Source organism: Bombus vancouverensis, chromosome 1 (assembly GCF_051014615.1).
Source record: "Bombus vancouverensis nearcticus chromosome 1, iyBomVanc1_principal, whole genome shotgun sequence".
Classification (NCBI taxonomy): Eukaryota; Metazoa; Arthropoda; class Insecta; order Hymenoptera; family Apidae; genus Bombus; species Bombus vancouverensis.
The window spans coordinates 21,891,422-22,468,137 of record NC_134911.1 but is presented as its reverse complement, the minus strand read 5'-3'; the positions used below and the strand labels follow the sequence as shown (position 1 = coordinate 22,468,137).

At 35.9% G+C, this 576,716-nt stretch overlaps 30 protein-coding genes and 6 long non-coding RNA genes across 87 annotated transcripts in view; 17 read left to right on the top strand and 19 right to left on the bottom strand.

Moving 5' to 3' along the window:
- Mical (Molecule interacting with CasL) overlaps positions 1-13,501 on the bottom strand; it is a 110,219-nt gene extending 96,718 nt beyond the window's left edge. Inside the window, exon 1 of the mRNA XM_033339367.2 lies at positions 13,142-13,501. The gene's annotated coding sequence lies outside the window, so the exon portion shown is untranslated. The remainder of the gene's footprint in view (positions 1-13,141) is intronic.
- Positions 13,502-13,611: 110 nt separating this feature from the next.
- Positions 13,612-15,259, top strand: LOC117159494 (STING ER exit protein). Its single transcript, XM_033339385.2, has 4 exons — positions 13,612-13,966; positions 14,062-14,218; positions 14,383-14,611; positions 14,936-15,259. The coding sequence occupies exons 1-4, from the start codon at positions 13,846-13,848 to the stop codon at positions 15,080-15,082; spliced, it is 654 nt and encodes a 217-aa protein (XP_033195276.1). The 5' UTR covers positions 13,612-13,845; the 3' UTR covers positions 15,083-15,259.
- Positions 13,973-26,087, bottom strand: LOC117159488 (uncharacterized). Of its 4 annotated transcripts, none has more exons than XM_033339369.2 (10): positions 25,877-26,087; positions 24,562-24,786; positions 23,895-24,092; positions 23,030-23,155; positions 19,094-22,836; positions 18,595-19,010; positions 18,326-18,517; positions 17,706-18,242; positions 17,364-17,627; positions 13,973-17,239 (listed from the first exon to the last, which is right to left on the bottom strand). In XM_033339369.2, the coding sequence occupies exons 2-10, from the start codon at positions 24,753-24,755 to the stop codon at positions 16,166-16,168; spliced, it is 6,744 nt and encodes a 2,247-aa protein (XP_033195260.2). In that variant the 5' UTR covers positions 24,756-24,786; positions 25,877-26,087; the 3' UTR covers positions 13,973-16,165. The 4 variants fall into 4 exon arrangements, with proteins under 4 accessions (XP_033195260.2, XP_033195263.2, XP_033195262.2 ...); XM_033339372.2 differs by having other exon boundaries at positions 18,595-19,007; XM_033339371.2 differs by lacking the exon at positions 25,877-26,087 and adding an exon at positions 25,625-25,854.
- A 31-nt stretch (positions 26,088-26,118) lies between these two features.
- On the top strand, positions 26,119-29,470 carry Cdk9 (Cyclin-dependent kinase 9). Of its 4 annotated transcripts, XR_004464589.2 has the most exons (9): positions 26,119-26,357; positions 26,455-26,539; positions 27,062-27,152; positions 27,225-27,391; positions 27,481-27,722; positions 27,799-27,946; positions 28,023-28,293; positions 28,396-28,499; positions 28,650-29,470. XR_004464589.2 is itself a non-coding variant. In XM_033339383.2 (8 exons), the coding sequence occupies exons 1-8, from the start codon at positions 26,251-26,253 to the stop codon at positions 28,401-28,403; spliced, it is 1,119 nt and encodes a 372-aa protein (XP_033195274.1). In that variant the 5' UTR covers positions 26,119-26,250; the 3' UTR covers positions 28,404-29,470. The 4 variants fall into 4 exon arrangements, 2 of the variants coding, with proteins under 2 accessions (XP_033195274.1, XP_033195273.1); XR_004464588.2 differs by having other exon boundaries at positions 28,023-28,499; XM_033339383.2 differs by having other exon boundaries at positions 28,396-29,470.
- On the bottom strand, positions 28,983-62,941 carry magu (SPARC related modular calcium binding-like protein magu). 2 transcript variants are annotated; one of them, XM_033339378.2, is made up of 10 exons: positions 62,349-62,941; positions 42,404-42,563; positions 39,697-40,071; positions 38,883-39,107; positions 33,239-33,319; positions 31,669-31,749; positions 30,315-30,548; positions 30,055-30,227; positions 29,778-29,943; positions 28,983-29,668 (listed from the first exon to the last, which is right to left on the bottom strand). In XM_033339378.2, the coding sequence occupies exons 1-10, from the start codon at positions 62,433-62,435 to the stop codon at positions 29,580-29,582; spliced, it is 1,671 nt and encodes a 556-aa protein (XP_033195269.1). In that variant the 5' UTR covers positions 62,436-62,941; the 3' UTR covers positions 28,983-29,579. The 2 variants fall into 2 exon arrangements, with proteins under 2 accessions (XP_033195269.1, XP_033195271.1); XM_033339380.2 differs by having other exon boundaries at positions 33,239-33,289; positions 62,349-62,938.
- Positions 62,942-68,248: 5,307 nt separating this feature from the next.
- LOC143303377 (uncharacterized) lies at positions 68,249-75,077 on the bottom strand. Of its 3 annotated transcripts, none has more exons than XM_076622876.1 (5): positions 74,886-75,077; positions 74,304-74,659; positions 72,859-72,989; positions 69,039-69,246; positions 68,249-68,625 (listed from the first exon to the last, which is right to left on the bottom strand). In XM_076622876.1, exons 2-5 carry the CDS (start codon positions 74,379-74,381, stop codon positions 68,392-68,394), a joined length of 651 nt encoding a protein of 216 aa, XP_076478991.1. In that variant the 5' UTR covers positions 74,382-74,659; positions 74,886-75,077; the 3' UTR covers positions 68,249-68,391. The 3 variants fall into 3 exon arrangements, with proteins under 3 accessions (XP_076478991.1, XP_076478987.1, XP_076478993.1); XM_076622872.1 differs by having other exon boundaries at positions 74,304-74,474; XM_076622878.1 differs by having other exon boundaries at positions 74,304-74,474; positions 74,984-75,077.
- On the top strand, positions 71,823-72,886 carry LOC143303386 (uncharacterized). The gene is made up of 3 exons (XR_013059593.1): positions 71,823-72,348; positions 72,442-72,679; positions 72,799-72,886. It is a non-coding gene; the product is annotated as an uncharacterized LOC143303386 (long non-coding RNA).
- A 72-nt stretch (positions 75,078-75,149) lies between the features above and the next one.
- On the top strand, positions 75,150-82,118 carry MED23 (mediator complex subunit 23). 2 transcript variants are annotated; one of them, XM_033339374.2, is made up of 12 exons: positions 75,150-75,488; positions 76,868-76,934; positions 77,276-77,520; positions 77,586-77,718; positions 77,790-77,972; positions 78,051-78,335; positions 78,411-80,553; positions 80,637-80,876; positions 80,961-81,120; positions 81,186-81,473; positions 81,547-81,753; positions 81,852-82,118. In XM_033339374.2, exons 2-12 carry the CDS (start codon positions 76,890-76,892, stop codon positions 81,988-81,990), a joined length of 4,068 nt encoding a protein of 1,355 aa, XP_033195265.1. In that variant the 5' UTR covers positions 75,150-75,488; positions 76,868-76,889; the 3' UTR covers positions 81,991-82,118. The 2 variants fall into 2 exon arrangements, with proteins under 2 accessions (XP_033195265.1, XP_076478971.1); XM_076622856.1 differs by having other exon boundaries at positions 75,150-75,567; positions 75,641-76,934.
- Positions 82,119-82,331: 213 nt separating this feature from the next.
- On the bottom strand, positions 82,332-84,578 carry LOC117159493 (pyrimidodiazepine synthase). 3 transcript variants are annotated; one of them, XM_076622869.1, is made up of 7 exons: positions 84,483-84,578; positions 84,212-84,403; positions 83,635-83,792; positions 83,382-83,546; positions 83,124-83,256; positions 82,933-83,048; positions 82,332-82,860 (listed from the first exon to the last, which is right to left on the bottom strand). In XM_076622869.1, exons 2-7 carry the CDS (start codon positions 84,234-84,236, stop codon positions 82,738-82,740), a joined length of 720 nt encoding a protein of 239 aa, XP_076478984.1. In that variant the 5' UTR covers positions 84,237-84,403; positions 84,483-84,578; the 3' UTR covers positions 82,332-82,737. The 3 variants fall into 3 exon arrangements, with proteins under 3 accessions (XP_076478984.1, XP_076478985.1, XP_033195275.1); XM_076622870.1 differs by having other exon boundaries at positions 84,212-84,400; positions 84,483-84,577; XM_033339384.2 differs by having other exon boundaries at positions 84,212-84,520.
- Positions 84,579-84,750: 172 nt separating this feature from the next.
- Positions 84,751-102,510, bottom strand: RhoGAP15B (RhoGAP_ARAP and RA_ARAPs domain-containing protein RhoGAP15B). 6 transcript variants are annotated; one of them, XM_076622741.1, is made up of 15 exons: positions 101,926-102,510; positions 99,557-99,975; positions 98,732-99,008; positions 96,657-97,440; positions 94,732-95,548; positions 92,520-93,006; positions 91,110-91,299; positions 90,477-90,609; positions 89,579-89,818; positions 88,937-89,149; positions 86,620-87,041; positions 85,985-86,224; positions 85,548-85,750; positions 85,423-85,464; positions 84,751-85,299 (listed from the first exon to the last, which is right to left on the bottom strand). In XM_076622741.1, exons 3-15 carry the CDS (start codon positions 98,821-98,823, stop codon positions 85,161-85,163), a joined length of 4,002 nt encoding a protein of 1,333 aa, XP_076478856.1. In that variant the 5' UTR covers positions 98,824-99,008; positions 99,557-99,975; positions 101,926-102,510; the 3' UTR covers positions 84,751-85,160. The 6 variants fall into 6 exon arrangements, with proteins under 6 accessions (XP_076478856.1, XP_033195266.2, XP_076478891.1 ...); XM_033339375.2 differs by having other exon boundaries at positions 99,776-99,975; XM_076622776.1 differs by lacking the exons at positions 98,732-99,008; positions 99,557-99,975 and adding an exon at positions 100,889-101,006.
- Positions 100,706-110,328, top strand: LOC143303373 (uncharacterized). Its single transcript, XR_013059579.1, has 4 exons — positions 100,706-101,168; positions 101,684-101,917; positions 102,752-103,135; positions 105,774-110,328. It is a non-coding gene; the product is annotated as an uncharacterized LOC143303373 (long non-coding RNA).
- LOC117159462 (uncharacterized) lies at positions 105,924-135,454 on the bottom strand. 2 transcript variants are annotated; one of them, XM_033339315.2, is made up of 7 exons: positions 135,306-135,454; positions 128,071-128,379; positions 122,098-122,241; positions 120,805-120,965; positions 119,467-119,754; positions 117,150-117,390; positions 105,924-116,002 (listed from the first exon to the last, which is right to left on the bottom strand). In XM_033339315.2, the coding sequence occupies exons 2-7, from the start codon at positions 128,377-128,379 to the stop codon at positions 115,757-115,759; spliced, it is 1,389 nt and encodes a 462-aa protein (XP_033195206.1). In that variant the 5' UTR covers positions 135,306-135,454; the 3' UTR covers positions 105,924-115,756. The 2 variants fall into 2 exon arrangements, with proteins under 2 accessions (XP_033195206.1, XP_076478929.1); XM_076622814.1 differs by having other exon boundaries at positions 119,473-119,754.
- On the top strand, positions 134,690-139,849 carry LOC117159465 (polyisoprenoid diphosphate/phosphate phosphohydrolase PLPP6). 2 transcript variants are annotated; one of them, XM_033339329.2, is made up of 4 exons: positions 134,690-134,817; positions 137,941-138,075; positions 138,185-138,284; positions 138,378-139,849. In XM_033339329.2, the coding sequence occupies exons 2-4, from the start codon at positions 137,965-137,967 to the stop codon at positions 138,770-138,772; spliced, it is 606 nt and encodes a 201-aa protein (XP_033195220.1). In that variant the 5' UTR covers positions 134,690-134,817; positions 137,941-137,964; the 3' UTR covers positions 138,773-139,849. The 2 variants fall into 2 exon arrangements, with proteins under 2 accessions (XP_033195220.1, XP_033195218.1); XM_033339327.2 differs by lacking the exon at positions 134,690-134,817 and adding an exon at positions 137,716-137,871.
- Positions 136,154-137,659, bottom strand: LOC117159464 (uncharacterized). Its single transcript, XM_033339326.2, has 5 exons — positions 137,434-137,659; positions 137,256-137,380; positions 136,841-137,179; positions 136,489-136,756; positions 136,154-136,408 (listed from the first exon to the last, which is right to left on the bottom strand). The coding sequence occupies exons 1-5, from the start codon at positions 137,478-137,480 to the stop codon at positions 136,342-136,344; spliced, it is 846 nt and encodes a 281-aa protein (XP_033195217.1). The 5' UTR covers positions 137,481-137,659; the 3' UTR covers positions 136,154-136,341.
- Positions 139,132-168,756, bottom strand: LOC117159463 (alpha-tubulin N-acetyltransferase). Of its 2 annotated transcripts, none has more exons than XM_033339324.2 (8): positions 167,790-168,756; positions 156,124-156,273; positions 152,562-152,733; positions 144,687-144,828; positions 142,719-142,824; positions 142,384-142,471; positions 141,958-142,004; positions 139,132-140,436 (listed from the first exon to the last, which is right to left on the bottom strand). In XM_033339324.2, the coding sequence occupies exons 1-8, from the start codon at positions 167,891-167,893 to the stop codon at positions 140,154-140,156; spliced, it is 1,092 nt and encodes a 363-aa protein (XP_033195215.1). In that variant the 5' UTR covers positions 167,894-168,756; the 3' UTR covers positions 139,132-140,153. The 2 variants fall into 2 exon arrangements, with proteins under 2 accessions (XP_033195215.1, XP_033195212.1); XM_033339321.2 differs by lacking the exon at positions 141,958-142,004 and adding an exon at positions 140,823-140,917.
- A 1,991-nt stretch (positions 168,757-170,747) lies between these two features.
- Positions 170,748-176,864, top strand: Cyp4aa1 (Probable cytochrome P450 4aa1). 3 transcript variants are annotated; one of them, XM_076622790.1, is made up of 8 exons: positions 170,748-170,985; positions 171,542-171,782; positions 172,944-173,112; positions 173,322-173,648; positions 174,756-174,813; positions 174,929-175,464; positions 176,294-176,473; positions 176,554-176,864. In XM_076622790.1, the coding sequence occupies exons 2-8, from the start codon at positions 171,759-171,761 to the stop codon at positions 176,736-176,738; spliced, it is 1,479 nt and encodes a 492-aa protein (XP_076478905.1). In that variant the 5' UTR covers positions 170,748-170,985; positions 171,542-171,758; the 3' UTR covers positions 176,739-176,864. The 3 variants fall into 3 exon arrangements, with proteins under 3 accessions (XP_076478905.1, XP_033195203.2, XP_076478901.1); XM_076622786.1 differs by having other exon boundaries at positions 170,755-170,985; positions 173,271-173,648; XM_033339312.2 differs by lacking the exon at positions 171,542-171,782 and having other exon boundaries at positions 170,749-170,985; positions 173,271-173,648.
- Positions 176,865-177,145: 281 nt separating this feature from the next.
- On the top strand, positions 177,146-178,124 carry LOC117159370 (selenoprotein K). The gene is made up of 4 exons (XM_033339136.2): positions 177,146-177,360; positions 177,478-177,559; positions 177,640-177,714; positions 177,796-178,124. Exons 1-4 carry the CDS (start codon positions 177,342-177,344, stop codon positions 177,887-177,889), a joined length of 270 nt encoding a protein of 89 aa, XP_033195027.1. The 5' UTR covers positions 177,146-177,341; the 3' UTR covers positions 177,890-178,124.
- HBS1 (translation elongation factor EF-1alpha (GTPase) HBS1) lies at positions 178,027-182,581 on the bottom strand. Of its 2 annotated transcripts, XM_033339131.2 has the most exons (10): positions 182,447-182,581; positions 182,277-182,342; positions 181,896-182,195; positions 181,781-181,822; positions 181,587-181,664; positions 179,728-180,280; positions 179,430-179,659; positions 179,165-179,360; positions 178,876-179,081; positions 178,027-178,801 (listed from the first exon to the last, which is right to left on the bottom strand). In XM_033339131.2, exons 1-10 carry the CDS (start codon positions 182,487-182,489, stop codon positions 178,347-178,349), a joined length of 2,169 nt encoding a protein of 722 aa, XP_033195022.1. In that variant the 5' UTR covers positions 182,490-182,581; the 3' UTR covers positions 178,027-178,346. The 2 variants fall into 2 exon arrangements, with proteins under 2 accessions (XP_033195022.1, XP_033195023.1); XM_033339132.2 differs by lacking the exon at positions 181,587-181,664.
- On the top strand, positions 182,503-185,448 carry Cndp2 (Cytosolic non-specific dipeptidase 2). Of its 2 annotated transcripts, none has more exons than XM_076622801.1 (6): positions 182,503-182,619; positions 183,345-183,469; positions 183,548-183,998; positions 184,139-184,564; positions 184,652-185,125; positions 185,205-185,448. In XM_076622801.1, exons 2-6 carry the CDS (start codon positions 183,429-183,431, stop codon positions 185,247-185,249), a joined length of 1,437 nt encoding a protein of 478 aa, XP_076478916.1. In that variant the 5' UTR covers positions 182,503-182,619; positions 183,345-183,428; the 3' UTR covers positions 185,250-185,448. The 2 variants fall into 2 exon arrangements, with proteins under 2 accessions (XP_076478916.1, XP_033195024.1); XM_033339133.2 differs by lacking the exon at positions 182,503-182,619 and adding an exon at positions 182,711-182,845.
- Fuca (alpha-L-fucosidase) lies at positions 185,280-187,776 on the bottom strand. The gene is made up of 7 exons (XM_033339134.2): positions 187,639-187,776; positions 187,063-187,363; positions 186,680-186,931; positions 186,253-186,615; positions 185,952-186,170; positions 185,650-185,873; positions 185,280-185,550 (listed from the first exon to the last, which is right to left on the bottom strand). Exons 2-7 carry the CDS (start codon positions 187,334-187,336, stop codon positions 185,458-185,460), a joined length of 1,425 nt encoding a protein of 474 aa, XP_033195025.1. The 5' UTR covers positions 187,337-187,363; positions 187,639-187,776; the 3' UTR covers positions 185,280-185,457.
- Positions 187,777-187,939: 163 nt separating this feature from the next.
- Positions 187,940-189,826, top strand: Uch (Ubiquitin carboxyl-terminal hydrolase). Of its 2 annotated transcripts, XM_033339135.2 has the most exons (8): positions 187,940-188,079; positions 188,175-188,227; positions 188,316-188,327; positions 188,527-188,655; positions 188,730-188,875; positions 188,958-189,099; positions 189,162-189,237; positions 189,349-189,826. In XM_033339135.2, the coding sequence occupies exons 2-8, from the start codon at positions 188,192-188,194 to the stop codon at positions 189,504-189,506; spliced, it is 699 nt and encodes a 232-aa protein (XP_033195026.1). In that variant the 5' UTR covers positions 187,940-188,079; positions 188,175-188,191; the 3' UTR covers positions 189,507-189,826. The 2 variants fall into 2 exon arrangements, with proteins under 2 accessions (XP_033195026.1, XP_076478951.1); XM_076622836.1 differs by lacking the exon at positions 188,316-188,327.
- Positions 189,827-194,014: 4,188 nt separating this feature from the next.
- Positions 194,015-246,641, top strand: LOC117159387 (proton-coupled amino acid transporter 2). 3 transcript variants are annotated; one of them, XM_033339162.2, is made up of 11 exons: positions 194,015-194,194; positions 224,394-224,470; positions 229,689-229,805; positions 236,298-236,448; positions 237,739-237,866; positions 238,151-238,235; positions 239,130-239,402; positions 240,509-240,687; positions 241,197-241,229; positions 241,530-241,702; positions 242,474-246,641. In XM_033339162.2, exons 2-11 carry the CDS (start codon positions 224,394-224,396, stop codon positions 242,713-242,715), a joined length of 1,458 nt encoding a protein of 485 aa, XP_033195053.1. In that variant the 5' UTR covers positions 194,015-194,194; the 3' UTR covers positions 242,716-246,641. The 3 variants fall into 3 exon arrangements, with proteins under 3 accessions (XP_033195053.1, XP_076478823.1, XP_033195054.1); XM_076622708.1 differs by lacking the exon at positions 241,197-241,229 and having other exon boundaries at positions 194,018-194,194; XM_033339163.2 differs by lacking the exons at positions 194,015-194,194; positions 224,394-224,470 and having other exon boundaries at positions 229,698-229,805; positions 236,330-236,448.
- Positions 203,689-204,769, bottom strand: LOC143303332 (uncharacterized). Its single transcript, XR_013059508.1, has 4 exons — positions 204,604-204,769; positions 204,297-204,471; positions 203,983-204,164; positions 203,689-203,850 (listed from the first exon to the last, which is right to left on the bottom strand). It is a non-coding gene; the product is annotated as an uncharacterized LOC143303332 (long non-coding RNA).
- On the bottom strand, positions 228,790-232,916 carry LOC143303346 (uncharacterized). 3 transcript variants are annotated; one of them, XR_013059534.1, is made up of 5 exons: positions 232,143-232,916; positions 230,184-232,069; positions 229,967-230,084; positions 229,183-229,888; positions 228,790-229,107 (listed from the first exon to the last, which is right to left on the bottom strand). It is a non-coding gene; the product is annotated as an uncharacterized LOC143303346 (long non-coding RNA). The 3 variants fall into 3 exon arrangements; XR_013059531.1 differs by having other exon boundaries at positions 229,183-229,388; positions 229,533-230,084; positions 232,143-232,915; XR_013059530.1 differs by having other exon boundaries at positions 229,183-230,084.
- On the bottom strand, positions 237,117-237,745 carry LOC143303350 (uncharacterized). The gene is made up of 2 exons (XR_013059540.1): positions 237,335-237,745; positions 237,117-237,208 (listed from the first exon to the last, which is right to left on the bottom strand). It is a non-coding gene; the product is annotated as an uncharacterized LOC143303350 (long non-coding RNA).
- A 771-nt stretch (positions 246,642-247,412) lies between the features above and the next one.
- On the top strand, positions 247,413-253,014 carry LOC117159386 (uncharacterized). Its single transcript, XM_076621822.1, has 11 exons — positions 247,413-247,433; positions 247,490-247,687; positions 247,760-247,901; positions 248,679-248,902; positions 248,993-249,124; positions 250,173-250,255; positions 250,509-250,713; positions 250,897-251,038; positions 251,213-251,409; positions 251,936-252,117; positions 252,667-253,014. The coding sequence occupies exons 1-11, from the start codon at positions 247,413-247,415 to the stop codon at positions 252,800-252,802; spliced, it is 1,662 nt and encodes a 553-aa protein (XP_076477937.1). The 3' UTR covers positions 252,803-253,014.
- Positions 253,015-254,127: 1,113 nt separating this feature from the next.
- LOC117159432 (uncharacterized) lies at positions 254,128-267,230 on the top strand. The gene is made up of 8 exons (XM_033339267.2): positions 254,128-255,148; positions 255,253-255,381; positions 260,149-260,356; positions 262,720-263,198; positions 265,485-265,662; positions 265,805-266,026; positions 266,227-266,456; positions 266,728-267,230. Exons 1-8 carry the CDS (start codon positions 255,116-255,118, stop codon positions 266,887-266,889), a joined length of 1,641 nt encoding a protein of 546 aa, XP_033195158.1. The 5' UTR covers positions 254,128-255,115; the 3' UTR covers positions 266,890-267,230.
- Positions 261,537-262,133, bottom strand: LOC143303351 (uncharacterized). The gene is made up of 2 exons (XR_013059543.1): positions 261,952-262,133; positions 261,537-261,841 (listed from the first exon to the last, which is right to left on the bottom strand). It is a non-coding gene; the product is annotated as an uncharacterized LOC143303351 (long non-coding RNA).
- Positions 267,231-267,984: 754 nt separating the features above from the next.
- Positions 267,985-277,860, bottom strand: LOC117159433 (uncharacterized). The gene is made up of 13 exons (XM_033339268.2): positions 277,002-277,860; positions 276,073-276,378; positions 275,153-275,240; positions 274,063-274,350; positions 273,595-273,805; positions 272,484-272,545; positions 272,255-272,318; positions 270,657-270,810; positions 269,781-270,299; positions 269,321-269,408; positions 269,000-269,202; positions 268,548-268,632; positions 267,985-268,302 (listed from the first exon to the last, which is right to left on the bottom strand). Exons 1-13 carry the CDS (start codon positions 277,434-277,436, stop codon positions 268,109-268,111), a joined length of 2,697 nt encoding a protein of 898 aa, XP_033195159.2. The 5' UTR covers positions 277,437-277,860; the 3' UTR covers positions 267,985-268,108.
- A 4,779-nt stretch (positions 277,861-282,639) lies between these two features.
- Positions 282,640-297,852, top strand: AcCoAS (acetyl coenzyme A synthase). The gene is made up of 12 exons (XM_076622693.1): positions 282,640-282,872; positions 282,956-283,156; positions 285,128-285,343; positions 289,367-289,562; positions 290,677-290,908; positions 291,097-291,268; positions 291,778-291,970; positions 292,059-292,214; positions 292,320-292,487; positions 292,564-292,753; positions 294,871-295,116; positions 295,195-297,852. The coding sequence occupies exons 2-12, from the start codon at positions 283,068-283,070 to the stop codon at positions 295,389-295,391; spliced, it is 2,055 nt and encodes a 684-aa protein (XP_076478808.1). The 5' UTR covers positions 282,640-282,872; positions 282,956-283,067; the 3' UTR covers positions 295,392-297,852.
- On the bottom strand, positions 292,290-294,525 carry LOC117159379 (enolase). 2 transcript variants are annotated; one of them, XM_033339152.2, is made up of 4 exons: positions 294,116-294,525; positions 293,789-293,913; positions 293,484-293,732; positions 292,290-293,357 (listed from the first exon to the last, which is right to left on the bottom strand). In XM_033339152.2, exons 1-4 carry the CDS (start codon positions 294,508-294,510, stop codon positions 292,813-292,815), a joined length of 1,314 nt encoding a protein of 437 aa, XP_033195043.1. In that variant the 5' UTR covers positions 294,511-294,525; the 3' UTR covers positions 292,290-292,812. The 2 variants fall into 2 exon arrangements, with proteins under 2 accessions (XP_033195043.1, XP_033195044.1); XM_033339153.2 differs by having other exon boundaries at positions 293,484-293,690.
- A 617-nt stretch (positions 297,853-298,469) lies between the features above and the next one.
- Positions 298,470-302,512, top strand: LOC117159380 (inositol monophosphatase 1). The gene is made up of 6 exons (XM_033339154.2): positions 298,470-298,648; positions 299,944-300,077; positions 301,096-301,355; positions 301,504-301,609; positions 301,669-301,820; positions 301,984-302,512. Exons 1-6 carry the CDS (start codon positions 298,589-298,591, stop codon positions 302,088-302,090), a joined length of 819 nt encoding a protein of 272 aa, XP_033195045.1. The 5' UTR covers positions 298,470-298,588; the 3' UTR covers positions 302,091-302,512.
- Prp4k (Pre-mRNA processing factor 4 kinase) lies at positions 302,310-310,201 on the bottom strand. Of its 8 annotated transcripts, none has more exons than XR_013059513.1 (16): positions 310,072-310,201; positions 309,322-309,492; positions 308,986-309,232; positions 308,436-308,917; positions 307,574-308,348; positions 307,147-307,494; positions 306,984-307,069; positions 306,775-306,921; positions 306,526-306,679; positions 306,199-306,451; positions 305,549-305,787; positions 305,226-305,426; positions 304,978-305,066; positions 304,506-304,899; positions 303,472-303,548; positions 302,310-303,001 (listed from the first exon to the last, which is right to left on the bottom strand). XR_013059513.1 is itself a non-coding variant. In XM_076622679.1 (13 exons), the coding sequence occupies exons 1-12, from the start codon at positions 310,074-310,076 to the stop codon at positions 305,226-305,228; spliced, it is 3,108 nt and encodes a 1,035-aa protein (XP_076478794.1). In that variant the 5' UTR covers positions 310,077-310,201; the 3' UTR covers positions 304,174-304,897. The 8 variants fall into 8 exon arrangements, 3 of the variants coding, with proteins under 3 accessions (XP_076478794.1, XP_076478796.1, XP_076478804.1); XR_013059512.1 differs by lacking the exon at positions 304,978-305,066 and having other exon boundaries at positions 304,506-304,664; positions 304,766-304,897; XR_013059509.1 differs by lacking the exon at positions 304,978-305,066 and having other exon boundaries at positions 304,506-304,897.
- Positions 310,202-311,413: 1,212 nt separating this feature from the next.
- Positions 311,414-557,966, bottom strand: sls (sallimus). Of its 12 annotated transcripts, XM_076619154.1 has the most exons (133): positions 557,780-557,966; positions 556,645-556,837; positions 554,868-554,981; positions 553,704-553,881; positions 552,121-552,221; positions 551,830-552,039; positions 551,370-551,555; positions 551,173-551,287; positions 550,453-550,694; positions 550,220-550,342; positions 549,171-549,371; positions 548,563-548,771; positions 543,410-544,025; positions 542,651-542,832; positions 542,344-542,542; positions 541,670-541,889; positions 540,845-541,089; positions 535,017-535,214; positions 511,896-512,018; positions 511,076-511,254; positions 510,410-510,657; positions 509,648-509,904; positions 508,741-508,932; positions 508,240-508,422; positions 506,521-507,129; positions 504,683-504,859; positions 504,417-504,600; positions 504,192-504,319; positions 503,376-503,825; positions 502,593-502,959; positions 501,707-502,152; positions 500,680-501,070; positions 499,976-500,278; positions 499,722-499,888; positions 498,591-498,875; positions 497,503-497,683; positions 496,828-497,042; positions 496,187-496,471; positions 493,301-493,475; positions 482,491-482,846; positions 481,655-481,883; positions 481,048-481,245; positions 480,290-480,493; positions 480,020-480,183; positions 476,610-479,627; positions 475,568-475,787; positions 471,965-472,741; positions 470,735-470,920; positions 468,763-469,278; positions 467,638-467,735; positions 467,362-467,542; positions 466,940-467,017; positions 458,672-458,867; positions 458,406-458,596; positions 426,250-426,292; positions 425,304-425,578; positions 424,557-424,771; positions 424,159-424,380; positions 423,223-423,560; positions 422,266-422,614; positions 421,683-421,921; positions 421,195-421,424; positions 420,845-420,988; positions 420,464-420,721; positions 420,103-420,246; positions 419,736-420,008; positions 418,548-419,093; positions 417,406-417,883; positions 416,059-416,639; positions 414,699-415,241; positions 413,579-413,833; positions 413,036-413,179; positions 411,553-411,954; positions 410,219-410,620; positions 409,406-409,625; positions 408,441-408,613; positions 407,584-407,723; positions 406,623-407,139; positions 406,092-406,235; positions 405,748-406,002; positions 402,668-405,369; positions 401,486-402,488; positions 400,519-400,917; positions 399,541-400,060; positions 399,087-399,258; positions 398,591-398,777; positions 396,144-396,483; positions 394,945-395,680; positions 394,181-394,519; positions 392,437-392,593; positions 392,177-392,343; positions 391,593-391,722; positions 370,586-378,181; positions 369,220-369,992; positions 368,140-368,599; positions 367,248-367,348; positions 367,066-367,163; positions 366,372-366,592; positions 365,578-365,652; positions 363,394-363,498; positions 362,733-362,921; positions 362,277-362,487; positions 362,120-362,189; positions 360,917-361,804; positions 360,456-360,519; positions 359,902-359,955; positions 347,577-356,504; positions 333,872-333,897; positions 327,199-333,562; positions 326,713-326,760; positions 326,308-326,421; positions 326,040-326,192; positions 325,370-325,733; positions 324,484-324,799; positions 323,715-324,003; positions 323,138-323,206; positions 322,897-323,029; positions 322,063-322,499; positions 321,370-321,639; positions 319,975-320,353; positions 319,609-319,763; positions 319,162-319,452; positions 318,902-319,043; positions 318,387-318,656; positions 317,631-318,076; positions 316,960-317,259; positions 316,448-316,602; positions 316,212-316,362; positions 315,750-315,827; positions 315,575-315,679; positions 314,410-314,607; positions 314,013-314,318; positions 311,414-313,124 (listed from the first exon to the last, which is right to left on the bottom strand). In XM_076619154.1, exons 1-133 carry the CDS (start codon positions 557,962-557,964, stop codon positions 312,922-312,924), a joined length of 61,851 nt encoding a protein of 20,616 aa, XP_076475269.1. In that variant the 5' UTR covers positions 557,965-557,966; the 3' UTR covers positions 311,414-312,921. The 12 variants fall into 12 exon arrangements, with proteins under 12 accessions (XP_076475269.1, XP_076475303.1, XP_076475001.1 ...); XM_076619188.1 differs by lacking the exons at positions 466,940-467,017; positions 467,362-467,542; positions 467,638-467,735; ... (47 more) ...; positions 556,645-556,837; positions 557,780-557,966 and adding an exon at positions 334,250-346,978 and having other exon boundaries at positions 458,672-458,836; XM_076618886.1 differs by lacking the exons at positions 315,750-315,827; positions 323,138-323,206; positions 466,940-467,017; ... (49 more) ...; positions 556,645-556,837; positions 557,780-557,966 and adding an exon at positions 334,250-346,978 and having other exon boundaries at positions 458,672-458,852.
- LOC117159383 (uncharacterized) lies at positions 357,732-388,455 on the top strand. Of its 4 annotated transcripts, XR_004464571.2 has the most exons (5): positions 357,732-358,226; positions 367,244-367,333; positions 378,226-378,320; positions 381,956-382,699; positions 383,095-383,796. XR_004464571.2 is itself a non-coding variant. In XM_033339157.2 (4 exons), exons 1-4 carry the CDS (start codon positions 367,316-367,318, stop codon positions 382,289-382,291), a joined length of 342 nt encoding a protein of 113 aa, XP_033195048.1. In that variant the 5' UTR covers positions 367,244-367,315; the 3' UTR covers positions 382,292-383,796. The 4 variants fall into 4 exon arrangements, 2 of the variants coding, with proteins under 2 accessions (XP_033195048.1, XP_076476134.1); XR_013058797.1 differs by lacking the exons at positions 381,956-382,699; positions 383,095-383,796 and adding an exon at positions 384,086-388,455 and having other exon boundaries at positions 357,762-358,226; XM_033339157.2 differs by lacking the exon at positions 357,732-358,226 and having other exon boundaries at positions 381,956-382,142; positions 382,250-383,796.
- Positions 557,967-564,918: 6,952 nt separating the features above from the next.
- Positions 564,919-575,398, top strand: LOC143302846 (uncharacterized). The gene is made up of 9 exons (XM_076619408.1): positions 564,919-565,361; positions 567,921-568,300; positions 569,059-569,281; positions 569,364-569,651; positions 569,869-569,996; positions 570,089-570,261; positions 570,560-570,932; positions 571,550-571,985; positions 572,413-575,398. The coding sequence occupies exons 1-9, from the start codon at positions 565,280-565,282 to the stop codon at positions 574,671-574,673; spliced, it is 4,344 nt and encodes a 1,447-aa protein (XP_076475523.1). The 5' UTR covers positions 564,919-565,279; the 3' UTR covers positions 574,674-575,398.
- Positions 575,399-576,716: the final 1,318 nt, after the last annotated feature.

The window sequence follows — 576,716 nt, the reverse complement described above, 5'->3', positions numbered from 1 at the left end:
TGAAATACAACCAAGTATAAAAATATAAGCATGCTTCACCGAAGTCGTCGTACTGGATTTTCTCGAAGACGAAGTTGTCGGCTTGAGTTTCGCCTTATTCGAGCAAACTTTCAGTCTAATTTAATGCTGTTGCATTTTATTGCAATAACGCGTGCATCGTTTCTTCCGGTAGCTTGGATTTCTATGTTGCTGTACTTAGATCCTTTTCTTTTTGCGGCAATTAAAATCGAAGACTTTCTATAGACCTTCGTAGAATCTTTGGGATCTGCGCGAGAAACTCCGAAATAGAAATTTTAGCTACAACTTTCTGCAAATCGAATTGCTTCTCAAATTTCTTGGAATCATATTCTACATAGAATTACCAAGTATAAAAATATAAGCATGTTTCGCCAAGGTCTTCATCAACTCGATTTTCTCGAAAACGAAGCTCACCACTTTGCTGTTCTTCAGTTTCGCCTTATTTTCTTTCTTTGTCTTACCTTTGCCGGCTATTTTCACGCATAGAATAGCATCTTGCTAATTATCCATTCATTGACTTAATTAAATTCGAAGGAAGTTAAGGAAATTCGCCATAGAATCTTTGACAAGCTTCCAAATTCTCGATTTTCTCGAAGACGGAGCTCTCCACTTTGCAATTCTTCAGTTTCGGCTTATTTCGGCCTATTTTCACGTATAGAATAGCATCTTGCTAATTATCCATTCATTGAATTAATTAAATTCGAAGGAAATTAAGGAAATTCGCTATAATATATTTGACAAGCTTCCAAATTCTCGATTTTCTCGAAGACGGAGCTCTCCACTTTGCAATTCTTCATTTTCGGCTTATTTCGGCCTATTTTCACGTATAGAATAGCATCTTGCTAATTATCCATTCATTGAATTAATTAAATTCGAAGGAAGTTAAGGAAATTCGCCATAGAATCTTTGACAAGCTTCCAAATTCTCGATTTTCTCGAAGACGGAGCTCTCCACTTTGCAATTCTTCATTTTCGGCTTATTTCGGCCTATTTTCACGTATAGAATAGCATCTTGCTAATTATCCATTCATTGAATTAATTAAATTCGAAGGAAATTAAGGAAATTCGCTATAATATATTTGACAAGCTTCCAAATTCTCGATTTTCTCGAAGACGGAGCTCTCCACTTTGCAATTCTTCAGTTTCGGCTTATTTCGGCCTATTTTCACACATAGAATAGCATCTTGCTAATTATCCATTCATTGAATTAATTATATTCGAAGGAAACTAAGGAAATTCGCCATAGAATCTTTGACAATTCTCTGATGCTGACTTTTTACTCTTCAGTTGCGTCTTATTTCAAGACGCAGAATCTCCTCGTTTATAACGCAATTTCCAAAACACGTTGTATACCGGTACACGCTATATAACAACGTAAATAAGCACGTATCCTTCGTCCTACATTGGACAATTTTTCCCTTTCGTCCTTGAAGCTTCACGAAATATCCCTCGCCTTTTTAAAGAACATCCAAGGCATTGATCGTTTTTCTACCTGCCGCGACATCTTTCAATCACATTTTTCCGAATAACAATACGCGATTTATCGTAGCACCGTTCGTTTCCTGTACCGGAACAGGAGTCGTGCAATGCTGCAGCCTCGAGCAGTCCATCGGTTTTACCATTTACCATTTGTCGTTTCGCTTTTGCCTCGTAAAAATTATGATTACTGTTGTATACGAAGCAAAAAACCTTGGAATCCCGCGGTGCTCGACACGTTGAGCAATTGGTCAACTTTTTTCCCAATCTCGTTATATACGGGGCGAATTTACGATCGAATATTCCGCGACTTGCATACATTGGAAAATTACGCGGGAAAAGATGCAAACTCCGTCTTATTTTTAACAGATATTTTCTGACATTTTCAACGTTTTCGAACGATTCGTTGAATCTGAAAGTATTCGCGTTCGAACATCTATCGTCCATCGAGTCTCTGTAAACTATTAAACCTCGACATTTTTAAATTGATACGTCTTTAGATTTTGATCGGTAAAAGATACTAAGAAATAACAATAAATCTCGAGTGACATAAATAAATAGAAAACGTTGTAACATGAGAAACCCGCAATTCGACGATTAACAACCTTTGTCGTAATAATTTCACTGAATAGCGTAAATCATAGACAAAACGTGTACATCTCGTGCGACGATCAACGCGTCGTTAGATCAAAAACTCTCTTTTTTTACCTTTCCCACGTTATTTCGTACACGCGGAATAATTTCGCTTCCGTTCATCGAGAAATAAAAGAACAAATTCACGCGTATTTGGTGAATCTTGAAAAACGCGACTTTCTCGAAAATGAAGTCTGCAACGCGGTTATCTCGGTTATTATTTTTTCCACTTCTCGTTTTTTCGTTTTCAGTCACAGCAACTTGCCCTAACGTTGCTTAGGTCAGGACTTTCCACAGGCGGGTTGCGTGTACACGTTTTCTCGCGTTTATTTTTCAAAATGGCATGGAAGAAGCGAATGGCGATGGCACAGCTGCGAGGCGAAGCATCGTAAATACGTTTCACGGTTTGTTCGACTTAATGCTCGATTCAGCTGTAATTGCGCCTACGATTGCTTCTAGTTCGATCGACGCTTTCTTCGTGTCAGAAATGGCAATTTGCCGCCGTTTACAACCAGGATATTTCATTTCCATACGACAAATAATCCTTTCAATTCACTCGCGCGACGACTCGTCTTTCTTTTTCCTACTTTTCCTCTGTCGTTTTCTTCGGGTTACGATCCAGTCGAAGCGACGCACCACGTACCATAGAATTTCTCATGGGACCAACACTTTACGTTTGTTAGATCTCCATCTACCTAAACTCTATATACCGCAATGAAATTCCTGTTATCTTGCAGTTAAACGAGTCGTCGATTAGATCCGACGTTCGACTCGATTGTTCGCCATACGTTCTTTTATTCGGTCGCCTGGAGAGTGTCTTTCTTTCGCAAACGCGTTGTTTGCGACAACGCACCTTCGTTCAAACGTGAAACCAAGTCTGTGAAACGTCGCGGTGTTCGTCTCGGCAGAAGAAAATGGATCGTACGTAATTCGACGAAATAATATAAAACGAAAAACCCTCGTGCGTCTGTTATTTTCTCGTGAAACGAAAGAAACTGCTCGGACGATCTAACGAACGTTTTAATAGGAAAGACTCGTCTTTGAAAGTTTCGCTGCGTCTCGTTGAGACTTTGAATGAAATTTTGGCGAACACAACGGCGTCTCTACGACGTCTATCAAAATTATACGATAGATCTGAGCAAACAAAGCGACAGAAATTTGCAGATACCTTTGTATTTCGATATACCTTACGAAAAACGTTGTACGTCTATTATTTCCTCGTAAAACTTTTCGGACAACCTAATATTATTATATCCTTCCTCGACGAATTATCGATCCTTAATTATTGCCAGGGGTGAAAATTTATCTCGTTGAAAGTGAAACAAATTCGAGACTACATCTCCAAGTTCAATTTTTCTCTCACATCCTTTCTTTCTATATCGTTTTGTTAATTAAATTCGATATAGGAACGAACAAGAGTTAGAAATATATCACGAGCCAAGTTCTTTTTCCGGGCCTTTGTCAATCCGGGAAATAAATAAGGTACAACGTTGGTTAAATTTTCCTGCAAAATCGATAAGAACGGAGTATTTCCAACGACTCGAAAATAATCTTCTGTCGATTAAATCCACTTCACGCTATCATGAATTTCCATCATTAAAGTGAGAGATCATAAGCGGGGAATAGAGGCAACAAACTAAGCTGAAATTATGCGAATTTCGGTTATTAAAATTTTTCAATTGTATTTTCTTCGTTACCTGTAATTTCTTATGGAAACGATTTTCTACGAAATCGATGCTTGGTCAATCAGCAGAATTTTAATTCTCTTTATAAAATTAGTTGCAATAAATGGAGTTCTATGGCGCACACAGAGTATACGAAATGAAAATAAACGCGAGAGAACTTAGTCGTTCTATTATTTTCTTCTCGAACACGCGCATCGTTCCCGGAGGAAAGCGCATTTTCGATTGAACAGGAGAATGAAATTTCTTCGATGTTCGTCAACGGTATTTTCAACGAGTCCAGTCGTCGCGAACGAATCACCGATAGAAAATGAACAATTCGATATTCAGATCGCGTCACCGATAGTTTAATGAAACTTTTCTACGTATCGTTTGCTGTTGAACTGTAGCGTCCAAGCACCGATACAACGAGTTGTCCTGCTGGCAAATAACCACTCGCGTTACGAGCATCGTCATAATAATTTATTACTCGCGTCATCGCAATTTCTTCCGAATTATTTCCGATTTCTTTCTGTCTGGGTTGGCAACTAAGTGACTGCGGATTTTGCCATTACCACCTAATGAAAAAGTTAAATTTAGAAAAAGAAATGTAATAAAGATAAATTTGCTGCCAGCAATAGCGTTTATACTAAATTTATAAATTAATTTGATTAATTGGTATTTATATCGATGTTTATGTTATAAATTCAATTAAATTTACGAACCTTAGGTGAAATTTCATTTAAAAATATATTAAATTTAATATTAATAAATTAGGATTAGATACCCTATTATAAAAAATTATCAAATTTAATTTATAAATAAATGCCGAATCGTTAAAATTAAATTATACGGCGGCTTTTCATTCTTATTAGAGAAATTTGTAATTTAATTCGATAGTCCATTACCACCTAATGACAAAATCCGCAATCGTTTATAGTTGCCAAGCCAGAAGAAAAATTGATCCACTGTGCAGGATGATTAGTCGTGTGAATAAATACTAGCGAAAAGAATATAACGAGTCTATTTTTGATTTTCTGATGTTCACTACTTGCTACTTGTTATCAACGAAGCGCGAACAATTTCTATTGTTATAGAATTTTTTAAAACCAAATAATTTTAGTACGATAATAAACGATCGTGTATTGCATTCTAGAATTATCTGTTGTGAAAAACCGAGAGACGTAACTCGTCTTTATCTCGTGTCGTTTTCCATATCCGTTTCCATGCGATCTATCATCTCAGTCAACATCATCTTTTATCGTGCGACAAACGTGTTCGAGATGGAAAAGGAAGATTGAAAAATGTAGAAAAAACGAAGGACAAAGAGAAAGAATCCAAAACGGCGAACAATAAAAGGAGGAAAACGTAAAGCAGAAGAGAAAAAAAATCATTGGGGAATTTTGTCATTGTCGCCTAATGACAAAATCTGCAATCAGTTGCCAATCCAATAGAAAACGAATTTGTAGATTTTGTCTTTCGCAACGTTGGCAAGATATTTATTTTCGAAAAGGACGACGAGATTTTCAGAATTTTCACAGACGAGTATCTATAACAATATCGTCAACGAGTCTTCTTAAAATTCCTAACTCCCCTAAATTGCAATGGAGATATGCACGTTAATTAATATAATTAATAATATAATTGCATAATATGATATAATTTGCCAAGGTTCTGAGATACTCTGCTGCAAAATTTTTCTCTGAATCTACGCGAGTTACAATTAGACGGCTGGATAATAAGTTAGAATCATAAGGCTAATTGAAAATCGGTGAAAATGAGACGCTTGTGTTATTCACCGACATATGTAAACTCAGAGGAAAATTGAGGAAAATGATATTTGTAATATCTGAGAGACACTTCGAGACTCTACAGTAATAATTAAGGGTTGAATGGAAACGTTAATTCGAATATTAGGAAGAAATATGTCAATTTCGTTGTACATCGAATTTTCTATCGTTATTTTACACCATTAGCTCGATATTGGAATTCCTTTATCGATATAGGTGTAAATTTAAACAATAACGAAAGGTTACAGCTATCTCTAAGATTTAATTAAAAGATAAGACTTGAGCAATCGAGTATTTTTTTTTTTTTTAAGTGAAACGTAACGCGAAGAATATTTATGTATTTTACTCGATCATTAAGATCAGAGTATATTAAGATACAAGATCAGAGCGAAATCATTACACGGTAAAAGTATGCGATCTTCGAGCGCGACCATTTAATCGGTAATTATTACTTTCACTTTTACTCGAATAAAACGATTCCATGTGTTCGAATCCGACATCAGAAAGCTCGGAAATTTCGTCGATTAATTCTCATTCCCATCTATCATCTTTCAAAAATGAAATTCGGACGAGAAATAAATCGTTTTCCCTTTGCTTGTTTCGTTCCGCAGGATGGCAAAGTTTCTAATTGCTTCGATAGAATCAAATTTCAGAAACTTGTGAAAGATTGCAAACGATAAATTTTCCACAAACTTCAACCTTTAACTTTGATGTTCCTCTCGACAGAACAGGTTTCTAAAAACGGAATTTTAATAAGCATCTTATAATCGATATTTACTTTTCCACAAATAAAAATCTCCAAAGTACCTACTATCGTATCGCGAAATTATCTGCCTTTTCTGTGATAATTTCGATAAGATTCGATCGATATAAATTCTCAAATTGTTCGAAATAATCGTATTAATAATGATTCTTAGAAATTGTATCGTCCGGTAAGATATTGTCTTACCGAACTAAACCGAACACGACGTAGTCCTACGTGCGATTAAAGTGTAACAGCATCGCTTCAAACATTTATGGCACTTGTGCTTTCCGAGGAAATGTCTTCCATTCGTGCAACTTTTATTCTACGCGATGGAACGTATAAAAGAAAGAAGAATTCGAGACAGATAAAATCCTTCGCTCGCTGAATTAATTATATCGACCTAGATAACTCCAACTACATAAAAGTTACGAGACACAGATGTAAATATAAAAATTGTATTTGTCGTGAATATTTAATAAAAACATAATGCATCGAGAACAACCGTCTTAACCGTTAAACAGCTGCTAACAAACGCTTATTTAACACGACGAATAATCGATTGTTTAAATACTCGTACGATCTTTACCAAATATACGCTAAATATCTTCTCTAAATTCTACGTACATTTTCTTTCATTCCATTCTACCGATACAGTCGCGTTAATCGTGTCTCGCTACGGTGTTAATGAAATTTACAAATGTAACGCACACAGAGTATCCGCGAAATGTACAAGCGATGTACCGATACCAAGTACGTGTTATCAGTATGAAACTTGACCTTTTGCACTGGGAATTTTATTTCAATTTCGTTACCGGCAAAGCTGCCAACGCTTTTAAGCGTTTCATTTGAAATTTACTTTAACCGAAAAATAGGGCAATTCAAATAAATAAAGAAAGAAACAAATTCACTTAACACTGGAACTACCATACCATTGAAATTGACTGGTTTTACAATTTTATCTTTAAATTCCTACTTCGTGTTATATTTTTTCCCCCAATGATGTAACGACTTTGGCAACGATAACTAAAAGAATAATATAACGAATTTTATTTTGTTTTCTATGTATTCAAACTGAAACTAATTTTGTATCGAGGCTACTTATACCAACACCAGTGAAAATGACCGGTACTTGTGAAAGCGTAAAAGGGTCCTGCAATCTGTTTATCGAACCCTAATTAACCAGTTTCCTCGTTTTCTACAACTTGCCACGCGTTTTTACAATTTTTACCGCGTGTCATTCGATACGATGATATCGATTATCAGGAAAATTCCGGATCGATCGCTGGATGCTAACGCTAGAAATACCACAGCAGTGAAAATGACTGGTTCTACAATTTTATATGTCGGATTAAGGTTGGAATTTTGGGCGTTCGATGAACCTTCGCTCGAATTTACAAGTACAAAGTACAAATGTGGGCACTACAAGAGGCTATAAGTAACAGCGGCGATCGGATGGTCGAGATGACAACGAATTCACGTTCGATAACGAATCCATGGTCCGTGGGATGACGAATGCGATGTGACACACGTATAACTCCACGTACAAGTAAAACTTATCTGCATGAACTCAAAAAAAAATCCAAGTGGAACTGCCCTTATACAGGGTGGTTGGTACAAGCGGAAAGGGGGTGATTCTACGCGAAAAAAGAAGTCGAAAATATAGAATAAACATTTTTCGTTCGAGGCTTTGTTTTCGAGAAAATCGACTTTGAATTTTCGCTCGGTACGCGTGCACTTTATCGCGTCTCGTTATAACGGATCTCACTGTAGTCGTTATTTCGATAGAAGAATTAAAAAAAAAAAATTTATTCTATATTTTCGACTTCTTTTTTCGCGTAGAATCACCCCCTTTCCGCTTGTACCATCAGTTACCAAACACCCTGCGTCATAAAATCGGATTGGAACATTAAAACTATTTCTTATTTTTATTACTTAAGTGTAGCTATAGTAAAGGTCTGGACTAGGGTATTGGGGTGTTTTCCAACATTCCAAAAGGGAAATCCCGATGTCCTTTCATCTCCGACATATAAATTTGTCGATCTTCGTTTAGGGATCATAGTCCCGAATGGATTAACAATACGCAAAAAAGTAAGCACAATATGTAAGAAAGTAATAAATCAATAAATATACAAATATTTTATTATTACGCATTTTTTGAAGACCAGTTATTTTCACTGGTTTTGGTAGAAACAGCTTCGTCTTAACTAAGTCTGGACTAGGATATTGGGGTTTTTTCCAACATTCCAAAAGGGAAATCCCGATGTCCTTTCATCTCCGACATACAAATTTTTCGATCTTCGTTTAAGGATCATAGTCCCGAATGGATTAACAATACGCAAAAAATTAAGTACAATTTGTAAGAAAGTAATAAATCGATAAATATACAAATATTTTATTATTACGCATTTTTTGAAGACCAGTTATTTTCCCTGGTTTTGGTAGAAACAGCTTCGTCTTAACTAAGTCTGGACTAGGATATTGGGGTTTTTCCCAACATTCCAAAAGGAAAATCCCGATGTCCTTTCATCTCCGACATATAAATTTGTCGATCTTCGTTTAGGGATCATAGTCCCGAATGGATTAACAATACGTAAAAAATTAAGTACAATTGTAAGAAAGTAATAAATCAATAAATATACAAATATTTTATTATTACGCATTTTTTGAAGACCAGTTATTTTCACTGGTTTTGGTAGAAACAGCTTCGTCTTAACTAAGTCTGGACTAGGGTATTGGGGTTTTTTCCAACATTCCAAAAGGAAAATCCCGATGTCCTTTCATCTCCGACATATAAATTTGTCGATCTTTGTTTAGAGATCATAGTCCCGAATGGATTAACAATACGTAAAAAATTAATTACAATTTGTAAGAAAGTAATAAATCAATAAATATACAAATATTCTATTATTTTTTGAAGACCAGTTATTTTCACTGGTTTTGGTAGAAACAGCTTCGTCTTAACTATCGGTGGTTCCAACGTTAAATACCAGCTCTATTCGCGCTATTGTTGTATTTTTAAGTGTATGATGTATCTGGAAACAATTTCCACGATGCAATCCTGGTTTTCTAGGACATCTATTGATTTGGGCACGAAAGAGTGCCGAGTGGAACCGATAAAACTGATGTCACGCTCGACATACAAGTGCAAAGGGTTGAAGGAATCGTAAAAACGCGTTAGAAAATTTCGCTATTTTTAACATGACGAAACGAAATCGCATGGATCGAGATAGAAGAGCAGACAGGAACGACGAACCTGCTGCTAATTCATTTCTACTATTCGCGTTATAGTACCACGCCAGAATAACTTATTTATAATTCTCGATGAGAATCGATCGTAAACTCCTTGCAAATAAAAAAAAAATTGATTTCTAAAAATTTCTAATCCGATAGGAACTGCAGGTTGCTCGCCTATTCCCTAAAGAGGAGCGAGTCCGAACGATATTTCCACGCGCGTGGACGACGAGGCTTGAATTTTGTCGACCACGCGAAAAAGGACAAAGAGAGAGAAAGAGAGAGGCTTTTTATCTGCGACAAAGCGGTACGCGCGACCCACACACGATACCGCTTAAGCTACCTACGTTACACAAATATAAAAATTGTTCGCACGAACGCGACAACCAGCGTATGCCAATTCATAGGCTGCGCACATGCTGGCTTATAAGGTCTGCTTTGATCCAGCACGTTCTTCCAATTTTGATATTTCAATCTTGTTTTCGTGTCTCGATAAACGAAAAGAACGGGAAGAATACCGAGAGACTGTATCCTTTTAATCTTTCGTTTCGAATAGCAAAACGAATTTTAGTGCTTCGAGACAATTTTCATGTGAAATAACGGGAGGACCAAAAGACATAGGAAAAACGCTAAACGAGACTGGAGAAGGTCTAGCAGAACTGAAAGCAACGATAGAGAAAAGAAGGGAAAACCACAACAAGCAGGCTAGAGACCAAAGTTGCAATAGTTTCTAGTCATTAGTTGATAATTTATAGTTGATAATGCTTAGTTTTCAGAGGTAGAATAAGCAAGGGAGTGCAATAGAATAGAGTGGAAAAGAGGGGAGGTAGACGTATAAGAAGAGATGTAAAACCGAAAGTTCGTCCAAAGCCGAAAGGCACGGACTAAACAATAATAAATAAATCGAATAAATAAAACAATTTTCGGTGTAAGGTTTTTAGCGTAACTAGATATCACGATTCTTCTTTCGTATTTTTCTCGAACTCGAGGAATTTTCTAGCGACAGAGAATACTGAAAATCCAAAAGGGTTAAGAATATCGAGAATATCCTATTTTAAGAGCATAGAGTCAGAATTGGAACGAGAAGTAAATAACAATGATTATTAATAACATTTGCTTCGTCTTGTTGCCAAACGTTTGAACAAGCTTGCGATATCTTTTTAACGTTAGAAAGATAAGCTTTTAATGTTCCATTGGATGGAAGACGACGAAAAGAATTCTTAGGTTTAGGAATTCTTGAAATAATTTGCTTGATTAAACATTAGAGACAACATTTTTGTGACTTTGCGTTGTATAAACCGTACGGATCGATGAACAAAATACGATTTCGTCTACGAATTTCCTTCCTTTTATTTTTATTGGTAAACGTAGCAAAAATTTGTAAGATTGTACAACGTAGCAGGGACATTCATAAGTATGATAAATATTTAGATTTGTTTTACGTCTACAACTGCAGGCTAGACTTAACAAATGTCTAAAATATTTTAAAATTTAAAGAGAATAGGCTTAAAACCGAAGTATCAAGCTTCTTGAAGAAATACGAGCAAAAATATATTTCTATTTACCTACTGAAGAATATGTGTTTGCCTATTGTACTCTAAAACTCATTGTAATATGGTCGACCAGCTAATCCTCTGCGCCCTTACAGTGAAACTATTTGAAATAAAAAAATGTTTGTTCGAAAAGAAGAAAGTTATGATTCATCGCTATACGATATATAATAAAAAATATAGAAAGAGTAACTGAAAATGTCAGCCACGACGAAAACGGAAAATTGCGTAATGCTACATGGAATTATTAGCAAACAATTGCAATTGTACAATTGCAGTTTTACAAGATACGGCAAACAGTACGCTGCTGTGGGATGAAAGATAAAACCGAGGTCTGTTCAGTTAGGCTAGTTTAGCTAAGCAGAAGTTCTTTCACTCTGGTCGCTGTCCTTCGAAGACAGTCAATACCGATAGATCGAGTGTCTTGATCATTGTGCGCAAGACGTGTGAATGCACTTTGTATTACATGCAAAAATAAATACAGCTTCGCTCTTAACTGTATTTTCATGAAAATCAAGCATATTTCATGCTGTTTATGTAAAGTCTCTAATATTGCACGAATTGAATTATTAGCTTGGAAATGAATTCATTATAAATTCTAAATGAATTCTGTGTTTCACACAGAAGCCATTTTTTCAGTTACGAATAAAGATCGTTACGTAAGATTGAATCGAATTTGACGATTATTTCTTTCCGTTAAACTATTACAAATCGGTAGAAATTATCTAATAAAAGCATTGTGTGTTATTACGTGCCCATATTTGAGGATAAATATATTTAATAATATACTACATGCATATAAGCACTATGATACATGTATAACTATATCTATAATAAAGTTATTGTAGAATAGAATATATGATTTTAAGTTGATATAACATAGTAACTATATATATATATATATAGTTAACATATACTAATTATAACTATATATAAATGTTCATATATAACTTGCGTCAACTATATAGCTATGTTACATTAACTCAAAACTATAGAAATGTGTTAACGTTATGTTAACACACTGTATAGTTATTGCTAAATAATTTTCTACGATCTATTCGTATAATTATATTTAACTTTACGTCACTTTAATTCGTATCGCTAATTGTAACTCGTATAACAATTACTATAAACAAAATTTTATTTCACATCTAACACGTAAAGTTATCATAGAGTATCATAAAAAATAATTAAATTGACATATCGAGATGGAACAAGCTCTACTCACGATTTCACTGCAAAACGCGAAATTCGTCCTCGCTGTCTGATATCCGATGTTGCGAGAAAATAACGAAGGAAAAGATTCAAAACTTCCATGACAGATACATACAGAAATGATTGCCAGTAACTACGACATGGCTGACTTGTCGTCAGCTGACAGATAAGCGATTACAAGATTTCCGACGCGATTCGATATTTGTCATAATCTAAGATATCTATCCTATCGTAGCTAATTTCATTCTACAGAGTCTCCTACGAGAATCTATTCTTATATCACAAAAAGATCTCAAATTGTATCATTGATAACGCATTACGTGTACTTTTAGGTTCTGCGTCGAGTGGCGTTACAAGGTAAACAAAGAAAGCGGCGTTCGATTCAGCGAAATTTACCACTCGTACCAATCGAATATTTCGCAAATCACGAAAGTCGATTCATAAAAATTCACTGGCTCGCAAAGCATTTACATATTAATACATAATACCGTGTGTATCGCGATATCCTCTCTTCTTTCTCTCTCGCTTACATTCTCTGCTACGAGTCAGTTTAATCTTCTCTCTGTAAATTCGATTGCGAGATACAAGAAAGAAATCGAAATCCACCAATGGGAGCCGGTGCGTATACAAAGCAGCTATCTATTTCTAACAAGTTGCGAAGGGGGCGCGGTCATAAATCTCATGTAAAATGAGGGGAAAAAAGTGCAAGTACGTGCAAGCTACTGCAGGAATGCAGAGAGAAAGAGAGAAAGAGGAGAGAGAGATGACGAGAAAGAGTTGTCGTATGAGGCTTTTGTGTATACGGGCGTGTGTATATACTTACATATGTATGTATACGAAGGGCCGCTCTCTGCGTGCACCGCCAATCAAATCTAGAGTCACTGCACTTTTTTCCTTCGTAGCCTTTTCTTTCTCCGCTCTTTGATCACATTACCGCGCGCGTACTGCTAATTGAAGATTTCGATTGCAGCTTGATCGTTCACCATATCACGCCGATTTCTCACTATATATTCACATTATACATACTCGTTTTACTTGACGAACGTCGCGCGATTCACTGTCTACATTGGCATCTTACGCTCGCTTTGACTGGCCTCCTTCGACTGCGCGTCGAACACCGTACTGCGATCGCGACCGAATACGGAGTGTGGAGTGAAATTCTCGATCACAGGAGTGGAGGCACTGGAAAATCCTCTTAGCTCATCCTGTGTGGTACACGATTTTCGCCGTCAGATGTCACTAGTCTCGCGCATAGCTAGCACCATCTTAAGATTTCGAATAAAATGAAATTATAGCGTTGTTTTGGTAACTTAACTGATCGTGTTACTTTTCGAGGTCGGTGTAAATAATAAATACATTGCCTGTTGCACTTAATTACCATTGAATGTAATTACGTTCTGCATACATATATTCTATCGATAATGTTGAATGTTTGAAAGTGATCCAAACATTAACAAGAGTTTAGATAGAAATTGTCAATATGAAATGCTGTTAACCTATAAGTCGAACATATAATTTCAAGTGAAAATGCCGAAAGTAGTTTCAAGAAGTATAATATGTTCCGATACAAAAGATCAAGAAGAATATAGCGAAGAGAAACCGTTACATATTTATTATTGCTTATGTGGACAGATGACATTGATTTTAGGTTACGTTCACTTTACTTATTAAATACATTATTCTTTATTTTGTTAAAAATCATAAGTAAAAGTACATAATAGATATTTGTACATATTTTTGCAGATTGTGCAATAGAAAAATTGCCTTTGAGGAAAAGAGATGGTGCACGAGTTATCGATGGAAGTAAACATGCTCACAAGATGACTTGCGAGCAAGATGAAATTGTATATTTAAAACGTTCTGAAGGGATTGAAAAACAATATCGACAAAAATGTAAAAAGTATGGCATAGTTCGTTTTACTTTCAAACATATTTTTCATTATCTCTTTTTATCAAAAACTTAGGAACAATTTTGAAAATTAAAGAGTTAAATCACTGATATTTACATTATGTTATTTTTATAAATTACGATGTTAATTTTAATATATGTATGTATCTTTACAGATGTGGTCTTTTTCTCTATTATAAACATGACCAAGCAACAAATGTTGTATTTATTGTAAAAGGTGCAGTAATCAAAAGTTCTGGTGAAGGTCCAATGACGGATATATATAATCAGGTAGCCATTGAAAAACCCAAGAAAATAATGGTAACAAAACACACAAAGAATATGGGAAAATTCAGTTCTGTTACCGTTTCTACAATTGACGAAGAAGAAGATGAAATTGAGGCAGTAAGTTACAGATTTTCTTATTATATATTTTTAGTCTTTACGTATAAATTGTTCTGCTAGAAAAAGACTATCGTTATTTGTAAAAAATTGCTATTTGGGTAAAAAAGTTTCTAAATTTTCACTAAATAAATTGGAAGAAATTATGAAATGCTATAAGGAATGATTATGTTAGATTCTAATATTGCGCAGAAGGAAAATACACAATGCTACGCTATAAATCTAATATTCAGAGATAAAAAATTTATTAAAAATTCTACATATAAATTTGTACTCTTCTTTCGTAAAAAGCAGTTTATAATCAAAACATATATTTTATATTTGCAGAGAGAAGTTGCTGATTCATATGCTAATAATGCACGAATAATAGAAAAACAATTAGAAAGGAAAGGAATGAATAAACGAAAAGCTATGCCACCCCCTGAAGCAGACCCAAAAAGAACGAGACCACGAGGAACATTGTTAGACGTGTAAAACCTATTTATATTATTGTCATGTATATTTAGAGTTAAATGTAAATGTGTATTTAAAAAGTCAGAGTATAGAATGTGGGAGAGATTGTATAAAAATTTTAATGTCTATTATTTTTACTATTATACCAAATTTTATAAGAAATAATGATTTAAAGAATTAAACGATTCTTTAACATTATATCGAGTTATTTATTAACATTACATAAAAGTAAATATTTAAAATATATAAATGACTAGATATAAATATTGCATAGAAATGTACATTGCAAAATAGAGATATAAATTTAATAAATAAATACAATAACTACATATAATTCATTAATAAGGATCGTTGGAGGGTAAACGGAGTTCTACTTACAATAAGAATTAGTTGGTACAATGGCAACATTAAATGGTAAGAAAGAATTACTTTACATATATACTGCAACTAGTCAAATTAGTAAATAATTCTACAAAACAATTTTGGATCATATGGCTCTTTAATGTGGAAGAAAGAAAGGTCTATCTAAATATATTGTATAACTGGCCATGATACATCTACATTCTATGAATATGCAGTGTGTAATACTATGACATATTAATGCGTACATTGGTTGAAAATCGGGTGGGACATTTAAGCTAGCTGCATTTATGATCGAAAGTGATATTGATTACCAATATTCTCTAGTTGCGTAATATTTTAATTGAATTTGAAAGACACTGAAAATTCTCTAAAACTCAAATTTCCACACTGTCAGAGATCAAGATAATTGAAAAAACAAAATATAATAATTTTTAACTTGCATATTCCTAGTGCCATATTTCATTTTACAGTTACCTTCAACATTACAACAAAATCATAGCACTTTTCTATATACCTAATAAATGCATTTTAAATATATTTCCTTTGATAATTAATGTCAACTGCAACTTGCTTTAAATTAAAATTATATATAACTCTATTTTTTTTTTTTTTTACACATAATACGATTTCGCGGTTGGAGTTATCACGTTTGCGATTAAAGACGATAGTTTTATATGTATAATCATTAAACTATGGGCGCTATGTACGTATAAAAACTTACATAGCAACCAATTCATAAATTTAAGTGTTAATTTGAGAAGATTTAATATCTGCCTTCTTAAGAATCGTGGGCTCATCTTTTAAAAACGTTCCCGATCTAGAACCTACGGTTGGTTGTTTTGGAACTTCCCCATTATGGCACTTATTTTTAACTTTCTCATCAGAAGAGGTCTTTGTAGTAGTTGTCCTTTTATTAGTGACCGTAGGCTTATTTATCTTACTAGTGCCACATGATTTAGGGGAAGATCTTTTGCTAGGGCTCTCGGAGCTTTGTTGAGTCGTCACTCCTTCCTTTTTCTCTCTCATTATATTAGGATGATTAACTGTCGATTGTGTAATCGATCGCATGGTTACCGTTTTACACGATACGTTATTTAATGACTTACTTGGAATATCTGGAGTTTTTGCAGCGTCTAGAAGATTTCTTCGCAAATGATAAGCACTAATAGCAGCTGCCCGGCTTCTACTAGCTGCGGTCGAACTCTCTAATGATCTTCGTGGTCTTCTTGTCGCTGTAAGCAGATTTTTTTGCTGCATCGGTGGTGAGCTCTTCTTCGCTGTTTTATCATAAGATTGTGCTTTATTTATTGTTTTCCCTAAAGTCGGTGAAAGTTTATTTGATGTGTTTGATTTGGGCGTTGTTGTTATTTCAGTCATAAGACTATCCGTGGACATCGAAGTGTCCATTTTAGTAGCCTTCTTCTTTACAACTGTTGGCTTGTTCTTCGATTCTGCTAAAGAATCTACAGATAAGCCTATCTCCGTATTTTTTTGTTTAAAAGACGGAGATTCTGGACGCGTAATACCGCAACTTTTACTGATCGAATCGTTTTTCGTATTAGTTCTGCTGGCATTCGACTCTGTTAAACTATCAGAAGAAAGTGCCTTTACATCTTTCTTTATAGGTAACTTTATCTTAGCTAATGGTTTTTTGTCGGTAGCCCGTTTCATTGCCGGACTAGATGTGCGAGATGAATCTGAAGATGAAATCATTATTTTTCGTCGTTGCTGTACCATGACCTTTTCTTGATGTACTGGTTGCGTAGTTTCTTTTGGGACTGATTTGTTCCGAGGTTCCAAATATCTCGATTTTACCTAAAAGTTAATGTATGAATGATTTCGAAAAACATGACATTTTTACAATTTTCTTAATCTGTTTATAAAATTATGTTTGAAATGAATTCTTTACCGTGGTAGTATTCAAGTGATAGAAAATTACCTCTAATTTGTTAGGCCATGATTTTGGCCTACTATTTGTTGTATCTGTAGTGGCTTGTTTATCATTTTGCATTTTACGTTCCAATGGATCGCTTTTTGGTTTATTAAAAACTTTCTTCGGCTGTTGTTGTTGTTGTTGCTGTTGTTGAGCTACTGCCATTTGTTTTAGAGTTTTATGATTATGTTCAGATATAGCCATCTTCACACGCTTCAAATCCAAGCTTCTGTTAGTAATAGTTGAGCGGCTCGATGCTGGCCTAGTTTCCTGTAAGAATAAATACATTAAAAAAAAGAAAACTATTTCAACAGTAAAAAGCGTTTAATTATAATTTGTATTATGTACTTTTATAAAGTTAGAGTGCCTTGACTGACGTTTTGATGTTTCGTGAGGTAAAATTACAAGACAAGCTAATTCTTGAATTCTGCGTCGAAGCTCCAAGTCCATCTTTAACCACGTAGTAGTTCTAGCGGCTCGCGCCGCATCTCTAACCAAGCATTTCTCTACTCGACTTTGAATTTTTTTCAAAAAATCAACAAACAAAGGTCCCCACTTAATTTTGTCTTGAACCTCATCTTGTTGTGCTGAAGTTAACATTTTATTCAATTTTGAATAACTTTTACATGCTTGTTCAGGAGGTAAACGTTCGGCAGCTGCTAAGAAATTATCCTCCAGTCGACTGATATTCCATGTTAACTCTCGACCAAGAGATTGGAAGTTTTCGTTGCCCAGAACTCCTGAGAAATTATCCGACAGAAACTTCACTGAAGTTTCCAGCAAGTTTGAAACCATTCTAAACACTGGTTCAGCCCAACGAACATTTGGCAAAGTTGCGAGTAGCTTATCACAATCCATCATAGTTTGAAGCACGTTATCCGTGGACTGTTATTTACAATAAATACAGAAAAGACAATTATTTAGATTTCAGGATAAATTACATGTCAAACAATTGATATAATACATACCATATGTACAATATGTTGATGATAACATTTTGCCATAAGTTCTTTCGGAAGCGTCGCAAATGCTTTACATGGCCATATTCGTACGAAATGTCTCGTAACCCAACGAAGAGATTTTCGATACACTTCGTCGAGGCCATAAGCTGCTGCCAGAGGCATACATTCCAATACACCAACAGCACATATTTGACAAGGCTGTAAATTAATATGAATGATCAACAAACAATTGCTAGTCGGGAATTTTGTTATGAAAGCAGACCTCATGAGCTTACCTTATGAAATAGATGGCAATATTTGACTTTAAGCGTATATCCAATAATTTCTTTAAGACCTTCCAAGCATAACATATCAGCTAACGTAGCTAATTCAACAATACTTATGGAATCTGGTATGTTGCTTTCTCCGCTGTATATGTGACACAATGCAAAATGTACCGCATCGTAAGAATATCCTTGCAGAGAAATAACATTTCCTGCATTTTCGATCCACCCACCACTAAGGATCGCCGCAAAATATTGACATCGGGAACTCAATATACATTTGTGAGCTCTTATACGACGTCCAGCTACGTCAATTGTAACATCTGGATTGATTTCTTCTAAGAACATTCTTAATAAATCTTCTCCCAATCTATTGTATGGTCTACTTCCTGCCAAACTAGATGTTTCAGTTTCTTCTGTACTTCCTTCTAAAAATGAAATAACAATTAATACTTTAACGGTTCGTAATCACTTTGATTGCACCTATGTTCTAATATAATAAATTACACACCAGCACCAGAACGACCCATGCTACTCTGCATGCTGCTCAGATCAGATTCTGATATAATTCCTTCTCCATCATACTCCCCTGTTAAGTCCTCAAGCGGAGATTTCTGTTTAGATGGAAGGGAAGTACTCATGATTGAAGTAAATTTTCTAGGAAGTGGTCTAACGGATCCGTTAGTTCTAGACATTACTAATTTACTTTCAATCCACGAAGTTTCTGGAATACTGTTGCACATACGATAGGTACTTTTATCTTCTTTTACAGTCAACATGTCCGTAGAATGAGAAACCACGGGTGTTTTATCCAAATCAGACAATCGAACGAAGTTGGAAGTTGTTGTTTTCGTACTGTGTGCTGTAGTCCTTTCATTTTTTTTTGATGTTATATTATGATTATCATATTCTGTCTCTGGCTTTACATAATCTGAATTTTTCAATTCGCTTTCAATCTTTTTGATAGTTTCATTTAAAGACTTATGCGTTTCTGATATTTTACTACCTACAGCAGGAACTACTTGTGGTCGATTTATGTTTGGCACTTCTCCGTTCAATAGTTCTGATAATTCATAGTCATGATTGTCACTATCAGGGGATGGACCACTACCGCTACTAATATCAAATGTTTCACTTTTGCGTGTTTGTCCCTCAGTACTCTCTGTACACGTTTTCTCCCACGCCGATGTTTCCGAATATTCATCCTCGTATGTCTTAGCATCGGTAGCATTAAGATTTTCCGTGACTCTTTCTGTTTTTAACTCCGTGTACTCATGTTCTTTCACACTGACACGAAGTTCTTCGTTGATCACTTCAACGTGAGAGTTCGGAGGTGTGTCTCTCACATCAAACTCAAAAACATCTTCTGAAGATGTGTCCATATTACTTGGACCGTTATTACCTTCTTGAAGAAGTTTAGAATTTTTCTGGGTAACAGATTCTTGTTTTGCTGTGTCACTTAAAGAGTGACTCGAAGAACTAGGCTTTGCTCGTAACTTCTTTAAGTCTCCCCGATCTACGGACAGACTGTGTGCGCGTTTGTGTTCTTTCCTAAACATTAATTCTTTCGCAACATGCCCATTGTTGTTAACGCCTTGCGTTTTATCAACATTCCAGGAATGTCGTTTAAACGCCGGCCGTGATGACGACAAAGTTCTCCTTCTTACCACCGGAGAATCAGATTCTATATACATGAAGACGCTCGGTTTCGCTTTTTCTCTGACACATTTCTGTTCACTCGATGATTGATCTTCTCTCGTCGTGATACTATTTTCGCTAGAATTAGTATCATCCAACTTTGTTTCTATCTGTTTGTCAGAGAATGCGGAAAAGCTTCTCCTATGTGAAGGTGGTACAATATTTTCTTTGTTCTTTGGTGGATCGCTTAAATCAATGAACATAGAAAAAATGTTTTTCTTGTCGCCGCTTTCATTAAACTTTTCAGGTTTGACAGTAGGTTCTTCTACTTCTATTTTCTTATTTTTTGGTGCATTACTTGTACCAGATATATCAACGTAAAATTCACAATAAGATTTACTACATCCATTCTGTTCTTTCTTATCTGTTGAATAACTTTGCTGCTGCAAAATAGGTTTGCGATCCATATCTTTCAAATTAACGAAAAATCCTAAGCTGCCATGCTTTTCATGACCGCTTGTCTTCCTTACCGGTTTCTTTATGCATTCTGAATTTGAAAAACTTTGAGACATTCCTGCATGAGAATTATTCGGTAGTTTGGATTCATTTTTGTTACAGTCACTCATATCAACCACCCATGCAGTCATAGACGAAGACATTCTCGTGGGTCTCATCTTCACCTCGGGTTCGTTCATAATAACAGAGCCACCAGAAACGATCGGTGTCGATTCTGTTTTTCGGCGCACAGTGGGGCTATCAGTAGGCTTAGAATAGTCCGAAGTGCTAACTCCACCGGAAATAATAGGCATAGTTTCGTCACACTTAGTCTTTTTTATCGTATCTGTTCTGCTATCTTTTTCTAGAATGCAACTTAATGTAACAGGTAAACTGCTACTACAATTGCTTGAATCATTATCCAGTTCTGCATGATAATCCATAACTACTTCATCACTAGCACTTTTGGTTACCGGATAAATTATGTTAGTTTTAGTTTGCAAAGAATTATTATTTTCTGATGGTGTCTGATTACTTTCATATTTTCCATTATCTCGTGGAAGATATGGTATTGTATGATACTGACTACTAGTTGGAATTTGAACATCAATTGGAAACTTATTTAATACGTTGCTTATCGGAATTGAAGGTTCGTCCGGTGGATTAAAACATGAATCGCCATCAACACGATGTCCTGAATATTGAGGAATAGCATTCTGGAATACGAGATTACCTTGTCGTCGTTCATATTCCTGCCGTAGCACTGAAAGCTTTTCGTCGTTCGAGTCCAGCTCAAACGTATTCCTCCTAATAAGCGAAGGTCGTCGTGTATCATCCGTTTTATTTGTCGTTTGCTTATCGTTCGTTTCTTCGATTGTTTCCTTTTTAGCCACTATTATCGCACTTGCGTTATCGTTATCGTTACTTATTCGTGTTACGACGTGTCGATCGTTATTTATATTTTTATTATTGTCAGGACAAGGAGAAGGATGCGCGCTTTCACCACTATCCGCCTCCTTAATTTCTACGGCTAAAGATTCTTTGTTTGTTTCAACGTTAATTTTGTCTTCTGACACAGAATCAGTTCTTCTTATTCTTCGCGTGTCCGTAAGTGGTTCCAGATATTCTGTAAGTTTCAACTCTTTTTCAAACTCTGCTATTCGTTCGTGTCCAGTTTGCAAATTAGTTGTCTTAAGAGGTGTGAACTTGTAATATTGCTCATCGGCGAGATCATTAGATGTACTTGCAATATATTTAGAAGAATAAGAAACATATGGATGTGATTTTTCATTGTATTTAGTTTTTACTACATTGGAAGTTGGAACTTCTATTTCATCATTGAGGGTTGATGCATCAATAAAGTAATAATTACTTGTATTACAGGAACTTTTTTGATTGCGTGTATCGTGTGATACTTCGTGATTTGCATTTTCTGATGGAACATTTTCAGCTTGTGAATAACTGGAATGACACATTTTCTCGTCTTCCGATTTTTCCGTAGGTTCTTCCTTCACGCAACTCTGTTCTACATTGGTATTTGGAGAAGACGCATTACCAACATTAATAAATTCAAACGATTCATTTTCATCACTTCCACAGTCTGACTCGTAAAATGGATCGCTAAGTACTTGGTTTTCATATTGAAAAATTTCATCTGTATTTGACTTCGCCTTTTGAGCGTTATCTGTAGATGAACTGGACGAATCTAATTGTGGTTGTTCTGCATCAAAAGAACAACTTGTTGCACTATTATCGTTTGAACCACATTCCATTAATCCTGATTCTACCAGATTTTTTATATGGCTGTTATAATTGTTAGTCAGATTATAGCGTTCATTTTTTGAAACTACTTTTTGATCTTTGTTGTGTACGCGTCTATTGGCGCGTATCTTATCCAAATCATCATTCCCAGAAGCATATTCTGTGACTTGTAGTTCCTCAAAATCAGTACTCGAATTTTCAGACGTAGTATTTTCGTGTGGACTTACAGAACCTGTTTCTAATCCAGAATCAGCCATATCGGATACAGTGGGACTTATATCCACAGTAGCATATTCTCTTACATTTCTTATACTTTCAATGCTTTTTGAATGACAGTCTGGTGTTGTGCAATCCACATATCTTTGACATAAAGATAAATATTTATAAATATAATTACATATATAATAAATAAATAAATATATATATATATGCTTTTATCATTATTCAAATATAATTATTAAAAATAGTAGCATCTATTTTATATTAAAGTGAAAAATACATATATATATATATAACATTAAAACTTTAAAATACTATAATTATAAATTGTAACCTTTTATTGATGTCTAAAACTTTATTATCAGACGGTGCATTCACAAGATCTGAGGTATAAGTACGCAAAATATGTTCTACCAATAATCGTTCTTCTTTCGAAAAGTTTGAATTGCTGTATAAAAGCCTGAAAATTTATAAAGCAGTATTAACAAATATACAATACACATGGAAAGAGAGAAAGACATATCTAATATACATTGTTCTATCGTGTGCATTCTATGACATTTATTTCGAAAGTGGGAAATTAAGTGTTACATGCTGGTTGTCATAACATATACCATTAAATAGTGTAATGTATATTTTATTGTACAGGTAGAGTAATATTTAAAGACACTAGATGTGTGTAGAAATAAAAACACAAGAAAATAAAGAGAATAACTTATTGTACAAATTTTATAGCATTATTAATAATGATTATTTATAACTTTTTAAATCATTGATTAAAGGGAACTGCTATTCAATTGCAATATTACGAGATTACATCTAGATAACAATATATATAAAACACAATTTCTTGATGGTTGAAACAATATATGATATTTTATTAAAGAAATATTTTTAATACATAATTTACACAAAATGCATGCAAATAAACATTTTGTAATTTATATAAAAGAATACATGGAACTTCGAAAATGTTAATTCAGGAAAACTTGCATTTTTTTTTGAGTGATATAAAAATAATATCTTAATTATTTCACATATTTAAAAATCTTAATGAATGTAATTTTTACAAATTTTTACAAATGTTCCTGAATTAAACAAGAGTCCATATTGTAGGTATAGCCTGCAATATGTAAATAATAAATATATAGTTCTCATAGATACTGCTTCTATATAAGTGATTAGAGATATGGCAGTACCTCACAAAGCCTTCTATATGATGAAAAATTTCCAGTTTATCAATGATGCAATCAATATGATTGTTAATGTATACAAAATAAGGCTTGAGAACCTTGTAAAAGTGTGGAGCTCTTGTTTTAACAATACATTGGTTTGTTCGTATTATATTATGTCCATGTATTATGTTAAGATCACAATACAAAGAGTCCGTAAATATGCTACAATAAAACACTCTATTCAGTTTATGTACTTATGAGCTTATATTTTGTACACATAAATTGCTTTATACAAATACATTCTCATTGGTTACAATTCAATAATAAATTATACAGACAATTTTTATACAAATGCAACAAATATGATATAATAAAATAAAGCTTGCTAAAAGTAATTTCTAAATTAGAATTTTCAAATGTTCCATAATTTTGTACAATTTACTAGTTGTTCCAATACTCGATATTATACATATCAATTACACAAATTAAAGTATATAGCACAAAGTAATTCACTGAAACTGCTCAATTATATCATGCAAGGGCTTTTATGAAGATATTTATATTTGTTATCTCATGTATTATACGAAAACATTAACAAATAATATTAGCATTATTTTAAGTTAATTATCCGTTAAATTATTTTTTGACTTAATTAATAATCTGTGAATTAGATAGGAAACTATTCATTTACCTCAAAATATTATCTTGCAGATCATTAAGACTTTTTGCAACAATTCGGCTCTTTTCTATACGTTGATGTTTTTTAAATGTTTCACTGGAAGGAGGTTCAGGCTTGACAGAAGCATAAAGTTGATGGCAACATAGCCATTGATGTATTCTGTCTAAATTTCCACTTTGACTGTTGTTGCCCCTGCCTCCAGCCATGGGACATGTTTAATCTTTCATACTTGTTCACCTTTAATCCATTAATGTTTAATGTAAAAAAGGTCAAACAAAGAGGCAAAGTAAATATAAACATTATTTGAAGTAGTAGTTATATGTAAGAAAAGAATATTACAATAATATATCATATTTAATATTTTTATAGATCATGTTTTCTGTGTACAAAAATTTATTGTTTCTGTGTAATTTTTATTATGATATTTGGTATTTTTTCAAGTAATAAAATTTAAAGTAAACAGGATAAAAGAAGTCTGCAAACAAAAAGGACATTAAATACTCTTCCCTTAATGTATGTATTGCTGACAAAGTACACAACAATTTCAAGGTCAATACAATGGATACTCCTTGCATAGCAATTACTAATCCTTTTACGGTATCTTCAATATTTAAATACTGGTTCTATCACGTTACATATGCTGTATATGATACTTTAAAATCTATTACGTATTCGATAATAAATTATTATATAATTTTCTGTCGGAAATATCTTTAAAACTGTGTGTATAACATTTAGTAAAACATGTATCTCATAGTTAATTCTGTTTAACCTTAAATTTAATATGTAATCGCATATGGATTGGTGAATGAAATGTTTCGCTAAACATTTGAAACGCGAATCTAGTACCTGAAATAAAATTAAAATGTGAAAGCCAAAAATAAACGTGTAATCCTAGTACAGTTCAAAAGTAGGAATCCAAACATTCAACTGAAAAAAATTACGTTAGGAGGTGGAATACCGCATAATCGATTGATTAATGAGAACACATATAACAATTGATAAGATACAATAGAAAACGAGTCATTGAGAAATGATATGTTTTAAATTTTTGTAAAACATTGATCGAACACACCTTGTTAACTGTCATTTAGCGCATCTTCGTATGTACCCTAAGCACGGCTTACTTTTAGATATTAAGAGTAAGATACACTTGGTTAGCAAGTACGTTCGTATGCAGCATATGTATTTAAAGAAAATTCGAAATATATGAAAATGTTTTAAATTAAGTGTCTTTTAAGCTTGAAGCATTATATCAAATATGTATTCTAGACAAGACTTTCTCAATAATTTATTGATCGTACTTCGTACATACATATGTACGTACCTCGCATTATTTCGGTTCTCGAACACCGGTCAGGATATATCATGATTACGCGATATTACGAGTCGTAATCTTCTCGCGCATTTTGTCCAACGCGTCCGCTGCGAAATTCGGCGGAGATCAACGATGCGATACTAACAAACGTTCGATTGTTTGTTGTTCAAAAGGCATAAATATGCGACGACCGTTCTTACTACGAAAGCGTGAGGCTATCTGCCGTCTAGTTCCGCCAGGTGGCGCGCGGATCGAGATTAATTTTTTTATTTTGATGTCAGATATACCAATATTCTGTCAAATATTTTGTGGTTAATCGCGTTCTTCGTTACGATGTTATTCTGTTGCCGAAGTTCTACATATTTACTACACGAATATCGAAGATGAACACGAAAGAAAAAGAGAAATACATCGAAGAATTTGATTTTCCCCATTGCGACGAATCCTCGAAATATGAAAAAGTTGCGAAAATTGGCCAAGGCACCTTCGGGTAAGATTGATAGAAAATTTTCACTCGCCTTTGGGTTATAATCGTATACGAGTGAAAAATTATTTTTCATGTTATTATTTTCATGACCGTTCTGTAGGGAGGTGTTCAAGGCTAGGGATAAGAATTGTAGTAAAAAATTCGTAGCTATGAAAAAGGTGTTGATGGACAATGAAAAGGAAGGGGTATGTATACATTCAAATATTTGATCGTTTAACGTATATTTCCATTTTCTTTTTCATTTCGTCTATTTACACAAGTATATTAAATATTATACAGAACAATGTTTTATTATTATAGTATAAAAACAATATTTTATTATAATTTTATTTCATTTTCTATAACTCATCATAATGTTATAAATACTTCAATTTCTGTAAATTTTATAATATTCTACAATCTACATGACAAAGAAGTAGAAGAAATAATGACAAAAAAGTATATTAAGTGAATCTTTGAAATTCCCTTTTATAGATACATTAAACACTAACGTTAAAAATTAATAGTAAAAATAGATTGAAAAAAGTTTCTAATGACACATTACATTATCCCAATATCGGTCCTTAATGGGTTAAATTAAAATATGTAGTATATACCTTATATGAAAATTAACGAAAGATGTGTAAATAAACAACCTAAGATGTCGTTTCAATCCTTTTCGCATAAGTACAATAACATAACATTAATCATTTTTTTTTTGTTTACAGTTCCCTATAACTGCTTTAAGAGAGATAAGGATATTGCAGTTATTGAAACATGAAAATGTAGTGAATTTAATAGAAATATGTAGGACAAGAGGTAGATATTTGATATTATTGTGTAATATAGATAATATATAACTAAATAACTCTGTGAAAATTTTTGTTTTAGCAACTCAATATAATCGTTATCGTTCTACGTTCTATCTTGTATTTGACTTTTGCGAACATGACTTAGCTGGATTATTGTCAAATGTAAATGTCAAATTTAGTTTAGGAGAAATTAAAAAAGTTATGCAACAGTTGTTAAATGGTCTTTATTATATTCATAGCAATAAGGTAAGCATATTTAAATTGTATAATTAATGAAAAAAAGATTCTATATTGTAAGTAACAACTATATATTAATTTTTACAACCTTTTAATAGATTTTACATAGAGATATGAAGGCTGCAAATGTTTTGATCACCAAAAATGGTATATTGAAATTAGCCGACTTTGGTTTAGCTCGTGCATTTAGTGCAAATAAAAATGGTCAGCCAAACCGTTATACAAACAGAGTTGTTACTCTTTGGTATAGACCACCTGAACTTTTGCTCGGTGATAGAAACTACGGACCCCCTGTAGACTTATGGGGTGCAGGATGCATTATGGCTGAAATGTGGACCAGGTTCGCATTTTTAAACGATACTTCTACTAATATTTATTACTCTGTTGGCATCCTTTTACGTTATTTAATTTCGTAGATCACCTATAATGCAGGGGAATACAGAGCAACAACAGCTCATATTAATTTCACAGTTGTGTGGTTCTATTACAACAGAAGTATGGCCTGGAGTAGAGAATTTAGAATTATTTAACAAAATGGACTTACCCAAAGGCCAAAAACGGAAGGTAATTACTACTTTCATTTTCAGTAAAATATGTAACATCTATAAACAATGTATTCAAAATGAACATTTCTGCACAGGTTAAGGACAGATTAAAACCATATTTAAAGGATCCTTATGCCTGTGACTTGTTAGATAGACTTTTAATTCTTGATCCGTCTAAAAGATTCGATTCCGATTCTGCGTTGAATCATGACTTTTTCTGGACCGATCCGATGCCTTGTGATCTCAGCAAAATGTTAGCGCAACATACGCAGAGCATGTTCGAGTACCTAGCCCCACCAAGACGTCCTGGTCACATACGTCATCCTCATCATCAAGTACCTGGAGGGCCAGCAAAACCTAGTTCTAGTATGGCTGATAGTGGTTACCAAGACCGTGTATTCTAGGATATATATTTTGTTTATATAAGCATAGACTGCTCTTTATCGTTCATATTTTCTCATCTTTCAGAATTTTGATAAACCACATGATATCTGACTTTGAACTTCATCGATAATTATAAGATTTTAAGTTAATATTGGGACTTTAATTTATGCAAACTATTGGGATAAGATGTAAGATTTTCTTATATTTATACACACACACATATATATGTATATGTATACTTATATATATATTTATATATACATATATACATATATATACATGTATATAAATTTTGTACAAATGGAAACAGTCTTCTGATTTAAGCCTTATATTTTCAGAACTGACAGCTTTCCTTCTGTTCAATTATTTATGTATTATATTTTAATCGATCCTTGATATTTATGAAGGAAAAGACGAAATTTTATATATATTCCTTATTTTAATTTTACAAACGAGGTCCATAATTGACAAGTGGAGTAAGACTTAATTCTTTTGACAACTAAGGAATTCAAATGTTATTATATATTGGAATCTTTTAATATACTTATTTAAATTTCACGTAAATACAATACGAAACAACACAAGGTAGTAATTACTGCCAGTAAATTATAGATTTACTAAAAGTATTTCTTGGACTAAAAATAACTATTAATTGATACTTTTGAAGTATATCTTGTTAAAACAAAATTTATTTCAGCAAACAATTTTTAACTTTACAATGATTTATGAATCGATAGTGTCATACAGTTCATAATTATGGTAGAAATCTTAAAAGATGTACGAATTAAATTTAATTAAACCTAAATTAAACAATTGTTTGTAGTACTCATGGAACAAAGAGCGAGACATTTAGCGAGTTTAATAACACATTCGGCAATTGTACATTCAATTTTACGTGTCTGCATCTATCTTTGTCATGAGAAAGCAGTACATAGCACTTAAACAAGAAAAAATTTTTTTAAATATGTACACGACTGTATGCCCGTAATACTTTGTTACTTTTTATTCTTACAGCTATATATATCATCATTATGCTAAACTACACTATCGAATTATCAATATCTGTGAGGTACAGAAATATGATCCATATTAAAAATAAAATGATATGAGTGATATTTATCACCGGATATAAAAATACAAATAAAATTTTTTTAACACAGTAATTGGCTTTCTTTTGAAAGTTCCGTCGTTGCGATCCACATGCTAGATGAATGATCACTACAACATATGGATGAAATGACGAACACACATTCATATCACATATACTTCTAATCATCGTCGTTTTTAAGAAATTGATCCAACGGATTTGGGCCCATTCTCTTGGGTTTACTCGTTGATGATTTTTCCGTACTTTCAGCTGAAATAATTTCATATTCACGAATTTAAGAGAAGAACAACTCTGATTGTTGCAAAATTATGCATTCCCAAGCGAATCAAATATACGTATTTGTAATGAAAATAATTACGTGTCGTAGGTCGTTGAGCATTTAGACAACTGAACCATTCTGTCATGCTGATTTTTCTATCGTTGTTGATATCACAGTATCTAGGAAGCCTTTTTCCGCATCTTTGAAGCTGCCTGTTATTCGCTACCATCGTGCGGAAACTTTTCCATTCTTTCCTCTCTAGAACCTAAGAGAAGAAATATGACAAATAGAGCACCTGGTTTTATCAAACTGACCAGTGTAAGTTAACATAAATATTTAAGAATTTCATTCATTCAAAAACATCTTCTGTCCTTACCTTATTTTTGTTTTTATCAAGCATGACAAAATGCCAAGTTGCTATTTGCTCCTCTTTCGAAGCTTGCCACTTAGCTGTCGTTTCATCCGAATCTGTACCGGAGGCCTTCATCTTTTTCTGCATTAAGTCCATTAAATCTCGCAGAAACAATTGTTTCTTTTGTTCAGGACAACCTAATGCCGAAATTAAAAATATTTGATCAGACGTATTTTTATGGGAATAAATAAGTAAAACAAGGCAGAATAACGTGATTCAGTTACCTTTCATAGGTCTGCTAGGAATAGGTACTGGATTACAATTTGGAGTACGGTCTTTGGAAGATGTCCCGGGTATCGGTTTGCCAGTATCCTGGTACACGCACCAACAATAACCAGAATAACACTGCACTCGATGATACCTTCCGTCAGGTGTACATTCAGGTACATAAAATTTCTCTTGAGAATGTTGCCTCTCGTCTTCTAATACGGATCGTCTGTCCGTTAAACAATCGTTTGCTGTAAATTACATATCGGTATTTTATCAATTTCGTAGTTCCTTCAAAATACATAGGTTTGTATTTGTAATAATTAAAAATAAAATAACGCAAGACAATGAAAATTTTACACTTAATAAGAGCTATATTAACTTATTATTAATGTTGCAGTATCGTGGACAAATGGCCTAAGAAATATCAGGTGAACCATAAACAATATTGCGAGAAAGCCTAAGGTATCGTTAGGCCAAAAGAGTCTGAAAACTTCAATGGGCCGAGCGGCCCATCAATGAGTCGTCGGTCCTTCAGTCGAATAGTTATGCGGAAAAGAGGTCTAGGTAATCATGACCGAAGACAATTGAGGAACATGTACGTGTTGTGGCTATGAGAAAGAACAAAGGGACTCCTAAGGGAGAAGGACGAATGAGTTGCCGAGTTGTTATGAGTTGTAAGCTACGTTCGGGATTTTGAATGGCCTTCCGTTTATGGCTCGGACAGCATCTCTCCATTCATTGGAAAACTCCGAATTATCTGTCCTCCCCGAGCTGTAAACCTGACGACTCAGAGATTAGGGAAAATCCCAGGGATAACCCCCGGTCGGGTTGACACGATGGACGGATAAGACTCAATGGCTGATAGGAAGTATCAACAAGATCTTACAACCGTCGTGTTCAGAACATCAAATTTTGCTTGTATACAACAAGTACAAACGAAGTGCCAAATTACACTAACATTCGATCTATTAAATCTGCTCCACTTTGAGCGTTAAATTCATTCAAGGTTCGCGGTATCGACCTGACCGGTCGCTCTTTAGTCGATAATTCGTAACAAGCTATGAGTTGTGAGTTGTGAATTACCCATTTAGTCGTCTTAGTTGTAGCACGTTACTGTATTTAGTTCCGCGTTAAACAACCATCGTTTCCTGTTTAATCCATTGCAAATCTATCTATCAATAAACTTGTTATATAGAAATCATTGGAAAGCCTAATTTCTAATATTTCTAAATAAATAGAAAATCCTATAATATGATTCTTAAAGTTGTAGAAACTATTATCAGTTATTTAAGATATAATTACGATTGTTTAAATCAAGAAATTGAAAAGATTAGATCAGAAAATTTAAAAATTGTACAAAGATCTCACCGTCGCTATCCTCTTTCGTATCGGTTGGATCATCTTTGAACGTTGGTCGAGAATGCGCCGGAGCAGGATTGCCTTTCAATACTGTGAAAAACGGAAAATATGTAGTATATATCCTCGTCGAATCTTTGTTCTTTCCACTGAATCAACAAAGTAATGGTAATAATCGGCCCATTCACCGAAATCGCGAGATTAATGTTAATTGTTATATACAAGGATAGCGTTTCTCTTTCTTTTCCTTTAACTATGACATGTTGTTTATTTCTATATCGTTGTACACTGAAAATTTTATATCTCTGTGTACAATCTGCGATCGTTTCGCAGGATTTGTTAATGCAGCGGATAATTTAGAAAAAGAGACTCGTATTTACATTCGTTGATTATCACGACGTAGCACGTTTGCTCTTTAGAATAATTTCGGAAAGACCGTCACCACCCAACAAACAATAAGATTCACACACAGACGCATACACGTTTTCCTTTTTCCATTCTCTTTTCTTTTATACAGCACATGCATGATATTAGAATAAATGCGAATTGTAAGTTCGGTATATGCTGGCTGCCTCTTTCCGTTCTCAAATCTTTACAAAAATTCTTTACAAGATCCTATCGATTTAGATGAACGAATGGGTGGTGACGCACGATTTTAAGAAAATAATTACAGAAAGATTATTTTTTTTTTTTTTTTTTTATTAATTAGATAGATTCGAACGTACTTATAGAATAGAATCGTTTTAAACGAGTTTATCGTTCCCTGAAACTGTATGAATAAATCGAAGTCGTTTGTCACGAAGGAAATCGATATTTTCTTCTGAAATATAAATATACATGTTTTTAGCTATATAGAGAATATGAGAAATGAAAAGAACAGTTTTTGGAGTAAGCCTGCTACGGGGATTCCTGCGGATTTTTCCACGTCTCCATATTAACAAAATGATACTTTGTAACAATATTTCTCGCTTTGTACATTTCTATTTATTAGAGAAAATATCGTCAGATAGGAATATCTTTGCGATTCGATGTTTTCCATTATCGCGTTCACAGTTTATAGAGCAATCGAGGTCTCTGAATAGACGGACGATTATTTGGCGATATCTCACGTTGCAAAGCGATCGTTGAAAAACTTATAAAAACAAATTAGGTTACGACGTTTTTCTCTCGTAAATCTCTTTCACTCCATGTATATCTTGGGCAACTTTCTCAAAGCAAAAACAACTTTTTAATCAAGTTAGCCAAGAACGTCTGTATCGTATATTCAAAATCAGGTGTTCGTTATTAATTAGTACGTTAAGAGAATGAAACATAGAGACAACGATAAAGAGAGAAAAGTAGAAAAAGTATCTCGAAACGAATGAAAGAAATACGTCAAATCGATGAGATGTTCGATGAGAAAATTTCCCAAGCTTTACACGCGTATGTTTCTAACGAGTACCGTGTTAACGTGGTAAAAGAATTCACAAGGATCCCCGTGACAAGCGAATGGATAATGACGATAAGCGATAGATTTGAGAGGAAGAAATAACGTAAAAATGACGTGACAGTGGTGTGTTTGATGTGCAGAACTAGGACTCACCTTGGTCCATGACCCGGGTCCTCTGGGCCTCAGGGACCTCGGGGCGCTCGTCTGCGGGGTTCAGCGACAAGAACAAACGTACTAAATGATAACAATGATGTCACTCAGCCGACCGGCCTTACCTATATGTACAATGTTTTTTTGTCATTCGCGCATCGCAGGTTTTGCTAGCAGAGCAGCGAGCGGTGGCGAACATCGAATAGTAGGGTTGGTCACTAAGAATTCTCAGGCAGGACTCCCTTCTTTCTCTCTTTCTCTCTCTCTCTCTTTCTCTCTCTCTCTCTCTCTCTCTCACTTTAGCACGTACCCCAAACAATTTCCAGCGTTCTTACGTGTAACAGAACTCTACATATACGAGTGTAATTTTGTTCTTTCTAAATGGTGGAAGATCCTGTTTAGTTTGTTCACCGGTAGGTAAGTTTGTCAGAAGGATTCGGATCAACTTCATGCGCTGACTTGGTCAGTGAAGACCATGCGATGTACACGTTAACCCTTAGAGTGCTATGGACGCATACATGCGTCTGGCGAAAGCTATCGGTGTGGACTAAGGACACACATATGCGTTTTCTGTAAGTGTCCGGCATGGACTAAGGACGCATATACGCGTATGCCAATTTTTCCCAACACCTACGCAGAAGTAATACTATTACGTTTGTGCGAGATAAATATAAATTCATTCCTTGTATATAATGCATATATTTTATATAAAAAATCTACCGCTTCGAGACAAAGATTTAGCGAATTTCATTTAGCGTCGATAAGAGACATTTTACGAAAATATTTCCAACGTAGAAGCATGGTAGGAGGAGGAGGAAAGAGAAAGTCCGAGGATTTACCATTTCGTTTAATCGATAGGCATTTTCCATCGAAATGCCCTAATCGTGCCGGCACCACACGATTGTCAAGAAGAAAATGTGTCGTTTGTGCGAAAAATAAGAGAAGTAGCGACACGCGATACGAACGCGGATAATTGTCGTCGAATGCAGATATCGATAATTGTTTTGAAATTTTTCACGCACAACCGAATTATTAACTCGTGTTATATTTGCTAAATTTAGTTTTCTAGTTTATCGTTTTCTAGTTTATTGCCCAAATTCTAGTTTACTGTAAATTTCAATGTTTATAACAAATAATTAATACTAAAAAAACAACGCTCTTGAATCGTTTAATCTCGTGTAAAAGAATTACTATAACATATTGCGATTTGCGCTTTGAATAGTCAATCGACAGAGTTCAGTCTAGCGAAAAAGTACTCCGTCCACAGCGATCGTCAGCGCTGGCCACGCGCCGTCCGTACGGACCGCATAGGTCGCGAGTATTCAGCACTCTAAGGGTTTAACCATAGGAATACGCATTCGGAGAAAATGGTTGAGACTGTTCGTTAGCGACAGAGGTATTTTTACACAGAATATCTTTCTACTAGAGATCTTTGGCATTTTAGAACTTGAAAATACGAGGATCTTGGAACTGCGGAAACACGAGAATTGCGGGACTCTGAGAGACGAAAGCGCGAGCCGTCTGGAATCGTCTGAAAATTTTCTCCGAACGCGGTTCTCAAGTTTCCGCTGTCTACGCGCTTCGATCGGAGATCTTAGCTCGGGGAATCGACAAAGTGCATGCTCGTCCGTGCATAAAGTGTTATTTCACAGTGTACTACGCAAGAGCTAGACACGATCGTTTTATCTTTACTCTACGTTCTCTACGAAGACATTGCGAGCAAAGTGAAGTGAATTCTACGAAGAATCGAGGCAAGTGGAAGAATCGCGGTTGCATAAAGTTGTCAATAGCCGATAACTGCAAGTTATTCCCGGGTCACACGAGTCGATACCAGAGAATCCTAGATCGAACGTGATTACTTAACATGCAATTGACTACGATACTACGTATCAGCCAATCTACGTGTTCTCCAATACTTTTATACCGATGCAAACTACCTGTTTGGAAGACAGAAAGAAGCACGGGGTTAAAGCAGCGTTCTACGATTGATCGATACACGACGGTATTCCTCAAACAACATCTACTCCTTTGTCCTCGAGATACATAAATTATCCTAACTTCTCGATATTACGGTAAATTTGAAAACGTACGTGACTTGCCTATTCAGTTAAAAGACAAATCTAACTCGCGAGATAAGTAAAAAGATACCAGAAAACAGCACCTATTGTCTGTCTCACCTTCGGTAAGAATTACGTGTGTCGTACAAGTGAAAAGGAAACATCGCGACTACGTATATACGAATCTTGTACTTGAACGACGTATAATGTCTACGACAGAAGAGAAAGGTTCTCGATCTGAAAGTTCAAAATAATCGATTAAAAATGGATTGTCTGGATGAAGCTATTATCTCACGACGTTGCTTATTGCTTCCTCTTTATCGTTCGCATTGTCTCGACAAGAATGTGGATAACGTTGAGGAAATAGCGGTCACAACTAGTTGGGAGTTCTCGGATCCGGCAATAAATAAAACCGTTGCAAAGCGTGTCAGTTATAGCGCGTCGTTGGAGGATAATACCGGAAGATCGTCGTCGCGGTCGTCGTCTCGGCGTCTAAATCGTGGTATAAATTACAAACGGTGGCCGGGACAGGATGTCGCGCACGCCAAGGGCCGTCTTCTATAGTCGACCCGCTTAACATTCGTGAATCCTGCCGGAAGTTTGCCCACACTGCGACCGGCTACCGTGGAATTGAAGCAATTGACCTCGTGTACATGCGGTACTCGCGGTTAGCCTACGAGAATGACCGCCCGCGCGACGCGTCGCTTCGTAAATCCGCGCCTACGCCAACCGCGATGATCGCTGTTTCAAACTATCTGCCGGGGTTATCGCGCGACTGCCCCCCAAAAAGAGGTTCCAACCGAACGTCATTGTTTGCTGGTTCACGGTGAAACGTCCAGCGTTCTATTATCCGGGTTCTCTTGCACAATAATTTAAGCCTTTTCATTAGCGAATCGACAAATTTACGTTCACGATTTTACGCCGAACAAGAGAATCGATCGATTTCTAAAATTTGCTCGTAAATGTTTCGAGTCTTCTAGGTCGAAGCCGTGTTCCAGAAGAATTGCTTCCTCGTGCGTTTTGCCAGCGTCGTAATTAACTTTGTCGAAGGTTTGTAAAGACGCGCAGTTGCTGGTACGTTGTGGCGAAATATCGGGAAGTAATTTCTCTAGTTAGGACATGACTTTAACCGGAAAGCCTCGGACAACGCTGACGAACCAGACTGTAAGAGCCTCGAGATCGTTTGCTTGCGAGTCTTTGCTCCGATTGCAAACTTGTTACAAGTAAATTTTCTTATACGAGAGAATCGAGTCTGGCAATTCCGGTTGCTTGTCATGTTTCGTTAGTACGTACACTACGACGTAATGGTAATTGGATCACGCAACAGGCTCTCCGATCAATTTGTCGTAGCATCGATTGTTCGAATACAAATTTTCTGGATCTACTTGACACGGTGAAATAAAGAGACAGGGTTCGATGAATCTAATACTAAAACTATACACCTAACGCTATGAGTACCTGTGTAGATGTACATACATACATAGATGATGAGAAATACAGTGGTATGATAACAATGAATGACTATATACATATGTACAGGCGCGCGATACAAATTTCCGAACTCGATTTTATGGGAAACGAAGCTTCAAACGTGTCATTAGAAGCGGACTTTCCTTGTCTTCTTTTTTTTTTTTTTTTTCTTCTTACTCCTCGTGTTTCCTTCTGTCAATGAATAATGGATGAATCGAAACGTGATTGAATTAGAAAGTTTGCACTAGTTTTGCCGATCAGACTTTAATCAATCGTGCTTTTCCGACTGAATTTTAATTTCGTAGGACATTAGACTTGTAGATTGCGCGAATTTTGCAGAAGGTACCATTTTACGATTACTTTAATTTTACGTATAATAGAAAGACAAAGAACGAACGAAACTTTAGAATATTTTGTTACCGCGACGTAGTTGACTTTGCTAATAACTTTTAGAAATATCAAAAAATTCATAGAACTGCGTGAAAATAATCGCGGAATGTTGAAACTAGGCGAACATAAGCAAACATTCTGAAAAACAGATAAATGTAATATTCGCGGTGTCGCAACAGAGTGCCTAAACGAAACGCTACACGTCGGTTAAAATTAATTCCATATACAATGAACATAAAAACACAACGAAGGATGCTATATTATTCAAACATTTGCGATCGTTGTATCGTCGCACGACGACGTTAAAATGCCATACTGATCGGCAAATGGAAAAAAGATAGAAAAAAAATGAATTTTCATTTCGAAAGGCGAACGTTTATACGTAGATGGAGATCGTTAAAACGTCGAACAAAACGATGGAACTATGCGAAGAATGTTGTGTCGCGTTACTTCGTCACGATCGAATAAATTACGCTTCTTTTGCAAGAGATATATCGCTTTGTCCGTTTGTTGGATAAATAATAAATTGTGCGCATTTCCTAGATGCTTGTAATTTAATCACCGACGATTACAGCTTCGACAAATTTGCATTTCATTGAAACTGCTTGAAACGTTCTTTTCTCTCTTCGTTCTTTTTTTAACCTGATGTTACTTTCGACGAAAGGGAAAGGCTTAGAATTTGATGGTGATTTGTGGGTTATAACAAAATACATGCATACGTTTAGAAGCGACCCAGCAAGGCAACCTGACCCAGGAAACGAGAAAAGAGGAGCATCATGCGCAGTAATCGCTCGATTGCAATGCCACGCGAGTAGATTAGCGCATGTTAGGCAGCGTTAAGTACAAATGGTGATGTTAATCCCGATTTACGATCGCCATAAAAGCTGTATCCACGAATTTATTCTGCCCGCGATATCAGTTTACTGTTTTACAATTGGCGAAGAATTTCTTTACTACGATAACTTTCGTTGTTCGTCGTGGATCACAGTGGCGTACGGTACGTTGGAATTAACATTATGGTGTTTTATTCTTGCACGAAAACGATCTTGGATCCCTTCTTACGTTCCTTCTCCGATTACATAAGAGACGCATCGGGATCTTGAATTTCATTAACGAAAGGAATTTTTATTCCATGTTCGATGGTATGCGAGATCTCGCAGGATGATTCAGAAAATCCGGATAATTCTCTCTGGAACCAACATGAGAGGAAAGAAACCCCTTTTTATATTTGTCTATAAAAAAGAGTTACGTGACTTGTGATAGTTCGTTTTTTGAATCAGCCTGTATATCGAAATGACGATCCTAGAGGAGACGATGTTTCGTGGCGCAAGAGCGTGGCGCCGCTTCGCAAATATCAACGTGTTCAAAACTGATTTATGCACTCAACAACCTCGGCTGTGACCTTGAGAACTCTCGCCTACCAGGAAAGCGGCGTTAGCAAGTGTTTGCAGCTCGAATTGATAATCCCGGGTTCAACAGTACCGTTCTCGATGAAAATCTCTTTGAAACGTAATAAAAGAAAGAAAATATATCGTATCGTATCGAATGCTCGAAATATATATCGTAACAAATATATCGAGATAGACAGGCTCGTTTAAGCAATCGTTCAAGTTGGAAGAAGGGAAGAAAAATCGTTGGTCCGTGCAAGCGTGGTCCAAGAGGCCGAAAAAAGGTCCTCGAGATTTTGCCTTTATGGTGTGAGATGCACGTGCACCACGTGTTAAACTTACGAGTGAAGTCGTTCGCAAGGCAGGCACCCCATTCTTGCCTAGAGAGTTTCAAATCCCGATTTAGGTCGCACGTGCGGGCGAACGTGCGAGCACATTTCTTCGGCCTTACCGCCTTCTTCGCAAGCCTCCTCAATTCCTTGTACTCCGCCCTATCCAGGTATCCATCCCCATTTTTGTCCAGTGTCACGAATTTCCACGACAATACTCTTTCTACATTTTTGTCGCCTGTTTAAAAAGAACAAATAAAAGTCAATAGCGAAAACATATAACGTCTCGTGTATTTCTTAGACATTTCTATTTCTATCACCCTGAACATTATCGAGGAGAGACACTGTTTTAAATTATATTTTTAAACTTGTCTATTTAATTCTAGAACAAGCAACCGCGAGAAATACGCAAATATTTCAAGATCAAGCATCCACTTATCCTCCTAATTTATACGATACATAATTCATTGGAGGAAAGAGAAGAGAAATAGATTTTACATATATTTTTCAGAATTTTACAAATCATAGGATCACTGTCCTAGTCATACGCTATATTTAACAATTATCGTGCGCTATGGCTTAGTGTTTTTTTTTTTTTTTTTCGATTGAGATAACAGTTAGACATTCAAGACGCCGAAGGAAGAAGATATAGACTCTACGTGTATATATTTTTAGGAATTCTGCAGCTTGCAATTTCATATTTCCTTTCGAATAAGACACCGATCAGAAACAAAACGAATCGCTAAGATATTTTCAAAAATCTTCCTAACGATCCTCTCGTCGATAAGCTTAAATACGCGTCACGATGTTTCTTCTTGAATCCTCACCATCGGCAGAGATGTTCGTCCGCCTGTACTCGATCTTGAAGTTTTCGATCAGGTTCCCGTTGAACTTGGACTTTTCCGCTCGATCACACGTATTCCTATGCTTACTGCTATACTGCCTTCGCTGCTTCCAGTTCGGCGAGCGCCTCCTTTGGCCGCTCCTGGTGGAAGCAGTAGATCTGGGACCAGGTTTTTTCACACATCTTGGTCTTTCGTTTCTTACCGAGGTGTCGGGCAGTGGTCTGCCCTGCGGCGTCACGCACCAACAGTACCCGGTTTCCTCGTGACATTGCACCGGTGCGTAAGTGCCATCCGAACGACAGACTGGTCGTGCACCCGGCCTGGCAGTCAGTCTTGCGGAGAAGCATGCTGGTGTCTCTAGATGAACAGGTTCCATCATATTGTTCTTTGTTAGATATCGTTATTTTCGTAAATGTACGCGTATCTTTCGGCATGCACGATTGTCATGCTAATTATATTTATCTTTCGGTACCTAGTCCTTGTATTTGCAAAAATTTGACGCGTAACGCGAAAGAGAATGATCGTTTGTATCGTATTTTAGATCTTATGCTATTTTACCATCGTTAGATTCAGTTAGGATCAAACATACGATAATCACTTATTATTCACGTTATAGTACCACGCCAGAATAATTTACTTATAATTCTCAATGAGAATTGGTTGTAAACTACTTGCGAATAAAAAGAAAAAAGATGTACCATCAGTCTGTCATATATTTTGTAATTCTAATATATTTATATACATACTACGTATTTAAAAAATGTATTGCTTTTATAGTTACAACGTTGATACATCGATTAATAAATCAATTCGAGCGTAACTATCGAAATAATAAATAAACAAATAATTTTGTTAAGTGACAAATCGATATAAATATATACGACGATATAAATAAGCTAATAGAAGTAATTGAAAGTGCAACGATATGTTTTTTTATCAGGTATAGCAAGTTATGGCACAGGAACGATAGATAGCTAGCTCCATTCTAGCGAAAGGATCGAGATAAGGATAAGAGAAGGAGTGAGCACTTGAAACGTTTTACGCGTAATTATGATTAAATTTAAGATCTAGCCATTAGGAAGAATTACGTTTCTTATGAATTATTTAAAGGCAAGCTTTTACGCTCGCGAAACAAGAAATTCGAAAGTCTAGTTATCTGATTATCCTTAGAATCTCTTCTAGCGAGTATAAGATTTCATTTGTTAAACTTTTTTTTCTTTTATTTATTTGGGAGAATTTTACAATCAATTCTCATTGAGAATTATAGGTAAATTATTCTGGCGTGGTACTATATCGTGTTTAATAAGTGTTTATCGTATGTTTGATTCTAGTTGAATCTAATGCTTAAGAAGGTGTCCTGAATTAGAATGTACTAAAACAGCGTCTTTTTGTGATTTTTTTTAGAAGGGAAAGAAAGAAATGAAGTTATCGAATTTTGAGGTATGGTTCTATACATATTTAACGAATAGAACAAAATTTTGTTTAAAGTAAAAAGAAAATTGTAACAGATTTCTAAGCCTATTTCATGGGCTGCAGTTTTCAATCGGTGGGAAAGATCCACCTCGTAATTCTTGACCGAAACAACAAACCAAAAAAGGATTAAATTATTATAAATTTTTCTTCTCGATGAACTAAAAAGAAAGGCAGAAAATGCTGTGAAATTAAAAATTTTGGCGGCTTTAAAGAAAATATGTGTTTTATAAAAAGAGAAAATAAACTTCAAGGTGCTACAACAATTATTTAAATCAACTTTTTTACAAACTTTTTTAGTTCATCGAGAAGAAAAATATATAATAATTTAATCCCTTTTTTGGTTTTTTGTTTCGGACAAGAATTACGCGGTGGATCTTTCCCGCCGATTGAAAACTGCAGCCCATGAAATAGGCTTAGAAATCTGTTACAATTTTCTTTTTACTTTAAACACAATTTGTTTGTATTCGTTAAATATACAGGGTGGTTGGTAACTGGTGGTACAAGCGGAAAGGGGGTGATTCTACGCGAAAAAAGAAGTCGAAAATATAGAATAAACATTTTTTTTTTAAATTTATTATAAATTTAAATTTATTTTAAATTAACCGAGACAACGATCTACAGTGAGATCCGTTATAACAAGACGCGATAAAGTGCGCGCGTGCCGAGCGAAAATTCAAAGTCAATTTTCTCGAAAACAAAGCCTCGAACGAAAAATGTTTATTCTATATTTTCGACTTCTTTTTTCGCGTAGAACCACCCCCTTTCCGCTTGTACCTCCAGTTACCAACCACCCTGTATATAAAACCATACCTCAAAATTCAATAACTTCGTTTCTTTCTTTCCCTTCTAAAAAAAAAAAAAATCACAAAAAGACGTTGTTTTAGAACATTCTAATTCAGGACACCCCCTTAAATCTAAAGGGTAATGTCCTTTTAGCCTGGGGATCTGATCCGTCGTGTCAAGTAATTGAGTAACTAGTGGGTTTTGGTGATTGTTAACTCTTATATTATATCTGTTACTGAATTTCGATATTTCTTCTTTAACTGTGGCTATCTTAAGGTCGCGATTTGTTAAAAGTTAACGATAAAAAGAAATCGGATGGAATTCTAGTTTCTGATAATAATTATTCCTTTGACGAAGTTATTCTAATGCGACTACATGGCGAAGGTACAGTAATAATCACTAACACTATTACGAGAAGAATGCATCACCCTACCTGGACAAGGGCCAGTGTGTTTGATAAGAATAGACATGCCTTGACACTGCTTCGAGATGACCCGACACTGACTCGAATACGTAACACCGTCGCTCCCACATACCGGTGTACTTGCACCGTCACTCATTGTACATTCGGCTATCCTTTTTCTGCACTCCTCCTAAAACACACGACCCACACATGATGCACAATTATGTATGTGAAACGTTCATGTTACCAGTACAATCGTATAAAACGTGTAACCAGCTTTTTCTCCATTTTTTATTAGGATATCGCTCAAAAATCATTTATTTCTCCAAATTAAATCAAACAAATCTAAAGAACAAAGTGCATATATATATATATTTCTTTTATTTTCAATAATATGTATATATTTTTGAATTTATAACTTAATAACGTGGAACAACAACAATAATCAGTTATTTGCTGTTAACTTTTCCTATACCGCATATCAAATATCTCTTGATGACTACTTTCATTAAAAATAGCAACGTGTAAAGTTAATTTAATTCTTCTATAATTATAATATGCTTTTTCTATATCTGTACAATTTGATAATGTCGTTAGAAAATGAAATACATTATTATCTGTAAATCTGCAAGTTCCTACCGTGAGTAATGTCACTCGACTATGATGATTAATCATTGTGAATCACTTTACAGAAGCACTTAAACGTAGTCAAGTGTTTGGCATTTTGACGACTTCCCTTTAAACGGACATGACAGAGGAAGGATGAAAATGAAAACTGATCGAGCATTTCGCCGGCTGACTAATTCTTTCGTGATTTTCCTTGAATCCACCAACATCGTTTGATGTTCCAGGAAGATCGCTGACGCGTATATGTTATCTTTCGTGACCTCTTACGCGTGACTGCGAATCGCATTTCTTACAACCATAACTGGCCACAGGGATCGTTTTCCTACCTTTCAGAGGAAAATCAAATTCACCGGAGAACTTTTATTTCGAGCTTCTGTAAGTGACGTTAAACCTCCGTAACTGTCTCTCGACCAGATACGTAGATACGTAACTTTCAAATTACGATAAAACTTTCAACAAACGTTCGTTCGAACGTAAGCATTCGTAATGTAATTCTTAATTCGTATCTTTACATATGTTCTGTAATTTCTAAAATATACGATGCGTTATCTTATCACTACAAAACTAGGAATACGAGTAGTAACGCTGTACGCTATCTCGTGCTAAGAACTATTTGTAAGAAGAACTAACACGTAAAAAGTATTTTATATCGATGAGAACTGTGATAAGTTTAAACGATTTACGATAAAAAAAGGGGGGAAAAATAAAATAGATATTTCCAACGATAATCGTATAAATGGGAATCGAAAGTAACAAATAAAATATTATAAAGCGTATGATGATAGTCGTTAAAGCCGAGAGAACAGTGGTAACAATAGGACGAAAAATTGCAATTAAAATACGCACATCGTTATTCGAACAGGCAACATGTTCAATGATCTACATGCAAAGATAGATGTTTAACATTTCTATAAATAAAATGTATATTTTACATCGATTCTACAGAGTACTAATGTAAGCATGTTTTCGATGAGTAGGCTGATCACTCGCCAACTGTCACACAGGCGACAGTGTAGACACGTACAGAACGTGCGATTTATTTTAATTAATTTTAAACGACACGACTCGATGCAAATATCTACACGAAAATTCCTGAATCGAAATCCTCTGTACTACAGGAATGATTCACTGGTAATAGCCTGGAACAGAGGCGTCTTTAACACGGAGGAGGCGCCTCTGTACAGTAAAGAAGGCGCCTCGAATCCATCAGAAGAGGCGCCTGGATCATTACGTCATGCATTTGCATTGCACGGAATGTAAAACCCGATTTACGATCTTGAACGTACGACCGTGTCAGTAATTACGCTCGTTGAAATGATTGAATGTATCGTCGAGAAATACGCTGCTAATTACCGTCGGTGAAATATCGTCGTCGTCGTCGTCGTCGTCGTTGCCTCGTCGTCATTTCCTACGTGCCTTTCCTGCATAACGCTTTTATTTGAATAAACGTAATCGTTCGATATGTGAAACGATGCGACTGCTGCAACGACACGGCCGTATAAATCATTCTGAGTACCTTTTAATTCAATTAACTTCGACAGTTTTACGATAGTAGATACACATTCTACGACGATCGACGTAGTAAGGAAGAGAGGAGAGAAGTTAGAGATAGGCTCGAAGGAGGAAAGTAATCGTTAGCGCGAGATCACTTTGCCTGGCGATTTTGCAAATTTGATATTTCCATCTTTTATTAGAAACTCCTGTCGAACAACGAAGAATCTTAAGCTTCGACGAGCACTTATATCTAATTGGATAGAAGAAAACTTTTGAAGGAGGAAACAATTAACACGAATAGGACGTCGTTTTCCAAACAGGGCTAGTTCGTACGTTAAAATCCTTTTAACGACAGGAAACGTCGTGCATTAGAACTTCTACTGTAGTTACCTAAGTCACTCAAGTTATAGATCCAATCGATAAATTCCCTTAGGACGTTCGTATAATCCAGTATCGTTTGTAGATTCCATCTTTTACATGAATATTATAAGAAGTACACTTATTACATTTTATGCTACGTACTCTAAAATATACACGAAGGATTTTCTATAAAATTTTGTCTGACGCCGTTTCGACTCCTAAGAGGGAAGCCAGGAAAGCAATTTTTATACAATTTTCAAGATAATTCTCTCTTAAAACCACGGACGTGTTAATTCTCCATCGGAGGTGTATATTTACGCGTGTACACGCTCCGAAAAAATACATTCGATTTAGCCTGCCTACGCTGTGACTTCTACGAACGACGACCAAGAAACCGAACTTCCCACAATCTTCGAGGAATATAATTCATCCTCGATACCACGAACGTATTAAACGTTATTACTTATCGACAGAGGTAGATATATGGTCCATTAAAAATACGTTTCCGACTGCCGTAAGAAGCTATAAAATCAAATTCGATGTTCACAAGTGGGCGGCGTGTTCGATAAGCAAATAAAAGGCGAACGATCGAGAAGCGAGATATAACGGTGTCAAAAGGAGCCCGATCGAGGGCCGCCGGTTTGTAATAACGGAATTCCCTCGAAACGAAGACTCTCGGACCGATCCATCCAGCGGATAATCGTAACCGGAGGTGGCGCCCGATTGGTAGCACGCACCCTCGTTCCTCGAGAATGCGTTACACCGCGTGCACGCAACGCGATGCAATATATGTACGCATAATAGGCAGAGTGCAACGCGGTGTAGCGTAGAATAATCGGGGTTACGCGTTGAATGCTAACACGAACGAGGAACGTGCGCTCGACGATTGCACGCTTGGCGCCACCGTGGACGCGATTCAAGAAAACGACGCACGCGACCGTCAAATTGTGCTGTAATCACATTCGATTGCATCCAATCGTATCTCTGCCGCTCTTTCCTTCTTCTTTCCTTTTCCTCCTTCTTTTTTCTCCCCTTCTTACGACGAGAGGAATTACTCGTGAGTTTTTCTTCGCTTCCAAATGACTCTATCCATTTTTTACGCGCGTTTCTTTCGCGCGTTTAATCGTAGGAATTAAAGTTACAAGAGTTAAAGCAAGTGGCTGCGACGAAGAAAAAAAGAAAGAAGTAAATTCTGGCCTCTTGAGAATTGTGTCGCGATGAAACTTAACGTTGAACGGTGATTAACGTGTTTGTCGTCGATTGAATTTTTATTTTCTCTGCCTCATGCCATCGTGTAGCGTGTATTATATATTAATTTAAAAAAAGAAAAAAGAAGTTTATTTATGAAATCGAACGTCTTTGTTATGGTACAAATAATAGACGTTGTAAGAAACGTCGAAACTTTTTCTTCAATTTTTTCAAATATTTGTCATTTACGAGAAATCACTGGTCTACGATACCGTGTACACCCAGTATGCTCTTTAAATCGATCGCTATAGAAGATTTCTTTCACAATTGGAATTTTTCCCTTGCGTCATCCGTATTTGTTTACTATATCGCAAAGTCAAGCGACCACGTGTACTCTTCCCTTCAATTTCTTCTCCGATCCGTTCCTCTTCAATCGAATTCCATTTCTCAAAGGATGGAGTAACTTTATTTAAATTTAATCAATTAATATTTCCTTCTATGTTTTAATATAGTTTTCGTATAACGTGTGTATAGATCGTTCGGACGAACTAATACATATGTATAACGGCGATGACATAACACGATTAGTAATTATCTACGCTAGTTAAGCGGCGCCGTAGTGACCTGTTGTCTCATGTACATGCGGTTCTCTTCCTTCTATATCGTCGAAACGTATATTATTGTGATATATGGTGCGATAAAGGAGAAAAATAATCCGAGACTTCAAAAACTTAGAATTCATATAAAAAAAAAATAAATAAATATTTAGTCGATATAGATTCCAAAATCAAAGGATTTTATTTATGGCGTACGATATAAATAAATTTTTTCACCACACGCTAAATGTATTCTAAATTTATTTTGAAGACACTGGTGTACTTCTTAATGAATTAATTATCGATTGAATTTCGTGTACGGATAGTACACGATAGATAGAGAAGGAAAGAACAGAAGGTAAATTTCTATTCTCCCTTTCTACGACCATAGAAATACTTCCATCTTCCTTGTAATATAGGAAAACGAGAATGATAAACGAATGGGACATTCTTTGAAGAAAAGAGGAAGGAACAGTTGGAAATATTGATGAATCTGCAATCGAAAATTTTCATAATACACCTGTCTCGTACTTTGAAATGGAAGTCAATCATCAAATATTCCTTGCAGACGTTAGAACAAACTTGTGCGTTCCCTGTAACTGGCATTGTATTTAATCTATATCGATTAAATAATCGTTCGCTTTTCCTCGTAAAATGCTAAAAATCTTTGAAATTTTGGATCGATCAAATTTTGTATCACTCTGTGTAATAGAAACGCGATGGTTTCTCAAGTGTGCTAACAGTAACAAACGCAAATGTTGGTTCGATAGGTTGCATAAGTCTTTATAAAAAGCGCATAACTTCTCCGAACAATTTTTCTGAATCGTACGCTCGCTTATGGCAAGGATAAAGACACGTTCCGAGGCACGCAAGTATTATAAGTACGTAAACCTAATGACGGGTTCTCGAAGAAGGTGCAGCTCTTTTTTTTCTGTAGAACAGACAACGAACGAAACACAATGATTTGTCAGTGCCTTTGATTATAAGGATCGCTGAGATAGTTGGCTGAAAATGGTGATTAAAAGAAGGAACGTTTACGCGTAGCCACCTTACACGTTGTATTTTACGCTTTGATCTAACATCAAAGTTGCTTTTGTTTATTGACGTGGTTCTATTTTATGTGGTGCATTTAGTTCAGGGCAAGCTGATTTATTTGAATATCATCTAGTTTTAGAATGTTACGTTTCCTTTTGATAGATATCGTGTTAATAGTATCTATTTGACAAGACGATAATGATTATTAGATTGTCAAATATTTTGGCAAATTTTGTATCGACGATACTTGGTCAAACGACGACAGTTATTATTAAATTGTTTCTTAATTTTGCATTTTAATATTTCCTAATTTCAGAACGTTACCTTGAGCTTTTGGCAAATATCGTATTAACGGTACTCGGTAAGATAATAATAATTACTCAATCATTAAATATTATAGTATTATGCTACAGGTATAACGAGTATCGCGCTAGTAATATTTATTGAGAAGTTAACGATATTCACGAATTTTCAGGAATGTCACTGTTAAATTCGATATTTAAGGGAAAGACAACGAGATAGGATATTCAGGTTTCTGGGTAAATGTTTCGAGTTTTAATGGAGTTTCGCGTTGTCAAAGAAGATGACAAATTTGAGGCAACGCGATAACCAAAGCATTACCATAAAGCGAAGATGTGCGAATCGTTGAAATCCTCGCGAAGGATACACGCCAGTAAATGATCCTTTAACATTCAGACGGTGTTCCTGGCCGACTGGAAGCGATAATCGACTTCGAATATTTAAGCAATCACGAGAACCTGGACTCCTGCGTTACGTCAAGAACGTGCGCAAGTATTCGGATAACTATATGCGTAAGTACTTGAATACGAATTGATAATCAACGCTATTATTGTTGTTAGAAGACGTTGATTTCCACTTTCTCCTTATCTATCGGTTGAGTAGAAAATAGCTGACAAGTTGCTTATAGAATCTTTAATAATGCGTTACTTTTCAATTCCAAAATTTTCTTTTCATCTCGATGAACCTTACACGTTATTTTCGATTGTCCAATTTGGATTTTGATAAGAATAGTAATCTTTTACCGATCATGGGAATCGTTACTTTGTTATTACGCTTGAGAAGATGCTTAGCTATTCTTAAAAAATAAACTTTTATAACGTGTTAAGTGTATTTCTATTAGCAACGATACAACTACGACACGCAGTATACAACGACAATAGATGATTTCGAGTGGATTTAACGAAATATAATCTTCGTAGAAGCAGCCCGTGGCAGGTAATGCAGGAAAAATGGATCAACATCCAAAATTCTGTCTTCTTTCACAGCTATTTATAAAGATATTACATTATCGTACTTATGTAAGTCGGTGTTTTGACGAAGGAAATGTCCTATTAGCAATTGTAATATATACACCGTTAAAATATTCAAAGTGCAAATGTTTTCAAGGAACGGGTTTCGTAAATTTCTCCCGTAATTATGCCAACTCGAGAAATAATAGCATCCACTTATAAAATTTATAAAACAATGAGATATATCGGTAGAGAGCCTTATCGTTATCTAACTTGTACAGAAACGAACGAGCCAGTAAAAGTCAACGTTTCAAGGAACGAACGTGGAGAATCCCAGTCACGGAATCCATTAGCAGGAAAATAATGTTAGAAACGGCGTTCGCTGTTGAAATTCTACCGGTAGCGATCTCGTGCAATTGCATTCTTACGTCTAATTTGTTTATCGATAAATTAACGAGCCATTATCCGTCGTAAAGTAGATTCGTCCACGATTTACGAGAAAATTAATTAGTCAGCTCGAGTTTAATTGTTGCCAACAGCACGATTTCGTCTCGTTGTCGAGCGCATTTCGAGCACGTAACGTTAAAAAGATCGAGAAGGCGGGAAGAAAAAGAAATGAGGAAAATCGATAGCATAATTTAGTGCGCGCGGACGAAACGGGTTTTTCTTCCAAAGCATTTCCTTTCCGGCAGAAAATGAATCTCAACGAGAACGCTTGGAAAATTCGTGCTCCGACGATCTCATCGACGTTCAACGAAAACGATGTTAAAACGATTCGCGACTTTACTTCGAATGATAACCGTCGAGTTGTTCGTTATTTATCAGCAGACGAGATTTTATAGCGGGGATGAAAGAGGGATAAAATAAAATAAATGTAGATGTAAATATACGAAGTTCCTACGAGAGTCGATTTTTCTTGATTTTCTGATTCTCACGTTACTTAGTGAAAGCAACGTTGCGAAAAGAAAGATTTTGATATGAAATGGTCGAGAAAAGGAAACGATAAATCCACGGTGTTTTATGAGAAACAAATAATATCTGTTTAGTTATTACGTTAGTTTAAATTCATGACTATTAATCTGTGTTTAACCAATGTCATTCGTATGTTTTCAATATTTCATCGGATGAAAAGAAGTTAATCTTTTAGACTCTAATCTAGTTTAGCATAGAAATTATTTTGTGCTATGTACTTAAATCGTCTTTGATGCGTTAAGACTACGACTAACGAAACGATCAAAATTTCTGCTATTAGATTTTTCATTAGACTTTTCATTAGATTCGCTTTCGTTTTATTTGTTTGCTAGAGACACGCGAGCCCTCTTGACGATATTGATATTTACTTCTACGTGTCGAGACACAAAACACGATTACGTATGAGTTTATTTACCAATCTACCGATCTATTTGTTACTGATTTATTTATTTCCATCGTATTGCTTCAATTCCTTTGAACTACGTAGAGTATATCTAGCTGCGTGTCAGGGATCGGAGGTTCCACTGTCAAAACGATAAACGAATTTTAAATTGATACGATCAATAAGCTTTGAACGTATCCAATGAGTTCATCAAACGAATTAGATATAACCAGTTTAAATTATTATGCACAAACGTACGCTCCATATGAGATACGAGGACTAACGCGTTAAGGGTTTCAACAATCAGTCGATTACTATAGATACAGGCCATAGTGACATCCCGTGGCTAATTAGAATTCGCGGAAAGAGAACAGGTCATGTGTATTCAGCGCTAGACGACACGCAAATGCAAATTTCTACAAACAAGAGTCGACCAGCGTGATTACTTGTTGCACCTGTCTGTCGCTGGTCGCCTACGTTCAAGTGTATGTAAAGTTCTATACGTTTCGTGCTTGATAGCGATCACGTGGACAGCGGTGTATCGAGCAAATTCAAATCGATCCTGTTCCAGAGTGGCCGGTTTATCAGCGAAAAGCGAAAAATTCCCGTAGAACATTCATCACGCTGTGTTTGACCATTTCTATTAATATCGAGCCGCCGTGGTAATATGTATCGAATTATGTGTAGGTTTATTAGGTCGTTGAGAAATTGGTCGCAGAGAAATTGTAGGAATTAGAGGCATGTTTTCATGGAATTAGTAGTTTATTACGCAATATATGCAACGTTTCTTTTGGTAGTCTATTTGGTAGTAATTCTTTGATCTTTTCGGACAAATAATTGACATTTTCAAACTCTTACGAATCTTCCAAGTCACGAAGCTTCCAGCTTCTGAACTTCCAAACTTTTACATCTTCGATGATTCAAATCGTCGAAAAATTTGTAGATTTCAAATTTCTCATTTTTCCAATTTTCAAACTTTCAAACTTCCGATCGTCCAAATTTCCTCATTGCACTGATAATCGCTCCGTTGCAAAGACATGATCTTCTTTTCAAACGAGGCAACGTGCTCGCGAGAAGTATGAAAATGAGAATAAATGAGGGGGAACGTAGAGGAATAATATTCGTAAAAAGAAATGGAATTTTTAAGTATCGTTCAGAACGACGTTAAAGATATTTATGACACGTATCTATATGGAAGTTGATTCGGAGAATAAATGCGCGGCTGAATTATTCCTCCTTGTTAGATGCCAAGATTTCAAGGTCACGTTCATTTCCTTTTTGATATAATCGTGAATTTTTATTGACCACGAACTGTGCATCCATAATTGGTATTTTCATCGAGATACTACATGATACATCGTACATTCGACATTTGCCCCATGTTCATCGAACAACAACAAATACTTTTCAACCATGAAAAAAGACAAGAAATGGCAAAAGATTGAAACGAGTGCTTTTATATCTTTGAAAGTTTCGCATCGTGGTTCGATGGAAAGAAAGCAATAAAATAAAAGCCAATGATATACTTACCAAAATAAACTGTACATTTAATTTATAAGAATTATCCAGAAACTGGTGATTAACTGTAGAAAATTAGTAAAACATATTCTCACTGAAAAGAGAAAAGGATTAAAAAATTGCCTGTAGGCTCGAATTTCTCCAAAGCTACGCGACTAAATCGTACGACTCGTATCTGCAGCTCTCTACGAACTCCGTATCGCAGCGTATAAGCGAAACATAGCACACGATCCGCTAAATCACCAGGCGATTCGGTCAAATTCGATAAACGTTCTCCTTAATTGCATCTAATCCAAAAAGCAGAGCGATCGTCGAAGGCAGAAAGACCGATAAAAATGAATAATGATTCGCGAACAAGAAGGAGGCACCGTTTCCATCTATCGAGCGTGGAAGGATGGTTATTAATTAGGCGAACGTGAGACTCTCTTTTTGAATTCTTAGCGGACAGGAACGAGTTGTGTTTAACGGGACGAGTGTTAATTAGTGACGAACGTCTCGACGACGAGGCGTCGTCGTCATTGACACGCGCGCCAATTATCGGACTACATTTTCCGCGGTAGTTACCATTAATTGTAGCTTCGTGAGCGAATGTCACGAACGATATAACGACTCGTCAAGAATGTGTCATCTTTCTTTTTGCCTCTTTAGCTCGGATAGGATTTGCTACCAATTTCGTCTGGAGAATTATTACAGGCGCCAAGGAAGTGTGTCAGAGAAAAAGGAGAAGTAGAAAAAGAAATAACAGGACCGACGATCTGCTGGAGTAGGAAGAAGAATATTCTCTGTCGCGAGAGAGGATAAAAATCGTACGAAGAAATTTATACCCGTAGAAACTCGTAAGCGTGTAGTAATATCGTGGTTCAAAAGTATGCGGATTTGCTTGTCTTTAACAGGATGTAATTTAATTACTAAATTACGGATGAAGAGATATGCAATGATTCATCTGGCACTTTGTGTTATATGTACGTATAATGGCTACAAAAAGTACTGACACGTACCCTCCTTTTCCAATGAAGCGTTTTTTTTTTCTATTAAATTACACGTTCTATTTTTATTGTATCGAATTTTTCCGGACGCGCGAAAGTGCTATTAAATGATACGAAATTTGGTATATTTATACAGGGTGGTTGGTAACTGGTGGTACAAGCGGAAAGGGGGTGATTCTACGCGTAAAAAGAAGTCGAAAATATAGAATACAAATTTTTCGTTCGAGGCTTTGTTTTCGAGAAAATCGACTTTGAATTTTCGCTCGGTACGCGTGCACTTTATCGCGTCTCGTTATAACGGATCTCACTGTAGTTCGTTGTCTGGATGGAAAAATTTAAAGAAGAAAAAAATAAAAAAATGTTTATTCTATATTTTCGACTTCTTTTTTCGCGTAGAATCACTCCCTTCCCGTTTGTACCGCCAGTTACCAACCACCCTGTATACTTCAAATATTTAAGATATTTATTAATTAATACGTGCGTCGACGCTTTTTGCGCCTCCTATGTATGTTTAATTTTCTAAATTCTGAATCAAAGAAAAAAGATCTTCTATGATCCGAAATCCATGAACAGAAAAATGATTAAATCATTTCAAGCAGTGACGCGTCTAATATCGGTACATTGCATCGATTTTTGTGCACTTACGGAAAGTTTAAAGGTGCGAAACGCACCGAGTGCACATAATACGCGAAGCTGTATAAAATATCCAAACTAAGATACGAAACATACGTCTGCTCAAGTTCTTCTTTTTTAATTCGGTTGCTGCGTATATAAAATTATGAATATGCATAGACACGCGCAAATTATCAATAACTTAAACGTATAGTTCGTCAACTCCAAAAATAGATAATAACTACTTCTACTCGTTAGTTTCGCACAAATTCATATAGCGTTACGACATAAATTCAGCAAAAGTGCTCGACCAGTTAGGACCGATAGTACGTGCGAATAAGCAGAAAGAGAAGAAAATGGAAGAGAAGAAAAAAGGAAGTGTTCCAGTAGATTGGCGCCATGCGGCACCGAATTGCCCCCGTAGTTGACACGACGAGAAAATTGATTATAGAGTAGCGACGGCGGCACGGCAGATCGATTTGAGTCACGATAAAACTCGATATTATAGCAACCGATCAACGATCAAGGTCCTGGGCCGGCACGCTTGGTACACCGATCGTAAAATTACTATGAGTTTAATTGCTTTTCGAATACCTCGTTACCGACTCGGTAATTGCTATTTAGATCGGGTGCGATTGGAATCCGCCGCGGAAAAGGTTAACCTTATTCGCGTTCTTGCAGGAAACTCGTTAAAAATCCCATTGGTAATGATACGATATGAATGTGGATCGAGAGGAGGCGAAAAACAGCCGAGTCAACGATGAAATATCGCTTTTGTGCAGTAGCGAAACAGCTGAGTAACGATCGTTGATAGAACTGCTGTGAACGTGGCTTAAAGCTTTGAGGACCGTATGCTCCGACGCAGCATATAGCCTGAATTCCCGCGTATTTTTGGAGCGATCGAAGAGATTCAAAGATTTGATGATTTTCTGTATATTTTGCTACATTTCGCTATAGTTCGGCTCGTCTATTGATATTTTACTCTTCTTCGATATACTTCGCTGTTCTGGCGAAGGAAGGAAAATTAGAAGGAAAATTTAACTTTCCAATTTCGACTAAAGTTTGTCTCGTCGATTATATTTACTCTTCGATGAACTTTATTTTACTATACTTTGAAATAAAATTCCAATAAAATTTCAAGCTTGAACTTAACGTCGGTATATCGTATCTGTATATGGAACACTGCTATAATGTATTTATATTATATCAAGCGATAAAATTTTGTTATCGATTTTATTAATTTTGGATGAAACACACGACCCAAACGACATACGTCTAAAGGATACAGTTGGCTCGAAAATAACCGAAAGAACGTTTTTATTACCGAATTATGTGCATTAATTATCTCCCTCTTTTCGTACCATTTTTAGAGTGCTCTTTCACAGACTATTTGTTATTTCTGCTTCTTTGATATAGCTTTTATCAGACACGTTCTTTGCTTATCACGATGCACTTTAACTTATCGAATCAATGGAATAAATCAGTGTGTGTCTCTTCGACGATTTTAATAAAGAATTAAATCGATCACAATATTAGATGGTCTCGAAGGTTTCTTCCGCTTTATCAATAAATAACAGATGCACGATATTTTGTGTTTTATATCGTGTTACCCAGTTAGTGCATAATAGATGCAATTTTTTCACAACTCGTGGGATTCGCTAGCAAAATATTTACTAATATAGCCAACATAAATATCACGTTCCACGTGCATTTTTGTGTCATTCGTTGAATTGAATCTTTTACCACGAAGAGAATTTTTCAACGAAAGGAACAAATAATAATCATAAATAATAATAAATAAAGGAGAGTATGGAGAACGCGGCAGAACATCACACGAAAACGCACCTAAGAACAATATTCGCCAGCAAAGCTCGAAAGTTTTGAAAACGTGGCATTACATCGTTCCTGAAGAGATGATAAGGAAGATAACAGACCAGAATCGATCGCACGTAATTCAATAAGACGTACTTCAATAAATAATAACAAATAACAGCAATATATTTTCTCTCCTAGATATTAAAGTTGTTTTCGATGCTCATAAATCGCGATAGTCAAGCTTCGACATTCCGCAGCTCTTCACCTACTTGTTCCATCGAAATTTCATTGGAACTTTGCAAAACTGAATTTTCTCGTATTACGAGAAGACCAACGTTAATCGGCTTGGATAATCGGTCAGACGAGGAACGTTCGAGAGAGGCTAATAGCCGAAACGACGAGGAGTTGGCCGGCTAACGATGCAGAAGGTGAAACGATGCACAAAAGGCAGAAAGGGGAATATCTGCCAACACCTGAGCATTCGGGGGAAGCTTTGCGTGTCGCAATGCACACGAGAAGGTGCACATGTGTGTTCCTGGTACGGCGAGAGGAGAGGAGAGAAAGAGGTAAAGAGGAGAGGACCTCGTAAGATATTGGCTCTCCCCAAACAGGTTTCTTAGACACATTCTTTCGCGGCTTGATGCTCGCCATTCGTGCAACCAGCTTCTTATTAATTATTGCTCGTCTTCGGATGGATTAAGACACGAAATTCAAGACGTCTTCTTCGTGGCGCTGAAAAAATCCTATTAAGTATTGTATTTCGAACAAGACGCGATTCATCAGCTGCTTATCGAAGACACACGTGTCCCGTCAATTTCTCTCTTTCTCGAAACGATACGCTTTCAGCTTTCGTTTCTGCTTACTCGGTGCACGAGTAACACGTGCAAAATACTTTCAGAAATTTTGTCTAATAGCGCACCTGTGTAATTATGCGATAAAAACGTTTATCCGCTCTACTGTTTTCTTCTGTTTGCCATACTGTTGTAGCTAATGTTAGTTAAAATTCTATAGAAAATATTACGTGCATATGGGTGTATTATATCTCGTAACTATAAAACCATACAAGAACTTTCGATCTTGAAATGTTAATGTTACAATGTTAATGTTAACTTGAAATCGAGTCATTTATTCTTTTCTATCCCCAGAAGGAACAAATTGTAATAATAACTTTTACAAGTTTAACTGCGATTTTATCCTGCTATATATCTTATCTCTTGCATCTCTAGCAATTCCAAGAATCGTCTTCTTTTATTTATCATTTGCCTTTGTAAACGATACCAATCGAAATCTTCTTAAATACTTTTTGAATACGCTTTTTAAATGCGAGAACAATTAATCGCAAAGCGAAAGATCTATTCGTTTAATGATTTTCGCATACTACTGTACCTCGACAAACCCTTTTGCACACGTACATATTACACGTGTCTATGTAACGGTTATTTGTAAAATGAACACGTCGATGGGAAACATGCAAATCGAAATATCGTCGTGGGATTCGTTGTGCAAAGATCAAACATCTTGAAACACTTGGCGCTGAAGAGCCATAATATTTGCAATAGTCTCATCTAAGGAAATAAAGGGTACGATTTTCGATGAAAATCGAACAAGACTGGATGAGATACGATCGCCATCTAATGCGTACTTGGAAGCAAGCTGTTTCTTTCTTCCAGGTACAAGCAGAGCTAAACGTTGCACGTGTGCACCTTTGGACGAGTTCGAGCCTGACCGTCTGGATCGGTTGGACGGTACGGATCGTTTTATCTCTTCTCGCCGGCTATGAGAAAGTTGAGATTACACGGAAATAAGGCTCGTGGTTGTCGCCTCACGGTGAGAAGAATTCGTCTCCAGCGATTTGCATACGTTCAATGTTAACGAACGAAATTCCTGACTAGGTACGAGCATGAGAAGAAAGAAACAACCGTGTGGAACGTGTTCAGTTCGTGTTATACTGACATCGTTTGTTCGCTACGTTATGGACGAAGGTACTCGAAGATGCTTATAGCTTTGAATCGTCAACTAGATTATTTTTTTTTTAAGTGAACCGCACGATCGCTCGAGAGTAGTTTGAGGAAACTCGATGTTGCTGCGTTGAGGCGATTAACGTCATACGGTGGTGGCGATGCTGTTGAAATTAATAATATTGGTAGCGTTATCGATGACGATATCGTCATATTTAATTCTAGAAAAATAATGCTTAGGATCAGTGGATATTGATACCTTGCGTTTTAAAATATTTTTGCGATTCTTCTGGTATGGTACTGTACCTTTGGTAAATAGGAGAAATGAAATCAAAATCAGACTCCTTCGACATTTTGTTAAGGACTCGCGTTACATCTTATCGAGCTGATAATAACTGAAATGATAAGTTGTATTCGCGTTTTATAAAACTGGCTCTAACTCTAGTGTTATGTGCCTTTTTACAAAAATATAAAGAACACTGTTGACCTTGTTAATAATTAATAAATTAATTAATTAATAATTCTTCTAGGTACTTTAAGTTTGAAATATTTGATACCCATAAAAGAACACATCGTCCTCTTGCTTTACCTATCGACCCATTCTCTGCTTTATAAGTGGGAAAAATTATGTCGCAGAGAAAATTCTCCCCTAATTACCAAAAGTATAATTTGTATTAATACTTCCCTTATATCGAGAATGTTCCTTTACTCTGAATATCGTTTCCTTCGTCTCTACTATGTTACATCGATTATTACGTTGATGCAACAATATCGACTCGTCATTTTCTATACCGAAAACTAATTTATATTGAAAGTACTCCTTTCTCTGAATATCGTTTTTCGGATCTATAATCGATACTACGCTATACACAAAAAGCTTGTACTAGAAAAAAGAGATTTTATGAGTGGGAAAAAGATGTGAGAAATTCCAGGGCCAACGAGACGCTAAAATTCGAAGCGTAAAAATTCGCGATCCCCGGCGAAAAGAATGCGAAGATCGGAAGGACGCGCGATCGAGAGATTAACGCGTGGAATTTCCGAATGAATGGCATTTTATTGCACGCGAGTGAAATTTGCGTGCCACAAATATTGCTGATCGATGATACGCGCAAGTACGTGTGTCCTTTTTTGCGAAGGTCGATCGGAAAGGCGAAATGCGCTCGAAAAAAGCAACACGGCCGATATGTGTTTGTCTGCGTGACGGGATCGTGTAAAATCGAAACTGAGAGAGGCGAGAAAAAAGCGAAAAAAAGAAATGTTGTTCGGATGCCAAGTGTGCCCACGTATGAATTCCTTTCGATGGCAAATCTCTGCCTACGTAAGTGGTCTCGACAGGGGGCATGAAAAGAAATTTAACAGATTCTTCGGATGCGCCTTTTTCGCCAGAGAGTCGATCCTGTTTTCGAGCTCGTTTCGCCTTTTCCATCCAACTTGCTTACAACAAGTTACAATCTCTTATCGATTTTCATTAGCTTCGTAGCAATTTCATATTTTTATGAACGCGACGATGAACTGGAAATAGAGAACGGTTTCGTTTATTAAATACTACAACGGCTATTCTACGTTGTGCTTTCAAATATCCCATAAATACAGAAACATTCGAGGTCTAATTATCGTTTTCCTTGATTTAAGGAAACAGATTACCTAATAGCTTTCGCTATTAAGTTGAAATTTAGATCGCATCGGAGATTAGAAAATCCATTAGTCGAACTAATTTGCTAACGACAGAGTTCTATCTTCGCTGACAAGAATTACTCTTCTCTTTACTTTCCTTTACTTTCTTCCTAATAATCGCCAAAACCGTTCGATGCTATATACTATACGCTACTCGAATAGTTCAAATTAGAACGTAATACCTAAACGTAATACCTGAATAGGTAAAAATTATCGTTAGAAATTTCTATCGGCCAAAGCTGGAAACGATTAAATTGCAAAATGCATTGCCACGCGAAAAGAGAATATAACGGATCAGCGAATGCGAGAATCGTTTCTCGCGAAGAGGATAAGCGTTTTCCCGATATATCGAGAGACCGGCGGCCGAGGAGCAGCCGAAGGAAAACAGAGCAACAGAATCATCAAGCATAAATCTACTATCCACCGACGTAATATTCGCGATTTATTAACATCGTTAATTCGCTATGCCAGCAAAGATTTTCGGGTCAGAAAATACGCGTGTAACGCTCTTAATTCTAGAACATGTTCCTGGAAGCTGTGCGTGATTTTATCGGCGTTGTCGCGAAGGAGCGTTATTTCGTCGCGTTTACGCGTTCCATTTAACCGTCCAGAGTATATAATTGAAAGCGAGTATCGTTATCCCGACGTGGAAATGAAAAATCGTGCTATCTGCAACGAAGCTTGTCCCTCGTAACCACTTCTTTACGATTTGTGCACGAGGAAAACGTGGCAGTTTACAAACAAACGGTAAAATACGAAGAAAGAGCAATGTTGTTAGACACACGCGGCTACTTTTATCGTAATTAATTCGATAAGGAGGAAACGAATGACCGCGACATAAATAAATGCAATTTTCTCTTTGGCGTCTGTCATCGTGGATCGGCCATGTGCCTCTATCGCGGAAATTGATTAGACGCCGTGGTTTCTATTCTGGGGGAATACTGGTGATATTCCGAGATATTTGGCATTGTATCAGGTCAGTTGAAACGTCTACACCTTTTCGATTGTACGTTCCGTTCGATCCTATACTATCTGAAACTTCGCTCGTGGATTTTTCATAAAACGCAGGTGGTTGAAATATATGTACATTTCAATTTGAAATTTAATTTACATTTCAATCTGAAATTCTATTTGCGTTTCAAGCCGTGTCTCTGGAATCTGATTCACGCTTCGAATCTGAAAATTTAATCTAGGAGAAAAGACGGCGAAGAAATCGATCGCTGATAACGATAATTGCATTCTTTACGAGGGTCGAATAAAACATCTCCTACGGGGACAATTTTCCACGGTTTCTGACATTTCATTTTAGATATTTCTAAAGCTGTTTGATACAAAGAACGTTGGATACTCGAAAACAGGTCGTAGTGACACGGGAATATTTAGATGAAACGTTCAGATAAAAGATGAAAAATTTAACAACGACGAAGCAAACGAATCGCCGAAAGGCGGCTATAAGCGACGATAAATATTACGTTGAAACTTAATTATAAGAAGAAAAACTTTCCGATGAACCTAGTTGTGACTCTCGTACAATGCCATAAATAGATTATAGGCGTTTATACGCTTAAAGCTGCAAAAATATACAGAATCAAGCATCTAGTATGCAGAAATATGTACATACAAAATATCCAGTGTGAAGTCTTCGTTATAATATCTAACGCTTGGAAGAAAATTTCTGTTTAACTTCCGACTACGCTTTAGTTGTACGCTCAAAAATGTGAATTTCAACGAACATTCACGGCATAGCCATAAGACCACCTACACGAATTTTTTTTTTAACCCCTTGTCTCGTAGTATCGAGACAGACTCATCAGACTGGTATGGATTATGGATCAAATAGAACGGAGTCAGACTTGTATCAAAGTTCAATTTTAACTCTGGCTTTACTTCCATATTATAAGACCGTAGATTACTGAATACAAATCGTGTATAATATTTCAACGTTTTGCCTCGGACATAGCGTCAAAGCAGTCGCTAGTTAACGCAGATGTATATAGTCGCGGAAAAGATGAGAAGGCGAGGGGTTAAGAAGAGACTCGCTTCTCACTATCGAATATTACAAAGTGTTGCAATAGCGTTGCCTTGTGCGATCGTGGGCGTAGATTAAATTAACGATGAATCATATTTTTATGAAATACGAAAATTTCACCATAACGCACGGCGATCGAACACGTCACGATGCGTTGATAAGAATCGCTACTATTTCACGGAAGAATCGTTCGTTTCGACATGTTTCTTGGAAGACCGAGAAAGAGGAAAAATGAGAAAGAGAACGAGTATAATGCAATAAAATTTCGTAACGAGAAATCAAAATTATCTTTCTACCCAGTGTAAAAGCAGTAAGTTATCGGGTGCTCCACATAATTAACTTAACAACGAGCATAGCGTTGAGTTTCTCGATTAATCATTAGCGCAAAGAGGGAGCGAAACAGGGACAGAGAAAGAGGCACGATATCTCGCGTATTTATAATTATATTGAGAAAAAAAGAAAGAAGAAAGAAAAGTTACGCTGTCGGATCTCTAATCGAGACTCAGATATTACCGCTATTTACCTTTCTTCTTTGCCTGGTGCAAACAAAAGACTATTTGTATCGTACGGCGGGATACTTAAAAGGCCGTGAAACGATTGTACAACGCGCACGCCAAGTGCTAATAATTTTTCTGTCGCGCAACTATTATGAAAAACGTTTCTTTCGTTAGTCGAAACAGTTCTCCTCGTCCGTGCTTATCGTACTGGCGAACCGTGTCTAATTAACCAACAACCAGCCATTGTCGCATGAATACCTTTTAACTACACGACGAACTACTAGCTATTTAACCGGCTAACGCTTCTAGTAGAGTATAGTTGCACCTGCACACTGCACAGTTCATGGTAGATATTACCTGCGATGATTACGAGATCACGTAAGTTGGATCGCAAAGAAACGTTTGACCCGGTTGTGCCTTCTGTAATCTCTTCTTTTTCTGATAATAGAAGTTACAGCTGACAAGTGACAAAAGAGTCTTGTTTCCTCCGAGTATGTCTCTATCGATTACAGCCGATCTTACAAGACAATAGATCAAGATAACGCTATTATTCGTGTATGTGAAATATACATATATCAACGACATTACTATTAATATCGATCAGATGTACGTTTATTAACGTACTGCTATTAATAAACGTTAAATATACAACATTGCTATCAGCGATATCTTACAAACCGTGTCATAAATCAAATCCTCTGACTTAAACGCTTCCCTAATTTCTTCAAACACTGTATACTAAAATGCATCAGCTCTGTCGAACATAAAATTCCACTGTATCGTACCATGAGACATACCTTTTTACCGTTGTTTCACAGAATCTTTGCCTTTCTCAACGAGAATTTCCAATTTTCAAGCATTTCACGCTATTCAGACCACCTTTGGCGAAACTCTAAAACTCTACCCTGTCAATCAATTTTCCATTTTCTAGGGAACATTCAAAACCTTCTCCAAATGAGACAACGTTCAATTACATACTCACCTTAGCCATAGTGATAGTGTTGGTGGCGGCATTGAGATGAACGAAGACGGACAGGAGGATGGCAGCTTGTATCATCGAGATCATCATCGTGTCCTCGGCTGGTGGTACGTCCTCGAGGGTCGAAGGACCGAAGCCACTGGGCCGACACGCACGTAACACGCACGCCACTCACACGCACTCACTGTTCCTAACACATGGCATCCTCCTTTTCATGATCCCTCTCTCTCTCTCTCTCTCCCCCTCTCTCTCTCTCTCTCTCTATCTCTCTATCTATCTATCTCCTTTTCCTCTCGTTTGCCGTTTATTTCTTCCTTCGAAATGCTTCCACGATTTCGGCTTCTCGTCACTTTCCTTCACGGTGATTACTTTCGACCCTCGAACTCCCTTTCAAAGAACCGCGACGGGGGTAAGTCGCATGTAAACGAAGACCTCGACGAAAGGAAGCAAATGTATGTCCAGCCGTGGCAACTGCCGCCGAGCAACTGGCACTTGCTCGCCTGCTGGAGCAGCCTGTCTCGGCCCGATGGCAGACTCCCCGTTGCAGTCCTGTGTGTTACGCTCCTCTTCGTCGCTATCGGAGAATTTCGATGGTTAAAAAAGTGACGAGGACTTCGTGCCCGAGCTTCGTTACTCGCTCGCTATTTCGAGGAATCGCAGGATCGCTTATATCCATCGTTATACGGTTTGCTTTAACCGATGATTATATCGTCTGAAATTGTACTCGTTTAAGTTTCGGAAAGATAAACTCCGTTAAAGAGACGTATTATTCGAAGGATTATTTCAGCGAGATTTACGAACAACAAACAAGTCTAATGCTTTTATAACGTATCGTTTACGATGTGTGGTAGAGCGGTGTCGCTTTGATCGTTCAACTGTGACTTTTCGATCGCTTTCGATGAAATAATATAATTATGTAGAAAGTTTCGATAATATATGTTGAAAATTATGCGAAAAATTTTTTTGATCGAAGGATATTTGCATACAAATTTTTATCTGCTGCTAAAATTTTTTTAACAAAAACTGATTGAACGAAACGATTAAATCTCCGATACCGCTTATTCGAAAAAATCATTTATGCAACATTTATTTTTATCTCGCTTCGTTATCGCGTCATAATCGCATCAGCAGCTTTTCATATCGGTACCTGATGTTCTTCTTGATGCTGTTGCTCCGTCTGATACAGATAACAGCAAAAATAAACTAATTTCATATGATATCTCGTTTACAATGTTACCAAAACACCCGATGTGCGCGTATAAGAGCGGCAAAAGTTGAAACTACCTATCTATCCATAGATTATCTGTTTAAAGAGAGTTTCGGTTCGCTTGGAAAAGCAATTTCCCCTGTCAGAGGAACGACCGTACCTTAACACGATACATCTGACCACGTTGTGCGTTTTCGTCGATACGAATGAAGCAAATTCGGCGTTCATTTCCCTTTCTTCGATACATACTTCCAGGCATACGTGTAGTTCCGTGCGATCGAAGATTCATGAGCCATCGAGAATTCGAAACCGATTCAGAACTGGTTGTTTGGCCGATGGAATGTAGCTTTTAACAGCGACCGACCAGTTGGTAAAGGGATGTGAAAGGGTGCAGGAGGATCGTACGTTTAGAAATGGACGCACACCTGTGGCCATCCAGATTCCTCGTTAAATTTCAATCGGAGACCTGATTTATTCTTTTCGTGTCCGTAGTTCGCGCTTTCATCACCCTCCAACCGATTGTCCTCTGCAGTTCCGCAAAGAACATCTGGAATTAGAAAACAATGTTGCCGTAACCTTTCGACAGAATAATAGAACGTATTGTTCTTCTGTCCTGTTTTTGTCATCGGTAAATCACTGCGAATGTTTATGCAATTTTACGTCTTTATCGACATAACTAAACATGTAAAACCTGAATAGAAATTTACTTGATCTTCTAAATGTTACAGGAAGTACCTTGACTCTCCTTTGCATATTTTTGCATTTTCGCATTCTCTACGCTTTTGCGTTTTTTTGAATTTTCCAAAAATGCACAAATATCCGCGCTATAGTTATCAGATCCCTGCTCGATGCAACTCGATACGTTCGAATTTTTCTTAACTGTGAGTACTTGGTATCGATTTCGATAAATTCTACAAATAGGAAAAAGATACCGATTAATTGTCAATTTAAGAGGAAATGCGATAGCGAATGAAGTATAAAATCGATAATTAGTTCTATTTGAAAATCCTAATTTCGAAATATCTATCGAAGAAGTTCTCCGATACAATTCGTTCGATAAATATTTAATGCCACGTACCCGATGACGATTCCGTTATGGAACCAACGAATACGTGGTTTATACAGTTATCATTTGTGATTTATAACGCAGAACGACGCGCAAATACCATATTTCACTTTACGCTCGTAGACACTACATAAAGTTAGATATAAGGTAGGTCGTGAGATTAAGCTCCAAGTCAGATTTAAACCTGGCCGTACGTTTGTACGCCGGTCGTTCTATCAATAATTCCTAACGTTGTCGCGTGCAAGCAATATCTATCTTCGAGACACCTGCTCGAGACAAGAAAACACAATGATGGTTAATCGGCCAGAACGATCGAACTCTTCGATCGAACTCGTTCCACTGGTAGGCGTAGCGAGCGAGATAATAACGCGCTATTGCTCGGCTACCTACGTATCCGTGGGTGTAATTCACTCGTAGGGTTGGCTATTAACCACCTTTAAACAACTTTACTAGCTGCCTCGTACTCGATTTGTCTTCCTCTTCTTGACGAATAACTGACAAGAAAAATAATCCTCGTCGTTTCGTTCTTTGTTCTTAATTCTTATTAGAATCTCCTTTTAACTTCTTTCTATCGATCGTACACTGACAATTTATCTACTATGACGGTTATAACGATGTAAATACTAATTTGAAATAGAAATGATTGGAATAAATTATGATAATGAAGTAGAGTTTGTTATTAGGAAAGATCATAAATATTCATAGACAGAAGCGAGTTTAGTTTGAGACATCGGCAGAAGAAAAAAAAAAAAGAGATGCAGTTAGTCACCGAGTCCGTGGATGCATTTAAAGTAGCTGTTGGTATTTGAATGCGCTCGGTCCAGCGGAGAAAGTGGCGAGGATCGTGAGTGCAATTATAGCGCCGTGTCTGAGGTAACCAGGGAGACAAAAGTCATTCTACATTTACAATCTGCTCTTCGGATATTGCTTGTCACTCGTAGTTCAAATAAATCACCCGGCATTTTTAGACACGACTGACTGTCAATTTCCAATATGAATAATCAAGGACAATAACTATAAATCTCTACGAGCCTCTCCGACTTAACTTTCTTTAACAAATGAAAACTTCTCGATAAGATCTGTGTACTCAGATTTAAAATATTCAGATTTCGATTAATATACAACGAATTCTTCTACGTGTAAATTTAACAACAATCCTAAAAATCTCAAAACTTAACATAATCCATATCGAAGAAAATGAAGAACGAGGCGTTCAACGAATGACGTTAATCTTGCACATTCGCGGGACTTTACGATCTCTGACGGGAGACGTTCGATTTAAAGCAATAGCCGGTTGTTAAAACAGTCCCAAGTGATTTCAGAGGCATTTTACTTTCCTCGGTGGAATTCCAATCGGTCGCGAATTCTAAAATCGGCGAAGTGATTGCGTCCCTGCTCTTCGTGCACGAAGGGACTTAACAGGCTGCTCGTTGGCCAAGCCGCCGTCGGCTGGACAGCAACTCACTCGTCGTCCACTCCGGCACACCTGTTCACTCAGGTATGCGATCTTCCCTCTCGCTTTTTCTCCCTCCCTTTTTCCCATCTTTCTTCCTCTCCCTCTTTCTTCTCGTTACTCGTCCCTTCTCCGCTGTCTCTTTTGTCTCTTTCTTGCTCCTCATCACGACAACAGACCAACGACGGTGGTTTACCGTTGTCTTGCTGATCCTGAACCCACCAAGAGCCGGTTCATTCGCGACGTGTAAACTTCTGCTAGTATAAGTCACCCTGCAATTTTCTGCTCCGTAATTATCCTCCTCTTCTTCTCCTTCGCTCTCTTTCCTTCTCTTTCTTTCTTTCCACGTACATGTGTATACGTCTTCGTGTCCGATCAATCCGTAATTGATTAGCCTTACCGGATTCTTTCGGTCACTTTCGACGAAATCGTATTTTTCTATCGTTAGAGAATTGAAGTGGCTGCTGTAGCAAGGAGGCAGCTCCATTTTCCAGTAATTCGAGTAAACCAACAGAAAATCCATTAAGATGCTGATCACTTTTGTCTCCTTATTGCTGCAAACCTTTTCTTAAATTTGATCTGAAAATCATGAAAGAATCATTACCAATATGTATCTCATCGAGGCATACAAAATTCCAAGACCGCACCAGGATTGTAGTTAATTATAGATATAGTTAGTTAGGATCTTAGTTACGATACATCGACTTCTATTCTATTCGATGATATTAGTGTATCTCCTTATCCGTGTATCGTCAGCTGGAAAAAATGCGTCTTTCTTGTGACATTTTCCCGTTCACGGTGACTTTACGGTACCTCCAAGTTTCCATTTGTTACCTCGCTGCGAGAAGTCCACGGCTGGTCCATAGTCCTGTCAGTTTCAGATTGTTTCGGACCGATCGGAACAAGTGGTCGGTTCAGTCTATATGGGGGCTCTTCCCGAGAAGGGCTCTCGACCTGGTCGAGCAGAAGAACCAGACAATAGGACGCCAACATCCAAAGCCCCCCTGCACTTGCCTTTTTCGCCGTGTTACCGTCGTTTGTTATAGCCTTTCTATGCCTTGAAGAATAACGACAATAAAAAAGTCGTTCGTCGGCTTATAATTAGACTCTGTTAATTCTCCTTTCGTTTTTACATTTTCTCGTATCCATGACAGTGTTGAGAAAATTATTACAGTGCACACTATCGCCAATAAGTGCTTCTACACGCTGCTACAATCCGAAGAAGTTGATATTTCTATTACATCTCCAAAATTACGATCGAAGAACGTGTTAATTCTATGTCATCAAATACTTTGGTAAATTTAAACTAATAAAGAAATTATCATATCAGCATCGCTGTGACTTCGCATCGATTTGTGTAATGGATAACTGACAGTGTATAAAACCTACATAAACTCTTAGAACGCGACTAGAAACATATTTCAATCGCTGTAACATCGCAACGTTGAACAGACGCATCTAAATCAGGTATTTCCACAGGATCGATTTTTATATGCTTTCAATTATTGCTCTTTTAATTATACTAATTAAATAGTAACTATAGATTACATCAATATCTACTAATTATATATATACGATTATATTTTATACATTTGCATGAATTCGAAAGTGTTCTAATATGTACTTATGGACGACAGTGTATCTATTATAACGTAAAAACGTGAATATGGAATGTAGTTTAATAGACAGGTTTTAAGGTGAAGCAGAGTGACGCTGGTTATAGCACTGTGCGTCTTCTATGCAAATGTAATTCTCCGTTGAACCTCTTCGAGTCTAATTTGCCGTAGGTATACAGAAATGAAACGAGCCGCTGCGCTGCCTGCAAGCGGTCTTGGAGCTTCAACGCATTTCAAGGACGGTGTTAGATTTTTAGAGTGTCGCGCGAACGGAGCTTGGTGCGTTAACTATCGACTTCATTGCCTTCTTGCAACATTTCGCTTGTAGAGAGTATCGCTGAATATTTGTGGAGTATCGCTTTACTGTTATAGCATATAATACTTTTTAAATTACAGTGAATGTATTTCATCAAATATACATGATTAGAAAAGTTGAAATTATGTTACGTTGAAATATCGACTGTTTGGCTAATAAATAAATTGTAAATCAACTGTTAATTATTTAAATACGATTTTTATATAAAAAGGAATGTAAGTAACATATCAAATGCGAAACAAAAATACGATCTATCGTTTCAATGTATTAGACCAATCAAAATCCTGCTATATTATCATATTACATAAAATACTCTTCTTAACTACGTATTCTACTGAGTATTCTTAACATCCTTAAAATTAATTAACGGTAATCCCAAAACGAATTTCTAAGATTCTTCCCTCGTAGCTTCGTACAGAACTTCTTTCAACACTCTCGTTCCATCATCGAGTTTACAGTATTTATAGGTCGGACACTGTTCAGTGGGAGTTTCCTGCATGTATTTTTGCAGCAATATTGTATTATTCTCCTTTTCGTCTGTTATACTCCAAATGTTGATGAAGTATATCGTGTACGGGTTAAAGTCTTGCATCGCGGAAGAGGACCAGGCGCACACATGTACCTGAAGCAAACACAGACAAATGTTTCTTTATTCTTTCTTAATAATTTCTTCTTGCCTTATCGGTATAGTTTGTTTCCCAAATATTCGTTTCATCGAGTTACACAGCCGGCCATAAGTATTAAATGCATCTCAGTGTTTCTAGCTCCCAGTTATTCTGCTACAAATCTGTCATCTCGCTCGCATCATATGCGTTCTATACCGCAATTTTTAACAGATGTAATTTTCAATAAAATTTACAAAAAACTCTAATTGGTGATAAAACGTTCGATAAATACAATTTACAAAAAAAGAAAAAAAAAGAAGGAAATTCCAACGAAGCTTCCAGCAAGCGTGATCCTCGGTAAAATTTCCATTAAATGTAATTAGTAGATGTCTTAATACTTCTAGCCAGCAAACCGTATATCGCTACTTACGTTGGTTTTCAGGATTTGCGCGCAAGAATTCATCGTGTCGAGAATCAAAGAACACGTTCTGGCAGTGTGTACATCTTGCAACACCTCACTTTCTTTATAGCCACCGGTATAGGCGTCGAAGTCGTCGATCAAGAGCACAGAAGGCAAAGTGGCGAAGGTGTGTAGCTGGACGAGCAGCTTTGCCAGAGCCTTATAGTCCTCCAAGTACCTAGGGTATTGATTTCTTCGTGATCGTTTTGCGTTCGATTTCATAATCGAAAGCGGATTCACTGTTGCACTACGCGCGCGTAATGCAACCTTATTACAGAATGATCGCAGTTCGTTCGAAGCAGATGTGATCCACTTGGATTTTCTTACATTATCTTACCAAATCGTATTTACCCTACCTTCTTAAGATACATCGTATCGTTATTGCGTTGTTGTGATAATAATTTATTATCGTGCTACTATATTTCATTATAATTACTATCAATTTAAGCAGCGAACATCTATCAGTAAGTTTTGCGCCTTGTTTTTAGTTAATCGCATGAATCCTACGATGTATTATATTACTGTTATACCGTTATAATAGTAATAAAATCATAGTATTACAATTATTATATTACGCTATCTTAATCAGAATACTATACATGTTATTTGTGACTATTGTCATCTTACATTACATATATGCGTATGTATATGTATAAGCCATATTTTCCTTACGCTATTGTATGTATTCTTTGAGTAGGAAATTATGTCTGGAGAATATTGTTTTAAAGCTTTTTTCTTGAAATTTAAGAGACAATAACGTGTCTCGTAACTTGTAACATAAATGATAGATATATATCTGGAAGGAAAATCAGAAACGTTTAACTGATTACCAAGACCACCTGAATATAATAATTTATTGAAAAAATTCGGCATCGAGAATGATTGGTAACTGCAAAATAAACAAACGGCGCAAGCATCCCGCGAGCAATATAGCTTAAGTAAATGGATGCCGTAATAAACGTAAAATAGCGTTTCGTTTATTGCCTTGGTGTAAACCTGTTTCAAAATCAATAAACTTCGTTTCCAAAAGTGAAAGCGTTATAGCATTTGTAAATCTAATATATAATCAGTCAGTTCTTTTAAATCCAACACAATGTCTAAATCCGCGCACTCCAACCAAGAGTAAATCAAAATTACGTAACGGTACTCGAATAGATCTATAGCGAATCATATCTCTGTCAAAATTTAAGTTTTCTTTATAATTAAATAAACGAATCTAAATATATATTACGTTATCAGTGATCCATAATTAATTGATACGAATTATTACACTGAAATATCGAATTTTTTGGACTCTAATGATTTTATTTTCTAGCATTCGCATAATTATGCATAATGGAATATTATAACGTCATTGGATCGACTTCTAAAAAGCCGTATGCAATAAGAAAACCGTTGTTTGCAACTCGACAAAGTATAGAATCTTGGAAATTTTTGTTTCCATTTAACAGATTCGTTAATTCGTTTAATTACAAGTTAGATCTAGCAGCTTCTTTTAAATTAGAAGATCGCTTTGCTTCTTTAAAATTATAGAATCTAAATTAACAGAAAGATTTCTGACTCTAACATCGACACAAATAGCGATATTTAAATAGTAAATGTATATGTATATTGAATAGATACTTAAATATGTAATTTCTTGATTCAATGAGAACGCAGTAAGCGTCGTTGCTTACTATTAATTTGATTAAATTGATTCTAAAATTTGAACGAAAGCCTGAACTAGATTAAAATTCGTACAGATATTGCCACCGCATTTCGATCGACGTTTCTGCATTTGTAGAAACTATACTATACATAGGTATGCATCTGGTGTATGCATACACGGTAGAACTAAGAAGCGAGATAATTAGAGAAATGAACTGGAACCTACATAAGTGAAAAAAGCAAAGTGAAGTGAAGAGGCGCAGTTAGAGAAGAGAATTTTCCTCTTTCGCCAGAAGGCACGGTTCGACGAATCCTCAAGCGTGGACAGATAAAATCTCAGCTTTGAAAAATAAACGGTAGAAGAAGGAAGCAGCTGATTTGCGACGACCCCGGTTCGACCGTTTATTTTACTCTTGCTTCTGGTGCCACGATGAATCGCGTATAAAAATTGCGGACTTCGTTGTTTATCTAACCGAAAGAACAAACGTTTCGAAACTGCCTCGTTTTATCCGCGAAGGATTAGCTTCGTAAGCGTTCGCATAGTTAAAATTGACTTGGAAAAAAATGAAAACGATATCGATCATTTTTCATGCGTTTCATCTCCATCTTGTTGTTGGTATTAATTCTCCGTGTGGATACGTATATACGATATGATTGACCGAGGTATAATTAAGAATTTTCTCTTGAATTTCTTATTTCTGAAGAAGCATCATTTTTTCAAGGAAAAATCGGCCAAGAATAGAGTTTTGAAACATAATTTTTTTACACAAATCTAATCTGCAGGCTGTTTCTGTAAAATCGTTTCAAGTATCATTCGTTAAATGACTAATAAAACGTTAAAATCAAAGATAATTTCGAACGATTAACGATAACGAAAGTATAAGTTTCATGCGTATATGTACGTACATACGTGAAAATAGTCCTTCTTTTTTCAATTCTTTATGAAGCGTTCGATTTATTTATTGTTACATTTATACCACGCTATATTTGCAAATTGTAACTCGGTTCAAGCAAATTTATTCAACGATGAATCAAAGTTCTTTGTGCGCTACTATACTGCGTATTTCATTGTAGTTCGCTACATAAAGCAGCTGAGAATGAGTAACCTCTCTGGCGTGATCTATGTGCAGTTAACGCAGCCTCTTCTGAAAATACGATCGCTTCTAAACAACGCATAAGTTTATGCACGTAGAATGTCAATACCTGTCGCGTGTGACGTGTAAAGTAACTAATGTTCCTTGATCTATCGCTTCCGGTACGTTGAACAAACTTCTCGAATTCGAAACCGTTCTACATATTATTATTCTATGGCGTAACGCTGCGATCCTTCACTATGATTCCATCGGTTATTAAACAGTAGCTCGCGAAAGCATTTGAATGCTTATAGAAATTTTGTATATTGTCTGTGTTATACGAAACATTTCGAGATTCCGTTAGCATTATCACGAGATACCAATTGTTATATTGATAAAGTTTGAAATAAATCTGAAAATATATATAGTAATTACAAAATATTTAATGCAAATATATATTTCACAGAGGTCGTAGAAGTATCAAGCAATTATTCGTTACATTCGCAAGTCTTAATATTCAGTGAGAAAATATCATCTTTAACATTTATTATATGCTTAAGGTGACTCTTCGTGCTGTATTCTAATTTTTTAGTAAATATATGTTTACAGCAAATGTCTTGTAACTTTTGTTTACATTCTCAGATTGATTTCAGATTTAACCAGTGTATTCAGGATAATTACGCCTCACTGCGATAAAAACGAAATGCAATTTCTAAATGTTTTATATAATACACGTAACATATATACGGAGGTTTTCTATGGTAAAAAAAAGTCTTATAGCTGCTATATGACTCAAAACGACCATGAACGAGTTTTGGAAACATGACACGATCTTCTTTCTTCTTAGAAGATCAAAAAGAACTAATAAATTCCTCCGCGTCTTAGAACGAAGTGAGTAAGTCCGCAATATATTAACCGACATTCGAGATTCAAAATTCAAGTGAAACAAACGATTTCAAAATAAGCGATTTAGTTTAGTTAAATGGATATAAATCTGGCGCTCTTTTTAGAAACGAATCCCGAAGGCCGATGCACGTGCAGAAGCGCCGCAAGAAAAGTGTTCCGCTTACATAAATCTCATCAGCTTGAAAGCCGCGGGTGCTGGATTACTTCTATCGTGACAGGCTGCCGGCAGTCTCTCCAAAGGAGTCGGTGTAATGTAAACGACGCGGCGTCCTTCTTCGGCCCAGTAAATTGCTACCTACGAAGGAAAACTCGATTCCGAAAATGTCCATACCATTTTTAACAAAGCAGTTCCATAACGAGCACCGACCGTGCAATAATGTTGACTTTTAATGCTAATATTTAGAATGCTTTTGAGATTTGGAAACAACGTATCAATCTTATCATGTTTCTGTATATTTTCATATGTTCTAGGCGCTATATATTGTATACAGCACTGCCTTGCTAACTGACGAAAACCCTGCATTGCTAACTGGCCATTAATATCCCCACCACTCCTTGTACGTCTTCGTGAGGCGGAGGAAACATTTCAAATATGCTTCGATACTTAGAAAGACTTATCTCATTACGGATCGACGTTTCACATTTGTCATTTTTAAAGTATGTTATCAAATTCTGTTTATTAACATTCGGGCTACGCAAGGGAATTCCAAGGAATCGTTTAATATTTTTTTCGTCACTATTTCTTCCATGTTGATTCTACGGTTCTATGAAATTTAAAGAAGTTGAAATATTTATAATATTATAAGAAATTATACATGTATGTTACTTTGTCCTCAATGCATTGAAACTCTTGATAGGTCTTGAGTTTTTAAAATTTTGATAAATTTTGAAATTACTGATATATTTTAGTTTTGAAACCTTGAAAGGTATTGAATATGTATGATATTAAATATAAATTGATAGATTTCTTTATTTTAAGATATGAAGGACAAAACAACATATCAGGAGAAAAAATAATTACTATTAAACTTTTAAGATTTTGAAATCTATCTAGATTTTTTAAAAATTCATGATTTATAGAAATTTTAAAAACTAAAAATCTGTGAAGGTTTAAAATTCAAGAATTATCAAGTCTTTCGAAAATTTCAGATATCGAGTCATATTCGATGTAATCCGAATTCTTTGCTACAGATAAATACGTATGTAATTTCACGCCAAAGAAAAATATCTGTTCTAAACCTTGCATTGCTAATTGGTCATATTTGATCCTTCCTCGTGGCCAGTAACAATGCACAACTGTACACCAATATCTTATCGACACGAATATTTGAAATAAATTTGAATAAATAAATAAATTTGAATAAAATAAATTTTTGCAATTGCATGTAAACGTTTAAACAATTTTTTAATAACCCATTAAGTATCTCTAATCTATTTAAATTTTGATCTTTTTGGAAAAAGAAATTAAAAAATCTTATTCTATATTGTATCCAGTTCGCGTAAATTTCTCTATCACTGTGTAATCCTAATTCCACTATTTATTTTAAGTTACTGAACTACGTTTGTATGTACAAAATATTATAATGTTTATATTTTTTGATTGATTTACCTCAAACATAAAAGATTGACTCAACTCTGCTGGTCCACAAAGCAACGTCGATTTCACATTAGACTTTACGGAGAACATACTTTGCTTCAATCTTCCAATCGTATATGTAGGTTATATAATTATCGCAATCGGAGATACGATTGATTTCTTTTTTTCCTTCAGTAATTAGATCTATCCCAAGTATAGAAAATATTTGTAACGAATCTTTCAACATAAAGTCTTATTAAAAAGTGTTTTTCAAACTGCGGTTTACATCTTTTAAGCAAGTTTGTCATAAACACTAACGACCAAAGATTTGAACGAAATGTTCGCCGCTGTGGCGGCACGCGACGGTAAGAACTCGCGTCATCTACAATCTACTTTATCGGTTTAGTATGAAGTGAAATATATTCATGGTTGCTCAATATTTTTATTTCTTTTTTCACAGATTCTTCCATAAAAATATAAAGATAATGTACGCGAGGCATATGTTACCGTGTATGCGATATAGGAATAGGAATAGAACGCTGCATAGAGGCGCTTTCTATCCTTATCTAATGAGGTATGTGTCTAACGCCGCTCGTTGATCGATGTTGTACTTACATATTTACTATACGAATATGTAGCGAATATGCACGAATAGTTCTTTATACAGCATTCTCTTCCTATTCCTATATCGCTTTTTCAGCTCGTTCACGCACTCTATTTTTATATCCCTGTGGATTTTTTTTACAACAACACGGTGAAAACCACAGAAGAAGGAGTCTCTTTCTTTTTATATGAAAGTTTGCTTTGATTTCGAGAAGAGGCGCTGAGATCGTACAATCACATCGCTCTTTCTCGATAGAACCGCATCTACGAAATGAACCTTTTTACTTCTGCTTTTACGAAAACGTGTATGCAAGTGTATATCTTGTGTGTAAATAGTTGTTTCTACCAGATTGTTCCCGATTCCCTGGCAAATTTTAGGCAAGGAATATTCAATTCCTACGGTAAATCGCGGACGCAGGATTACTATAGAATGAATACGCATAATCTACAGAAATGGAGGCGTAAGTCCTCTGCCATATTGGACAGATTTTCTAAATATCCAAGGCCGATACAATGAGACGATTCGCTTGTACCGTCGCAAACTTGTCAGGGACGTCAGGTTAAGTGAGCTGAAAACTGGAGAAACACAGCCCACATCACAACAGCGAAGTCAAAGTAAATCGTGAGAATTTCCGTGCTATAATTTGTCTAATGCACAGTCGTACATACAGGTGTAGGAACTTTCGTAGTGGGGGTAAGGCTCTTAATGTCGAGAGTTGTGCTTTACAAACCATGGCGCTACTATAGAGCCTCGATTTATTTGTTAGGATTTTGCATTTAGCGCCATCCTGCGGCAAAAACAATATCTGCGTACAATAAAGGTAAAGAATATAAGGTAACCTAAACTACATCTCGTCATTTTTCACAATTTATTTAAAATAAATACATGTACATTATTTCATCTGGTACAGAAAAAAGGTTGTTTAAACAGACACTCATTATGTGATTCATTAATAAATACTATTATTTCTAATGAAAAAGCATAATTTCAAAATCAAACGTATTTTTAATGCTTTTATAGTATGTACGTACATATATTAGACGCATCTATCGGAGGATCATAGCGGAAAATAAATTTGTTTTTAATTTTTTTTTTTTGATTCATTAAAAAATTTTATAACTAGATACTATACTATTTAATATTCTTCAAAATATTTTTCATATATTCCCTAACCCGATCCCTAACGCCCTATCTAATCAATGCTACCCATTTTCCACGAAGATTCTCGTTCTTCGCTATAAAAATAATTTTTTATAATACTAACTTTTATTTGGGCTACAGTTCGGCACAATACATGATCTTTGTATATTGAATTGAAGTACATTATTATCAAATAGATATGATTATAATAATATGTATTGTAACTATAAGTATAGTGTATTGTTGCAACACTTGCGTACTACATGATGTTTAAAGTAAAGCTTCTATTTAAAAAAAAGTATCGCTTCAAACCGACTTTTATTTTTGCGCGAGATTCTTTGCCAGGTAGCCGCAGCTACGCTGCAGCTCGTTTACCAACCGAGCGTATATGCATGGTTTACCGCCATAATACAGAAGTATTGCAGGTGCAGACACAAGATCGCGTTGTGCAACGAATCCTTGCAAATAGATCCAGTTACCTTGTTGCGGACAGATTGGCCAACATCGTCCGGTCATTAAGACTTATCCCTCCGTAGGAGTTTCCAGACCTGTGTACGACCGTACTGTATATTCCTAATCGCAGGCTCCTATATCTATACATACTATACACTTACTGTTAGTATAAGTTCTATGTGCGTGTGAGACAGTGCATACGACGAGTACACATTACCGATACCGATCATACTTTTTCATTCAAATGCAAATTTAGGTTATGCAAACGTAAACAGAATATGAATTGTGTTTACAAATCAATGTTATTGGACGTTGACTGTGAATATTGAAAAAAATAATGAAAGAACTAAATGAAACATAAATTATTATACGGTGATTTATAGATTTTATTCTATTGCAGCATAAAATTTTTTAACTAAAAGATGACGAGTGAAATTCAAATCACTACCATTGTTAATGATATTTTAGTAAGTATACATTATGTGTACATTAACTAATGCATTTATTTTATGCTGTTTATCTGTCTTATTATTTATTATTGTTGTTTTATAGTAACTTAAAAAAACAGATTAAGGTTAAGATTCAATTTTTTGCAGCTATATAATTACAATTATTTCAGACTAAATAAACATCTGTTTAATATAGATATTTACACACTTGTTTCTAAATAGTTTTTTATCGAAGATGGTATTAATGAAAATAATAGTCATATTATTTCTATATTCTTCCCTCTCAGTCTTGTTGCAATCTAAAATTATATTTTTATTTCAATAATAATTATCTTTATCACTTTGTAAATCTACTATAGAAAGTGGAAGCTATAGAAGAAGCTTTTAGTTGTGTTTTGGTGCATCACCCAAACAGTGAAAGCGAGAAAATAGCAACATGGCAAACAGAATTATCATCTGCTATGTCAAATTTATCCAAAGAACAGCAAGAGAATGCAGTAAGACAATTTTTATCTATGGCAGCAGCAATGACTAATCATAAGAGATTGCAATTATTATTGTCACTACTTGAAAACTTAGTTACATCTAATGTTTTGCCAGCAAGGTAGATCAATTTGAAAATAAGGTATCATTTATAAAATATTATGTGTAAAATATATATAATTTCAGACTTGTGTGTGAATGTATATTAAATTGTGATAAACTTCAATATCAGTTAGAAGATTTTTGGGTCGAATGTTTTGTTCTTATTCGGCACATTATTGGAGGAGTTGATTACAAGGGTGTCAGAGAAATAATGAAGGTAAGTGTCAGCAAAATTAATTTCAAAGTAATACAAATTTAAATTAATGAATGCTTATTATATGCTTATAGGGATGCAAAGAAAAAGCACAAACAATTCCATCGAGATTAGATGCTTCTATTCAGCCTCAATTGAAAGCTTTGGAAAATGTAATTGAATACATTTTTGATAGAAATGCTTGTTTGTTACCAGGATATTTTATTGTAACTGAAATTCAAAAGGCTTATCCTGATGGTAAAAACTGGCCACACTGGGTATGTTACTTCATTCAAAGATAAAACTTATCATACTTTGTTAAATTTAATAACATCTAATATAATTTGTTTTTTTAGAAATTAGCAAAATTGCTTTCAAACTTTGTTGAAAGTTTTCGTAATACTGCGCAAATGGTATCTATAGTTGGACATTCAAAGATGTTACCAGTTGTGGAACATACTGGATATGCTGATTTAATCAATCCTTGGGTACTTGATACCACAACATTAAAATTTTCATTAAAAGGAAATTTGCCTTATGATGAGGATTTACTCAAACCACAAACTGAATTACTGAGATATGTATTAGAACAACCTTATAGTAGGGATATGGTGTGTTCGATGCTTGGTTTACAAAAACAGGTATGCTTATAATAATAAGATAATAGTAATATGGTAATATAAGTATATAATAATTTTATGTTGCTTCTATTACAGCAAAAACAACGATGTATAGCTTTGGAAGAGCAATTGGTAGAACTTGTAATTCTTGCTATGGAACGTGCAGAAAATGAAACGTTACCGGCGGAAGGAACTGATGGAACTGTTGCAAATCATTATGTATGGTTACATCTCTCATCACAGCTTATATACTTTGTACTCTTTTCGTACGCTTGTTTCCCGAGTATCGTAATGGCAATACACGATAAATTAGCAGGAAGAGACTTAAGGAAAGGAAGAGATCACTTAATGTGGGTCTTGCTACAATTCATTTCTGGAAGTATTCAGAGAAACCCACTATCAAACTTTTTACCAGTATTAAAACTATACGACCTCCTATATCCAGAAAAGGAACCGTTACCGGTACCGGATTATACTCAAGCATTATGCACACATCAAATGGCTATTACGTGTATATGGATACATTTGCTAAAAAAAGCTCAGTCAGAACATTCCAATATTCACAGACCAATACCACACACTTTGAAACTTCATCATGAATTTTTACAACATTTAGTTATGCCTAACACTTCTCTTTGTATGGGATCTGATTACCGCATTGCTTTGCTATGTAATGCGTATTCTACAAATCAAGAGTATTTTGGTAGACCAATGGCAGCTTTAGTAGATACTATACTTGGTACTCAAAAAGGTCAGCAACAGCAGCCGATGCAGACGTTACAAAATAACGCAGCCCTCGCAAGTGGACCAACGACGCCATTATCGATGTCAATTTTGGATTCATTGACTGTTCACTCTAAAATGAGCCTAATACATAGCATCGTTACTCACGTTATCAAATCGGCACAATCCAAAAGCAATATGGCATTGGCACCAGCATTGGTTGAAACTTATAGTAGATTACTAGTATACACTGAGATTGAAAGTCTTGGCATCAAAGGTTTCATCAGCCAGTTGCTTCCAACAGTTTTCAAGTCTCATGCATGGGGAACATTATATACTCTTTTGGAAATGTTTAGTTATAGGATGCATCATATACAACCGCATTATAGAGTGCAACTTTTGTCTCATTTACATAGCCTTGCAGCTGTACCACAAACTAATCAAACACAACTTCATCTATGTGTGGAAAGCACCGCTCTTCGTTTAATTACTGGATTGGGATCAGCTGAAGTACAACCACAATTATCTCGATTTTTATCAGAACCTAAAACTCTTGTGTCAGCAGAATCTGAGGAGCTGAATAGAGCTTTAGTATTAACGCTGGCACGTTCTATGCACGTTACAGGAACTGGATCAGATAGTCACAGTGGAACATGGTGCAAGGAATTGTTGAACACAATTATGCAGAATACCCCACACTCGTGGGCTAATCACACTCTTCAATGTTTTCCTCCAGTGTTAAGTGAATTTTTTCAGCAAAATAGCGTACCAAAAGAAAACAAACAACAGATCAAGAAAGCGGTGGAAGAAGAATATCGAAATTGGGCTTCTATGAGTAATGAAAATGATATAATAGCACACTTTTCTGTACCTGGTACACCACCTCTATTTTTATGCCTTTTGTGGAAGATTATTTTCGAAACTGATCGAATTAGTCCGATCGCGTATAAAATCTTAGAAAGGATTGGAGCCCGAGCTTTGTCGGCGCATCTTCGAAAATTCTGTGATTATCTCGTATTTGAATTTGCTAATAGCGTGGGTGGACAACATGTAAATAAATGTGTAGATACAGTTAACGATATGATATGGAAATACAATATTGTAACTATTGATAGATTAATTCTTTGCCTGGTACTGAGGACTCACGAAGGCAGTGACGCGCAAGTATGCTTTTTTATAATTCAATTATTGTTATTAAAAGCTATTGAATTGAGAAACAGAACCCAAGAGTTTGTGAAAGAAAATTCTCCGGAGCATTGGAAACAATCGAACTGGCATGAAAAACATCTTGCGTTTCATAGAAAATTCCCAGAGAAATTTGCTCCAGAAGGTATTATGGAACAAACTAGCGGAGGACCTAGTCAATATCAAAGTTTGCCTGTTTATTTTGGGAATGTATGCTTACGATTTTTGCCTGTTTTCGATATCGTTGTACATAGGTATTTGGAAATACCAGCTGTGTCAAAAAGTTTAGAAACATTGCTAGAACATTTAGGATGTTTATATAAATTCCATGGTTCGTATACACTTCTCTATTAACGATAATAATACAATCCTTATATTTGAATTAATCTGATTCGTTTTGTTCCATTTTTTTAGATCGACCTGTTACGTACCTTTATAATACGTTACATTATTATGAACGTAAATTAAGAGACAGACCACCTCTGAAACGACGATTAGTGGCAGCTGTTTTAGGTTCCTTAAAAGAAATTAGGGCACCAGGATGGGCACTCTCAGAAGCTTATCAAATGTACATGACTCGATCTACTGATGATGTTGTCACATGGATGCCAGAATTAGATTACTATATCCGCTTAGTACGAAGAATTGTGGAAAGTAGGTGATTTTATTAAATAGTATTTTTTAAATAGTATTTTTTTTATTAAATAGTATTTTATAATCGCCTGTCGAAATTTTCAGCAATGTCAGGTACAGCTCATTTTCCTGCTACTGATTGGAGATTTAATGAATTTCCCAATCCTGCTGCACATGCATTGTATGTTACATGCGTTGAACTTATGGCTGTCCCTGTTGCTCCAAATATAGTTGCCAATTCATTATTAGATGTAGTTGCAAAAGGGTAAGATGCAATGAGATATTACTATATACTTAGGTTCTTCAACCTTTTAATTTCGAGTTTATTAGGTACACAGTGATACCGTCAGATGAAATTCATTTATGGATAAATTGTGTGGGTTTGCTATTGGCTGCTTTACCAGAGTGTTATTGGTCAGCCCTTCATGACCGATTAGTAGCAACTATTAGCAGCCCAGGTCTAGCTAATTGGAATTACAGTAATTTAACTCCATTTCAAATATTTAATTTTAATAGCACACATAATAGTTTATTAGAAAATAAATTCAGTTATATGCTGGCATTGGCACATTCTGTGTGGCATCATGCCGGTGTTGGACAAATAACTACTATGCCTCAGTAAGTTTAAATTTTGAATACTATATATTTTTAGTAATTATAATATAACGTGCTAAAATCCAATTTTATTTAGATTTATTAAAGAGAAACTTCAACCAGTTATAAATAGCGAAGAACAATTTATATATGCGTGTCATTTAATTGGACCTACTTTAGCAAGATTTAATGCTGAAAGGCCGAATTGTGTTGTAGAATTAACAGTTCGTCTATATGAAATGCTTGAACAAGTCGATCGAGTTCAAACTCATCTAAAATACATGGACCCAGTTTGTGATTTACTGTATCCTTTTTTATCAACTTATTTTGATATAATTATCTGGTAAAATATTTCTATTATTTTTATTCTAAATATATTAACCTTAATATTAACTACAATAGATATCATATAAAGTACATGTTCGTCGGGGATATGATGAAGAACGAAGTGGAATGTATTATACGAAGACTAAGACCTGCTTTACAAATGAGACTACGATTTATTGCTCACATAAATATAGACGAAATTCAGTCTTCCTGAGACGTCCCTAGTACTAGTAATGCAGAAGTGAATACATGATAACATTGAATATCTCAATATTGTACATATTGTCTTTATAATAATATATTTCTTGCATACACAGTGTATGAAGGATATACTGAAACCAATATTTGAATCTCAAAGTATTTCCATATTTTCTATATTTCATTTCTATATTTCTATATGGTATAAATATATGCAAAAGTGCATTTTTCACGTATAAAAACATATAAATATGTAAAATGTTGTATAAGGAACGACTTGATCTTCGTGTTATAAAGTGAAATAATACATATAAACATAAAATAGAAGTATTTCAGCAAAGTATTATAGACAACAAATTTAAGTTGCTTTGTCAAAACAGTGTATTTATGATGTTTATCACATGTTTTTCACAGCACATCTGACTAAGCAGTATTGATACTTTAAACAGGTTCATAAATGTATATTGTCGTAGTGGAAGGCATGAGTTACAACACTCAAAGTTCCATACTTATTTATGTAGTAATTGCTCCTATTTATAAACAAACACTACTCTATATATTTTGATATTAATCATGATAAATTTAATGAAATAACTACTATGATACCTTATGAACTTGAGTATAATTATTTCCAAAACCTAAATTATTACGTGTCAACATATACATACATGTGCATGTTATATATAAAAATTAAAATACTTATTATCGCATAATAATATCGCAAAAGTAATATAATTTCACGTTACCATAATAATTGAAGGATTTAAAGTTTATCGAAATCAACATTTCCAGTTTTCAAATCTTTGACTAACTGAGCAAATTTTTCATGTGAACATTCGTTTTCTTGTACAAATGGCTGTGCCTTCATCTGTTGCATCCATTTCATCTAAAATAAATTTAGAAAGTTAGTTTACATTTTAGAAAACATGATTATTCTTCCACGTATGTTTGAACTTACTAAATGAGAGAAATTTCCATCATTGAAATTTGTAGGTTCTCCATAAATGAGAGATAGAGATTTTCGTCGTTCAACCCATGGCCACATAAGTATATCTAACATACCAGGTTGTGCTCCTAATAAAATAACAAAAAATAGAATCAATATTTTTCCATTTTATACTATTTGTGATCTGAAATTAATTTATAAACCTCCAAAATACACAGTTCCACGAGTTTTAAGTTCCTCTTCAAACTCTACTAATAAAGATGAAAATTCAGCAACAATTTCTTTAAGCGGTCTGCTATCGTTATTATGAATGCAGTTTGAGAAAATACTAACAAGCTGAAAGGCAAATCATTGGTAAAGTAAATGACTATTTTTTTAAAATCATTTTATAAATTCTAAATAATTATTTGCTAAAGCATCATGCGTATAAGAGGAAAAATTTGTAAGGTGAACTTTCTTACCTTGGAATAGTGATCTAACAGTTCTAAGTCACGAGTTTTTGTTTTTTCATTATATAAGGAAGGCTCAGGATATTTTTCATCTAAATGATTTGCTATGACTAATGAATCAACGATTACTTTACCATCAGCATCAACAAGTGCAGGAACTTTACCCTCTGGATGAATCTAAAAATATTATTAAATATGATGGATATTAAACAAAGTTAATAATATGATTTTTACATAAGTAACAAATTATGAAAAATATACGTACTTCCAAGTACCATTTTGGTTTATTCCTGATATTGATATTAACAGTATCATGTGGAATGTTTTTATAAGAAAGTATTAATCGAATTCTGTGTGTAAAAGGACAAAATTTCATACCATACAAACGAACTTGTCCTTTCACTTCTGCTGGTTTCTGAGAATCTATAAGTTATATTCCATATAATTATGTACAAAATAAAATTAAATTATAATTTCAAACAATTAAAGCCACAAATGAGAATGTCTTAATTGTTTGTAACGATATAAAAATTGCATTTTATAAAATAATATAATAGAATGCAAATAATCACTGCCTTCAAGAAAGATTTTCAAAATATAATTACATAAATGTTTATAAGCACCTATTATATTTATTGATATTGAAAGTACTGTTTTATACTTTATTGATTTATAATTACTATAAAATATATATGCAATAAAACTTTTAATTGTGATATAAATTTATAAATTCAAAGGAGAAAAATATAATAATAACTATTGACAGTTTAATTCATGTTTTACTAAAGAAGACATACAAGTCTAAAAAATACACAGAATGTATAATGTAAGTATGTACTTACCAGCTCCAAGATGTAAACTGCTCATAATTGTTCGTATTTCGTTAGATTTGTATCTAACAATAAAATGTTTAATATACTTCGAAATGTTTGAAATGATTATCGCACTTAAATGTTCATGCGATGATTAATTTCAGTAGAAATTCCAGACACGTGGTTGTTTATTAAGACTTATGGCATACGTCAATTTTTCTGCTTGGAATGAATGATAGAAATATTTCGAAAAGTTAGTATGGAAAGTGATTCCGCAATTTTCACTTTTCTAAACAGTTACCTATGAGTTACCTATGACCTACGGCAATGTTACACACTCATTGTATATTTCTTTTTGAAAGAAAGTAGGTCAGATCTGCGCATGTCCAAAAGTCGATTGATCGAATCGAATGTTTGAATACTATTAACTACAATTATAACACAAACTATCTACAAATGATTATCTTTAACTTGGAGTTAAATTTTACTCAACAGGATTTTTAATTAAAAAAAATTTATTTTGCGGATGTCTAAATAATTTAGGTTATTGTAACACAATTCTGTATAAATGGAGATTCATTTTGCTTCTTTATTTAAAAATAAAAATGACAAAATTACATGTATAATCAATTTGTTATATTACATGATTGACAATATTTGCATAAAATACAATTACGTACAAAAGTGTTTTATAAAGTCCCGTGTAAATGTACAATATATTTTAAATTATTTTAATTTAATGAACACCGATCGGAATATTTATACCTTCGGAATGCTGTAACATATTTTTTCAGTACTATATTCATTTATTTATCACGATATAGATACGTAGATCATCATCTGAAAATATTGAAGATTGTCTTTTGCATTAAGGCAAGCACAGGCACTGAATTCATGACGAAAGAACTTATATATGATACAACAATAATTGCTTTTCGAAGGCACTAAGTAGCGTAGCTTAACAAAATAAGTTAATTGTTTACGGATCCATAAGATTGACTGAGGGAGGTCGAACATTTAGCTGATATTCTCCAAAGACCATAGCTGCTACCCATTTATGCTGTTCCTCTTTTAACGATCCTGCTAAAGTATTTCCAAAGTACGGAGTTTCTTTACACCTAAAATAAAATTTTTGAAAGCTGTCTATGATATTATATTCTCCACTATATGAAGGAAATTTCATGACTATATTTTTTTTTAATTTTTTGATTCATGGAAATGACTTTTAATTTAATCATTACCTTGTTGGCTTTTTATTCTTAGCTATGAATGTTATAGACCATCTGCAATAAGAAATATATACATACGTCTAATAATTCCGTAAAAAAGATGTTTGTTATGCATCGAAAAAGGGAAATGCATTTACCCCGTTTGTGGATTTCGCTTTGGCTCGTGACCTAAATACCAAATGATGTCTTCTACTTTCCACTCGTATAATACATTCGCGCATACTCTGTCTTTGTAACAATAAAGTTTCGCTTGACTAAATTCGAAGAGGTAGTTCTTAAAATTTTTCGATTTTGTGTCAGCAAATTTAAGTTCACCAGACGTTGTCATCGGTGGTTTCATCTAAAAATAAAAGATATTGTAAGATGAACGAATTAGTTTTTGCTATTGTTTTGAACATAACAAAAATATAATATATCCAAATAAATAAATTTGGCATAACAGCATAACAGTGAATTTAAGAAAGTTAAAATCCACGATATAATTAAAATGAATTGTCCAGTTCAAAGCAGTTTATTCTCGTGTAACTCTATAACCATTATGTGGTATTGTAACTACCTATAATATTATATTTACCAGTGGTGCTATATCCTTGTATAGCCGATCCTTCTTAAGTATGAGGACATTGTCCTTTCTGTCCTCGGGGTCCCAGTATCCCCACCTTGCCACTGCCTCGAGGACACGCTCTTTATGATGCAGTGGTCTTTCCAGTGCACCAGACAATGTATATTCCTCCAGACACAATTCATGAGCTGACAAGTTAGTCTTTTCCGCCAGTTCTTGACACACGTCGAACGCAGTCTTTTGTGGTCCAATCTATAGAAATAAAAATACGTTACGTTTTTTGAATAAACATTCAGAATAAATTAAATATGTGTACAAGTTCAGCTACTGTTGTATTTTTGTTATATGTCGGAATTGTTATATTAGAAAAATGGTATATTTAGTTCATTTTGAAGACGAAAACTATATTTCTCTTTTACATTTCACAAAAACAGGATATACTTCTCAAAAACAGAGTATAGAGATCACACAGGCTACTTCACAATCATAGCATATTTAAATCCTCTAAACAAAAAATATAATATTTCAAAATTCCTTTTTTATCATTAAATTGAACAGAAGAGAACCTAAAATCCGAACACCCATATTTGAAATATCCTGTATGAAACCACAAGGAAAAATTAGATATAAAAAAAAGAAATTCTCACGGTCACATTGATGCATTCCCCGTCCCTTGAGAAAATATATATCCAAATTTTCAGATCACCCGATGGTGCACCGCGTAAACCATTATTCGAACCGTGATGTTTCTCGAGAATTTCCAGAATTTTTGCCTCTTTCGCCATATCCGCAGCTGTTAACTGATATAACTTTGGATAGAGTTTGATCAGGTCACCGATCACCCTAGTCTCGGATCTGTTCCATTCTTCCGCGCTGCTTTCGTCAGCGTGCATTAACGTCGGTCCCCAGATTGCGGAAAGATTCTCGCCGGTCATCAGGTTCTTGGAACTCTGCTGACTCAAACAGTAAAGGTGAGCAAGAATTCTTCTGAGCGTCGCCGCCGGTACTGGAGTCAACGTGGACAATAATTTCCTATACGCTGAAACTTGTTCGTTATCGTTGACGGTCTCTGAAACAGTTTTTAAAATTACGTTTTTAAAATTGTATTTGTATATACAATTGTAACGATGGAGCATTACGATCTTTTAATTTCAGTCTTACTTTAACTAAGATTTAGTTATTGCTATAAAGTCCTACGAAACATTACAGTTGTGAATTGTAATGTATTTGAACATGGATAGGTTCCAACATAATTAAGCAATTGATTGCTGGCGACTTAATCAAAATGGACATATTTTGAAATAAATTCTTATCGATGATTATTATCCCAATCACATCGAACACAAGATACTATTTTAGTGCACGTTATCTTTAATAGTGACTAACAAAGATTGTACGCAATTTTTATCAGAGCAGCACATGTGTTTACTTTCACTAAGGAGCTTGAAGGCCCGTTATGAAAAGCCATGATTCATCGGCGACCTCCGCGCGATTCTCACGCGACGTTTCGCTGCGCACCAGACTAAAAACAAGTTGCAGACGCGTACAGAAATTTGTGTATTTGAGTTCAACGTTCGTTCCATCGCTCTATTAAAATACATAACTCCCCTTTCAACGCGTGACACATGGGAGACAAACAGGAACCGTCAATTATCGTTGCTATTAAAACTATTTCAAAGAGAACGTTGAACCAAAAAAAAAACGCAACAATGATAACTTTGTTTTATGTGACAAAGATTTTCTTAATAAACAATTAATTAACTATACTTCTTGCGCGTCTTCAAGTACGATTCTAATTTGCCATTCTTGAAACGTTCTAAAAATTTTAATAGATAAGAAGTAAATAATTATTGATCTACTCAAGATAAAAAGATACATTCCTTTTTTATTTTTTGTCATTAATAAAAATTCGTGAAGATACGTAGATATATTAAACGACACCACAGAGCGATTAAATCTGTGTATAATGGGACCGGAAATTCAATATTATGGCTCCTGTTAAAACCAGCTAACACGTGAGAAAGTACGCGTGGGTGCGAACACGAATCAACTTGACATTTTTCTTATAGTTAGATATATGCAAACGACTACAAGGGGCGATTTATCTACATGTTCTGTTTTACAAGATGTTTCGTTTCCCTTCTTATTTAAATAAACATGTTCTTTTAAATAAAAAATAACATATAGTTTTAAATATTCTTCGAATCTTTAATCGCAACAAAGAAATTTGTTTTGCGAAAGGCTCGGAATTCCGGGTCAGTGTAAGTTTCTGCTTACAGCGCAACGCGAGAAATGCACAGAAATTAGAACAGCCGTTACAAAATGTTATTTGCTTATTGTGAAACATTATCACTTGACGGTTAACTACGTATCATTTGTAACGGTCATCGCTTCGCTCGAAGACAGCTGTGACAACTGTTAACTGCATAGTGATATTCAAAACCGTACACGTTTGGAAATCGCTTGTCTGAGCTGTAAGAAGATGCTAGTTTCTTCTATCTTAGAACGATGTTATTACGTATGTCACGCACGTTTAACATACAAAAAGGGATCCTCCGACAATCGAGAAAGTCTGGCGTGCGAACTCTTAGTCAGCATATGTATCATTGTGCCGAATAAAATAGTTGTAGTTATAAAATAGCAAGTGTTCCCCGTTAGCGATCCCTGGCCACCTGATGTACATAATCCTTAGTTTATATATAAATACGTATCCGTATGATTCAATTTCTCTATCCATAATAATTTATTGCATTCATGCTGCAATTAGAAAAACAAAATTGATACTTTAAAGTATACATGATGAAATAACATTTTTTATTTATGTGTTATTAATTTTTTAATCTTTTATGTAATATAATTTCAACGTATTCAAGTTTCTCGATTTAATGCTGTTTCATTGTCAAAACGTCCGGTTAAGAGAGCGAGTTCGAACACAAAAAGTCAAGGACAATAAGTGGTTCTTACCTGCGGTAAGACAAAGTCGATCGTGAATGTTAGGTGGAAACAATGGATTCGGTAGATCACGGAGAAACCTTCTGAGAACTGTGGCGACATCGTGTTCTGTATACGCGCTCCTCGTAATTTGCGTCGCCCATGCGTCGCGACGAAAGGCTTTTAATAATTTGACCACTGCACTATTGGATCCGTTTTGTCGATAAATGCCCTTCGACATGATACCTTTAACATTATTCAATATTTTTCAGTTAATTTAACACTGCATCTATTATATATATATATATTATACATATGTATGAAACCTGGAAGATGAAAATAAATTAAGATAAATTCAGATTTTTTCCAAATTTCATATATATCATATAAAATAAAATTTATAATATAATGCTATACAAGATATATGTATATACTTATTCATATATACAGAGCTTGGAAGATATATGAATTTAACATATACTTTATCATTAGAATTATTTTACATGCATGAGCAATTGATACAAGTTATAAGTGATAATAATAATAACATTAATAAGTAATATACTAGTATATTACTTGGAGGCAATCACGAGCAAAGTTGAAATGCTATTAAAAACCGGAATGATAATCTTCTTTTACTTGTTGCATATGCTACTGCATTGCACATATGCTTACCATGAGCATAAATGAAATTAATGCATTTGTCGAGAATCACAGGCACGTTATCTTGCGTGAGTTGTTGCTGCTCTAAAGCGGGGCCACAGGTAGTGGCAGCTTGATAAAGTGCGTGTCTCCATGCGGATCCTTCGTGAGTTCCTGGTGTAGCCATATGTAGTGCGCCGCTACCACCTGCATCGACGACCACCACCGGAACTGATCCTGCACTTGCATTAGGTCCTTCCTGTTCCCGTAAAACTGTAACAGAGCGTGGAAATCATCTATACTACTTTTTTGACCGTGATTCATAAGTAAACAATTTAGCTTATCCCAAAATGTTCTGATAAGCACTTAGAAATGCGTGGCTGTACTCTGGCCATTACGAGACAAACATATAAAAATAGGCAGTAGAAAATTGTGTATGCATTCCAACAGATAAGGTTCGTTGTAATAGCTGTGTTTTTATAACTGTTTCATTGCATTACTGGGTCGTACATTTATTACGACGAGCTCCGTAGCAAATAAAAATTGTTTTCTCTCAGAGAATCGTATGGGCAAGTCGGTCATCGATAATTTCATTTATTATTCCTTTAAGATTTAATTCCAGAAATAACCGTGTAAATGTGAGGCAAATTGTAAAGCTAGCGTAGGACGAATTTCTAATTCTAGATTACGCTTTATTGTTTCCTTTTTTCTAGCTTGCAAGGTAAATCGATTCTTTTATTTGTCATGAAGTCATGGCGAGATGACTTGTCACTATATTAATACAGTAAATTGGAATTGTTGTTGATGAAGTATTTCTCAAAATTAGAACTTGATATTTTATTTAAAAATATATAAATGTCTGAAAGTGTTTAAATATATAAATTTGTATATATTAAATAATTAAATAATTTTGATAGAAAGAGAAACTTACCGATACATCGTGCCTTCCGAAGGTCGAGTTCTCCAAAAGTTATGGCCGTGGTAGGATCCAGAGATTTCGTGTAAATTAACGTTCGTTGATACAGGAGAACCCAAGCTGGAAACCACGTGCCTGTTACGCCTTCCTAGAATATATATCAACTAATGTTTTTTAATATGTAATTCACTTGATGATAACATAACAAAAGTAATATAAACATTTGATTCTAAAATAAAATTATTACAGTAATATTTATTATTACTGACTACGAGACAGTCATTATTATTTCACAAATGGATGTTCGATCATTAGAAATCGGTTTTCTCCAAAGACAATCATAATCAATGCAAGATGAACGAAAATACTTGTACAAATATATTACCTTCTCCGTATACATAAAAAAGAAAGATGAAATAAACTCTCTAAGATATCCGACATTAAATATCATGCTGCTCTTTTAACGTTTATTATAAATATTCGAGAATTATAAATTTAAAAAATGCATTAGAAATTAAGTCTTACAAATCTTCTTCAATCTCATCTACTAACTAAATCATCTTCATCTCTATGTACTAACAAGTTTATAAATTAAATAAAATCTCCTGAATTCAAAGTTGGTTGATCTACATTTTCCACTTTTTATACCTTCAAATAGGCCCATCCTACTCTCGTCAATTCAGCCGTGTACTTCGTGGGAAAAACCGTAGTAATAGCCTCTAGTATTCTTTGAGCCCAAATCCTTCGTTCCGTCGTACCCTTCGCGTAGAACACGTGAACGCTCGGTCTTCCCTCAACGCTAATTGCTATGCAATGTACAGTCTCTCCATCAACTATCCTGAACATTTTAAATTGCCTTTGTTATTCCTCGGTCGGTTCGCTGTTTAACCTTGCTATATGTAAATTTGTACTTCTTTCTCATATTTTCCTTTTTCGCTGAGACTTTCCTTCAACTTTTCCTCAAGTACAGATATTTTCATTACGTATTTTACTACGGGTTCTTATGCATTTATAGAAAATTTGAAAGTGCAAGATTCCACAGAGTACACATAATATGAAAAAACACATGAAATACGCAAAGTGTAGCATTTTCTATAATATATGATAGGCGAAACAATTTTCTACCGATGCTCTATCTTTTTAAATACATTTCCAGTAATACGAATTTGCATAAAAGTCCGCAGTTTAAATATTATGCATCATACAGATATAAGATCGCGATTGCAACTTCTACATAACAAATGGCCTGCGGATATTTCTGCGGATTCACGTTTCTGCTAACACAAATAAAGAAACGAAAAACATAAGCGGAGACCTCCTGAATATTATAACGAATAATTCTACTTTAGCATGAAATCTGTCCGGCGGGGTAGCCAGCTACGCTCGTTAAAGCCCAGAATTGAAGACGACGCGTCGCGAGTTCTTGAATCCTCGGCATAGAACTGGTATTATTTGCAAAAGGAAAATGCAAAATTTCTCTTAGAAGTGGTGATATACAACAGGCAAGCGGCCAGCCCCTCCCTTGCGTGTGTTGTGGGTGTACTTTCTGGGAGTGCTTGGTGTTAAGCACCCAGGAGCTCGACGATCACTCGCACTGGTCTACCGTCCCGTCCGTGGAGGTTTTAGCCGGTAAGAATCCGGCACTACCTTCTGCCGCCTCCACAGGGTGGGCAAGGTGTCTATGAAGATTTCCTCCACGTAAAAAAAAAAAAAAAGTATGAAATCTATCCAATACAAAAAGTTAGGGAGTAACTTACTTATCCCATTTCCTTATAAATATTATATCTTTCGTTAAAAAATTCATATACACGTATTCTTTAAACGAACAAATTTTCTGTATCTTGGAACTTCTCAGAAATGCATAAGAATCCGCAGTCTAATAATAAACATACTTAAATCAATCAAATTTTCTCATCAAATATACACACGTATTCGTATCTTTTTTCTTCAGAGTTTAATGACGCTACTTCATGTATCTTCGTCTGGCGAATTCTTCTCTTTCATAATGTGTTATTATTCGGAGAAGCATTCTTTTATGCAACGAAAAAGCGGACTCACTTAAAGTCCTGGAGAAGATGAATGCTGTACACTGTGTCGAGGTGAACGATCTCCTTCAGAGTAGACATGCCCTTATCTGTGTAGAAAGAGAGCTTCTGGTCGGCTAAGATCGCTGCCCTTTGCACCAGGTCCTTCGCTCTTTCTATTCCTACACCGGTCCTGTAAACGATTCCACGGTGCGTCGTCACATTTAGCAGATCGTTCACCCTTGGTCTCTCCAATTTCGTCGATTTCGTGCTTGGCACAACGCCACTGTGGTCACGACTTCTGGACAGCAATTTACTGCCGCTCTTCACGAAACTCATCACGTTCGGTCTGATCCCGTGCCCCGTGGACTCATGCCGCAATTTTTTCAATTTTTGGATCACGCCCACGCGTCTGTGCTCCTCCGTGGCCTTACCGCCCGAAGGACACGAAGATTCGTCAGCGGCCGTCGTCGTCGTCGTCGTCGTCGTCGTCGTTGTCGTGCTGCTCGTCGTACTCGTGACTGGTGCATGTAAAGTACGTATATAATTATTCTTCATTGAGATATATAAAATATATTTACTATAAAAGTGTTAATTTCCGAGTCACAGATTTAACGAATTGTTTCGTTATTTTCTAAATGGATATTAATACTAAATATTAATTAATACTAAATGGTAAATTTTACTTATGTATAATAAGTTATTGTGTTTCACGTATAATATAGACTACGTAGACTGTAGATGTTTATGCATTTATCGCATTTAAAGACATTTAAAACTACAAGTATTTACGCAATATACAAAATACGATATATTGATATACAAAAATGTATAAAATTTCGAAATATTCTTGAATAAGTGAAACAAATCTCTATTTAGCTTTTATTCCTTTAACTGTCGCCACAGAAGTATGAAATTGCATAAACGTTCGCAGTCTATTAATAAGATACGGTGTGTCACAGAAGTATTCATACTCGTAATTATTGAGTTCAAATGATATTCTCTAACGATATACAGATTGCAATGTTTAACGATAGGAATACGTAGTGTAATAATTAAATTCTTCATTGGTATGTCGTTTATTAAAAACTAATCGTCTATCATACTATAAATGGCAGTTTAAACAAATCATCAAATTCAATAATTGCGAGGATACGAATACTATTTTATATTATTATAAAAAGATAGTCAACAACTTGAGAAATTTTGGACAAGTATGAGCTTAAAGGTAAAACGTTTTCTTTACCATATGCTTCATACGAAATTAAACAAGCACTTGCCTACACCTTTTTTTAAACACTAGGAATAAAGACACGGAAGTGAACAAAATTAACGAGATGCTCATTACCATACAATTTTATCCTTCTGACCCGATATACTTATATATACTGTATATATCGGTGTATTTTACAATACCATAGAATAGCCATAGAATAGCTCATAGTCGAGTCATTAGTATTTCGTATTAAATATTAGAAATCAGATCTTAAAATTATGATTGCTTTTAAGGCGTAGGCTATTTATATAAAAAATTATCATAATTTTGAGTTTTACAGCGGTGTAGGACAAAATGCTTCGAGTGCCGTCGAGTTAGAAGGGTTAAACTGTTAACACTAATTTAAGTTATTCTCAATTGACGATATAGTCTTTCTGTACTTCTATACATCACTGGAAGCTCAATTGCAGTCTAAAAATAGGATGCACGAAGTTCTAGGCGGATAATTATTATAATAATCGATCAGCCAAGGCGTTAAAACGTAGCCGAGTAGTAGGATTATATAATTGTTTAAGCGTAATAAAGCATATTGGGATATTGCAATTTATCGCTATCTTGAAATTTAATACCACGCAGTACCCACATGCGAAACTGAGTTGAATCATCAGTTCTTCGTAGAAGAATTGACAAGTGTAAAATAGCAATTATACATTTTTAACGGTAATATACATTTACGCGTTTAACATTGACAGTTCTCTCCGCCTACGTATTTACTTTCTCTCATACACATGGAAAGTGAAAAGTCGTCTCAATTATTGTCATCATTACCAAACTGATTGAAATTACATTGTTCCTTTTTCTTCAATACCGGTGTAATCTTCTTCCTAAAATTTTCAAATTTACTCCCAATTCTTTAGATAAAATCCTACCTTTCCTGCCTTTTACCTACACCGCGTACATTCCTTTTACGATTTATAACAAATCTTAATTCAATGATCTACTTAAAGCTACGATATAACTAAGTAAGTACCTGAACTATCGCTAGTCGTAGCAGCCACGGATTTAGCTGTCACAGAATTAGGAGAGGATGCCTCGCTCGAGCGATTCTTCGCTGTCGATTTCCTAGGGGGAACAGCGGGTTGCTTCCGAGTCACTAGGTGCGCTAATTTCGGCAATAGAGCCGGATTTTTCCCCGTAGCGCTTTTATCCGGTTCTGGAAGGATCTCTGCGACCTCGTCGTACTCGTTTTTCGGCAAGGAGTCGAATCTTTTCGGTGGTTCTGGTGGCACTGACGAGATTTGCTCGGCATCCTCTTCTTCCACGTCATCTTGTTCCTCCTCGTTATCGACTGCTTCCTGAAAGTCCAGAATACTGCCAGAACTGCTCGGCGAATCGTTGGTGGCCAATAAAGTCTCCAGTAACATTAAATCGTTATTTTCAAAGTTGCTATACACGTTTTCATCGGAAGTTCTCGCGAACGGGTCAAACTCGAACAACAAAGATTTACTACTCTGTTGTCTATTTTCTGGACTGTTCGACGTTGTTTCTTTCTCTTCTTGTGCCTTTTGCGGCGACAGATTTTCATACAGAGAATTTTGAATGGATGCTTGGCTTCCATTCGACGCGTCGGACGTTCGATCGAGCAGAGGCACTTCTTTGTCCAGGATGTCCTCCTCTGCGCTGGATATCCTGTCCAGTTCGTCGAGCCCCTCGGATTTCCCAACTGGCGCGGTGTCGTAGAACGTCCAGGAATCGGATCTGGATAATCTCTTCGCGTTATCCGATTTGTCTAACGGTAGTGTCACGTTTACGTCGGAAAGGTTCAAGCTCTGATCGGAATCACTGGCCTGTTAATAAACCATGGGAAATTTTTAATTATATTTTTCTTTGCACCTTAACGTAATTGTTTCGGCGTTTTCTTAATTACATGCAAGATCCTGGACTTTTATGTAAATTTCCTATGAACGCATAAAAATCCGCAATCTGATCCTATGATATCGTTCTGTTGTCAGTCTTCTGTTGTCTTATTATTCTTATTCTTTGATAAGGACAATGGGATAAAGAGATAAAGTAATATTCAGATATTTGTATCGATATTTGACTGATTCAGTAAACTATAACATAGAAAATGCTACGACAAAAACAATAGATGGAAAGTTACATTTGCTTGATAGAAATCAAACGTTTGAATTAGCCGAAGTAATTTTAAATATTGAACGGGCGCTAACTAAGTGACAGACTGACGGCCACGCGCTAACAATTTTATTGATAGTGGAGGGAAGAAAGTTAACGACCTCGGATCAAAAGTGTTATTCCCTTCAGTAATGTGAGAAAAAACTTTTCGAATGTATCGCGACAACTCAGACTCGCTCTTTTATTTATAAAAAAAAAAAAATCGAGAAACAAAATCCACTTTTATCCTATGTCCCTCTTTCATTCGCTTGTTTGATCGTCTGTTCTTTTCGCGCGCATATTGCTCCGAAATCTTGTTACAACGCGAATATGTTCCCTCTAGGTGTTCACAATGTGCAGTAAGAGAAAAAAAGGAAACAAAGGAAGATTAGCAAAAGCATTATTCTTGGATGCAGTTATAAAAACAATACAAATCAAGCTTCTAACCCTTCAATTCCCGTAGCTGGGGCTATGACTCGATGCGAGAAATTTTCCTGAATTTTACTTCCAGCGACTGAACGATTTTTATTAGAAATAAAAAATGATAGATCATAAATGTTTCGATATTTAAATGCATAGTCGAAGACGATGGAATAGTAAACAGAATCATGGATCTAGCACACACTATTATGAATCAGCACTATCTGAAATAGATAACGTAGTCGTTAAAATGAATTAGAGCCCATAAATTATTAATTTGCTTATGTCGTAGAGCAAATAACAAGTTGTACGGAAATTAAAGGGTTAAAACAATTGAAATACGTTTTTAAACGGTACGTTTACCTGATTGAGCACGAAACTAAGTAGATCAAACGATTCGGGGAAGTCCCTGTCGACTTTGTCAGAGATGGTCGAGCTGATCGTGTCGTATCGACTGCTGCCTGACGTGACGGACTGCAGTTCGTCGTAGATAGACTCGTCAGGATGTGGAGGAGGATATGCAGGAGGTGGTGGACTGTGACGCGTCCCGGAAAGATCCTCCTCATTTCTGACGCTTCTCAGATTACTGTTCAAGGGACTGTAGAACGAGATGCTGCTGAAAATATCATCAGCCGGCATCGAGACGCATCTCTCATCCTCTACAGGATCTTTGAACTTCTTATTACCACCGGTGTTATCCCTTAAAAGATCGTCCTGATTCAACGAAGTTAACCGTCTCGTTAAAAGATTCTTCACCGACTTCTCCAATCTAATACTAGCGTTCCTCGTGCTGGAAATTACCGCACGGCCCTTCATCGTCATCTTCTCCGAAATCTCGTCTTTCAGTTGTCGGGAACTACTGGTCAGATTTCGAAAAAATTCATTGTTCGTACTCCTCGATTCCGACGTGGATTTCGAGTCGTCGCTTTTCTCCGATTGACTGGAATCGCTGTGACTGCTGAATCGAGCTGTTGGCATCGAAGGTGGCAGCTTCCTCCTCGGTGCTGGTACCGGTCGTTCGGTCATCACCGATCTAGGTTTCGGTATCGGTTTCTCCTCCATCTCGTATGGATATCTTTCTGTCTCGCCGCTCGTTTTTAACCGAAGGATCCAGGAACGTAGAAGCTGCGCTACATGCTTCGGTCCCCTTATAACAGTATTTTCATATCTTTCATGCGTGTACACTTTGAAATTGATACGTTTCGGATGCTATTGTTATTGTGAAGTGCGAGCTGGTTAAATAATTTGTCATTCAAATTTTGGAATTTTCGTGAACTTCGCGGATAAAGTATCTCTTAGAATAATTGAATTTTATCAGTTTCTACGATGCAGCATATCCGACCGAATACGAGATGATATTAATGATTTTTGTACGATTCAGGTCAAGCGATTATGTGTAATAATTTTGAGGATAATTATATTCGATAAGATGGGTTTCGTTTAAAGAAATGAATATAACTTGTTCGTTTTGATTTAAAAGATAAAGAACTCGATATTTCTTCGAAAAAGTAATTGTTACGAGAAATATAATTATCGTTTTAATAAATTTAATGAGACTAATTGTGATTAAAAAGACAGAACTGAGATGTACGAGCGATTTTAAACCGTCTTATGTTATAATTGCAATGATTATTCGGATGACATCTTGTCAACCTGTGTCAAGGGACTTGATAGTATCGCGTTCAGTGCAACTTGAGACGTAAAAAAAGTCACATGCGCGTGGCGAGAGATAATAGTGCAGTGTCGGACAGTTGTAATTTGGTCTCTTTTTAATTTATTACTTTCCATATCTCACATTCGATTAATATTTCAATTGATCTAATACGAGGATTAGAATTTTTTTATGGTACCATGTCAATGATAGTAAACTGATAATTAATTTTTGATACAGAATTAGAAAAAGAGAAGAAAAATTAATTGCGATTATACGTACACATGTGTAAATTATGTAATTAGAATTGTATCAAATGAACGAAAGGATGACATTAAAATTAACGAATAACAGCAAAATCGGAAACAGAATTTACAAATTTTGAAATAATCAGAAGCGTATGGTGGTTGATCGTACTACCACAAAGCAGTGAAAGTATGCTAAACTTATCGAGCAAACAGAATTCATTTCCAATCTTGCAACACACATGCGTAAGCCTGCTGGCACCTGTTCTCACGTTGCACAATTAAAATGCAATCTCAGGTAGAAATGTTCATCCATTGAAGAAACTCTTCTCCCATACACTTGGATTAAGAAGAAATGATCGATAGTTAATAAAGGTTTGTTAGTGAATAAACGAAGAATATGAATAAGGTAGGTAAAAGAGATCGGGCAGTTCGAGCGATTTGTATGCTGAATCAAAGATTGAGTATATAATTGTTCAAGGCTTTGAGATAGATTACCAAGCGAATATTTGTAAAAAGTGATATATATTAATTTATCATACGTCGCAACATCCGAAGACGATTCCTCATTTTCGAGATCCCGACGAGGCGTTGAACACTGACTCGAAGAACTATCAACATTTGCTTCGTACATTCTACCAACGATAGTTACTTAGATAATAAAGACAGCTCAGCGCGAAGCACTTCTGCACGATTGAATCACCGCTTCCGAGTCACGTGATTAGCAATGAGCAGTTGGAATAAATCATGTTTTATAATTTCGATTCGTCTTGATTATCAGCTTCATGTATACCCCTTCTGGTGTCCGATAATTTTCACCTAATTAAATTTTACGTTAATTGTAATTCAAGTTAACCTGTAATTCCATCGTGTTTAAGCTATTTCTTAAATCATCTTTTCGTAGTAATTTTACTGTTCGTAGAAAGTATTTTATTCCGATAATATATTTTATAAAACGTTCGAATTAGTTAATTTGAAACGTGAAACGTTTATTCATGTGTCTTGTACGTAACGTTTATTCATGTATGTAAATCTGGAAATGAAGACACATTATTAAGGAAGTAATTTGAATGATAATCGTACGTACGGTATCATACGCTAGTACTACACATATAATTGTGGATCTTAACGTATACTTCCTTTTAATAGCTTATTAACGCTTCCAAATGCTAATCCGAATCGAACTTTCTACTTAATACCTTCGTTTATGCAATTGATATCAAAGATATAGGTTAGGATGCTGCATTTTCTCCAGTACATCTACTTCAAATTGCACGTAAATGTTATCTTATAAAAATCATTCGAAAAATTGATAAATAACAAACAAACTTAGACCAAACGATAAACCATGCGAGAGTAATACGTACAACGGCTAATAACATAAAATTTCTAATTCCCGCGAAAACGACAGTCATTGGAAACTCTGGCGCGTTTGAATCGCCGCATCTTAGTCACGTGGTCACCGAGAACAATAAAGAAAAAAAGAACAGGGAAAACTATAAATTGACACGACTGTTCTGTAGTACTGAGTCATCGCTTCGAAATCCGATAGCGAACGCATCCAGTTTCCGGTTTTTTGCACTAACCAACACGAACGTCACGTTTCCATGCTTTCTCAGTTCCGATCCATGGATCGTCGGGCTGGACCTAGATTCCCATGTTCCTCATTGTCGGACAAAGGAGAGCGGTTCGATGTTCCCTCTGCTCAGCCGTGAACGGAACGTGAATCATGGCAAAGTCGTGCCAACAGATCCATCAGAGTTTCTAAAATTAACCGATATCTCCGCTGCAAAATGATAAGTATTCGACGTTATTCCCTAAACGCCCGCAATTTCCTGCTGCCTAACATTAATAAGCAAGGTCTTTTCGCGCTAAAACCAGCGCTATCAAAGTCTGTAAACTTGATTCCGTGACTTCGACCAGTCTTGGAAAACATACGCGGTTAGTTTTCTGATACTCGCGCGTTCCACTTTCTCATTAAAGAAATTCTCATTGTTGACCTAACGGTATTATTGAATTAAGTCGGTAAGATTACGGATTTTAAATGTAAGACAAATATACTGGATGATTCATGCGACTGCAACAGGCAGTATCTTTTTTTTTGGTTGAAGTTAGAAAAGATGTCAGGGAAAACAGAAAAGTGAAAGAAAAGTGATTAATTTAGGAGGTATTTCAATTTTAGTTTTGTAGAGCTTATCGTATGAAAAACATAGAAAATATAAATAGTGTGATCGTGAATATGTAGTCCAGTTTTAACCATTCTTCCTTTTCCTCCTACATTTGTTTCTAACTTCAATCACAAAAATATGGCTTGTTTCAGTTAAGTGAATCATTCTCTTTACACAAATGTTTTTCAATGTTTTTTGTTTGTCAAGAAAGGTTAGTTGAGCTACATTTTTTATTACTACATAATCGTGTAAGCTATCATTGTAACATTATTTATTATGTCGGATAATTACTGAAATTAATTTAGTGTTTTTATTTGATTGTATTAATGGCACGTGTTAGTTGTTGAACGTAATTGGTCAACAGTCCGTTAATTATCATTTATATTTGGAATATAATGGTTTCTTTTATTCAAATGTTATGTCGATAAAACATGTTCGAGATAATTTGATCTTGGTATTCATCGTATGATTCAAATGACACACAAAAATACATGCAAGGCAAACAGTCAATAATAAAGTCGCTCCAATTACTTCTATCAACCGAGTGGCATACTTGGCAACTGTTCCTTTGAAAGGCAAATATTTGCCAAAACGTCGATAGGCTTCTACGTTTAGTATGCGCGCATCTTCGTTGCTCACGTAACCATACCTGTTTATAGTTCGTATTAAAAGAATAATATCATTTGTGTTAATGATATGGCATTCCTTACTATTGTACTGTACCTATGCATCGATTTGTTTTTGTTGATCAAATCGTTCGGCTATTAAATCGGTCAACTTTTTCATTTTTGAGATTAGTAAAAAAATGCAGGTACTGTTTTTATTAATATAGAAACATTATTAGATATATTCTACTTAGTTTTGGCGTACAAATTTAATCGTAATCTGTGTACACAAATGTAGGAGATTAAGGTCGGTAAATAGTGCAATATTTTTTAAGGATATTACGAGATATTATACTTTGTCCGGATCAAACTGTGGTTTGTATTGTGTTTGAACAAAAATTAATCATTAGTCGGTATAATCTTTCACCTCTCCTAGATTTACATATTTTTAAGATATATAGGAGATGAAATTAGTTTGTGTTTTTATGTATTTCCAAAATTCGCTATTTTTTAATACCAAATAAAACTCAAAGCTTTTTGTTTGAGGTGAAAATTCAAGATAGAAGCATAATCATATACATCTAACATTCATATGTGTATGCCTATTTATTCTCATTATATCTATCTGCAGTATTTACAGTATATCTATTGCAGTGCATCATATGTCATCAAATCTAGCGTCGAGTCTCATTCTAATCAGTCTCCATTTTTGCATACACAGTAAACATATCCTGATGTATCTATGCTCTTTGGATCTTCACGCAGCAAGGTTACCACGATTGTGCCGAGAAAAATCTCTATTGTTGCGGAAAGTCAGTGTCTTTGAAACGATTGTTACAGTATGTATTTTAAGCGCACCAGATTGAACTGACTTTTCTATAGCGAACCAAAGCTGGCTACTTGTTGATTCTCGAGTGTCGTCGAAACGGAGGCATCGTATATAAAGAAAAAAGAGGCACGTACCTTGAAACTTGTCCAAGACGGGGCCGTGAAACGATTCCTCGGTTATTCGAGTGTTTTTCGCGGATCAAAGTGCTTTTTTAATCTTGCACATAGAACACTATTTACAACACGAAGCTGTTTTATTGTCCAGCGGGGTCAGAGACCCACCTGGCCGTTAGTCGTTGCCACTGTCATCATCTCTCTCCTCGTTTCTTCTCTTTCCACCGTTGAAAAGGTGTATATACACGATATATACCTACGACACGCACACTGGCACCAAATAGTTTAGAGCTACACACAAAGCACGGAACGCCGATACACTCACGCACGAAACAACGCGCGCACAGATACCACGCACACGGACGCGAATCTCACACTTCAGGCGACCGAGCTTCTCTCCTTTCTCTTCGCATTCTTTGACATTTCCCTAGATTCGTTCGCGTTTTAATTTTCGACAAACGAAATTATCTGAGCAATGGTAAATATAAAACTCTTACTATTTACACAGTGATAAAACTATATGCGATAAGATAAAAGAAACAAAACGCGTTCACTTGCAACACGTCGCCAGTACTCGTGCGCTAGCACTAACATTCTGCTCTGAAACCTACGCGAGACTACCTATGCATCCCTACTCTCGTTACTGTCCGCTTCTTTATCCCCACTATGTCGACTCACAGCCACTATTTACACGCACGTGTATACACAACGAAACGCACGAATCTGACCGCGATATTACAAATGCATCCTCTATCGAGCCTTAATTTTACTTACAACTCTGTTATTAACGGATATTTATCCATCCAGAAGATTGGTTTTAACGTGTTTTATGTATTTACGTTTTTAGGATATTTGATAACGTCTAGAAGAATCACTTCTGCTGTTATATATGATTCATATGTATATGACCCGAAAAGATTTCATTATATGCAAGATAATGGGACCTTACGACAAAGTTGTCATTGAGTAGAGCATCGATAGAGAAATGTTAACGACCCCGGTGGTTTTGTACGGAAACCACAGGAAATTTGAAATGCAATTCACGAAAAATGGACGAATTTGTGAAGAAGCCACTTGCTCTCCGATTTCGATGATTTTGAAATATGTAGCAAAGCTCGACAACTTTCTCAACATCTTTTTCCGATATATATATAAACCAAGGCCGACCTTAGTTTTCAACTTATATAGAAAAACGTCTCGCTGCTCGACCCTACTTCTCAAGCTGCACTGGGTTAGTAGTACATAATATTAATATATTAATACCGACAAGAAGATTCACATGGAGATAATTAGATAGAGAAAAATTAAATTAGTTAAAAGAAAATTGCGCCATAAAGGAATTCGCATATCTAGAGCATTCTAGTACATAGTTATATAACATTGAGGAAAAACGAAGATCGCTCAAAACGTTTAGGTGTTTTTTTATAGAACTGTAAGCGATGCTCCAAAATTAGATGCTATTTTTCAGATGCTCTCCTTTTAACTATCTTTAGAGTATTCGAGGAAACAACATGTTTAACAAGCACAGAGCGTTTCTTCTACATCTGGTCCTTCATACAATTTCAAATCGTGAAAGAAATGATTTCGTCAACCAACTCATTCGTGTAACTCACTTGTCGGGTGGTAGATAAATACTCGATGGCGTTTTACTTTATCTTTTGCAAAAATATTGATCTTTGTTTCCTTTAAAAAGAAAAATATCTACAACCATCGAAAAAGAAGGATAATAGTAGCAATAAAAAGATCAATAACAAAATTTTGTTGCGAAAGTTCTAAAATGTATAAAAGTAAACAAATTCTTAATTTTCTAAAATTATTATAATTATTATTGTAGATATTAAATAATATATTATTGCAGATTTATTATTATTTTACTGTTATTTTGTTAATATCTTCAATATGTTAGATAAACAGCGCATGTAACATCGAGTATTCTTGTTGTGATGTTCCTTAAGGTCGCCTTCGCCGGCGCCCCTCGTAGAAAAATCAAAAGGAATCAACTTGACTGATCATCCGAGCTACGAATGAGTCATACAATTGGCAGCATCATCTGGTTATTCGATAACTTTTATCGACCATAAAGCAATTGGGCATGGTTATGTATACCAAAGATAAAGGCCAGTTTTGTTCCAAGTATCGTTCATTAGCCATAATCATTCTTACGTACATTAACCAGTCTAGAAAATTTACAATCGAAGATATTCAGTACGGTGTTTGCCATTCGTTCATCGAATCTATGTTGATTATTTGATCAAAGAGTGCAGTGTATTATAGCTAAACATTTAAATTGAACATTCCCATTTCTCGGAACGCGATACAAGATATTTCAAAGAAGATATTTCAAAGGATATATAGTTGATTATAGAATATAGTAACTGCTACGAAGAAGGCAATGCAACTTTTATTACAATCATTCTTAACCTTCTCGCTTCGAGCGCCACTTATAGACGGCATTCACGAGATGACCTGTGGGTACGAGCGTCGCATATAGGCGGCAACCACGGGACTACTCCTGAGTCCGGCACCCCATATATTCGGCATTCAAATGACGCATATACAAGTGCCATCTGTAGTCAATAATATATTTTTTCGTTATCGGCAGAACATTTTCTGTTGATTTTATTGACATATTTGATTAATTACTTCTTAAAGTTACTCATCGTTGAAGCAACGTCAAAACGTTTCACGCAATATATTTCAAACATCTAGACGATCGTATACTGTTTTATGCTAAAAAATCTGTTGAATCCATCGACAGTGAAGCGATATTTCATATACGGTTCTTAGAAGAATTATTGTTATTTAAGACTTAGGAAAATGTATATACAGCAACCACGCACACTGTGCGTATTTCTAGCTCGCGTTACGTTCAGTGACAGTACTTCGGCGGACTAGACTACGAAAGAGTTAATGCCCATAACTTCAACCCGATAAATGCTCTCAAGACGCGTACACAGCGCTCTGTATTTATAGAATCCTCCATGAAAATAATTTATATACAGAGCCTGTATTTAATAACTTTGATATCATTTTTATCATTATCAACAGATAAAACTGAATTAATTCATATTCGTATCCATATGTCCATATTGAGAAAAGCTTTATTCATTGACGATGTTATAATACTTGCTGTTGCGTATAATTGAAACTCCTGACATTAGAGACGTTTATCAACGTCAATAACAATCTTATTAAGTTATCGAATAGCTATATTCTCTGATATTTCACGGGAATTGTACGAAGCTAGCCAGCTTATACGGCTGAAAAGTTTGCGGATACTTGCTTCTTCACAGGATATAATTTAATACATCGTATAAATAATAATATGCATATAGTATCGCGTATAGAGAAATCTGCAAGAATTTCAATTCGTTACGATTAATGCAATTAGTTTTAGTAGAATATCATCGTGAGATGAAATCCATTTTTAACAGCCAACCCGCAATAACGAAATTGATGTTGTTAATTATCGAACGTTGTGAAGTTGTTCCTCGTCATTGGAAGAAAAAACCTCTTTACTCTGCTTAATACGTGAAAAACTTGAAACTGAAGCAAGGAAAAATCTTGGAAAAATCTCGTGATTATGTATTTTTCTGCATATAACTACTTTATAAATAATTAATTACAGTATATTAATAGTAATTAGTGGAGTAATGCGTTAGTTGATAGAGAAGCATCATTATGCGTTTCGAAAACAACAGATATATCGACAATTTATTTATTGAACTGTAACAGGCTATTGTTAATTTAAATACACATAAACGAGATGATGATAAGATTTAAGACAAGTAACAAGTTACTAAGTACACAGATGTCACGTTTGAGATTATCAATTTGTCATATGATCTATCGATAGATCAAAATTTCAGGATATACATAACATAAATACGTATCCAGCGGGGCGCATTATATTTGCACAGCCTGTGAAAGGAAAATGCAAGGAAGCTGCATAAATCTGTGACGATCGAGACTCACCAGCCATCGGTGACGAAGGAAAGACGAAACACTCAAAACGTAAATATTTTAATGAAACCTTTATTAAGACTTTATCGCGCCAAAGCCAAATAGTGACTCCGGCAATACAAACAGGTAAACGTTTGGCCCGAGAGTCCTCGAATGCGAAGCACCACCGACCGACATTTTGTCTTTTCCTTCATTTTTGCCTAAAACGAGACGAGTATGCAGCGACCTCTCGCGATCGTGCATCATTAAAATTACGAACAGTTCAACGCAAATACGAATCAATCGGTGAGACTTGGATCGATACCGCACGAGAAGCTTCGTGGTTGAAGATGCGTGACAAATCGCTGAGAAATGTTCTATAGGTCAAAGAGAAAGAAACCATTTGCTCCATTGTGTGATAATATCTGCGCGAATGAAATTTCTGATGATTCTAATAATTTTTAAAGAAGAAACGAAGGAAGACAGAGTCGAACATAAATCTTAACTTCGCTGCAGTCTTTGGATCATTTTCCATTGGATTCGATCGCCTTTTCTACCGAGCAAAGGATTTCTTAAGTCGAAGGAAAATATACAGAAATCGTGCTAAGGCTTCGAATGTTCAAAGCGTTTTCGCTTCTCGGAAAGAAACAGAAATCGTGATATAAAAGTTTGAAGATCACGGCAATTTCGATATCGTAAAAAGGACATTTACGTTTTATCGTTTCGACCCATTTCACCAAGTATATAATATTTCTATTTTACTATATTTTAATCATAAAAACACAGAAATATATAAACGTAGGTAAAAATGATTCGACTGCGAAATGGATCATCGATTTCGAGGAAGGTAGACAAACCAACTGTCTCGTACGAACTTTCTTTTTTTGTTTATCGATATCGCCACAAAGCATCCTGCATGCGACAGAATTTACCAAAGGACAATTACACCGGATGTCGATATCAATTGGCCAATTTATCTTAAATTATCTAAATAGTCATGAACGCCGGTTCGGTGTTGCACGTTGAGCGACCAACCACGGGTCAATTCCTCTACCTTAAATCACAATGGCGACGACAAGTTTATTCGTTTACTTTTCTCGTTAATTGTATCCTTAAGACTGATCGTTACGTACGTCTGGAGGCGCGAGTACGCGAGTAACGCGCGTGCACGGACTTCGAGATCCGTATACGTGCCGCGTGCATCGTTCGTCCATCGTGTCTCTCTCATTCACGCCGTTAAGTTATGCGGAAGATGTTCCCTCTGGCGAATATCTTTGTAAACTTAATTATAGAATTATAAAGAAGACTCTGCCTAACGAAAGGGTCAACACGATCATTACGACGTGGCTCGTGTCAATTGTCGCGGAGCGTGAAAGATTGCAAGATTTCTCGAATTAGAAAGCGCTTAAGAAACGTACAAAGAAAGATTAAAGCGTAATAATATATTATTAATTTCGTATCTTGAATATCGTTACACGCAATGTCGTTATATATTCTACGGGAAGTTGAAAATCTATAGATATTTTTCGTATTACCAGAGACTAGGGTAATCTTGACGGGAAAGAAACTAGGAAAAATCGTTCGTTCAGAATCGATCTCCGATTTATTTCATCGTCGAAGATTGGGGTTAGGTCTAATTACATCGCGACGATCAAACGTGTTTCGCTCAAATTAATTCGCGGCACGAAACACGTTAAGAAATAAGTGTACGATTCGCGTGGCTGTGTGATCCTGTCATAAAATTCCATCGAAATTTTTTAACCTTTCTTGATCTTCCAACAAAGAGCGGATAAATTAAACGCTGATTTTCATGATCGTTCAACCACAGGGAACATCATCGAACCTTCGCACGTACGTCGAGAGGCGCATCGACGGCCGCATTTCAATTGTATTAATCTAAAGTTACGAACAGTCGACGATCTTTGGGACGGTGTTAAGGATCAGCGTCGCGACGCCTCTCGATCGAACTGCGTGTCGCGCGAAATCGTTCAAGTGTTGGCGATGCACCGAAAGGGGTTGTTGCTTCGACAGTTTCGGCGTCTCGTGTTTTCTAGCGTCTTTAGAATTCGTTTCGAAGTCGTTGTGATCGCTCGTTTAAAATACGAATATTTATCTGTACATAAAATTCGCAATTTTTCGTTGTCCATTTATTTAGGCCTACCGTTTTTCACATTTTTCGAATATAGGCCTGCTCGCGTTTCCTCTCTAAAGCAGCATTTTTGTTCACTTTACGTCAGGGAACATTATGGAAGCAACAGTGGCAGAAGATAAAAGGACGAAAGATAAAGTTAACGTATGATACGAACTATTGAAAAACTATGTTATCCGATACGATTGCGGAGATAAAGCTGGTTGATAATTCTTTAGCGGAGAGATATTGGAGGAACTTAGTAGAAGACAGAGAGGATCGTATCGAAATTGCTGGAAAAAAGACTGCCGAAGAATTAGATAAATATAGGACTAAAGTAGCTATAGAAAGGCAGAAAGTCGATGTATGTAGATAGCATTGAAAATTAGCAGCATTGCACTGAAATTAGCAGCATTGTATCGACCAAACGGTAGACTCGAGCCTATAAAGAAGATAAAAAATTGTGGCTGATCTTTGACGATAGGAAATATCCAGCGAGTTAAAGATTTTAAACCATAAAGATGTAGACTGAGTTTGTATTAAATACCAAGCAAATAACAGTACTCTGGAATTTCAAATTTTGCATTCACGATGATCATAAATATCATCAGACTGTCGTAAAGAACGCAGTAATACGATTATGAAACACTGATGCACTGATTATGAAACATGATTTATCAAAGAACTGTATTAACAGCGGAAAAATACTCAAGAAGAATAACATGTACTTGGATTGTTTAAAAAAAATAATAAACAATTTATATATCGCAGAGGCGTTACTACGAAACAGGTGGTACGTCACGGATGATTGAAACGTGGAAATAGGAACGAGATAGAAAGGTTAAATTTCATACGCACGAAGTTAGCAAATGAACAGGGACGTAGCTTCGAGTATACGAGATAAAACCAGATAAAAACTATCGTATCGTCCAGGGGTGCTATACACAACGAAAGATGGTGGACTAAAGATATCACTCAAGCGATCTATGGTCTCGGTTTTAGTTCGTTTGGCCGTTATTCACCGAGATTAGTCATCCAGAGAGACGTTTCTCACATCGGAACAGACGATCGTACTTTGCGATCTATCGACTCGATAATTGACGCGAAAATGATTCGCGTGGACACGCTGATCGAGTACCTGTCGATACAACAGCAAAAACGGTCACGCGTTTATAAACATTCTATTCGAACGAAACATCTGTTTAAACATCAAAGCGTAAAAATATCTCTTTTCCCAATAAGTTACTTTTATCTGGTTCTTCGAGTCGTCGGAAACATCGACGAATATTCCTTACGTATAATTCGTATACTCTGGAACACGAGATCGCTTACGACCGTCTACGCAAGCAGATGCACCGTGCACGCGCGTGTTTACAACGCGACTGCATCTATCAAGAGGAACGATCGATGGGATATATATATATATATTATATATTATAGGTACAACCGGAACACAGAGAGACAATTGTTAAACAACGCGATTAATCCTCAACTGACGATTTCTTGTTCCTTCGCTTTTTATCCATCTTACTGTTAATCGTGCGAGCAATTTATTAAACAACCGATAGATATAATATCAGCTTAGCACACCACGTTATAATAATAATAATAATAATAAATAATATTCGTATCGAATAATCGTACAAAAGAGAAAGATCGTCTGTTGTAAAAATTGAGCATTAGTTGAAAAAAAAGAACGATAATAGATCGTCAGTTAAGAATCAATCAAACCGGTCCACTCTCTGTCGGTTTGCCCAAAAGGAAAAGAAGAGACGAAAGAATGTTGGCAAGGAAACGCGACAGAGAGTAGAAGGCCAAAGAGAGATGGTAAATACAGAGTGAAATAGATAGATCCGAAGAAAAAATCTTTAGGCACACCCACACACATACACATACATTTATATATAATATATATAATATATATATGCGTAGAGCGCAAGAGTCTTTTTTTTTTTTTTAATTTATATTTCGTGAAGCAAATCGTAAATCCGAACGTTAGATTTGCCGTGTGTACTATCGAACGCAAACGCAGACAAAGGTGACGCGACGATTCTCCTCTTTCTTCCTCGTGCTTCTCGTTTTATTTTACTTCCTTTTAACTTCTTCTTTTCTTATTTCGTTCGTCGTTCTAATTCGATTCGATGTTCGTCGATAATTCGTACGAACAAGCTGTATCTAAAGGAGCGTGTATTTTTAAAGGAGCATAGTCGCTCGTTCTTTTCTTTTTTTTCTTTTTTGCTCTTTTCATCGTCGCGTGATCGGTTTCTCTTCGTTTTTCCGTCGTTCCGTCGATAATCAAAAAATAAGTTATCCGAATACTTTGTACTTGTCCAAGCCGACCGTGATGGTAATAGACGCTGAAGCTATTGGCACGGTATTCGATTTACGTAAAAAAAGAAATCCGATCTCGTCGATCACCTTGCTGCTGCACACGCCATACAATTCACACGGATAGACGGACTTTCTTAAAATTGCTCGCTTCTGCCGTACGATTCGCGCGTTATCAATAATTAGAATATGTAATAATTACGTCGTAATTCAATATAGCAAATATATTATCACATTTAGATTGTATTAATGTTTAAGACCTTTTTTTTTTTTTATCCGGACGTCCTTCGACAAATTTAAACACCTGTCACGTTTTTATTTGCGTTTCGTTTCCACGGAGATCTCCTTCGCCTTATTTACGTTTCGTTTCTGCGTTCCTTCGTCTTTTCCTTTCGTCCTCCTCTCGCTCTTCTCTCCCAAATTTCCAACATTATATTACACGTATAAATCGTAATGGTCGATGTATGTTTCCTCTTTTTCTCGTATATCGCGATTCTACGTCAACGACAAGTTTCTCGAATCATAATCACAATATCGTTACGTGGGTGTCAATTCGTCGAAGGTATCCAGAATCGATCGATCCGATGGCTTTACATGGAAAATCGTCGATTGTCACAAGGATTGCACCGCGCTTGGAACCATCGACCACGGAATGTCCAAATTTGAATTCGAACAACGGCAACGCGTCCGCGCTGTATCGTTCGAACGTTTGTACAATAATCGATTATGCAGACTAATTCGTAAATTATTGCCTTCTGACTGCTCGACGACGACGATGATCGACGAAAGCTCGCGGACGATCGTTCGTACGTAAATCTAAGAAACATTAATATAGAATATATTATCGTGTAGTTTATATAAGGTATATGTTAAGACACTTACCATCTACTGCAAAAATTCAACAGTTAAAAGATTGTAACAACTAGTTCGTATAATTGCGTACAAGACGGAGATGCTCGCTCGGTATCCCCGTTCCATTTTCGTTTATAGTTAATTATCCGACTAATTGATCGATCGTCGCTCGAATCGCTCGCAAGGAGGAACAACTCGAGAAGCGGGATACACGATCGAGCAGATCCGACTGGTTCGCAGCCTCCGCTCTCTCGATTCTTTCGTATCCTCTTAAAACGCTACATTCTCGTTCCATCGTTCGTTCTCATCTTTTGGCACGCGCTCCCTTCTTTTCCTCTTTTATCCCTTCGCTATTGGCACGACATTTACGAACAATGAGCTTGCTAGAGTTAATTAATTAGAATAAATCTCGGACGCACCTGAGATCGATCGTTCGGACGATACGATGTATAATAATAAAAAGACCTTTTTGCTATATCGTACGTATTATGCACCGCCGTATACTCAAATACAGAATGCCAATGAATCGCGTTACACGTTCGGCTCGAGGAGGCTCTACGTCCGTTTCGCGAAAGGCAATCCGTTCACAAAGCGATAAAGTGACAAAGTTATTTCTCGTTTGTCTCTTCCTCTTTTGTTTTCTTCTTCTTCTTCTTCTTCTTCTTCTTGTTCTCTCGTCGTTTCGAAATGATCTACGTCCGAGACGTTTCACATGGACCATGGGACCAAGTCGTTCTATAACGATGCTTATGCGAATAAAAGGAAAGGATCGTATCGGTTGCTCGTTCCCGCGACGTATCTTAAAAGCTATGAAAATTATTCTAAACGCGGCCTCGTAGAACGATCAACATCTAAAATGGAATAATCAATCGAGCGGTTATCAAAAATAGAATTATCATTATAAATACAATACGCAACGCACCGATATACCAACGATCAACAATCGTCGTTCCGCGATATCCGTTCCGACCGGAAGCTGCTATCGTGGCACGACCGTGTACCAAAAATACTATTATCACGCGTAGGGCAGAGCATCGCATCCGCGTGCATGCACGAAAGTTCGAAAAAAAAAAGAAAAAAAAACGAAAGAAACGACGGATCTTCCTTAGCTCTATCTCTTCGGTTCCCTCTCTTTCTCTTTCTCTCTTTCTTTTTTTTTTTTTTTTTACATCTTTTTGTCTTTTCTGTTTTCTCTTTTTTTGTCTTTTCGTACGACCAAGGGAGCCACGTTGCACACGTGCGTCATAATTATTACGTGTAAAATCATACTACGCTTTTATAAAAGATATGGCGAACTCGCCGCGCACGCCGTTGGAATAAACGTCTCACAAATATAAAGTATCGTTTCGAATGTAATATACGTATATCAAAAAGCAAGAAAGTATTGTATACTGTACACGTAACACACGTATCATAGTAGGCGGAGAAAATGTGTACAGGCTCTAGGTGACGTTGATGATTCTTCTTACGATCGATCCAATTCTACGAGCATCGTTTACATTTTCAAACTTATCAATTGGAACGTGTACGAGAAAATTGGAATTTCAGCTCGCGCGTTAAACCAACCAGAGTGTCGCGACTACATCGTAGAAATTAAGATTATCAACGGGAACGTTGTTTTACTCGAAATAAAGATCGACAAATTCTAACGAAGTTTCCTCGTATACGAAAATTCCAATTATAATTTGTCATACATATAAATTATTAAAATATCTTATTATAGTCAGAGGATTAAAGTCGTAGCTAAAAAACGACCGAAGTGATCGTACTCGGTCTTTGATTTGCACGTTCAAGATAATTCCAAACTACGTAATGCCAATTCTTTATTGAGAAATTCGAACAAATGGAGCTAATTATTTTAAGCAACGATACAAGCAACTTTCGAAATGCTACGTGGTTCGTGGAAATAATTTCGAACGTTCGTTCGAGCTTATCAACGACTTAAAATTCTCACAGTGGAAATCGTTCGATGCTCGTCCCTTTTATCGATTCGATCGATCGTAATAATTTTTCTCCGCCGTAATTCAGTCGCTTCTTATTCGTTCTTTTCTTATTTTGCGAAACGCAAAATATGGCCGTCTCGGACGAGAAAAAATGTAGCGTACTAATCGCAGCCATAACGTTGCGCATCGAGGAGCATAGATCCTCTTCCCGTGCCTTGTTATCTTCCCCCCCATAAAAACCGTTATCGACTAGAACGTAGTTATGATACATTAAAAATTGACACACATTTATGTTATATGTATATTGGGCTTCGCCTTATCGCCTCCCCCTTTTCTCTGCTTTTTTCTTTCTCGCAGAAAATGCACGACAGACAAATCGAATCGTTTCATTTCGGGGACGGTGTTCGATCCTAAAGAGAGAAAAAATTTGCAATATTTTAATAATAATTTCCATAGGCGTCAAGTGAGGACAGAGTAAAACCGATGTTCCCTCTCGGGAGAACGTCGGTGAATTTGCTTATTACAGACGACAATCGTTTAATAGTTTGCATTTCGAACTACTATAGCTTTCGACTTAAGAGTTATACTTGAGACACATAAGAAGTTTGCTTGCGTATTGTAGTTTCGTTGGAAAGTCCTGCACTCTGTGCTCGATGCACACGCTTGTACGATTCCTTAGCTATTTTTTTTTCCTTTTATCTAACACGTGAGAAAAAGTTAAACAACGCTGTTGTTGCATATTTTTTCTTCGTTTTTTGCTTTTTTCTCTTTTTACCTAAGTTATTTAAAGCGAACGTATATTATATCATCGACCGCCAACAGAAGACTTTCACGTCACTTATCGTTATCTATATGAAAAATTCGATAAAATTTACCACGGACTGCTCTTTCCTCAATTAACGAACACACCGTATACACGCTATTACATAGTAACGTATCGTTGCGATCTCCATTACCCCGTAAGAATAGTACCGCGTTCGTGTTATGCTAAACAGTAATAATAGCATGTGTAATAATACGTAATAATAAGAATAACAATGTATATCATTGTCAATGATACCGTCAACGATCGTAATTAGACGGCTGGACAATTATAATTATAGTTGAAGCTTAAATATGGAAGGACGCGACGGTAAAATCATCTTCGCAAAATAGCACCTTTCCTACAGACCAGAGATTTCCTATTACGTAAATAAGTGTTATCGATACGTTTAATTCCTGTAACAAATTTAATTCGCTGAATTACACGTTCGAGTACGAGGACTATAGGCGAGCAAGATGATAAGTAGCATTTCCTACTCTTTGCAAGAGAACAGTTTTAAAAAGAAGTCGGTTTCCATTCTCTTCGAAATTTGTCTATATCATATTAAAATATCGCTTGTCTCGATACTTATATCTTTCACAAAACTTCACCGACTTATTAGTTCGTTTTAAAAAAACTCACATCTTTGAACCTAACTGCTTGTTTTCATTCTCAGCTATGGCACGTTAAAATTCTTCCGTTCGACACAGATATGAAAGATCATAAAATGACGTGAAAATTAGAAAATCAACAAAGGGTACGCTTATCGTGTCCCTCGCCTATGATCTTCGCACGAAATTCGTCCAATTACATATAAAGTTGGTTTTCGCTAAATTTACGTGTTTCTTTCTTTTCGAATTTTACCTAATCGTTTATCTAATCGTTAATCGATTGATCGTAAGACGTATCGATCTGTAATATCTGAGAATCTCTCGGCCATCAGGACAGCAGTCTTAATAATCGCTGATTCAAGTACATTTAAATCACGGCGTAAAGGGAAACAAAGGACGAATATCACACCGTGAAAGCATCTACTTCAGTCTTCCTCTATAATCCAGTCTACGACTCTAGCACCATTGCGCAGCTTTAGTTTCGTTCATCAACGTTCTGATCAACGAACAGACTTTGATAATTAAATCAGCTAATAATAAGATCACGTTAGAATTCAAAGACTAGATTGAATTATCGACGTTCGCATGCAATTCTCTACATAATTCCTACGTACTAAGGGCAAGGTCGATCGTGATTAGCCAGAAGTTGCACACACTCTCCTTAGTTGAGTCTTTATTATTATTACTCGTATACTTCTTATTATAGTCTATTATCAGGATCGTAGGCATATAATTCGTATAGCGGAGCTAAAAACCGAGTTGCAATCCTTTCGAAATTACTGTTACAACTTCTGACTATTTTCACCGTCGCTAGTCTCGCTTGAAATTCATAATCTCGCGTATTTAAAGCTCCTTGTACGCGTAATTTCCTCTATCGTTCGCTTTCGCCTAAATTTAACTAAATTTCAAAAATAAATCTAAATTAATTCCACGCTTTGCCGATCATCCAATTTCGTTAAATTATACATTCCAAGGCTATCTATCCTCCTTTTATGTACCTTTAAGATAGTGTATCGATGCTAATAATTTTACAACATCTTCAAAACGATCAAACGCGCCGATTTTCCAAGCAGCTCGTACAGCGATGACACGATCTTCGTTGCCGATGTAAAATCTCCTCCGCGATTCTAAAATCTATAAGTCGCAGTATTGACAAAGTTAGGACGTGTAAAACAACGACGAACCGCTCGATCCCCGGCCACAACTTCCACGTTCCTCTTCAAGCTTCCTGCCGCGTGTTGCTTCGCTAGTTCGTGGATTCCGAGTTGGACGACGGCGAGGATTCCGGGCTCTGCACCAGAGGACTGTCCCTTCCGATGACAGTGGGTGTCAACAGCATACCGCGTGGACTGAACGTGTCGCAATATAAATTCTCCTTCTTGTGCACTCGTCTAACGTGGCTACGCAGATTGTCACGGCGTGCACTTCGGTACGCACAGTGTGGACAGAGGTGTGGCTTCTCGCCCGTGTGCATTCGTCGGTGTTGGATGAGCTGATCAAAGACAGAAGATCATTGTTCTCGAGTTTACGAATAGAGAATAGACGAGTTAAACGAAGCCGAATGGGCGTACGAACGATTATAGGAACAAGTAACAAGAGGCAGGACAAATTAAGATCATACGGTGTATTTGTGGTAGAAAGTATTTGCATATATCCTTATTCTTCAACGAACCGTTTGTTTTTTTTTTTTTTTTTAATCAGACTTTAAATTTCATTTTCATGCTACATATTTCATAACACGTTCTGTTAATAAATCGATATATGTACATTTAAGAAAATTTCTCGTCTAATTAATTAATATGCAAATGCTGGTCATTTCTGTAGTCACCGTATATGGAAATATCTTTATAAAATAACGTATAATTCGAGGTATATACGTGAAATATATCGTATAGAATTCTAAAACGAACTGATCCGTGTCAATCGATAATGATCGTGCTTTATCTTCTCATAAATGACTTATACATATTAATAAAAGTATAATGTACTCTAATTTACGAACAAATAATTAATATCGTGCAGCGATTCTCTTTGAAACTTTATACGAATATGTAAATCATGCCGACGTATGATAAACAACCTTACACGCGAAATTATAACGAGCTACAATTAATACAGTACGTTTTTCTCGATATTAATATGTATCGAATATTACGTGTAAAAGCAGGCTGTAGCCGAGAATTACGATTCCGTTATGTAACACGATCTCATCGGCTACATTTTATAATACATCGTCACGGCAATAACAGATTGACGTCTCGAAGCCTCGTCGAAGCTTTTCGTTACTGCAATGTAACCGTATATGTACGTCGGTCTTAAATATATTCATGGATGAGCGAAAAGTCGTTGGAAAAACTCGTACGTAGATCCGTACGATATACGTATTTACATAGAACGAAACTCTTGATTTACAGGTGAAAGTAGAGCGTATCCCGAGCGTTCTACGAAATTCAAAAGACTAGCACGCGTATCGTAGAATTTACGATCGTGCACGGATTATACGAGCTTTTCACTCAACCAGAATTCCAAACAATCCAAGTTCATTGATTACGCTTGTCGTTGTGTCGTTGCTTCGGAATTCTATGCGCGTCGACGTTCCCAATAACCAAGTTCTCTTTTGTGCCGAGGGAAAATATTACCTTTTTTAACTGTACCGTGCGAAAGATGCAAATGTCGCAGCAAAAGTATCGGTCGTCGCGATGCCTTCTCATGTGTCTGCTCAGATCTACTTCCGACGATCTGTCCGCGCCGCACACAGCGCAGCTCACCCTCGTTTCCGGCGCCGTGCCTTTCGCGTGTGCCCTCAAATGCCTCTGGAACGCTTTCTCGATGGTGCACGCGTACGAGCATAACGAGCACCGATACTCCTCCCTTTCATATCTGCGCATTCAAAGGTACAATAAGTCGGAACTACTTAGCTCGTCTGAAAGATAAGTTAAACGCAAACAAATTACACGGTGTCTTTTCAATAAATTTCGTTTCAATTCTACACTCCCAATTCTATGACATAGCCGATTCTATAAGTGTTAACTTGTTATAAATAATTAGCCTCCCTTTCATATCTGCGCATTCAAAGGTACAATAAGTCGGAACTACTTAGCTCGTCTGAAAGACAAGTTAAACGCAAACAAATTACACGGTGTCTTTTCAATAAATTTCGTTTCAATTCTACACTCCCAATTCTATGACATAGCCGATTCTATAAGTGTTAACTTGTTATAAATAATTAGCCTCCTTTTCATATCTGCGCATTCAAAGGTACAATAAGTCGGAACTACTTAGCTCGTCTGAAAGACAAGTTAAACGCAAACAAATTACACGGTGTCTTTTCAATAAATTTCGTTTCAATTCTACACTCCCAATTCTATGACATAGCCGATTCTATAAGTGTTAACTTGTTATAAATAATTAGCCTCCCTTTCATATCTGCGCATTCAAAGGTACAATAAGTCGGAACTACTTAGCTCGTCTGAAAGACAAGTTAAACGCAAACAAATTACACGGTGTCTTTTCAATAAATTTCGTTTCAATTCTACACTCCCAATTCTATGACATAGCCGATTCTATAAGTGTTAACTTGTTATAAATAATTAGCCTCCCTTTCATATCTGCGCATTCAAAGGTACAATAAGTCGGAACTACTTAGCTCGTCTGAAAGACAAGTTAAACGCAAACAAATTACACGGTGTCTTTTCAATAAATTTCGTTTCAATTCTACACTCCCAATTCTATGACATAGCCGATTCTATAAGTGTTAACTTGTTATAAATAATTAGCCTCCCTTTCATATCTGCGCATTCAAAGGTACAATAAGTCGGAACTACTTAGCTCGTCTGAAAGACAAGTTAAACGCAAACAAATTACACGGTGTCTTTTCAATAAATTTCGTTTCAATTCTACACTCCCAATTCTATGACATAGCCGATTCTATAAGTGTTAACTTGTTATAAATAATTAGCCATGTTACCGCGCCACGCCAGAAAAATTACTGAAAATTCTCAACGCGAGAATTGATCGTAATTTTAATAAATAATAAAAAAAAAAAATTCTATACTCGACCTTTTCATATATACAGGGTGGTGGTTGGTAACTGATGGTACAAGCGAAAAGGGGGTGGTTCTACGCGAGAAAAGAAGTCGAAAATATAGAATAAAAAATTTTTTTTTCATTTTTCCATCGAGACAACGATCTACAGTGAGATCCGTTGTAACGAGACGCGATAAAGTGCAGGCGTACCGAGCCGAAAATTCAAAGTCGATTTTCTCGAAAACAAAGCCTCGAACGAAAAATGTTTATTCTGTATTTTCGACTTCTTTTTTCGCGTAGAATCACCCCCTTTCCGCTCGTACCGCCAGTTACCAACCGCCCTGTATATATGTACATACACGAAGACCTTCAACTTTATTTTTCACGCGAACGGAATTTTTGTAACTATTAAAAATCGAATAGCATAATTCACCTTAAGGATGGCGAAGCTAGATTCACGATACAGAGGAAACGATATTATACAGAACTATTTGTATCTTGCGCTGTTGTCGAATAGACATCGACCGATTCAATCAATCAATTTAATTAGACGTAGTACTTCTGCGATATAATTACACGGATACTTGTAAGAATTGCGTAATGTAATAAATATTTTGCTTACAGAAACTGAGAATTGAAAGCGCCGCAGCGTTACACGCAATATGTTGTTTTCGTTACGAGCCGATAAATTTACGTACGATAAAATGGACCGTTTAAATGGACGTATTTATTGTCTAAAATAATCAGAGAATTTCTCATTTCTGAAATACGTAGCATCCACTCGTAATATCCTATTTAAACGTTTAACGTCGCAATAAGCATATCGTCCTGCCGTATAACATCCTACGGATCCTACGATTCTTTAATCACTTTGAACGATACGAAGAACAAGGAGATATAAGTAGAGTAATCGAAGCAAGCGCTAAGTACCTATACCTGACGCGTTGCAAAGCCAGTGTACGCTTCTTCCCTGTGGGCGTCATACCCTGTGCCACGTGTGCAGCTACATGAGTCTCCATCTCACATCTGCTGTTCGTGGTGAAGTCACAGCCCGAGGACGGACAACTTTTCGTTTCTCCGGTTTCCGCGCTGGGTACCGGTGGATGACAATCGACGATATGCTTTCGCAGAGCTGGCCTCGTTGGTGCCACCACGTCACAGGAACCACAGGAATAACCGCGATGCGCGTTGCTTACGTTCGGACTGCTACCTCGAGATCTGAAAGCCCATGGTGAATTTCAATTGCTTGGAATAATAGGGGCGAGTGTAAAATAAGAAGCGAGTAACAAGGTAACGGGAAAGCAGACTTAATATAATTATGAGACTGCGGATTTTTACGTAGCTACGGAAATATACAGGGTACAACGTAATGCGGAGAAATATATAAAATATCCAAAGCGAAGTTTCTTTCGTTATATTCGTAACGGTTTGAATTTGCAGAGAATATTCGCGGCGTAAAGATAATAACGGTAACAGCCAGAGCTACGCCGAGACAGAAACGGTAGAGAATAAAGTATTCGCAGATGAAATTGATAAAGTTGGCGTCGAAAGGAAATCCAAAGAAATTATTAATTTCTTCCTAAGACTCCATAGAATTTCTAACGATCGGTACCAACTTTCTCTTTAAACTTCCACGTGAAATTCTTCGATTAAGTTTGCTATTCCAACGAGAGAAAGCAAAGAAAGGAATAAATCACGGTACAGGAAACTGGTGAAAAAACAAGGCCGCTCCACCCGAGGAGCACTACGGAATTAAAAAGATTCTTTCTTTTTTTTTCTTTCTTTCTTTCTATTTTTTAAATTTCGTAATCGTTGTTCGCGGATCGGTCGTAACTCAACGCTGGTCAATATCCTTCAAAGCTGTTGATTTACGACGCCATTTATCTTTGAATTTTTGAAATATCAGAAACGCGCTCGCATTGTTGAGCAGGGAGGAAGATTCGCCCTCCGACTGGACAGATTCATTGGTCTCGTTTTATCGATTCCATGGCGTGTTAAATAAAAACCTTGCGCTCAAACATCTCGTTGCCTCGATGCGCGTACATACGTACAATACATATATATATATATATACATATATATATATATATATACATATAATTTCGTATCCCGGTCTCTCTCGCATCGTCTTATCCGACCTGAACCGTAGCAGGCAAGAATTTAAATGCTCGACTCGCATTAGGCGAGACGAGTTAAGCGCGTTACGGTGTAAAGTGTAAGACGATCTGGAGTTTGGCAAAAGTGGCTGATAACCAAAAGAACGCATACTTCTCGGTGTAAGACGAATGCTCGCTCTCGGAGTCGCTGTCAGACGGAATGTTGGGGATTTCCGTAGCTTCGAGAGCCGCGGTCGCTGCTGAGAGTCTTCCAAGCATGGCGGTATAAGCGCCGAGGACCCAGCCATTAAGAACCGGTGTAACCGTTCCATCCTGTTACGAAAGCAAATCTCTCCTTTACTTTTGTTCAGTCATGTAATCGCTCGCTAAATATATGTAATAACGTTGTAACGTGATAACGTAATGCTTTGGATAAAGATTCGAACGATAAGAGAAGAGCGGTTGTAGAAAACACTGCGAGCGCCAAAATCGAGAAACTTTGATCTTCTCGTTGGCAAATGTTTTACGCGTCAATGAGAGTGCTGTAGTATATAGTAGCGATAATGAAAAGCTAAATAATTTATCGATAACGCTAGAAGATGATGTCGCGCCATCGCTTCCATAGAGAGAAATACGAGTATCGATAGATTAATTGTTAATCGTTGTCAGTTGTTGTCGATTAATTATTTCTTTGCTTTCGAGCAAACGTTCTCTACGTCTACGAGCTGGCACATACAGGTTTTTCCACGGACACGCTTTTCTTTTTCGACTACATTCCGACTGTATTAACGCGTAAGGTATCAATCGGTTACCAACACCGAATCGGTGGCATTGGATCATAGACAGTCTACAAGAATTTCATTTACCCCGTTCTCAAATACTTTAATTCGTGTTTTGTATTTTACGCGTCCAACGTCATCGACGATATCGATGCTATAAAATACAGAATACATATACGTACGCGTAAAATATCAGAGACTATGTCTGATGTAAAATATATATGTAAAACACAGAATGTACAGGGTGGTTGGTAACTGGTGGTACGAGCGAAAAGGGGGTGATTCTACGCGAAAAAAGAAGTCGAAAATATAGAATACAAATTTTTCGTTCGAGGCTTTGTTTTCGAGAAAATCGACCTTGAATTTTCGCTCGGTACGCGTCCACTTCATCGCGTCTCGTTACAACGGATCTCACTGTAGATCGTTGTCTCGATGGAAAAATTAAAAAAAATTTTTTATTCTATATTTTCGACTTCTTTTTTCGCGTAGAATCACCCCCTTTCCGCTTGTACCACCAGTTACCCCAACCACCCTGTATAATATACGAAATATGTACGTATATAGAAATGAAAATTCGATATTGTAAATGTAAGTAACTCGACTGAGATTTAATTCGGTTTTGGGTAAATTAAAAAGGGTAGCTTGTACGTAGTATTTCTCAGATACGTATTTTCAAATAGACAAACCTTGTCGAAAGTCAGATAGGACATGGGATCGAGCAGCTTCGTGGATAAATTATTGTTGGCCGAGCGATGCGAGCTGTTCGTACTTCCGGTGTCGCTTTCGTCTCCAGCGTCTTCGTTGTCGTCATTTTCTTTCGGTACGCTGGTCTACAGGATCAAACAGAATCTTTATGTATTTGGCGTTATTTAGAAAGGAAACAAGAGCCGCGTGTTCCTAGCGCAAACTTTGTCTGTACCTTTGGAAAGTTTTCTGATTTTATGCTAACGATCCAAGTAGCTTAATCAACAGCTACGGAGTAACGGAAAGTCTTAGCGTTCGGAATAACGGAATAGCGAGAAGTCTTAGTGCTCGTGATAACGGTAATTGCAATGTTCGCGAAAATTGGAACGTGTTTCGAAGGAAAATGAAATTACACGAGAGGATGCTTAGCGAAAATACACAACGAAGGGGCAAGATTTCATTTCTCAAAGGAAAAACATAGTTTGTCTGAAGAGAAATTGGAATCTTTTGTTCGCGGTGTATTTCAAGTATCTGAACCACTAATGGGTCCTCTCTGCAAATTTAATGGCCTGACATCGAATCTAATTTGAAGCTTTGGAACAGAATAGAGAGCAGAATTAGATTATATTGCTCTTTCCTTTGCTTACCTACGTGCCTAATAATATTCCTAATTCTGAAACGTTACGAATCGTTTACCCGAAATATGTCTTACGGTATTATACAGGGTGGTTGGTAACTGGTGGTACAAGAGGGAAGGGGGTGATTCTACGCGAAAAAGGAAGTCGAGAATGTAGAATAAAAATTTTAAAAATTAAAAGAATAACGTCTTCTTCGAATAACGTACATTTTCGACTTCCTTTTTCGCGTAGAATCACCCCCTTCCCGCTTGTACCACCAGTTACCAACCACCCTGTATATACTCACAATACGTCAAAGGGATAGAAAAGTTCCATACGTAAACATATTTTTCCCGAACCTCCTCTATTTATCTGTCTACAATACTCACAATTATATGCAAATATGGTTCTCAGCCGCGCGGACGTCATACGTTGCATCCAAATTCCAAACAAGAAGTATAAATCTTCGCCATTTACCTACCTCAAAGGTACATAACTTAACAAACAAACACTCACCTCACTAAAGAAATAAAATAATCAAATTCGAAGATGGTATCTCACTGGGGTTAGCCATGTTACTTACCAATTAAGTTAGAAAAATTTGCCAAATGTCCAGCTGGACAAATTGTAAAGTATAAATTAAATAATAAAAAGAAAAAAAATTTACCTACCTATCTGATAACGCAAATCTTTCCTATCTACTTACGATACTGCAAATTCTATCTATTTGTAGCGGCACTCGACCACGCAACTTTCCAACGGCTTCGCGACACAAAGCGCTGTACCTTCAAAGCGTAAGACCTAATGTACCATCGATATCCCTACGGTTCCTTCGCCGAATATTCGCAAGAATGCATACGCGGCAACCGTCGCGGACTTCTAATAAACGCGCGCGTAGCGAGGATATTGTAACGTCAATTCACATCAGAGACCAGGCCACACACCACGGACAGGATGGCACCCAGATGTCTGCATATCCTTGGCGCGCACCCTCGATAGTCTTAAGTGCCCACCAGGGGCCTTGGCATTTTTATAGTTAAGGTCCTTCGGACCAAGCCAGTATTTCCTGTCTTAGATTTCCCTTTACGTTTATTGTCTACCACGTGTTAGCTTAGAAAGTTGGTTTTCTCCACATCTGATATGTTCCGTTGGCAACTTTCTCGCGAGGGCGGCTAAAACCCTTCCTGGTCCACCAACCGTCCTATTATCCAATCGGAGACGGTGTCTACTGCTCTCGCTTCCTTAACCAAAATTGTCATCGACAAATCCGATAGTCCCGTGTCCTTAGACACACCCACCCCTAGCTTTCCTCAGACACAGTATCGTCGGTAAAACTTCACTTATTCTGTATCCTTAGAATAGTCAACATATCTATATCGGTCTCTACCCTTATAAGTCGCGTACTTAACGTATCGTTGTAACTAAGTCTTACATAACGTGGTTGGAGTGAATTGTGATTTATGCTAATTCAGTGCGTGTTACATTGTGATTGGTGAATTCACAATAAAGGTTGATTAAAACAAAGTTAATTGTTGTGTTACGACTCAACTATATTTTATTTCCACCAACCAACCCTAAAAATTACGTGACAATATCGAGGGACGACGAAGAAAAGAATCCGTTTGGTTTCGAACAAAAGATTCATTGTGCCCCGAGCTGCGAAGTGCCAAAGGTTTAGCGTCATAGCGAAGCAAACACAATTCGAGATACGTGATTATTAACTCTCGATTGTTAATCGTTGATCGTTAAGCGTTGACCGTTGAGTAGTTTAATAAACCTTTCTTGTTGAACATCGGGAGAATTTCTTGCGGACTGTTGGAATACAACTGTTGGATATCAATCGCATACGGATAAGGTAATTGATCGTACGGATTCTTCCCTTCGTTGCCCAGCGCCGTCCCCACTAGCGTGCGTTCGTGAGATGCACCACGGTGGCTAGCACGTGCATGCTCTTTCGAAAATTCGCCGGAAGAAGCGTGAGGATATGGATGGAACATTCTAGATGGGCACGTCGAGAAGCTACTAGAAGGTTCTGTGTCACATGTGACGCCACGCGGACACCCACACAGGTCGCACTCATTACTGCATAGAGAGTGGGGCTGTAAACCTTTTCAAGGGCCATGGGTCACTAAGCCAGTCAGTCTGTGAATAACTAGCCAACTGTCTACATTCCAGAACGCACATTTATAATTCTTGTAATAATTGTTTAATAAATATCACATTATATTATTTCAACGCAAACATTGTGTCTTCCACAGATTATTAATCTTAATTCCAAGATAAAATTCTAACACGAACACCTTCACCAACCGCCTCATATTATTCTAAACGCTACTTGAAATTTCGAAGCCCTGCACGTACCATATCTACCGTACAACCAAATTTCAACGAAATATAATCCATCGATTATCGTTGAACGAACACAGCTATGGTATAAGACACAACTATGGAATAAAAGTAAAGCAACAAAATAGAAACTTCGCCGTCGCCTATATCGATACCTGTTTATAGTATCGTAGTATCAAGGAGGAGGAGCCTGTGGGGGGTATCGGGCGAATTATAAACAAGGGGTCGCGGAACAAGTGCGTGGTGGGGCTGTGACAAAAGGTACGAGACTAAGACAAAGGACAAGAGGTTGCTAAGGGACAAAAACGAATTAACAGTCGGTGTGAGTCGAGAAGCCAGAGAGTGTGCCAGAGAGTATTGGTAGTGTCACACGCTCAAGAAGACCAGTAATTAACTCAGAAACAGTAATTGGCATAGGCTAAACATCCTGCGTGCCACAGTCATCGAAACAATGACCAAATAGTAACGGAATGCGTCTCTGATATACACCTGTAACATCAACCACATCTGGATCCACATCAGAGACCAGAGGTCGCACACCGAGGGCAGGATGGCAACCGAATGTCTACACATCCTTGCTACGAATCCTCGATATTCTCAAGGACCCACCATAAATCTTGGCATTTTCATGGTTAAGATCCTTCAGACCAAAAACAAGCATCTTCTATTTCGAGTGTTCTTTACATTTTTGTCTACTACCGGAAGATACGGGAAAGTTAGTTTTCTCACGTTCGGTATCTTCCGTTAGCAACTTTCTCTCAAGGACGGTTAGCACCCTTCCTCACCCAGCAACCTAGAAAATCAGCCAATTGACGGCGAAGTCTATTTCCCTCGCTCTCCTAATGAAAACTTGTCCTTAACAAATCGGCTCTTTTCGTGTCCTTAGACCCACCCATCGCTAGCCACAACATCGTCACTAAACTATACCGATTTTCCATCTTCCCAACAGTTAACGTCTCTTCACCGGGTTTCTATCCTTAGATCAGTCGCCTACTTAATTTATACGAAGTTGTTAGAGTAAAGCGTAATTTACACGTGTCGATTCAGTGTATACTCAATTGTGACTATCAAGCGCATAATGAAGTGTAATAAAAAGAAAGTTAATAATCGTGTTTCGGCTCAACCTTCTTGCTTCTTTATAATCCGAATTGTGACTTGAGATTTTACGTGACACACCAGACGACAACCCCTCCAGAGGAACTAAATCTCAGTAAAAGAAACCCTCCAAAATAAGCGCTCGTCCCAGTCTCTCGTAACACTTTCAATCATTCTGTTGTAACACTCTGAACCGTCACTCTGTTGGATTCGCATAATAAATTCTATTGTCGTATACAAAGTTCAATTTCTTCACCTTATTCGTGAAACGTTCGAACTACGACGCGAGATCACCGATGGTTGGTTTCTTCGTTTCTTGTGTCTCCTACGTGACACCAGCGTTGTCGAGAGAGCGTTGGATCCGTGGCGACGAGAGTTGCAAATGAACTATCTAGTTGTCTTAATTGTAATACGTTATTGTGATTAGTTGGCGTTAGACAACCATCGTTTCCTGTTTAATCTACATCTGTTTAATCCATTTATCGTAAATAAACTAATTGTAGTATAAGATCCTACGGTATTACAACTTACGTCCATCGTTTCGAACCTCCCACGATACGACACCTACCGCGTACCGAACTTTCGAAGAAATATAAATGTTAAATTATGTAATATAAATGTTACCAACGAAACAATACATCGCGACCTTAAGATACCTACAGTTAAAGAAGAAATATCGAAATTCAGTAACAGATATAATATAAGAATTAACAACAACCAAAACCCATTAGTTACTCAATTACAAAGTAAATTACTCGACACGACGGGTCAGATCCGCAGACTAAAAAGACATTACCCTTTAGATCGAAGCATTAGATTCAACTAGAACCAAACATACTGTAAACTCTTATAATGCAAGTTACGGTACCATGCCAAAATAATTTACTTATAATTCTTGTCGAAGTGGTCACCACTTCTCAGAAAACTCTACGTCTGATCTTTTTACTTTTCTCAAGCACCGAAGCAGACGATACAGACGATAGACTGGGACGAAGGCAGACCATAGACGGTAGACAGACGACGATGGTGTAACGTCGATTCACATCGGAGACCAGGTCACACACCGCGGACAGGATGGCGCCCGGATGTCTGCACATCCTTGGCGCGTACCCTCGATAGTCCTAAGTACCCACCGGGGGTCTTGGAATTTTCATAGTTAAGGTCCTTCGGACCGAGCGAGTATCTCTTGTCTTAAGTTTCCTTTTACGTTTATCGTTTACTATGGGTTAACACGGAAAGTTAGTTTCTCCTCGCGTCTGGTATGTTCCGTTAGCGACTTTCTCACGAGGACGACTAAAACCCTTCCTGGTCCACCAACCGTCTTATTATCCAATCGGAGACGGTGTCTACTGTCCTAGCTTCCCTAATCAAAATTGCCATCGACAAATCCGATAGTCCCGTGTCCTTGGACACACCCATCCCTAGCTTTCCTCAGACACGGTATCGTTGGCAAAACTCACTTATTCTGTATCCTCAGAATAGTCGACGTATCTTTATCGGTCTCTATCCTTGTAACAGTCGCGTACTTAACGTATCGTTGTAACTAAGTCTTACATAACGTGGTTGCAGTGAATTGTGATTTATGTTAATTCAGTGTGTGATACATTGTGATTACTGAATTCATAATAAAGTTTAATTAAAACAAAATTAATAGTTGTGTTACGACTCAACTATTTTTATTTTATCACCCAACCCTCAAGTTTACGCGACGATGGGCTTTCAGTTATAGGGTAACACCGCTAGCGTGCGGATCGGCACCAGCTCAAATTATATTCCTACTAGTACTTACACTTCTGTATTACAATTTATCCACGCGTTTCTCTGTTCATACATCTAACAACCTCAACGATTCTCAATGAGAGTCGATCGTAAAAAGTCTACCAAATAAAAAGAAAGAATTATAATCCTAAATTATACCTGATTATCGTTCTCGTCGGCTCGATCGGCGTTCCCTTCGTCGTCGTCCTGTTTCTCTTCCTTCTCCTCGTTCTCCTCCGCGACTCGTTCACCGTCCCTTTTCGTCACCAATTCCATAGGTCCGTAGGGCGGCCCGGCAGAGGTCAACGGCAACGGCACCATGTCCGGTCGGTGGAGTCCGCTCAGGGCGAACGCGGCCCTCGGCAGCAACTGTGTCGCGCTTGATGGTAGAATCGGGTGCCTTCGGGCGAGACGCGGGTCACCCCAAAGTTCACCCGCGGCGTGAAAACTCCAGATCCCATATTCCATCTGCAAGCACCGATTATTAACGCGTTAACCGGTGCGACCGATTTCTCCAGCACCTTGGTATTTATCGCCACGAGACAAATAGGTCCAGCGATCCTCGATCATTTTATTCGACGTTACGTGGCAACCGCGTGGCGAAGGAACAGCGGACTCGCGAAAGCGTTCGAACACTCGTCACACAAATCTATTTATCGATGTATGGCACGCGCGTTATACGAACATTTTCGTTGGACGACGTTGGTTCACGAAGATCGCCACTGTGACACTAAAATATCGGAAGAAATCGGGCAACGCGGGTAGAAGTCGCAAGACGATTGTTGCAAACGTACGCTTGGCGAACACGTAGCACGCAAACGGTGTTCTTGATCAAACGTGTAACTAACGCTGAAGATAAACTCGCTAAATAACGTGGCTTATCGATATGGCGAACAGTGAACTTAAACTCCAGCATCGTGGTATTTGTACTATTCTTACGAAGCGTGTATTTCCAATAAATATCTTTCTACGGTGTGTCTTTAGAAATATCTCCTCTGTTCTCTTACGTTTCTAAATTTCTATCAAACTTGATTTATCGAAACGTAATCCCGATCGTCGCGTCTCGTTACGGAGCTAATGAGATTCCGAAATCTTTTACACGCGTAAGAAGCTTGTAAAGGTATCGCGATACTTTCGCGAGCCGCTTTGTACGCCCCGTATCGCGGCGTACTTGTTAACCAGATCAACGAACACTTGGCCACGGTATCCTACTTTTGCCCCGCAACCTCTTCGGTATCGTGATACCAAATCGAGGTACAAAGGATTTTAAATAACACCACGAATCGGTTGATTCGATCACGCTGGATAGACTATTTTGAAACTTCCGCCGATAGTCGATTAAGGGGAGTTTGAAATAGACACGGATAATGGAAAAGACGATATTCATTTTTGTTTGCTTCCCGCTACCTATGCACACTGTCTATGCAACGTTCTCGCTAGTCGAAATCAGAGCCGGCTGAACGATAGATGACATTACCCGAAATAGAATCAGATTCTTTAATAAAATATAAAGTCTTGCGGTGGCTCGATAATTTAGGCATCGTTCGAAAGACTACGAGAAGCTTTTAAAGAGCAGAGAAGAGAGAAATATCCCAAGGACGAAATTTATTTGAACTCGTCGGAACAATCGACCGTATAAATTTCTCGGCTAACCGAATCTCGATGTATAAATCGTGGTGATTAGAAATCGAAAAGCAGAGGAAAGCGAATTTTTGAAATTTGTCTCGAAATTTCCTATCGTTTGTACGTCATCTTCTCGTAATGGACGAACTCGAGGACGTAAGTAATTTGTTTTCCGAGAATCGAATATTAATGACGCGCTTACGCAGGTGAGAGATTGAGGTAGAAGACGGAGTTGATCGATTTAACTTCCCAGAGGCTCGCGCACTGATAGAAATTTACAGTCAAAGTACTCGATTGCTTACGAGTAGAACATTTTTCATGTACGCGATTCTACGTATCGCGTGTAACGTTTTCAAATTTCATTTCTTCTCTAACGAGATAAGACTGTCGAGATTACGTCGCTGGCCCTCGAAACAAATCCGCAAACCTTTACGGAAGATATTTATTGTGAACGTATATTTAATTGAAAAAAAACGTATAGTATGCATTGTGAATGCCACCTTAAAGATATACAGGGTGGTTGGTAACTGATGGTACAAGCTGAAAGGGGGTGATTCTACGCGAAAAAAGAAGTCGAAAATATAGAATAAAAATTTTTTTTTCATTTTTCCATCGAGACAGCGATCTACAGTGAGATCCGTACGTATAACGCACAGCGCGCGTACCGAGCGAAAATTCAAAGTCGATTTTCTCGAAAACAAGGCCTCGAACGAAAAATGTTTATTCTACGTTTTCGACTTCTTTTTTCGCGTAGAATCACCCCCTTTCCGCTTGTACCACCAGTTACCAACCACCCTGTATAATAAATGTGGCAGACAGTGGAGAACTATTAACGCAATGGATGGAATCGATTAATCGAAACGTACCAAATATCCTACAACTGCTACGTAAAATTCTAGATTCGTGTGAAACGTTATCGCGCGAGAGAAATTTGAAAAACTTTCGTATTACGTATAGACGCAGCGAACTCGTGAAAGATTTTTGGAAACGAGTTTACTCGAACGATTTCGCCGGCTGATGTACACGTTTGATCGATCCGATGTATCGTGTTGGCAACCGAGTGATTGCGGGTTTTGTCATTACCATCTAATGCCAAAATCCGCAGTCACTTAGTTGCCAACCGAATATCTACCAGAAGACGGTTTATCGAAATACTCTTCGCAGCGTAATTATGAGGTAAGAAATTCGCGAAAGACAAGTAAAAGAGAACCGTGGAACGGAGAAGAACGAGAGCAAAAGGAGAGAGAAATAGAGACAACACAGAAAGATATCGATAGCCGATGGGAACAACTCGAAGCTACGCACAATGGTATCGTAATTATCGCGCGCATATTAATACGTTTGCTTTCGCGTGTCGTGCCTTCCACGTGATACTTAATAAATTAACGAAGATAATATTCATCCGCGGAGGGAACGAGCTTTTGAACGAATCGGGACAAAGTGGAGTGTGGGGATTACGATAAATTTTCGTAATGAGATACGCGGAAACGCTTGCAATTTCAGAATTCGTCTGTGAAACGGGACAAGCATCAAAGTTAAAGATGAAATTGCGTTCGACCGTGCGCAACGTGAAAATTCAGCTGAAAAAAATATGAAAAATCACCAAACGAAAACGAAAGATCCTGCCGGTTTGAAACCGTTGCTACGTGTTTCTTTGATTTCGTTTACGATTAATCGTCGAGCGGAATTGTTCATCGCGCGATGTTTAACTTGCTATTTATCCGCGTAGTCCGTCTTTAATTTTTATCTGAAAATGTCTGAAAAAAAAAAGAAAAGAAAAACGAAAGAACGACGGAGGAAAAGAGAAGAAAAGGTAAACGAAACGAACTCGAGCATAGGAGTTTGAATGGGATAGCCTGAAGCGCGCCACTTAATTGCAGCGCATTTTGTAATGTTTAATAAATAGATCCGGCGATGGACGAGTTCAAAACTCATTATTTGCGAAAGTTGGTGCACGCGTTCGTCGCTACGCGGAAACCGTGCAGGGGAAACAGTAATCATTTTAATGACCGTTCCGGTTAAAAAATTTCCAAAACAACCGGCGGACTTCTGATTACGTCGGTGCTTCGTCTATCCCCTCTCGTCGTTCGTCCGTCGAGCGAATTCGCGTAAAAATAACGCGACAAATATCTCCGTTAATAAGTCGATCGATCGGCTCCTCTCTCGCACTCGGATATGCCAGCAAGACGATTTTATACGTTCGAATTAATAATTGCTCGCTGACATCGAACGTAACATAACGAAACACGGAACGTGTAATGGGGGGGTGAACGGTATTTTGAAAATACGAGAAGGAAGGAAGAATTAAAGAAATAACGTTGAAAATATCCTTTGCAGATGGGGTTATTTGTTAAACAATTTATCGATTCGCCGTGCGCGCGTCAGGCTGCTTCGACGAACGTAACGAACGTAGCGAAACGAGGAAATATATTATTTGTCGCCGTCATTTGCGGTATTCTGCGCATTATCTCATAAATCAAGTAGTAATAATGCAAACAAATATTTTATTCAGCCAACATCTATTGAATTTCCGCTTCTTTTCACGGATAATGTTTCCAGAATAATTTTCCAACCGGAATCGCGTCACACGACTGACATAAATACGAATTCCGCGACAAAAGAGGAGAATTAAAAAGTTGTATTGTTATTCGAAACGATCGTACGCGAGATTCTTGAATAGTTAACGCGATAGTATTGTAGGCTTTTCCGACGTAATTTGCTGGAACGAGCGCGTTAGTTTGCAGCGTAAAATGACGACACCATGATGGTCCACGTGAAATTGGTCGGATTTAAAAGCAAAGAGAATCTCGACGAATAAACTGGAAAACGTGGTGAAGAATAATAATAATAATAATTATTATTATTATTTCGGTTAACAAATTTTTGCCACGGAGAGTATTTAATAAAGACGCGAGACGAATTAAGCAAATAAATTCGAGTGGAAAGCTGTCTCGTCGGAAATATTCAAAGAATTTGATTGGAAAGATATTTGGCTCGGCGAAGGAAAGCTAACGCAAATGTTATGTATCGCGACATTAAGTCGTGGAAATCGGTGTAACTTCTCCGAACGGTAGATCTACACTGCGCGTACCGAACGACTGAAATTGCGTTTCAGTTAGAAAAAGAAGTCCTTTACGATCGGCTCGCCCGATCTACGCTACCATTTACGTAACAGCAAAACAAAACGAGAAGCTCGAAGATAAAACTTTGTTAAATAGCAACTAAACTGGAACAAAATCCTAGCGAGAAACGCGGAGACATCGGGACGCTAAGTAAAAATCGTTAATATCGAAAATCAAAAACATCGCCATCGTTTCGAACGTTAGTGTCAATTGCTAATATCGATCGTGTCATAAAAATAATACACATCATGCAAATGTAACTTTTAGCATAACATCGATCTTACACTAATAACGAGTAGAAAAAGAAAAGGAGAAACGAGAAACAAACAAGAACAAACAACATATAACAATAACAATAATAATAATAATAATAATAAGACGAAGAAGAAGAAGAAGAAGAAACAATTGTCCAAACGAACGAGAAAAGACGATTTTGCCGAGTCTCGAGCAAACAAGCTGATTAAACTGACAAGGAAACGAATGAACATCCTGGAAGCTACGCGTGTATATACGGAATATCCAAGATCGAGCAACGGGTAAAAACAAAAATTTGAAAAAAGATCAACCAATGAAGCATAATGAAAGATTCCTTCTTACGGATGCCCGTCCGGTGGCCTACCGCGATTCAGGCCGATCGTCATTACGGTAAATCATCGCCCGGGCACGCTTCACCCCGAGCTTTTCTATTACTATGTGTACGAAGAAGCACAGCCGATCCTTGGAGGTTTACCGGTCGACCGGAAGTTACGCAGTACCGGCGGTACACGAGTGTAACGTGCACGCGGACTCTCCCTCACGAGGCACGGACGGGGTACGGAGAAATACGTCCGGATACGTGCTGCCGCAGAACGAACTCGCGAGATTCCTGACCATTGGACCGACCCTCGTGCATGCATACTTTAGCATAACGTTCTCTATACAATATCCAGAAAGAGGGACGAGGGAGGGAACGAGAGGGAAAGAGAACGGGAGTGGGACGAAGGGAGAAGCCAAAGAGATAGAGAGAGACATACGTACAGAGCTACCCCGATCTCCCTCCCCCTGCCTCTCTTCTTCGTCGTCCTACCTCTCGTTGACCCCTTCCCATTGCCCTCGCGAATCGATTTGTTATTGTTTTTGTGTCTGCGGTCGTCGCGGCGAGCGGAGCGAGCGGGATGTATATCGGTGGGTGGCAAGCCCGGCGACCAACGCCAAGTGGGTGGGAAGGGAGGGCGGGGGCAGAGTCGGTGTGGGTGCCAGTCGCGCTCTCGCTGCTTCAAAGCGATGCTTTTCGGCCCGACAGAGAGGCGACCAGGAAGGGCGAAACGTGCGCGCGGGGGTGGCTGCTACCAGCCTGGACAGCGGGGAAAGGGAAGGCCGCGGTAAGAGAGCACTTTCGAAGCTCGAAAGAGATGGACGAATAGATACACGCAGCTGACCAGTGGTGTAGCTCGAGTACGTGCTCCGTTTTCCATTCCCTTTGGCCAACTCTTTTACGTATGGTAGTAGTATACCAGGGAATACGACCGTGTACCTCGAATCGTCCAATAAACAGATACCAGATACACGAATAGTATATCGCGTAGCTTTTCTCTTTTACATGTACAACTATTATCCAGTCCTTTTTTCTACATATATCGGTTACGAATGAATGTCACATCGGCTGATATCGGCTGTCTCGCCAAGATGTATCTTACGACGAATGGAAACGATTCTCTCGCGGCAAAGAGAGAAATCTCGCAGCTGGCTACGCCACTGGTTCTACCGACTGAAAAGAGTGAGAGAAAATGGGTGGGCAAGGATGGAAGCTGGCACAGTGATGAGAGAACAGGAGGGGAGGGGGAGCAAATACGGGGAGAAGGCGGGTGGACGGAAGAAACGACAGGGCGAGAGGGAGGAACCGCGAGGGTTAAGCAGAGAGGGGGTTAATGCTGGTTCTCGCGGAGCAGAGGGAGACAGCAGGGGGAGGGAAATGGATCGGATTGCGTGGTCGGCACGAGGCTGGTTAGTATGAGTGCAACGGGATAAAAGAGAGAGCAAAAGTAAGAGGGCAAGAGATAGAAATGCGGTTAGGGATGGAAGCGCGCGTGTGTGGGTGGAAAAGAGGAGACGAGAGGAGAGCCAAGAAGGCTTACGTCGGAGTGAGAGAAGGATACGTGAGAGAGAGTGAGAAAGTTTCGAGGTAAGACTTCGAGGGAGACGAGCTTGACTTGACAGGTGACAACCGATCGGACCACTGACGTCACAGATCACTCGCTCGGCCGTGTACGCTACACGCACAAACACGATTTATCGCAGCACACATACACGCACATAGGAGAGAGAGAAAACGAGAGAGCGCGCGCGCGTTCGACGTGTCGTGCATCACGCCGTGTTACTTCCGTTCCGTGCACAGAGTACGTCATACGTAAGCTTTCCACGCCGCGAGAAAAAAAGTACCGCGCGCGAGAGGAAGAGAGAGAGAGAGAGAAAGAAAGAGAGAGAGGGAGAGAAAGAGAGAGAGAAAGAAAAAAAAACTGTCATGGGATAGACAGAGACAGATGGGAAACTAGAAAAAAAAATAACGGTGCGATAAAGATAGGGGTGAAACGGAACGAGGGAAAAAAGAACGAGGTAAAGGGAGACGAAATTTTTCACCGGAAGTAAGTAGTAAGTATTTACGATGCTAACCGGCCGATAGCCCCGCGCGACGCCTCTATCTGGTTACCATTACACTCGGATGTATGAAATGCGCCAGCAGCATACACCATCCCCCCACAATAGCCCTATTTATGATTGGGCAAAATTGCTTTCCATGCGCAGAATAAAATCGCGCGCGGGCGAGGAAAAATCCGCGGGGGTTGGATGCACGCGAGTTACGCGACCTGCGCCGCGCTCCTTCCATCGCGATGTCTTCGAATTCTTCAACGAGGACGTCTCGCCGCTGTATACGAGTCCCTTCGATTCATCATTCACGCGTGAATGATCTTTGTTCTTTTGATTTTCTTTATGACATCGACTCGCAAAATTTGGGAAAAATTAAATATGGCGAGAGGTCGCGGTCATGCGTACTTACACGCGCCTCCAGCCCCATCTTCTAGCTCGCCAATCAGCGAATGTGAGCTGATTTCAAAGAAATTCCGTCTGCAGCGCTATCCTCGTTTAAGGGTGTATCGTGTATCGAGAAATTTTATAAAGATAGGTACCCTTAATTACGCCGGAAAGAATTGTAGTTTTTCTTCCCGTGTTACCCCGTCATCTCCTTCGTGCTTCATGTAGATCAAATACAATCGACGTTGTAGCGTAATTATAGTGATGTTAATTTAATTATTTTTATTAATTTCCAAAGTATGGCGACATTTGCTTCAATAATATATATATTATCATATATATATATATATATATATATATATATATATATATATATATATATATATATGATAATATATATATATTCTTCAGAAAGTGAAATCATCGAATTTCTGTAAAAAATTGATGAATATTTTTATTTTCTTTGCATATAAAAATAATATCCAAAATTTAAATAGAATTCTGATTTAATCCATATTGTAAATATATAATCGTGATAATTAGCAACCCTTCTCTTATAAATCTTATAAATATTACAAATATTACAATAAATATTACAATTCTCAAATATATGAAATATTTTAAATGATCTAATATCGCAGCATTACATATGATTTAGTACCTATCAATTTTGGCTCTACATTAAGGTCAAGGATGCAGATTTCAATGTAAGAGCTTGCAACTCGTAAAGTTCTTTTTCTAATCTGTAAGAACAGCGATATTACGTCAGTGATTGTACTATACAAAATAATTATCAAAGAGCAGAGAATTTGTTATTTTATACCTTCTTTGATGATCTTTAATATTATTTAAAGTACGCACAAACTGCTTAATCCCCTCATTAACGCTTTGATATGATTCAATTTTTGTTCCAATTAAATCTACGATAGACTTTAAACTCTCTGAACACGATTTCAAGGCTTGTTTTGTTTCTTCCCACTCCTCGGGTGTCTCAGGAAGAACTATATTATCACAACGAAGTATATCCAGAGGTTTTAGAAGATTATGTAACTGCGATAGAATTTTCTCTAATAGTTTATTTTCTTCTCCTCCTGTAATTATAACAAGTTTAATTATTTAAAAACATGTAGGTAATTCAGTGATACGCGAAAAGATGGTATTTAGGTAATATTTACTAGTGCAATTATTCACATCTAGAATTTGAGAATCAATTTCATTTTGTATCTCGGTTAAATTTATTATATCTCTTTCTCTAGTTTTTAATTTAAACAATTTCTCTTCGTTGTGATCATATTCCTTGGCTATCGTGGCCAGCTGAGATAAAAACAATTTCTCCTTTTCTTCTGTTTTCTTTTTTAGAATTATTTCTGTCATAATCTTTTGTAAATACTGATCGTAAAGGAGTTTCAACTCCATGTCGTTGCATTCTGAATCCATTATTTTTGTTCCATCTGCCATTGATTGCATAGAAGATATCGAGGTACGATCCAATGCAATTTTCTTTTTTGGGAAACCTAGATGGTACGATTGGTTTAGTATCTTAACTTTGTAGAACTTTAACGTAACAGGAAGTCAAAGTAAAATTTTTACTCTGTTGCGAAGCAAAATCAGATGGGGCCATTGTTGCCCTATGGTGTGAACTACCTGCACGAACATTTGTTATGTGATCCACTGTATTCTTTTTTACTGATTCTGGTGTAGAAGACTTTTGTACCCTAAAAATATATAAAAGATTACTACTCGAGAAAAAGTAGTGTTTTGTGTTTACCTCCTAAGTCGTTTCAGTTTTGGTGTTTCCGCCTGATCTTTCTGCATTTTTTTATTAGCGATTCAGTTAATTCAATCCTTATTCTGTTAATCTAGAACTTTTAATTGATAGGACGTATGTCGCGACAGTGCTGATAATCTCTTATATGCACAAAGCTTGAAGAAATTTCAAGTTAAGGTTTTACGTCATATCGGAAAGTACAACAAAGTCGCCAAATTGTCAGTTTGAAATTGTTCGAATTTTTTCCAACGCTGGTGCTGCCATCTTTGCATATCTAATACCTGAAAATGTTCAGAATGAAATTCAGAAGTTCGTGGACAAAACGACTTCTAATTCAGAAATTCCGAATCTGAGTCTGTGGTTTGACGATATCAGTGATTTGTTAATAATTATTTTAGATCTACTTTTTTAATCTGTAATATACGTACCATGGAGAAGGTATTTTTTTTTTAATAATATTTCATAATATTAAATAATAAAATATATTTATTTTTTAAACGCTTTCAGCATCCTAAACGAGAAATTCCATCAATGTTAAATAAAATACTAGACCGTGATGTCCAGTTAACAAGAAGTGTTGTTAAATGTGTAGAAAATTTGCCACTAATGAGAAAGTTAAGAATGCATTACAAGATGTTAGAGGTACGTTTTTACTTTGGTGCAAGATACGAAAAATATAACAAAAGTATTATATAAAACATCAGATTTCTTTGTACATGAGTTTCTAACTTTAATTGTGTTATTTGCATAGATATCTTGCCACGCAGTACCCTGGATAACATCGATACTTGCATTTATTTGGATTCTTAATAATAAAAATTTGTATCAAATGCAAGTCAATTTGTTAATGGGTAAGAACAAATATCAAGATATATATATTGAATATTTAGGAAAGAAAACAATTTTCAATATCGACATTACTGGTATTATTATTATGTTTTTAGCTTTAATACTGGACATTATCGTTATTGCCATATTGAAAGCATATATAAGAAGAAGAAGACCAGCAGTTAACGATGATCCTTTTTCACTAGGACCTGATAAGTATTCATTCCCATCGGGTCATGCTTCTCGGTCGGTACTTATTTTTTATTTCTTTAAATATCTATGGCCCGTGTCTGATATTTGTCTCCTATCGATATCAATATGGATCTTTGCTGTAATTCTGTCTAGACTTTTAATGAGAAGGCATTATATTCTTGATATTTCTGCAGGAATTTTTCTAGGTTATATCGAAGGAATGCTTGTAAGCATTTTATATTTAGAATCTGAAACTTGTTCCAATTTAATATATTGGATAACCGATGAGAAACTAGATGGTGCAGAATATGATATTTAAAATTGATTCACTTTTTTAATATAATATTAAGCAGTGATAGAAGATTATGTCGATCATTGTTATCTTTTATAATATTTATGTTATGCGTTTGATTAATCATTTGCAACAAAGAAAGATATTGAAATATATGATATTTCTTTATATTCATTTTTAAATTAGATAAGTTGATATTGAAAATATTAAAGTAAAGGTAATTGTCAGATAGAGTGCTCTTTTTGTTATATCGTTATTATCAAGACTGTTTATGTAAGCACTGTTAATTATTTTTATGAGATAAGATATGAAATGGTTCTTAATTATATAATGATACATGCTTTAAATTATGAATTTATGGAAGATGTTTATACCAAATAATGCAATCATATTTATATACTTTTATTTTCTTATCACATAATATATTTTTATCGACAACAATTTCAGGTTCCACCTTGTCCTAGCAATATCGTAGATTTTTACGAATCTGATAATAGAAAATACAAAGGTTGTAGAGCATAATCAATAAATATATTTTGTAATAAACGTCTTTGTTCCAATAAATGTTGAACTCGACGAGATTGAAAAGGAATAATAAAAGATTCCTTTAGAGTTCAGTATATAATGTAAAAAAAAGGGGAATGATAAGTTTATTGTACAAATCACGTATCGCTACATTTGTAATATATGAAAAATGTCTTGTACCATTTTCATCTACGTATAAAATTACAAGCCAGCCTATATGTATGTATATATGCAATCTACACGTTATGAACGTCAGTCGTGTACTACGATATTAATCTGGTTTCCTACAATAACTTACTAACAATTTCAATATTATCATCGTTTCAGTCAATTGAAACATATCGATTAGATATTCATTTTCAGCATAGGTATTCTGTTATTATACTGGTATTCGAGTTCAAATTAAAAACGCATAAAGATTTCCAATATCTTTTTCAATAGAATGCTAAACCTAATTAGAGCTCGAAAAAGTGCGAAAAATCATCAGCATTTAGATTTTATTTTTTTGGAGCTATAACTTTTATAATTTCTCCTCATGTTTCAAGTTATTAGTCATAGTAAACTAAGTATTGAAAAGTTTCTGCGTCTTTTATTCAAAGTGCAATCCCACGATATATGTATAAATTAACGATAGCCAATGATAATCTGTTAATTGTTCTCACAGAAAGTAAAAACAATTGATTTTATCAATTATAGTACACGTTTTTCGCCTCGTCATATAAACTAATACATAACGTTCACCTCAATTACCACAGCTGCCCAATTTTCATCAAGCTTATTATTAATTATCTTTCCTCCGATACTTTATTATCAGAGGTAAAGCGTCCTTAATTTTGTCGCACATGCAGATGATATAATTCTAATATTGTTCCATTGTTTTCGTTTACCATAAAGGAGAATGATAAAATTTTAAATCTAATCGAGTATGTTGATTGGGACCAGCTACTTCTTGGCTACACGAGGGTGATGGTTTCATATTTTTTTCGGTTTTCTCTGTCTCTCGTAAAATGGTAGCTAAAGGAGTCGGTTGATAGTCTGGTAAAGCAGGTGTTGGTACTGTTGACAATTCGCTTGTACGTTGCTTCTGTTCTTCTTCCGAATAAAGGCTCAACGATCGTGGTCGTTCCGGTTTCAGTTGAGTCGCAGCCGGCGTGCTCGGTTTTTCACTGAAAAAGTAACTTCCCATGAAGATGCGTGGAAACATGTTTGATAATAACATGCATTCCACGATCGTAATTGCTTGTTGCGTGCAGTTTTACGTTGTCAAAGTATAACAATTATATTAAGGCCTAAAGAATAATTATAGATTCTTTTAATAAATATGCTAAGCAAAAGAACGTTATTACAATATCGATTTAAAAAAAATATAAAACACCAGAATAATTAGGTTTTTATTTGAAAATAAAATATATTTTTTAAATGTTTTTTTTTTCAAATAAATTATTATCTTACGCCTATATGATGAGATAATGAATGATAATATTTTTGTAAAGAAAATAAATCATGCATGGATCACACAATTTTTGCAAGTGACGCAAATGAAATTACTTACTCCGAAAACAAGAGTAAAAGGAACGTGTTGCCATTGTGCAGAGGATATTGGGAATATTGAACTGGTGTTTTCATGGGAGTGGAATCGCTTAATATCTGTCAACGAAAAGGAAATAAATATAAAGTCCATGCAGCACATCCGGTGAACACATTTTAATCATATGCACAGGTGCGAGTGACCAGTTGAAAATAATCGGTACATATCACAATAAATAAATATAACGTACATACATTCATACATGCGCAAATTGATCTAACAAAATGTTTCTGTTCAATAAATTAAACATATCTGTGCGTTAAAGACGAAATAATAAGATGATACTTATATCTTAAATTTAAGTCTTTTCTAACAATCTTTTCCAACAGCCAAATATCGATGTCTTGTAAATAAAATTTTATAGAATTTTAATATCTCAATGTTTACAATGTTCTCAAAACGCTATAAACTATCCATTTTAATATTTACAATATATCAGCCGATGAATGAATGAATTAATATCGACTTAATATAGAGAATTCGTGACATTTAAATACGCAAGTTCATTTTTCTATACCTAACTGTATAATTAAATAAATATTGAAATTTTCTAACTAATGGAAGCAATATAATCGGATATCTACATATTTTTTGTTGCCTATCGAAGTATCGAAGCGATCTTGTTCAACCCAAAACCTCGGGGCAACATTGAAGAAATTAAGCAAGAGAAAGGTCCAGGAAATATGTATATGATGCGCGTACAAATGTGCGCTGGCAAGAGGTAGCATATACACCATTCAGTGTAAAAATAGTGGAAGCTGTTTATATCGCATATTGCCGTGTTATTCATGTTTTCCTTAACCCTTTAGCGACCAACCTTGAGTATTTTAAAGTTTCAATGAACAATGTATCACTCTATAGTAAATTCAACGTGTAATATTAATTCAGTCGATATACATAATTGAAAATAGTATCGTTACATCGTTTAGAACGACTTATCCGTCTATTGAAAGATTAATTAAAGCTTCAACGAGTCAGATATCCAAGAGGGCTTCACCGCTCTCCATAGGTACAAAGAAATTAAAGGCTAATTAACATTGTAAGCAGCTTTTGCGTGATCGTTCAACAATCTCGATGACTATCTTTTGAGTTTACTCACCCAGTACGCTCGGCTGATGGACCAAGCACAGCAGTGTTATGGATTATCTAAAAGAAAGCGTTAATGCATTTTTAGTCATGGTTATTACGGTGCTATTATAACGATGTTATCGTACAAGTGTTAAAACATGCAGTTGGAATTTTATCGCGAAGCAATTAATAATTAGAATGTTTTAAGTGCAAAAATATTATTAAATATAGTTATTACACGATTCACATATAAATGCTATATCCAAATAACTTAATGTAAAATACGTGTTTAGTTTACATGTGTGTGTGTGTGTGTTACATAGCTAATACAAAAGCTTGGTGTGTCTAGCATTCTACTTCGAGAGTAAAACAGCGTAAAATGAAGCTATGCTTGGTATTTTGCTTTTATCTATCTTATTTGTCGGTGATCCTCGGTGTGCTGTGATGCCGTACTTACATTTGCCATGGAACAAGGCGGTCGTGCCGCGGCGTATCTACCAAACGAACTGCGTGAAACGGGGGAAGAATAGGCAACGCCATTTAAGCTGAAACCAAGATGAAAGTTGTTAATACGATAACGATATACATATCATTTATTTGTAATATTTATAAGATCGTTAAATCTACTATTTAATCATCATACTGTAATCTTTTAATTTAGTATAATCCACTTACTCTAAATAATATTATCATTGGGCTACGAACGATTATATATATATATATATATATATATTTAATACATTATTTATAAAATACACACATATTTTAAACATTATAAATAAAATGTCGTACTTAGAGCTACTCTTCCCGAGATTGTTATGTACGATGCTAGAAGTACCAATGTCAATCGAGGTCTTTGCAGGTAAACTGTATCTATTCGTCCTCACATCCTGACGTTCTGCAAAATATCCAATAAACATGTTATTGAATAACGCTGTATATTACAGAAGAAGAAAACGGTACACAAAAATTATTACCTAATAGTACAGTTCAGTTATTTTAATCTAACTTAAGAAAACAATATTAATCCAATAATAAGACTAAACTCGCTTTACTGCTGTACAATCATCTTATCTATCGATCAATCTTATCGTTCATATCATTTAGTTTTCGTTTAGTTAGTGAGCCCGCCTCGTCATAGCGTAGAGGAATTTAAAACGAGCAATTTCATATCCTACCATAAGCTATCCGATGTCAAGGAAATTGGATCGACTCGTTCATAATCAACAGAATGTCGAGTCAGCGAATTCATCATTTAAGGACAGCTTCGAATCGATCAAGGGATTTACATAATAGGGTCATTACATAGGTTGACATTGACCGCGATTTTATACCACAGCGGGTAAGAATTACCGATTTAGGGCACTTGCGCCGAAGGATCAACTACAAGGCGAAACTCGACCTTCGTACCACCATTTTCGTACCTTTAACTTGAAAGCAGATCGACAATGCACTCACAGACTACCTTGTATCTTTATGGAGATACCTTGAAGACGAGACGCTCATCAAATTTTCAGTCTGTCAGTAAAAAATGGTACTCATATTGTAGCATATGCGTGAATAGGATTGATCTTGAATTTGTTCATGAATCAAAAATGAATAGTATCATAGTGACGATATGTCTTTATAGTTATTACTATATGGAAATACTTTCATAGAAGTAATTCGATAATTTCGTAGAGAAATATTTATTCCTCCGTATCTGTATCTATTCTGTATAATAAATTTATAGAAACGATAATTATACATTTATTATTCTCAGATGTATTTCTTAGCTAAAATTACGAGGAAAAGTCGGATACAGATTTTATGAAGATATAAATTTCTTTCGTATAATGATCAGCTATCTTCTTCCATTTTATTAGATTAATATTTCTCTGCCATAGTTAGAAACTTCTTAGGAATATTTAGAAACTTTCTAAAAATTCAAATTGGCCTGTTTCTAGTCATTTTCTATCGTATTCGGAAACTTTCGAAGAATTTCTTTTTAAATTTATCATTTCAACAGATGAATTTCACCGATAAGATGACCGATCAATTAAACAGAAGCAACCAACGCGCGTTAATGATTTACCAACACGATCGGCGTTTACTCTGCGCTCTAACGAGAATTCCTAGCATAGTGGTCGTTAACGAACGAACCGACAAGTTTACTTCTTCGACGAAGTAATTAGAAACGTAACTGTTTAACGAGTGTTTACACCTCGAAACTTTGTTCTTCTGTCCTCGGATCGAAGTAAAACACCACAAAAATAAAGAAGATTAGAGCGCGGATGTCTACGCGCTTATGGAATTTACAGGAGCATAAACTTGTAAAATGTATGCAATCTGCAAAAGAAATACAGATTATTTAAAGTAAAGCACTCGTTAGGATGTTTAATTGATAAAATAAATTCGTATTTAAGTCCCGTTTCTTTACCAACGTCAATAAAAATATTAAACCGCATAAACGTCCGCAGTCTAGCGATTACAGGTACAGTACAGTAAGACCAAAGTGCTGCAATATTTCTGAATTCATGGAGGTTTCGATTCTTCCATCTTCTCTCTTCCAATCGCATGGGTAATATTTTAATATTTTAGAAACATTTGATGAGAGAAACAAGAAGATTCGATAAGTTAAATAAAAATTATGTGTACGCGATAATTACGTTATCGCATTTTACTGATTTTTCGTAACTGAGGTCGTTTCTAAACGAAACAATGGGTGCCACGAAATTTTAAAGATTCGAGGAAGTTTAAGGAAGAAAAAGGTGTACGTACCGTCGTCAAAGAATCCTTGAAAAACGACAAATTTATTGTTCTGTGGAATAATCTTCGAGAGACCGTAGTACTTGTCTAGAAAGGCTAAGAATTTCTCTGAAGGTCTATCGATCGCCAATTTCACGGGCCTAATATTCTCTTCCTGAAAAGTAAAAATGACAAGAAGCATTATTACTGTGAAAATATATAGAAAACAGATACACAGAAATACGTACAAATAGTTGACATTTCAAATAATTTGATATCTCATTGATCCTTTACATTATAAATCCTATTTTATATTCCGCAAGAGAGCTTTAAATAAACTAACGCAGCAAATAATCTGAACGAGTTCAATCACCTTTCGGGTTACCTGCAACCGTAAAACCCACGCATAATGACCTTTTGTCACGCTCCTCTTTAAGACCGTCTACTAATTTGCCACAGTAGCCTGTACGGTGTTGTTTCTTATCGGGAACAAGTCACGAAATTAGCTGTCGTAAGCGTGCGAGTATTTTCTCTTCATATCTAATGTCGGTTTTAATCTCTTTGCACGTTAAAAAATCGAAGATCTAATCTAGCGTTCTCGACTTCGTGACCGATAATTATTCCGATTAATATTTTTCGATATATTTCGTTATATTTTCTATTCTGTACAGTGTGTAAGAAATTATTCGGTATAACGAAAGAAGGAAACGAATAAAGACAAACGCCATGAAGTACAGGGAAAATTAAGAGATTACTGTATTATAAACGAAAAGATAAATAAACTATCAACTTTTTCTTCAAATATCTTTCTACTTGGTTTCCTAACTCATCCTCTTAATCGAAACAAAATTTGTTAAATATTTGAAGAAACGGTACACGCGTTTTAGTATACTTACATGTTTTCGAATATTTATGTATCTGACTATTTTTATATACTTAAGTATAGTACTTAAGTATATTTTTATACACTAAGTTTATTAATTTTATATATAAAAATATACTTAATTACTATACCTAAGTACTTATAGTATTCAATATACTTATAGCACTTATATACTCGTAGTACTTAAGTAAGTTTATTAATTTTATACATAAAAATATACTTAAGTACTTATAGTATTCAATATACTTATAGCACCTATATACTCATAGTACTTAAGTTTATTAATTTTATATATAAAAATATACTTAAGTACTTATAGTATTCAATATACTTATAGCACTTATATACTTATAGTACTTAAGTTTATTAATTTTATATATAAAAATATACTTAATTACTATACCTAAGTACTTATAGTATTTCATATACTTATAGCATTTATATACTCATAGTATTTAAGTATAGTACTTTAGTAAGTTTATTAATTTTATATATAAAAATATACTTAAGTACTTATAGTATTCAATATATTTATAGCACTTATATACTCATAGTACTTAAGTTTATTAATTTTATATATAAAAATATACTTAAGTACTATACTTAAGTACTTATAGTATTCAGTATACTTATAGCACTTATATACTCATAGTACTTAAGTTTATTAATTTTATATATAAAAATATACTTAAGTACTTATAGTATTCAATATACTTGTAGCACTTATATATTTATAGTACTTAAGTATACTTATGCACGCTATGCATTCTTACAGTCTCTAATAATAATACAGGAAGTACCGAAGAACGTATTTAAACTGACATCGAAGGAATGTGTCGGACTATAAGGAAATAAGTGCAGTTTACAAAGATGGCATGAGAATATAACGTTCGACAATGGACAGTTACACGTACAGTTAGGTTGAGAAACGGTGATTAGAGAATTGCACGCGAGCCACGATTTCGTCGGTGAACTTGGGATTCGAGCGCCGGTCATTCCACAAGAAAGCAAAGAAAATTACTATCGATCTGTGTACGGGCAAGAAACAGGTTGCAGGAACTTTGAAAGAAGGATAGGAAAAAGAGGCCAGTCGTTACTCTGTTTAAGGACTGGCTTTGTGTTCGGTCGCCTTACGTTCCGCTCTGTGTGCTGTTTCAACTGCACGAAAAAATAAGAAATCCTTCATTTAGATCGCTGTAGTGTAACGGTACACGTATAGTAACACGTTGCTTCTTACATCGACTTCGCGCTTCTCGCGTCGTTTCTCTTATTCCTAATTATCGCGCGAAACGAATTAATTCGTTGGAAATTCATTAAATAATTTCACCATGCGTATAACGTGATTTTTCCTTGTAAATATTCGATCGACAAGAAGATAAAATTCCTATTACACGCCGCAACTAATTTCGAATATATAATGAGATGAAACAAATACGTGTAAGAGATCGAAGTTCGTTAGTGTATTTGTACTTAATTCTGTGAAGATCGGAGACCTGAAAATGCCATCGAAAATGTATCTAACAACGAACGACACGGTAACTTTCATGTTCTTTGTGTAAAAACGAATGGGTATCAGATCGTTCCTGTTAGAATTACGCAATTAGCAGGAACAACGATAAACAAGTACCGAGGGATTCTCTTTTCTCTTCATCCTTTCTTTCTTATTTCCTCCTCTTGCTTTGTCTTTTTCCTTTCGTCTCTACCGTTCCTTCCTCTCTTTTCTTTCCTCTTTCTCTCTCTCATCATCCTACTCTAACCAACCTGTGAACACTTTCCCCCTCGTTCTGTCATTCCTCCGTTTTTATATATCCTTGCAACCTACGCAGGGTGAAAGATCACATAAATTTGTCAATCTCGACAAGAAAGAATCTAAATTGAAATTGTAAGAAGACTTCTGAGATTACCTATATTGATCTACTATTCATTAATTCCTATTAATTCCATGATAAATTAATCTAAACTATATATAATTAATTTAATACTTAAATCAATTCGCGATGGCATTAATAATTATCGTTATTGACTCCATTAATTAATTCTAATCTATATTTTCATACGGCAACGTAGACGAGAACTTAATTATCGTCAATTATAGCTTTAATTGAATTCCTATGTACGATCGGTGTCCGTTTACGTGTGCGTTTAATTAATATATTATATCATATATAAGTTCAATGTCTATTCGGCGTAAAAGGAGCCGAAATATTTGATTTCGTTTGAAACAAGCTATCTGCCAGACTATCGCGATGGTATCGTTTCAGACGTCGGGAATGTCTGTTATCGAAGATGGGAAGAGAACGGAAGTCTGGTAGGTGTAACTTGTAAGTATCCGAGCGTATCTTTAACCCTTTCTTTACGACGTGCATACATAGCTACGAGTACATACATAGCTCCTGTGTACGTGTTATTGTACCAGCGATTTCGCAAATCGACGTTCAAAATCCTTCGAAACGTACTTCGGTTACAATTCATAGAATTCGAGTATCTTAGAATATGAAGAAACAGAGTGCAGATATTAAGATAGTACAGGAACGTTCGTCGTGTTCGAATTAAACGCCAAAGAATCGATTAAAACCTACGCGAATGAAGTATCGGTATTTGCAGTTTCCTACAGTTCAACGACTATTCTTCCTAAATAACAGCAAACTGTACAAAGCAGTACACATGCGCTAAGTGCAGTAGGAGATCAGCATACGAATTCAAGCACTCACTCGGTACACATTTTGCAGTACGACGATCGAAATAACAGTGCAGATGGTCGTCTTACGTAATCAGTATCGGATAAATTATCACCAGACTAGACTACGGAATTTTTATGCATTCGTGAAAAATGCAAAATTCTAAAAATACGCAAGACGCGTACTGTACGTGATATAAAAAGCTATATAAAGTATGCAAAGCGCGATACTCGTTGCGATATTTACTAGGTAAAATTTCTACGTATGTTCCGTTTTCCTACTGACGTTCGCAAAAGTTCGTAAAATTTGCATAAGCATCCGCAGTCTAATCATTACCTGAACGCCGATGATCGACGGTAGCAGTCATGGTTCGTTACGTGGCGACTATAATCGACATTCGTATTCACAGGTTTTCCAACACGGATACCGACTATGGTTGGCGTTAAGAGTGGCACAGTTAAATAACGAACAGCTTACACGAGTTCGTGTCCTGCGTACGAAATTGCTATCCACCCACACGTAGAGGATGTGAACCGTGCTGGACGGTGTAAACGAGACGTAATTACTTCCCGAGTAAAAGCAGAAAGGCGTCCCAGCGATCTCGATGCAGACCACTTCCATGGAAATCTTACGCAAAATCGTGCCGTTGCTCGTTAAGCCGAACGTTGCGAAACATCGTCGTTTCGCACATGCTCGTGGGCAAACGAAATTGAACAGAACGAAGGGGAAAGATTAACACAAGAGAATCAGCAGCGGCGGCAGTGCACGAAACGGAATTTTCTTCTCGCAATGCGAATTAACACCTTTCGCGTTTCGCGAGAAGGAAAAGTTTATGAAAGTTGCGTTAAAAGATTCTCTCGCCTTTCTTATTTTCCATTTTCACGATCTCTTTAGACAGCTACTTGCAAAGTCTAATTCGTTGCAGACGATGATTCCACGACTCTAAGACAGAAGAAGGATTTTTTAAGTAACAACGGTCTTGGACGAGATTAAAAGATTACATCGTTGGACGCAATAAAATTTAAAAATAAACTTGATACGACGCCGGGTTGATACCTTCGGTATTTTTAAAGCAGGAGCATTACGTTTAGGACGATTACGTTAAAAATTCTCCCCTTCTCTATTTCCATCGTTTACGATCTCTTTAGACGACGACTTATAACTCTGAAATGGAAGAATAGTTTTGTAAATAAAGTAAACGCGTACGACGATTAACGCAATAAAATTTATGTAAGTCAGACGCTACGTAAACGAACATCTTGCGTGTCTCGAGAAGAGCAAACGTTTAGGATGGTTGTATTAAAACATGTAATTAGAGAAGAATGGAATTGCAGCTGTTCTTGCAACATTGATCTTCCGTTGCGTTTGCCTTGATTAACATATTCGTTGTTTGTATCTTGCATTTCAATTGGCACGTATGGGCTTTGCTTTTACGTAGATCTTGATAAATGCGATGATGCTAATTTCGATGCGGAATATCGATAAAAAGCGAAGGGGATTTGGAAAGAAAAGTTGTATAATAAATTCACGTGCAACGTGAAACGTTATACATATATAAAAGATATTGATATTGCCAAATACCTGTAATGCAACGAACGTGTTAGATATTAATACAGCGAAGAGTCAATAGCACAGTGAGAGGAATTTAGCAAATGAACATTTTATTTATAAAAGTCTGTTATTAACGCGGAACGCGTTAATTAGCAAGTTTCTCTTTTTCTATTTCTAAAAAAATGCATACTCTTTGTGATTGAAATTTCGAACAGAAAAGAGGAAAAGTACGATTCTCATGTCAACAGCAGGTTCTATAAAATGTCGTGAACCGAAGCTAATAAGCTTTAATTACGGAAAAGTACCGCGCACTGGTTGGCAATCTGGTATTAGTCGAGTACTGTTCACAGGAACACGAGGTGAGTTCACAAGCCAGCAGCACTTGCTGTGATTCTGACAGAAGTGCAGCGACCATAACAGAGCGGAGGAAAAAATCTGGTATACCAAACACGAACGCCAATTTTTCGTTCCATTCTACTCTTTTTGCCCTCGTAAATTCATTGACATTATCACAAATTCGATGTTGCATATGTTGCGAACGCTATTTTGATGATAAGTAAACAAACGAGGTGACAAAAATGCTATATAAAATCTTGAATCTACGTAATATTATAATTATTAAGTAGATACGAATAAAGCGTGAAATTCTCTGTCTTTTTTATTTTCGCTATTTATTAGCGTTTTGCAAGTTAGCAATTTATAATTTGAATAGGAAAAACCGAATAATCAATAGTTCTGAAATATTGCGAAAAATGTTTGTTTCTCCGGTGGCAATAATTGTCAACATATACACATATTTACATACACAAGACTAAAACGAGATTCGTATTAAAACGAGATTAACATATTTATGATTATCTGTATCGTTTAACACGTTCAACAACGTCATCGCACCTTTGGCTATAATTTTTACCATACATGCTATTCAATATATTAATCCAAGGTATTTAAATTGTTTGTATCGTTAATTATATCTTTGGTTCGTAAATAACATAAAATATAACGAATTTCTGTTTTCAACCACTATTAATAAAATTATTATCCGACTGTTAAATTTGCATTCCACGCGAGTTTCTTGCCAGTTAAAAATACTCGTTCTAAAGTCGTTAATTCAATATATAATTTCATAATATTTCCATTCAAAGTATTAAATTAGTTTCGTCGTCGATTATATTTTTAATTCATAAATAATCCAAATGCCTTCTTAGAAACGCTGCCTGAGCTTCAAATTTCCACTCCTCGACGGGTCTCCTATCGACTGAAACCACTCGATTCAACAAGCAATTCCATAAGTTTATGCAAATTTCCATTCAAAGTAGCAAATTGTTTTAAAAGTGCAACGGATGCGTACAACGTGCAAAAATATGCAAAATACCGTACCTGTCACGATATCTAATAGATAAGACAAATCTCTACGTCTCGATCTTCTAGTTGCATAGAAATACGAATTTCACAAGTAATCCAAAGCGTCTCGAACAAATCTCTTTCTTCCTATCAACGTCGAATCTTCTCTCAGTTCCTTCGAAAATACCATACGAGCTTTTTTTCGTATTCCACCGGAGTCTTCTGCCAACTAAAGCCACCAATTTCATACGCAATTCTACAAACTCTAAACTATATTCTACGAACTATTATCTAGCGAATGAAACGGACTTTAGCGTCTAGATCGTAGCTTCTCACTTATGTTCGTACAAACATGAATTTCATAAACAATTCAAAGCGTTTACGAACAAAACTTCTCTCGTTTGATCGACGTAAAGCTTCAAGCACATCCGCCTCCGCAGCTAATAATCTCGCGGTTGATGCGACGTTAAACCTATGTATATGTCGGAGATGAAAGGAAAACCGGAGCCTTCCCTTTGCAATTTTGAGGAAGCCTTCTAATGCTTTAGCCTAGATTTTATCATAACTGTAATTAAGCAATTGTCATTTGTAATTGTTTGATATTTGTGAAAAGCGAAAGTGGGTTCGAGGTGACAACTGGTCGCCGAACGTAGCCACGGTCACGGGATAAACGTTTTGCCTGACGAAGGTGTGGATCGGTTGTATCGTTCTCCCTAGAAATTACATAGAATTGTACTTTAGAGATGTCGATATAATGGGACACACGTTGTATTAGGAATCAATCTCCAGACAGAAACTGCCTAGTAACGGCGTTTGGATCTTTCTCGATGTTTCCAAAGAGTATACAACAAACTTTTGACAGAAATTGCCTAGCAACAACGATTGGAACCTTCTCGATGTCTCCAGCGAGCATATAACAAACAAATGCAGTCGTATAGCGAAAAAGATTTTCATCGGATATTCATTCGTGCGATCGCCTTGGAAAGTGATACATCGAGCAATTTACCGAGTGTCTCAGCAATCATATTTTTGTGTTTAAAATTACTCTACGCATAGTAAAGAGTTATCCCGTTGACCGTGGATCTTATCGTTCGTTAAACTTAATATTCTTTAATCTAATTATTAGTTAATCTTATCGTTTGTTAATCTTATCATTTATTAAACACATTATTCATAATATTTTGTAAAATCTTGTTTATTCGCGTAAATATGTTCTCTGTTTCGTAAAACAATGGCTAATTCAAACGAAGAATCGTTACGCGCCTTAAATCCTAATGATAACCCGACATATAAATAAAAAAGAACTTTTTTACTGCCAATATCACACATCCCTTCGCGTTTCCTTCGAGAAAGCTACCTGAGCTTCGAATTTCCATTGTACGCGAGTCTTCCGCCAAACTAAAATCATTCGTACGAAATGTGATTGATTTAACGATTGCATAATCCACTTACGGAGAGCATGTGCTGGTAGAGAATATTTCCAAGGCCCATGCGTTGCCGTGACTCGTGAACATAGAAGTCCAAAACGCATCTTGGCTTCAGCTGATAATGAGCGCCAGTCTCGTCGAACATGAAGAGGTTCTTCGATCCGGTCTTCAACAATCCCACCACGCTGCCCAGTCCGCTGCAAAATCGAAGGAACGTTGTACGTAATATTACTCGATGATGATTCACGGCTGCGGTCCATTCGAGGTTCGCGTTCCTAGACGTAGATAGAGCGAAAGAAAACACGGGGATCAGCGACTCGAGGAAGTTCGTAGCGGAGCTAAGAATTGGACCATCGTATTCGTCACTGTGCTGTTTTCGGGCAGCTGTTCCCCGGCGAAATTGCTATTTACACCTTACGTCTGTTCGCCGTGCCACAACATTGTGGAGAGGAAATAAGTTCGAGTTTAAAAATTACAGTTTATTTTTGAATGGACATGGTGATGTCTCTTGCTGTGATGTATGTCAGACTCTTGTTTCAAATTGCAGATTATTATAAATTACAAATGAATTGTAGATAATAAGTATAATCGATAAATTAATTTTCTTAAACGGATATATTTATAGATAATAAAATGATAATAATAAATAATAATAAATGAATAAGAATTTATCTTTCGACTGAAATGGCAATGTTTACTGCTATGAAGTACATCGGATTCTTGTTTCAGATTACAAATGATTAGGAATTAAAACTGAATTCGTTTCTCTAAATATGTAGGTATTTTCATAACTGAACAGATTACAGTTTTTCCTCGAACAGAGTTGGCGATGTATCTTAGATTTTCGTCTGAAATGTTCCCTACAAGTTTGGGACGAGTTATACATTATAAATATAATCAATAAATTCATTTCTATAAATTAAAAGTTACACAGACGCGAAACTAACGGTAGCTAACGATATCGATGGAGAAAAGCTCTCGATAGCTGTTCGAAAATTCTTACACGCGATAATCATCGAGCGTTTCGCAACGATATAATACAACGAACTATAATTTACGATTTCAAATTTTTTTCACATCGACGTAACGAGCACAGACTTTCTCACGCTACCTGGTTTCCTCGTCTATTAACGATATCCATGATCCACCATTGTTATAACGAATCGTGTAACCCAAGCCAGGTCGATCGTATCTCGGTTAAACTGGCTTCGTCGTGAAGATGGGAATTTCATCGTACTTTCGGTATTTCTGGCAATTAATTAACGCCGTATATCGCGGTACGACAGCGTGAAAAGTAACTCAAAAGCTTCACGAGCCAGTTATTGTCTCTGCGCACACGACACAGTACCAAGAAGAAGTTTTCTCCGCGATTATGATAAAAAGAAACAGAATATGAGACGCTTTACGCGTATATACACTGTATGCTGTTCGTAAGTCGAGGATCGTTCGCAGTTTTCACTGTTATTCGACTACTTTCGATTTTACGCAGCTTTATGCACATAGGTAGTTTGTTTCTGTCTCGAATTCGAGTAAAAAATTGCATACAAAATGCTTTAGAACGCGTAGATTATACGTTGTTGTAATAACGCATCAAGACATACAAAGAAACTGTTACGAATAACATACGTGGTGATTATTCAAAAACTTTTACAATTTTTTATCAAATCAAAGAGATTAAATCAAAGAGATTACGAAACAAAATTGATGGATTAATAACAAGTCGAGGCCTCGGTCGACGAGACAACTTTAGCCGATCTTGGCAAAACTTTCAAGAGATTATTTCTAAATAATGTCATACGTTCGCTGAAAATTCACTAGAATTGTATACACGCGGATTATCAAGAATCGTGAGAATTTCAAATAACAATGAGATTCAATGTAATATGTAATATCTGATAGTTCAACGAATTAATGAAAATGTTACTCCAAATACAAGGAAAAAAATACACGGATATAATACATTACTACGCTATTGACAATCGTTTAACTAGTTAATTACGTTCGACGTGTATACACGTCAATCCAAAACTTTATTTCGCTGCGGTTAACGTGTAAACTCATCGTGTAAAGTAAAAAATTACTATTTACTACACAAACTCAAAGTTTTAGTAAAGAGTAATATTAATGACATTTAGCGGTATGTTTACTTTTAGTAAAACCATTATGTATTTTATAAAAAAAGTGTTGGATTGTTTAATTATTCTCTTTGGTATATCGATCATTGTCATATGTTTTTAATAAATTGAGTTGATTATTTTCTCCCATGGAAACTATTGCCAAACTGTTTTCAGTACTTTGCTTTATTACTTTCTGGCAATTTTTCAGTGTTTAACAACAATACCTTTCTTCGACAATGAATTGTCAATTTTTTACCAAATAGAAATCTAATCCTTCCTCTTCATTTTTCTTCACTTTCTTTGCAAAAATGTATGATACAGGCAATTACCCTGCGATCGACGTGTACATCGGCGTGACATTTAGCGGTATGTTTACTTTCTGTAAAACCATTATGTATTTTATAAAAAAAAAGTGTTCGATTGTTTGATTATTCTCTTTGGTATATCGATCATTGTCATATGTTTTTAATAAATTGTGTTGATTATTTTCTCCCATGGAAACTATTGCCAAACTGTTCTCAGTACTTTGCTTTATTGCTTCCTGGCAATTTTTCAGTGTTTAACAACAATACCTTTCTTCGACAATGAATTGTTAATTTTTTACCAAATAGAAATCTAATCCTTCCTCTTCATTTTTCTTCGCTTTAAAAAATAATACAAGCAATTACCCTGCGATCGACGTGTATACTCCTCATCGCTCGATTTTACCTGCTCACTTCGCGAAGGATTTTTGAAAGTAAACTCCGCAGTTAACAGGTTAGCCGGTTAACAGAAGTGAAAAGTCGAATTATCCTCGGTTTAACTATGAGCAATAGCTTTTGAATGACGGTACACAGCGGTTGGATTCTGCGAGGATGGGGAAGCTGAATTCCTCTAGGGGAGGAGACACCAGACATATCGATCGGCCAACCATTTTGCACGCTACGAAACCCCTTATCCTGGTAAATACAGCTTCCTTTTCGTCCTCTGCTTCGGGTTCAGGTTGCTCTTTCCAAGAGGGTCTTCGTCGTTTGTCCAAGTTTTTACGAGAGCGATCAGATCGAGCAGTTTTCGAAGTAGTACTTCTTCGTCTGGCAGCGATGATTGCGCTTTCCTTTTTAGAAAACTCGGTTTTTTTTACCTAGATTGACAATCTTTCCTCCTTTCGTTCAAACGTATCGTTGCGAAAAGCTATTGGATTGGAAGAAATAAAGAAATTATGATCGTCCATGGATGAGCGTGTAGCGAACAAACCAAACTTCGATAGAGTTGTTGATGGCAGAGGATTGAAATTCTTCGACGTGATAGTAATAGGAATTTCAAAGTGAGCGAAGACTGTAGCTTTTAGAAATTTCGTCTTTCATATTTGAGTTAAATACAAGTTGATATCGAGGAGTATTTAAAAGAACTGTAATTTTTAACCGATGAGATAAAATCGACTGAAAATAATAAATAGGAGAAACAGGGTTAAAGAAGGTTTAAAGAACTTACTTGTTAGCTTCATTGTCAACTAATAAATAAACAACATGGTCAGTATCTCGAAGTTTTACGGCGCTGGTTATTGACTTGTTCAGACCTTGGGCTCTGGCAGAAGCCTCGCCCATGTCGTCGAGAACTCTGCTTAACTGCCTCTGACATTCGCTGAAAAAAGAAATAATTACATTTTTTTATTAATTTACAACGTGAATTTATTTTTAGACAATCGATATATAATTTGTCCCATATAATTATATATATTTGTCCCATATAATTTGTCAATATCAATGTGTCCCATCAGACGGTAACAACTACACCGTGGATTCGCATGAATTTATAATATAATAACACGTAATTAATATTTTATAACATAACAACGTTTAAAAAAAAGACATAACAAAAATATACGGAATATTCATTCTGGCAGAATCATCAAATAGAATTTCGAATAATTGACGTTTCGAACGGTCTGGACTGGAACGCGCTTTTAAAAATGAATAGATACACAAAAATATATAAAATCTCTATCAAAGTGCTGTCTCTCTAGTCGTTTCGATAGACAAAAATATTTGCATAGAAATCTGCAAACTGGTAATAATAAATTCGCACGTGTACGTAACGCCTGACAAGATAGACCGACTAAAATATTTTCCAAGGGAAAAGGACAGTTTGTTGATAATTCGGCCTGGATTTCCCAATTACATGTTCACTTGGACGTTGTCGTAAATTGGAAGGCGTGGTTTACAACTTAAATAGCACGAAACAACCGTTCTACTTTCTTCGCGCTTCTCTTTTCTTTCTTCTCTTTTCTCGCTTCAGTTCGTTACGTCTGGTCAAAGAGGTCCGTTCTTTTTCCTTTCGCTGTATAATTCCATTCAATTTGCCAAGAGTTGCGAATCGAACGATTTGAAGCGTATTAGAAAGTTCGAATGTAATTTAGACTTTAACTTTAACTTAGATTGTAACTTAGACATTGCCACGAAGTTGCATAATATTAAATTTGATATTGGCGACAGTCCGCATACGATAAATTTTCGTTCTTATCGCGAGTGATAAACGAACGCTGTTGCATTTGACGTTGTTGTATTTCGTAGAATCGCAAAATTCGTTTATTCCAAGAAATGCGTCAAGTCTGGCTTGCAGGAAATTGGATCGTTGCTAAGCACCAGAGATAATACAATTTCCATCTTTCATTCCACTTACTTATTGACCTTTAGACTTGACCAGAGAAAATAGATTATTTATCGATAAAAGACAATTTTGCAGTACACGCTGTTAGAAGATTCTTGATTTTATTCTCTCTTTCCTGCTTTATACAACAACGCTTATTCCATTAGCAAATAATAAATCGTATCGAAATTTTACGTCGACAATATCTCTTTCCTGGTATCGTGAAATATAATCAACGATATAAATTGTTTCGAATAAATCAGCCAACGTGGACAATTTTTCAAAACATTTGACAGAAATCCAATTATTCTTACGTACTTTTCCAACCATGCTCGGTTCAATTTATGCGAATCAACTTTAAAATAGATTAGTACGTGATTATTTTATTCAATTATAAATTATCATGGAACATGGTGATTCAATTAGCTTTGCTAATTGCTGACTACAGTTAAGTATTCGATCTGTTGTAATTGCCAATTTGATAGATCAAACAATTTGACTCTATTCCCAACTTGTTTCTTCAAATTATCTGTCGATTTTTATTAGCTTTCAATGGCTGAGCGGTCAAGATATTATCTTTAAAACGTATTTCGCGTGTGTCTCTTCTAATGACTAAACTAATGTAATAAATCTTCGCGTTACAGTGGCGAGCCATTTTTATCCCAACGATAATTCCATCTCACGCTTCACGTTCCTTAGTTTACAAAATATTTTTACGCTATTCGCGTATTGTTCGTTCGCTTGGCCACGCGATTACAAAACACAACAAGTCCATTCAAAGTGTTTTCTTTAGTCCTTTTCGCGGTAGCTCGTAAATCGATTACACAATGTGATTATACGTCGTCGCTCCGAAATTAGCGTCTGAGTCAGCAAGACTTGACTGTGCGGTTTGTCTTCTGGTTCCGCGCGCCTGTCCAGGAAACTGAAAACGCGTGCAACCGATGGCACGTTCCACCTGTCGATCGAAGTAAATAAAGGACACTCTGAAATGGTAACAGCATCTGTTCATGACACGGTCTTACACGTACACCTTTAACTTATTATGAGCCGTTTCAAGTCATGAAATTTATCGTTGTACCGTATATTCACGTACCATAAGTTAATTCGTTGTAAGATACGACCCAATTGCGGCACTGGCGTCGCGCCAATGTGATATTATTTTGCAATGCAAATGTAGATCGATTATCCTGACTGCGCTATGTAGAGACATTAAATACAACGACGATGGATGATTGCGAGAGGCACGTGATCGCTGGGATCAGCTGCAAGTCTACCACGCGCCTCATAAGGACAACAGAAGCAACCACTTTCGACCAAATTAATTAAATTAAGCGTCGATGATCGATAACCCGTTCGAGGGGTTGCCAATACGAAACTTTTCATCTGGTAATTCCTTTCTTTCTAGCGGTCCTTCAATTTCTACGTTTCAACCTCCCTTTAGATTCGATTACGAAATACACGCTTAATGACGTAGGAAAATTAGTAACACGAAAGCGTAAACGATTTTGTAATTTTAAGTCCCAAGCTGCGCTGTTTAGATTTTGTATCGAAAAGTCTCGGTACATTTGAACGCTACGGACGACTGACGGTATTTTGTGTTTCATTGTCATCTCCTCGATAATTTTTATCGAGCTTGAAATATTTACGAACTAATAGTGCGCATATGTAACAATATAGATGTATTTTATAAAAATAACAAATATGACCAACTTGTTTCTCTTCGCAATCGATTAAGAGAAGTGCTATCGCGCTGTCCGGGATTTTTCGACCCTGTTTTTTCAAAGACCCCCGAGACTCAAACGGTTAGATATCGTCTCTTGCTTATCTTTTACCGTTGCGTGTTGGATTCTAGAGCCTAGAAGGTTGAACTATTCCCTCAAAATAATAAGCACCTTGTGGATGATTTCTTAGATCGTATTGGTCACGCAAAGGATCAAAGGATGGAGAAGACAAGCACCCAAAAAGCAAACTACCGAAGGGTCCTGTTTTGCGACCAAGTTGTTCAGGACAGAAAAAGAATAAAAAAAAAGCTCCGCTCCCCAGAGGCTTAAACTCAAAAACTGCATCATACAACAAAAAATGTAAAGCGCCCACACATGATACAGCATGGCTACGTCTTTGCCTAACATATCATTACAAAAATTCATGTTTATTGTGAATAATGTACTTAAAATCTGTATTTTCTGGACTCAATAAACTCCTTGTAAAAAAAGAAAAGAAGGATCGAGAAGACAAATTTGTACATGTTGGTATAAATGTAAAAGGACTTGTTAATTTCATTATCAACGAATTTTAATAATTGTAATCTGTCCTTTTGCTTATTCCTCTCCAGACATACAAAGCCGCGGTATTTTATTTCGCAATCGTTGAAAGAGAAGTTTCTAGAACAAATATCGTCGAGCGAATGTACTCGAAAAGACATTAAAGTCGACACCATGCTGATGCTTGTGTATGCATATGAAGAGACAAAAAATCCATTAAAACATTTCGTATTCCAGCTGAGCGCTAGACCTGAAATATATTTTCCCATTATCACGTGGGAATCTCGCGAAGAACGCAAACAATCTCAACTGACCATGAATACTTATCTGGAAATCTGTTGGCGTGCTATTAAAAATCGTGTCTCGCTATGTAAAGTAGCGATGAGCAAATACAAAATTATTCTTCTCGTATTGTCTCGTAGTAAACGAGTGGCGAGAAACCCATTAAAATACGTCCTGACAGAAGAAACTAAATTCCGGCTATCGGAATAACGTTAAATCCAGAATGGTAATCTTGAAACACTTATTAGGAATGCTGAAATACGTAGTCGAGCGTATTAAGAATGTCGTTGAGGTTTTATCAGCGATATTTCATCGAGGCACGAGACCAGCTTGCATTAACTTTTACTGGGAATCTCGCCGAGGAACGTTATCGAGAACCAGTAAAACGTGAAGCATGCGAAGCAATTGGTTAAAAAGCAAAAAAGGAAGAAACATATAAAAGAGAAATAGGAGTAGCTGAATCATAAAGTTTCAACGCTACTTTCACAAGGAAAAAAGAGATCGTTTTCATGAATATGTATCGGATACGTGAATCATTTAATCGATAGGCGCCGTGAAATCGTAGAGCACTCGTTTTCTAAAATTATTATCGAGTGGCCAGAGAAAATTGCTTTCGACTATTAATTATGTACATATCCCATTAATTTTAGAAAAAAGTAGCAAGAAATGTTTCCAGTCGAGTTTTGTAAACATAGAATCAACACGAGCGTGAAGATGTTGCGGATTAAAAGTTTGGTCCGAGTCTGTTGCATTTCTTCAGCCGTTTTCGCCCATTCCATTCTTCTAACGTCGAAACATATTCCGAATTTCAGAGAAATATGAACAAATTGTTATTATCATCCAATGATTTTCTTGTTTCGTCTTTATTTCCTTAACACGTTGAGAATCTTCTTCGATGCTAAAACAAGACCAAGACGGAGATATAAAAGTTCAAAGATCCTAGCAAAGCAAATATTAATAACGATCGTGTTAATAGAGAAAAATATTTGTATTCCTCCAGAGTCAAAGTATTTCAAACTGTATCTTTACCACATTCACGGAACAAAATATTTGCCAATTCTTTAGTATGTTATTTTAATCAATTTTAGTATCGATATAGCTTGATCGTTAATGATATCGATCAAATACGTTTCTCAGGTAGATCTCGATAATTTCCCTCCTGAAACGTTCGACTACGATTACAAGTGCCTATTACTTTGCTGACACAACACACTTTGCTACTTTGCTCGAATAATACAGGCGAGATTTAAATTGGCACGATAAAGTGCCGTGCGATGACGAAGTGATTGCTAACCCCATAGCTTTAACTACGTGGAACGGAATTGCGTGAGATTTATAGAGAGGAAATCATCGTTTAGTCCTTCGTACTTAATAATCCACTCTGTATTTCGTATTATATGTTATTTTTAATACGATGAATTTTATAGGAAATTTAGTTCTTCCACGAGAAAAGCAGAAAATACACCTGAAATATAAATTTCTATCGGATAATAAGAACGAAAAATAATTGAGGAATATCGTAAGGAAACTTCTCTTATAGAAATAGGCTATCGCATGTGTATCATTATGTATATCCATACTCCGCAACTTTTACCTTGCGACTTACTCCGTTTTACTTTTCACGATCTACGGAACATGTATTTCATGTTATGTAGGTTAATGTTATGGGCGATCCTCGTTGGGCAAATATTACGTGTAAGTGTAAGTTCGACGAAGGATCAAGGTGATCGAGGAAGTCGATCCTGTCGTTCGTTCTCGTTCGATGAAAGGCGTGGATGTTACTCGCTTTCCTTGAGGATGTGGACCTAAGATAAAACTGAACGAGAATCTTGAGACTATTTGGTTCGTAGGTAGATCTCAAAATTGCCCACACAGTAAATCTTTGTATATTGATCGATATAAATATTCATATTAATATTTCTACAACTTTAATTCTATATATCGTAATTATTTACATTGGATAGCAATTTACATTGGATAATAATTGCCAGAGATGCAGATATTAAATTTCACTTTAATTAAATACCAATATTATGCAGATAAACAGATTTAATATTTCAATTCTTTTGACTTGAAATAAGAAAGAGATTCTTGTATCGTTGTACCTTATATCGTTGTTATGTGACAGTGACACGCGATTATAAAACAACGTTTCAAAAATACAGTAAATATCTACATATCGCTGATGTTAGAGAAGATTTTGCAACTTTGAGACGTCGATTTCAGTAGCACGCACGAGAGATAGAAATAGTTATAAACAATATTCCAGAAACTGTATCGTCTCGCTAAATATCGTTGGCACCGTGTGCATGGAAAAACTGGCTAAAGCCAATCGAGATCGCGACATCAACAGCTGGGATTCGAGAAACTTGGCCCAACTCGTCTAGGACACGAGACAACGTAGCTAAAGATACTCAAAAATCGAAAGTCCTCCTCTACGGAAGCCTAGATATCGGGAGATGCTATTGAAGCCGTTCGTAGCACGAGTGGCCCAGCCTTAGTTACTTAGAACACCTTGACCTTGACCTGAGACGTCCACTACTTTACAAACCCTGTTACAGTTATTCAGAAATTGAAGAGCTCATAAATATTTAGAAGGAGAATCTCAGGTCTGGCCCTCACTGGTTCTAACGATCCACTTTAAATGAAATTTGAATAAATTTAGAGATATATGACGCATTCGTCATAACTAGAAATAAATAATAATTATAGTCCCAAGTAGTCAGCTATGAAGCTATAGACCTATAGACCTATGTAATAAGTTTTATCAAAACCAGTTAGATCTGATGGCGCGAGATTGGGATTAAGTTTGGATCAAACTGAGCCTATCCCTGTTGGAGCACGACGAATTCGGCCAAAGATATGAAGATCAGAGTCGATACTCGGAACAAAAGAATTCCTATCCTTACTTAGGACTTGAGGAGTACTGATCAAATTTACTTGTTACAGTACAAAGACTGAAATCATGGAGATAACTACAACTTGGATAGATTTGGTCAGACCTATACAAAGTATGACGAGTCCCAACTGAGATATGTAGTAATTTGAGGTCTCAAATAGCTTTAGTAGCTCAAATAGCTCGTGCTTTAAATAGCTCTAATCGTATATCTCAAATTGTAAAGTTCGAAAGAAGAAGTTCAGGCTTTTTGGTGCATTGAATGTGTATAAATATACTTTTAATAAAATCCTTCGAGCTCCAAGAAATACTAATCTAATTAACCAAATCAGGATTTCTCATATTCTCGATGTCTTTGGTAGGAGCTATCGTAATACAGTTGATTCTGATCGGATCTGCAAAATGCTGGGAGTCTATGATATCGTTGCTCGCGTTCTAGATGACTGTGACAGAATATTTCGAGTTCTAGGTATACAGATATATTAGGTAAATCTCTGAGCGGATTTTTTAATTTTTAAGTTAAGTTACTCTTTGAGCCTTAGTCGAAATCTCTTACATCCTACGTCCAAGAAATCTCTTACATCGTACGTCCAAGTGGAAGCGTTTTTATCGTTCTATCTCCAGATCGAAATCTCGTATATTCTACGTCCAATGGAAGATCAATTAGCATTTGTTAAAGTCAATGTAACGCGTGATATTTCTGGAGACCACAAGGTGTTCTAACATTTTAACTTCAGGTCCCATGTTCGTAATACCATCTACTCTAGAGCACTATGGCAGTAATTTTCATACGAGGAATATTAAAAAGTTAAGATCAAAGAAATCTCGGTAATCGCTGAACTCAGATCTGATAACTTTGCGATATCACGAACGAGCGATGATTTAGCATGCGACTAGCATTCGAAGAAAACGGCGACATGTTTTATTTCAGTGGCACTGTTTTCTTATATTCTTAGAATGCACGTGATATGGCGAGCAAATAACATTAGGAAAATATCTTTTTATCGAGATTTCCATCACGATTGTGGAATCAGGGAACAGAGAGAATAACCATGGCGATATTTCATCATACGCTTCCGTGAATGTTCCGACTCACCGTTCAAGAATGCAGACTTGCAAACAGTATTCCAGCGTAAGAAATTCAGTTCTAATGTAACGTTAAACAGTGTGCAAATGCGTTTCTATCAAACGTGGTAATTCAATATATAAAAGTATTCTACGAACTTTAGAATATGTATTTTGAACAACTACATTGGAATAATACATGCTGTCTATAGGTAAAAACGCTTGAAATTTTCATCGAAGTAATATATAGTGGAAACAGGACTTAAAGGACCAGGTGTAATTTGTTTCCTAGCGCATTATTTTCAGCTGCCCGGCAACCCTGTTCCAAACGCCCACGATTCCGAACAATAAAACGAGTAGGGACTGGTGGAGACAAAGCGAGTGAAACCAAAGTGTTTTCTGCGTTATACCAACTCTTTTGCGTAGATAGTTTCTTTGATGCACAGCAATCGAGCCAAGCTTTGTAAATACACTTTACGTTCGACGTGTATTAATTTAACTCTCTGTAACTCGAAAGCTATACACGCTTATATGTTTACCTTCTTTTTCATTTCAATTTATTTGCTTAACAATTGCAAAATTGTTGTATTTTAATAACGTGCTATTATATTGGAGCTGACTCTTCAGTGGCTAATAAATAAAGAAATCAACAGAATAAAAAGTAGAAATTTGATTGAAATTGGCGTTTGAATAAAAAGATAGAAAACAAAATTTTTTATTATACTCATCATATCGGGTACTACGTCCAAACATATTCATCGGAACGTTTATCTCAGAAACCAACATCATCCAAGCTAACGACGTGTACGATTCCTTTATGTACATCGTCTATAACGTGATTATCCTATAAGTTATCTCGACTGTTCCTTATGCAACGATTTCGTGCAGTTGAAAGGAGCAAGAAATCTAGAAAATTACATGTGTCGCCTATAACGTGATTACAAGTTTTCTCAAATATTCCTTATGCAATGGTTGCGTGCAAATGAAAAGAGCGAGAAATCTAACCGGTATTCGTCGACTTATTACGTGTGCACTAGTCGACGGAATATCAGATGCGTTTATTGGTGAAGAAACTTTAGATTTGCAAATGTTAGATCCATTGGAAGCCAATAAAAGGCAGCTGGCTGGTTTCCTTGAGCCGATACGCGGTAAATGGCTCTTCCCTGCATAAACATGCGCCAATATTATGCATTTTGGTATGATCAAAGTAAAGTAATATATAAAACGAGTGTGATTACCTTATCACTAGCGTAGTGAGTATTCTGTCACGTTGATTAGTACGACGAGATTCATAGGATAACGTAGAAATATTCAGGAATTTTCAATGTAACTAAAACGAAAACAAAACAAAAAAAAGCAGAAAGAACTACGATATTATAATAATAAATATATAAATGTAATCTACGTATACATAAAAGACAAACTATGTATGTATGTATGGCAAATTTAGCATGAATATTCTTCGACATCATGGAAATATCAAATAATTCCTAAAGCTCATCTTACGCCCGAGCAATTTATTGTGTAGTAGTTTAATAATTTTCAATGATTTTAAGAGAGAATACGTGAAGAATCAATTTTCCTCGTACGATAGTGTGGCTGTTTTCTGGATGATCTTAAAATTTGTTGTTTATAATATTAACTTAAAAAAAACAGGAAGTAAATTTGGACAAGTAAGGATTTAAAGAAAGGTATAAATATTTAAAAAAATAATTCTATGAAGATTTAGCTCGTCAAAAAGAGATTGAAAATCTCAAAATTCTAGGATTCAAAAGATTCACCCCTTCAGAAGCCCGAACAACGACGCATACACGCAGCTAATATAATATAAACTATAATTTTTTTTTATTTATTTATTTATTTACATTTTACCATTTGTCCAGTAGGGCATTTGGTAAAATATTATAGCTTAGTGATATAGTAATATAGCATGTGGATGGCTACCCTCAGTGGGATACCATCTTCGAATTTGATTGATTTATTTCTTTAGTGTGGTGAGTGTTTGTATGTCAGGTTAAATAAACTATAATTGATTGAATTGCAACATAAATTGCTTTTGTTTTTATATTCATTAGTACACGTGTAATATATTTGTAAAAACAGGACGATTTTGTATTACAACGTACAAACCAAGACATAATGTTATTATGTTATCATATTTTATTATATATATTATATTTTATTTAAAAACTGGATAAATTCGCATTATGGTTAGGGTTAAGGGCGTGAAACGAATCCTCATTTGGACTACACATTGTTGCTATGCAATGGAGAAGACATTGACTAGTGCGAATACGATTATTACAGAATTTGATAAGTAATCGCGGTAATCAGATACTCGAGAAGCTAATGACAATGATCCTAGGTCCAACAACGAATCCGCGGTCAACGGGGTAACAGAATGCGCCTTCTTCCAAAGCCCAAGTCGTACTCGATTTGCTTGGCTACGGTGGAAGCATAACTAAACTAACTCTTTGCTAAAACGTGGAATATCCACCGAGCGTAAAGACACTAAGTAACTCGCCAATACGACCTCACGAGAGAATGACTTTCTGTCGCGATCATGCTGCAGAGGAAAACTATGATGGGTTGTGTCTAAGGACACGAGATCATTCGGATTCGTCGGGGATAGCCTTCGTTCAGAAAGCGAGGGAAATTGACGTTGCTGTTAATTGGTCAATTTCCATGTTGGTGGCTAGAAAAGGATGCTAACCGCCCTCGAGGGAAAGCTGCTAGCGGAAGCGTTGTTCGTGAAAAAGATAGATTTCTCCGACCTTCCCATAGTTGGGACAAAGACTGCTTGTCCGTTTGAAGAACCTTAATCCTAAATCCTAAACCAAAATCCTAAGATTTCTATCGGGTCCTCAGGCTAGCTGAACCTGTGCTGTGTAGGTGCATCGACATCTGGTAATCATTTTGCCCGAAGGAACCGTTGGAACCGAAGCTCATTGTCATAAATCTCAAATAAATACGAATTGGATAGAATGACGGCAATTGTTTAATTACGGCTATAGACTTTAATTACAATTTTACGGATTTTCCCGAAGTTCCAAGGGGAAGGCTCCGGTGTCCTTTTATCTCCGATAAATATATAAAAATTTATGCACAAAATTTTATATAAAAAATTTCATATTCATTTTGAAGATTAAGCTATATTTTAGTATGAGAATTTGTCTATAATAAAATACTATATTTCCTACAATATTATCATCAAGATATGGTAATATTTTAATTCTTATGATTCTTTTGTTTATTATTGCGAATGTTTATATCATAAACATACGCAAATCAAATGAAATGTTTTATCGGGAAATTAAAATATCCAAGATTACAAAATTACTCGAATTGAATGATTTCATAAAAATAACGATAAAAGGATCGATTTCAAAAAAACAACAATGGTTACGTGTATCGTGTAACAACGATTCTTAGATGGAAATATCCTCGAAGAATTCGAGCCACGCCAACGCGTGTGTTTGTTTCATTGACATTTACTTTCGCCATCGATTTACCAGTAATATCGGCCAATGTGACAGTGTCAATGTGCTCGACGGTGTCAAATGTGAGTATATCTACGTCGCACCAGGTTGGACTGATTATGTTCCAGGAAGTGATTGAGACGTGAAGAATTACTACAAATGATTATGCCCGGTGTCATCGGCGTAAAGTGAAAGTACCTATCGTGTATGTTTCATATTACGATATAACCTTGAAGATGACGACCGCGATAAATAACCTCTTACGGTGTATCGATTTTTCTCACTGTCGCACACTTAACGCTCTCCTTCGTCGATTATTTGGAGATATTTGTCACATAACCAATGTATAATCAGATATTTGTAGCTTATTTTCTTTCACATAACAAGCTACAGTGAAAATTGAATATTTCTTAAGATGAGATTTAACAAAATAGAAGTATATTAAGAGATACAATGATTATAAATTGTAAACAAATAGAAAGGTGTAAGTCATAAAATGGTAATAATAATAATAATAGAAACACTAACTTCAATTCACGACGATCACCTCTGAAGTCCTCTGGAATGAGGGTATGCGTGACCTTGTTGATCTTTCTGGGCAAGAGTTTATTTACGTTGAACTTGAACTCCATCTCGACAGGTTTTTCACTGCGATTTCCACGTCGCAAAATACGTTCAACGAACGGGTCCTTAACCTTTCGACGCTGCTGTCACTTTACCCGATCTACCACCTTCCAGTTTTTTTTCGAAACTGTCTCGAACGATTCTCCTGAATATGGCGGTCAATGGCATCCACCGAGCCAACTTCACTGCATCTTTTCCGGGGGAATTACGATATTATAACTTGTGCTCATCAAAATTGTTCATGTTACACCAATAGCTTTTCTTGATTACCAAACTATTCGATTGTTTGTTATGTGTCACTCTCGTTGTCGCACGACGTCTCTTGTTGTCACGTGGTTCTATTCTCTATAATGACTTCTATATTTGTTTCTTAATATTTCTGTGTTCTTAATGTCGCGTTTCTTGATGTTTTGTTTATAGTAAAACTTGTTTATTACGCTTCTGACGACTTGAAAATAACCAGTTTCCTTGACACGATGACGAATACTTTACATCAGACCACAAACGTTTCCTCGAATCGATCAGTTCTACACGGACGTTGGACTTACTTCGCAATTCGTAACCAACTGATATCCATAGCTGCTGCGACGTCGCTTTTTCACTACACGACTAATAATGAGTAAGTTGCAAGAGAAGTTAGGTGATATGCTGTGGTATCGTTGACGATGTGACAGCTAACCGCGTCGAAGAAACACATCGAAATGGCTGGACTCTTTTGGATAGTTGAATAACTTCGGTGAATTATCGTACGGCTAAGATATTCAATGGTGTAATTAAGAAGAGAAATTTAATAATCACACGACGTTTCACCTGACGAATCGGTGGAAGTCTCACAGTTTACTGGCCAGCGGTACGTTCAATTTTTTCCTGAAAGCCGCGAGTCGCGCCGAGATGCGCACGCACCTGAGAGCCGCGAAGCATGACGATATTTCACTGCGCATGCGTAATATTCTTCTTTTTCGTAAAAATCATCAGAAAATTGTTTACTATATTAACGTGATAAAGTAATAATAATTAATGATATCCTTTTATTATAAATATATAATTAAATATGTTAGGAATGGTGAGTTTCGTTTAATATGTATAACCATGTATATATTAATTATACTATATTTTTTAGATGATATAATCATCATGCAAAATATGGTATTATGTAACATATCTGCTATCTTACGTTTGTACTTCCATAATTAACTCAATGTTATCCGATCAAATTCTGTTTATTCTAATTTCATTGTTATTTTGTAACATGTTTCTCCTTATGAACACTAGATGTCGTTAAAACACCTTCATTTTATAGCTTGGAGAGATGTGAGACAGATTGCAGGCTTCAGGCGAAAAGCGATGGATCGATGAAAAGCTACTCTTTGTTTTTATAAAAATCAAATATTGAAATAAACACATATAAAATAAATTATTCATGAGGAGTGCTTAAAATAAAAATGGCGATGATATAGTTTAAAATTTAGAAATAAAGAATTTACATCAGATATTGAATAAATTTATCTCGATGAAATTAATAGTCGACGGAAACCTTTGATCTGTAGTATTTAATGTTAATTTATATCAGATGTTGAACAAATTTATCTCGAATAAAATTAATGGACGATGAAAACCTTCAATTCGTAGTATTTAATGTTAACGCGTTATTAACCGGTCACGAATAAACACACGTTTGTACATTCATGCACAAACATTGTCACGAATAAACTTATCCTTTTATGCACAAGACTTTACTTATTAGATTTATACAAGATAGTCAGTGGCACACGTCAAGTTTAGCATAAAATAACCGGTATGGTTAAAAAAATGCTTTTAGTAGAAGATAAACATATAGATAAACGCGCTTACTAATCCGCTAAGGTAATCTAAAATTTGCGCGCGCATTTATGGTGGTTCTCATGGTGGCAGCCATATTAGGAAATTATATACCTAGTCTATCCAATATGATGTCATAAAGTAAATAAATTTGGAAATCAAAATACTTAACTCAACAGCGTTAGAGGAATATAGAAGCTTAAGTTGAGAAATCAAATTCCATGAAATGTAAAACTAAAATAAAAATTCCTTGATGTAATTTTGAATAGAATGATCCAATATCGTAAACATAGAACAACACCATAGAGGTAATTGTAAACGCAAAGATTAGTATGTATGTTCCCTGTTTATGACATTACAATTATTTCATAATTTTAATTGATTACTTGTAATAATGTTAATTTGTAAGTTTTTATTTTCTATAGCAAAGACTGTCTATCGTGTACAACAAAGTAAAATATACTAAACACAAATTGCAAGGATAATTGCAATTAGAATAATTGGCAATCGTCCAACTTAGAAATACGTACGTATGTATATCGTAAATCACAAATAATTATATTCGACATCTGATTTGTATTTGCAGAAGATCGTTAAGGCGGGAGAATTTCAAAGTAAATAAACGCGTAACAGTATTTGTAAACCATTCTATTTCAAGGTTTTCGTATACCACCATCATCTTATATAAATTTGCTTTATAGAAACCATATGAAACCCTACATTAGGTCCAAAAATAAAGTACTGTCTATTAGTAGAATAAAGCAGTTTCTGCTTAGGTAATTTTTATTATTGATCGATTATCACTAGTTTTATATAACAACAAAAGTTCCTTTACCTATTATTAATAGATTCCGTCACGTAATAAACGACTTATTAATTACAGTGATGATACACGCCTATATAACAATATGATAACTTATTCATCCGAAAAAGTTTTCGAGGTTCCTTCCTCTCGACTCGACCCTGACAGGAAGGATGCGCGTAAAGTATCATCTTCGGTGCTCGGTGCTCGCCTCTCAGAAGTTGAGCGAGAAAAAAAATGTTTTATAAAGCAGGCCTGCACATATCAGCGATACGTGATTTGTTTGTGAACTGCTTGTTAATAGACCCCGTAAACACATCACACTTCGTATTCCATTACACCTATATAAACCACTACTATTCATCGGCGAGGGTTTAGTTGGCCGATTACTTTAATCGTGTAGTGAGTGTAGTATGTGAAGAGCGATTCGTTTTATTTCATGTTACAAAGGATTATGATATTCCTATGGTGTTCTTAGAGGTGAGCGAAAAATAGTTTTTAAAATCATCATAAAAATGTTTATCACGATGTGATAAACTTAATGAATGTAATAAATAGACAACGGATATTTGTGCAAATCAATACTTTTACGAACCCTATTAAAGAAATGAAATGTAAGCAGGAATTTACTTGAATACACATAACAAATACTCTTCTGCAGATATTTTATATACTTCTGCATTTTCAAATCGTCTGTAACTGCATAAAAATCCGCGCTCTATTTACTAATACAGGAGTATCAGCATCGATTAAAATAAATGAATATGTATTGTAATCGTGTCTATTTATTGTTGTGTAAATAAATTTCAATGGAATCTTACATGTCATCGGTAAGAGTAAGGAGTGTTTCGACCATGTGCGTTCCCCTGATTCTACTGGAATTTCATATTATGTACTTAATAAGAATGTGTCTTTTCATATGACGCGGTAGCGAAGAAGTACAAAGAATCGACGTATTGATAAAACCAATAACTTTACATAGCTAACGAGATAATGACATAATGCATACGTAGGTAAAAAGAAAATATATTTGTAGGGATGAAATTAAAAGTTTACGCGACTTACGATGCAAGGTATGACGTATTCAAAATACATTATGGACTTTGAGCAAATCTTGAGTGATCCAGGAATCTGGTGGGAGCAGATGCTTAAATAGGATACGCCGGAGTTCCATGTTGCAGTCTCAAACACACATTTTCTCAAAAAGTATTTCACTGCATCGATAATATAAGAAATTATACATCTAAAACAATATGGTCGTTACAGCTCAACAAATAGTAAGTGACGACAAGTATATTCTGTTATCGAGTTTAGTGATTAAAATTCCGTGAAGTTCGGTTTTGCGCAAGTTAGTTGTAAGGAAACGTACGGAATACGGTTTTGTGCTGCGAATACTTACGCGTATTTTCAATTATTCATTCAGTTACTCATTGTTACTATTATCGTTATAATAAGAATGCGAATCGTTATACAGATTCGTACTTTCACTAACACAAATAGGAACGCAGGACCAAAGAAAGAAACGAAAAAATTCACCTGCTGAATATTATTTTCCGCGCTTTTACATTTTGTACGAATCCACCTGTTGAGTACTACTTTATGTACTTTTGCATTTTGCAACAGCCTTGTGTATTCTTTTACCCTCGAGTTTTCTAAGTACATAAAAATAAGTACATAAAAATCTGTAGTCTAGTTATTATTATCGTAATTTATTTCTGATCGCAGTAGCTTATTTTTTGTTGTCATACATTGTTATTCGACTGGCATGTGCACGTAGACAATAACACGTTTCTATGAACCAATTAATAGAAGATCCAGCTTGAATAGTCAATGAACGTGATAAAATAACTGAACAGATGTCTGTATTAAACGGTTTTCAAATGAGCATGTGTAACTCTCATCGTTTTATAATTTTAATCCTTAAGATACGAAAAATCAACGATGCACGTTGACAAGTTTATTAATATAAAAAAAAGATATAATATCTTAAAATGACTGAATGTCAAACTAATCGTAGTCTATGATCACTGATACAATGCTTTATGTTAACTTGAAAATATTTTAGCCTGTCACTGACCAGATAGTTAGGCAAAACATATTTTAGAATAGAGCAAATGCATATACAGTTACAAGCATATTGCAAGACGATGCCTGACACGTTCGCTAAGAAGTTAGTTTCTTTTTCACTTTGACAGTCGAAAATAGATTAACTACGGTGTGAAAATATAATAGGTGCAACATTTTAAAAATAGCTGGTACGTCACTTTTATTTTGAAAAGTGGCGAAAATAATGTTAAAAGAAAATATAAACATTAAATATTGAATATACTTTACACTTAAATGAATCTTTAGTTTCGATTTTAAACTTGAACTTTATAAGGATTAACTTGTTACAGAAGTTAATAATAGAATGCGCGCTTTTTTTTTTGTTTCACTAGTGGGAGCATACACCGGGTGAGGCGTGGATATACCTCGTCATTTTGACCAGCATTTATATTTTATACATACTGAAAAATTATATCAGATGTGTCATTCATGTTTCTCGACTAAACGGCCCGAAAGCTGTACCGATTATTGGAAACGTAAACGTTGCTCTTGAAGAAAATTGTAAGTCACTAATACTCGGTTTAAACGAATTTTGAGAGATTAATAAATTAACGTAGAAGATAAATTTGCTAAATAAATGATCAAAGTAAATAAAGTACAAAATATGTTTATTAAGTTAATGATAAAAATATTAAATTAAATTGTTATGTAAATTTCAGTCCTTTATAGATTAGCCAATGAAAGTAAAATTTATGGACGTTTTGTTAAAGTATGGGTGACAATATTGCCATACGTGGTGCTTCTGGAGCCAGAAGATATCCAAATGGTGCTCGGTAGTACGAAGCACACGCGCAAGGTATTTTTCTACAAATTGCTAGATAATTTCCTTGGGAAAGGTTTGATTACAAGGGACATGGAAACCTGGCGGGTCCATCGAAAAATTTTACAACCTGCTTTTCATCTTCATATTCTCGAGAAATTTACGAATATCTTCGCGGAGCACGCAGATAGCCTGATGAAAAAGTTTCTTGAAAAGAAGGACCAAGAAATCAATATTACTACTTTCATTAATGATTCCGTTTACAATATCTTGAGTGGTAAGTAAAGACGTGTTTAATGTTAAATTATAAATGAAGACGTTAAGTGATGCGAAAATATAAATTAATTCTTTCTCCATAAATTTCATAAATAACTGTTTACTTATCTCTTCCTTTCGACGTCTTTTGTAAATTGTAAATATATTTTATAATTACAATTAATATATAAAAATATATAATATAAATATATAAAATTTGAAATTATAAATATTCCATTTTTTTATCAAACATACTATTACAGACGATATCTTCTCTTCCATTTCATATGCCATAATTATGTTCCTGATAAGGTTTACTAATAATTAATAATTACAAGGGCTATCGTATTATTTCGTATTCAAATGAAACGTACATATTTTACATTATTCACGATCATTAATCTTTTGTCATATACTTTGTTATTTGCAAGTAATTATACAGAAGCATAAAATTTGTACTTGGAAAAGGTGATACTTTGTGAGGTCGTCTATAAATTATGTCTTATTCAATTTGCATAATTCCATGCAAGTGCATTTTGCGCATAAGTTGCACAGCCAATAATCTCTTAGTGGAAACATTCGTATCCTTTTGGAAAATATCGTGAATAATTCGCAAAACTTTTATTTATTTTATATCAAATATTCAGTAATACTTTTTTACGATCATACAGTGATAATATATGGCAAAATCATTTAAATTAAAAAATCGCTAATATATTATGGTCTATTATTAAAATTCTACTAGACTCTTAAAATATTGCACAACATGTAAAATACTAAAACATTGTCATATATATTAATATTATCCGACCTGCTATACTTGTTGGTATATTGCTGAAAAGATTTTTATTGTTAATAGCGTTGACAAACTTTTTATTCGATGTGCAAACAAAATGCAAATTTCTTTACCTGAAAAGCAGATGTCTGGCGAACTTCTCAATATCAATTAACATATGAAATAAATTTTAAGTTAATCCAGTATCCAGAGTTAGCGAACGAGTCATAAGTTTTCATTGAAAAGCTTCTTACTGCTGTACAAATATTTTTGAGCGTATATGTATTTTGAACGTTGCGTTTTATTTCTTGGAATGACCCTGTAATATTTGAAGTAATTATTAACTGTTTGCAGAAACAGTTTTGGGAATAAACCAAAGGACCAGCGAAATGGACGATCTGCCTTTCCGAAAGTGAGAATCGAAGATGCATGTTTTTATATTTTTCCAACGCTAGAACATACGATAATCTTTGTTAGCAATTAGCGATAGAGACAAATAATGTAGTATGTCTGAATTTTCGTTCCAGGGGACAAATTATGCTTCTATACCGAATGATGAGGCCTTGGCTATTAATGGAATGGATTTACCGATTAACGAAGTATGGTAGGGAAGAGCAAAAACAACGAAACGAGTTATTCGATACTTGTTTTAAAATGATGAAAGAAAAACGCGAGCTTTTACGAAATAAAAAGTGTGAACCTGATGATCAGACAGAAGAGACAAGAAAAATGTCTTTGCTGGAATACATGGTGGAAATAAACGAAAAACATCCTTGCTTCTCCGATAAAGACATCGTCGAAGAATGTTGCACGTTTATGTTAGCTGGGCAGGATTCGGTTGGCACCGCGACTGCGATGACGCTCTTTCTTTTAGCCAACAATCCTGAATGGCAGGAAAAATGCATAGAAGAACTCGACCGAATTTTCGACGGAAATCCAAAATTGCCTACGATAAACGATCTGAAAGATATGAAATGTTTAGAGATGTGCATCAAAGAATCATTGAGATTATATCCTAGTGTACCGATGATAGCCAGGAAACTAGGCGAAGATGTGAAAATCGGTATAACCTGAATCTTTTTTCTTTATATAAAATTGAAGAGTTTTCTGAAATGACGATCTATGACCCTACGATACCTTCTACTCAAATAGTTGAATCATTATGAAACTTTTATTTATTTTGTAAATGATAGAAAGAAACAAAGTTGAAGCATAGCTAAGATTAACAAAACTTCCAACGCAATTTAGTCAGTTCATTATTTTGTCTTAGAAGCTCTTTTTCCAGAAAATTTCTTCAATTATTACGCTTAATTTAAACGATACAAAGCTATCTCCTCACCGATCTCAATGTTCTTAGAATGTGTTGTTGTAAATGTTAAGGTCCTCACTATGAACAACTTTTTTCTCAAAAATATGTTTCTTTGGTATCATATGCCTCATGAATTTTAACGCGATCTTTTTTAGCTTTCACAGTGATGTATAAATAACCAATGAAAAAAAAAAAACAATAAAAATTCCAGTCACTAAATTCCAAATGGAAGTAGGAAAACAGTAAATAGGGTTAAGCTATTTAAGTGGTGGCGCTCGCGTAGGAAACACGGTTATAATTTGGACGTGCACTCGCATACATACACTATAATTATAATATCTAACATACAATTTTTTATAAAATATAGGAAGAGGGTACACATAAACATGTTTTAATATATAACTTGAAAATTAAGACCGAGCACCCATTGTATGTATAGGAAAAAGTTGTTCGGAATGATGATTCACATATTCATAATCGAAATCGGTGAGAAGATGCCTATATGACAGTTTCACTATTATTAGTAATATAAAACGTCTTTACAAAATTTGAAATTACTGTATAACATCAATGCGCATTTTAGGAAAATATGTAATACCAACGGGTTGTAGCGTGTTAATATCCCCATACGCCACTCATCGTTTGCCGCATCATTTTCCAGACCCTGAAGCATTTAAACCTGAGCGTTTCGATGCAGAAAATTCCGAAAAGAGGCATCCTTACGCTCATATACCTTTCAGTGCTGGTCCAAGGAATTGCATCGGTATGAAACAGCTTTTTAAAAAACTGGCGTTACTATAAATTTTAATACTTTTTATTTAACTAAATCATTTATTCGTTCAGGTTATAAGTTTGCAATGCTCGAAATGAAATCCATGATTTGCGCAATTCTTAGAAGATGCAGATTACAATCGGTCCCTGGAAAAGAGGTGATACGACCGAAATTTAGAATGACAATCAGAGCGCAAGGAGGGCTTTGGGTAAAAGTTATTGTACGCGATGAGACGCCAAAAAATGTTGTGATATAAGTGTAAATTATTGTTTTAATATATTTAATTGTGTAACAATCAGTATATCAATTAAAGAGGCCTTTTTTAAATTTTGAATAATTTGACGAAATAATGACATTAAAATCATCCTTTAATGATACAAAAGCCTACCATAAAAGTCATTTACATTTTTATTTAAAGATTGAATATGTAAAAGAAGTAAAAATATGAACAAATATTTAATAAGTGTTAGGTAAATAATTTTTTATGAATCATATGTATGTATTTTATTTAGATATACGTTGAATAAAAATGAAATTTAACATTTATTTTGTAAATAGGATTGGAAATTAAAAATAAAAATCATAAAAAGAGAAATCTCATTAATTAAAAATGCTTAATTAATATTGAAACATGTTTAAACATATGTATATTATACATGTGTTGTATAATATAATACTTCTGAAGTTAACGCTACTTCGTTATTGGTGCTTCTGTATGACGTGGTCTTAAAACGAACTGTCAAAGTACGAAACTCGCAGTTGAAGTTATGTTTACATAAACGTGATTAAGCACTATTTTATAGCCGAAATAGATATAAAAACAAATTAAACAATATCTTTTATAAAATAATCGTGAAACATGGTTTACGTATCAAATGGTAATGAAGCTAACATGAGTGAAATTTCTAACATTGTATAATGAAAATTTTTTATAAATATTATATATGTAATTAAAGCGTTTGTTGTAAATACAATCATAATTAATAAATTTTCAGATGGAAGCGTCTTATGTGGTACTCCATTGCATTTAAAAGTGTTTAGATTTTTCACAGGTATAATTTTCATGGTTATAATGTTGTAAGTAACCTATAACATTTCCTATGATTTATTAAATTGATAAGGAAGCAGATGCGTAATTGAATAAATTATTTTTATAGTTTTAAAACATTAATCAATCCTAATATGAACAAATATGGAAGCGAATATACAAGAGATTATAGACCTGGATCTGGGTAAAATTATAATTTTTAATATAACCGTAAACAAAATTTTATATTTTGGACATAATGTTAATATCATGTTTTCATATGTAGTCCACCACGTCCACCAACTCGTAGATTAGGAAGACCTAACACAGGACATACTGTTGATATTCCATTTGGAGGATGTAGTAGTTGTGCTAGATAAAATAAAGGCAAACCTTTACAACAGTAAAGTAATACCATTTAAAAATTTTTACGTGATTGCTATAATTATAACATGTTCAAAAATGAAATTACTTAAGAACTTGGAAATTTTTATAATGAGAAGATAATGGGCAGACATCTTGAGAATAATTTTATTAAATGTATTAGATTATTTTTAAAAATGTTATAAACCATTATAAATATATCACACATTAAACATGCATTAAAAAAATAAATGAACTTTCTATTGCAAATTAATTTGTATGTACATATATATAATTACAAATTTATAGATACGGTATTATGTTAAGTCTGGTATATTTCCTGCAATATACAAATATGTAGTTATATGCATATAGCTGCAATATGTAAATACATAGCTGCACATAGTGATATTTAAAATTAAAAATGTGTTCATAGAATTAGGACTGCAAATACATAAATTTTTTATATTATTGTTATTTGATTTTTGTAATCAGACCAGCTGCAATAGTAGTTCCTTCTACACGTAACATAATTCTACCCAGTTGTTTGATATCCTTATATAATTCCATACAAACTGAATTTTGTGTTGTAATCTCAATAATAGCACTTGAATTTTTTGGTAAACAGCGTGGTTTCTTTTTTATCATTTCACCAGTACTCCTATGAAGTTGCGCTACTAATTTTGTAATAACAGCTGGTTGAACTAAAGATTGTTGATGAATTATTACAGGAAGACCTTTCATAATAGGTATTTTCACTGCAAATACAACAACATGTGCTTGGAAACGTGTTGTTACAGGAACTGGATTTTGAGGATTACAAATAATATCTCCAATCCCAACGTTTTGTTGATCAATTCCAGATAATATTAAAGAAACTTGATCTCCAGCAAATGCGTTTGTTATAGATACTTCATCTATTTGTAAACCTAAAAATTAATGTCACAAACTTTAATTGCAGGTATCCAAATATATATAAGAAAATCATACATGATTGACATACCTTTAATCACTGCAGTTTCATTTCGCGGTAATACTAGAACTTTATCACCTAAAGCTACCATGCCTGTTTCTACGTGACCAGACACACAGAATCCAGATCCTGTGCCTTTAAATATATCGTTAACCGAAAATCGAAATGGTTTATCTATATGGCGTTCAGGACACTTGAAATTATTAATAACGTTGACTAATGTAGGTCCTGTATACCTGCATGATTATACACAATCACAATTAATACATTATTTTATTTTAAACATATATGTTTTAAATAAATATTTAAATAATTATACCAATTAGATAAAGGTTCTTTAGGCTTTGTTAATATATTTTCACCAGATAGACCACTACAAGGAACAAAAGTAACATTATCCTTGAACCCAGCTTGTTTCAAGAATACACTCATTTTGCTTACTATTTCATCAAATCTCTCCTTTGACCAGTCTACTGTATCTAATTTATTTATTACTACTGTCAACTGTGATATACCTGTAACAAAAATTAGTCATTGTTGAGAAATTGAATAATTTCTCAATTCCACGTGAAAAATTTGAATACCTAATGAACGTAATAATAGTGCATGTTCTCTAGTTTGACCTCCACTGTCAAAACCAGTTTCAAATTCTCCTCTAGTAGCATCTACTACTAACAAAGCTACATCAGCTTGAGTAGCACCAATAATCATATTAGGTATGAAATCCTTATGCCCAGGTGCATCTAATAAAGTAATACATTTTGTTTCTGTTTCAAATTTAGAATGACCAACATCCATAGTAATTCCACGTTCCCTATTAGAAGAATATACAGAAATCAATTAATACTAAAAGAGTCTATTGACTTTGTTTCCATTAATTACCTTTCTTCTCCTGTTTCATCAAGGACCCATGCATAAGCAAATGATTGTTTCCCTATTTTTTTACTTTCTTGTTGATATTTGTGAATTAATCTTGTTGGAACTTCTCCTAACTCGCATAAAAGTCGTCCTAATAAAGTACTTTTACCAGCATCTACATGACCAACCACAATTAAATGTAATTGTTCCTTGCTGTCTCCTCTTTTATCTTTATAAATCTTTGCAACATCTTTTTCTTCATTGAATTTTATTTTAGGATCCAAGTCAGGTGTCTGATGTCCTGATACTGGGGACTGACATCGCGGGCTATTTGCGTTCGAGAAAGCTGCTCTTTTTTCCTTCGAAACTATATTTTCCTTTCTTTTTACTTCTGGACTATTATAATCAGAATATGGGCTTTGAGAGCGAGGACTCTCAGTACGGGAATTCAATAGATCAGTATTTTCAGTCCCGCTTATATTAAAGCCTTTTACAACAGATCGTTTCCCAGCGGGAATAATTTTCACATTGGAAGGTGTTGTAGCTTGAAATGTATATTTGGATGACAATTTTTTACCTATCATAAAATTTATTGTAGGCTATTGTTATTTTGATATTAAATATAAAAAGATGTGTAAAAATTTTAATATAAACATATATTATATTAGTTCAAATATTAAAAATACATTTTGAGTTTAAAAATTCACAATTTTCGCTTTAAAACTTCGGAAACAATATTTACATGAAAATAGTACTTTACAGTAAATATATATAGTCATATAAATAAAAGGAATTGATTTTTAATATATCATATTACGTCATCTTACATATATATCAATTGTGACTTTTCATATATATATATATATGTATACGTATATATTCATAAAATTTATAATTCAACCTTACATTCATTGAAATATTTAATTATGACATTTTTTACCACAGAAACTTTGCATCTAATTCTAAATCTGTATGTTACTATATATTTTGTTAAGTACGAGTGTAAGGAACTGAAAAATTAAATCTTTTTATTGTTTTATGATGTTCTTGTTGAGGTTTAAGAATTGGCTTTTTCAATTTCCATGTTCTGCACAATGTTCTACCAAATAAAGATACGTTTTTTTTGGTATATGGAAGTTTAACATATCTAAGATAACTTAAATTTAATTTTGTAGGTAGCGTAACATATGGAATTTCAATATTTTCATTAGAAATCTGTAAGGTTGAAATAGGAATGACGTTGTGAATGTCTTCTAATACTTCCGATTTTGTATGACAATCACCATTTGTAGCTAAAAATGTGGTTTTTTTCAAAGTAGAATTTAAATCAATGATCCAAGGATCTGGTGATGGTGTTCGAGTACCACTTACATTTAATACTGGGTCATTTTGTGACTTTTCACTTTGCGAGTTACTTTCAATAATAGTGTTAGGATAATCTCTTGAAAAGGCAAATGCACTAAATAAACTTTGTTCAAATGAATCCATAGAATCATCTGTCTTTCTATCATTTAATATACTACCATCTATATCTTTTTGAGCAGTAGGTAAATCTAACTGTGTATTATTTATATCACTACAGTCATCTTTCTTAATTGATAATTTTGGTATTATAAAATTTGTCTTAGGCGACAAACTTTTTTCGTTAGAATTTGAATTATCAATTAAACTGCTATTTTTTCGTAAATGATGTGCTGTTAAATCAGCTAAGGTTTTGAATGCTACTGAATCCGAATTATTTTTGAAAGATGTAGAACTTGACAATGGGGAATTAACAAGATTACTAAACCCAGACAAAGAGGAAAATCTCATAGGAGAGTTACTAATAGCTAAGTCTTTGAAACTTTCTAAATTATTCATGAGACATACATTCTCGTTAGTACCTTCAATATTCTCTTGTTTGTTAAATGATAATTTGGGTATAATGAATGAATTAGACTGAGGCTTAACAGATGCAGCATCTTACCTTACCAATGGATGCAAAGACAATACATGAAACAAAAAAATTATAGGTTAAGAAATAATACTATGAAGTTATTTACTAATAAAAATATTATAATGTTGATAAATGATATACCTGGGTATGGTTCTAAATTATCCTTATTAGCCATAGATGAACCTAAAATAATTAAATTACTTTATAAAATATAAAAGGAATATTAAAAATATACATATATATATAATACACATACCAGTAGCAGTTTTTGGAGAAGATTCTTTTAATATTAAATCAAGGGCTATTTTAACATCAAAATTTGATTGAATAATTTTCTTTTTGATCTCAGAGTCAGGTACTGTGTCTCCTATAACATTTTTTATAGGTTCCATGCATGACATGAGCTTGCCCAATTCGATGTCTGTAAGTGTTACATTTTCATCGTTGAAAGATATTGGAAGTTCCTCATTATCTTCGTTGTCTTCTATTATATCTGGTTCCGTAATAAAGGATGCAATATTTTGTTGCTTACTTCGATCAAATAAAAATTGTTCAGCTGCAATTTAAACCATGAATATTTAACACCACATCAATTGCATAAAATCTGATACGTTGAATACATATTTAACAGAAGTACCACTAGGAGATACACAGTAGTCATCTTCTACAGAATGTCCATAGACATCATCGTAACCTTCGTATTCTGTAAAGAATATGTTACGTTAAATAAACTCTTTAAGTTTAATCAACAGTTTAATAATATTTAAATAAATAAAATTATCGTGCATTTATTTTCTTTTCGTGTACCTTCTGAATAATTCATGCATCGTACATCGCGATGACGAGACATTTTATAAACTTTGTGCAAAAGATTGCAATAAAAATACGATAAAAAGATAGCCTTTTCTACTTTATTATTTATAATCTTCCATGTTACACAGAATAGATTCAGCTACAGCCACGGTTTATGTGACCGTGAGGTAAGCTAAATTCCGCCATCTACATTGACAACGTTTAACAAAATAACCGAATTTTCATATGTTATCCGATATTATGTTAATTACGCATAGTATATTCGTCGCGTGGATATAATTTCACTAATGTATTATCACTAACATTATCAGTAACATATTTTACTTAAACTGTCTTTTACTTTCGTTTAAAAAGTATAAATAGCGTAACATGTATTAATACCAGTCAGTATATGTAAGTATATGAGCCTCATTTATAATTGCATGATTCTTTTTGCCGTTATTTCAACAGAAAATAATATTTTTTATAAAATATACACTATTTTACATTAAACTAAATAAAATTAAGAATATACTAGTATTATCTGGTATTACATAGAACATATACATCATAGAATGCATAGAGAATAAGAATAAAAATATGTTAATATTCTTGATATCAATTTTAATCTCAGAGAAGTATAGTTATATCATTTTTATTTTATTTATTTGCTTATATACATAGTTATCTAAATATTAAAATACTTCAAATATTTTGCAAATTCGACTCAAATTAACTAGTATTCAGATAAATAAACTTTGAATTTGAAACATAGAATATTAAAAGTAGGCTGTAAACTTATCAAAATTAAAGTAATAAATTTTGAACCACTTATAATGGTGCCAAGCCACGCCCATGAGATAACATTCCTGGCTTATTGTACATATATATATATATATATACATACTTGCAGGAAACAAGTTTAGTTCTTTCATTGCTGATTGAAGATCATTTTAATCATTTTGGGAGATATACTTTAACATAACAGACAAAAAAGATGACTTCAGAACTTCCATCTACATTAAAACATCTATTTAGGTATATATTTCTATATAAATATTTAACTTATTTTATAATATAGGATTAATATAATCTTGGTATTTATTTCATTTCTAGTTATATTGATGATCATAAAACAGAGTATATAAATGACTTAAAAGAAGCAGTAGCTATAAAATCTGTCTCAGCGTGGCCAGATCACAGAAATGAAATAATTAAGATGATGAAATGGGCGGAAATGAAATTAAAAAATCTTGGAGTCACTACAGAATTGGCAGATGTAGGAAAACAAACTCTTCCAGATGGAAGTGTAATTCCTCTCCCACCTGTTTTGTTAGGAACTCTAGGGTCTGACTCTGAAAAAAAGACTGTTCTTATATATGGACATTTAGATGTTCAACCAGCATTAAAAGAAGATGGCTGGGATACTGAACCATTTACTCTTGTTGAGAAAAATGACAAATTATATGGACGTGGAAGTACAGATGATAAAGGCCCTGTACTTTGTTGGATTCATGCATTACAGGCTTATAAAGCTATTGGAACAGATATCCCTGTTAATCTCAAGGTATTTTTAATTGTAAATTTTCTATATGTTTTCTATATGTTAATATATTTCTATATGTTGATTTATTCAATTATAAACTTTCTATATGTTATTTTGCAATTTCATTTATTATATATTTTTTTATTGTTTAATTGTTGTAGTTTGTCTTTGAGGGTATGGAAGAAAGTGGTAGTGAAGGATTAGATGACCTTCTTTTAGCACGAAAAGATACATTTTTGCAAGGTGTAGATTATGTGTGCATATCTGATAATTACTGGCTGGGTACCAAAAAACCTTGTATTACGTATGGCTTAAGAGGTATCTGTTATTTCCAAGTGGAAGTAACTTGTGCTGTTAAAGATCTACATAGTGGTACATTTGGTGGATCTATACATGAAGGAATGGCAGATTTAATATATTTGTTAAATACATTAGTTGATGTAAATGGGAAAATTTTAATAGATGGTATTTATGATAATGTAACAAAAATTGTGGAAAAGGAAATAGAATCCTATAAAACAATAGAATTCGATGTTGCTGAATTCAGGGGCTCTGTTGGAACTAGTAAATTAGCTCATGAAGATAAAGTAAATATTTATAATTGAACTTACTACTGATATATTTTATACATTATTACATATATAGTTATACATTACATTATATTATATTGTTAGATTCAATTATTGATGCATCGGTGGAGACAGCCCAGTTTATCACTTCATGGAATACAAGGCGCATTTAGTGAGCCAGGTGCAAAAACTGTTATTCCAGGAAAAGTTATTGGTAAATTTTCAATTAGAATAGTACCAAATATGACTCCAGAAGATACTGTACAAAAAGTAACAGCATATCTAAACAAAAAATGGGCTGTCAGAGGTAGTCCAAATAAATTCAATGTCAGTATGTATCATGGAGGAAGAACTTGGTCTGAAAATCCTGATCATCCAAACTATGTAGCTGGTCGAAAAGCTACCAAGCATGTTTATAATGTAGAGCCTGATTTATCACGCGAAGGAGGCTCAATTCCGGTTACTTTAACATTCCAAGAAGTAACAGGCAAAAACGTACTACTCTTACCAGTTGGTGCTGGTGATGATGGGGCACATTCCCAGAACGAAAAACTGGACATTCGTAACTATATCGGGGGCGTAAGTATTTTCATTGACGATGGTATAATTTGTTGTAACGGTTTTACTTAAACTTAAGGATATTTTATTTTTGGTTTAGACTAAATTACTTGGAGCTTATTTGTACGAGATAGCTCAACTGTAAGGTACATATATATTGAAAACATAAGTAAAATGTGGGTTTATATTGATGTACTCAAGAATTTATTTTCTTCTTACAATACAATATACAAATAAAAATTTGGAGGGAACGGAAGTTATAAAACGCTATTTTGCGACTTACATGTATCTTTTTTCTCAAGTGAATACAAAACATCTTTAATAAAATATATATTTAGATATCATTGTTTCTGTTATTCTGGTTTTATTTTCAATACCCAAGCTGGTTGTCCTTTATCAAGTTCTGCTGGTAATGATACAATCAATTTTTCTTTACTTTGTTTCCACTGAAATTGAAAATTAAAGTTATTATTTTATCCAATTATATTTAATATTACTATTTGTGTAATATGAATTTAATATCTATTCAAAACATAGATACATACTCTAATTAGTAATTTAGATCCAAGTACTGAAATTTGTGTACTAGGAGATATTTTAAGCGATCCTAAATATAATAAACCTTCATTTGGCCATTCAAGGATTATAGCATAAATTTGTTTTATGTTTTTGCTTTGTGTATACCAAACGGTATTAGATAAAGTATCATTTTGTGTTATCCAAGGTTTGGTATTGTAAATAGCTTCTCCATTTATCTTTAACCACACACCTAATTGCATAAATTATATTTGGAACAAATTTACAATTACAAATACAAATAAGTACATTCTTGCGTTGGAGAATATACCCATTCCACGTAATCTTTCTTCGAATATTGGGCTAATAATGCCATCCTTTGTTGGTCCAACATTCATTAATAAGTTTCCTCCACAACTTACAGTAATTGCTAATTCTTTGACCAATTCTGATAAAGTCAAATATTCTGATAAAACAGCATTCCTACGAAATCCCCAAGATTTTCTATCAATTGTCATGCAGTTTTCCCATTTATGTGGTAGAAGTACTCCTAAAGATCTCAAAATACAAGTGAAATAAAGAAGCAATATAAATTTCAAGCATGTATGTTGGTTATACTAAATTGAATTTACCAGGATTATAACGATCAGAACATGTGTAAAAATCACCATGATGACATGGTATATTTTGTCCCCATCTATCATTTACTACAACTGTATCTTTCACAGGACTTTCATTGTACAACCAAGCCAAAAATTCTTTTGATTTCCAATAAACATCTGGTGCTTCCCAGTCGCCATCAGACCATACAATTTCTGGTTTATATTTTTCTACTACTTCGTGTAATTCAGGAATTATCTTTTGACGAACAAAAATTTGGGTTGTAAAATTGTTATCTTTATCAGATAAATATAGAGGATTATACCATTCATACAAAGAATGGTAAAGACCAAATCTCAAATTAGTTGAATTTCTTATTGCTGTAGCCAATTCACCTAAAAATCATTAATTACAGATACAAAATAATTTAAACAGTAAAAAATTCAATTTAATAATTACCTATAAGATCTTTTTTTGGTCCTACATCTGCAGAGTTCCAACTGAACGAATATTTTGAAGGCCATAATGTATATCCCTCATGATGTTTGCTTGTTAATACAACATATTTTGCACCTGAAGCTTGAAATAATTCACTCCATTGCGTTGCGTTAAAAAATTCAGCAGTAAATTCATGAGCAAAGTCTTGATATGTAAAACTAGGCGGATACCTTTGTTTCATAAAGTCACGGTATTTAGTATCAATCTGTTCTTCTGAAAATGAAAGTTTGTCTTGAATTCTTTATAAATTTATATCATTTTGCAAAAAGTAAAGAATTTTGACTGAAATAAATAAATAATAATATAAATTTGGTTGTAATTAATAGTAATAGTGATAAAAATACCTTTCCAATTATTCCAAAACCATTCAGAGCCAAAACTAGGAACACTAAAAACACCCCAGTGAATAAAGATACCAATTTTTGCATCATCATACCAAGTTGGAAGCGGACGTCTATCTAAACTATCCCATGTTGGAGAATACTGGTTTATTTCTGTTTTTATAGGCCAAAGTGTTTCATGGCTTTTTATATCTGTCGTTTCTAATACATATTGATTTCTCCCCCACGTTGTATATATCATTGAGGAAATGAATAAAATGTAACTTTGTAAAATCATTGTATTGAACAGTATTTATACTATTTACTGCAAATAAATTATGGAAAATATTTACACAAATATTCATACTTTATCACATAAAAGATTAAAGATTAAGGTGGAAACCCGCTTATCGATTCTGATTTCATTTAATTTATGATAAGATTGAATAACATGAATTAATTAATTTTTTTTATTTGTCAAATTTGTTGTTTCATTATAAAATATGTTAAAATAATTGATATAGATATAATATATAAGTGAATTATTATGAATATAAAATCAATACTTAAAATAAGGGCGATAAATGTTCATAAAATTACCCTTTGTTATGTTTTTTAAAAATCTTATAAATATATTTTATAAAATAGAGAAAAAATATTCATTTTGATATATGCTTCTGACATATGTACATAGTATGTAGTCGTTGATATAAATTTCATGAAATAATCTGATTTTATTAAACCGGTAGCCATGTTGACTACTGCAGACAAATGAAAAATTTAAAAAAGTACATTGAACACTTTACCATAATACTAATAAAGCAAGCTACGAACAAAACAACTAAATATTTTGTTATTAATTATTCTATTATAAGTTCATTTTAATATTGATCTTATCTACTGCCCAATAATGTGTCATCAAATTGTGTCAATGTCACAGGATTTCGGCAAATTCGTCTGAGTGTGATAAATTGATAACAACATTAAAATTTTGCACGTATAATACGGCAAATACGCTTTTGTGAATTTATAATATCTGTTGTAAGTAATTGTTTTTGTAAAAATTCTTTTTGAAAAGTATATACAGCGAATTAGAAGTTAGAATATGAAACTTTAAATTTGCCGATATCTTTTAGAATCAATAAAATTCATCATGTCATCTTGGATTCCGATGGAATCTAATCCAGAAGTAAGAATTTGTATTTTCATCATAATCATTAAAATGAAAAATATATATGTATAATATCTTTTTACATAATTTCATTTCTTTGTTTTAGGTTATGACAAAGGTAAATCATAATGATTTTCCATTATTGATATTGATATTTAATCTTGTAATTATGTTATAAATAAGTCTTACATTTTATTTAAAGATTAAAGACAATACATCTATTTATGTATTAAATGATTTATTTATATTATTGTAAAGTAAACTTGTTAATAATTTTGTAGTTATTAAACTTTATAATTCAAAGATTTGTTTTACAGTTTTTACATAAATTAGGCGTAGCAAAAGATTGGTCTGTTGTTGATGTTTATGGTCTGGAACCTGATCTGTTGGCACTTGTACCTAAACCAGTTGTTGCTGTTATTTTGCTATATCCTTTATCCAAAAAGGTTTCAAAATAAAGATTATATTATTACATCTTATTACATAAAGATCGTAGATCTAATAACTTTATGTGACTTAGGGTGATAATAGCTTAGAAGACAAAGAATCAGAAGAAGAAGATGTAAGTATTCCTAAAGATCCAGAAGTTTTTCATATGAAACAGTACATTCATAATGCCTGTGGTACAATCGCATTAATTCACAGTGTTGGCAATAATCGAGACATGTAGGTATTTCGTTAGAAGTACAGAATATTCATTTGTTTTTCAACAGACATATGTTGTAAATTGTTCAATTTATTTTTGCAGCATAGATCTTCAGGACGGTTTCCTAAAAACCTTTTTAGATGAAGCGAAAAATCTTTCTTATATGGAATGTGGGAAGCTTTTAATGGAGTCGGACGGTATTAGTATCACTCATAAAGATGTGGCACAAGAGGGTCAAACAGAGGTATGATTTTCTTGCTTTTTGTGTACTTACAGAAATGAGTACTAATCGAAAGTATTTGGTAGGTACCAAGCGATGAAATACCAGTGTACCATCATTTTGTAGCACTTATACACAAAAATGGAGTATTATATGAATTAGGTGAAAATTTTAATACTGCTGTATATACTTATATAATTATTTACTTAGTAAATAATTGTATAAATACTAATCTATAAGAATATCATATTATTTACATATGGGATTTTTTAGATGGACGTAAACCTTCTCCTATTAATCATGGTACAACTAGTCCAGAAACACTGTTAGAAGATGCAGCACGTGTTTGTAAAGAATATATGGCTCGTGATCCAGAAGAAGTGTGTTTCACAGTTCTTGCTCTTGCCAATAGCGATGCAGGAGCATTGTAACTCACTAAATACAATGTAGCATATCCATTTTAAGATAACTTTTGAAATAATTTATTTTATACATTATACATGTACATCTGCTTTTTATATTGCATTTATTAACATTTGCTTATTACTGTATTATAATATGGATATTCGCGATATAAGTACGTATCAAATGTAAAACATATCTATTTCATCGAATGATAAAACCATAAAAAATAATTAAAATCGCATAAAAGCGAAACTTCAATAGTTTTATATCTTTTATACTGATTTTATTATATCATTTTTTTATACTATTTTTTGACGAATAAATGTGACGCAAATATTTTCATAAATTTTGATTAATAAGATATGAATATAAATATATATATATATATATCACTATCAATAAGTATATATCAATCTTATAGTAGTAGTTGTGTGATATTTGTTTGTATCGTTGTTTATAAATATTCGCTCTAAGCAACTAAAAATATGTGTATCTGTACTTGCTATACTTATTAAAAATGTTTTTTCTAGAAAAAACGAAATGCATCTAGTATTCAAATTTATTATACAATAATTCCTACTTCTATGTCAACTATTTTTAAAATTAACATTATTATAAAAAATAATTTGTACAATTTAATTATCTTTAAAAGCTTAGATTGTTCAGCTTTCTACGTTGTATTATCATGTTAATGACTCATGTATTTCAATGAAATTTTTCCAAAACCTGGATGTAGATAAATAATTGTTTTTGACCTTGTAAAGCAAACCATTCATATCGTGGATAGATGTTTACGACAATCAACGTGTATACGAAGTACGTGTATACAAAACATTTGATAATCCTTGTATAGTTAATATATTTTTGTTTTGTCTATTATCTGAGGTCGAAAAACCTGTCGGTCACTGACCAGAACCTAGTAAAAGGCCTAGTTATTTTAGATCCTCCTCTGAAAGTGAGCATCTTGGCTCCACTCTCTAAATAGTAGCCTAAAAAAACACGAAATAGATCCGTGATTGTTTATTTACTATATCTTCCTATTTCTTGCATGATATGTTAAAATTATAAATAAAACGGGGGACAAAAACTTAAAAAATAACATCGTTGCAAATTATTATCGCTTTGATTCGAAATGAAGTAATTGAAGAATGTATACAAAATGAGGATATCGATAACAAACGATTAGTGTGCATTAGTCATTGTTAGTCATCTCAGTCTGTTTTAGGAAAAATTTTGCGGTGGAAAATTTTCTACGATCACTGAATCGTTTGATCTTTTTATGGGAAAAACGATACATAATGTCCAATAAATTTCTCAATATGTTGCGAAGGACGAGACGATGCACATTTTCTTTCATACCGGCTAATTCTTTAGCGACCCTATTACGTAAGGATGTTTCAATTGTGAACGATATAAGCGTGCTGTGTAATAATTAAAAAATATATCAAGAGTGCACAATAGAAATAACCTATTAAAGTAAGGAGTCTCGCATTGTTCTTTATTGGTTTTTTTTTCGAAATTTTCCTTTAATTATTTTCAATAGACGATAGATAAAGAAAAAAAGTAACCACTGCACAATATATTTCACAACTTTTTGGTTATTAAATTAGAAATTGTAATTACTTTGTTCTTTTAAAGGATGATCAACGTCGAATTAATTTCCGAGGCAAAAACGATTCGGGAATCCCCAATAAGGAATTTCCAATCGGAGGTAACAGGATCTTATTACACTTGTACAAATATAGAATTCGATAGTGGTAGGCAAAGAATTCTATTAGTTCAACTCGATTTACTTGGACAAGCGCTACGTCATTGGAATGGAAAATTTGGAACGAAAAGATAGAAAGATAAAGCGTATTTCTTGCAGAGCTGGAAAAATAGGTCTTTTCTGACAAAAGGTACATGTCTCGTTCATAGACCATAAAAATAATAAAAATAATAATGGATCTAGGATTTACAAAATCGAATTTAAAGTGGAATAAAACTTTAAAATGAGACGTATATACGTATAAACAAACAAAAACGCTATCAATACGTTATCAATAAAAGTATGATCGATATACGCATACCAAGCGTTATCACTTGAAAATGTAATATTAACATTAATCTGTCGAATGACTGATGCGTGAGTGATGACTACTTCTACATTTTCATAAATAATAGCTTTTTTCCAATTCCACGACAATTGTACATAATACTTTCACCGATAAAATGTGAATGATAAAACGTGTAGGTTGACTTTTTCAAACTACATCGTATATCAGTATCATCGATAAAATTCTCAACGAAGACAATTTATTAAATCTGCATGGTCAAGATATAATCGGACAGTAAAGTAGCTGCATCGCATTATCGCTTTGACAGTGTCAGATTGTAAAACTATTATATACACGAATTCTATCTGATCGAGTAAGTATAATTCATTAATTGTAATAAGACTAATAGTTTCCGAAGAATTTCCAAGTTTAGGATAATTTTTTTGAGATTGATAATTCGCGAGGAATTATTAAGAAACATTTCCCTTTTGCGTTCTAAGTTTAATCCTTTGTCGATGTAATTTATTAAAGGTATAACAAATAATTTTATCTTTGTTTAATTTTTTGTTTTAGGAAAATTACGTATTATATAAGACAAGGATAACATACATTTAGGGTATCAACGAAACTTTTATTCACGAATGTTCATATTTTTATGAACATAACTAACAAAGATGCAACTTGACAAGACATTTGTTTATCCATTACGTATTATAATATATTTGCGGTATTTTATATATTTTTGCACGTTATACGCATTTTGTGCATTTCTGTACTTCCAAAATTCCCTACAAATGCATAAACGGTCACAATTCTACGACAAGCGTGCTATTATTTCACTTTAGGTTAGGTATCTCATTCTCCGCTTCAACATAGTGTCCGTTAGATTCTAATGACACAGTCAACTATCAAAGTCTCAGAAATTAACGAAACATGTCATGCACAGGTACTTATATTATGCATTCGTCCATGGCTGGTTGGATTTAAGGTCGTCCCACGCCCATAAAAATGTTATTATACGTGTACAGCCTCGTTTCTGCCTACCATAGTCTGTATATCAGGTACGAGAAGATACAGTTGGACAAATTATTCGTTAAACGGATGTGACTGATATATCGATAAATCCTTGCGGCAGACACAAGCAAACCAGTTTGATCCTCTTATCGTAGATATTTTATCGAGTGGATAGAAAAATTAGGAAACGTTGGGAAAGAGAGGAATAATTCGTAAAGGTATGTTTTATTACTACACAAAGATGAACACGCGATGCTACGCTGATAGTACTTGAAGGCATTCTAATACATGATAAGAGCGTAATAGGAACTTGGATTGGTTATTATTCGCACGCAAAGTGGTAATCCAACGTGATTATATCGCACGCGATAGCTCAGGCGAACATTGAACCAGCTAAAAAGGTTCTTCTGGAGGTCGAAGAGTCCTTAAAATTTGTATTCGTGCCGCAAGTATTATACTGTGCATATGTGGTTTACAATACCGAAGAAGATGTTCATGAGCTCGCAGAATCTTTAACGAGATCGTTTTTTTTATTTTCTGTTTGATTCGCTATAAATTCGGCGATTAACTCGAATTGTTATATAAGAGCTAAGGGATGAAAATTCGTAACGCTTCGTCATCGAAGAGATACGAACTTAAATACGAAGTTCTTAAAAAATATAAATTTCCAAACAAATTAGAAATGAAAGAGTAAATTCCTTGGTAAAAGAACGAATTCTTAATTCGCAGATCTTAAAGTACGGATTTCCGAGAAAACCAAATCCGATATATCCGATCGATAAAACCTTTTCGAAAATCTTCGATTAGAAATTTCTCTAAACTAATACGCGGAACACTTGCACGACGATTTTTCTAAATCGATACGTAGGACAGAAACTGTTAACGGAAGAAGTGGAAAATCAAACGCTATGAGAAGATCAATTCCAACGGGACCAATAATCGATAAGATCTTTTGGAACGTCGTAAATTATAAATTTCCGAAAAATATTGCGAATCCGTAGAACGCGAGTGTTTAGAGAACGAAAAGTTGGTCGAAAATAAACAATTTCTTAATATCTCGATTTAACAATTTTACAAATGTGTCCTGATCCCTCGATATGTCGATCCCTCAATTTCCTAATTTCTTCGATCATCACGATGTTTCCGAGAAATTCGAATCGCTCGAGATAAAATATCACAAACATATAGAAACGTTAGTTCGATCGAGGCAGGCTATTCGAGCATGTTTATGGGTCAGAATCACGTAGACGCGAGAAAGAAATCTGACCCTGACTTGATCGAGGTGTTCCGGAAGCAAATTTTCCAGTGGTTGAATGTCTTCATCGACCCCGGGCAGGCTGATAAGCGCGTGTATACAGAGTGTGAATGTATACACAGACAGAGTTCGCGCCATCACGGACGAAATTCAGCAGCCGTGAGCATTTCGCTGACGATGATAGGCAAGAATGACACCGGTTGGGAGACAAGCAGCGGCAAAGAGTATTAGCAAGTAGCGAGCGGTCTTTGGTGGTTGGTTCGAGCGTTCTCAGTAGCACGACTCCGTTTCAGTCGCGCGGAAGCAGCCGACCGTTGCACGTGTTCACGGACCGGACGATAACCGCCACCATCTATGGGTTACCAGTACCCATTCTCACATCTGGATACTTTGAATTGACCACGAGAAAGTGAGTACCGGTTCTTTGTCATCTCTTCGTATGTAAACTGTCGGTTATAAGTATCAGGACATTTAAATTCTCTTCTACGATAATCGATCAACTGATAGATCAGCGAATTTGACAAGATGCGAGTAGCAGGTCATAGATCTTTCGTAAGTTTGTATAGCTTTAATTTTTCTTATTTCGTATATTATTTATCGTATGTTATTGCTACTTTTTTTTGTTGTTGTTATTTAATGTTATTTAACGTAGCTTTTAGTCGACTAAGGTAAAATCACTCTAGCGTGATGATAGTTTGTCAAGCAGCAATATTAGTGAATCGAGTTTCAATAGTTATCGGTACAAGTTTCCGGTTGTAAATCGTAGATTCCTTTTTTATGAGTTTATTAATTCCTTCTGAAATCTTCCTCGTACAATAACGTAAGAAGTAATAATAGCAAAATGACAAGTTTACAAGGCGTAGGTTATAGAGTTTCTTCTACGAATTTTATAATTTCTCGTTGAACTTCGATTTTTTTGCCATCCGAGTTGTTGACGTCATACGAGGATGTTTTTGTCGATAATGTCCTGTAAAATTTCGTATCGATTCGATTGTGCAAGTGCTGCTTAATTTATTCCAACAAATTTCACCTTATTTAGTATGTTACGTTTTAACGCAGCGGACGAGTACAGTATGACTTTGTAGTTTAATACGTTAATGTAATAGATCTGTAATAAAATAATTCGGAGATAAAATCAGCGAAAAGCATTGAATTTGTATTAAATATCGGTAGATGTCCTGATATGACGTACGACTGCCAGTCTACATATACGTATTTATGTAGTATCGTTATACTAGATTTTTGTAAAACGACCGATGAAAAAACAACTGACAAAGATGAACCATCAAGAAGTGAAATTCGGTGTCCTTTTATAGAGAGTATTAAAACTGGATTAGTTGGGTATAATCGCAGAATCTCTTTTGCGATTAGAGGGCAATTTGAATTGGTTTAAATTGACTTAAATCGCGAAATGGTATTATTGTTATTTATTTGATAACGACGTTGTGGTTAAGGTTCAGATAAGATTTCCTAAAAAGCTTTACTCGTCTCTGTGTGTCGAGCTTTGCCTTTTTAACGTTTCCTGTATATTCGTGGTTTATCGAAACTTTATTTACGAGAAGCTTAAGTTTACTATAAGTTTACGATGCTTCATAAATCCCTCCGATAAAACGTCTCAACGCAATTCTTCCGAACTACTCGCAATACGATAAAACGTTCCAACGCAGTTCTTTGACTTTTTGAAATCCTGCGAATAACTAACTTATCGATACAACATTTGTTTTAGGTTAGGTTTGCGCGAATTCATATTCCTGCGAATGAAATTAAATTCCTCATAAATGCAACATCTGTAGTTTAACCATACTGTGTATATTGGGTCGTTCTATTATTATTTTGTTTCATTACTACAAAATGGATCGTACGTGATTCGATAAAACGATGTAAAACAAACAACGTTGCGCATCCATTATTTCCCCGTGAAACGAAAGAAACCTTCGCGACAAACTAATATTATATAACACGTTAGTTTGAACAAATAAGACGTCTTTTTCGTGGTCCTTCATAATGTCCTTCATAGAGAGCACAGATGTTTCAATCGATTTTAGTGGAGCACAAATCGATCTTAAAAAGAGTGATTGAATTATCTCTCGTTTGAACAATGTTCGTTAGGGAGATCAGTCGAGGTGAATAGCGTCGGCTGGGCTAGTTGCTCGGTTTGATTTAGAGAAGGTTTTAAATTAACCGACTTGTGATCGGGACGACGCGATTGCACCGATAAATCGTCGCTTTTTGTCGATATTATTTACGTAACTTAGGTACACGTTTCACCGTGTGAAAGATGATCGAGCGTTAGCTAAGAAAAACTGGGGCACGATTCTTTGAAAGAATATTCGATGAAAATCGAATTTTACAAAATCGTTTTACAAAGTACGACGAACACTGACAGTTGAAAATCTATGTTCTTTAACCCTGAACGAGTGTCGATCGTAACTCCGCGGAACAATGGATCGATTCTGACTCGTAGATTTCACGCTCGCTGCGATCAGACGCTTGTACTTCGCTGTTCAAATAGTATCGATCTACGAAAAATATTTTAAAATAAATTTAATTGTCACACGAGGATACAAAGTATTTTAATCGAAGGATTCGTAAGAAAAACAACTCTCGTCCACGTTCGGTTTCTTCTGGAAAAATCTTTCATTCCTCTTCCCATACGTTTCAACGTCTTTTAACAAGAGTAGTTACATCGCGAAAGAACTGTACCTAATAAAAAACGAAATTATGGACATTTATCTATAGCTATACATTTCTGTTCACGTTGAACAATTTCGGATATCTTACCGAATATTTTCAGCTTTCCGTATCAAAAAGTAGCGAAGAAGTATAAATACGAAAGAGCTGTTATCTTCGGGAAATAGTGAAAATCGAAAGTCAATGAGATATTTTACTGGTATAATATCACGGTTAATTTCGTCTCAGTTATTACTCTTTAAGATTTCGTTCTCACCGTACGTTCCGATACATTTATTCGAGCAGTTAATTATAATTCTGCGAAGGTCTCGGTAGTATCGTAGAAACGCGTAGGTTCGAATGGCATCGATGAATTAAAACTAACTGCGAAAATCATAGAACGAACGTGTTTAAACGAGCGAAGGAGACGCGCTTTTCTTTGTACACTTGCAAGTCGTTTTATGTTTATTCCACGTACGAAGTTGGTTTTGTTCGATGCTTTTGTACATATTTGAATACACAGGCGTGCATTTAATTTGGTTAAATTACACACACGAGTCGTGTGAAATATCTCGAGTGACAGTCGGCGAAGTTATGAGTCGGCTCTGTTGATGTTGACTGTTTGCATCACTGCCACCATCATTCATAAATATAATTTATGTTTACATTCCGCATTTACGATTCTCTACAGTCTATATCGTCTCGTTCGAAGAGTAACATGTCTCGAACTTGTCGATTTTGATTGTGAAAGTAAGTTATTTATCAGCATGTATTAATCAACCACTAACGAACCGATTCTAATATTCTTTGTTTAGGTTCTGTTTCTCTAGATGCGTTCGTAAAGGCACAAATTCGTATGAACTATCGACCGAATGGAAGCGTGTCTAGAGAATTTTCAAATTTAATCATCTTAAGAGAAAAGCAACGTATTTTAACACATTTCGGTCTATAATACATTTTCCATTCGTTCTTGCCTCGACAATCGTACAACTTTTAATTGTATCGTTGCCGATCCAGAATTCACTTCTGTTATTAGGTTGGTAACAAAGAGATTGCAGATTTTGTCATTACCACCTATTGACAAAATCTGCAATCACTTAGTTGCCAACCCAATAGGTGGCAATGACAAAATCCGCAACCGCTTAGTTGCCAACCCAATAGATTTGATCCACGACTATCGATATTCAAAGAAGCGAAATTATCGTTAGATAGCGATAAGTCGAAGCTTCTCTCTTGACAGTAGAACCGTGACGATCTCGTGACAGGTTTTCTTATACGAATTATGCGATACTCGCAATGGTATATGAACGATTTTATTGATATTTTCATTCAAGATTATCGATTATCTTTTTCTCAAGCTTTTATTACTGTTGCTACTTTACCTGGACAAGGATGCAGTTATACGGCAATTAAGATAAACGCGATATCTGTTACTGTTATTTAATTTCGAGACGTAGCTACCATATCGATTCCGCGTGTCAAGATTCTACGTTAATGCAAGTTGTATCTTGTACAGATAACGTTTTTCGAGGATTATGTACAGCTATCTTAACAAGGTGTAAATTGCATCAAGCATTTTTGAATTTTCAGACATACTCGAAAGCAATGCTGTCACCAGATACTCGGATTTTCGACGAAGCACAGATCTTTACTTTTCTTTCTCCTATCTTGTTCGCGTTCATAATTCTATCCGTTTATTTCAGTTAGTTTCGTCCAGTCTGTGTACAAAAATTACTCTGCTAAACTTTTTCCAATTATTTGTCATTTTAAATCTACAATTCATTTCTATTAATTCGTTTGACAAATGAAAATATGTAGGAAAATATGATCGTGTTTTTATCCGAATAAAAGTTAATGTTGATTCTACCAAAAGTATCTCTATGCAGTATCTTTGATAGTCGCATCTAGATATAACATTTTTATGGAAATGTTTCTTAACTTTAGAAATAATTCCTATACATAAATCAATACCTACTGCTATTAGTGATACTACCATGTATCACGATTATTATCACGATCATTACTACGACGAATAATGATAGAAATATGCAAATTTCTATTGTTCGCCATAATATCTTGCAAACTCCGCGAGTTAAGATCATTAACACGTTGCACTTCGTGTTTATCCTACTACGTTACGAAGCCATTGTGCCTCAGTCATTATCGTCGATGGTCCATTGTTAACGTTTGGCAATTATCCATATCGACTATCGATTCGATGGATTACCCAATAAAATTAAAAATAACATTTAATATCTAGTTTCTTTCTTTTTCGTATTTTAATCTCATCCTTGAAACGTTAATTCGATTTGCTCGTAGGAACACGAACAAATACAATTTATACGAAATTTAATGCACGGGTGTTACATTAAATATCGCGTTAATCGAACAAGAACCATTACAGTTGTTTCGTTTAACTCGCGAGAGGAACCATGTAGAATTTGCATTCGTTTAAGATACGCTCGATTATTCTCGTATCTCTTTTGTTTTCCTCGTTCTATGAAATTAATCGACAAAAGAAGCGTCTGATGAGAAATATCGATAGTTAATTTGACATTTGTGCAATCTTGGCTGATGTATCGCGACACGTGCGAGAAACGTGCTTTGTATTGCGCCGCAGCAACTTTGCATACTTTTTGAATGGATGGAAAAGAATGCAAGTTTCCTATACAAACACGTCCAAGGATAACAAGTATAATAACGAGCACGTAGGATTTCAGTCAATGATCCTGCTTATAAGAAAGTCGTATCGATATATGAACGGAAACTGAACAAGGTCGTCGAATTTTATTATATTTTCCCATAATTTTAGATAGCGACTTGTCCTTCTGTTTATTCACACGAATATTCCACGCTATTCGCGTTATTATCAAGGCGGCGTGTTCTAAATCTCTGAACAGCAATTCGTCGTTTCAGGAATTAAGTTTATCGCTCGTTCTCGTTTCTCTACGTTGCTTCTCTTCTTCGTATAATTGATATTCTGCTTATCTGGATATTTGAAAAGTTGCTCAATTAAATAACAAACGTTCGTGTACGTAAAATTTCAGATTGTCCTTGGAACTTTATTCTTATCGTAGAATATCGTGTATTTTAGCACTGGTTTGATAACTCGCTGCTTTATTTGGTTGGTAATCGACAATTAGGTGTGTCGAAAGCTACGAATATTTGTGTTTCAGTCTTAACTCTTGGTAATATTTCATTTTCACGCTACGCGTCATACCATGGTACCTTCCAGTTTATTTCGTTTATCTCCAATAGTCGCAATGCTTCGGTCACCGAAAAATTTGGAAAAAATTCACAGTCGCTTACTAACGTCTCTGCTTCGTAATTTTCCAAACTAATCCATAATCTGAACTAATGCATAATGCATAAACGAATAATTAAAAGGGTAAATTCGTGTATGCGCGAACGAAACTGAAGGATGCAAATAGATTCTACGGAAAGAAGTAGCAAAGTTAACGTTTCAAATATTTCGCGAGCCGTGCGTTTAACAAACCGCAAAATTTGTCCTTGCGACTCGTTTTGCAACGTGGAAAAATTTCTTCTTTTTACTTATCGTCGTATTAACGATTCAAGGCTCTTTAATAACGACTTCCTGTTACCTTCTGTGTCTGATATTCCGCATGATCTATCGAGATAACGCGTAGGATTCAGTAAAACGTCTGCTGAAATAATCGTGACGAAACGGACGAGCAACGAGTCAATTAGATAAAGAGATCAGAGGTGCTAGCCTAATTTCTTATCGGTTCCTTGTTAGCTGGGATTGTTGCGATGGTCAACGTCCACGGATGTTCAATAACAACTTTGCAAGAACAGTCTCGACCTCGATCGAGGCAAAAAATAAGAAATCTGTAATTTTCCTCGACGGCCACGATCATCTTTCGCGAATTCTCTTATCAAATTGACTCTTGGTATACTTATCAGAAATAGATCTTTATCACGAGAGTAATAAGCTACGCGTTAATCATCCTTCAATCTCGATCTGTAATTTGATTAGGGATATACTCGAGAATCGTTCGTGAAAGCAGCCAGATACTTACACTTTCATTTTAAAGTGTCATCCTGTTTTGCATATGAAAATATTGAAAACCGTGCGATAATCCAACTATGTATGCGCCAGTGTTCGATAATAAATAATTAAACGTGATATTCTGACTGTGTACATAGAAATGCTACATATAGAAATAATTGTAGTAAAAATTGTATGTTGAAAATGAGATGGGAATATAATATAATATAATATAATATATAAAAATATAATTTATTTGGACCAAAATATCATTATATATATATATATAATTGTAATAAAAATTGTATGTTGAAAATGAGATGGGAATATATATGTAATATAATATAATATATAAAAATATAATTTATTTGGACCAAAATATAATTATATATATATATATAATTGTAATAAAAATTGTATGTTGAAAATGAGATGGGAATATAATATAATATAATATATAAAAATATAATTTATTTGGACCAAAATATCATTATATATATATATAAAATTGTAATAAAAATTGTATGTTGAAAATGAGATGGGAATATAATATAATATAATATAATATATAAAAATATAATTTATTTGGACCAAAATATCATTATATATATATAATTGTAATAAAAATTGTATGTTGAAAATGAGATGGGAATATAATATAATATAATATATAAAAATATAATTTATTTGGACCAAAATATAATTATATATATATATAATTTTAATAAAAATTGTATGTTGAAAATGAGATGGGTATATATATATAAAAATATAATATAATGTAATATAATATATAAAATATATATATATATTCCCATCACATTTTCAACATACAATTTTTATTACAATTATATATATATATATGTATAATGATATTTTGGTTCGAATAAAAATTAACATTAATTTTGCCAAAAGCATCTGCATCTCTTTGGTAATTGAGAGAAAAGGAAACTTTAAGAGTACTAAGGGAACGTTGAAAAGCTTCGTTAGAATATTTAATCGCGGATTAGTAACAGTAGTCTTGAATTTCTAATACTTTTACCTTTTTTTCTCATGTTGCTTCAGCGTCGAGTCAGAGGACAGTGTTGTTGTAATATTTTTGAAGGGCCATTACGCGATAATGATGAAAATTATGGAGAAAATTATTTTGCTCGAACTACGTTTTGTCATATAAAATATGTTGATAGTACTATAATATTCGTCAAGTATGTGTTCACTACTTATTATACTATTACTTAAATGTGTTACCTATAACTGTAGATGGTATCGAATATACGTATTACATATACTCGTAGATTTGTATCTGACACGGAAGTATTTCGAGCATTTAATTCACACTTGAAAAAGACAATAACTCTTATATCGTATAAGTATTTCGAAAAACGTAAGTGGTACTGTCAAATACAATCGCGAGTATTTATTCGATGTTTATTTTCCAAGTACCTGGAACTGAAATTTACGATAACTCCCTGTTTATAATATCGATAATCTCATTAATATTTATCAATAGAGCACTCGAGTTACAAAACTACTACTACCAGCTATGTTGACAAAATTGTATTCTCTTAATTCTCAAGGTACTCGAATATCTTAAACGAAATCTCCAAGATAGCCCGTTCTGTAATTCCACGTTTTCGATAAGTTGGCTGAACATAAATTTACTTTAAAATTCAAAACGTCAAATGTAAAGCGAAACATTTGCATCGAAACTGATATAGAAAATTCTATCTTTAACTATCATACTAAAGACGATTTATACCGTCGAGGGAACCTTCGCACTTATCGAACACTCGTCAATTTGTCCAACTGCATTCGCCAAACTAAAGTTCCACGTATATTTTAACTATAACGTTAAAAATAGATCGACAACGTGGTCGACTAAATTTTCGTTAAACTAAATCAAACATCGACCCAACAATTTTTCCAATTACGTCCACGAAATTAAGTTCCAGTTAAGTTCCCTTGATTTGTTTGTTATTTCGTAGTTCAGTTTCCGCTATTCGTTGCTGTTTGTTCGTTTTCCTATCCTCGTTGGCACAGTAAAGGAAATTTCCTCTGATCTTCGTTCTCGAATTCCCATCAGAGTCGATTCGACCAGGCAATGATGTAATCGGTTCGGTTCGTCGCCGATAAAAACGTATACGGAGGAATCAGTGAAAATGAGGATTTTGCATTGGTTGGAAAGCGTGTTTTAATGGAATAGCTGTGTCGAGTAACTGGGTCGGTCAATGCTGAAACGCGGTGAACCAGTGTTTCTCGCTGCTTTCCTGTTTCCTTTCGAAGAACTTGAGATACTACGTTCGTTCTGCGAGTGTTTGGCGTCGACGATGGAAAGTGCGTTACGTTACTTCGAAGGGGAAAAGCAAGTTGTTCGTATCGACGAGATCCGAATTTGCTTTGTTATTTCTCTTTCTCAGATATATTTACAGATATTCGCTGGATTCCGTTGGATTTAGATTTAACGATTCGATTTAACAAATTCGTAATTAAAGAATCGAGAATAACAAATAAATTGTCCTTCTCTTTCGTTGGATTTAGATACGACGATTGAACGCGATCGATAAATTTCGTTGCTCTTTAATTGAATTTAGATTTAGTGATGATACGTACAAGATAAAAAAGTTCGTTTCATTGTCGTTGATTTTAAACGTAATTACCAAATGTAATTAATAAATGAATTTCAATATTCTAACGATATTTCTCCGATTCGTTTTTGTTAAGCTACTTAATATATCTCCGACTTCGATGATTCAATACAGATGTTTCACGTTACCATCGACGGCAGTAACGTTGCTCTCTAAAAGAAAACTCTTCCGATTCGACAAGATTAGCATCTGACTGATTACTTAAAAATTTTGTTTATTCCAACGTTGTTTCCAAAGTAGCTTAACAATTTTCCTATCGATCTCTATCTTACTCCATTCAAATTTCATCGTGCAACGATAAATTCAATATCTGAATTTACTATCCACATTCGTTAAGCTGCTCGTCGTACTGATCTTTTAGATTTCTTTTTCGTTAAATTTACAGTGGTAAAGTTAAACGTTTCAAACGTTTCCGATCGATATATTTCCATAATCTGAAACGATCAGGAGTCCTTGTTCTGTTATACTTATCGTTAGATCTTATCAAATACAAGCGATTAACGTTAATGTTAAGGAACCTTTGAAATGAATTATTCTGTTAATATTTTAGACGATATAATACGTACACGTGTGGTTGTGGTTGATCAATCTCTTCTAGTAAACAGTAGTCTTTAATTTTGAAATTACTTTTTACACGCACTTTGACAATTATCTTTTGGATTCCTTTTTCGGTAGATTTACATTCGACAGAGTAGCAAGGTTGCACGTTTCAAACGTTTCTGGTCGATATATTTCCATAATCTGAAACGATCAGGAGTCCTTGTTCTGTTATACTTATCGTTAGATCTTATCAAATACAAGCGATTAACGTTAATTTTAAGGAACCTTTGAAATGAATTATTCTTTTAATATTTTAGACGATATAATACGTACACGTGTGGTTGTGGTTGATCAATCTCTTCTAGTAAACAGTAGTCTTTAATTACACATTTTGAAATTACTTTTTACACGCACTTTGACAATTATCTTTTAGATTCTTTTTTCGTTAGATTTACATTCGACAGAGTAATAAGGTTGCACGTTTCAAGCGTTTCCGATCGATATATTTCCATAATCTGAAACGATCAGGACTCCTTGTTCTGTTGTACTTATCGTTAGATCTTATCAAATACAAGCGATTAACGTTAATGTTAAGGAACCTTTGAAATGAATTATTCTGTTAATATTTTAGACGATATAATACGTACACGTGTGGTTGTGGTTGATCAATCTCTTCTAGTAAACAGTAGTCTTTAATTTTGAAATTACTTTTTACACGCACTTTGACAATTATCTTTTGGATTCCTTTTTCGTTAGATTTACATTCGACAGAGTAGTAAGGTTGAACGTTTCAAGCGTTTCCGATCGATATATTTCCATAATCTGAAACGATCAGGAGTCCTTGTTCTGTTGTACTTATCGTTAGATCTTATCAAATACAAGCGATTAACGTTAATGTTAAGGAACCTTTGAAATGAATTATTCTTTTAATATTTTAGACGATACGATACGTACACGTGTTGTTGTGGTTGATCAGTTTCTAATAAACAGTAAGATTCGCGATCACAGATACTCAGATTATCACAGATAATGATGGATGTCTGCAAATAGAAAGAATCTTTTATTATCAGTGATTAACGATTCTGCGAATCAACCTTGTTAGATTTTTCCAGCAGCAGACAGCGGGATTTACTTGAAAGTATATTTTTTCTGCTGCGTATCGCGTTGAGACATATCCGCAACGCAATTTTTTTTTTTTTTTTATTTATTTATTTACATTTTACAATTTGTCCAGTAGGACATTCGTCCAACGCAATTTGTCGAATATTTTGTAACGTCAATTTTATCAGTTAAACAGCCATGTTACTGCGCCACGCCAGAAAAATTACTGAAAATTCTCAACGCGAGAATTGATTGTAATTTCAACAAATAAATAAAAAAAAAAAAAAAAAAATTTTATCAGAGGCTACCGCGCACCCTCAATTACCCCAGGGACCCACGATAAACCTAAACTTTTTAAGTTTACTTTCTTCAGTATCTCTTAAGATCTATTTACATTTTGATTATTAAATATTCTTCGTTACACCTGACAACAATCACTAAGCTATAACATTCCTCTTGGACGAAACTTATCGTACAACGTCGAGTAAAATATTTTCTATACGAGATGGTAGAATGTGGTTTTCGTTGTTGAAAAATTGCAAACGTTATCGTTCGACTTCTCCTTCGTTACCTGGCGAACGATTTTAAATCGCGATTTTAAATTGCCGAATGTTATGCATACTCGTGCTCGTCACTGATCAGTGTAAACATACTAACAATATTATATGTTTCATAGACGACGTATCTCGTATACGCAGCGCTGCTTTTGATCCGAAAATAACACGATTTTCTAAATGAGTACACGACGCGTTATTCTCGGCTCTGAAATTCCCTTGCTTTCTGTTGCAAGAAACGTTCGAAATACTTAAAATGTAGTTCTATCGCAATTAAACGTAACAACAGGTAGATTTATACCGAGGATTTACAAAAAAACCGATTCCTACAAAATACAATTTATCAGGATAAAATAGCAACGAACGTAGTAGACAATTTTCAGCGAAGGATAACGATATGAGATTGAATATTCACAGACACTGTGCCACTAAACCTGCGTCAAACGATCGAATAGAAAACACGGAGAATAACGAATTAATAGTTTAAAGAATCTACCCTCGTTTACTTGTTCGACGTTCAGAGAAAGAAGCTTGCCCGTTGATAATTCCGCAATTAAAATAACCGTAATTAAAATAATCGTAATTGCAAATTCAAAGCGAATGAAAGTTAACTTGCTAATTTAATTTTAACGAGTTAATAATAGAAAATGTAGAAATTGTATGCAATACAGAGTTAAATATAATGTAATTCGGATGATTTCAGCACCCAACGAAATGTTAATTAAAAACACTTATTGGGAGTGTATCAAGAGCAAGAACGGATCAAAGTCGGGCCAATAGGAAGGCTAATTCTAGCCAGAGGCGATGTTCTGGCTCGGACGATGTGTTTCTTCCTGGTTGCATGCGGTAACACCGTGCATACGCGAATTTCTCGAGTTTGACGAGGCGCCACGTTATCGAACCTGTGTCCGCGCGTATCTTCGCGACCGCGAAATTCGATGCAAGAAATGCGTACCTGACGTTAGTTATTTTTGTAGGTCGGGGGTCATTTATACTCGCATTTCAGACATATACGGCTCGAATTGTTCGAAGGCAACATTTTGTATTCGTACCGTGTAACGGATTATGTCAGCGAAGGTGAATTTAAAATAAACTCGTCGCTTCTTTTTCTCTTAGCTTTGCTATTTCTAGCAATCTTTCTTTTTTCTTTATCATTGCAGATGATGCTCGACGAACGTTCGCTTCTGCTTGCGTATCCTTATAGGAACATGTAGCTGTAGAAGGACGATTAAAAAATTATCCGCGAGTCGTACGTGATTTTTTGATATTTTTGTATCGTTTCTATTAGGAAAATTCAAACGATTAAATCCATTAAAGTGGACGAGTCTGTAATTTCGTATAATTACTAGGAAAACATTTTTTTTTTTTTTATTTATTAAAATTTACAATCGATTCTCGCATTGAGAATTTTCAGTAATTTTTCTGGCTTGGCACAGTGACATGGTTAATTATTTATAACGAGTTAATACTTATTATAGATAAGTATAATTTGTAAGTAAGCATTATAAATAAGTAAATATTACTTAACTTAAATAACTAATTGAATCTAGCGTTTAGGTCTAGCGGCTAGTGTCTCTTCAGCCTGCGGATCTGGTCCGATGTATCGAGTAGTCCAGTGATTAGGGGGTTTCGGTGTTTGTTGGCTCTTTTGCTATATCTTTTTTTTTTTTTATTTATTTGTTGAAATTACAATCAATTCTCGCGTTGAGAATTTTCAGTAATTTTTCTGGCGTGGCGCAGTGACATGGCTGTTTATTTATAATAAGTTGATACTTATTATAGATAAGTATAATTTATAGGTATTATAAGTAAGTGAATATGCTTAATTTTGATAACTAAATGAATCTAGCGTTTAGGTCTAGCGGCTAGTGTCTCTTCAGCCTGCGGATCTGGTCCGAGGTATCGAGTAGTCCAGTGATTAGGGGGTTTTGGTGTTTGTTGACTCTTTTGCTATATCTTTTTTTTTTTATTTATTTATTCAAATTACAATCAATTCTCGCGTTGAGAATTTTGCTATATCTGTCGCTATATTTTAATGTTTCCTCTTTGACTGTGGGTATCTTGAGGTCGCGATGTATTGTTTCGTTGGTAACATACCAAGGTGCATCTATTAAGGACCTTCTTTTTTTTTAAACACGAAATTTTTTATTTATTTATTTCCATTTTTCGAAGATGGTATCCCACTGGGGGTAGTCATCCACATGCTATATTGCTATATCACTAAGCTATAATATTTTACCAAATGTCCTACTGCACAAATTGTAAAATGTAAATAAATAAATAATAATAAAAAAGAAAAATTTATTTCCATTTTACAATTTGTCCAGTAGGACATTTGGTAAAATATTATAGCTTAGTGGTATAGCAATATAGCATGTGGATGGCTACTCCCAGTGGGATACCATCTTCCAATTTGATTGATTTATTTCTTTAGTGTGGTGAGCGTTTGTATGTCAGGTTGTGTCCTTTGTGAGATCTATTGGGTGTTTCCTTTTTAGTCTTCTTTTTATGTTTGTTGCGCCGACCGTTTCCGCTGACCATTTTCGGGGGCGTTACTATTCTTTCCCTGTACCTTCTTGCACACTGCTAATCTCCTCCTTGACCGTTGGTATTCCCAGGTCTTCCCGAATGTCCTCGTTTCTAACGTACGATGGCGCGTATTAAGGATCTTAGCGTTTTCGATTGGAAGCGTTGAAGTATTTCAATGTTGGAGTCACTTGTTGTTCTCCATAGTTGGATTCCGTAGGTCCAGACACAGGTTTTATTACGGTCTTGTAGAGGGTAATTTTATTCCGTATGTTTAGTTCGGAGCGTCGGCCCGCGAGCCAATAGAATTTTTTTAGTTTGTCCTTTAGTTGCTTCGTTTTATCTGAAATGTGGTTTCTCCATGTTAGTCTCCTGTCCAGGGTCATGCCCAGGTATCTGACTGAGTCCTTGCTAGGAATTACTAGGAAAATATGCAACGATATTTCTGACGAAGATAATTTTCAAATATTTTTTTTTTTATTATTTAATTTAAACTTTACAATTTGTCCAGCTGGACATTTGGTAAATTTTTCTAACTTAATTGGTAAGTACTTCGAAGATGGTATCTCACTGGGGGTAGCCATTCACATGCTACATTGCTATATCACTAAGCTATAATATTTTACCAAATGTCCTACTGGACAAATTGTAAAATGTAAAGAAATAAATAATAAAAAAAAAAAAAAATTGGTAAGTAACATGTGGATGGCTACCCCCAGTGAGATACCATGTTCGAATTTGAATTTTTTCAAATATACAATTGTCTGCGTACGGTATATTTAGATGCAAAATACCTACAGGCGGTTGTCTACAGCGTCTAAACAAGAAATGTATACGAATTTTGCATTTTTTATGCATGTAATTTTGTAGATTAAATATCGTTTTTCTTACCCTCGCTTGACGATACGTTTGTCGAGCAATAAAAGGCTTTACCGTGAGATTACGTGCCAAATAACAATCGTTGGATAATTGTTGCATTACGAGAAAGTTACACCACTTCTTTCGTTAAATAACGTTAAAAGGTACGTTACGATTGTACCATCGGATAGAACGAGTCGTTGCCGTATCGTATGACTTGCTTTTAAACAGCTTTACGATTTATTCAATTTAAAAGCTAATTGTATAAATCGTTCTGAGAAACGATCGAATCAGAGAGACTGATGACGATTCGCATCCACGGTGATCGTAATTGCACCCAGCGTCCTAATCCTGTCAATAACCGTGTTAAAAAGGTAATTGCTTTAAGAGCGTAATTCATGTGCCCTTTTGCCATTCTAATCAGCCAGATACGCCGCTACGAATCGAAGAATAGGGCCACTAATTTATAATTGGCAGCCTCTGTTTAAGTTTCGTCGCGATTATTCTCATCTCTTCGTGCTCCTTTTATTCTTCTCTATTTGCTCCGCCTTGTAATTCAGTCTCGCCGTGTTCTTTCCGTCATTTTCGACCCAATTGTAGGTTTTTAACACTAGAACTACCATACCAGTGAAACCGACTGGTTTTGCAATTTTATTTTCAAATTTCTACTTCGCGTTATATCTTTTTCCGCGACGATGTAACGAGTTTTGCAACGATAACTAAAAGAATAATATAACGAATTTTATTTTGTTTTTTATGTATTCAAACTGAAACTAATTTTGTATCGAGGCTACTTGTACCAATACCAGTGAAAATGACCGGTACTTGTCAAAGTGTAAAAGGATCCTGCAATCTGTTTATCGAACTCCAATTAACCAGTTTCTTCGTTTTCTACAACTTCCCACACCTTTTTACAATTTTTACCACGTGTTATTCGATACGATGATATCGGTTATCAGGAAAATTCCGGATCGATCGCTAGATCGCCAGATGCTAACACTACCAATACCACGCCAATCAAAATGACTGGTTCTACAATTTTATAAATGTGTCAACCCTCGTTTAGGGATCATTGTCCCAGATGGATTAACAATACCAAAAATGTACTACATAACGTGGAATTGCTTCTGTAAGAAAATAATAAATCAATAAATATACAAATATTCTATTATTACGTATTATTTAAAGACCAGTCATTTTCGCTGGTTTTGGTAGAAATAGTCTTAACTATCGGTAGTTCTAGTGTTAAGCCCCAGAAGTATCAAGTTAGACGACCTATCTAACTTAATCCAAATTTGTCTAATCTATTGGATTGTCCAAAAAGTTTGTTTCGTTCTATAAGGAAATAATAGACGCAGAATGTTTTTTGTTTTATATTAGCGTAGAAATGTTATATAATTAGTTTGTACGTAACAGTATGATTTATACAATATCGTTTGCACTCGCACGAAATCGAGTACAATACCCCGTCTCAGGTATTCGTTACTCACTACTTCTACGACATAACGACACAACGATCTTCACACGACCACGATAAAGTCAACTCTGACTCTCTCAACTCTCGTTACAATGTTTTCCATGCTCACTTTTTCCTAAACGTACCTTGGTAACGCTCGCAACACTCTTTGACAACGTCGACGTATCTTGACAACGCTAATAAACGATTACCCCTGTTACGTCGGGCGATACTCTACCTAGACCAGGCAACCAGATGTCCGCTCATCCTTACTGCGTACCCTCGATAGTCTCAAGGACCCATCGTAAATCTAAGAAATTTGCTAGCTAAGGATCTTCAGACCGAACAAAAGTCGTTTTTCCAAATTACTTTCTAAAGACTATTGTCTACTACGGCTTGACAAGGGAAGGACAACTATCTATCGAGGGCGCCTAGGACCCTTCCTAGTCCACCAACCTTCGTTTATCCAATCAGAAGCAATGTATACTGTCCTCACTTTCCTGACCAAAAATGTCATGAACAAGTCCGATGGTCCCGCGCGCTAGACACACCCATCGCTAGCTTTCCTCCGACACAGCATCGGCACTGTAACTTACTTATTCTTCAACGTTAGAATAGTCAACAACTCATTACCGGGTTACTCTCCTTAAATCAATCATATACTTAACGTATACATACTCATCAGTGTACCTCGTAAGTGTTGGAAATATAAACTTTACAACCCTGTTAGTCGCAGCGTTATACTATCTTAACCACCCCTATTATCTTAACGGAGATCAGGGGATCGATCAACTTGTAACGTCGATTCACATCGGAGACCAGGCCACACACCGCGGACAGGACGGCACCCAGACGTCTGCACATCCTTGGCGCGTACCCTCGATAGTCTTAAGTACCCACCAGGGGTCTTGGTATTTTCATAGTTAAGGTCCTTCGGACCAAGCGAGTATTTCCTGTCTTAGATTTCCCTTTACGTTTATTGTCTACCACGTGTTAAGTTAACCACGCTTAGAAAGTTGGTTTTCTTCACATCTAGTATGTTCCGTCAGCAACTTTCTCTCGAGGGCGCCTAAAACCCTTCCTGGTCCACCAACCTTCTTATTATCCAATCGGAAGCGGTGTCTACTGCCCTCGCTTCCTTAACCAAAATTGTCATCGACAAATCCGATAGTCCCGTGTCCTTAGACACTCCCACTCCTAGCCTTCCTCAGACACAGTATCGTTGGTAAAACTCACTTATTCTGTATCCTCAGAATAGTCAACGTATCTTCACCGGTCTCTACCCTTAGAACAGTCGCGTACTTAACGTATCATTGTAATTAAGTCTTACATAACGTGGTTGGAGTGAATTGTGATTTATGTTAATTCAGTGTGTGTTACATTGTGATTGCTGAATTCATAATAAAGTTTAATTAAAACAAAATTAATAGTTGTGTTACGACTCAGCTATTTTATTTCATCGACCAACCCTTAAGTTTACGTGACAAACTCGTGGTGTCGGTTATTGTAATCGTAACGGGACTTCACTACTCCCGTTGACGTGTTTCCTCGCGATTACGTCTCCCCGCGATTGGTCGAAAATACAACCCCTCGCTCCACGTTCTTCCCCGATGTCACACTATCCCATATTAGTTTATTGAGTTATGCACGAATATAATAATAGAAATACAGGGTGGTTGGTAATTGGTGGTACAAGCGGAAAGGGGGTGATTCTACGCGCAAAAAGAAGTCGAAAATATAGAATAAACATTTTTCGTTCGAGGCTTTGTTTTCGAGAAAATCGACTTTGAATTGTCGCTCGGTACGCGTGCACTTTATCGCGTCTCGTTATAACGAATCTCACTGTAGATTGTTGTCTCAATGGAAAAATTAAAAAAAAAAAAATTTTTATTCTATATTTTCGACTTCTTTTTTCGCGTAGAATCACCCCCTTTCCGCTTGTACCACCCTGTATAACGAAATGGATCATACCCAATTCAATAAAATAATATAAAACAAATTGTTGTTCATCATCTTGTGATGAACGGAAGAAACTTTTCGCATATCTTAACATAAGAATACCAAAGTTAGAAGATAAAATTAGGAGAAAGTTCTTATTGGTGTGCGTATTTTCCTAATAGCGATACAATCGTATTCGCGATACTCGAGCGAAGTTTGTAAACAATTTGACGTAATACAGACGTTATTGTGTTCATCCATATAAGTTGTTCATGGTGGGTGTTCAAATATTTCCGTGAGTCACTATGTGCTACTAGTATCATATTTTTACACGTGACATCATTGACCTCGTGTAAATTCCAAGGTGGCACTGAACGAACTATGAACGACGACTTGGCCAAGTGTTTCGCTTTTATTTCTCTTAAAAAATTCGAATAATATTTGGCAAAAAAAACACGGTACTCCACGATGGAAACTCAATGCCGAAACGTTAAGAAGGCAAAGTCACGTCTGAAATTGCAGCGAGGAATAACGAGAGATTCGATCTTCGAGAAGATCGATCGTAAAGTGTTCACCTTGCGTAACACCTTTTCGTCGCCACCGTCGAATCGTTGATACGCCGTTGTCCTTGTTTAAATGCAAATCGTTGCATGCACGTTTCCTCGTATCTGTATCGTTGCATTTGTTCGACTCATCGAGCGATAAACGTTAATTGGCTATTGCAATTTAGATCGTTCGCGAGTCGTACCTGCAATAAACATGTATCGAATCGAGTTCAACGAGACGCGCTGGCTGAAACGTTCTATCGTAAGTTAAACTCTACAGAATAACATCGATTCGACGTAATTTAGAACGAACGATTCGTTAAGAATAAATAATTTCGTTAAACTTTCCACGAGATTTGGAATTTGGAAAAACAAAGTTCAATGGTAGATAGACTCTTCGATTAAAGTTTCGTTGTTCCCAGAGTTTTCTCAAATTGAAGATTTTGTCATTTGCATAGTCTCTATCGCTTTATCTCAACGTTGAAATTACAGATTCTGTCATTCGTAGATTCTTGAAGACAACTTCGGACAACTCTATGCTTAAATTAAGTTTTAATAGAAAAATTGACATACTTCATCAAACGATCCATTAAAGAAATATCAAGCTTGTGTGCATTGTATTTCTCGTATTCTTTATTTACTTTATTTTTAAAAGAAACACACTTGCGATATTCGACTCGCATTCGGCTGCTTCCTAACCTAACAACGTGACTCGTTCGCTTGCGTTTGGAACCTATATTTTTCGATGAATTAGTATGCTTTTTAGCCAACGAATAGAACGTAACTGTGGTATTGCGTGAGTATAATATCAGACAATGAATGTGATCCACTTTCGCGAATTGTGCAATAGAGTAGCACGTAAAAAGCGATACGTCTCGACTATCGCGCGAGCACGACGTTATCTCGTGATACGTCCGGTCGAATCTTCGATTAGTTGCCCATTGCTATCTGTCAAAATCTCAGTTAATATGTATATGGTTTTATGTCGTTGATATCTAGCTGTTTTCTCTCGTATGACACTTTGATCGTAACTATTCCTTTCATCGTACATGTAACTGTCTTAACATTATGAAATTGCAGATAACCCTTATCGATGTTATCTTCTTCGCGAGCTCGTCAAATACATAGTAAACTTATCAGCACATACTTGTAATTATAAGTTCGTTTATGCAGTACGACACTTCTCTTTACTTTTCGATTTTGTGTTCTCCGAATGTTCTCGAACATAAGGAACGAGATCGAGCGAAACTGCGTTTCAAGGATTAAACATAGCTTTTTATCGTTCTTGCACTGATATTTATGCTTTAATCCGAAAGATGATCGTAAGACCGTAATGAACAGAGCAACGCAATTAAATTAATCCAATCGACGGATAAGAGGTTATTTGTTCGATCATAACACGTGAAACGTTCGTTTTTCTCTCGTATCAATATTAATAATATCCTCTTAGTTGTCATCCAAGTGTGTTTATTAATTGGCACGTATACAGTTGATACAGCTTTGTTTCGATCAAGATAAAATCTTATATTTTTATTTATACATCTCATAAAATATAGATGTATATTTTATGCGTAACTTAATTTATATTAATCTCCGAAACTGGACAAGTCTTATCCGAGAAGGCTTGCATTATTAAAATTGGAAAAGTTTCCAAAATTATTACTCGCGACGAAGGATATGAAACTTTCGTCAAACGAACGTAGAGAACAGAAAAGTAAATAAACCTAATAGAAAAAATTTCAAAATTGCTTTCTGATTTAATTGCACAAATGACGCCATAGCGTTTTAAAAATTCCACTAATTATAAAATAATTGGAAATTCAATTTCAGATTTGATTATTTTCTTATTTTTTTTTTTATTTTTTTTTTAATATTTATTAAAATTACAATCAATTCTCGCGTTGAGAATTTTCAGTAATTTTTCTGGCGTGGCGCAGTAACATGGCTAATTATCTTCTTATTGAAATTGAATTTCGAATATATATATATAGTGATAATACACAGAATTTTCTATTAATTTAACGATACAAGGTAGCCGCTCCTACGCTAATCCTGCATTTGTCTATTTAAACTTGGTAATTTTCGGGATTGAAAAGAGCAAGAGGAAGCGACTCTTTAGACGAGAAACGTAACAAACGAAATGTTCGAACACCGCTAATCGTTTCCTTGTGCAAGGCCGAGAATTTCGTAACGAGGAAGCTCTCAATTACACCAGGTGTCATTCAGCCGAGCGAGAAAGGGCCATCGTTTTAGGTGTCAAACTAATACGACAGTAATTACGACCTACACTCACCATACTTTAACAGGATAAACGACTTGAATATAATAATTTTTCTCTGAGACACGACCGTTTAAAATATTTCATGTAACGTAATCTTGGATGGCTGCGTGGACGTTTAAAAACATGGAGTTCAAAAGTAAAAATGACATATGACGTTTAAACAGCTCGAAATAACTATCTTGCGATAACAGTTTCTTATTCCTTTGATTTATTTTTACGTTTAGAGTAACCTTCCCAATTTACCGTGTGACTTGGGTAGTTTCGTATGCAAATACATGTCAGGTGATATTGAATGTAGTGCGTTAAATAATCACTCGGTGTTTAGGTCAACAATATATTTATTAACAAGTCTTCTTTTGATCGCGTCGCGTATCGCTCTCTGTTTCGCTAGTCAATCTCGCTGCGCGATTACAACTCAACTTTATCGCTTCCTGGTTCAAACTTAACTGTCGATCGGATTCGATTCTTTTCTTTTTGTCGCCCCTCAATATCCCCACTATCCACGCGTTTGTTAGGCGTTCGCGACCGTTGCCACGCACGCCTTCTCGAACATTCGGCGGAAGAATCGTGGGGATATTGATGGCCCATTAGGCACTTCGCTTCGGCGATATACATTGTTGCCGAGTGCCACCACACAATTGCTTTGGAAAGCGTCTATTTGTACGATTTAGGGAACGATCATCTCCTTATACTCGAGATTTCCTGTATTTTTGATATCAGCTACAAAAAATAAATATGTTATTAATATCGTTACGCTTGGATATCCTGCATGTTTCATTACATACAAAATTTTAAACACCGAGTTAGAATTTCTTCTTACGCTCGTCCTATTGTTCAGCATTGTTCTTTATTCATTCACAGCTTTAACCCTTTCACTTCGGCAATCCAATCCGCCGAGTACTGTCATTGAACGGAAATGGTGCTAGAACGTGCGTATGCACAGTGTGCGTGGTTGCTGTATATACGTTTCCCTAAGTTTTAAATAACAATAATTCTTTTAAGAACCGTATATAAAATATCGTTTCACTGTCAATGGATTTAATAGATTTTTTAGCATGAAACAGTATACGATCGTCTGGATGTTCGAAATATATTGCGTAAAACGTTTTGACGTTGTTTCAACAATGAGTAACTTTAAGAAGTGATTAATCCAATATGTTAATAAAATCAACAGAAAATGTTCTGCCGATAACGAAAAAATATATTATTGACTACAGATGGCACTTGTATATACATCATTTGAATGCCGAATATATGGGGTGCCAAACTCAGGAGTAGTCGCGTGGTCGCCGCCTATATGCGGCGCTCGTATCCACAGGTCATTTCGTGGATGCCGCCTATAAGCGGCGCTCGAAGCGAAAGTGTTAAACGTTTATGTCTCTATACGTTTACATGTCTGAATCAGTTTATATCTGTAAACCTAAGAGCATCAGTAACCTCATGAATCCATAAAACACTTAATTCCGTCATTGGTAGCTGTCTGTCATGACCCGGGATCCAGGAGTTTTCTCTCCTTTTACCGGTATGTACTGTTGCGCACTCCATAAGGGTTTATCGCGTGCTATAGTCGCTGGGAAAAATCCGCGGGATTACCATGCGAACCCTCACGGGTCGCTCGGTGTACCCTCGAGTGGCTGTAACGTGAAGGTGGTCACTCGCAGAAGAAGTTTTGCCAACCGTATCAATTAAACCGATCAGCAGCCTTGCAAGCTCAAAATGTATAAACAACGAATTGGCGTGTTCCTTGCCCGTCAACAAGTTTGTTGTTTACACGCAAGTGTAAAGAACAATAAGAGCCTCATCTCGAGCAGTTTAGAGTTAGTGTGTTTCAACGGGTCTTCGCTAGTTTCTAGTTTATGTTGCTTAGCCCGTTTTTAAGTCAGAAAAGTTCACACCAGTTTATAATAAATTTCAGTGTTCTTTATACCAGTAAGCGATCTTTGCAATCTTTTATCCTACGAGTTGATTATTTTTAATAACTCTTTATTTGCTGGCGAATAATCTTTGTCAACTATTTTATCTTACTGGTAACTGTTTGTCAGCTTATCGTTCCGATGGCAAATAATCTTTGGCGCTACATCTTTCGCGCCTAGTGTCTTGGACAAATATTAATATTTATAAGTGAGAAATAAAATGTGTGTGAGGAGTGTTCTATATAATCAGACTAAATATATATAGTAACCGAGACTTAGCATATAAGTTAGACAACTTATACGGTAAACACCACGATGCAGATATAACAGATATAGATATATCACATTCAAAGCAAATAAAATACTATTAAGCGTATATGTTTATGTAAACAAACATTATAGCAGGCATTAAGCCTCGCTACAACAAATAATATAAATACATATGTACGTGAATGCGTATGAAATTTATTTATGTTACTATATATATATATTTGACAGTTTGCCTAAATTTCTGTCAGATGTATGCCGTAATTCGGTTAACCAGGATGTGTGAAACTTTGTCGTTCACTTATCGATATCTATCGCGTCGTAAAACGATTAGGGTAGAAACGGGTGCACGCAATAACGCACATTCAGCGGAATTCGAAAGGAAAAGGAAATGCCGATTATCTACAAACCCGGGCAAAATGATAGCACATTTATGCTATCGTTAGTTTCTCAGAGACAATTTGAGGTTTTTCTAAACGTAGCGAATGACACATAAATTTCACGACGTAGAAAGAAGGAATTTATTATTAAATAAAATCGTCCTCGCTAACGTTCGCTGTATGCAGGGGAAACACATCGATTCCATAGGCGAAACGACAGCACATTGGCGGCGAATATTACGAATTTGTACACGAATTACACGAATATTTAGCCGAAAAATAAAGAATTTACGTTGCAATTAATATGAAATTAACGATGATTATAACCGCCTCTTCTGTTCTCTAGAACTTCGACCAACCGATGTAGCAAGAAATCGTATAGCTTTCGAATGGTACTTTGAGATTAAATTAGCCCATTTTACCGTAATAGATTCCTTTGGTCGTTGAATATTATCCTACGTATCGTCTTGCACTCTTGTACTATTGTGTTGGAAACTAAGTGGTTGCGGATTTTGTCAATACCACCTAGTGACAAAATTCGCAGTCATTTAGTTTCTAACCTAACACTTTATCCGGAATTGTATCTGTCGATCGTGTTACTATGTTTACAATTTATTATCTCGACGAAAGTTTTCCAGCATGAAACCAGCGATGAACCGGTTAAACGAGAATTATGTTCGCCCCAAGAAGATAACGTACGTCAATCATTTGATCGTGTCATTAATGTGTATGAATGGAAATTAATCATTGGGTCGTTCCGACGGACAAAGCCTTAGTCGCACGTTAATGCTTCGCGGACGATTAAAACTTTCTTCTCGCGATCGTACAGTTGTTTCGAATTATGCTAAGGAATGCTAATGACGTACAACTATCTCGTAAAAAGAATACCATTTTTCTTCGGATAAATCAATTCTTACGACCTCTTTTGTTTCGTTTGTTGTCTGGATTCCTGCAACTGATATTTCCATAAACAAAATTATTAATAGAAATATGCGTAGGCGAGTTATTATTTGCCGAATATTTCGATAGATAAACATGTTTACCAGCCAATTAATAAGTCGAGTAACAAAGCTCTGTGAGATTTCTTTCGTCAAACTTTTTATTTTTAATATTACAAGAAAGATATACGATTATACGTATACATACGTATAGAGAATATCTCATAAAAAATTAATTTCTTCAGTTTCGAGCAAACAAACGAATCCTTTGCTGTTTAGTTTGCGAGTAGAAAGAAATCGAGTACGAAGATTCTTTAGAAAATTATTCAAATTGAAAAGAAACTTTTCTCTTTTTTTTTTTTGTTAGTAGATTCGTAGAAACACATCATGCGCAATATAATACTTTAAATCATAATTGGAAAGTAATTGTAAATCATAATTGGAAGTGGTAAATCATAATCTTTTCTTTTTATTTATTATTCATTTTTACTAAACCTAATTTTTTCAGCTATCATTAGCCCTTCCTTATAAAAATATTTACAAACAACGCGTACGATGTTTTCATCGCAATTTTTACACTCTGTGTTCCTTTGTACTCAGTTCTATCAAACCTAATCTCATTTAACTTCTCCTTATCTCTTCTATATCAAAGAGACATTATAAACAAGCAGTGTACGCGTGTATGCCATAATTTAGCGTAATTTCCATGTTCTCTTTTAACACTTTACCGACCGATAACAGATTAATCGGTTTTTTGTCGCCGACGCTTACCGACTGATTGCCCATTAATCGGCTTTTTGTTGCCGACAATCTTTCTCATTATTCGAGCAGTAATTTGTTATTTAGTACTAAGGTACCTTGCTCAGTTGAGTCAGTTGCGTTGCTTTGTAAGCTCCCACAGTTTTATACCAATTTGAGAAACTTACCGTTCGCGATGAACGAAAAGAATGGTATTAGAGAATCTAAACCCCCGCCTAAATCTGCCGGTCGGACGTGCGTATGCTGTTGAACCGCCAGCGGTCGGTAAAGTGTTAATATGCTCATTATCTACTTTATTCATTTCTGATATTCTATCGTTTAATCTTCATCGTCGAGTTGGTCGCATCGTTATACCGAATAATCGTTAGTATACCCGCGATAATTGATTATTCGTCGCTGTAAAAGAGTCGACTGTATTCTTTTCCTTTTATTAATATGACAGTCGAATTACAAGTTGCATCCAGCTCGTGATTCGAGATTCACGTGTACCATCGCGAGAAATCGGCGGATAAATTACTTTGTTATTGTTAGCGCGCGCGAATAAGTAAGTATACGCGTGTTGTTGATTTCTCGCGGTTCAACGTTTCTCCCCTCGGCCACGAAGCTCAATCCGCACGCGAGCACGCACAGTTATTACTTAAGAAGTCAATAAATGACACACGCTCGACTTATTGTTAGTCCTGCGATTGGCACATTTCGCCACGCCGAACGTTCGTTCCGTGGCAAAATCCTCGTGATGGAATATTACACGACTCTATGGACGGATATTAACTATTTTATTGGATCTACATTTTTTTCTGTTTTTTTATAGTTCGAGCGTCAGTTTTTTTTTCCAATTTAAAGAATTTTAATTATATGTTTAATTTAATTAATTAAGAATTTTAATTTTATGTTTGAAGTCTCGATTGGTTTGCTTGGCTAAGATTTGCAAATCTAAATCGTTGGAAATTCGCGCTAGTTTAAATAAATTAATTAAAGGTAAATTAAATAAATATTTCAGATAAATTAAAATTACGTAGAATTGTTCGATCGATTTGTTTCTATGGGCAGCTGAAGATTGAAAGTGCATGGATTTGAACAACAGAGCAAGAAGTATTTTAATTCTACGCTATATTTTAATTCTAAAAAGAAATTCTTGCTTTGTTTTATAAAATTCTTTTTTTAGAAAATAAGCTGACAACCTTCATCCCTTTGGTGAACAATAATAGCGCAGATTATAATACGCTCAAGTTTGAAAAAATATAAGTTAATCATAGTAAAGTCCTTGCTATTGCTGGAATACCCGAATACCCGGGTACCGAGATTTATTCGTCATGACTGGAGATCCAATGACGAATATGCGAAGAGCCGGACCTTTTATCGAACGTAAAGCTTCTCGATCTTGGGACTACGGAATCAAATTTTTTTTTATTATTTAATTTGTACTTTGCAATTTGTCCAGCTGGACATTTTTTTTTATTTATTTATTAAAATTACAATCAATTCTCGCGTTGAGAATTTTCAGTAATTTTTCTGGCGTGGCGCAGTGACATGGCTGATTATTTATAATAAGTTAATACTTATTATAGATAAGTATAATTTATAAGTAAGTAAGCTGGACATTTGGTAAATTTTTCTAGCTTAATGAACGTGCATGAAATGATCGAAACACGAAACAGAGTATATTTAATATTCTATTTACTGTTATACATATTATATGTATTCGGATAATAATTTACAATTTTGATAGAAGAAAACAAATTTATCTCCACATTTTCTTACAACAAATATGATTTCTTTACGGTCACCAATATTACCTCCGTTGTTGAGTATGTCACGTAAAGTAACAAAATAAAAAAAAGAAATTTGAGGTGAAAAATAAAAAAAGAAAACTTTATTTTTTTTCTAACAACAATCCACTTCCGAACCCTAGGCGTGACTTTCTAAGACTGAGACTCTTATGATTCGACTTTCGATCGGATCCGATTACTTTCTTTTGTCATCCCTCAACATCCCCACCGTCCATGCATTTGCTAAGCGTCCGCCACCGTTGCCACGTGCTCTTTCTTCTAGAACTTTCGGTGGAAGGACCGTTGGAATGCTGATGGTTCATTAGGCACTTTAGCGATAGGGACATAACCTAACAAACACGATGATGGTACCCCACTGGGCGTAGCCACCCACATGTTATATTAGTAAACCGCCATGATACTTTACCAAATGTGCTACTGGGCATATTGTAAAATTTAAATAAATAAGTAAAAAAAATAAACTTTAGCGATATACATAGTCGCCGAGTGCCGCCACATCTTTATCTCCATCGTCAGTCCATCGGATTTGAAGTATGCCGGTCGTGACAAGTACATCCTTTCCACGCTTGCGAATGTTGCAGGAATGCGGAGATATCTTTTTGCTAAACTAAAGACTTGACAGAGAGTTTTGGAAATGTTGCTTACTTTTCTTTCTTTCTTTTTTACAATTATCCACCAAGTCACGCGATTAAGAGATTATGTTCGATTCGTGGCTTCGCTAAATACACATTGAAAATCTTACGAATGACTGGCCTTGCCATTATTATCGTTTTTTGCAAATATAAAATTTACAGCAGCTTCTTTTATGTTTCCTATACGACCGGACATATTATCGTCCGTACTTAGCGTCTTACGTAATAATAAGAAGACAAACGAGGGACATTAACTATAGGTATGTGAACAGTACATTGCAATAGGAATCTCGAGGATAAATGAACCGTGACTCTGCGACGGTTATTTTGAAAGTACGTACATAGTTCCATTTATAGTAGAATCTTATGCCTCGATAAGTTTCACTGATGTCTCAGCAAAGGTTAAATCAATTTACGATTCTTGCACTGCTCTCGGTATCATCGTGTTTTTATTCCAGTAAAATTACTACTAACCTTGAAACATCGATCTTTCAGAGTTACGTGTTGATATCGTAACAACCTTCGTATATCTTTATTGCTTATTTTTTAAATTTAACGTGAAAGAATCGTCTCTCCTTACTGTTTATGGCATTTATAAATTTATAAATATCGTTTGTTCTTTGTAAATTTCTTTTTTCGTCTTCGTAATTGACAGCGACTAATTATCAGGACTAATTATTATTCTCGAGGATAATCGATATTTACCCAAGCTCTAATCTCGATTTTAAGGGTACAAATCCCTGTTTCGTTATTAAGATCGATCTTTCAGAGTTACGTTGGATATCGTAACAACCTTCGTATATCTTTATTATTTATTTTTGTAAATTTAACGTGCAAGAACCTATGCACCGTTCGATAGAATTCTCCTATAACAACGTCTCTCTCCTTAACTGTTTATGACATAATTTATTGTAGTATCGTAAGCGCCGTAAGGCTTTAGATGTCGCTACTGGGTACGGCCACTTTTCTTCTCATCTTTGTATCACGGAAGAAAAATTGGACACTCCGGTCGCCGGGATTCGAACCCGGGTTCCGAACGTTCGTAACCTAAGGCGCTAACCACTGCGCTGATGTCGTCCGACGCTAGTTAGCGTCGAGTAGTGGTATTGTTATCGAGTGCCACCACAGGCCTTTTTTCCACGATACTACATTCATATTTAATATCGTTTCTTCTTTCTGAATTTCTTTTTTCGTCTTCGTAACTGACGGCGACTAATTATCAGGACTAATTATTATTCTCGAGGACAATCGAACGCTGTATTCGCCGATAATTGTCCAAGTTGCAATCGACTTAAAGGGTAGAAATCCCTGTTACGTTATCCAGCAATTGCGCGTCGGTTGTTCGCAGAAGTGGCTTGTTAACGAAGCGGAATAGTACCAGAGAAAATGGAAGGAAGCCGGTAGGCAGATGTTCAGTCACGTTTCCGTGAGAAATGTATCGTCCGATTGGCATCTTCCATTGAACTTCGCGCGACCTCAGCTCGATCGGCAGCTCGTCGAAGAAAAGCGCCGGTTACGTCGCAATTTTAACGGCATATCGTTCTGTTATCTCGCGAACATGGAATTGCAGTCGAATAAAAAATTGAACTTTCCCCTGAAAAAATTATTGTCCGCGATCAGCGATTTTCAAAGAAATTATATAAACTACCGATAAAAGATATTTTATTTCATTTTTCATCCTAGAGAAGTAAGTAATTAATGCTGATAGAAGATATTTCGTTCTTTTTATCATAGCTAGGCAAGAAGACCGGTTATAGCAAACGATAAAACGCATTTAAAGATATCTGATTTAGCGAAACGTTACGAAAACCTTCTCTCTACTTTTCTTTTTACAAATTGTGCGAATCTTTTTTTTTTACTATCTCGTAAATATTTGTTCGATTAAAAATTTGATGCGTATTGTATCACGAATTTAACTTTAAATTCCTTAAATTTCGAAACTTCTCTTTTGATACAGCGTGTTCGCGAAGATTTTTTTTCTATCGTAAGTAGTTTGTCGTGTCTGGTCCCAGCGTTTACAGACGTTGAACGAGAAATTGTTTTGAGTTGAATTGAGTTAAATATAATTTTTTTTTTAAATTGGTCAGACGATACGTAACGATACATAAAATCAGGGATACACATAACATATGTTCTTGATACTTTTACGTAACGTTCTCGTCCTCACAAGTACATTCTTTAGACTTTTATTTTTCTCAACGTATGTAAATGAGCGAAGAGATTTATACGCTACGCGATCTTGGCATCGATTCTCGTGTATGCCTTATTCATTTACGTTGATGTTTGTGCTAACTTAAAGTTAGTGGGTTGCGAATCGTTGATGGTACATAACTTATGATTTTGCGAATTCGGGTTAATCATGTTTTTCAACTTTTAAACGCATCATTCGTTGACACGTTTCACAGTTAACTGGTAACAAATGTGTATGCTATGTTAGGTTGAACATTATAACATTTCGATCTTAGCCAAGCTATGTTTTCATAATTTAGAAAAAAATATGATAAAAATCACAAATAGTAGGAATATAAAAATAAAAATACAATATAATTATCGTTTCACTGAAGTTTCAATTTCTTAAGAATTAAACAATACCATTTCATGAAAAATCAATTTACGCTTCGTTAGTTGATTAAAATACTTGACGAATTGTTAATAATAATGGTAGTTACTCGGATGGATATAATAAAAATTCGATATAATTTGATAACGAACAATGCATTATTTTGTGAAAAACAGCTGTAATCTAAGCCTACCAGCTGATTGTAAAATTTGATAAATTTCCAAAACGTTTGTTTTCTGATTGCAGATGGAAATGCATAAAAATCCCAATGCGAAGAGGAGTTCGTTGCGTGGTGACGAGATGACGTTGAAGGAACCTCACAGGTAAATAAATACCTATCATGCTTTGTCATAAAATACTCGCTATACTTAAGTTTCAAAGCATCTACAATGTTTGCATTTTAAATCGTTTTGCACGTATAAAATTGTTCGCATCTGCTCGTTTGTCATGTCACGTATCTGCAATTTCTCCACTTGGACTGACAGCGAGTCGATTCGATGATTTACGAGATGCATTGTAATATTCACGTTGCTGATTAAGAATTTATTGCTTCCCGCCCGTGTGTTGTCATTGTTTCGTCATACTTCTTTTATTGTTGATTATCGTTTTTAAATACTTTACAGAAGCGATCGAGTATTTGTGTTCACTGAATCTGTTTTGTATAAATTTTCAATTTCGATGATCAGCCTGTTGCTTTCTAAATTTTTAAAGGACGAACTATTCAAATTCATATGATCTCTGTGAATCTAAAATTAAAATAAATCGACAGGCTATCGTGTGATTTTTAAGCGACGACAGACAGAGTTTAGCAACAGAGGACATATTTGCGAATAAATTCTTTTCTATATTATTTTAAACGCAGACAAATTTAATATGAGAAAATGTCAATTATATTTACGTGTTTGTTCGATATTTGCTAAAAAAGTATGTTTGTATGTTTATTCTTACATCTTCCATTCGATACTTGGCATCGTGATTTAGTATTAAAAACAGAATTAATTCAGCTTTTAATTTTAATTGATTTTTCAGTTTGTAATTTTATTCTTACATCTTCCATTCGATGCTTGGCATCGTGGTTTAACATTAAAAACAGAATTAATTCAGCTTTTAATTTTAATTGATTTTTCAGTTTGTAATTTTATTCTTACATCTTCCATTCGATGCTTGGCATCGTGGTTTAACATTAAAAACAGAATTAATTCAGCTTTTAATTTTAATTGATTTTTCAGTTTGTAATTTTATTCGTACATCTTCCATTCGATACTTGGCATCGTGATTTAGCATTAAAAACAGAATTAATTCAGCTTTTAATTTTAATTGATTTTTCAGTTTGTAATTTTAGTTTTACATCTTCCATTCGATACTTGGCATCGTGGTTTAACATTAAAAACAGAATTAATTCAGCTTTTAATTTTAATTGATGTTTCAGTTTGTAATTTTATTCTTACATCTTCCATTCGATGCTTGGCATCGTGGTTTAACATTAAAAACAGAATTAATTCAGCTTTTAATTTTAATTGATGTTTCAGTTTGTAATTTTATTCTTACATCTTCCATTCGATACTTCGCATCGTGATTTACCGTTAAAAACGCAATTAAAATTCAGCTTTGATTATAAACGCGATCTCTGAATATGATCCTTGATTTATGTCACGACATTATAAAACGACTAGATGATTTTATCACATCGTTAATTAAACATGTTTGAGAACTTTCATCCCAAATGTCCTGGATCTTCTAGCGTCAAAAATATTTTTGCAAACTTTCGTCTTTTCCCTGTTTAACGTTCGTATCTTTTCCTCCTATCGACCTTCTTACCAGTTTAACATATTTCCCTTCGTGTTTTCCATTCTCGATTACTCGTATCTGTTACGATTAAAAATTTCCACTAACTCCATCGACGTTGTACGACAAATTTTCCGTACCATTAATCTTCATATCGTTTTCCTTTAGCTTCGTAAGGTATTTGGAATGTCTTAATAGAATATGGACACCGTAGTCGCGATCTACAAGAATCGTGTGCATCTATCGCGTCTTATCCAGTTCATCGTTACCCAAAATAGTCAGTGAAATAGACTGGTTACCACTGAACGGTCAAATTGCGAAACTAGCAGGTCTTACATACGTGTTCCTGTTTCAATGGCAAGACCGGAGCCAAAAGTGACGTAGTTCGTTGGCACCTAACGATATTTCTTCGATCTGGTATCGAACTAGTGAAACTTGTGCGGTATTCGACGTGCCTTTCGTCTATCCATTTATATTCTCACACGGTAGAAATTATTTAATTGACAATCTAACGAACGTCGGATCTTTCGCTTTAATCCGTCTAAATAATCTCGTCTAGAATTTGTATTCTTGTCTATAAAAGTTTGTCAGTGGGTCGATGATTCGGAAGATTCTATTAAAAAATTAAACAGTAGGAACAAAAATGAGATACGATATTTATCGTACAAGATTGTTCGTGATTCGTTGAGACTTTATATTTTAGACTCGCAATTTTCCAAAACACTTATGACCGTTGTAAACAAACGTTATATCAAAGTCTGTTCTATCTTCATGGTAGCAACGTGATTTCCTCGTGGTTTCTTCGTATATCGAATCATTCGATCGTTAATCATTCATTTATTCAAGGATATGGAGGATAGAGACTCGTTATTCTTCGTTGCCATAAATTTCTCAGTTATTTAATGCGGCAAGATCTTCTTGTCTGAAAAAACCTTCGTTTAACGCGCTTTTCTCGTTTTAATTTGCTCAAGATACGATAATAGCTCATTTAAATTAATCCTAGTCCCGTTGAAGCTTTGCATCGGCGTTATTCGAGCAAGAATATTCTTACGTACGGTGTGTGCGTTTAAAATGGTGAAGTTAGTTTAATTATAGTGGTCGTTTCGTCGAATACCGTTGCTTGTGTAGGTTTTGAAAGGAAAATCGGCCACGTTGCTCAAACAGGAATTATAAATAACGAATGATAAATTCGACGTTGTTCGTCGTGTCGGTGCTTGTTGTCCAAGTAGGAAAGTTCAAAATATTTGTTCGCACTAGTAAAAACGTGTTTCTAACAAGTGGTTTAGAGCTGTATTACCTTGAAACGTTAATGTCAGATCGCGCATACAGCATACTTTCCCAGTCACTCGATTTATTACGATTTTTCCACTGGCTATGTTGCGTTTCCTGTTAAATTTATTACGTCTTCACTGCGTGAAATCGAATTTCCTTCAAACTTTTCTTCCTACGAAATTCGCCGCGTCTCTGATCTCATACTTGAAATTTTGCAAATTACAATTTCTGTCGAGTATTCGCTCTTTTCGATCTTTCAAGTTCCCTAAATTTCTATCGCTCGTTTGCAAATATGGAAAATTATTATTACTTTATTAATATTTTATTTAGAAATCTCGTGTCGTGGGATTATTGTCGGCGTTGATCGTTCGACGATCGTTAACATCGTCGCCGATATAATTTCCAAATTGGCTGTTATTCAACCTCGTTTACAATTCGAGTGAAAGTAGAGCGCGTTTGGTGCATTCTAGCGTCGACGAGTCTACGATAGACGCTGGTGCTACGGTAATCGTAAATCTTACGAGCAACTGGTTTGACGTTCATGGGAAAAGTTAGACGTAACTTTATACAGAGCTGCTCTCGGTGGCACTGCGTTCTAGCTGCACTTGTTGCAACTCGGGTTTCTTTAGCAGAAAAAGAACGCACGGCAATTAGAGGTTTTATTGCCACGGATTTTTACGTAATCTGCGTGCAGCCTCTCGAATTCTCGTGAATGGAAGATTCGTTCGACGATGATCGCGTGATATCGTGCGGAAAACTATTAACCGTAGCAAAGAATTCTATGCTTTTAGTTTCACGATCCGTAACAGCATTTCTCGATCTTGATCTACAACATTCCACATTCAGATACGTGTCTTATCGTTAGTGTCATTTAGTGTTCTTATAATACATCGATGTTTCATTTTTGACAGCAAGAAAAATATTATTATTCGTTATTAATATCGGCAGTATATTATGGCAGCGTTCAAATTTCCTACGATTAAATTGAAAGATATTTACCGTATAATATTTCATTCTATTGGATTGTTCATACGGAGAGTACGGTAATCAACTGGTTACGGTGAAATGACGTGTCTGACACGTCATAGAACACTTTGGCATGGGAAATGCACGACACAGCTATCAGATACGTCATTTAATATCACACGATTATCGTTGCATGGAATATTTAATACGCGAGCATCGTGTTGTTTATTATTTTATTCGCGGTATTACTTGCGACATGGTCGTGAACATAATTGCAATTGACAAAGCGTATATTCAACACCGTTCTCCTTTTCTTAAAACTTAAAACGCTGAAGTAGAAATCATCCTCTCTTTGTTCTTGATTTAAATGCCTCGTGCGAAAGGTATCAGCGATGCTGATATTTTCAAATGAAACCACGTGTGTCAGTGGCTGCAGAAGTTCAAACTTCAAGATCATCGATTATTAATATCTCAATATACTCGAAAAGAAATTATCAACGTCGACCAGTCAAAGTATATTTCTCGACGATTAAAGTTCATTTAGTTTTCTAAAACTGAAAATACGCCTGGATCTTGTAGGAGAGTGTACTTTTCTCTTGTTCATATTTCATACTATTCGTGTCATCGATTCTATTAGGAGTTGTAAATTCTTTGACAGAATTTTTTACAGAATTGAGGAATAATTACTACAATTTATTATTGCCATTAATAATGATCTCGAGGATATCGAGTTTCTAAATTACCGTTTTCAAATATGCAAAGCTGAAAACTTTCTCGTTAACCTTTAATGCTTATCTTAATATTTGTTGGTATTATTAACACTAGAACTACCACGCCAGTCGAATCGATTGGTTTTACAATTTTATTCTCAAAATACATATACGTGCTTCGTGTTGTATTTTTTTCCGCAATGATGTAACGAGTTCCGCAACGATAACTAAAAGAATAACGTAATGAATTTTATTTTGTTTTTTATGTATTCAGACTGAAAATAATTTTGTATCAAGGTTACTTGTACCAATACCAGTCAAAATGACCGGTTCTTCTCAAAGCGTAAAAGGATCCTGCAATATGTTTATCGAACTCCAATTAACCAGTTTCCTCGTTTTCTACAACTTCCCGCACGTTTTCAAAATTTTTACCGCGTATCATTCCATATGATGATATCGGTTGTCAGGAAAATCCCGGATCGATCGCTAGATCGCTAGATGCCAACCCCTAAAAATTCCGCACCATTCAAAACGACTGTTTCTACAATTTTATAAACGTGTCATTAATAATACCAAAAATGTATTACATAACATGGAAGTGCTTCTGTAAGAAAATAATAAATCAATAAATATACAAATATTCCATTATTACGTATTTTTTAAGGACCAGCCATTTTGACTGGTTTTGGAAACAGCTTCGTGTTAACTATCTGTAGTTGTAGCGTTAAAAAGCATGCGAAGTTCAATAATCTTATTGTTCGATACTACGCCATGTACTTGCTATTTGTATTTAACGTTTATTCGTCAGGAATGGCAGCACGTACGGAGCTTTTCAATCGAAGGATCCCATTTTAGCGGTGGAGAAGGGCGCTGAAATGGAAGGCGGAAGCGACGAGCATGGAATTTCCGTTCACCACCCGACCTCGTAAGTTTACTTACCCTGAAACTCTCGGTATTTATTACGTCCTTCCGACGATTATTTACGGCCACTTTCGAGTACACTACCAGCTAAGCAAAAAAGCTCGCGATAACTCAGGTTCAGTTTCAATGTCCAAAAGGAAGAATACGTTTTCTTTTATGCCTTACGCGTGTGTGTGACTTTGCGTGTGCGTGTGTTTACGCAGATACGTTACATGGCCGCAAGATAGCTTCCACTTTTGCGGTTTTCACTTACACATTGCCAGTTATAGCCATTTTCTGTTACCTATAAATGTTTCATTTTTATTCCCGTTTAATGTTCCAAGTACGCGACGAAATGAAAAAACAAACGTTAAAAGTCCGAATTTATTTGATTGGTAATTACCTTTTGTTGTAAATCAATTGTGATTATTTTCCATTAATGAGGTTATTCTATCGATACTGCGTTACCTAGATTATGGAAAACAAGGTAAGGAATTTACGTAATAAATTTAATTAATAAATTAGAAACATTTCAAAAAGTTACAAATATACGTATAAATATAAATAAAACAAAGTACATATAAATTAAATTGTTTCACAAGAATAACAATTTAAAATTATCTATTTTATCTCAGTGTTTCAAATATTCCCTTTCCTTCCATCGATCAGTCGCTTTGATGTCTCTCTAATTGAACGCAAACAAGGCTGGTAATGGTAATCTTTGTCGAGAAGTGTGGATCTTAATCGCCGAAATAAATGTATAGGAACACTTAGATTACACTTAGAATCGATATCAAAATAGTTTCGGATTTATTTAATATGCGATTTACAAGATATTCGTCGATACACATTTGCACGCGTCTCGGTACTCTCTTTGTCTCGCCATCTTCTTTACCGCATTACCAACGGAACGGTTGTATTCTTCTGTTTTACGAGACGCTGTGCGCGCACATACTCCCACACACTCATACTCATATATGCGTGTCACTACTACGCGGCTAATCTAGTGTAGCACACAAAATTACACATATCTCGATAATCTTCCTCTTCTCTTGTTTTATAGACATTTGGAAAACTAACCTCTCACGTTTTTGTTACCGACCTGATTTTTACGACGAGCGTACGTATTTCTTAGTTCCTCCTTGTGACGTTACATTAGAATTCTCATAATTAGAAGGTTCGGCGAACAATAGATGCTTTTGTTCCTCCTAAGATAACCAATCGAGAGATTCGTTCTCACATACGTTATCCTTGTTGCCGCGTATTTGACGAAGAGATACGCCAGAGGAAGGAAACAGTTTGCAGGATAATCGTCGTTTTCCGTCACATTCCTCGGCATAATTACTCCGCGAGAGGAAAACCACGTAAATTTGACACGTTCTTCGCCGTTGAATCTGCTTGTTCTATCCAACTTGAACGAAATAAAAATCGACAATTAATATTACTCGAGACTCGAATTGATTTTATTGAGATATTTATAATTTTGTGTGCCAGACTAGATTGGCCGCGTAGTAGTGACACACGTATGTGAATATGAGTGTATGAAAGTATGTGTGTGCGAAAGTATGTATGTGTCTCGAAAACCAGACGAATCTAACTGTTCCGTTGGCAGTGTGGGGTGGAAGATGGCGAGACAAAGAGAATGCTGAGACGCGTGCAAATGTATATCGACGAAGATCCTGGAAATCGTTTATTAAATAGATCTAAAACTATTTTAATATGAATTCTAAGTGTAACCTTAATGTTCCTTTACTTTTATTTCGGCAATTAAGATCCACAATTGTCAACAGATTTATAATATCTTAGAGTTCCTAGTTGTTGGATTTAACTAAGTCCAAGATAATTGCAATGGACGATTAAAGTGAAGAATTCAAGGTCCTTGTGGTATACCGCGTTACAGACTTAAGTATTCTTAATCTGGCATTTCATACCGCAGTTGACTAGAGGATATTTAAACTACGTAGAGATAAAGAACGTTTCGATATCGTGGTTGCCTGAAAGGATATCATCGTTGAGATAACAGGGGATATGATATCGTCACTTAATTCCCTGACTTTGATGAAAAGTTGTTCGTCGATCCGAGTATATCAATCCTTGGCCTTGATACTTGGGTCGTTGTTGTAGCCTTTTCGACTCGATCGTTGCTATTCGTGAAATTTTTCTCTTCTTGCGAAAGATTTTTGCGAGGAGAGAAACGCGTTTACGATTCTTTCGCAATCTTTTAGAGTTTCGAATGTCTTTCAGTTTAATTTTCTATTCTTCCTAAGAGCCGCTGCTTTCTAAAATTGCCTAATACGAATTTGCGGATTTAATTAGAACGTTGAGTACAACTTGGTAGAATTTAACAAAATGTTCGATTTACCTTTCACAGGAGATTCCGTGGAATATTTAGTTTCATTTTTCCAAATCTTTAAACAGCTTTCTAGATTCAACGTTTCAGAAAATCTTCGAAGTATTTTGGCAAAATTTCTAGTTTAATTTTCTATCAATTTTTACAGCGTCTCACTTATTCTTCCGAACGTATCAGATACGTAAATTCTTTTCAACTTGTACGATTATATTGTTTTCTTGAAAATCTGCCACTCTTGTCGTTCTTCTTGTATATTGCTACACGCGATACGTTCAATTACGTCCAACGACTCGAATACGTTCAACTGGTCTGACTCGTCTTTCCTCTCAATCTTGCGTTACGAGCTGAACGAAATTGTCCACTCTTTTAATTGCAACGTTATTGTTGGTACAGCCACGTTACACGGATATGTTTCTTAATTATACGTCATTACGCTGGATCGTATATGACAGTCACGTGCAAGGGTAATTTCCTTAATTCGCGAACATGCGTAACATTAATGTAAATCACGATATGAAACAATTTATAAGCAAGTAAATGACGAGTAGGAGGAAGCACGCTACCTTTCTGCGAGCTTGGTTGCGAGACTTTCGATTAATCTTATTACGAAATAATCTTCTTTCAATAATCTTCTTAAAAAGCACATTAGTAAAATAACATACCGAGCTTTGGAACACGATACACTTATAACTCGTGTAAAATAAATGTAACGCGATGGAAAAGTAAATTATAATCGTACGAGACAATCTTTTTTCAATAATCCTCTTAAAAAGCACATTAGGAAAATAATATACCGAGCTTTGGAACAGGATGAACTTATAACTCGTGTAAAATAAATGTAACGAGATGGAAAAGTAAATATACAAAATTCGATTAATCGTACGAAACAATATTTTTTTCAATAATCCTCTTAAAAAGCACATTAGTAAAATAACACACCGAGCTTTGGAACACGATACACTTATAATTCGTGTAAAATAAATGTAACGCGATGGAAAAATAAATTAATCGTACGAGACAATCTTTTTTCAATAATCTGCTTAAAAAGCACATTAGTAAAATAACACACCGAGCTTTGGAACGCGATAAACTTATAATTCGTGTAAAATAAATGTAACGCGATGGAAAAGTAAATTAATCGTACGAGACAATCTTTTTTCAATAATCTGCTTAAAAAGCACATTAGTAAAATAACACACCGAGCTTTGGAACACGATACACTTATAACTCGTGTAAAATAAATTTAACGCGATGGAAAAGTACATATACAAAATAAATATTTCTAAACTGTACACTTTAATCTTTTTCACATTGCACGTTGTGTATAACATAAATTAACGCGTACAGTGGTAAAAGAATTTAATTAGCTATGAAATATGTCTAATAGTTTTCTGAATCATCTAAAACGGATATAATATTATGCGAAATAGATATATACAAGACAAATATTTTTCAACTATATTTGCCAAACTTTTCACGCTCGATATTGCGTGTGTAATGTATCTAATATTGTACCGTGACAAGTCAAAAGTATTTGTCTTAGCAATAAAATTGGTCTTGAATTTTATTGTTAGTCAATTATATTCTCTTTCCAGGAATACTTAAAAATTCCGTTTCTATTAGTAATAATTCAATTTGTAGAAATTTGACAAAAATCGACACACAATCTGCGCTTAATAATCTGTTAAATTCATGAAATAAATTTTTTATCAAAAGATAAAAGAAATTAAATTAAAAAAAAGAAACTTAGAAGCGTTAGTTTATAAAGAAAGTCGTAGTAATATGTGAACATGAAAAAGAAATAGAAGTTTACATGAATTTTGGTATTGATACAGAGTTTGCTATTGTTCTCTATCGTTTTCTATCGCATTTTATCTAATACTATTTCATCGATGGTGGTCAAGGTTTTGGTAGGAAGTACCTTGATTCGATTAAATGTCCATACGTATATCATCAGGTAGAGTGATTAACGAGCAACTTGAGGCCTGTACTTTCCCCACAAACCGCAAAAGCCGAAGCCGAATCTCGAAATAAATACGTTGGCATAAGCTCTCATTGGTTCGCGTAATTTCCACATTTAACTTCTCATTTGAGGAATCACTGTTGTTGTAATGTATTAATAGTATTCTAATCGATTGCATAATTACGCGTTTCATCGAAGTGTCTCGTTGAAATTTTAGAGATAGAACATCTGCGAACGAAGGCTATCAAAATATTCCGCCTTTCGTCGTATTTTTCCACCTAGACGTTGAAAACATCTAAATATATAAATAAATATATTTATACGTTTTAGCTATAGTTCGCATAACGTTTAACAACCTATATGGGAATTGGCAAAAAAAAAAGAAAAGTTTGTCTTTTCATTAATCGCGATTCCCAAGAAACAAACATCTTTTAAAATAATATCGATGTATATATTTGATACGAATATTCGTACGAATGTAATATACAACGAAATTACTTTTAAAATTGCGTGAAAGTACAATTAAAGTACAGTACCTTAAAGAAAAAAAAAATGAAAAATTTCAAATTAAATAATACCGGAAAATGTATTTGCCAATTAACACGTTGATATCTGCAAACCTTTGGTTACAATGAAATTATTAAATTATCATTGAGACGTAACAAGATCATTGGCCTGTGTCAGCTTTTTAAGCGTAAGATTGTCTTTTAATATTCCACGAATCAACGTAAAATGAAAAAATTTAAATTAAAAAGTACCGGAAAATGTATTTGCCAATTAACACGTTGATATCTGTAAACCTTTGGTTACGATTAAATTATTATATTATCATTGAGACGTAACAAGATCATTGGCCTGTGTCAGCTTTTTAAGCGTAAGATTGTCTTTTAATATTCCATGAATCAACGTAAAATGAAAAAATTCAAATTAAAAAGTACCGGAAAATGTATTTGCCAATTAACACGTTGATATCTGTAAACCTTTGGTTACAATGAAATTATTATATTATCATTGAGACGTAACAAGATCATTGGCTTGTGGCAGCTTTTTAAGCGTAAGATTGTCTTTTAATATTCCACGAATCAACGTAAAATGAAAAAATTCAAATTAAAAAGTACCGGAAAATGTATTTGCCAATTAACACGTTGATATCTGTAAACCTTTGGTTACAATGAAATTATTAAATTATCATTGAGACGTAACAAGATCATTGGCTTGTGACAGCTGTTTAAGCGTAAGATTGTCTTTTAATATTCCATGAATCAACGTACAAAGCATTAACAAATTTCAGAAACAGATATTTATAGGCATTTGAGTCGCTCGTATCAAAAGGAATGTCACCGCACTTTATTTTCATACGTAGGTCTTTATTTTTGTTTATTCCAGTTATTCGAATAACCATCCTGTTTGCTGACTAATTAACGATATCCACGGATCAACCACGCACGTGTTTGCACGATGCATAAAACAGCGGACAAGCACGGAGCGAAGGTTTTGAAACTCGGTCGGCTCGGTTCATTCGCCGGCGATTTCAAATTAGCTCGCGCGACGTGACACAGGAATGCTTAGGAAATTTTCAGTCAACTGTACCAAGCTTTGTTCATGCTCTTTAACGCGTTCACCGCTGATCGAATTTCCATTATCGATAGTACGTCGTGTTAACGATTAATCTTTCTACGAAATTTATCCGATGCTTATACCGTGAAACTTGATTCTCTCTTTCTCTCTGAAAATTTTCCAACTCTTCATTTGACAATCTCCGACAATGACTCAGTAACGATACTCAGCAAAGAACGCGTTAATCATCGTTTCAATAAAAGATGATCCGACGTATAGTATGGCTGTAAGATGCATAAAATAAGAAAATAATATTTTTATATTTTTATGGTATCCGATAAGTAAATTTAAGTATCGTCAGATCAAATTGTAAAAGATTCTCATATTTCAACAGAGGATTTCTCAACGTTCGAAACCAAAGTAAAAATCGAGAAAAGAAAAGGACAAGAATCTATTTCTTAAAGAGATTCTAATTTGAAATAATAAATACGAACGAGAGGTATGGTAGATAATTGCTTTATGTGTATTACCGCATATGATATTTGTTTATAGAGGTTCAAGTACGTATTTGGAATATTTCCGGCTCGAATAGAGAATCTGTATAGCTTTCATACAGAATGTTATTTATATCGAATGAATAATTACAGGTATTTAGAAACAATGATGCACCTGTTCAAAGGTAACGTCGGCTCCGGTATCTTTGCGTTAGGGGATGCTTTCAAGCATGCCGGACTGCTGCTGGCTCCGCCGCTTACTATGTTCCTCGGGGTTATTTGTGTTCACGCTCAACATATTCTTGTACGTATAACCCACTATTTTCTCTATTGTTTGCCTAAATAAATAACTACAATAATTCCATCTATTAATTTTTTTTTATAAAATAATATTAACATTATTACTTTCTTGTAAAATAGCATCGATATTCGTATACCGTTTACGATCGAATAAACTGCGGATGTTTATGCAAATTTATATCTTTCCAAACACGATTAGAACCTACTGAGAGATTTTTTTTACCCGCTAAGCATCGTAATAAGTGCGATATTATATTTAGGATATTTTGCATATATTGGGTTGGCAACTAAATGAACCTAACCTCAACCTAACCCCAATACCTGTATCGCGTGGATTTTTTGTACTTTCCGATGCATAAACGCTCAGCCGGTTTAGCAATCGATGTTAAATTCAATTTCTGAAACAACTAATGATCGTTATTCGTCATCTGCGTATATTCTTAATACAGCATGATAAATGGTTTTTGCGAGTCGTTCAATTACATAAATTCCAGCAAAGTATGAAAACCGTACGATACATAGTATACTGATCTCTTTGCTACGTTTACACCGTTCTCTTAAACGTTTGCCAAACCAAGCGATATTGCAATCTATTGAAATTTTACTATCGTATGCGAATAATAATCATCGTATTTTTTTAGAGGATGAATAATTTCAACGAACACTCAGCGGTTCTACTTAGTAATACGCTGTATTTTAGTTGTATTCTACAAACGGTATTTCCTACAGCATTGGAGAGCCGCATCGGCGATGGATTCTGCAGCCTAAAACAAAAAAGAAATTCCGACAAACATATGTCCTGTTTGACCTTGTTTACGGGTTACAACGAGTTTCAATAAATTGGAATAACTCTATCGAAAGATGGAAGTGTTTGAACTAATTTCACTTACCTATTTACAAACACAACTCAACATCGAACGAACGATATCTGGATAGATGGAGAGAGCAAGACAGTCGACGATAAAACGTCTCCGATTTCGTGTTCGAATGCGAGCAGGTCGTTCCAAACATCTCTCGCGAAGCTATACGGTTACATGGAGTTTGTCGACAAAGAAACTCGCAATAGCTAGAAAGCAAGGTCAAATAGACGCTTGTTTACGCGAACTTCCTTTTATCGTCTTTATCTGCAAAATCGGTGCTTCGATGCTGCGGGACACCCTGTATATTATACTCTATTTCTAATCGTTCTTAAGAAATGTAAATAGTTTTACGCCTTTAGCGGTAATACGAAGTAAAGTATCGCGAGAAAAATTCTTCTTCGACGTTGTACGTAGACATTATCGTGCGTTTGCAGATTAAATGTAACGAAGAGGTGACGCGTCGCGTGAACGATGCGAGTGCCACGACTGGGTTTGCTGGCACCGTGGAATTGTGCTTCGCTACCGGCCCTCTAGCACTCCGAAAATACTCTGTGTTTATGAGGTACGTATATGTATAATGAGAAGACCATGAAATAGGGACACCATCGACTGTTCGTTCTAACGCCATACCACGCATTCTTATCTCGCGTCCCTCGTAGGAAATTCGTTATAAAAATACGACTAGAGAGCGAGAAAAAAATAGAATTATTAATTATCAGTTGTACGTCTTATTTCAAACCTTTCATCTGTTTCTCCGAATTTCATTTTTTAATAGCACGCTTCGTTATCGTTCTCTTTTTTTTTCATCTGTTCTTACGATTTACACTACTATCCGCTTTGTTCCAGACAAATGGTTAATGTATTTTTATGTATCACGCAACTTGGATTTTGCTGCGTTTATTTCGTTTTCATTGCGAAGAATATGAAGCAGGTGAGCCACCAATTTTTAATTTCTTCCTTTCTGATCTTTTATTCGCATTTGTAATACGTAATTCCTATTAACTCTTTCAATATCAAGTACTCTGGTCGTGAACGTTTCTCACGCACGATTTCCTGTAATTATCGTTCAGAGCACAATATCTTTCATACTGCGCAAAACAGCAATTAAACGTTACGTGTATTTTCATATATTTCCATTCCATTCGCTACCCTGAGTTTTTGCTATGTAACATTTCTGCAAATTAGACGAAGCTTGTCTTCTTTTATTTCAAGTGGAATAAACCATCAGTGACCTATATCGGCGAGATTTCATTAGAGTCTTCGTTCGATAAAATTTATAGCTTTTAGGAAATTCTTATCTCACTCGTTTCAATATAAAAACGAAACGTAGGAATTATATTTGGAGTTATATCTTTATTCGATCAAGCAAACATTTTCGAGTCAAGCCATTTATCAACAACGATGATACCAATTACCAATGGTGTTTTCCCAATTTAATAACTTCAGGTTTTTCGATAGGGATTTGTAAAGGAGAGAATCCTCGAGTTTTCATATTATTATTACATACCGACGATCCGTACTATAACCTCTTACGCGCATGTAAACTACCAACAAAAATTTGGTATCATTGCACGTACATTTCATAGAAGCAAAGAATTAAAATAGAAAACATCAGTTAAAAATTTTCCTATCCTACAAACTGTTTGGTAAAACTTTACCAATATAAATATAATTATTGGAATATAATATAAATGTAATTTACAAAAGCGATTTCAAATCGTTGACGCTATTAAACGTACGCTATTTAAAGAGTTAACGATTGAAAAACAGTAAAATATGCTACAAACAGATACTAATAAATGACTAAAACGATTTTCTTTCATAGGTGTTGGACGTGTACGGAATCGAGATGGACGTTCATCAACATATGGCTGTGATCTTGATCCCGATAATGCTGAGCACGTGGATCAGGAACCTGAAGTACCTGGTGCCCATTTCGTCACTGGCGAATTTTCTGGTCATAGCTGGCTATGTGGCTACTATGTACATAATGTGCCACGATTTGCCGCCGATCCACGAGAGGCGGTATATCGCGGATTGGCACGAGCTGCCTCTGTTCTTTGGCACTGTGATATATTCTTTCGAGGGTATTACTTTGGTAAGCGATGCCGCGTTTGCACGTGCTTCTTCGTATTTATGTAACGCGTTATTTTCGCGACCAGTCACTTCGTTCACTTGGTTGTTTTGTTGCAATAAGAAACAAAATCAGGGGACGTTATGATACTCATTTTGGGATTGTCATTTTCGATGAAGTACTTCCTAAAGATTCTATTTCTATGTATATGATGTTTATTTTGGAAATTCGGTCGAAAGAGCGAAGATATTTCTGTCTTCCGCTGAAAATAGTTTTAATATATAATAAAGATTGTTAGCCAAAGATCGCTTACCAGTTGATATCGAATATCCGGATGTACACTGTTGGCCATAAATATTGTACATATCGATAGCCAAACCAAATTAAAAGCTTCTCACCGCTATTATTTTCTAGTTATTCTATCGTAAAGCTGTTATTTTATTCGCAGCATAAGCGTCTTGTAACGTAGGATATTAAATACTAAAGAATGCTAAATTACAAAAACAATGCAAAGAGTTCTGTGAACTTTAGTATGTAATATTACTATTGCGTTAGCGTTAAATTTACAATAGGAATAACGAGTTGAACGGTTATATAAGTCTCTCTATATATAACTGTATTTCCCTTTTTTCTTTTGGCCTACAAAAAAGCAACGGAAGACGTAGGAATGATGTGAATAGATTTATTGAACTGCGCAGAGAATTTCTGACATTTATGCCGATAATCGATAACAAGTTAAAGAGGAGAATGATATATTGTTATAGTCTTTTATCCACTGATATCTGCCAGCTTATTCTGATTTTTATAAAACTGTTTCAATAATGAAATACGATAAATTACTACAAAAACTTAGTTTCTGCAAATCCACGTAACGTAGCAATAATGAAAAGATAATAACGAAGGAAGCGGTGCACAGATTATTCAATAAAAATAAAAAATTAAAAAAATTAAATGAACAAAATTAATTTGACAATTAAACATTATTTTCTTTAACTTTGAGTTGAATTTCCCAAACAATTCGATATTTTATTACGATAGAATTTTTTAAGACTCGACTTGTTAGTCATAATTCGATTGTCGATAAAAAGACATGTTTTTTCTGTTCTAACGAATATCCCGCTGTATTTTAGGTGTTACCCCTGAAGAACGAAATGAAGAAACCGAGCAATTTCAGTAAGCCACTGGGAGTCCTAAACGTTGGAATGGTAATTGTCGGTGGCATGTTCGTCGCGATGGGTTTTATATCTTATTTAAAATACGGCGACACAGTGGCCGGATCCGTTACGTTAAATCTCCAATCAAAGGAGGTGTAAGTATTCAAATTTACTTTTTTAAGTGAACATCAAATTCTTATTATTATCAGTTGGTCGATAAAAATTCCTTTTATCTTACTTTATGTTAATCACTCGCTAAATTATATTCTGTACATAATTGCCAAACGTTATTTATCGATGCAAATTAATTGTCTCGTATATATTTTTATCAATATCTTGTTACACGTATGCGTATATTTACGAATTGATTTGCTAATTGAGTTCTATAGAATAGAAGTAGTATATCGACGTCAAAACAGATCAGGCAAGTGATTAGCACATGTTTGTTTTACCATGTACGAAAGCAGAATTCTGTTATATCGACTCTATAGAAAATTATTATGCGTTCAGGTGATAAATCACGCTGCGTTCAGAATAATCGCAATACTATCACGCAAAGTGATAGAGAAAAGTAGCGAGACAGAAAAAACAAAAAAAAAAAAAAAAACAAAACACGTAGTTAAGAAAAAACTGTTTGTAACGTAATTTTCTGTTGCATACAAAGGGTGGATGGAAAAATCATCGGCGAGCATTTAAGGTTTCTATCTTATATGGGTTTCCTAGAAGTGTTGTGTTATTTTATCAAACTACTAGACCATTTGTATAATATTGTGACGTCGTGTTCCTTTTTTCATCAACACGCAATAATCAATTAGCCATACACATAGACGTTTCTTTGCGTTCTTCGTTTACGACTAAATTTGCATGTTGCGATAGATTTAACACAATTGGAATAATTATAACGATGACGAACGGCTGAATAAGTTTCTCGCATTTAACAGCAATTAATCAAAGAGAAATAATTCGGATACTCATAAGACGTTATTGTGTTTTGCAGCTTACCTCAATGCATACAGGTTGCCATCTCGTTGAGTATATTACTCACGTATGCACTGCAATTTTACGTTCCCATTGCGATCATTTGGCCAAAGATCGTCAACCGTTTTGGCCCTTTCAAGTGGCCCGTTTTCGCAGAGACTGTTTTCCGTTCCTCGATGTGTTTCCTAACATGTAAGTTCTATAATGTAGTATATAACATTATCGTCAATTTATCATCTGTAAGAATAGTCGAAATTGTTAACCCTGCTATGGACGAAAAATTTGTTCGAACCTTGGTTCTCATGTTCGATTATTTTAAACCCTTAAACGATTTGAAATTATAATAAATACTCTAAACGTTTTAAATCGTATAAACACAGCTGTAAAAAAATATTTTAAACACTCTGAATCACAAAGTTTTTTCACAGCATCCTTCCTTTTCTTAACCTCCTTTTGTCCTCCGACCCGATCACGTTCTCGTTTAAGAAGATTTCTTATTTGAAATATCAATTTGACGTTATCTTTCTTAAAATTACAAAACTTCTTTACGTAAAAAGTAGATTATTCGTTGTAATTAATTTTCGCCTGCCGGCTACAAACCGAATTTAATTTATTCTCACTCACACTCTCGCTCAACCTCGGTATACGCTCGATATAACTACACGTATTTATTATAATTCTTAACAGTTAAAACAATTTCTGATTGGATCTGGTTTCTTTGGCCGTAGTCATGAAAATATGAGTTCACGTAAATATTCGTAATCTATTTAACAAAATCGAGGAAAATACCAATTTAATATCAAATCTGTATGTATAATTTAATTTGACCTTAGGACGCTGAAGGATTTCAAAGGTTTACCAACGTTTGAAGTTCTGCGGACATTCTTTGACTCTCCTTCAAACGTCCTAGGATTAACGTTAAATATATTTAATACTAATTTCACCTGTTATATCTAATTACAGTTGTCCTAGCTGAAGCGATACCTCAACTGGGTCTGTTCATATCATTGGTCGGTGCAGTAAGCAGCACCGCCTTGGCACTCGTATTTCCACCAATCATCGAAATGGTTGTATGCTGGCAGAACGCATCACTGGGCTTGTTTACGATATCGAAAGATATCCTGATAGTACTAATCGGTCTACTCGGTTTCGTTACCGGGACATACGAAAGCATCACGTCGATCATTAAGGCGTTTAGCACGTAATTAGGCTAGTTCGTTGTATAAATCGTTGTTAATATACTTTTTACTTGTATGTATATATATACACGCGCGGTATTATCAGGATCATGACATCTACGCGATCATATAGGCAATGATTATTCATTTGGACAGAGCCGGTCTTTTCTTTCTTTCTTTTTCTTTTTTAATTTTTTAGATTACTGTTAATGTTAATGTTAATGTTGTTTATTAGCCTACCACATTTCTGTCGAACGAATCGTATACGAATCTTTGCGCGTTACATTCACTATTGTTCGAATCCTTCGTTTAGCATAATTTTCGCGTTCCGCATTCAGAAAAGGGTACTTCGTTATCTGTGATCCGTCTCTAAATCGATAATGCGAATTTTTCTAGTTCCACGAACAGGGTAATAAATCTCGTGCCCTTGAGGGGATTACAATTACCAATTTCTACGTTCGCCGTACTGTTGTCGATATTAGAATGGTGCTAATATCGAGTACAGCACGATTTCAGGCAAATAAAATAGTTTTCCATGGGGTAATTTTGCAAGAATTACTTGATTTTAAGGGGGAAGAAGTTTTTGAGAAATTGGTAATTGTGATCGAATTGTACATTGATATACAGTTGGTCATGAAAGTGGTTCGACCCACCTTGAGACGACATATCGGTGAAAACAGAAATAATTCAAGATCTTTTTTCAACAACTATTTTTTATTTTCTCATACAGTAGTAATACACGGCCTCGTGATTCGAAAACAAAAATAGACCGTATAGCAATATATTGTATATTAAGAACTTAGTACGAAAGACGGAGCATCTTTCAAATACACTCGCAAAGTCTTACCATTTTAATTTTGACGATTAACGAATGATAAATATTTTAAAGTGGATCTCATTTCATAGATTGAAATTACGAGGGAAAATATTTCATGGATATATGTAAGAAAGATGTTGAAATTTTTCGATCTTAAAAATCTGCGCATAATTTATCAGTTAATGGCCATCGCATGAGTATATGCCGTCCTCATATTACCTATAATTGAATTATAACGAAAAGAAATAGATAAAAAGATTAATTTTTTAAATTAAACTTTACTGTTTATAAAATATGGATATTTTTGTGATCAATTGTATGTCGCGCGATACGTGTCTATAATATATCATCGCCTATGAATAATTAACAGTGTTAGTTGTTCGTGTCCTGAACAGGACGTAACCGTAGATTTATATATATGATAGATGTATAGATTATTCGAGTAGATACACGAATTTTCCTTAAAAAAAGAAAGGTGAAAACTGATTGTTACTGCGAACTCGCGTAATATATATATATGTGTGTATACATAACTCATGCGACAAGAAAGGAAAGCAATCAAAATGACGTACAAAACAGAGTGTTGGCCGATAGACGTTGAAAAGTGTATAATATTATAATGACAATGATCATACTCGACGATCGTGCAATATGAAAAGACAATCGCGTGGATTTTATTCGAAAATGTAATTTCTCGCCGACGGAATATTGCGTGACTTTCAACTTTTAATTGGTATCGTTGGATCGTACGTAATAATTTCTATTAGATCATTTAATTTCGAAGTATTTAAGACTAAGAATTTGATATATAATACGCTACTGAATGTTATTATGCATGGTAATTTCTGTATCATTAATTTTCAATTTTTCGTCATTTTGTTACACCAAGAGGTCATTAATTATTTTATTCGAATTTACATTTCACGCAATAAAAGCGATTGATGATTTCTGTTATGTGGAATATAGGAGGTAAATTTTATTTTGTACTCCTTAGTTTTTGCGATGGAGTAGAAAATGCAACGTGAAATGCTCGAAATTTCTTTCTTACTTTGTATGGAATTAAATCGCCGCTTGCGAATCCAATAGTACAAGTTAAGAGTTAAAAGTTCGATTGAATTTTGTTCGAACGTATCGATTGTGATTTTTTGTATTATAGTTACGTGGATGGAACTGTATCAAATCTGTGATATAGTGATCAACGTTTTAAATACGAAACAGCGAAACGAATATATTTTTTAAATATACTGTACGATTTAATCAGAGAAGACAAATTTGTATTAAATATTTAGATCATCAACATCATCACGCTGAGTCATATTGGTCATTTTGTACTACGCTATCGATGGTCTTGGCACTGATAAATTTTTTTACGATTTCTACACATTGTGATTGTCATAAATGATTATTGTTAAAAAAATTGTTTGTAAGATGATAATTCTTGTGCTATAGTTGTTATAAAGCGTAAATTTCTTTTCTCTCGCGACGACTGGAGATTCTTCGAACAAATGTATTTGAAGACCACCAGGCAAAGACATGATAAACCACGTTTTCCACTTTTCGTGGAACAATAATTTAAGATTCGACACTCTTCTTATTTGAATAACACTATGCTGTTAAATATTTAAAAAATAACGACCCGTAGAATATAGAATATATCGTAACGTTAGTTACGTCATTGTTCTTTTACGGAAAAACAAATTCTATATCTTATGAAAAGCTTTGTAGCTGTCGCTTATTAATATCGTTATTATATCTTTCGACCTAACAGATTTTTCTTTTCTTCAGCTACCACATTGACGTATTCTCCCTCGCATTAAAATAAAAAATGTACAAATATGAGCTTACCATGTTTTTATACAGTGGTCTTCATTTGTAATAATGGTAACGTCGACTCAATGTATATTTTATTTATTCGCATATCGCGGTATGATCGATAATTATAAAGGAGAATGGTAAAGGAAACAATGAGAAATTGTACATTGTTCGACAATGTTGTTGTTGTTGTACAGTGTCATCGATCGACAAACTTTACTTTAATACCTTTTTATATGTGTATAGGTATATAGATACAAAAAACAAAACATGATAAATTAAACAAAGATAAGAGAAGAATAATGAAAAAAAAGTATGCGGAAAATCAAGTCGAAACAGTATAAAACTTCGATACCTGTGTTTTCAGAAATATACAGAACGATTTTTCTAGTACACGAGCCTCGAGAAAGCAAGCTTACTAACACAGTTCCATTTCATTTTGCACAACTTGCCAATGAGTAGGGAGAAACCAGTTGAATTAATTAAGAACGCGGTACTCTTCAAAAAACAAATAACTAAATACAAAAAATTCACTTTTCTATTCGTCTTATCGCATTTAGAGATAGCGAGATATTAGTGAGATACTAATGAGATATCAGTAGAAAAGTGAAAGATAGTAGTGTTCCTTGTGAAAAAATTAAACATACCGAGTATCATCGTTAAAAATAATATTTTGCAGCAATTTATTGATCAATAATTTTTACAGTAACTTGCGTCTGATGTCTGACGATGGATTTGTCCAGAATTTTTCCTTAGGACGCATTGTAGCGTAATAGTATTAGCTTATTCGCTGCCAGGCAAATTTAAAGCGTCTTGCCCTAGACGCCAAGATTTTCTTTTAAAGAAAACATGAAATTTCACAAAATCTAGTAATATTCAATTGCAGATACGGTAATAAAACGGCGTTTATAGTAATTTACAAACAAAAAAATACCCTACGAGATAACTGATAGTTGGCAATCTTGGTACATACGCTTACCACGAGATATCTCTTAGTTGGCAGTGAATGGGTTAACCATTTTTAAGGCGATTCAAAGTCATCGAACGGCGCAGCGAGAGCGATATGTATTGCCCTGCCTCGGAGTACAAATTCTTTCTCAGGAATAGTTTATACGTACAGATACTTTTGTTACGTGTCCTGTTTTTTTCCTTTTCTTTTTTTCTTTTTCTAAGATGTTAGAGGTGTAAAGTGATTAACTTTTCTTTGAAGGGAGGCTGATGAATGAGAGTTAATAAACGTGCGAGACAAAACGTGTTGTCTGTTCATGTACCACTGTGTTGGTCGATTAACGAATCGTTGACAAATAAAGTCGTTCGAAATTGATTTACCGAATGTCGATTGGCCTCCGTGGATCTTTTTCGTTATTATTTAAATAATCATCAGAGGTATATTTTTACTGATTCTTTGAAAAACAACTTAAATTTTCGAGTTATTCGAATCGTCGAATTATCTGTTGCAAGAAACGTGGTTCAAGTTTTCGAGTATTGATTATTTCTAAGAAATATCGATCGGTCGCGTGAATCTCCTTTTTGTTTTTCAGACGATCGTTGAAGATTGATTTTTGAATTATTTTTTGAGAAGAAAAACAAAAGTTTGCGAGTAACATTCTACTTTAAATTTGGCTCCAGCCTTGGAATATCGACTATTTCTACTGAATATCGATTATTCATGAGTATTCCCTTGTATCTTGTGCTTTATATATCAGAGGACATTTTGAAATTATCTTTAAGAAGGAGGACAGGAGACTACGAGTATTATCCTGCTTCGAAATTAATTTAAACTTTGGGATATTGATTGTTTCTACTAAATGTTCATTGACTACGTGTATTTTTTTACTTGGTAATGGAACGATCATAGGAAACATCTTTGAACTATTTCCTAAAGAAGGAACGTCAGAGTATAAAACTAATAACTTGCTTGAAGTTTGATTCAAGCCTTTGGAATGGCTTAGATCGAATTATTCGTTGAAACGTCCTGAACTTATCGATAAAGCTCCTTCGCGTTCTGAAGTCCGACGAAACATTTCGTCGATCTGAGACAGAAAAGAGATACTGGTTTATTCAATTAAAGATAAGTAACTGTCGTTTTTCAGCAATGGATTGCAGCGAGGAAGAGGTATAATCTTACTTTTACGTGTTCAATTTTCACTTACTCGACGTTGCTTCTTTTAGTTGACGAAAATCAATGTCTTCCGATTAAACATTCTCATTCCACTGATGGAGATCTTGGACGTGTACGCGTCGTTTAAAGAAGAATTAAGTCCAGATGAGTTTTGCATTCGTTTGTTCGTTAACGAAGGCTCGAGAGAAAAATGCAAACCACATCACGATCCTGTTATGGAACGTTTCAGGAATATCGAAGAATTTAAGGTTATAATTTAAAGAAATCTGTTTATCGAAATCACTTACGGAACAAGTATATAAATATGTTGGATTTTTAAGGCTTTGTCAGTTTCGTTGCAAAATGTAATCATCGATTTATTCATGAATATCGTTCGTTACACGGTTTTCTTGGACTCAATAAGTAAAGATTATCTGGATAAACAGAACTGTCGCAATTACAACGATTTGTCTCAGACCATAGGTAAGCTACGAAGGTTCGTAATGAAATAACCAGAGAATAACTATTTCCATAATGCTTTATGGAAAATAAAATGAATGAATTCTTTGGGTAGTCCATATTTTCATTTTTACCAATTGCCTTCCTCTATTCATGTTTCCGTGAGTTCGATCACGTCGAATGTTTTCAAATATTCTCACACCTCCTTGTCCTTACTTATTAGCCCTGCTACATTCCAGAAGCACATTTCCATCCCCTTTGTAGTCCCCCCCTTTTTCCCCTTTTTTCATTTTTCTTCCCCTCTCTTTCTTTCCTCCTCCAGCCTCTCTTCATTTTCGTTCTACCTGTACCATCTGTTTTCTATTTTTAGTTTCTTATATCCTATCTTTACATATTCGCCCCTTTTCCTTCTTACTCTGGCTACCCTTCTCATGTGTTGCTGTACCTCCCTTTCTTTTCTAGTCAGATCGTCGTCTATGTATACCCCCTTTTCCAGTTTTCTTTTCTCCTTCATTATCCTTATTTTTTCCTCCATTGATCTCATCGTCGCCGCTATTATTGTGCTCTTTTCCCCCACCCTTATCTTATGTGTTCTTTCTACTTCAGCCCCTATTCTCATTTTTTCGCTTACGAACTCCTCTACTGTCTCTTCAAATAAAATGAATGACATTCAATTTATGTTAAATATATATGCAACGAATATCACAAATATATTTCTTTCTTCGGAAGATGAGTATCATCTATCTATTTTGATTAATAAAGCTATTATTTTAGAATTTAGTTAAGAATTTCATTTTTCAGTGTTTGTGTACATCTTATCATACAGAATATGCAGCTTGTTTTTCGAAGATTCGATCGATTGCTTCGTTCGCTTTAAAGTAAAGAAAATGTTGTCCCTCGTTGTATATCTTCTTCGCACGGAAACTCCCAATCTTTTCCATGAGAAGGGTTGCTTGACGTTCGAGGAAGATTTCGTGGAGGGAAACCTGGTTCTGCCATTTTTAGAGGCAACGCCGTGTTTAGAGGTTCGTTCTACCGTTTTTTACAGCGGTTCTGTTGGACATAATGGATAACGAGTTTCGTTCTAATTAACTTGTTGTTTAATCGATCTGAAGAAACTACAGCAGCAGTTAAAGCAGCACATACGAAATACGAAGATTCCTAAAAAGGAATCGACTACTCCTGTGTTTATGAACGTTTTAAATCGACCAAGAACCGGTTTGAAAGTGCCACCCGGTACACCTGAAGTGAGTAACTTAGTTACAACTTGAGACGCGATTAATGTTTATTTGCAAAGTATATTTAATTTATCAATTTTTAGGTTAGTTAGGTACCGCGATTGGAGCTTTTTCTTATTAAAGATTGTCCGTTTAACAACTGACGGCACCATTTTGAAATTTCCCGCCATCTATTTAACTCGCCGATTAATCGCGCGACTTTCAATTTTCCTTTATTCACCTTCGATAAAAATCAAGTCGACCTAAATTGCTTTCCCAAATAACTGTGATTCGTCTTTGAATTGAGATCGGATGACATCGCTTAAGATTTCTAAACAATTTCCAATACCTTTTTAACGATCTATGCCTAATAGTTTTTACCGCTCGTTATGAAGTAGCAAGTAGTGGCCTTCGATTGACCTTCAGCGCCAGCTAGGTGGCTTTCAACGACCTTCAAACGGTTTTTTTTTACAAAAAGATCGCGAGAATTCTCGATAAGACTTGCAAAAGATATTCCTATCCTTCTTAAAAAATTTCTAAAATTTTCATAAAATTTCTTTTCGTATAGGTATGGAGAAGTTAATAAAATTAAATGAACTTTATACTTATAAGTTAAAGACGTTGAATTAAGGTTTCATCTTTTGAAGACTCATATCCCGGATAGGACCTGTCGGCGATGAAGTTCACGCGTCAAATTCCAAAGACGAATTACCTTAAACCGTCAACGGAGAGAAAATTGGAGCTTTTGAGCGCAACTAACAGGATAAATGCTATGAGATTGTTGAAGGACGCGAACGAGAATGCACCAAGTTGCTTCTATCGGCGTAAAGATTCAGACAACTCGGTAGAGAAAGAGAAACCAAAGGCAACTTTCGTGGGAAAATCGGTTCCGAAATTTAAGGTGCAGAAAACGCTGGCGCGATCTGCTGTCTATGCAAATTTTATCATTTTTTTATAACTTTCTTTACATTTCTCATTTATTTGAATCGATTTGAAATCAAACTTCTGTTACATCTTTCTTGTATCTGAAAGTTGATCACGGCTGTTTATAAATTATCGTAGAATTTATTAATTATAGCCAGTCGAGGTAAAACAGACAGCAGCTTCGACATTAAGAGAGTGCGCGCGTGTGATCAACATGGAAGAGAAAGAAATAAAAAGGTACTGTCAATAAGACAAATTAATTTTAATTTGACATACTAAGTAATTAATTCAAGTATGAATATTACGAAATAAATTATTTCTGTATCTCACTGTTTTATCGGTTAAATGTAATAAAAAGGAAATATTAACTCTTATATATATCCATAGTTCCATGAAGATAGAAAAGAGCGATTTAATTGCGTTATCTTCTCTCCTCGTTTTCAAATATTTCCTAATTATATTTCCTCTTGGAATCCTAATGAAATTGTAGATTGAAAGCATTAGCCGAAGGAGGTACCGATCCAGCTTCGATACTGAAATTCCAAGAAGAAAGGCGTCAGCAACAAAAAGAGGAAGAATTATTAAAGATACAAGAGAAACATCTATTGGCTTTGCTAAGCCGTGAGAATGCTTTCATTGCGAAACAATCGCTGTTGAACGATGTGAAAGCGCACGCAGAAAGCGTTCGAAAGGAGGTATGCGCTTGATAGAAGATATGTATTTTATCGAATGATTACAGACGATCTTAATATTCTTGTGTAAGATAGTGAAAGGAATGACGATATCAGACGTAAAAGTTTCTATCAACGATCGATCTCCTTTACGTAAATATTTTAGTGGATATGAATTTTTCTTTTTTCGTCACTTTGTTCTTAAAGAAGCAAGAACTTTACGACAAGTTAGAGAAGTGGAGAGAGAATCACAACAGGGAGATGATGGAAATCGTTGTAAAGTGCCGCGAAGTCGAACAAGCCTCTCGTGAAGCTTTCAATGCCATGGTCGACGAGAAAAGGCAGAAAGGTAAAAAATTCTGTACTACAGCTAGGATAAACCTTGGCTTATTCCTTTTTCGTAAATGAAGTACTCTGACCCATTTCTAATTTCCTCTATAACGAATATTAATAAAAATACGTCTTCGTTAAAAATATTTCCTTAAGGAAAAATTAATAAAATGGTAATTTTTCGAACTATCAGCCGCAGAGGTGACGGAAGAATCGCGGCAATTGAAAGCCCAGTTGGTCAAGCAGAGAGAGGAGGAAACTGGCAGGAAAATTAAATTGATCCAAGAAATTAAGACGCTTCAATCTTTACGGGCATTGCCATCGATCAAGGATTTCGATCCAACAGAATCAAGCGGTCTTGGTCTTCTTTGTGAAATGTCCTTGGCGGAGGTTCGTAGCATTTCCATTAAACGATTAATAATTAACGATTAGCTTATCGTGCCTCAAGTGTTCCTCTCTTTAGTCAATTATTATCCTCCCTTTATTTGAATTAGAGATCGGTTGAAATTAGGAAAAAAACCGTGTACGTCGTCTTTCTGTGGTTCGTTCACGTTTAAGAGCGCCTATGTGATTAAAGTCACCCAGTTCTTACAGGGATACGAGAAAAACAATAAACAACGTTAGAGTAGAGTTGAAAGAGTTGATCGAGACATCGGAGAATAGAATTGAGAGAGGAGAGAAGAGAGAGAGAGAGAGAGAGAGAGAGAGAGAGAGTGTTAAAGACGAGAGTTGCCAAATAACTAAAATAAAGTTATTTGAGATAGATACGAGTATCGCATTTAGTTTCAGTTAAACAAACATCGTTTTCTGTCCAATTAACACCTGTATATTCAATTCATTATTAATAAATTAGAGTAAGTAAATCAAAGTAAGTAATCGGGGAAAAATTGATATCTTAATTTCCACGATACTACAGTTGAAAGAGAGATTATTTTGGACCAAGATGAAATTGGACGAGGAAACAAAGGAGAGAAAATCTGTTATTTATCGAGAACGCGAAAGGCAGAAAAACTTGATCAACGAAACGAGAAAAGCGCTCGAAGAATATAAAGCGAGCAAGTTAGTTGTAAAACTATTACATATCGCTAATTATTTGCGGTAAGTTAATTGTAGTAAAAATATGGAAGAATTACTAACATTTATGTAGTTTATTGACAACAAAAACGGTATATAAAGTGAAAGAAGTGAGCTTTAAAAATGAGGAAAAAGAAATTAATTTCCTTCTTATTTATATTTTATTGATAAAAGAAATGATACAAAATGTAACACAGGAGAGTGATTTTTTTTTTTTGAATTCAATGTGTTACGGCGCGTGACATAGTCCGTGCGTAGAGAGTCACCGGACGTAACACAATGTTTCTCATATTAGAACCGAAGCAATACGTAAATATCCCATAAACGTAATAGTCTTGCTTAACAATTAATTTGAAATTCTGAAAATGTAAAAAATTGAAGGGTTCGCAAACAATAAAATGAAATATTGCGTTAACGCGCCTTTCATCTTTAATGCGACAAGGTGCAGCTTTAGAAAAATGATAGGTGAGAACACGTTTAAATTTATTTTAGTAAAGCTACAGTCATCGTAGCAAAACGATCCTAAGAAGGAAAAGAATTCATTTGTAAGAGCAATTATTTGCCAATTTTCAGGCGTGCTGTTTTTCCGGCTAAATCACGGCAACGATTACAGCCTGTTAGCTCACCAGAGATCGACGCGTTGCGAAAGAAACTGGAAGAACAGAAAGCACTAAGGTCACAGAAAGGAACGGTATCTATTTCGAAATAAACGAATTAAAGAGTTTATTCGTTCAGATAGAACGTTTTTTGCGATAAATTATTTAGATTTATTATCTATTTATCTATTAATTCCGTGATCACTGTGTGATAGTATGATAAAGCAGAAATGTTTTCTAAAATTAATAGCGTATTAATAACGAATATTGCGAAGCAAATGTTTAATGATAAAGCCTGTTTGCGAATTTATAATTAAAAATTCACAAGTCATTTTTGAGAGATAATTTTTGAAAATAAATCAAGATAAGATAAATAAATAAAAGTGATATGAATTTAAATACTAATATTTAAGTCTGACTCCTGCTGATAGAGATTAAAATGGAAAATTACCCAAATATTATACAACAACTGCAGAGTAATGTTTAGAAGGCAACAATTGCGTAGCATAAACGTCGACAGAAACGTTTATGCTATCCATTTATATATATATATCACTTTTTAAAAATTTCACAATATGAATATTAAGGAAGACTTAATTGATTTATTCCACTATCTTGGTAAAATTGCAGACGCGTTTTTCTTTCTATCTTTCGCTGTAAATTCTACGATGTAATATAAGAACGCAGATTAAATCGTTTGAATAGATAGATTTACAATTATCTTTTATGTAGTATAGTATATTTAGTATTCCACAAATGATACGAAATTTCATACTTTTCAGTAAGATGATACCTCTAATAATATGACACGAACTGAAAAAAGAACAATTGTTATAAGATAGAAACTCATCGTGTTTATTATCTTGCACAACTCAGCTTGAAATAAACCAATATTACGACGTCTTGTTACGATACGATAATCAACGCTACAAATCAGCCGATTCCCTATTTCCGTTAAGATAATAGAGGTGATTGAAATTATTATAACACTGAGTTAACAGATTAAAAATACGCTTTATTTACAACGACTTGAAAAACTTAAGTGTTTACACGTGGTGCGTGTAGACGTTCTCGATGAAGAGAAGTTAAGATGTCAACTGATCGAAGATAGACTAGTAACAGTTTCGGTAACAGTGATGATAAAGAAGAAAACTACTGATGGGTGTGTCTAGACGGGACTATCGGATTCCTTGATAACAATCTTGATTAGGAAAGAAAGGGCAACAGTCGTCGTTGCTAATCTGACGAGAAAGAGATTGGCGAGTAAGGATGGGTCCTGGTCGTCCCCAATCAAAGTCGCTCGTGGATGGCATTGTACATTGGAAAAACTCCTTCTCTCGTGTTTCCTCGGAATGAATAACAATCCTAAGAAACGCTTCAACTTAAAACATACTTTTTATCTTATGCATAAACGATTAATTTATAATATGCTTGATGCAAAGTATTCTTTCAACAATATCAATCGTATGTAAGTCGTTCTGTTAGAAAAATGTACCAAATGTCCAGCTGACACTGTAAAGTACAAATTAAATGATAAAAAAGAAGTTGTAAGTATTGTAAGGTACAAATTGTAAAGTACAAATTAAATGATAAAAAAGAAGTCGTCCCAGATTTCTCGAGCCAAACCTTGTTGATACATTCTATAAGTGAAGGCAAAATAAAAATATCATAAAAAGACACATATACCATTGGAAATATCGATAAAGAGATATAGCAGACAATCGATATAGGAAATACAGATTACGATGCAACGAACGTGAGAGTCTATGATACAGGAGATGAATAGATTGGAAACATTTACATTTTTTCCAAGACTAGAAATTGAAGAGATACGGCAAGAGATTGAATCTGCTACTTTTTGAAGTTCTCGCTTATTACTCGTTTGAATTGAACCTGCCTCGCTGAAGATAACGGTACCCAGTCTCGCTAGTAACTTATAAAAATACAAAAATATTAAACAACAGAGAGAAATGTGAAATGCTTTCTATACACACAGACAGAAGGAATGTGAGCAAGCAATAAGAACGTATAGATACGAGACGGAAAACATAGAAAATTGTCATTACGTAATCAAGAACATACACGAATTTCAAATTCAAAATACAAGTCATTAACAAAGGTATTATTAAGATTACAGGAGACCAATCATAGGCAGGCTAATCATAAACTACAACCGTAAGCGAGTTTCAGTGTGTGTAAAGCCCGTCGAGGGGGGGCTTGCACATAAAGAAAAAGCCTGTCATCGTAGGATTTTTATCTAGTCGCTGGACGATCACCGTCAGATGTATCTGTTCCGTTGCATCGATCCATAAATCTATAAATAAAGTTGTTCGATAATATTATAAGAAAAATTTTGTTATTTGGGAAAACTACTTATTTTCTTCTAAAAAGAATCGTTTCGTGTGATTTCTCTAACAATCGTCAATATGGTCGTCAGTGAAGAACCAGCAAACAATAACGTAAGACGTTTGGCGAATACAATTCGCAAGTATTATTTGCTTCGTTTTAACGTAACATAGAAGATACTAACATTATGATACTTTCGTCGCATTATTGTTGTTAGACCGAGCCACCGTTCAGGATCGAAAACAAAGTAATGAAGGGAAAAGTGATATCGCTCAATAGTCAATATACCAGTGTTGGCGAATTGTTGTTTGACAGTTTGAAGAATAATCCGGATATTATTGGTCAGGTACGTATCGATGAATTTTACCTTGTACGATTAAGAAAAAATAAACGACGATAAACCGATTTCTGGTATTATTCGTTTAGTCGATTGGTAGTTGTGCAATCGTTCTGTCATCTACTATGTAGACCGATGAATTACTTTGGTCTAATTGGTCACGCAACTTGGCTTGGAAACTCTTACCGTATCGGTGTCCTGTTCTTGAAACAGTTACGAAGGGTCTTTTATTAACTGTCACGAAGAACTTAAATGTTTCGGAACTGACATAGAATTTAAAAAAATTATTATATAATGTAGAATCGACAGCTGATACAAGAAGCGTAATTGGGATAGTTATAGTCTGCGATTTAGTTTTTTCATAACTGTTTCTGTTGGAGCTTTTATATAGCAGCTTGAAATAAATATTTTCGATAAGACATCACGACGCTCAAAGAATTTTGCGGGCTCGATACAATCCATGTGGCTCGTTGCAGAGCACAAAGACTTTGCCTTCATTTAAATACTTTCTGTGTTTTTTGGTCATGGCTGAAGCTCTGAACACGACAGAATATAGAGAGGAATTTCGTCAGACAAAATTAAACGATGTTAAATTTCGAACGACGTATGATCTAGGTGTTCGCTTGGAAAGTAGTGACGTTTTGAAAATTTAAAATTACCTTCGTTTTTTCCAACAGAACTATACATATACATATGTATCTAGAATCAAGTAAATGCGAACGATAAAAGTCAATTCGCGAGACACATTTGCGAATGTGTGCGAGGAAAACGTTTTGTCTCTATAAACGAATGATATTCCGTTCAATGCATCGCACGAATGATATTTTGTTAATTTTAACATTGATAAACATATCGTATGAAAGATAAGCGGGTACAAGAAAGCATTTTTAGAGTTATGTTTCTCTTGCCTTTCGTAGGCCCAGTTCGATGAGATTAGAATCGAGATATCTTTCAAACTAAATATTTTCACATACAGATATCCTAGTACTTTCGCGTAAGGAATAAAAGAATCCATGGATCGTTGCATAAAAAAAGTTTCACAAGTCTATTTTAAAAGAGTAGAGACAGCCTTAAAATCTTGAAAATATTGTCACTTCTAAAATGGATATATGTAATGCAACGGAGTCTTGGTTATGCCAATCCTGATTAACCGAATCGTATTATCCGAGATGCTTTGAACTTTACGATAATTTCATGTTTTTCGACAGTTTAATCATAAAGCATAAAATATCAATTATTATGTTAAAATATTTTTTTTTATGATTCTATCGCGTGATTTATTAACACGCACGGACTCTTATTATTCGAGTCTTCGATTATCTGATATAAGTTCGGTTGACGTCACGCCGTATAATAATCAAGACTCTGCTATTATACCGGATCATGTACCATTCGAAAGTATTTAATTTTGCCTAAAAGAATTGTTTTCTATCTCCTACCAATTCGGACCTATTGCCTAGTCATTTATTGTCCTAGTTACGTAGGATAGCCTACATAGCCCAAGCAACGATAGCGCTATCTATTATGTACGTCAAACATTAAAAATCAGATAGATGGTTTCTCACTACTATTGTTTACAATATGATTTGTTTCCACTCTCAGCTAGGAAGCAATGTATTATTACGAAACGAGATTAGCGAGGCTATAGAAGAAAGTTGAAAGATCGTGTGTGCGTTTCACGTACTCATCATTGACACGATTCAAGTCTCTATGCTTTCTACGTTTTATAAGTAAACAATAAATGCACAACATTTTTTGTTTTATATTATTTTATGGAATTACCTATGATCCATTTCGTTCTATTACTAGTGTTTCGTTTTATTTCTTAGTAATTACATACATTTTCTAGTAATAGAACAAAAACGATCATACATGATTCAATGAAATAATATAAAACACAAAATGTTGTACATCTGTTATTTCCTTATCGAACGGAAGAAACTTTTGGGACAACCTAATATAAAAGTTGGAAACAATGTTCAGCAGCATATATAGTACTCGTTAAAACAAGCAGAGGAAGCCTGAATAAACTTGATTTCAAAATCCAATTTTAATTATACGAAGCGTTTTCATTAATAAGACGTTATCGTACGAGTACACATACGTATATATTACAATGTGTTCATGTTCAATATATATATCTCATACAGTTCAACGTACACTTCGGTATGCTTTCTCATAAAAGCATGCACAATGTATACACTGAAAGATTTTACGCCACTTCTCTTATTTTTTGCTAAGAGCTTCCGATCTGTCGTATCAACTCACACACTTTTACACACATGTCTACTCGTGGGGGTAGACATCCGCATGTTATTTAGCAATAAAGTTAGAAAAATTTACCAAATGTCCAGCTGGACAAATTGTACAGCAGAAATTAAAAGAAAAGAAAAACCTTATATAAGTATACGTTACGCGTATTACAGACATTTTGAAATTTCATGAACACTGTTATTATGAGACTCGACTATCGCGATTGTAGTGGTCAAGCTTGAAACCAATCTAAAAACACATGTACAAATGAGGTGATCGTTGGTGAAGGTGCCCACAAGAAATGCTCTTGATGTTCAACAATAAAGTTTATTAAACTATTAACAATTAACAACACATAACGATTAACGATTATTAACGTCAATAATCCGTTTCTCTAATTGTGTTTGCTTCGTTATGACGCTTAACCTTTCGCACTTCGCAGCTCGGGACAGAAAATGAATCATTGGTCGAAACCAAACAGATTCTTTTCTTTGTTGCCCCTCGATATCCCTACTACGTATGCTCCGTTGCCACGTGTGCATTCTTCGGAATATTCGGTGAAAGAACCGTAGGGGTATCGACGGCATATGTCGGTCTTACGCTTTGAAGGTATAGCGCCTTGTGTCTCGAAGCCGTTGGAAAGTTCCGTGGTCGAGTGCCGCCACACAAATTACAGGGTGCTTATTAATTGTCGAGCCTATAAGATTATCATCCCAACTTTACGACAGGAACAGCACGCCTGCTACTTTCGAGAATTTGGAATTTCACATATTGCTCGTTACAAAGTTTGTAACTCGGATCACGTCGACGACTCAGTTGGCAGTTTTAAGCGCTCGACGAGTCCTCTCGATAGCAAACCACGTGTCATAAACTTCGACCTCAAATTAGAACTCGACAAAAGACCACCGGATATGAGATCGCAAACGAGTTACGCTACACATCCTCCACATCCCACGCACATCACGCTTCGTAAATCAAATCGTACAATAACATCATACAGACGCTTCAAGTCACGCTTCAAGCTTACTTCAACATCGCAATCATAGTAGAACTCCTCAAATAAACATTCAAAATCACAGTCGCAGTAGAACTCTTCGATGAATCCTCCATCATGGGCGTTAGTATCGTCCAAGGTTCGCGATCATAATCGAACAGTTACGATTTAACTGACCGCCATCTGGTTGAGAGGTGGCGACATTAATGGAGAGTATTAAAAAGTTTTTTTCTATTTATTTAATTTGTACTTTACAATTTGTCCAGCTGGAGGTTCGATAAACTATATAAAAAAGTAACTATTTTTGGCGTTGCTTGGAATTTATATTGAAAAATTCATCGCAGAAGATTTAAGAATGTCCCCCAAGGAACAGAAAGTATCACTTCGCGAGAAACGATGAGAAAGATTTAAAAAATGAACCCACGCGTGTGAGTAGGATAGCGATCGAAGTCACCTAATTCGTTGTATTTCATCTTCTTTTTTCTGCGATATTGAACAATTTTCGAAATAATTAATGAAAAAGTCAACTGATTAATGGGTTGGATTTTGGAATCAAGCAAGATCGAAGTGCGATAGAATTATTCACGTGGAAACAAGAAACAGCAACGCGTTCATCGTTCTTCGTCCGAAGATGAATATTTATAGCAATCAAAATTCAATGATTTAGTATCATTCCGTTTAAAAATATATTTATGTATATTTAGATGTATATTTGAAGCAATTATTGGAATGTAAGTAGCAGGGAAAATAAAATAAACAGATACCTATTATTATCGTAATTTCACAGTAGAAAGATAACTATGAATGTAAGATTGCTCATCTGTTTACTAAACATTTTATATGGGCGTTGGAGTTCAATTCGCGATGAGAGATTCTTTCTATCGCATTGATTATCAGAAATATCAAATTGACGTGAAACCAAATAATAGCGTTTCGCTTCAAACGATATCATATTCTCGACATTCCAATAATTTCAAATATTTTGCATACGTATTGCTAGGCAGAAATGAAATCGGATTGAAAACTGTTCAAAGTGTTCGCGTTGTTGATCGTCGTTCGCACATAGTACGTGGTATATAAAATGATATTTGTATTAATTTATCTATGTACTCTTATTGATAGAAATTTATAGATTGCAGATCTTTAAGATTTATCAATTAAAGATCTTTATTAATTTTAAAGATTTGTAATCGTACGAAGTACAAAGATATCCTATCGCATAATATAAAATTATAAAAAAGGAGGTCTATTTCCTGCAACGTGGAATTTGTCGATTCGCTGATAATATTAATATCGTTATTATTAGTTCACAAATTATCGTGCAAAAGAATTCTAGAGTACGACTTTCGGATATATGGCTCATTTTTCATAGAATTTTATATTTTATAATTTTTTATATTTTGTTTAATCAATAATTTACTCCGCCAAGCTACACGATCCAACCCTTTTCTACATCAGCTTTCCCCAACTTTCGCCCTTAAAGGCGCTAATTTAGATCACTGTTCTCGTTAATCAAACGAATTTTTCAGGTAGACGCGATGTCAGGAGTCGAAGATACTTTTGGGGATATCGCGGATCGTACGATAAAATGTGCACTGTGGCTGCAAAGGCACGGGGTGGGAAAAGGTGACGTCGTCGCAATTTCTTCGCATAATCATCTGGATTCCATAGTTCCTTACGTTGCTGCGCTCTATCTCGGTGCTATTGTCAATGCATGGGACTACGCGATGAACATTCGTAAGTTTTGAAAATTACAAGAATTCACCTAATGGGTCTGGCGTGGATATCATCCGATCGAGTGTCGTCACAATTACGACAAAATATTTTTACACGATCTTCCTTCCTTCGATTCTTATCAGGATTTTATACGCGTATATAACGTATGCACGATAAGACAAGAACGTTTAATTTTTGTGTAATATCGTTAAGGATATCTAAGTTTTCGTAGAAAACTCGCTCTTATCGTGTTTGTATGTAACTAACACCTGCATTCGAAACATGTTTTATGCATAATTTGTGTTCTGTATTGTTCGTTATTCTAAGTAGATGTTTGACAAGTTTTGAACGTAAATGAATATAAATGAGAAATTATTAAGTATGCACCATGTCCTTCGCAGAAGTTGAAAATAGGTTTTATGACACTGCTGAAAAGAAAGTATTCCTTTAAATAACGTAACGACCTAAAAGTAAGGCAGGTAATAATTGGAATTTCTTTTGGAAACGAAATTGTCGTCACAATTCTTGGATACAATATTTACATATATATTTATGCATAATATTTAAACATTTGTGAATATATATATATATATATATATATATATATATATATGTAGGGTATTTATACTTTGAAAGATACTTTTATAGATATTTCAATAAGCTGTCTTTTAATGCGAATTTCTAATGCTGGACTTATAACAATTTTACGAACTTTGGTCATAGCCAACAAAATAGAAGTCATGCTGTTATTCATTGCAAATGAAAAATTACACTAACATGCGGAGAGGATGTATGGAATCAACGATACTTCAAGGCAAAAAATGCATGTCCGTAATAAATATGGATTTACCTGACTAAGACATTTCCTGAAACTGATAGAAGAAACACTATAATAACGACTGGCCACTCGAGCTATTATGCAAGCAGATGACAGATCATACGTATATACTTTACATGTATTATACGTATAGGTTACAGTAAATGTACTATCGTTACTTTACTATAGTCGAATTATAAGTCGAATTTCCTATTTTTCACAAGGTAATAATTTTTAAAATTAGTACGTTGTTAGCCAATCTTGTGTTACCAAAATTGCCTTTTTATTTGATGTTGCAATCAATCGTAACCTACATGCCATAACCTATATGTTTATGTGCATACATATATATAAGGTTCAATTCTAGGATAATTCAGGGATCGATTCTGAAAATCTGAAAATCGAGTTTATTGTGAAAATACTTAAATGAAATACAGAAGTAAACGACAATTAATAATAGTATTAATTAAATAAACAACAACCAATTAATAACAAGTTCTGTGCAATGTCTACCTGAAAATCGAGAATCGATTTACGACGTCCTGAGCTATCGATCTTTCTCCGTCAGTCGTCGATGTTTTAAATAATTTCTTCTGTGATCTCGTCCATCTCCGATGTTGATCTCTGTCCGTACGTTTGGGAAATGCGTGTCTCTCAAAATGGCTCTCCGTAAAACAAAGAAAGTCGCTCTGTCCGTGAAACAAAAGAAGTCGTGCGTCGAGAGACGGTCGTACAAACGTTCGCATTTGAACTCTTAGAGAGTTTACATATATATGTTATACGTATACCTATAACATACCTATATCCAGTATACATCTGCGGTATTTCTTCTTATTCTTTGGATTGAATTATTGACCGAATTTTTCGGCTCTTGTAAATGCGAACAAATTCTTTGAAGCAATTTTTCCAAGCTTCTAAGTTATGTAATTCTCAGTCATTAGGAGGTTTCTACAAAACGCTGAATAAACGGTTTGTAGTACGATGACGTGCAGAATGGTATTAATTAAGTTGGAATATCGTACCAATCAAATAGCTATTAATCGTTTCTTAGAAAACATTGTGAGTTTGTCATCGCTGTTTCCAAAGCGTTCTAAGTCTATTTGGATCAGTCTCTTCTTTAATTAAAATATAAGCAACGTAAAAGATAAAAGACCAATAAAAATAAACTTGTACATTTTCCCGCGTACATTCGATCAACGTTCTCTTATGGAGCAGCTATTATATAAAAAAGTAGAAGAGGTTATACCAGGAGAACCCATTATCGATCAGAAGTCACATTGGCGTAAAGATCTAAAGATTCGATTGTGACTTGTAGATAAATAAGTCGTGAAAGTAAGGCGTTCGTGTTTCGACAAATAGAGATATTAACGCAATACGATAAAATTGAGAAATTTACAAAAGCTTGCCGATCAGTTTGGTTTCCGAATATACTTTATTCATGTTTTCACTTTTTATTTAATAGCTGCATATCCGGTAAATACCTTTTTTTCATTTAACCGATTGCTTTGCATGTTAAAAAGATTACACGATTGCACACGATGACTAATCGATTATTACAACTTCGTAGAACTTGCACGTTACTTTCTCGCATTATCGCAACCGAAAGTGATCTTCGCGAATGAGAAATCGGTGGCGGTCATATCGGAGGCTGCGAAGATCGAGCTGTATCATCTGAAAATGGTCTGCTTCGGCTACTATCCTGGTACGACGCTGTTTTCCGAAACGCTGAAAGGGCATACCGAGTCGGCAGTGAAGAATTTTCGATGCAGAGAGATCAACGATCCCAGTCACACGGGTTTGATTCTTTTCTCGTCTGGAACAACGGGTATGCCGAAGGGCGTGCAGATTTCGCACAAGGCACTTCTAAATGCATTGAACCCGAAGACAGGTTTCTCGCTCAATGCACACGTCACAATGTGGTTCAGTTCTTTGTACTGGATCAGTGGATCGGTACTTAGTCTTAAAAGCATCGTTTCTAGCACCAAGAAGATCATCGGGCCGGAGTTCGACGGGAAAGCTACCTGCGAAATTATCGAAAAGTTTAAGGTACGATAATACGTATTGATAGTTGAACATCGTTGATGTTCAAGCATCGATGATTAATCATCGTTCTACGTATCTTTTTATGACGATATTAACCAATTAATCGTTTTGTTTAGGTGTTGCTAATTATTTGGAAGTGCGAGTTCCTCACCGATTTCGATCACCTTAAAATATCTTGTCGAGGTCGTCGCTCTGAACAACTTTATCCTATACACCGCTTGATTTTAAATCCTCAGATATTCACATTTTTTTGTTACATTTGACTCATGAATATTCATTGTCACGTTCATTGTTCGTAAACAGCGCGAATAGTTTTCTAAGGAGGATCACGTTCCTATGATATAGCCTAATGTAAAGAAGGAGACAAATTAATGGGTTGTAAATCGTAGGAAACTGCACTCGGCAAATAAAGTATATATGAAAGAATTGTTCGGAATGATGACCTTGTTCAGATATTTCGGGATTGCCGTAATCGATTCTTCTACATAATCACTTTGATTTTGAACATGCCGAGATAAATATTAATAGAATATTAGTATATATGAAAGTAATATATAGTAAGAATAAAATATATATGAAAGAGTTGTTCGGAATGATGACCTTGTTCAGATATTTCGGGATTGCCGTAATCGATTCTTCTACATAATCACTTTGATTTTGAACATGCCGAGATAAATATTAATAGAATATTAGTATATATGAAAGTAATATATAGTAAGAATAAAGTATATATGAAAGAGTTGTTCGGAATGATGACCTTGTTCAAATATTTCGGGATTGCCGCAATCGATCCTTCTACATAATCACTTTGATTTTGAACATGCCGAGATAAATATTAATGGAATATTAGTATATATGAAAGTAATATATAGTAAGAATAAAGTATATATGAAAGAGTTGTTCGGAATGATGACCTTGTTCAGATATTTCGGGATTGCCGTAATCGATTCTTCTACATAATCACTTTGATTTTGAACATGCCGAGATAAATATTAATAGAATATTAGTATATATGAAAGTAATATATAGTAAGAATAAAGTATATATGAAAGAATTGTTCGGAATGATGACCTTGTTCAGATATTTCGGGATTGCCGTAATCGATTCTTCTACATAATCACTTTGATTTTGAACATGCCGAGATAAATATTAATAGAATATTAGTATATATGAAAGTAATATATAGTAAGAATAAAGTATATATGAAAGAGTTGTTCGGAATGATGACCTTGTTCAGATATTTCGGGATTGCCGTAATCGATTCTTCTACATAATCACTTTGATTTTGAACATGCCGAGATAAATATTAATAGAATATTAATAGAATAATATTAATAGAAAGGTATATTTTTATTATTTAACGCGCTTGCTTTTTTCAAACAACAAGCGGTAAAATAAATGATAATCGAATCTCAAATGCATAGTTTCTCTTCAAGCTTAATTTTTCCATCGTTCTATCGGTTTTGGAAAAATTTTGGGATACTTGTCAGTGTCTCTACGATAGTAAGTCGTTCAACGAGTCAGTCGTTTGTTAGTTTTCCGAGTGAAAATAGACATTCGAACAAAAATGATCTCAACGAAGAAATTTCGCTCGATTTATCTACGATCCGCTTTATTTACAAAGAATTAAGTTTATTTAGAATTTTATCGCATTTTAATCTACTTCGCTTGATTCTTGTGATCGTAAAATAGAAACACGGCGATATACAGGGTGGTTGGTAACTGGTGGTACAAGCGGAAAGAGGGTGATTCTACGTGAAAAAAGAAGTCGAAAATATAGAATAAAAATTTTTCGTTCGAGGCTTTGTTTTCGAGAAAACCGACTTTGAATTTTCGCCCGGTACGCGTGCGGTACGTTATAACGGATCTCACTGTAGATCGTTGTCTCGATGGAAAAATTTAAAAAAAAGAGAAAAAAAGAATTAAAAAAAATTTTATTCTATATTTTCGACTTCTTTTTTCGCGTAGAATCACCCCTTTTCCGCTTGTACCACCCTGTATATATCGCGTTTAGTGAAAAAGTGTCTTCTCAGTTATTATATAAAAATCTATTAAAACTATCAATAGCTTTAGAAAATACGAATACTTGATATTTCATTTCCCTCACTGCCAGAAGTCACATTATTGCCAACAAGACGATGGACAATCCCTCGTCGTCGTTGTTTCACATATTTGGGAAGCTAATGTATATGATACCTGCAGTGATTGAGCATAAAAGCTTCATCCGACCTTTATGTGAAAGCGCAACTCCAATTATTCTTCTTTATTCACTGATCATCATTTTTTCAGGTCACGTGGTTAATGTTGAGCACCAGTATGGCAAATCGGTTAGCCCGATACACTCATCTGCACGATTATGATCTCAGTAGTTTGAAAATCCTTTTCACCGGTGGTGCTACGATGAAACAAGAATCTCAAGATTTATTACAGAATCACTTCCCGAATACGTTCGTTATGCAGGCGTATGGTAAGTAGAAAAGAAACTACACGAGAAACTGAAATTTTATACGATATCTACCTTCTCGTCTGAGATAAGCAGATTAAATGGTCGACTAACGCGTTGGTACACGGAATGGCGTAAGAATTAACTTATTCTTTTTTTCTTTTAGGTATGACAGAGCTTGGAGGCCTGTGTGCAGCACAATTACCGGGTACCACAAGCGGATCTTGTGGCGTGGTAAGTTCAAATTGCGAGGTGAAAGTCATAGATATTGCAACAGGAGAGGCACTTGGTCCAAATGAGCATGGCGAACTCTGCGCGAAAACGGCGTCGATCATGACAGGATATTTAAAAAATCCCGAAGCTACCAAAAATACCATCGACGAGGATGGTAAATATCGCAATTTGCAATTGTTAATTTTATCATCGAAGTTCTAAATAGGTCTAACCATTCTCTAGATAGTTTACTTGTGGTTTAAGATAAATGAAATGTTGGGAAAGTATGATAGTAACGCAAAGATTAAGATAATTAAGTAACGATAAAACATAAGGATGATTCGATAATTTAATAGGTTAACGTTCTATTTTCAGGATGGGTACACACGGGTGATTTAGCTTATTATAACGAGAAGGGAGAAGTTTTCATCATGGACAGATTGAAGGAAGTTATGAAATACAGGGGACACCAAATAACGCCGACCGAAATCGAAAATGTTTTGCAATCTCATCCTGCAGTCTTAGAAGTGGCAGTGGTTGGTATACCTCATCCTACAGACGACGAACATCCTATTGCTTTCGTCAGCAAAATACCCAATAAGGAGGTACATACAGATAGATATATTGATTTATTATAATAAATAATTAAATTTGTAATTTATTATTACTTTTAACGTTGGTATATTAATATACTAACTCTCTTAACTTAATCGGTATTGTTGGTAATTTGTAAATACACAAAGAGACCTTAAATCAAAGTGACATAATAAAACGACGATTAAATAGCATAATTTAATCTAAAGATAATATAAACCTAAGAAACGATCGCCGTTACTTTGTGTATGATATAGATACGATATATAATTTAATTTACAGGTTTCTGCGGAAGAATTGATAAAGATGGTAGCTAGTAACCTGATGGATAATTGTAAACTGCGTGGTGGCGTACGATTTCTACCAAGTCTTCCACATACACACTCAGGAAAGATCTCGAAGAAAGAATTGAAAGCTATAGCAAGAACAATTGTAATTCATTAAATTACCGCTAGACGACGGATATACGCAAATTTCCTAAAACGATTATGACGATTATAACGAAATGATATGACGAAGATGAACTTAAAACAGTACAAATAGAATATCTTTTACTTGAACAATGTAAGATATATAGCAGTTAATATGTTTTCTTGATGATTAACGACGGAAGAATAAAATAATTCCAAAAATTTTCTTTTCAATCTATGTCTGTAGTAGCATACAATATAGCATATAACGTATAGCATATAATAAGTAATATTGTAGTTGTAAGCGTAATAAGCAATACCGTGATTCTTCGTTAAGAAAGAGAAAGAATAAAATTGTACAGGATGTAACGCGTACGAGGTGGGAAGTTGTATTGCTTTCGCGAACAGTGGCATAAGTGGCTTATCTTGCGTTGAAGTCAGCCTCGTGACATCGTTCAGATGACTCCCGAAGATTTCTTTACAAAATTTTAAGAAGCTTCTCTCCTCCAAGAGTTTATATTCGTTGTGCTACTATCAATGCTACACAGCGATATGTAAGCGATATGTCATTAGCGTATAAATACCAGCAAGAGCGATAACCTGCTGTTACCCTGGTCTACTTTTCGATAATGGATCAAGACGCTGCAATATTTACTCTCGATTACCAAATTGTTAATCTAGCCGCGGCAAATCGCGTTGCCTTGGAACCCGTCCTCCTACGAGAGGTCCTCGTTATTTCTCACCAAGTTTCGAAAGATAGCATTTTGATAGCCGATCCATAGCTTTCTGCTGCTTTGTCGATAGCTCGCTTTCTCGCTTACTTTCTCGCTGTAGATGTAGACACATTGCGAAGAAAGTCAGTTTAGAGATAATCGAGACTTAAACAATTTTTTCCAAGTCAGACTACTTTTCCATCGAGAGCTTCGATCCTCGCGACGAATAGAAGAAAATGCAATAATTGAATTTGACGATCAAGTTCGATCTTCTACCAGCTTTTTTGTTACAAATCTCCAGCGATCCGCTAGATGTAGGATCACGTTATGGTGATTTTTACGCTCACTTTTGTTCTACTTTTCGAGTACATGAGTCTTAAGCGTTAGATCCGGCGTTAAAATCGAGGAAAACCAAGTAAAGACAACGATATAAATATATTAAACAAAATTTAACAATATTCGTTATATATAATTTGTTTTAATTCGTTCGTTTATTTATATCGATCAATCTTGTTCGTAGTTTATTCTGCAGTCTGTAGCTTATTCGTATCCTCGAGCTTTAGCTTCCTTAAACATAGCGACTAAAGAGTCCAGGGTTTCCAATGCGGTAGGGGCGATTTGATCAGCCGGAAGCACGAAACCATGGCGACCAGTGTCACGTAATTCGTAGGTGAAGGTGACTGGTTTGTGGAATGTTCCCTTCACCCAATCCATTGAACTTCCGCTCGCGACATCTAGAAGTAGAAAATGATACGTAGCAATAAATAAAGGTAAATATCGTTATCAATCAATCAATTGAAAAAGCCTTATCGGATTAATTAATTTACTTGTATTAATTTTATATTTAATTACTACTTCACGTCCACGTCGAAGAAAATTATCTTTTATTTCATATCGATTCGTTTATCAGTCGCGTGATGTATTAGTTAGCTATCATTGTTTCGTCTATTGTATTTAAATGAGCGAAACGTGTACTTACAGATGGTTTCGGCGATGTTTCCGGTCTGGTATTTGGTTCCGTAGCGCTTAGCAAGAGCTTGGATCGTTTTCTTGCCGATTTGCAGCTGAAAGAGCACGTTCGTTATTTTATCGATCGAGAGTATCGGTACCGAAAAAAAAATGGTATCGTTATTATCGGTAAAGTAAAGCGAAGTACCAATTACTCTTTGAGTAACGAGATATGCGCGATAAAATCAGAGATTTCGATGAAATTTCTGCGCGATAAATGCGTTTGAAAAATTAAATCGGAGAAAGATGGGAATATAATGTTTACGAAACGAAACCGCCGTGTGTACTATGAATATATTATTTTTATTTTCTATGCAAGAAACGCGATATATGATAGATGTATAAAAACGGAGAAAGTAAGAAAAAGCTGTAAGATATAACCTCCAATGGAATAATACATAAGTTTATTAAGCCTCTACTTACAGAGTCGTCGTAATTTTCCAAATGCTGTTTGGTGTGGCCATAGGGGAACATCAGAAGCTGAGAGTAGCTGTGGAAAGCAACGTAGGCAGAGAATTTGCTAGAGATCGACGTTAAATATTCCGATAGACTTTTCGTTTCGATATCGGAGAATGCAGAGCTTCCAGCGTAAGTTTCGGAGCATGGCTGGTTGCTAGCACCACCAGCTGTAGGATAAAGAGAGAATGTTTCTTATATGATTTTTACATATCTCAACGTTATCTAATTATTTAGCAAAGAACGTGAAAGCTTCGTTTAAGGTTTATTTATATATCGAGAACTTACACATCCATTTGTATCCCCAGTTCCTGTTAGGATCACTTCCGTAGCACAAGACACCGTATGGTTTGCGAGTCTTTCTCCACATACGGTTCTGAAATACAAACATCGTCGAATTTATTACATTGAAAACTATTATTAATAACATTGAAATTTCATCTATTTCTCGTTTTGGAAAATTAATACTTGGAATTATTCTATCGTTATCGAACTTGTCATCGTACAACGTGAGTTGTTTGCCACGATTCCAGCGATATTTATTTTATCGTCAGAGATCCTATTTAATACAAAAATATCAAACAGAGAAAATTTATCGACAATGGGACAAATCCCGCTCTTCTAAATCGACAGTCGTGAGAATAGAACATTTTGAAAGAGGAAAGATCCTCATTTAGAACTTTCTACGTTTCGACTAACATAAGTTCGCGTTATATTGAGAGGTGCTCGAGTTTCTCAAGTTACTTACTGTCGTGTGAGTGTACACGTATCCGTCGGGGTTGGCGACAGGGAAGATGTACCAGTCGTGAGATTCAGCGAGTGTCCTGACATCGGCATTCTTGTTGGTCAAAAGCTCGTTGAGCATGTACAGAATGGTAGCCGGTCCGATCCATTCTCTAGCGTGGATTCCAGCCTCCAACACGACTCCGTGTTTGGCCTTACCGAAGGACACTTTCACTCCTTTGATTAGACGACCCTCGTACGTTTTTCCACCGACGATCACTTGCACCTTGCCGGGGTTTGCTCTGGCCAGATCGTCCAAATGAGCGTAGATTTCATCGAGCGTATGATAGCGGTTCAAGTCGAACGTAGCCAAAGGTTGAGCTGGTGGCATTTCACTGTCGATCAAAGCTTGAACGTCGCTGACGTAGACGTCGTAGGGGATGTTGAACATCTTCATGGTCTCGTGGAAGTCGGGGATTCTGTGTGGGGCAACCATCACGTCCGCGGGGTGCTGGACGGCGTTTGACTCTTTCCAGAAAGAGAACTGTACATTTCAGAGTTTTTTTCACGTCGATTATATGAATAATTATTTTGAGAAAAACGAATGGTAATTTTGGGAATTAAATATGCAAATTGAGTAAATCGATCGAATCACCGTGGTCCCTATTTTTATTATTGAATTTTCAAAAACGATAATAACGTAGAAAATAGAGGAAAATATTCGAAAAATTGATCGAGTTCATCGAATCGCTATAGTTTGCCTTTGGCTCGTTCTTCAAAGAATTTTTCGGGGCTAGACGTTTGATTTATTACGGTTTAACGATAAATTAACGGAAAGAAGTATATTTTAGTCGATTCTTTGAACGTATAATGATATTCATATTAAGGTAGATGTGCATACCGCGTCAGAAACTTCTTCCAAGTTGCGTATGACTTCCACCTGTTCTTCAGTCTGAGGTACGACACGGAACACCTTGTAGTTGTCGTACCTTACTTTCTCGGCTGTCGCCAAAGCGACCAAGGCCACGAAAATTAATTTCCACATGATACTCTTCCTAAGAAATGGACAAGATTGAACCTATTACTATCATACAGAATGTAAACGACGTACAAAAGAAATTCCACGAAAACCTTAACGATCGACAAAGCGTTGAAGAAAAGTCAACGATGACGAAATTTTTCACGCTCGAATAAATACAGAGAAAAAATTTATATTCTTTTATATATTATATTTATATTATATTCATAATACAATATAATTACATTTATATTATGTTTATAATATATATATTATATTATTATAAGTTAAAAAATTAAATATTAACGATTAAAATGAAAAAAAAAATCGAATTTGAGTTAAAATAAAGAAAGCGAAGTTACAAGAGAGAGCAGAAATATTAAAGAGAAGAGAAAACACGACGAATGATCTTACCCTCGACAAAGCGTCGAGGAAAACTCAACGATGACGAAATTTTTCACGCTCGAATAAATACAGAGAAGAAATTTATATTCTTTTATATATTATATTTATATTATATTGTATTCATAATATGATATAATTACATTTATATTATATTTATAATATAATATAATTACATTTATATTATATTTATAATATATATATTATATTATTATAAGTTAAAATTAAATATTAACGATTAAAATGAAAAAAAAATCGAATTTGAGTTAAGATAAAGAAAGCGAAGTTACAAGAGAGAGCAGAAATATTAAAGAGAAGAGAAAACACGACGAATGATCTTACCCTCGACAAAGCGTCGAGGAAAACTCAACGATGACGAAATTTTTCACGCTCGAATAAATACAGAGAAGAAATTTATATTCTTTTATATATTATATTTATATTATATTGTATTCATAATATAATATAATTACATTTATATTATATTTATAATATAATATAATTACATTTATATTATATTCATAATACAATATAATTACATTTATATTATATTTATAATATATATATGTTATATTATTATAAGTTAAAATTAAATATTAACGATTAAAATGAAAAAAAAATCGAATTTGAGTTAAAATAAAGAAAGCGAAGTTACAAGAGAGAGCAGAAATATTAAAGAGAAGAGAAAACACGACGAATGATCTTACCCTCGACAAAGCGTCGAGGAAAACTCAACGATGACGAAATTTTTCACGCTCGAATAAATACAGAGAAGAAATTTATATTCTTTTATATATTGTATTTATATTATATTGTATTCATAATATAATATAATTACATTTATATTATATTTATAATATAATATAATTACATTTATATTATATTATATTCATAATATAATATAATTACATTTATATTATATTTATAATATATATATATATTATATTATTATAAGTTAAAATTAAATATTAACGATTAAAATGAAAAAAAAATCGAATTTGAGTTAAAATAAAGAAAGCGAAGTTACAAGAGAGAGCAGAAATATTAAAGAGAAGAGAAAACACGACGAATGATCTTACCCTGTATGATCACCAGAGGAAATTGTGCCGCCGCTACTTCCATCCTGGTATTTAAACGTTTTACCTGCACACGACACCAATGATTATTTCTGTCTGATCGGTATTCGAAAATCATATCATAGATTAATTAAATACCTTATTGGATCACCTTATCGGATTTATTTCGAGTGGGCTTCTTTATCTAAAAGATCTTACACAGACCATTCGAAGTCGTTTCACAATCAGTTACAGACTTTTAATTCCTGGATACTTGAAGTTTCTGAGCTTGGTATCTCTATTACTTTACATTTTCTTTTTGAAACAATAATAAATAGAATTTCACAGTTTTGAATCTTAATAACTCGGTTAAAGTCGTTCAGCAAAATGGAAGGATGATAGTTTCGAATTGAAGATGGGTATGTTTCATCTCTATTTTCTTCTTCTAATCGTTTAAACGGATATAATTGTAAAATCCTATACTGCGATTCTGATATTAAATTCCAAAATTAAAATTGAAAATCGATAGAAACCTAATGAATATTTTCGAACGTAAATATGGTATCATTGAATAGGGACGGAAATGAGACCTTTTGTTTGAAAAGTAGAGAATCTATAGATAGAGAAATTATCATTATATATTATTATTATATCAAGAAATTATTATTGTATACACGTATCGTTATATACTATACGCAACAGCAGTTAATGAAGTTATTAAGTAAATAAGTCTTAGGTTACGCCCGTAGCAAGTACATAGAACGTCATTATCGTTTTGTCACAGTTGCATTCAATTTGCATCTTTCGAAGATCGTTTAACATTGTTTCGCGATGAGATCGTGCTAGAAATTGTTACGTCGTAACGCTTGCCAATGACTGGCTCGAACGATTGCATAGATTAAAGAAGCGCGTGTGAATTATAATGCTGTGTTTAAGTAATCGCATTATCGTAAGCGATTGTAAATTGGTTACCGTAAACGGACCAATTGATTGCTACGATCGTTGAAGATTGTAAAGGTATTTTAAGGCCAATATCGAAAATATAGATAAGAAAAATGTGCAGAGACAGTGTTTATAATGAAGCAAAGTTTCATCCACGTATGAGTTCTACGACCATCTTTTCCGCTCTGCAAGTAATACAAAATTATTTATTTCCTTTATTACCATTTAACAACGAAAATTGTACAATCTATTCGATATATTTTATTTTTCTACGGTCCTTTACGTATGTGCGACTTGTAGCTAAAATTAAGCGACCTTGATGTTGCACAGTATCGAACAGCAGTTTGTTATTTTACAGAATGGAACGTTGTATAAAAAGGATCTGATTGAATGATCACGGAATCGTAGGAATTCAACGCTACGTGCTGTTATTCGCGGATGTGCCATAGCCAAGTTTTGCAGCCTGTTGGAACATAACGACCAAAGAGTCTAAGGTTTCCTTCGCAGTGGGTATAATTTGACTTGCCGGCAGAATAAAGCCGTATCTTCCTGTGTCTCGAAGTTCGTAAGTGTATGTAACGGGAATGTTATAGGTTCCCCGCACCCAATCCATCGAACCTCCTGATGCAACGTCTGAAAGGAATACAAAATTTAAGTCGATCGAAACAAAAGCCCAGAAATTTTCTCGTATTTTATTTTACTCTACTTTCGCGCTATTTCACGCGTTTTTACCTCGCTTTGCCTTCGACTAATTTTGCCACAAAATTATAATATTTCAATATTTTTATCTCGGCTATTTATTATTATTATAATTATTATCTACAATTTTATCTATAATTTTATTACCACGATACTCTGATATCTTAACTTCATTTGAATAATGTACTTACATATAATGTCGACGATATTGCCGACTTTGTATCGGGTTCCATATCTCTTCAACAAAGCATTTATGGAATAATTTCCAATTTGGAAGAGATCGTTGTAGTTGCTGATCCTCTTGTTCGTATGTCCGTAAGGAATGAGCAACAATTGACTGTAACTGTGGAACGCTATGTAGGAGAATATTTTGTCGTGGATGCTGTCGATATATCGTGACATGGTTCTTGTTTCCGTTTCAGAGAATGCCTTGTCACCAGGGTATATATCGCTGCATGGATTTCGGCTGGTACCACCCTCTAAAATATTGGTAGGAGCAACGTAACAGAAGCGTGGCTTTTCAGCAGTAAGTGCGAGATACGAATAACTATAATAAAGAGATCTTTAGTATTTTTACACCGGGAATACTTTCTGGACTTGAAAAACGATCTCCGACGAACAATGGGATATTATTTAAAACGAAACTCAAAGGACACGCTGATTTTTCGTTGATGTTAGAGAAATTGATAATTCTATTCGTTTCTATCGGTCGATTCTATTCATCAATGAAAATATTAATTGTTATTGATTCATTAACCAGTCACTGAATCGATCTTTAGCGTTAAAGGTATAAGAATTTTTTTTTTTTAATATTTATTAAAATTACAATCAATTCTCGCGTTGAAAAATAGGTAGAAGAACGAAGAATCTTTTATTCCTCTGCTATCTAGTAATCTATAGTACAATAACATAGAAGGACAAATATTTATTTCCTTTGTAAAATATAGATAGCTCAATTCCTAGTGATTGTCTTCCAGCGAGTGTTTTATCTCGATAAAATAATCTCGAATCAAGAATGTAAATATTATTGGGTCGGCAACTAAGTGATTGCGGATTTTGTCATTAGGTGGTATCGACAAAATCCGCTATCACTTAGTTGCCAACCCAATATTTCCAATATCTAAATTGATTTCTAATATGCTCAATTAGATGTTAAATGTTAGTATCTACGTTCATGTACAATTTATCAGCGTTCATAAATTAGAGATAATATCGTGAAGTAGGTATCGATTAACTAGACAATGTAACGATAATTTTATTTTATCTGTATTAGATCGTTACCTGCCCAATGGAAATTCCAGTTTCTGTTCGGATCAGCTCCGTAACAACCCCTTCCGGAAGGTCTTCTAGTCTTCCGCCATAGACGATTCTAAATAGCCAGAAAACAATATACTTTGCAGGTATATTCTTTTATCGAGCGTAAGTTTGTTTTAATAAAAAAAAAAAAAAAAAAAGAAGACAATAGAAGCAGAGAATTACAACTGATCGAAGCTCTTGCTTAATTCTAAGCTCTTGCTTAATTCTATGGATAACGGGCCGATAGCAGAACAAAATATTTCAAAGAAGATGTTCGACGATCTTATCGTAAGAAGTATCGTTTAAATAGCGATTTGCGTCAAGCGTTTGTGAATACCTACTTTATCTTCTTCGTCGATAACATAAATAGTTTTCATTACGAATGAAACGAACGTGTAAATGAAACCTAGATTTGGTGCAAAAACGTACACTATCTGGATAGATTTATCTACATCAATTTTCTTAAAATTATAATTGACCGTCGAGTATTCTCGATAAGAAAATGATAATATAACGAATCGACTTTTAACAAAAAGCGATGCCACTTTCTAGATTTCTGTTTGCAATTGATTGATTTCTGATTTTACAATCGTTTGTTTTCTCTCCAATCCGAATCTCGTTGTGTTTCACCGTTATTTATTACATGATAATTTCAGCAAGGATGTTCGTGCATTTATGGAAGGTTTATGGAAAAAGAATTGGAAAAATGGGCACGATCTGCGTAACAGAGAAAAGTATTGTACAAGATCTTCAAGATATACCTGGTGTTCCTTTTTAGCGAGTAAGAACAATTCTCTGACTAGACGTTATTCCTTTAATTGTATTCGCAAGGATATTAATCGATTATCTACAAATTCTAGTGAAACATTGTTTGCGTTGTACGAAAACTATCAAAGCGTCCTTACCACAGTGTGAGTGTACTCGTAGCCATCAGGATTGAATACAGGGAAAATATACCAATCGTACGACTCCGCCATATATCTGACACGAGAGTCATCGCTAAGGATCAGTTCGTTGAGGATATAGGTGACGACAGCGGGTGATATCCATTCTCTGGCGTGTATTCCGCCTTCGAGAAATATACCAGGATTTCCTTCCTTGTAGGAAATCTTTACTCCTCTGATACTCCTGCCTTCGTAACTACTTCCACCGGTTATTGGTTTCACTATCTTAGGATACTGCGTTACGAGGGAATCTAGCCAGCTATAAATCTGAAAGGAAGTTGTTCGATCAATAATGCGTTGCCTTATAAAAGGACAAACGATGAAATTAATTACTTTATTTAAATCATTCAATTATATAACAAAATTGAATTTTTTTTTATATTTATATTTACCGATGTTTACTTTATATTCTTAATAACTGATGATAAATTAATTCGATAAGTTTATACTTAGTAAATTGCACGTAGTATCGCGGTATATTGCGGTATAGTAATACGATTAGTATGATGGAATGGTAAGACGGTGATAATTTAATGCGAAAATATAGCACGGTGGGATAATGATAATATCGCAGGAAAACATGATAGTAAAATATAGTGAAATAGAGTGACAACAGTGTTGTATGATATTACCAAAACATTGTAGTAATATTGGTAGTACGTTATCGTTTACAATAGCACAATACCATTTTTGATACCATTTTTTTATTTCGAAATTTTATTATAATTCTTATGGTAATATCGAAATATTTTTACTTGTGAAATAAACAATGATAACTGAACCGACGGAAGAAAAAAGGATAGAAAATTTAAATTGTAAGTTATGGATTGATATTCTAAAAATATTTCAATTCTATTTATCGAGTAAAATAATACAAAATAATGTCTTACAGAATCCAATCGGTGATAACCGAGCCAGTCGAAACCACCTCTTACATTGCCACGAGGATTCTCATCGTCGATATACCTTTGCACGTCGTCCATCATCAATTCTGGTTCAAGCTTCGACGTGTTCACTTTTTCCATGAATTCTTGGATCTTTGCCGGGGCGATCATCACTTCCGCGGTGTTGTTGATCGTCGGTGGATGCCACAAATGGTAACCATCGTCGTCATACATGTTCCTTAACAACTCTAAACCCGTAGTATCTGACACAAAAACTTTGTACAGTCTATAACCATCGTATCGTTTCTTCTCATTGTCAGTGGCATAAACACTTCCAAGAAGAAAAAGAAGATGTAGAAGAATAGCTGGCGTCGTGGAATTTGACTTCATTTCGACAATTAGACGAAGAGAGAACCTATCAAACTTTGGGAAATTTATCATAGGATCTTAAACACTGTCCCTGGTATTATCCATGCGTCTCAGAAACATTCAACATCTGATCAATTCGACTCGATCTTTCGATTCCGCGGTTCTCTGATATTCCAATTTTTCTAATCTCTCCAATATCTTCGATCATTTGTTATTCTGAAATTTTCAGTCACTCGTAATCCTTCATTATCGATTTTTTCTTTGTTACACGACTATCCTTTTAACGCACGGCGAAGCGATTTAAAACAGCTCTGTCAGTATTCTAATTTATAAATGTTTAATTTACAGAAATATAGCGAGGCTTCAGAATCTTCCAACGCGATCGATTCGCGGCCAATGTTCCACCGAGAAAGTTGCGCTTTCTCGTGGCGACTTTGAACCGGAGACTAATCGATATCGCTTTCTTTTCCGTCTGAAATGAACTTGACGGTTTCGAGATACAAGACAGGTGTGAGCGTCCCAAGTGAATCCTCCCGCGACTTTATATACAACGGGGAGCAACCGCGCCAGGTAAAAATATCCTGTACGTGAGATAAGTGTAAACAAAAAAGAAAAAAGATACGGGCAACGCATTTGCATGCAGGATGGACAATGAGAATTCTCGTAAGGTTGCAAACAAGCGGATGCCTGTCGATGGTCGAAGACCTCGAAGATACCGTTTCAAAATATAGATAAACTGAGGTTGTCGACATCAACTTAAAGAGAGTGCTCCGCACTTGAGACAAAATATCTTCAATTACTTCTGTCATTTCCCAAACCAGTTTGAATAATTTTTTATTCATATTAATCTGCATAATTCATATTAATTCAGTTCGCTTGAGATATGAGAATTAAACATTGAAATGTTATTTCCTGCGATTTATTATTCTTTTTTAGGGATATTATAGAGATATTATTCTTTTTTATATTATGATGTAAAATATTAATCAATATCTTGCTTACAATCTAAATTTAAGTTTAAGTACACATGTAGTATATACAATAATATATCCAATAATATATCCAATAATATATATAATAAATAAGTACATGTGTAATATTATATTAATTAAAGAAAATGGAAGGAAAGAAGAAACAGAGGAAGAAAAGGAAGTCAACATATATTTTATTTTATAAATATATTATCGTACACACTCGTTAGTTTATATCGTTCGATAGAATGTTGTTAATGAAATTATTTTACTTCTTATGTTTTATCCGTTTTATCTTTGTTATCTATGTTCCTCCTGTTTTATTCTTCGCCAAGATGCAGCAGTTATTTATTCGTCGTTGTCACTTCCATGTATATGGATTTTTGTACAGGTATCGTTGATGAGAATTGTCAATATTTGTTTTATGAACACGCAATAATACGTAAGATAAATTTACATGTACTTTTTAAAGCTACAAATGCAACGACCCATAATTGAGTATCTCCGGGATAGTGTGTACTTGACAAGTCGATGAAATCAGATAACGTAATTCGCATCCATTAATTGCCACTGTAATGAAAGAATACGAAAAAAATGAAATTGTTGCCGGACCTCGTATTGTTTTACATATTGTATGAGTATAAAATGGGACAATGAACACCACTTAGCATTGTCCTTCTATTCCTTGGCCAGATGGTGGCATTATCGAATAGATGCGATTAAGAATCAACGTGGAAATAATACTAATTTAACACTTGGAAGCTAGTTAAACCTTTTTTCTAATACGCTTTTTTACCTTATTACAATTATTACAATTATTATACTTATCGCAAGCATTACATATTTTTTAGTAATTTTATAATAATCAAATTTTTTACAAATATTTTAACTTATTGATTGGTCCTTTCTTTTTATAAAGTAAATCTTCTAAAGTCTGTTATCAGATTGAGATTATGTTTAATATTCTAAGGCTTAAAAAATACAAAGATATTTAGAAATAAAACAAAAATTTTGGCCTAGAAGAAAACTAAATATTCTCTGCAGATTCCTTACTGTGTTACTATGCTTCATAAATTCATATTAAGAAAACGTATGCGTCTTAATTAAAATATTTAATTCACGATAAGATATTATATCATGAAAATGTTGTAGTTATATAATACAAATGAGACAAACAATATTAAACATAAATTTTATAATAAGGCAGAGAACGCGAACGTGTATTAATAATTTTATGTGTTCGTAAAATTACATAAAAACAAGATAAAAGATATTAAACATAAATATTTCATAATTATGTACAGAACGCAAGTAAGTATTAATAGTGTCGTGTGGCCAATTTTGTATCATATTTCACCGTGATTAAGTATAGTTCTTCTCTATAATCCTTATCATCAAAAATAGCTTGGAAAGATAAATCTAATTCTTGCCATTAAGTCTGTATGGTTAAACATGTTAATGATTAATATAATAATAGATCAATCGTTGTCTGTACATTTTTGAAATATCATTTCCTTTCAGATATTCACACATCTGTCAGAATGTTATTCGTTTGACGCTATTTCACACAATGCAATTCAATAATACAAAGAAATTTTTGTGTCAAATATTTGAACATCAAATTATTAATTCCTTTCTGCGAAAATAATTACATAGTGTTGAAAACTCTACATCTGGTCTTTTTAGTTTTCTCAAGCACCGAAGCCATCGACAGCGCGTAGACAAAAGACTGCGTCGAAGTCAGACCGTAAACAGTAGACAGGCGACGTTGGCTTCCGGGGTTTTCAGTTACTGGGTAACACAGCTAGCGTGCGGATCTACACCAGCTCAAATTGTATTCTTACTTATAATTACACTTCTATTTAAATATATTTCCTGCCTTACAATTTATCCACGAATTTTCTCTGTTTACACATCGAATAACCTCAACACATAGGAAGTTGCCAAAGAAAGTTCGTCAAGTTTATAATTAACTTCTTATCCAAACTGACAGGAGCGGTGGCCAGAATTTTTGAGAAAACTCCGAATGAGCCGGTAGAGACGTGGGGCCGCTTTATGTAGAATTTAATTAATGAACTGAAAATGGAAAATTTTATTCCCCGTCCAGCCCTGCAAATTACGTTCGTTATATCTTTATACTGTACAAATATTTTGATAAATACGTGATATTATTACAACACATGTAATAATAATAATGAAAACAATGATAAAAATATTGTAAACATATAAGCAAAATTAATATTAATGATGAAACGAAACGTATATTCCACGTGTAAAATTATCAAGCAAGAGAAACTTTTTATTACGATTACGATCGAACCTTGGATCGAGTCCTTGCCATGTTTTATTGACTACCAACCGTTCAACAATGATCGAGTCCTTGTCAGATTCAAGATCGATATCGTTCACCGTTACGTGCACGACAAAGCAATAAAAATTCCAACTACATATCCTGTAAGAGTATGTAAATTGATCCTACTTCGACTCTCATATCATTGTTTTATAATCATCGTATCAGTGGTTTTGAAGTGTTTGATCAAGAATACTGTATGTGATCAAATCCGCATTTTGCATTATCGATAGTGAGAAATCATAGAAACGGTCGGTAAAAGGTTAGAGGAAGCAAGAATACACATATGAATATATGAATATGTACGTGAGAACATTTGTTATACATATCAGTCTATTGATAGTCCAATTTCTTCGTAATTGACTAATAATGCTGGAAATATTGCGATTGCGAAGATCGATATGAAGAGCATTAATAGTTTAAAGAAAAAGATATTTCAATTTTGTAACTATCTTTTCATCTTATTACTATGGTTATAGTTTTTGGTATATCAACGATAGTTTCGATATTAATTACTTAATTCATATGACTTAATAAAAGTCATTCATCAAAAAATAAAAATGTATAAACGAATAATCCATTAACGAGATATGTAATTGCTAGTGGAAAATTATGTTAAGCTACTTAAAAAATTGTTTTTATGTCTGTATTGAAATAATATTTTTCATGAGTTTGGAACAGTTTACGTACGTACTTTATTTACGCGTTTTCAAATGAGAATGAAGTAATTAAAGGCGTCAGTAAGATGGGCGTAAAGCAACAGGAAGTAGACAATAATATCGTATCGACAATATTACCCTTAGAAATTTGTATAACAATGTATTAGGGAATACCATACAACTACGTGTAATCAATAAAAATATATTTTTATTTTCTTTGTTTTGAAAATTTCAGAAAAAGGTTATGTACTTTCACGCTATATCGAATGCATGGTCACGTGATCAATATGGATGCATTCAAATCGAAATACCGCCGATCGCACGGTACAGTAGGTAACTTCTAATCTTGCTGACAATTTAATTTGCTAAGTCTAATCTTTCTAATCTTTTGTCGTAGCAATAATATTTTTTAATAATTTTATTTGATACCTAGCAGACATTGTACATGGTTGTGAAATTACGAAGCGATAAAAGTATCAAATATATTTATTAGACCAGAATATTTTTCCTGGAAATTAGTGTAAAATTTATTTAGAAACATTTTCGTAATTTATATATTTATATGTATAATAAATAAGTAACATGATACAATTAATGGAAAAAAGGCAATAAGAAGGTTAAGTTTGATCACTTGAGTGTCGGTAAGTTTGGAATTGTCTAACTCCTGCGCATTCGCATTGCGCAACATGCGACCAGGCACTTCAAGTCAATTGGTAAACTACATTTCAAAGTTTACAAACTTATATAATACGTATATTCAACATATTATCCCAAATGTACGTAGTAATATTATATAACTATATTTTAACATGTGCAATATTATTTATCTCGTTCAAGAACCTCGTTCATATCAATTGTATAAAGAGACACAATACAAAGACATAAAATACTTATTTTTTTACTGGTGATACACACAGTGTATTTGTTATATCTATTAAAAGAACTTTGTTTTGCAAAATATGGGCTTAGTGTGCAACACGTTGCAATACATGTTATAATTCTATACTTAAACATGATGTCTGAATCTTCTTATATTATGATAGAATGGGTTTGATATTATCAGTGAAACTTTACAAATTATTACTATTGATAAAGTTTCTATAACGCGTCAATCAGGTTTGGTAATAAAACAAATCAAATTCTATAAATAATGAATTATTTGATTATCTATTCCACGTAAAATTATAATATTGTAAGAAACAAAGTTTGTAACAAACAATTTGTAACTTGACAAATTATTGTGCAAGAGATTCCAGGAAGTATTATATGATTCTGTATCTTTTTATAGCCAAAATATCAAATGGTTGAGCGGAAAGTCCAGCGTGGGTCACTAGCGACACGGCAGGAGATACGTCCCTGACAGCGCCTTCCCTCTCAACACTGACGCCAACATTGGTCGACGGTATTGCCAGATTGCAAATCTAGCCCAGTCGCGGTTTATCAGCCGAGCTGTAACGAAAAAGAGAGCGGAGGTGCATGCTTCCAAGTAACTGCAGTGCCTCCTCCGTTCACCTTAAATTTAATCGTGGTATCCGTCCTTTATCCTTTGCAACGTATTCATTTCAAACAAAAAAAAGTACAAAACGAGTTGTATAAAATTACGCATTCAAGTGTCGTCGTCGGATTTCCACTCTACACTTTATCGATTAACTACTCGAGCCCCCTAAGCCAAAGGATCGTGGAATTGAAAAGGGTTAAAACTTGAAACACTGGAACCAGGAAGATGGCGGACAGATTGTACTACCCCAATCCTGAAATCGCGAAAAATGCGCACTGCAGCAGCATGGAACAATACAGAAATATGCATGAAAAGTAAGTGTTTTCTATTTGAAATAAGAGACGTGTTGTCCAGCTTAGTCGGTACAAGAGGGATGATGACAGATGGCACGGTGTAGTCTTTGACATCTCGCCGATGATGTTTTTCATTCCCTTTCTGTTAACTTCTTTTCGCGCTTTTACTTTTTCAATGGTAGTTTCTATAATTACAAATCGGGATCTGTTCCTAAGTTTTAGTGGCACTCCTGTGAAGAGTGTTATTTCTAGGTGGAACGTTGAGGCTGTTGCGAATCAATAATGTTGACCAAGGGACAGCTCGGTCGAAAGTTCCTAATATTTTATTATCTACCATTTATGAATGAAAATATGAAATTTAAGAGTCAGTTGGCGAAAATATTTGTAATTCCAACTGAATAGTATCAATTTTTTCGAATAATCGATTTAATGGTTTCGTTTTAATTATAAATCACTGACAACTTGTTCGATGAAGTTAATCTCGCATTTATTCGTAGGTAATGGAAGATTTGTTTTACGGTCTATGCAATTAGGTGCAGCGGTGTTAGAATTAGTAGGGGACAAAGAAAGAGGGTGAATACTGATAGATGGTAACGCGTGTGTATTAATCGTAAATAAAGTGTCAACGTATTTATTAAGTGCACCCTGTGTATATACTGGAGCTATTATTTGAGAAAAATTGATTTTGAAGCGTGATTTGTACTGACATCTTCCAGGAACCATACAGATTATATAATTACCAATAAGTATCAGAATATAATAATACCAACTGTTCTGAATAATTGAATCGAATTTTCTAATGTTGACTGTTTAAGATGCTAGTAATAAAAATGCCAATGAGTGAAAATATTAATAAGTTTTACATTTTCGTTTATTTGTTTAAATTAAAATATATAGGGCTGCTTAATTTTTTAGCTATAATTGTTAAATGTACCTTAAAGAATGAAGACAGTATTAAAAATGTTTTAAAGAAAAACCTGTACAAAGTTTGAAAGAAAATTTGGACATTTAGATATTGCAGATATTTTACGTAGTGATACACGGTAGTTGTGTATTATGGAAATAGAACAATGATATCGATCCGTCTAGCGTCTTTCTATAAGAAACAATTTCTACCCATCTTGAGGATTTGTGTCTTCAATGACCTCGAAAAAACTTACAACTTAGATGAATCTTATGTCTGTACACAAATGAAGTGTTTTTTTATTCCAAATCGTACTTAATTACATCTTCATAAAAAAGGGCTGTCACATTCATCTATAACTAATTCAGTAATAATTAAATCTCTAATATCTTTTAACTTAATAAACATGAAATATTTTCTTATCTTTGTCATTCAAATTTTCTCTTAAACTGTAAAAGCCTACTGAATGAATGGTTCTTTCATAGAGTACTATCGCTGTATCAATCGATCATCCTTTCAATAACATTTCATTTTGATAGGACGTAAAGAAATTCGCTTTTTAACTTCCCTATAAAACCTATCTAAATTTAAATCTCAATTAAATTCTAATTAATCATTGTATCGCATCTGTGTTACCTATGACTTACTGTAACACCACAAAAACGACAGTGCAGTAAAGCTTACTATTATCATCATTAACTAATTGTTTAATATTTTTGAAATCATTCTTTAATCTCGTTTTCTCACTTCTCCATCTCTTATTTTATTTTAGTCTTATCACGATCTTTCATTCTTCAGTCTTACAATCATTTAAAATATATTAAAAATTTCAAAACTGATGTTTTCTAATCCTTTCGTTTCTTTCGTTGTTTAAATCACAATCGAACATAATCAGACTCTTTGTTACACATTTTATCATTGTACCAATATCAATCATTTCTTGATTATCAATATATTACAAGAATCATAACGATAAACCATGTGGAATATAACGCAACCGATCTATGAGACAAGCTCGTTTTTGACATACCTTTAACCGTATTAAAAGAAATTCTTTCAAGATTGCTCATGGTCTTTTGCGTTTCTAGGTCTGTGAAGAATCCGACAGAATTCTGGAGCGAAATTGCAAAACAGTTTTATTGGGAAACTCCGGCAGTGGATGATAAATTCTTTTCATATAATTTCGACTTGAGCAAGGGAGATATTTTCATAAAATGGATGGAGGGTGCGTCAACGAACATCAGCTTCAACCTATTGGACAAAAATGTGAAGAGTGGAAACGGCGACAAGATTGCGTTTTATTGGTAAGGCGTCTCGTTTCTTTTTGTTATTCGTTTATCGGTCAATACATTCATAGGAATTTTAATTGTTATGAAATCTGCAGTACATTCGATTGATTCGTGTAACTGATGCGCCTGAAAAAAGGAATACACGATATGTTTGCCTGAGAATAAGGAGTGATAAGAGTAATTCATATGTGTACTCTTTTCTGTTTTTATTTTTTTTTTTTATTAAATAGTATCGTCAATATCCACGTACGTTACGTCGTATAGATACACATATTTTATTGATAATTTTATAAGTGTGTATGAAACTCTTAAGTAATTAATATTTCATAGGATCTTTATTTGTTCAATTAAGAAAATATATATGTAATAAAACAAATGACTTTCTATATTCATATCGCAGATGTTCAATATATCATCAAAAACGAGTTAAAAAGCAGTCGAAGACACCTTTGTTCGAAGATTAACATATACACAACCAAACGGATTATCTCAATTTATTAACAAAGGCGTTGACTTACTATTAGCACGAATTTCATTAATACTTAATTTTGTTTCACATTTTTATTTTACAATACATTATATGTAATATTGTAATCGATTTCAAAAGAAATCTCACTGTTCGTATATCGTCACTTAATGATATTCGTGGAATTAGCAAAAAGATTTCTTTACCAACCTTTTATTTGTCTTACGCCATACTTGAACATTTTACCTTAAAATATCTGTTTTTCAAAATCATTGTAAAAATTCCTTCTTTCAAATTCTAATTTTTTAACTACTGTGTGTAAAATATCCTACTTTCTTACTTTTCGTTCACGAGAAATCTGTATGAATATTCAACGAGAACACCATGTACTTAACTACACAAATGTTTTAACGAGCGTAGAAATTCCACAAACAAAAAATTCACGGGCGTATTTCGTTTTTATAGGAACTTGAAACGAACCTCTCGCGAGTATCACAAAAATCTAAAAGAATCTGCCGTTACAGGAGCAGCGTTCTGGCGTAGTAGCTTCTGTGCTTATTATTGAAAGACCATAAAACATTATGCGTGTACGCTTTTACGTTCACCAGGGACTTTCATTCGACACGTAGCGCAACTTGGTATCTCTCTGAACTAAATAGCTTAAATACAATTATTCAAAGCGTCCGTTTGAACGGTGCTGCTTTCAGTGGTTCATTGCTATGCAAAATATACCGTCGTTTATACACGCAAGTCATTCAAGTGTTGCATAAGTGATACAATTTCTTTATTTTCATTGTAGTACCTACTATTCGTCGTGTTTGGACGCGATTTGGAAAGTGTCGGGTGACATTACTGACTGACCCAAGCATTTCCACAACGTACTTCTCTCTAATTCTTTTTCCAAATATTCTTTTGATATTTTATCTTAGAAAAGAGGAATATCGTCTATTCTTACAGAAGCAGTACATTGTAAACTAGATCTAGATAAAAATTGTTTGATTTCTGAAAAATATTTCTATTCTGAACTTGATATTAATTTCGTTTTATTCATGATAAGGCAGTTATAATTGAAAAAGGTATTTATATTGGTTAATTTATTTATTGTCTAAAATTAAGCAGTTTAGGATATTTTAGTCTTTTCTTATTATAAATTTAACATTAAAATTACGTTATTGTATACTGTATATCTATCTTGTTGGAGTTATTAAAAGTTCTAAGATGATGTAATATAAACTTTAACACAAAAATGTATTACCAATAGAGATTAATAATTTATATGTCATAAAATTAATACTTCGTACAAAGTGTATATTGCCTCTGAATATATTACTTTGACTAAGACCTCCAGAACGAAAGTTACGTGAAAAAAAATTTTGTTATTCATTCTTGTTTTGTTTTTATGAATGTCGTATTAGTATATTTTTTAATTTTCGTTTGTATATACAGTTATTTTAATTTTATATTACTAGAAGAAATGTTCAGCAATTGCTATACCAGACTATACCAGGCGTCGAATATCGAATACTTTTCAACGGGTCGCGATTTTCTACTTTTCTATCGCTATCATTTCAGATAGTGAGCGGCAGTAGAAAAGTTGGTGGAGAAATCCTATGCTCATACAATCGATCAGTGAGTCAGACACTTGTTCTCTCTATCCTATCGTTTGTGCTTGTCGTACGATGCTCTGCTATTCGTTCAAAATTTGGCACACTACCAGTTACGATATCCTGATTGGTCGTGTGCACGTGGTACGATCACGTTAGCTCACGTGACTGGATAATATGCCTGTCTTATGTGTTTCTCAAAACGTGGCAGCTGCAAAAATCAAAGTTTGCGCGCGTAGTATGGTTGTTTACGAATATAATTCGAATAGAGTTACATAACGCAAAGAAGGAATTATAAAATTCTTTATAATTCTTGATTGATAGCTGTGTTTACATCATTGAGTAAATGAACGAAAGGAGGCAATTACGAACATTATATAAATTATGGAATGTATAATTTAATTGATTATACAAAAGCGAAATATTTCCATTACTTATCGTGATTATTGAAATTTTTATTTCTACAAGGCTTGTAGGTATTACGTATTTCCCATTGGACATTTAATTTTGGGATATTTCCTTTTTAGACTGCAGATATTATTCGTACTATTAAGTACTTCAGCAGTTACGCTAACTGGCATTAGTAATTCTGAAAGTAACTATTAATTAGAAATTTAAATCCAGAAAAGGTATACGTGTGAAAGCATGTATGGAATTAAAATACCGTTAAAAAATTACCATGAATGTAAGAAATGTTGTTTTTTGAATGTGATATGTACAAAACAAAGTCTAAACTGCTCGAAGAAGAACATATTTTGTCATCGAACGTTAATCGAGCATGTTATCAGGCTAGTCAGCAAGAGAATAGCGATTACGATTTTTATATAACTATTACAATTTTCACGTGATCGTATTGATATTTAATATGTGGCATTGGTTAATCTCTTTTTTTTGATAGGCGTGGGTATAGATGTGATTCTTATCATCGAACCGTATTATAGCGGATCTTAGTTTTGACAAACAAGCAGTCAGGTATTACATAAAAACCTGATAAAATTGTTGAATTTTACGTGAAATCACAAATTTGTATTTGTTGTTTTAAATGCAAAGTACTGTTTCATGGTAACTAATTGGATGAAATTATATTGTTGTTTTCGTAAACAAGCACTAGTTTAAAAAGAAAATTATTTCCGTCTGAAAACGAGACTTTGAATGGCTTTAATGTCTATTTATTCAGAGAGAAAGAGAGAGAGAGAGAGAAGTTTTGTTTCTAAAATATAGTAATTAAAGCACATTTTTTATAACACATTTAAAATCCAGTTATATGTATTATCATTCTTGTAATCAAGTGTTAAGTGGAGCATCTGAGAACGATGTTTAAATTATGAAAAGAGATTTTGAATGGCCTTAAAATGTATTTATTCAAAAAGAAACTCCTTATCGTCGCGTAAGGTGTATGGATAAATTCATAAGGTCGTAGCTGCTAAATCTATCGGGTATGATCAAAATTGGATTTAGTCATAAATATCGGGGCAAAGTACATACGAAAATACTCTAACACGTGGAATATTTGAGTTGCATGAAACTTGAACTTTAAACTTCTTTAATACGCGTGTGTGAACTGAGAGTTAAACTGACTATTTTTGAACTATTGTTACTTAATAGATAAGGCATACCAATTTTTTATAATTTATATAATAAGTTTGATCACTTATGATAAATACAAAAATAGAGGATTCTTATTGAAAAATAGTTTTTTAGACTTAATGTTATAAAAATGTATACAATGAAATAACGAAATAAGAAAAGGTCTTAAGAAGTTAAATGCAGCTGAATTTATTCCATTATGCGTATTCCTAAGGCATAGATCAATTAGTGGGTAATTGGTTCATTGACACTTGTGTTCCCAATCTTTCATAGACAAGTATATTTCGTCATGAGGATTACTTAGAAGCATTCAATTCGGTTCAAAAGTAACAATGAATGACGTTTGTCAGGAATTAATCGAGTGATGTATTCATATTTTAGGGAGGGCAACGACCCGGACGATTATTCACGTCTGACGTACAGAAAACTATTGGAGGAAGTATGCAGGTTTGCAAATGTCTTAAAATCCAAAGGAGTGACGAAGGGAGATCGTGTTGCGATTTACATGCCTATGATCCTGGAACTGCCTATTGCCATGCTCGCGTGTACCAGAATCGGCGCTGTTCACAGCGTAGTGGTAAAGAATTTTTCTGTTAATCCCAGAGAAACCATGAGATTTCAAATCGTAGCTTAATAGAACCTGAGACTATCTCATTTTACATAATGCGATTTCCTGTTGACATACAACGTACAAAGCTCGTTATTAACTATTTGATTTGTAAATTCATATCGCTTTGTATCAGCATTGACGTATTATTGCTATTCAGAAAGATAAAAATGGTTCATGTAGATTACTCCAGTTTTAGATATTACGTATACGTACATATTTTGGATAGAATAAAGTAAACATTTAAAAGGCTAAATTAAAAATTTTTCTGATATCTGTTCATTTTTCGTTTAATTTCCGGACAGAATTTTTTTCTCTAACTATAATAATGTCATATAATTTCTTTTTATTACGTAAGAGATGTGTATAAAAATCACGTCAACATCGAACAGGCAATGCTAACAATAATCTACTTTACCTTTCCATTTAAGTTCGAGATAATTAACAGGCGTATCATAATATCACACGTAACGTCATACCATCGACAAATAAGACAAAAAACAAGACGAAAAGAAAAATTGCAGTGCAATAATTACTTTCGCTCAACGGATAATATCAATATTTTTTATGGTAAAAATATACACTTTGTTTACGTGTAGTTATATTTATTAGACATATTTGTTGAAGTTACGACGAAGGAAAACTGAGATCAATAAAGCTAAAAGGCCCATAGATTAAAAATGTCATACATAATACCATAGTGAATAAGAGTACCAGATCATTTCTATCTTTTAGTGTATAATACATGTTCAGTCATAAAATTTAAAACGTTAAATAAATATAAACGTTGTATTTAAACCATAAAATAATATATGGGCTATTTTATTCTTATAGTAGAACTTGTTTTAAGTCTTGATAAATCTCTATAAATATAAAAAATATTAATGTCGTTGGTATGATAGAAGAAACATGTAACTTGTTTTAAGTCTTGATAAATCTCTATAAATATAAAAAATATTAATGTCGTTGGTATGATAGAAGAAACATGTAACTTTTAATTAATTAAAGTCCAAACTAAATGTCTTTAATATCTCATAATATCGCCATAAAAATGGAAAATGCTATAAAACGACTGTTCAATTAGTTTGGAGGGTACTCATCGGACGCGCTGGCGGAGCGTATCATGGATTCAAAAGCGAAAATTCTGATTACGACTGACGGTGTGTGGAGGGGCGAGAAGCTTATATCTTTGAAGACTATCTGTGACGATGCTTTGAAGAAAGTTAAAAAGTATACCCACGTGGTTGAGTGTTGTATAGTAGTTGCACATTTGAGAAGACTGAATAATCCACACGGTGCCAAGCTACATTCAACAGGTATAATGGAATAAAGACTTTCAGTTAATAATAATCGTAGAATTAACGTGGATAGCAAAAATCGGGACACAAATGTACCTAACAGATACAAAACAAAAGATGAAAATATAACTAGAAAAGGAAAAGAGATAAAACAGAGATAACTTTTTTATTAATCTAAGACTTAACTTTTTGAATTCGTATTGAAGAAAAAACGAATGGAGTGAACGGTACGAGCGATGGAAATGATTCTAACATCCCACAAATTCCATGGGACGATAACCGCGATTGTTGGTGGCACGATGAAGTGGAAGATGCTGAAAACAAGTGTTATCCAGTTTGGATGAATGCGGAAGATCCACTTTTTATTTTATACACAAGGTATATTTCCCAACAAAATAGTGTATGAATAATATAATATAGGAATTGTTTATTTATCCTATATAATAATTTTATCGATCGATAGATCTATTTACAATGGATTAGATAAGAAACGATGATTACTTAACGTGAACTAAATACAGTAATGTGCTAGAACTAAATAGTTAATTCACAACTCACAACTAATAGTTTACAACTCGTAAGAACTCGGCAACTCAACTCTCGACTCTCAACTCACGACTACTCGATTCCTCAGGCCTCAACTCTCAACTCACGACCATTCGATTCCTCACACCTCAACTCTCAACTCACGACTACTCAACTCGACTCCTCCGCACTCGACTCCCCGGTAAAAACTGCCAGGCTCTTTCTAACGGCACTTAGCCCTTCCCGCAATATTGTTTATGATTCACCAGATATTTCTTAGGCCATTTGTCCACGATACTACAATAATATATAATAATTTCTTTCTTATCTTAAATAACTCTGAAATATTTCTTCCTGCACAGTGGTTCCACGGGGAAACCAAAAGGCGTTCTACATACCACGGCCGGATACTTGATCTATGCAGCCACGACGTTTAAGTATGTGTTTGATTATCACCCTGGTGACGTGTACTGGTGTACAGCTGACGTTGGTTGGATCACTGGTCATACTTACGTCGTGTATGGTCCGTTAGCAAATGGAGCTACTTCTATTATTGTGAGTCTGGAGATATTTTATTTTTTCTTTGATTCAAAATGCCTACTATGTAATAATAAGTTTGTCTTGATAAATGTATAATCTACAGTTTGAAGGGACACCGTTTTATCCAGGAAATGATCGATACTGGGCAGTCATCGATAAATATAAAGTCACGCAATTTTATACTGCGCCAACAGCAATTAGATCGCTAATGAAGTTTGGAGATGATTTGGTAAAGAAACATAATTTGTCTACTTTAAAGGTAAGTCAAAGTAAGAAAAGAAGACACTGAGATATCTATAGGAATATATACAATATAGTTTTTACACTAAGAAGATTGAAATTGTAAAATAATTTATTGTTTCAGGTTTTGGGTTCGGTTGGAGAGCCAATAAATTCTGAAGCATGGCTGTGGTTTTATAATTTTGTGGGTCATGGAAAATGCAGTATATCAGACACGTTTTGGCAAACGGAAACTGGTGGCCACGTGATCACTCCTCTTCCCGGTGCTACTCCAATGAAACCAGGTTCTGCAGTAAGTTGTTATTTTGTACTTCTTATTATTCGTCAAACCAGTGAAATATATAATTGATATATTTGATACTTTCTAGACGTTCCCATTCTTTGGCGTTTTGCCAGAAATTCTGGACGAAGACGGACGATTAATCGAAGGCGAAGGCGAGGGATATCTAGTTTTTCGCCAACCTTGGCCAGGAATGATGAGGTCTCTCCATGGAAATCATCAACGTTTCCAAAGCACATATTTCGATAAATTTCATGGATATTATTGCACGGGAGATGGTAAGCTTAACAGTTTTAACTTTACAATGGTAGAAAGATTTTTGAAGCGTAGTGAAGAGTTATTTAGCCAAGGGGTTCCTGTAATTGAGACCAGCATATCTTGCATCCTTTCCAAGTTCCTCTTCGATTCTTAATATTTGATTGTATTTAGCAGTTCGTTCGCTTCTGCAGGGTGCTCCGGCTTTAAATTGTCCAGCAGAAAGTCCTATAGCCAAATCAGCTACAAAGTTGTCTTCAGTTTCTCCTTCGCAAGCCGCCACGATATAACCCCAGTCACTGATCCTCGCTATTTTTGCGCAGTTGATCGCCTCCGTCACGGTTCCAACCTGTGACATTCTCAGCACCATAGCGTTGGCCATTTGTCTTTCAATCGCTTCCTCGATTCTGTCAATGTTCATCGCAGTTAAATCGTCTGCAACGACTTGGATATCTTGATCAGCTAACGTGAGCCAACCATCCCAGTCGTCGAGATCGAATGGATCTTCGATGGAGACGAGAGATGAGAATTCTGTTAAGTATTCCAAGTACTGATCTTTCAACGCTTCTGACTCCATATAGTCATCAGGATCAGACTCTTCCGTTTTAAATGCTAAATCGTATCCTCCTATCAAAAAAAGATATATTATTATTGTTTTCTAATTATTAAATGTATAGACAAAATTCTGTTGAATATTGTTAAGTCGTAGCTTATCGTATAGCTCAGCTTCTGTAATTATTAATCATTCTTAACCTTCTTTGTAAAAAGCACTGGCTGCCATGTCCAACGCTATCTTAATTCTTCCTTCGTAACCTGCTTCTTTAATAGATTCATCTAACAGCAGTAAAGCTTCCTTATCTTCTTCCAGTTCTAAAGGTGTAAATGCACCGTTGTCGCTAACCGGAAGGGGTAATTGGATTTCTTGAGCAGCCGCGATCTTCCGTTCGAGTACTCTGTACACTTCCATACCCATTTTCATAGCATCAGCGAAACTTTCAGCTCCTGATATGTTTGTAAATTTAAAAATATGCACAAACAAGGCAAGGAAATAAGAATACCTATGGGCAGGATCATAAATTCTTGGCATGGTAACGTGTTATTTGCATGTCTGCCTCCACTGATCATGTTGAAACTAGGAACAGGGATATAAAGTTCTCCATTTTCAGCTAATTCTGCAATATATCTATAAGAGAAAAAATCAAGTGAGAGAGACGCACGTAATTAAATGAATTAACTACAGAATTTTTATATCTCTCCATCTGCTTTGAAATTGATATAGATTGCGTAGTTGATTAAAAATAAACATTTTTTGGCTAATAAAAGCTATACGCTTTGTATCTGTAACGTTAAGCTGTGACTGATTATTTTAATGTTCTACTAATTACCTGTAAACTGGAAGTCCTTTCTTCGCGGCGCCAGCCTTACAGCAGGCAATGGAAACACCAAGAATTGCATTTGCACCTAGTTTCGATTTATTCTCGGTTCCGTCTAGACGGTTTAGCAAGCTGTCTATCTCCATTTGTTGGCAAGCCTCCAACCTCGACTTCAATAGTTGCGGTGCGATTATGTTATTAACTACGTCAACAGCTCTGAATACTGAACGTCCATGGTACATAGCTTCGTTTCCATCCCTTAGTTCTTGCGCTTGATTAGGGTTTGGTACCAAAACAGATGGTACGGAAGATCTCAACAACCCAACGTCTGTGATTATGTCCACTTCCAAAGTCGGATCACCTCTGGAGTTGAAAATTTGGCGAGCTTTAACCTTTTGAATAGGCATTCTGTATTTTCTTTGAAATTCGTTTATAAATGATATTTAATTAAGTGTCTGTCAGGAGATACGGTCCTGAATCGAAGAGAAATTGGAAAAATGTCAATGTGGTTGATGAAGGTACATAACTTGCTGCTATTGGGAATTTTTTAACGGAAGTTTTTATAAATTAAACCATGGTTATAGCCATTTTGAATTAAAACAGTCGAAGTCCGACATATGTTTCGTTTCTTAATAGAAACAATATTTTAGTTATATGACAGAGTTGTAATGTGAAACATTTCGTGTTACTTATCTGTGTGGAATGATAATTTTTATTATAAAATATGCACGAGCAAGTTTATATGTACATATTTCTTCTAATTTCAGGTGCTAGACGTGATGCGGATGGTTATTTTTGGATAACTGGTCGTATTGATGATATGTTAAATGTGTCTGGTCATCTTATGTCTACAGCAGAAGTAGAAGGTGTATTGACTGAACATCCTTCTGTAGCTGAATCTGCGGTAGTTAGTAAGCCACATTCTGTCAAAGGACAATGCCTTCATTGTTTCGTTACACCCAACGAGGGTGCCAAATTCGACAAAAAGCTTCAAGATGAGCTTAAAAAGAGAGGTAGTTAAGAATATATAATTTCAACCTATAATTAATTTATCGTTCTTAAACATATTAATCTGAATGTGTTATCAATAGTGCGCGAGCGAATCGGCCCCTTCGCTCAACCAGATGTGATTCAACACGCGCCAGGACTACCAAAAACACGGTCGGGCAAGATTATGAGACGTATACTTAGAAAAATCGCAGCAGGGGATAGAAACGTCGGTGATATATCAACATTAGCCGATGAAAGCATCGTCGATGTCCTTTTTCAATTGAGACCGCAGGTTTAAACAAATGTCGACGATATAGCGTCATTCAATGGAAACGTAGTAGCTTAGAAATGAATGATAACGACACGCTTCCGATGACCGATAAATAAGTAAGACTTTCGAGTTATTGAATATACTGAAAAGAATAACGCGAGAAGTTAATTTTAGAATGCAGGGGAATATGTAACTTGTCGAAATATAGAGAGAATAACTTTTGTTAATAGAGAAAGATCAGTCCCTGTAGTCATATTTTAAGAATGAAATTTTTATTTTATACATCAGAATCCCGTTCGTTAATAATTATTATTCACGTCACTATTTATGAATTATTTCATAGACGTTTATTACGCAATAATTGTTACTGCTTTCAGCCGAATATCGCCGGCGCAGTATCTCTAACAGAAGTGCTTGAAAAAAATATTTCATAAGCTACTTTGCTTCTCTATTATTTAGAAATGAGAAATTTATCGAAACGGTTTTATGATCATCTTAAAATATGATTGTACAATATGAAGGTACTAAAAATGTTATATAACTAAGGAACAAGACGATTATTAAAAATGTTTCAGAATCTTATTCATCTACGATTTATCAGAAATCGATTATAAATATATTAACCGTTGCGCATCGATTGATTTCATACTCGGCAATATTTTATGTGTCGGGTTTACATTAGAATTAGAGTTAGGGGCGTGAAACGAATCTTCATTTGGATTACACATTGTCGTTATGCAATAGAGAAGACATTGATTAGTGCAAATACGATTATTACAGAACTTGACAAATAACCGTGGTACTTAGATACTCGGGAAGCTAATGACAATGATCCTAGATTCAATAACGAATCCGCGGTCAACGGGATGATAGATGTACGTGCTCACAAATCTAAGTCGCACTCTTTGTTAATAAAACGCGTAATATTCACTGATCGTAAGGCGTTACTCTTTTCGTCGAGAGGATCGCAAGAAGGAATGACTTCCCGTCCCGATGATGCCATAGAGGAAAACTATGATGGGGTGTGTCTAAGGACACGAGATCCTCGGATTCAATTTGGGACAAAGACTGCTTGTCCGTTTGAAGAACCTTAATTAACAAAATACTAAGATTTGTAGCAGGTCCTCAAGCTAGCTGAACTTGTGTTGTGTAGGTGCATCGACATCTGGTAATCATTTTGCCCGAAGGAACCGTTGGAATGTTTACTGTCGAGTACCTCTACGGGTATTTCTTTTAATGAAGGCTATATTATTACTCCATACCTTTGTTAGGCGGAGCGTTCGTCCCATTGACCGCGGCTACGTTCGGCGACTGATGGTCGCTACGAACCCAAGCTTATTGTCACAAATCGTAAATAAGTACAATTGGGTAGAATGACGGCAAATTGTTTAATTACAGCTGTAGACTTTAATTACTATTTTACGGATTTTCCCGAAGATCCAGAGGGAAGGCTCCGGTGTTCTTTCATCTCCGACATATGAATATAAGAGAATATCAAAATTCGAAAGATTTACAACAAATGTTTGTCACTGTTGAAAATTTTTATAATGTGCATTCTAATGGTGTGCATATTTAAACGATTTGTCTACATTAAATATGAAAGTATCAAAAAAATTAATTGTAATTACAATATCGTATGTACATTACTGTACATGTATGTATTTGAATGCTAATGCCAGATTATGTTATCATAGTATAATTTTAGGCACCTGTTACGATATATAAATTCCGATCGTTTTTATTTAAAAATGTAACAGATCGTAAATTTTTGGATCTCATCAAGTCGTATTTTACTTTCGTTTAACTTGTCCATTAAGTTGTTGAGTCTTAGATGACTTGCGATAAGAAAAACGCTCATGAAAATCCTAACTGAGTCTTGTTAGCGTTATGAAGGATACTTATCAACAACTGAAAGTACGAATGCGGTTACGAAATTACTGCAGTCCACCTCGTATGTAAAGAAACGCTGTAAAAATATTCGCATGCCCATTAGCTATAGCGTAAGATCTTTTGCCCATAATTCTCTATTTTCTTTAGGTATATAAGAATAATAAGTTATCAAAAAACAGAAGGAAGATTATAAAAATACATAGAAAGAAATTATTTAATTTTAGCAAACTATTTGTTTTTTACAATGATTTTCCGTTCCTATAAGGAGGAACAGAAGACGTGAGACCTAAGTATACGCACCATCATTAACGCACTTTGCGAAAGGAAGTTGGCATTTTCGGTAATTTTTTAGAAGGCTGGTTTTATAATTGTTATACTATACGTAAGGTGAGTCAAACGGAACGTTGCCTCGTGTCTCCTAATGGGGGCACGTCACATACATATCATTCCTTGCGGAACAAATTAACTATAGGTGTGATAACGATATATATATTGCAAAGTATATATGTATACTATATGGAATAATTGCAAAAGACAACTATATATGTAAATATATCTATGTTGAAGAACATAATTATTATTGATCTGTTAAGCGAAATTGTTGTACTGATTTATTCGGTTCACCTTTTTCTAGTCTCCAACTCTCTTCTAACTTTTATCGATCGAGTTATAGTTTGTAAGAACCGGCTTTTGTGGTTCCAAATGCAGCATTTCAAAACTGAATAAGAAACGAACGATTCAATATGTATTCTTTGTCTATTTTTAAGTTCATAATCATTTTCTGCTGCATTTATTTTATATGTATTATTAGGCCTTATAAACTGAAACAATAATTCATATTTCATATCTTTTGAACTCTTTATTATTTGAGTTTATTTCATAATTTACCAATTTCGAATGTTCTTAAACGAGATAATTATGTATACGTTTCAAATAAAATAATTTCGCGTTTGTCTTTAATGCATTAAAAACCCATCTAATAAATATCTAATTTATTAGATTCTAAAATTTTCAAATAAAATAATTTCATTTATTTTCAATATATTAACAAAATATCTAACATGTTTGAAAACTATCAAAGCAACGGAGTTTTACGATTATCAAGGAACCAAGAATAGCTATGAAGCAAAATTTTGTACGAACCGGGTCGCCACTGTCGCTTTCACTCGTGATTCACTGACAAAGGAACCCTTTTTAAAACCAGCTGACAAGATGTTACGTCAGTTAGTCTGTAGCCGTTGCCATTGTGCATACGACGTTGATACTTGTGTCTGTTATGACGGCGTTCTAAACTCGTGCTTTCTTTCCGAATATTTCAAAGATTTTAATCAATCATGTTCGATATCGACGAATGTTACATAGCCGTTCTTCGATTAGTGAAGGAAGCTGGCTCGGTGAGTGACATTTTCTTTGATGAAATTGACGAGAAGCGGCCACAACTTGTTTTGTGTTTCGAGTTACTCCTAGCTGATAGCGGGCTACGTTTTATCGATTTTGCACGCAGCTTTAGATTTCAATTATGTTCTTATTCAACTAGCATACTGCTTTCGTTTCCCATGCGTTATTCTGTCTAATGTTATCTCATGTAACATAAACGCAGTTTCATTTTCGATGATGAATTTTAATTATTGCCTTGAAATCACTTGGATATGTTGTGAATTTTAATGCAAAATTGATCGATGCGTTAGTGATTGTTTAATGCACATGATTATTTTTTACCTGCGTATATTATACATTATTATATTCTAGATAAATAATGCCGCTAATTTATGGGCATGAATGTGTATTTGTTTGGCTTCCAAGAAGCAAATTCATCGCGTTGGATAAAATGACGCGTTTTATATTACGCGGATTCTCTAAACTCTTTAACTGCTATAATTTATAACCTATAATTTTTATTTCTCTCTATTTATTGCTTATATTATATATTAATAAATAGTTGAATGCATTTGATCTGTACAACTAATGATTCAAAATTATAAAATATAATCGCATTACTGAAGCATTTATAAAATACCATTGCCATTGAGTGAATCATTATCTAAACATCTAATGAAATAGCGATAACAGAAGCTATAGAACGTTTGCGTAATTATAATTTCATTTGTAACAAACTATTAATAGTTTTTTAATTATATACGATACACTTGGAATACAATTTTTTTGTATGGAAATTAATTGCAACATTGTAAATTTTTGTGTACATGGAATTCAATAAATACAATGGTTATAAGAAAATTGAGTAAATTATGCAGTTTAGTGACTTTTTTCCAATTTCGACTATTTGACTCGAGTGTCTTTTTACAAAATAACGAAAAATTTTTTAATTTTATAATGAATTTTCCGTTTCATTCACTTAATGTTCAGAATTTATCAAAATGGTTACATATATAATATATACATAAGGTTAGGGTTTTGGGTATTTTTTAAACGATGTACGATCATGTTTAAATAAATTTATCGACATCTAACCCAAACCTAACCTAAACTTTTTGAAAAATTTTGAACATTAGATGAATTAAACTTGAAAAATATTGTATTTTTATATATCTTTACGAAATAAGGAACATTTTTAAAACTTCACTCATTTTTTAATTTTTCGATATTCTCCGTTTGAAAAAGATTCGTTATTATTGAAGATTTTCGCACTGAAAAGAATAATTATGTTTCAATTATGATTTTTTTGTAGATCGTGAGGGAAAAAATTAACCAACCTAAAGATGCAATGACGAAATCCTGCGAAGTTGACCTTGTCACTGAATGGGATCAAAAGGTGGAAAAATTGCTAGTCGATGGAATCTCCTCCAAATTTCCGGATCACAAGTACGTTTTATAATATTTATCATCTTATATGTATTCATCAAAATTTTCATTTCATTAGTCATAGTTACTAATAGATGGAATAATATGCTTCATACTATTTAAACAAGTATTGACAAATTTATCAAATATAAATTAACGAGTGTTAAAATTTGTCAAACTTTAAATTGAATAAAAAACATTTTGTTAATTTATTAACATAAGCTTTGTAATTTTTCAAATATTTTAATATAATTATAGAAAATAATTGAAATATTTATACACATGTATGAATATATTTGTTTTAAGTATATCAAGAATTTCTTTAAGTATACTTTTGAAATTTGTAGAAAAATTTGTTAACAGAAAACAAAATCGATAGTATCCCAATAAAAATTATTAAAAATTTTGTAAAGTAGTTTGTAGTTTTATTATAATTTTTAATAAATTGGTGATTTTTTAATAAAATTGTCATTATCCGAGTGCTGTATCATCCAATATATAATTCAGAAAAAAGATATATAACGCATGGTCAATAAAATATTTCGATTAATTCATTTTTTTTATTTTCTGTTAAATAAGAAACAGTATTGAATTCAATAGATTCCCAGATTCCTAGTTGACCTTGTCTAGTGAAACATTCGACGCGTTGTATCCCCTTTAAGCTCGTTATATGTGTTTGGACCAGATCTGTCGCGAAGGGTCTCGTCAGATCATCAATGGAATTTTCCAGTCGTGAAATCGATCTGGAATCCTTCTAGGATCTCATCATTAACATAATAACAAAAAGTTACATGTGAAATAATTTTTTGTTTTTTAAATAACACAACAAAATTTCATTCAACGAAATAAATTATGTATTTTTTAAGGTACAAAATAAAATATTTAGGAACAGAATGAAGAAAAATGCTTATTTGTGGTAATAAAAATTACAAATCTTGTGTATTATAAATATTTATAGGTAACAATTTTGTTTATAACAAAATGCCGCGATAACAAAAATATCGAGTTTCTCTAATACAGAGGAAATATATTTTGATAGATTCATAGGCGAAGAGGCAACTTCGCTTGGGACTAAAGTTGAACTCACGGATGCTCCTACATGGATCATTGATCCGATTGACGGCACAATGAACTTCGTGCATAGTTTGCCCCACACTTGTATATCGATCGCACTGCTTATTAACAAGACTCCTGAAATTGGTGTAGTTTACAACCCGATTTTGGAGCAATTGTTTTCAGCCCGTAGGGGTCAAGGTGCTTTCCTGAATGGAGCTCCCATTAGGGTTTCAGGAGAGAAAGGTATAAAAATGTATAGATTCTTGCATTATAGATAAAGATCGATCTGGATCACTTATCGCAGGAAATAAAATGAAATATTTGTTTGTAGTTTAATTATTTTGGATATTTTTCTTGTTTAATTAGTTTGAATCAAATTCATTTTTTTCAGAATTACGTAAAGCTCTTGTAATGATGGAAATGGGCACAAGCAGAGATACAGAGAAGATGAAAATTGTATTGGAAAATGCGAATAATCTTACTTCACAAGTTCACGGGTAAAATATCATTACTTTTCTAAAAATTCAATTTATACAGTTTTATATTTATTGTACAGAATACGAGCTCTGGGATCTGCGGCTTTAAACATGTGCATGGTCGCTCTCGGTGGAGCGGATATTTCTTTCGAGTTTGGTATCCACGCGTGGGATGTAGCAGCTGGTGATATCATTGTAAGAGAAGCCGGTGGAGTGTGCATAGATCCAGCAGGTAATTTATTTTATAATAAAAGTAAATTAATAATTTCCACCCTTTCTTTAAATTACAATATTTAATGTTAAATAATTCTAATAGTATTGAAACTTATAGATATGTACATAATTTCTTTATAATGTTTGCTTTTTCTTTGCACGCTCGTTTGTTTCGTTTCTAGGTGGGCCGTTTGACGTCATGAGCAGAAGAGTTCTATGTGCGTCAACAATGGAGTTGGCACAAGAATTAGCCAAAGTATTAGTTCAGTATTATCCCGAACGTGATTAAAAATCATAATGTGTATGGAAAATATCATAAAAGGATATCTTCGAAAAGAGGCCTTGCTACATATTGAATTACGTTATCACGTACATCTTTGATGTATATAAACATCTGTATTGCGTACCTCTCTCTTTTTATAAGATTTAGTTTCAATAATAAAACACAGATCATTATACTCTTGTTGTTTTCGTGAGCATTTAAGGTTTACAAATCAAAACAAATATAAACATTTACGAAATTGTAACTATTTATTAAGACATTTACATGAATGTTTGAGACAAAATTTGCAATCTGTGTAAAAGATACACATTCAGTGAATGGTATGTAACAATACTGTATATTGAAATCAGAGGTATATGAATGTGAAAGTAATTATGATTTTTATTGAAATATAATGTGTAATAAATTTAACTGTGCCATTTAAATCATATCATGTGTAATTTATTCTTATAATTATACGCATGTTATATGTTTTATAGGTCGCTCTTTGTTGTATTAAATTTATTTATTTTTGGATCTTTTTTCAGTAATCTGAAAATTGAAAGCCATAAATATTAGTATCATGCTCCTTTTAATATTACCTATACTTACACAATAATAAATATCTAAAAAGTTATATTAGATAGATTCGTATTACTAAGAAAAAAGTTTATCTATAATTTTCATTTTTTTATTCATATATATCTTACCTGTTCAAATACTTACGGTTTTGTTAATTTCAGTGAAATTTTATGACAAACCTTCCTGTTGACATAAATTTATATTAAATATTTGGTGATCCTTTTTTGAGATAGGCATCATTTTTATACAGTTGTCAAGCTGCTGCCCAGAGAATTTCACCCGTTTCCTTCATCATCATGTTTTCCACCAACTGACCTCATCATCTCTTCCATTGCCTCCCCTCCTCACAGGGAGGGCTACAAGTGAAACATTACCAAATAGCCAATTAGAAAATTATGAGTTAGTTTAAGTTTTTGTGTATTCATTTTATTTCTGTATTGAAATGTGCCCGAAACATCTAGCTTCCCTTTTATGAATTTTGCAAAAGCACTTTTTTTAATTCCTCATATTATCAGAAAAACGCATTTATTCTTTATTTAAAATATTAATGAAGTAATGGAATTTTAATATCAAACTATTCATTTATCATATTTAGAGATATGATTTTGCAATTATATTTTAAAATAATATATAATGATATGTATATATAGATATGTGCAAAACAAATTTGATCTGCTACCAAAGAGAATAGAGCATAAGGGATGACCGTTAGAATAACTTGATTTTGTTTTACGACATAATTATGTAGGTTTTGATTTGCAATGTCATGTTGTTTAACGAGAAACGGATATGCTAAATATCCCATAAGGCAGTCCCCCATGAATACCTTGCAACGGGAACGGCGTTAAAAGCCCATGAAAGGTCCACTCGCACTTATCGATGCTTTGAATCGAAGACTCATATCTGAAACATAAGCAATCTCGTACAATATGGTCATGTAAAAACCGCAAATACCATGAACCATTCAAACAGCATTGACGTTCTGTCGTATCTTATAAATAAAGAACGCAATATTAAATAAAGGAGGAAAAGAAAATTTAACGAAGCTAACGATACAAAATCGCAAGCTACTATGATGAATCTGTTGAAACGAAATATAAGTTTTTATATATTTCTATGTGACAACATGTTAATATAAAGCATTAAATAAGTTTCGTTCTATGTAATGCAATTCGAAATTTCTATTTCTTAGTGCAAATATATATGTACATCATTATTTTTGTTCATATTTCTTTACATCAATGCCTAAATAAATGCATCTTTTAATGTGAAAACGATTACTTGTAATGCTAACAATCGATGGTGATAAGTGTTAACACAATAACTCATTTCTCCAACACTTTCTAAAGTTACACATCCTCTACCTAACATTTCATTACGAGATAAAAAAGAGATTACAATCGGTACTTTTTTCCTTTTTATATATAATTATTTATGGAAATACGTTGCGTACAAGTGCTTCTATAATTTTGCATGAGAATAGCGCGCGATTAAGACTGAAAATATAAAATACAGGGCTTGTTTCTCATTCTGATAAGTATGTGTTGTTTTATTTCAATAACCTACGTACTATACAATTTGTATCCTTTTCGTCAGTACAAGTTTCCTTGTTATTAGACTTCGATGCCATTCGTGCGTATATACGCGACGGCACAGAAGAACAAAAAAAGATTTTGTGTTCGTAAATTATACGATCAAATTCGTAAGAGTCTTACAATTTCACAAACTTGGGATTCTTCGTCGCGAATGTAACGCATTATCATCCATTTATGATATAATTATTTATTTAAGAGTTATCATTTGCAAAGAAAGTCACGTGTTGAAATTCAAAAGATTGAGAAAAAGAAAAATACTATGTACCACCATTATGCTAAGTATCGATGGCCAATTCATGCTGAAAGAGGCGGTCACTTTCCCAGTTTTGATTTTCATCCACGGAAAAATATCGTTCAACGATGTACATTCATTGAGCTGCTTCCTCTAGTATTCACCGTGTTGGATTTACATACTTTATAATTGCTGTGCACAAAGAAAGAAAAGAAATAAACCAAATCTAAGCGATTTCTATTTCAAAAAAATGTACACGAGAAAATAATATTTTACGCCTTCTGATACACTACATTGTTTCGAGCCAAGTACAAATATGTTGTTTTTATAATCGTTGATAAATGCATCAATGGGTGAATTCCAACATTATTATTCATCGTCTGTAGTAGTTATTAATTAATATAAAAATATTGCACTCTATTGACCTGCAATAGTTATCATTAATTAAATAATAGAGTTCAGATTGATAGAGTACAATACGTTATGCAAATAATTTTTCCTTCCTTTCGTTATGACGTATTTACGTCTTCAAATGTTCTCCTGTCGTATTGAAATGGCGAGTGAAATGTGAAATTTTTGCACCGCCTCTTTCTGCTGTAACGGATACAGGACATTCGATATAAGGAGACACCGCATTATGTTAGTAATGCTTTTATGATATACAACGAATCGTTAGCGGTGTCGTTTTAAACATTCTTTTGTAAAATTACGTCAATGAATTCTCCGATGCGGAAGGACCCCAGACAGGGTTACCTATATCTTTTCTTGTATAAATGGATGCGCCAGGGCGTGGTTCACAGTAATTCTCTTTCCTGCATCCAACATCAACGTTCGTTCCAAAAGGTCTTTTAGTTGTCCAACTTTTCGACTTTGTTCCGGTGGCAAAGAATTTCCTCCTAATTCTGCGTTTAGATCACGAGTGGCTGGCAACGTAGACATCACTACAACTTTCTCCTAAAAATATAGGTGTTAGCAATTTTATCATTCACGTGCATTTGTGAGTACAAGTAATCGTTAGATTACTTACCACACAGGAAAAGAACAAGGTTGGAAAGAACAGTAGAGAGATAACTTACCCGCTCCGTGACCTTATCAACTTCATGATACAGGAAATTGCAGTTAGAGTCAAAATGTAGATCCTTGAATGAGCCTTTCCTAATCAGCTTATTAGGCATTTTGCCTTTTAAGTCCATGAAGAATTTTAACATTTGGTTGTTGGTTTTGCCAGAGAACATTATTTTTCCCGTGTACAATTCGTATATGGTGCATCCCACAGACCACATGTCAATGCCGAAATCATACGGTATACCAAGAACTAGAAAATGCCAATGTTATTTGCATGATATGTGATAAATGTTATTAAATCTCTATGACAGTGGAGATCTCCCCAATGTAGGTTTGATCAATGTATCAGAGCTGTCACATACAATTGCTATTAACGTTTGGAAAACTAATGCGACTAATATAATCTAGCCGCTACGAAATTTCGTCTGTTCGTATCTAATACGTACAGTATCTCTAAATCGTTTGTGCCATGTTTTAAAGGGCATACTATAGCATGGCTATTAAAAGCTGGTTTAAAGTAGAGTGATAAGTAAACAAAGATTAATCTCTCGAGTTTTAGTTAAGGATAATTAAAATAAAATAAAAATAATAAATAACTCAAGAGATTAATAAATTGTGAATATATATTATCTGTTAACTAATAAAAATGAACAATACTTACTAATTTCAGGTGCCCGATAAAACCTTGATACCAAATACGGTGTTATCTCATTCTCATGAGCATGAGACGCTGAGCCAAAATCGCAGAGTTTCAATACTAACTTGCTTTCACTGACTAGAATGTTATCAGGTTTGATGTCAGCATGCAGAATATTTGCACGTTTTAATAACTTGAGAGCAAGGAAAAGTTGCTGCGTATACGATCTTACCGCTTTAACATGTAAACCAACGTCTTTTCCATATTTTTTTAAAACCTAAATAAATTTTCTTATATAATAAACGATAATATGTAATTAATTAGTATAAAATATATGTAATATATACTTACCTCTCTTAAATTCATAGCCAATGGTTCAAAAACCATACATAAATGATTTTTATGAAAGAAATGCCTAAAAAGTCGTAGACAATGAAATCTATCTTCTGGATCTGCATCATTCAGTTTTCTAAGTATTTCTAATTCTTTAAGGCCAGTTTTGTGCCTAAAAGAATAAAAAAATTCTGTACATTGCTCACTTTCAATATCGTAAAATTATCAGATATATTGTTACATTACGTTATTTCATTGTTGACTTACATTATTTCATTATTCCTTATTATTTTTACAGCAACATCTAAATTGCCTCTAGCAGTATCTCTAGCCCTTACGACATTACTAAATACACCCTGACCAGTATATCCATAAACAACATATCGGGAATCTAACGTCTCGCCCACACGTACTCTAAAAATAAAAAACAAGATGTTTTAACATTAAGGACGAAAAAGAAAAAAAAAACAATTTACCGATAATATCCTTCTGCATCATCCCAATTGTCTGTTAAACTTGGATTATCTGGTCCACCTTGTCGTTTTCCTTCGACTGTGGGGCTCTATAAAAAAAGGTACTAATATTTAATAGATAAAATAGATATAAAAACTAAACAAAAGAAGAGAAAAACTTACGTACATTAAAATCACCAATGTTGTCTGCTTCGGCGAACATGTCCCATTCGTTTGACTTTTTTGCATTTTGTTTTTCTTCCTGTTTAATTTTTTCTGTCGGTTTTGTATCTTCATTTTTATCTGTCTCTTCAGATGGAGCGTCTTCGAATCTAGATTTTCTCTTTTTAACTTGTGGCGATTTTGGTTTCTCGGGCAATGGTGGTGTATGACTCTCCGAAGTGGATTCGTTATTATTAGACGAAACTTCTATTGACTTCTGTGACACATTTGATTGACTTTCAGAAGGTGGAGTTGCGGGAACAGTATTAATTTCAGCAGACATATTTGAATCTTCATTTGGTCCGCTTAACCTCTGGACAAGAAAAAAAACTTACAATTATTATTTCACAGTATTAAAGAAACATAATTAAATAGAAATAAAACTAACAAACCTTTAAAAGTTCCTCTCTTTGTTTCCTTCTACGTTCAATAATAGCTTCTTCATCTTCCTCTTCTTCGATATCTATGTCTTTGATATCTTCTTCACTTGAAGTTTCTGAATGTTCTACTTTCAATCCTTCTGACAAAGAATCTTTGAATTTATCACTACGTTCTCTTTTACCATTTTTTTCTCTCTCCCTATCATGATCTCTAGTATGTTTGTCTCTGTCTCGTCTACTTCGAGAGAGCGATCTAGAGCGTTTGTAGCGATCATTCCTGTCCCTATCCAATCTACTCCTAATAGGACTACGAGATCTTCTTGTACTTCTTGATCGGTCTCTAATTCTATCGCGGTTCCGACTATCTCGTCGTTCCCGCATGTCGTTACGATCACGACTACTTCTACCATCTCTGGGCCGATCGCGACTAGTATGGCGTTCTCTACTGTCTCTTTTATCACGACTATGCCGATCTCTGCTGGCAGGTCTGTCTCGACTACGTTGATCGCGACTAGGCGGACGATCTTTACTGGTATGACGATCACGACTAGCGTGTCTGTCTCGACTGATATGTCGATCTCTACTGGCATGTCGATCTCGACTAACGTTGCGGTCCTTACTAACAGGTCTATCGCGGCTTACATGCCGATCGCGACTACTTTGTCGTTCTCGACTTGCTAATCTATCGCGACTGTCGCGTCTAGATTTATCGGTCTTATCTAATGATTTGTATTCATTACGAGATCTAGAATTATGGTGATCGGCTTCTCGTTTTCGCTCTTCTTCTCTGTAAACACATGTTTATTAAAATTTATTAATAAAAAAGTATTTAATAAAAGAGATGTTATATTTAAATGTTCTACATTTAACACACCTTCTATCTTGTTCTCTTTTACGCGACTCGTCTCTTTTGATAGAATCTTTACGCTTATCATCTTCTATTCGTCTTTTGTTATCTTCTTTTCGTGAATCCTCCCTATGTCTATCGCTTGGTTTTCGCACTTGTCTGTCATCTTTTCTATTATCATCTCTCTTAGTTTCCTCTTTAGTACGAACTTTTTCCTCCCGTCTCCTTTCTATTTCCCTTCGTTTATCTTTATGTTCCTCTCGATTTCTACGATCCCTGCTCATATCTACTACTACACGCCTCTCAGGTTTCATGACTTTTTTGCGTTCTCTACTACCAGACTTACTCCTAGCTCGTTTTTTGGGGGGTATATTGTCACTTTCACTATCATCCTCTACAAGTATAACATCAGGTGTTTCAGTAGCTTTTATTTCATCTTGATTTGGTTCCTTATCTTCCTTCTCAGATTCATCCGAAAGGTACTGTACTAAACATGCTTGCAAACGCTCCTGTATAAATATTAAAAATATATAAATATTTATGTACTTTTTATTAAATCCTGGATGGAGAATTATACCTTTTGTTTCATTAATTCTTCCAGATCAATATCATCTTCGATGATTGTACAATCTACTTCGTCCGAATCTAAATCTACCAACTTCTCATCATCACTTTCTTCAGTAGAAACCACTTCTAGTAAAGAATTTTTTACTTTGCCATTGACACCTAAATCTTTTTGAATTACACGTGGTGTTTTGTCATCTAATGATCCATTCTCAACTTCTCTTTCTTTTTTAGGTCTTTTATGTTTCTTGTGTTTTTTTCTAAAATGTATTTAATGACAACGTAAATGTGGAATCAAATAGTATTAATAAATTGATTATTAAAAAACATATATACATATTGTACATACCGTTCTTGACGTTCTATCCTCCCATCTTCCCTTTCAATTAATTTATCTTTCTTATGTTTGTGATGTTTATGCTTTCTTTTCTTTTTCTTTCTTTGGTCAACCAACATATCCGATTCAGAATCTATAGTCACCATGTCTCTTTTAGACTCTATACATTCTAAATCTGATGTACTAAAATGTAATTAAACAAATAATTATTATATAACAAATGGTTATATGCATATTAACATTGATATATTAAAATATTATATGTATATTAATACATGTGTATAATTCATAGATTAATATATTGCTAATGAATATGAAACTCTACTTAAAATGTTTCATATACGTTAAAAAATAAAATATATACACATAAAATCTTACAGGTGACAAATTAATATCTCTATTCTAAAAATTACATCACCGCTACAGTCACATGTAATATTTATCTTATTTCAAACGGATAATGTTAAGTGGACTTTGTTGCGAAATATAAATGTAACGAGACATAAGAAATAGGTTATTTTTTTCGATAGATCTACATTAAAAATCACATAGTAAGAAGAAATATTTTCCTTCGTATTTATCCAATTGTTGTACGCAATACCAAAAAAAGAATACGTCAAAAACACATTAAATTTATTCCGAGAATAAACAGAATATCGAATAAGCACATACGATGTAAACAGACTTATACATCCTTCAATTTATCAAAAGAAAATGTTTCTCCTGATTGCGTAAAAATATTCATTGATATTTCCGGCTTACCCCATGATAATGATTTATAAATTGTTGTTAAGAAAAACTATAGATATGCACTGCACAAAACAACTACACGAATATATGAACTCTTTATTGAGTCGCCATTTTATATACCTTCGATTATGTTATTTCGAGATATCTTGATGAATACTGAGCTATCGATAAAGAAGGGTTGCTTCCGGTTTCTATATTACCTTTGTGTAAGAGAGCGCGCCGCGTCGGTTTTATTGTTTATTAAATTTATCGTTATCGTATTTGTGAATTTAAATTATACTTCAGTGAGTACTATTACAATAGTAGTTTCAGAATTATAGCAGTTTTATAGTAAATCAGTGTAACAAGATATGGAGAAGACATCGATGAAATACCGCGATGTAGCACCCCGCATCAGTAAGTCAATTTTCGAATACATATTATATAATATTTGTATATTAACATAATTAAAAATTTAAATATGCAAGGATGTGCGGAATAACGCTGCGACTAACAGTGTTACAATATATATATTTCCAACAACTTTGTACAACAATACAAGTTAGTAACAAGTTAGTAAATATTAGAGAATCCGGAGAAAATCCAGACATTTCCATTAGGTAAATTTTCCGGTCAGCTGCTCCGTAATTTCTAAGAGCGCACAATAAACCTAAGGACCTTTTAAGTACCGGCTATAAACTGAAAATACTTGCAGGATTAACAGTTTCTGCAAGCTAATAAGGTTCAGTTTAGGCGGGGCCTTAGGTTTGTTGATGGTGTACATAACGGTCAGCGGACCCTTAGCGACCCAATACCGAGGGACGTCGCACGGTTCCAATCACGCGACGTAACAGAAGCGTTAGATAGATTTAATGTCAGATGAATCTATTGTATTTTTGTGTCTTTTATTTCGCGCGCTTTCTAGCCATAGACGAACTTACCATTTTTGTGTCACTTCCAACGTTACCGACTCAATGTAGAATAAAATGACGACATTCATGGTGGTTAGAATTGGAACTATAATTAGTACTATAAACATAATTTCTACATTCATATAACAAGTCTTGACATTCATTAAGGAAAACAACATGGAACACAATGAATCTTGTTGTCTTTCATATTGATTTTTTACGACTTAATTTTCGGATGGTTTCTTCCACTCTTTCGGTATAAGTATTGGATCGAATTGAAGTATTGAATTTGATAAAAAGTTTTCTTTTAAAATTCTATTTCAATAAAACAGTTCATATGCGCATCTCATATTGCCTTTATTTGCTCATTCTTTGCTACTTGATTCGAGTCTAAAATAAAATACACATTACGAAACCTACTATAGGTAAAAAGGGATCTCCTCATCGAATAAAAACTCCGTATATTATATTATATGCAATAATTTAATTCGCAAAATGTCTTACAATATAACGTCGAAGTATGCGACGCGTTGTTGGTGAATTATGCTGTTGTTTTTGCACCTATATTTTGTTACGTCTCGCGACACCAACCACGCGTGGCATTTCTTCGTTTCGTTTTCTAGTCTCTTAATGACCAGTCGCATGAATAATCGGCACCAATGCCGATTTATTATGAACAATTATTATTAATTACATCGGCAATGGTGACGAATAACAATTAAATATAACATTATACATTACGAATAAATACTAAAAGTAATCCTCGCAAACTTGGGTGAGTAACCGAACGTTGCTTTCCGTTCGCAATTATAATATAAATACAAAGGGTGGCATGGATAACGAAGGGATGGACAATAGGATGGTTTAGGATTGGGGGAGAAAGGGTTCAAGTATACTTAATCGCTTCTAAATCGCTTCTTTACACAAGGTACTCGATCGATTCCGATCGTTTATCACATTCTCCGACGATCTGTTAGTCTCGGGGCTTTTCGAATTTTCTCGTCGAATATTTCACAATAGCGTACTGTTTTAACGAAAGGAATATCCCGAGGAAGTCAGGATGTTTTCATTTTCAAGTACAGCGCAATCGTGTTACTGAAAATTCGTGCAAACTTTCCATTCATTTCAATAGCTAGCTATTCATTCGAATATAATGGAATTATTTGAATAATAGAAATAATTATACAACCAATAAATAATAAATAAGAATAATTTCTATAATATTAAATAATTCAGAAACGAAGAAAGATCACAGCGAATCTTTATGATAGTAAGAATATAATTAATGTTATTTATAATTTTACTTAAAATGCTTGAGAAATAAAAAGATAAGCTATATCATAAAGATCACTGATAACATTTCTTAGTTTATTTCCAAACATACTTCTCCTCGCTGGATTCACGAATTTTCAGTAATACGATTACCCTTATCGATTATTTCGTGAATCGGAAGAATGGAAAGAATTCCTCTTCCATTTGTATCGACTCTAAGTATACGTGAGGAAGTCTTGGTCCGTTAAAAGATGAAAAAAAGAAAAAAAAAGTATTATTACTACGCTGACTAGATTCTACACCCATCCAGTATCGAACCTTACATTAAATCTAGTCTCTATACGCGTGCTTCTAAAAGAGAGGAACGATTCGATAATGTTACATTGATTTTCCTTGTTTCGCCTATGACGATATTCACCGAGAGAGATCAAATAGATACGATAAGCGAATTCACCGAAGAAGAAAGTAATTATCCAAGTCGTTCGAAATATTATACGAACACGATTTGTTGAGAATTTCGTTAGAAAAAAGAAGAATGAAATTTCTGTATGAAATTAATATCAAAGACGTTCCTTATTGTCTCTGTTGATTTTCTTTTTGTCTTACTAGCGCGTTAAATTGTTCTGGTCCTCGATAAGACGAAGAACGAGTATAAATTGATTCTTCGTCTTTCCTCAGCCATTAAAAATCGTAGAAATGCTTATTCGAAGAGTTTCTTAGCATAATGCCAAATGCGGAAGAAGTATTCGTCTTGTCTGAGAAGTCTCGCTCTCGCGTACGAATGGATATCGGCATCCATGTTGTGCTCGCGTAGCCAAGAACTCGTGTTCTCCGTGCTGAAGCTCATCGACGCGGTTTCACCTTTCTCGGTGGCTTCTGCTACTGGCTCCACTACGGCTAATTCTGAAAAATAAAACAGAAAATTGCACGTGCAGGCAAGTCGAAGCAAATTGTTCAATTGGATGTATCGATTTGAGCATTCTTCAAATTTAACAACAAGATACAGAAGTTCTCATACTCGAATGTATCTTTCGATTCAACTTTGTTCTAAGGAACAGGATATTATATAGGGATTTTTAAATCTAAATATCGTAGATGTTGAAAATGACAACGTGAGTTCGCGCTCGCCATCTATATGCAGATGCGCTAGTTACAATAAATAGTAACTAGAAATTAGTTCTAGATATAATCGATAGGTTTAAGATATTCTTTTGTTTTTATCCCTAGTCCATGTAAGAAAGCGCAATAAAGGATTTTCGGCTTAGAACGGTGTGATAGATTTACCCAAAGAATAAAATAATAGCTATTTCGATCTCTAGATACAGAAATAACAACAGGAGATTTCGAAATCTGAATCTAAAATACACAGTGCGAAATTATAGAATCAAAAATTTCAGCATCGCGGAGATTTAGAGGGAATATGATTTACAAATATTAAATTTCGCTTTTGCATTTCTAAGTGTTTCAAATATACGTGTTATTTACAATGTTTAAAATATTCTAAATGCCAAATGTCCTTTGTAGAATATTCAAGAGGTCGCAAATATCGCTATTCAAATTCTCAAGATTTTAAATCTAAGATTTTTAAAAGATTACATTTGTTTCTTTGTCGAGGTGGATGGTACTTTGAACAGATTACGAATATCTTATTTCAAATTTCTGAAAGTTTCTATATAAGCGTTCTCTCGAGAATTACCAAAAAGTTTCCAAAATCTTCTCTCCAAGATTTTTCAATGTTTTCGAATGTTCCTTTAACAAAGCATCTAAAATGGTAAATTAAAAACGACGTACCGGAAGCTGGTATGATCTTGACTGGTTCATCAGACTCCAAAGGATCGCTGTGACCGACTTCGTTCCTGGCAAAGATCCTGATCAGGTACATATGGTTCTCCTGTAAATCCCTGATATTCAATTTCTGTGTTTCAGCGTTCACTTTGCCTACTTCCATCCACATTGTCTTCTTCGCGTCCCTGATAGCAATTTTGTAACCTTCCAATGGTGCTCCACCATCGGATTCCGGTCTGCCCCATGAAATTACGACCGTGTTCGCTGCGATCTGCCTGATTTCCAGTGGCGCTGTTGGTGGTGATGGCACGTCTGTGAAATCGCGAGCAATAAATTACAATTTCAATGAAAATTCGCACACGATGACTAGATGTATACATATTTATAAAAGAAGAATACTTACTGGCATGAGTCATTAGGGTAACTGGTTCTGAGTTTGTAGGTAAACTGAGTCCCATGTTGTTCTCTGCGAAGATCCTGAAGATAAATTCGCTCTCTTTCAAATTTTCTATGCAGTGTTGAAGCGTCGTAGCGTCCAGGGTGACAACCTTCGTCCATCTTGCTCCTTTTCCAATCAATGGCCTCTTCTCGATGATGTATCCTATTTGGGATAGAATGCGGAAACGCAAGATTATTTTTCTATAGCCCCTTTAATGCAATTATTTATTTTACGTTTATATATTATATCGAATGTTATGGTTTCATATAAATAATCAAACGATCCCTACTCAGATTCATCTTATCCTATTTTAACACAAAACTTATACAGACATTTTCTTCAGTTCTATTTTAACGAAATGGCTATCGATATACCGTAAAGGTAAACAAAGGCGAGAAAGTTTATTTACAAGGGTTTCGTAGTTTCATAGGTTCATACTGTGACGTACTACGTATGTATACGTATATGATAATACTGTAAAGATCGATTTTAAATTTTAAGAGAAAAATGTGTAGACACGAGGGTTGACGTAACAATCAAAGCGACGTGGAAAATGATTTTCTAATCGTTTAGAACGTCGTATTTCTCGTAAGAAATTATTTGTAAGTAAGCGAGCTGTTCAACTACAGCATATACTCTCCATACGATTCTGAAGATCTGTATCTATAGTCTACAATATTTATATAATTTACTATGTCCAGATATTATATTACACTATTAAAGATGGTATCTCACTGGGGGTAGCCATCCACATGTTATATTATTATACCACTAAGCTATAATATTTTACCAAATGTCCTACTGGACAAATTGTAAAATTCAAATAAATAAAAAAAAATTTTACACTATTATCTTATATTCGGTAATGATGGATTTTAAATTTTAAGAGAAAAATGTGCAGACACGAGGGTTGATGTAACAATCAAAGCGACGTGGAAAATGATTTTCTAATCGTTTAGAACGTCGTATTTCTCGTAAGAAATTATTTGTAAGTAAGCGATCTGTTCAACTACAGCGTATACTTTCCATACGATTCTGAAGATCTGAATCTACAGTGTATAATATTTATATAATTTACTATGTCCAGATATTATATTATACTATTATACTATATTTGATTAAAAATTACCTGTGAGCTCTGATCCTCCATTGCTGGCTGGCGGAGACCAACTAAGTGTGACGCTCTTACTGGTTACATTCGTCACTTGTACGTGTTGTGGACTCGATGGAGGTGCTACAAATAACATTGAACGTCGATCAGTAACAAAACGCAAAGTACAAACTATGAAGATAATGAAACTTACTTTTACTCATGACTACCTTCGTTGACGGGAATATGCCAAGCAGAGCGTACATGGTGTTTTCGGTGAGCTTTGTTATTTCTAAGCGATAGCGGAAGCGTTAAATAAGCGGAAAGTTACAATGCAAATGATTCAGAAGCGTTAGAATGATAATTTTTTATCTACGTGCTATCGTTTTTTTGCTTCAAAGCGTCTAAAACTTCGATTGTAGAATTAATATTGTTTAAGCTATTTTTGTTACGTACACTTACACGGTTAATTAAATTTCCATCAAAATCGATCAATTTAGTTGCTAATTGCCATCTAAAAGTCTCGTAGAAATGCTGTTATTATTTTCTACATTTTTAACATTTGAAACTTTAATTGCAAGATTGAAATCTCTTTAAATTATTTTTGTACAATAGCCTATAGCGATTTAAGAAATTAATATTGTAATTTTCAATAAGGATCGATCGATTTGCTTACTGATTCGTCTGCCTGCTGAAATTGGTTCTTCGGCTACGTATGGAGGACCAGTGCCAACACTGTTCTTCGCTGTTATCCTGAAGTTGTACGGTACATCTGTCTTCAGATCCGATACGTTCAACTGCGTCGTTTCGTGCTTTGTGCTGCCGATCTGTAAACAATATTTTCAGTGTAATCAACAAGATGCACTTTGAATTTTCGTCAAAATATTCTCCCAAAGAGAATTCTTCTATCACCTTCTGCCAAGATTTCTTCGATTCTTCTTTCATTTCAACGATATATTCGGTTATCGGTGTTCCACCGTCGTTCTCTGGAGGCTGCCATTTTATCGTGAAGGACGTCTTCGTCATTCCTGATACTTCTAGCGGTCCTCTTGGTGGTCCAGGTGGCTCTGCGAAGATACGTTAATTATGGTAATTTCACAAAGCTCAGACACGACCAAAAATCTTACACGCGGTTTCTGTTCTTACAAATGCAATATTCGATCGAACGTTTTCTAGACTTTGAGAAAATCCAGTCCTTGAAAATTATTATTAACAGAAACGTATATCTTCTAACATTCTTGTAGAGGAGGCGCGATACACTAAAATTTCAAGGCAATTTTTCCCAGAAGCAATTATTATTTAATCGATTCGTAAGAAAATGTGAAACGGCTGGTAACGATACAAAAAGACAAGAAGAAAAGACGAAGAAATGTGAACTAAAGGTAAAGCAAAACTCACGTAGAAAATATAAACGTTCAACCTACCAAAGGAAGTTCTCATTTTGACCGTTTCCGATTCCAATGGTTCTGACGCTCCGACAGCGTTCCTGGCGATGATTCTGAACTTGTATTCCGCATTCTGTTGCAGCTTGTGCACACAGAAGCTCTCCACTTCTTTGTCGATATCGACCATCTTCACCCAAGCTTTGCCCGGTTCGCATTTCTCGATCGTGTATTTTTCCAGTTCGATTCCACCATCGTCTTCTGGTGGTCGCCATTCGATGGTGACGCGATCTTGTCTGATTTCCTTGAAGTTCACTGGTCCTTGAGGCCTGCTTGGTTTATCTAAGACATTATAAACGGTTTATGATTAATTTAGAAAATAATACTGTAAATGGTTGGTAAGAGAAAATGATAAATGTTTGAGAATTAACTTAGAAAAGAGAAGATCGTTGTTAGATCGCAGGTTTTTACGCATTCATAGAAGATTCAAAAGTACAAAAATGCACAAAATGCGCGTAATCTGTAGAAATATATGAAATATCTAAAGTAGAACAGCCGTTATAATATTTAGCAAGTGGAACGAATTTCTGTTTAAATTCTATTTCTTCAGTTCTCTCTATACAAGTATAAATTTGCATAAGTATCTGCGACTTAATTGTTATATTTCTTCCCTTGAAGATATTGTTATAATTCGTGAATAATAATAACAATACCTATGACTCTAAGATGTAAGTCAACCGAAGAGCTGCCAGCTTGATTCGCTGCCTTTGCTGTATAGGTAGCTGTGTCTTCTCTAACGAGCGAAGAGATAGAGATAGTAGAGGTCTTTTCTTCTGTCTGAATGGATACACGTTTATCCACTATCTTCTTGTTGTTCTTCGACCATGTAATTTCTGGTTTCGGGAAGCCGCTCGCCCGAATATCGATCTTCCATTGGCTGTTCACCGGAAGTTTCTGACTTGCCAAATTCTCGTCGTACGTGATCTTAGGCGGCTCTTGCACTTTCAGTTCGCACGTGGTTTCTGCTGTTCCTCTTTCGTTCTTTGCTTTCACTGTGAAGGTCGCCGACGATGTTTCCGTTGTCTTCTCGATCGTGTACTTTGCCACGCGATTTTCGTACGTGATGTTACTGTCTTCGAAAATTTCGTCATTTCTCAACCTGAAAGCAGATGAATCGGTTGAAATTACTTCCTACTATTGTTGATATAATTTTTGATATTTTAGTACACTACAATCTTTTTTGACAAGACGATCTTGTAGGTTGATTTAAATGTAATAAAAACTATACTGAAAATTCGATAGACAAGTTTCCGGTTCAAATAGCTCAAATCAAAAGAGATTTACAAGAAGATGAAAATTCGATGGAAAAATTTGTACTTTGGTTAATTTAAATTAAGAAGAGAAGAGTAGAAAAATATCTCTGATAAAGTTTCATGAAATTTACACGATTCGATAATGAAAATTCGTACCAAGTAATCTGAGGCGTCGGTGTTCCTCCAATGACGCAAGATAGAGTGACTGTTTCTCCAAGGCCAACGATGACACTCTTCAGAGGTTCTAGAAGAACTGGTGGTTCTGCAGCCGATGGTTTTGTTATCTTTATGTACGGAGAAGTTGGTGATGTTTCACCTGGTCCAGCCTCGTTTGCAGCTGTTACTCGGAAGGTGTACTCCTTGTTCGTGGTTAATTTCGTTACCGTATGTGTTGTTTCTGTTATAGTCTCTGTAATCTTGTTCCACCTTTAAATTAAAAAGATAAATATATTTCATAACTCATATCTATTATTCCACTGAAAAACATCAATCAAGATTTACTATAGCTTCATCGTATTGCTCTTAATTAAATATTTTTGTATACTTGAATATTTTCTTCGCAAATCAATTCTAACTATTTTTATTCAAATATTCTACTCGGAAGTCATTCCTACATTGTTCTATTCGAATATTTTATTCAAGCCTTTTCCCGTTTAATAAAATATACTCACGTAGCTTCAGTCTTTTCTTGATACTCCAGAATGTACTCAACGATGGGCGAGTTTCCATCTGAATCTGGTTTCTTCCAGTGAAGCGTAACACTATCCTCAGTTACTTCCAATGGTTCTGGTGCTCCAGGTGCACTCGGTACCTCTGTAAATACACAGATAACGTAAGAACAAAATTTCTCAATAAAAATGTATCGTACAATGAAAAAACAAAGAAGATGAAATATTCTAAAAATTATCTTGAAATTGTTAAAAATACTTACGGACGATAACGACGTTGATCTCGATGGTAGCCTCTCCGACGTTGTTCACCAGTTTCAAAGTATAATCACCAACATCTTCTTCTTGGATCTTTCTGATTGTTAATACCGCGGATTCTTCACCGATTGATGGCACGACTCGTTTCGATTTTGTAACCACGTTGCCGTTCACTGTCCATTCGTCGTTTGGTTTTGGCGTTGCGCTGAATTTCACGACTACTTCCACGTCTTCGCCTTTCCTTACTTTGTACTTCTTTGGTGTATCCGGACTAATCTTTGGCGCCGTTTCCATAACTGTGAAAATTTAAACGAACGATAATATCAGTTAAACATTATCGATCGTTAATAGCGATAAATTTTGTCGTTGAATAAACTTTTCAAATTTTTTAAAACGTTCAAATACAGACATTTCTTTAATTTCGTTTGGCAGATATTTAATCTGAACATTACCTTCGACTCTTAATTTCGATGATGTTTTCACGTTCGTTACCGCAGCTGTGTATTCCGCAATATCTTTAGCGGTACATTTTTTCACGATCAATTTCTTCACGGTTCCCTCATCTATAATGGTGTACTTGGACGATTCCTTAAGAACTTCCGTTTTCCTATAATGTCATTACGTCAAGTTTTATTTTTCTCTTAATTCGATATAATTATAGTCATTTGTATATATCGATATTCGAAATAATTATCTATTTTAAAATGTAATACACAAATTTGCTTTTCGTTATATAAAAGACGTAACATTATATTTATACACATTATCTAAATAATTATTTATTTATTTACATGTATTATATTAATATTTTATCTTACCTCATCCACGTGACTGGAACGTCGCGTGATATTTCAATAACGAAAACGGCATCTGCGTTCAATGGTACAAGGGTGACATCCGGTAATTTAGTGACGAATTCCACGCCAGGTTCCTCTACGGTCAACTTGGCTGTTGATTTTTGTTCACCGACTTCGCAGGAATAAACGCCTGCGTCCTCCGGTTCCGTATCGTAGATCTTCAGCTTCTGTCTCTTGCCATCGATCGACAATCGGACGTGTTCCGAAAATTGTAACTCTTGTCCATCTTTGAACCATCGAACCAACGCATCTCCTTTTGTTAGTTCTATCTCGAACGTTGCCCTCTCGCCTCTTGCTATTGTCACATCTTGCATCTTCGTAATAATTTCCGGTGGTAGTTCTACGATAATTTGTAAGAAAAGATGGTAAATAGTACATCTAATAATACATTTAATTTAATACTCGTGAAATAGTAGTTGTTATTTGTAAATTTTCTAAGTGCAGTTCTAATCTTTAGATGCTGGACTTTTTATATCACAGATTGCATCTATTTCATAGAGTGAAACGACAATTATAAATTGTTTTTGTTGTATAAGACCTTGGATTTTGACAAATATATATAAGGTGGTTGGTAACTGGAGGTACAAACGGAAAGGGGGCGATTCTACGCGAAAAAAGAAGTCAAAAATATAGAATAAAAATTTTTCGTTTGAGGCTTTGTTTTCGAGAAAATCGACCTTGAAATTTCGCTCGGTACGCGTGCACTTTATCGCGTCTCGCTATAACGGATCTCACTGTAGATCGTCGAAAAATTAAAAAAAGAAATTTTTATTCTGTATTTTTGACTTTTTTTTTGTACCACCAGTTAACAACCAGCCTGTATATATAATAAAAAGAATATATTTATGATAAAAATGAAATAATATATATAGAGGTATCTTAGGTATAATAATTAGATATACAGTGACTACAAAAAGTATTGGTTCATACCTTTACTTTGTAATGAAATGTTTTCTGATCAGATTCTTATTGTATGTTTCATTTTTATATTGGGTTGGCAACTAAGTGAGTGCGGATTTTGTCAATACCACCTAATGACAAAATCCGCATTCACTTAGTTGCCAACCCAATAGTATCAAATTTTTATACTCGTACGAAAGTGCTACTAAATGATATGAAATTTAATATACTTGGGCCAAATTAACTAGCATACAAATGCTCTAATGAACACATTGGAGTGCCAATATATTTTGTAGCTATTGTACCAAGTACCATTTATGTAGATATATCTAAACTAGGTAAATGACAAATTCTAAATTATCCAGGTGATAGTTGGTTAGGTTTCACGAATTTTATGATAGATACATTTAAACAGATGTTTCAATATATTCAGTACAATAAATTAATAATATTTACCAATGACGGTGACTTCCGCTGAACATTTCTGATCGATAAGGCTGCACGTGTATTCTCCTTCGTCATGGACGGATGTGCTTCTAATGAACAATTTCCTAACGGTACCTTCTTTAACAAATTCCAATTTCTCTTTACTTGGTCCCAGAGGCTCGCCATCCTTGAACCATTTAACGTCCGCTGTCGTCGATGTAACTTCAACTTCCAAAATGGCAACGTCACGCTCCTTTACTTCGCAGTCTTGTAACTTCTTCACGAATTCCGGTTTCGTGGCTGTAACATTAAATTTCAATTACCTACGCGTCATACTTTTTCTTCAACGAATCGCTGTAAAATCGATCGTAATATTTTCCTTTAATAGTCGTCACGGATTTATACACTTTTTGTACCATCTATGTAATTATGCGTTTGTGGAAAATTTAAAGATGCAAAAAATGCACAAACTACACATAACGTGCAAAAGTATATAAGATATTCGTTATAACATTTAATAAATAAAAAAATCTCTACCTGGAGACTACTTTTTTAATCGCGTCCATAAAAATGTGAATTTCCATAAATATCTATTCGCGGTCTGATAATCGCTGTAAACCTAATCTTAATAATTGCATTCAATGGTTGTAGATTCAAATGTTTAATTTACAGTGACGTAGAGATTCTTATTGTTATTTATATATTATTTACAGCGATTCTTACCTTTTACCGTAACTTTGCTCGACGTCGATTGATTCTTCACGGTGCACTTGTAAGTTCCTTCGTCCGTAGGATTCGTTTTCTTGATCACCAGCTTGTGCACTCGTCCTTCGTGAATGATCTCGCGATGATCCATTCCACTGATCTCCTGGTCGTTGTGCCACCATTTCGTAGACACGGTGTGCGATGTTTCACAGGTGAGTTCCAAGGTCTTGTACTCGTCGATGACGACTTCCTTCTCCAGAGTCTTGGTGAATGTTACTTTTTCCACGTCTACCGTCACTCTGGCACCGTGAGACGCTTTTCCAACTGGATTGCTCGCCACACACTTGTAATCGCCTGCGTCTACCTCTGAATCCGCGTTTCTGATCTCCAGTACGATGTTCTCGCCGTCGTAGGTTTCTGTGACGTTCGGTGATTTCTCCAAGGGTTTGTTGTTTCTATCGAAAAGTAAGTTATTGAAACGTGCTTTGATTTATACCGACGACTAAAATATATAATACGTGTTCGAAAGAAATTAAAATGGAACAGTGAAAATGACTGCTTTATCGGAAATTATTCAAATCCCTAACAGTGCACCGTTGTCCATAAAATTACCACGAGAAATAATAAATTGGTTATTTTGATCATTTAACGGCAATAAAATATTTTAGAAGTGAAACAGAATACAAGTCGAGGAAATTCAATAAATTCATCGTTCTTTCACTACTCAGGTATTGCAAGTACAACGATATGTGTTGAGGTTTGAATTAAAAAAAAAAGCAAAAAATAAAAATCTTGATATTTCACAAACAGCAAATAACGCAAACTTGGAAACAATAAAGTAGCTAATGATACCTTAACCACGTGACTTCTGGTACAGGGTTTCCAGTAACCTTCGCCACCAACTTGAAGGTACCTTTCTGCGGAACGGTGAGTTCTTGGAACCGTTCCGTGAAGAGTGGCGGTTCCGGAGCTCCGCTAGGTATTTCTACAAGAGTACACAGATGAATATCATTTTTCGCTATTACTTAGACAATTTCGTTATTAGATTATTGCAAATACACAACAAATTAACGCAAGCAGAAGCATATCCTACCCTTCGATATACTGTGCTGTTCGTATGTTTGTTGCTGGAAGCTAATGGTCAGGGAAGGCTTCAAGTTTACTGAAAAATGATGTAGCGAAGCATGTTGCAGCATTAATATGTACAAGCGTAATGCGATATTATTTAATCTAAATTTAATGAGCATTGTTAGAAAAATTTGTCTCATTACGACACGTATCGAATCAATTTCCTGATACGTTGTCGCATGATTATTCGAACGATACACATTTTGCATTTTACTTTGTTTCTATTGTAAAAATTAATTAAAGTCTTCATTGAATTCTTCATTGAAACAACGAACGCTATTTCGATTCTGTATTATTATTATTGGCAACTAAGTGATTGCGGATTTTGCCGTTAGGTGGTAATGACAAAATCCGCAATCACTTAGTTGCCAACCCGATAGAAATCGGCTTGATTAGAAGTCGTTGGTGTCTTCGATTGAAACGGTTCATCAGCCTTTGATGCCATTCAAATAATTACGAATGAATAATTATGAACAAGAAGCTTTCATCGCAAGAAGCTAATATTCTGCGCAAAGTATGACTACGAGTTCCGATATTCTTACTTTCAACTGTTAACGTAGCTTTCGTTTCAGCTGTGCCAAGATCGTTGGTAGCTACCACAGAATATTCCCCTGTGTCAGATACTTGAGGTTGAATCAGCGTGAGCGTATTCACGTGGCCATCTTGTTTCGGAGTCAAGCCTTTCAGTGGTTTACCGTTCTTGTACCAAGTTATTTTAGGAGCTGGGTTTCCGACGATTTGTGTCGATAATACCACGGTTTCACCTTCCCGTATCACGTACGATTGCAATGGTTCTAGAATCTCTGGCGGCTCGTGTTTGCCAGTCTTCACCTGTGCAATTAGATTGAAATTTTTGAGAAGCAATATCTCTGTATACCATATTCAAATGGAACGACTTTTTAATTATCAAGTTAGAGAAGAATCGAGTCCGCGTAACAATCATTTCGTAAAATATTTATAATTTAATATTCTTTTCGTGTACATTTTTTTAAGTAACATCTACATTTAAGTAGAACGAAACTTGCGAATTAGCAAAGTAGAGAAGCATTCGATCTGTGCAGTATTTATTTGATTGAAGATTAAAATTTGTATTTTCATCTATTCGATATTCTATCAAAAATCCTTCAATTCGAATATTAAATTATGGAAGAAGAAATTGCCTAACAAATTAATGGAATTACGTAGCAATTTCGAATTAATTGTATGATATTATCGAATTAGAAATAATAATAAACTCTAGAACTAGTGAATTGCAATTATCAAATAGTAATAATAATCACGATTGAAGTACTATTATTATTATATACAAACCTTCATAGGAATTTCTATAGTAGCTTCACCTTCCCTGTTTCTAGCAACGATAGTGTACTTTCCTTCCTGTTTCTTCTGTACTTTAGTGATCTTAATTACGCTGCAGTACATGTGCATGTCGCTCTCGGTAGCAACCACGATGTTCTCTTTGGTTGTAATCTGCGTATCCTTGTAGTACCAGGTTATTTCTGGTTCAGGTACTGCCACCAGTCGACATTCCAAAATCACATCATCACCTTCGTTGACGTATTTCGCCTTTGGTTTCCTTGAGAACGTTGGTGGTATTCCCTCCAAGATGTCGGCGAGAGATGATTCTCTGCAGACATTTATTTGCAATTATATAGAACACATGTTAGGTCGTCCGAAAAGTTTCTTTCGTTTTATAAGGAAACAATGGATGCACAAGATTTTCCGTTTTATATTATTTTATCGAATTACGTATGAACCATTTCGTTCTATTAAAATAAAGATCACAACGTTCGACAGATTAGGTTTCACGTTTGTATAAAGATGCATCGTTGTAAAAGACGTGTCTGTAAGAGAAAGACACTTTTCGGACAACCTAATATTTTAATTATAATTATTTAATTAGAATTGCAATAGGCGTAGAAAAAATATTTACGTATTTTTCAATTATCATCACTAATTTTAAGAATAAGGAAACATACTTAATTTAACAAATAGCATATTATATTTGTGTAAAAATTCGAGAAAATATTAATAATATTGAAATAATAGAAATAGTAAATAATCAAAGATATCCTCGAATGAAGAAATTAATAATTGAATGCAAGTAATTTATTTTAATGTTTTGCGATATTATTAATAATATTTTCCAATCTATATCTAAAAAGAGATATGGAAAATCCAATGGGAAAAAGCGTACCTTGAGAGGCTCTTTCTGGATGGACCAGTAAGATCCGATCCATGATCAGAAAGAGGCGCTTCCACAATTAATTCTGTGGTACTGGAAGCGAAACCAGCGGCGTTCTTGGCGACACAGGTGAAGGTGCCAGCATCTTCGGGGAACACTTCCCTGATGATCAAAGTTGCTACATTATCGTCGTCGTAGTACATTTGGAAGTCAGGTGATGGCTTGATGATGGCTGTCTGTCGGAACCAAGTTATCTGAGGCCTTGGTAGACCCTCCACTTGACATTCGAATTGGATCGTGTAACCATCTGGTGTGTGAATTGGCTGCAATTTTTCGATGAACCTCGGTGCTGATGTCTTCTCCCCTGGCGCTGGTTCTGTGATTATTAATTAATAATTTGCGTTATATTCGTGACGCGAATTTTCTGCTAATACTTTTTACGATAACGTAACTTTTCTTTTGTTTAAAATGCAAATTAACGCGTTAATCAAATTCTTGTTAATTTGTGAAAACGTAAGAAATAATTACAGAGATCGTAAAGTAAAATTAGGTAATTTGTAATTTAATCAAGTGTGTGAGAAAATGAGAATGTTCATAATTACTTAATATTATTGGGAAATAATTTTCATCAAGATAAATTTTTACCGTTTTTAGTGAGTTAGTAAAGTGTGAATAAACTTACTTTCAAATACTGGTAATTTATCGATTTTCTCGTGCAATTTGCGCTGCAAATACAGAGTATAGTGCACTTCGTTGAGGAGATATTGCGCTGGAACCCAGCCCTTTTCTTCCGTCAGGTGTTTCTTCACGAACCACCAGTCTTGATTCGAATGGTCTAAAAAAGGAAACGTAAAAATAAAGATATCAAGGCAGAACGTAACAATAGTACCGTTAACCTAGTTACATCGATATAATGATGCACCATTTCGTGTAGAAACGTATCAACTTACCGATAACGTAAACTCTTTCTCCTTCGACGAGGTTGATGGCTTCGTCAGTTTCTGCCACGTACGAGCAAATCGAGAACATTGTGTCGCCATCGCGTACAACGTATTCGATTTCGTCTAAAACATCAATTTATTCAAATACGTTATCCATCAATATTGGAGTAAGAATGACATGAAAATAAAAATAGATAAATTAGAGAATCACTAGTATAAACGATATGAATAGAAATGAAATTGCATAAGATTGATAGGTTGACATATTATTAATATGATAAACATTAACTTTTTAACCCCAAACATTAAAAAAAAATAATGAACAGACGCAAAGAGTGTGTATAAAAATCAAAATAATACGAAAAACGATTCAAATAGTTTTCAGCAATGTATTTTATTGGAACATGAACGTACCTTCCTCTGAAATGTCTTCTTCTCTGGTGATACTAAGCGAGGCCTCTTCTGTAAAGGGTCAAACAAAGTATTATAACAAAAGTAAGCAAAATCAATCACACAAGCCGATATCTATTAATACAATCAACTATTGAAGCGTCAATATATTCTATATATTTTACGATATTATACAATCATACTCGTCTATCACGAATACATATGTCGCTAATAGGCCTAATGCCGCTAGAAATTCGTTATACAGCGTTCTACTGCGATTTTTTGTTGAAGTACGTTATAGGAAGTACCGATATGCTTTTCATTCGCAGTGGATTAAGAAGCGGAAGATTGTAGGCGAGGCTTCGTTTCGGAGGCAGAAGGATGTTAGGGACAAGCATACTCACTAATTGCACCTTATGGTCTGATGAAGCGCGTTAATATTAGCTGAAAGCACGTTACATCACATTAAACGTTATCTGCGAAAGCGGAAATCGAAAAATCCTCTCGAACCTTCGTCGAAGGTGGAAACTCGTCTCTTGCTCTTCAACTTCAGCGCCAACGTTTCGTCAGCTTCCTCCACAGAATATTTCCTCTCGCGTTTCAATTTTAAGCTCACGTCACCTTCCTCGATATCTTCCACCTTATATGGCCTTGGTTCCTTCTTCTTTCTCCTTCTCAGTGGCACTCTCATCTCATCAGTCTCTAATTCTTCTATACTATATTCATCTCTAGCCTCCTCGTCTGATTCTATGATCTCTTCTATAATTGGTCCAGAGTCGTCTTCGACTTCTTGCATAATTTTGATGGTTTCTTCCCCTGCTTCTTCAGAGTACGTCATCGGTCGTTTCTTAGGTTTCAGTTTAACCTTACCGGACATAGAAATGTCTTCTTCCTCGTAAGTGTTCAACGAGATCTTGAATTCTTGCTCTACATCTTCTTTGGTCTTCGTAGAACGTGGTCTGAACGTCACATTCTCTGCTTCTGTTACTTCTTTGATATCTGGCCTTGGTTTCTTCTTTGGACGTAACTTCCGAAGAGTAACATCTTCGTAGATTTCTTCGATAGGTTTTGGTGGCAGCTTTGGAGGTTTCCTTTTGACTGTGAATTCTTGGACCTCTTCTTCTTCTTCTTCTGGTTGTTCCACTTCTTCGATCTTTTTGATCGTTAATTCTTCAGCTACCTCTTCCGTAACTTTACGTACGGGTTTCTTCTTCTTTATTTGTACATCGGTCGATATTTCTTCTTCTTCTTTAGGTTCCTCAGGAGCTCGAGCTTTCTTTATGGTTACGGCAGTTTCTTCAACCTCTTCCGTGACTGGCGTTGGTTTCTTTTCTGGCTTCTTCTTCTTGATGGTAATCTCTTCAGGAGCCTCCTCCGCTTCGATAGGAACTAATTTTTTGATAGTTACCTCGGCAGCTTCTTCCTCAACGACTGGCTTTTTCTTCGGTTTCTTTTTCAATGATATTTCTACTTCTTCCGGTTTCTTTTCTTCCTCCACTGGTTTTGGTCTCGTGAGAGTCACTTTAGCGATCTCTTCTTCCTCCGTTAGCGGTTTTTCTTTTGGTTTCTTCTTCTTAAATGTTACTTCTTCTATAATTTCCTCTTCTTCCTTCTCTACAGGAACAGGTTTCTTAATAGTGACTTCATCGGCAGCTTCTTCGACTACGGGCTTCTTTTTCTTCGGTTTTTTCACTTCCACTTTCTCACTTACTTCCTCTGGTGCCTTTTCTTCTTCTTTCGGAACTGGTTTCAATGTAATTTCTTCAATCACTTCTTCTGAAACCGGTTTTTCCTTTGGTTTCTTCTTTTTCAATGTTACTTCTTCTATAATTTCTTCTTCTTTTTCTACTGGTACTGGTTTCTTGATAGTAACTTCATCGGCAGCTTCTTCCACCACTGGTTTCTTCTCTTTAGGTTTCTTCACCTCCACTTTCTCAGTTACTTCTTCCGGTGCCTTTTCTTTTTCTTTTGGAACTGGTTTCAGTGTAATTTCTTCAATCACTTCTTCTGGAACCGGTTTCTCCTTTGGTTTCTTCTTTTTCAGTGTTACTTCTTCTATAATTTCTGCTTCTTCTTTTTCTACTGGCACTGGTTTCTTGATAGTAACTTCATCGGCAGCTTCTTCCACCACTGGTTTCTTCTCTTTAGGTTTCTTCACCTCCACTTTCTCACTTACTTCCTCCGGTGCCTTTTCTTCTTCTTTCGGAACTGGTTTCAGTGTAATTTCTTCAATCACTTCTTCTGGAACCGGTTTCTCCTTTGGTTTCTTCTTTTTCAGTGTTACTTCTTCTATAATTTCTGCTTCTTCTTTTTCTACTGGCACTGGTTTCTTGATAGTAACTTCATCGGCAGCTTCTTCCACCACTGGTTTCTTCTCTTTAGGTTTCTTCACCTCCACTTTCTCACTTACTTCCTCCGGTGCCTTTTCTTCTTCTTTCGGAACTGGTTTCAGTGTAATTTCTTCAATCACTTCTTCTGGAACCGGTTTCTCCTTTGGTTTCTTCTTCTTAAATGTTACTTCTTCTATAATTTCTTCTTCTTCCTTTTCTACTGGCACTGGTTTCTTGATAGTAACTTCATCGGCAGCTTCTTCAACCACTGGCTTCTTCTTCTTAGGTTTCTTCATCTCCACTTTCTCAGTTACTTCCTCTGGTGCCTTTTCTTCTTCTTTCGGAACCGGTTTCAGTGTAACTTCTTCGGTTACTTCTTCTGGAACCGGTTTTTCCTTTGGTTTCTTCTTCTTTAGCGTTACCTGTTCAGGAACGTCTTCTTCCTTCTTTTCTTCTACAACTGGTTTCTTAATAGTGACTTCGTCTGCAGCTTCTTCCTCCACAGGTTTCTTTCTTTTAGGTTTCTCTATTTCTTCAGTTACTTCTTCAGCAGCTTTTTCTTCTGGTTTTTTCAAAATGACTTCTTCAACTACTTCTGCAGGCGCCTCCTCCTTTGGCTTCTTCTTTATAACAACGTCTTCTTTAATTTCTTCTTCCACTTCCTCTTTCTTTTTTATTGTAACTTCAACAGCCTCTTCTTCTTTTACGGGCTTCTTCTTCTTTGGCTTCTTCACAATTGCTTCTTCAACCACTTCTTCAGGTTTCTCCGGTTTCTTCTTTAACGTCACTTCAGCCACTATTTCTTCTTCTTGTACTTCTTTCTCCTTCAAAACTGGCTTCTTGATGGTAAGTTCAGCAGGAGCTTCTTCAATAGGTTTCTCTGGTTCCTTTTTCAAAGTGATATCTTCTACTACTTCTGGAACTTCTTCCGGTTTCTTCTTTTCAGGCTCCTTCAGCGTTACCTCTTCTTCCTTAGGAACCTTCTCTTTGGGTTTCTTTGGTTTCACCTTACGCTTCACAGTGATTTCTTCAAGTTCTTCTTTGGGTGCTTTAGGAGCTTCCTCTTCTTCCTTCGCTGGGAACTCTTCCACACCTTCGTCCTCAGGTTTGTCTTTTTTCCAACCCTTTAACGTTATCTTCTCTGGTTCCTCTTCTGGCTTGTCTTTTTGAGGTATTCTGAACTTAACTTCAGGTTCTTTATCCGGCTCTTGTGGTTTCGGTTTTCCCTTTATCAACGGAATCTGTTCGATCTCTTGATCTGGCTTCTTCTTCTCTTCTGGTTCGTATGGTTTTGGAACTGGCTCTGGTGCTGGTTTTTCTGGTTCTTCGTATTTCTCTGGTTCATATTTCTCCAGTTCTGGTCTCTCGAAATCCAAAGGCTTTAACTCATCGTGTTCTAATTTCACCTTTGGTTTGTCTTTTTTCTCTGGTTTCACTTCCTCTTCAGGTACTGGTTTGGGTGGTTTCTTCAATGGTTCTTCGATTTCTTCTGGTTTCTTTTCGGGAACCTTCTTTAGTTTCACCTTTTCAGGTTCCATTTTTTCTTCTTCAGGTACCTTGCCTTTGCCAACGACCAACTTCTGTGGCTCTTCTGGTTTTTCTGCAGGCTTCTTCGGTAGACGTTCGTATATCGATTTATCCTCCACTTTCTCCAAAGGTACCTTCTTCAATTCTTCGAATTCTTGATCCAATTTTTCCAATTCTGCAATTTCTTTCTTAGGAAGTTTAACCTTCTTGACCTTTCGCTTCAGCACTTCCAGAGCTTCCTCGGTGTTTCTAGACAGAATACCAGATTGAACCGGATTCTCTTCTAGTTCTGTTACCTTTGGATATTGAATTTCAGGTGGATAGTCACCGACGAATGTAAGTCTGCTTCGTAACATGATCTTCGGGAATTTGGCTTCTTCAACTACTTTCTTCTTCGAAACTGCCACTTTTTTCAATTTGATCGCAGCGAACTGAACGGTTTCAACCGGTTCTGAGTATTTGAGCTTCGTGGGTTTGATTTCTTTTCTTTCGATTTTTTGAGGGACCAATTTTTGCAAAGATTCTGGTAAAGGTTTCTTCTCTTTCTTTTTCTTTGGTTCCCATTGAATCTTCTCAGGCATGGGTTCCAGTACAGGTCGTTCGTACTCCGGTTCGACCCATTCCTCGATTTCATCTTTCTTCACTATCTTCTTCCTTCTCTTCTTCACAACCTTTGCTTCCTTTGGTTTTTCAGGAACTTCTTCTGGTTTCTCTTCCGGTATTTCTTCCTCTTCCTCTTTCGAAGCTTTTTCTATAGGAACCTCTTCTATTACTACTTCTTCTTCCAGTTTCTCTTCGACTGGTACAGCCTTGCGTTCTTCAGGTTTCCTTGTTGGCGTTTCTTCAGCAACAGTTTCTGGGACAACTTCTGCGGTTTCAACGGCATCCTGTGGAATAATCTCCTTCTTGGCTTTGACCATCTTTGGCTTCTCTTCTGGTATTTCTTCTATCTTTTCCTCGTGTTGCTCTTCCTCTACAACGGTGGGTTTCTTTTCTGCGGTGATTTTCTTCTTCTTTGGTTTTTCTTTTGGTTTCTCTTCCTCCGTTTCCACCTCCTTTGCTCTTTCTTCTTCTGCTTTCACTTCCTCTGGTTTTTCTTCCTTTACTTCTTCCTTTACTTCTTGTTTCTCTTCAGGAATTTCCTTCACTTTCAGTTTCTCTTCAATCACTTCACCATTCGTCACAACTTCCTCTTTTTTCTTCTTCTTAGGTACCTTCTTCACAGAAACCTCGGTAACCGTTGCCTCTTCTTCAATCTTTTCTTCCTCTTTAGGAACAGCCTTCTCTTCCCTTGGCTTCTCTTCTTTTATTTCTTCTGTAGTAATCTCAGTAACCACTTCAGTCGTTTGTAACTCTTCCTTCGGAAGGACAGTCTTCTTAGCCTTCCTTTTCTTTGGTTCATCCACTGTAATCTCTTCCACAACTTCCGCCACTTGTTCCTCTTCAGCTTCCTTCGGTGTTAATTTCTTCTTAGGAGCCTTCTTTATAGTAACCTTCTTTTCTTTTACTTCTGCTTTCTCTTCCTTCTCTTCGACTATTTTAGCCTTATCTTCTTCTGGTTTCTGCACTTGTAATTCTTCTTCCGCAGTTGTAGAAATAACTTCAGTGGTTATAATACCATCTTGAGGCGTAATTTCTTTTTTGGCTTTAACCTTCTTTGGCTTCTCAGTTACAAGTTCTTGTACTTCTTCCTCTGGCTGTTCTTCAGTTTCAGACACACTTTCTTTCGGTGCTTCCTTCACTTTAACCTCTTTTTTGATCACCTGTTCTTCTATCTCCTTAACCTCAGTAGCCTTCTTCTTCTTAGGTTTAACCTCTTCAGGAAGTTCCTCCGTGGTCACTTGAGAAATCACTTCAGTCACTTCAACACTTTCTTTCTCTATAACAGCTGGTTCCGCCTTTTCTTCTTTAGGTACCTCAGGTTTTATTTCTTCCACAGCTTCGTCCTTCTCTTCGGCTTCAAGAGCTGTAACTGGTTTCTTCTTCTTCTTTGGAACTTTCTTTACTTCTACCTTAGTAACTTCTGCCTTTTCTTCTTCCACTTCCGAGGGTTTGGCTTCTTCAGGTTTAGCCTTCTCCTCAAGTAACTCCTCGACAGAAGTTTCGGTAATAATTTCAGTGATTTCTAAACCTTCTTTTGGTAGAATCTTCTTTTTGGCTTTTTCTTTAACAGGTTTCTCAATCACGATCTCTTCGATTTGTTCCTCAGGAGCTTCTCCTTCTGTGATTGTAGCTTTTTTCTTCTTGATTATTTTCTTCGTTGGTGTTTCAATGATTTCTACGATTTCATTTTCCTCCATGGCTTTTGCTTCCTCTATGGTCTTCTGTATAACTTGTTCCACTACCTTTTCCTTCTTATCTTTAGGTTTCTTTCGAATGATCTTCTTTGTTGGTGTCTCAATGGTTTCAATAATTTCTTCTTCTTCTTCTACTATCTCTTCAGGTTTCTTCGGTGCTTTCTTCAGATCAACCCTTGTTACTTTAACCGTTTCTGTTCCTTCTTCTACCTTAGGTTTCGCTTTTTCTTTCTGTGGCTTTTCGATAATAATTTCTTCAACGATCTCTTCAGGAACACCGTCATCTTTCACTATGGCTTTCTTCTTTTTTACTACTTTCTTAGTGGGTGTTTCAACGACTTCTACTATTTGTTCTTCTTCCATTTTGGTTATTTCTTCTAGTGGCTTCTGAATTATCTCTTCCACCACGATCTCTTCTTCTCCTTTCTTCATTGGACGAATCTTCTTTCGAATTATTTTCTGAGTGGGTGTTTCGATTGTTTCGAAGATCTCTTCTTCCTCTTTGATGATCACCTCCTTCTTCTTCTTTGGAGCTTTTCGTACATCGTGTTCAGTGATCGTCACTGTTTCTACTTCTTCTATGATTGGTCGGGCTTCTTCTTCTTGTGGTTGCTCTATTATTATCTCTTCCACGACTTCCTCTGTTACTTCATCTTTACCCGGCACTGGCTTCCTCTTCTTGATGATCTTTTTGATAGGTTTGACTTCCTCGATGATTTCCTGTTTTTTCATTAAAAAAAATAAGTAATTTGTACTTGTGTTATTAATTTTAGGCATTTTAGTAGGTCATTTCATAAGTAATGTGCTTTTTTATTTTTGAATTATTGTATTTTTGATGCATGGAAAGAATTAATTTTTATTTTTAGTTTCGTTTTTTATTTCTTGTTACACTATAATCTCCCCTTAATAAATACTCTTCTAATAAATACTCGATTATTTTCATCTAATCTATACATATATTAAAAATTACATTATTTATGAGATGACCTACCCAAATAAAACAATCTTACGATCAGTCATAAATCCTACCTTTTCAACCACTTCTTCCGTAATATCTGTGAAAAGAACAAAATGTTTTAGATCTGCTTAACAAATATTCTCAACATTAAGCATTTCTTTATGGCAGAAACCACTTAACAAACCATTAACGAATAAACGAAGTATCGATATAGAAAGCATATATATATATATATATACCAATATATATATACCAATAGCTCATCAACAGATACACTGATCAATGTTACATGTATAAAGTATAGAAATATAAGTATATTTGTCCATCATGTCTTTGTATCTTGTTCTGTTTACATCGTATAATATATTTATGCACTATTTGGTAAATGAATGAAACGTATATATATATAGTTGTATGAGATGATAGTAATACGTAAGAAATAGGCTTACCTTCTGTCACATTCTTGTCAGCTTTAGGTTTTATCGGTCTTTTGTGTTTTGGTTTTTCGTGTATTTCTGGTGTAGTGTCTTCGTGGATTTCTATTGTTGCTGTTAATGGTTCTTTACCTTCCTCTTCCACGGTCACCTCTTCAGTGACCTGTTCTTTACCTTCGTATTTCCTGGTGACACGCTTTTTGCGTACAGTTTTCTTTGTTCCTTCCTCGGTCACGATCTCGCTCGTTACGATCTCTTCTTTGATCTCTTCGACAGGCGCGGCTGGTACAATCGATTCTATCGGTAATACCATTGGTTTATCTTCGACAATTTCTTCGACAGTTACGACTGGCTCTTCGCCTTCTTCTTGTATCGTTGTCTCTTCAACAACTAGTGGTTTCTCGTCACTACGTTTGGTCGTGGTTTTCTTCTTTTTGATCTTTCGCGGTTTCTTTTCAGGTATTTCTTCTGTAATTACGGTTGTAACAACCTCGACAGTTTCGATAATGTCGTCGTCTTTGGGAACGAATTTCAGATAATCTTCGGGCTTCTTCTCTTCCTCTTTCTCTTCTTCCGGTTTTTTCCAAGGTTTCAGTTTGATTTTCTCTGGCTCCTCCTTTGGAGCTTCTCTTTCAGGAATTCTCCTCTTTATTTCTTCTTCTTCTTCCGGTTCTTCTGGTTTTGGAATACCAGGTACTATTGGAATAGCCTCGGTTTCCTGAGCTGGTGTTTTACGTTCTTTCTTTGGTTTTTTGCTTGGAACTTTCTTAGGAACTTTCTTTCCCGGCTCAGGATACTCTGGCACCTCTCTTTCTTCCAGTTCAACTTCCGGAGTTTCTATCTCATAAGGTTCAAATGGTTTTAACTCAGGATATTCCTTCTCTTCTTTTTCTTTCTTTGGTTTCTCTTTTTCTTCTTTTTTCTTTGGAACGGGAGCCTCTTCTTCTAAAACACTTGGAACCTTCTCTGGTATCTTCTTCAGTTTCACAGTCTCTGGTTTCTCCTCTTCTGCAATCCGCGGCTTTCCTTTGCCTATTTTCAATTTCTTCGGTTTTTCTTCTTCAGGTTTTTCTGGTTTAGGTTTACGTTCATATGGTGCCATTTCTTCTACCTTTTCTAATGGAACTTTCTTCAATTCTTCAAATTCTTGATCCACTTTCTCTAATTCTGTTATTTCTTTCTCTGGAAGTTTCACCTTCTTATGTCTTATCTTCTTTAATTTCAGTGCTTCTTCCATGGTATGAGATAGAATACCATTCTGTACGTAATTAGGTTCAAGTTCGGTTATAATTGGATATTTAATCGACGGTGGCCATTCGTGTTCTGTGATACGGCTGCGTAAAAGAATTTTAGGGAACTTTTCATCCTTGTCTTCTTTTTTCTTCGGTTTGACAGGAGCTTTCTTTAGTTTAATTTGCGCGAATAAAGGAGTAGCCGGTTCTTCGATCTTAGGTTTAATTGCTTTCTGTTCCTTGATACTGATCCTCATCAACTGAGGTTTCTCACCTTCAATCTTTTCAACAGGTTTTTTCTTTTTAACTTTCTTCTCTGGTTTTACTTCTGGTACAGGTTCTTCAAGTTTCTCTAGTGGTAATTCTTTCTTTAACTCCTCGAACTCCTGATCCAACTTCTCAAGCTTTGCTATTTCTTTTTCTATGCGCTTGATCCTCTTCTTCTTTGGTTTTGGTAACTTATCAGCTTCTTCAATGTTGCGAGATAAGATACCATTTTGGACCTCGTTTGGTTCGAGCTCGTCGATCTTCAAATGTTTTATCGCTGGAGGCCACTCAATAGGTGTAATTCGACTTCGAAGAAGAACGCGAGGAATTTTGTCTTTTTTCTCCACTGGGCGTTTCACAGTTGGAGTCTTGCGTAATTTAATTTGAGCGAACTGAGGTTTATCCACCGATACTTCTTGAACTTCGAGTTTTGTGGCTTCGAATTTGGTTATTTTCATACGTTGGAGCTTGACAGGTTTCTTCTTAGCTTTTTCTAGAGGAATTTCTGGAGCTTCAGGTGCTTCGATCTTCTCTTCTTCAGATATAAGAACTTTCTTAGGAACTTTCTTTTTAATGACCTTTTTCGATTTGCCTTCTTTCGTAACGATCTCAGTCACTTCTACTTCTTCGGGTGCTTTCGCCTTTTCTGTAGGTTCTATACTTTCTGTAATAGGAAGTGCTTTTACAATTTCTTCGACAACTTCTTCAATAGGACTTTCAGTAACAGTTGTGACAGGTCGCTTTCCTTGTTCTTCTACGGTTACCATCTCAGTCACTTGTTGTTCTTTTCCCTTGCGTTTGATAACCTTCTTTTTGGTGACTTTCTTGGGTTTACCTTCTTTTGTCACTTCTTGCGTAACTGTAACTTGTTCACGGACCTCTTCAACTTCTCCTGGTTTAGCATGTTTTGGGGCAGGAAGAGCTTTCAGTGTCTCTTCAACTATTTCTTCTGTAGGACCTTCAGTAACAGTTGTAACTGGAAGCTTGCCTTGTTCTTCGACAGTGACAACTTCAGACACTTGTTGCTTTCTTCCTTTGCGTTTGATGATCTTCTTCTTCGTGACCTTCTTAGGTTTACCCTCCTTAGTAACTTCTTCAGTGACAGTCACTTGTTCGCGAACTTCTTCAACTTCAGTTGGTTTCACATATTCTGGAACAGGAAGTGGTTTTATTACATCATCAATCAGTTCTTCAACAGGTCCCTCGGTTACGGTTGTGACAGGAGCTTTTCCTTCTTCCTCGACTGTGACAACTTCTGTTACTTGCTGTTGTGGCCCTTTACGTCTGATAACCCTCTTTTTAACTGTTTTCTTTGGTTTACCTTCTTTTGTAATTTCTTGGGTCACAGTGACTTGTTCACGAAGCTCCTCGATTTCTGATGGTTTAGCATATTTGGGTGCTGGTAAAGTTTTCAATATTTCTTCGACTACTTCTTCTGTTGGACCTTCAGTGACAATTGTAACTGGAGCCTTGCCTTGTTCTTCGATAGTTACTACTTCAGTAACCTGTTGTTGCTTTCCTTTACGCTTGATCTGCTTTTTCTTGGTGACTTTCGTTGGTTTACCTTCCTTAGTTATCTCTTCAGTGATAGTTACTTGTTCACGAACTTCTTCTACTTCAGTAGGTTTCACACGTTTTGCAGCAGGTAATGGTTTTACCATTTCCTCTACTATTTCCTCGACGGCACCTTCAGTGACGGTTGTTGCAGGTCTCTTTCCTTGTTCTTCGATGGTAACAACTTCTGTCACCTGTTGTTCTTTGCCTTTACGCTTAATGACCTTCTTTTTGGTGATCTTTCTTGGTTTCCCTTCTTCAGTGACTTCTTGCGTGACAGTAACTTGTTCACGAATTTCTTCTTCCTCACCCGGTTTGGCATATTCTGGACCTGATAATGTTTTAATCGTTTCTTCAACAATTTCTTCTGTAGGACCTTCAATAACAGTTGTAACTGGAGCTTTTCCCTGTTCCTCAATTGTTACTACTTCAGATACCTGCTGTTCTCTTCCTTTGCGTGTGATTACTTTCTTTTTCTTAACCTTCTTGGGTTTTCCTTCCTTGGTTAATTCTTCAGTGATAGTTACCTGTTCATGGACTTTTTCTACTTCAGATGGTTTGACAAATTCTGGAGTTGGTAGTGGTTTCAGCATGTCTTCAACTACTTCTTCTACTGGACCTTCAGTGACAGTTGTGACAGGTCTCTTGCCTTGTTCCTCCACAGTAATAACTTCTGTAACTTGTTGTACTTTGCCTTTGCGCTTGATAACCTTTTTCTTGGTAGTTTTCTTTGGTTTACCTTCTTTGGTTACCTCTTGAGTAACTGTTACTTGTTCACGAACCTCTTCGACTTCATCTGGTTCGGCATATTCGGGAGCTGGTAATGCTTTTATGGATTCTTCTAGTATTTCTTCTGTAGGACCATCAGTGATAGTTGTAATTGGTGCCTTGCCTTGTTCTTCAACTGTGACAATGTCAGAGACTTGCTGTTCTCTTCCTTTGCGTTTAATAACTTTCTTCTTGGTAACTCTCCTAGGTTTACCTTCTTTAGTGACTTCTTCCGTAATAGTTACTTGTTCACGGATTTCTTCTTCTTCAAATGGTTTAATTTTTTCTGGAGTTGGCAATGGTTTTATTATTTCCTCGACCAATTCTTCAGTGGGCCCTTCAATTACAGTCGTAACAGGAGCCTTTCCTTGTTCTTCGACTGTTGTAACTTCTGTGACTTGTTGCTCTTTTCCTTTGCGTTTTACTACCTTCTTTTTAGTTACCTTTTTAGGTTTGCCTTCTTCCGTTACTTCTTCTGTAACGGTTACCTGTTCGCGTATTTCTTCTCCTTCTCCAGGTTTAGCGTACTCCGGTGCTGGAAGAGCTTTCAGTGTCTCTTCAACCACTTCTTCAACAGGTCCTTCAGAGACAGTTTTAACAGGTCTCTTACCCTGTTCTTCAACAGTGACAACCTCCGTTACCTGTTGTTCTTTGCCCTTACGTTTGATTATTTTCTTTTTGGTTGTCTTCTTTGGTTTACCCTCATTAGTCACTTCTTGAGTGACTGTGACTTCTTCTCGAATCTCTTCCACTTCAGATGGTTCGACGCGTTGAATTATGGGCAGAGGTTTTACAAATTCCTCCACTACTTCTTCTACAGGACCCTCGGTTACGGTTGTAACAGGTCGTTTACCTTTTACTTCAACTGTTACCACTTCAGTCACCTGTTGTTCTTTGCCTTTACGTTTAATAACCTTCTTTTTGGTAATCTTTTTAGGCTTGCCTTCTGTGCTTACTTCTTCTGTGACTGTTACTTGTTCACGTACCTCCTCAATTTCTCCCGATTTGGCGTGTTCAGGAGCAGGAAGTACTTTTAGTGTATCTTCTAGTACTTCCTCCAGTGGACCTTCAGTAATTGTAGTAACTGGTGCTTTTCCTTGCTCTTCGACAGTGACAAGTTCTGTGACTTGTTGTTCCTTCCCTTTGCGCTTGACAATCTTTTTCTTAGTTACCTTTTTAGGTTTGCCTTCCATTGTCATTTCTTCTGCCACAGTCACTTGTTCACGTATCTCTTCTACTTCAGATGGATGGATTTTCTCCGGTGCAGGCAGTGGTTTTATTATTTCTTCTATAAGTTCCTCTGTCAGACCGTCAGTAACTGTTCTTACTGGAGGCTTACCTTCTTCTTCAACAGTGACAACCTCCGTAACTTGTTGTTTTTTGCCTTTACGTTTGGTGATTTTCTTTTTGGTGACTTTCTTTGGCTTGCCTTCTTTAGTTATTTCTTCTGTGACAGTTATTTGTTCACGTACTTCTTCTACATCAGATGGTCTCACAAATTCTGCGGTTGGAAGTAGTTTTATCTGTTCTTCTACAATTTCTTCTGTTGGACCTTCAGTTACAGTCGTAACTGGTCTCTTTCCTTGTTCTTCAACGGTTATCATCTCAGTCACTTGTTGCTCTTTTCCTTTTCGTTTGATTATCTTCTTTTTGGTGGTCTTTTTAGGTTTGCCTTCTTTAGTTACTTCTTCAGTGACAGTGACTTGTTCACGTATCTCTTCCACCTCAGTTGGTGTGATATACTCTGGAAGAGCCAGCGGCTTTATAACATCCTCTACAACTTCCTCCACAGGTCCTTCAGTCACCGTTGTAACGGGTCTTTTTCCTTGTTCTTCAACGGTTACCATCTCAGTCACTTGTTGTTCTTTTCCTTTTCGTTTGATTATCTTCTTTTTGGTAGTCTTTTTAGGTTTGCCTTCTTTAGTTACCTCTTCAGTGACAGTCACTTGTTCTCTGATCTCCTCAACTTCAGTTGGTTTTAATCCTTCTGGAACTGGCACTTCTTTTATTATTTCTTCTACAACTTCTTCTGTTGGACCTTCAGTTACAGTCGTAACTGGTCTCTTTCCTTGTTCTTCAACGGTTACCATCTCAGTTACTTGTTGTTCTTTTCCTTTTCGTTTGATTATCTTCTTTTTGGTGGTCTTTTTAGGTTTGCCTTCTTTAGTTACTTCTTCAGTGACAGTGACTTGTTCACGTATCTCTTCCACCTCAGTTGGTGTGATATACTCTGGAAGAGCCAGCGGCTTTATAACATCCTCTACAACTTCCTCCACAGGTCCTTCAGTCACCGTTGTAACGGGTCTTTTTCCTTGTTCTTCAACGGTTACCATCTCAGTCACTTGTTGTTCTTTTCCTTTTCGTTTGATTATCTTCTTTTTGGTAGTCTTTTTAGGTTTGCCTTCTTTAGTTACCTCTTCAGTGACAGTCACTTGTTCTCTGATCTCCTCAACTTCAGTTGGTTTTAATCCTTCTGGAACTGGCACTTCTTTTATTATTTCTTCTACAACTTCTTCTGTTGGACCTTCAGTTACAGTCGTAACTGGTCTCTTTCCTTGTTCTTCAACGGTTACCATCTCAGTTACTTGTTGTTCTTTTCCTTTTCGTTTGATTATCTTCTTTTTGGTGGTCTTTTTAGGTTTGCCTTCTTTAGTTACTTCTTCAGTGACAGTGACTTGTTCACGTATCTCTTCCACCTCAGTTGGTGTGATATACTCTGGAAGTGCCAGCGGCTTTATAACTTCCTCTACAACTTCCTCCACAGGTCCTTCAGTCACCGTTGTAACGGGTCTTTTTCCTTGTTCTTCAACGGTTACCATCTCAGTCACTTGTTGTTCTTTTCCTTTTCGTTTGATTATTTTCTTTTTGGTAGTCTTTTTAGGTTTTCCTTCTTTAGTTATCTCTTCAGTGACAGTCACTTGTTCTCTAATCTCCTCAACTTCAGTTGGTCTTACTTTTTCTGGAGCAGGCAATGTTTTTATTGTTTCTTCTAGAACTTCTTCTACTGGTCCTTCCATTACAGTTATGACTGGAGTTTTGCCTTGTTCTTCAACAGTTACTATCTCAGTTACTTTCTGATCTTGACCTTTTCTTTTAATGATCTTTTTCTTTGTGGTCTTCTTCGGCTTACCTTCTCTAGTTTCTTCCTCAGTAACTGTCACTTGCTCACGTACTTCTTCAACTTCGGTTGGTTCAATACGTTGTGGGGCAGGCAATGGTTTAGTGAAAGTCTCTATTATTTTTTCAACTGGTCCCTCGGTAATTGTTGTCACTGGTGCTTTTCCTTCTTCTTCAACAGTCACAATTTCAGTAACTTGTTGTTCTGGACCTATGCGTTTGATGACTTTCTTTTTAATAGTTTTCTTTGGTTTGCCCGATCTACTGACTTCCTGGATAACTGTAACTTGTTCATGAACTTCCCCGACTTCACCTGGTTTTGCGTATTCTGCTGCTGGAAGAGGTTTAATCGTTTCGTCCACTACCTCTTCTACTGGGCCTTCCTTTACTGTAGTGATAGGAGGTTTTCCTTTCTCTTCAACTGTAACCACGTCAGTGACCCGCTGTTCTTTTCCCTTACGTTTGATGATTTTTTTCTTTGTAGTTTTCTTTGGTTTACCTTCTTTGGTTAATTCTTCGGCGACTGTGACTTGTTCAGTTACCTCTTCTACATCTTTTGGTCTAATAACTTCCGGTTTCATCACTTCTTCTACTATTTCTTCTACTGGTCCTTCAGTCACCGTCGTTACAGGTGCTTTTCCTGCTTCCTCAACAGTAACTGTCTCAGTCACTTTTTGTTCCTGACCTTTACGTTTGATAACCTTTTTCTTAATGATTTTCTTGGGTTTACCTTCTCTCGTAATTTCTTCAGTAACTGTCACTTGCTCTCTGACTTCTTCTACTTCAGTTGGTGTAATACGTTCGGAAGCGGGCAGTGGTTTTATAGTTTCCTCGACAATTTCCTCTATTGGACCTTCAGTCACTGTTGTTACGGGTTTCTTTCCTTGCTCTTCAACCGTTACTACCTCCGTCACTTGTTGTTCTTTACCTCTTCGTTTAATTAGCTTCTTCTTGGTAACCTTTTTGGGTTTACCTTCTCTCGTAATTTCTTCAGTAACTGTCACTTGTTCTCTGACTTCCTCTACTTCAGTTGGTGTAACACGTTCGGGAGCGGGCAGTGGTTTTATAGTTTCTTCGACAATTTCCTCTGTTGGTCCTTCAGTCACTGTTGTTACGGGTTTCTTTCCTTGCTCTTCAACCGTTACTACCTCCGTCACCTGTTGTTCTTTACCTCTTCGTTTAATTAGTTTCTTCTTTGTAACCTTTTTGGGTTTTCCTTCTCTCGTAATTTCTTCAGTAACTGTCACTTGCTCTCTGACTTCTTCTACTTCAGTTGGTGTAATACGTTCGGGAGCGGGCAGTGGTTTTATGGTTTCCTCCACAATTTCCTCTGTTGGTCCTTCAGTCACTGTTGTTTCGGGTTTCTTTCCATGCTCCTCAACCGTTACCACTTCCGTCACCTGTTGTTCTTTACCTCTTCGTTTAATTATCTTCTTCTTGGTAACCTTTTTGGGTTTACCTTCTCTCGTAATTTCTTCAGTAACTGTCACTTGCTCTCTGACTTCTTCTACTTCAGTTGGTGTAATACGTTCGGAAGCGGGCAGTGGTTTTATAGTTTCCTCGACAATTTCCTCTATTGGACCTTCAGTCACTGTTGTTACGGGTTTCTTTCCTTGCTCTTCAACCGTTACTACCTCCGTCACCTGTTGTTCTTTACCTCTTCGTTTAATTAGCTTCTTCTTGGTAACCGTTTTGGGTTTACCTTCTCTCGTAATTTCTTCAGTAACTGTCACTTGCTCTCTGACTTCTTCTACTTCAGTTGGTGTAATACGTTCGGGTGCGGGCAGTGGTTTTATAGTTTCCTCGACAATTTCCTCTGTTGGTCCTTCAGGCACTATTGTTTCGGGTTTCTTTCCATGCTCTTCAACCGTTACTACTTCCGTCACCTGTTGTTCTTTACCTCTTCGTTTAATTATCTTCTTCTTGGTAACCTTTTTGGGTTTACCTTCTCTCGTAATTTCTTCAGTAACTGTCACTTGCTCTCTGACTTCTTCTACTTCAGTTGGTGTAATACGTTCGGGAGCGGGCAGTGGTTTTATAGTTTCTTCGACAATTTCCTCTGTTGGTCCTTCAGTCACTGTTGTTACGGGTTTCTTTCCTTGCTCTTCAACCGTTACTACCTCCGTCACCTGTTGTTCTTTACCTCTTCGTTTAATTAGTTTCTTCTTTGTAACCTTTTTGGGTTTTCCTTCTCTCGTAATTTCTTCAGTAACTGTCACTTGCTCTCTTACTTCTTCTACTTCAGTTGGTGTAATACGTTCGGGAGCGGGCAGTGGTTTTATAGTTTCTTCGACAATTTCCTCTATTGGGCCTTCAGTCACTGTTGTTACGGGTTTCTTTCCTTGTTCTTCAACCGTTACTACTTCCGTCACCTGTTGTTCTTTACCTCTTCGTTTAATTAGCTTCTTCTTGGTAACCTTTTTGGGTTTACCTTCTCTCGTAATTTCTTCAGTAACTGTCACTTGCTCTCTGACTTCTTCTACTTCAGTTGGTGTAATACGTTCGGGTGTGGGCAGTGGTTTTATAGTTTCCTCGACAATTTCCTCTGTTGGTCCTTCAGTCACTATTGTTTCGGGTTTCTTTCCATGCTCCTCAACCGTTACCACTTCCGTCACCTGTTGTTCTTTACCTCTTCGTTTAATTATCTTCTTCTTGGTAACCTTTTTGGGTTTACCTTCTCTCGTAATTTCTTCAGTAACTGTCACTTGCTCTCTGACTTCTTCTACTTCAGTTGGTGTAATACGTTGGGGAGCGGGCAGTGGTTTTATGGTTTCCTCCACAATTTCCTCTGTTGGTCCTTCAGTTACTGTTGTTTCGGGTTTCTTTCCATGCTCCTCAACCGTTACCACTTCCGTCACCTGTTGTTCTTTACCTCTTCGTTTAATTATCTTCTTCTTGGTAACCTTTTTGGGTTTACCTTCTCTCGTAATTTCTTCAGTAACTGTCACTTGCTCTCTGACTTCTACTTCAGTTGGTGTAATACGTTCGGGTGCGGGCAGAGCTTTTATAGTTTCCTCGACAATTTCCTCTATTGGTCCTTCTGTCACTGTTGTTTCGGGTTTCTTTCCATGCTCTTCAACCGTTACTACTTCCGTCACCTGTTGTTCTTTACCTCTTCGTTTAATTATCTTCTTCTTGGTAACCTTTTTGGGTTTACCTTCTCTCGTAATTTCTTCAGTAACTGTCACTTGCTCTCTGACTTCTTCTACTTCAGTTGGTGTAATACGTTCTGGAGCAGGCAGTGGTTTTATAGTTTCTTCGACAATTTCCTCTGTTGGTCCTTCAGTCACTGTTGTTTCGGGTTTCTTTCCATGCTCCTCAACCGTTACTACTTCCGTCACCTGTTGTTCTTTACCTCTTCGTTTAATTATCTTCTTCTTGGTAACCTTTTTGGGTTTACCTTCTCTCGTAATTTCTTCAGTAACTGTCACTTGCTCTCTGACTTCTTCTACTTCAGTTGGTGTAATACGTTCGGGAGCGGGCAGTGGTTTTATGGTTTCCTCCACAATTTCCTCTGTTGGTCCTTCAGTCACTGTTGTTTCGGGTTTCTTTCCATGCTCCTCAACCGTTACCACTTCCGTCACCTGTTGTTCTTTACCTCTTCGTTTAATTATCTTCTTCTTGGTAACCTTTTTGGGTTTACCTTCTCTCGTAATTTCTTCAGTAACTGTCACTTGCTCTCTGACTTCTTCTACTTCAGTTGGTGTAATACGTTCTGGAGCAGGCAGTGGTTTTATAGTTTCTTCGACAATTTCCTCTGTTGGTCCTTCAGTCACTGTTGTTTCGGGTTTCTTTCCATGCTCCTCAACCGTTACTACTTCCGTCACCTGTTGTTCTTTACCTCTTCGTTTAATTATCTTCTTCTTGGTAACCTTTTTGGGTTTACCTTCTCTCGTAATTTCTTCAGTAACTGTCACTTGCTCTCTGACTTCTTCTACTTCAGTTGGTGTAATACGTTCGGGAGCGGGCAGTGGTTTTATGGTTTCCTCCACAATTTCCTCTGTTGGTCCTTCAGTCACTGTTGTTTCGGGTTTCTTTCCATGCTCCTCAACCGTTACTACCTCCGTCACCTGTTGTTCTTTACCTCTTCGTTTAATTATCTTCTTCTTGGTAACCTTTTTGGGTTTACCTTCTCTCGTAATTTCTTCAGTAACTGTCACTTGCTCTCTGACTTCTTCTACTTCAGTTGGTGTAATACGTTCGGGAGCGGGCAGTGGTTTTATAGTTTCTTCGACAATTTCCTCTGTTGGTCCTTCAGTCACTGTTGTTACGGGTTTCTTTCCTTGCTCTTCAACCGTTACTACCTCCGTCACCTGTTGTTCTTTACCTCTTCGTTTAATTAGTTTCTTCTTTGTAACCTTTTTGGGTTTTCCTTCTCTCGTAATTTCTTCAGTAACTGTCACTTGCTCTCTGACTTCTTCTACTTCAGTTGGTGTAATACGTTCGGGAGCGGGCAATGGTTTTATTGTTTCCTCGACAATTTCCTCTATTGGGCCTTCAGTCACTGTTGTTACGGGTTTCTTTCCTTGTTCCTCAACCGTTACTACTTCCGTCACCTGTTGTTCTTTACCTCTTCGTTTAATTAGCTTCTTCTTGGTAACCTTTTTGGGTTTACCTTCTCTCGTAATTTCTTCAGTAACTGTCACTTGTTCTCTGACTTCTTCTACTTCAGTTGGTGTGATACGTACGGGAACGGGCAATGGTTTTATTGTTTCCGCGATAACTTCCTCTATTGGTCCTTCAGTTACTGTAGTAACAGGTGCTTTATCCTGTTCTTCGACTATAACCACTTCTGTCACTTGTTGCTTCTGTCCCTTTCGCTTGATGATCTTCTTTCTTGTAGTCTTTTTTGGTTTACCCCACCTGGTTACTTCTTCCGTAATTGTAACTTGTTCTTTAACTTCTTCAACTTCTGATGGTTTAGCATACGCTGATGCAGGCAAACGTTTCATAATCTCTTCGACTATTTCTTCCACTGGTCCTTCAATGACACTGGTCTCCGGAGCTTTCCCTTCTTCTTCGACTGTCACTACTTCAGTCACCTGTTGCTCCTTGCCATCCCTCTTAATTATCTTTTTCTTGGTAACCTTCTTAGGTTTTCCTTCTTTTGATACTTCTTCCGTCACCGTCACTTGTTCTTCCACTTGTTGCACCGTTGGTATAATATACTCTACTGGTGCCAATGGTTTCGTTTCCTCCTCTGGTATTTGTTCTTCTACTGGCTTCTCCTTTTTAATTTCTCTTTCAGTCGTTTCTATCATCTCCGTAGGTTTTGTTGTCACCGTTGTTACAGGTGCTTTGCCTTCCTCTTCCACCGTCGTTTCTTCGGTAACTTTTTGAGTTCTTCCTTTCTGACGTATAATCTTCTTCGTTACTTTCTTAGTTTTATCAGTATCTTGAACTTGAATTACTTCAACTTCTACTTTCTCCTCTTCCTTCTGAGTTTCCTCCACCTCGTCGATTCTTGTAGGTATTATCTCTTCAACATCCATAGTTGTTGTAATCTCTTCAATAGGCATAAATTGTTTCTTCGGTATCGATGGTATCTGTGGTTTAATATCTTCAAGTTCCTCTTCAATGACAACGACATTATCTTCTTCAGCTTCTGTTTTAGGCTTTTTCTTACGAATAATCGTTTTCTTAGTCTTAACCGCCGCTGTTTCATCCTCTTTACTTCCGCGCCTGAATTTCGTTGTATATTCTTCAATTACTTCTGTGTCTGATTCGATCAATTGCTGTGGCGTATCGTGTTTTGTGTGTTGTGTGATTGTGATGTGATGTTGTTGCGCTGGTACTTCTGTAGTTTCTGAAATGTATACAAGAACAAGTGTGATATGATTATCGTGTCGTGACAGTAATCGTTCGCGCACTATTTTGCTTTTCTTTTACTTTTTTTGGTTTGACTTCTCACATATAACCGCGATACTTCACCGAAAGCGTATTCGGGGCTTGGGTTGGTTAGTTTGTATTGTTTGTGTCTCGAATCATCGATTTCGTAACACAAAACACTAAACGCGACGTATAAACCTGTTTCGGATGAAATTCTTGTATTTTGTCTGATGAATGAACTGTTGTGTGTTCTGTGTGATAGTAATCCGTGTTGTTTATATGAACCTTTCCATATCGTGTTTGATTCTGTGTGTTGTCTACATACCTACCTTACACGATTTCCTACAACCATTATCCTATACCTGACGACCCTATCAAACCTGCTTGGAAGACGCATTTAAACGTTTTGCGCGTTGATCGTTCTTCCGCTTCGATCGAGCCTCCCCTATGATTTCTCAACAACCAAATCAATATAACCACTATTGTCAATGCGTCTTCTGGTCCAATCCTAATCGTCCACATGCTCGTCCGTCCCGTCGATGCCAATCGAATACCTTGATAACAATAATACTCACCCATAACGTGTTCCAGGTGTTCTGCCTCGATAGTAACGCTCGCTAACTTCGCGAAAGGTAATACAGACTCGGGCATTTCTGACTCAATCTCACCAGAGCTCAATGGTTCTGTTACGATCACACCTTGTTGAATCTCCTCTACACCTTTGGCTGTCTTTTTCTCTGGTCTAGTTACTTTAAATTCGCCAGCTGCGTCAGCTGGCTGAATTTCAGTTTTCACAGCTACTTCGTGTTTAATCACATCAGGTTGAGCTGAAACTTCTTTAGCAACGCCTTTTATGACTTCCTTTGACTCTTGTTCCGTGGCCGTCACTTGAGTTATTTCGACACTCTCAGACACACGGAACGACATCTCTGCTGTAGCTGACTTAGCTGTTTTTTCTACGATAAACGTATCTTCGCTTTCTTGGGTTATTGGCTGTATTTGTTCTATACTTTCGAATGGAATTTGTTCAGGAACTATTTGTTTGGTATCTGGTTTGGTAGTTTCTTGTAACTCTTCAGCTATAACTGATGTAATTACTTGGGATTTCTGAGCAACCTGGATACCTAGTAGACTAGGTTTGGCTGTTTGAGTGGTAGGTTCGTCAGGAGTTGGAAGACCCTGCTCTGCTTCACCAAACGCGACTTCTGATACTGATAGGGAAAGCAACTCTTCTAATTGAGGTTTTCCTTTTTGTTCTTCCGGTGCTTTTGGTTTATGAAGTTCTTGAGCACTGGTCATAGTTAATATTTCCGAGGTCTCTGCGACTTCAATACTATCTAACTGTGGATGTGCCTTGCGTTCTTTAGGAGCTTCTGGAGCTGGTAATTCCTTCTCAGCTTCTGTCGATACCACTTCTGAAACAGTGAGGAAGCTGAGCTCTTCCACATCTGGTTTACCCTTCTGACTCTCAGGCTTATCCAACTTCTGCAACTCTTCGACATTCGTCACAGTTAAGACTTCGGTTTTCTCAGCTACCTCTCTGCCAGTCATCTGTGGCTGAGCAATCTTCTCACTTGGTTTTTCGGGAGATGGCAGAGTATCCTCCAATTCACTAGACATTACTTGAGAAACTGTTATAGACGTAAGTTCGTCCAATCGTGGTTTTACTTTTTGTCCTTCAGGTAATATGTGCTTTTCTAATTCTTCTACATTCGTCACAGTAAGAATTTGACTAGTCTCGACGACTTCTCTCCCCGTAAAAGCAGGCTTAGCAGTCGCTGTGCTAGGTGCTACTTGTTTCTCTAACGTCTCTTCAGTCTCGTGCGAGACAGTCTGAGAAACTGTAACAGAAGTCAGTTCTTCTACATTTGGTTTTCCTTTCTGTTGTTCCGGTGCATGCTCAGCTATTAGTTCCTCCGCTGCCATCATAGTCAAAATTTGTGTGGTTTCTGCTACATCACGACCTAGTAAACTCGGCTGTGCCATTTTTTCTGTAGGCATTTCAGGACTAGGTAACAAGTCCTCCATCTCAGTAGAAACTGTCTGTGATATTGACAGAGACACAAATTCTTCCAAACCAGGAACTCCTTTCTGTTCTCCAGGCTTCTTATCTTCAGCCAACGTATCAACATTCGCCATAGTCAAAACTTCCATCGTCTGTGCCACGTCTCTGCCTATCATGCTTGGCTGTGCCTCCCTTTCAACTGGAATTTCCGGCGCAGGCAAAGCTTCCTCTGCTTCTTGAGAAACCACCTGTGAAACTGTCAAAGGAGATAATTCTTCAACTTGCGGTTTTCCTTTTTGTTCTTCTGGTGCTTTGGGTGCTACAAGTTCCTCTGCACTGGCAACAGTCAACACCTGCATAGTTTCTGCTACGTCTCTTCCTATTAGACTAGGCTGAGCTGTCTTCTCTTTTGGAACTTCCGCTGTTGGTAGTGTTTCCTCAGCTTCTTCAGATACAACATGAGAAATTGTAAGTGGAGTCAGTTCGTCCAATTTTGGTTTTCCTTTCTGTTCTTCAGGACGTTTCACTGCAAGTTCTTCAGCTTCGGTTATGGTAGTCACTTGAGATGTTTCTGCAGCTTCTCGGCCTAGTATGTTGAACCCCGCCTTCTGATCTTTAGGCATAAACTTAGTAGTGAATATGTCCTCCGTTTCGTTGGAAATTACTTCAGAAATCGTTACTGAAGACAATTCTTCTACTTCCATTTTACCTTGTTGTTCCTTCAATTGAGTTATTTTTTCGAATTCTTCAGTGGTTGCTCCAGTGACTATCTGCGTTACTTCAGGAACTTCTCTGCCAGTTAAACTAGGCTGAGCTTGCTGCCCTTTAGGTGCAACAGTTGCAGGCAAAATATCTTCAATTTCATTAGAAACTACTTCAGTAACTGTAACAGTGGTAAGTCCTTCCATCTGAGGTTTTCCTTTTTGTTCTTCAGGTTTGAATTTCCCTTCAAACGTCTCTTCGCGTTCACCAGTCGTCGTCTCCATCTTAACAGCTGTCTCTATGACAGTTTGTGTCATCGTGGCTTGAGAAGATACTCGTTTCTCTTCGTGGATCTCTTGAGTGCTCTGAATACTCTCCACTAACGATCCAACTACAGTTTCATGAAGACTGATATCTTGAGTGGCTATAACTCCTTCTCTTTTGGGTGCTACATCAAAGACACTCTCTTTGTCTTCTGTAATAGTCTCCGAAATTTGAAGAGGCGTCATTTTCTGTATATCTATATCTGCTTTTTGAGTTTGAGGTTTGAACACGCCTTCGAACGAACGTTCACTTTCTTCAACTATATTCTGACTCACAATGATACTTTCAAACGTGTCTTGTCCAGGAACAGCTACTTGAGGTTGCATGGTAATATCCTTTACTTTATCTGGCATATTAACTTGAGACTCAACGGTAGTGGTCTCGATAATATTACGTTCTGTGATGATTGTACTACTAGCTGTCTGAGCAGCTTCCAATTTCTTCTCCTTCAATAGAGACTCAACCTCAGCTGATGTCACTTCCGTCACAGATATTCCGTGACCTTCCTCAAACATGGGCACTGCAATCGACGAAATTGTTTTTGGATATTTATCAAATATTCCTTCGCTCTCTACGCTTGGAATATCTTCAATAATTATAGGTTCTAAAGCATCTTGTTTAGGATGAGCTTTGACCTCGCGTTTCTCTAAGGGCTGAACAGCACCAGTGCTCTGTTCGACAAATACCTGAGCCTTCTGCGCCACGTCCATTCCAACCTTTGTCAAAGTAACCTCTGCAGTGCTCTCATCACGTTTTTGTATGATCATAGAGTCTTCCTTATCCTGAGTGATTACATGAGAAACTGTGACACTCTTTCCTTCCACGAAGCTCACTTTCGCGCTATGTTCATCCAACTTCATCTTCTCCTTGAATATCGCACTATGTTCTTGCGGAACTGTTTCACTAATATCAACGCTCTCCAGCATAGTTTGAATAGAATGAGCTTCAAAAGTCGTCGGTTTTGGTGCTTCAGGAAGATCTCCAAGTCCCTCTCTAAGATTTACTTCCATCTGTTCAGCGACTTCTTTGCCTTCCATCGCTGGTTTTGCTACTTCCTCGCGAGGTTTCTTCATAGCTGACAGTTCTACTTCACCATCTTGAGCTGTAGTTGCCTCTGTTATAGCAATAAACCTGTTCTCATCTATTGTTACACGTGCACTAGTCTTCTGCATCGATATTTCCTCAACCTTATCTATTTCTTTTTCTGCTAGGATTTGTTCCGTCATTTCGATTGTTTCGAATGGTTTCTGGCCTACTTGTGCTGTTGCTGTGATAGGTTTGACAATGTCCACATCTCCAGTACTTATCTGTGGAATAACCTCTGATCCTTCCGCCACTTCATGTCCGGATACAATACCTGGCACTGCCGATCGTGTTTTCTCTTCTTGAACAGTTTTTAATATCTCTTCCTTATCAGCTGCGCTGACTTCAGTCACAGTAGTCACGCGTTTACCTTCTTCGATAGAGACTTCTACCTTCTGAACTTCTGGCTTGAATTTTCCTTCGAAAATATTTTCTTGATCTTGAACGATATCTTGAGTGACTTGTACACTTTGATATACTTCTTGACTGGGAAGTGCCTTTTTAGTATCTGGTTTCTCTACCTTTACTTCTGCTATTGAATCTTCAACAGAAATAGTAGTAGTTTCAGCAATTGCATGAGTGGTGTCTAATCCAACAGAAGCTGCATGTTTGGATGGTTGTTCTTCAGAAATATATAAAGATTCTTTGTCTGCAGGAGTTACTTGAGATACACTCACGATCTTTCTACCTTCTTCAAGATCTACAACAGCTCTCTTATTTTCTGGTAATTGTCCTGGTATAAATTTGTCTTCACTTTCTTGAACAATAGTCTGAGACTCAATTAATGAAGTAAATGGAACATGTTCTGGCATTGCAGTGGCACCTGATGGTTTCTCCTCAACAAATTCGCCTGTGCTAAAATCTACAACTTGCACAGTTGTTTCTGCGACTACGTGACCAGAAATCAAACTCTTTCCAGCTGTCTTCATCTCTGGAAGCTCTTTAGACTTATATTCTTCCTCTTTATCTTCCAAAACCACGGTTGACACCTGTATACTCTGTTCTTCCACTAGAGACATGTCAGCCAGAGCTTGTAATGGCGCTTTATCCTTATTAAACAATCCTTCAGCTTCAGTTGGTTGTGTTTCTGAGCTAATTATAGCTTCCAGAGGAATACTAGATGGCATTGCTGCGGCTGAAACTGGTTTCATCTCTTCCAATTTTCCAGCACTAGAATCTACAGTCACCTCCGTCTTCTCAGCGATCACGTGACCAGCAAACTGAACACTAGCCTGTTTTTCAGTCGGTTTCTCAGGAATTTTGAGAATATCTTCTTTATCAGCTGGAATTTCAGTAGTGGTAGTGGCACTGATGATTTCATTGATAGATATTTCTGCTTTGTTGGTGATTACAGGTTTGTCCATGAATTCTTTCTCAGTCTCAGACACAACCGTCTCAGTTTGAACGATGCTTTCAAATGGCAATCGTTCTTCTTTAGCTGCGACTGTGGTTGGTGCAGGCACAGTTAAGTCTCCAGAAACAGCAGCTGGATTGATCTCTGTCAGCTGAGCCACTTTATGAGCATCGAAACTAGGTACAGCTTGTTTACCATGGATCTCTAGCTTCTCGAAGTATTCCTTCTCCATATCTGAAGCAATGGTCTCAATTACTGTGATTCCTTCTTCTTCCTGGAATGAAATATCTACTACTTTTTTATCTGGTTGTACAAAGTCTTCCATAGGCTTTTCTAGATCACCAGCAGCCGTCTCAGAAGCAATTAAACTGTGGAAAGTAATATGATCTGTTGTAGCTGTTGCCGCAAGAGCCTCTTTGCGTTCAAATTCGCCCACATTATCTGTCGTAGTGGTCTCACTAGTCTGAGCGACAATATGTGCGGGGATATCGAAGCTAGCTGTCTTGGTCTCTGGTTTCTCACCTTCTGGAAGCAGACTCTCTTTATCTTCAGTAGTAACTGCTGAAACAATTAAACCTTCTCCTGTCACGAATTCAAGATTCGCTTTCTTATCAGAGGGTTTAATCTCACTGAATGGTGCTTCTGTCTCTCTGGTCTGTACTTCTTCGGCAATTGCAGCTTCGATAGGTAATATCGTGGTTTTTGGTTTCATTTCTTGAACCGCTTCATGTGGTAGATCACTTAAGCTTGTGTCACTAAGGATTTCCAATTTGGATGCTACACCTTGTGTGTCGATGTCTACGGTAGCTTCTACGCCTCTAGGTTTTTCTTCTCGAGTGAATATTCCCTCTTTGTCTTCTGGATACGTTATACCTACCACGATACCTTGACCTTCTTCAAAAGTGACTTCAATTTTCTTAGTATCAGGTTTTATATCTTCTTGGAGAGGCGACTCTTTCTCAGAAATAGATATCTCTGTCTGTTCAACGACTTCCAATCCACTCTGTTGTTGACTAGCATGTTCTTCCTTTGTCTTGTCTTCTTTCAGAATATCTACATTGCTCGCAAGAATTGTCTCCTGTAACTCAGCAACCTCGTGTCCTCCAGTGATTCCTAATGTAACTTTTCTTTCTTTTGGTATCTCTTCCACTTCCAACTTTTCTTCTTCCTGGACACTGGTTATCTCAGTGACTGTTAATTTCTCAGTCTTCATCTGAATTTCAACCTCAGCACTCTGAGTAGTTGGCAAAACATCTGCTTCTCTCGTTTTCTCTGTTTCAGCAATAGTTGTCTCTGTGATAACCAATTCTTCCAAAGCATCTCTTTGTGGAATAGCCTTTCCAGATCTAGGTGTGTCAATACTCATATCAGCGGTGCTTTGCTCCACTAAAGTTTCTGATTTTAATGCAACTGTGTGACCGGACACCAATGTCTGAGCAGTATAATCCTGCGGCTTCACGTCAGGACTGTAAACATTCTCACGATCGTGGGGAATAACCTCCAAGACAGTTGGGCCAGGTCTGGGTTCAGTCAATTCCACAATTGCAGTCTTCTGGTCTGGCTGTACGTCAGTTTTATACAAATCTTCTTTCTCTGCTAACTGCTGCATGGCTACAGTTACGCTCTCTAGTGGAACATGTGATGGTTGAGCTACACCAGAAGCTGGCTTCTCTTCAGGCACGTATTCCCCAGTTGGTGAATGAGTTCTGACTTCTTCGAACACCGGTGCGACTTGTGTAGTAAATTCTGTGCTAGCATAAGCTCCCTTAATCTCAGATACTTGTGTATATTCAGCTTCTCTCTCGCTAGCGATTACCATAGTAGTATGAACGCCTTCTATTTCGTTCATTGTAACTTCAGCCGTCTTTGATTCGGGTGCTTTGTCTTTTTCAACCGGTGCTACGTCTTCTGCCGCAATAGTCTCTCGCACTACAGTCTCTTGTAATCCAATGGGTTCTATTTTAGCCATGCCAGAAGATGGAACTTCTTTCTTGATAACACCTAGATTATCTTCTGGTTGAATCATCTCAACCTCTAACGAAACTACAGGATGAGTAGGTACTGTCTTGCCACGATGAGATTCTGGCATTTCGAAGATTTTAAGATCAGCTTCCTTTTCTATAGACGTAGTCTGGAACACTTCAACGCTTCTAATGGCGTCGTAACTAGTTTCTACTATACGTTCTTCGGGTTTGACTATTTCATCCATTTTTGCCTCACGATCGTGAGTCATGGTTTCTTGGACCATCTTAGCCTCTGTCAACTGCACAGCCACGGTTCCACTTTCTTGCACGTATTTCAACTCTTCCTTGAAATCTGACGGATAATCTGCTGTCTGGATTTCTGATACCATCACATGTTCTTCAGGTCTGATAGAAGTCTCCGCTAATACTTTCGTAGGCTTCTGATCTGGATGATAAATACCCTCGGACTCCTGAATAAGTGTACTCGTGATAGATCCAATTTCTAATGGAGATATTGATGTCTCTGCTGTCTTGGTAGTTGGTTTGTCTCCTGGTTGATACTCTTTCTCTTTCTCAGATGGGACAGTCTCCACTATCACAGCTGATGTAATCTCGACTACATTTAAATCAGCAACAGCCTTCTTCGTCTCTTCAATTGTCAAATGAGTCTCTGTGTCTTGCGTTTGAACCGTAGATACAGAAACTCCTTCTAACAGAGTTACATTTGGAGTAGCCTCGAATGTATCAGTTTTCCTTTCAGAAATAAACACTCCCTCACTTTCCTGAACAACATTCTGTTGGATAATTGCTGTTTCGTTTCCATAAGATATTCCAACTTGTGCTTTCTGACTAGGTGGTAATCTACCTGGAACATATTCACCTTCCTTCTCAGGAGCGTGCATTTCTTCTGTGACTCGTTGACGTTGCGGAATAACAGTTTCTGTGGCGACTTCTGTAGGAACTACCAGTTCTGGGTAATACTTTCCTGGTTTATCTTCTGCTCGAATTTCTTCGACAACCAATGGTTCAACTGCTGTCACGTTTATTCTGGGTTTAGTTGGTACAGTCTTTAATGGTTCTAATTTGTCTTCTGACAATCCTTCTTGAACTTCATAGACTGATAAGCCTACTTGAGGCAGAATAGTGTCTTCTGCTTTGACTGTCAATGGCGACACAAAATCTTCTGTTGGAGCTTCCTTTTGACTTACCATGGTTTCATACACAGTAGTAGCTTCTTGAAGAGTCACACTAACGTCTGCAGTTCTACTGACTTCTTGTTTGTCTATAGTTAAAGCGGATAGATTAGCATCGTTGGTCAAGGTCTCACTGACAATTAAACCTTCCGATGGAACGAAAGCTGGTGTTGCCTCGTAGGATGTAGGTTTGAAGGTATCAGAAAATTCGCCAGTGGAAGCTTGAATTGTTGTTTCTGTTGTAGAATAAGGTTCTACCGGTGAAATAGATAAGGAAGCTTTACGTTCAATGGGCCTAATTTGAGTTATATCGTCGATTTCTTTTTCCTGAACGGGGACCAGTTGCTCGGTTAATGGGGTAATCGTGTCCATAGTTAATTTAGCTTTCTCTAATTCTGGTTTTCCAGGTGCTTGTTCGATAGTACGATCCAAAGGTACTATTTGATGTCTTTGGCTAGAAACGTTTAACATGATCGAAGGCATTGATTTATCTTTTGTCACTTCGAATTCCTCGATTTCTTCCAGCTCAACCTCGTCTTTTCCAATCTTAGGTCGTTTGGGTTTCAATTCTTTTCTTACTTTTTCTATTATTTCTTCTTCTTCCTCTACAACCTGTTTCTCTAAATCATCGCGTTTCTTTTGTTTTTGAGCCACCCTGCCCTTCGAGTCTGTTTCAGTAACGATCGTTTCGACTTCTTCCTCAATTTCTTCCACATCCTTTTTCTTCTTCTTCTTCTTTTCAGTCTCTTCGATCTCCTCGATTTCTACAACTTGAACCCCCTCGTCCCTATCTTCCTTTCTCTCCTCGATTTGTTCCTTTGGTTTTGTTACTTTTCGTTCGTGCAGTGTCGTGTATGCCTGCCGTGTGTCCTCGTATTCTGTGGAAAGTATGTGAGAATATTCGTGTCAATCATAAACGCGGACATGTTCGGTCTTTCTCTCACGTTAAGCCTTTCGCTCAGTTCGTTCGTTCGCACGCTCTCACTTTCCCGAGTTAGGCGACAAAATTTCATTCTCGTAATTTTTTTTACATTTGTTTGTTTTACTGTTTTGCAGACTTCATGCGACGAACCATAGAATATGCGGATGCTGCTTGCTCAGACAACGTGCTTCAATACGATACAGGAGTGAGACAAAACCTACATACGTATAGTGCACGGAATTTGTGTGAAGGTAAGAGAAAATAAATCAAAAAAAAAATAATAGAAAGAGAAAGTAAAAGAAAAGGAAAAAATAAGAAAAATTGGAATATAGCGGATAGTGTGTGAACAGCGTATTCTATTTTACTCTACGCGGCTTCCAAAGGTATCGTATAGTTTTATTTCATTGTGCTCTTAGCGAGAATACGAAACGTTGACCCTTTCAGGACGAGAATGTTAAAATATCAGAGGTACAAAGGAACCATAGAAGTTGTCTCGATTTTGTCTATTTCGATGGAATATTTTCAAATTTTTCAGAGGTACTTTTAATATTTACAACAAATGGGTTCAAATAAGATGAAACATTGAGGTAGTAGAAAATACTTACTACAAATATATGAGTTATCAATCTCAAGTATAATATAATAAATTATGACATTTGTAATATTATAAAAATATTATCGGTTAACTACGCATTCTTCGTAAATTTATAACAAAAATAGAAGAGGTGGAAGTTTCTTTATCTCTTTATACAATGCCTTGAATAGATTTTGTAAATTATGCCATGGCATTTCGTAACGAGGAAACTATGAATATATTTACATTGATAACTATAATTTATTTACATTAGAATGAGTAAGATATTTTGAAACGAGCTTAAAAACCTACCTACGCTGCTATTTAGTATCACCAAAATATACGAATTAAAGAATGTTATTTAATTTTTTTGCTTACGTGATCTTATACTCTATCGGATTGCGAATTATATATTGCAATAAATTATCGTTTCGACAACCGTGTTCATAAAATATAAGAAAGTTATATCTATATATTTATATCTCAATAGATAGAAACATATACAAACATTCATGTTTCCATCATTTTGAAAATGTATTAGGACTATCATATTACTTACAAAAATACTAAAAACTTCTAAAAATATTTAAAAAATATTAAAAAATCGCTGGCAACTAACAGCGTAAACACATTATATATAATTACTAGATAATTATTCTATTGCAAAGTGTGTCATCCTGAATGGGTCACAGACAGTACACCGTCGGGCAGGTAAATAATGTTCGCGATGGAAACTACTCGATCGACACAGTGTCTTTTTGTAAAGTTTCTTAAAACGGTACAGAATGGAATATTGTTTCACTGGTTGGAATTACGATGTCTCTGGAATGTTTGTTGCGGTATCTAAGAGTAGTGTGCGATGGGTAGTGCTGCTTCGCAGGCACCTGTGCTCATGCGTTGTTTAATAACAAGTGATGCGTGTGTAAATTTCGTGTAGTGGCAGTGGAAAGAGATAGTATAGGCCGGCCAGAAGTCAAACCAACATTAACACAAAAGAAAAAAAGAAAGAGAACTACAAGAGACGCTTGTCTGTTACACATCGTGCTTGCTGCCGAAAATAAAATAAAGTGGAGAAATTAAAAAGAAAATAAAAAGGCATAGAAGGTAAATCTTTTGTCTAATCGCTAATCATTTTGTATGTGGGACAACGTTGTTATACAGAAAGATTCATGTGAGTGTGTAACTTGAATGTGTAACAGTAACAAGTAAAAACAGCCAATTGCATTCTAACTAACGTTGCAAATATATACTGCTACCAGTAAATATCTACTTACAAACGAATAATATAATACAGTCTATTGATGTAGAAACTATGAAATATATACAGACATGAAAATTATTATTTCTCTAAATTTCCAATACACTGAAATTTAATATCTGCGGTGATTGGATAATATTCAAAGCATCGTATACCATACAATTTTCATTGAAAATGTAATACTCGATTCATTGAAATCGAATATTTATCGACTTCAATGATCTCGTGATAATTTATTTCGCAGTTTCTCAGATGATATAACAAGGCATGAAAAAGAACATAAATGAAACGTTAAACAGAAAAATGTGGTGGAAACGATGGATCCGTTACCAAATACAAATGAAATACACGAATTGAAGCGTAAATCAAATTTTACTTACATCGAAACTGCGATTAGCAGAGCGAAGCTCAAAACGAGAAGCTTTTGGTGGTGGACGTGGTTTGGTGAAGCGGGTCAAAGATTGATATACTAATTTAGGTGATTATATTTAAGGGAATAGGGAGAATAGAATAATGAAGGGATACGGCGCGTGGAAAGCATAGCGGCATAAGCAGAACAATTTTACTGCTATTATTCGATCAAGTAAAGCTTCATGCATCTGAAAGAATAATAAAATATAATCATTACGTAAAGACCGTATCGTATGATTGATCACGCACGTGCTTTCTTTTCTTTCAATATCTTTTGGTCTACGATACGTGGTATCGATTCTATTAGTCAGCGCAAATGAGCTTTAAATTTGAGATGAATCTTTTATTTAGTAATTAAGATGATCTTCAAGCTTGTAGCAGAATGTTTCATGAAGAATTTGGTATCCGTTCAGAATTGCCACATTCCTTTGATTTGATTAATTCCCAACTAGTGTCAATGGATCGTAGATGACTCGTAACAAAGCTAATTTCGGACAATTCCATTTTTAAATTATGTCTCCTATCTTATACGATAGAGATTTTGCATTCATCGTATTATGTAACATTGAGATATTAAATTAATTCAATTAGAATTACATATTAAATTAATATTACGTACAGTAATAAAAAATCATTCGTTAGTTGATTGAATTAAACAATTACCTAAAAATTAATCTAATGTTCTATGTAATAATATAAATTAAAAATGAATAATCTATCGTGTAATGGTCACCTATGACCCAATAATACTAGTTGAAGATTAAGATTCTACTACAGATAAAATTGTCTTTAGAAATCCTACATCTTCTTCATTGACCATATTCAACATACTTGAAGTGAAATAGAAACATAAAAATAAATGTAAACTCAGGCTTAGAAAATTAGCTCTGCAAGGAACTACTGAGGACTGTTTAAGATTTAAGAAAAGTACGATAAAGAATTGAAAAAAGTAGAATTGGAATGTCGATGTGGTGTCGACTGTCCGGACACTGAAATCTTTGCGTCGAAGAAATGAGAAGTAAATAATATTAATGATGCTGTCCATTCGTGAGTCGAATGGCGAATTGTACGAATGTATATCCCATGCACTGAGAACTCGTTGCTTCAAACCTTTTATGTCACGAATATCCTGCGCGCGGACGGCTTTTCTTTCGTCCCTCCTCTCTGCAATCAGAAAATCCATTCGTTTCTTTCGTGGGAATTCTGGGAGAAGGAGATCAGTACGAAGAGCAAAACACTCGAAGAAAAAAGAAAAACACACAGGGATATTATGGCACATGGCAAAAGAATCACTTTTATTTGATACTTGAAATGTACAATACATGACGTACAAAAAACGTGTGACGAAGGAAATCTTTTTGTTATTGAATTATATACAAAAAGAAAAAAAATTGAATAAAACGCATGCTTACTCGAGCTTATGTATATATGTAGTCGTGAAGCCGCGGACTATATACAAATATTAAAAACGTAAGAAAAATGTACACTCGTAAAGTGTATAGGCAGCCACGCAAGCACACACCAAAACGTAAGATGTTTAATGTATTAAGTAGAAAAAGACGATCTGCAACATCGTTTTGTAACATTGCATTGTTCGTGGTATATGAATATTTTTATGTCTCTTTTTTTCATATTTCAAACCTCACACCGTATTCTCCACTTACCCATGAAATGGACCTCCATTTTGTGGATATCTACTCGTTCCGTAACTCGTCCCTCCGTTTCAACCTGTGAAGAATTATTCTTAGTATGTTTCCAGTTCAAATTTTATATAAATCTCACAATAATCGTATATAAGTTGTCTTTTAGAAAACCTATGATATATAGCAGATATATCGATAACATAATACAAATAGATAGTAACTAAAAATTGAAGCAAAAGATAAAAGATTCCTATGGAAAGAAAACTCGACTTTTTGATCATTCTACTTCATATTTCTAACCTTGCTCCAATCCTCGAATTTAAGAAAATACTACGACTCAAGATTGAAACTCGAAATTGAATACCACAAATCAGATTCGAAAATAATTTCAATAAGTTTTTTAAAACAGACAAATACGATTGGATCAAAAATAATTCGAAGCACATAGCAGGGCTAGAAAGAAGTAGAAAATCAATCCTTACTTCCGTAGCTTCTGTAACCTCCCAAGCACGCGGCCGGAAGTCCTCAGGAGCAAAGTGCGTGAGCACTTCCTCCACGGTAACGTGTTGCAGCTCGATCATCCTCATAAAAGCACGGAAGCCAACGGTAGCGGCCACTACACTTTCGTCGGTGGTCGTTTCTTCCGTCAGAACCTGCGTGATCAATGGACCATGACCTTCTCGTTCCACTAATTGAACCAGCGCATTCTGAGCCTCGGGGGTTTTCAACGCAGGGAAATTGTCCGTCCTGTACAGACTCTCGTTTATCTCGTTCACGGAGACACCTTGGCGCACCAAGAAGCCGATAGTAGCCAATTCTCGAAGAGGAGCTTCGCCAGGTCCAAATTCTTTCGCGTGAAGCATCTCCATAATTTCCTCCACCTCTCTCGCGATATTCTCTCTTTGTCTTTCTACGATTTCCTCGATGGTCACTTCTTCTTTCACCTTTATCTTGTCTTTCTTCTTCTTTTTCGGTTTTTCCTCCGTGATTACTTCTCTGGGCTTCTCTTCGAATATTTCTTCTTCGGTTACCACTGTTTTCTTTGCTTTTCGTTGTTTGGCCTCAATTCGTTTCATCTCTTGGACACCAGCTTCAGTGCGCACCTCTGACACAGAGACGGTTTGCAAGGTTTCCGACGTGATTTTAGCGCGATCGACCACCGATTCCACTGTGAAATCTTGCGCTATGTCTTCCGTGGCCACTTCTGAGACGACCACTACACCTTCGCGCTCCTCCACCACCCGTTTCGCACGTTCCTCAGGCTTTGGTACCATTTCGCGCGCCTTCTGATCGTCGATCTTCTTCAGCGACGCGGTTGCTTCCGTCACTAGCGGCTCTTGGATCGGCACCACTTTCTTTGCTCGTGATATCTATGAAATGGAATGTTAACCTTTAATGTATGAGTATTAATTGAACGCAAATTTATCCTTTACTAACATTTTAGTTGACTATGGAGCACAATAATTAATGGTAGCTGTTAATATTATTTATAGTGATATAATGCATTTAATATATTTGTTATTTGGTATATTCTTGGATTATAACTTTCAGATCTTTTTTATCTAAATTAAGATTGTACTTGTTAAATTATTGAAATTTAAGTACAATTCCATTAGGCGTAAATTGTTTAAAAATTTTCTATACCATCTAACGTAATTGTATATATATTTAATTTTTGTATTTACCTCTGTTGGTTGTTCTTCAATAATCTCTGTCGTTTCGAGTACCTGAGTCTCTTCAACGTCGACAATTTTCCTAAACGTAAAATTTCCATTATAATTATATCTCTTCATATATAAAATGTTTATTATTAACACATATTTAACTACTAATTCTACTGACTTTTCCTCCGGCTGTTCTTTAGGAACCAGCTTCTCTTTGCGCACTTCCTTCTTGTCTATCTTCACACGTTCAGTCTTCACCTTCTCTTTCGTCTCTTTAGCCTTCTTCAACTCTGGCTTCTTCTTTTTCGGTTTCTCCTTAGGTTTGACTTCAGTCACCTGTTCTTCGACCACCTCTTCTTCGTCAAAGAATGTTGTCTTACCCGTTACATCTGAAGGAAGAATTCGTACGATATTCCACTTTCAATTAATTATATACAAATTTTAATATAGTTAATTTTTAATTAACGGTATAAAATTATCATTAACTTTATATTTTCATGCACTACCTCCTTTAAAATTCCTTATAAATTTTCCTTCAATTTTCTCACAATATTATTTAAATGACGTACAAGTTTTTAATGTTTAAACGTAAATAACATATATATAGTCTGGTAGATTAAAAAAGAAATGGTACCTGTTACGCGTAGTTTAGCTTTCGTCGTTGCCAAACCTATCTCACTGGTAGCTTTGCACACATAAGTAGCATCGTCTTCTTCGGTCGCGTGTTTAATCGTTAGCGATGTCTTTTTCTCTTCATCGGAGATACGAACTTTCACGTTCTGGGTATTGGAGACCAACTTGTCATTCTTGTACCATACAACGTCTAAAAATGAAAAAATAATGAAATCGAATTTATAATTAACATTCTATCGAATCAGTTTGTAAATTTATATTTACTTTGGCTGCAACAATAAAATTAAAAAATAGCTAATTTTAATTTATTCCACTTTACAATGTGTTTGCCATTATCTTACGAAATTCTCTTCAATCTTAATAGTAACGTTTTAATTTTAAATGATTCGTACAATTTGTGAACTGGTCTGATATGAGCATGTAAAATCTAACAACAATTGAACGATTGCAATTTCATATGTTTTTTTAAAACATATTTCCTCGTATTGGTATACGAGCTATTCAGAACTCAAATTGATCAACTCTGTTTTTTAAAAATTTCTCAATTTTAGTATCAAAGCAACTGGTATTTCCTGTTTCAAAAACAGATTGCCCTTGATTATAATCTTCTGCATGGCTCATATAGTAATTATTTGTGATGATTATTAAAAGTTGTAAAATACCTGGAGCAGGATTGCCAGAGTATACGCATTCAAACACCGCGGTTTCACCTTCCCTCGCATAAACGTCGGTTATCTCTTGGATGAATCGTGGTACAGATTGCGTGGCTAAAACCAGGACACGTAAATTGTGATAACCATTCAATGGGAACAAGAGAAAAGTCTATAAAACAAAAATCTTTAATAAACAGTTTACCTGATCTCTTGATTGGTGATTGTGCGACTAGCGTGACCCCGATGTCAGTAATCTGGTTAGCCGAACGAGAAAAGGACAAAACACTCGTACACAAAGAAAATCCATGCGAAACAACAATTTTATGAAAAGCATAAGAAATAATTAATCTTATTATACAAGGCGATTCGTGCAACTCAAACGAGTCATATCTCTTCGTTGATTAACATTCAAGGAAAATATTAGAAGAAAAAGAAGATATTAAAGTTTCGATATTAAAGGTAAAACATTTTTTAACTTTCAAGTTTTAAACTGATCAATTTCGGACCGTGTTATCTCAATATATTTTTATGTAGAATTTTTTTATACAAATGATTGTATCTGTGCAAAAAAAATGTATGTCTTCTCAAAAAATCCCTTGAAATGATTCATCTTTTTCCTCGAGTTTTTTCTTCTAACTTTAGTCAAAAATGGACTATTGACTTGTTTCAATTGTTACGTAAATCAGCCTGTAGCTATATTGTTAGTAATTCGATCAACAAGAATACCTGACATGGTGCCTCTTTCATCCTCACTATGATGTTCACTGCATGAAACCTCGGACGTCGACATGTTTCCAGCTAATCCAAGGTTTCCACTGCATTGACTCTCCAACAACAAAAATTCTTGCAACTCTTCTTGACTATCTGCTGTATGCAATTGTTGAAAAGCTTCCAAATCAATTTCTCTCGGTTCCAAAGGGTACATCTTTGGATCCATCATCAAGTTGCCAAAACGACGTTCTTTCGACCATCTTGCTACTGGAATTCTAGATTTTGGATAAGTATGATATTTCCTCGCGTGGTCATATTCCAACGTAGTTTCCATCATCTTTCCAGCGCCATAATGCTCGGTAGCGAATTTATTTTGCCCACTTCCGGTCGAAGCTTCGCTGTTCTCCTCGATAGGCGACAGATAGACGCCAGTTTCTGGAACGTTCAAATGTTCAGAGTGAACGTGGCTCCTTTTCTCAGTTCTCGGAGGTGGAAACTCGTCGAAGTCCAATACGATCTTCTTTTTCCTTTGCGTTCTTAATGACTCCATTTTAGACTCGTCTTTCTCTACCGATATCTTATCGATATTCTGCGTGGTTTTATTTATTGTTTCGTCATTACTAGTCGTATCAAAAGCATGAGTCTCTTCTTTCAATTTAACACTTTTGCCCAGTTTTACCGCAACTAATTTATCTGCGGATTTTATTGCTTTTGATTTTTCCAATCTCGTAGGCGAAGGAGAGTTCGATTTACCTGTTGCTTTCCTCAGCTTCTCGCTCGACGTGGATTCGTTGATCTTTGAACACTTTGCTCGGACCGGAGACGGAGATCTAGCTTTCACGGTCGTCACGATCGTTCCCCTTATTGGCGAGGTCGACTTTTCCAACGTCAAAGGCTTCGACAATTTCACCTTCTGCATATTAGAAGATTTACTCGTGTTACTTCCATCTCGTCTACTTTTCATTGAAACAGTCGTCGAAAGCGATTTCGTCTCCGCGCTCCTTTTCGTCACGGTTTTCTCCTCCAAACTCTCCGATTTCTTTTTCTTCACCACTTTACTTAACCTTTCACCTTTCATCTTTTTATCCATACTTTTTTGTTCGTATCTAATCTCGTATTTGTCATTAGATTTAGATTCACAACTATTTTCGATATTTTGATCCAAAATCGTTCCTCTCTGAGTAATATTCATCTCCCAAGAATATTTTGTACTAGTAATCTCTTGTTCGATCTCTGTGGAGTCGGAGAATCTTCTGGACAAGAAGAATCCTTTCTGAGAAGAATCTTCCTCCTCGAAACACCTCTTACCTTCGTCGTCGATGTTCATTAGAGTTCTTGTGGAAGAGAATTCGCTGATCATCGTCGAGCTATCTCTTTGAGAACCTTCGTCCCTAATGGCGCGATCGTCCAGGCTATCCGTCGAAAAGCTGCACTCTGCTTCACTCAGCATGCAATCGATCGCCTGTGACCGACGACTCTTACCTCTGAGAGCTTCTTGCATCTCCTCCATTTCGGCCACCCATGATGGTTTCCTGTACTCCTTTGTTCCGAGGATTCCTAAGGAATCGAGGGATTATTAGCGATGTATTCGCATCTTCGACCCTTTCAGTCCCATCTTCCAAGCGACCTGATAATTCTTTTTAAGCCTTTGCATTTTAGATCAAAGCATTCTTTTCCGCTTCTTGGCTTTCGAATCATTTCGTGAAATTGTTTGCAACCTTTTTAATGGGAAAATCTGAACGCGAGAATTTTGAAAAGCACGTGTTGCAATTTGTAATTTTCAGAAGTTTGAAAATTTCGACATTTAGAAATTTAGAGATTTGACAATTTAGACATTTAGAAGTTTAAAAGATTTGGTGATTTAGAAATTTTTTATTTTAGTATTTTTTTCTTCTCTGCAATCATAAAATTAGGAAATTTCGCTACAAGAGTTGTTTAAATTAATCTGCGGATTAATACCAAATTAGGAATCTCATGATTAATTTCACATAAAAATTCGAGAGCCAATGGATGGAACTCAAAGGGTCCGAGTAGCTGGCAGAACGCTAAATGAAAGAATATAAAAAAAGTGTATAAAAGTGATAGGATGTGCGTGTTCAGTGTGAGTTTTGAGACATAATATTTATGAGGGAGATACAGGGAGAGCATTGGGAGATTTTCGCTGTTGAATCCAATCGAAGAAGAGCGTAGCTGAAAAGAACTCGTATCAAGCAGATTAGCGAAGCTTCTACAACTTTCGAAAATTGCTTCTTCGTTCGGGATGAACGAATCGTTACCTTCTACAGACAGGTACGTCATCGTGGTCGATACGCCGAGTGGATTGTGTACTTCGAACACAATCTCACCCGTGTCGTCGGGATATGTTTCAGCTATCGTCAGTATCGACGTGCCATCGTCGAATTCCTCGATTTGGAATTCTTCGGACGGCATGATCTCCTGGCCTTGCTTGTACCATTTTCCTTCTGGTTTCGGTTTTCCCTTGACCTTCACTTCCAGTCTATGAAAAAGTAGAACACAATAAAAATTGATAAAAATGATTGAAAATAGCTAGATTTGATTTAATAAAATTCTCAGCTTTATCCATAAGAAATTATCGATGGTAATAGTATAATTATTAGATATATTATACGTTATAATATACACATATTAGATATATTGGATAAATTAAATTAACCATTAGTGTTTAGTCGAAAGGATCAGCTTTGTCTAACTCGAAAGTAACATTCTACTTATTGGGTTGTTAACTAAGTGATTGCGGTTTTTGTTATTACCATCTAATGATAAAATCCGTAATCACTTAGTTGCCAACCCAATAGATATAGCGTAAAATACAGCTGGATTTCTTTGATTCTCAAGTGCAGATATAAAAATTGTAACGATTTTGTTTTCGTAAAAATATGTACGGTTATTTTCCACGGGTTCGCATACGCGTGAAAGTTTTCCTAAATGTTTGCAACATCATCTTTTTACCTGGTTAACTCTCCGACTTTGGTAGGAATTAACTGAGGAAGTTTCTTTATTATCTCCGGCGCAGATTCCTCTGTGTCCGTGTCGAACAAGGGAGTTTCCTAAAAAAAAAAGAATTAAATTGAAAAATGATACGTATTTATAGAAAAATCGAAATTTATGCAAAGTGATTTTTCTATAGGTACCTTGGGAGATAAGAGATCCTCTTCCGAACCACTCTGCCCTGTAGTGAGAGACGTCGCAACGATCGAGGATGCGATCTCCGAATCTGGTACGTACTCGTATGCTACGAAGGGAAAAATATTATTATAAAAATCGGATTATAGTTTTCTGAAATGTACATTTCATAAAACATTTCATCTTGATTTTTCATATTCTTGTAATACTATCTTTTATATCAAACTTAAATAGTATTATTTTTATTAATTTATATTATTTCTTCATTATATTTAATATTATTTTACAATCTGCTGTGCAAAATTTTCTCACCACACGTTCCGTACCAAATTTAAATAAATGTCATTTGTTCAACCATAACAATTCAATATACAGGGTGGTTGGTAACTGGTGGTACAAGCGGAAAGGGGGTGATTCTACGCGAAAAAAGAAATGGAAAATATAGAATAAAAAATTTTTTTTTTAATTTTTTCATCGAGACAACAATCTACAGTGAGATCCGTTATAACGTACCGCACGCGTACCGAGCGAAAATTCAAAGTCGATTTTCTCGAAAACAAAGTCTCAAACGAAAAATTTTTATTCTATATTTTCGACTTCTTTTTTCGCGTAGAATCACCCCCTTTCCGCCTGTACCACCAGTTACCAACCACCCTGTATAATAAAGGCTCCTCAGCCGTAATTTTATTATTCGACACATAAACTATTATCAAATTCTTTCAAATTGTCACTTTTAGTATTACCATTAAGTTTATATTTCTACGTATTAATTTGTCTGTACAAAACTGTCTCATAAATTTCCCCTAAATTTTCTCAAAATCTTATTTATCATCTCGAATTTAATCATCTCTATTATTATTTACAAACAACAATAATTAAATACACGATAAAATTCATTACCTTCCACGATAAGCGACGTCATGCAAACGGCCTCGCCAACAGGATTCACGGCACGACAAGTGTATTCTCCGGCATCTTCAGGGAATACTTCGGTTATGGCCAAACTGCACACACCTTCCGTGTCTTGTATAATAGTAATCTCTTTGCCCTCTTTGATAGGTTTGTTGTCGTGGTACCATTCCACTTTAGGCGTAGGTTTCCCATGGACGATGCACGTCAGGTTTGCGCTTTCACCGTCCATGACCCTGACCGGTGACAATCGTTTAACAAACGTCGGTGAAACAAGCTCAACGGTTTCTTCCCACGGTGTCTCCAACACATTTATCGTCGCCGTACAGGTGACTGATCCGCCAACGTTTTCGGCGCGACAGGTGTACGTGCCCGCAAACTCGGGCTTGATCTCCTTGATCATGAGGATCGATCTGTTCTCTTGCGTCACAATCCTTACCTGTGGCGTGGACTGCAATAGAAATTCACAAATTATTATCTTCGTAATTCTCAAGAGTCTCTGGTATCGTTAATTTCCAGTGTAGATATTTTAAATCTTTAAACACAAATTGTTTATTATTTGCGATGTTTGAGGGTTTCTCCTATGATTAACTTCCGACGAGGATTTTAGAATTCTAAATGCAAATTGTCCTTTATTCGCTGACTTTTAATGATTTCTGTTGGATTTTCGATGCAAACATTTTTCTGAGGATTCCAAGTGCAAATTGTCTTTTATCTGTGATTTTCAAACGTTCTTGTCTTAACTTTAAACGCAAACGTTTGGAATTCTTGATAGAAATCATCGTCTATTTGTAATTTTTTAGAATTTTCGTTATAGATAACTAGTTTCCAACGTATGTATTCTGAATTTTTGGTACAAGTGTCTCGTTATTTAATGAGAGATGTAGTTAGCTGTTACTAAGATTCTTAGAATGATACGAAAGCCTCGAAGAGAAGTCAAAGGATGTGGAAAATGAATTTGAAAATATAAGCAGAGAAACAAGTGTGTAAATGTTAAAAAATACAAACGCAGAAAAAAATATAAGGAGAAACAGGAAAATGGATAAATACGAAAGTAGAAAGCTGAAGTACCTCCAGAGGACGAGTTTCGTGGAACCACTGGAAGGAGGCTGTCGGATAGGATTCAACACGTGTTTCCATGATCACGACCTCTCCTTCGGCGACAATCTGTGGTTGTAGCGGCTCGATAAACCTCGGAGCTTTCACTTCGTCTGTCTTGTCCTCGCGTTCTTTCACCGTAACAGAGCCCGAACTTCTCGCCTCTCCAACAGGATTTTGAACTCTAACCTCGTATTTCCCGCCATCTTTCTTCGTCGCCTCAGGAATATATAATTCAGTGGTAGTTTCATAAATATTTATCACCCGTTTGTCAGATGGGACAATTTCAGTTCCATTGCGGAACCATTTCACTTTTGGCGTTGGTTTGCTCTCGAAATCGGCTGACAAAGTTAGAGGTTTTCCAAGTTCGGCTACCAAGGCTGGTAAAGGCCTGGTGATCTTTGGTGCTCTTAGAACTTCCGGTTTAGTGACCCTCACCGCGGTACCGATCACCAAATTAGCTCTGCATTCGGCACGACCGAATTTATTCACAGCTCGAACGCGATAAATCGTCTCGTCCTCTTTCATTGGCTCCAATATGTGCAATTTTGCTTCACCGGTTTCAGGATTGAAGGTGATTTCTCTACCCTTTTGAGGTTTCAGTTCTTGCTCTCCGCGATACCATTTTACTTCCGGCACCGGTGTTCCAGTGACCACACATTCAAGTAGAGCTGGTTTGTGCTCTTCCACCATGAGAGGCTTAATAGGTGTTGCGAAGTGTGGCGCTACGCCTTCTTCCTCTTTTTCTGTGAAATAGAACGTCGTATGAGTTTATGGTAATTGTAAAGTGGAACGATCACGCGACGATACTGTAAAACTTCATGCAAAACACATCTGCATAATAGCGTAGATTGTACGCAACGAGCATAGAATTTTAATTTCGTTAAAATACTCGGATGTATATAATTATAATTATCATTATTTTCATTAATAATTGAAATATTCAAGAATAATTATTAATAAAAATAATGGCTTTTTTTGAACGTAAAGCGAACAGGCTTGCCGATCGCTAAAATTAAATAAAAAAGTAAACAGTAAAATTTCTGAAACTTAAAATACAAACTTTTAAAAATTTGTATATATATTCTTATAGGTTATATGTGATTTATAAAAAATTGCTTCCCTTTCAATTAAGTGTATCTACATTACCCTATAGAAATAAGAAAAACACACAGTAACAACAAAGAAACACAGGTAGAAAGCATCGTTCACACGTTTGCCAAGAAATTTCATAAATCCATAGAGTCGTAAGCCATTTGTAAAAACTCGTTAATTCCATAAGCCATAAAAAATTGAAGGAAAACGATCACACAGACGTCACAACACACAGATCTAGTACCGAATATCACGAGATTCACGGTGGACGTGGCTACTCCAGCGGGATTTGACGCTCTGCAAGAATACATGCCGGCATCCTCTTCTTTCACCTTAGTTATCTCCAACGAGGCTGTCGTTTCGTAGATGGTCATTATATACTTCTCACTGGCGTGAAGCTCCTGCTCGTTTCTGTACCAGGTAATTTCGGGGAATGGACTGCCGAACACTGTACATGTGAATTCTGCGGTTGTTTCTGGTTGCGCGATAACGGGTTGTAGCTTCTGAATGAACCTCGGAGCGATCTTTTTGTCTTTGTCCGTGATGGATATTTCTACTTGCGTACGCTGCTTGCGTCTGCTCTTACGATCCTCCACTGTTTCTTCTTTGATCTTTGTTTCGACCTCGACTACATCTTTCGTGACCACATCTTTTACTTTTTCCTCCACTCTAACCTCTTCTACGGTAACAGTTTCATCGATCACTTCTGCCTTTTCTATAGGAACAGGTACAGGTACCTCTTCTGGTTTCTTTTTAGGTTTCCTCCATGGTATTTTAGCCACTGTTTCTTCCTTCTCTTCTATCTCTTTTGGTTTCTCTAATTTCACTGGTTTCAATTCTGGTATTTTTTCTTCCTTAGGTTTCTCTTCGGGTTTCTCCTTTTTGATAGGTTTCAGAGTTACCTCTTCGGGTACTTCCTTTTCCTGTGGCTTCTTGGGTATTGGTCTAAGACGAACCTCATCTTTCTCTTCTACTACTTCTACCTTTTCTTTCTTGACTGGTTTAAGAACCACTTCCTCTACTTTTTCAATGAATTCTTCGTGTTTCTCGACTGGTTTCAATTCGACTACTTCCTTCTCTTCTTCCGGTTTCTTTGGACGTCGTTTCTTTATCCTAGAGACTTCTGTTTCAACGATCTCTTCGATTACTGTATCTTCTTTGTGTACCACTTCAGGTTTGATCTCTACAATTTCAACTTTTTCTTCGACGACTTCTTTCACCATTTCTTTCTTCGGTGCCCTCCAGGGAATTACGGGCGCTTCTACAGGTTTATGTTCTTCGATCTCTTTAACCACCACTTGGGTCATCTCTTTAGCTTCCACTTTCTGTTCCACGACCGTTGTTTCCTCCGAGACCACTTTCTCTTGATCGATCGGTACGACTGTGACTTCTTCTCGGAAATCGACGACCTTCTTCGCCTTTTTGCCAACGCGCCATGGTAATATGGATTCAGGTTTTTCCTCTTCTTTAGGTTTCTCCTCGACTTTTTCAGGGACTGGCTTCGGAACCGGTTTTAATTTCACTTCCTCCGGTTTCTCCTCTTCTGGTTTCTCGATAGGTTTGCCTGGTTTCAGCTTAACTTCTGGCTTCTTTTCTTCTTCCGGCTTCTCTTTTTCTATAGGTTTCAAAGTAACTTCTTCTGGTTTCTTCTCATCCTTCGGAAGACGTTTGACGGGCTTTAAAGTAACTTCTTCTGGCTTCTCCTCTACTTCCTTGGGAAGTCGCTTAACAGGTTTTAACGTAACTTCTGGCTTTTCCTCCTCTGGTTTCTCCTTCTTAATTGGTTTCAAAGTAACTTCTTCCTTCTCCACTTCTTCCTTAGGAAGACGTTTAACTGGCTTCAATGTTATCTCTTCAGGCTTTTCTTCTTCTGGTTTCTTCAAATGCTTGACAGGTTTTAATTTAACTTCAGGTTTTTCCTCCTCTGGTTTCTCTTTCTTAATTGGTTTCAGAGCAACTTCTTCCTTCTCCACTTCTTCCTTGGGAAGACGCTTGACAGGTTTCAATGTCACTTCTTCCGGTTTTTCCTCCTCTTGCTTGGGAAGTCGCCTAACAGGTTTCAACGTAACTTCTGGTTTTTCTTCTTCTGGTTTCTCTTTCTGAATTGGTTTCAAAGTAACTTCTTCCTTCTCCACTTCTTCCTTAGGAAGACGTTTAACTGGCTTCAATGTTATCTCTTCAGGCTTTTCTTCTTCTGGTTTCTTCAAATGCTTGACAGGTTTTAATTTAACTTCAGGTTTTTCCTCCTCTGGTTTCTCTTTCTTAATTGGTTTCAGAGCAACTTCTTCCTTTTCCGCTTCTTCCTTGGGAAGACGCTTGACAGGTTTCAATGTCACTTCTTCTGGCTTTTCCTCTACTTCCTTGGGAAGTCGCTTAACAGGTTTTAATGTAACTTCTGGTTTTTCTTCTTCAGGTTTCTCCTTCTTAATTGGTTTCAAAGTAACTTCTTCCTTCTCCACTTCTTCCTTAGGAAGACGCTTGACAGGTTTCAATGTCACTTCTTCTGGCTTCTCCTCTACTTCCTTGGGAAGTCGCTTAACAGGTTTTAACGTAACTTCTGGTTTTTCTTCTTCAGGTTTCTCCTTCTTAATTGGTTTTAAAGTAACTTCTTCCTTCTCTACTTCTTCCTTGGGAAGACGCTTGACAGGTTTCAATGTCACTTCTTCTGGCTTCTCCTCTACTTCCTTGGGAAGTCGCTTAACAGGTTTTAATGTAACTTCTGGTTTTTCTTCTTCAGGTTTCTCCTTCTTAATTGGTTTCAAAGTAACTTCTTCCTTCTCCACCTCTTCCTTAGGAAGACGCTTGACAGGTTTCAATGTCACTTCTTCTGGCTTCTCCTCTACTTCCTTGGGAAGTCGCTTAACAGGTTTTAACGTAACTTCTGGTTTTTCTTCTTCAGGTTTCTCCTTCTTAATTGGTTTTAAAGTAACTTCTTCCTTCTCCACTTCTTCCTTGGGAAGACGCTTGACAGGTTTCAATGTCACTTCTTCCGGTTTTTCCTCCTCTTGCTTGGGAAGGCGTCTAACAGGTTTTAACGTAACTTCTGGTTTTTCTTCTTCTGGTTTCTCTTTCTGAATTGGTTTCAGAGTAACTTCTTCCTTCTCCACTTCTTCCTTGGGAAGACGCTTGACAGGTTTCAACATCACTTCTTCCGGTTTTTCCTCCTCTTGCTTGGGAAGTCGCCTAACAGGTTTCAATTTAACTTCTGGTTTTTCCTCCTCTGGTTTCTCTTTCTTAATTGGTTTCAGAGTAACTTCTTCCTTCTCCACCTCTTCCTTAGGAAGATGTTTAACTGGCTTCAATGTTATCTCTTCAGGTTTTTCTTCTTCTGGTTTCTTCAAATGCTTGACAGGTTTCAATTTAACTTCAGGTTTTTCCTCCTCTGGTTTCTCTTTCTTAATTGGTTTCAGAGTAACTTCTTCCTTCTCCACTTCTTCCTTGGGAAGACGCTTGACAGGTTTCAACGTCACTTCTTCCGGTCTTTCCTCCTCTTGCTTGGGAAGGCGCCTAACAGGTTTCAATTTAACTTCTGGTTTTTCCTCCTCTGGTTTCTCTTTCTTAATTGGTTTCAGAGTAACTTCTTCCTTCTCCACTTCTTCCTTGGGAAGACGCTTGGCAGGTTTCAATGTCACTTCTTCCGGTTTTTCCTCCTCTTGCTTGGGAAGGCGCCTAACAGGTTTTAACGTAACTTCTGGTTTTTCTTCTTCTGGTTTCTCTTTTTGAATTGGTTTCAGAGTAACTTCTTCCTTCTCCACTTCTTCCTTGGGAAGACGCTTGACAGGTTTCAATGTCACTTCTTCCGGTTTTTCCTCCTCTTGCTTGGGAAGTCGCCTAACAGGTTTCAACGTAACTTCTGGTTTTTCTTCTTCTGGTTTCTCTTTCTTAATTGGTTTCAGAGTAACTTCTTCCTTCTCCACTTCTTCCTTGGGAAGACGCTTGGCAGGTTTCAATGTCACTTCTTCCGGTTTTTCCTCCTCTTGCTTGGGAAGTCGCCTAACAGGTTTCAATTTAACTTCAGGTTTTTCCTCCTCTGGTTTCTCTTTCTTAATTGGTTTCAGAGTAACTTCTTCCTTCTCCACTTCTTCCTTGGGAAGACGCTTGACAGGTTTCAATGTCACTTCTTCCGGTTTTTCCTCCTCTTGCTTGGGAAGGCGCCTAACAGGTTTTAACGTAACTTCTGGTTTTTCTTCTTCTGGTTTCTCTTTCTTAATTGGTTTCAAAGTAACTTCTTCCTTCTCCACTTCTTCCTTAGGAAGTCGCTTGACAGGTTTCAATGTCAATTCTTCTGGTTTCTCCTCCTCTGTTACTATCTTTTTAGCTGGTTTCTTTCCAGGTTGCCATTGCAATTCAGCCTTCTTTCCCAAAACTTCTCCATTCTCCACTGCTTTAGGCTTCTCCATTGGTTTGAGCGTTATTTCTTTAGGTGTTTCTTTCTCTTTGGGGATTTTCTGAATCGGTTTCAAAGTTACTTCCTCTGTTTCTACCTTTTCTTCTGGCTTCCTCTCTTTTCTCGTAGGTTTTAATACAACAGCTGTAAAGTCTTCAGTTTCGGCCTCTTTTATTTCCTTCGCAACGTCTTCACGTTCTTGAGGCTTCTTTCCTCGTTTAACCGGTTTTAAGGTCACCGACTTAAAGTCGCCGATGCTTTCTTCCTCTTTCTTGACTACCTTTTCATCTACAATCTCCTTCTCTTCAGTTACTTTCTCTAAAATCCTTTCTTCCTCCTTGTCGATTATTTTTTCTTCAGAAACTACCGGTTTCTTGGGCTTCGCTTTTCTATGCCATGTCGTTTCTTCAATTTCTTTTATTTCTTCTTCTTTCGGTTTGATCGGTTTTACCTGCACTTTGTCTTCTTTTGGGGCTTCAGATTCAAGTTTTTCAAGTGGTTTCAGTTCTGGTTTCTCTCGTTCCTCCTCTTCGGGTTTCGGTTTTTGGAATGGCTTCAATTTGATCTCTTCTTTCGGCTTTTCTTCGGGCTTTCGTTTCGGAATGGGTTTCAGTTGCACTTCTTCCTTCTTTTCTTCTTCAATTGGAATGCGTTTGACAGGCTTCAGCTTCACTTCTTCCGGTTTCTCCTGTTCTTCTGGTACACGTTCACGTCTGGTAGGTTTCAATACAACTGATCTAATATCTTCAACCTGTTCTTCTTTCCTTTCCGGTATCTTACGTGGAACCTTCTTATCTCGAAGCCATGGGACCTTTTCCAGTTTCTCTTTTTCTTCCTCTGGTTTCTCTTCAGGTTGAACTTCTGGATGAAGTTTTTGCGGAATTTCTGGCTTCTCTTCCTTCTGTTTCTTTCCTCGTATCCATGGAACAGGTACTTCTTCTTCAGGCTGAACTTTCTGCAGAACGTCCGGCTTCTCTTCCTTCAGCTTCTTTCCTCGTACCCATGGAACAGGCACTTCTTCTTCGGGCTGAACTTTTTGCGGAACTTCCGGCTTCTCTTCCTTCGGCTTCTTCCCTCGTATCCATGGCACCGGCACTTCTTCTTTTGCCTGTTTTTCAGTCGTCTTTTCAGTCTTTTCGACGTCGAGAAGAGTAGTATCCTCTTCTTCGTGATAAGGAATCTTTTCTGTAGGTTTCTTTTTACCTCTGGCCCAAGGAACTGGCACTTCTTTCAGTTTTTCCTCAGACTCGATATCTTTCTTCACATCCAAGATCGTTTTATCTTCTTCTTCCTGGTATGGTGCTTTTTCTTTTGGTTTCCTTTCTTTTCTCCAAGTTTTTACTTTTTCTGTCTTCTCTTCCTCAACTTTCTCTTCTTTGTCGATCTTTAATAGCTTTGTATCTTCTTCTTCGATGAATTGTGTCTTATCTGTCACCTTCTGCAAATCTACTTTGTCTAAAGTTTCCTTCTTAATTTCTCTCTTCTCCGTTTTCGTCGGTTTCAGCGTGACTTCTTCCAGACTTTCTCTACGAATTTCTCTTTGCTCAACTTTAGTCTTCTTCAAAGTTATTTTCTCCTCAGTCCAAGGTTTAGTTTCCGGTTTCTTTTCAACTTCTTCTATCTTCTTGACCTGTTTATCAACTTTGACCGTAGTTTCTGTGTCTTTGGAGACTTGAAGAAGGGTCGTGTCTTCCTCTTCAGTGAGCACGTCTTTTCTTTCAGGCTTTTTAGATACTTCTTTTACTTCCTTCTTGGGAATTGGTTTCAAATCCACTGCTTCAAGACTTGGTTTCTCAATTTCTCCCTTTTCTGGTCTGGATGGTTTTAATTCTACTGTCTCTATTTGTTCTTTGGGTATTTCTTTCTTGTCAGGTTTAGTTCTCTTCAAAGTTATCTTCTCATCAGTCCAAGGTTTAAGTTGCTCAACCTTCTCCGTTGAAATCGACTCTTTTCTGAGTTTCTTCACTCGAGTGTCTTTGGTAACATCAAGCAACGTCGTGTCTTCCTGTTCTACGTAATCAGTTTTGTGTACGACTTCTTTCACTGTCTTCTCTGTGATTTCTTTCGTGACTGATTTAAGATCCACTGTTTCCAGACTTTCTTTTCGTACCGCAGATTTTATAATCTTTGATGGTTTCAACTCTACCGTTTCTATAGTTTCCTTTTCAACCTCTTTCTTCACAGGTTTCGCTTTCTTCAACGTCACTTTCTCTTCGGTCCAAGGTTTAGGCCCTTCTGGCTTCTCTTCTATCTTCTCTTTCCTCAATTTCTTCAGTTCTTCAGTCTTCGATACGTCTAATAAAGAAGTGTCTTCCTGTTCAAGGTATTCAGTCTTTTCAGTGATTTTCTCAGTGACTTTCTCAGTCACTGTCGTTGGAATAGGCTTCAAGTCCACCTTCTCCACACTCGGCTTTCGAATCGGAAGTTTCTCCACCTTGGATGGTTTCAGTTCCACAGTCTCTATAGTTTCTTTCTCAACTTCTTTCCTTATAGGTTTAGATTTCTTCAAGGTGATCTTTTCTTCTGTCCATGGCTTTGCCTGTTCTACCTTCTCTTCAATCTTCTCCTTCTTTATTTTTCTGACCTCTTCGGTTTTGGACACGTCCAACATGGACGTATCTTCTTGTTCAAGGTAATCAGTTTTCGAAATAATTTCTTCAGTAACTTTCTCAGTCACAGTTGTGGGAACAGGTTTCAGATCTACTTTTTCCAAGCTAGGTTTCTCAATATCCTTCTTAACGATCCGCGAAGGTTTCAGTTCCACAGGTTCTATAGTCTCTCTAGGAATCTCTTTCCTGTCAGGTTTCGCTTTCTTCAATGTAACCTTCTCTTCGGTCCAAGGTTTAGTCTCTTCCTTTCTCTTTTGAACAGTTTCGTCCACTTTCTTCGTGGTTTTAATAAATCTAGAGTCCTCTTCTTCCACGTAAGTCTCTGCTGTAGTCTCTTCCAGTCGAGCAATCTTCTCTTCAGTTCTCACATCTTTCGTTACTTCTTTCGTAACATGTTTCAAGTCAACAGCTTCCAGGCTAGCTCTTCTAATTTCTTTTTTCTCGATTTTCGCTGGTTTTAATTCAACTTCCTCTAATTTTTCTTTCGGTGTTTCGCGAGGTATCTGTGGAGTTTTCTTTAATACTATAGCTTCTTCGGTCCAAGGCTTAACTTGGGACTCTGTCCCTTGTAATTTGTCCAAAGATGTGTCACGAGATTTCGGTTTCTCTTTTCGCCATGGCGTCACGTCGCCAAGTCGAGGTCGATGATGAACTCGCCCCTTTCTCCAAGGTAACGATTCATCCCCTGGTTGTAAAGGTATTTCAAGTGGCAATCCATTCTCATCTAAGGGTAACGGTTCAAGGACAATGTCCTTGCCCGTACCAAGACCTATCGATGGTTTCACGCCGGTTTTCGCGCCTGGTCCCGTTTCTGCAGGAACTTCGTAATACGCTCCTTTTCTCTCTGCAATGGTACACGTGCCAGAGTAATTTTAAATCTCGTTTCAGGATGACATCGTTGAATCATCGCTCACACGGAAGGAAGCTCCGAATCATGCTAAAAACAAGCTGGCAACTGGTACGTGGGATGATGTATGTTTTAGGTGAGTAGTAACGATATTAGTGCATGCTCAACTATGATAGTACTTGGGTAGCTGCAGAATAATTTATGTTTGTATTCCATTGCTATTGTTACTGTTGTTTAGTAGGTGTTTGACATCAGTAGAATGAAATTCTATTTATCTGAGTCAGTTCAGGGTCGAATGCTTCTAGAAATACTACTAGAAATAAAGGTTTTTAAATACGGTGGAATATTTATTGTCAAAATGGCGATTAAGGGAAGATTTTGGGATGGTCTCTTGTGAAAATCATTGGAAAACAATAATAAGAATTTCATTTTTATTTAAAATAATAATTAATAAAAATAGTTGAAAAACTCTTTTCCTATATGAAAATAAAGTTATTCTATTGTAACTTTTCAAACTTCTATTTTAATAATCAGACTTCTTGTGATTCTCAAACATAGTTAGAATTTTTCATTTCAAAAATAGGCATTCACATTTAAATAACACGTAAACGAAGCTCAGATAAATGGAATCCTATTATAATATAATGAGTAAGGATTTTGACATGATGCAGACTTTTCGCTTTAATTTCCAATTACACTCTAAAATAAAAATGACTTCCTTCCTGATGAATTTTTTATAGATCAATTCAGTTCTTTTTCGTAACACGCTAAGATCGCCCTTCTGGCGATAAAATTAAAGATTCGAAAAATCGCGATGCCATAAAAATTGTTCAACCTTAAAATATTCCTTTTAATCTTTTCACGTTACAAATATATTATTATATTGAAATTAAACAATTCGTGGTTTCAAAAGTAAATTGGAAAGACATATACAATGTGCGTTAAGAAATTAAAAATTCATCTTCTTAAATCTATCCATAAGTATGTGTTTCGATATCCGTACACAAGAATGTAATTTCAAATAGTAAAAATAAAATAATAATTATATATATATTATACGTATATCTAAACGCGACATGTGTCACACGTGGAATAAAGTTCTCTAATTCGTACTGACAAGTGTTAAAATATCTTCGATACTCTACGAAGTTCAAAGACGTCCAAGATCAAATGAAACACAATGCGTAAGTTAAAACAGTCCAAAGTAATTTATCCTCGGTATCTGATCTCTCGTTGTGTCTCGATATTTGGAACATTTGTGCCGTCATTTGCGGTGTGTCAGGGCAGTAACATGCCAAAACAACACAATCCTAACCGAAGATATTTTTAATAATTACTCGTGACTATAGCAAATGATGAACAGAGAGAGAGAGAGAGAGAGAGATTTTGTATTGTGTTTGATCGTGGGAAATCAAGAAACGAACAATGTTTCAGCAGTAAACAAACATAAATATTTCGTTACATGGCAATTATATAAACAATACGTGACGACATTTGAGTTGCTTACAAAACACGATAAATGGCCTGTCTAATTAATCATACCGTGAAACGTTCACGACAATATCCGGTGGTTTTATAGATATTCATCCGAGGATTCGAACGCGTGTAAATGCACTTGAAAATTTATGTTTCGCAATTTTGGATGGACGACCGGTGGAGTTGGGCCAAGTCGACCTCGCAAAAGAGAAATCAAGGCAGATCGCCAGTGGATCGTCCTTCGGAAACCAAAGTTATTCGGATTGTTAATATTCGGACGTGAAATAATAATCGCGATGAAGCAGGATTTATTTTAAAAATAAATCACAGCCGATTCCTCGATCTTCCATTTCGAATGTGTAAACACAAGGTTTCTTTACGTAACGCGAGAAACAATTTACGACATCGTAGTTTCTTTAACATCATAGTTCAATAAATTTTATTAAAAAATTGCCGAGATTGTTTTCTTACGAAAATCGTCTTTTTCTTTTGTTTTCCTCTTCCCTCAATTTTTTTTCTTTTTTTTTAAGTACAAAATTAAGATGTTAAATTATGCGGTCGTTATTTCTCGGAGAAAAGGATTAAATGATTTCTCGAGTGTTAAAACGCCTTCTGCAGACGTTGCTTACTTTTGATTTCTTTTTCATTCTCAGCGGGGGATTTTAGCGTAATATCAACGAAAGCGTGCAACACGCTCGTCTTTAAACTTCGCGTGAGTTTATTTTTAAACACGACATGAAACAGATGATTCGTCATCGACTAGCCAGATTCCAAATGAAACTTTTTCGCCGTTTCACTGTTTTTTTCAGATATATTTTTAAGTCGATTCTGTTAATCGCGGACTCACCCGTGAAGTGAATAATTGGAATAAGACAGAAACGGAGATAGGTTCTTTTGTCGAAGAAATTAATCATAATAAGCGTGACAGATGTGACTACAGTTTAACCGATCGTTTAGAATAAACGATATCGAATAAAATAATATTTGGGAAAGTGATCGTACAAATAGTTATAAATTTACAAAGGTAAAAGCCATAGTATGAATGCGTATTATTAATTAATTTATGTTTTTTTTATTACAGCGTTATTCGTATTTGTATATTATTATTTCTTTAATATGTTCTATTAATAAATTTTTCTGTTCCATCAAATTTGTAATTGCGATGATAAATGACACGTCTCAAGTCTTAGTAACAAATTAAAAATTCGTTAACAAATTAAAAATTCCCTTTTTTATAGCGGCTTTCATTTTAAACTCGTTTGTATCAATTATTGCAATCGTTTTATTTTAAATAAATATAAATTTGATTTGAAGAGATTTCTTATGAACACTTCGCAGAATAAAATGGAAAAAGAAGATTCAAATAAACTTTGTATGAGATGCAGACAATGTAAGTCTAAAGTTCAATAAGTCAAAAGCATGAAGCAAATCTATAGCGAATTATTATGTGTCAAATGTTTATGACACAGATACAAGATTAAGCAGCCTAACGTCGGTCAGAATTATTCAAAAATTCCTAATTGCCATCGATAGTTTTAATATTTGCAATTCTCTGACGACTTCCTTCAGACTATTAAAAAATCTTCTCATTACGTCAACGAATATCTTATCTCAAATTCGTAGTCTATCGATTTAAAATTGATAGGATCAAGTATTTCAATTTCTTGAGAAATTTTTTTCAAAAGTAACAAAACGTTGTCTTTACCCACGAATTTTCTATCTCGAATCTGTTGATTATCATTTCAAAGTTTCTCCGATTAATAATCTCGATATCGACGATTCTCTAAAAAATTCTTCAAAAAGAATTTTCTAATCCTTTTTCTTAATAGTTTCTAACAAATCTCATCGGTTCAAAATTCCTCTTTAATTACCGAGAATTCTATCATTTTGAAAATCCTCCGACCAACAGTCCCAACATTTGCAATCCCGCAACGATTTCCTCTGAAATATCAAAAAATCCTTCCTCGCCGATAAATTTTGCATCTCAAATTCACCGACCATCGTTTCAAAATTCCTCCGATCGACAATTCAATCGCAACGTCGATCTCCTCGTCGTTTCAAAATTCTAAATTATCGTCGACGGTTCGATCATCTCTTCATAATTCCCTCGAAGCTATTAATATTCAAAATTCCACTCTCCTTTGACAAATTTTTCATCTTAAATTCCCAAGCATCGCCTCGAAATTCGCCGATCCATCATCGTCTCAATCCCAACCCCAATTTCCTCGTCATTTCAAAATCCTCAATCGTCAATCGCTGCGACACTCCACGACTCTCTAAAATTTCTGCTTAAAGATTCCTATCTCGAAGAGAAGACTCGATAAATTTTCTTCAACGTCTTAACCAAATATCGTGTTCATCGCTTCGACGACTTCCTGCGGTAGACGTGGACGTCGCGCGGAGGAGTTGCAACGCGGAAGCCCCGTCTAGCGTTCTAAGCTCGCTAATAACCTGGCGGCGGGTCATTATTCTAGAGAAGGAGGTAACGGAGGCGGCGGTCGCACGCACAGTTTCCCACTCAAAATGAAAAACCCGAACGCGACCCGTCGTAGAGGGGGCAACGGTGATGCATGCACCGAATACTTTCAGTGTCGGACGCCGACGAATCGTGGTGGGGAAACTCGTGTCTGACGCCACTACGCACATCTCTACTCCAAGCTTAGTCTAGCCTTAATAGTCATCCACTGGAAGCCGGAGACGATGAAGCTGGCCAGAACGAAACGTCTTTCTCTGGATCTTATTCTGCTACGGCAATCTCCGTTTCCACGCTTCGTCAATTTCTCTTGGCAGGGACATCAAGTGACATTTAAGTGATATTCAAGTGATATTTAAGCGGTGCTTCGAACGGTACGCGTAACGGTGACATTTTCTGACCAGTTTCGTGATTAATCGCTGACCAACGTGGTGTTTGACAGTTGGCTGCCTTCGATCGGACTGCATCGCTTTGTTTGCGACAATGTCGAATGCTAGTTCGATGGAAGTGCAGCCGCGATTGAACTGGACACGTGTGATCTTTTATCGAAGTTGAACGTCGCGAAGGTAGTGTGATATATATATTATTTGAAAGATAAATTCTCGGTGAGCGTTGGTGCGAAAATTTGAATAAAATTCGTGTGGTTGGTTATAATACAATCTTTGTGGTGCTTGATCGAAGTGACAGACTCGTCGGTGGAAATATATAGAGTTTTTACGTTTTTCTTCGGTGGTCGTTACAGTGAATCGTTGATATATTCTTTTTCTGTTCAGTTTGATTTATTATCGAACGTAATTAATCATTTATTCGGTATAAATATGAGTTTCGTTTCTATTGTTGGACGATTACAAATACATTTCTTGCCAGTTTTAGTGATTCATATATTTTTTTCGAGACACGAGACTCACGTACCATGTTCGTACGAGATAACGATCAGTATGATTCTTCTTTTCTTTTTTAGCGGTGATGATTCACCTGTGGTGAACAAGACAAAGCGTTGTTTATCGTGGCGAGTCTCGTTTCTCGGATACATGTGAGAACGGATACAGTGATACACACTAGGATCTAATGGATGACACACAAAATTTATTCGATGAATCACGAACGATTGGAGTGGTCATGTACAAAAATAAAAATAAAATCAACGTTTAGCGAGACGTGGTTGTCCCTGACCTTCTTCTTTCCCTCGCTCACGCTAATTCATCCGTTTCGTATCTTCTTCTTTTTTCTCTTCATTCGGCCTCTCGCTCTTATACATCATTTTTTGTTCAATTCGAATTTATCTCACGTTATCTCTTACATATACAAGAGTTTGATCGCTTTAACACAAGTTTAAAACCGAACAGATTCTTATCGATCAGCGATTAGAATAATACGACGGAAAGTCGAAGAACAATCTTAAACATTCTCATGTTTCTCGTATAAAACAAATGAAGATCGAGCGTGAGCTCAAAATTGAAAACATCTATATAAATTAACAAAATTTCACAGTCGATGGTTACGATAATACAAAGAAATTTTATTTGATATTCCTCTCAAACAAAACCAAGAAGATTAGATACGAATTCGAAACTCAACAAACTCCTATCGATCAATGAGATTTTACAATCAGTCGTTGTAACATTACAAAATAAGATCAGAATTGAACTATCTTGAAACTGTATATTCTTCTTTTAAAAGAAGATCCAATAAAAATCCAGAAACGAACAGATTTCTACAGATCAATGAGACTTTACGATCGATACTGTAATTACTAAACTGCGAATATTCACTGGTTTGACGTTCATTGAAATACAAAAAAATGTACAGAAAACAACATAATATACAAAAGTATAGAAAATATCTGAAATAAAGTATTTATAATATACAGAAGATAAGATTCTTTCTCTAAATCTCGTTGCTTTAATTCCATTAAATTCTATTCAGGGCTGGTTCCTTTAAAACATTCGCAGTTCACCAACTACAACAACAAACATAATTCAACTAGAGAGCATCGAAAGATTGCAGCAAGTGGAATTCCACTTAAATCGAAGCCAGTTGGAGCGAGCAGACGGTTGGCCGCTTCGTCACGATGTCCCAACGTCCGTCTCTCCGCTTCCCTCGACGAGCAAGAGGAATCGAGACGTTTCTCTCGGTTGCATCGGGTTTGGACCTCCCTCGTATACGCGATCGGGCCACGAGCGCCGCGAATTTACCAGAAATAATTCCTTCCCGCCTTCCAGAGTGCGCTGACACGCGCTCGCTCCCCCGTATTATTTCTAGCGGGGCTGAATCACCAGGGCAGCTGGGTTGGCCGAAATAGTCAGGCTTCGTCTCCCTCCTTTAAAGCCTGGCACGGCGGACAACCGTCGACGAACCGACGAGAAATGGCAGCTGGGGGCAGCGTGAACGCGAAGAGGTGTGAGGCCACGGAAAAGAAGAGCCGAACGCGCACGCATCGATGAATCAGCGCGCGCTCTTTTTCTCCGCGTCCCGTGTAGACTAGCCGTTGGCAGTTGTCTTCTTGATGCTTCAGGTGGTCGCCGATTCAAGGTCGTTGTCAGGCGAACGAGAAGCTGAAGCTTCGTGCGCACGAATACGTCTCCTCTTCTAGAAGGATCGCCTTCGGTCGTGGATCGTCGATACGACGCGTGCTTTGGGGATGTTTGGTGTAAACGGGAATGGAATTTGTTTTTTCAAGCCTGGAATACTATAGCGGGATACTGTACAGCCCACTGATTTTCGTTTTCGTAAGAAACCATGGTCTCCTGTTATTTATTCCGAGAATCTTTTTCTGCTAACTTTCTGACGCGATAGGTTCGAACTCGTTTCAAGTAAAATGATATTTTTCCATATTTTCTGTCGTAAGTTTGAACTTGTTGGAAGTAGACGTTAGGCGGATAAAGCGATACGTTTCGACATCGTATGGTAAGTTTGAGCTTGTCCGGAGTAGATTGACAGAATTATATTCTACGACAATTTAGATTTATATTCCGTTCTGATTCGTTTTTATTAATGGGATATACAGTAGCCTGGTATAGCGTATCGATGGGATTATATATATATATAGGCAAAGAAACGGGATAAAAGAGTATGTGAAAACAGGGTGCTGCAGGGACGAATGTTACAATCGTTACACGATCATCGTTCTTATTTTCTCGTTGTCGAGCGGACACGCGTTATTTCGGCATCTCGAATTCATTAGGACACAGCAGGGGTCCGTAATTACCTGTCGCAAAGCGGTTTAATAGCTCTGATCTCATAGGAGGATCGTACACACGCTTGAAATAAATCCGTGCACGGTACGGTAATAAATTTTCTTGCTCCTTACCCAGCTAGCTCGAATCTAACGCGAACCTTATTTATGGTCGACGTTAACGTGCCAGCTTTGCTTTTCGTACGTCCTTTCTCTTTGCGATCAACGTTTGCACGCCGTGGTCGTTACATTGTCTCCAAGCTACCAATTAAAGTTTTCGAGACACGCGATATCGTTTGATCGATGAAAACGTTACGACCCGCCGTATTTCACCAGCCACACGTTGGCGAACGTAACGCATCGTTTAATTACGATGACCCGTCTCGGACCAAGTACCGTCCTCGCGATTAATCAAACGGCTGGTACGACGAACAGGCCGGATTCACGGTCTAATTTTGCGTCAGGTCGCCGGATCGTAACGGTGTCGAGCGGAGACCGGTCAAGTAACGCGACGATGATTCCTCTCGCGAGAGCCGAGACGCGCTGGAGAACGGCTGGAGAACGCGAGAACCTCGCCGTTCCATACGCCAAGCATCGAGCACTACGCTACGCACGCATCGGAACGCCGGAAAAACTCTTTTGTTTCGAGTCACACTGATGCTCAAGTTACGCGTTCGTTCTACTTTTTAAGCGTAATTCGAAGGATTTAATGGGGGGATGATTGTTCGCAGCATTATGATAATTGCCGGAAATCGTTGAGATTTTACGATATAAAAAGAATTCTCTGGTCTGAATCGTATTGAGAGTATAATGAAGTTCTGTATTGTTTTGTTGTGCTTGCTTAATTGTATTAGATACACGGTGCATGTCAAACATTTCCGACTAAAGTGTATTTTCATTTGTTTATTAATGAAACGATATATATTTCTTCGGAATGGAATTTCTTTTTTGGGAGAAACTTGAAATTGTGGGAAATTTATTGCCTCGCCAATTTATTAAGATTACGTTGTAACTGGAAAGTTTTCACAATCGTAGTATGTTTTCGCAAGATATACGATTGTTTAGAGAAATCTTATATCCTTGTATGTTATTGTAGCAGCGAATTAGATATTTAATAAATTATAACCACTCCTCAATATCCATTTCCCTGATAAATTATCTTCTACACAGTTGGATCCTTTGAATATGTTACTTCTCCTCGACCTTCTTTCAAACAATTCTCGAATGTTACACGTTCGCCGCCGATTGGATTTCGACTCGTTAACCTAATTGCATATGAAACATACGAAGAAGCAAGCAGTGTCTCGGAACGGTCTTATTGGACAAATAATAAAAAAATTTAACGTTTTAATACTTTCCACCGATAGAAGAGGAGATTTCAATAAATTTAACACAAACTATATATCTCGCAATTAAATATCGAGAAATATCGAATAATTCAATACAAACATCGCAGTTGCCGTGAACATAACTATCTCTATATGTCCATAACCGTAAATTCATTAAAAACGGTCATTCCATATTTTGAACCTCGCGTAATTGTAAAAGTTTCGCAAAAATGACAACATTTCCAATTTGGAATTCCAGTCTCAGTGACATTTGTAATACGATGTTGTATCGGAAAGCAACGGGTCGACAGAGATCGAGGCTCACGGCGAACGTGTTGAAAGGTCGATAAATAAAGTGCAGTGCCACGAACTAAAGTTAAACTTCTGCCACGAAAGTTTGTCACCGACCACGTAACATATTTTCAAAGTAAACGGTCGAAGACGAGTCCGTTAATAAACGCGGGGGTGTGGAAAAATAAAATTTTCTTTTGTTCGCGAATAAAACGTGCGATGTGGATACCAGTGTACGACCGGCGGATTCTAGACCCCACGTGAATTTTGCCGTATGTTCGGGGAGTTCTTCACCGGCGACCAAATATAGCCGGGTAATGTAATACACGTCACGTGGTCAGAAATAGCCTAAGAAGAGGGCCTAGCCGAGTGTGCACACGGCACTGTTCACTGTGGTAGCGTCGTCCCTCGTTTTGAAACGAGCCGGACTACCAGAAGCGATGAAGAAAATACGTTTACCTCTTCACGCTCGTTAAACCAGTTACCAGAGAGAAAGGTGATACCAAGGGAACAGAAACACGGATCGTAAAAGACGAGTATACGCGTACGTGTGGAAATCCTCGTGTCAACGAGCGGCCGCGCGCGACTCCTGCTGATTGCGAGTAGTCGGGGACTCGTGATTTTTCAAAACCGAATCCTCAGCTCTTTCACCGAATACGTTGCTCGACTTTATAACGCTGCAGCTAGCAAAGTGGTAGAAACGAGCAATCGATGATCTTTCAGAGAGATTCTACGAGCTAAAATAACGGATTCGAACGATCTTCTGATTTTATAGATTTTACAATGAGATGTTCTTTCTCCAATGAACATTACAATGAGATCTCCAACGTTCTTGGAGATTTGGACGAAAGATTTGTCCAGAGGAATTCCGTGTCGTGAAATAACAGAGATTCCATTGATTCCTTTTGTAACGTACGTGGATGAAGAATTGTTCGTTTTCGTGTATTTTCAGCTTTTTCGTAAAATCTATCATTTTGAGATTCTTAGTGCAAGTTTCGTAACCCAGTTGATAGTTGTAGCATTAATATTGCATAAAATCGGGTTGTCAGTCTGTCGCAACCGATGACGCCAATTGGTTCGTGTTCTTTGTTTTACAACGCGTGCAAATTTTGTTAATTTGATACAATGGTATGTAAGATACACGAAAGATGTACGTTATGATTAATTTTGTAGCAGGAAGATACATAGGTTTGATAGTTACTTAGGAATGTGATCTTATGTTTCTGGTTGGAGTCAGAGTTTCAATTGTCGAAGTATATTATGATATGAAATTTATTTTCGTTAATTTCCTACTAAAATAATCGATCATTTAGATAAATATATTATGTTTTCTTCGATAGAGTCAAGCAGACTTTAATCGCAGTTTTCAGAGTCTAGGCTGTCAATGCGGAATCGAGTTTAAAGAAACATAGTAAAACTAAAAAAGAGATGCAACAGTTGCGTCAGCGGCGTTACTTAAAGAACTATAATAAATCAATGTAGTATATCGTATTCACGAATGTGATAGACGTAGATACAACATTTGAAATTGCCAATTGAATATAATTTCAATAATAGAACTACTCGTTATTAAATTGACGAATATCTTTTTATTTTTACTAAACGTGAAAATGCTTTCGTAGAAATAAAAATGATTTTTATCGAGATAAAATCATAATAGCATACAAGTATATACATAAGTCATTCAATAAAAGTTTTCGTTCACGTTGTAAAAAGGTCCATTTTCATTTAAATTAAACATAAAATATAACGTCGTATAGCGACGTGCTTTACCTCTAACACATAAAACAATAATGAAACAACTCTTAGCCATTTTGTCATAGAAAAAGCATAAAAGATTTCAACAAATCGCTTTAACATTTTTACATTTTATCTGAATAAAAATGCTCCTTCTTTTCGAATATAACGAAAACTTGTATAAATGATCATACCTATACGTATATTTTCGTTCTATCATTTTAATTATATTCATTTACGTCTACACGTTCGTTACATATATCACGAATATATTTCTAATTCTAGACAACCTAAAACTTCCAAGAAATCACGGAACAGCCAAAACTCCGTTACTCGGACGTTTCTACCACCACAGAACGACCGATACACGTTTTGCTTTCGTTTCGTCGTCAAATATAGCCGTGCATCTGGACTCGGCTTTCGAGCAAAGTAGCAAACACTTCGTCCGAGTTTTCTTGCCGTTATTTTAGCCGCGATAAATCTGCCAAGTGTTGCGGCGTGGAATCGCTCGTTAACAGGCTCGCGACTCATTGTCCGATCGATCGTCACGCTGATTAAGAACGTCCAGCTATTTCTGTTCGTTTGGTTCTCTCAAATTCCCTCCCTCGGCTCAAAAATTCACGTTTCATATTATTTTCGGCATGGCGAATTGTTTTACGAGCCGTGATTCACGCGTTTGCCTATTCAACCAGTTGATACAGAGTTTCGTAAGCAAAACGCAGACGAATTTATGGCCCGAGGAACGTGCTGGCAATTACGTTGCGGAGTGCAAAAGTCAATTTACATTCGCGGGTCTATATTCGTCCGCCATTCGATGGATTCCGGTCGACGATCCTCCATGGGAGATTTTTCTTTTATTTCGAGGCGTTTCATGGGAAATTCCTCTGATTCTAACTTCTCGATTGGTCTAAATTTGAGACTTAGGGTGCATCGATTTTGCTCCCAGTTCCTTCAAAGTATTTTCAGTGTTTTTGGACATTTGGCCAATTCTTTGAAAGTATTTTACGCGCTTCGCGTTCTCGCGTGATGTTTCGTTACAGTTGGTATGTGGAAAAATTCGATTATTCTAGGATTTCTAGCGTGTAAATTCCTTAGATCTTTTTTCGTGTCACATAGAATTTTGGATCCTATTTTTGTATTTTATATTTTCCACTATTTTAACAAATATTTGGTAATTTTTTATATCGACGAATATCAGTTACTTTTTGCCTTGTAATGTACTATCGATCAACGTATGTTATTTTATACGATTATGCGATTTTATACGTTTAACGATGAATTTCGAGATGCCGTGTATAATATCAGCGTTGAGAAAGTTTAGAATCGACCGATCATAGCAACGATGTGTCCGTGTGCAACGATAGATGATCGATTCGGCAACAAACGAGGCTTGTGCGTATTTAAAACATTCGTTTTTATTGGCCTTTCCATTGTACAATAATAAATAATTCGATTAGTAGAATGTTAAAGGAAAAATCATTTACGTGTAACTAAATAAACTTGATTCACGTCGGTGTTGGCTAATTGATAAATCATTCCTAACGTATGTAATGTATCGTGTGGGTAATTACACTTATGCGTATATATTATATATATTCTTTATGATATAATATATATTTTTCTTTTTAAAGTTTAATAATGAACATCGACACTAAATCGAACGAGTAAACGAGTTACGTGTTCGTAATACCGACATTGTTTACCAAAGAAATATTTCTCTTTTCATCACATTCCTTACCCATTACGTGACCTCTCGCGTGTTTTCACACGAGGCACGAACAATTTATCGCACGATATCGTTCGACTTCCCCGCGATCCAGCTTTATATACAACGCGGAACCAAAAGAGAATCGCAACAGTTTGTTCTCAAAATTCGATCTGATCGATCCGAAGCACCACCTCGGCAAATCTTTGTTCTCTCGTATGAAATTCATCGTATTCGACGCTGATAAGACGCTCGTAGACGTGTCTCGCTCGCGAATCGCACCTCTCAGATGGAAAAATCGGCTACGCTCGTCTTGTCGGTCGAATCTCCGATTCGTTTTTCACCTTATACGAGTTCAATTCTACAAAACATTTCCACGTTTCTGCCGTTAATACTTCGTTCATTTTCAGCACCACCTTCGCGACATTTCTCATCTTTGATTCTCTGCAATTTTCTATTAATCAATTTTCATTCGTTTCTTTTACCTTCGCGCGTTTACCATTAAATCCTACGTTATCTTTCATTCTTGATAATATAGAATCGTTTACCTTTTATATATATTTTTCTTTCCTTTCTAACGTCTCCGCAAATCATATCACTTTCCTCGTTTCACTCGCTCGTCTACTATATTCTTACTTTTTTTTATTCTTTTATTTATTTTTTTTTTGGAAAAAAAAGAAAAAAACAAAAAACACGACGAGTTAGTACAAAAACTCCCCGGGCTCGCTCGTGACTTTGATTACGGGGTCGGGGACAAAGGGTTGAACATTGGTAACGGTTCGCTTGATGGGTTAGGGTTTCTTCTTTTTTTTCTTTTTTTCTTTTTAGAGAGAAGAACAACAAAAAAGCGGAAAAAATACGCACGGGTGTCCTCGATGGTTCGCGTTCAACGAAGGAATGCGTGCCTCTGAGACAATTTTCTATATTATCTTGTTACACGGTTAATGTAAATGAATATTTATATATTTGTTAATTCGTTCGATCCATTGATTTTTTATTCTTTTTTTTTCTTATTAAATATAATAGAACATTTTGAAATTAAACTCATCGGAGTGATACGACGCTTTTCTCTCGTGAATATTTTTTAAATACTTTTTTCTATACGCGTAAGAAATTGTTTCAAACGTACACGCGTTCCTTCGTAACACCCTAGAGGCTTATCCCGTCGATTCAATCGCGTTTCGTGTTAGCAATTGAATTTGTATCTTTTATTCAGTTCTTACTTTTGACGATGAGTTTGGCGGAGGTTTCTACGGTGCCGGCTGACGTGGTAGCTCGGCAGGTGAAGGTGCCAGTGTCTTCTTCGTAGGTGGTCGCTATCAGCAGCACGGCGTTATTGCCTTCGTGAATCATCTGGAATTCAGACATTTTTATTTCTCATTAATCCAATTAGATAAAGCTGATAGAAGATTTCTAATCTTCATAGATAAATAGCTAACCACAGATTCACCCAAACCGAATTTCACCAAGTTAATTAATTTTACGTTATAAAAGATTCTATCGTATTGTAAATATATTGTCTATCTATAAAAATTACTATCGTGCAATTTTTTCTCCCATATCGTACAACTGTAATTTTAAGAAAAACAATAATATTTTCTCATTTATTCTATAGCGTATGGAATGTTTCTGTACTTTTGATTAAAAGAGATATAATTTAGTATAAAACAAAGATCACCAAAATGATACGATAGAATATTGATAAATAATGTAACATAGATGATTGCTTGATAAATTAACAAATTCTAGATAAATACAAATTTTATGGTGTTATGGAGAATTAGATAAAATTTTGAACACGACTTACCTGGAAGTCAGGTGACTGAGGGATTAGGGCACCTTCGCGATACCATTGAATCGTTGGCTTTGGTTTAGCTGGAGTAACTTGAGTCTTGAACTGTGCCGGTTGTCCTTCTAGAACTGTTTGATCTTTCAGTGGCGTCAGTTTGGGGAGAACATCAGCTGCGTCGGGTGCTAAACGAAAACGTTCAATATTAATCATTTCGGTCAGAAGATATAGTGGAGTTTTAGTGAAATTGTAGGCTGATGAAAAATGATGATTCTCACCAAGAACTCTGAGATTGGCCGAAGTAGTTACATCACCAGCTGGATTCTTGGCGATGCATTTATAGACGCCCTCATCTTCGGGGAAAGCTTCAGAGATCCTCAGGGTACAGAGGTCACCTTCCTTCTGCATTTGGAAGTACTTGGATGGCTTGATGACCTACGATGACAAATAAATTTCGTTTAAAGAACACGAACCTTCCTATCTCTTGTAAATTTTAAATAAAAAATAAAAAATTATATGGTTTTCTTTAAGTTTGAAACTGAATAGCAACGAAGAGGAATTAAACGAGTTTCTTAGAAACCAAATCGACTCTATAAATTTCACGATCATATTGCCTAGAGGTATAATTACCATTCACCTTAGGAAAAAACAAATGATTTACTTCTATACGATTCATCGTAAGAAGATTGTATAATTAATCGTAAATTCTAGGATCTAAATTTAGCCTCCCTATTTTGTAATTTATACAAACGATCAATATGATTTTTGCATGGATTAACGCGTCATCCTAAATGCTGTGTTCTATGGGATAGAAAATTAAATTGAAGTAACTTGAGCAACGCTTCATTGTCAGCATCCTCTACCTCTACGATTACGATATTGCAGTGAGAGAACTACAATTTTGAAAAGATCTATGATATAACGAATAATTTAAAAAATTCGTATTATTATAGTATCGTGGACAAATTGCCTAAGAAATATCGGGTGAACCATAAACAATGTCGCGAGAAAGCCTAAGTGCCCACAGGCCAAAAGAGTCTGGAAACTTCAATGGACCGAGCAGCCCATCAATGTGTCGTTGGTCCTTCAATCGAATAGTTTCGCAGAAAAAAGGCCTATGTGACCATGGCCACGGATGGTTGCGGAACACGTACGTGGTGAAACTATAAGAAAAGACAAAGGGATGCTTAAGGGAGAAAGATGAATTAACAGGCGGTCGCGAGTTGAGAAGTCAGTGTTGTCAGCCTTGTCGAGGAGGATGGTTCGCGTGAAAGAGAGTTTGGTGGTAATCGAGTCCCTGCCAGGTGAAAAGAGAATGCGCGTTTCATCCCGGGACTACCGGTGGACTCGTCAGTAAGGTTAATACCCGGTAGTCTCTGATTTAGACGTAGAGGGAGTCTCGCTAGGTGCGGTATTTGTATCGTGACACCGTATATTCGACCGCTAGCGAGACAGACAGACTCGTTGTCGTCGTAGTAGGCCTCTGGTGTTGGCGGTTGGTACCCGGATCACCCGGGAGGTGTTACGACCGCGTTGATGCCTCGACCTGTCGACGCCCTGTTGGTACCGATCCGCCATAAGAGCATTGGAACCGCGGTGACGAGAGTTGTGAATCAACGATTTAGTTGCCTTAGTTATAGCACATTACTGTGTAGCTGCACTCGGCAGCAAACTTTCCAACGGGTTCTGTCTCGTGGCTTGCTACCCAAAGACCCTAACCTCGATCGAACGACGGCAGAGCTGTGGTCAGCGTAGTTGGTTACGAACGTTCAAGATCAGGTTCGAATCCAGACACTCACAGTCCGGTTTTCTACACAATTCCTAGCTGAGAAGAAGAAGAAGGCAACCCGGATGAAGACAAAATCTCATACACCAGCAATACCTATCACGACTTATACCGCATCTCAACTATATTTAGTTCACGTTAAATAACCATCGTTTCCTGTTTAATCCATTGTAAGTAGATCTATCGATAAATAAAAAATCCTACGGTATCGGTGTTGTTTCAAGCATTATTCGTACCTTGTCGCCTTTTTTCCATTGTACCGTGGGCACCGGTTTTCCGGTGATCCTGCAGGCAAAGGCGACGGATGTTCCCTCTCTGATAGTTTGATCTCTCAATGGCTCCAAAACCGTGGGCGCCTTTTCGACGCCAGGCGTCGTCGGTTTCGCCGTCTTGGCGGGCGATTGAGGTCCACGAACTGTACATTCAGCGTCGCAACGTGCCTCTCCGGCACTGTTTATCGCCACGCATTCATATTTGCCTGAATCTTCTGGCACTGTCTCCAAAATCAGCAAGGTGTAAGTATTATCTTCCTCGAGTGTCTTGTAACGAATATCTGCCGTCACTTTCTTGCCATTCTGTAACGACACACGAACATGAACGGTTAAACTTATTTCTCAATTAAATTTAATTGCCTATACCAGAAAGAAAGTATATTCTTTGATCTTTTGTTTAATTTTTGGAGAATCATTTTCATAAAATATTCTAACAGGGAATAAAGTACAAGTAGACACTTACGTGTATAAATTAGGAATAGTGACTTATAAATTGTAATCCAAACTTACATATGACTTATGCATCTTTTCTAAAATTAATTCTTCGGATACTGGATTTTGCAAAATTATTATTAATCTACATGAATTATGATTCTAACGGCATATCGGCAACTATACTCGATGATCCAGGTTCGCATTTACAAATTGTAGAATAACTAATACTATGATGCTACTCTTTCGTCCAAATATCACACGGAAGAAAAATTACTAAGAAAAGAGTCAAGTACCTTCAACCAATAAACATCCAAAGGCTTAGTTCCAGTCACTTTGGCGTCGAATCTGGCCAGTTGACCAGTAGTGACCGAGGTATTCTGAATGGTAGACAGGAAACTAGGTGGTATCACTCCTCCTCTACCAGGTTGTCTTCTTCGTTCTTCGACTACCAGATTGGCGCTGCATTTCGCCTTTCCGCCACGATTCTCAGCGATGACAGAGAACACACCAGAATCTTCCATGAACACTTGTCGAACGATCAACACCGATTTCGTGCTGAACGTATAAATCTGAAGATCCGAAGAATTCTGAATGGGGAAGTCTTCGCGGTACCATTTGATGGTTGGCAATGGATCACCGTCGAATTCCACTTCGAATCGAGCTTGCTCTTGCTCGAAAGCTCTGCAAGGTTGAATCTTCTTCGTGAAGACTGGTGGCGTGGCTGGTTTTGTTGGACCTTGAACAACACGCTCCTGGGTCTTGGCTTTGTGCTCCACTTCGGTGGTTTCCGTGGCGGTTATCTTTCTGGTGATCTCCAAGTCACCTTTGACCTCTTTCTGTATTTGCTTCTGCTTGGCCACGTGCACTTCACGACCGTGAACCGTAGATTCTGATGGTTCTGGAGGATACTTGCCAGTGGATTTCATGCGCTCTACGTCGATGTCCACCTCCGTTGTATGTGGTTTCTTCACGAATTTGGTAGTTGTCTGTGTGGTGGTGTCTTCGATTCTTTCCTCCTTTTTGTCTTCCCTGAAAAATCGTCATTCCACGCGTTTAATTCTCGTATCAGATGATTAGATCTTTAATCTGTAGTTGAGACTCTTAAGTGGATATTAAAGTGTTCTTTGAGAGATTGAGAAGTATAGTTTTAGATAGAAAATATGATTCTGTAAGGTTGTAGAATTCATAAGGAGCGTCAACGATGTCAAATGTTCAAGTTGTTATGATTAAATAGGTGCAAAATTAATAACTTTAATACTGCATTCATGACATATAAAAATTTGTTTATAACACGAATAAAGAAGAAGAATAAAGAAATTTAGCCCCAAACATAGCGAAACTTACTGCTCATATAATGCAACTTAGTTTCTCTCATATGAATGACACGGAGGATAAAACTAACGAATAAGAACGAAGCTGACTACTGGTATAATGAATTTTAATTGCATTATATGATAATGAAAAATAAAGTGAAAACGGAATTGGCACTCACAAGGTTTCCTCATATTGCTGGGCCATTCCCTTAGCCACAGAATGAGAGACAACTTTTTCACCAGGAATAGCAAATTGATGGCTAGATTCTCTCAGCCTACTCTCCTTCAGCACCTGTTCTTCCTCCAGAGTCATGAGCTTGTTGTAATAATCCTCGTTCTTTTTGCTCTTCACAGACTTTTGCCATTCTGTCTCTGGTTCCTTGAAAACTTTCTGTCCAAGGTGCTCCGTGGCGATCTCGATGCCTTGAGAGATGTTATGGTGTCTTTCGTCGAAAACTTTCTCGAGCTCTGTGTTCTGTCGCTCCGATTGGTATTGGGTCAGTCCGTAATCATACCAAGCTAGAGAAAAGCAACGTTAGACTTCCGTTTCTCAGATTCACGCGCAACCGTCAACGCATGCCATACGAACGTCGGAAACATTCATTTTTTTTTTTTTCATTGGAAACATAACGTTCCTCGACGATCTAACATATTTCGAAGATATCAAATATGAATAACAGATGACAATAAAATAAAATTGTCGATGGCAGGAAATCAAATTGCACTTGTCAGTGACATTTTCAGTGCTTAATTGCCTCTGGAAAAATTTAAATATTGAAACTATTTATAAGACATAAATAATATAAGAGTTGTCAAGCATTTGCGAAATATTAACATTTTCTGTATAATAAAGTAGTGAAAGATCTCATTCATAGCGGAGTATTAGTTAAATTAAAAATCATCTAAAATGGCGAATGACGAGAATCGAGGGAACGTTATGCTTTCAAGAAGATTCACAGAGAATCACGGGGAAATACGACACAGTACTTTATTGGCGATGCAACACATAACGACGCCAGCTACGCGAGAGGAACAGGATGCCCGGAAACCAGGCTACCGGAGACAGAGGTGGAATCCGGGTGGTTTAAGTTAGATCACGGTGCCAATCACATCGATTTGGAATTACACCGAACACTTGATTTCAACATTGGTTTCAAACATTTTCTACGGTCCACTATCATGTACAGAGATCCAGTACTATATTCAATTTACAATATTTACAATCTAATACATTAGCAATTTGAAAAATAGTAAATTAAAAGACACTGAATCTCTGTTGTTTAAAATATGATATAATAAACGGAATTGGATATTAGGAGCTGACAAGTTATTAAATATATCCATTACCCGTCCAGGATTATTAACAACGTCGACATTGAACATGGTGTAGCACTCCGAGAAATACGGACTCTGCTCGGTTAGTCTCGCAAAACGAGCCGAATTTCATCGATCCTATTCAATGATCTTACGAATAAATGAAAAAGCAATACAGTAAATAAAGTTCAGATGCAATGGACTATTTTTCTTAAAGAAATAAAAAATATATAAAAATGTAAAAAATAGTATCATTGAGCAATACACCCGTTTTCTCCAGTGCAATAATAAAAATCGTTGACCGCGCGGAGGAAAATATTTTATATTATTATATTTAAAAAAAAATGTTCTTCGATTAATTTTTCCAAACGAATAAATTAATACAAAAATAAAGTCGATGATTCACCGAAATATTGATGTAAAAATAAATCGATGATTTATTGCTTATAATATTTTTCTCCGTGCACAGTTTGTGTTCACATTTGATAAAACAGAAAATGGAAGACAGTGATAAACATATATAAATATATGCGTATATATACATATAAACAAGATAATCTAAAAAGAACGAGTTGTTCCCTTCTCGATGTTTAGTGTTCCATACCTGAAAATTCCGGTTTGTAAAACGAAGTAGCCGATACCTTTTCAGTTTAGACGACATTGCTCGTCGAAATCCCGAACCCCGAAGAAGAAGAAGAAGAAGAAGAAGAAGAAGAAGAAGAAGCTGGTCGAGTCGCCCGAGGACGATCTTTCGAATCCTTTCGTAACATTTTCTTTTTCTCTTTTTTTCTTTTTTTTTTTTTTTTTGGTGGAAGAAGGAAAAAGGTTGGGACAGAGGTTTTTGGTGTTCGAATGGTTTCGAGTGTTTTCTTCTTTTTCTGTACTCGAATGGAATGTATGTGTCGTATCGATATCTCATGTACTGTGTTGCGGTTGTCGTTTTATCTTTCGGTTGCGTTATTTAAATAGAACTTTGTTTTTCTCTCGATTTTACTCGAACAGAAAACTTTTCATTCTTTTTTTCGTGTGATATATATCGTTGTGCCAATGTTCGATTTATCGACGGATTATAATTTTGTTTCTTTTGTATGTGCGTGCATTCTTTGCGATGTAACGGATAGATTTCATTTTGTCGGAGAATTTCTTATTGTTCGGTAAGATTTATGTGTACAAATTTGAAGTATGTAAAAATAAAAGACTAGAATATGTTTCAGTGAGGTATAATTAAAGTATAATTGGCGTTTGAGGAAACGCAAAGAATGCAACGACATGTCTATGTATGAGTTTCTCTGTTTGGGAGTAGTAAACTTACGTCTTGGTGAATTTTTCAGTACACCTCGATAATCGTCGCTCCTTGGTTTTACTGTTAGGGTGGTTTCGGTTCGTGACTCGCCTACGGAACTTCTCGCGATCACTTCGACCTTCCCATGATCGTATTGCCTCGTCTTGGGGATGTCGAGATGGTACATACCGTCGTACGTTAGTTTATACCGTGATCCCTGTGAAAAGATGTGACGAATTATAATGTAGAATCATGGTAAAAAATTACCATATAGAATTATAATTATACAGAATTATAATACAGGATTATAATATAAAATTGTAATATGAAAAGGGCCACAGAAAAGCATAAATACATAAATATATTTCATAAAAAAATCTCTGCCACGAGTAAACTTCTTTTAGCGTTTAGTTCAGAAGAGTTAAATTTTAATGTTTACTTAGAATTTAAAATAATTTTTAATCAATATTACTCGGAATGTTAGAATTTAGTTTCCTTTTAAGTTCAGAAAAGTAAAGATATTTACATTGACCACAGTATGTCCATTGATGATCCACATGACTCGCGGTCTCGGGTGACCAGTGACACGACAACAGAATCTGGACCAATCACCCTCTTCCACGGTTACTGGTTCAGGTTTGCTCACGAACGTTGGAGGTGCACGCACCTTCTCTTCTTCGCCCTCTTCCTCAGGTACTCTAAATAAACGCGTTCACGCGTAAAGAGATAGTTCGATGTACATTATGGTTAAATTATATATCGTAATTAATTAATGAGAAAAAAACATTAACTTTCGATATAAATGTTTCCCAAAATTTTTCAGCATCGTCTAAAAGATTCGATATATTTTTTCCTATTTAGCACGTTGACGCTGGCACCGAATGCACGCCGCCTCACGGGACAGACACGCGTGATCCACCGGTGGTACACGCCGGCGTCAACGTGTTAAGGAAAAGTTCAATTATCACACAAATTCTTACATTTGCCATGCAGCTTCCATTTCTCTGATCTTCTCGATACTCTTCATGCCCTTTGGTAGTTGCGACTCGTAAATAATTCCAGGCTTGCCAGCTGTTCGGATCACCGCTCGTGTTTCGTCCATTCCGTAAAGATTCGTGGCTCTGCATAGATATTCTCCGCTGTCTTCAGGATATACCCATCCAAAGTTCATCGCCACGTAACCAAAGTCGTAAATTGGAGTGAATCTGTTCTTGTGTGGTAAAGGTTTGCCATTGAAGAACCATTCGACCTTCATGTTCGGATCACCGACGGGTGCCAATTGGCACTCGAACTTCGTGCTGTTCATTTCAACCAGTTCGGTTTGATCTTGGATCTGAGTGACGAAACGTGGTGGTTGTTTCTTATCCGCGTCGTAGAGATCGTCCTCTGTAAGGTGAACTTCCGAAGTGTATTTCTTGATGGTGGCTTCCATTTGCATCAACGCTTCCGACTTCTTCATACCCTTTGGCACTTGGTTCTGTAGGATGATGTTGGGCAACTCTGTGGAGAAAGTGGGAAATAGCGATATTGAATATTCGTATTGTAATTTGGGTTAAAAGTTAATTCCATGGAATGTTTAACTCATAGAGATATAATATTATGCATAATATTATGAAAAATTATAATAGATGAATTATAGAAGGAGAGAGTTGCACAAAGTAAATCTGAACCATATAATTTCTACTTGGAAATATAGAGAAATAGCAAAAGGTTGCAAGAAGTTATGATAAAGAAATCATAGGATGAGAGAAGTTACATCTTACGTTATACGATAATTAAATTTCTATTTTATTTTATCGTATTATACGAACGCTAATGTCTATAAGTGTTACATTATAAGAATAATAAGAGAAAAATAAACACATTTTGTATTACAATTTTTTGAAGTAAAAAAAGAATAAAGATTCTCAACCATTACTAATGTTGTATAAGGAAATAAATAGAATTTGAGATCTTACTTTTGCATGATACCGATGCCCTGGTAGTGTCCTCGCCAAGATCGTTAATAGCTTTGCACACGTATTCTCCCGAGTCCTCAGGGTAAACGTACAAAATATCCATAGACACGAATCCCATATCGTACATTGTTCTGTATCTGTGTCCAGCTGGGATCAATTTTCCATTTCTGTACCACTCTATGCGTAAATTTGGATCGTCTTTTGGTTCCACGCGACATTCGAACCTAACTGGTTCAGATTCGTCAACGGTTGCTGATTGAATCTGCGTAATAAACCTTGGTGGTTGACGTGGTGGCTCTTCGGCAGGTGGCTCGCTTACTGGACCACGTTCTAATTCTTTCAGCTTCTCGCCGCTCATGCCCGAGGGCAACTGCGAGTCGAAATCTATGGTTTTCTTAGCTGGAATAATTGAAAATTTATTATCCATATTATTATTATTACTAAACTAATAAGAAAATATATTTAGAATTATTTTTAGTAAGAATTAAGACGATTATTTGTTCGGTACTTAAATTAATATTCTTATGGTATTAAAAAAAACGGCAAAACGATTATTTAAAAGGAAAATAAGAAAACGTTTGATCCATAATATAACTGGACCAGTCTCATTACGAAAGGAATTCAGAAGATTAAAAATTAATAATTATCGTCAATACCAAAAAACTGTAACGAGTTCTAACGAATATAAATTGTCACCAACGTAAATTTTCCAATTATTAGTATTCCAATAATGATATTTAAAATATTTAAAAAATATATATTCGATATAACAAAATTTAAAATACCTTGTACCTAATATAAGAGAAAATAACTGGAGTAAAAGTATCGATAATTTTCTGATTATATAAAATCGAATCACGATCGTAAATTGATATTTCAAATGTATAATTTTTATAGAGTGGTCCCTTCGTATGCAACAAATAAAAATTAATAAATCTTACGATACTATTCTAATTCAACTACGTACATTTACACGTTATCGTAGCTTTGGTAGTAGCAGATCCCCACTTGTTCGTAGCTCTGCAAACGTATTCTCCACTATCTCTAGCATAGGTGTACGACATGTCCAACGAAATGAATCCAAAGTCGTTAATCTGGTGTACACGAGATCCGGTAGCGAACGATCTTCCGTTATGGAACCAATCGATACGCATGGTAGAATCGCCCACAGGTTCGACTCTGCAATCAAAGTGACTGGATGCTCCTTCCTCTACTTCGATATCCTTCAGTTCCACAGTAAATTTAGGAGGATTAGGTGTTTCTTCCTCGGTCAGTATCTCGTCCTTCTTGTACAAAGCCTCTTCCAATTTCTGAATACTCTCCGTTCCAGTCTTAAAGTTGCTTGGCAACTGAGGCTCCAAGATAATTCCTTGACGTCCACGAACTTGAAGTTTGCATGACACAGTAGCTTCACCGTGACGATTTGTTGCTTTGCACGTATATAAACCAGAGTCTCGTTGGTAGCAATTGGCTACTTCCAAAATCACAAATCCAAAGTCGTGGATGGTTTTGATCCTGGTTCCAGCCAACAGAGGCTTTCCATTGTGGAACCATTCCACTCTCATGCTGGAGTCGTTGATCGGTGTTAATCTGCACTCGAAGTGCGCCAAGGAATTCTCGGTTAGAGTTAAATCGGATGGTGTCGTGATGAATTCCGGTGGTTTTCCGGTATCGTCGTCCGGAGTTGCAATACCAGGCTCGTTTCCAAGACCTTCCAGTTCAGCGATTTTATCTATCGTGCCTTCCATTCCTTTTGGCAGTTGAGATTCGAGAATGATGCTTCGTTTTCCAGTGCACTTCATCGTGCATGTGGTTACAGCTTCGCCGTAGTCGTTTGTTGCTCGGCAGCTGTATTCGCCGGAGTCTTCTGGATAGATTGGCGAAATTTCGAGAATCACGAAGCCGAAGTCGCAGAAGGTGCGGAAACGAGTACCGGTCCGCAAAGGTTTTCCGTTCCAGAACCATTCGACCTGCGAAGAAGAGAATTTTATTCTTCTAGTAGTTTTATATATTATCATTGATTAATTAATTTGCTACAAATTTCAATGGTAATATCGATACATTAAAATTTGTTATCTCGATGTACTACAACCTTTGTATCTCTTCTAAGTCTCTGTAAGCTACAGTAAAATAACAATGCAACAATTACCTTTAATTTTGGATCGTCGGTAGGTGTAAGTCTAGCTTCAAAGTGCGCGCTCTCGCCCTCGCGAAGGCCATCGATGTTGCTCAGAGGTACAGTGAACACAGGTGCCTTTCCTCGTTCCTCCACGATCTTTTCGTCTTTAGTGCGAATCATCGAGTCCTCCAAAGTCTGGATCTTCTCCAATCCACCTTCCATTCCTTTAGGAAGCTGACTTTCCAAAATGAGACTCGATTTCGAATAACATTTCAAGGTCGCCTTAGTCGTGTCTTCTCCATATTTATTGAAAGCTCTGCACTCGTAAACTCCAGAATTCTCTTCGTAACAGTACAATATATCCAAGATGACAATGCCAAAATCGTGGAAGGTTCTGTATCTGTGTCCATGAGGTAATTTCTTTCCATTGTAATACCACTCGACCTTCAGATCTGGATCATTTACAGGCGTCAGTCTAGCTTCAAAGTGAGCAGATTGTCCTTCAACCAATTTCGTGATGTCAGAAATTTGCGTGATGAACTTGGGTGGCTCTGCAACTGGAGTCGTTGGCGTGGCAGGTTGTTCACCGCCATAACTCTCCAGTTCTCTGATTCTAGCGAGAGAATCTGGTTGTAACGAATCAAGATATACTCCGCTCTTTCCAAAGCATTTCAGAGTTGCTTTAGTGTAATCTTCGCCGTATTTGTTGCTAGCCTTGCATACGTACTCTCCAGTATCGTGGGCCATCACGCCAGCGATATCCATCACAACAAATCCAAAATCGGATACCATCTTGAATCTGGACGAGTGTCTCAAAGGTTGGCCATTGTGGAACCATTCTACTTTCATATGAGGATCTCCAACTGGAATTAAAGTACACTCGAAGTGAGCAGACTGGCCATCCTTTAGACCTTCCAGCGATTGAATATGAGTTGTAAATTTGGGTTTCTGTCCTTTAGATTTATCCACGCATTCTAATTCCACGCTGATCTCGGCGCGGCCCCATTTGTTGGTAGCCCTGCAAGAGTAGGTGCCAGAGTCCTCTATCTTGGTTCCAAGAACCTCGAGAACCACCATTCCAAAGGCATAGACTGTTCTTATGCGATGACTGGCGTCCAAGACCTTGCCATTGTAGAACCACTCGACTACCATAGTTTGGTCACTAGTTGGCGTGAGCGAAGCTTCGAAGTGAGCGATTTCTCCTTCGGATAGGTTAGTCAGGTTCTCGAATTGAGATGTGAACACAGGTGGATGACCTTCTTCACTCTCTGGCGGAGCTCCTTCCTGTCGTTTCAGCGATTCTTCGAGGTCCTGGATTGCTTCCAAACCCTCCTTACCTTTGGGATGCTGCGATCTTTCGATGATGTTCTCCTTGGTCGTACAGTAGATCGTTGTTGAAGTGAAAGCTTCTCCAGCTTTGTTGTATGCCTTGCAAGTGTAAATTCCAGAATCACGATCATAGACATCTGTCAAGTCTAAAGTGACGAACCCAAAGTCGCTGGTCATCTTAAACCTGGATCCATGTTCCAGAGCTTTTCCATTGAAGTACCACTCGATCTTCAAGTTTGGATCGTCCTTGGGCTCTACCTGACCCTCCAAATGAAGAGGTTCGGACTCGCCCAATTTGAATTCCGGCTGCAAAGGCACTGTCCAGATCGGTTTAGGATATTCTTGTTCTGGTCCAGCGTCTGGCCTTCTATATTTCGACAAATAAGCATCTTCAGCTTCTTTGACTTTCTCCAAGCCAGCCTCTCCTTGAGGATGCTGTGTCTGCAGATAGATGTTCTGTTTGCTGGTGCATTTGAGAGTTCCTGACGTCTGAGCTGATCCCTTCGAATTGGTAGCCTTAACAATGACCACTCCAGAATCTTCCTCGTAAGCATGAGTAATATCCAAAGCTACATAACCAAAGTCATAAGTCGACTTGAATCTTGCTCCAGTTGGAAGAGGTTTACCATTGATGAACCATTCGATCTTCATCGTTGGATCTTTTGATGGCTCAACGTTACATTCAAAGTGCACATTGTCACCTTCTACGCATTCAACGTTGTTCAGATGAGTGATGAACACTGGTTCCTCGTAAATAGGTTCTGGTTGTTCTGCTGAGGTGACATGAGGTTGCTCTAAGGCGTCGATCTTTGGAAGAGCATCGGGATGAAGAGTGTCACCAAGTAACCAGTGACGATCGACGATCTTCAAACTGCAAGTAGACACAGCCTCTCCAAGTAGGTTCGTGGCTTTACAAGTGTAAATGGCGGAATCGTCGGGTCTTAAACCATTGATAGATAGTGTAACAAGGCCAAAATCAAAGGTACTACGAAGTCTGGTTCCAGTTTGAAGAGCCACCCCGTTTTTGAACCATTCAACGCGAAGATTTGGATCTGCTCTTGGCTCTACTTGAGCTTCCAAGTATACATGTTGACCCTCCACGAGTCTGTCGTGGCTTTCGAGATGTTTGGTGAAGACTGGAGCCTGTTGAGGCGTCGTGTCGACGAACATTTCCGGTACTTTGTTCATCTCCGCTTCTTTCAATTGAATCTTCTGCCAAGCATCTGGCTGAAGACTCTCGGCGTCGATAGCTGAGCGCGCTTTCACTTTCAGCGAAATCGAGGAAACTGCCTCGCCGGATTTGTTGATGGCTTTGCAAGTGTATACACCGGAATCCTCCGAGATTACTTTCAGGATGTCCAGGGTCACGTAGCCGAAATCGTGGCTCACGTGGAACCGAGATCCTGTTGAAAACGTTAAACATTGTGTGAAGTGAAAATTACGTTATGGTTATAGGTCGATGGTTTAAATCAGATTTGAGATAGATCTTTATTACAAAACACAGAATGTAGGAAAAGACAAATTAAGAATACTGTAGAGAAATTAAAGTGAAAGATTTTGAAATTAACTAACTGAATACAAAAGTTTCCAGGTTTAGATTTTGGATGGAGCTTTAAATTTTCTGACTATTGAATTCCTTAATTTCAAAACTATTTAAATTTCTAAATTTTCGAAAATGGAAGAATTAATAATAATAATATGAATGATAATATCTATTGTAGTTATAATGAAATTCGTTAAAATATTTGATTATATTTTATCAGTTTGCATAAGAGACCTACCCATTTTTAGTTCGACTCCATTGATGTACCACTCGAATCTCAAACTGGCATCGCCAACTGGAACGACTCTGCATTCGTATCTAGCCATCTGGCCTTCCCAAAGTTCCGTTGGTCCAGTCAACAATTGTGTGAAGATAGGTTTATCGAATACCTTCTCCGGTTCTTCAGGACGACTTGGTCCTTTATCAGCTTCAAGTTGGGCGATCTTACGTTGCGCTTCAGGGTGTTGGGTGTCTAATTGAATGCTTGCTTTACCTAAATATGAGAAATAGCAGACGATAATTAACGTAAGTGTCAGCTTTGAAGAAAACATATATTGGCAGAGATCAAGTATTGATACTAACTCTTGATCTTCATCGAAGCAGTGGTAACTGCTTCACCGAGTGGGTTGGACGCACGGCACATGTACACGCCTTCGTCCTCTTCTCTCACGTGGGAGATGTCCAACGAGACATAGCCGAAATCATGGACTTTGGTGATTCTTGAACCTGGATAATTCAGAGATAACACGCTTTATTACTCGAATTCCCAAATTTTTCAACTCCGAAACCTTCGAACTTCTGAAAGTTCAGTTTCTGAAATTTGGATCCTTCGAATTCTTAAATCTTGACCTCTTAAACTCTCAAATTACTACTTTTCTAAACTTTCTAATTCTGGGATTTTCAAATTGCCAAATTTTCCAATACCTAAATTCCTAGATTTCTAAATTTTCCAATACTCCAATTTCTGTATGCTTCAGCTTCAATTTCCTAAACTTTCGCGCATTGAAATTTTCAAATTTCTAAATTTTCGGATTCTCAAACTTTCGAATCTCCAAATTTCTAAATTTTCGAGTTATTAAATATAAGTAAACAAATGCATACGATTGTACTTACTTGTCTCGAGTGGGATTTCATTCCTGAACCATTCAACCTTCAACGTTGGATCTCCTACAGGAATCAATCTGCACTCGAAGTGAGCAGTGTGCCCTTCGGGAATAGCGTCGATATTTTGCAACGGTTGGGTAAAGACTGGTCTTTGCCTAGTTTGTGGTTCTGGTACGTCTGGTCTCTTCCAAGGTTGTTGAGCTTCCAATTCACGAATCTTGTCCATTCCTTCAGGACGTTGCGAGTCCAGAATAATGTTGTCCCTTGGAATAACCCTCAGCTCGATCGAGGATACGCATTGGCCAAGAGCATTGATAGCTCGAACGGAATATTCTCCTGCGTCTTCGGGAACAGCATGGCCGATATCAAGAGCCACATATCCAAAGTCAAAGGTCACGTGGAACCTGGAGGCAGATGGAAGCGGCTTGCCATTGTGGAAGAATTCGATCCTCAAGTTGGCGTCGTGGAGAGGCTCAACTTGGCACTCGAAATGGGCTGTTTGTCCTTCGTATACTTCGGTGGTACCCTAAATGAAATTTTACAATTTAATAAATAAACATTTCGAGTATATAAAAGAACCTTTGAAATTTTATGATATACATAACGTTAAAAGGTTGTGCTTTTATAATAGTATTCGTGTTTTTATAATAATAATGCAAATGTTTTGGATTCTATGAAAAATGTTTCAAATATTTGATGGAAAATATTCCAAAAATTAACGATTTTATAATATATAAAATATTAAACGTTTCTAATTTTATAACAGATAATGATATTGCAAAATTTAGAGATTCTGCAAATTTACATTAATTACTGAAAAACATTGAAAATTTTATATTACGTATACATATTATAATATTACATTTTCTGTTTTTAATAACAAATAATAAAATTTGCAATTTTATGCTATAGAGAATATTAAGAAAATATCTAGAATTTCAAATTATATAAATTGCTATGAATTCTTTACCCTGAGTTCAGTGATGAATCTTGGTGGTGTCACTGGTGGTTCTTCGACTTCTAAGCGGGCTGGACGTCCTTGAGCCTCGAGTTCACGAATCTTTTCGAGGCCATCTGGATGTTGAGTGTCTAGGAGAATACTGCGACGAGCTATGGAACAAATTTCATGTTAAAAATATTTTTCTCGAAGATACCAATAAATATGTACGAAAATATAAATTACTATTCCGGTTTATCCATCGATTATTCTTTTTTCTATTATCGGCTCAAGATTTATTTTCTATTCCTTCAAAAGTGACACGTCGACTACAATTACGAACTTTCGGTCTCGTACAAATATTACAAAATTCATCTTTTCTCCTACGATATCTATCGTCTCTAAAATCCATCTCCGATTTTCTTCTCGATCCTAAATAACCTTGATTTTTATCATTACGAATAGTACTCTTATAACGGTTCCTTTCACATAAACAGTTTTTGTGCATTTTACTAGAATCCACAAATTGTTTGCCTCGTCTAGAGTTCGTGAAAGAAAACGAACTAAATCTAGGTTTTACAGTCGATAAATTTCCTCTTGGAAAATCCGAAGGCGGAGACGAAACTCTTTTTCTCTGATAGTGTTCCAACTTGTCGATTTTTTTTAGAGGTTTCCATGGGGGAAAACGGGGAAGGTGGTAACGTTTGTCTTTTGCTAAGAATTCGAGTAATTTCTAGTTAGAAACTGATGTTAAATAAAAACAAAGAAATTAAATAAAAAAGTAAGAAATACTCAATTAAATCGCGTTATATTTGAAATCTATCATTTTTAATTTCTTCCTTCTTATTGTACTCGTTACGAAAGCTTGAATTTTAAATCGAACTACTTACAGCCAACTTTGATGGTGCAAGTGTTGACAGCCTCGCCAGCTAAATTGGTAGCCTTGCACATGTAGGTACCAGAATCTTCGGCATATGTATAAAGAATATCAAGAGCCACATAACCAAAGTCGTGTGTTTTGCGGAAGCGATGTCCTGTTCTTACAGCAACTCCATTTACGAACCTGCATTACAACGTTCAATTCGTCCAAATTAAACGCCAACATCGTAATAATTAGACTTAAACATTTAACATCGGTAGACTACGGATTTTTATGCAATTCTATATTTTTATTAACCCCTTAACCTACAACTACGGACAAATGTAAATATTACGGGCATAGTCTGTAGTACGATGATCGGGCCAAACATAATATGTAATACAATACATAATAGCTTGTTTACGTTTTCGGCCCAAAATTCTCGAACGTAAATCGTAGGTCAAGGGGTTGATACCATCAAATGAAATGCAATCTACGTAATGATTTATTTCTTTCATTGAATGTTATTTAAACAAGCACTTCGCTTGGAGAATATTTTTTATATCATGTGGATTTTGTACATTTTTGCTTGTTTAAATGCTTCAGAAATGTGTAGTGGCACATGAGTAGAGGACAGTTCAAATCATGTTGTTATTTTGCCTGAAGCGAATCAATTACTATACGAGTTATTATACGAATTATAATACGAGTTAGACGAGGTATCGATTAATATCTACGAGTTATCTGCGAGCGATTATACACTGTTTTTGCGGATACGTTTGTACGAGCGACTTAGGACATTGTCTATATTTATTTATTATTTATTTAATTTATTTCACATATATTTGACAGGTTGCAACAGCAAGTTCTCGTTACCTATTAACCAATCCTCTACAATTCCACCAGAAATGCATAAAATTCAGCAGTTTAAATTTAGTTAGAGTTGCATTGTACGTTAATGAAATTCAATAAATTCTAATTGATCGATTTCGTTACCATTCTATCTTTAGATTTGGGTCGTTGATGGGTTCGACGCGGCATTCCAAGTGAGCGTGTTCGCCCTCCTTTAGATCCAGGTTGTTCAATGGCGTTAGGAAAACAGGCTTCTGGTGTACAACCTCTTTTTCAATCTCTTGCTTCACTTCTACAGTCTCTAGCTCGCGAATCTTCTGCAAACGCTGAGCGTCTAACGTGTCCAAATACAGGCCTTGTTTCGCTGTTTGAAAGAATGGACAGTTGTTTATCTGTCGTTCTTTTCAAGTGAATTCTTACGCAAATAACGAGCAACTTGTAAATTTTGATATAAGTCGAAAGGTTATAACATCTGTTCCGTATTCGAGACAGTCAAATGTCTAGTAATTCCTAAGATTTGCATTTATAGTAACAAAAAGCTATAGAGAAATCCTCTAGATAATATTATTATCTCGATGGAAAATTAATCTAAAATCTAAAGAAATCCTAAGGCTACTGTCACATAAGTTGTTTAAAGTGTAAAATATTTCTCAATCTTCGAAATTTCAAATACTGTCTGCTAGCTTTCTAAATCCACCACATCGCGATATATAAATTTTTCAATTACAAACGCCACCCATTAGTTTCCAAAATTCTCCACATCTCCAGCAAAACGTTGTTGCGATTTCTTAAATTTCTTAACGTATAAAATTCTATTCCCAAATATTCTAAACTTCTTAATCCACAAGGTATTGGCGCCCGATATCTTAAATTTGTTAATTTAGAAAACACTATCCCTCGATATCCTAAATCGTTTAATCCGTAAAAGGCTTGTTCCAAATTTCGTTAAACACTTACAGTCGACGCTGATGACGCAAGTGGTAACAGCCTCGCCAACAGCGTTCCTCGCCTTGCACATGTAAGTTCCAGAGTCTTCCGGATAGGCGTAAAGAATATCGAGAGCCACGTAACCAAAGTCGTAGGTAGTCTTGAATTTATGTCCTTGAGGAATCGGTCTGCCATCTCTGTACCATTCAACCACCATAGTGGGATCGTTGACAGGCGTTAGAGTCGCCTCGAGATGGGCGCTTTTGCCTTCAGGCAGATGTTCGATGTTCTTCAATGGACGACCGAATTTCGGTTTCTCGGCGATGATCAAGTCCTCTTCGTCTACGCGTTTATAACGCGAGTCGTCTTCTAGGTACTGTATTTTCTTCAGGGCACTTTCGTGTTGAGTTTCGCGAATAATCGAGGAGCGAGCTGCAACGTGGCATTTATGCAATTATCCATTCCTTTTCGTTATAGTAATTTCGCTTGGAGGACAGGAGGGTCGAGAATAATCGTAGAGATCGTTCTTTTTTCATATTTCGTGGACATAGAAACGTACAAGAGGTGTAAACGAGTAAAGAATAAATATAAAACAAAAGGTAGAAAACAAGGATGAAACATCGAGAAAAGGGTGGTAATTCACTGTGTGTACAATTTACAAAAGCGGAACTACGTATTTAAGCGACGGAGAACTAGAAGCGTTGGAAAAACAGGGTCTCTAGGTTACACAAAGTGCTTGGTTACATCCACCTGCTGTCCCCGTGCGTGATTTTAACGTGGACGTTCGTAGAAGTATCGTTCTTTCCATTGTGACTTAGTAGTTGTTCGTTTTATAAATCACTTTGAAAGTGAGGAATATTTTTCAAGGTTCGAGAAAGCTGTTAAAGATACTTCTAGTCAGAGAACAAGTATCTTTAAAACTTTCTGTATACAGAATATGATAATACGATATAATTTTAGTTCGTTCTTTACACCTTCGATACAGTTTCAACATTATTATTATCTATGTTCGCGTTAACATTATTATTTTTCTTTTTTATTTTTCAACGATTTAACGCCCGTTCCATGCATCCTCGAAGCAGAAGCAAATAAAAAAAGATTTCTTCAATGTTCCTCGCGAAGGATGAGAATCGTATAAATCCTCCTTCTCCGCTAAAGCGACAACCCTTAATCGATATCGAATAATTTTTATACGATAACATTAATGCACATTATCGTATATTACCATGTCGATATTAACTTGCAGTAACCGTAAATTAATTTACAAAAGGATCACGATACTTCTACCCCGCCACCCTCGACTTACACAGCATGGAAAATCCTCGAGGGAGATCCTCGTCTCTGTTTCACCCTCGACTACTTACATTTCACGTCAAGATTAATCGAGCTCTTCGCCGATCCCAGTCTATTGGTGGCCTGGCAGGTATAGGTGCCAGAATCTTCAGCATATACCGTGAGCACGTCCAACGCAGCGAATCCAAAGTCACAAGTCGTTCTGTACCTGTGACCGGTGGATAATGGTTTCCCATTGTGGAACCATTCCACCTTCATAGTTGGATCGGGGTAGGGCTCGATACGGCACTCATAGTGTGCGCTTTGTCCCTCGACCAAGCTGGTAGGTCCGTTTAGTTGGACAGTGAACGATGGTTTCTCCTTTACCACGATCTCTTCTTCTTCGCGTCGTTGATACCTGCTGGTGTCCTCCAGCGCCTGGATCTTCGACAACGCGCTCTCGTGCTGCGACTCGAATTGCAGGGCCGCCTTGGCTGTGTTCGGGAATAGGTTTGTCAGTGTGTCGTTGTACACGTGTCGTGAATAGCGGTGATATGTTCGATCGAGGTGAAAATGAGGTATGGGTGCTTTTAGTGTTTCTTTTTTTTTTTCATTTTTTAGGACGATCTTTTCACGAAAATTACATTTTCGCTGGATGTTACATCGGATGCTGGACCGTCTTTGGTGTAATGTAGGTTGATGTTTGATTTCGATGGGAGGATTAATCCCTTTGCTACTGAGGCTCCAATGTGTTTGACTTTGTTTGCGAGTGACAACGTCTTTGATGGAATTGTTTGTTCGATCGTTGGTGTACATAATTGACGTTTAACAGAATTATCGATCATTAATATGGTATAAATTTGTGCCAGGGGAATTAAAGTCCAGGTATATGAGAATATACTGATTTCTATTTAGGTATTTTAGAAAATTGCATAGAAACGTAATATGTTGAATGAAACTTGAAATGTATTGAAGAGATTGTTGTTAAGAACTACCGTTTATTTATTTATTATAGTAAAGTATAGTTAAAGTGAATTTTTCATAGCAAAAGGATCAATTCTAAGTAATTATTGTTCAGTCAGTCATCGTTTCATCTTAATAAAATATTTCGAAAGATATTAAAAATTTGGTATAAAATATGAAGACATAAGACAGGGGTCAGTAAAAAAGCAAGGTATATTAAAAAATGATTTGTACGTGATCGATACGAAATGTCTATAAAAATTATAATCTTAATGTGTGATCAACGATGATGTATGTGAAATAATTGTTAAGAAAACTCAGCTGCGGCCAAGAATAAAAGATCTTCTTCTGCATTTCTTCGCGAATTTCGTAGTACAAAAAAGTATATTCGTGGAAGCGTCCAAAAAAGTTCTACCAACACTTCACCAAAAAAAAAAAAAAAAAAAAGAAAAGGTAGGAAAAATCGCTACACACAAAAATACAAAAATATCTACGTGTAAGCAGCTGCTTCTACACGTCTTGAAAGCTAGATTATAGCTTATGAGAAGCGATACCGAAATCGAAGCCTCATTTTCAAAATGATTTTCTGTTCTGCGCACAATCTATACTCACACTGGACGAAAAGTGTCGCTGATGTTACAGCCTCTCCAAGATCATTTACTGCACGGCAAGTGTAGGTACCTGAGTCTTCAGGGTTCACGTATTTCATGTTTAGAGCGACGTATCCGAAATCGTGCATCGTTGTCACGCGATTCGCTATTGAAAATATAGTAATTTATTTCATTTACGATAGATGTATCGTTTGAGTGAAATTCGGATGTAATTCAAATCTCGATAAAATAAAGCAAAGCAGAAATTAGGAATTTTTAACGAAATTTTTAAGGTATAGAAAAATAAGTATTATAATTATCAATTGAATCTAATTGCAATGTAACTTATTGGTAAATTAAAAACTTTAAAAGATCGTTCGAAATTGGAATATACAGGGAAAATTTATTTCGGGATTAATATTCCAAAATTTATTTTGAGATAACACGGAGAAGAATTGTGAATTTAATTCGCTGCAGTTTATTGCGTTTGTTGTCGGATTAGAAAATTGAATTATTTGCCAAAATTACAGTACGCGTGGAAAAATGAATCTTGAACGTAACTTACAAGCTGCTATGGGAACTCCATTTCTCAACCATTCGACTTTGAGCTTTGAATCGCCCACAGGTATCACCCGAGCTTCGAAATGAGCCGCTTGATTTTCAGCGACTTTCAGATCCTTGATCGGCATCGTGAAAACTGGTGCTTGAGTAACGATTTCCTCGGTCGTAGTTTTACGTTGGTATCTCGAGGTATCCTCCAAGTAATGAAGACGTTGAAGTGTCTCTTCATTTTGGCTTTCCGTGTAAATTGACTTTTTCGCTGTGCGGTAAAAGAAAAAAATGAATACCTCAATTACGAACGTCAGGCAAAAAGTTCGAGTAAAAACAACACGTTATCAAATCTTTTATTCCATTAACTTCTTGAGAATTATTAACATATATATGACTTATCTGTTTAATTTAAGCATATTTCCAACAAATTTACTCAAGCATTATCGCGGATAAATATTCTTGAGTTATATGAAATCTCTACGTGACTAGCTATGTGTTCATGTGCTTCGTGACTATTTTATATATTTATCTGTCTTTCTGTTCTTCACAAAATCGTTTCCCGGGAAGTTCAAATCCATTGTAGTTACTTTAATTTTAATAATTAGATCTTCTTTTGAAAATTTATTTCTTAAACTTACTACCGATAGAATTTAAAAAAAAAAATCTATCTATATACTGCAAAATTTTTCACGCACTTGACTCATAAATTTCTCTAAATTCCGTGATTTCTAATTTACGTTCCATATTTAAATCATCATCACACAAATACCATAAGATAAATTACGTGAATTTCCTAATCTAAATTTTACATACTACTAAAGTTTATTAGTAGTTTATTTATTAATATAAATTAAACATTAAATTTTCTAATTTAATACTATAAACTTTACATCGGAATATTATTAAAACACATTAAAATTTTTTAATTTTTTAATAATAAAATTATAAAATCATAAAGAATTATAAAGAAAATACTATAAATTTTACATCATAGTATTATTAAAATACGTTTAAACTATTTTATTTTTTTTATGATAAAATTATAAAATCATAAAGAATTCATATCTATTTTATTAATTTCAACGAAGCACCTCAAAATCAAAAGCTAACGAAGAAAGAGGGTTGGGACTTACAGTGCACAACTGCAGTTGCAGATGTAATTGCCTCTCCTATGATATTCTTCGCTCGGCAGGTGTAAGTACCAGAGTCTTCAGGATAGGCGTACATGATATCCAAGGCCACGAAACCAAAGCTATTAGTCTCGACGAATCTTGAGCCAGCTTTCACAGGCTTATTATTATGGAACCATTCGACTTTCATCGTTACATCAGACACAGGGATCAACCTGCACTCGAAGTGTGCTCTTTGACCTTCTTTGATCTCAACGTTGTTCAAGGAGGTGGTGAAAATTGGAGCTTGAGTGGTTGTTTCCTCGATATCTTCTCGGCGTTGGTATCTCGATCTATCCTCGAGGTAATGAATTTGTTCCAGGCCAATCTCGTTCTGAGTGTCTGTCAGAACTTGTGCGGTTGATCGACAAGTTAGAGTGCAGGACACTTCGTCGCTGCCAACCAGATTGACAGCTCGACACGTGTAGGTACCCGAGTCCTCGGCGATTAAGTCGATTACATCCAGAGCAACGTAGCCAAAATCGTGGATTGGACGGAATCGGTGTCCTAGAATTAAGAAATTATATCTTGAGTTAGAAAAAATAAGAATATAAGAAAAAAAACATCCTTTTTATCGCAGTATTGGAGAGTTCAGAAACTCTGCGTTGCAATTGTACTTTTTTGACAAAATAGAATCAAGCGAAGCTTGAAGTAGTTAGATCTGAAATATTAGACTGCGATATTTTTGTTGCAGTGGCGAATGGAAAAATCAATTAAGAGAAAACAAGCAAGAAAGCTTTGTAAAATACAGGTATCATGGTATTACATTAGGTTGTTCAAAAAGTTTCTTTGGTTCTATAAGGAATTGATATACCCACAATGTTTTTTGTTTTATACTAATTTATAGAATTATACACGAACATAATAATAATAAAATGGATCATACCTAATTCAATAAAATAATATAGAACAGAAATCGTTGTTCATCTATTATCACCTTATGAAACGAAAGAAACTTTTCGGACAACCTAATATGTTTCTCTCAAGGAATAAGAAAACGAAATTTCGAGAAGACGGAAGAAGGTTAAACCCCGAGTTCTAAAAATCTAACATCTAACACCTATTTAATTAACGCATCTAATTATAATGTGAAAATCTAATTGGATCTAGAATTACATCTAGTTTGGATCTATTGTAATTTGTAGATCTGTATCTGTATTTGTATCTGTAATTTGGTAGATGCATTGGCTAGTTTCTACCTCTAAATTCTTACGGATCATCAAGCGTTTAGATCATTGATAATTGTTACTTCTATGAAGTTGATCTATAAATCGAAAATCTGAAAATTTCATTGCTTAAAATATTATTAAGAAACTTCATTTACCTATTGTAACCGGACGACCGTTCTTGAACCATTCGACTTTCAAGTTCGAGTCCGTTACAGGTTCCAGTTTGCACTCGAAATGAGCGTGTTGTCCTTCACGAAGATTCTCTTGATTTTTCGGAGCCGTGATGAATCTCGGTTTAACATTGACCACTTCGTCAACCAGTTCCTGTCTCTTGTATCTGGAAGCATCTTCCAAGTATTGTATTCTTTCCAAGCCTTCAGGATGTTGAGACTCCAGGAGTAAATCTTTCTTAGCGTGTACTCTCACTGAACAGGAAGTGACGGCTTCTCCCAGTTGATTTCTAGCTTGGCAGGTGTACACGCCTGAATCTTCAGGATAAACACCCAAGATGTCAAGGGCGACGTAATCGAATTCGTAAGATGGTCTGAATCTGTGGCCAGTCTTCACTGGTCTGCCATTGACGAACCATTCCACTTTCATGCTGGAGTCGCCAACTGGCTGAAGACGACACTCGAGGTGAACGTTGGTCAGCTCCACCGTTTCGATGTTGTGCAAAGGACGAGTGAATTGCGGTGGCTGCATCACTGTCACTTCTTCTTGCTGGGTCTTGCGATATCTGTGCGTTGAAACGTAAATTTATATGATTATTATGACAATAATAAAGGTTTTACATCGTATTATACTTGGTACTTGATACTCGGTAATTCTACTTTTGTGAATTTCGAAATTTGATCGTCCACAAACGTAATTACTGTTCAACACCTTAAGAAATGTGCAAGTAATTTCCATAGGTTTACGTATGTCGAAGGAAGTCTTTAGAAGTAATCGTAAATTAGCTTTCAATTTATAGAGTTGAGTAGTGTGTTTTCTGAGCCACTCGTATAATATACATTTTTTTTAATTCAAATCGAAGACCCAATTTGATTGTTCGACGAAAGAAGACTATTTGATATTCTTTTGTTATATAGCGTGTAAGCATTGAAACCAAATGAAATTACTAAATTTATACTAAACCTAAAAACTCCGTTTAACGTCTCGTAAAAATATTCGAGTCTAGAAAAAGGAAGAAGTTTGAATTTCCAATTGATTCTCGACCAAATCGCTTTCTAGAAATCTTCGCATAGATTTTGGTCTTATGATATTCTTAACGCTATCTACACATAATACAAATTGAAATATACCAATACAGATGGACTAAATTATATTTAAACTGTTAGGACGAAAATAAATAAACACTCGTATATATACAGACGTATCTTCGTTCCATTAAAAGAGAACGTTAAATTCGCCAAAAATATCTACATATTTTTAGCTCTCGTAAAAGCAAAAATTTCATACCTCATTTTACAGTTCTACTATAAATTCCATTAAATATTACAAACCTCGATGAATCTTCCAGCATTTGAATCTGTTCGAGCGATTGCTCGTGCTGAGTTTCGGTAACAACATCGGACTTTCCGATTACTCTGACGCAGGCTGAGGTATGAGCAGTGCCAAGATGATTGGTGGCTCTGACAGTATATTCGCCAGAGTCGAGGATAGTCGAATGCACGATATCCAAAGCGACGAAACCAAAGTCATAGTAAGTTCTAAATCTGGAGCCAACGGTAACTGGACGACCATTTTGGAACCATTCGACTCTCATCGTTGGATCGCCCATGGGTTCCAAACGACATTCCAAATGAATGTTCTTGCCCTCGCTCACTGGTTTAGGATCGCTCAATGGCTGCACGAATATTGGCTTTGATTTTGAAATTTCCTCGATGTGATATTGGGGCTCGACGAATTTCGATTCTTCGAGACGCTGAGTCTTCTCGTAGGAAGTGCGATGCATACTGCTGGTATCGACGCTTGAGCGTGCTATTATTAAAAACAAATAAGATTATATTATGGCGTTTGGTAGAATATATATTTGACACTATATAGTTCTGCTATATATTATATTTAATATTCTACACTTCTGCTATATATGCCATATCTAATATTCTACGACACTATCGTATAAATCTACGACTAATATTATAAAATTTAATGTTGGAAATTTGATATAAAATTTGACTCTTTTTTTCAAGTACTATAAAGTAATTATCTGATTCAATTGTTTTCCGAAATTCAAGATAAAAGTTGTTGCAAATTCGACACTGCGATAAAACTATTTTATTATCTTCGATCTATTTCGTGAAATGTATTGGATCGCCTAGACACGCGAAAAAAAGAACAAAATAGTCTATAAGAATAAATTGTTTAGAGATAGCTTATTTAATAAAATAAAATAAAATAATGGATAATTATATAATATAAATGGAAAGAAGACTTCAAACTAACTAAACCGAAGATACTATTTCATCAAAGAATTGAAAAATCTCATTAAGACGCAACTAGAACGAGTATGCGTCCATTTTATCGTAAATGTATGAATATTTATAAACACGCTGTAGAACGACGATTTTTAACATTTATCTACATCGACCTGCTTACTGTTTCTCACGATACACCTATGTATAACGAAATTTCAAAAACTTACTCTCCACGATCATCGTAGCGGACAGTTTAGCTTCTCCAAGAGCATTTCTAGCGACCACAGTGTAAGTACCAGCGTCCTCAGGTCTAACCTGAAGAATATCTATAGCCACGTATCCAAAGTCGTGATATGTTTGAATTCTATTTGCAGCAGTGATAGATTTTCCATTGTGGTACCATTCGATCGTCATAGTTAAATCGCTCTGAGGTTCCACACGAGCCTCGAAATGTGCACGTTGACCTTCAACGATCTTGTTAGTACCCTTCAGGTTGCCCAAAAATCGTGGTGCTTGAGTTACTTGTGTTTCTTCTTGAACTTGTCGCGAATATCTGCTGGAATCTTCCAAAGTTTGAATCTTCTGAAGTCCGGTCGGATGTTGACTGTCATAGATGACATCATTCTTGCTGATGACGCTCAGTTGAGCGGTTGTATGTGCTTCACCGACGCGGTTGTATGCGCGGCAAGTGTATATACCAACATCGTGAATCGTTACGTATTTGATGGTCAATGCCACGTAACCGAAGTTGAAGAATGTCGTGATCCGTGAACCTGAGGGAAAAATTTGCGTTCGTGTGATTGAAATTATCGAAATGTTGGCATGATTTCTTGACACTTGGCATTGGAGAGTTTCGTAATTTGAAAATCCTATTATAATTTTGCATGAAAATTCTGACAATATATTTCCAGGGATTTCGGGGTGTTAGAATTTTGGAATTATAGAATTCTGACATCTTGCGATATCGTAATATTAGTTGAATTTCTGTTCTAAAATTCTAGAATTCCAAACTTTTGGGATTTCGCGATTGAAAATTTTGGGATCATAGAATTCCACGATTTTCTAATTCCTAACTTTGTAATTATTTTTTCTCGTTGAAACGCCACGAATCTTACATCTTAACATTTCAGAACTACGATATTTTATCCTATTTTAATTGTCCTAAAATTTAATTCCTCTACCAATTTCAGAATCTTCAATTTTTAGCATCGAACGATCGTAAGATGTTTAATTTTACAATCTCACAATCTTAGATTCTGATTGTAATAGTCTTAGGATTGCTACGATGCTTTTCCATGATTCTATGATCTAAAAATTCTATAATTCCAAATATTATGTATACAAGTGTAGAGGATTTATTAAACTACAACATGCAGTATAGTTTACAGCAGAATATAGAAAAAGATTCTACTTACTTGCTTCTACAGGGCGTCCGTCCTTGAGCCATTCGACTCTCAAATCAGAATCGCCGACTGGTTCTAGACGTGCTTCGAAATGAGCAAATCCGCCTTCTCGTATGTTGTTTTGATCCTTGATAGGAGATTTGAATTCCGGTGGGCTAGTCGGTTCAGGCTGTTGCTGTACGTATTTCTGGTGCATAGCCTGTTGATAGGCTTCCAATTCCTCGGCAGCCTCGATATACCTTTGTTGCTCGGGGATTCCCAGATCAGTAGTAACGCTTGTGCGTGCTAAAATGATCCAATAACACGTACGATGTAATCAAATATTCTTTCAAATACTATTATTCAATATATAGAGACGATGTTATTTCACGACATTTACCAAAGACACGAAGAGACGCGGAGCTGACGGCCTCTCCCAAGCGGTTCACAGCTCTGACAGTATAAGAACCGGCATCTTCAGCTCGTAGGTGCAATATATTGAGCGAGACGTACCCGAAGTTGAAGATGGTTGTGATTCTTGAGCCTAGGTATAATTATTATTCGTTAAAATCTTGATCGTTGATAAAACTTGTAAAAAGAGAAAACGTAGTGAGAAATAACAAAAAGACAGATAAATAGAATTTATGTAAACATTCCTAATAATTAATTATATTATATTAAATAATGAATTGTTAATTATTAAGAATGACCTAGGAATCCTAGTATCGTTGATAATTTGGATACATTAGAAATGTACTTACTAGCTGTGATAGGCCTGCCATCCTTGTACCACTCCACTTTCATCGTGGGATCGCTTACAGGTGTCAGTTGCGCTTCAAAATGAGCGTTACGACCTTCCTGTAGCTCTCCTAGATCCTGGAGTGGTCGGATGAAGGCCGGCCGCTGTGAAGAGATCTCCTCCACACTCTCCTGCCTTTGATACTTGCTGTAATCCTCGAGCTGTTGAATATATTGAAGGCTGTCGGGGTGTTGGCTAGCCTGTTCGATTGTTGCGCGTGCTACAATGAGATTTTTTTTTTTATTTAACGTTATCATAATTTCCTGATCTCGAGAGAATATTGGAAGCTTCCGGATCGCGAGAACAGCGAAATAGGAAATTTAAGTAAATAACGAAAACTCACGTGTCACGCTGAGGGTAGCTCGAGATTCGGCGACTCCGGTCGAACTCACGACGCGGCATAAATATTCGCCGCTGTCTTGAAGAACGATGCTAATTAAGTCGAGAGAGATGAAGCCAAATCGGAATATAGAAGTCGCACGGGAACCTAAAATCGATAGATATGATTCGATAAAATTGATGAACTGAAAGATTTCAAGTTCGAAGATTCGAGGTTTCGGAATTTTAAAAATTTTGGAGATTGACAAATTTAAAAGTTTGGAATTCCGATCATACGAAGATTCAACGATTCAAACATTGAAATATTGAACGATCTTCTCAATGTTACATTAATATTTCAAGAGAGTTACTTACTCGCATCGAGAGCTCGTCCATTGACGTACCACTCTACCCTCATGGTGGGATCGCCCACCGGTTCGATTCTGGCCTCGAAGTGAATTCGTCCACCCTCGATCTGATGGACGTCCTTCAATGGTATGATGAAACGTGGTGGTGGATAAACTCTATCTTCCTCGGGTGGAGGCAAATATGGCTTGGCGCGTTCCACGTGTCTCAAATAAATCACTTCGGGGCCAGGCGCTGGTCTGTAATCGATTTTATCGTTACCTCCAGTCTTTGTAAACGAGATATAAATTTCATTAAAACCCTACCATCTATTTTCCTTTCGTTTGCATAAAAATAAAATTATAACATTTTAATATCTCGTTTGATCAAATTTTAATGTTGGATTTCGAAATCCAATATCATATAATTATATTATTAACAATATAATGTGTTAGAAATTAAACGAATACGATGTTTAAATAGCAATTAATATTTGCACAAATAGAATGGAAACTTACTCTGGTTCGATGACTTTCGTCGGTCGGGGTAAGTTCAGGCGTCTTGGTTCGGGGGCTACTCCTTTCGGTGTTTCCACGAAGAGCCGTGCTCGGGTGGCGGTAGAGCCAGCTACATTCTGCGCCGTGCACTGGTACCAAGCAGCATCTGACATTTTTGCGTAGGGTATATCTAAAGTTGATGCTCCGCTACCATCCGTTGAAATACGCACATCCGGTCCAGGTGTTATTGGCACTCCATCCTGTGTTAACAGATATCAAGAAAATTTATTTTTATCGCTCCTTTTCATTCTCTCATTTTTATTTTTTATTTTTCTTTCACGTCCATTCGACGTTCGACACTGTTATTCGAAGCATAGCATAAACAATATCGCAAGAAACCTCGCCCACAGATGCAAAAAGGCTCAGATTCTGGCGAATTTAATTTTCGTTTCGTTTCTAAGAATAAGTCAGGATTTTTTTAAATTGTTATTTCAATGTAACCGAACCATTTTTTAAAACCGACGTCGACGAAGAATTGTAGTCTTCGAATGTCATCTTTCAGGAAAACCAGTGTGTGTTAAGTTTTAAACGCTAATTAACTCACCTTCTGCCAGGTGATACGCGGTACAGGAGTGCCAACCGCACGAGCCATGAAAACAACCGGTTCTCCCTCTTTTACATTCGTTGTTGTGAATCGTTCCACGAATTTTGGCGCGACAACTTGTTCTTTCTCGATCACGTTCAAGTTACACTGGAACGAGGTTTCGCCAGCCTTGTTCCTGGCGACACAGGTCACGACGCCGGCGTCCGCGCGGCTCACGTTCGTGATCATCAATGAATTATTACCAGACTCGTTCACGAGGATCTTGTGGGTCAGATCGTTGACTACTTGCTGACCGTTTATGTACCATGTCACCTCGGGATACGGACGGCCGGTTACGCGACAGTCAAACCTGAAAGTCACGTGTTATTCTTCCATGTGATTCTTAATTTCTTCATTTTGAGAACTGTCTCTACGTAGAGAAGAATGGTAAGGCGATGTAAAAGGGGAAAGTAGGTAAAGATAGAGTAACATAGAACAGTATAACGAATACTACCCTATTTTATAGAATACTATATTTTATAATTGGTACTATATTTTATCTACTAATAATAAAATATTGGTCAGCAATTTTTTTTAATTAATTAGCAAATAATAAAATATTGGTCCAATTGTTAATTAACCAATGGTAGAAATATTCTTCTGTGTCCTTTTTAGGATTTTAAATTTCTGTCAGATGGATAACATTTTTCTTGCAACACTAAATGAAAAGTACGAAATGACACAAAGATAGTAAGTGTCAATTGTGAAAGTAATAACAATAACAGACTAAAGGATCCATAGAAAAGGATAATAATTCTGCATCGTCAAATATCAATATCGAAGATATATAGAAATATACATAGTACGAATGTCGAAGACACATATTTTCCTACCACTGTTGTAAGATTTTTAAAATTCCAAAAAATAATTAGTATCTTCCTAAAAATTGAACAATTCGAAAGTATACGCGAAACGTACCTGGTCATTTTTCCTTCGGTGGCATCGCGATCGGTGCACGTGCGAACGAAATTCGGCGGCAGTACTTTTCCAGAGTCGGACTCGCCAGTTGTTTCAACTTGCTGAGTTTTGATCGTTTCTCTTGGAGCTTGATAGGCCTGATCCACTTGATCGCTGGACTCAATCGCCAGATATGCAGAGCTGACGGTGCAACCCTGAGGATTTTCCGAGAGCAAAGTGTAATGGCCACTGTCTTCCGGCAGGGCGACTCTGATCCTCAAGGTAGCTTGCTGATTCGAGTGGCTCATTTCCACGCGTTGTGATTCGCGGATCCTCTGACCGTTTTTGAACCAAGTTAACTGAAATACAAAGTGGAATTGCATAGAAAATTGTTTTGGTAAATACATTTAAGCAACATCGTTCTTTATAATTTTCTAAATAGATCGAGGACGTTTATGCAAATTCATATCACGAGAATAAGCGAAGAAATTAAACTTAATTGTTCGATTCTTTAAATTTAAAATTATAATAATATCGTAAAATTAAATTATGATTATTATTTTATTAGAAAGCTAAAGAGTGAAAATCTGAATGAAGACTTGCTTTGTTTCTTATATATTATAATAATAAAACGTTCTGTACATTTTTGCATGTTACGTGCATTCCGTATATTTTTGCAGATTTCAGTTTGCCATAAACGCATAAACATCCTCTGCTGACTCGTGTCTTTCCATTCTCTTATTTCCTACGATGGTTTAGTTTTTCTCTTTGTTCTTCGATTTCATTCGAAATCTATCGAAATACATACGTATTTTCATTCTATTCTTTAGAGGAACCAAACTAAACTAAACCAAACTAACTTCTAAACTAAAGTCTTTAGAGAAATATACCAAATGCCAAATATTAAATAATACAAAATTCAAAGACACGAACGAATTAAAAACGTCATCAGCTTACTCTTGGTTTCGGATTGCCCGAGATCTTCGCAGTGAAAACGGCATCGGATCCCTCGACAAGCTTCGAGTTTCTGGGCTTCTGCGTGATTTGCGGAGGTGCAACCGGTCCCAGACTACGATCTACCACCGTCGAAATCTGCACGTCGGATTCGCCCACGAAACGACGAGTAATCGACTCTCGAAACTCCGTTTCCCGCAGCAGTCTGTATTCGAAAGTGTCCACCTGCAAATTAGTCACACTATTATCTTTCGTTCAACCATAAATCAAAAAAAAAAAAAGTTCCCAAGAGATAAATTTCTTCTGTATGTATATTTGTTTCTTATGCTTATTTTTTGTTGTTCTTATATTTCTTCGTAGATATATATATCTGTCCTTGAATAAATGGATAAAATAGCAACCTTGAAATCTTCGATGCTGATGGAAGTTCCGTTAACGTAGCTTCGTTTATCGATCGTTTGTTGATAACTGCGTTGTTGAACGCTTTGTGTTCCTGTTTGAGACTTCTGTTCGGTGGACTGGAAGGTCTGAGCGTATTCCTTCCTGAAACCCATCTGTTGTTGTTGTGGAGGTCCAAATCCTTCTGGTTGAATGTAAACGGAGCAGATTGCTTCGCCTAAAACGAAAAAGAAAAATATGGTGTTATAATGTTTTAATTTTATTTCTATTTATTCAATGAATAATTTCTCAAAGAATATTTTTATATTCATTTATTCGCAGAATGAAGAGTTAACGCGTATCACTGGCTAACTCCAAGCGGCATAGAAAATGTTAATATAAATCATGTAATCGTAGAAAGTATCTTCCTTCTTCTTATTTACGGATAAAATCAGAACTTAATGGAATGTTTGTTTTTATAGACTTGCACTCGGCATACGTAATGGAAATTTCAATTATAAAACTCTAGTAAACGTTTATGATTGCGATCTACTATATAATCGAGGTAAAACTCTCTTCAGTACGAAATGGCAATTTAATTCTATCCAGTTTTAGTCTACGTATCTATATTTCAAAATAATTTAACAAGCACTCTAGTGGAAAAGAGCAGGTGAAACTCTTTAATTAGTTGGAACACTGATTTTTTAATACGAGCTATACATCGACTAGAACAGAATTGTACGTTGAAGATATTCGAGAAACAGCCTCACCGTATTGATTTTTAGCACTGCACGTGTATTCGCCCTCGTCCCCAGGACCAATTTGGTTAATTTGAAGCGTGACCGCTCCGGTCTTCTCGTCGTAAGACATTCGAATTTTCCATGATTCCAACAACGGCGCACCCTTGTGCGTCCAGGATACCGTGGGCTTTGGATTTCCTCGGACGCGTCCCTCGAAAATCGCGTTTCCACCCTGCGCGAATCTGGCGTTCTTAAAGATCTGTTCGAAGACCGGCGGCGATGGATCGCCGGGTCTGCCGGTAAATCTGTAACGAGAATTATGAGAAATTGAATTTTTATTTAAATTCCATGTCTATTAATTGTCGCGTAACATTAAATCAAATTCTGGCAAATTTCTAACATTCGTCGCCACAAAATCTGTGAATTTATTTTTATTCCTGAAGACTTCAAACATTTTTCAACGACTATTCAAAGACTTCAACATTTGACTTGAACGATAATTGCGTTATAGTAGGTTGTCCGAAAAGTTTCTTTCGTTTTATAAGGAAATAATTCTTTGTTTTATATTATTTTGTCGAATTACGTACGATCCATCTTGTTCTGTTGAGACAAACATTTCACAGACTTGGTTTCACGTTTGTATGAAGGTGCACTGTTGTAAAAGACACGTTTGCGGAAGAAAGACACTTTTCGGACAATATAACAGAAACATCGATTGGTATTTAATTTGTAGAATTTCTTTAAAAATATTTTCAAGCTTTTTGGAACCATAAAGGAATTAGGAAATCACATGAATCTACACGAATAATTCAATTTACTCGAAATGGGATAATTCCAATTTAATTGCCCGAATCTTTTACAATTCTTAAAACGATATCAATTGTCAATAATTCTGAAATATCCTAAATGAGATAGCCTGAAGTGACTTCTCGATGGAAGGAGAAATATTTTTTCAAATAAATGGGAAACTACTTACGTTGGTACCGTGGGCGTCGTCTGCATCACAATCTCCCCTTGAACTATAAGCAACAAAAGAAACAACATATGAATCCTGCGTACATCTTCGCGTAAAAATAAAAGGTTAACATAATGTTAACGTTAGTTCGATCAATTTTATAAACAGCAGTTTTATTTTCAATTTTCTTTCCTACGTATACGTCATTAAATAATCTCGTCGTCGATCTTTCGAACGAAAGAAAAATGCATTACGAAGCTTTCGCCTAGTTTTTCTCCGCGTTGGTCACTTTTATTTCTGTTTATGGGATGCTTGCTACTGGTGTATTTCCTTCTCGTTCCCCCTAACTGGGCCAGAACGAGCCGAGGAAACGAACCGTTGCGTTGACGCCGTTTTCTTCTCTGTCGCCGTCACGCGCAATGCCGACCGTGCACCTTTTTTACAGACTTATCTACACTGGAACTCGGTGCAATTAAGTCAATTTGCTAATTAAGCACGGGGCCCCGTTGACGCGAAATACTTGCGACCCGTAAGCGTATTTACATTACTTTTGACATTTCGTGTTCAACTCTTCTCAAGCGAGTAATTTTTGAAACAATGCGAATAATATAACACTTTTATCGTCATATCTTTTATTTTAAACGTATTCGATGCTTCTTGAAATTTCTAATTGTGTCGCGCGAGATAAATAGAAATATTTGTTCAAGTGTTGCCATCGAGTGTAACGGTATTATCTTACGGAATTTTTAGAATTCTCTACAAATCTATCCAGTTACAGTTGAATCAGCTAAACTCGACAAAATTGGATAGAAACGTAATTTTGAAAATCATAGAGATAAACAATTCTAGTCCTCCATGGACAAGACGAAACAATTACTTTCAAGCGTGGTTTCTTTGACTTTTTGAATATCCAGAAAATCTAAAAAACAATTTAAATTCTGTTGTACACATCGATGTCTGTATTATTATAACATGTACATGGTAACATATCCAACTTTTTTAACTCTTTTCAATAAAAGTAAAAGATCCAGAGAGAAAGAAGTCGAGAAAGGAGTCTCGATCTTTTTACGGAAGATCATATTTTCTTATTTCTTCGATATAGGAAAACCTACATCGTATTAAGACAAACGTTTTAATCTTTCTTCGAGAAAAGTAAAAATTGAAAGGAGAGAAATTGGACTGGATTGGACTGGAAAATTTTCCAGTCTCTCTATACAGCATTAAATCTACTTAATTCTTCGACGTAATGAAACAGTAAAATCTGTCGAAGAATATTGTTATAATAAATCGACATGGAAAAAGCATCGTACATAAAAAATGGTACTACGGAAATAAATCAGCTAACAGCATAAAATTCGATATTTTCCAACCCCACGTCCTACTTTTTCACATAAAAATACTTTATATCCGCGCAACCTAAAATTTCTCTAACGGTTTCCACTAAAAATCCGTATTTATAACACAAAACCGTTTTGTATACAACCGTCATTATGACACACTGTTAGTTATTCGTTCGCCAATTCCTGGATTAAGTAATTTCATCGTTTCACGAGCTGGAAAGCGTCTGAATCATCGGCAACATCTGCGCCATTTCACCAGCAAACGCGCGAGGAAAAATAAAGGATCGCTTTTCTGACCTCGTAATTTCGCGTCTTCTCTTTTTACTAACCAGCATCGTCCAACTCTCGCGAGCTAAAGGACTCTTTCGATCGAAATTACGCGGGCAATGCGTCCGACGATTAAACGGGCGCCAGCTACAGGAAATTAATTGACAGCAGCTAGACGGGAACGCGACGAAAATAAACTTCCGACAACAATCTCGACGACCGCCGCTTAAACCACTTTCGTTATCACGGTTAAAGCACCCGAGTGGATTCTAGAAGCGGTGACGCGATCGTTCAGAAATTCGAACCATGTTTAAGCGAGATGCATCGCGCAATAAATTCGAGAAAAGGGAAGAAGCTTGTGAGAAAGCGCAGAGAAGCGACGTTGCGCTTATTTTCGCTGCAAATTGTTTTTCTTTCTAATATTTCGTTATTATATTTATTATATCACCAACGTTTGCTGTTCACAGTAGAATTTGTCTTTAGAAATATTCGAGTAATCGTACAGTTGTTCAATTTTCTTTTATACGATGTAATTTAATTGCAACGTTCTAAATAAAAATACCCGCGTCGATTTCGTATTTTTCGTTATTAGGATTAACGTGTAGGATTTTTCATTATGAGAATGTGCAGTGGGATATATGGTATAATGACGTGAGATAATTGCAATTACAAAATTAATATTAGAACTACCACACCAGTCGAATTGTCTGGTTCTACCATTTTATATTAAAATTCCTACTTCATGTTACATTTATTTCCGCACTGATGTAATGACTTTCGCAACGATAACCAGAAGAATAATATAATGAATTTTATTTTATTTTTTACGTATTCAAATTGAAAATAATTTTGTATCAAGGCTACTTGTACCAATACCAGTGAAAATGACCGGTACTTGTCAAAGTGTAAGAGGGTCCTGCAATCTGTTTATCGAACTCCAATTAACCAGTTTCCTCGTTTTATACAACTTGCCACGCGTTTTTACAATTTTTACCGCGTATCATTCGATATGATGATATTAGTTATCAAGAAAATTCCGGATCGATCGCTAGATGCTAACACTAGAAATACCACACCAATCAAAATGACTGGTTCTACACTTTTATAGATGTGTGAACCCTCGTTTAGGGATCATTGTCCCAGATGGATTAACAATACCAAAAATGTACTACATAACGTGGTATTGCTTCTGTAGGAAAGTAATAAATCAATAAATATACAAATATTCTATTATTACGTATTTTTTAAAGACCAGTCATTTTCACTGGTTTTGGTAGAAATAGCTTCGTGTTAACTATCGGTAGTTCTAGTGTTAATAACTGTGGATGGAATCGTTTCGATATTTAACAGTTCTTTACCATTAAGCTAGAATGAGATCTTAATAATAATTAATAATAAAATTAGGATTAAGTTCTTCCCGTTAATTTACACATTTCAGTGACGTTGTAGATACCTTAGAGCGAAAATATACGTCCGGGTGAAATGATGTTTGTATTTAACACAGTTTCGTTTGGAAGTAGATGACATTTTTGATATTGTAATTTGATAAAGATCGACAGACATTACGTGAAGGAATAGCGTCAGAATGTCAAGGTAGAATAGGGACTTGGAGCACCTGGTATTAAAAAACACGAAAGATAACGAATCCATGTTTGTTCTATCAACTGTAGAGTTCCAAGAGATGACTAATAATCTTTAAAAAAACATAGAACCATCGATCGAACGAAGAATCGGCAGACGGACTGATCAACTCTTTTCGATTTTTTAATTTTATCACTCAGCTACATGATTACGTTTAATGTTTCAGAGGAACAAATTATTTGCTGCTATATATTTATTTGTTGCAAGAAAATACCATAAAGAATTCTATGAAAATTGGAAAAAATAATGCTTCTGACATCTCCTTATTTTTCTCTACTTTCCAACTTCCGAAGATAATTTTCTTAGCTGATCAGTTGGTCGTTCGATCTTTTATTTTATAGGTCGAACATTTTGTAATTTTATTCGATAAAAGTATCTATCGAGCAGTCTAGCAAGCATTTCAAGCCGCTTCTATTCATTCACAGATTATTCGGAGATGTTCACTCTTTTTGAACGTAAAATGGCAATGGACTACAGATTTAACAATTAAACCACATCGATTATTTCTCTGTTGGGCTCCCTACATTCAATATCATCTGAAGATATGGTCCTATTGTCGTTTAATGAACGAACAAGCACACATTTATTAAGAATTCAAGTTAAGCTACTAACACGGGTTCTCTGAGTCACGAGAAAATGTGACTTCGTAACTCACGCCACCCAGTGTATGCAAATCGATCGTCTGGAGACGAAATAAAAATATGCAACCTGAAATCCATCAACGCGTGCGTTTCACAAGGAGCCATTCATAACCTTGCTAGGAGGAGTTATAAGTTCACGTATGCGAAGTACGTTCTCGGTCAAAAGTCTTGGGAGACCAGCTTTAACGAAATAATACTCTCAATGTTAATATTAATTTCTAATAGAATTTTTACATTCCTCGTTCGGTTACGAACGACTAAAATCAAATTAATGAAATTAATTTGAATTAACATGGATTAAAATCAAAAGTTTGAATTGACTTGGGTTGTTTGATTTGCGGCTATTTAACTTAAGTTCACGTATGCGAAGTACGTTTTCGGTGAAAAGTCTTGGGAGACCAGATTTAACGAAATAATACTCTCAATGTTAATATTAATTTCTAATAGAATTTTTACATTCCTCGTTCGGTTACGAACGACTAAAATCAAACTAATTTCATTAATTTGAATTAACATGGATTAAAACCAAAAGTTTGAATTGACTTGGGCTGCTTGATTTGCGGCTATTTAACTTTAATTTATATTTCATGTTTTATCTGATAGAGATCGAGTAATTTAGATAATCTCTTCAGGGTTAACTATGCGATTAACGATACGATTGAGGATTAATATTAGGTTGTGCGGAAAGTTTCTTTCGTTTTATAAGGAAATAATAGACGCACAATGTTTTTTGTTTTATATTAGTTTATTGAATTATGCACGAACGTAATAATAAAAATAGAACGAAATGGATCATATTTAATTCAATAAAATAATATAAAATATAAATTGTTCTTCATCGCCTTATGAAACGAGAGAAACTTTTCGGACAACCTAATACAACTACTAGGTTTTGATCAGACCTATGATTGATATTAAAGTTACTATTAAATATTATTTAAGTATTGTTAAACACTAAATTTCATTGTAATCAAACATTTAGATGATATTTATGAGAAATCTGGACGTGCAAAGACGTACGCCAAGATATTCACAAATCCCATAATATTAAAAAATGCAAACAAATCTCTACGTAGTTTCCATTCTTTTAACCACGTTTCTGGCCCTGTTATTATTCATCAGCTCTCGATTCTACCGAAATGATGAACACATCATCAGCCTAACATTTCCTTATCACCGAAAATACCAGACAAGATAAAATTCCTCCGCATCTCTGTCACCAATTATCAAAATTATTGCAAATTGATTCAAGGTACCAACAATCATCTCCAGCTTTATAAACAAACACGTACATACGTATATGCGTTTAACGCAGATAAAAACGAAGAGACGCTGAAGAAAAGAAAGATCGGTACCATTCTCGTTTGAGACAGGGAAGATGGGGGCGAGAGAGGGACAAAGACAGACGAAAACAGAAAGAAACGCACGAAGAAGCGAGAATGAGAGAGAGAGAGAGAGAGAGAGAAGGACGTAACGTGGTCGGATAACCGCGGGATCCTATTTTTGCATCCAGATGGGGATCGCGTTACCGTGAGCCATTTTAGGAGCAACTATCTTTGCGCGGCGCCCAGCGCCGCGACGCGTCTCCACCGGCCGGACTACATGCACCTCGACCAATCGCCGCGGACGTTACGCAAAGCCAGTCACTGACCAAAATAAAACAGCTCCAAACGTTGTTATCCCGCCCCTTCTAACCCTCCTTGTCCTTATAGTTGAGCATCTTTCTCTCTTTCTTAGCGGTTGGACAGTCTCTCTGTCTTTGAAAATATTTATAAATGTTTATTGCAAACGACAGTGAAACGTGGGTGGAGTGAATTTGCTCGATGAAAAGACTCCTATGGTTTCGATGAATGTTTAACATGGTGGGATATTCGAGGGTTACTTTTGGTGTTTTTCGTTCATGGTCGATGTAGGTTGATGGTGGTGGATGTACATTTTCTGCCTGTTCCTCGGTTGACTGATCGATTGTTGGGTCAGGTTATTGTTTACGACCTCGACTGACAGCCGCTGACGTCTCGATCAGCTGATTTCGAGGGGCGATGCTGTTCTTTTGAATGGTAGGAAGAGCCTCGGTTCTTCGCTTAGCTTCGGTTTGCCGAGGTTTCGCTCTTGTTGGGCAAGTGACCATGCGTGTTATTCAGGTACGTAGGTGAAGAGAATGATTTTTTTAGAAGCTGATCCGCCGAGGTTCGAACATGGTTAGATCGTTATGCAAATTATTTTCTAATATTTTGATGGAGGAAGAGCAATTTTTTAAAGGTCCAGTTTACATTTTATGTATATTCAACGTACTATGTAGGTCATGCTTGATACAAAAAATTGTAAATAGGTGAAAGAGAAGGTTTTTTGTAACGAATAAACTCTTAAACCGATGTATATATCTGTGTATCAAGTTAGTTTCGTCTTTGATTGAAATATATGAGATCTGTGAACGAAAAGGGATTTTTTAAGGGCTGATCCGTTTGATATACATTTAACACGAAACGAATATTTTTCCTCTAGCAACTTTTGTGCCCTGATTCGCATTTACGTTGAAACTTAATATCATATTTAATTGAAAATATAATAGAAATGGGCGAAGGGAAAGAGTTCTTTTTTAAACGTTAATCTTAAATTTGACGTTTGATCAAAGTACATACTTCTATGTAAGTACTCGTATGCAGATATCTATGCGTTTTACGCTATTAAGTAGTTATTCTTAGGTAGGTGCGATCTCTTTAAGCAGTTACAGTTAGCAGGAAGTGACGTGGCTGATTAATTGACATCTGGATGGGCGCATTAACTTCCAGGCTGCTAATTATACAGATGCTTAGTTAAATCAGTAAAATTGGTTTGCACTATAGAAAAACACTTTACAAGACATTGTTTATTATTATTTTGATTTTAACGAGCTAGTTAAAAAACCTAAGCACAAAGAGAATATGTATATGAATGTAAATTATACGGCTGTAATAAAAATGTAGTTCACTCGAGTAAAGGTGTCAGAATATATTTGAATTCATTTTAGTGTCTGTTAGATTAATCTCTAATTAGCAGTATCAAAATCAAATTTTTAGATAGAAACTAGGGAGAAATCGAACTTGAAGCATCGTAATAAACATCCGACTTAGTTGCTAATTGTAACCTATTAATATATAAATATACATATATATTTATCTTAACATCATCTGTGACCTAATCTAAAACTCAAGCATAAATAAATCCATGAATTTAACATCGTACATGAAACGAATAAATCAGTTCATTCAAGTTGGATATTCTATAACTCGCTGAAACTTTTTCTAGATTCTACATTACTCCCATTACGGTGTAACTACATACGATATACTAATCGAAATGAATTTATACAACAATCAATGCAACCAATATGAAAGATCTCGTATACTGAATATCCATCGATTATATAAAATTTGAATTCAATGTAAGTATAAATTTTATTTCTGTTTCTCGTTAAGGTGTTCTCTGGTATCCAAAACGGTGTAACTACATACGGTATACTAATCGAAATGAATTTATACAACAATCAATGCAACCAATATGAAAGATCTCGTATGCCGAATATCCATCGATTATATAAAATTTGAATTTAATCCAAGTTAAATTTTATTCCCCGTTAAAACCTTCGCTGGTAACCAAAACGGTATAACTACATACAGTATACTAATCGAAATGAATTTATGCAACAATCAATGCAACCAATATGAAAGAACTCGTATACTGAATATCCATCGATTATATAAAATTTGAGTTCAACCCAAGTGTAAATTTTATTTCTGTTTCTCGTTAAAGTGTTCTCTGGTATCCAAAACGGTGTAACTACATACGGTATACTAATCGAAATGAATTTATGCAACAATCAATGCAACCAATATGAAAGAACTCGTATACTGAATATCCATCGATTACATAAAATTTGAATTCAACCCAAGTGTAAATTTTATTTCTCGTTAAAATGTTCTCTGGTATCCAAAACGAATCATACAAATGACTTCCTTTTTAGTCGAAAGTAAAGTAAGGTTTAATTAATCCCGTTCTCCCGTCTTCGTGAACGCGATATAAATAAATCTCGCAAAGCGTATGCAACCAAGCGTTTCGCCATATTCATTAAACAAGCTGCGTCTCATCGATTCGTTAATGGATCGGTAACTGTTCGAAATTAACGATCGGAACGGCTTCATTTGCGACGTTTCGCCGATTGTAACTTGGCGTTACGCGAAGACCTTAGGTGCCGCTTTATTAATAACGATGATTTAGCATCTCGTCATCAACAGCTGACTTTGTCACGGCTTTCATCGATTACGAATTTCTTAGCATCGTCGGGAGCTTTTCGTATGCAATTTCGTGCGTCCCACGCGCGACCTGTATTCTTTTTAAACATGATACCGCCGTTGGCAGTCTTCGAATTCGACTATGCGAGATAGACAGATGTCTGTGTTGGCACACCACGAGTCAATGTCGAGTGCATTGAAGGAACAATAAAGGAAAGATTATCCGTCCGTTGACATTGCTCTGGGACAGAGCAATTTAGCAAATTTTTAGAAGCCACGAACACGCAGTATATCGCGGACATGGCTGTTGCTCGAGGATCATTGATGGTTTTAGCGTTATTGGGGTTAATAATTAAAAGTCATTTTAAATCGTAGCTTTTTAATATCCGAGGTTTTTGGGGAATTTTCACCGAGCGTTAAAAAGATCGATCCAAAATCCGTTGCAGGTGATAATTCACGAGAAATTTAGGACGAGTTGGAAAATCAATTTTTATTGCTTAAACGAATTGGAGGTGTTCGCAGGATATCGAAATGGCTGAGCCAGAATTTGTTACGGATGATGATTAAGGGAAACGAAGCCACGACTGCTCGTGATTCGAAGATCTTGAAAAAGTCTCGTTGGGTTACACACAATGATTAATGCAAAAATTACAATGCAACATTTTCTTATCTTTATGAAACTTTTTATATACAAATGCCTATTTTTTCCGCATCAAAATATGAAAGGATTGTCTCCAATTATCAAAAACTTACTAACAAATACTCCAATTTATACAACATACTATTACTAATTCGTAGCTAATTTTGGTAAACAAGCAAATCAGCTGAACCTTAGTACGTTCGTTAATCATCAAAAACTACAAATACTCTTCATAATAAATATGTGTTCCTACTCGAATTAAAAAGAAATTCACAAGGACAGCGTCAACGACGTTATCTATTCAGCAACTGCTTTTTCTTACCGGTAATTACGAACTGTAAATATTTGGAGGTTTGTTGAGATCGAGACGTAGATGACAGCCTTTTCGATCTGATACTCGTAAGCTCGTCATCCTCAATCATCCAAGAAATCGTATTTACGACGAAAGAAAGGTCGAAGAATTGTTATGGCAATGATGCGCCGTTTCACGTCAACACGTTTATAAACCCAACTAATTGTCTTCGTGCCCTTGCCAAGCGGTAATTGCATCCGTAAAGCTCTCAAGAATCTCTCTCGTTAAACGCTCGAGCATCGTTACGATCGTGAATCAGCCGCAAAGTTATACACGTCCGATATTTTTGGTTTGGAAGTGGAGTTCGAGCTACTTTTCATCGGCCACGAAAATGAGACAGCTGAAACTTATCGACCTTCTGATAAAATTTAGACGGCCGAAAAATTGCTGGACACCAACGAGCGTGAGACGAGTCAACCAGACCTTCGGCGAAATCTGCCAGGACAGCTCGTGCTCGTCGAAAACGAGTCGATGCGACGCGTCTCGTTTTCTCATTACGCAACTTTCATATTTGCCATGCGAATTCCGAACGTTTCGCGTTGTTCGAAAATTATCGTTAGATTTTTTATCGACACCTCGACACAAATTTCACTACATTCGACGAATTTTTTAATTTAATTCAAATGATTTTAGAACTACGATTTAGGTGTCAACCCCTTTTCGTATAATATCGAATTGTGACTTAGATATCAGCCCTTTGTGTGATTAGCTCTTATAATATGGAATTGCATATGCAATGGGGATCGTAGTTTTGATTCCATAAAGACAAATTTTGTTACATGCAAATAGAAATTTTATGCTCTTAGTATCATGGAGAAATATTCTATTTTTTTTTTTCAAATTCAGATATTTTTTTATATCTGTACGATATTTATTATGATATTTTATGCAATGTTGTTTAATCTAGTTTTTATAAAAGTAACGTATCATTGGGCATTTTGATACAATTTAAAAAATAGTCGTAAAAATAATAGACAAACGCAACGGATGAATTGTGGGCTTAACTCTTCACTTTGCATTTTAACTCGATAGTGATGCAGTATATGAGAAGTGGTATGAGAGATTTTTCGCTCACATTTTTGGCTTCCTATCAAGACACACGTCATGTACCTAAGTGGACGTAAGAAGTTCGAAATTCAAAAAGAACAGCAATTACTCGATCGGATATTTCAATCCTCGGAAATGGAGGACGCGTTTCATTCATAAGAATATAAAATTAAGAGCACGGAATATTTTGTAAACCTAATGCTCACGACAAAATTCATTTCCCATTCGAACATCAGTTTTTTCAACCGAGAATCATTAAAAATAAATTACGTATAAATATCTCGATATTATATTTTGGCACTGTGTTACATCAGAAAATAGTTAAAATTAACTTAGGTATTTTCCAAAGAAAATAATAACAGTATAGCCTAGTACTCTATTTATATTCTGAATAATAACGCAAAGAAAATTACCTTCGTTAATATTCCATTGTCCAAACGCTATAATTTAACTATTAACAGGTGTACTCGAACGAAACTTTATCAAGGTAATTTCCAATTTCAATTCTTTTCCATATCGTGCGTACGGAAATTCATTCGATCAAGTCTATTCAGAAGATTCATTAATGCGAACGTAATCGAATAATAAATGTTCGCCTTTGTATATCGCGGCTTCGCGAAACCATCTCACAGTTAAATAATGCGCGATTAACGCGCTTAACGTTAGTTACGTCCTAAGGAAAACGACGTGTACAAGTCAGCGAATATCGTCGATAGCTATGATTTCTATTAAACGATGAAGGCGCAGTTGGCAAAGGTATTGCGGCGGAACTGTTTCGAACGCCGTAAACCGTACGTATTTAAATTCATAGTCGTGACTATAACCGTGACTCGTGGAAAATTACGTTACTTTCTTTACGGTTGTTCCTGCCGCGTGACCGGCGGAAGAAATGCGCAGCCACTTGAAAATTCTTACATCAAACGCGCGCACGCTCGTTCACCATCTTCCCCTCTACGCGAGACGTTTCTCACAATCGCGTCCGAGAAAAAGGTACGTAGGAGTGTTACATGAAATATCGTTCAATTTAGAGATAAAATTTCACGAATGTATAGGATTATGCATGTAGCTCAAAGTTTAAAATATACGTCATCTGAAATGATGTTCGTTTCGTATATTACGTGAACGTAATTCAACGTGCAATGTTTGTCTTGATTTTTGTATTAGAAATTATGTTGTATACAAGTATATTTATATGTGTGCGTGTATGTTTATTATTTTTAGTTTCATAGGCAAATTCGTTATTTCTGGAATGAAATTACGTATCTGTTTTAATAAAATGTGTAACAGGAAACGTTTAATAAAATGATAGAGCTTGGTAAAATGGAATGCAAAGAGATTAAGATTTTTCCCGAGTATACGTAATTCATTTGGATAAATAGTCTAGGAATTGTAATTTAGAGGAAAAGTGGAATAAATTTTATGGCTTTAGCACGTATTTAATACGAAGGAATTTCAAGTAGCACTTATTTTGAAGCACTCTGTATATGTAAATCCGCGATGGAATAAATTTCTGTCGTTTCTTATTAGTCCAAATTTATTATCATCTTCTAAATTATTACTTTTGATTTTCATATGCTTTACGACCTTCGTTATAAATTCCTGATATCCAGAAAATATTTCACGGTATGTACGCTACGATGCAATATCTACACTAGTGTATAATTCATAAGTCGTTGGCCACTTATCGTTAGTGTACTTAGACTAGAAATAAACGAATGACGAAGTTATATAACAACGTTGACACTCATCGACTGTGTTAAAAGAACAATTAAATCATATCACATTTTCGATCTATTTTAAATCAACAGATTTCGTTCTTGCGCTCGAATCTTTCAACCCATTAACCGAACTATTCTCTAACAAAAGAAATCTCTACGATCATAAAATCAGCAACGAATAGATCGATTTTAATCCTTGCAGATGCATATATCGTATAATTCATGTTCATCGAAGTGGAACAGCAAGCGAAAGAAATAGGAGACTTGCGAATAAAGAAATCCTATTCGAAAAATAAGAAAAGACGTTTAAAGCTCTTCATCAACATCGTTAACAACTTGACCTACTTACGAAAAAAAAAAAACAACTATTTCTTCCAACTAACGAGAAAATATACAAAATCTCCTAGCACAAAAAAAAAATCACACGAATGATATTAAAAGCTTTCCCCAATCAGAACCATCGATCGCATCGAAACACGAATCTTCAATTTAGAAAGCGACAGTAGCCACGAATCTATTGTTCGAGCGGTACAGGCAAAAGCAAGGTCGAGGATCGTGGGCGTATTGGAAAGAAGTGGGCATTAATGCTTCTATTGCGGTGATTAAACCGACGAAAATATTCGGAGTGCGAGGCGACCAGGACTTATTTCGGCCAAGTGATTCATGGGGAATGACAAACACGTTCCAAAACCCTTCCACCGCTTTATTCTTTTGTCCCTCGGTGCAAAACAAACCTTAATTCCTCCTTCCTTTCCTTTTTCCCCCTCGTGTATCTGGCAACTTCTCGATTTTCGCATGGGATCGCGCAATAAACACAAACGTAACAGCAACGCAACGGTATTTTCATCCCCCATATTGGAACGCCTCCAAACTTGTGTACCTTGGAACTCGCGTAAATTGCCATTTCACCGAGACGCGTTCCATCAATTATCCGTTGCTTAGAATAACGATCCTCGTTCGAGACTCTCAGGCTGCGTGTAATTTAGGTTGGAGAATGTTTCGAAAGAGTTGGAAACGCGAAGGGCAGGTTCCGTACGTTTTCGTATCCTTTGAGGGAAGTTTCGTTGACGTTTTGTTGCCGGCCTGTCAACTCCTTTCCAACAACGTGCGTCAGCGCTCGTATTTGCAGTTCGAGGGTTCAAAGCGAGACTGCTGCACCGTGTTAGGGTTGTTGGAATAATGCGAGCAATATTTTCGTCTTGACAGGAAGTGTACACTACTCGGCAAAAGTTCCGAATCGCTGCGTATTTCGTAGAAACGCGAGTTCCAAGAATTTACGGGAAATCAGCTTACTGTTGTATTGCCGTGGAAAATCTTTTTTGGGACAAGTTTGTCGAAACGAAGGACATTGCTATCGATATTCGAGTTAGCAACATAGCTAGCGCGAGATTTATTATTGACACGGATAGCATCAAAATTTTGGTGTTTTAATGGAAATCTGACGATACCGTGTCGTAACAAGTAAAGCAAATGAAATGGAAAGATTTTGTTTGAGAAACGAGATGTAAAATAACGTAACTTTGTTTCTTTTGTGGAAGATTGTTAAATGTTGGAAAATGCTATCTCTCTGGGAATTTATACAATGATTCTTACTGAAATTAAGAGAGAATGTTTTGTGTTGTTGTTTATTAATTGTCGTCTTGCAATGTCTCTGCGTCGATGAATGTTCAATGATCATTAGCTTCAAGGTAACGGTTAGTCAAAAGGAGATCTCGTGACAGATGCGGTTATCAGCTTTCCGGCGTTTTCTGTTCGACCTTGAAACCTCTGTTATTTGTCTTTTTAACATTCTATTGAACTCAGTTCAAGCAAATATTTCCATATGTTGATCTGGATTGTTATAATCATCTATAATCCAAGAAAATCGCTCGAATGTTAAATATACAAAATTGATTACGTAACAGTCGACACATTAGTCTACGATAGACAAACAATTACCACGTTTATCGAAAGATACGTATTCATTTGAGAGTATAGTCATTCAGAGTATCATCGTTGTTGGACCGCGTATGTTGATGCAATTTCATCTCTTTGTGAATATAATAGAAATTTCTTCCACCTACTAAATATTATAAGTACCTTATTTTCGATATTTTTCAGCTACATTTTTATATATCTGTTATATATCTGTTATATCTCCATTATATATATGTTCGTGTGTGTTTAGAGATAATTCATTCATACTATTACGTTATGATCGAATAACAAGTTCGTTCATCTTTCCTACTATCGTATAGATTCTGAAAAATGTAATAAAAATTATTTGAAAAATATAAAGATACAGCTGTCCAAATATTTTTCAATATGCTGTTCGGAATTTTCAGTTCGAGTTTTTGAGTGAGTTTGTTTTGAGTGGCGGGCAGGCCCATTGCCTTCTTTAAGAAATTCCGAATTACATGTCCTTCCTGAGCTGTAAACCTAATGACTTCGAGGTCAGGTAAAAAAACCCCGGGATAGGACCAGCCGGAAGGGCACGATGGATAGACGAAACCCAACGACTGGTAGGAAGAATCAGCAACGTAGGAGGATAGTTCATCATCAGACATCGTACCGTGCGGGTGAAATACTTTACTCTCAACAAGATCTTACCACCGCTGTGTTCATAACATCAAACGTTACTTCGTACAACAAGTGCAAATACAGTGCTAGATTACTCTAACACTCGATCTATTAAAACTCTTCCACCTTGAGCCGTTAAGTCATTCGAGGTACGCGATATCGACCGATCGGTTTGACCTGACCGGTTGCTCTTTAGTCGAGGATTCGCAACATATGAAATTAGTTACTAAATATTTATTTAACAAAATCTGAACTTGTGTGACTCAATTTAGTATATAACATATATAATGGAATAATATAAATAACAAATTATAATTATGAATATTATCAATAGATTCCAATTTATATTAATATTTTATCGTCAATTATACTTCAATTACAACCACTACTCTAAAAACATCTCGTATAAAAAATCTCTCAAACGAACACACATCTATTTTAAATACCAAAAGTTTTAAAAATTTTTAACTTTTAAATTTCCCAAAGAAATCCCTAAAGAAGGTGACAATTTTCCCCCTCAACAATCCGATTTTACCCCGATGTTCTAGCTACTCTCAATTAGTTAAAGAAACACACATCTATTTTAAATACCAAAAGTTGCACTTTTAAAATTCCCAAAGAAATTCCTAAAGAAGGTAAAAATTTCTCCCTTCAACAATCCGATTTTACCCCGATGTTCTAGCTACTCTCAATTAGTTAAAGATTATCGAGGAGCACGAATCTCGAGGTAACGAGCGCTAGTGAGATGGGTTCCCCGTGGAAAGTGTGTCTGGCCGAATTTAGAAGCCGCATTTTTTCCCTCTGTTCCTCTCTGTTCCTCCGAGGAAGGAAGGAGAGCACAGACGGCACGCAATCCACGGGCCAATGACAGATATGCCAGCGACGAACGAGCCAGAGGGTCAGACTGGCTGCGATTTTGACAGCTGCCGCGGCAGCGTCTTTGGTTTTTACGCGATCCATGGCCACCCTCTTCGGGGAGGGCGACCCTTAACGAGAGGGACGAAACGTTTATACGGCGCGCGTGCAGGAATTTTCGAAACGTTGGCGTCGAACAACGTGGAAAACTTCTATCTTTAGAGCTCGCGCAGGGGCGGTGCTGTCGCTCGAAAATAGAATATTCGTCGAGGGGATATAGCCTCTGCTAAGAAATCCGACGGTTCCTCCGATTTATTTTTCTACTTCCTTTTTGTTTGTTTCGTTCGCACTGGCCGAATAATTCAAAAGTTATCAGAATTTGTCTTCTGCTGTTCAATTCGTCGAGGAAGAGAAAACGCGAAGGAAAATAGAAAAGGTTAAAACATGGTGGAGGAACTTTCTTTGTTTCGTTCGTCTACCAAATGAATAGAAAAGAAGCTTAAAATACGTAATTAAAAAAAAAAAAAAAAAAAGAATTAGAAGCAAGAAACTTTTGAAATATTCAAAATTCGAATGCAGAACTTTGGGTTTAATTTTCTCTTATCTCTCGATGGAAGTAGAGTTCTTCTTGTTTCTAGAAAATAGAGTGCTATTGAGGAGGGTATGGCCTAAATTCGACGAACTATCTGTCAATACGCGATCATACGCATGCAAACTAGATTCCTGCGAGGCTATAACCTTGTTAAACGAATCGCGAAATTAAAAAATTGTTAACTATTTAATTTCCGTAATAACGGTATGAACCTGTTCGAATGATTCTAATCGCTGATTCCACGCGTTTTTTAATGTCTCAAATTCTTTCCACTTCGAGGACGAGCTAAGGAAGGAATTCTTTCGACAGGTTTCGAAAGTGGAGCAGATTTCGTGATAATCGTGATCGATAAATCATCACCGAACTGACCTCTCTGCTGACTGGTGATCTGCTGCCGAGTGACCTGTCGTTCGGTCCTCTGTTGCATGTATTGCTGTTGTTGGGTAACAGTTTGCTGCTGTTGCTGTTGCTGATGCATCATCGTTTGTTGTTGCTGCTGCTGTTGCGGCTGCTGCTGTGACGGTTGTCGCTTCATCTTGGATCAATCGAATTAATCCAAGTCGTTGAGGATCGATTATTTCGGTCGATTCTTCGTGGATCGGTCACAAAAATTTTACGCGAAAGGGCTCGAATAATCTCGCCCCACGCTCTTCTTTCTTCTTTCTTTTTACTCCCGTCAACCGAGTTTAAAATACGAAAAACGTCGTACAAAACTTCCCTCACTGGCCACTCAACAACAACAAAAAAATAAAAATCAGAGAAAACAGGTGAAAATTGAAAACCGAGAAAAAACAGATCCAAGGATTATTATCCTTGTTATCCTCGTGTCACTCGCGATTACTCGATTCGAAATAATTGATAAATCCTCTTCTATAACGTGTCTCTCTGGTTCGCCGCTAACTAGAAATCGTCTTCTTCTTCTTCTTCTTCTTTAATCTCTTCTTTTTCTCCTTTAATTATTTAATCCTCGTATTTTCGCTAATGCTTCTAGCTTGCTTCGTAGTATACTTCTTCGTATGTGCTGCCTGAGGCCGCGGCTCACTCCAGTCGGCAGAAGTCAAGTCATCATCAAAAAGTCTTGTCCCCGAGACTCTTTAAACCAAGACGTCGGTCGAATGCGAATTGCCGGCTGATGCCGCTGCGGAAAACGAACACGGCCTTCCACGAGGACGTGGGGCGAATTGGTGGGAGGGGAGAGTTTTAGATCTGTTTAGGGAAAGGGGTGGGGACGTGGAGCGTCTCGACGCAGGCGACGATGCGCGAGAAGAACGAGGACCGAGCGATTGAAATTTTTCACACCCTCGTCACACCGAGAGATTAATCGTACCCTGTAGGAACAGACCCTCCCTTTTCACTTTACTTTCCTATTTCTTCTTCCTCCTTCTCCCTTTTTTTTTATACCTTCTCCCTCTCCTTTCCTTTCTTTGAATGGAAATCATCACCAAAAATAACAGCTATTTTTAAAGTTTTCAAGTCAAATGTCATCGAGACAAAGATAACATTCATTTAGATGAAAGACAATGATTAGTAAATCTTAGAGATTTTTCGAAGAATGGAATGATCGAGATATATTAATTTTTAACTAACTAAAAAAAAAAAAAAAAAAAAATGTTCGCCATTGATCATGGTTAACGGAGAGCAAAACATATTTTCATCGTTCGTAATTTTCGTTTTTAAAGATGATCGTTGGTAAAATCAATTAAACTAAAATATCAATTCCTTAACAATGACTTATTTTCATTTGCGTTATTCCCTCTTCATTTTTTTTCTTGTTTCTTAAAATCGTACGGGGTGTTCGGTAAAGATTGCGTGTATTAAGAAATTTGAATATTTATGTTGTATACGTCAATGAACGAATAAAAAGTCACATACTGTGGCCGTGAAGGTACTGGTACGTTATTGTATTTATCATAGTTTATTTATATACTGATCAATTAGGTCCAGGGTATATGAAATTTCTATTTTCTATGCAAATAAACTGTAGAATCTGCATCGTTGAAAGGTGAGAGCATGTGCCAATATTTTTACCAGTGTTTGCTGCAACAATTGAAAAGCTCGGAGGAATGGCAATGAAATTTTCAACTCGAAGAGATCGAACAACCTTTCTCCCTATCGTTTTAGTTTTTCCTTTTTATTTCTAATAGAAGAGACAAGGGAAAGAGAAGTCGAAGAGAGAAAAGAGTAGCGTTGGTGACGAAAATAAAAGAATGTTCAGGACTTCCCTAGAGCCACGAAAAAGGGAAGAGACACGTCACGGACGAGTGAATGTTACTCATATCGTTAAGATTATATTTCTCGGATTTTGCCTGATTTTCTGGATTTATTTTTGGGAAACCAGCACTTTTGCCTATGATACGTAGTATACATTTTTTTTCTGACATGTTCGTTAACATTTTGGTATTAAGCGTGGCTACTTGTAGCGAATGGATCCCGATATTCAGATGATTTACCATAACATGATAAAGGATATATGTGTATGTTGCAAAGCTTTCTGGGAAATCTTGGTATCGAAGAAAGAGCAATGTTTACGACGTTAGAGAATATGTTCGATGAAATTGGATCGTTTTTAGAAACGATAAGACTGTAAGAATCTACAGGATGCTTTGAAAAGGTTTAATACGTCTAAAAAGGATACAGGTTCTGTATCTAAATGGAAGAAGAGACAAAATTCGTATAGACATATCGTTCTGTCAGAATTCAAAGATTCGGAACTCTCTTTCTTCCTTTAATTTGAGAAAATTACGGTTATCAGCCGTAATAAATTTTAGTAGAAAGTTTGTATGTTGTCCTAAAAAGACTTTTACGATTCTTTCTCTCTAGATAAATACAGATCCTGTGTATTATTTGCTCTACTTATTCATTTTCAGAAAGAAATGTACTTTTCTTACCTTTCCCATTGAGTCTTTCTGATCTTTTTTAAAAGTCCCGAATGAATTTATAGGAATATTCGCTTACGCAATTATTCGCGCTAGTAATGTTTTTTACTTTAGTACAAAATTGTTTGATAGTGTATTTGATATCGAATGGTATAGAATTGTTAAGACGATGGCGCAATGTTGTGACAGATATAAATTTATACATACTTTATATACAGAATTTTTGCGTTCGCCGTTTACATAATGTGTCTTGTACGTTTTAACCCATAAACATATAAAATTTACATAATAATTTTGTTAAGAGTAACAGGAAGAATAGGATGTGGAGCAACGTGAACTTGTCCCACTGAATATCTTGCTCAATATCGAAAATTTATTCATTAAGGACCTAGACTTTCACGTCAGTCGGTGTCTCTAATAGTAAAACCCGTACTATGCTAACAGTATTATGTTGTCCTAGTTACCCGGAACGAACGTCGTTCAAAACCTACGTCTCGAATTGAGAAATTCACGTCTGATGACAGAATAATCCACCAAATTTATGGATCAATTTATCTTCAAGGGAAATTCAACGCTTTTCGCTATAGCGTTCATTATTCACTAAGATTGATTTGCTGATGTAAATATTTTTAAAAAATTCAAAATTATTTCATTCGGATTTTCTACTTATTTGTTATAATCGATATTTATTATTTAACAAAATAATTTCTATTTTATCATTCTAATAAATTTATAAGACTATTTATACGAGTCTATATGCACCCTTGTAAATTTTAAACTGCAAATATTTAGCAAAGCTGTAAATATTTCGCAAACATTGAAAATATTATCACGAACATGTTATACTTTTATAAATAGACAATAGATATGCAAGTTTCTGATGCCTTAAGAAACAAACGATCAACTACGACCTTACTGGTTACTCCGTTACTATTAATAATCCTTTGCTCCTTGCTATTGATTCATCAATGAATAATGCACACTAGGAAAATTTAATACAAATAATACTCCTTGAAATATTAAAAGAAGTGACTCAATTATGACGAATAGTTGTTCACTTATTTTCATAAATAACCCACCGAATTTCATTGAACGGTATATCGCAATACGATGCAACTACGCCGGCAAATTGGTTGTTATATACATAATCAGATATTCATTTACATCGAAACCACAAATTAATTCCACTTTGCGATATCCAACTCATCGTATCATCAGTAAACAACTCCATTTTCCAACACCCACTCAAGAAAAATCTGATCGATCAAACACCAATTTTTTTCTGAATATAAATCCATACTTTTTCAACGAAATTAACCAAAATATCGTTTAAAAACATTAAACGTATATAGAATTTCTATCCCTTCATTTAAAGGGAAAGATGCTCGTTTAAGTCCACGGTTATCTTCATGGAATTTAAACAAATATCTTTTTATCCAACCGATTTATACCATAACCACTAAAGGACTCCTCTTCCAATTTTCTAATTTTAATCAAAATTGAGTCAGAATGTCGTTCTCTATAGAAGTTAAAAATCCAACCGCGATTCTGTAATTATTGAACAATTTCTTTCCCAATCTCAAAATTAACCGCTAATTTAATTTATTATACATTATAATTATATTAAATTAAAACTATAATTATATAAAATATATTATATTGAATCAAAATTGAGCAAAAATGTCATTCCCCGTAGAAGTTAAAAATCTAATCGCGATTCTGCAATTATTGAACAATTTCTTTCCCAATCTCAAAATTAACCACTAATTTAATTTATGCATTATATGCATAATAATTTAATAATTATAATTATGCATTATAATTATATTAAATTAAAACTATAATTATATCAAATATATTATATCGAAACAAAATTAACACTTAATTCTAAGATGAAATTGAAACTGAATTAACAATCTCGATGTGAAACAAGGATGGAAAATTTGACAACCACTCAACAACTTCTTTCCTAAGCTCCAATTAGCCAACCCTAGAATCACTAATTAATACAAAATTAATCCAACATACATAGAGTAGCTAGAAAAACTAGCGTATTTCTATACGATACGTTGTACTCTTCAATAGCACTTGCGTATGACAGCAAAAATACGATACTGTGAAAACGAAATGTAGGACTAGCTAGAAGAACGCATCGTCGGAAAATGCGGATGTGCACAAGTACTTTTTGTAGGCACCGTATGTACTATTTACTAGAAAACAACCGTTCCTCGTGCAAGGCCATAACCGTGATCCAAGTGAAATTTCGCATTCGAACATTTAAACTGTCATCGTCACTGTCAAAACTCTGCTTTACTTAAAAATCTTCCTAAAGCTTGATTCACACCAGCGATCTCGTATTACGTCAAGTCAAGCACCGGTGAAAATCGCTTACTCGTGATCCAACGAGAGCATTCACAGTAGGTCGATTCCAATGAAAATTTGCTGACCGTGGCGTTAGTTTCTCACTGATCAAAATTAACAGTCGAAAAGGAACACGGAGGACCACCGTTCAATTGAATTTCTATGGAATTACAGCCAGCTATACGATTTCAGTCACGAAGTATAGTTGGAGAACATTGTCTTTTCTTCTCGAGTAAACGAATAAAAATGAAAGAGACTACGATAGGATTTTATCGTTTCTCACGGTTTAGTGCAAATGCCTCGATAAAATCCTAAATTTTAAATCGTCTTCGATTGATCGTCATCTGACCGTACCTTTGATCGCTAACGTGAATCAGGCTTTACTCGATTATTCTCTACCATTCGAGCAAGTTGATGCTCGTCTATTATTCAAATCGATCGAATCCTCTTAACGATTAATTCGAAACGAGAAACCCGTGGCTCAAGCGGAGCCGCAAGTCGACGCGCGGTTCACGCAGCGTTCTCGCGCTCACTGACAGACGCCCACGCATCTACGCACTTCTCACACCCTTGTTCTTGTCTCCCCCCTTTAAACCATTCCCCGTTCGTCTCAGCCCCTTTCTCCGACACGTTCTCCTTCCTCTTCGGTTCTCATACAGTCGTGCGTGCACTCGTGCAGCCGGCGTGCTCCTCTCTTTCGTCCAGTGCTCGTTTCTCGCATTTTTCTCCGTCTCTCTCTCTTTCTCTCTCTACCTCCGCTTATGTTCTTCGCTTTCCTCCTTCTCTTCGTCTTTTTTTTCATTTAATTTTCCTGCTCGATCCCCTTTCTCGACAACAGACGATAATGTCACGTCTCGCTCTTTCGAATGGAGCGTTGGCGTGGAGATTTTACGCGCGACACGACGACGTGTCGCACGAGAACGCATCGTCCCAGCTTGAATTTGGAGCAATTGCGTTCGTGATGACAGTTAGGATTTCTTCCTAACGATTAGAGTCTTTTTTTTTATAAAATTATGTTAACATCAGGTTAATAAAAAGTAAGTTACGAGTGGAGGGTTTTGGTATGGGAGTAGTAATTACTCGGTAATTTAGTGTTTCTGTTGCAATTATAGTTCGGCGAATTTGCTCTGACGGATTTTGATGGCTGCGATTGAATGATAAGTTGGTTGACATATAATCAAGCAAACAGTTAAGAATTTCGACAATTTACTTTGATATATTTTTAGTTATTATTTAATTATTAAAGCTTTAAAAATCTTTGATAAAAATGAAATTTAGATGCTACGATTGAACGAGTTTTCATACCAGACGTTTGAATGGAATTGTTAATGTAAGTTCAGGAAGGGATAAGTATAATCGACGATGCAGTTAGACCAATAATAGTGTGGGAGATTGCCCTAATGTTGTCTATTACGTTACGTGCGACCCATTGTTTTCTCAAGTTGTCGGCTGCCTGTGCAGACTTGCTACCAATGAATTAGGTGACGAATGTAAGCAGTGTGATCGTCAAAATAAAACTAATGTGTCTTCTTCTTTGCTAATTTTCCTCGTATTTTTAAAACGAACCGATTAAATGAATTTCATTTGTTAATTCAATTGCTCTTAATTTTATTCCCCAAAATCAGTCTCGAAACTCATCAGACTCGTACGTATACCTTTCACAAAAATTCTACATTTTTCACAAAATATATTCCGGAAACCTGCTACTGCAGTTAAACAAACTCAAACAAATATATCTTTAAAAATGACCAAAAAGTTCAAAACCTCCCAAAATTTTCTTTCGACTTTCTAACCAGAAATTGTTCATTGAAGTTAATTTTCGTATCATCCTACGATCTCGTCGTTCACTTTGCTCCAGCAAAATCTCATCTCATCTTTTTCTATTTGGCGTTCCACGGAAATGGCCTTCTCAAACGCATTTGTGGTTGACTTTTTCTCGAGTTCGCTGGTACAAATCATCTAGACTCCTACGAACGCGGGCTCGGCCAAGTTTAGCAGTAGACATCCCCCGATTTCGTGCATGCGCGCCATGAATTCGAGCCTTCTAAAATCGTACGAGGCGGCTGGTCGCGACAATCGACGACGATCGCGCGAAATGCGAACGAGTTCGCTTTCACGTGCGATCGACGGGCCGAAGGACTCGTTCGATAACGAGGCCTCGATAATTTGGCTCTTGAAGCTCTCGTCGATGCAGTACAGTCAACGTTGAAAGTATATGCATATTTTTGTACTTCCAAATCAAAAGATCTATCGGACACTTTAAGATCGCATGCTACGAATTAAATGCGAAACTGTTTTCTATGTGCTTTGTAGATAACCAAAGCTCTTCTTTTCTTAATCAAATTTGAATTAAATTGAAATTTTACATTTTCAGATAGAAACTTCATTTAACGAAGCGTCATTTCGATCTTAATTGAATTACAATTTGAAATTTTCTGTATTCGTTATACAGCTGTAATTAAAATTGTTCCCTTCTTTGTTAAATTTTTTTTATAATTTTCAATAATTCTCTTTTGCAAAATTTTATATTAAATTTGTATACAGAGCGAAGAAAGTATATATATAATTTTCTTTACAAAAATGGGCGTGACCCTCGATTCTTTAAAACGACTCTGCTTCTGGAGCAGACAGATTACGTCATGTGATGTAATATTCAAAATCATTTTATTTTCGGTACCAAAAATGTTTATCTAGTTGTTACTATTTTTAAGCTTGATCCACTTGCCGGTGAAATTTTGCATATTGGATATTAATTTTGTCACGGTTAGATCGAAGTACTCCCTTCATTAAAATGGTGAAAGACTCGATACTTTTAACAGTGAAATTAATTGTGTTTAGAATGAAACAAGAGTAGCTTGTTTTCGTTCGACTGATTCTATTTCACGCTGATTCTCTATGGATGAAATCCAGAAACGTGGAAACAGACCCCTTTGCCTGTTGTCTCTTCGTTAAGCATCGATTATGTTTAATTAGATCCCTTTATTTCATCTTTTTATTTAATCAGCGTAAATCGATACCTCTCTGTATGAAAAGCTCAACGATATAAATCGGTTGCTTCGTTTTCTGAACTCTCAGGACGCAAATTGCCAAAAAAACAATAATCAGATCACGCATCTGCTAATCGTAGTATTACAATGACCTGAACATGTGATTAGAACATTTAATTACAAAATACGATTGAAATGTTGGTTATAATTTGGAACTAACTACGACGATTGGAATTTAACATCGATATCCAAGCAGCTATTTTTTATAATTTTCACGCACACTACAACGCGCAGGTTCGTTATCATATTTCAAGGCAACTAAAATTCCAATCGTGGCATCCCGAACATATTTTGATCATACTGTTATCGTTATCTTAAGCATAAAAGCGAACAAAAATCAACTTCCACGAAATTTGCTCAGAACCTTAGCCAAACAACAGACCTTAGTCGAATTCTTGCAAAAGCATCGGAGCAAACACGTATACCCATATGTATACTATAAACGACTATAATTAAAATAGCATTGTGCGACGAAAATAAATATACAGCGTGTACAAAAAGTATTTGCTCGTATTTTCATTTTCCGATGAAGATTTTCTTAACAGATGCTACATTTCTTTTTTACAGTATCAATTTATCGCATGAGATATTCTTGAATTTAAGTAATTGGTATATAAATGCTACAATAAATGCAAATACACTGACGAAATATGACGAAAAATAAATACACAGCGTCTATAAAAAGTATTTGCACGTATTCTCATTTTCCAATGAAGATTTTCTTAACAGATGCTACATTTCTTTTTTACAGTATCAATTTATCGCATGAGATATTCTTGAACATAATTAATTGGTATATAAATGCTATAATAAATGCAAATACACTGACGAAATATGACGAAAAATAAATACACAGCGTCTACAAAAAGTATTTGCACGTATTCTCATTTTCCGATGAAGATTTTCTTAACAGATGCTACATTTCGTTTTCACAGTATCAATTCATCTCATGAAATATTCTTGAACATAATTAATTGGTATATAAATGCTATAATAAATGCAAATACACTGTGACGAAACATGACGATGTTTCTATTTCACCAAAAATCGACATTAGTTTCGCCGTACGTAACTTCGCGTTCTTAACAACTAAACATTTTTGGCTAGAAATTTTTTTCTTTTCATTAAGATCAACGAATTTCAAGTTCCGTCATTCGTATCGACTTAGATTTGGTAGATCCAAGATTAAACATTAAACAACGAATTTTATAACATCCTCGACGTAACGACCGGCTCGTCGCCCATGGTAAATTACACAATCTTCCTGGTAGAACAGATCGCCACGGACGAATAAGGCCTGTCGAAGGCCAGTCTGTCGAATGTTTCCAACCCGATACTTGTTCTCTTTGCCGCCCTGTGTTCGGCCATAAATTAAAACGCGACAATGAAACGATTTATCGTCGAACGAGCAACGTACGTGCCAGATGAGCCATTAGCTCGGATCGAAGGTTTACGTTGGTCGAAGCAACATCGACGCACATAAATTTGTTCCCTCGTTCGAAACGATATTGCTGCTTCTCTAGAATTTCATTTCGATAATATCGTCTGCGGCCAATTTATCTCCTAATTGTTCATTAGTCGCTGCGTTTGCGCGACGAACGCCCGGAAAAATCTTGTCCAACCGTTATAGCGTTTCGCATCCCGAAGAATCGGAGCGAGACAAACGCGTGCAATACGCGTTCAAGATACGCGTTTTAGCAACGTAATAGTTGGCACAACGTTCGTCTAGGATTTTTTAGATTTAGACGCGTTTTAGATTAGTAATATCGATGTTGTTTAAATTATAGCGATAGGATTTATTTAAATCGTTGTTTAAATTATAATTATTTGAATAATTTACTAATAATTGGATTTGCTAATATCAGTCGTGGAACGAATGAGAAACGTAGCTTGATAATTTTCTTTCGTAATATTTCGAGTAGGAAAGGTGATGATTCTTCTTCGCTAAGAAAAGCAACCAATTAATTAGGCAATGGAATAATTAATTCGGGTATGTGTCTGATCAGCAGTTAGAATCACTTGGCCACAGGTAACATTTAAATTACGATTATTTGAATAGAATTAAAGAATTCGGATCTAGTGCTATTAGTGGAGGAAGGATAAATTAGAAACGTAGATCGACAATTTTCTTTCGTGACGTTCGAACAAGAAAAAGTGACATTACCTTTACCATACCCCCCTGTAAAAGGTGTAGAATTAATTAGCGAACGATCAGAGTATTTGTTTAAACTTCAGTTGATATTTATTGGTCACAGATAACGTTGATCCACGAACGATATTAAAAAATGCCGTCCAAAGTAATATTTCTTTTTTTAATTGTTCGATCCTTTTATAAAATATATCGATAAGAAGGAAAAGTAAAGATGGTGAAAATTAAGAATCTCCAAAAACAAGAAAAAAGATTCATTCAAAAAAGTCACAGAATCATCGATCGAATCGACGACAAAGAGACTCTTATCGAAGTAAACATTTGAGAAACGCAGATTGACGATCAATTAGCGGACGGTGGCAGAGGAAACGATCGGATTAACAGTAACCTTTACTTAAACCGACAGTGGAGGCGCGAGTTGCGGGTCAGATGCTGTCGCGCGAGCGTGTAATTCAGACATTATGCTGAGCAAGAATCGTGTACAGTGTACAATGCGTTCGGTTTCATGTTACGAGGTGAGAGAAGAACACGCACGCACAACGAAAACGTACGATCTTTTGCAATCGCAACGCGACAGAATCCGCACTGGCTCGTTTAATTGCCTGAATATTACAAAGTCATTCTTCCTCTGTGTATTTCGTTAAAGAAAGTATATAACAGCAGTCACGAGTTTCTGATTATTTTTTCTATTTATACAGCTGTACTATCCAACAATAAGAGAAAGATGGTAATTGAATAGAACAGAAAAGATCAAGACCAGTTTCTTAGAATAATCAGCGATATACTTTGCTGCTTTTGCACAAAATGTAGTAAACACGAACGAAGCAATAGTTGTAGCGTAAAGTATTATTATTTCAAATATTAAAATCAGAATTATCAGGATGTAATTTTTCATAGAAATCCTGTAATTTTAGAATGCTATTTTGACAGATTTGAATGACTTTTTGAGAGTTGAATTATATATGTTCTTTCATGCAAGTATCTTTCGTCTTAATTTCTCTGTTATAAATACTTTAGTCGATATATTACAAATTGATGCTTTAAAACATACCCAGTGCCTTTTTTTGATCTAGTTGAACGATACACTGAATCTTCTACTAACTTTCCTAACAGAGTTCTAATTTCATTTTTCGTTTAAGTCTACCACTAACTTTCCTATTATTTTTAACTAATATCTAATTAACAATAATTCCAATATAAAGTTATTGCTACAGACATCAATGATAATCTCCTTTGTCTTCGTGGATTTTTGACTAAATCTAAGTAAAGACTCTCCTAAGGTAGCAGAGTTTTAATTTCATTTTTCGTTTAAGTCTACCACTAACTTTCCTATTATTTTTAACTAATATCTAATTAACAATAATTCCAATATAAAGTTATTGCTACAGACATCAATGATAATCTTCTTCGTCTTCATGGATTTTTTACTAAATCTAAGTAAAGACTCTCCTAAGGTAGCAGAGTTTTAATTTCATTTTTCGTTTAAGTCTACCACTAACTTTCCTATTATTTTTAACTAATATCTAATTAACAATAATTCCAATATAAAGTTATTGCTACAGACATCAATGATAATCTTCTTCGTCTTCATGGATTTTTGACTAAATCTAAGTAAAGGCTCTCTTAAGGTAGCAGAGTTTTAATTTCATTTTTTGTTTAAGTCTACCACTAACTTTCCTATTATTTTTAATTAATATCTAATTAACAATAATTCCAATATAAAGTTATTGCTACAAACATCAATGATAATCTCCTTTGTCTTCATGGATTTTTGACTAAATCTAAGTAAAGGCTCTCTTAAGGCAACAGAGTTTTAATTTCATTTCATTTCGTTTAAGTCTTAAGACTTTAGCAGGTAATTAATATCTGTACATAATGGCATAATTCGTTCGAATAACTTTGATATTTCCATTCTTTGTATCTTTACGTGAAGATCGAGTAGACGACTTGGATTCTGTTTCGTTTATTTCTGGCCTTCAGGATATGTAACTCGTTAAGTGTTACATCTAACGTCAGGATGCCAGAAACTGGCAATCAAAATCAGAAATATGTTCAAAATATTCGAGAAACGTTATTACCTTGCTTCTCGTTTCCACTTGTTCTTGAAATTGACTCGTTGATGGATACGAGTATTTTGCTACGAAGAATAGATTATAGTTTCTTAGATACAGATTAAGAATATTAATTAAAATAATAGACATATTTCTCTTTGTACACATTTAACGAGTGTATAACTTTTAATACAAACATAGAAAATATCTGTATCATTCTACAAAATTATATGATCTTTATCGTTAAAAATATTGGAGCCAAGTCATCGAAACTAAGTAGTACAAGTTGTATTTGCACCGTTGCGCTTAACAAAATTACATAGATAGCTTTTATTGCGACCACTCAACCACATACTTCTCCTAACAAGTGGATTTTTTTATCTCTATGCAGAAAGCTATGTTACAGGTCGCTTCAATTTCTATCGTAGAATCAAATTGATCGTATATAGCTAAGAACAATCTGCATTGCAAATGTAGTAAAGATCTGGAAATTATAGCTCATAAATTGATCGATAGGAAATAAAGAAATCTGTTTCTTGATGTTACATATGAACAGTGCGATTAATCGTATATATTTATCTAGCTGTATTCGTTAACGAATATATTTGTATCAATCAACTCGAAGGAAATATGTACTGTGGAACGAAAATATTTTGTTTCTCAGAATTGCTTTAACGTTAGTTCATACAGTGAATCATATGTATAACAGTTACGTATTCTGATATAAAGCAACTGAAACGCGTGGGTCATGTAACCGATTAAATCAGTCGATCAAAAATGTGACCAGAAATACCTCGAGAAATACTAAAAATATTTGACAAAGGAAAGGACAATTTTTAATTGCACGCAATCGCAATAATGTTCCAGAAGAATCACAATTTTCCCAGAAAGATGGCTGTCAAATTACAGTGTATGCTACGATACTTAAATTTAATTAATATACTGAATTAAAATACTACACGGGGAATGGTATTATTTTAGAAAATGTCACTAAAAGGTAATTTGAGAATACGCAGATTAATGCAAGCTATGATTCATTTATGCAGTATTCGGTTGATATAAAGAAAGAAAGAAATTCAAAGGATAAGAAAATCCGCTAAACGGATGAATCATCGAGAAAAATTTAGTATTAGAAAAAATGGAGCTGTACCATTTGCAACGCGCTTCAAGCAAACTGTATACGGTAAGTAGAATGAAAACTTCTGAAAAATTCCAAATAATCAAACGAATGAGAACTTGATGTAAGAAATAGCAAATTTCTATCGATTGAATCGCCACGAGGTAAACCACCCTTCGTTTCAAAGGAGAGCCAGGCAAAGTAAAACAAAGAACGAACGAATAAAAATAAGAATAAAAAGAAAAAAAAAAAATAAAAAGCCTAAAGTTCGAAATTCTCGACGATCGACAACACAGGCGATCGCTGGATCTCTCGAAAGATGGGTCACCAGTGAATCACCGCGTTTCGCCAAGGTAGCGCATAGCGACGCGTCTATTTCGGTTCTTGAGGGCCTCTTGGGGGCGAAGTGACTCGAGGGGTGGCCAATCTATGATTCAACGTCCGCCTCACCACCAAAAACTCGTGTACTCTCCACACATTCTGTCTCCCGTACGTGTGGAATCAACGGAGGATACCCACCTGGTCTCGCGTGTATGCACGTCGAATGCTATTTTCGCGGACGACCGCGAGTAATCGTCCGAAGGACCCTGAATGTGGGTTAGCCAATTAGACAAGCCTTTGAAACGCTCCCTTGTCTTTGCCACGAGCCAATGAATCGAAATTCAGCGGTCTACGTTTGTTATACAACTCTTAACCGTCTGCGATCTAGCGGACGATTTTCATACCTTTTGTGTACAAAATATTTTCCGGTACAAATTTACGAACGAAATTTACAATTAAAGACAGAAATAAATGGACAGGTAATGAAAGTGGATATCGAGTTTATTGGAACTGGTACTAGCGCTATACGTACAATTAAGTTTCGTTTATCGTACAGGGTAGCTCAGCAATCGTGGTACAATTGGTAATACGATGATACTACGTGGAGGAACAGATGAAAACTGTAGAATAAAGTTAGTTCGCAGAATTTTGGTTCTCGAGAAAATTGAATTTCGACATTTGTCAAATATAACACTTGAACTTGGCTCGTACGAAACAATTTTATTCCACAGTTCCGATTTCTTTTCTTCCGCGTATGATCGTTCTATTATCGTCTGTATCACGATTCTTGGGACAACCTGTATATCCTTACGGTACACGAATTATTTAACAAATAATCGAAATTTAACAGAAACATCGATTTCAACAAACATCGAAAGTTTACAATTTTGAGCAAACGAGCCATATTTAATGGAATTTCATCGATACCTATTTCCACTATTCTTGTCCATCTATTTTTGCCCCCGACTGAATGTCTCGTATAGGTTTGTCACAAAGGGACCTTTCACGCAATGCAAAATACGCGACGCGAGAATGGCGTGGCTCGTCGAAATTAAGGGAATAAGCAGACGCGATTTCGGTGTCGCGGCTGACGGGTTAACGATGGTGGACGTTGTTTGATTGCGAACGTGGGTGTGAGAGTTTGTTTGAAATTTTCGCTTCTTAGAATTATTAGCGGTTCGTTATTATGATTTTAAGAGGCAGGGAAAAGGAAGGATTACGCGAATACGTATAACTCGGTGAGTGGCTTCGAAGGTATTTTTGGATCGCTGAATTCGACTCGCTCTTTTTGCGGCGACCACGAGGTAGATTTTAGCGGCTGGTAATTGGTAGAGCAGAAACTGTGACGATGAGATTGAGCGTAACTGGAGAATTTTGAGAAACAAAGAGGAATATTGGTATACGTAGAATTTTGGATTCTTATTTTATAGCCGTGAGACTACTAATAGAAAATATCTTAGAATTTCACGCTGGAGTTAGGTAGAGATGCTATTTTTAAGAATCATCTTCTTTAGAAGAGGCTTTGAAGTTACCTTCTTAAGAACTGTCCTACTTTTTAAAATCGACGAAAGACGCATTTTAAAAATCAAAAGTCGGAACCGTAAGAAAGATGTCATTCATTTTTGCAGATCAGGCTATGGAAAGTGAAAATGTCTGTTCTTTTGCTGATCACTAGAAACAGACTGGGAACCTCTTGGTAAAAACCTAATTTTGCAGAAACTGTTTCTAAATGGCTGTATATTCTAAACAAGTGTCCTATTCTTCTATTAATCACTAACATAATATTAGAAATCTTCTAGCAACAGCTCAACTTCTAAAGATACGATACTGCAGCCACAGAAAGTACATCCAACTCTTGCCAATCAGATATTGTCGATGTTTCGAAAAATAAAAATCAGAAAATATTAAATAAAGACGACACGGGAGAAAGAAGATAAATCAGATTCTTCGGATCCTATCGAGACGCGATTTTAAATTTCAACACAGTGTCGATTAATCTTATAGCGACAATATTACATTTTTATTTGCTTTTTAGATTAAACGCATGTATCTATATATTTGTCATCCTGTTGAACATTTTCAGGAACATCGATAATCGCGAGATTCACTATGCCGTTGGTTTTGTATAACACTTCGTCAATGTATCGTCTATTTTTAGAAAGCTAACATCGTAAAACCCGACGAATTTCCTCTCTTTTGTATTGCATTAAAGCATCGTTTTTTAACTACCATAAAAATAGCATAAATTAGAAAAGTAGCAACTTTGGAAATACACCGGAACTACGTTATCGCGTTTCCTTTACACAGTCGTCAAATAAAAATGAACGACACTTACCTTTGTCTGGTGGCCTCGGTTTCGACGACGTGTAACGGGAATATTCGCGATCAAAGCAGAAATCATCGTGAAACGAATCGTCCGCCTCGAAATCGGAATACTCGAGTCGTCGCGCTATCACATTTCGTTCTGTTATCTGGTCGCATTCTTCCGCCGTAAATCGTCTCTCGCGATAGCTGCCACCTGGGTAACTAAATGAAACAACGTCTCGATTAGTCTCTCCGTGGTATTCGCTATATCGATCGATTCGATCGATCGGAGTCTACCTGCGATCCGCGATCAAGTTGCACACGACAGAGGAATCGTGTCGCGTCGAATGTTGACGATTCATAGGTGTCGTTTTCACGTAGTTTTCTTGCGGTAGAAACAGGTCCCTCAGAGCTACGTACCTGGGCGAACTCTCGATCGCTCTTTCGCCGATGTTTTGGTCCCGATATGTCCCATAGAATGGCGAAGGTACTCCTGAAATTACGTTACAACATTTATTATATCGGCTTGCTTATAGAATTTAATTAACACTAGAACCACCACACCAATCAAATTGACTGGTTTTACAATTTTATTTTAAAATTCCTGCTTCGTGTTATATCTTTTCCCGCAATGATGTAATGATTTTCGCAACGATAACTAAAAGAATAATATAGTGAATTTTATTTTGTTTTTTATGTACTCAGACTGAAAATAATTTTGTATCACGGCTACTTATACCAATAGCAGTAAAAATGATTGGTACTTGTCAAAGTGTAAAAGTGTACTGTTTATAGGTTTATAGGTTCTGTTTATAGAACCTCAATTAATCAGTTTCCTCGTTTTGTATTAGGTTGTCCGAAAAGTGTCGTTCCCTTACAGACACGTCTTTTACAATGATGCATCTTTATACAAACATGAAACCTAATCTGTAGAACGTTATGATTTTTATTTTGATAAAACAAAATGGATCATACGTAATTCGATAAAATAATATAAAACGAAAAATGTTGTGCATCCACTATTTTCTTATAAAACGAAAGAAACTTTTCGGACGACCTAATACAACTTGCCGCACATTTTTTAAATTTTTACCGTGTATCACTAAATATGATGAAAATCAGTTATCAGGAAAATTCTGGACTGTTTACAATTTTATAAATGTGTCAACCCTCGTTTAAGGATTATGGTCCCAGATGAATTAACAGTACCAAAAATGTACTACATAACGTGGAATTGCTTCTGTAAGAAAGTAATAAATCAATAAATATACAAATATTCTATTATTACGTATTTTTTAAAGACCAGTCATTTTCATTGTTTTGGTAGCAATAGTCTCGTGTTAATTATCGGTAGTTCTAGTGTTAACACGAAGATGCATTATTATTATAATTATTTATATTTTTAGTGCTTATTAGTACACTGCGAATTTTTATTATAATTATTCATCACAAGTCGAAGGATATAAAAATAGATAGAATGCATATAATACGCAGAAATATATAAAATATCTAAAGTAGTATTGTTTATAAGATTTAGTGGATGAAACACAATCTATACGTAGGTTCTAGTTTCTTTAAGTTTATCCACAAAGAATAACATTTGCACAAACATCAACAGTCCATTTATGAAGGGATTACGCGATCTAACAAGTATTTCATTGTAAATAAATATACAGGGTGGTTGGTAACTGGTGGTACAAGCGGAAAGGGGGTGATCCTACGCGAAAAAAGAGGTCGAAAATATAGAATAAAAATTTTTCGTTCGAGGCTTTGTTTTCGAGAAAACCGACTTTGAATTTTCGCTCGGTACGCGTGCACTTTATCACTTCTCGTTATAACGTATCTCACGATGTAGATCGTTGTCTCAATGGAAAAATTAAAAAAAAAATTTAAAAAAAATTTTTATTCTACATTTTCGACTTCTTTTTTCGCATAGAATCACCCCCTTTCCGTTTGTACCGCCAGTTACCAACCACCCTGTATATTATTATCCGAAGAGCTTTTCACGAAACGGAAATATACTGAAATAATTTTATTATATTGTTATTAAAAGGTAAATGTTACATAAAATCCACTCTGAACGGAACAGTACAATTATTATATTTAGGAATTTCCTAAAGAGAAAACGAGTATTAAAGTTAAAAAAAGGACAAGTCAAATAACGTTAAACGCGTGATTGTACATTATTGAAGTTGCATGATCCATAGTAAACAACAACCACAAGCCAGAAGAAAAGCAATAAATATCTGCCAAATACAATGAAAATCCAGGTCACCTGTCGGTGGCAATACAAAAGGACAACTATAAAAAGAATCTACGACTGGAATGTGTCAAATGGCCCATTAAATTTACCAGCGACTGCGATCAATAACCATATAACAGAATGAGCGAGATAAATGCTTCTCCAAAGCTGTTTAAATGTCAATGTCCTAGTTGATAGGAAGTGTGCCAACGAGCGTTACATCAACGGAATGTAACGTTTTTTTTTTCCTAGTAAAAGAAAAAGAAAAATAAAGCAAATGAACAATCTCCAAAAAGAATTGCAACTTATCGACTTTTATCGGTTTTATCGTGTTTATCTCTGGATTCTCTTGATTTGTTTCTAATTACGGATCGAACGAAGGAATGAAAAGAATGCGACGATGCTTCCGCTCGATCAACAAGCTTCTCCTTAAAATTTGGTCGAACCAGCACTATTTTTGGCCACTGTTGCATGCCAAACCTCCGGAGACCTGCAATCTCGTCTTATTACGTCTTGTTGGATTCCGTGCGAAATGATTAAACGAAAGATTGCTACTGTTTGGTAATTCGAACAATGACTTCCGGTTTCGTTGCATCATTCATTTGTCGATTGAAACGATGCTTTGGAACAAGGTATTAGGTCGTCTGAGAAGTTTCTTTCGTTTTATAAGGAAATAATAGATGCACAATATTTTCCGGTTTATATTATTTTATCGAATTACGTATGATCCATTTTGTTCTATCAAGATAAAGATCACAATGTTCGACAGATTAGGTTTCACGTTTGTATAAAGATACGTCGTTGTAAAAAGCGTGTCTGTAAAAGAAAGAGACTTTCCGGACAACCTGATAAATTGTACGAAGCTGATTTTGCTAAATATTGTTAGAAAGACGATGTAATAATAACTTTGCGATTATGCGTTGTCTAAAGCCTCGGTACATGATCGATACATGGAAATCCGAAGATCCAAGTTAATTATATGGAATGTTCCATACAAGTGGACAGAACTACTTACATCGTTTTTTTGCAACGATAAGAGATGAGCAAAGCTGATCGCAAAATTACGATATTTGTATAATGTAATATGATATAATACTGGAGTTAGATACTAAATAAAAAATGTCATTATTTTGGAAAATCTCGTTAAAAAGATTCGAACAAATATGCATGTAGATAGCGAGAATAATAATTCTTATGGAAAATCAATTAATAGCCCATTTTGCGAGTATTTGATTTTAAGTAAAACGATCGGTGCCTCCCATCAAAGTCAAATATCGTTTCTCGTGAAGAATCTTGGTAAATCGTACTAGAAGTGGCAAAGATTGCGCAATGATTCGTCGACCAGGCGATTTAATATCACGAACGAACGAACAGCTATGACGCGTTTTTTGTAAAAAAAGAAAAGAGAAATAGTACCGAGATCTTTAACAATCGTAACCGCTTGTTTTTCTCTCGTTTATTCTTGGATCGTCGACTCATATTTTCCATCGCATTCCGGGATTACCTTACCGTCTATTTTCATACCGCATCATCCAACAGCCTGTTCATCCTGCATACGAACGTTCGCGTATTCGTTTCTTCCAAAAATATTAATTTTCCCCTCGGAAATATATTTATCGTTTCGTCTCATTTTAATTCACGCGATTTATTGACTTACAGTTTGCTATTATTTTTCTTTTCTCTTAATTTCTCCTTTTTTTTTTTTTTTAATAACGTTTCGATAGAACGATGTTTTCAAATACGTCGACTAATACCTCGAACATATCTGATTTCGATCGGTTCTTTATTTCTTTAGTTTACGAACTCGATAGCGAATATTATTACGCAATGTTTCGCGATAGACTCGTAAATTTCATCATTTTCTAACGTAACAATATCCTGCTTTATATACGCATTACGTATGTATGCGTTACGAAATTCGAAGCAGAGCAGTAGAATAGTGTTTCCAAATTTGCGGACAATGTTACATATAAATATACGTGGACATGTCTAACGCCGCTGACTTTAAAATTAGACACATTCTCCGAAGAACGGTTCCAGATTAGAAATTCCGTTCAAAAATGAAATTCACCTGTTGCCGCTGGTTCGAAGAAAATTCTGTTTCGAGGAACGAAAATCATTTGTTTTATCTTTCCAAGTGTATGTCCATTTTCGTAAATAATAATTAAATAAATAATTGAAGAAAATATAGTCCATTTCAAGATGATTTAAATATTCTGATTATCAATTGCAAAGGACCTAGCTACCTTTAAAATACAAAAAAAATTCCCAAAATAGTTCAACTATCTCGACTATAAATTACAAACCAATTATCATCATCCTTCCTCTTTTTTCTTTTTTTTTTTGATACTCAAAATACAGTTCACACATTTAAAATTGTTAATTACAAACCAACGTTTTTGTTTAATACTCAATAAAAGTGGACAACAAATTTTCTCAAGCAACTTGAGTATTCTGACTATGAATTACAAAACCAGTCATCATTCTTTCATTTTTTCTTAGATATTCGACAAAAATACACACAATGATCTCCCAAACAACCTAATTATTCTGGCTGTTAATTATAAACTAATCATCGTGTTCTGCTTTGAAATATCCATTTACCTAAAAATCGTCTCGTTTTCGTTGCTTCGTCGAGGCCGCATAAAATATTCGCGTCAGGGTTTCATTTCACTGGGCCAAATATATACGATACCGTGATGCGAGTGATTAAAGAAAAGCTCAATTAACAAGCGTACACGGCGTGCAAACATCCGCGCTGGTGTTAGTAACCCCCGAATGCTAACATTCGCTAACAGCGTCGCTGCGCTCTACATATTTCTTTTACTCTCCGAAAATAAGTGGGTGCCTGAAATACGTATGACTAATCGTGCAACAAGAACAAGGCGGAACAATGCTTTTCGATACGTTATTGCGGCATTGAACGTCCCGTTTATTCGCGACGCTTTATTTTTTCGAACATTCCCCGCCCCTTTCCTTTTTTCACAAGAATTTTCTACGTATACCAAGTAAAATAACACGGAAACGGGAATTTACGTGCCGCTAACATAATCGCAAGCTGATTATTTTTCTTATTGCTACTTTTTCGAATGACGCTCGAATTTATTTGATCCGAAAGTATCAGGTTGTCCGAGAAGTTTCTTTCGTTTTATAAGGAAATAATAGACGCACAATGTTTATTGAATTATGCACGAACGTAATAATAATAAGAAATAGAACGAAATGGGTCATACCTAATTCAATGAAATAATATAAAACAGAAATTGTCGTTCGTCTATTATCGCCTTATGAAACGAAAGAAACTTTTCCAACAACTTAATATTTCCCACTATTCGTAGATACAAAGCATCTTTGTGCGAGTTTTGCGAAATTTTATTGCCACTTCAGATTTTATTTAATTATATAGATATATAGATTTTCCATTATCGTTTCATGATTGGATATTTCGGTACTTATGGATTGGTAAGACAGAAGATTGAAACGTTTAAGAGGACTGCTGAGTGATATATGTACATCGTGGTTGAGCAATACGTTGGAATGAATTTTCTTTGATTGATTTCAATATCGTGACTGATTGATTTGTTGCTATTTACGATACGTTTTGTGTAACCAGACAAAATTTATGATCGTGCAGTTTTTGTCAGTGTCGATCACTGGCTGAAGGTTTCAGGAATATTTCTCTAATAAAAATAGCGGAATGATGTCAACTATCTTATCGTATATAATTAACGTTTTTCTCGAACAACGATTCAGGAAGTTACTATTTTATTTGTGTACTTAATTATTCTCTATCGAAAGTAGGTTAATTCGATTTACGTAAATCGATTAGACGAATACAAGGTGACATTTTTATACGATTGACAGTATTTAATGACTGCGAAGTGTATAGAAAATCATGAAAGACTAAAAATAAATACAGCTGTGCAAATCTGTATAATCTGTTGCTATGTTTTATAACAACGTCTCAATTCTACGGTATAAATACAACATGGTATAACGTAGTAAGACGATTCTTCTTTCCATACAAATATTTCTGCTATAATTTATAACCACTCATGTTTCTAAAATTTCAAAACATTTACTTCGTCCAATGTCTTGAATAATAATTTTAAATCTTCCAATATCAATAGTTTCTCTAATTTTTTCAATTCTATTTCCGATTACATAAATTGGATGAAATTAAATCTTCAATAATAACTTTTAATCTCTAAATAACAGCAACCGTGTTAATTTTCTGTTGAATCAAATTTTACAACGCGTCAAATACAATGCTGATTTTACATTCTGAGCAATCATTTTTATTTCCCAAATATTCATCATTTTCCTAATATCTTTTTATTCGTCACGATATTACACCAAATTGTCCAAAATATTAAATATAAGCTACGGTTGCATAAATTGAATTGAGATGAAATTAAATCTTGAATAATAATTTTTAATCTCTAAATAACAGCAATCGTGTTAATTTTCTGTTGAATCAAATTTTACAACGCGTCAAATACAATTCCGATTTTACATTCTGAGCAATAATTTTTATCTCCCAAATATCCATCATTTTTCTAATATCTTTTTATTAGAACAAATTGTTCAAAATATTAAATATAATCGCATATTATATGGAATTAAATTCTAGATCAAATGAATTCGAAACGAACCAACGTGTGTTAATTGCTTCACCGCTTAAAACTATGTCATGCTGATACCCAATTACATTAGCAGAAACACCTACCATTTCGCGTCATAACCATCATCGATGCTCTGTCCCAGCACCGTATCAAAATCGCACCCTTGCCAATAAAGAACAATCAGCCATAGAAACAGAGAAACACAGAAGAGGAAGAGAGGAACAAGGGAATGAGAAAATAATTCGTGACACCATAATACCCAAGTTTTTTCTTTTTTGTATTGCAGAGGAAGCACACGTTTATTTACACAGTATACCAATAAATTGTTTGCTGCGATGAATGACAGTGTATGATAACAATATATCTATGCGAATCTATTTTACGGTTTCCTGTATTTCGAAACACTCTGAGCAACAAAGCGTTTTAAATAATGCTATATCTCGGACTACAGTTCAAAGAAAATTACGTCTCGATGATCGGAACCTTTTCTATATTATCGGTTCTCGTTCGTTTAATAAATAATTCTGTCGCTTGAGTGTAGTAGCTTGATAAACTGACTAGTATCTGTTTCGTACAGAATCACTGTGTTTCACACTTGAAATTGAATTGATGTAAAATCTTAAAACGATATTTCAACAATTGTTAAGTAAATATTCCATTTGCAATTATTTAGGAAACTAACTTTTCATCGCTCTTTCAACATCTATGATTTCGTCTGCTTTTAAATAATATCGCGTTCGTACAAAGTTTAGTTTGCTCGATTTCAATTTGTTTTTTTTTTTTTATTTAGTAGCAACTTCTTTTAAATTACCGCGATTCTAATCTATGACAGGGCAGGCGAAAAAGTTTCAAAAAAAAAAGAAAAAAAGGTAAGAAAAAGAAGAAAAAACGGAAGAATCTTTATAAATACGTATGCTACATGCTTAATAAAAAGAATAAGATAGGACAAAAGTTGTCGAGAATGAAAGAGGGAGGATAAAGGAAATGCTTAGGGTAGTAGAGAAGAAAGAAGGAGATAGAATAGAATAGACAGAGAGAAACGACTTACTATTAAAGCGTGTTCAAATCGTTCCACGGCAACAACGACAGAAAATGCATTCGAGGAAGCTCACTACGCGCTGATAAAAGAACAAAAGATAAAAAGGAAGAGTGAAAAGCGTATCCACCAGCGTTCGCGAATTTTTCTTCAACTTCTCACTATTCGTATTTTGACTAGTTCTCCTCGCCCCTGTCGTAAAATCGTTCGTTTTGTTTTTACGTACGTACAAAATGCAAAAGAAAAAAGAAAAATGACTCGCACCCTTCGAAGGGCAGAATATTCTTGCTCTAAATACTAATTTATAATTCTCTTCATGCCCGTTTATTAATAGCTTTTCATTTATAAATAATTTTATTTATCTTATCACGGGCATTATATTTTTCGTATCATTGCGATTTTAAATAATTTCATCTTGATTGAAATTTGTTTGATTTTATCGATAGAAAAATATTCGTTGATTCGTTTGTTCCATGTTCTTTAGAGATGGTAAAGGATCGATTAAGCGAAACGACCGCGAATCATGAAGTTTGGCTGAAGCTAGAGGCTCAATGTTCCACCACCTTTGTATTAGATTACGTTGCGCTTTTTTTTTTAATTTATTTTTGCTTAATCCCTTCTCGACCATAATTAAATAGGCGCGTATACTGATCGTCTGTTACCTGGCACCTGCAAGGTGGCGGAAGTTACTGTCGAACCTAAGCTATTCGTTGCAGTGCACGCGTAAGTGCCAGCGTCCTCTGAAAAGAAAAGAAGAAATTTCTTTTATTAGAAGAATTGATGTACAATTTTCTAAAATATATGTAAATCATCCTATTATTAATATCTCGTAACATAATCAACGTTTCACAATATTTTCCCATTCGAATTTTATTTATTGTATTAATCAATTATCAACGAAATTAAAAGTCCAATATAAGGGAAGAATTTGTTTAATTACAAAGGCAGAACTAAACGTCCAATAAGAAAAAATTCTAGAAAACTTCGCTTTTTACTACTGTTACAGTTTCACAGGGCTATTACACACGATTTTACTGTAACGCAACATAAAAACGTAATTTTAATTATGATATTAATTGCATACCAGGAAAAGCTCGCACTATGGTCAAACGGCAAACGCCATTACGATAATGAATCTCGTAACACGATGAATTCTCGACGATCCTGCCATCCTTAGACCAGAGGATGTTCGGTTGTGGTTCAGCCTGAACGATGCACTCGAATCTCGCTGTTTGTCCGCTCACCACCGCGATATCTCTCAATGGCTAAAATTTTCATCACATAAATCGATCGGCTCTCGAACAATAAGAAAACGGTTTGTTTAAACGTTTGTTCGTATAGAGCGTCTTGTTTAAGTTACCGTGATGAATAGAGGTGCCTTTTTCGGTAGTATTTCTAGATAAGGCTGAATCACTTCTTTGCTCGAGGCCACCCCATTAGTAGTTGGCCATGGTGATCCTAGAATAATCAGCCAGATTTAATTAGAGTAATTTAAACACATTTAATCTATAGCTTGGTATGGTAGAAAAAGTATATTGATGATATTTTTAAATTTAAGCGATGGTAGAAGCCAAAAATTGTGTATCAAATGGAAGCGGATTGAAAGAAAGAAGAGGCAGAAATTTTTCGTACGTATAATATTTGCAATGGGAATGCAAGAAGCTGCGGAAGAAATCAAATTGGAGAAGGTACGCGTATACAGCAGGAAATGATAGGAAAGCATATCAAACAAACATAAAATTTGTTTAAAGCGAGAGAACACAGTGAACAAGAAGATTGAATAAACTTCGAATTTTTCAGAAACGAGGAAACAGCATGGAGCAAACATAAAGACAATATTGGATTGAAGCAATTCGAAAAAACGTTACGCTCCATTAACATACCAAATGAGGGTGAATGCATAAATGTTCGACTCTCTCTTTTTTCCAGCAAATGCAAATCGAAGAATAACGACACAGATGGATAATGAAATAATGTAAATGTTGAGCTATATGTGAGCCACAGATTTTACGGAAATTTATTGTATTAATAACATTTAACAATGTTTCTTTGCGCTTAAAATATACTGAAACCTACTTCGTTCCCAACATTCGTTATTTAGTTACGAATAATTTCATTGCAATTTACGAGAAATTTCTTTATCCATATAAAACTGACTTTCTTACAACTGTGTCGCTATTCTGCCAAAAGTCAACAACGTAAATTGTATTTGCGCCAAATAAATTCCACCGGGCACGAAGCTCTCGAATTGGTGTTCTTCTGAAACTTACGCCAAGCGTCATAAACTACACTCTGTGCCAAACCACGTCAAGTGCAAAATACGGCAAACCCGAAAATACAAATACGTGCGGAGGCAATGTAAAAATTGCAGGTACACAAACGACCAAGAAACAAAAGTATCCAAAGTTGAGGGGCTGCGGATGCTAAAGAAATGCGATGATAATAGCTCGTTATCGATACAATCGTCGCAGAAGCAGGCGAATACCTGCTGAGTCGACATTGCTGGGTGGTCCTGTAGCGCTACTGTATCTGGGGGAGAGACTTGGTAAGCTTGGGCTCAGGGAAATCGGACTGGGCGTCGTGTGATCCCATCTGGATGGCGATGGCGAACAAGGTATAACAAGACTAGGTGGCGCCATCGTGCTTCCTCCCTCTTGATGCCTCTTTCTCGCGTTTCTGATGTCCTCCGCCTCCGAGAACTCGCTCTCCGACGTTGGCTCCCATTTCACCGTCTTCGATGTGCCAAATTTGCCAGCTGGTTTGCTCTGTCGCGTCGAAGACGCCGTAGAACTGCTTCTCTTCGCGAAACCGTTCTCTTTCCTCGTAGTGAACTCGTGAACGATGGGTACCTCGATGTCGCTGGCTCGTCGTTGGCCTTGGATCGTTCTGTTAGTACTGCTGACCGTTCTTTTGCCTTCCCCAGGAAGCACGATTCCGAACTCGTAGCCAAAGTCGTACTTGAAGTATATCAGCCCGGTGTCTGGGTCAATTTGCTTCGTTCCTGTGTTTTTTTGCGATTTTTGTTGATTGAAGATATTTCTTTGCGATGGTTTTGTTTGGATATTTTTATAAGTGGCGGTATTATGGATGTTCGATCAAGTTAAATAGAAGCTGCTTTGCAATAATTTTTCTGCCTCTCGAAGATCTTTTCTTTGAGACAGACGAGTATTCGCTGGGATTTCTTTACTACGATACTATGATAGTTGATTTTTCTAACTGTTTCGGAGGTTGTAAAATTATATCTTTGAATAGAAACGATGTTTTTGAACTTTCTGTGCAATCAAGTAACTGTCTCGTGACAGCAGAATATTTCTCGACTTTGCATTCGTAATGGAATGGGGTTATGAACTATACTATATAACTATACTATACAAATGTACAGTTATATATATACTATATAACTGTATTAGGTCGAAACTTGTAATAATTTTTAAGCAAATGGTTACGTGATTTTTAAATATAAGATACAGTACTTAATTGTTTATATATTTCAATAGTAGAAGATCCTATCTTCAATGCAATGCAATATAAACTGTATATTATGTCATAGAATTAAACTGCAATAAAATCTGAAGTTCTAATAATTTCTAAGCAAACGCTTGTTCAGTTTCAAAATATAAAATATAGCAATTAATCATACTGCAATAAAATCTGAAGTTCTAATAATTTCTAAGCAAACGCTTGTTTAGCTTCAAAGTATAAAATATAGCAATTAACCATACACGTATTTCAATGATGAACTATTTAATTACGTCATAGAATTAAACTGCAATAAAGTCTGAAGTTCTAATAATTTTTAAGCAAACGCTCGTTCAGTTTCAAAATATAAAATATAGCAATTAACCATACTGCAATAAAATCTGAAGTTCTAATAATTTCTAAGCAAACGCTTGTTTAGCTTCAAAGTATAAAATATAGCAATTAACCATACACGTATTTCAATGATGAACTATTTAATTACGTCATAGAATTAAACTGCAATAAAGTCTGAAGTTCTAATAATTTTTAAGCAAACGCTCGTTCAGTTTCAAAATATAAAATATAGCAATTAACCATACTGCAATAAAATCTGAAGTTCTAATAATTTCTAAGCAAACGCTTGTTTAGCTTCAAAGTATAAAATATAGCAATTAACCATACACGTATTTCAATGATGAACTATTTAATTACGTCATAGAATTAAACTGCAATAAAGTCTGAAGTTATAATAGTTTCTAAGCAAACGCTTGTTCAGTTTCAAAATATAAAATATAGCAATTAATCATACTGCAATAAAATCTGAAGTTCTAATAATTTCTAAGCAAACGCTTGTTTAGCTTCAAAGTATAAAATATAACGATTAACCATACATGTATTTCAATGACAAAAGATACTATTTTCAATGGAATTAGCCATAAAATGTGCATCTACTATTTATACTATATCGTATAATTGAATTACTATAGAGTCTAAATTACCATGTTCCGAGTGTCGTGATTCCTCTCTGTAAGTTCTGGGCTCGTCGCCATCGCTGGCTCGGCTATCGATCGGATGCTTGAGGATCGGCTTGCCCTGCTTCAGATCCGACTGGATGTCGCTGACGAATTTCTCGGTTTTCGATTTGAAGCTGCTGGTCATGTCGCTCATGTGACGCGACGCGACGTCTGCGGATGTTTCAGATTTTTTTGTGTTACGGGACAACACAGCTCGCCAGCGAAATATTTCTTTACTTTGCTTTACTTTCAGCAAGCGCGCAGAGGAAGATAGACAGTTAGAGTGTAGAGAAGATGATAACCGCGAATTATTTATCAGAATGAAAAGATGGCGAAGATAAGAATTTGAATAGTCGCGATTCTCGAATAAATAGAGAAAGGTGATTAATCTTCAATTGGTATCGTCGGATTATAGGTAAACACGATAATTTTGCTTGGATTAATTTATCCTACTTAATCCTCATTTGTATTCTAGCTTTCGTACGATCTCTAGCTTTCCTATTTAATTTCGCTGTAAATCTTACAAAATAGACTCTTTTTGCAAAATAAATAATTTCGTATATCTAAACTATTTCAATATTTCGAGCTATGAATGAACGAAACATAGAAAATATTTCTCCAATAAACTTAACAGGTTGATAGCTTTTATCGCGTAAGATATAAAGCACAAAACAATACACCAAAAGTATACGAGCAACTTTTCTTTTCAATCTAAACTATCGTCGATACCAATAATCCAAAAATCCAAATTGAGGGTTAATAGAATTTGCTTCGCTGCATCCCTACTTAATAAATGATGTTTGCTAAATTGTCATTCCCTTTCTGAATGGTACAACACCTTAATGTCGCGTCAACTGCAAGGTTATTAGCGACAAGAATCCCCAAACTTGATAAATACCACAATACAGATATATATACATATAAATATACATATACTACAATACATATACTAAACACGTGCTCTCATTAAATCATAGTAACTCGTCAGATACATCCATAACGATTAACATTATTCTATGAATTTTCATCAAGCATAAATCCTCTTAGAAAATGTTTTATCTACTTCCTTAGTCCTCCCAACGATATAGGCCACATATAACATTTCCATGAATCTTCACCTATTCCCAAAACGAACCCCTGCCAAACGTTAAACACCCAAAGCAACCCCCTGCCGGCAAGCATACGCAAGAACAGAGACATCAACGTGATTCTTACGATTGGCTGCCTTCTTCATGTCGCTCCTCGAGATAAAACCAAACTCAGGTGGTGATCCAGGCTTCAGCACATCCTCCTGCCTGGAGCTAACTTCCTTCTGAATTTTCATCTGTGAGTCGATCCTCCTCGTTCCACTATCGTCCCTTAGCTGGGTCATCGACGTTTGTCTCTTGATCACGGGTGGCCCAGTGTCAAACTCCAACGGCGAAACCACGTGTTCGTGTCTAACCGGAGCACTCGATGACCTTGGCGCCTTCATCATAGGCGGTTGAACCTTCCTGTACCGTGGTTCCTCCGTGTCACTGTCCGCTGGAGCCCATTTAGGTTTGATCCTCGTATCGATATCGCTCTCGTAATCTGATTCTCTAAATTGACCTTGAACAAACTTCTTTGGAGTCGGTACTTTAAACGTCGACTTGTGTCGTTGATCGGGCGTCGTGTCGAAGCTTCTGAAGTCAGCCGATGGTTTCTGGTCGCCAAATTTGATCACTCGACTAGTCTGCTCCACCGTAACGATTCTTCTGCTGTTTTCCGTGGATTCGTCCATTCTGACTGTTTTCTTGGTTTCCGTGCCGATCGCGTTGTGGAAAGGCATACCAGATCGAGCTTCGTAGTAAGTTGGTTGAGGCGGTGCATAGGCGATTTCTGGCGGAGAACCAGGAAGGAGAACCGTCTTCTGCTTGGTCGGAGTGGTTGTTGCGATTCTCTCCTCCTTTCTCTCGAGCTCCTTCTTCGAGATCTCCTCGATCAGCGGCGTTCGAGGCTCCCTGGGTTTGCCTATCGGTAGAAAATAGTTCCCGGGTGACCTCGATCGAGAGACGTCGACGTGGTGAAGAAAGCGGACAGAAGGGTCGCGCGTCGTGACGACGTCGGTTTCACGCGTCGTTGAATCGTTCTCGTTCGTTTAAACGAGTTCTCGATGGATCATCGAGCTTCCTCTATTCGATGGCTTTATCCGATGTTGATTGATTCTTTTGTTTTCTTTTTTTTGTTTTTTGGTTTGTTTTTGAATGAACGATTGTGTGAAATCGCGAAAGCGAAGACACGTGCAGTGAAACGAAGTTTCAGTGTTTTGAAACGAGGGTGAAACCAGCGTGAAGAAACAACGAAGAATAGAACAAAGGCGATGGAGACGAAGTAGAAGAAGATGAAGTTGGTTAGCCACGAAGATAGATGGAGAAAGATTCGGAGAAAAAGCGGGTAAACACAAGTACGTACTTCGAGTGGCCGAGAAGAAAAGAGAGAAGCAAGCGAAGCAGGAAGAGAGGAGAACTTATCTTGCGAGGTAAACAACGAGAAGGGAAGAAAGCTTGCCAGGAGGACTACTTGTTGTAAGCTGGAAAAAAGTCGTAAAAGAGTGAGAGACCCATCGACACCGGCCAGTCGATTTTGTTCTACTGGCGCTGTTGGAAAGCAATTCTTATTTTCACAATGACATTTCCCTTAACCAATATTTCTACAATGTGACAATACAATGTATATCAAGCTGCATCTACGTGATATAATAAAACAGTATCATAATAAAATAAATCCTTCTGCAAGTTTTTGGTACGTTTAGATCCTGTTACCAAACTGTATCTTTCGCTATCATTTCAAGAAACAATTATCGTAGTACACCTTTTATTAGTTCCCTTTGTTTCAAGTTTTCCAAAGACCATCGTCATCGATGCTTTATAATTTTTTATGTCTCTCATTTGGTAAATGTACAGACGAATTAGACGAACATAACGAAAGGGAAATTACGGATTAGATTTATCTTTGACAAACTGAAAATATGACCTTAAGAACTCGGAAAAAATGAATTGAAAAAACAGGACGACGATCCTTTGAATGATATTATGAGATACAAGAAACGACTTTGATCTTTGCACTAATGGAATCTCATATTAAAGTCATATTAAATATATATGTCGGAGATGTAGGGACAACGGACCTTTCTCTTGGAATTTTGGGAAATTCCCAATACTTTGGTCTAAACTATTCATTATAGCTGTACTTAAATAATAGAACTTAGGAGTAGTAGTTGTGATACGATTTGATTACGTTTGCCCGAGATTTGTGACAGTGGGCTTGGGCTCGAGGTGACACGACTGGTCGCCGAACGTAGCCACGGTCACGGGATGAACGTTTTTACTTAACAGTAGAAGTACCAATATCGAGGGACACACGCTGTATTAACAAACAAGCCCCGGGGCAGGAGCTGTGACGACTCTACGCGGGTCTGTCTAGTAACGACGCCTGGAACTTTGTTGATAACCCCGATCAATACGCAATTGACAAGTGTGATCGTTTCAGTCTTCTTTTCTTATGATCACCTTGGAGAGTTTACACACAACGTCTGGTCGATCAGTCAGAAAGATACCGTGCGTCACAGCTAAGGTCATTTTGAGATTCAAAAGATATTCAATTGTACAAAGAGTTATCCCGTTGATCGTGGATTCGTTTGAGCCTAAGAACATTGTCTTTACTGTAAGGGGGTATTCTGGTCTAGAGGCATGAATTTCGGGCGATTTTTGAAGCTCTGTACGAGCGAAACAAAAAATATTTTTGCTATCCTTCTTTTTAGCATTTGTTTATTGATATTTCGAGATTACGTAAAAAATTCACTGAAAAAAACTCAATATTTAAAAAGCTATGAGCCGGCAAAGTGGGTGCTGCCAAAAAAATGGGGTGGCATGATATCAACTCTTCTGGTCATCCGAAACAAAAAATGCGAACGGATTCTTAATTAGTATGGATGCCGCTATCGTCTGAATCTTGGAAAAGTCAATACAACATTTTTTCACAAAATGACGGCCGTTTGAAAAAAAATTTCTTATTTCGCACGTTTTTTTTTGACAATTCCGAACGTTTAAAAAATAGTAATATTAAAGATTTTGAGCTGAGCATGGTCCGGACGATAGAGGAGTATATAAGGAATATTCAGACCAAATTTAAAATAAATCGGTTCATTGGAACTTGAGATATCGTGCACGCCAACTCGAAAAAAGTACTTTCGAGAAAAACGCGTTTAAAGTTTTGAGACGTAGGTACTCGGGTAGCGTCTACCGTTTATTGCACATTGGTCCCGGTCGGACCGGAGCAGATGCTGCGTCACAAAAATGGCTGTAACTCAGAAAATAATTGAAATTTTGAAAAATCCTTTTAAGGGCATATTCTTGAATGTCTAAACTTTGGAAATATGAAAAAAATTTCGATTTTTTCAAATTTCTAGACTAGAATACTCCCTTAAGAGTGACTAATAAACACGTTAAATTGTTAAACCTTGTTAAATCAACACTTGTACACATAATTGTAAATATAAATCTCATTGAACAACTACGATGGCTTGTCTTAATGAAGATACGCAACACGCCCCTAAAACTACCGCCAACCCGACAAACCCGACATATATATATTGAATAGGTCATTATTAATTAAAATTTAAGATAATCGAGTTATGTCATCAAACTACCCTCTATGATGTAGACGCAGCTTTATATTGTATTCATCAGAAGAAACTATTAACGATAATACTATGTACAATTTCTAATAGGCTCGTGTAACGAGCTTTGAATAATACCATAATAGGAAGTTGTCGTTTACATTAGAATTTATAGATACCTGGACCAGCGAGACTTGGTTTTACGGGTCTGAAAGTCTGGTCGTCGCTTTCGTAACCCCGCGGTTTCCAAAGGGGTGGTATTCTGCCATCGTAGTCGCTCTCGTAGTCGCTTTCGCGAAATTCGCTCTTCACGAATTTCGAAGGACTCGGAGAGGGTGGCAGGATCTTCTTTGCTGTTTCCAGCTTCTTCTGCGACTGATCCGTGGTGTAAATTGTTTCCTGGAAAAAATTACAGTCGTTTTCGTACGATTATATCAAACACGCAAAAAAAAAAAAAAAAAAAGGAAGAAAGACAATACTTAGCTAATGCTGACAAGAACGACAAAAACATACAATTAGTCCTCAATAAGTAACATATTGCATCTTATCCATTATTCCTTAATTTTCATCTTTGTGTGCTATCTTATTCGATGTATGCTCCAATATATGACACGTGGTACGTACTTGTATCACAATTGAATGATTTTAGGCGTACTAACTCTGTTATATGGAATACCAAATATTTGACACCATTTTGTACAACAAAAATTAATTCAAAGGCATTCGAAACTTGGAAGATTCACTCTGATGTTATATAAAATATAGAAAACGTGTTTAAAGTTACTTTAGGATTAAAAAACTTATTAGCAGCTTTTCACGTCGCAAATTTCACTCAGAGTTTTATATTTCATATATTTTTAATCTGATTTTATAATCTGATTTAACAAATCTTTAAACATTTCGCTCTAATATATTTTTTAGTTTAATAATAATCAAATGTAACAATCTACCAAGATATTTACCAATTGAGGACTACAAAGCAACAAACTGTATGTTCAACTCTCAGAGGATAAGTATAAACCTATAACAAACTGGTTAAAAACGCATCGCAATTAACACACAATTGTTATCTCAACACAAAAGCTAAAAGAAGACATTTGTTAAAAAGACATGATCGATTCATTCGATTAAACAAAGAAAAATTTCTTCGATCCAAGCAATTCCACGCTGTTCATCCTGCTCTCTATACACATCAAGCTACTGAAAGCACACTTCTCGAACCTTCGTAGAACTGAATCTCGACGGGGACGCGGAGGACGCGTAGCTCTTTTCAACGAACGAGCTACGTTGTTGAACGCTGGCTGGCTGAGTTGTCGGCTGCTTCGAAGGAGCAGGTGACACGAACGATTCCTTTTTCTGTTGCTGCTGTCGGCTATCGTAACTTTTGCTCTCGAAATATTCCGATCGACTTTCCTGATACGAAGTGCGCGACTCCGTGTGAGAGGTCATGGACGACGAAGATTCGTGCTTTCCGAAGCTTTTCTGCATCGATTGAATCGAACTTCTCTGCTGGAACGGCTCGTCGGTATCTGCCATGTATCCACTTTCCTGTTGGAACGTCTTCACTTTGAATTTCGGAGATTCCGGCTTCTTACCAGGTGGACTTTTCGGCGTTGGACTCTTCACGGCTGGTTGAACATAGATAGGAGGAGAGCCAGGCTTCAATTCGATCTGTGGTGGAGGCTGAACCACTTGATATTTCTGTTGTTGCTGTTTCATCTCTTTCTCTTGTTTTTTAAAGGTCGTAGTCTTCTTACAAACTTTCTCTTGCTGTTCTTTGGTGATCACGGGTCTAGGTGGACCCACAGTTGCAGGGGGAACCTCGAATTTAGATGGAGGAAGTGGCTCAGGCTCGGTCGACCTTGGCCTAATCGGCTGCTTAGGCACTGGTGGCTGAACTCTTCGATAACGTGGCTCTTCGCTGTCGCTCTCGTATGGCCTCCACTTTGCTTTCATCAAACTATCCATGTCCGATTCGTAGTCACTTTCTTGAGTAAAGCTGCTTTTGATAAATTTTGTTGGAGTCGGCGGAGGTGGCACTTTTGGCGTCTTTATCGTAGATGGAGGAGAAGGTTTAAATGGAAACGGTTCTAGGATCTCTACAGGTGTTTGCGTCTTGGCCGGGATAGGAGGAGGAGTCATTCTAACGTCTTTAGGAGGCAACGCAGGTGGCTCCTCCTTTTTTGGAGCTGGAGGGAAGGTTCTGATTCCTCCAGGTGGAATTTTAGCTGGCTGATGCTCCAACGACACCTCCAAGGACTTCTCTATCTTCTCGATCTTTTTCTCTTTGACCGTTGGTGCCGGAATATATCCGATTTCCGGAGGAGGACCCGGTTCCAGAATAATCTGATCCGTAGCTGGAGGAGTTGGTGTCAACTGATACGGTTGGGCCACTGGTATTTTCGGCGGTCCGACACTTCTGACGAGACTTGGAGCCTTCAGATCGTCAGATCCTGTCCATTTCTTTGAATATGTCTCTTCCATCTTCTCCGATTTCTCTGACTTCTTCGTATCGAATTCACTACTGTATTTTTCGTACGACGATTTCTCTTCCATTTTATTCACCACATGATCCACTTTGATGGTTTCAGCGTTATAAATGATTGGTTGAATTTTAGGTGGAGACGGAGCTCTTTTCGACATCTTCTCCATCGATTCCTGTTTCGAGCTCCACGAACGCCTCTCTGTAGTGCTGGACGACTCCATACTAGTCTTTCTAATTCCACCGTCAATCTCTTCCACTTCCCTCTTAACCTCTCTTTGCGTACTCTTGAAATCCTCGCTAGGAGTCTGCCACTCCTGTTTAAACTTCGCCTCTTCCTGAGGGGGCCAAGACTTTCTCGTAGAATCAGCATACTTCTTCGCCCAAGATTTCTCCATAGCCAATCCATCTGCCGAAGGTTTAGGCGAAGTGGACCTAAGAATCTCCTGGTGACTCGATGCAGCTGACTGACACCTGTATTCTGACAAATCCGTAGACACGTGTGACCTAGTTTCCACATCAGACGACGATGACCAAGGCCTAGTTGGAGACGTTGCTCTGAACGAAGACACGTAATCCTTCTTCTCGTGAATTTCCTTTCTGACGCACGGTTCCTCGATTACCTCTTTCTTCTCGAGCTCAAACGGCGGAGGTGGCATAGAAAAGGTTGGCGCCACTTTCGGAGCTTCGCTAATCTTTGGAGAAGGTGTAGGGAAAATCTTCACACCGCCGATAGGCGCATCTATAGGAGACAGGGTTTTGTCGAAGGATTCTTGCAGCTGTTTAGCCTTGATGGACACATCAGGGCGTTTTTTTTTTAATTCTTCGGGCTTCGGCATGTAACCAATCTCTGGAGGAGGCTCTGGTACCAATTTAAAACCCTCCATCAATATTTCAGAGCTTTCTGACTTGCTCTCCATTTTAGTTTCCATTTTGCTTTCCATCTTTGACATAGTTACAGATCCTTGAAGAGAAGATCCCGAGGACATTGTTTCTTCCACGACTGTCTTCTTGGTCTCTACCGGTGGTTTATAGGGTTCGTATGGGAAGTCGAACAGCTTGTTGTCCACTCCACGAGAAGCTGTACTACCCTGTTCTAATTTAGTGAATATCTCGTGGACCGCTTTCTTCGTAGTTTGCAGTTCCGCAGGCTTTGGTTCTGGTTTCTTCACTTCTTGGAAAGTAGTAGATCTTTCGTAATTTTTTGTTAATTTTCCAACCTTGACTTCGTGACCATCAGCGTCGTCGACTAATTTTATCATCTCTTTCGGACCTTTCGGAGTTGCCTCTGTTTCCTTCGTCATGGACTCGAAGAAACTCAACGCGTCTTTCTTGGCTATCGTCGAAGTTTCGATGTTCTCGTTTTCGATTTTCGTTTTCTCCTCGACCACTGTAGTTTTTGGCTCGAAGCCCTTCTTGTCTACTTCTTCGCGAATTACTTCTTTTATTACCGTTTTCTCTTCCTTCTTCGGTTCTACCGAGACGCTTGGTGTCTTGTGCTCTAGCTTCATGTGGAACTTTTGTTCGGATTTCGATTGACTTTGATGAGATTCGACAGTGGATGAAAACATTTCTGAACGACTCATACTGGATCCTGGTTCCTCGATCTTTTCTACCGTTCTGGTCGTCTCGGCCATTGACGCCGACGATACTATGGGAGTTGTCTTTAATGGTGGAATTGGTTGAATTTTCGTCGTTGTCACTTGTTCGCTTGTCGATTGTTTGCTAGAGGGAACCTCGCTCTTCTTTTCGTCGGACTAAATACGAATATACGACTTTATGCTTTGTTTTCTTTGAAGAATTTTTTAATTTAGTATTGTAAGTCTTGTGGATGTTGTTATACTGGATTTTGTTAGTTTGCATCTTTAATATATCGAAGTCGATCCTAAATATATTGGACGATGTACAAAATTGGTTTGGGCGTTTAACCGATAAAGTATGAAAGCCTAATTTGCAAATGTTTTAGTGGAAAATTTCAATGTTAGGATAACTTTGATCCAAACATTTTTTATTAGAAGATTTTAATGAATTATTTTATGATATAAGTTTGATCTTATGTTAAAAGAAGTCGAAATTAAAATATCGAAATTAATGTTGTTATTGTTAAAGTTGATCTATGTGATTAATGATCGTAGAAAGAAATAATTACCTGGATAACTTTCTTGTCTTGCACGTTCTCATAGATGACAGTTTTATGGACTTCTACCATGGTGTCTGGTGTTGGCTCGAACACAGCAAAATCGGCTATACTTTGAGCTTCTCCACCGGCATTTGTTGCTCGAACCATGTATTTTCCAGCGTGCTCTTTTTCAGCTGAAATACATTTTATTATACTTACAATGAATTTCACGAAGAGCAACTTGAAAATAATACTTTTATAAATTGTTTATTAATTAAGTGAATGTTCAACACCCTGTACCTTTATCGATTAGTAGCATGTAACAATTTCCTTGCTGCTTGATCCTCAATTGCGGTGGACGTTCTTTGATAGGAACATCGTCCTTGAACCAAGTAACTGTAGGTTCTGGTGTTCCCGTGATTTCTACTTCCATATTCACACGGTCTCCGCGTTTCACAACCTGAGCTTGCAATCTTCTGCCAAACACCGGTGGGAATATTGTTTCTGAAATTCATTGGAGCCGTGTGAAATTTCATTAAAAATAGGCTCTAAGAATGAAATTAAATTGAAAGAAATAGAAATTAGGAATTAGAGATTAACCGCAAAATTTGTATCAGGCCACTCAATCGTAGGAAACTTCCTGTTATCCTAAATTCTCTGTTTCAATTTTCGAAACTAATAAAAAGAAAGATGTTGATACATAGAATTCTTTTTAATTAATAAATAAGATTTCTCTCAATTCTCAAAGATTAACCGCGAAATTTGTATCAAACCATTCAATCGTAGGAAACTTGCTGTTATTCCAAATTCTCTGTTTTAATTTTCGAAATTAATAAAAAGAAAGACGTTGATACATAGAATTCTTTTTAATTAATAAATAAGATTTCTCTCAATCCTCAAAGATTAACCGCGAAATTTGTATCAGGCCACTCAATCGTAGGAAGCTTGCTATTATCCTAAAGTCTCTGTTTCAATTTTCGAAATTAATAAAAAGAAAGACGTTGATACATAGAATTTTTTTTAATCGATAAATAAGATTTCTCTCAATTATCACGTACTTTTCACAACAAGATCGGCAGTGCTACTAGCAGAACCGACTTCGTTGCTCGCCGTGCATGTGTATCGTCCCGCGTCCTTAACATTTACGTTCTTCAGTTCCAAACGAACGTGATTATGCGCGTACGTGATCGTCATTCCGTCCTTCGTTTTCAATTCCTGTCCATTCTTCGACCAGCTGATAAATGGCTGGGGGAACCCTGTACAAGATTTACGAAGCAATTACAAAAGGTAAACGAACGATGAAATAAAATTAATTTATCGCTAGACGGTGCTGTGAAATACAATTTTGGCAGGAGAACAATCAGATTTTCTACATAATATAAAATATATTAAGAAGCGTAATAATCTCAAGTTTCGACGAGAAGAAAATATTCTGCGTGCCAAAGTAAAGTGTCAGACATTTTGTTGCACTTCATTCCTATGATATATCATTTTATGATCGCAAATTTTAATCAGTTTCGTTAAAGACACACTAATAACTACACGTTACGATGAAAGAGAAGCATTCTGCTTGGCAAAACCAATCGATAAATATTTTATTGTACTTCAAACACAGAATAATAATATTCTGTAAATTAATATCTTGAGGGATGATATTTATCTTACCATCGATGATTCCTTCGAGGATAATATCAGTACCCTGATCCACGATCATCCCCGTGATTGGCGAAACGAATCTCGGAGCTGTACATTTTCTGCTTGGCTTCGACATTTGTGCAGATTTGACGTCTCGTTTGATTCCTTCCTCGTCTTGGGAAACCACTACGGTTTTCTCTTGACGAATCTCGCCTGGTTGGTCTTGAATAATCTTTTCGTGTTCTTCTACTTTGTAGCACTGTGAAAAAAAAAAAAGATCCAATACGATTAATTCCTTTTGTCAAAAAGATTCACGCCTTTGCATTACTATTTTTATTTTATCGTATCCCAAATTCTGTCTTTTACACGCACATAGTCGAATAATATCCACATACAGAAATTAATAATGAGAAGAATAGGGCTATTTCTTCATTTCTCTTTATTTTTACCGTCGTCTATCTTTCATTTCTAAATTTTATATAAAGAAAATTCCATTAATCTACGTTAGCTAAGAAAAATTAATTAATTCGTCGTTCCACTTGTCTTAATATTTTCCATTTCACATATCCAAGAATTCCCTGCTTTTAAAACAATGACAGATTATGATTATTTACATTATACACATACGTTTATCGTATCATTTTGATTTCGTATTGAGTTTGAATTTGCTTTGCCCTCGTGTGAACTAGAAATGTCATTTTCAATTAGGAAATCTTCTGACTGATTAAAAAAAAATCTACCAACATGTTGAGTCTGTTCGTACTTCTCTCACTATCACATCCACGTAATCTCGAAATCATTCACGAGCTTCGGTTTACATTCTTCAACTAGTCTAAAGTATCGATTAAACCGTAGAATTAACAAACCTGCACAACAGGAGGTGCCCCATTCTCCGAGGACGACTGTTCCGTACTATGAATGGTAGTCTTCACGCTAACGCTGCTGGGTTCCTGTCCAGATTTTGTCAAGGTCGAGGACGTCGTCGATGAGATGTACTCTTTCTTCGTGGTCGTGTGTGTGGTGGAAGATTCTGTGATCGTCTGTGACATCTTGGTCAATACTTGACTCTCGTTTCCACCCTCGGTCTTCTCCGAAGAGAAGTGTTTGTCGCTGCTGCTTGCTGCATGCATTTCGTCGGCGGGCAATCTTTCGACTAATTCGAGTACTCTTTTCTCTGCAACCGCCCCCTCAGTCTTCTTCGCCTCCTCCCCTATCCAGCCACCTAATGAGGATGATTAATTTAGATATCAATAGATCGTCGTGTGCTTCTTTTTCTTTTTTTGGCACTCGGTTAAGACTTGCACGGTACGTCAGGTCTTTGTAATCCGGAAAAGGAAACCGGGGGCTGGTGAATGAGGATGGAATTTTGTAGTAAGTTCGTTATATCGCTCGCATTACGACGAGATACGTACGACGAGAAAAATAGAATATACGTCATACTTTGTCATACGATTAATTCGTGGCAAATTGATATTGAATGGCTTAGAATTTTTATAAAATTAATAAATGCATTATTGACTTTTCTAGCAGGTTTTCTTTTCTACTGGATCAACGTACGAAATACTTGAAATTATGTAAAAATATGAAGAAATCTCTTCTCGTTTATATCTTTGTATTTACTGTTGTATTCTTCCATGATTAAGCACTATAATACTAAACTGTTTTTATAAAAGCTAGATCAAGGCACGAAATACTTGTAATTATGTAAAAATATGAAGAAGTCTCTTCTGTTTTTGTATTTACTGTTGTATTCTTCCATGATTAAGCACTATAATAATAAACTGTTTTTGTAACAGTTAGATCAAGACATGAAATACTTGTAATTATGTAAAAATATGAAGAAATCTCTTCTCGTTTATATTTTTGTATTTACTGTTGTATTCTTCCATGATTAAGCAGTGTAATAATAAACTATTTCTGTAAAAGCTAGATCAAGGCACGAAATACTTGTAATTATGTAAAAATATGAAGAAATCTCTTCTTTTTTTGTATTTACTGTTGTATTCTTCCATGATTAAACACTATAATAATAAACTGTTTTTGTAACAGTTAGATCAAGACATGAAATACTTGTAATGATGTAGAAATATGAAGAAATCTCTTCTTTTTTTTGTATTTACTGTTGTATTCTTCCATGATTAAGCAGTGTAATAATAAACTGTTTCTGTAAAAGCTAGATCAAGGCACGAAATACTTGAAATTATGTAAAAATATGAAGAAATCTCTTCTCCTTTATATTTTTGTATTTACTGTTGTATTCTCCCATGATTAAGCACTATAATACTAAACTGTTTTTATAAAAGCTAGATCAAGGCACGAAATACTTGTAATTATGTAAAAATATGAAGAAGTCTCTTCTTTTTTTGTATTTACTGTTGTATTCTTCCATGATTAAGCAGTATAATAATAAACTGTTTCTGTAAAAGCTAGATCAAGACATGAAATACTTGTAATTATGTAAAAATATGAAGAAATCTCTTCTCGTTTATATTTTTGTATTTACTGTTGTATTCTTCCATGATTAAGCAGTGTAATAATAAACTATTTCTGTAAAAGCTAGATCAAGGCACGAAATACTTGTAATTATGTAAAAATATGAAGAAATCTCTTCTTTTTTTGTATTTACTGTTGTATTCTTCCATGATTAAACACTATAATAATAAACTGTTTCTGTAAAAACTAGATCAAGACATGAAATACTTGTAATGATGTAACAATATGAAGAAATCTCTTCTTTTTTTTGTATTTACTGTTGTATTCTTCCATGATTAAGCGGTATAATAATAAACTGTTTCTGTAAAAGCTGTTGAATTTCAGGCCCATTGTATATAGTAACACTGATATTATTCAGCAAGGAGAAGTTGCATCACGTGTTACAAAATCACGCAATTCGTGGCAAAAATATTTAAGGTGACAAAGCTTAAGCTTATTGCAACTTTGTTTGCTAAGTTGACTTGGAAAGTGATATTATTATCCGTGATATACAACAATTGTCAAACAACTATTATACGTACATTATTTTATATTGATATTATAATTATCATTATGATATAACTGTAAATACGAGCAAATATAAATGTGTTTGTAAAAAAGTAACGCATAATATATTTGTAAATGAGTCTATTACCATTGGCAATTTTAATTTCGATTGAACAAGGAAAAATACCTTCTGTTCTTAAAAGAAATATGACTTTGAACTCCTACATTGTCGTTGTATAGGAAATCAGGTGAAAATAATTTAGGCACAAAGTGAACACAAAGCATGAAGAAGTTTGAGATATACGGCAAGTGTCACTGAAAGATGCCCCGAATTTCATTCACATTCTCTCATCACACTAAACTCCGGATAACTTGGCATCGAAGGAAGGCACGCATACCAAATATAATTTCACTCGACAAAATGGAGCACACCTTTAATAAAAATAAATCGTACGCAAAATACTCGTAGTAGGTAAACAAAAACAAAATTCGCGACAAATAGTCTACTCTACTAAATCCTCCGAATTTTATAGCGAAAAGGAATAATCTAAACTACGAAATAATAATTTTATATAATTCAAAAAAAATCTGCCATTTTTCTAAACCGTTCAATCTCGTTGTCTTATCGAACTATTATACTTTGACGATCGACTCGCATCGATCTATCCTTCGCGAACTCTTCGAACTCTTCAACAGTCAAAAATATGATATTAATTTGTGAAATATTAATTAGCATCTATAATAAATAAATAAATAAATACCGAACAAACATTGAATCTCTATAGACTTTGCAACGTTGTTTCCTCCTGCTAGAGCATCGCCAGACGGTACACATTCTCGGAAATTCGTATTTTTATAAATATAATTTACAAAATAGCACTTAGGCAGAAAAATACTTTATCTGTGAAACATTACAAAGGATAAGTGTTTCGTATGTTTCTTCGTATTACGCGTATACTGTGCATTTTTGTATCTTGAAATTTCTCGTAGGTGCATGAGATTCCGCAGACTATTGGTCAGAAATCAAGAGTTTGATCGTCGATCAACATCGATCTGTTCCCTTGAATCACGAATGTATTAATAGCTGGCCAGTTAAATCGATGCCACGCTAGAATCGGATCATCGTATCCGGAATTGGAATCCGCGAGAATGGCGTAACCGTTTTGCAGGAATTCCGCGTTTGCTCGACTCTCGAAAGCAACCGGAAACGGAACTCGAGGACCACCGATGTCGTTAAACAATGAAAAAGGGAATTAATCTTGCCGCGAGATCGAGACGAACTAAACCGTATTCTACGTTATTTTAGAAATTTCGCACCTTTCTTTGTTTCGAACGACAGAACAGAGGTTTAACTGCTAAATAAACAGGAGGAGCTTCAAGGAATTTTAAACGAATTGTACGTTCCACGAGAGTCACGAAAAATAATAGAACGAAAACTCTTCTTCTCTAACAATTTCTGTTAAAAGACGACTGCTTTCGAAACGAATGATTTTTTGGTGATTAATTCTTTGGCTCTGTAACATCGAACTATATTTGTCGTATGGATTATGATTCAAATTTTGGAGAAGCATTAGGTTGTCCGGAAAGTTTCTTTCGTTTCATAAGGTGATAATAGACGAACAACAATTTCTGTTTTATATTATTTTATTGAATTAGGTATGATCCATTTCGTGCATAATACAATAAAATAATATAAAACAAAAAAAAAATTAATAAACATTTCGGACAACCTAATAGATTGAATTTTATAACAGAGTTTAATATAAACTTCAACTCTAGTTTGAATCTTAACTTTCTGGTCTATCAAACTGGGAATTTTACTCGTTGCAAATTGTAAAATTTATCGATATTTGGCATTGTACGCAGTTACACGTTGTAACAGAGAATATTTAGCACTGATTTAAAATTCTGAATTAAATTCTAGTTGTTATACTCAATCGATGGAAGTTTCGTATTAATTATAAACTTTTATGCGTGGTTCAAAATACATGCGATCTTCTGATAAACATTACGTATACGTACACCCATGGTTAAGTGCGTGTAAATTTCATTAATATGTGACTCATATTCTTAAGTTATTTATTAGTTATATGGTCTCCATTTTGAGATCGTAAAAAAAAATTTAGATAAACTTCACAAACATAGATCATCATAAACAAATATATGATATTTTGAAAATATATTTTGATGAAACATATGATTAATTAATACAGATTAAATCGATCGAAAGTCGATAAAAATTCGTTAATTGGTTGAACAGACTCAGTGACGAAACTACAACTACCAAAGGATTCCATTTCATTGTTTCCAATATAACTCGCTCCTCACCTGAAGATCTCATAAACTTCAGGTTTCAAGCTAATCAAAAGAAGTTTGTAGGTTGGCGAGAAACCAAGATACGATACGCTCGAACCGAAAATTCATCCCGACCGACATATCTGGATCGCGAGAATTCGGCCCGAGTCGTCCTGAATTCACTCGCAAATCACGAAACATCCGTTCGGATGTTGGCTCCAGTAAAACCTCACCGCGGCTGTTATTTACAGAGAATCAAGCTCCTCTTCCCTTTCTTTTTCTTTTTTTCTCTCTTCATGGGAAGTTGATTACACGATCTCCGAATTTTATGGTTTGCTGAAAGGCCGTAAAAGTTAACTTTGGACGTTGTATCTTGCTTTCGATGAATTGGAAAGCCCTTCGAACGACTAAGAAAACAGTATGCCCACGATCAACGACGAAAATAGTAACGTTCACCTAGCACCGGGTAAATCGATCATTGGCACGGGATTTATTAAGTCGAGCGTGAGATTTGAAATGATATCGGGAATTACAGTGATCCCTTTTAAAATAGATACAACGGCGAGAAACTGTGTCGTAGCGAATTTCATTTGGAAGTTGTTCTGGGGCTTGCAGATAATTGCAAATAATGATGGGAACGAATAGAAAAATTTAATGGAGTTTTGGAGATCTATAACGTACTTCTCGTAGGAATTATTTCACTAAGATGGAATTTTACGAAAAAGAAGAAATTGCACGAAATATTGAAAATACGTTGTAAGATATCTTTAGAAGGTAAATTATTGCTTTAACCCTTTGCATTGGGAATTTTATTTCAATTTCGTTAGCAGCAGCTGCCAACGCTTTTAAGTGTTTTATTTGAAATTTACTTTAACTAAAAAATAAGACAATTTAAATAAATAAAGGAAGAAAGAAATTCGCTTAAATAGCAGTTTTATTCGTACTATTGTTGTATTTTGTAATTTCTAAGTGTATGATATTTCTTGAAACAATTTCCAGGATGCAATCCTGCTTTTCTTTCTCACGTTTCACAAAAGAAAGGTGGATATGAAAAAATGTCGAGTGAGAGTGGGAGCTCCTGAGATAAAAACTGACGTCGAGTCACACTCGACATACAAGTGCAAATGGTTAATGTAATAAAAAATATTTACGAATACGTGGGCTGGTCTCGTATAATACGAGTTTGAAAAATAACAATATCTGTACAACCTGATCTATCGAAATTTCATTCGAAGGTACGATTTACTGTCAGAAATTTTGATTATGAGCACATAAATTCAGCCATCGTTTCATCATACTGCCATCTGAAGGAAATTTATTTTTATCAAATAGCTGTCTCTTGTGTCACGTTATCCGTAGATACTCGAATCATCGAAAGCACGAAATACGTTAACAACGTGTCAAAACAATGTTCTGCAACCTCTTCTAATCAGGATCTGTATATTTCAATATCTCGCCAACTATAATTTAATTTACAATTTGCTACTATGACATAAAATGAATGTGCCAGATCGTGATGTATGGAATGTCTAATTTTATCAATTTTCTAATCTACTCCTTTTTCATCAAATATTTTTATTCTGACAGATAATGTGGTATGAAATATAATTTATATTAAAACTTCCTCTCTTTTAGACGACTAATATTTTAACTTCTGCTCCTATGAACACGTCTTTCTTAGAATTCAATGAATTTCGTTCAATTCGATAAAAATTAAAAACTCAAACACGCGTGTCTATACACAAGACAACGATCGAACTGTCGCTTCGCACGTAACAATCCTCGAATAATTTATATCAATTAAATTATATTACTAAAATCTTATTAGAAGACTGCGGAATTTTATGCCTTTGTGATAGGTTCGAGGACGAAAAAATTGACAAAACGATTCGTAAAATACACGTAAATATGAAAATACACGTAATGGGCCAGAGTATGCAACGGTAGATACGTAAAAATATGTAAAATATCGAGAATGGATTAACGATTATAATATTTAGCAAGTGAAACAAGCATCTGATCATGCTTCGTGCTTTAGTTACGCTCTCAAAAATACGAATTTGCATAAATATCTACAGTCTACTTATCACTGGTGTTACCTGCGATATAGGTTTCAGAGCGTCGATCGATTTCGTGTCGATTTATGGGTCAGTCGATGGCGTTTCGTGGTCGAATCGAAGAGAGCGACACTAGGTAGGAGCGAGGCTCCCCGAAGAAGACGCGCTCGAATTCCCTGGGTTAGCGACTCTGGACTAGGCTACGTGCCGGGTATTCGTGCCGACAAAAATAACGTGCTTTCTGCGTGTGTGCACCGGCCGAAAGAGAGAAGGAGCGAGGGAGAGCATCTCCTCTGGCCATCGCGACACACGGAACAAGATTGCGAGAATACGGAAATCGCGGAACTGACCTGTCCTCGGGGATGGACCAACTCGTCCAATTAATAATAGTAAGTTAGTGTCGTTAGTTATCGAACGTTCGAAGGTAAATTGAAATGATCGATGAGCTTTAAGGGGAGATTTAATTTATCGTAGTTGGAATCTTAGAAATGAAACGAAATTTTTGTTATTAGGAATATTTTTCTCCTTATCTTTCTGTGTGTTTTTTATTTTTTTTTTAATTTGTTAATGGAATAGTGGATTTAAGTCTACCGTAATTTTGTATCATTCTATTTGTTTCAATCCATGATTTTTATTCAGTTTGCAATTTTTATTTCATTTGGTGTCCGATTTTTAGGGAAACGAATTGTCTTCGAATGGTGAAGAGTGAAAAGTGAAATGTTTGATGAATCGATTTTCTGGAAGATAAAGTGTCGACAGGATCATGGAAAGTGAAAAGCGAGATGTTCTTTTATAATTAGACTTCTTCACTCGTTCTATTGTTTTTTGTTATAAAGTATTGGAAAAAGAATGTTGCTTGCCAATGAGTGTGATAGTTTCCCTATTGTATTTACATTGTTGAAATAGCGTTGAATTTATGATTATGGTTTCTTTATAACCCTGAATCATACTGAATCATAATGATTTATTTTGGAACTTCGATACGTTACGCGTATAATATTAGTAGTTTGCTGGTTACGTTGTTACTAATTCTGTAACGTCGACTGTTTAGATTTCACGTATGTGATCTTAATCTGTAAGTACAGCTTTTTCAATGTTAAGGGTACAATTTCACCTACCGTTTCTCTTAAATGATCAATAAAAAGAGGAAACAAAAATATACGTAGTTGCATGAAACCAACAAAGATCATAACAATCAGTTGACATACCAACCACTGTACTAGAAAAGCAACGCACGTATATAGAAGTCTTATTTAACACGTATTACATCACTAATCTGCATACATACAACCAATTTACTATATTTACAGTTGTGTGCAAAAGTTTTCTACCAGACAGATCTTTCACTTTACGCTCTTGTAAAAAATATCTAAACGAATTTGAACTAACACTGGACATGAGAATATGACAAGAGAAAGAAAAATAATTCTAAATAAATACATACTTTTTTAACATTACTCAGAAAAATTCATATACAATATAACTAACTTGAGGCTCTTGTAAAAAATATCTAAACGAATTTGAATTAACACTGGACATGAGAATATGACAAGAGAAAGAAAAATAATTCTAAATAAATGCATACTTTCTTAACATTACAGAGAAAAATTCATACAATATAACAAACTTGAGGCGCTTGTGAAAAATATCTAAACGAATTTGAACTAACACTGGGCGTAAGGATATGACAAGAGAAAGGAAAATAATTCTAAATAAATACATACTTTTTTAACATTACTCAGAAAAATTCATACAATATAACAAACTTGAGGCTCTTGTAAAAAATATCTAAACGAATTTGAACTAACAGTGGACATAAGAATATGACAAGAGAAAGAAAAATAATTCTAAATAAATGCATACTTTTTTAACATTACAGAGAAAAATTCATACAATATAATAAATATTTTTCATATATTTTCTATGTAATAGCATTTAATCTTGCAATTTTATTTAATATTAGTTAGCGTATCGCGTTTGAAATATAAAGTGAAAGATCTATCTGACCGGAAACCATTGCTTACCGCTGTGAAACAAACACTTCTAGAGATCACGTCCACTCTATTATTGACAGTATCACCATAAAACTACTCGTTGAAACTGTTATTCTTCTTTACGTTCGATGATTCACGATTCAAAGAAATTTATCGTTCAATCAAAATTAATAAATACCTGATGTTTTACGGATATTTTCTATAAAATGCGAAACATACGTTAGAAAATGAGTATTGAAGCGAACGATCGACTAGACGAATGTTTCTACGTGGATCGTAATACAGTGTACAGGTGGGCGTAGAAACGTCAGATTTAATTGCGCGGCATGTGCACCGACCTAATATTAGTCGTGACTCAAAGTGACTTTTCGTCGGTGAAAGAAGAGAAAAGAGTTTGTTTAGTCGCCCTGGTTAAAAATAAGACCCCTCCCTTCTATATTACAGCCGAGTTCGGGGTAATGGATCATGGGATATCGCCTGTTCACGAATATCCCCGTCAAAAAGAGTTTACTCGACGCCAAAACGGAAAGCGATATTTATCGTCGGGATGAATGTTGATAAAAGATTCAAATTACGACCAGCTACTATCATTTTTAATAAAAATAGCAGATTTCATCGTGTTTATAGGAAAATATAGGGCAGATTTTAAGGGGGGGGGGGGGAAGAGAGCGGTAGAAAATAAGTGAAAATTCAGGAGAAGACAGTATAGAAATTTATAAATAAACAAACTTCATTGTAAAGGCGACAAAAATGTAGAATTTTCAAAAAGTGTCAAAAATCCATGGAAACCACGAATAAACCATTTTTATGTGAAATTATCGTTATGAAAATTGCTAAAATGAAAGTAAAATAAGTTGGAACAAAAACAGGAAAATTCAAAAGGACGCACAAATAGGAAATTCAATAGAAGCCGATGAAAAAGCAAGCAATCCTTTCCCAGTACAAAATTACAATTACGACGAAAGTAAAACGTACCAGGGGGAAGGTAAACAAATACGAAAATTGAATAAAAAGGAGAAGAAGAAATTAAAAATTCAGTAAAATCAACGAAATTGGATAGGAAAAGATAAACAACCCTCTCTTTGTCTATATAAAAAGCACAATTGTAACAGGACCAAAAATAGAAAAATAGAAAATTAGAACAATAGAAAACTTTAGAAATACGCAAATAAGAAATTTATGTAAAAACGATACAAGAGATGCAATTTGATAGAAATAACAACACGTCAATAGAAAAATCAAAGATATTCGACCATGATATTTAAACAAATATCTCATAGCGAAGGTCACTGAAAATTGCGCGGGCTCAGCGTTGCAACGAAACAACCAAAACTTCGAGACGCTGGCAAACGGGTGGTCGCGTGATTTTTCTCGCGGAAACCAACGAGAACGAACGGTGTCGAATTTCAGAGAGACCCGTTGCTGTCGCAACATCCCGCTGCTACGTATCATAATCTTTTATCCATTCGTATCGTTCGTTCGTTGCGACATTTCGCTTTTCCGGTGATACTGTTCTTCTATGTGGAAGCTGTGTGTCGGCTACCTGGTGAATGAAGCTGCCATTCGGTTTGCATAGACGCGTATTAATAACTCGTGACACCGTTGTCGGTTTCGACGATATTTTGGCTACGCGCGAACTAATTTACTGTAACGCGGTTGGCAATAAAAATCGCTTCGTTTCCGAGAGATCGACATCGCCTAGAATTAACCGCGAATATTCCACGCTGTTCGACGTTGCGGAATTTCTGTTCGTTTAAAATCGAGCCGCGACGAAAGCATACGAGAGACGAATATTTTTATTTTCCAAGACTAAATACGTTAAGAGCAACGATGTAGTAGTTTGTATCCAATGATGAACGAGTTCATTGATGTTCACGCGTAAGAAAGTCATAAACGGTAAGATAAATACGACTATTTGTCTGGTTGTTACTGTAACGAGTACAGGAAATTATGTGATAAAAGTTTAAGGGAAGGTGCAAGATTATAATTTAGGAAGATAGCGTAGAAAATATTTAGCGCAAAGGTGAAATGGTTGAAGATTGTAAAATATAGCAGGTTGCCAAGATTGATAATAATTTGATGGATAAAAAATGAAAAATTATATTCCATTAAAAATTTACTACGTTATGCTAGAAAACATTATGTCGATTTAAAAAATGAAGAAATTAAGCGAGGAATAAAGCGTGCAAGTTATAGATGCGTTCAGCAAACGTTGTGTTATAATATTATAGGTACCAGTAGTATGATATAATAGTAGTTGCGGATAATAAAATGATACATATTCTTTTCTTTTGTTCCTGACATGGGATACGTTTGCTTAAGAATTGTCAAGGTCAGATTTAATTGCTTACCAATATCTAGACGAGCACTGCAAATCGCCTTGCCAGCAGCGTTCTCCGCCACGCAGGAAATCGTACCAACATGCGTGCTTCCGGTCTCTGGAATCGTCAACACCTGTCGATCACCGCTGACCGACACCAAGAAGTCCTTGCCATGAACAGGACGATCGTTAAATAGCCATTGAATCTGAAAGTCACCATATCAACTCACTTAATTACATTTTATTTCTCGAGATCTATCGATTTGTTGCTTAAAAGTCTCATCCCTTAGAGAAGTTGGATTTATATAATTAAAAGAATAATTGTATATTCGTAACCATAACACGTCTGATGTAGGAAAAATATCGATCTAATTGTATCGATCACAATAAAACCAGCGATTCCATGCAAAAGATTAACGTAAATAAAAGTCCCAACCTTAAGCCAAGTTTAAAAAGCTCGTAGAAGAAAAAGAACTTTCTCATCGTCCGACGGTAAACGAAGCATCGTTGCAAAGCTACAAACGAGACCGCGTACTCGAGATCGATTGCATCACAAAATTCCGAAATATAAACTACTTTTGCTTGTGGATGTTCAATCCACGAACGACACAGAAAATTCCACGAAATGTTCGGCGTGTTCGAACGAACGAACCAGTTTCTACAGTTCCGAGTGCCGATTACCTACAATATCTGATGGATCGTACCAGGAAATTCTATTAATTATACAATCTGTAAGTACACGCGTATAAAATCAATACTAAAATGCTATTTATTACTAGCACGCAAAATTCTTTCGATCATTCTGCATACTGAAATAAAGGCAGCTGCGTAATTCGTATTCTCGTCGATTATACATAGAGCGTTGATCGTAAATCAATAGTTTCACAATATTCAAATCGGAAATAATCCGATGGAAAGTTCACGAACGAAACGATATCGATACCTGATCCGCGAGTGTCACTAAAAATTTCGCGGAGAACCTCGCGGCGCGGCTGCACCCGCGAATTTCCACATCAGGTACATTGTTCCCGTTTAAATATAACCCGGAGGCACGAAATTACTCTTGGTCGGCCACCTCCTGACAGGCTGGCCAACTCTGCGCCCCATCTTTTACGCGTCCCTCGACACCTTCGACAAACGGATCCAAGATGCGGCGCCGCGATTCGACACTCGTCTATTCGCCTGGTCTCCTCCCATCGAACAGTAGTCGTGAACATTTCGTAACATTTAGCGCGTTGATGCGAGTTCCACGTGGTTCGAAGGTTGTGACACATTTTTCTTTGTTGATATAGTAGTTGGGTGTCTGAGGCTAAGAGCTACGCTTTAGCTACGTTTAAACAGTAGATTTTTATGTATTTTATGTATTTGCATAAAATTTAAAGCTGCAAAATATGAAACAGTATGGGGGTTGCTTATTTTCTAACGAAACGATTCTTCATCAGGTTCTATATTTCATCTTTGTACTACCAAATTTTTGTAGTCGTAAAGGATATTGTTTAATGATATGATATTTTATATAGTTGGACCTATTTGAGCGATGTACAGTTGCTATAATAAATACAATGATGGGAATACGTTTTGTAGCCACTGTATAAAATATGTAAAATATTAACAGTAACAGTAGATTTTTTGTATTTTATGTATTTGCAGAAAATTTAAAGCTGCAAAATATGAAACAGTATGGGGGTTGCTTATTTTCTAACGAAACGATTCTTCATCAGATTCTATATTTCATCTTTGTACTATCAAATTTATGTAGTCGTAAAGGATATTGTTTAATGATATGATATTTTATATAGTTGGACCTATTTGAGCGATGTGCAGTTGCTATAATAAATACAATGGTGGGAATACGTTTTGTAGCCACTGTATAAAATATGTAAAATATTAACAGTAACAGTAGATTTTTTGTATTTTATGTATTTGCAGAAAATTTAAAGCTGCAAAATATGAAACAGTATGGGGGTTGCTTATTTTCTAACGAAACGATTCTTCATCAGGTTCTATATTTCATCTTTGTACTATCAAATTTATGTAGTCGTAAAGGATATTGTTTAATGATATGATATTTGATATAGTTGGACCTATTTAAGCGATGTGCAGTTGCTATAATAAATACAATGGTGGGAATACGTTTTGTAGTACTACTGTATAAAATATGTAAAATATTGTTGTCATTATAATATTTGATGGGTGGAAGAAATTTCTGTCGAGATCCTAGTATTCTAATTGTGTTCGTAGAAATATGAATTTGCATAGAAATTATGATTATTATGATTTTATTCAGACTATGAGAGTCCGATATTTATTTAACGCTATTCAAAATTGTTTTGTGATTTTCTTGTGACAGATGGCTTTTTCTACGGTTGGAAGTTAGCGACGTTAATCGTATATTTGCAAATTATGGTCAAGTGGGCCTTCGATGATACTGAAAGCGATATTATAGTAACGATATACATACAATGATACTAATAGCGAACTGTTTCACCTAACACAGGATCTAGTTTTTAAATATCAGTGTATCTTCTATTTCGCTGTTATATTCCTCAGGGTTTTGTAGTTGAAAAAGTCTACAATTTTGGTAAGAAGTATTTGAATGTACGAAACATAGTGGAATTCAAAAATGGATAATAACTTTTATAATACTTTGTAACAATTGAGAAAGTGGTTCGATCATAAATCCTTCAGTTCTGCGTTATAAGATATGAAGAATTGACAATTATTATTAGATTGAAATTGGAATTATTAATCCAAATACGATATACATAAATAATCGTTAATTATTTGAAGATTGTATAATAAGGCAAATAATATTCTTTTTCCAAACAATCAAGAATTATTCACGTATATATCGTACTCGACCTAATAATTATAATTTGCATATTTCAAAATTCAAAACAAAAGGTATATAACTTACTTTCGGAGCTGGTTTCCCAACTACAATACACTCGAATTTCGTAGAAACGCCCTCTGACACTCTTCTGTCTTCAAACTTTTCCTTAAACGTAGGAGCGATCAATTTCTCTTCCATTTGCACGAATTCTTCCTTTCTCCTAAAGTCACCCAACGATCTCACGACCAAACGTGCGAAAGCTTTCGCCTCTCCGTGCGCGTTAAACGCTTTGACCACGTAATTCCCTTTATCCTCGGGGATCGTCGAAGAAATCTTCAGAATACTCGTTCCATCTTGCCTCCGCTGGATCTGAATCATCAAAACACAGTAGGATATAAAGTTGGGGATTATTTAAATATTTCGTACAGGCAGCAGTAGTTAATTTAACATGGAAGGGCAAACATTAGCGAGAAATACGAGGAAGAAAAATAAATTTGACAGTAGAAAATAACGTTCTTCAAAGAACACGATCATCGAGCCTTTTTTTAAATTTTGATTATTTGTATTCGCGTATCGCGTACATTACGTGACATTGCGTTTAGCAAATAACTTTTTAAAAATAATTTATCTTTCGAAAGCTGCTCGTCTGATTGTTCTTGGTTCTGAAGCAACCACGTGCGTGTTTCTTCGATATCTCATTGAATTTTATTTTAGCAAACACTCACCAGGATACGTTCGTTCTCGGTGATCTCGCCACTGTCAGAGAACCATCTGAGTTCTGGTTTCGGTTCTCCAACTACCGCACACTCAAAAGTGGCGGTCTCGCCTTCCGCCACCAGAGAATCTGTCGGAAGTTTCACGAATTTTGGAGGTGAACCCGCGACCAATGTTTCTTCCACTTCTGTCCGTGTCTTGTCCAATTTTTTCGAAACGGTCACCGCTGCATGAAAGATATTTGTTATTTTACACGTTGATTATTGTTATTATGATTTGTTATTTTACACGTTAGCAAAGAGAACGCGTGATTTACAAAAGCTGGAGACTATTTCGGTGATTAAGTTTCTCATTTACCCAAGGATTACGTAATCTATAAATGAAATTTGAATTTTGTTTAAGAAGACACGGAATTAATTAAAACATCTATAAATAAGCATCTTTGAATGCTTCTTTGAAAATGATCAAATTCTAATTATGGCACAGCTGTTGTAAATACAATCAATGAGCGTAAAAAGTTTAGATTCTATAACAAGGTAGACAAAGAGTTACAATAAAAAATCTACTACAAAAATTTACAGGAAATTTCTTGGCGTTAAAAATAATAGCAAAAGACGTGGATTACTAAAATATAAAAATTACGAATTTCATGGTATGTAAGTATTCGATAAAACGTTTCTACGTACGTGTCACTGTTAATGTGCACTGACTAGACGCTTCACCGCCAGAATTAATGGCGACTACTTTGTACACACCGGCGTCATCCAAAAAAGCTTCGTGAATGACCAAGGAACATTTGTCACCCTGGAACAACAGCTGGAAATCGGCTGACTCCTTTACAGGTTGATCATCGTGATACCAAATCACCTGTGCCAACAAATTTACAGATTTTCTGTTATAAAAGAAGTTACAGAATTAAATATTGAACCTTAGCTAAAATATTCGACTGTATTCGTTTCATCCATCGAGCATAAGATAGCTCTACTATCGTTTATTCTGACTTTCACAAAACTTTTTCTTTTATAATTACACGCCACATACTTTTGAATTATTTTTTAATTAAAAACAGAAGTCTGCCTGCCTTGAAAGAATTAATCGTTAAGAAAAACTTTTCGAGCCAGCCATTATGAATTTACTCAAATAACAAATAATAAAAATTCATAGAAAGAAACGGTCCATATAGTATTTAAAAATATATGCTACTTCTAATCTGTTAATTGGGTCTCCTCTCAAGTGAAAATTTTTATCCTCGCAAAGCTAAAAGTTAACAAAACCGAATCAATTTCTGTAGCAGATTAATTTTGGTTCTCGCAAATGTAAATATAATACTTTTAATATACATTAGAAAAAAATAAAAATGGAACGACATGTAAAAAATGGGTTCCTAAATAATCTAATTATTATGTCTAAGAAAATCTTCTCTGTTTAATTTATAAATCTTCCAAACGATCTGATCTACGATTTCTTCTCAATTTCGTAGAGAGAATACCATGGACTGCCATAGTTGTGATTCTTCGGCCTTCGATCGAATTATTACGTCGCATCTTGTTCCGAATATTCCCGTTCGCTTGTTTTTCACGTCTGCCCAGAACGAAACTCAACGTACTAATAATACAATTTGCAAGCCGAAGAATCGCGAATATCGTTACGTCATCGCGAAAGTTTCAAATCAGAAACAACTTGGAATATGCCAATTATCGAGACTACCCTAAATCAACATCGACAAAACTCGGGCTACCTCTCGAGTATTTCTCTGATCTCACAAAACACTCACTTCCGGTTCAGGTTGGCCAACGATCACGCAGTCCAGTCGAACAGACAAACCCTCCTGAACCTTCAGATCCTTCAATGGCATCTGAATCTTGGGGACCACGGGCTCCATGTCGCTGCAAGCGAAGTCAGAATCGCTGGTTTCGTGAGGAAGTCGTCCTTTCACCGAAACGTTGCAAGACACCGTGGCCTCACCGGCGTTGTTCTTAGCGACGACCGTGTAACATCCGGCATCCTTTGCAAACGCCTCCGAGATGATCAGGCTGGTTCGCCCGGCGTCCGTTTGTATCTGAAACGGCGAATCCCGACACCCTGAACATTCAATTTCAATTCTTCGTTTTCACCGGCCGCTACATTGCTTTATTTCGAATTCGGCGCGTGCACATGCGGCTAAAAATATCGCGACACGGTCGCCTCGCCTCGAATGGGAGACCGTGGAAGAGAGAGAAGACGAGGAAACAATGTTTTGCTTAAAAATTATGTTGTTGCATCCAATAGCATTGCGTTGCTTCTTATGGGAAAGCCCATCGTATTTCGATACGTTTAATTTTGGTAGGTTCGGATGAGTGAAAATTAATTGTACTTTCGATGGAACAACTATAGAGAAAGATACATTGCTTGGTTGCATTTCCATTTGTGTCTTAATTATTCTGCTAATTTTCTTGTTAATTCGTAATTGATGTTATAGAATCGAATGGTAGGTAATTGTTTTTATTTCACAGAAGATGTCTTACGTTTTACAAACAATTGTCTTTAAAAGGAAGAGAAAGAAACATAATTCTAATTTCTTAGAAACAATTATTTGCCTCAATGGTGTAAAGTATTCCAAACTTTTGAACAGCAATGTACATTACAAACGTAGAAGGAAAGCCTTTAGCTATATATATACAATTTTATGCTACTTTTGAAAAACGTGTCTTATCAAAAACTTGTCAAAAGTCGTTTTGGTGCTTTTTGGATTGTTTGGAAACTTGAATTTTTTCGATAAAAAGATTATATATCCTGTACGATATTTTATTTTCTAGCTTTTCATACCCGTTTTCAACTTTCTTCTTGTATATATTTACTGTGTTTAGAATAATTTTCACGTTAAGTATAAAACATCAGCGCCTTTTAAATAAACATAAAAATTTACCTTTAAGTTCATGGTTTCTTCCACCGGTCTTCCATCGTGGTACCAAGTCAAAGTAGGCGTTGGATTTCCTTTTGCTTCGCATTCGAGCTTCACCCTTTGACCTGCTCTTCCCATGGCATTCGATAACGGAGCAACAAAATATGGTTTTTCCGACGTAAATTCCACAGCTAAAAATGCACGATGCATAAAATCAATCTTTCGATTGGAACTACATATTTCTTGTTGACAAATTAAGAAATTATTAAGTTTCTTACGTTGTATATCGAGAAAAGCGGAAGTGGAGGCTTGACCCAGTCGATTAGCGGCTTTGCAAGTATAAGTAGCCTTATCTTCTAAGAAGACTTCTTCGAATTTTAAAACAGCCTCACCGTTATTGTAAGTGATGATGTAATCAGGAGAATTATCGATGTTCACGTCGTTCTTGAACCATTGTACAGTTGGCAGAGGATTACCTTCGACGATGCACTCCATCCGATGAGAAGATCCTTCCACCGCCATCGATGCCACTAATTCTTTCACGAAAACCGGTGGACTCGGTTGTTCTTCCGGTGCTGTTTCTAAAAATTCGACGTTATAATCATATTCGTAAAAGCTTTACTAAATTCCCATATCGTAAGATATTCAATTAGCCAATCGTATAAAATATTAAAGTCTAGAAATTAAAAGATGAAATATATTAAAATTAAATTAACCCCTTGAAGGATCATGACCAAATTTTCAATTCTATTTCTATATCTTTGTAATTGATAAATAATAACGTTAATATTATAGCAAGGGGGATTTTAATTGGAATTAAATTAAATTTCGAATATTACTATAAATAAGTAATTTACAATATTATATATTCGGAAATTGTTACATAAATATTAGAAATAATAATAGTCCAATTATTCGCTTTTCTCTCGTTTCCCATATTTATCAACTTATTAAAATTCTTTTAAATATATTACAAAATTACCTTTAACAGTCAACGTGGCAGACGTTTCCGCTGACCCGGCGATATTAAAAGCTCTGCAAGTGTATTTTGCAGAATCTTCGGCGAAAGTTTCTTCGATCGTCAAAGTACAAATGCCTTGAACATACGTTGTCAGATAATCAGGGTTATTCAAAATCGAGATTCCATCCTTGTACCAAACCACTTCCGGCGTTGGTTGACCAACGAGGTTGCACTGGAAAGTGAATTTTTCTCCTTCTTGTACAGTGGCATCGTGTAGGGGAACGGTAAATTCTGGAGCCAATGGAGGAACGTTCTCTTTTAGCAGTCTTTCTACTGATTTCTCGCGTATTTCTTCGGTGACGATGTTCTTCTGTGGACTTGGTTCGCGTTGAGACGTTTTCTCAATTTCCGTCTAAAATTAAAAAAGAAAACAGCATATACGTATATGTATACGATACATACATAAAGTGTCAAAAGTGTGAGTGACAATTATATTGAAAGAATGAATATAATATATATATGATAATTTTTTAAATTAATTATATATAAATATATTTCATACCAAGTTGTTATCTTTTAATATTCAGATTTCTATCAGATATTATAATCGATTTTAATATACAATATTCAATTGTAAACGTGCTTCTTTAATATTTCAAAAAAATGTTTCATACATATTCCTTACATTATTCTAGTTTTATTATAATTAAATAATTATAATAGAACTAGAAAAATATTTTTAGTAATTCACGTGGAATAACATCAGCAAGAATAGAAAATAAAAATGCTCTTAGCTCATTGTTATCGTAGTTATTTCATCTTCAACCGAAATGGAAACGCGATTCATCTGTATTACGTGACTCATGCATCTTGTATATCACGTAACAAATCGAGAATGCATCCTATTTTCCTTCTAGTTTTCTTAGAAAAACATTCACTTACGCGTTTTAAAGGTCGTATCGATAATTAAAATTATACCATTAGCGAACAGAAAAAAAGAAAGATGCAAAATACAGAAAAAGACGTAGAACGAGAATATATGTTATACCTTTTGCAAAATATGTATTTCTTTAGTGATAGTTGCGGAAGTGACCATTTCTTTGACGAAACTTTTGTCCGTGCTGTCGATCTTCTCGGTTTGCGCTGACACCGAAAACGACGGTGGAGCAGAAACTTTTTCAAACGTCTTTTCCTCTTTCAGTTTCTTTGCTTCTATCGTTGCTTTCTCCAATGTCTCGGCTGCTAATTTTTCCGCGATTCTCCTCGCGTTCTCCGCTTCTTCTCTGGCTGCTTCTGCGGCAGCCATTTCCACTTTCGCGGCCTGTAACCTTCTGTCTGCTTCCTGCTTCTCGATCCTTAATTTCTCCTGCAGATCTTCCGCGTTTTTCAAATTTTGAGCCAACGTTCGGAATTCGGACGAGACGACGGCGAAGGAGTCTAACATTTGGCGATTTTCCACGATCACTTCGTTGAATTGTGGTAATCTGTCTGTACCTACATAACAGCACAAAGGATAGCAATTTTACTATTTTGGTATAACGCTACATAAACGAAATAAAACACTGAAACGATAAGAAACTTTGTCCCATTATGTAATATATCGTCTTAGATTTAAACACATACGAATTTCAAAATCGTGTCAGAATTATTTGCAATGACAAAATATTTTATATAGATCCATATAAATTTCTATTTTACTACGTCTGTTTGGTGATAGTTACGTGTATTTAGCTATTTATATTTTCCATGAAATATTTTGTATTTTATATAGAAATTAAAAAAAAAATTTCGAAGAACTCGCTTTTGTATATTGAACACAGTTTTTCTTACAAATAATTCCTACTTAATAATTTGTGTTATTTATCGTTTATATGCATTCAAATACGTATCTTAAATTCTATATATTACATTTCCAATTTACTTTGTTCGCTTACCAAACACGATTGTCGATAGCTCCTTCAGCTTTTCGATTCTCCTTTCTTGAACTTCTTCGCCTGGCTTCAAGTAACGATCTATTTCTTGAAGCAAATCCATGGCGTCTTTCGGAGTCTTCACCGCGGTTGCTTTCCTCGCTATCACGACCAACAATTTGCTACCTTCTCTATTCCATTCTTTGGCTTCCTCCAAGAGCGTGAAATACTCTATGCTCAAATTCATTCGCTTCTTTGTTTCTTCGATTTTCCTCTTCAAGTTTCTCCACCTCTCACGCAAGAAAGAAATATCGTTGACGATTTGAGGCGTTAAAATATTAATCGATTCTTCGGTCGTCTTCACGAACGTCTCGATTCTTTCTTCCAAAATCTACGAACCAGAAACACGATACACCATTTCAGCATTTTAACAACGAGAGAAATATATTTAAAACGCGAGTAATTTCTCCCAAACTATTGTTTCTGTCTTTTTAAATTTCTCAATGTTACTTCTAAATATTATTTTTCTTTGAAAAATTTCCTCTTATTTATAGTAATTCCAGTTTATAACAAGTACCATATTATTTACCATACTCTATTTATCGTAAGATTTTCTAGATCAATGTTAAACAATATTCTGAATTATTGTTTACTTACTTAAATATTTCCTATGTCAAGCATTCGATAAAATTTGTAACGCTGTTAGTTTTTATTTTAATAGGTTGAATCGTGAAATAAAATTATAAATTTATTATAATTAACAATATAAAGTATTTTTTTTATCGTGTAAATATTTCTTGTTCTTACCGTGACAGTCTTTTCGAATTGTACGAACGAGGTAGCAGTAGCTTTAGCTGTCTGAAGGTTCTCACCAATCTTCGCGTCAACCTTCTTCAAATGTTCATTCAAATCCTGTAATTCTGTCTCAATCCTCTCCAAATCCTCGGAAAAAGTACACGTTCGTCGATATTCTTCGATCTTAGTAATCGTCTGAGACCAAAACAGTTCAAGGTTTGTCGACAACGAATCTATAGCACGCTTCAATTTTTCAATGTCCTGAACACCAGCCTCGGGCGGTTCCTGTTGCTTGATCCTAGCGATTACGTCTTGAGCCTTCGATCTAATCTGATTTTGTCTGTCAGAAATTGTCCATTTCATCGCGTCGAGCTCGTTGAACAGTGTTTCCACTTCGGACAATTTTTTCAAGGACGCTATACGTTGTGCATGAGCCCTTAACTGTTCGATCTTATGCTCAACCTTGAACAGGATTAGAAAATTAATCGTGAAATTAAAATTTCGAGAAGAACACCGGATATATGCAAGTCGAGCCACGTAATTCCGCGGCCTTCTACAGAATAACAATTAACTGTTCGTTATTTTGCTTTTTTATCAAGATAGGATGCCATTTTGAGTTTTGAAAATGTAACGTGCAATGCTTGTTATATTTATGTTAAACTACTATATTTTATATCGTGATAGAGCTATATTTAAATATTCGACGGAATGTTGACTTTTGCGTAAAATATTGGGTTGGCAACTAAGTGATTGCGGATTTTGTCATTAAGTTGTATTGACAAAATCCGCAATCACTTAGTTGCCAAGCTAATATTATTGATATTTTACCTCTTCGATATTCTGGAAGATGGAAATCAATGACTCCAGAAGAGTTTCGTAATCTCTGGCAGTAGCATGAAGATTCTCGTGCATCTGACGAAGTCTCTTCAGGATCTCGTCGTCGATCTCTACTTCGCCTGATTCACAATATTTATTACATATTTATCTTTCATTGTCTTCGAAATTATTATTTTTCTATATATCTTAGAAAAGTGGTTATTAGTTTAAAATTACCTTTCTGAGCTAGAGTATTGATTCCATTGATTCTAGAATCCAATTCGTTGACAGCTTTATTCAACTCGGGAAGAATACGATGTTTGGATCCGCTTAAGTCTTGAAGAATGCTTGCTGTTTTAGGGGATTGAGACGTTATCACTGGATATAATTGTTCACTGAATTTGGAAACCCATTCCATCGTCTACAAGTATAAACATAGTAGAAATATAGAAATTTCGTATCGTGGTAAAAGAAATATCTGAATGGGATGGTCAGCTACTTACTCTCGTGCTCTCTTCGATTCTTCGTTGATGCTCGATTCGCTTCTTCCTCAAAATCTCGATCGTCGTCCTCCATTTCTCCCACGATTCTGTTATAGTCAACTGTCTGTTAGCAAACCTCTCTAAGAGGGTCTGCACGCATATGCAGGCTCTCGGTACATCTAGATAAGGATCATCGATCTGGAAGATACATATTGCTTTTTACAAATGTTACAAAAAAAAAAAAAAAAGAAAAGAAAATTTGAAGTGCATAAAATTGTATCTACTCAGTCATTCGATGTTAGTATTCGATAGAGAACTACCGGTAGGGGCCTTTCTTTTGGAATTTTTGGGAAGACCCCCAATACTTTAGTCTAGCCTTTTATTATAGTTGTACTTGAATAATAAAACTTAGAAGTGGTTGTTTATGATTTAATTCGATTATATGTGCTCGAGATTTATGACAGTAGGCTTGGGCCCGAAGTGACACAACTGGTCGCTAAACGTAGCCACGTTTTTACCTAGTACTTGCTTCGGTAGTACATATACTAAAATTGGAACGATACCATATAACCAAAATGGAGACAATGCAAGCTAAAATTCTTCGAACAATAGTAAACGCCCCATGGTACGTTAGAAACGAGGACATTCGGAAAGACCTGGGAATACCCAACGGTCAAGCAGGAGATTAGCAGATGTACAAGAAGGTACACAGAAAGAATAGCAACGCACCCGAACCGGCTGGCAGCGGAAACGATCAACACGTCAAGCATAGAAAGAAGACTAAAAAGGAAACACCCAACAGATCTCACAAAGGATATAACCTAACAACCACAAAGATGGTATCCCGCTGGGGGTAGCCACCCACGTGATAATCAGACAGCCAAAAAGTTCTACCAAATGTCCAAATCGGACAAATTGTGAATGTAAACAACTAAATAAAAAAAAAAAAAAAACGTTTTTACTTAACAGATGTATGGAATAGTTGTATAGCTCCCCTTAAAAATATATTTGACCCGAGGGGTACAGACAGGTAGAGAGTAGAGTACATAAGTGCAATTCCACTTGGAATTTGGAATTTGGAAAACGCATTTGCTATCCCGTTGACCGTGGATTCGTTATCGAACCTAAGATCATTGTCATTAGCATCTCGAACGCTAAGATTCCTGATTGATGCACCTTGGTATGTAACCAATGAAACAGTACACCGCGACCTCAAGATACCCACAGTCAAAGAAGAAATAGCAAAATATAGCGACAGATATAGCAAAAGAGTCAACAAACACCGAAACCCCCTAATCACTGGACTACTTGATACGACGGGCCAGATTCGCAGGCTGAAGAGGCACTATCCGCCAGACCTAAACGCTAGATTCAATTAGTTATCTAAATTAAGTAATATTTACTTATTTATAATACTTACTTATAAACTATACTTATCTATAATAAGTATTAACTTATTATAAATAATCAGCCATGTCACTGCGCCACGCCAGAAAAATTATTGAAAATTCTCAACGCGAGAATTGATCGTAATTTTAATAAATAAATTAAAAAAAAATATAAAAAGAGAATTAGCATCTCGAGTATCTGATCGCCACTAATCATATTTGTACCAGTAAATATCATCCATATTGTATAACAACAATGGCTAATCCAATCGAATCTAATCAAATGCTAAAAGAAAAATTCGCTTCTATCCATATACCTTGCAAAAAGTCGTTCAAGTCTCTAAAAATACACGGTTCTAAGTTCGTAAAATTTTAATGAGAAGTCACGAATTCACCATTTTGATTACTCTCGTAATTCTATTAAATATTAACAACCTATATAAATTCGATAATAGGAAATTAATGTCACACCTTGATAGCAGCGTCCAGAAACGCTTTGCCAGTGTTAGTCAGGTTGACGTAAAGCGGCTGAAGATCTTTCCAACGTCTTCCAAGCTGTTCGATTTTCCTCTCGTCCAAAACATCCGTTTGTCTCTTCAATTCGCTTTCGATCGACTCAATTTCCCTCGTTAGTTCCTCAACTGCCATATGGAATTGCAAATAAAGCGATCCCAGATCGATTCTACTCGCTACCAGCTCTTTCGTCTTTGACCAGGAATTTCTTAACTCCTCCACTTTCGACTGTAGTTCTAATTTCTGCGTTTCTTCCAATCGTTCTCGAATTGGTAAAATTTCGAACTCTAAATGCTCCACTTCGTCGGTCCTTCGTTCGAGATCGTTCAACAGCTGACGATGCAGCCGACAGAAATCCTCCGCCATTGGCACGTCGCTGCCCATGTCTTGGTGACCCTGGAGAAACGCTTCGGGTATGCTCATTAACCACTTTCTTAGCTCGTCGTGCTTGTCTAAGAACGTATTTATGATCCTCGATATCTCGAGGTTCTCCTTCTCGTGAGCTGTGCACCGTTCCATCAAACGGATCTTCCGATTTTCCAGTTCCTCCACCACTCGTTTCACACCCTGAAGGATTAGAAAAGAAGCTTGAAACTTGACTAATTAACAGGCCATGTATTAGGTTGTTCGATAAGTATCTTTCTTACACAAACGTGTTTTTTTACAACAGTGCACCTTCATACAAACGTGAAACCAAGTCTGTGAAATGTCGCAGCGTTTATTTCAACAGAGTAAAATGGTACGTAATTCGACGAAATAATATAAAACAAAAAAGTTGTGCGTTTATTTTCTGAAAAAACGAAAGAAACTTTTCGGACAACCTAATAATTGTCTCGATATTATATTGAAATTAAAGTAAAACTGAAATTTATGTCGATCTATTAATATTATTTTCGTCGCAGAGTTACAAAATGTATAGGCGTTGAATGGAGTTTCACTCCCTGAGAAATTGAAACTCTGTAATTGGAAGAATATGCAATTATTTCGTTATTGGATTTAAATTTAGGTAAAATTGAAATTTAATTTCTCGGAAACTGGAAGCACTTTTGTTAATATCCTTTCGATTTCATAGTTGGAATAGGAGAAACTGCTCTCGAAGTTTCACTTCCCGAGGAAATCCGCTAATCGGAGAAACGCGTAATAATTTCGATATTATTTAAATGAAAGTAAAACTTCAAGTTGACTGTTCTCGAAAATTATATATATTTCTAGTATATTTATGGCCACGAAACAGAAGATACTCTTAGTATCTCGCTCCTTAAACTACTGAAACTTAGTAATTAGGAAAATATGTAACAATTTCAAAGGTATCTAAATTAAAGCAAAATTAAAATTTATATTCTCGACAATTATAATTACTTTTATATTAACATACTTTTATTTCAAATTCGCGGAAGATTTTAAATAAAACTTCTGAAAATTCTAAAAATTTCAGATAACGATATCTTGACTGTAATTTTCGCGGAGAAACTTGTTGTTTGCTAGTTAAATTTGCAAAAATTGTAAATACTCCAATAAATTGTAAGTACATCTGATTTCAATTCTATAAAGAATGGAGCTCTCGATCATACGAAGGTGAATACTAGAAATCATTCATTGAATCGAACGATTTCATTGACTATGCATGCCAACCGGTCTACCACAATTAAGTTGTCGCTATTAATCTGTGAATCTAACCTCAGCTCCTGGCGCTCCTCTTCCTGTGACATCTAGAAGGGCGTATCCTTCCGCCAAAGGTTTCGCGGTGACGTCCTCGATGGTGGCGACGGTCTGAGCATGGAAACGAGCTAATTTCGTCGAATATGGGGGATGCTCCGTCGTCACCAGCTGAATTTCCAACTGATCTAACTTTGTAATTGCCTTCGAAATAAGAATCACAAACTTCGATATCCTCGTTTTCCACACTGACATTTTTATAATAGAACAAATTAAAAATTCAAAGCTCGTAATTTACATTTTTTTTAATCTTTAGATTCCCTCTTTTTATAATATATAGTATTCGATGTATTTATTATTGTTGGAATATTTATTTATCAATGATACAAAATCAGCAAAATTGTTTTTAATTTATTGTACTAGATTATTTTTTACGAGTAAATAATAAATTTTATTTTATTGCCAATGAATTGGATATAATGGGAATATCAAATAGGGCAAATTTAAAAGGTCAATGCTCACCGATCTCGCCGAATCGAAGAAGGCCACCGCTCTATTCAACAACGCCTCGTACTGATCCAAATCGTTGACATAATCAGCCGCGGCGCCAAGGATCGCGTAAGCTTGTTCTGTCGCCTGTTCACCGGCAAAGTGTCCCGATGACACTAATCGTTCGGTTGACTTCGTTATTTTGATCGATCTGTCTTGAAATTCCTATGTAAAATATGTCGACCAATTTTTTAATAAAAGTACTTAAACCTAAGTATCCTGTAATAGCACTTTGAGAATTGTCGTTTTATTACTACATCCGCTCATTTCTATTCCAAATGTGTCGAATATCTATCGAACTAGGATAAATATTAAAAAGTATGCTGTAAAATGTTAATTTAAAATGTTAACGTTAAAATTGAAAATGTAACAAATATTAAAAAGTATGCTGTAAAAGGTTAATTTAAAATTTCATTTGCAATATCATAGACATTGTTCCTAAACATGCAATAATATAATATAAAATAATAATACGTTCAATACTCAGTATGTATTATTAGGTTGTCCGAAAAGTTTCTTTCGTTTCATAAGGCGACAATAGATGAACAACAATTTATTTCTATATTTCTATTATTATGTTCGTGCATAATTCAATAAACATTGTGCGTCTACTATTTCCTTATAAAATGGAAGAAACTTCTCGGACAACCTAATAAAACAATGTATAACAGAGATAAATACCCTAAAAATGCTATGAAAAGTTTATTTATTTGCAATGTCACAAAAAAAAATTATAGTTCTAGTTTAAGAATTCTCTATCGCGTTTAGGGTAATATATCCAATAAATATAATAATTAAGGATGAACATAACAAAGAAGATAAGAAGATTAGATCAGATAGTTAGAACAGTTAGACTTAAGATATAACAATCATGTGGTACCTTAGCCTCAGCTTGTAACTTTTTCAGTTCGAACAGGAGCAATTCCGCGCTCGATGCGGAATCTCCCAGCTGATCGCAGCTGCTCGACAAAGCAGCGATTCTGTCGTTTAAGATCTCTTCGAGATCACGTAGATCGGTCGCTAACAGAGCTAAAGCCAGGCACTGCTCCAATTGTGTCTTTCTGCTACGAAACGACGCTTCGATCAGCCGTCTCCTGTCATGAAGCTCTTCCAACCATTTCTCGACTTTCAACACCGCTGTAAAAGAATAAACAAAACGATTTCCTCTTACTACATACACCTACCTATAACATATACCAAAAACACATTTCCAAAATATTTCCAAAATATTTCGAAAATATTTTTACGTTATAACTGCAATCTCTGTACCAGAATTCCAATTATTAACAAAAGGGATATCTCTAAAATTAAAAATTTGAAAAATACTTCAATTCAACGAAAGATGAACATCTTCAAAAGATACAGAGATTTTGGATGGTGTTTCTAGATTTTGTTTTCCTTTTAAAACAAAGATATAGATTATCGTAATATTAACGAGCCTTATCTAAAAAAGGAAGTTCGATGGTGGTAAGATAATTGATTGGATGTTTCAAGGACACGGGCACGCATACCGAAACGGAGCGAAAGGAACACACCACAGTTATGTCATCGATTAAAAGCGAAAGGGAGTGCGCGAAGAAAACTGTGACATTGAATATAATTAACCGTTTTTCCAAAGAAAACATTAACTATAACCGCTCACCGTGATCAGCTTCCAGCTTAATTCTATCCGGTCTGGAATCCAGGGAGCCTTCGTTCGCGATCTCCTTCAGCCGATCCAGTAGACTCTTTCCCTCTTGCAGCGCGCCCATCAACGCCTCGAGCATGTTCTTTCGAAGATCATGAATTTTCGACAAGAAATTCTTTACCGCCTCGATCTCGATCGGCAGCAACGTGTCGTTACATGCCATCTCAAGAGCTTTCATACTTTCTCGACATTCCTCCGCTCGACTATAGATCGTCAAAAATATTTGTCATTCTATTAGATTTCATTGCATTCGTGTAACAAGGGAAGATTTTATCTTATTTTCCAATAAAATCGAAAGATTTAGAAAAAGATGTGTTGTCCAAAATAATTGTCGTTCTATTAAATTTAATTACATTTATATAGGAAGGGCAGATTTTTAAACAAAATCGAAAGATTTATAGAAAGACTAGAATCGATTTAACTACCAATATCACACCAAAAGTATTATATTGGCGATCTTTGATCCTCAAAAAGTTTTCTGATATTCTACTATTTTTTTTTTTTTTTTTTTTTTTTTATTTAAAGTCCAGCTGACTACGTCAGATTTCGTATATAAATATATGCAGATTAACTAGGACTTGCGTGCATAAACAAGTTCTTGAAGTAGCTAATTTTACGAACCATTGAAACAACACGTTAGAATCGAGGATCTGTTTTCGACGTTCCAAAAGCTCGTTCACGTCGCGCCAAGCTTGGCCCAACGTTTCCGCCATCGCGGCGTACACTTCCGCTCTTGGCCTTTGGTTCGAGATCAATTGATCAGCCTGCCGGAGCAATTCCTCTACCGGGCTCTGTTTGCTCTTTTATCAAAAATTCGTTATATTTTATTCGTTGAGATCTTTCTGAAATATCTGTTTTGTATTTAATAGAATCGAATCTATATACAATACATCACGGTACACTTCAGAAACGAAAGAACAATATACGTGAAAATCGTATAATTTTAATTTTCTCCAATACACAGTATTTAAATAAGAAATAAGAAATTAAAAAGTAGCAGTAATATTTCAAAAGTACAAAATATGCAGCATCAAATAAAATATTAGGTTGTCCGAAAAGTATCTTTTTTTTACAGACACGTCTTTTACAAGGACGCATCTTTATACAAACATGAAACCTAATCTGTCAAACGTTGTGATCTTTATCTTGATAGAACAAAATGGATCATACGTAATTCGATAAAATAATATAAAACGAAAAATGTCGTGCATCCGTTATTTTTTTATAAAATGAAAGAAACTTTCCGGACGACCTAATATATACATCGAGCCTCTCTTCATAACTTTTTCTTCTTCGTTATTTTACTATGCTTCCGTAATTTTCTTATCTTCGTAATTTAGGCAATGATTTTAATGTCGATAATAAATAAATTATAAGGGAAATATCGATATACAAAGTGAAGAAAAAATGAATTTGTACTAATCAGATGTATTTTATTTACCTGTAATCGAAGCAAAACTTCGTCGTGTGCATTCGAAAGCTCGGTAGCCTCCTCCACCGTGGCACCGAGCTTCGTTAGTTCTGGTTGAACCTCCAGAACTTTTAATCTCAGCCATTCTCCGCTCTAGATGAAAGACAAACAGAAGGACAAGAAGTGTTATGTTCGATAGTCAATTTCAATAATAAGAGACACATACGTTATATACCGATAAATAATATGTTAGCAATTAAAAATAAATAATTTGTTAGCAATTCACTGTTGTGAAGTTCGTATAAGGTAATGATCATACCTCGAGACGCGTAGTACTAAACGAGTCGTCACTACCATTTTAGGAAATCTCACAAGAGATCACCTGAAAACTGGCTAGTCGTCAGATGCACTCGGAAAATGGGAACAAGATTTCATTGAGCCGTAGAACGACCTCGTTGAAACTCTACGAGGATCATGCTTTTTGTTTCCAATCGATCGTTTCAGGTTCATATAGTTTCTATTATATTAGATAATTTTAACGATTGATGATAATTTGTATATCGTTAATATACTTATATCGTAAGATGATGATCTATCACATGAAAGAATTGAAATTTTACGTCGTTATTAACCCCTTAACCTACGATTTACGTTCGAGAATTTTGGGCCGAAAACGTAAACAAGCTATTATATATTATATTATACAGGATAGTTGGTAACTGGTGGTACAAGCGGAAAGGGAGTGATTCTACGCGAAAAAAGAAGTCGAAAATATAGAATAAAAATTTTTCGTTCGAGGCTTTGTTTTCCAGAAAATCGACTTTGAATTGTCGTTCGGTACGCGTGCACTTTATCACGTCTCGTTATAACGGATCTCACTGTAGATAGTTGTCTCGATGGAAAAATTAAAAAAAAAATTTTCTATATTTTCGACTTCTTTTTTCGCGTAGAATCACCCCCTTTCCGCTTGTACCACCAGTTACCAACCACCCTGTATATATTTTACATAGGATCGTATAGCCTGTATTATCTGCCTTTTGTATTCAAATGTGATGGCGATAAAAAAAATATGACACTGTATATTCGAACGAATTGTACTTAGTTTTAGGTATAGCGTCTTTGCTTCGATTTCGCTTTCAACTCACAAAATTTCATTAATACAGAAATAAAACAAACATATACTTTCTCAAAAAATATATATATAACAGAAAGCTAAAGCGTGAATGAAGATACAAATTCATTGCGTAATAGTAAACATTCTGCGCTAGATTAACTTGCGAGAAAGTGCGAAGAGAATCGTAAAACAATTCGCGTGACGTATATCAACAGACCAGAGAATCTTCCTTTTGTTCTCTGAATCTATTTCAAGTCGTTTTCGAGACGAAACGTAAACGAGCATTGAGAAACCATTTCAGCCACGTTTGTTTATACAATAATCTGAAATACCATCGACCCAATTTTTTCGCTGCCAGAACAAGCCAGCATGCACGGTAAAATCGATCTTCTCTGCTGAATCTCCAAGGATCGTAAATTTGCGCATGAGATTGTGAAAATAGCCAACAATGTTTGTATGCACGTAAACGCAACGATGGATTAACGAACGAACAGATAACGGCGTAATCAACGTTAGAATTTCTAACGACTCCGCGAAGGAAATTAAAATGGAGAATGTACGAAGAGAATCTGCAGATTATCCAAATTTCTATGAATTTTTACCAATTTTACATACCAGAAAAATCACAGTAAAAAGTAAACGAAAACTTTGGATTACTTAAATCTCCAAAAACGCATCGTTGTAAATGTAACAAATTTTTATGTAAAATTGTAAATTTATCGTCTTGATTACTCCGATATGTAATTCTAAATAGCGTTAACTCTACGAAAATCGATATAAACACCGATTAGCCATCGAACGTTTTAAAGCTATTTATATCTATCATCTTCCTTATGTCAACATTATGAATGTGAAAATTCTCATTTTTGTATAAAGAAGTGCACTGAATGTTTATCTTTCCCTTTTGTTCTATTTTGAACTATTGAATTAGAATGTAATATACGTTGTAAATTGTAAAATAACATTGAATATAACAAATATAGGCAACACATCAACGTAGATTGTATTATAAACTTGATTCATCATTTCTAAAATTATCTGATTATTTTATATTCGAGTGTGAGTTGCTTCTACACAATCCATTAAGTCGCATGTATAATATTGGTATAAGGGGGACGAGATATTTTTGAAAATATTCAGAGGGAAAAGTTAGGCGATAATTCTCGTGTCGTGAATGAAATTATACGACTTCGTTATCTCAATGACTGGGGTTCTTCGTTCTAGCATATATCTGTCCATATGCAAATGGGTCTATTTATGGAGATAGAAGGTACGTTCTATTTTGTTCTGACAAGTGAAAATATGACAAAAGAGCCTACCAGGTTCTTCTTTCTTTGTTTACGATATGAAACTCTAGAAATTTCATAATTAGGATTTTTTAGCTCCTTGGTATTATCCTGAAACTTTTCTTTAATATTAAAATGGAATGATTCTACCGCTAAAAGTAATATATTCTATTACACAGATAATGATATTTCCAATGAATTTTCCATAGGAAATACATTAGAAATTTCGAACTGTTTTTACATTTTCCTGTTTATTTTAATTTCTGTAATCTGTGCAAATCAATTTAAAACCATTCTATGTAATTTTAACAGTAAACTGTCTATACAAATGTGCGAATTAAAAATCCCGCTAGTATAAGTCATTAGCAGAGGAGTGATACATCATCGATCAATCAATCAATCAATCAATCAACATAGGAAATTACGAATTTCAAATCTGTAAATTACATCCCACTAACGTTTCGCCACTTGTGTGCGTCTTTCGAATCGTAATCTTATGAAAATGAGCTATCATAGACCATGCGAGTACTGACAATCATTCACTTGAGATTAATCACACAGATTTACGTGAACGCGTTACGTAGGATCGATCGACGTGCAAATCGAATGGATCACCCATCGAACAAACGATCGGTAATCGTAACACTTTCTCAGCACGTCGAACATATATCAACGAATAGAGACAGTTCTAATTCGATGATGACGCATTGACAAACCGTCTAGAATAAACGATGACATTTCATCGCTGAATGCAAAATTTAGATTTCAAAAAAAAAAAAAATAGCTGCTGGTTTGTGATATTGACAAATAATAGGTGCATTAAAAATAGACAACGAAAAATAAACTTCGAGGCTCGTGTCGAACAGAAATTGTTAAAGATGAAGAAACGCTGCTACAGTTTCGGGCTTCGTTTTTTAATATCGTAATATCGTTCTGTGTTACGATATTGGCAAATTTTATGAAGATAAAAAATTATAATTTTGCGAAAATTATATTTCAAAATTGTATTTAAATCGCGTCTTTGTGTTATCGATAGATAATGAGTTGGTGTAAATCTATATTCTAGTAAAATCAATTTTACATTTAATATATCTAAGATATATGAATATAATTTCAAATTGTACTGTTTCTTTAATTACATTTATACTTATAATATTATATTATTAAAGAATAATTGAGAATATTGTAAAATATTTGACATAACCGAAGGAATAAAATCTAAATGATATACATGTACATTGATTTTTATACTTACAACTTTCCATTAAATGTACTTCTGTAATTAAATGATGATCAGCGAAGGAAATTACGAAACGAAAAGAATTACAGTCGCACGTTCATGTTGGTCAAAGATGTAATTACTTGAAAATAGGTAACGTCGTGCGTGGAAGAATTACCTGCATTACATATGTACGTTATTTACATAGCTCTATGACTAAAGTTCATCAATGCATGCATATGTTAAAATATGAAAGGAAACTGCCTGTCGTATAGAATACGCAACACTTTTACAAATGTGCATGCACAGCACCTAACCTAAGCAAACTACACATCTTCCTGAAGAAATTGCAAACTTAAATAAATATTTACTATTATCCCATTTTTCGTAATATGTCCGGTGAGAATACGAATAAAAATATAATAAAACGTAAATAAAATGTGTATAGTCTATAAACTAAGACAATTTAAAAATTGTATTGTATATGCATATAAAAAATATATGCATGTATTCTATATTTAAAAAAAAATATTTATATACATGGAAAAATGATTAATTTAAAAGTTATTTTAACTTTGATGATGTAAAACTTCGTACGAAAAAACAAGGACGACACAGAATTTTTCTGCTTTTATGTTTTTCTTGTCTTTCATGAGTCATAAGTTTTACAAAATTAACGTTGAAATGTCTCTTAAATTAATCAATTTTCCATCCAAATATCTGGATACTTTTTCTGGAGAATTAAAAAATGCATCTAATGGTGTATAAAAAAAGAAACGTATTCCATTTTAAAAAATAAAGGAGATTTTAGCTTCTTTTTGAAGTTCTTAATACCACGATGCGTAGATGGTTGAAAGTTGCTTAATATTCGTTCGAAACCTTTTTTTTTTCTTTCTTGTCCGGCTATCGGAAGCGCCTGAAAAATCGTGAAGATTTCTAGACCATCCGGTATATAGATATAATAAAAAACTGCCACTTGAGCCTCTACGAATGTACAGAGAATTGTTTATTTCCAGAATATTTTCAACATGAACGATTCTTGCTTTATCACATAAACAATCCTCTGTTTGTCAAACATTTTGAAAATAAATCATTTTTAATTTTATTGAAATTGTAATTGTAAAATATTGTTAAATAAAATATTGTTAAAGCCACGTGCTACGTTCAACGATTGAAACGTACGTTTCAACGAGGTGTTCCTTCGTGGTGAAGCAACAGAAGATTCCAGCAAATAGAGCCTGGTAGGTACATATCAGCGATCTACACGAGTCTAGGCGCGAAATTTTATTACGCGCAAACGACATTGGTACTCGTTCGGTGGTGACATCATATCACTGTCTGTGCCAGCGGTTTATTTGTAGCGAATCGTCGCCGCGTCACTCTAAATCCTTCGTTTACGCGCGATCGCCGCTCTCTCAGAAGAATTCTAGCCGCGCCGCCCACGTGCAGATCTTTTTCTTGCTCAAGTTCAAGCGTTACATCGTCTTCATCCGTGAAGATTATGTTTCAAAACGCAGAGATTTTTAAATTTCCGAACTTTTTCATCGTCAATTATATTCGTTTTTCCGTTTCGTTGCGATTCGCTGGGTTCGTGAACTTTGAATCAATTACACGCGTGAGGTTTCCACACTGTTGCATCACGTTTGCACGTTGCGTTTTACAAAGTGGAAATTGTTTCTGTTAATAGTATTTTTAGCGATCGAAGATTCATGTAATATCGTAGTTCGCAGATTCCTTTTTTTTCTTAACTGAAAAATATATTTTTTAGTTTCGTATCAATAGAATTTCGAATCAATAAAATTTAATATCCTATTTTATATACATTTTTTATGTACAACCATTGAACATTTCGTATCATTCAGGTACCAGCGATCAACTAACAATTTATATGGATTGATATTTATATGGATTTATATTTTTATTTATTAAATCGGAAAAAGTCACTCTGATTTTAGCAATCTCTTTTTTTATGCACGAAGACGATGGAAAACTTAATTTCTTCTCATACTTAAATATAACGTGATTTACTTAAATTAGCATAAAATTATTAATTAAAATGTAGACGTGTCAGATGAGAAAGTACATACGTATCTACTCGATTTCTAAAACTCCCCTTTTTTTTATAATAAAATTTATTATATTAAGGCACAATGATTGTTCCAATATACCGTCCATTACTGTTTTGCCTTTCTAAGTTATTTATTTACAACAATCGCATCACTACCGCAACTTGCAATTGGATAATTCAAACGCACCATGACGCACCATTTGCGTCGATTGAAATGAAAGCGTACAAACTTATGGGAAAAAATTTCGTTAACGAACCCTACTCCTCTCTAATTATACGTTATATCCATATTTCCATTTTAATTATACATAGCAACCTCGATTAGTATAACACGAGAGATCACGATTAAACTTAACACAATAATAATCTATAATTAATTTCAATTAAATACAATGTTGAACAGGATAGTTTAAACAGAAGCAAAGGATAGATCCGTCGATATGCGAAAGGTTTAAACGCTGGAAGAGCAACGAAAGACGTGTTATGCGGTCGAGGACGCAGATACAAAAGGATTTACGATAGTGTCTCTTGTGCTTATTCACCGACACTGGTAGAACCTCAATTACGTTTACGGTACACGCCCGTAATTATACTTCGTCTTTCTCGCCTTGAAATTAGGTACAACAATACCGCTAGAAATATTGCGAATTCCATTGTAGAATAATAAAAAGCACAGATTGAAACCGCACGCGCCGTTAACTTTCGGTCGCCATTGTTACTACTCTCTGAATGGACAAAAAGTAGTAAGTGGAATATTTGATGTGCAAGTATGTACGTTAGCAATTTGTATGGTGAAAGTTCAATATCGGCTACATACGTCATTTTATCGCGTTAAACGTGAAACGACATTTCACATAGATAATTTCTTATTTGAAGAATTTTATTAACTTTTCTCCTGGATTTATCAGGATTTATCTGAATTTATCAGATGATCTGCCATTTCGAGTTAATTTCAGTAGAGAGAAACTTTTATTTTATTTCGTAACGAAAAAGAATTTTATCACGTTGTACAATTTCTTCGTTGATAATATACACTTTTCATAGATCCTGTTTGAATCAGCTTTCGCGAAATCGAGTTTGATCGGTAGAGGCTTACACAACGTATTTACATTTGTCGTCTTTCTAGTAAAAAAAAGGTAAATAATAAAAAATGATTACCAATTTCAATGTTCACGTTATTCTAATTATAAAATAAAAAAAGATCCTTGATCCTTGTTGTGTATAAAAATAAAAGATTTTCTGGTAGAAAAGAGTTGCATATAAAAAGCTTCCTATTCGATTACTAGAAATTCCTCGATCTTTGTTGCGTATAAAAATAAAGAAATTTGTAGTGGAAAAGAGTTGCGTATAGACAGCTTGCTATTCAATTACTAAAAATTCCATAGAACCCAGGAATTTCGATAGAGGCTTGGAATCAGCTTAGAATCCAGTCAGCTCCTCAAACTCCATCAAACATTTATCAAAGTAAAGAAAATGAAATTATTCATTATCATATTCGTACCAGCGTTAACTTCAAATTAATAACACGATAAACAGGTGATTCAATATAGATACAGCTGGAAAAGTGATCCGAAATTTTCAGCCGCTGCTAATAACGAAAATTTGAGCTGTCAAAATACAGCCTCACACTTGTCGTATTGTTCGAGCAATTTCGTTCGTCGACAAGATGGATCATTGGCGGCGTGAATAAATCATTGAAGCGGCATTTGTGAAGAAGCAGTCGGAATGAAAGCGACGACGGATTTCCGGAGCGGCCAGGGATGCTTCTAAATCTAAATGCGAGCTCGCGGGCAAAATCGAGAAGAGAGAGAAAGAGAAAGAGAGAGAAAGAAAGGGAGAGAGGATAGAGGACTTAACCCCTTGTGAAAATGGAGAAAGAGAGAGAAAGGTGGCGTAGAAACTAGAGAGATCGGTGTGGCTGGGTTCGTCGACCCGGCAGTTCGGCCACAGAAAGACGAGATATGCTTCCATTTTCATCTTTGGCAGCCTGCCAAAGTTTCGTCTGGGCCGATCTCATCTCTTACTATACCGCCATCCGTCAACGACGATATTTCTTCCGCCCATTTTTCTTTTTTCCCTTCTCTTTTTATCGCTCTTTTCTTTATCTCGTCTCTGAGACGAATTCGTAAGGTATACACAAACAACGAATAATTAAAGGGAACTAGAGCGTTTCGAACCGAGGGTGTCGAAGTTAATTTTGTTACAGGAATAAAGCATGAAATTCACAGAGATAAAATCGCATTGTCTGTTTTGCATTTTTAGGTATTCTACACGGATAAAGTGGTATAAAATTGAAAGGTGAAATCATATTATCTATTTCGTACTTTTAATCGGATCGTAGTAATTAGATTAGTTAATTAGATTAGTAGTAAGTAAGATTATATTATAACATAATATTGTATGTAATATTATATGAGTATACCGATGGTAATAAAAAGATCTGAGATAGTTGAAGCTTTTTATAAATCGAAAAGAAACAGATTAGGATAACAAGACTAATAAAATTGTATAGGAAAATTATATACAATTCAACGATATTAGGTTATCCGAAAAGTTTCTTCCGTTTCACAAGGTGATAATAGATGAACAACAATTTCTGTTTTATATCATTTTGTTGAATTAGGTGTAATCCATTTCGTTCTATTTTTATTATTATGTTAGTGCATAATTCAATAAACTAATATAAAACAAAACACATTGCGCGTCTATTATTTCTTTATAAAACAAAAGAAACATTTCGGACAACCTAATACTATATCTGTGTGTTATATTCAATGTAACACGGATAACGAAATGACTTGTGAAGAATTCAAAAATGAAAAATTCGAAAGAAAATATCGGATAAAGTAAAATAAGATACGCGACGGAAACTTAGTACAAACGCATTGGTACAATTTTCCCCAAAAATGAGTTCAATAGAAGAAGACAGTATATAATGCTATTTCACGTTTGAATGTATAGAAATTTCTCTATGAAGATTCACATTTCATCGTGCAAATTTTTCTTAAATTAAAGGTTGCGATGCTTGTATTCATACAAATTAAAATATTTATTACGATTTATTAGGTATAAAAATACATATAATTTTGTACCTTTTACACACAAAAGAGACAATAAATTTATCCTGAACGATAGACAAGATATTCGAAAGATAACGAAGAATGGCCATCTCTTATTTCCAAAGTATTCTTCTAAACGGTAAAAAGTTCAAATACTGTACAACCTCCAGGCAAAACACAATTAACACTAGGTTTACAGGACCCGTCAATTTGACGGATTTCAAACTTCGAAATGAAATAGCCCAAAAACCATAGCATTAACTTGAACAATTTTGTAAATTAATAATTTGATAAATCATTTCATTTAAATCGTAAATTAATCATTTCGTTCAAAGAATTTATACACACGATTATTTTTTCCTAAGCTTTCTAATTTTTGAAATTTGTATGCAGTATACCTATCTCTACGAAACCAATCAAATTGACGGGCTAGCTAATTTCATAAACAATCCTTATATGTTTGCTTCGTTCGTAAAAGTTTCAATTATTGTAAACAGTCTCCGCTTATTGTAATTATTTACAATAGGGTAATTGAATTTGGGCACAGTATCTTTTTATGTGCTCAATAAATATCATTACCCTATACCGTTAACACTAGAACTACCATACCAATCAAAATGCCTGGTTCTACAATTTTATAAATGTGTCAATCGTCGTTTAGGGATCATTGTCCTAGATGGATTAATAATACCAAAAATGTACTACATAACGTGGAATTGCTTCTGTAAGAAAGTAATAGATCAATAAATATACAAATATTCTATTATTACGTATTTTTTAAAGACCAGCCATTTTCGCTGCTGTTGGTAGAAATAGCTTCGTGTTAACTATTGGTAGTTCTAGTGTCAATATTATTGTTATCATTTGCACGATAATTAAAAAAAAAAGACTTTTTACTTAATAATAATTTATTTAAACGCGAAGCCTAATATTCTTCAATTCGGACTTAATTTGAATAAATCGATTTTTTAAAGAAAAATTATTTCTTGTTTTCGTTTACCCGTCAATTTAACGGGTGCTCGTAGAGATAGGCACAATAAGTTAACGAACGTAACGCAAGAATAATTGTCGACCAAACGACGTTCGTCTCTGTCAACGAACCCGCGCACGATCGTTTAATCGATTCAACCCGCTAAACGCCCATAATTCCCGATTGCTCAATAACGCCGACCACAGACGCATCCCCCTGATGTAACATCCATCACGGAAGAACGATTCTCTTAACGCAAGAGACTTAACACGAAACAAATTACTGGAGTCGCGAGGAATAATCCGAGGTATCCTTATCGGCCACTCAAACGATCCTAATCCATCACCGTGACGACGTTTTCTCAGAACAGAAGAGTAATTCTCGAAGCATCGAACGATCTTTCGAAAGTGATGTCTCGCGAGTCGATTTTTCCGCAGCGAAATCCCCGACAATCCGTGAAACGAAGCGAAAATCGTAGAAAACCTATACTTTTTTTTCATCTTTGTCGAATCTCGTCGCGTGCACGACGTGGACTGCGATGTTCGAGCGAAATACGTGACGTATACAGTGTGTCCCAGCAATCATGCTGAAGTCAGCAAGAAGGCGATTTTACACACGTGAAAAAAAGAAGTCAAAAGCATAGCACAGATCATGTGGTGTTTTTTTTTTTTTTTTTTTTTTTTGAGGAAATCGAGTTTCCCGTTTGTCAAGTATATTTAAACTTGGCTAATTACCGACTGGATACGACTAAACGATCGACAGCTGGCTATTCTAAGTGCGAAAACGAATAAAAAATGTGGAATAAAATTTGTCGATTTAAGGTGTCGTTTTCAAGAAAATAAAGTCCAAACGTGTTTAAGAATCTCGTGCACGCGTATGATAATTTTTCACATTTATTTTCCTCGGTTAGAGGAAAGAACAAAGCGTCCTATGAACAAATTTCATTCCACATTTTCGACTTACTGTCACGTGTGGAATAACCTCCGCTCGATGATTTACTTCCATCTCGTGGGAAATTAGCCAAGTTCAAGTTTACGCCTTTCGAACTCGATTTTCTCGAAAACGGGGCGTGATACGAAAAAATGGTATTTTACATTTTCGATTTGTTTTTGCCCATAGAATCTCTTTATTGCTAATTGTATGGACACGAATATGCTGGCACACCCTGTATACGAGAGAGATCTCAAGAGAGAAACGCAAGAAGAGGAGGCAGTCCTCGACAGACTCCTAGCGCGGACCAACTCTTCGACAAACCAGCGCAATTTCTCTTAAAGGCGTTGGCATGGCAGCGGACACGACGAGCCGCCCGATCGAGATATCCTGCAAAGATACTATCGCGAAACGAGTTTTAATATCGGTGCATTCGAATCGTGCGAAGAACCTAACGAAAAGAATTCCGCAGCAAACCCGCTGGGAGCCACTTAACGCCGTGAAGCGTCCACTAACTTTGTTTCGTGTCACGTTGCCTTCTCATTTTCTTTTTTCCTTTCGTCTTTATCAGATACAGACTTTACGTGGTACGCAACGTTAGGTGATTAGCAACGAAATTAACATACTTTCGTAATTAAATGGAAACCACGAATGAGGATCTAAAGCACATCCAGCGTACTTTGGGGAAAAGCGATTTTTAATTTGCACTGTTTCATGAATTTTGAACGCCTAACTTGATTCTTGCGTTCGACATTACATCGCCTTCCTATAAAATATCTGCGATCTGCATCGAAACGATCGACAGGAGCTGTAGAACTATACTTTATTCAATTTTGACGAAAATGTGCCATATTCGAAGTCCCCGTTTTATCTTCTTCATATCGAAATTTGTAGCGAAACAAGAAAATTTTCCATAGTAAAATTCTGAATGAGGATTAGTAGACCGTACAAAGGTCGTTTCCTTTTTCTCGTGTCGTAATTCAAACAGAAGAAGAAAATTATGGCTTGTCATCTTCGGACAGGTATGAGAAAATTTTCTTTCTTTTCTTCCCTTCGACGTTGTATATGATATTATGTTTTGTCGTTTATGGACACGTGAAAGTTTTTATAACTTGCATGATTCAAAGATTAATCGTAGACACAGGCCAAGGTTATTCCATAAGACTTAATGTTGCAATCATGTCTCCTGATCCATCTTGCCTTTAATTTATCGTGAGTGAAAAACAAGTAAATGTAATTTATACTTGGAATAGCTCGTAAGATTACATTACCTGAATTTATACTTCGTAAATCAATCGTGAAACTAGTAATAGCGTTATCAAGTTACTCGTTAGCAGGATGTATTAAATACCAAATTAAAAGACACGAAGATATTTATCTCCAACCGGTACAACTGAATTAAGATGACACATGAAACAAGATAAAATTTCAATTCAAAGATAAAAATCAAAGTGCCTTTATCTTACTGCTAGTACAATAATTATACAGCCGATATAAGATCTTTGTCCAATCCCAATTTCTTGTTCAAATCAATTAAACGTTATTCAATTTTATATTAATTTCGTATTAACGACACAGCTTTTCCAAAGAAATTTTTCAGTCTGTGGAAACGTTTTATTCCAAGTTTGTTAAAGACAGCCCGCTGCTACTTCTCGTAACACGCTGTTCTATGTTTAGTGCTATAAAATATTCATTACATTTCCTCGAGTCATAAAATGTATCGCTACACGGAATAAAGTTACGACTTGATTAATTGACTCTCACTGAGGATCTAAAGCTGTTAACTGCAATTCTGGACAATTTCTTAATTCCGTTACGTAAGTATACGATTAATGTTCCATTCTCAAGAAACAAATAACTCACTCGCACAGAGTTCATTTACTGTGCATATTGTATATTCCAAGGCAAATTTAAAATATCCCATCATTTTTCTCTGCATTTTGGTGCAGTTAAAACGAAGTTGATCAACGCGGCTGCTACCGAGTGACTCGATCGTGAAGCTAGAAGGATGATACTTTGAACTGTTGAGATATTTGATCGAATACGAATTCTCCAAATTCTCGGCTTATTAGCATCGACACGTAGCAAGAAGTTTCGCAAATCCATCGTCCAATTAAAATTAACAAAATTCCCGTCGCTGTTGTAATTTTCGAAACGATAGAATCCACAAGAAAGAAATGGGCAGGCGAACATCTGCATGACCCATTCAACCTCGAACCCGCGAATTTCGCGGTGAGATCGAGCGCGTCGAAACTGTGCATACGTTGGCGACGGCGACGCTGATGACAATGAAAACGAATTGCACGGCGAGTAGAGTGAAAGTGAGGCCCGCAGCGAGTCTGATTGCACGCGGTCTCGCAAAGTCACGCGTGCAGACCGCGTATATCGCGCGCGTGTCCCTCGAGAAGAACGATGGGACAGTAACCAGTTAGGCTGGAGCGCAGCCATATTCGGCGGTCAAAAATTAGGACGAGCCTGTTTCTGAGCGCGAGCCTTCGTAATTTCGATTCACGTTCGCGCTCTTTTTATCGATGCGACTCTTCCGTAATCGCATGCGCTGGCATTCGATTCACCGTTGCACGTGATCAAATTGTCCACGCTCGTTCGAAACGAAGCGTAAATTGGAATCAATCTCACAACGAGATTTCTTCTCTCGTTTTTCTATACGTATTTTACACAAGGGACTTTCAACGTTTTTTTTTTCTTTTCTTTTTTTCATCGCGCAATATCTTGTAATAAACTAATTGCTGAAATTTTGCGACGCACTAGATACAATGGAAGACTTAACATTAAAACTATCGATAATTAACACGAAATTATTTCTACCAACAGCAGCGAAAATGACTGGTCTTTAAAAAATACGTAATAATAGAATACTTTTATATTTATTGATTTATTACTTTCTTACAGAAGCAATTCCACGTTATGTAGTACATTTTTGGTATTATCAATCTATCTGAGACCATGATCCATAAACGAGGATTGGCATATTTATAAATTTGTAGAACCAGTCATTTTGATTGGCGTGGTATTGCTAGTGTTAGCATCTAGCGATCGATCCGGAATTTTCCTGATAACCGATATCATCATATCGAATGATACGCGGTAAAAATTGTAAAAACGCGTGACAAGTTGTAGAAAACGAGGAAACTGGTTAATTGGAGTTCGATAAACAGATTGCAGGACCCTTTAACACTTTACAAGTACCGGTCATTTTCACTGGTATTGGTATAAGTAGCCTTGATACAAAATTATTTTCAGTTTGAATACATAAAAAGTAGAATAAAATTCATTATATTATTCTTTTGGTTATCGTTGCCAAAGTCGTTACATCATTGCGGGAGAAAATACAACATGAAGTAGGAATTTGAAAATAAAATTGTAAAACCAGTCAATTTCACTGCTGTGGTAGTTCTAGTGTGGATAGATTTTTTTTTTTATTATTTATTAAAATTACAATCAATTCTCGCGTTGAGAATTTTCAGTAATTTTTCTGGCGTGGCGCAGTAACATGGCTAATTATTTATAATAAGTTAATACTAGTGTTGATAGATGACACAAAAATGTTGACTAAATGCTCGCTTTATAGCGAATTATTGGGTGTTTTAGAAATTTTCGCGGTACACTCGTTTGAAAATCACTGTTTTACGCAGATACGCGCGATGATAGTGTTCATTAATCATTTTGTCTAGAACTGAGAAAATTTTCCGATAAATACGCTTATTTCTTCGCGGGGCTGTGCATCGTTCGTTTATCGCGCAATGTTCTCAAACAATACGTATTGCTCTGAAGTAACGTCAGAGTATTTGCCAATGTGTTTATTTTGCAAACGACTGATCATCGACGTGCACGTGATTCTAGCGCAAGTTAAGAATCCTCGGAATAAAAAGCGACCCGGAAATCGAACGTGTCTGCTCGAGGATTTCTGACACAGATAAATCGAATTTCTCGACTCTCCTAAGGTGAACGGTGAATGATTTTGAACGTAGGATTCTTTAATTGTCTTCTTGAATTGCTTTGTCCTTGATTGAGTTTAAGCTTGTTCGTTGAATCGACCGGTGCCGCTGAAAAGATTTTTCTTTGGGTTATTTGAGTTGCTGGTTTTAATCTTGGAGCTTTTTTTTGAAGGGATCAAGGTTACAATACTGATAGAGCATCTTAATATCGTCGAAGAATAGGAAAGTTGTGAAACAAATTCTTTATATTAACACCACATGTATAGCAATCTGTACATTTTTCGAGATTTTTGTATGTGAATTTTAAAATATCGAGTTACTGAACTTGTAAATTGAAATTGTAAAAGTATTATTTGCGTAAACTGAAATAAATGATTGTTCGATATGAGATATTGCTTCAATATGAGATGATTTTAATGCATTTTCGAGGAACGGAGAAGTTACGAAAGATCAATACCTATTAACAAAGAACAATAACTATTTTTCGAGAAGAACGTGACAACCCCGGCTATCCATTTTTCGAACCAAATGATCCAAACGACGTTTCCTCGTCGCTAAGAATCCATCCATTAATCTAAATCAAAGGCACTCAAGGATAAACGAACCTTGAAACAGGAAACCACTACTTGAAGTATCTGCCCAACTTGAAATCGTACGACCATAAACCACAATTCGCGAATACGACGCATCAAGTCTGTGAAAGCAATCTCGAAACAAAGAAACAGCATTACAAATGTTAAGGATGAAAATAACAGACAAAACGTTAAAACTCGTCGATAAACAGTGACCATGAAAAGATGAAAATACTCTGCAACCACTGCACATACGATCTTCCCATTCATTTTATTCCATTACTACAAAATCAATCGTACATAATTCAATAAAATAATATAAAACGAAAAATATCGTGCGTCTGTTATTTGTTTATAAAACGAGAAACACTTTTGGAACAACCTAATGCAAAACATCGAACATCGATTTTATACATTTTGCCTACACGAAACAAATCTAAAACTCGAACAACTCGCAACAAAGGAAATCTTCATTCGCAAATGTTCCAAAATCCTGAAAATTTCCATCGAAGGAAACGAGATTTACAGTGAAATAAATCGAACGTCGACGATCAGGTTAGAAGGGACGAATTAACATCGAAAAGAGGCAAAGGAGCAACGTTCTCTCAGCAGCACGAGCTTGAAAACCCGCGTTCTATCTGAGACCCGGATCGAAGGCGGTACTTGAAGATGACTGTACCGCCACCATGGGGTCCCGTCTTTGGGCCGTCCACCTTATTTCCCTTTTTCTTTTTTTCTTCGGTCCCTTCGCAGGCAGGAGTCAGTGTCGTAAGGTCGTAGGTACGATATAGGCAGAGGCGCGGAGGAAGGATCACGCCCGCCGTCTCCTATAATACCGGTTTGTTAGATTACACGAGAACGTACAGCAGATCCATGCCACGGTAGATCCTCTTGGATCTACCAACGCGCGCACTAACCTTTGTGCGTCTGCCTACCTGTCCGTGCGGCCTTTTCGTCCGGCGAATGCGACAACGTGCATCGACGGAATTAACGATGCGATAAAACGAAGCTTCGTGGAAATTCATTGGACACCAGGTTTTATGGAAATAATAAATTTATTCGAGAAAACAAATTTACGTGGAACGTTTGCGTTAGATGAGCATCGAACAATGTTTGTACTGTCTGGAATGAAGTTCTTCATTTTTCTTTTGCAAAGCTTTTATCATGAAACTTCTATAGTTCTCGATAAATCTTTAAAAGATCTAATTGAACCACTGTAAGATGACCGAAGAAAAAAAGAAATTGAGCTTTTTGGACGAGATAACCGAAGAATACGAGCAATTCTGAATAGTTTTCACTGGATAAGTAATTTTATTATTCTTGTAAGATTCATTTTTGACGACTTTCCATTACAACCAAGAGTTATCTTGTTGCCAAAAAATAGCACGACCATGGCAAGGAATATTTTCGATTTAACTTTTAAAGACAAGCAAAAGTTTATCAATTTTAAGTAGAAAGTTTGTTTTCATAGCAAATTTTTAATATTTTCATGTGGAAAAAATTGTTTTAGTTAAGTTTAGTTGTGACCTGATAGAAGTTTCTTAAAATTAGCTAGCCATAAAAATGGTATCTTTGAGAAGCAAGTTGGAGATATTTATCTATTGTTATCCCATAAGTGTTTGCGTTTCGACATTGTTTTAGATTAATATATTTGACGGAAGGAAGTTGTAAATTAACGCTGATTTGCGCCGAAACAGATACGTCACGATATCACTTGATAAATGAAGCAACTACAATTACCAGACTGATTTTATGACGCTTTGTAAGTCATTGTTATGTTATCGTGTTATTAATAGATACGTACAATCCCGTCTGTTGCCTCTTCAAAATTACAATAAGCGTATACCTACTCAAACTTCATCTACATGTCGTTTCTCCAATTTAGTTTCGTTCTTACTGTCACATTGATACAGATGCAAAAAGTGAGTACAGTGGAAAAATAAATAATTTGTAAATTTGTTCATTGAAAATTGTTCAATATTTTATTTGAGATATATATGTACGCACACATAACCTTATATGCATAAACAAAAAGGCAGATTAAATTATATTAAAATTTAGATTATCGTACGTGGATATGAAAAATTGTCTGATACATTCGCACTGTTCAGTCTTGATACTACAGATTTTGTAATTTTTCTACCGATTTATCACATGATAGATATCTAATTGCTGTGTAACTATAATACATATAAATTACAAATATAATAATTATATGTGATTATAATACATATAAATAAACATATAAAAGATATAAATATTCACACAAAAAAAAAAAAGAAACGATGTACTGCACACGTACCGCTTTGTAAATACATTTATCTCGACGCGTAAAATTGACAGAAGAAACAGACAAGGGTTAAACTGCGACCAGCTAATTGCCCTCTAAAATTATCTGGTAATTTGTAAATTACCTAGCGCGTTAATTAACTTCCTCGTGATGTACAGCAGAAACCACGTCTGCATTAGCGATCGTCGTTGAAACAATGAGTCATTATTTCAACGCGAGGGTAACGATTCTGCCTCGAAATGCAAATGCATATCCCGAGAGGCGTGTAATCGATAACGCCGTGATGTAACTGTAACCGGTAATACCGTGATGTAATGGAACGAACCAGTTGTATAGGTGTTATCGTGTGTTTTCATGATAAGATCGTGTGACGTGTATGAAACATGGAGGCGGAGAAAGGGCGGAGAAAATGAAATAAAAATTAAAAAAAGTGAAAAGAAGAAAAGAGGAGGAAAGTCTGTCGTCTGTTACGAGGTACGTTTGTTAAATAATGCGAACCTTTATCCTTGCGTCGTATGATAATATCTTCACGAGCCGCGAGGCTGCGAATTATCGCCACCAAACAAATTGCTAAATTGTTTGACGCTAATTGCACGTGTTTTAGACAGCCATTGGAAAGTATGGAAAAATAAGTATTTACGAGAATTTCCGTCGCGTTAAATATTCACCAGTTTGCAATGTCAGATGTTCGTGCACGAGTCAAAAATTTAACGTAAACGACGGCGAAGGAGAGGCTTTTTGAAAAATTCCTGATATTAATACTGAAGCGTATGATTAATGTTTAAGTTTTCGGTAATCAAATAATTATCTGCAGTGCAGTTGATCGATTTGACGTGTGCGAGGTTCATTTATCATACGGATAAATGTAATTAATAACGAATCATTCTATCGTGAAGAAAAATAAGAGAAGATAGAGAGGTTGATAAAGAGAAAGTTATTCTCCAGTGAAGATAAAAAACTGACAAGTTAAAATATGTACAATTAATCGTCTCGTCTATTACACTCATCGAATTTCTCCGTTTCTCATTTCTATTTATTCCTACGATTTAGACAATTTCTTTACCGTAAAGAAATTTTTATTAAACTACAAATTTAAGCAGGCTGCTAACGAATATTTAGCAGATGTTGACAAAACGGAATTTTCGTCATAAATTAACGACTTAATGTCAAGAGAAGTTCATGTTAAAACAGAAAAATATACACGTGTTGTCGATATAGGATATGTTTCATTCCAAATACGTAATTCAAAAATTGAAAAAAAGAAAAAATGTTGAAAATAAAAGGTTAAGACGAATGCTTCGGATTACGATATTTACAATAATTTACTATACTGAAATAATGAGACAGATTTTCCTCGAATAGGGTCTAGCGATTGGAATTGCCTCTTAAGGATAACATAGAAGAAACCAAATGAAAACCTATGATGACCTTATTCAACGAATCCACGAAAAAAATGTGTTGGACCGGTTCCAGTTATAGGTCACACAGAGATAAACCTCACTTTCCTCGAGTCACTAAATCCAACCATACTTTTTCAAGCGTTATCAACGCATATAAATAATCGAAATCGAGATTTCAACATTGTGTGTGTGTGTAGAGTTTAAAACAGACTATATCAAACTGTAGACTGCAATCAGGAAAAATTCAATAGAGAATTCTGGAATTCTGGAGACAACAACACGTGTCATATTTCCTTAACGAAGAAATGATCATTGTAAAATGAGAAATATTTAAAATTCTCGAGAAGATTAAAAAATCCACTACGAAGAATATCAAATATTGGCCGATGTACCGCAGAAACAAATTCACAGAATTTCTCGAACCAAAGAGAGGCGACCAAAGTTCGAACTATAATGAAAATTTACGACCGTTGAAAGTTTTCGAAAAAATTAAAGAATCCATTGTACAACAGAGAAAATATTAAATTATACACATATACAAGGTGGTTGGTAACTGGTGGTACAAGCGGAAAGGGGGTGATTCTACGCGAAAAAATAAGTCGAAAATATAGAATAAACATTTTTTTTTTTAATTCTTCCATCGAGACAACGATCTACAGTGAGATCCGTTATAACGAGACGCGATAAAGTGCACGCGTACCGAGCGAAAATTCAAAGTCGATTTTCTCGAAAACAGAGCTTCAAACGAAAAATTTTTATTCTACATTTTCGACTTCTTTTTTCGCGTAGAATCACCCCCTTTCCGCTTGTACCATCAGTTACCAACCACCCTGTATAACTATACATTATGTACATAGATGGGAGGATGCAGAAAGTTTGCGTTTCAAGTCGCGACAATTTCATTTTTCTCAATTCTTTTCATTTCCTCGTCGACTCTTCGTACTATCGGTAAAATCGCATATAAAAATCCTGCAAAGTGAAAAATTGCAATCCATTTCCGACACGTCGATAACTCGCCTCTAGAAAAGTACCTGCGTCTATAAATATCTCGAGCAACAAGTACCGTACAAGATCGTATCCCCCGAGAGAATTACATAATCGCGTGCAACAAGTGCGTTTTCTCCATACGAATCCTTTCGTGTACCTCGCGTTTACGTCTCTGCCATGTACATAGTCATGGTACATGATCGTTGCACGTCTCGTACAATTATTTTTGGTGGCGTAACGAAGACGAGACGGTTTGGCCCTCGTTGATGGCGGCGCGATTTCTCCAAGGGAAGGAACCCGTTGTAGCGGTTAAATTTATCCTTCGCGGAGTTTCCGAGAGCTCGTTTTGCTCGATGGGATACCTAAAACGCTCACGGTTTCGAGAGGACTCGGAAATAGCTATGGACTCGAGGCGACTCCCGAAATAATCCAACACCATAGATTATGGACGCGTGTGACCGGGTACGCGGCCAGCCACTCAGCTTCTACCTGAATATACGCGATCGACCGGCTTTCGAACGCTTCCTAAAACATATATCAAGACGTTTGCATGCTCCTTTGTCGGCCATGACGCTGATATATGCTGTCTTTCGCGTGGTCAACGGTGAAAATGGCGACCGAACGCGTCGCTGATGGAACTCGATGATTTCTGCTGGCTCTGGTCGCACTTGCGTTACGCCAACTTATTAGCTTGTTCGAAAAGTTTCCTTCGTTTTATGAGGATTTTATGAGGTTTTTTTTCTTTTATATTATTTTGTCGAATTACGTACGATCCATTTTCTTCTGCTGAGATAAATACCGCGATATTTCACAGACTTGCCCGTAAAAGACACGTTTGCGAAAGAAAGACACTTCTACAAGGACAATCTAACACTTATTATTCCGTATAATTATCGTGGATTTCGTATTCTCAGAGTGCAGTAAAATCATGAAAATATTCTTGATCCTTTGATTAAAAATAAAACAGTGAAAAATTCGGAATAGACGATGTAGGAAATAATCATTGCCTCGTCGTTTCTTGTTGTCGATATAGCGTCAGATGCAAAATATGCGTGTAATGTACTTTCAATGTTTTATGAAAAATGAATATCGGTAATTGCGTTGTGTACGATGACTCTTAAGACTTTCATCGTATTATATGTGACGCTTTCTCCCAGCCTCTGCTAGGCTTCATTATGAAAGGGTTAAAATTATTCGCTCCTAATCCGGCGACTTCGTGGTACAGCGTTCACAACCCGATTACCGCCAGGATTATTATACAAATAAGTATTAATAAGCGTTTGATAAGCATCGGTATTTAAAATAGTATTTATGTGGAATATTTTTAGCAATCAAATCGTCATATTCGATGGAACTGATCGATTTGGTTTCTACTTGGTTCGTTTGATAGCACGAGAAACGATCGATTTAATGTTGAGAGTCGTTTATCATCTTTGTGGTAATCTCACTCGATTATATTTATCATTAGGTTGTCCGAAAAGTTCCTTTCGTTTTATAAGGAAATAATAGACGCACAATGTTTTTTGTTTTATATTAGTTTATTGAATTATGCACGAACATAATAATAATAAAATGGATCATACCTAATTCAATAAAATAATATAAAACAGAAATCGTCGTTCGTCTATTATCATCTTATGAGACGAAAGAAACTTTTCGAACAACCTAATACATATATCGGTTCTCAAAATTGTTGCAAGATTTTCTGTAACTTGATATTGCACGAGGTAGGTAAAATGGCAATTCGAGTGATTCGAAGTGACTTGAAGAACGATACGCATCGATGAAGATAAGATGCGTTTGAAGAACACTCGAATAGAACACTTAACGGTAACAATCTCAGAACTAGAAACAGAATTAAAATAGATTTTGTGCGTTTAATCGCTTGCACGAGAGATATAGCGATAATGAGATTGGAGGGCGATGTTTGATTCATCTGACATTCAGATTAATTATCTATTCAAGCACAAACAGGGACTAATTATACGTAATTGTCAAATTTTTGGCTATTAATTGAATAAAATATTTGAAAAATAATTTGTTTAAATAATGTTGTATTATCCTGTTTGATTCGTAGATATTCAGCATATTCGAACAATTTCAAATTATATTTCGTTATTTGACTAGAGATAAAATAATCATATCATTATATTTATTTATATATCTTTCGTTTAGGTTCTTTCAAATAATTCTTTATTATGTCAAATGTGTTCGATATGCACGTTTCTTCACGCGTGTTTATTATTCAAAGATTATTGGAACCATTTTAGAGATAGACGATATCATATGGTAAAACTATCTGTCATGAATTGTTTGATATTCGTCGACTAAAACGACATAAAATAAAATTGCCTTCCACGTATATTTTGAAAATAAAATTCTAAAAATAAATAAAGTAAAGATAATGGATTAATCGAGATACCGTTAATCATTTGAAGTAATTATATTTTATTTATATTTCAAATAGAATTTGCCTCGATCTAAAAATTGTACGCGAATTCGACGAATCTAATAATTAAGGAATTAAGAGTTGAGATAAAGGGAACGATAGGATCTCTTACGTACATTTTTCAAAAATGTATAATAGGCAATATAATGATGATGACTCACGTAATGATGATAAATATAACTCAAGTTCTGAATACGTTTCAGTAACTTTCTTCAACCTAATATTACAGAGTATATAATTAACAGTTAATTGCTAACTTCTTCGTAAAAAAAAGCTCAAACAAAAAGTATTTAATCCCAAACGTTACACAATCTCATAAAAAATATGTATATATATAATTACACACCATAACGTCAAAAAAAAACACCTAACTAATTAATACAGTAAAGAAACAAGCTACGTACAAACAAATCTAACAAAAAGCACATAAAACGTTTTACATAAATCTACATAAAAGCGACCAACAGTCATTCAACGATTCTTAAATTTATAACAATTGATCTACTAACAAGAAACAAATTTCCCATTACATTAGCCATCTGAATTATAAAATATGAAAAATCTTATTAAGAGAATGATTAAAAAATTCTATAAATATTAATCGCTTATAATAAAAAGACGATTTTACGTTATACCATCTGAATCTTAAGATATCCAAAATCATATTTAGAGAATCTAAAAAAGACAAAATCTACAAAATCCATAAAAACGCTCCTTCGTATTATTTAAATTTAAAAATATCTATTTAAACCCATCACAGTGCGAAAATCGATTCATAAAAAAAGATCGCCGCCTACACAGGCGAGACATTAATACATTAGTCGTCTACGATAAGGTACGATGCCCCTTACTTGAAGTAGAGCGATCACCAGACGCGTTTCACCGCTCTGCACAGCTATGGTGCTTATGGTGGTCGTCGGACTGGTGGTTTGTTGCGGTGCATCCTCGTTGCTCTCCACCATCGTTCGTGATTCCTTCTCACGAGGTACCTCGCTATTCTCCGTCGTTTCCATCGAGTCGTGTCCGTCTACCATTCTCGTAACTCTTCTCTTTCGCGGCAAAACAGAATCGTTCGAGCTATCGGCGTGGATCGATTCGACGATCGTCCCGAATCGTTCGTGTGGTTCTTTTTTGTTTTTTTTTACTCGTTACTTCAATCGTACCAAGTGTAAGGTAACGTGCGAAAAACACCTCGAGACTGGATTTGACGTTGGAGCAATGGTAAAATTGTTCCGCGATATGTTTCAACTTGTTTCGTTTTACGGGTATTTCGAATTTTCACGTACAGATGGTTAACAATTGTTAATCGGCGTTACTGAATAGATCGAAAGATTCGACGTTTTTGAAATATTTAAAAATTTTCAGAATTTTCAGAATCTCAAATTTCCAAATCTTTAAATCTCTAAACTTTTAAACCTTCAAATTTGAAACCCTTCGATTTCCAGACATTCGAATCTTCGACTGGAAGCTCGGAAATTTGAAACATGTCAAGTTCGAATATACCGAGTTTACATCAAATCCAGCTGTAATTATTTCGTACACTATAGTCACACCCACACTAGGTGATAATTTCTACTATGTGGATAAAGATTGTATGGTGAAAAATCGATTAACACAGATCGGATAAATCAAGTATAACAGCTTCTAAATATTATCTTTTCCTATACTCGAATCTTTTCATTAGCCATAACACGCCTAAGGATACCAATCGCCAAGAAACGAAACTAATACGTAATACGTCTGAAGCAAAACGAAATAAAATTACAATTTCTCTGTTTTTAACGAAAGTACTCTCTACATATTACATTACACAAACTAGTTTAACATTTTACACCCACGAATCGTAGTTGCGACTTTCTACCGGAAGACAGATCAAAGTTCGTGACGCAGGAATTCAAGCATAATTATATTTCAGTGAAAATACGGAATTCGATTGGCCTGTTTCCAACGTTCAAGACACGAACGAGAAGAAACGAAGGTTTTAATAGCTCTCGTCTATCTACTGGTGAATTAATCCTGACGTTGATCAACGTTCCGCGTTCCTACGAGATGACAACGGCATTATGACGCGGAAATATTTCGGAGCGGGTCAAACTTGATGCCGGTCGCTCCTCGTCTTCCATCTTCCATCGAGATCGCAACGAAGTCAACGCGTCTGTTACGTTCTCCAGTTACCATCGCCGTTTCTACTGATTAACGTTATTTTTGGCGATTCGCCAAACACGCGAATTCTACGGACACCAAGGCGTGCCGAATCGTCGCTTCGAGAACTTCTATTCCTTCCTTCCCTGAGAAAAATTCTCTGAGAGCGATCGGTCCTTTGCGTTTGCGACCGAAATAACGATCAACAGGCAGAGGTGATTGCACTGGAACGTACGTAAAACTTTCATCCACTGCGGCAACATCGAAAAGAAATTTTCGAATGGAAGTCAAGAGGTTTGAAGCATATAAACCATTTTATATGCTCCGTAGACGTTGCTTTAGATTCAAGTTCTTCCAAATCTGTTTTGTCTGGCTTAGTTTCTGGGAAAAGTAATAGAAAGACGCAATTGCACTGGAACGTTATAAATATTTTATCTACGGTTGGAAAATAGAAAAGAAGTTTTGAAATAGAAATTAAACGTCTTGCAGTTCTTTTGCTTTGAAACGACCGCTTGTGCTCGGAAGAAAGATAATGATTCAGAGCTAGTTATATTGAAACATCGTGAACGCTCCGTTTACGGATGAAATATCGAAAGAAAGCTTCGGAACGAAATTCAAGTTTTCAAAAATTCTTTATTTTACTGTGTAATAGTTTCATCGAATTAACTCTACAGACGAAAGATGGAGAGAAAATTTTCAAATTGGAAATTAAAAATATTGGAAGATTATCTAGCTCGTTTTAAAATCGTTGCTTCTGCTCGTAGTTCTTCAACTACGTAGACACTGCTACTGTAAATTTCGTGTATATATAACTGCAGTTTGACTTCTTGTATAACTGTAAGAGTAGCGTTTTTGTTTGTACAACCATTAGATGTTGAAGCCAGTCCAATAAAGCTTATGTTGCGCAAAGAATTCCACGAACAAAGATACTTTATTCTGTTATCTGTTCGATGAAAGAATTTTAGTATTCAAATCCCTTCCAAAATTTCCGCTGAGCAAATTAGAAGATATATTAATTCCATGTATCACGAAGAAACAACGTGAAAGATGCATAATATTCAACAGCTTCTTCGAATTCCCACTTATTCGAAATCCTCAATGGATGAATTGAATCTCAAAAATTTCAATATCCAGTTCCTTCAAAAATTTCCAATGACCAAATTAAAAGATACCGGCAAGTTGGTATACGACGAAGAAATAATCTACGGTATATCAAAATTTAATCTACTCGAGAAACATACTATTCAACAAGTTGTTACAATTGACATCACTCGAACTCCACAATGGAAGAATAAAATCTTAAGAACATTGCCATTCAAAATTCGACAACCTGCAAATATTCGACAACCACGTTAAAACACACATGAATTCCATATACACAAAGAACCTGTAACATCTATATTTAACCGCAATCTACCTAGACATACAATATGCCAACTACCCGAAGATATCGAATCCCGAATTTCTTCAAAAATGTTCAACAACCAAATAAAAAAACAAACATATATACAGGGTGGTTGGTAACTGGTGGTACAAGCGGAAAGGGGGTGATTCTACGCGAAAAAAGAAGTCGAAAATATAGAATAAAAGTTTTTCGTTTGAGGCTTTGTTTTCGAGAAAATCGACTTTGAATCTTCGCTCGGTACGCGTGCGGTACGTTATAACGGATCTCACTGTAGATCGTTGTCTCGATGGAAAAATGAAAAAAAAATTTTTATTCTATATTTTCGACTTATTTTTTCGCGTAGAATCACCCCCTTTCCGCTTGTACCAGCAGTTACCAACCACCCTGTATATCAAATCTATACAACGAAGAAAGTATCTACATCGAATTTCAATCGACTTAAACGAGACATACAAACCACCAGACACTTACAATTAGCATCCGGACGCCACCCGCGATATCTATCCCGATAACAATTCACTCCGCTGCGATCCACTTTCGATTCTGATCTAATACTTAAATATATCCATTACTAATAGCCAACAGATCGAATGCATCGAACAATTCAGCCTCTGAAAGACACTATCATTACGGAGGCCAGACAAACGCCTTAAAAAAAAAGGACCAAATCTAATCGAAACTAGCAACCGGAGAACGAGTCTATTCACCATACCTCTAATTGCCGGTGTATAATTAAAACGCACGGATGTGAATTAAAAAGCGTGTGTCTACTATACACCTTTCGATCGAACGTCAGTGTGTTTATACTTTATAGGTATCTTTGTAAGGTGACGTCACCGACACGGACGAACGAATGGGAGGATAAAACCGGACTGACTGGTGGCGTTCTCCGAACGAGAGGTTCGCCACACCGCGCGACCCACGGGAATCGTGGAGACGATCCCGTGGAAAAAGAGGAGACGAGAAATTAAGCGAGATCGCGTGTACAGTCCTCTGGAATCGGCGTGTTCCACGGTTCACGGATCTCGCGGCCCGGAAGCGTTCCCTTTGTCCGCCGCCCATCCTCGTGAAACAATGCACGCCGGTATTATGGTATTATCGGTGGCATTATGTCAGGCTAATTACGCGTTATCTGTTCGCCGACGATCGCTGCTACTGGAAACCAGGACGTTAACAAGAAAAGGGGAAAACTTTCGCTTAACGTTTCTTCGATATCGTTTTGTCTTTTTTAAATATGATTTAATGGACAACGAATGGGGGATAAGATATAATATACATTTATGCATATGTATATATGTATATATAATTCGATGATGGCGCTTTCGAGAGCACGATACTCGTGCTTTCTGTGAGATAACGATAAATGGTAGAGGCGATGTAAATGATTTTGTAAGAGGTTCTTACTCCGTTGGTTTGAACTGTTACTCGCGGCAAGATAGTATTGCGATCGGACTATTTCAGTGGCACTTTTCAAGGTAAGAGAGACGAGAGTTGCTCGTGAACAGCATACCCAAGGACGAGATGAAATCGGGGTCGAGAGAAAAACGTGACAAATTGGACGGGTTTTTGGTCAAAGTTGGCCGAGTGTAACCGGGGATTACGTGTCGCGCATCGGTGAGTCCATTCAAAAGAGTGCCACTTGTTTGCGGAGAAACTTGATACTACGATTCGTGGGGCGAATGATAATTAAATTACGTATTCCCTGAATGAGAAACGTTTCTTCTTTGACTACTATCGATCTTTTGCTGTAATAGTATTAATCGATTTCATATTCTATTTGATATTCTATTTGGTATCTATAAAAGTTCATCTGATTATTTAAAAAAATAGAATCTGGGAAACATTCTCGATTAGAGAGATCGAAAGTGAATTTGTAAATGTATCTCGTAAAGATCGTCTTATGCTACGTTATCTAATTAATTATCGGGCAATCACCTAAATCGACCCACGTTCAAGCAATGACAGCCACAACGTAAACCTCAGCAGCAACAACACTCGCGTGACACATGTCACAATGGTGTCACATCACCGGTCGATCGGTCGTAGAAGCCAGTCGACTCAAGACTGACCGATCGTCCCGTTTCGAATGCCGCCGAAGTGGTTTGGCCGCGCATGCGCGTTGTCGAGTGCATCCGAACGCGCCCGAATATTACCGATGGCGCGCGAAACGCGATGAGATTTGCCGATAGCTCGTGACCCGCTACTTTCAAAAGAGTGTCATCGCGATAACAGGAATCGCTCGTTCTAATTGCCGATAATTTTTTTTCGTTGAAAATGTGACGAGTTTTCTTTACATTCAAGGTACAAAATCCAGTTTTTCTGACTGTTGAGCAACGCTTTATTTACAAAGGCGAGCCATGCACACAACGTAAGGATGTTATAACTGTTATGCACACGTTAGACTGAAAATGTTTGTTCGTATTTTAACTATACACTAATTTTGATTTTCTTAAATGGTTAAAGGTGGAGGAGTTAGGTTTTCATTGGGTAATTATTGTTGTATCGTTTGTAATCAGTTCAACCCAGTGTTTCTGTTATTTTATATAGGTAAATTATAAAATGTGTTTTATATATAACTATTTGAAGATCATTTTTTACTCCAGGGTCTAAAATAATCCTGATACTGTATTGTATAAAATTAAAGAAATTTAAGCTTCAGGCGTCTTTGATTGCTTATATAATAATATTTATCACAACACCCTATAAGTTGCATCGAGTACTTAATAAAAAAACAAAATATAAATTAAACGTATAAACTATACTTATTTATCGTATTTTTATCACTTATACAGACTACAATGATAATAATTGCAGTTACAATTCTACAACTATACTAACATACTTCTTCGGAAACAATTATATCAAGTACACATTTATAAAATAGTTAATTTAACCGGGTTGAACGTACAAAAAGGAATCTAATATATAACATAGAAGCACACAGATCACATAAAAAAATCAGCTTGCATTAGACAGTGGCACACAACGTCGATTCTCATTAACGCTGTTAAGCTCGATCAGATTCTGTTGCATGGAAAAACGATCGTAGCATGCAGCTTCGTGACTGCAATTGCAATTGCAACATCCGTTCCTTCGATCGCCATTCATCGAGGAACTTTCGATCGAACTCACCTTCCTCGCTCTTTCGAGGAAATCTTGCCCTTCGAGATTCTCGTCCTTCTTCGTCGGTGACATCTCAATTCCACTATCTTCGCGGTGTCGCGTATATTCCTTCAGGGACAACGAAATATCCTTCGATGTGTCCGCAGGGATTACGCGTGATTCTTGATTGATCTCGCAAATCTTTGCGAATTTGATCACGCGTTCGGTGTCGTCTGTTTTCGTTGACAGTTCGTCTCTACGACTGTACGAATCCGCTGCGAAACAATATGATTTTTAATGATCGTTTGAAACATTCTTAGTAGGGCTACCGCAGTAAATAGATAGCTAATTGTATTTTGTATTTTCAATTTGTTCTGTTGGTGGTAGATATAATTATTTTGTATCAGTTGTTAATAGACTTCAAGTATCTATATGAATTGATATCTTTATCTATATATAACTAAAGGAATATGACCTAAACAATTATTTGTTCAATATTATAAATAATCATATTTTAAATATTTTCTATATTTTTATACGCTATGTGTATTTTTGCACTTTTAAACTTCCTATGAATGCATAAAGGTTCATGGCCCGATTATTAAATTCTTATTCTGTTCCAACGTAATTTATAATGCATTGGAGCACGAAAATTACTGTCCTATCTTAAACAAATATGCAATACATTATACTATAAAACTATCGTTTTGATAACTTAACTCTTTAGATTTAAATGAAAATAATCTGTGTAGATAATGCAATAAATGTTTTTGTAGAAAATGAATTTTTCCATAGTGAAGATAGACATCAGAGCAACTAAAGTTTCTAAAGACTATTGAACGTGAAAAGTCTCACATTTGCAACCGGAATCTGTCTCGTGGTGTAATCCATTCGTCTGAACATCCGGAAACACGATTCGTTCGAGATCCTTGATTTCCTTAACATCAACGTTTTCTCGATGATCTTGCGTGGTGTTGGATATCACTTTGTAAGACGCGATACCTAAACGAGTGTCGTGAGACACGCGTAAAGTCGTTGTTTCTGTAACTTCTTTTACGATCTTCCCGGATTTCTCCTGAATCGACACAAGATAAAATAACGCATTAAAAAAAATCCCGACGTACGCAAATTGAAGGGATTGCTCCAATAAGAAGGTAGCTGTACTTTTTAATAATTTGAATAAAGCAACAAAAATGAACTCAAGATCAATCAGAATCAGGTCGATTTTTTGAACATGCTATAAATTGATAGTTAATTAATATTCGAGTAATAAACATTTTCAATTTAATTTCATTTTAGTGTCTCTTGTACTAAAAAATATCATATTCCTAACAGTAATTTTATTCCATAATATATATCATATTTATTTTATTAAATAGAAACCTATTTTGCAAAATTATAGTATCTCTTATATTTCTTATTTTATAAATATTTTCTTTTGTTCGCTATTTTAAATATCGGAGCTGCCTTCTTGTTGTCGTAAACCTTCGATTATTCACAGAAACATAAATTAAAAATGTTCTACGTACTTCGACTTTCTTTTCCATTGTCACGACTTTCTCAATCTGTTTTTCATTGTTCGTCTCACTAGCTTCCGATTGCGGAGTATCCACCGATACGACGACGTTTCTTTCTATTTTCGGCTCTTTCGAAGCTTCCATTTGTTTAAACACAGGAGAAGACGCCGCTGCAGTAGTGGGGATAAATTTAGGTTCCTCGATGTTCCACCTTCGCGAATAAAAAGACGAAAAAGAATCGTTATTAGAATCAGATCGTATTATTCATGAACGAATTAATTAATGAGTGTTCTTTTTGTTTATGGACAGTGTTTCTTACCAATTATCGTTATTAGACGTTATGGTTGCTGGAGCAGCAAGGTCTTCGCATTCTGGAGAAGTAACGAAGGATTCGCTTCTGGAGCGAACTGTCGGAGTAATTGAACGTTCGGTGGCGGTCACGTAGTCCTCTATGTTCGAATCATCGGCTTGACTATCGTCGAATGACTTCTCAATTACGTCCTACAATCGTGATATAAATATCACAAAATGCATTCGACGAGACATTGAATATAAATTTGACTTAATATAGAGATATAGAGACAACTCTATACGATCAGAGAAGAAGAGGATCAAATATTAAATGATTTAAAATAATCGTTCAATTAGTGTGAAACAATTTTTCTAAACTCGAATTGAATCGAGGATTAACATTGTACTCGTGCAATATTTTTCTTTTGTAATATTTTTTTCAGTTAATTTACTTTATTGAATTCTGTTTTTTGACATTTTTAATATTTCAAACTTTACAATTTTATCAAGTTTCAGAACGTTCAAGTGTCTGTAATAAATAATTTCCTTTTCAAATCATACACATTTTTTTAATCTAACGATACATTGTTAATATCTCGATAAAAATTAAGTAAGTGAATTTATTTAATACAATGATTTTCAATGATTTTTATACAGCTTTTACGTTACTGTTATTAACACTATTTCCCCTTTTGAACCTCCATTACGGATTAACCATAAAACACATCATCGTATCCTTTCTCTAACCAACATGTTTTACTTCATTAAACGAACGAATTTATCTCACCTCCGCGACTTCTTCCATCTTCGCGTCATTCGCTGGGTCCAAATCCACGTCCTTACGTTCCTCCTCTGCTCCGTCTTCTTTCTCAGCAACTTTTTCCTCCGTCTTACCATTCTCCAGCATAGTAGAACCAGCCTTACCATTAACAGTACCCGTGCAAACCGTTCCATTCGCCGATTGTGGTATCGAAGACACCAAGCCAGACATCTTTTCCTTCGAAGGACCAACACTTTCGTTATTCGTCGCCGAGGACAAGATCGTGGACACGCATTTAGGTTGCAGTTGCACCGTAGACACCGAGGAACTGATCAAAGGTGTAGTAATTCCAATCGACGAGGTAGTAACAGCAATGGATCCAGAGATTCCGGTAGAAATCGTTTGAACTTGGCTAGGAGCGGACGTGGACGTGGTGACTGATACGTTCGACGACGAGAAGAGAGACGAAGTGGAGGACATCGCGGACGACGACATCGGAACTGGTCGAGTCCTGGCTCCAGCCTCGCAAAGTCTCGCGTCCAGCTTCTCGGCGAGTCGCGTTACTTCCGCCAGCCTCGCCGAGATTGCTTCAATCGCTGTCAGGTTACTGCCTTTGCCCGAGGCATCCTCGGCTTCAGACATTCTAGAAAAATAAATTTCTCTCGTTCACTTCTCGCTATTAATAGACATTTTTCTGGACCGTGGTCCGTCGACTTCGTGAATGATGATCGCGTGCCTGATTATCGATCTTGTTATACACGGTGTGACAAAAGACTCGCGGTAACGCTACGTGTACGTTCGCAGAAAAGTAATTGGGAAATTTCGAACGTCGAGTTTCCATTTGTCAAATTTCATGGTGGATGCTGGACAACGAGCGGCAGGTTATTCTATGCGCGAAAATAAGTCAAAAGTTGAGAATATTTACAATCTTCTCATTCGAGATCTCGTATCTGGTTTTTAAGAAAATCGAGTATGAATATTCGGAGAGTATTAATTTCTGACTGGATATCAATGGACGAACGATAGGAGATTATCCTGTGTATGTGAAGATGAATCGAGAATAAAGAATACATTTTTTTCTTTTTTTTTGTTTAGAGCTTAAATCTGTTCAAATTTGATTTTCTTGAAAACAAGCCTTCAAGCGAAAAAAATTTGTATTATGTTTTTAGTTTATCTTTGCGTATAGAATAGCCTTCTGCTCTTCTATTCGTTGCCTCCTACTCGTATCCAATGAAGAGTTAGTCCAGTTCACAGGTACTTGACAAGTCCTCGAACTCGATTCTCTTGAGAATAAAAGTTCGTATAAGAAATTCGATACATGTTTTCACGTAGAATAATTTCCGAAGCCAGAAAATTTTATTTTAGGTTTCTCACTTTTTTCATATCAAATAACCTCCTGTATGATTATATTACGTATTCTGCCATATTTTGCATATATTGTAACTTAGTAGTTGTTACGCGTAAATCACTACGTTCCGTGATTAACAGATGCCGGTTTTTTGTTTTTTTAACACGATGTTTTGCTCTATTTCCTGTACTGTTCCTCCTGTTGCGTTTGAAGAAGTTTGAAAGTGGCGGATTAAGATGATAAAGTATCGAGGATTTATCGCAGTTGCTCCTTGCGGTATTTATAACTTGCTTTATGAGTGCGTACATGTGCCTTTTGCAAATATATGGGGTGTCCAGTAAGTTTTGTTTGAACGTAATTGAAAAATCATCAGCACTCGCCTTACTTTAAAAAAATACGTATAATAAAATTATCAAAGAATTGAAGATGAAGCTGTTAATCCACTTACAATTAGAATACCAATTATAATTTATATCATATTAAAGAGTGCGTTTGCTTCTTGCTGAAAGCTAAAGCGATGCTCTTAGCAGCCTTTTAAACAAGAATTTTTAGAACAAACACGATCGTTAAACTAGCATTTTACGATCGTGCTTTTTTTTAAACTTCCACCAACATCACCTGTTCCTCGATATCTTCATTCAGTCAGTGAAATAAAATATCTTTTCTTTTCTATTTCTCAAAAAATGACCATCTTACTGATACACATATCGTGCACTGCTATATGCATAGTTGCGAGCAGTATACGTTTTTGTAGCTGTATTTACGAAATCATCGGTGCTCGAAACTAAATCGCGCGTCTAGTTGTCCGTGATAATCGATCCGTAGCAAACGATCGACGCATCTTAATGTAGAAGATCGATTTGCATGCATTAACAAAATTAGTCTCGAGAAAACGTCAAATTTCTAAAGAATTACGTAATCGACAGTGACAGCGCCGCGACGAAGCGTCGTGGACCAGATGGTGGCTTCAATGTGGGGCGGAGTTCTAATTTCGGTGAACCAAGAGCCGCTGTATCTGCATAGCGTCACTTTTAAGCGGCATTTTCAATCGTCGCTGCATATATCGAAATTTCAAACGATCTATGGCTATTTTATGTACTCTAAAGGGTAGAAAGTGTTTTCGGTTTTACCAATATCGTGACATACGTTCTAAGAGACGATAAAAAATCGCGATATCTTCGATTCGATCGATTATCTTCATTGGAGAGACACAGAAAGTTCTTATCGTCAACGACATTATAATTAGATCAACGGAGTAAACAAATTTTTGTTTGTGAGTAAATTTGCATTTTCCAAGTTTTTAGTACGTTCACTGTGAATTTTCGATATCTACGATGCTATAGTACATGCACAGTGGCTACAAAACTTATTGGCGTACCACTCATTTTACTATAGCGTTTACATAGTAATCAATTAGGCGCAAGTGTATCGTGTTTCGTACTATTTAATCGTACTCTCATATGATTAAAAGAATTCGATACTATGAAATTAAAATTTATAGAATCTGAAGAAAAAACGCTTCATTGAGGTGCGTGTCAATGTCTCCTGTAATCACACAAACTGTAATTACACTAATTGTAATTGTGCGTAAATATTCGTAATATCCGATGAAAAATTTCTTGAGAAATCATAAACCAACTAGCCGGTAGAAATTCACGATTCATTTAATCCCAACAATGAATCAAAACGATTAATTAGATGGATTTATCGGAAGCTGTATGTTTCACGGTTCGCGAAACGAACGCGCAAGAATCGATAATTCACGTCTTACGTAAAAATTACCGAATGAAACGTTTCGTAGGTCCGAAAATAACGGACGGAAATCTTCAGCTGCGATTGATCGAAGTGGTTCCGTCGTCGATCGGATTTTGAAGTTCGTGGACCGCGGCCAACGGGTTCTCCTGGCAATATCAGTTAACGAAAGCTCGTGCACGCGTGCACGAACCGAGAAACATTGGAGAACGGTGCCACCCTGAACGATAAGAATTTGAAAGAAATAGGTCAACCTGCGAAAAATCAGGGAAAGAGAATAAGGAGCTGGTTTGAAACGATATTCGTTTATGTTGGCTCGGTGCCAATCAGCTGCATTTTCCAGAGGCAAAATTCTGGCCACTTTTGCGCGAGCTCTAGAAACGAACTTCACGTTTGCGATTTGCGAACGAATATTAGAAACGGACGGTTCGCGCGAAACAATTTCTTGGCCCTGACCGTCCTCATGCGGGTGAAAATAGGACGTTCGTCTCTACGAGCGCAAACTGTTACGCATACGTCAACACTAGACGCAAGTGACCTATATTTATCGCACTAACACGTGGGTGAAACTCGACGAAGTGCACATTTATTTCGTAGATCGAATAAAATTGCAATGATTATAAAAATCGAACAAGAAAAACGCAAAAAGAAAAAAACAATGAACTGGTAAGTTTTTGACCAACCTCATCGTTGTATTCATCTCGTCGCTTCAACAAGTGTCATTTAATTTTCTATGAGACAAATAAGTGAAAATAATGACATTGTATGAGATTTACACGTCGGATAAAAAGGTATTTACATTGTCTCATCCACTAATACACAGGCGAATGAACTGCAAGTACGTACCTCACCGATCAAGCAGAACTTCAACGATGAGAAACATAACAGAGAAAGGAAGAAGTAAGACGATGAACTAACAATTTGTTAACCAATCGCTTCGTTATGCTCGTTTGGTAATTTCAACTGAATACCATTTATTTCTCATCGAAAAATTTAAGTTACAAGAACGACGTTGACGCGAGATGCAGTTTATATGACAGAAGAAGAATCGTTTTATGTTATTTCGAGGTAATTGTTTCATCGATAAAGAATTGGTAGACTTTATAATGAACGGAACGAGAAAGAGATGCAAAGAGATTTGGATGAAAATGGTACTTGCTTCTAGGAACAATAGGTCGAACGAGAGTAGAGCGCGTTTATCGTATTTCGAAACTATCGGACTTACATGCAGCAATATCAAGGTGTAGGTATCTGGTCGACGTGCAGCCATGGACTGACACACCGCCTCCGTTAAAAACGGAGGTGCCCGTCGACGTTACAGTGCCCTCCTCGCCTCTTATATTACTTTGGTACCAGCCGACTCGATCTTTCTCACAACACCGTCGCATGAACTCGACTTATCTTGCTCTTGCGGTGGACGACCGAGGTGCGCGCGTTTTATTGCACCGAACCCAATTGCACTAGATATAATGGGGAGGAAAAATCCAAGGACACGGTTGGACGGTCGAGAAAGCTTGGAAATTCGAGCGGGAAATCTTGCCAGAAACGTTTGAAATGTCGATAAAAATTCGTTATACGATTCCTGACTTCCATTCACGATTTACGAACACACATTTTCAAGTTACTTTTGAACCAATTTCATCGAAAACGCTCACTTAACGATTTACGACGTTAACCCATTTTCATAATCAAAAAGGGGGACGTTTTAAATGGTTAATTATAGTGACTCATAAAGAGGTTTGTTACTTTTCATATTTACGAAATAAAGAGAAATTTTACAATAATATCTACGCAGTGTAATTTTTACTTATTTCTAAAATATTATTATAAAAATAATTGTTATAAAATATAGTAAAATATTTGACTAAACGTGTATACGTTTACGATTGATTTAGAGATTCTCTTTTTAGAAAGCTTCGCGATTGTTCCTGGCCAACAATTTCACCAAAAATTCTAGGAAGGATCGATCGCACGATGTTTGGTATTTATTTACCAATTTGTTACGTGTTAGTGTTAATCATCGGCGTTAACTAATGGCGAGAATTTTTTTCGAAACATGCATGATCGCGGTCGTACTTGCCGTTGATGACAGAGAGGTTCCTTCAAGCGTGTTCTCAAGAGACGACCCAGCCTCACCATTCGTCCAACCTCGAGGAGAAGCTTTTCTCGATTATTCAGGATGTCTCTTATCTCGGCCTTGGCTCGGGCTTCTGCGGCTAGGTCTTCTGGTCTCAAGGATCGACGAAGCGATGCCACGGTCTTGATCAAGTCGTGTAGCTTCGAACAGTGCTTGAAGAGATACGTTGGAAATTATAGAAGATAGTTTGGAGAATAGGAGCGATAACAGTGCATTTTCTATTTTCCAAAAGCAAGAAAAAGAGAGAACGATGCGTAGGATTTAGATCTATCCGAAGAATTTTGTTATAATTTCCAAACAGTTTCTGTAATTACATAAAGTAACGTGTTTTGAAGTTTCGGAGATTTCTCTATTAAAGTCTTTTCTTTTTTGTAATTGGAGATTTTGTCAGTTGTACCATTTTTCTTTTCAGCTTTTCGATTGTCAGTTGAAAATTGTGACGAACAAGCTGTAGTTAGGGTATACGGTAAAGTTTGAAATTTAAGATTTCACATTGGAAATTTGATTATTTGTGCATGGTAATGTGCTTGAAATTTTTAAATGACGGTCACCGATCGTACATCTTCGACGCTTCTATGGAAAACAGCGCACACTCTCAGTCTGGTTAGTTGTTCTTGGCCAACGGATCGAAGCTGCTTCCAGGCCTGACGCAGCCTTGAGAACAGAGCCGCGTTACTTTCCAGTGGTAGCCTGCAGGATAATCTTAGTACTTGAGCACCGTTCGCTAATTGACAACCATAGTCATAAGTCCCCTAGAAATTGAAATGTCAAGGTACAGTAAAGAATAAAATTACGTCATTCCATTTTTCTTCTGCTACTTTACTCTAAAATCTGTATACGTATTTTACTCCACGCTTCTCCTAACATTTTATTCTAAATTATATTCCACAATTTTCTTAGTGATTTAAACGTCAAGATAATGAATACTATTGGGTTGGCAACTAAGTGATTGCGGATTTTGTCATTAGGTGGTAATGTATAATAAATTCATTAATATTCATAATGAATTTATGATAAAATTCATAATGAATTTATTATATTTCATTCATATATATTTATTTATTTTCATTTCATTATCATTCATTTCATTCATATGTATTTATTTATTTTCATTTCATTACTATTCATTTCATTCATATATATTTATTTATTTTCATTCCATTATTATTCATTTCATTCATACATATTTAATTCATATACATTTATTTATTTTCATTCCATTATTATTCATTTCATTCATATATATTTAATTCATATATATTTATTTATTTTCATTCCATTATTATTCATTTCATTCATACAGATTTAATTCATATATATTTATTTTCATTCATTTTCATTATTTTAATTTATTACCATATATGTTTAATATGTATAATGAATTTATAATAAAATTCATAATGAATTTATTGTACATTATCACCTAATTACAAAATCCGCAATCACCCAGTTGCCAACCCAATACATATAATATTATTTTATTCTGCATTTCTACTCTGTGCATTTGTAAACGTCCAACCTCTTGTCTACAAGATCATTGTTACAATTTCTATGCGATGAAGGCGATTTGTCGAATTATTTCATTTTATTTTCTACATACCTTAGCAGTTTCCTGAAACGATTGGTGTTCTTCCTTTTGCGACTGTATTTCGATAGCGTTGCAACCGATTTCCATATGATTTTTTAACAGAACGTCGTATAAATCGTTCAACCATATTACAGCCTAAAAACTTTCACATATAAATAACGCATAGAAATACTCGACTTAGAAATACTTCATTGAAATGAAATTTTATTTAGTAAAATGTTATTCAAATAAAATTGTACAATCACCTGTTTAGCGTCGCTTTCGTAAGTATATATCAAAGCGATCTGTTTTAGAGACAGTTTTTGGAACTCGACGCTGTCATTGAAAATGTTTTTCCTAGCGTTCGTTGCATCCAAAATATCTCTGACATTCACTATGTCTTCACCATAGTCAACGTGCACGTCTCGACCTAGCGCATCCTTCACGGGCATGGACAAAATATCTGACAATTTTTCACCTTCTTTTACCAACTCGCACTCTAAAGTTTCTACAATAAACGTAGGATCTTTTTCAGCGTAAATTGCAAGACTTAACGAAGAAGCAATAAAGACACTCGAACGAAGAAAAGAAATTCTCAAAACAAAATTAATTTTGTTATTAATTCGAAATTTATGCTACGTATAACAACAAGAATTTTCTTCATTTCGATAGATTTTCGATGAAAAAATTTTCTAAAGTAACAAGATCGCTAGCTAGTACTTTTTTTAATTCTTGGCAACGCGTAATGATTTGAAGCTTTTGTTTGGTATATCCGCAATTCTTTTCAAAAACCCTTTCGAAAATCATCCCCTTCTCAATCATGTTCTTAATACACACTGTTACAGGTATTTCATGATAATGAACCAATTTTCATATGATATGTAGCTTAAATTTCTAAGTAAATTTTCTGAATCACCGTTTAATTGCTGTCTCAGCTAACTACCCAATACTTTGGCATAGACATTTGTTGAATAAAAATTATTTACCTAAAACTGCTTGACTCTGTTCCAATTTTAGAAGATTCACTGCAGCTTGAGAAAAGTCGTGAGTTCTATTACCCATTACTAATTTGTCGAACACCTCGCTCGTTTTGTCAAAATACTGGAAAATAGTAGCAACGTAATGCTAACTGAAAGAGAAATGTTCATTTGAAACTTTCTTCTTCCTTGCTAACGATAAATACCTCGGAAACTAGTCTGAAAAATCTTTGAGAAGTGATTAACACGTTTCGTCGTCTCTCGAGTCTGTTTGCGAAGCTTCTACACACGAAGTCCATGAAATCTCTTTGAGATTTCAAGTCTCCCGATAAACGCGTGCTTGGTAAACTATCGATTTTGTGAAGCAATTCCGCGTAACGTCCGTAAGTTTCCTGAAATTCAAACAAATGCAAACTATCTTCTATACGAAATTTCCTTCGACATCATTTTACTCTCTTTGTTATTTTAAAGTGTTAAAAAGTTTCAATCTTTATACGAGTAATTAACAAACAAATGCGTAAGTATCAAACTAATAATTAAATAATTCATCGAAAGAAATATTTATTACGAAGAAATATTTATTCGATAATAAAATATTCTATCATTGGTGATTGTAGACATTTTACACGAAAATTATTGCCTTTTACGTTAATATTGATATCTTACCCTGCATTCTAATTCCAGTTCTTCATGTCGTCTACGAAGTTCCTCCGAGGAAGAGACGTCGAATCCGACTTGACAACAAGAGTTCAACATAGCATCCGCTGGTCCCAGGATCCAATCTGTAACACGCGACACGCCCTTCTCGAGGTCACCGATTACCCTGGCTGTGTCCAAATTTCTTTCCATTTCTGACCAGGAGTTTTCGATGTCCAGCTAAAAAAATATAAAACATCACATTTGCAAGCAACAGGAAATTTTACTTATCTTCCTTTTGTTTCGAAGAAGATACGATACCTGTTTCAATTCGATGGAATCGATAAGCTCGTAAATTTTTATCGAGGTGTCCAAAGTGTCCTTCGTGGATTCTCTGCTCATCGAACTGACTAAATTTCTGCCTAAAATTATAAAAATACAGATAATCAACGTTCTGTTCTTATAACATTACGCAATATTCATTTAACACTAATTTCAACTTATTATCGCCTAATCCGTTTAATATTGACATATTATGTGATTTGTTGGATTTCAAAAATTGTTCCAGGTTTGCTCCGAAGAAGAACTGAAATATTCACGAAATATGCGAACAGAGTGCAACGTAACGTGTAAAAACACAACTAAAATTTAGAAAACAACAAACGTGTCATCCAATCATCGTGAAAGTTTTAATCGTTTTTAACATAACAGAAAGACTCGATAAATCCTTCTTTCATATTGTGTCTGTTCGTTCTATCAAAATAATTAAATTTTCTAGATTCGATTAAATTACAGACACTACGATTTCAAAGTCGCCTTGACTAAAAACGATTGCAGTCGGTTAACAAGTAGCATAATACGGTATAAATAACAGTGTATCAATTTTTTTGAATTCCAAAGCTCTACGGGCAATCCCCGTAGGCTTAAAAAATGCGCATCTCTAAGAAGATTCCAATATTATAGCGGGATCTCGCATTAGAAGAGGGAAAGAAGAAATAGAAATAAAAGTTACACGAGCGTTGCATTGTCAGCGTTTTTACACCCTCGCGCGTTCCCGCGAGCACGCGACTCTGCCGGCTTACTTCTAAAAAAACGTTCCTGCTCGACATCCGGTTAAGCCGGTTTTTCAATTTTTCCGACCAATCCGGCCATATCCGAGTGTCGATCCTCGTGTACAACCGGTTGCTTGATTGTACTACGGATCAGGAAATAGACATTCGAGCGATCGATAACGATGACACGAGAAAACGAGCCGACTGTGACAGATACGCATTGAAAAACTCGAGATTTCTCTGTATATGGCGGGACGATGATTTTATTAAAACTTTCGATTATTGGCTCGTTCATTTTTTAATGGTAAATTTTTCAATTCTAATCTCTTCATTTTCTATTCGATTTTATTTCTTTTTCTTCTTTATCGTTATACAGTTTTTGATATTAAAGAAGAACGTGAAAGAATCACGTTAACACGAACGATTTTATGTTTCGATTTTACGTTATAGTCTTCTTTCGGGATATTCAAAGTTTATTTGCTGAAATGAGAATTTGAGAAAAAATTAAAGAAATATTATATGTTTCTTTCGTTTTGTAAGGAAATAATAGACAATGCATAATGTTTTTTCTTTTATATCAGTTTATTGAATTACGCACGAATATAATAATAGAAATAGAACGAAATGGATCACACCTAATTCAATAAAAAAATATAAAACAGAAATTGTTCTTCATCTATTATCGTCTTATGAAACGAAAGAAACTTTTCGGACAACCTAATACTAAGATCAACGATCACGAAATTAGAACACGAAATTAGAAAAATTCGCTGAAAAAATGAAATTGCGTTAATTTTTGAAATATATCTTTGCACGAATGAAATGTATCAAAGTAATCGATGTTTCATTCACCTGACTGAAGAACATGTTGCGCGTGAGATGTTAAATCGTTGCTCATCCTCGAGTAGGATTCCAAATCATCATCCGATTCTGACATCCGAAATCCATCCAAAGTGATCATCAGTCTTTGGTGTAGGTCAGTCATTTTTGTAACAAGATCGGCTGCATCTTTAGTGTAGTCTTCCACTTTCTGCCACATTGAAATCAGTACAATTTATTGCCATAGAAATTCCGTATTCTTTTCAACAATTTATTAATCATCTGTTCATCGTTTTCATCCATGTACTTTAGAACCAAAGAAGCATTCACAGCTCATTTCTCTACTTAAAAAAAAAAAAAAAAAAGTGAAAACTGGCACGTACACAGTTTTCACATAAAGCGGAAAACACGACGCTGTCGAATTATGCGAAAGCTATCATTTTACCGAACTCCCTAAAATTTCCGTTCATTCTTTTTAAGTAACTTAATTCAACGCAGGACGAAACAAGAACATTCGACTCATTTCGTTTCTACAAGGAAGAGAAAATTTGCAAATCCATAATTTTATTGTAAGACGATCAATACTATGGCATTCGATTATACGAAACCTATCATTTTGAAAAATTCCTTTTCTTCTTTTTTACGCAACTTAATTTAACACGCAACCCTAAATTAGAATGTAACTTACCATTTAATAAAATTCTAACGTAATTAATAGCGTAAATCAATATGAATATTCTCAATACGCTACGATATCTATTACGTTGTCCGAAAAGTATCTTTCTCTCGCAAACGTGTTTTTTACAACAGTGCACCTTCATACAAACGTGAAACCAAGTGTGTGAAATGTCGCGTGTGTGAAAATCTCAACAGAAGAAAATGTATCGTACGTAATTCGACAAAATAATATAAAACAAAGAACCTTGTGCGTCTATTATCTCCTCATAAAACGAAAGAAACTTTTCGGACAACCTAATATATCCATATTCGATATCTTGCGATACTACGCTAATATTATCTTGTTTATATCTTACGGTAGCGCTAGCCAGACATTCGTATAAAATATATAAAGAAGTAAATGTACCATGAAATGGCTCTCACAAAGGTATGTCGCGTACAAAGTTACGTTTCATCGTTTCGATTTAATACGGTTAATGCGCTTTACTTGAGCGCAAATTATAGACGAGAGATGATTACCACGCGTTTCTGGATCCAGTCCGCGTGGTCGTACGGCTTGTTGCCACCCAGTTCGTACGCCAGCTGGGCATAGTCAATGTGAAGTTGGAGCCTCGTCAGGGTGAGATACATCGGCTGAAACAACAACGAGCTGAAAATTAATTTGCGACACGCGCCTTCCTACACCCGCAATTAACTCGTTGTTACTGGGGCTCTTCGCGCACGACGATTCTGACAAACACGCGTGGATATTTCACGCGATGACCGAGCAGGACGACCGTACATCGAACGACCGGACCTCACATTTAAGGCCAGTGATTTAAATAACAAGTAACATTTCGAGCGAAACTAGTTTGTCTGGTCTGGGCTAGTTGGAGAAAAATTGTAAATTATAAAAACTTCGAGTAAAATTAGAAACATATTTCATTTTGCTGCACTATTATTATTATTATTATTATTATTAATAATATTATTAATATTATTATTATATTATACAGGGTGGTTGGTAACTGGTGGTACAAACGGAAAGGGGGTGATTTTACGCGAAAAAAGAAGTCGAAAATATAGAATAAAATTTTTTTTTTTTAATTTTTCCATCGAGACAACGATCTACAGTGAGATCCGTTATAACGTACCGCACGCGTACCGAGCGAAAATTCAAAGTCGATTTTCTCGAAAACAAAGCCTCGAACGAAAAATTTTTATTCTATATTTCCGACTTCTTTTTTCGCGTAGAATCGCCCCCTTTCCGCTTTTATCACCAGTTTCCAACCACCCTGTATTGTATGCGTGTTTTAGGAAACGTCAGAAATTACGAAGCTATATGATAACTGTTGAAAATGACAACGCGAGTTCGCGCTCCCATCCATACGCAGATGCGTTAGTTACAATAAATAGTAAGTAGAAGATAGTTCTAGATATAATCGATAGGTTTAAGATATTCTTTTGTTTTTACTCCAAGTCCATGTAAGAAAGAGCAATAAGGGTTATTCAGCTCAGAAAGGCGTGATAGATTTATCCGAAGAATAAACTAATGGCTATTGTGATCTCTAAATACAGAAATAACAACAATAACGTTTAAGTATGGTTAAATTCGTGTAGAAGTTCGAAAACGATCAATTTGGCCGGCGCTGGTAGATTTAGTGTTAATAAAATTTGTCATTCGATTAGAAAATTGTAAATAACGGTAGTCAGTTTACCAGGATTTCAATCTTTACGATTCTGATGGCTATGTCACGGTAGAATATCGTGGAGCAGAAAGTATAATCTTTAAGGATCTACGTAACATAACAAACCGATGTTTCAGCGTTGTCCGGAACGTTATATGAATGGGATACCATTAGGTTGTCCGAAAAGTATCTTTCTTTTACAGACGCGTCTTTTACAACGATGCATCTTTGTACAAACGTGAAACCTAATCTTCGAATTTGTCGAACGTTGTGATCTTTATTTTGATAGAACAAAAATGGATCATACGTAATTCGATAAAATAATATAAAACGAAAAATCTTGTGCATCCACTATTTCCTTATAAAACGAAAGAAACTTTCCGGACGACCTAGTAGATTCATCGAATCGAGCGTTTAATCACGATATTATTATTAGTAAGCACTTTAATCGACGGTTTCAAATTATGGTCCATTCTATGCTTCTATTTCTGACGATTAATTTACTATCGATGAGCACACCTCGATCAACGTTACGTGTTACGAAATGATAAAACTATTTGTATCATTATGAAGAAGTAGCGTACACAAAATACTACGTAATGTTAAAATCTTGAATGCAAGTTACCAACCTCTCCTTCTTTGTGGGACTTCGTACAGCTGTCCACTCTCTTATCCCAGAAACCGTCTGGGCGCACTACTATCACAGAAGCTGCAGAAGCTCCCAGAAGTATAGTAGATAGCCTAATGCAAGACCTTGCCACGCGCCATGCACCTCTTTGCGCGTCCACTATCAACACCAATCCATTTTTCTTCGTCTCCTCGCTAATCACGAAACATACGTCTCATAATATATTTTGATCCTTTGGTTACTTTGTCTACGTATACATATCTCTAACAGTTGAAACAGTTGAAATAAATTAGAACCTCATTTATTCAGATGAAATTTCAGCTGTTGACCGAATCTACTTATTTGAAAGACGTGGAATATGCAAAATTGTGAGTAATGAAAGAAATCGGCTTTGTCATTTATAGATTATATGGTAAAGATATTCATGTAGGTTCTATGGACAATGATTTTTATTAATATTCGAACACCATTGCGTTCGAGAGATTTTTATTGAGCAGCTTGGAAAGTTCGTTCAGATTTTTAAGGAATCTGGTCGACGTAAAAAATCTACCGAAAAGTTTCACGTCGAAAAATTTGAGAGGTTTTGGAAGGATGGAACATTCGAATAGCGCGAAAGACGAAGAAACATTGTGGAAGAAAATGGCACCTATATAATTCGATAAATGTATATCGAATAGAAATGTAAATCGGAACGAACTTTCCAAGCGACCAAATATTTTCTATTCTCGTCTGTAACGGTTTATAACTGCTATCGATATTACGCTACCTTTTTTGATATTAGAAACTTACTGTTGTTGGTAAAAACATACATTTTATTTGTTACAATGTGCACAGTGTTTTGTACAATAAACGACAAACTACGCGGAGATGAAAAACCTATACATTTCAAATAAATAAAAATTATGTTTTTACTAACTGCAATGAATGTTTCAATATATCGAAAAGCAGTTCGATAAGACTGCTATAAATAAATATATGAAATAAGAATCTCTGCATGGTGTCTGAATATTAACAAGTGTCCTTGTAAATCCAGTTTCCTTGTTTGTCCTTCGACAGGTTCGGATAAATGAAGTTCTATCGTGTTTTCAATAAACGTTCACTCTGAATATGCACGATATTTGAACACTAACGATTACCTAAAAATTGACAAGAAATAGGCGATCAGCGTTTCCAACCTGGGCTTCGTGGTCGGTTGAAGTTCTGAGGGAACATTAACCACTATCAAAGGTCTTCCTTCGCGATCACGACCTCCTGGAATGTACGCGAGCTTCGATTCGAGGGCTTCTAAGATATCCACTGCTTGCAGACTCTTCGTGGGCATGGCTGAATATCAAATCCTACTTCATTGTTCAATTACAATTAAATTAACCTAAATTAACAAAACGATACTTCTGTTTGATACCACTGTTCGAACGTTATACTCATTCACAAATATTGAGACACATCCTGACTTTATGCAGAGCATGATAATCGCTCGAAATCACAAGATAATATGAACGACTAGTCAACGACTAACAAACCAGAATTTTGCATTTATAAAGAATAAGAACCTAAAAATTTGTAGAAGCTGCTCGCAACAGTTGAAAAAGAGCATGATAAGTAAGATGGTGGATTTTTATATAAATTCATATTTTGATGAAAATAATTCGACAAATCCTATGGTGAAGTTTGTTCCGCCTGTTAAATAGCTAGTTTGATACCACTGTTCGAACGTTATATAAGCCCATTCACAAATATTGGACACATCCTGACTTTATACAAAGCATGATAATCGCTCGAAATAACAAGATAATATCAACGACTAGTCAACGACTAACAAACCAGAATTTTGCGTTTATGAAAAGTAACAACCTAGAACTTTGTTGAAGCTGTTCGCAACAGTTACAAGAGGAGCGTGATGAGTAGATGGATTTTTATGCAAATTCATATTTTGATGAAAATAATTCGACAAATCCTATGGTGAAGTTTGTTCCGCCTGTTAAATAGCTAGTTTGATACCACTGTTCGAACGTTATACAAGCCCATTCACAAATATTGGACACATCCTGACTTTATACAAAGCATGATAATCGCTTGAAATAACGGACAAGATAATATCAACGACTAATAAACTAGAATTTTGCATTTATGAAAAGTAACAACCTAAAAATTTGTAAAAGCTGTTCGCAACAGTTAAAGAAGAGCGTGATAAGTAAGATGGTGGATTTTTATGCAAATTCATATTTTGATGAAAATAATTCGACCAATGAGTCCTACAGTGAAGTTTGTTCCGCCTGTTAAATAACTATAACAGGTACTATATTTCGAACACTTTTCAATTTATCATAAACGCACGAAAATCCGCAGTCTATCGATGAGTTACGAATTATCTGTCGCACCTGACAGTCCACTAAACCTCGTTGAAAACATGTTAAACGAATTAAACAAGAAACCCAGACAAGTTTATCTGAAATCTGAATGAAGATCTAAAATCAAATAACAAGAAACACGGTAGTCCTAATACATATTTATGAGCCGAGATGTGCATGAAGAGAGAGTTTCCAGACATAGAAACGATCGACTGCGTCTCATAATCTATGGAAAGTGGAGCGTCGTATAGCACGTAACCGGTGTAACGCAAGACGGATCAAGCGGGTGAACGATCGATGTCACGAACAGCCGTGCCGAACGATCGACGGAATCGTGTTACTCGCGATCAGGCTCGTTGACTGTGTAAAAAAGAAAAAAAAAAAAGAAGACAATCTCGTGGTTTGCATACCACGGCACATTCACCGAGACGTAAGCGCGGTTTTATCTCGCGTGGAGTTTTGTTTTCTCGCGGGATTAATAGAGCGTTCCGAGCGAATCGTCTCGTGCAATTTGCATACAGAAAGAAACATAGACTACAGTGAAAGTTGTACGTTCCAGACGTTTTATGTCGCGCCTTCCCTCCAAAACCTTGACCAACAAATTAAAATGTACATTCGAGTTGACCGATCAAATGTTCACGAGGAGAATCTTCGATTAAAAGTTTGCAAGTAAAAACTTGTTTCGACTAAGTTTATTAAATCAGTAAGTTTAGTAAATTATGCGTCATAAAGTTTCTGTGAATAGAAGCGTAACTGTTTGCACGAGTAAATGCATTAAACAACAGCTTATCGACGCGAAACAATGAAGGTCTATCTCGGAGCGATTTCAAAACCGGTCACGAGCCACCTTACGAAACCAAGATCACAATCTTCAGTATCTGCTCTTTGATAAATACGAATTCGAGTCTTTCGCTTGCCTATTTAACATACGCGAAATATTCTGCAAGCTCTTTTACAAAATTAATTTTCTCCCTCAAAGAAGTATTTCGTATAAAAATTCCCAAGATTTCAGTTCCTTCGTTCCTACCTGCTGCTTGTACGTTTTTAATATACGAAAACTTGTATAACTATGTTTTAAATTTTCAACCAAAATCCGCAACAGAATTCTCTAATTAAATTCAATTTTTTCTTCGACGAAATAAATCATATGGAAAGTCAGAACATGTTAAATTCCCGATCTCGACTTAATAACTTTTGTACGTTTACTCCATGCAATATCTTCTACGAGCCATATTTTAACTCTAATTAAAATCTCTATTGGAGTTCTGTCACAAAACTCGCTTCCTCCCCCAACCGAATACCCTAAACGAGAAATCCACGAATTTCAACTTTTCTCCACTTCTTGTACGACTATCATGCAACGAATATTCTACCAATACGTTTCAACTGCAATTCAAATTCCTGTTGAAGTTGTTTCACAAAACTCGCTTGCTTCCGCGACCAAATACCCCGGTAAAAGAATCCAAGAATTTCAAATTCTCCGTTTCCACTTACCTCTTGCATCGATCACGCACGAAGCATTCTACAACCACGTTAAAACTTCAATTAAAACTCGTAGGAAATTTCTTTCAAAAGACTCACTTCCTTGCCAAAAAGTCCAAAGTTCTTAAATTCTTCTTCGCGCACAAGTATTCTCACCATCGCAAAAAAGCAACAACTACCCTTGTTTCAAACTATCGCGCAACATGCTCAAACCCAGCTTCTCAGCTCGTCGCTTCCCATCACAAAATCCTGTCATTTCCAAACGAACTGAAAAATGTCTCGCTCTTTAGAATCGCCTTTGACTCGCAGAATCGACGCATAGTCGTGACTATAGCGCGTTAACGGTAAGCACTTGCCAGCAAAGGCGTTAGCAGCTGTTGCACGAGTCCTCGTGTTCCAGCTGCAGGTGCACGTGGTTGGAAACGGTCGTCCCCCGGGCGGAATCGGAGGCGGAAATGCGTAGAGCGTAACGCGGTCGATTCGCGGCGAAAAGAAAAACTGTCGCGCGCTTTCGCGTGCACACACGTGTAGTCACGTGTCCACGTAAAAAGCCGCACTCGCGATAGATAAGAGAGACGCAGAGAGCGGAGCTGCAGCTGCGACGGAGGCTGCAGGGAAACCGAAAGCCATCTCGCTGCTCCATTCAGGTACAACGGTACTCTGGCACCGATTAACCGTCTTCCCCTTCTCCTTTCTCTTCCTCGTGCTCTTCCGTCTCCTTTTCCCGCCTTCGCGACCTCTTTCTCCCAGAAGTCGCGTCCTCTTTTGTATTCCCGCGTGAACGTGCCGCGAAAATGCCGGCCCTAACTGAAAAAATGGCCAGTGCCTGGTAAATTCTGCGTACGAGGACGAGAGCTGATTTTTAATTAGACGAGCCATCTGATAGGACGGGACAGAAGTTAGGGTGCTTACGATGGAGAATGCGTTAGGACGAGGATGGAGTTGTTTTGGTCTGACTTGGCGAAGGTCGATCGGAAATTTTCTTCTTTCGACTGGATGTAAAGGCGACTTCTGGTTTTGCTTCGTTTCACTCGGTTTGACTGAGATCGATATCGAGAGCGAGTCTTACTTCGACCGAGTACCAACGTAATTTCTGCCTTTGTTAGCTGAATCTGGAATTTTGTTCTTCTGACTCGGTACAAAGGCAATCTTTGGTTGCTTGGTTTGACGGAGGTTGACATTGAGATCTCTTCCTTCGATCGAGTACGAAGATAGTTTTTGGCTCGATTTGATGGAAGTCCATGTCGAGTTTTGTCCCTCTGACTAGATAATTTTTGGTCATTTTTGCGAACGTCTGGCTCGACTTGGCGAAGATCGACGTTGAGTTTTGTTCTTCTGACTAGATACGACAGCGGTTTTTGATTTACTTCCGTCATTTAATTCTTTTTAGTTTTATTTCCTGTTAGTTTCCAAGTATTACGTAACGAGGTATTTATGCTAAAAAATTGGAGAAAACTAATCTCGTGTATAAATTAAAAATAATTTAATGCAGAATAAGCAGACGGGACAACAGTAAATAAAAATTTTACACATAAAGTGAAGTTGTCAAAATCGACTTTTTAATCAGTTTTCGTGGATGTAGATGCTCAATTATGCGTTGTTCTCTCTCACAGACTTGCTTTTGTTAATAACAAGAATTTCTTAAAACGTTTCTTCTGCTTTCCTCCTTTCGTTCTTTTCCTCTTTTTCTTTTTTTTTTTTTTTTTTTTTTTTGAAGCCACAAGAATTCGCAGAAGGTATATTTCCAAAAAGACAGAAATGGCAAACAATGAAGTCACCGACGCGACGTTCAAGCTATAATATGTTTCTCGTGGCCCTGGCGAAAAATATTTCTTTACAGCATGATTTATAGGTGCGATTGACCTCTTCTGCTAAAGTCACGCACGCTGGTAAAATATTTCAACCCGGGGCACAATAGTGAATGGCTCAGGACCTATTGTGTACTCGGTGAAACTTACCTGAGAACAAAGCCATACAACGTTTACCATTTTTACTAATTACCTATCGTTACAAGTATTCAACAAGCTAATTAATTACAGGAATAAATGTTTTTATCCACGTCAATAATTATCTTACAAAAATGCTTTAAAGATACAATACTGTTTGTATTATTTGAAAAATAAATCTTAAGCCTTTATAAATTAAATGATGACAATAAATAACGTAAAAGATCTTTTAACGACCACTGAAAGAAATCAGGATCGTCTTCTTTTTTATGTCATTATCGTTGACCAGTACAAGATGTCAAATGGTCCCACTTCGAGGTATACAAGATGACTACGAAGGACGATGGAACCGTGTTCCCGTGTCCAGCACGAAACCACAAATTCTTTCGTCATTCGTGTAAATTGATACCTAACTGTGTGGTAACACACTGAAAACACAATATATTTTACATATATAAACCTCGATCTTCTGCTTTCTTTCTATTCTCTCAATGAAAAATTTTCCACTTACTAAAACTTTTCTCCTCTTTCTAAAGATCGATTATACAAGGTGGTTGGTAACTGGTGATACAAGCGGAAAGGGAGTGATTCTACGCGAAAAAAGAAGTCAAAAATATAGAATAAAAATTTTTCGTTTGAGGCTTTGTTTTCGAGAAAATCGACTTTGAATTTTCGCTCGGTACGCGTGCGGTACGTTATAATGGATCTTACTGTAGATCGTTGTCTCGATGGAAAAATTAAAAAACAATTTAAAAAAATGTTTATTCTATATTTTCACCCCCCCCCTTTCCGCTTGTACCACCAGTTACCAACCACCCTGTATATTCAATTACTATAACACTTTCACATGTAATTCTATTCAAAAATATTGTTTAAAATTAATTACAAATTCACCTTATGTGGTCTGAAGCCTTTCATAAAGAGAATAATTACAATCTTATTACTGTACTATACTATATACGTACCTATACTAGAGAATGTTTGAATCTGTGAATAAGAAGAGAAATAAAAATTCTAAAAGCACGCTAACAACCATAACTTTGCGTTGCCGTACGAGTTAATTAGAACCAGGAACGGAACAGAGAATCTTGTTATACGCGATGCCAGCGATTTGTTCCCTGATTTGGAGCTCTTTAGCAATTAATGCATAATGCAAAAGCATTTTATTTTTCTCGATGGCACGCGCGAGCGGCAAGGTCAGTGACCGGCGTTGACCAAACAGCGTGAAAAGCAAGGTGTGCCTTCGTAAATATAAGCGTATGATACATTCCAGTGGGAGTATCGGAGAAAAAAAAAGACAAAGGGAGATATCGACTCGTTGGAAGCGAGCACAGGGCGTAAGAATATCGGGCAGTGACGTCACGAACGCGTGCACTTCTTTACGTCACCGGAAATGCAGGTTCGCAAACGCTAGGACTGTTTCTAATAAAAAAAAAAAAAAAAAAAAAATGAGGTTATGGATGCTCCTTATGAATTTTAAAATTTGCCACAGAGGACGATATAGTTAGAGCTTAACTTTCATAACATTTCCATATATGACGTTATTATACGAGCCTTTGAACGAAAAGTTGTGTCGACTAGTCAGCTCCACCTTTTATTAATTTTCTAATCTCATTACATAAGTAAAACAATTAATATTCAGTTCTCAAACGACGAATGATTCGATGATTTTCTCATAAGTTCGCTCGTCGCAACAAGATAACATAAACGATGACAAATTCTATGGTATTTAGAAAACAGTATTTGCAACATCACCACTTTTCTGTAGTTGTGAATTTATGGAGGTTATTTTTGTGGCTTTCGAACGCCTTGTATATTATAAAATCATTGAATCCGTGAATAATGATAATGTAGAAACTCTACAAGCACAGGATTTATAATGTATTCTCGTTATAATAACACGGAATAATTATCGTCAAAATTATCAAACGCTTCAGTAACTCGAACTTGAAAGCAACAGCATCGATCTATTTGTCGGACTTGACTTCTTTTATCGCTAGAATTATTCACGAATATAATACGAAACTCGTACCAAGGAAATCAGAACAAAGGGTATACTTTAACAAAATACATAACGCATGGACGAACTAACCTAACCCAAACGTTCGACGAACCTCAGGCGAAATATTAAACTTCAGAAAAATCTCTACAGAACTTTCGTCCTCGAATTTCCAAAATATCGTTCAAATCACCCCCAAAAGCACTGATAAAAGTCGTAAATCCCCAAAGAAACGCGTTGCGTATCTATGTTTCCACAAAAATTACAAATTGGTCATTTTAAACACTCTGACGATTGTACTCTTAACTCCCGCGTTCCCAGGAGGTGTCAGCAACGTCCGGTCATGTTCACCGAGGAGACACGTTATATAACTCGGCAACAATCGAAACAGCCGATTTCAATCACCGTAGCTACAGAGTCAGCCGTTAAAGAGCGAAGCTGTGGCTGTTTTCATAGGATTTCGAGGGATTTCGGGCGAAAACAAAGAGGCCAGATACAGTGGGACAAAGATAGCTCGAGGAGGAAGCCCGAAGAGGCTGGCGTCGCCACGGTCGTCGGCCACGAAGAGGTCCGGCAGTGCTGCACCGAGCCTCGTGCTATATCGAGCCGAACACGTTCTTCCTCTCTCTGTCTTTCCTTCTTACTCTCTCGCGAGTTCGGTTCAGCCATCGTTCGAAAGACAGTTCGGGGAGACACCTCGAGGGCTTTCCCCACTTTCCTCGACCGATCACCACGGAAACTCTCGGTCGATCGATGAGGATCTTTCGACGCTCGATGGTCCAAGAACCGTCGAAAAACTGGCCAGGAACGGAGTGATCGTCGAGCCGGGCTCGACGTGGAAGAGGAAGAGGAGGAACGATCATGGGCAACGCCACCACGAAGAGCCACTACTCCAAAAGTCAGCCAGTCTCTGCCACTAGGAGACCACGTTGGGAGGGATCAGGTAGACACATTGCTTCTGTGCAAACGCGTTTACGTTGCTTGAACTGTGCCGTCTGATGCCTCGCGAACCGATCTCGAGGGATGAGATCGTTAGAACGCGTCATTTGGAACAGCGACAACCGATCGCCATCTTGATCGAGACTCGATAGGCGAATAAAAGTTTCTAGTTTGCACATGATGCATTTCCATAAATTTTCTTTGTCAATTTTTCGTTCATTTAGTTCAGAGCCTTTTCTGCCATGAATCGGACTTTTCGAATGAAATTATCGAGGGTTCAGGAGGTGTTCGAAGGGACGTGAGATATGGTGACTGTGGGCTCTGTGCGGTGACACAGAGCTTCCGGTAACGGTGTGGCGAGTGTGACGATGCTCAGTGTGCCTGTCTCTCGATTGGCTTGCTTCGATAGTGGGATGATAGCTAAAATTAGGCTGCTTCTGCCGACAGATCTGTCATGCCCGCGCAACGTTTGAGTGATCGGTAATGGACGAGGAATTAGGCTAATCAGCAAGTTCATTAGGTCAGTAGGATCGTCGATTTTCTACATCACGTTGTTACAGAGGGTGAAATGTTGATCGATATTGGAAATTGTTGATACAATTGGTAGAATATCGGTGAAATTTTCCGCGATAGTCTACGAGAGACTGTATCTCTGTCAGTGGCAGCTTCTATGGAGGTTTATTCGAAGACCGTGTATTTATTTACTATCAAATCAACCGGTTATCCAAAATTAACTCGTACGCGTTGAGGGCGTTTATTTTAATAGCCGATGGTGGGTCGGTTAGCGATGGGCAGGCAGCGTGGAAGGAACAAATGAAAATACAATCTATCGGATGAAACATATTTTTGCCTACTTTGTATCATGCTTAACAACTATCTGTGAGGAACACTGAGAATCTACGTAATGTCTCTGTTAATTAATCTCTTAAAGATAACCGCTTTCATTAATACCTTACTTACTAATCTTGTATGACGTATGTTTAATTTTTGTTCGACTCAAATATTATTTTAGAAAATGTATGGAATATTAATACGAATAAACGTTTCTAAGCGGGTAAAATCCTTTGACGAGTAATTAACTTTAACATCTAATACCTACGTATGTATACATCATTTTTCTCATAAAAATGAAATCGTCCTTTTTATACGTTTGAGGAATTAATTCTTGGAAAAATGTACTCTTCGCAAAAAGTAGAAGATTTTAAAGAAATTAGTTTGAATCCCGGCATTTGTAGCATAACGATACGTGTTGATCAAATATTACGATCAAACGATTCAATTTTTTTCCAAGGATTATAAAATTCGATCTATAATTTCAACTAAGTAGTTAATAACTTAGTATGATGTTTAACATGGCTATAAGTGATCAATTAAAGCGATCAAGTATTTACAACTTCTTTCTTTTCTTCTTTAAACACATGCTCGATGGTAATCGATTGTCACAACATTTAGATAGACACAGAATCGATTCAAAGACGATAGGCACGTTGTAAAAGAGCGCCGAAGACACGTCGAGCCGGTGTCCAACGCCACAGACTCGCATAGTTTTTCTCGACCTGAGGACAACGAAGCAGCGGCCCCAGGATTGCCAAACACTTTCAAATTTTATTTTGGGAGCGCCACCTGCGGACCTGTATTAGAGAACGTGTGTTCTACGCATATGCGAGCATCGTTCTGGCACGTGCGAGCTTTCTGTGAACTTATTAACCGAGGAATTCTTTTAAATACCATTATTCAGGCCAATGAATCATTTCCCTAAAATATACCGTAACTCTCATTGTTCTTCACTTTTAATGTAACCAAGTATTATCGAAGTAAGAATAAAAAAGAAATAAATCACAACATATAGATGGACCAATAGCAGGTAGCCATGTTATGTTCAAAATAGCATATTAAGTAAACAAACGTTTTAAAAAAACCTGTTGCCAAATTCCACGTGATCCGTTCCCAAAGTTTGAAGAAAGATGTAAAAACGAATTTAAAGAGTTTGATGAAGTTTTGACAAATAATAACATCGTGGTAGATTTCATAGATTCTTTTAAGTATACTCAATGTGGAGGTTATGTAAAAATGGGATAACTTAATGCATTGTCTTTTTAGAGTTACAGGTTACTCTAACGATTCTGATAGTCGCTAATGATTCTATTAACAATAAATATTAACCAAACTGATCCACGAAAAGTGACGTTATCGAACTAAATTTGCAAATTTAACCCTACCACATTTTCATCCGTCAACGGATCCGCAAAAATAATTAATTCTTATTACCAAATGTAATTATTCACAAATTATTGACCGTTAAACAAAGATACGTATTTATTCGTATTTTGTTCGAAATAACAGCACATTATCTTTCACTAATTATTTTTAAACTGTAACTGCAATACCCTTAAGAATACCAAAGATGACTAACAATAACTCATTAAGAATGTCAAGGAGAACTAATAATAAGTTATTAAGAATATAAAAGGAAACCAATAATAAAACTCTAACAATTCTTTTGTTAAGCATCGAATAAATGACATGAAAAAGATACAGAAAGCATTGCTATCCGTGATTTTAGGGCTTCCGGCGCCACCAGGAAAGCCAATTTTGATACCAGGAGCAGACGAATCGCAGCCGGATGTGGTCGCTATTCGTTGGGAGAGGTCACCAAGTAACGGTGGCTCGGCCATTGTCGGCTATTTGGTCGAACATCGAAGGCTCGGCTCGCAGCATTGGGTACGCAGCACACCAGGGCTTTGCACCTTTCCGGAACTGACCTTGAGCGGCCTCGAACCAGGATGGCGCTACCAATTCAGGGTCAGGGCTCAGAACGCGGTTGGTTTGTCTCGACCCAGCGAGATCTCGGATCCGTTGACTGTGACCTTGCAGAGATCCGCTTCATCCGCGCCCCACTTTGACCTTGAAGTCAAGGACACCACAGTGCTGGAAAATGAGCAGGTAATTCTTTCAATTGAAACTAAACCTAGCAAAAAGAATCTTTCATTCTTATAATTAACGAACTAAATGTGAACTTAATCGAACAAATTTGATGCTGACTTTTATTCCAATAGAAAGATGATTGAGGTTAGGTTCATATCTCTCTTCATGGCCATACTGGGTTGTTGATAACATATAGTGACTACAAAAAGTATCGTCACACCGTTGTATTTGTTGGCATTTCACCTATCAATTAATTAGATCAATGTATATGAAAATACTCCTACATACGTGTAAAGATTTGATTCTATTATAATAATGAAACGTAGAAACTGATAAAGAAACACTCGCTTGGGAAATAATAGTATGCGCTAATATTGTACTTTAGTCACTGTAACTTTATCCTTGAATTTATATCTTTCCAATTTCCAATTTTAACGAATAAATTTTGATCATTTAACTGAGAACGTGATCGTATTGTATAGCAGAGACATTGGTAGGTATCCTAGAATTTTGATAGATTTTTGAAACTCCAGAACAGTGAGAGATTTAATCTTGAACATAAACGATCTATTATATGGGAAGATATGGCATAATTATAACGATAATTCTAACGATAAATTGTTCCTAACGCGATAATATTACAACTTTTGAGAATAAATCCTTAAAAAAGAGCTTAAGATATGTAATTGACTGATCGACTGATTTGTTCATTTTTGAAAATAGATTATTAATTACAATAATATTAATCCTTCTACGTTGTTTGTTTTCATTTCTAGGCTGAGTTCGTGGTGCGATTTACGGGATCTCCGTTGCCAAAAATCGCATGGTTCAAAGATGGCTTCGAGATTTTCAGTAGCAGGCGAACGAGGATCATCACGGACAGTGGCAGGAGCGTTCTCCTGATTCATCAAACCGCGCTCAACGACGAGGGAGAAATAAAATGCACCGCCACTAACAGAGCTGGTCACGCTAGCACCAAAGCGAGACTGATTCTAGAAGGTTTACAAATCACTTCCTCTGTTACGATTTAATTAGCAAATCGATAAAAAGTCAAATTTTAAATTATATTTCTTAAAACTAGCACCACCAAAGATACGACTTCCGCGTCAATACGAAGATGGACTTCTTTTCGAGCAAGATGAAACAATTAGATTAAAAGTGTCATTAGCTGGAAGACCTCCAGCATCGGTGATTTGGTACCACGACGGTGAAGTGGTTTCAAGCGACGAAAGACACATTTTTGAAACGATGGACGGTGAATCGATCCTGAAGATCCCTGACGCTAAACGAATTGACAGAGGAGAATATACTGTCAAGGCGATAAATAAGCTTGGAGAGGATACGTCGTCGTTTTTAGTAACAGTAACAGGTTGTTGTTATAAATAAATCGATATAGCTATATTATTTTAAGTTCTTAGAAATAAAAAATTGAGATTACTTTGGATTCTATTTTAATAAATAAGACAAGTGTTTCCTTCGTAATCGAAATAAGTAAATTATTTCAATCTGGTAGAATTGTAGAGTTGGAATTATGTTTTCTACGAAACTTTTATTATTCGTGAAATAAATTGCCTTTTCGATTTTAGATCGACCCGCAAGACCTGGAAAAGCGACAGTCACGATGACCTTAGGGAGATCGGTAACACTGTCGTGGACAGAACCGGAAGACGACGGTGGTTGCAAAATTGGCACATACATTGTCGAGTACTATAGGGTTGGTGATAAAGAATAATATTGGAATTGTTTTTATAAAGATACAGCTTAGCTTTAATCGGTGATTCGTTCATTTTAAAAATTATTTCATAGGTCGGTTGGGACGTGTGGTTAAAGGCAATCACGAGTAGGCAGACCAAAGCAACGTTGTCCGAGTTAATCGAAGGATCTGAGTATAAATTTCGAGTGAAAGCGGAGAATCCGTATGGCGTGAGCGAGCCCAGCGAGGAGAGCGACGTAATCTTCATTCCAGATATAAAAAGAGGGTACGTTCGTTTCACAATTAAACGATTAAATAAAGTAAAATTATTTGGGAACATAATACTCACGTTTCTCCCATTTTTATAAAATTCTATTTTATTTTTCGCAAATATTATCCCAATGTTTTAAATAAAGTACCATCTTTTGGAGATGGAATATTCATGTTTCCTTAAAAAAAGAAAAAAAAAGAAAAGTGCAAAGTGGAGCAAAGTAAAATTTACATATATATTTCACAATTTCTAGATTTAAATAAGATTTCTGTGTTACTAATTTTAAATAATAAATATTTCTTCGAATGTTCAGCATAATGGCGCCCTCGTTGAGCGGAAAATCGCAGAGTCACAGAGAAATTAGATCGCGAGAGAAACGAGAAGTCAGTTTCGCGGTGCCTACTCAAAGAACGAGAAGCTTGACGAGAGACGAGGCTCGAAATCGGGACGAAGATGACGACGTACCTTTTGGACCAGCTAGTAGATCAGTATCAGCTCAGAGACTCACAGGTCGACCATCTAGAGCCGATAGTAGGGTGAAATTTGCCTTGGACACGGTAGACAATTCGGAACCACCACCTGTTCCTCCGGCCAGATCGAAGGATCATTCCATTTCAAAGGTCGAAAGCCAGATTGGAAATCACGTGGTTCGTTCGAGTGTTGCTATGGATCTACCAAGCACTGAGGCAAGTGTTCTTTTTTTTTTGTTTTGTATTGGTTTTAATTCTGATACAATTTTCGAGATTTTATATTGCAATCTTGTTCTTATTTCAGAAATATTAAAATGGCTTTTACAATATTCTTTGAAAACCTGTAGCATAAAACTGGCACGAAAAATTGTAAATAGCAATAACAATTCTTTTATATTTTACTGAAGATATTTTATTTAAGATATTTTTCTAACGTTGGAAAAATTGAGTCAGAAATTCTCTGGTACATGTGAGGAATGTTAATTGCCGTAACTCTAGTCCTATTCTTAGATATCTTTGTATAAAACTTTGTGATTTTACTATCTACTTTTAAAAGATCTCTGGATTTAACAAATTCATTTTTCCCATTATGTGGAGAAAAATACTTTAAAAAATAAAATGAGGACAGTAAAGAATGAAATTTTTCGTTTCGAAAAAAATTACCGAAATACATTTCTCTGTGATATGTATAAATACAGTGACAGTAGATTTTAATATAAATTAATTACATGCTATTGTAATTGCTATTAAAATATTAATAAATATTTAGTTCTAATATTTCAAACAAATTTTATTTCGTAAATAAATGGAAATTTTTCTTACGTTTAAAACAGAACTTAATTCAGGATAAGGAGCCTTCGTCAGTGCCAATAACTGTTGCCACCGTAACAGTAACATCACCAGAGGTAGAAGAATCTAATAGACGGCTAGCGTACAGAGAATCACGATCTCGATCAGTTTCGATGTCCAGAGAACGCAGTATGTCGCCGTTGTCTATGCCTAAAATTCAAGAACAACACGAAGAAGAATTTTCTTTAAGTTGCTCACCTCTTCGTTCGTCGTTGAGTTTAAATTTCAAGAATCAAGAGGCGATCGTCGACGAGCCACAAATCGTTAAAAGTCACTCGTTAGATGATAAAGCAACATCACCTACCATTCCTAGGGAGGATGTTGATGTCATACATGGAAGTTCAGAGTTTATGATAGTTTTATACCCTCAAGATCAAGATAAGAAACTGGAGGATATCGCTGGAAGACGAAAGAGTTTAGGTGAGAAAACAGAAATTTATTTCATTTATATAATAATATAAATAAAATAATACGAATTTAAATAATAAAGTTACATTAGGTTTCAATACGTTAAATATTCAATTTTTAAGAATTCATGCTTCATTCAATTCTAGAAAGAGATTATATATATAAATGTTAAAAAATGTTAATATATGAAATAGAATGTTCTCAAATTCGGAATGACGTCAAATGATACATTTTTAAAGATAAGAATATCTATTGGAAAAGAAGGGTTTAAAAAGATCGATACATTAAAATTGTGCTATCGCTGATTGAACATTTCCAACAATCAGGATGCAAAATATCAATAAAAATTTCATTCTGAAAAAATCAATGATGGGTTTTGCTATATCGCTACTAGGATTTAGAGCAGTGAAATAATTCAGAGTAATTTTTCGATTCACAGAAACGCCACAAATCACAGGGGACATCATAGAAGATATCGAAGACCTGATACCGCCACCCATGTCTCTCTCCCTTCCAGAATTATTCAGCGTGGAACACCAAGTAGTCGAAACCCTCCGCGAAGCAGTGAGCTCCACAGAACTTCTTCACGAACGTGCCATGGAACGTTTCTATCGTGCAGTGGCAGCCGAAGAAGCTTCCGAAGTAGCCAAAAGAAAAGTGCAAGTCGAACGAACAACCGGAGAACTGGCCACAACAATGGAAACTAAACCAGCCACCGAGACAGAAACTGACATCTTCAAACGACGGCTATCCAACCCTATTGTCACTTCGCCAATTCTAACGAATTGGCAGTCAAGGAAAAATCGCAGAAGGCTAAGCGAAGGCCTACCAGAAAAAATTAAAAGTCCATTAAAAATACTAATTCCTAATTTATTGCCAGACGTCGAAGCAATGTCTGATCCCAATATACCTGGCGATTCAGAGAATCCAATTGTCACTTCATGGGGGCTGGACAAGCCAGAAAACACGACCATACCACTGCGCAGGTGGCACGACGCCAACATACCATTGGTCGAAGAGAAACCACCAGAAGAATCAATACCCTGGCAGCCCAGCGCCAATGAAGATACTCCGCGCAACGAGGAGATGTTCCCAGACACCTTACAAATAGATAATTTGTCTCCGATATCGAAACAAAACTCACAAATAGAAGAAAAGACGAAAGAAGAGGAAATAGAAGACGAGGAAGAAGAGAGTATCGAAACATCTGAAGAATCATCGGAAGAGGTCAGCACTGCTGACAGTGAAGACTTGAAGCTTCTGAAGACCAGAATTCTTGGCAGGCTGGTATTGGATGAAGAAGACACGTATCATCCAAGAGGAAGGCCTGTTCCACACGTGGAACCGGAACCACCACCAATTCCTCCACACAGGATACCTATTTTAGATGTCACACCACCAACGCCTCCTAAAACAGTTGCTCCTGTATCGCCAACTACTGTTGTTCCCAAATCTATACTGAAAAAGCCTAAAGAAGAACCGATTCCACTGAACAGCTTTGGTAGACCGATTCCTCCTGAGAAACCAATTAGAAAATCACTTCCTCCGAATGTTCAAGCTGTGAATAGGAATGAAGAAGAACAAGTAAAGGCAGCAATCACATCTGAGCCTCTTAAGGTACCTGTCATGTCCGAATCTGACACTGACAGTGTATTATCAGCTGGCGAAGCTGCGAAAAATCGCAGAATCCAGGCAAAGGCAAGGACCACTACACCGGAAGAAGAGGTCGACGAGGAGGATATCGAGGCACGAATGGCAATGGTTAATCACTATACCGAGATTGTCAGAGAACACTCTAATCGGTTTAATTATAGAAGCTCGGAGGAGAGGAGGCTCGGAGACAGTATAGCTAGTTCTAGAAGATCTTCGTTTTCCGAGGACCAAGATGTAAATCAGGTAAAGGATCGTGCTATAATAAGCATGATCTCTGAGAAACTAAATGGAAGACAGGGCGTTAAAGAAATTCAACAGGTTCAACAGACGAAAGAGACGAAGAAAAGTGAAATTGATAGACAGGAGAAATCGCAGGTTAAAAGAGCTGCTGGTTCTCGAGGGACGACTCCAGCTAGGGACACGAAGCCTGTAAAAGAGAAACGAACGAGTAGGCCAAGTTCAAGGATCCAGTCACCCATATCGAGGTCACGAAACGTGTCCGTAGAAAGAGGAGTTTCTTCAAGATCCTCCTCCAAGACCAGAGTCAGAGCTCCATCACAAGATAGAAGACCTCCTTCGAGAACTGGCTCGGAGGAACAACGATTTGTCCGAGAGAGATCTGTCGATGAAGGTCCTCGTCGATCGAGGAAACCTTCTTCGAAGGCATCTTCGAGGTCTAGTTCTAGAGACAGGAATAGAGCTGAAACACCGGTGGAATTGAAGATGGAACGTTTACAGAAAGCTCTTGAGAGTAAAAAGTATAGGTCTTCGAGACGTGGGTCCAGTACAAAGAGAGAGTATCCTGAGAAAGCTTGGCGTGAGAGTCGGCTGAACGAGGAACAATTGGCAATGGAGGCTAAGCATAACGTTAGGTCAATGGTGGGATATATAACTGACCTAACTTTATTATTGGCGGCTGTTTATGTTTATTTGTTTAAGAAGGAGACTATGGCTATTCCTTTCATCGCGTTGTTGCTCTATAGAAGAGTGTCGGAAGAGATTAAGGGAAGAGTGGTGGAAGGATGGTGGTTCAAACGAAAGCAATAATGATTTGTTTGTATATCTGCGCTTCGCGACAGAAAATTTCCAATAAAATTCGAATGGATTCAGAACCAAAGGAATGATAAAATATGCGATAGGAATTCACGAAAATTTCTATATCTTTGCAATAGAAATTGGAACGAATTCGAAAGGAGAGCAACGATAAAATCTGCTATTGAAATACGTAGAAACGTTTGCAGTTCGCGATGGGAAATTTAGAATAAGATTCGATTGGATTCGAACCAAAAACAACGATGAAATTTGCAATAGAAATTTGCGGGATTGTTTGAAGCAAATATTCGAATGAATTCCAGTGATGTTCTAGGAAAAATTGTTATATACGCGGAAGATCAAAGTATCGAAGAGATTCTCAATTCTCGAAAGGGAAAATTGCTGCAAAAAGGTGATCGTAGTCCGAACGATGATTATTCGAAGATCAAATTCCTGACCTTCGATGCAGCGTCATTGCAGCGTACCGCTTTAAGTTTGTAGACTTCGAGATACATCGTGGCAATCTGTCAAGTGCACCTATCGATGGTGCCTTGCTTTTAAGGAGCCAATCGTTGTATTTCATTGAGGAATTATACCAAACGAGTACCAAAGATAATAGTATATTTTAAGAGATTATATTTAACGACAATGATATATTATTATTGTTATTATTATTTATTCCTATTTATTATGAATATTCTTACTCGCAATAAACGTGTACATAACTGTTGAATTTCAAACCGATCTTCTCTTTCTTCAATTATCCTATTCTCCGTGTATTTCTTATTTCAGTCGTTTAAAATGCAATTATTCGCGAATGTTGTCATACATGTATGTTACGTTAATATTTTTAATCCGTAGATTTTTGTGTCATTTTTTTTAATTTTTCGCATAAGAAATACCAGGAATGATTGGAAACTTATCACATCGAAATATTTATGTACACTCTGTGCTTACCATACTAATCTAGCGGAATGCTACTTCGCATCGAATCATGACCACGACAATTCGCTGCTGGCCAAGAATCTGTCGTTCCTTATCTAATTCTGACGCTCTACGTTAAGACAAAAGCGAGCCTTAACATCAAAATCGTGATAACGGAAATACCATTATTTCTATTTAAATCTCATACCTTTAAAATTTCTTATCGAGTAGATCAAACAATTACCGACGAAATTGTAAAACTTATAGAAAAATAAATAATAAATTTATAGATATTTCTTTCGTTAAGGAGGAAATTATAAAATTCACATCCTACGTCGTTAGACAATTGATATACTATGTCCTAAGCCAAACATTTTATGTTTCTTCAAGATAACATTGTACTTCATCGCTAACAATACGCTACTATTTAACAAGCGGATCGTTTTATCTTAGTAATCGTCAATCACTCTCTTTGCGATTCATAAATCACTCATCTTACTGTTATTGCTGATTTACGTTAGCAACAGACACTGTTGTAGCGTCCTACTAATTTGCTTATACGCTACAAACCAATAGTTTATAGTCACCGCGTGTTGCAGAAAATCCAAGAATTTCGATAAAATACCTTGAAAGATTCATTCGTCGAAAATCCATTGAAATAAATGAAATTATTATTTCTAATAATAATATCGCTGGTGAGCTTTGCATCATTAGAAATACGCAACCGTAGAGTCGTACCGCCTCAATGTTGCAATATTACAACTATGTTGCATTGTTTGTTTGCATCAGGCCTAAATCTACCGAAACGTATATGCAATATATTTATTAGCATCGCCACTGTGAAATCACAACAACACCGCATCAGCACCGAGTCTAAGGTCTAACGCAGACGAGCGACGACTGCACGTTCCGATCTTCGACATTTCAATTTTCGATATTTTCATTTTCAATATCTAAATCTTCAACATCTCGGTCTGTAATTGTTCAATCTCCACCATTTAAACCGTCAATATTTTAATCTTCGATGTTTCAGACGCAACGATAGCCCGTCGTCTACACCGGAAGCGATCTTCAACACCTGAATCTTCGATTTTCCATCGAATCTTACTCTACGCAAACACACGTACACACACA

Excerpts from the sequence above, each read along its gene's own strand:
- LOC117159494 (XM_033339385.2), top strand. The coding sequence starts at position 13,846 with ATGCCGAAAGTAGTTTCAAGAAGTATAATATGTTCCGATACAAAAGAT. Across the intron at positions 14,219-14,382 it reads TATCGACAAAAATGTAAAAA|ATGTGGTCTTTTTCTCTATT; the intron begins GTATGGCATAGT and ends GTATCTTTACAG. Across the intron at positions 14,612-14,935 it reads AAGAAGATGAAATTGAGGCA|AGAGAAGTTGCTGATTCATA; the intron begins GTAAGTTACAGA and ends TTATATTTGCAG.
- LOC117159488 (XM_033339369.2), bottom strand. The coding sequence starts at position 24,755 with ATGGCTGGAGGCAGGGGCAACAACAGTCAAAGTGGAAATTTAGACAGA. Across the intron at positions 18,518-18,594 it reads ATTGCCATCTATTTCATAAG|CCTTGTCAAATATGTGCTGT; the intron begins GTAAGCTCATGA and ends ATTAATTTACAG. Across the intron at positions 18,243-18,325 it reads ATCAACATATTGTACATATG|TCCACGGATAACGTGCTTCA; the intron begins GTATGTATTATA and ends TGTAAATAACAG.
- Cdk9 (XM_033339382.2), top strand. The coding sequence starts at position 26,251 with ATGAACACGAAAGAAAAAGAGAAATACATCGAAGAATTTGATTTTCCC. Across the intron at positions 27,153-27,224 it reads AGAAATATGTAGGACAAGAG|CAACTCAATATAATCGTTAT; the intron begins GTAGATATTTGA and ends TTTTTGTTTTAG. Across the intron at positions 27,723-27,798 it reads ATGGCTGAAATGTGGACCAG|ATCACCTATAATGCAGGGGA; the intron begins GTTCGCATTTTT and ends TTAATTTCGTAG.
- magu (XM_033339378.2), bottom strand. The coding sequence starts at position 62,435 with ATGATGATCTCGATGATACAAGCTGCCATCCTCCTGTCCGTCTTCGTT. Across the intron at positions 39,108-39,696 it reads GACGAACATCTCTGCCGATG|GCGACAAAAATGTAGAAAGA; the intron begins GTGAGGATTCAA and ends CTTTTTAAACAG. Across the intron at positions 30,228-30,314 it reads TCCTAGCAGACCTATGAAAG|GTTGTCCTGAACAAAAGAAA; the intron begins GTAACTGAATCA and ends TTTCGGCATTAG.
- LOC143303377 (XM_076622876.1), bottom strand. The coding sequence starts at position 74,381 with ATGTTCTCCGTAAAGTCTAATGTGAAATCGACGTTGCTTTGTGGACCA. Across the intron at positions 72,990-74,303 it reads GTCAATCTTTTATGTTTGAG|GTAGCAATTTACTGGGCCGA; the intron begins GTAAATCAATCA and ends TTTCCTTCGTAG. Across the intron at positions 69,247-72,858 it reads TTCAAGCTGATGAGATTTAT|GTACTTGGAGGACTATAAGG; the intron begins GTAAGCGGAACA and ends TCAATACCCTAG.
- MED23 (XM_033339374.2), top strand. The coding sequence starts at position 76,890 with ATGACGAGTGAAATTCAAATCACTACCATTGTTAATGATATTTTA. Across the intron at positions 77,521-77,585 it reads TCTAATGTTTTGCCAGCAAG|ACTTGTGTGTGAATGTATAT; the intron begins GTAGATCAATTT and ends ATATAATTTCAG. Across the intron at positions 77,973-78,050 it reads GTAAAAACTGGCCACACTGG|AAATTAGCAAAATTGCTTTC; the intron begins GTATGTTACTTC and ends TTGTTTTTTTAG.
- LOC117159493 (XM_076622869.1), bottom strand. The coding sequence starts at position 84,236 with ATGAGCAGTTTACATCTTGGAGCTG. Across the intron at positions 83,257-83,381 it reads TGTTAGATCACTATTCCAAG|CTTGTTAGTATTTTCTCAAA; the intron begins GTAAGAAAGTTC and ends TTTGCCTTTCAG. Across the intron at positions 83,049-83,123 it reads TGGAACTGTGTATTTTGGAG|GAGCACAACCTGGTATGTTA; the intron begins GTTTATAAATTA and ends TTATTTTATTAG.
- RhoGAP15B (XM_076622741.1), bottom strand. The coding sequence starts at position 98,823 with ATGTACGAAGCAAATGTTGATAGTTCTTCGAGTCAGTGTTCAACGCCT. Across the intron at positions 97,441-98,731 it reads TCGTCTTCGGATGTTGCGAC|GGGACCGAAGCATGTAGCGC; the intron begins GTATGATAAATT and ends TACTGTTATAAG. Across the intron at positions 89,819-90,476 it reads TCGGAAGGCACGATGTATCG|TTTTACGGGAACAGGAAGGA; the intron begins GTAAGTTTCTCT and ends GCTCTGTTACAG.
- LOC117159462 (XM_033339315.2), bottom strand. The coding sequence starts at position 128,379 with ATGGAATATGGGATCTGGAGTTTTCACGCCGCGGGTGAACTTTGGGGT. Across the intron at positions 119,755-120,804 it reads CATTCGTCTTACACCGAGAA|ATCTCGAGGTAGCAGTCCGA; the intron begins GTATGCGTTCTT and ends ATGGGCTTTCAG. Across the intron at positions 116,003-117,149 it reads GCACGGTACAGTTAAAAAAG|CTCATCCAACACCGACGAAT; the intron begins GTAATATTTTCC and ends GTCTTTGATCAG.
- LOC117159464 (XM_033339326.2), bottom strand. The coding sequence starts at position 137,480 with ATGCAGAAAGATCAGGCGGAAACACCAAAACTGAAACGACTTAGGAG. Across the intron at positions 136,757-136,840 it reads AGATGTGAATAATTGCACTA|GAGGAGAAGAAAATAAACTA; the intron begins GTAAATATTACC and ends TTATAATTACAG. Across the intron at positions 136,409-136,488 it reads ATTAAAGATCATCAAAGAAG|ATTAGAAAAAGAACTTTACG; the intron begins GTATAAAATAAC and ends CTGTTCTTACAG.
- LOC117159465 (XM_033339327.2), top strand. Across the intron at positions 138,076-138,184 it reads TGCATTACAAGATGTTAGAG|ATATCTTGCCACGCAGTACC; the intron begins GTACGTTTTTAC and ends TTATTTGCATAG. Across the intron at positions 138,285-138,377 it reads GCAAGTCAATTTGTTAATGG|CTTTAATACTGGACATTATC; the intron begins GTAAGAACAAAT and ends TTATGTTTTTAG.
- LOC117159463 (XM_033339321.2), bottom strand. The coding sequence starts at position 167,893 with ATGGAGTTCAAGTTCAACGTAAATAAACTCTTGCCCAGAAAGATCAAC. Across the intron at positions 152,734-156,123 it reads GTTGACAATGAAGCTAACAA|CGGACTGGGCAGCGTGGTGG; the intron begins GTAAGTTCTTTA and ends TCGATTTTGCAG. Across the intron at positions 140,437-140,822 it reads CTTTTACTCTTGTTTTCGGA|TGAAAAACCGAGCACGCCGG; the intron begins GTAAGTAATTTC and ends TTACTTTTTCAG.
- Cyp4aa1 (XM_076622786.1), top strand. The coding sequence starts at position 171,759 with ATGGTCGTTACAGCTCAACAAATA. Across the intron at positions 171,783-172,943 it reads TCGTTACAGCTCAACAAATA|TGGGAGCATACACCGGGTGA; the intron begins GTAAGTGACGAC and ends TTGTTTCACTAG. Across the intron at positions 173,649-174,755 it reads CGTTTACAATATCTTGAGTG|AAACAGTTTTGGGAATAAAC; the intron begins GTAAGTAAAGAC and ends AACTGTTTGCAG.
- LOC117159370 (XM_033339136.2), top strand. Across the intron at positions 177,560-177,639 it reads ATTTTCATGGTTATAATGTT|TTTTAAAACATTAATCAATC; the intron begins GTAAGTAACCTA and ends TTATTTTTATAG. Across the intron at positions 177,715-177,795 it reads GATTATAGACCTGGATCTGG|TCCACCACGTCCACCAACTC; the intron begins GTAAAATTATAA and ends TTTCATATGTAG.
- HBS1 (XM_033339131.2), bottom strand. The coding sequence starts at position 182,489 with ATGTCTCGTCATCGCGATGTACGATGCATGAATTATTCAGAAG. Across the intron at positions 180,281-181,586 it reads CAAACAAGAGAATATTGAAG|GTAAAAAATTGTCATCCAAA; the intron begins GTACTAACGAGA and ends ATTTTATGATAG. Across the intron at positions 178,802-178,875 it reads TGAAACTGCAGTGATTAAAG|GTTTACAAATAGATGAAGTA; the intron begins GTATGTCAATCA and ends ATTAATTTTTAG.
- Cndp2 (XM_076622801.1), top strand. The coding sequence starts at position 183,429 with ATGACTTCAGAACTTCCATCTACATTAAAACATCTATTTAG. Across the intron at positions 184,565-184,651 it reads AATTAGCTCATGAAGATAAA|ATTCAATTATTGATGCATCG; the intron begins GTAAATATTTAT and ends TTATATTGTTAG. Across the intron at positions 185,126-185,204 it reads TTCGTAACTATATCGGGGGC|ACTAAATTACTTGGAGCTTA; the intron begins GTAAGTATTTTC and ends TTTTTGGTTTAG.
- Fuca (XM_033339134.2), bottom strand. The coding sequence starts at position 187,336 with ATGATTTTACAAAGTTACATTTTATTCATTTCCTCAATGATATATACA. Across the intron at positions 186,616-186,679 it reads ACCAAAAAAAGATCTTATAG|GTGAATTGGCTACAGCAATA; the intron begins GTAATTATTAAA and ends AATGATTTTTAG. Across the intron at positions 185,874-185,951 it reads AGAAAGATTACGTGGAATGG|GTGTGTGGTTAAAGATAAAT; the intron begins GTATATTCTCCA and ends TTATGCAATTAG.
- Uch (XM_033339135.2), top strand. The coding sequence starts at position 188,192 with ATGTCATCTTGGATTCCGATGGAATCTAATCCAGAA. Across the intron at positions 188,876-188,957 it reads GTTGGCAATAATCGAGACAT|CATAGATCTTCAGGACGGTT; the intron begins GTAGGTATTTCG and ends TTATTTTTGCAG. Across the intron at positions 189,238-189,348 it reads TGGAGTATTATATGAATTAG|ATGGACGTAAACCTTCTCCT; the intron begins GTGAAAATTTTA and ends GGGATTTTTTAG.
- LOC117159387 (XM_033339162.2), top strand. The coding sequence starts at position 224,394 with ATGGAAATGCATAAAAATCCCAATGCGAAGAGGAGTTCGTTGCGTGGT. Across the intron at positions 238,236-239,129 it reads TTGCGAAGAATATGAAGCAG|GTGTTGGACGTGTACGGAAT; the intron begins GTGAGCCACCAA and ends TTTCTTTCATAG. Across the intron at positions 239,403-240,508 it reads CTTTCGAGGGTATTACTTTG|GTGTTACCCCTGAAGAACGA; the intron begins GTAAGCGATGCC and ends GCTGTATTTTAG.
- LOC117159386 (XM_076621822.1), top strand. The coding sequence starts at position 247,413 with ATGGATTGCAGCGAGGAAGAG. Across the intron at positions 247,902-248,678 it reads CGATTTGTCTCAGACCATAG|TGTTTGTGTACATCTTATCA; the intron begins GTAAGCTACGAA and ends TTCATTTTTCAG. Across the intron at positions 251,410-251,935 it reads GTGAAATGTCCTTGGCGGAG|TTGAAAGAGAGATTATTTTG; the intron begins GTTCGTAGCATT and ends ACGATACTACAG.
- LOC117159432 (XM_033339267.2), top strand. The coding sequence starts at position 255,116 with ATGGTCGTCAGTGAAGAACCAGCAAACAATAAC. Across the intron at positions 263,199-265,484 it reads AAATTATCGAAAAGTTTAAG|GTCACGTGGTTAATGTTGAG; the intron begins GTACGATAATAC and ends TCATTTTTTCAG. Across the intron at positions 266,457-266,727 it reads GCAAAATACCCAATAAGGAG|GTTTCTGCGGAAGAATTGAT; the intron begins GTACATACAGAT and ends TTTAATTTACAG.
- LOC117159433 (XM_033339268.2), bottom strand. The coding sequence starts at position 277,436 with ATGATAAATTTCCCAAAGTTTGATAGGTTCTCTCTTCGTCTAATTGTC. Across the intron at positions 276,379-277,001 it reads GTTATCACCGATTGGATTCT|ATTTATAGCTGGCTAGATTC; the intron begins GTAAGACATTAT and ends ACTTCCTTTCAG. Across the intron at positions 269,409-269,780 it reads ACGTGTACACTCACACGACA|AACCGTATGTGGAGAAAGAC; the intron begins GTAAGTAACTTG and ends TTTGTATTTCAG.
- AcCoAS (XM_076622693.1), top strand. The coding sequence starts at position 283,068 with ATGGCGGACAGATTGTACTACCCCAATCCTGAAATCGCGAAAAATGCG. Across the intron at positions 285,344-289,366 it reads GACAAGATTGCGTTTTATTG|GGAGGGCAACGACCCGGACG; the intron begins GTAAGGCGTCTC and ends TTCATATTTTAG. Across the intron at positions 289,563-290,676 it reads GCGCTGTTCACAGCGTAGTG|TTTGGAGGGTACTCATCGGA; the intron begins GTAAAGAATTTT and ends CTGTTCAATTAG.
- LOC117159379 (XM_033339152.2), bottom strand. The coding sequence starts at position 294,510 with ATGCCTATTCAAAAGGTTAAAGCTCGCCAAATTTTCAACTCCAGAGGT. Across the intron at positions 293,733-293,788 it reads ATTTATGATCCTGCCCATAG|GAGCTGAAAGTTTCGCTGAT; the intron begins GTATTCTTATTT and ends CAAACATATCAG. Across the intron at positions 293,358-293,483 it reads CAGTGCTTTTTACAAAGAAG|GAGGATACGATTTAGCATTT; the intron begins GTTAAGAATGAT and ends TTTTTTTGATAG.
- LOC117159380 (XM_033339154.2), top strand. The coding sequence starts at position 298,589 with ATGTTCGATATCGACGAATGTTACATAGCCGTTCTTCGATTAGTGAAG. Across the intron at positions 301,356-301,503 it reads TAGGGTTTCAGGAGAGAAAG|AATTACGTAAAGCTCTTGTA; the intron begins GTATAAAAATGT and ends CATTTTTTTCAG. Across the intron at positions 301,610-301,668 it reads CTTACTTCACAAGTTCACGG|AATACGAGCTCTGGGATCTG; the intron begins GTAAAATATCAT and ends TTTATTGTACAG.
- Prp4k (XM_076622679.1), bottom strand. Across the intron at positions 306,922-306,983 it reads GATGCAGAAGGATATTATCG|AGTACGTGTGGGCGAGACGT; the intron begins GTAAATTGTTTT and ends TTTTATTTTTAG. Across the intron at positions 306,452-306,525 it reads TGGCTATGAATTTAAGAGAG|GTTTTAAAAAAATATGGAAA; the intron begins GTAAGTATATAT and ends AAATTTATTTAG.
- LOC117159383 (XM_033339157.2), top strand. Across the intron at positions 378,321-381,955 it reads TGGGATGATGTATGTTTTAG|ATTCCTATCTCGAAGAGAAG; the intron begins GTGAGTAGTAAC and ends TTCTGCTTAAAG. Across the intron at positions 382,143-382,249 it reads TCATTATTCTAGAGAAGGAG|TGTCGGACGCCGACGAATCG; the intron begins GTAACGGAGGCG and ends GAATACTTTCAG.
- sls (XM_076619154.1), bottom strand. The coding sequence starts at position 557,964 with ATGCCCACGAAGAGTCTGCAAGCAGTGGATATCTTAGAAGCCCTCGAA. Across the intron at positions 482,847-493,300 it reads CAGTGCTCGTCTAGATATTG|GTGGCTGGATAGGGGAGGAG; the intron begins GTAAGCAATTAA and ends CATCCTCATTAG. Across the intron at positions 367,349-368,139 it reads GACGTCGCTTATCGTGGAAG|CATACGAGTACGTACCAGAT; the intron begins GTAATGAATTTT and ends TTCCCTTCGTAG.
- LOC143302846 (XM_076619408.1), top strand. The coding sequence starts at position 565,280 with ATGGGCAACGCCACCACGAAGAGCCACTACTCCAAAAGTCAGCCAGTC. Across the intron at positions 570,933-571,549 it reads TGGATCTACCAAGCACTGAG|AACTTAATTCAGGATAAGGA; the intron begins GCAAGTGTTCTT and ends CGTTTAAAACAG. Across the intron at positions 571,986-572,412 it reads TGGAAGACGAAAGAGTTTAG|AAACGCCACAAATCACAGGG; the intron begins GTGAGAAAACAG and ends TTCGATTCACAG.